The sequence below is a fragment of the Dasypus novemcinctus genome, chromosome 4 (genome assembly GCF_030445035.2).
Source record: "Dasypus novemcinctus isolate mDasNov1 chromosome 4, mDasNov1.1.hap2, whole genome shotgun sequence".
NCBI lineage: Eukaryota > Metazoa > Chordata > Mammalia > Cingulata > Dasypodidae > Dasypus > Dasypus novemcinctus.
The window spans coordinates 48,159,074-48,676,736 of NC_080676.1; the positions used below are offsets into that span (position 1 = coordinate 48,159,074).

A 517,663-nucleotide genomic window follows, 5' to 3' on the forward strand; every position below is an offset into this window, starting at 1 on the left:
TGAATTTACTCATCAGTAGCTGAAGTTGGTGCCCAAACATCTCTTCCTCCCCCATTTTTGGGAAGTGGAGCTTTCCGTTCTAGCCACAGAACAGCTCCCGAGGTGAATCCTGCCTCCAATGGAGAATGGGCACCAGTCTCTGTGGCATGGAGGGCTCTACTCACAAATCTTCTCCGCAGATGAGCAGTCTCCATATTCCAATCCTTCAAGGATATTATAGGATGCTCTTCTGGTCTCCTGAAGCCCCCAAACAAGTACTCCAGATAGTGCCAGAAAGCTCTGGGCATTCACTAACTGCCCTGTAGCACAAGTTGACTCTAGGAGCTCCTTACTCTGCCACCATCTTGCTGGTTGTTCTGCTGTTGGATTTTTTATTGGAATGCATTGAATCTGCATATCTTTTTCAGTAGAATTGATATCTTAATGATATTTAGTTTCCCAATCCATGAGCATGGAATATTCTTCCAATTACTAGGTTTTTAAAAATATTTTTAACAATGCATTGTAGTTTTCTGAATACAAGTGCTTTACATCCTTGGTTAGTTTATTCCTAAATATTTGATTCCTTTAGTTGATATTGTAAATGTAATTTTTTTCCTGACTTCTTCCTTAGATTGTGTGTTACTATTGTATAGAAACACCACTGATTTTTGCATATTGATCTTGTATTCTGATACTCTACTGAAATCATTACTTAGCTCTAGCAGCTTTCTTGTAGATTTTTCAGGAATTTCTAGATATAGGACCATATCTTATATGAATAGCAAGGTTTTACTTCTTCCTTTCTAATTTAGATATCTTTTATTTCTTTTTCTTGCCAGATTGCTCTAACTACAAACTCTAGCACTACACTGAACAATAGTGGTGACGGTGGGCATCCTTGTCTTATTCTTGATTTCAATTGGAAAGCTTTCGGTATTTCACCATTGAGCACAATGTTAGCTCTGGGTTTTTCACATATGACCTTTATCATGTTGAGAAAGTTTCCTCCCTTTCTTCTGTAGTATTTTTATGAAGAAAAGTATTTTGTCAAATGCTTTTCTGCATTAATTTATAGGATCATATGATTTTTTTTAAATTTATAAATGTGGTTCATTAGGCTGATTGTGTTTAATCATCCTTGCATGGCTGGTATAAAACCCACTTGATCATGATGAATAATTCTTTTAATGTGCAGTTTGATTTGATTAGCAGGTTTTTTGTTGAGGATTTTTGCAACCTTATTCATTAGGGATATGGGTCTATAATTTTCATTTTTTGTAATATCTTTCTCTGACTTTGGTTTTAGGGTGATACTGGCTTCATAGAATAAGTTTGGTAGTATTCCTTCTTGGTAAATATTTTGGAAGAACTTAAGTAAGATTCATATTAAATCTTCATTAAATGCTTGGCAGAACTTACATGCGGAACTATCTGGTCCTGGGCTTTTAATTTTGGGGAGTTGTTTTGATGATTGTTTCAACCTCTTTACTTGTGATTGGTTTGTCCAGGTGTTCTATTTCTTTTAGGGTCAGTGTCCATACATTTTAGGGTTGTCCATACATTTCCAGGAATTTTTCCATTTCATCTGCATTGTCCAGTTTTTTAACATACAGTTGTTCAAAGTATCATCTTATGATCTCTTATTTCTGTGGGGTCAGTAGTAATGTTCCCATTTTCATATTTTATTTAATTTATTTGCATCTTCTCTCTTTTTTTTTTTTTTGTCAGTCTAGCTAAGAGTTTGTCAAATTTTTAAATCTTCTTGAAGAACCAACTTTTGGTTTTGTTAACATTTTCTATTTTTTTATTGTTCTCAATTTCATTTATTTCTGTTCTGATCTTTGTTTTTTCCTTCCTTCTACTTCATTTTGGAATAGTTTTCTGTTCTTTTTCCAGTTCTTTCAGCTGTATAGTTGGGCCATTGATTTTAGTTCTTTCTTCTTTTTAATGTAAGCATTGAAGGTTATAAATTTCCCTCTCAGCACTGCCTTCACTGCATCCCATATATTCTGATATGTTGTGTTTTTGTTGTAATTAGTCCTTATATATTTACTGATTTCTCTCAAAATTTCTTCTTTGACCCATTGATTTTTTAAAAGTGTGTTGTTTCATATCCATATACTTGTGAATCTTCCCTTTATCTACCTCTTGTTGATTTCCAAACTTTATTCCATTATAATCAGAGAAAGTATTTTGTAGAATTTTCATCTTGTTGAATTTATTGATCAGCTCCTGCCCAATCTTATTGGGGTGTGGGGATAGAGCTGCTGGTGTCTAACTATTCATTCTGTGCCAACTGTATGTACCTGCAATTACCTGTAGAGTATGGTGCAAGTTCTGCCAGCTTCCTTCCTACTGAAGGTGGGACTGGAGTCTAGGCTAGGATTGCAGTCCAATCTGGGTGGAAAGAGGCTAATTCCTACCATCACTTTATTTTTCAATCAACCCTACTTCCCCTCATGCCAGAGGCAGAGTTAAAATGAAGGCTACTGGCCTCTTTCCAACTTGGATAGGTTCAACCTTTAGTGGTTCTTAGGGTTATACTTTAGCCAGCCAAATATACTAATCAGTAGCTGAAGATGGTGGCCAACCATTTCTTCCTTCCCCATTCTAGGTCCCTGGAAAAGTAAGTATTCATAAAAATTCAATATATAACCAATGAAATACCTTTAAAATGAGCAAAAATGTAAAGATGGAAACCACAGTAGATAAAATAAGGGGCTTGCTTAGCAGATAGCTTTAGGAGATACAACATACAAATAATGAAACGTTACAAAAAGAAAAAAAGATTGATGGAGAAGAGACAGGAACTGACAAATAACAGGGGGAAAAGCTATGATTTTTTAAAAGACCTGACTATACAGATTGAAAGGGATCACAGGATTCCAGGCTGGAGTGCTAAAAAAAGATACACAACAAAGTATATCTTTAAAAGATATTTGAATTCCAGAGAAAAACACAAAGTTGTTATAAGCTTTCAGACAGAAAGAACAAGTTACTTAAAAAAACACACATAGAACAGCCTGAAACTGACTTTCTCTTCTGAACACTGGAAGCAAGAAGGTAGTAGAATGTTATGGTGGTTTGAACCTGTATATACCCCAGAAAAGCATGTTCTTAAAGTTCATTCAATTCATTCCCATGGGTGTGGACCCATAATAAGTAGGCCTTTTAATGAGGCTACTTTAGCTAAGATGAGACCCACCCCCTTCAGGATGGGTCTTAATCCTCTTGTTGGAATCCTTTATCAGAGAATGAAATTAAGATAAAGAAAGAAAGCCACAAAAGCAAGAAGCTGAAAGTAATGAAACCCAGAAGAGAAGGGAGAGACCAGGTGATACCACCATGTGCCTTAAAATGTGAGAAAGGAGTCCAGGATCACCAGCAGCTGGTGTTCAAGAAGGAAGAATAATCTTGACCATGTTTTGATTTGGACATTTTCAAAGCCTTAACACTGTAAGCTTATAAGTTATAAATTCCCATTGTTAAAAACCAACTCATTTCAAGGTATATTGCTTCCAGTAGCCTAGCAAACTAATATTATTGGCTTCCATAGAATCCCAAGAAGACACACAACCCAAATCTCATGCACAGCCAAGATACATTTCACCTGCTAAAGTAAAAGAAAAATATTTAAAGATAGGCAAATATTCAGAAAGTATAAGTATTGCACACCTACCACATCCAAGAAAACAATGAAGAAAACTTGAAACAAATTTCAAATGTATCAAACAAGTACCTCAAGACTCCAAGTGGTCAAAGAAAATGTGAAAGTCATGGAGTGGTGTGCAATAGATATCCAATCCTATAGATAGATAGATGCATAAATAAACGTAGTAATAGAGATAGATAGATGATAGATGACAGATAGATGGAGAGAGAGAATAAAACTATATGTAAACATAAAAACTGAGAAAGATTTACAAACTAGAAATGCAAAACATAAGTTTTTTAACTTTATTTCAACTTAAAAAATAAAATAACAGACCAAAGATCACTTAATAAATTATGAAAGAAATACTTTTAAATATCCTGTCCAGGAACATTTATATTATTTAATCCTAAAAGCAAACTCAATTGTTTCTCCAGTGTTAAGAAAGATGAATAAATGAGCACAGATTGGTTAAATGACATGACAAAGTCTCATAAATGAAGAAAATGAAAAAAATGCTTGATCATATTCACATCTCATAAAACTAAATTCCATATTCATTTTTCCCTTTAGCATTGATTTAATACCTTCTTTGCTTTTGCTACAAAATATTATATTGCTGTTAACTATAGTCTATAAGTTACATTAGTTGTATTTTTCCCATGTATCACTATACCTTATAACCTTGTAATAGAGAAACATTCTTGTATTTGTATTATTAACCACAATCCTCATTTACCAGTGACATCATTATATTATACAGTCCCTAGATTCTCCTCCAGCTGTCTTTCAATTAATGTTAACCTCCCTAGACTACCTTTTCAGCCAAATTCACATTTATAAATCAGCAGTGTTAGTTATACTCATTATAATTTACCATCAACTCTATTCCACATATGTATAATCAACCTTATTAAACATTCTATATACATTTAGCATCAGCTCCCCCTTCTCAACTCTACTAACCTAGTCTCTAGTTTAACTCCCTCAGTTTACTCATCATATTAAGCTTGTATCAGTGAGACTATAAAATATTTGTCCTTTTGTGTCTGGCTTATTTCACTCAACATAATATCCTTGACATTCAGTTCATTTCTTCTTACAGCTGAATAGTATTCCACTGTATGTATATATCACATTTTGTTTATCCACACATCAGTTGATGGGCATTTGGGTTGTTTCTGTCTTTTAGCAATTGTGAATAATGCTGCTATGAACATTGGTGTGCAAATATCCGTTCTCTTTCTTGCTTTCAGATCTTCTGAATATATTCCTAGTAGCAGTACTGCTGAATCATATGAAAATTCTATATTAAGCTTTCTGAGAAACAAAATTTTCTTGCATGGTACAAAAAAGAAAACCTATCTGCCTGCAAGAGCAACAGTCAAAATAAACAAGTCCATTTAATCCATAGAAGCCCGGAAAATTTCAGAAACTGGCTGAGTCAAGTTTCTTGGAATGTGGGGTGAAGAGTGGCATAAAAACTTGAGGATTCATTGAATATCAGTGTAAGAAAGCAAGTACCTCCATCTCCCTATTCCCCACTTGGGACCAACTACAAAATTTCTAGGACCTAGTACAAATCAAAAATGCAGCACTCATTGTCCAAAAATTATTAACAATTTTAAGAGGGTGACAGCAGAAGATTAAACTAAAGGTAGAGTCCTGAGCAACTATACAAATTTGGATATCCTTGAAGCCAGCCCTGTCCCACCCAATCTCTACCACATTCATACAAATACCATGCATCACGCAACCAGGCAAGTAGCTTTCCTCATCTTGGCAGTAGACATTGAACCATAGAAAACTCAGGCTCCAAATTGTAACATTTTTCTTCTGCTGTTGTTCCCTTTCCCATCCTCTTAGTTATTGTGTGTTGCTCTTAAATATGCATATATTGCCACTTTAAAGAGATACACAAAAAAAGAGAAATAAACACATACATTTAATCTATCAAGTTTATCCAAATATTTCATTCATTTTTTAAAAAAATGAGTGTGTCATTTATACTTATTTTTTGGGGTGTGGATCTTAGATGAAAAAGCAATTGGTTCTTAGCATATTACCACTGTTCTAAGTTCTATATTTATTTGTTTAATTATTTCTTCTTATCTCCAGTGTCCATTTCCATTTTTCCCTTTCTGTAGGTAACCATTCTAATTGCATATATATATACATATATATAACATTTTTATGTATATTGCAAGGTATATATTATTTGAAATGCTATCATTTTAATTTAGGTAAAAAGCATAGTTTCAGAGCTGTGTGTTTCTTATGTTGTTTTTTTTTTTTTTTTTCCACCTTTGTCTCATGCACTATCAATGAGAAGTACAGAAATGGGATGGCTTTTATAAGGGGAATTTATTTGGGGCAAAAGCTTACTATTCCAAGGCCAACAAATATCCAAATTAAAGCACCATCAGAGATGCTTTCTCACCAAAGTCAGCTACTGGCAATCCTGGGGTCCTGCCACATGGGCAAAGATAAACACTGATCTCTGCTGAGATCACTGCCTTCCCCTCCAGAATCTACCATCTTCCAGAGCTCAGCTGTGGGCAACCAGTCATAGGGCTTTTCTCTTACAGGGCCTCCTCTCTCAGCATCAGCTGCTCCACTTTCTTTCCAAGTTCAGCTGTGAGCTCTCAAGCATATAGTGTGTCTCTTCAGCCTTGGTTACTTTGTGAGCCCAGCATCTTGAGGGCTTGTGCTTAAGCTTTGGCTGCTAGTGATCCTCTAGTACTCCTCCCACATTGCAAGGTCAAAAATGGGACCCTGTGTGTGGCTTTCCCTGAGTCTCTGAGTCTCTGTTTATATCAGCTCCAGTAAAAGGGCAGAGACTAAACCTGATCATGTCTCATCAATATATTAATAGTCCAATCAAAAGCAATCTAGTCATCTAAAGTAAATCTAATGCAATCAAAGGGTACCATAGCCATAAGAATAGATTAGTTTAAGTACACAATCATTTTCTGGGATTCACAAAATTAAAATTAAAATTTTAAAAATTAAAACTGTCACAACTTTCTTCTGTGTTTTTGAGATTCATCCTTGTTTACTGTATTAGGGTTCTGTAGAGAAACAGAACCAACCAGATGTGTGTGTGTGTATGCGTGTGTGTTATTTCAGGGAATTGACTCACATGACGATGGGGGATGGCAAGTCTGAATTCCATAGGGCAGGCTACAAGCTGAAAATGTTTGAAAAAGGTGATTCTTAAGTCTGATTAGACCATATTCACTAGGGGAAGCTGGCTGAATAAACTTAAGGCAGAAATTCTTCTTTTCGATTTCTGAAATCCCCTAAATTCTGGTTTTTAAGACCTTCAACTGATTGGATTTAGAGATTACCTCCATTTCCAAGGGCTATTTTCTTTGTTGACTGTAGATGCAATCAATCATAGATGCAATCACCAATTATAGCTGCAAATTCATCTATAAAATACTCTCACACTTACAAATAGGCCAGTACTTGTTTGACCAAAAAACTGAACACCATAACCTAGTTAAGTTGACACATGAAATTAAACATCACATTTACTTGTATTTATCTGATCTTTTGTTTCTTTCTAACTGCTGCATTTTATTTTGAGGTATGCTTCCACTCCCCAGTGATTCACACTAAGATTGCCTTCATCCCCTGCTACCATAAAAAATACATCATTTTCCAACATAGTTTTAAATTTTTCAGTTAATTTCTTATACTTGTAGTTGCTTTATATTGACAATTATATTAACTAATACTTCTAATATCATATGAAATATTAGGAAAGATTGTGAACATCCTTATCACATTCCTGGTAATAGTAGAAAAGACTCTGGTTTTCCCCATTAGTTAAAAAGATGGCTTTTAGTCTCAAGGGATAGATGGTAGAGAGATGATAGATAGATAGATAGATAGATAGATAGATAGATAGATAGACAGAGAGATTGATTTTAAAAGATATTAACTCTCTATATTATGATTATATACCTAGTATATATATGCGTCACTTAATTTCTACCTTACCAAATGTTTTTTACCACATAAAAAACATCTATAGTGAAGATTATATAATTGTTCTCCTTACTTATATTAATATAAGAAATGAACTTAATGCAATCCTAATATAGAAACTTCCTTGCATTCTTTAAATAAGCCCCACAGGTTAATAATATTTCTTATTTTATTATAGGATTCTGTGTGTAATATTTTTAAAGTACTATGATATATTGGATTTATCTATAGTTTTATTTAGGTATTTTTAAATTGTGCTTTGTTAGGCTGTGTTCTCAGTGTTATGTTGGTCTCATAAAAAAGTTTCGGTGTTATCTTTCTTTTTCTTTGGCAAGGAATAGTTTAGGTAGCATTCAAAGGTTTGGTTGAATTCCCCTGTGATTCCATCTGGGCCTTATACTTTATTGTTAGGAAGTACCAGCAAATGATCCATGTCATAGTATTTCAAGTTTATTTGCTGAGTTTTACTAAGCATTCTCTTATGATATTTTAAAGGGTCTTTTCCTTTGCATTCTTAAATTTGTGAAATTATACTTTTTTTGACAGGTTAGCTGGTGGTATGCTCATTTTGTTTATCTTTATTATATAAAAAATGTTATTTGTGTATTAGTTCTTTTGTTTACTCTTTTCTCATGTATTACATTGTTTTTTATCACTATTAATTCCTTCAGGTTTGTTTTAGTTTACTTTTTTGTTCCTTTTCTAGCATTTATATTTAAATACTTAAGTAATTTATTTCCATTTTTATTGATGGGGCATTTCATATTATTCATTTTCCTTTAATAACTACTTTAGTTATTTCTAGTTTGTCTTTGATTCATATTTTCTTTGTTTTTTAGAGAAATTTTGTATTTCATTTTGTATCCCTTCTTTTATAAGAATAAAACCAAGAATTGCTTGATAGCATGTCCTGGTGGAAGGTCTGATTTGTTGTCACTGGTGGTGGTAGTTATTAGTTTTATTGCATTGTGAACATGGAATACTATTATATTATTTCTAATTTCTAACATTTACTGAGTTTTTCTTAGCTGTCTTGCATACGGTCCGTTTTCATTAATGTTCCATGTGCACTTGAACCTGAATTGCCTCTATTATCAGGGTTCAAAACTGTATATATATCCAAAAATCTACTTTATTATGTTGTTTAAATTTCCTATATCTTTACTACTTTTTTTATTCACTTGATATCTCTTGAACTGAGACAGGAAAGTTAAAGTCTTCTGTTATATTTGTGTTTTAATCTATTTCTTTGTGCTTCTCCTATAACTTCTGCTATATAAAAACTATTGCTGTATTATTAGTACATAAATATCAACAACTTATATCTTCATTATGAATTGTAGCCTTTAGCATTATAAAACATTTTTTATTTTTGTCTTTTAATAGTTTGACCTGAATTTTACTTTGCTGGATATCAGGTTGCAATATTGAACTTTTGCTTTCTTTTTGTTTACTGGGATGTCTTTGACCACACTTTCACTTTTAACCTTCCTCTGTATTTGTTTTATGTGTGTTACATCTACAGAGTATGAAATCACACTTTACATTTTAACCAGTCATAACGTTTTTAAAAAAATTAACAAGTGAGTTAAATTTATTCACATTTATTGATATGGCTTATATGATGGTTCTAAGTTCCATTATATTGGTATACAGGAGAGATTCTGTCAATTTCTGGTCTTTCTTTAATCTGTTTTTCTTATTTACTGTTTCTCATTTATGATATTTAAGAAGGCTTGATTTTTTGTTCAAATGAAATTTTACAAATTATATTTTCAACAATTTAATAGGTTTCTCTTTTTAAGCTACTTTCTCTTATTTTCCTAGTATAAGCAATGTCAAAATTATCTAATAACCCATTCTTTACCTTCTCTTGCATCTCTCCCAAAATATATTTTAAAGTAAAATATATATATATATTTTGCTCTAAGTTAATAAATATGTTAAAAAGAAACAAGTTCAATCTACTTTCCTTATTCTCATCTCTTGTCCCCTGATTTTTGTTCATTGTATTATACATAGGTAGATAGATAGATAGATAAGTATACATTGGTAGATAGATAGATAGGCAGATAGATAGACCAGAATAAGTAACAATTATATCATGGCATCATTACACACATTGTTACATAGCTAAATATTCATTGTTCAGCAGTAGACCTTATGCTGAAGATTTTCCAATGTATTTTCGATTGTCTTAACCTCAATGTCTAGTAGAATTTTGAGATTTTGCGTATTTACAACTGTTTGTATATGATCTTTATTTAGAAAGATATAAATTCCTTGACTCACTTGTTCTTTCCTTATCTAGCATAAAGGTATTATTGTGGAAAAGTGATATCAATTTAATTTTCTTTTCTTCAAATGACTTTGGGAGTGAAATCAGTGAAAAGGGTGAAGTAGGTAGCTTCAAGGGTTTATCCTCCTAAGGACACACTGAAAAATTGAGCAAAAACTGTCAGAATCAAATTTTCCAGAACTCTGGAAATATTCAAAGGTTTACAGCAACCTAGCAAATGCTGAGTCAAGAAAAAAAGCAACTTAAAATTGGTAGTAAATTTTTGTGCCTTTTTAAATTGTCCTTGCCCCAACTGCTTCCTGGCTCAGAGGCAGTCTTGAAGATGCTAGTCTGTGTGCCTTTTGTGGGACTCTGGGCCCCGACTGTAGAGGAAACAGAGCAGAACTTATTGTCAGAGAAATATGTTTGCCTGTTTTAACTTATTGGTGAGTACCTGGAAGAACTGGTAGGAGGCTCTTGCCTTTCTTGTGCCCAACTTACTACTCTCTCAGGGCAAAAAGAAGCTTTGGAGAGGGCATTTTTTGTAAACATTGTAAATCAAATGAACAAACTCTGGCCAACTGGAGCAAAAGATTACAGTTGAGGCAAGCAGAAAACACACCTTTGGAAAATTGAGGCAATAAAAATCATTACATAGGGGAATTTAGAAAACTACTGGCATGCCCAAAGCAAGATGCATGATCATTAAAGACTTGAGGATGCCAAGCTTTCACTTCAGGCTGATCTTTAGGCTCAGAATAAGGGCAAAGTGAACAATAAGGCAGAGTTGCAAATGACCTGCTACGTGTTCAAGGATAACAGGGATAATCTGCACAGTCTGCAAGCATTTGGGGGCTTTCATTCTAATTTATTTCTTTAAAAATTTTTTTTCCTTTTTTAAAATTTTTTTACTCCAAATGTGTAATGAATCTCAGTTAAAACACTAGCTGGCCACAAGCTAAAGAAACAGGGGCATCAGAGACCACACATGAGAAACAATACAGACTACAAAAAAAAACTGAGTGGAATCACTGCAAACACACAAGGAAATCACAGCAAACAACAAAACAAGCCCTGAGGAATTAAAAGAATCTGATTTTCAGAGTGACCACATTATAATATTCAAAATGTCTTGTTTTCAACAAAAAATTATGAAGCATACAAGGAAATGAACAGAGCCCTAAGACACCTGTGGGACACTATCAAGCATATCAAGTACACACATATATATATACATATACATATGTAGGAGGAGAAGAGAAAAGGAGGGGAGAGAGAGAGAAAGCAGAATGCATATTTGAAAAAATAATGGTTGAAAACTTTTAAATTTAATAAAAAGACACCAATCTACACATCTAAGAAATTCAACTACAAGAAGGATTAATGTTGAGATTTACATCAAGACTCCTTATAATCAAACTGTCAAAAGCCAAAGAGAAAATCTTGAAAGCAAGAGATGGAAATGATTTATCTCATAAAAGGAATGCTCATTAAGATTAAGAGCCCATTTCTCAGAAAAAAAAAAAAGGAGATCTGATGTTTTAGTTTGCTGAAGGGCTGCCGATGCAAAGTACCAGAAATGGGTTGTTTTTTTAATAAAGGAAATTTATTTGGGGTAAAAGTTTACAGTTCCAAAGCTGTGAAAAGTCCAAATCAAGGCACCAGAAGAGGTGCTTTCTCAACAAAGTCAGCTACTGTTGATCCTGTTGTCCAGGCATGTGCATAGCAAGATGACTGCCAATCTCTGCTGAGGTCTCTGCCTTTCTGCAGCCATTGGTAAATCTGACATAGGGCTTGTCTCTTATAAGGCCTCCTCTCTATATCTGGGCTTCAGTTCTTTGAGCCTCTTGTGGGGATTCTTTTTTTGCAGTTCAGTTGTGGGCAAAACCTTTCTCACATGGCAGGATCAGATAGGGCCACTTCCTTTTCCTGTGACTGTGTGTGTCTCTGTCTTCATATTTGTTACACCCAGCCAGAGGGTGGAGATTCAACTTGAATCATGCCCCCACAGACATAGTTAAATCGAAAGTCCTAAAGCACATTATCTTACTTTATTGGGGATTCATAAAGTAATCTCAAACTGCCACACCTGAAGGCAGTGTGATGCCATATTTAAAGTGCTGAAAGAAAATATTTGTCAAGCAAGACATATAGCAAAACTGTTCTTCAAAAATGAAGGAGATAACATGATCTTAAATATAGGAAACACTAGAATTACACACCAGAAAAACTATGAGAGCTAATTAGCAAATTCAGTAAACAAATTCAGTTTTAGGATGCAATATTATCACTTAAGTATCACCTATATTTCTATATACTGTCAATGAAGAGTTTTAAAAGGAAATTTAGAAAACAGTTTATTTATAGTAGCATCCAAAAGAATAAAATACCTAAGACTAAAACCAACCCAGGAAGTGAAAGATTCGTACACTCTAAATTACAAAGCTTTGCTGGAAGAAATTAAAGACCTAAATAAACGAGAAGATATTTTGTGTTCATGAATTGGAAAACTTTACATTGTTAAAATGGCAGTCTTACCTTTATTAGCTTCTTAAGCCTGCTGTTAAAAAGTACCATAAGCAGCGTGGTTTAAAACAATAGAATTTTTTTCTCTCACAGTTCTGGAGGACAGTGTCTAAAATTCAAGGTTTTGGTAGGGCCACACTCCCTCTGAAGGCTCTAGGGGAGGATTCTTTTTTGCCTCTTCAAGTTTCTGGAGGCCCCAGCTCTTCCTTGGTTTTTGGCACCATAATCTTTCTCTGTTTTCACATGGCATCCACTGTGTCTCTGTGTCTCCAAATCTCTCTCTCTTTATAAGGAAACCAGTAATTAGATTTAGGGCACACCCTAGTCCAGTATGACCTCATCTTAACTTGATTAAATCTGCAAGGACCCTTTTTACAAATAATTCGCATGTATTGTGGGTTAGGATTTTAGCATACCTTATTTACAGACAAAATCTAACCACAGTAAACAAAGCAATCTTCAGAGTCAAAGCAATCTCTATTAAAATTCCAACAGCTTTTTTTGTAGAAAAGAAAAATATGATTTTTAATTCATATGTAATTACAATGGTGTGAAACTGGCCCTCAGCAACTCCATGTCTACTGTCTTTTCAGCTTTGCAGAGGATTGCCACTCTCTCTCACCCAAGAATTATGATTTGTGCTTTTGGGTCATGAATTTATCCTTGCAGTGGTAGAGGCAGGGTCCTTTTCTAGATGATCCTGAGGCAAGATAGAATACGGACCTAATGCAGAAGGGGCAGAAAACCTAATAATTTACATAAAACACAACCTAGTAAGAGAAACTGAGGCAATGAACCTGCTGACTAGCATCAGCTGCTCAGTCACACAGGCAAATTAGGAAGGAGCAATTTATAGCACGCTCCCAAAGGTTGCATTACCAGAAGGCAGCCAGCAACATCGTTACATGGTGGGAAAGAGGGAAGGGGCAAGGGGGGCACCAGCACCACCTCCCCCCACTTTTAGGTTAACTCATGTCTTGTGGACAGTGGCCAGAGGCCAATCACCACCTATCAACACGCCCTGTTGTTTTCGTGGACAGCAGCCAGAAGTCAGCCACCACTGGACAGCAGCCCCTACCCCCTAAGAGAATCAAATCACCCAATAAAGTCCTCCTGCTTTGTCTTAAATATGCCAATCAGTGCTGACCCTGGAGTCCTGAACCCATAAAACAGAGGACTACAGGGCAAAACCTCCATTTCTTTCCCTTGAGAATGCCTGCCTTCATTCCTAAAGGTGTATTTCTTTATCCTACTTTACTGCTCCCCAATAAATTCTTTGCTTGTCTGATTAATTTGTAGCTTGTGTTTGAATTCTTTTTTTGTGATGAAGCCAAGAACTTAGACACAGACTCCAATTCATATGGCATGGAGTAAAATATTTTCCCAAAGGCGGGGATGTATGGCAAGTAACAAAATATGGCGGATGTCCATTACAAAGATTGGAAAGCTAGGATTGAAGAAAGAACAGTTTTATCAATATAGTCTTATAGATAAGGAAGAAAATCATGAAAGTGATGAACTGACAGAACCTCATATATATATCTATATATATATGACATATATATATATGAAGAAGGGTGGAAGAAAATTGCTATATAATATTTGGGATGGGTTAGTTTATCTTTACCTATCCAAGACATGTTAGGACATTAAAATCATTCTGTATTCTTGTAGCCTTCTATTTTTTAATCTTTAGAAATAATTTTATTTCTATATTGAAATGAATGAAATTAATTCTAAATCATATTTAGGTCTGTTTTCCTATAACTATTTAAGACATGCTTTAGTATAGAAAACTCTCACAGAAATTTATGTTAAATGATCCATCCAATATCATTTAATATTTTTTCTGGTTCATTTGTTATATTGACACAGCAGGGAAAAGGAAATTCTCAAGTCTCTTTTCCCTCTGCCGGTCTAGCCATGTATCAATAATTCTTTTTAAAAATGGATTTTCAAGATGTGATCATATTTTAAAGGCTTTGTAATTTGATGAAAAAGAAAATCAGCAATCGTACTATTCATCCTTTTAGTAAATAAACCACTTATTTAGTAAATAAACCATTCCTGGAAGACCAGAAATATAGTGGGGATTGAAGGAAATTATACTATGCATAAGAGCAAAAGAGAGTTGGAAGCAAAGAAAACTGGATTTTTAATTTTTTGTGAATAATTAAAACTTTGATTTTATGTGTAGTTTTTAAAAAATGGAATATATCTTTTAGATGGAAAGGTAAGAATAAATTCTTTGAGCTACTTGAAATAAAGAAAATATATCAATCATTGGTACCAACAGCAATAAAAGTAAAAGAAATATTATTCTCATTATTTAAGACATGGGAAATAATTTCTGTATGGAGATAAAAATACAATACATAGGTCAAATGTAGAAATATACGTAGTTCTTAATATTATATGTTAAAGTTAACAAGTTTTTGTGTAATAAACATTTATTTAAGCCTTTCTTAAACGTTTCTTCAGAATTCTTTTATTTTTTACTGAGTGGAAATTTCCTGCTTGAATTAGGAAAAACTAAATCCTATAAAAACACATAAAATCTCAGTGGCTTAATACACTAAAAGTTATTTCCAAAGTTGATATTCTGGGTTGAGTGACTCTCCTAGCGACTGCCCTATAAAGAGGAACTCAAGGCCCCAGAATCTTTTCATCTAGGGACTCCTCCATGGAGATTGACCTCACTGGAATGTACATTTATTCAGGATATGGTTTTGTTTTATCTGTCAGCAATGCATTAGCTACCAACACCATTCATGGACTGATAGAGCACCTAAATTCACCATCTTGAAATCCTACACAACATTGTTTCACAGCAAAAGAAATGGGGCAGAATGACATTCACCAGTCTTACCACATATGTGACTGGGATACTCTTTTATAGTATAATATGTTTTGAACACATGTGGTGCTATTTCTCCCAAAGCTAGAATACAAGGTTCTGGGTATCATGAGGCAGAAATAGGAGTGACTCCTTTCTTTAGTACACCTAATTAGACATTCTCAAAAGTTTGTTTTCCCTCCTTGCAACTTTGGACTCTGCTGATTTATTGCCAGGAACAAAGAAATGCTCCCAATAAGGGACATAACCAATATTCCATTGAATTGGAGTTGAGACTACCACCTGGGTATTTTGAGCTTTTCACACCTCTGAACTAACTGTGAGGGGGTTACTCTTTTGGCTGAAGTGATTAATCAAGGTGGGTGAAATTAGGTTGCTGCTATACAATGGAACAGTGAGGACTATATTTAGAATTCAGTGGATGATTATCTGGGTTACCTCTTAGTTTGTAAATAGTCATAGTAAAATTAATGAAAAGCTATAGCAACCCAATAAAGATAGAAAGATTGAGGCATTAGATCTTTCAGGAGTAAAGGTTGAGTTAATCTACCAGGTTAAGGAACCTAACCAGCAGAGATACTGACTAACTGAGGGCAAAGAGAATATGCAATGGGTAATAGGGGGAAGTTATAATGATCAATTTTCTTGTGACTATGTAAAGAAACAAGGACTATAGCAACTTTGTATATATTAATAATATTTTCCCTTTTTCTTTTCTCCTTTTTCCTTATTTTAAATAAATATTGGGGGTGATGGCTAGGTGGGGGTGTGACCAAACCAGAAGAATTAATCTAAAAAAGAGATCAATAGGATGGTGTTGATACTCTTACCTGCCTCCCCTTTATTTATGGAGAGGGTGTGAGTGGTTTTGACTAAATGCAGAAGCAGGAAGTTGTTATTGTTTCTATAGAAGTTCAAAAATACGTTGAAGCAGGAAGCGGATTTGGCCCAGTGGATAGGGTATCCACCTACCACATGGGAGGTCCGCGGTTCAAACCCTGGCCTCCTTGACCCGTGTGGAGCTGACGCACGTGCAGTGCTGATGCACGCAGGGAGTGCCGTGCCATGCAGGGGTGTCCCTGCGTAGGGGAGCCCCATGCGCAAGGAGTGCACCCTGTAAGGAGAGCTGCCCAGTGCGAAAGAAAGTGCAGCCTGCCCAGGAATGGCGCCTCACACATGGAGAGATGACACACAAGATGACACAACAAAAAAAGAAACACAGATTCCCATGCCGCTGACAACAACAGAAGTGGACAAAGAAGAACACACAGCAAATGGACACAGAGAGCAGACAACGTAGGTTGGGGGAGGAAGAGGAGAGAAATAAAAAAAAATATGTAGAAGCATGTGCACAGATGCTGAGATAACATGGGTGAGGATGGCGATGTTTACTGGCCCATTGACTCTGCTTCATATCTACCCTTCCATACTGTCTTCTGTGACGGTGGACGTGGGGCAGATATACATTTCTGAGACAGCAGTTGTCAATTTCTGCCAACAAGTAGCACTAAAAAGATTTGGAAGGTAGAGAGGGAAGAGCAGGGAGGTCTTTTTTTTCCTTCCAGTCATAATGTCTTGAGCAGCAGTAGTTAGATATCATTTCAGTTTTCCTTTGAAATTGTCCTTTGTTTCCCCCAAAAACAGTCTTGTCGCATGCTCAGAGGAATCAGCTATAGACAATTATGTCCCTGTTAAGTTAAGCGGTCTCCCCACCAAATACAGGGTCCTTTCTCTCGAATCTGTGAAGTTCTAACAGTAGCTTAGAGACACCCCATAATAATCTGAATCCATTTTTTTGAAATTTGATCACTGATTTCTTTTTAATCCTTGCCCTCCTCTTCCCTGATGGCCCCTTGTCTGGATGGGCTGATAGGAAAGTCCACTCATGTCTTCTATTTTGATAAAATGATGGGAAATTCAAGCCTTGCAAATCTCTAGCCTATGCATGAGAAGTTTTTCCCAGTTCCACCCCTTAGCCACTACACAGGTTCAACACATTCCCTTTGCCTCACTCAATTCATACTTGTTCTGCTTGTACCCACTCTGCTTCCCCTGGGAATACCTTGTGTAAGAAACTTTTTCTAAAATTCTCTTGGTGTATAGAGTGTCATAAGCCTCAACATCCTACCTATAATTGGGAAGTAGTCAATCCTACCTTTAAGGGTTGTAAGTAAAATGTAGCCTGTCCTCAGAGGACTGAGTACTGATTATATGTTCATTCTCTGAATTCCAAGGTTTGGTATCCAGCTCATCCCCTCTGTTTCCCTAGTCTATTATCTATTGCTGCATAAAAAATTACTCAAAATTTAGTGCCTTTAAACAAAAATCAAATTATTGTACAGTTTCTGTGTGTTAAGAATGTGGACACAACTTACCTGGATGCCTCTGGCTGGAGGTCTCTCATAAAGTTTTGGTCAAACTGTTGGCAGGGGCTGAAGTCTCATCTGAAGGCTTGATTGAGTAAAAGGAGAAATCAGCTTCCAATCTCCCTCACATGATTGTTGGGAGTCTTCAGTCCCTTGCCACACGGACTTCTCTTTTTAAAGGACTGCCTCATGACATGACAGCTAGTTTCCTTGAGGGAAAGTATTCCAAGAGAGAGTGAGGAAGGACACACCCAATATGGAAGCCATAGTCTTTTTATATACTAATCTTAGAATTGACATCCCATCATTTCTGCTTTATTTTCCTCATTAGAATCAAGTCACTAGGTCTAACCCATTCTCAAGGGCATGAATACCAAGAGATAGGGGCTATTGGGGACCATATTATATATTTTCTACTACATCCAGGTATAGGAGGGGGGGAAGCTGTTTTCTGCAATTATCTCTGAGTTACCTGATTGTCCTCTTTCTGCTTTTTCAGCCTTCGGCACCTATGGAATCAATGTCCTGAAATTGAATCTCCTCTATGTGAATTAACAGTGTTATTTATTTATTATTTTGGACTGGATGCTAAGAAAATCAATACTTTAGGTCCTCTGCTGGAGTTTATCCAATAATCCAGCTCATAATTGAAGAGAGCATTGCATTACTTTTGTCTACATTCCAGTGGCCAGAACTGAGTCCCATGACAAATTCAACTACTAGGGAGCTGAAATGTACATGAAGCACACAGATATTAGTGAGACTTAAACTATTTTTGCCACTTTACTTAATTTTCAAGAGTCATATACACTGACATCACCTCCTAGAAACCACTTTTTCAGCAAAATATCTTTTACACAAATTTCTGTGAAAACACAAAATATTCTGCAATCATAGGAATCAAATATATTCATTATTTTCATTGAGCACCTCAAACTGAGTCCACTAATTTCACAAAATCACTTGAAGTAATGTGAAAGTTTCATATAGTTAATAATTCAGAAAGAGTCTGTGACTCAATCACAAATTTAAAGTAGGAACTATTTTCTCTTAGCCACTATGGAATTTAAATATATTAACACTTGTTACTACACACTGTTGTCAGCAAAAGAACAGTAAATTTTTTGTAGAAATTTTGGGCAATTTATTAGTATAAAATACCTTGTATTTTATTGAAAAAATTCTCTAATTTTTGGAGCTTCAAAATCATTTAGAGAGATATGAAAATGAATTAAATCGGCATGTGGAGGTTCAACTGCTATTTTCAAATACTCTCTTAATAGTCAAAATAGAATACAAAGAATTTATAGTTTAATTAGTTAACAAGAATTCTTAATAGTAAATTTCAATACTTTTGGAGCTATGAGAGGGAGCATAGTCAATTTCACAATAACCATCTCTCTATACCTTATGTGACTTTTAGGTCTTTTTCTTTTTTCTTTTAAACTAATTTTCAACTAAGGAATATATTTATATGCCCACAAACTGAGAATTAAAAGTATGCAATGAAAAGTCTCCATTACACCAGTACATCTGACCTCCCTTTATATAAGTCACACTCTTTAAGTTCTTGTTTTCTTCCAGAATTTCTTTATGCAAGTACAAGTAAATATAAACATATCCTCCTGCTTTATACAAAGGTATTACATTATAATGTTGTTCCACACTTTGCCTTTTTCTCACCTAATATATTTTGTTGTACTTTCCAAAATTGTTTACAGAACTTTCCCATTCTATTTCTTTTCCTTTACAGATGCATAGTGTTCCATTGTACGAACTTCATATAATTTATTTAATTAGTCTCCTATGGATGAACTCTTAGGTTATTTCCAAACCTTTGCTATTATAATGAATGAAGTTCTATTTGTATTTTTTCTGAAGAATGAATTCCCAAAGTAATTTGCTGGTTCCGGGGGGAATATAATTTTGGTCTTTGTAATTTTGATTGTGTAAGGAAAGAGTTATGTTTAATTTTCACATAAAGGTGAAGCTCAGTAGTCTCTGCAGTTGGAGGAGGGAGGGAAAGGGGTTCTAGCAGCTTTGGTGCCAAGAATTTGAAAAGTGGTGCCAAAGTGAGGGTGGCCAATGGTGAGAAGCAAGGCCAGGGCCAATAGTGAAAGCAGTGCTGAATTTGAAAAGTGGTACCAGGAGTGAAAGTGGCGCTGAGCCCACCCAGCCCACTGGAATGTAGGGAACAGGGGAGCAGTGACTCAGAGCAGGAATTGCATAAGTTAGTTAGACCTCCTGGATAGGCTATAACCCCTGAAGTACCCAATTAACACTTGCTACTACACAGTGTTGTCAGCAAAAGAATAGTAAATTAGGGTATAAATGTCAGCGTTTCTTGCTGTTTGGCATGATGGCCATTTTATCCAGGTCAAGCACCCATTCTTGCAAGATCGTTAAGAAAATTCTTTTCTTCTCCATAATTAGGTGAGCTTTTGTTCTCTTACAGGTGCAGCTTTCTTTCTAACAACTTTGGGGGTTTATCCAGGTTCTGAAGCTTCAGAGGGGGACCCCCAGGGTGGACAAGGGGAAGGTATGCCCTGCTGATTGAGTGGTCTCAGATTCTGCCATTGGGGACCCACCTTTGACAGCTGGAAGGACACAAGACCAGACACTTGGATCTGCCAATTGTGGATGAGAAAAGGGCAGGGGAAAACCTGCCTCTGTCTGAACAGGCAACCCTGTGCATGGGCCAAGGTAAGAAAAGGGACTATTAAATATTGCCTTGGTGGTGGGGAAATTCTGATGAGTCTGGGCTTGAAAGAAACCCAGAGAGAACTCAGAATGCAGAATAGAGGCAGTCGGTCAACCAGGGAGTGGGTATCTGTAAGATTCCCTGGGGATGTTCCTCTGGATAGTTCATTAGGGTGGATGTTGGAACATTGGACCAATAATGATGAACCAAGGAAAAGGAAATGACCACTCGATGTATTCTGGTCAAAATACAGGGCAGATGAGGATTGGCTCTGTGCCAACCTTGCTTTCATAATTCTTTGTGTGTTTTTCTGTTTGTTCAGTGTATGTTTTAATACCTCCAGGTGGTAATATTAAATAGACAATAAAAATTCTTAAAAGAGCTATATTCAAATGGCTAAAAATAAAAAAAAACTTATATTACTAAATAAAGTATGGAAATCTTTGAAACGCCTAAGTTTAGATGAATAGCTTATTCTTTTTTTCACAGAACAGAATGAGAGATATGAGACTTAAGTAGATATAGAAAGATGTAAAATGTTGCTGACTAAAATTTAGTAAGTTTGCTTAAAGAAATGTTTTTTTTCCTAAGATAAGATAGTTGGTTTTCATAAATCAGATTGGAAGTACGTAGGACAAAACTTGAATGCATATGGTGAGTTGTAGAAGGCATTGTAGAAGGTAGCATTAAGTAAAGGAATGTGTTTTGTGAAGGTAGACTTGAGGTGAAGCAACTATTTCTTTGTGGCTAAGAATAGGTACATTTGTAGAAGCAATGTTTAAACCAAAATATTTGAATGGCTAATTCCAGTAAGTCATTATTAAACAGAAACTGAATTGATTTTAATATCAAAATGTGGTTTCACAACAGGAAAAACTGTCAGAGGCCACCTCAATCTGCATATTAAAATGGTGGTAAAGGAAGATAATCTTGATTCCATCAGGCGTCTGTATTGCTGAAGTTAAGTACTAGTTAATTAATGTCATCATGGGGAAGATGTAGAAGTAAAAATCTCCATGGTGCTGAAGGGCACTATGTACCAGGACAGTGGAATACTGGAGCCTACCATCCTAGCTTCTCTCTAGAGTCAATGGTGCTGTAGCATGCTGGCTGTGTGAAGGGCATGCTAAATGGAGCCATGATTACCAGAGTGCTGTGAATTGAACTTAAACATAATTCTCATTATGGCCTGCTTCCATGTAGAGACAACTTGTATGGTGTTGTAAACATGGACCTTAGATTTATTAATTTCAACTCAAAAAGAAACATGCATTTGTTAGTGCATCGATTGGTATTAAGTACTGTACCTATATCTCTCCTATTCTAGATACATGCTTGATGATGATGGTGATATCTTTTCTAGATCATATGCAGATGGATATTGAACATGCTAAAAGGTCCTGGTAATTTCATTTTCTAAGTATATAATGAACATGCTCAATCCAAGTCTCCCTTCTAGCCCTTATTCTAAAACCTGTCCCACTCATATCCTGGGGAGGACTGGCAAACCCACATGCCATCCTGCCAGGGCTAAGCATTTTCCCAGCAGGAAGGAAACAGCTAATGAAGCACCTGGCATCCACTTCAGTTTAACCCCTTCAAGATAGTCTATGGGTAACCTTTCCTCACCTAGGACTTGGAAACCAATTTCTGATGAAAACCTGCAAAATAAAGCCCATCAACTTTTAAAGATTCAGCCTTTAGGCTCCTGGCCTTTTCTGTTTTTGTGGCCTGGCATATTTTCAGTGAAACCCTATATCCTCAAAATTCTAATTAAGTTATTTCTTCCATCCTGTTAGCCACATAGAAATTTCATCCAGTTTCACCCAGGGTGCCATAGTCATCTTCCACCAACCATGATTGAATAGCAGAAGGGTTTTACATCTTGTCAGGTAAGGCCTACTTTTCCTACTACTTTTGTAACCAGCAGGAAGCAGTTACAAAAGAATGACCATCGTCCTTCAGAAGACCTTTAAGAATGAAGTGTAAGCTCTCAGCAGGTGATAGAGGCTTTAGAGAGGCTCAAATGAGCACTGGTGCAGGCCCATTCTAGCCCTCCCTTCCCTTGAGAAGCCTTTCCACCTGTTTGTTACAGTAAATAAAGGGACAACTTTGGGGTTTCTGACCCAAATCTGGGGAGGTCAAAGGAGACCTGTAGCCTTTCTTTCCAAAATCCTGGATCCCATCTCCAGGGGATGGCCTGGATGTGTTCAAGCTGTGGCAGCAACTGCTCTCCTGGTAGAAGAGAGCAGAAAGCTGACGTTTGAAGGGGACTTAGTTGTCAGCACCCTCATCAGGTCAGAATTATTTTGTCTCAGAAAGTGGGAAGGTGGCTGACTGATTCCCAAATTCTGAAGTATGAGGCTATCCTAATGGAAAAACTGACTTAGTATTGACAACAGACTATAGCCTAAACCAGGCCTCCTTCCTTTGGAAGGGATCTGATCAAATGGAGGCTCCTGAGCATGATTGCTTAGACCTGATTGAGTATCAGACCCAAGTCTGGTCCAACCTAGGGGACCTACTCGTACACTCTGGGGAAAAAATTTTCATAGATGGGTCCTCCAGGGTCCTAGAAGGAAGGAGGCACAATGGCTATGCAACTGTGGATGGACTAACTTGTTTGGTGAAAGAAGCTGGCCAATTATCCAATAACTGGTCAGCTCAAATTTGTGACTATTAAATATTAGATCTCAAATTATTAGAGGAAAACAATGGTACAGTCTACACTCACTAAGTATGTCACTGGGGTAGTCCACTCCTTTGGAAAAACTTGGGAAGAGAGGGGATTGATTAAAAGCAAAGGAAGAGGGCTAGTCCATGGGGAATTCATAAAACAAGTATTGGCCAATTACTCTTACCCAGGGAAATATCAGTGTTGCATGTAAACAGACACCAGAAAGGTCATACATTTGAAGCAAAGGGCAATAGGTTAGCTGATGAAGAGGCTAGGGAAGCGTCCCTTAGTTCCCCTTTGAAGTTGATGATCCTGATACCCTCCATTCATGAAGAGTGCGGGGTCCCCACAACCTCTGAAAAGGAGAATAAAGAGCTGGAGCAGTTAAGAGAAACCCTAGATGATGAAGGGATGGTAGGCAAATGATGAATAAATAAGTGATGAGAGAGGTATTAGCAATCTTACACCAAGGGAGTATAGGCCATGTGTGATCTGGTTCTTAAGTATTTTGCATGTGTGGGCCTTTATACTGTATCTAAACAATTAGTGAACAATGTGTAATTTGCCAAAAGGTAAATAAGAATGTCTTAAGGAAACAAGAACAAGGGGGAAGGGAGCTGGGCCTCAGGCCATTCCAGAGTATTCAGGTTGATTACACTGAAATGCCCCCAGTGGGTTGGCTAAAGTATGTTCTGGCTATTATAGATGATCTGACAGGAAGGGTAGAGGCATATCCTCTGGCCTCAGCTACAGTATCAGGAACTTCTAAACCTATCCTTTAACAGCTCATTCCTTATTATGGGTTAATGGAAAATATAGACCCAGACAATGGTAGCCACTTTACCTCCCATGTACTCTAGAATATTATGCAAAGCCTGGGTGTCACATGGAACTTCCATACACCTTGGCATCCACTGTCTTCAAGGAGACTGGAGAGAATGAATCAACCTTTAATGAAGCATCTTTCTACATTGGTCTTAGAAACAAAATTATCCTGGATTAAGTGCTTACCCACAGCCCCATTAAGGATTAGAACTGCTCCTGGGAAAGAACTGGGAATCTCTCCTTATGAAATGCCTTTTGGCTTGCCTTTTCTTAGGAGGACTGGGGACTTCCTTTCCTTAGAGTCGAAGGATCTCTTCCTTACGAATTATATACTGGCTTTGTCCTCTACTTTGTCATCTCTATGGCATTGTAGTTTGCTGGCCAGACCCTGCCTCTCAAATTCACTGTCCGTTATCAACACCAACCCAGCAGGTGGTCCTAATCAAGTCATGGAAAGAGTCCAAACTTCACCCTACCTGGAAAGGACCCTATGGAGTTTTGTTGAGAACTGAAACTGCAGTCCAGACAGCAAAAAATGGCTGGACTCACTATTCTCCAGTAAAAGGACCAGTTGAACTGGATGATAAGTACCCAACAACACCATCCAAGTCCTGGAAAATAACTCCAACCTTGGATCCCTTAAGGATTGCTCTGAGAAGGCAATAGTTGGGAGGGCATTATCAGAAAGGAGGAGGGACTGGTTGGACTCTCTATCAGTTAACAAAAATGTGGATTAGATTAACTATATATATTAAAATAAACAAAGATGTATCAGTTACACTAGGGATGCAGTTAAGGGAATAACAGAACAGTTGGATTCTACTAGCTGAATGGTATGAGAAAATAGGATAGCCCTGGACATGATGTTAGCAGAAAAAAGAGGCGTCTGTATAATGATTGGAGCGAAGTAAGGGCGGAGCCAAAGGTGAGAAGCAAGGGCAGGGCCAATAGTGAGAGTGGCACTGAATTTGAAAAGTGGCACCAGGAGTGGGAGTGTCTCTGAGCCCGCCCAGCCCACCCAGATGTAGGGAACCGGGAAGCAATGACTCAGAGCAGGAACTGCATAAGTGAGTTAGACCTCTCGGATAGGCTGTAACCCCTGAAGTACCTAATCAGTACCTAATCGATGGGGAACGGGGGAGGGAACTGTGTATTAGGTTTAGGGTATAAATGTCAGTGTTTCTTGCTGTTTGGCATGATGGCATTTTATCCAGGTTGAGCGCCCATTCTTACAAGATCATTAATAAAATTCTTTTTTCCCTCCATAATTGGGTGAACTTTTGTTCTCTTACAGTGCAGCTTTCTTTCTAACAATTGTTACCGAATCGTTCTCCACAGGGGTTGTACTAATTTACACTCCACTCAAAAATGTATGAGAATGCTTATTTCTTACAGTTTATTTTTCCAATGAAAATTTTGTTTAAATTATCTGAAAATTTCTAGTTGTGGTATCATTCAAAAATCAAAATCATGAACAATTCTTAAACTTGCCTCAAATGTCTAAAAGTCATATTCCTGTAGATTTGAGTATTCCTTTTTAAAAAATATTTATGACAGATTCCATGAGTGTAAATATATATATATAGTTGATAGAGAAGAACAAGTATCTGTATCTTTAAGATTTTTCTCTTTCATTGAGTTGAAATAGCTGGCAATATGGGAACATTGTTCCTAGCTAAAGCTCAAGTTGAGCTTGACAATCACACTTCAGCTTTGTTACAGCTTTGGTAGGATTACTGAAAATACTTTTCAAAACTATAAATTTGCTGGGGCTGTCTGGCTGTTCAACTATTGCTTCTGTTATGTAGTGACTTAGCAACAGGTAATGTGTAACAAGGTTTTGGAATGTGCCATGAATTCCTCTACACACTGAGGTTTTAAATTAGAAAGAACAATATGAGTTTTTGAAATCCAAACTTTTAATCCTTTTTGATATAATCTGATATGAAATCTTAAATGAAAAGCATGTTAGGGGGAGAGGATGTAGCTCGAGTAGTTGAGCACCTGCTTCCCATGTGTGAGGCCCAGGTTTGATCCTAGGCACCTCCTAAAAACAAACAAAAAACAACTCAGGGGAGCTGGTGTAGCTCAGTGGTTGAGGGCTGGCTTCCCACATATGAGGTCCTGCGTTCAATCCCTGGCCCTGGTACCTCAAAAAAAAAAAGCATGCTAGCACCCTAAGGTTAAATTCAATCAAGTAAAAGGATTTGTAATGCTATCATACAGATATAACATATTTTATCTATATAACACCTTGAAAAAGTGATCACTCTGTGCTTTAAATTATTAAGAAAAGGTGGGTTTAAGAGCTTTAAAATTAGTCAAAATTCACATTTGGATAACTTAACAATATACTCAAAAGACCACGAGTGAAGGTTCAGTTTACAGAATATAGTCCAACTGAAAAGTGTGTTCATTTGAATTCAGGTAACTGAGGTGTTAATGAGTACACAAAATCAGGTGGTGAGTTTTTGTCTCCACTAAAATGAATGGAATTATCTTCTTTTAGACCAAAACATTTCTGGCAGAAGAAGCTTTTTATCTGATTTTACCAAATCATCTAGGTCCGCAGCTTCAGTTTGCATTGTATATTTATCTAAAGCAAGGCATTCATTTTAGAGCCCAAAGTTCAAAGGTTCCTTTCAGAAAACCTTCGTAATCTCTTCCTGTGTTTTTAGCTTTGGCTTTATTTTCTAGCTGCTTTTAGTTTAAGGTTTCCCACCATTTAAGATTTCTCTTTGTTTCACGTTAATAAACATTTAATCTGTTTGCCTCAGCCTGAATTTAGCAAAGTTGAAACAAAGAGAGTGGAATTCTTATCTTAGGACTTTTTGCTAATGCAAAATAATCCTCTCAAAAGTTGTAGAAAGAGGTATCTCAGTTCTTTACACTGCAGGAGACCTCCCACAGAAATTCAAATCATCACAAGAAACCCAGTGTTTTTTTTTTCTCTTTTATCTTCTCTTATTTCTCTTTAAAGGGATGGGTGGTAGAGGGAGGCACACACATTTCTTTACTGTTTTTGATATCTAGTCAATTCTTTTTCTCTTCAGTCTACTTTGTTTTCTTGTTTTTCTAAAACAACTTCTGATTTCACATCTACCTACTCAACCTCCCTCTCATTAAAACTTCAACTGAAAAACCTTCCTTTCAAAAAGTTTTACCACTTAGAAATTCCATCCATTCCTTAGCATTAATTAAACCACTTTTCCCCTAGACGGTTCCACTGTATAAAAGTAATACAATAAAGGAGATAAAAAAGAAATAGTGAAAGCAGAAACAAATGGGAGGAAGAAAGTGGAAGACATGGTTACTTGCTTTGGAATTTTTATCTGTAAGCTCATGGTGAGGGATACTTCTACATTAACTAGTTTGGCTTTTATTTTCAGGTTACTCCTCAAACTTTATTCAGACTCATTTCTTCTAAAATTGACAGAAGTATAGAAGGGACCATCACACAGTCATTAAAACTAACCAGAATGCATCCATCTGGCATGCCTTTCAGGAATCCAGCCCACTAATTTTTGTTTTGGTTTTGATGACTCAACTCCTTAAGATGCAGTGAATTGTGTTTTGGTTTTGATGACTCAACTCCTTAAGATGCAGTGAATTGTCATAATAAAAGACATGTTTGCGGAGCGAAGTGGGTAGAAGGCCCCGAGGACCCGTGTTAAATGACGGGAGGCTCAAGATGAGGGAAGGAATTTGTTAAAAAGTGGGCAAAAATGCAAACTTGCCCTGTGGTGGGGAGATATAAGCTTCTTTTATAATTTAGATGTATTTTATAAGTACATTCACTGGAGCAAAAAGTCTCTCCAATTGGGGCTCGTTTTTTAGACAGTTGTTTATCTGTTGGTGTAGATTTAAAAAATCCCCCTCAACTAATGGAGTTTGTTACGAATTTGTAATTAGTGAGTAAACATACTCTTCTCACCCCTCATAGATGCTACAGATTTTTGTCTACTATGTCTAGCTTTATTCTTTTTCTTTCCCTTCCCATCTCAACTACATATCAACCCCATTTGCTCCCTGGAGGGTCCAATTTCTTCTCTGCCACTGGGACACTTTTCCAATTTACCCCACTTGAAAAAAAAATCCTTTATTTTTCTGTCTTCTTTTAAAACAGTTCATCTAGGCTACTTTTCACTTCCTGCCCCTTCCCGCTTTATTTCAAAATAATAATAATGAACGTTCAGTGAGTGCTACAAGGCACCATGCCTAAGGTGAGAAAGAAAGGCACGGAATTCAAGCAACTGGGCATAGGTCCTATAGCTGGAAGTAGTGAGACTGAGCAATATAGCTCCAGAGGCCATTACTTTAAAAAATACCCTTTTAAAAGTTTTATTCGATACAAAAACTACTTATAAAATACATCTAAATTATAAAAGAAGCTTATATCTCCCCACCACAGGGCAAGTTTGCATTTTTGCCCACTTTTTAACAAATTCCTTCCCTCATCTTGAGCCTCCCGTCATTTAACACGGGTCCTCGGGGCCTTCTACCCACTTCGCTCCGCAAACATGTCTTTTATTATGACTCAGCCCAGTCCGCTCCCTGCCAAGCGCCTGACGCTTGCAGCGGAGGCGTCGGGGCCGCGGCTCGGGTGAGACGGTTCGCGCCGCGACACGCGTCCGCTCCTGCCGCTTTACGGCTGCTGAAAACCCGGCCCGCGCCCGGCAGCCGTACCGCAGATGAGCCCGCACCCGCGCCGCTCAGGTAATCCGAGTCCTTCCCTTTTCAAAGTTTTGCCAAAACCGTCTCGACGCCCTGAGGCGGTGCGTCTTCCGCCGAGCCAACCCGGGCTCCTTACCCTTCCCTCCCGCCCAGGCTGGCGCTAATGCGGCACAGGCTGCATCCTCCCGCCCGCTCCTGGGGCGCCGACCAGACCTGAAGTACCCGGGCAGGGGCGCGCGGGCTCCCGCAGGGCAGTGCGTGAGGCTTGCGGCTCTGGCCGCCCCGGGACACATGCGGATCAAAGAAGCCCCCAGCCCCGCCTCGAGGCCCCCGCCCACTTCCCAAAGCTGATTGAGACCAAAGTCCTGCAGCTCCCGAGTCTTTACTTCTGACATGTTTACACACGCATGCTTGCTAGCGGGACGCCGGTAAAGACGAGCCGTGCAGCGGCTCAGTGCTTTAGGGATGGCTCACCCCGGAGTGACGCCGCTACGCGAGGAATGCAACTGCAGAGGACGCGGAATAGTTTCTCTCTAGAAGTTTATGAAAGGCTGTTGACATAACCTGTGATTAGCGCCTGCGCTGGTTTCTGATGTACTACCACATTTCTCCATGATTTCCCCATGGTTTCGTTCTTGCTTAGTTTATGAACCTCTAGTTTTCCTTTTTTTTTTTTTCTTTCTTTCTTTTTTGGTTTGATTTGTTTATTTTTGCTTTTTAAGTTTTTCCTAAATTTTTCCCCCTTTTATTGGGTATCTAATCCTTCACTATTTTGTGTTCTTTGTCCCTCACTGATAGAATAACAAATATAACACAGTATCCTTTGTATTTCTTTTCGATTGTCCTTAGCAGTTAAGTCTTACTAAACTTTCTAAGACTTGCATCCTGAGGAGTGGAGTCACTGTTGCAATTTGTCTTCCAGGGCAGAGGACATTGTTTTTTTTTTTAAACGGCTTAGAAATTTAGGTAATGTTGATGCTTCCGTGGACAAACAAAAAGTTTTATTGGGTTCCTGAAATATACACTCTGTTCACTTCAATCCAGTAAAAATTCTTTGAATGTTGACCATGACCTAGAGCCTTTGTTGACATGTGACAGGTTAAGAGAGAGAAGAGATTTTCTGTCTCTTTGCCTCCCCCCCCCCATCCTGTCTTCCAGAGACTCCATTTCCAGGAGAAGGGACCATAGAGACCACTAGAGTAGTGGTATAAATTGCTCTGGGAGAATGGGAAGGACAAAATAAAGGAAAGAATTGGGTTTTAAAATGGGCTTTGATGTTTAAGATTTTTTCCCATTTCTTCCAAGATTTTTTAATGGAAAGGGGAGTTCATTCAGTAATACCTCTTCTCCCAGCTGCTCAGACATTTTTTTCCCTTTACCATCAGCAGAAATCTCTGATCTTAACATTTCTTGAAAATATAGAAGTAACTTCTTTCTAAGAGTGATCTAGTGTGCTCCTGTTTCATACAGAGAATAATATAGACTCAATTTAGTACCTTTTTTTAAAATGTAGGACCAATAAGAGTTAAATGATACATTTATTAATTGCTTACATAAAGCATTATCATTTTCAAGTAGACAGCGTAAAGCTTATTTATTTACATAGTCAACAGATATTCGGTGCTATGTACTAAGCACTGTTCTGAGCCCTGGAATAAAGCAGAGAATAAATCTCTGCCTTCTTGGAATATGCATTCTAATGGAGCTAGACAGTATATAGAATCATTAAGAAAAATATAAAATGATGCTGTAATTAAGTGCTATGGAGAAACAAAGCAAAATAGGGTGTGTGTGTGTGTGATCAGGGAAATAGAATGATCAGGGAAGGCTTTGAAAGATGGGTTACATTTCAGTAGACTTGAAAGATGAGTGAGTGAGTCATGTGATAATTGGGGCAAGAGCTTTCCATGCACAGAGAATTCCAATTGCAATCATCCTGCATATTTGCATATTCAGGGATTAGCAAAGAAGCCAGTATGGCTGGAGTGGAGTAAAGAAATGAGACGTAGAATAAGTTATTTTAAAGGTGACAGGACCAGATAGTACTATATAGTCTGGTAATCTATTGTGATAACTCTGGTTGTTACTTGAAGTGAGATGGGAAGTGATGGATCATTTTGATACTAGGAGTTACATGATCTAGCACAATTGTTTAACACAGTTACTCTGGCTATTGTGTTGAGTACAAACTGAAGGAAGGAAAAGCAGAAGCAAGGGCCAGTTAAGATATTCTGATAATCCATTTGGCAGATAATGGTGGCATAGACCAGAATACTAAGGGAGGAAATAGGGAAAAGTGGCCAGATGCTGAATACATTTTGAGGGTACTACTCAGGATTTTCTGGCAGGTTGGATATGGGTTATGAGAACAAAAGGAATCGGAGAATTTCAATCTTTTTTGGCCTAAATAATTGAAAAGGTAGAATTTCCATTAAGTGAGATGGGGAAGACAGCAGGAGGAAGAGTGGTGGTGGGGATTAAGAATTGGAATTTGGACATGTTGATGCATTTTAGATATCCAAGTGAAGATGTCAGGCAGGCAGTTGGAAAGCTGGCTAGAAGATATACATTTAAGAATCTTCAGTATAGAGATTGGACAAATTCTTCAATAAATTCTGGGTTTAGAAAATTGAAGAGTGACCCTTGGGGCACCCCAACATTGAGATAAGGAGGAACCACAAAGGAGTCTGAAAAGAGCTGTAAGTGAGGTAAGAAGAAAAGCAGGAGAGTGTGGGATCCTGGAAGCCATCCGACCGAAGTGATTCAGGAAGTGGAAGTTGGGACTGTCATCTGTTTTAAAGATGAGGATTGGGAATAGATTTAGCAAAGAAAGTCATTGATGGCCTCGATGACAGCAGTTTCCTTTTGTGAAATGGGTTTGACAGAGCAGGAGGAGCGATATTGAAGAGGCTGATGGTATACAGTTCTTGAAGAATTTTATTGAAAAGGGAAGGAAAGAAATGGAGCAAGAGTTGGAAGACAATATAGGGTAAAAGGGAGTTTTAAAGATATGCAAAACAATGGTTTGTTGAATTAATGAGAAAGAGCCAGTAGAGAAGAAAAGAGTGATGATGCAGGAGACAGAGGGAAGGGAGCAGTGTTCTTGGGTAGATGAGAGAGGCTAGAATTCTAGTGTACAAAAAAGGTTGTTGCTAGAATTATGGGCTATTTATCCATAGTAATAAAAGAGAAGGAAGAATGTGTGGACACAAATGCAGGTAGGGAATCTTTAGATCACTTCTCTTTTCTCATGTGCATGGGTGGTAGACAGTAATGGTGTACAAGAAATTTGTTGGAATTGTTATTTTCCAATTTTGTCTGGAATACTTGATGAAAGAATACTTTGAGTTTCTGAGAATTGCTTGAAGCAAGGGACTTTGTGTTTTGCTGAATGAAGAAGAGGGAGAATTTCTACACTGGGTTCTGCTTGGTAGAAGACTAGGAAAGAAAGTTGAGATTATAAAATAAAAATTAGATAGGGAAGAAGTAGGAAATAAGGCATCCTCCTGGATCAAATCTGGGAAAAACTCTGGTGAGGAGGATAAGGAAATTGAATCCTATCTCCAGTGCCATGAAGAACTCCAGTAAAGTTCTAAGATTATTACCATCTTTTTCAAAGAGCTCATTGACCTTTAAGTGCCACGTATAATCTAATGGAGAAAGATGTTGTTTGCTGGTGCCGAATCTAATTATAGAAGAGGTGGTATTAGACCTAGGAAGAGATGGTTAGCTAGGATTAGATTTCATGTAGGATTTTGACAATGATATAAAGAAGACTGCATTGGCAACATAGGTCATAGGGTAAGGTTGCAATTTGATAACATGGCTCATGGCTATCTAGCAACTTGCCAAGTTTGAGAGAATTGTCAGAGTAGGAAATGATACCTTGTTTGAGATGTCTTTCCTTCAGTTATTTAGGGACTATTTGTTTAATGAAGTCTTATAAACAGGGTTCTGTATGACATCTTGGCAAGGGTGGCGATACCAAGATATAGATGACATGATCCCTGCCCTCCTGTTACCATTGACAGTAGTGAATGAAGAAAGTAATATACACTAACATTCTGATAAAATTAATAAATGCCTAGTGTAAGAGTACTGAATGCTTTGAGTTTTTAAAAAGCTTTTTATTATGGAAATCATCAGATATTCAAAAGTAGAAAATAGTATAATGAACTTCAATGTAATCATTACTGTTCAAATTCCATCAGTTTTCTGCTGATCTTGTATGTTCTGTGAGGGCTCAGAACAGAGATTTTTCCTATTGGTCAGGGTAGGAAAGCTTCATGGAACCTCTCTTGTATGGAGAGATAGAAAGAACATTGAACTCAATTGTAAAATTCTTAGTTTTAGTTCTCTCTCTACCAGTGGCTTACTGGGTAACTTTCTGACCCTCACTTCATCTTCTGTTATTTAATTTCATTCTTTGTAGAGTGTAGTTGTTAATTTTCCATCAGGGGCCAGCAAAGTGTAGTCCTCAGGCCAAATCCAGCTTGCTGCCTGATATTGTAAATAAAGTTTTATTGGAACACCTACATCCGTCAATTTACTTATTGTCTGTGGCTGCATTCCTGTTACAGCTACAGAGTTGAGTACTTGTGACAAAAACACTGTGTGTCCTGGGAAGCCTAGTATTAACTATCTAGCATTCGAAAAAATCTTTAGTAACTCCTATTCTCCGTGATTTCTGAGATTCATTTTGGCTTAAACATGTGCTGAATGAAAATTAGTTATAGAGTAGCTAATATTTTTATGCATTTTCTAAGAGCACTGTTCTTTTGCTTTATAAGTAATAAATAATTTAGTTTTCACTGAAAGCCTGTGAAGTAGGTACTATAATTTTTTACAAATGAAGAAACTAAGGCAAAAGGTTATTAAGTAACTTGCCCAAGGATATATGTTTAGTAGTAGAGCCAGGTCCTCCTTTTCCAGCATCCACATCCTTAATCATAATTCCACATTTTAGATACAGAAAAAAAAAAAAATAAATAAATGGAAAGCATTTTAGCCAACCAGAGAATCAACAGTAATTCATAAATCAGTGGTTTGCACTTAAGTAAGGCCCAAATTGTGATTTTAGGTGTCAAGGTTTTAAGATAGTGACTAATCCTAAACATACATTACAGTTTGAATGGTTTATGAAATCCACATATACCTGAGAAGAAATTCTAGTATAGCATCATGTTTTAGGAAGCCTTAATGGCTGTTTGACAGAACATGTCAATTAAAAAGTAGGGAAATATATAATCATATAGCAATAGGAACCTATTGTTTTTTTTTTACCGACAGTATTTGCCAGTTTTTAACGAGTCTGTCTCTTAAATATATGGCATGATTGTTTGGATTAAGAGCCAGAGTTCTATTCCTAGTTCTGTCCCTATTACCTTTTGTATCCATGTCTTCTCTGGATTTCAGTTTTCTTACTAAAAAGTGAGGAGGTAGCTCAAGATCATTTTTGAAGCCCCTTATAGCTCATAAATACTATGATTTTACATTTTTACATGATTCATTAAAAGAAATAAATGAAATGGCACTGTGGCAGAACTAGGTTTGCTATGGCAAGAATTTAGGCTCCCACTTTGCCTTTCTATTCATATAGGGACACATATACATATTTGTGAACATATAATTATAAGCATGCACATACTCTACAACTGAAATTAATGTGATTTGTTTTTATGTGTGGTTTATTAGAGTCTTTAGAGTCACATTTGGTACATAGGCAATTAAATAGCTGTCCTTATTTTGTGTGTTTTTATGCCCAGGGATAGGTAATTTTTTTCTCTGAGCCAAAAACATATATGGGAAGTGAGTCTTGATAAATCCCTTGACCTCTGTAATCTGGCATTGTGTCCCATGTTTTCTTTAGCAAAATCTGATTCATTGCTCAATTAGTTTGTCAAATCAAAGTAAACAGTACACCTGAAATCAGAGTTGTCTGTTTGGCATTGTTGCATGGGATATTGATGCCAGAAAAAATTGTAGTATAATTGTTTTGACATTTTGGTCCGAGCCATTCGGATAAGAAAGGTGATTTATCTTGCATAGAAACCTAGTTTCTTGAGCTCAGCTTGGTTTTTCCCTAACTACCTGTTTATGAATGTGATTTTGATTTTTAATAAGTTATGTTTAATCATAATGGGAATTTATGCTCTCTGTATTAATTACCAAATGTCGAAAGAATGGCTACTGCAAACAGAAAGAAGAGAGCTTTATTAACTGTATAACAATTTGTGAATTGAGTAATACCAAGTAAAAATAGGTGTTCCAAAGTATTCAGGTGGCATTGTGTATTTATAGTCTCCCTGAAAATGGGAAATAGTGGTTGTGAGGTGAATTCTACTGTCTGGTAGCTTCTTTTTTTTTTTTTTTAAAGATTTATTTATTTATTTAATTCTCCCCCCTCCCTCCAATTGTCTGAAGGTCAGTTTAGAGTTCATTTCACACAAAATATAATTTGATAGGGAGGTACTGTAGATATTTTAATTTTTAGATGTTCAGTGCTAAAACATTTTTGAAGTGCTAGGAAACTCTTGAAAACAATGAAAATTTCATTTTTTAAAACTTATTTTCATTGTATCTAATACCATGTATGAATGTTTTCTCTATTATAGGTGACTTTTTGCTTTTTTACAACCTGGCATGTCAATAAACTTACAAACCTTTTAAGTTTTTGGACTTTATTATATTGGTCCAGCCTTATCTATTGGTAAATTTATAACTCTGCATGGCTTTTCTTTCTTACCACTGTGCAATGAATAATGTTGTCTTTAGTGATAACAGTAACCTCAAATAATGCATTCCTAAATATACTTTGGGTCTCATTCTTTTACACTTAGAAACTAGGGAAAAAACACAAAGCAGAAACATTTTTTAAACAAATCATAAGCTTTCGGTATATAGAAGCTTTTTTCTCCTTAAATTTCATGTACTACTCAGTGATTTGACAACTTCTTGGGGTATCTCCTGGTTCTAAGAAACACTTTATATCTTAATTCCCAGGGGGAGACCATTCAGGTTTTTTTAAGCAAACCTGAAATGTATTCCGTGCTAGACTTCAGAGTATGCTCAAAAAAGTAAACACCTTCAGGGACACTGTAACACTGTTTTGAGATGTTGGTCATAAAAGTCAGCTTGAAATTTTTAATCACATTTAAATAATAAAAGATTCTTTTCTTTAACCTTCTCAAGTGATGAAGAGATGTGCATCTTATTGGGGCAAAATTAGGAAGCCTTGTGGTCTTATATTCTTTCTCTAAATTTAATTTTGCTAGAATTCCCCAGAATTTACAAATAAAAGCAGGTATTTCAAGCAAAATGGCTGTTAGTTCTGTAGGAAGCCTACTCTTGTGTGTGTGTATATTTGTGAAAATGCCTCAAGGTCTTTATTGGCTCCTGGTGGGATGAGATGGTATTTGAGTGATGCTTCCCAGAGAGACCCCATCTATAATAGGAACATGGTTCCTAGGGCAAGCTCTTTTCTATTAAGTCATAGCTTGAATCATAGAGAGTAAGCCTCATCATCTTCTTAGAATTTTCCCAAAGAGAGCCTAGTCATCAACGGACTACAGCCTCCTTCAGAAGAGGGCTTCTTAACCATTTTTTTTTCCATGGACCCCTTTGACAGTCAGGTGAAAACCACGGACCCCTTTCTAAGTCCACACTATACTGTGTATTACTTAATAAATACCTGCACCAACACATCCCCTCAAGAATCATGTTTTTTTTTTTGAGTTTCAATTCAAGCTCACAGACCCCTTGTTAAGAAAGCCTGACCTAAATGATTTGTAAGTTACTACTTTGGAGGTGGAAAATAAGATGCTTCTCTAACTGGGGTGCTCTGAGTTATATTGGAGGGCTCCAAGTCACAGATAAACATGGTTGTCTTCTTGGAATGTTAAATTCACTTTTCTTTTTGTAGAGAGAAATAATTTAACAGATTGGTTGAATATTTAAAATTAAATGGACATGAATATGACATCAAATGCAAAATTAAATGGTTTTTGGAATAAAACTCAAGATCTCAAAATAATTTTTTGCTTGTGGTAATTCCCATAGACTGTATTTTTTAGATCTCCAGAAACGGCTATAGGTAGAAATAAGATAGGTAATTTGGTTGTCATAGTCACATCATTTTTAATCCTGATACGTTTATCACATATCTTCAAATATTCATAGTATCATCACTATCCACTTCCTTTGATTTTATAGGTGATAACAATGTCTATAACAATTACATAAAGATCACTTGTTTCATTTCATTTAACCTATAGTGTATGAGGGTAATTGTTCTGTTACTAGTCTCTGAGAAATCCTTTTTGATAACTTTTGCAGAGATATTTTCCAGGCATTCATGATCTGGAATTTTGTTCTTATGTATTGTCATATAAACAGGGGAAATATATTTTTGAAGTACAGTTTACACATATCTTAGTTTTAATAGCTTAATTACAAGGTGTTTTAGCTTCATTTATTAGAAAATTTATGATTTTAAATATATTGAAATGATATCTTCCGTCTGGTGTTAAGCTGTACAAACAAGTTTATTTGAAGGTTTGGAGATAACTATTGAAATTTTATACAATAATAGTAGGAGCTGCTTGTCCATTAGTCCTTTCAAATACTTTTTAGCTCATCTGAGTAAAGCAACAAATTCCTGCCTTTTAGTTTTTATGCTATCTAAATATTCCTCATACATGTTTTTGTAGTTTAAATATTAGTTTGAGATTATTGTCTACCTTTATTATATTTCTTATCAATTTTCCAAGGTTAAAGACTATATATATATATATATACACACAAGGTTAAAGACTATATATATATATATACACACACACACTATACACACACACAAATATATATTGTGTATATATATATATAAATGTGTACGTGTTTCTGCATTTGCTTTTCTGTTTTGATTTGGGGTCATGAGAAGGGCAAGACAGAAAGCAAGCATGTGCATCTTCTCAATATATCTTTTTCTATTTCAGCATTTGAAAGTGATGTATTTTACCCCCCAAATCCTTAATTTCACTCATAATGAAAAAGTTATTTTATTTTAATGATTAGTAAACCTTGGACAAATTTATAATGTAATAAACTAAAATTGTATGTGTACAGAAAAATTGCTTTTAACTTTTACCAAAGATAACATGATATGTTGTTATCTGTCTTTAATCTCTGTGTCAGCCTCAATTTGAGGATGTTGCTGTGGATTGTACTAGTACTGAGAGTATAATTTTTTGCTAATATTAGAGACAGTGGCCCTGGTAGGATTTAAGTGATTCATCATCACTAGTTCTTTCCTTGAATGGAGTAGGTTGCTTTTGACTTCATTGCTGCCTATTAAAAAGCAGCTGTTCTCTTATTTGTTCAGTATCAAGTATAAAAATCTAATTGTGTGATTTTTCATATCATTGTTACCAAGAATTGAATTTTAAAGCAAGCAGAAAACTACGTAATAGAAACCTGATGTTTTTGTATTACAATGTAGACATTTTCTTAGTATGTATCCAGTTTGAACTCCTCTAAGCATTTTTATGATAAAAAGCCCATTACATTGTGTTCAAGGCCAAATAATTACAAAACCTATAAATTAATGTTTGGTTAAAAAAATGGGCTTGTTGTTATACTAATCTGTATCTTTGATTCTTTAAAGACCTTGTTCTATTTCTCATGTTGTCTTTTTGGTTTATGTATTATATTTTGGCCAACAGTGAAAAAGAAACCATTACCCGTTTTTACAGCACATGTTTTGTCCATACAGCTTATCCTTTACTTTATTATAAAGGCAAAAATAGCATTGGAACTACGAGTAAGGTAATTGCTAAAGTAAGGTTGTAAAGCCCTTGACCAGGTTGGTGAGGGGCTTCCTTGTGGGTGAAAAACGGAATGATTTTTCAAGTCACTGAACCAGCAGTTGTCTAATATTTGACCATGTAATCTTTCAGCCCTCTGCTTAAAAATCTTTGCTGGTTCCTCACTGACTCCTGATGAAACTTAATTTCTTAGTCCACCAACTAAAGCCCCTTGTAATCAGGCCTACATTTAAGACTCGAGCCTCATCTCCTGTCCCTTATCCTAAACATCCTTTTTGATCTAATTCTCCATCCCTGCCCCAAACATAATACTTCTTTTATGCTCCCCTCTTGGCTAATATGTGGTCCTTTGTCTGGAATGCTTTTCTCCCTTTTTCTCTAAATGACAAATGCCTACATATCCAGTCAAGACCCTAAAGCTAGTTAAAATATCATCTCTCTCTTTGTAAACTAGCCTCCTCCTCCTTAACCTGAGAGCCCCCACAATCTCAGAGCCAGTCAGTCCCTCCTCTCTGGTCCCATATTCTTTTGTATATATGACTACCTTTACTAGCATAGTTTTCATTGTATCTTTTTTTATTTTCTTCCCAGGTTTTATTTGCCACATGGACAGAGATCATGTCTTTTAATCTTTGCCTCTTTACTCCTTTAGCATCAATTACAGTGCCAAGGGTGTGTGTACTAAATGCACTATCTGCATAACAAAAGGAAAGTACCATGTAATGTTCTCTAACATAGCAGCCCCAGCTGTTTCCCAGGTATCATCCCCCTTTGGTGAAGATGTTTTTCCCCAGGTACATTATAACCTCAAAATCTTGGCCAGGAACACAAAGGTTGCCTAGACTAACATCAGGTAGTAGGATGGTGGCCGAAGATACTTCATCTTACTATTTCAGTGCCTGTTGCTGCTAAATACTGCTGATTGTGTTTAAAAGGAGAAGGTGGATTAATGAGAGGAAATGAGGATTTAACTACCTGAAAATGTCTGAGATTAGCTAATAAGGCTAGGTTTTGCCCAGATAGATAGGCCTAGTTGTAAACTTACAAGAGATGATAACACTTAGGTTATGTGTGTGAGGGGAAGAATATGGTAGAGGGGTAGGGTTTGAATTCTGGGTTCATACCTCTATTTTGTTAGGCCCCAGAGACACTTTCAGTAAGGAGGTAAGGCAAACTTTGTAAATAAAGAAGCAAGGTTGAGAGTGAATGATGTTTGTGTTGCCTTAAGCTTGTGGAACTAAACATAAACAGGTCTCAGGAATGTCATCCACTGGCCCATGCTCACCCCTTGGAACACTCAGTGCACACTTAATGGCTTCAAGTTATGCTAAAAAGTAGAGATGGTATGGGGAAAAAGTAGATAAATGGAAAAATTAAGTCAACCTAGCCATGGTTTTTCCCCAAATATATATTGAGATATATAAAACATTGAGACATCTGAAACATGCTCTGTGCACAGGTCCAAGAAATTAGGGGTTTATTTAGTGATAATAGAAAACTAGAGACCATTTTGACCTAGAATTCAGTTTAGTGCTGTTGAATTAAATTCAGTAAACATTGAGCAGCTACTCTTTTCAGGAAGAAACAAAGATCCATGTTTTTGTTTGATGTTCTTTGAATTTTGTTTTATTTCATAGATTAGAGAGATGACGGTTTGATGCTGACATTAAATAGCAATAACTTACAACATTTATTTAGAATTTACTTTTTTTCAAAGTTTATTATGTCTAGCTCCAATCAATTTGCAGCCCTTTATTTCTTTTGTTGAAATTGAACATGAGTATGAAATATGAGATTGGTTAACTTGAAAAGGGTAATATTTTTGGAACTCAACCTCTGTTTTAACAGCTTTATATTAAGTATTCCTTTATTATAAGTCACATCACATCCTTCTTGGAAAAGTATAACTAATTATCTAAATAAATAAATAGACTAATATGTAAGGCATGAGCATTGGGAAACCAAAATTAGCACCATTTTTACATTTGATGAATTATATTATCTTTTTTTTCTCTTTATTTTTTTAATGTTACATTAAAAAAAATGAGGTCCCAATATACCCCCCACCCTCCTTACCCCACTCCTTGCCCCATAACAACAACCTCTTCCATCATCATGAGACATTCATTGCATTTGGTGAATATATCTCTGAGCACCGCTGCACCTCATGGTCAGTGGTCCACACCATAGTCCACACTCTCCCACAGTCCACCCACTAGGCCATGGGAGGACATACAATGTCTGATAACTGTCCCTGCAGTACCACCCAGGACAACTCCAAGTCCCGAAAATGCCCCCACATCACATCTCTTCCTCCCACTCCCTACCCCCAGCAGCCACCATAGCCACTTTCTCCACACCAATGCCACATTTTCTTCGATTACTAATCACAATAGAATATTGTGATTAGTAATCGAATATCAGTAAGTCCACTCTAATGCATTCTCTATTCCGCCATCCTGTGGACCCTGGAATGGCCATGTCCACTCCACATCTATATCAAGAGGGGACTTAGATCCCACATGGATACTGGATGCAATTCTCCTCCTTTCAGTTGTAGGCACTCTGCTCCGTGGTGTGGTGGTTGACCTTCTTCACCTCCATGTTAGCTGAGTGGGATAAGTCCCATAAACCAGAGAGTAGGAGTTGCAAGTCTGTTGAGGCCCAGGGCCTGGCTGTCACATGGTCAGTCCAGAGATTCAGGTCCCCTGGGTATACATTAAACCCCAGTACCAACTACAGTTCCGGTAAAAGTAACAGGAGAGGCTTGTGGACAAAGATCACTTCTGAGTCCAGCTCCAGCACAGAGAAACACAAACTCCAAAGTAGGGCCAACTGACATAGCATGAACTCCATCTGCCATGACCATAGAACCTGTGGGTCTCTGCTGCCCTCAGAAGAACCAATACCTGGAGTTACATCTACTTTTATCTGTCTCTGGGATTCTGCTCAGGTTTGCATAAGGGCAACCCCCCTGATAACCTCCCAGCTCTTTTTGGAGACTCATAGCCATATAAACTCATTTGTCCTTTCCATTTACCCCTTTTATTCAGGTCAAAAAGCATTTTTAACTCCTGGTATTATATGTAGACTAAGATATTCTGCTGGTCTGAGTTGATCGTTTTATTCAAGGTCATTTTCTAGTTACATCATCAGCTGGTACTTGGTAGTAATCCCTCAGCGCCAGGGAGGCTCATCCCCAGGAGTCATGTCCCATGCTGGGGGGAAGGCAACACATTTACATGCTGAGTTTGGCTTAGAGATTGGCCACATTTGAGCAACACGGAGGCTCTCAGGAAGTAATTCTTAGGCACCCTGCAGCTCTAGGCCTTGTTCTTATTTCAGGTGCACAGGCTTATAAGCATAGTCATTAGTATCAAGGGCTCATTATTGGACCTTCCTTCTTTTTTGGTCTTTGCTATTGCACTTGGGGGATTGTTGCTGTTCCTTTAGGGACTGTGATAGAGCTCCCCTGGCTAGGAACTCAGCACTCCCTAAGTTGTTGTTTTTAATTGTAACCACTATAAAAATATCCAAACATTTTAATGTACTCTGGATATATGCCCTGGAGAACTCCCTGCCAACCATGTGTCCCCTGTCAGTAACATCCCTCACCAGTATTCCTCCCTTGCCATTGTTGAACCTCTCTGTGATCCAAAACTTCTTAAAAAATGAAGCCCAATATATTGCCAGGTTCCATTAATAGTAAAATGGAATATAGTGATGAGTTTAAAGATTAGATATAGAATACATATTAATTTAGAAAAATTAAGGTAAAAATAAATTTGGGGTATCAAAAAATTTAAAAATGCAAAAGCTTTGTTTTTGATGTTATGCCTTCCATCACTGCAATAAGTGTTGCCCTGTATGCAAATTGGCAAGGCACCTTCTTCCATCTTTTCCTCAGTGTCTATGTCCTTTCTTTTTCTTTTTCTCTTTTTCTTTTTTTCTTTTTCCTAATATTAAGCTTATCTTCACAGAAGTTTTAGATCACAGTAATTTATATATACAATATACAGTACTCCTATATTATCTTTTTAAAAGACATGGTTCTTATGTTCTTAGAGGTATAAGAGATTATCTAGTCTGGCTCTTTTCATTTATAAAGAAGCAGTATTAAAAGCTCAGACTCACTCAGGTCAGATTCAAATGAAGTCTGATACTAAAAATTGGTATTCCGGATTGTGTCCACCACCCAGGTCACTACTGCTATCTCTCCAAATCTACACACCGTTTAAAAAGCCTGTTGGAGGGACGGGAAATGTGGGATATATGGGAACCTCTTAAATTTTTAAATGTAACATTTTTTGTGATCTGTGTATCTTGAAAAAAATAGACTTAAACTAAATAAAAAGCCTGTTGTAAGTAATGACATTACTATTTTTTTTACAATGAGGTATCAGAGCTCCCAACAACAGCGGTCTTGCCTTCTGTTCATGTTTTCAACATTGCCTGCATGTTCTATTATAGGTGCTCAGTAATTTCGAAGTGATGTGAAAAAATTATTTAATATTTTGAAGAGTTACCTCAACATATTAATGGGACACTGGCAATATAATTAGGATTAAAAATGTAACCTGCTTTCCAGATGATTTCATTTTATAAGAACATAAATACATCCTACTACAGCACTTTAAAAAAGCAAAACAAAACCAAAATCAACCATCCCTTCCCCCAAATAAAATCAACAAATTATCTCCAACAAATAAGAAAATATTCTAAATTATATTGTATCATGACATTTGAAATCAAGCATGTAGAATAAAGCATACTAAGAAATATTTTTTATTTTTTCCTCATGTCATACAAGTCCTAAATGTGTTTTCCTCTTTGATCAGGAAGAAAAAATATAAGATCAAATAATGAGCTTTGTGTTTGATTAGCTTTTCTGTTCATGAATAAAAGGCAAAAAGTATGGGAAAGAGGGAAAATTTAGCATTTATTCCTATTTGAAGAAGTTTGAATAGAAAGATTTTAGTTATATAGATCATGTATTTAAAACTTGTTTATTGTGTTGTCTTGATAGAGAAGTACAGCTGCTTAAAAATAACAGAGTATTACTTGATTTATTACATTATTTTCACATTGACTTTCAGAGAATATTTTATTTGAAAAAGAAACATGCTTTAAAAATTTTTTTCTAATTATCATAGTAACAGTCATTGCAGAGCACTTAGAAGGCTTAGGTGTATAAAGAAATAGAAAAAAAGCGCCACCTAAATTATACTACCCTGAGGATCCATGTTCATCTCTTAGCTTTTTAAATTTCTTCTCATTATTTTTTCTTTTGCCCTCTTTTTTTACCTTACCTTTTTGAGATCAACCAGAAATTTTAATAGTCTTCTTTTTCAACATAACATTTATTAATCATTTTAAATATAATTTAAAACTTTATCAGTATAACTTTTGATGATTGCATAATACATCATCTGACTTGGCCACAGTAAGTCCAATTTTTCTTCTGTAGTTGCATATTAAAGATGTTTGCATAAATGTTACATCTTTAAATGAATGCAAGTTTGTTTTGTTGAGGCTTTTTACTTCAATTGAGTATCCTTATTGCAAAGACTTTTCTTAAAATTAGATTTCCTTTTCTTCCTCTATTCCCAAATTACATGCTGGCTGGTTCCTGAAATATTTCTCTACCTATTCTTTGTAATCTTAAAAGGTCATTATTCCGTACTGATATCACAGCTTAAGTTTTGGTGTGATGAATGTACAAAGACAAACTATATGGCTCTTTTCATTAAGATATCAGAAACCTCAGTAGGAGGTCTTTATGCAGCTTGAGAGACATGAATATGCTTTTAGAGAACAATGCAGTGGTGCTAAATAGAATGTAGGGAATAAAATACTACTCACTATACAGTTAAAGTTCTTCTAGTAGCAAATATTTCCTCAGTTGTATCTAAAATAAAGCATTTTACACCAGTATTAATGCTGATGTCTGCATGGATTAAGTATTGGGTTTTATCTATAATATATTTTTTTATTGATCTCAAGAGTAAAGTAAGTTTCTCAGTATAATGTATAAACATCCTATTGGCTATATGGGTTATATCTGAGTTTGAGAATTATATTCCTTTCAATAAAATTTAAAACAGTGTAGGAAAAGATAGTATTGTGGATAAGACTGTTGACCAAAATACTTGGTGTTTCACCCCCTTGATAAGGCTATGTGGGTTTTTTCTAGTTTACAACCTTTTTATTCATGCTGGGGAAAAAAAACAAAACAAAACCTACTACTCTTGTGCTAAGTAGACTGCTATGTAAAATAATATATATATCTTTGGGAACTTCCCTTTCCTCAACATTCCTTTTCCTGAACTTTATGATAATTTAGTTTGAAAACAAGTGTGTGAAATAAAATTTAATTGAATGTTTAAATTATTTCTGGAAATAGTCACAAAAAATGTTTATAAACAAAGATCTATATATTTTTTTAGCACAAGTCTTTGGTATCATTGGAATTTCTATTCTTTGGTGACTATTTACTTTTAAACAATTCTCTGTCTATATATATGAAATTATTTTTCTTGGAATAGCTGTATATTAAAATTTCTTTAAAGAATAAGTAGCTTATCCATCATATACATGTACCATGAATTGTATATCTCATTTAAAACATGACTTGAGGTGGAAAGAATAAATTTTGTGTTCTTTTATGGTTGTATTCTACTTAGACCATTCTAGATATTAGTCATATAATGAGATGATTTATTCTTCAAGTTTTCTTTGCAGAAATATCTCTAATTTTTCTATTGATACATTCATTTAACACTATTGGTTTACATAGAAGACAAGGGGTAAATATAGTTTCTTTGTAGGAAAACCCTGATTTTTGCTTTAAGATATTTTTCCTTATATATTTCCTCTTAAATATTATTCATTTCCATAGAGAAATGACTGTTATCAAAGCATTTATCTTGGTTATTGCAAAATCCTTAAAAATTCAGCAAAAAAGACAACTTTAATATATATTTGAATAAAGAGATGCAGCCACTCTCTTTCCAAATGGAAATCAAATTGAATACAATAACTATTTTGTTTTCACAAATTTACTGAAATGAGAAGTAAAGTTTCCCTTTTCTGATTTTTTAAGTTGATTTAATGACAAAGCAAGTCTCAAAATACTTAAATTTTGTTGAGGATACTATGGATTTTTAAAAAAGAAAACTTTAGGGATAAAAATATGGATGTACTGTGAAACCAATGAGACATTGTTAAGGTGTAATGGAGAAATCTCCAGTATCATAGAAAATTATATATATATAAAAAAATGCTTGATACCCTGAAAAATAAAGATCTGGATTCAAAACTGATGAGTCTGAGATCACTTAGAGAATTGTCAATGCTGATATAGAGGTAAGTGTTAGTATATGCATTTTGTATTAGGAGATAATAGCTCTTTCATAGCATACTGAAGTGAAAGGTAGAAAAAGGTGAAATGAGTATTTAGAATAAGTATTAGCACACAATGAAGTTTGCTAAAATAAGCCAATTCATATTACAAAGTTAGAGTATGGAAAGGCCCTACAAAATCAACATTTCATTTGTTTGTTTTAATTGATTGATCTGTTGATTATAACATCGAGGCGCCAGTAGACTCTAGTTTATAAAAATAATTAAGTTATCACATTTGCTTCATTGTCAGTGTTCTGTCATCATTACAAAGCTACTTCTGAACAATCTATGTATCTCTGGATTTTAATCAGCCATGGGAATATGCAGGGTTTAAAAGTAAGAGTAATTGCTCAGCCTTGGTAACTGTGTGCAGTAAATTACCTTTAGAAGAATGCTCCATAAAACAAACCATTGTACAGAGGAGTAGGTTAAGAAAATTCAGTTTTGTTGCTTGGCCTGCAGGAAGGGATTTGTAGATTTCCTGAGATCTTACAGAGGGTCAAGTAAAATCAGCATTAGAGTACAATATCTCCTGTGGGGGAGAACCAGCAGGGAGCTTGCTGTTGTCAACTATCTCTGCTCAGTATATTCTTGTCCTACTATGTGCAAATCCTTCCACTTTTTGGAAACAGTAAAAATGTTTGAACATTGAGAGACAAGGATAAAAAAAAAAGATGAAAAATATCATCTACCCAAGAAGGACCTTTATAGTCAAGCTTTACAAATAGACTGGGAATCAGGTTGTAGGGTAGTTTGAAAACAAAATAATTTTGCCTATTCTTTTATTTGAAGAAATAACTATCAGATTGGAAGAGATGGAAAGCCATTAGCCTGAGTGAATGAATACTTGATTTGTAGGAATATCTGTTAAGTTCCTAAATTCTAATTGTAATGCTATACTCTAATGATTATCTTCCTATTTTTTCTTTTGTAGTCAGAGTTTTATATTTACATTCCCTCTTAAGCTCCCGTTTGAAGAAAAGTGACTGAAGAATACGAAGTAGAGTAAGAAACAACCTTCAAGTACTAAAGAGTTTAGAAGGCATATTTGGAAAGTAGGAAGCTGTATAGGTATATGTGGGGGAAAAATTCTGAGCTAGATTATTCCTTGGTGTGAACCTCTGTTTTCTTGATTAGGTCTCACTTTAATTTGGAGGCTGATTCCAAAAATTAATGTTTAAGTCCCTTTTAAGTGCTTTATATTTAAATAAACAATGTGTATGAGGCTGAAATATCTTATTCTAAAATTTATTAAATTCTTAGCTGAAAGTTAAACAGTAATGTTTTATAATGTAAACTTTACGTGTTAAACTGCAAAATAGTCATTAAAAGTTTATTGTTGGACTCTTTTTTTTTTTTTTGAGTGTGTAAATTTACCCTAGTTTCTTATATGTAATTGTAATTTATGGTACATAGTAACATTTTAGAAGGAAGGGGTCTTATCTTTTTATACTTCAAACGATTTTAAAAAATGATAAAAATTGTTGTAATTATGTTTTCATTTTTAGCAGTATTTGTCAAATATAACAGCCATTTACTCCAGGATTTTAATGGTTTAAAATTAGGCTAAACAAAATGTTTGCTATTGACTAAATTCTAAGTGAGTGTTAAATTGCATTAATAGATAGTATATTATTTTCATTTGATTAAATACTTGCCATTTTGAGGTAGATAACAGCACTTTAAGAGCCCTGTTTTGATTCATTCTTGCAGATGAAAATGTCATATGAATTATATCTACATTGTAGACCATATGTTAGCTTCTTCTTTTCCTTTCCATAATAATTAGAATAAACTGATTCTAAATAGAAAGGAAGGTGTTTGTGACCATGCTGTTATCTTTAACCATTTTACCATCACTAGTGAGCAGATGGTTTATATATATATAATGACCTAGGAAACTTCAGTTTCTTACTTCAGTAACATTGCTTTTATGATTAAAAATTATTTTGGTAATTTTAAGTATATAATATGAATATTCATTGTATTTTAAAATAAAAAATTTCTTGATTTTTGAAGCTTATTTTTAGGCAAAATGAAAACCTTTCTTGTAGTAAAGAGACTGGGTATATTTGCATAATTCTGTGTGTGTGTGTTTGATAATTATTCAGGTATATATGTATTGAAAAAAAGTAATTTCGATACAACTGAACTGAAAAAACTTTTACCTGTGTATAGGGTGTTTTTTGATTAGCACAATTAATGGAATTTGTTAGTAATGTTCTCCCTACCTCCTATTGCATTTTATTTTCGTATCCCCAAATCCAGCCCAGTGTCTGTCTGGTATAGAGTGAATTTCAGCATCTTTTCTCATAATGTCTTATCTGTCATTTTAATTCAAGCTAATATATTGAATTTGTTATAAAACTACTGAAAGTTTAAATGATTTTAAATCATTCCAAATACAGTTATATTTTAATTATTGTGTTTTTCTGCCAAGAAAAGTAATTGTTTGAATAAAATATAAGATATCTGAACTGCAGTTTATTTTCCTTCTATTATTGTAATGTTATGTCAATTTTCTGATCATAATTTGTTTCTTATATTCTAGTTTTCCCAGTTCTCTGATATGTGGTTTCTTTTTATTAATTTTCACTCACCTTTATTTCTCACTTGTATACTTAGACCCTGGTGCTTAAACATACTACATATATTCTTTTCCTTTTAATTTTACTTCAAGTTTTGACTTTTTCTTAATTTCGATAACCCCAGTCTTTAGCAGTGTGTGTATTTAGAGCCAAAGCTGCTCTAACAAAATGACGCAACGCTTACGTTGGCTTAAATATAATAGAATCTTATTTCACATATAACAATGGTAGGCATAAGTGGTTCTGACTGTCAAAGTTATTAGCTTCATAAGGTTACCAATCCCAGGTTCATTATATCTCATTGCTCTGCTCACTCCTAGTATATTTTCCTTTTTTGTGCAAGTCAAAGCTGGGTCACTGCCATACTTGCATTCTAATTTGAGAGAAGTAGGAAAGAGCAGACATAGAAGGCAAGCAATTTCCTTTTAAGCAGGTGGTCAAGAATTTCCATATTCCATTGATGAGAACTTTGTCACATGGCTATACATGTGACTGCAAGGGAGGCTAGGAAATGCAGTCTCTGGTTGGGTGGCCATTTATTCAACTAAAACTCAGTTACTATGAAAGAAGGGGAAAATGGATCTGGCAGCTAGTAGTTGCCATAATGCATTTAAATTGTATTGTGCTGTTTGTTAGTCATGTTTCCTTTGTACTATGAAGCAATTAATGAAAGGATTAAGGAAGGATGGAATATATCTGTGTTTCTGGAGTGTGCTTCATGTGACCTAGTTGCTTACTAGTTGCTTGGTTGTGTCAACCGTAATTAGGAAATATTGTTTAAGGGCCAAGTGATCTTCCCCATGTGAGGACTTTCCCTTCATTACTCACCTTAAAGAATTTGGGTTTGAGAGGTTTTATTTATGAAGGGATTGGATTTCATACATAGGACCTTTGTATACCCATCTTTAAACACACGTGTTTCTTTATATCAGTGGTTACTATAATGGTTTGTTTTAGTTTCCTTCACAGTACTTTGGTGAAGTCATAATTGAGGCATTTAACATATTGTTTACTCTCTGCCCTCTCTAGAGTTAATGAATATAGAATCTATTAGAACATTTTGTCTTTATGGTTTAATAATTTTATCTTGGATTGTGGGGCTTTCAATATGAACACTGCTCATTAAAATACTGTGGAGCTTACTGCATTGTTGAGGATAAGATATTCAAGTATTCATATATTACTGGTATAAAATATCAATCCTTTGGGGAGCAATTTATTAATATCTACCAAAATTACAAATGCATATACCTTTTGACTCTACAGTACTATTTGAAAAGGTATATTCACATATACGAGACATGATGAATTTATAAGGTGGTTTGTTACAACCTTGTTTGTAAGAGCAAAGATTAGAAATAACCTGAATACCCATTGATTAGGAATGGATTAAATAAATAGTGATAATTCTGTAAATCGGAGTACTATGTAGCTATATAAAATGATGGTAAAGCTATTTAAGTACTGAAATGGAAAACTTTCCAAGATTTATTATGTGAGGAACACAGAATGCAGAACAATATATGTGGTACGATGTCCTTTGTGTAATATGAAGGGAATAATATATATTCATATATGCTTGTATGCACATAAAATATCTTCAACAGAATTAAAAATAAATATGGTGGAACCAAGATATTTTTATTTAGGAATTGCATTGCTAAGTCCTTTTCTAGCAATTTTTTTCTTATGAAATAATGGATGTTTTAATGTAGTGATAGAAATTTTTTATCATAAAGACAAAAATCAGAGACTTTGCATTTTAGAAAAACACAATAGTGGTTGACTATTCCAACTCTTTCTGATTCTTGAGTCCTCCTCTACATTATCCCAACTGGTTGTTTATCTCACAGTTGTGTGAACATTGCCATCAGTAGGGGTTTGATGCCTTACCCAGTGTAGCCAGTTAACTTTCATTTAATTTCAATTAGAAGACCCAGAGATCCATGTAGGTTTGGCCAGAGATCTGGGAACTGAAAGTAGGCAGTCTGGAGATTCTCAGAAATTTAAGGTGCCTTCTTGAAATAGGATGTCACATTCTCAAGAGGAATGCTGTTGTAGAGACGGGCCATTGTTCCTACTTGAGGCAGTGCATTTCATTGTTACTTAGTCTTATAATTCCCTCTCTATGAGGGAATTCCCTCTCCCAAGCCTACCCAGAATTACCTCCTCTATGACTTATATTCATTAGATCTTAATTCTATTCTGACCCTTATTTAAATAAAAGCCTTTAGATACTTGAAGAAAGCTATCAGGCTTTCTTTGTTCCTTTTACTCTTCTTCAAATGATATAATTTCAAGCTTCATCATTGTAGTTTTTTTGTGTTTTTTCCTCTCTCTCAACCTCTGGACAGTCTTCAATGGATATATGGTACCCAGAAGTGAACGTAAGTTTCTAGACGGGGTCTAAATATGCAAAGGATAGTGACGTTCTTGCCTGCCTTATTTTAGATACTGTGTGTGTTTGTTTTAGTGCCAATCAATATTATATTAGTTGTTTTCACACCTAAGACATAATATTGTCCCATTTTGATTTTGAGATCCATTAGAGGACTTTGATATTTTTCACGTGAACTAGTATTAATTGTCTTTATAACTAATTAGAGTGCTATTTCTTACATTTAAAATATTTTGTTAAATTCCTTAGTTTGATTATCTTAGAAAAATTAGAAATTTCAGAGGTGTGAGAGGAAATTTCAAATTTATTATTATAAATAGTACTTTATTGTGTATTCTTGCAGGCATTCTCTAAAGCAGTGTTTTTCAAATTGCAGGATACTGTCCATTAGTGGGCTGTTTGATTTTTCATTTGCTGTTATTAATAAGTGAGCTGAATATTTTCATACATTCTTAATTATTTTTTTCTTAAAAACAATTCCTAGAAATAGAATTGCTGGGTCAAAGGATAGGCATGTATTTTAATCTTCTGATACAAAGTTCCTTAGTGTCCTCCAACAGTGCATCTACTTGCAGTGTCTACTAATTTGATGGCGTAAATATGGTATGTTAATGTTTTTCATCCTGTATTTTCTAAATGGATTTTTGTAACTTAAGATAAGAACTTACATTTATTTTTTATATTTCAACGTGTAAATATCAGCTTTTCCTTAAAACCCCGTTTCTGTCTTCTAAAAGATGAATTATAGCTTCAAGATTTATGCTGTTTGCAAGCTTATTATTTATAAGCCCATTATATCTTTATTTAGTTCACTCGTAACTGTATTATAGTTTGGTTCTAAATTAGAATCCTGAGCCAAGATCCTAGAAACATTTACTCCATTTTGAAAGATCTACTAACCAGTCACAGTCTTGTGCAAATGTTCTGCCAACTTTGAAACTACCTAAATGAAATGTCATTCAATCCAGTTTTTCATCTTTTCCCCAAGAATACATGAGTGTTATTAACAATTATTTTTCTAGATATCTTTTAAGAGGCAGTATGCAAAGTGGTTATAAGAACAAGGCCTTTGAAAATATAGAGTTCTGGATTGGATTATTAGCCCCACTGTTGACTAACTATATGACTTTGGCCAGGTTACTTTATCTCCATATACCTCAATTTCCTTATCTTTAAATTTAAATCTAGCATGACCTCTCATGACCTCTTAGTGAACTCAACATAGCTCTTAGTGATTAGAGCTTTCTTTTTTAAAAGAAAAAATTTTAAAATTGTGGTAACATATATATAACACAAAATTTGCCATTTTAATAATTTTTAAATAAAAAATTCAGTGACATTAATTGTGTATACAGTGTTGTGCTAATGTCACCACCTTCCATTACCAAAACTTTTTCATTACCCAAAACAGAAACTTAGTACCCATTAAGTTAGAAATCTCCATTCTCCCTCCACTCCCCTGGCCAGCCCCTGGTAACCACTAATCTACTTTCTGTCTCTATGAATTTGCATATTCTAGATATTTCATGTATGTAGAATCATTCAATAAGTGACTTATTTCATTTAGCATAATGTTTTCAGCTTTTTTAAATTACAGAAGTTATAGTTAATGCTTCCTTTTAAAGGAGTTCACAAATCTACTTAATATTCATTTTTAAAATAATATATTCTAAACATTTTCTAGAAGTTACATGATTCTCTCCATTCTCTCAGGTTTCTAACCCATATGCTTTTTGAGAATCAGGATTTATTTTCCAATGTCAGTCTTCTGGCACAGTTTGTGATCAGATCTGTACTTTATGACAGAACTCTGGGTTAGATTTTGTCTGGGATGAGAAGTTGAATCATTCATGTTAGACAGCTAGATATTCTTACTGTCTTTCCATCTATCTTGGGCTTCAGTTAACTATATTTATTATACCTTTTCTAGTTTGAAGATCATTCTCCTTGATAGAACTAAATAGGAGGTGAAAAGTTTCATTTTCTCTGTCATTTGTTACCATTCATTCAACAAGTATTTATTGAACAGCTAAGTACACAGTATTGCCCTGGATGCTTGAGGAAAGAATGACTTGAAACAAGACTTGTTCTAAGACAGTACCATTATATGAGTGTGTGCATGTGTGTGTGAATATATATAGGAATAAATTGGTGGGGGTCAGCATAAGAGGAAGGGATTATGAAGTTCCATTTGTAATATTTATTGTTAAATTTCAAGATCACTTAGTTCCTTTGCTTTACAATATTCTGTAATTAAACCTAAGGATAAAATTATTGTTCTGAAAATTGTTTCCTGGTAGTTACAGGACATTTTACCCATATTGTCCTTTGTTGTTATACATATTTTATCATTTGAGATATTATTTTCCTTCACGTTTGAGCATTAAGTTAATTTTTCTTTCCAATCATGATATTCCTAATCAGTACCACTACACATAGATTGCATTTCACAGGGGAATGACTCCCAGGTATTGTTCAAAACTAAGTCTTGCTCTTATAAAACCGTTTATAAAATCAGCTATTCCTTTTCCATATTATGTTTACTTCCCAAAATCAAAATCTTCAAAGAGTGGGAGAGATGAAAATACCACTTAAGTTTCTATGCCCTATAATTTTATATTTAGGACTATTTAAATTCTTCTGACTAATCATTTGTTGAATGTGGTACAATGGAAAGAGCACAGTCTTTGAGAAACTTGTGTTCAAATTCTGACACCACCTCCAGTTAGCAGTGTGACTTTCTTTGTATTTCTTAAGCACTTCAAGCCTGAGTTTCTATATTTTTAAAGTGGGGAAAATACTACTTATCTCTGACGACTATAGAGTGCGTTGCTACACAGTGGGTTATGGGAACATGGGGTCAGGTACAAGAGAAACTTTCAGCTAATGACTGCTTTATTACAGAGCACAAGGTAGCCAAAAGAAAAGTAGAATAGATCCCATCATGGCTGGTTTCCTGGGGAGGCCATCTGCTTGGTTCAGATCTGTGGATGCCTGCTGTACATGCCCTACTTTGAGTTGAAAGTACAGATCTTGTGCTATTTGAGAGTCTAGTATTTATATACCCCAGGGTGGGGGTGGGGGACCCAGCCACTGAGCATTCTGGCCCTGATAAGCATCTGGGGCTGCTTATTCTCTGATTCAGTGTTCAAGGTGTGGTTGGGCCTTTACATTAGACCTAACATCATCTCCTGGCTGAAGAATGTAAATAGATTGAAACATCTGCACACAATAGAAAAGTAGACAGTGGGATGGCAAGGACTGGGAGATGGCCGAATAGTGTGTTTTGGTGATCTCCCAGCAAGGACTATTTGAAGATCAGTGAGAATTAATTATCTCTTATTGTCCTCCCACCCCTATCCCAACTTGAATCAGTAGACCTGATTAATTGTTAAATTTTGAAAGTTTCTCTGGCAATCTTAGATGATCTGCTCTAAGGAGATACTACTTGCTGCTTACTAAGTAAAGTCTCCAGAGGCTCATTCATGGCCATACTTGCTTTTCAGAGTGTCATGAGCTACCATCGCATATTTCTTGCTCCTGGCACTTATAATAGGAGGCATCTAACCTTCTGAGTGAAACCTTTTCTTGTCTGTGAATTCTCCTTTTTTTCTATATAAATACACTTTGGATTAAAGGTAGGAAGACTTGGATCATTTACTTTTGATTACATTGTTTATTTATGGTTCTTACTGAAAAGTTGCTCTTACTTAAAAGACATAATGTACCAAGACATTTTCAAGAGCCATTATAATTTAAATTCATAATTAAAGATTGCTTTACCTAATGAGAATGGTATAAAATTAGCTGAATTTTGTTTTGGGGGGTGATGGTGCAGTGAAACAGTATTAACCTTGGACTAAGGAACATGCCCATTTGTTTCAGAATTCACTATTTAATTAGATGTTATTTAAATTTAAAAATGTTTCCCTGATAATTTCATAATTTGAAGTCAATATAAAATAGCATCTCATCCTTTCCCAACTCTTAGTGGAAATTACATACGTTCTCTAAATAATGCCTTAAGGAATTTAGCATATCTTCTAGTGAAAGTATCCTTAGGCTGTTGATTTGCAAATTTCAATGAGCAAAATAGAAATTAAGAATCCTTTAGGGAAGCAAATATGGCTCAAGTGATAAGGCCTCTGCCTACCATATGGGAAGATCTGGGTTTGATTCCTTGGGCCTCCTGGTGAAAAAAGAAGAGAGAGCATGCTTGTGTGGTGAGCCAGTGCCTGTATGGTGAGCTGAGTGCCTGCATGGTGAGTCAAGTGCTCACATCGTGAGCCAAATGCCCACACAGTGAGCCAAGAGCCCACGTAAGTGTCCGTGTGGTGAGCCGAGTGCCTGCGTGTGTGAGCTGAGCACCCACGTGAGTGCCCGTGTGGTGAGCCAGTGCCAGCGTAGTGAGCCAAGTACCTATGTGGTGAGCCGAGTGCCCATGTGGTGAGCCAGAGCCTGCACAAGTGAGTCATGCAGCAAGAGAGGTGAAGGGGAGAGTCAAGGTGAAGTGCGGCAGAGACAGGAACTGAGGTGGTGCAATCGACAGGGAACCTCTCTCCACATCAGAGGTTCCCAGGATTGAATCTTAGAGAATCCTAGAGGAGAAAGATGACAAGAGAAGATAAAAAAAGAGAGAAAGAGAAAAATAGATACAGAAGATCACACAGTGAATGGACATGGACAGCAAAAACAGGCCAAGAGTGGGGGAGAATGAGGGGAAGAAAAAAAATTAAAAAGAATCCTTTAAAAACACTGAAGTCTAGTCATGAGATCTCAGAGTTGAAAACTGAGGGTCACAAATTTCCATTTGTAAATGAAACATTTTCAAGTCATATTAGAGATGAGAATTTTTGAGTGAAGAATTAGTATGCAGTAGTTAATGAGAAATAAGGAAATGTATTTTACAAGAATGTTTCCTGTCATTAATAAAAGCACGAACCAACCAAGCTCACCCATAAGAAGAGTTATTTGATAATAAATAATATAAAAATAGTAATTGGCTCCGATAGATAGTTGCTGAAATCTGTACTGGTGTTTCTTGTAAAATTCTCCTACCACTTCTTTCATTTATTTGGAAACATTTTCTACCTTCTTACACTTAAGCTGTCTTGTCATGGAACTCTCTTTCAGTCTTGCCAGTGTTCTGTTCATTTTAGCAAATACTTGAGTTTCTGTGCCAGGTACTTTACAGAGCATGCAGGATATGAAAATCAGTAGACAGGTTGCTTTGCCTTCAAGGTCTGCTGATGTATGAAGGGAGAACTACATGTACATTTCCAATATTATATTTAAATCTCAGAGAAGATAAAGTAATTGAGAAATTGGTTATTGGAAAGTATTTATTATAAGGGATCTGGTTGAACAAGGTGGTGGTGGTAGGTACTCAAGGGGGCCATTTCCCACAGAATCTTTGAGGAACTAGCAAAAACTGGCAGAGCCATCTTCCTCAGAACTCTTGATAGTGGTTAAAGGGTTGCAATAACTGGGCTAGTGCTAAATCAAGAAAACATAGCTTTGAAAATTTGTGGAAAAGCTCATGGTAGAGGGTGTAGTGCCAGCCTGTGCTCCCATTGTGGATGCTTGGCCTTGTTCCTGGGGAGCAGAGTAACCCCTGTTTGCACACTTTGGTGCCTGTCTATCCATGCCATTCTGTCAGGAGGCAGCCTGAAAAAGTGAACAAGGACATTCATCTTTGGCTTGGCCTCCCAAAACTTGCCCTAGTGAAAGGAGTTTGAGGAAAGCTAAAGTAGTCTAAGAAGCAGTTAAGTCAAACCAACTTGGGGAATGGAATACCTGCATTAAGTTATACAACAAAGCACCTGGAAGGGGATAAAGTCCATTTTAAAGGGAGCAGAAGGGGCATTTGAATTCCTGTGAATGAGAAAATTCCTAAGACCCAGAGCAAGCAGGTGAAAACCAAGCACAAACCAAAGGCTGAGAAGGATGGAGAAGACCCTGCAATTCTCATTCTCCTTGGGGTGATACTCTTTTTATTTATTTTTATTTTATTTTTTTAAAATTTATATTTATAGTTTTAGTTTTACTTACTTTTTGCAGTACCAGGGCCTGAGGATTGAACCTGGAACCTTGTATGTTGGAAGGTGACACTCAACCACAGAGCCACAAGGGCTTACCTGAATTGTTTTTTTGTTTGTTCGTTTGTTTTCTTTCTTTTTTTTCCACAGGAGGCACTGGGAACCAACCCTGGTTTAGCGAGTCAAGTATATTAGGAAAACAATGAATGAGCAATTTGAGAATTTCAGTGAAGAGTTAGAAATTTTTTAAAGGAACCACACAGAAATACTGGAGTTGAAGACAACAATAACTGAAAAGAAAAATTCCCTGGGTGATTTCAACTGCAGAATGGCATAGGAATAAGAAAGAAACAGTGTCTCAAAGACAACAAAATTTAAGTGGTTCAGGCTGGGGAGCAGAAAGGAAAAAAGAAAAGAGAACAGAGCCTAAGAGATCTGCAGGACAGTATCAAGCATATCAATATATGCATTATGGAAGTCACAGAAGAGAGAGGGGCAGAAGGAATATTCAAAAGAGAAATGGCAGAAAATTTCCCAAATTTAGTGAAAGACAGAGTTACATATTTAAATATATGTTTAAATATATGTTTAATACATTTAAATATGTTTAATATACATATTTAAGAATCCCAATAAACCCCAAATGGGATAAATTCAAAGAGCACCATACCCTGTTACACAGAAATAAAAAACTGGCAAAGGACAAGGAGAAAATTCTGAAAACGGCAAGAGAAAAGCAGTGTGTTAGGTATAAGACTTGAAATGATGACAGCAAAATGACAGAAGTCCTGCATTATCAGTACTCATTTTAAATGTAGATGGACAAATCTTTAGTCCAAAGGAAGAGCTTGTACTGTCCTATGTTTTTTTTAAAATTTTTATTTTAGTAACATATATACAACCAAAATTTCCACTTTTATCCACACTCAAATATATAATTCAGTGCTATTAATTATGTACAACACAAACAACTCTATTGTCAATGATGAACTATAGTTAATACCACACTTTGAAAAATCTTTTTTCATGAATTGTAACATATCACTAATGGAAGGTGTTAATACTAATGTGGTTGTGATGGTTTGAGTTTGGTAAATCCCAGAATAGATTATGTTTTTGAACTAGTCCATTCCTGTGGTAAGAGGCCCTTTGATTGCATTTGATTTGATTAAGGGACCCTGATTACATCACTTGATTAGATTGCCTTTTTTCCTTGCTTTCTGCAACCATTTATTTACATCTTTTTTTTTAAGGAGGTACTGGGGATTGTACCCTGTTTTCTTGTACATGGGAAGCAAGCCCTCAAAGCACTGAGCTGCATCTCCTCCCCATACATACATTTAAAAAATATATATATATATTATTTTTAAAGAAGCTTTTTAGATTATATAAATGTTACATAAAAAAATAGGGGATTTCCATATACCCCACTCCCTCCCCCTCCCGTGCTTTCCCACATTGACAACATCTTTCTTTAGTGTGGTACATTTGTGACAATTGATGAAAACATACTGATGCTCTGCTCATGGAATATAGTTCACATTCTAGATTACACTCTGCCCCACACAATTTTATAGGTTTAGACAAAATGCATAATGGTCTGTATCCATCATTGCAATGTCATGCAGTACAATTCCAGTGTCCTGAAAATGCTCCCATGTTACACCTGTAGGGTGGCACCGTGTGGGAGCACGGCGACATCAAGGGTCGGCTCGTCTCCAGGCGCCAGTGTGAGTCGGACCCGGGTGGCGGGAACGGGCGTTAAGGCCCTCCGCTTGGGGTTCGGGCGTACTGCCCGCCCCTCTGCCCAGCTGCACCTGCTTCCCCCTTGGTGGCCTAACCCCGCCTCTCCCCCGAGGGCCACCGCCGTGCCATGACAGTCCCGCCTCGCTGCCGCCGAGAACCCTGGATACCCCGTCTTCTGCCCGCAACCAGTGATGCACCCCTGCATGAACCTATCAGCCGTCTGCCGCCCCCCGGCCACGCCCCCTGCCCCTCCCCCGTCTTCACCCTATATTAACCGCTGTACTTCCTGAATAAATCAGACTTGTGCACAGATCCTGGTCTCCTCGGTAGTCTTCTTCCTACTGCGCGTCCTCCGCACCTTGCCGGCCCCGGAGCGCCTTCTCAGAAGGCCCCTCCATGTGTTGCAGCCCTCCGCCCGAGCCCACACCGCCCCTGCAGTGGCCCTCCGGGCGAGCCCACACTGCGACATACACCTATTCTACCCTCCCTCCCCTCAGAACTTCTGGTGGCCACTGCCTTTATATCAATGATAAAAATTCTCCATAGCTAGAATAATAATGAGTCTATAATAGAATAATAACAACTCTACTTTAGTCCATTGTTCATTCCCCAGTAGTAATGAACTTGGGATGGTGATGCCCATTCTCGTTCTCATTGAGAAGGGGCTTAGATCCCATGGGACAGATGGATGGAACTGTCTTGATGCATTTGCGGACACTTTCTCTTCCTTGGGAAGTGTGTTATCCATTATCATTTCCTTGTTAGTTGTCCTGGGTGATTCCAATGAACTGGAGAGTAAGTGTTGCAACTCTGCTTAGATTCAGGGCTCTACAGACACATGAGCAGACTAAAGAGTTAAGCCTCTGGGACATATATTTAACAAGTATAATGCTAATTCAACTAAAGTGAGCAGAAGAGCCATGTGTCGGGAAAATACAAATGAGCCTAACTTTGTTAGACTGGGAAGCATAAATTTCCAAGTGAGGCCCATTAACAGAGTACCGAATTCCCAAGTTTGTTTGCCCTGCCTGTAGTGTCTAGATGTCTCTAGAACTCTATCTCAGGAGCCCTGCTGTTTGAGACACTATTTACTGTGGCAGTCAATGAGTTCCTGCTGAGACATACATAAGCATAACCTCTGGAATGACCTGTTGACTCACTTTGAAATCACTTAGCCATAAAAACTCATTCGTATTTAATATTTCCCCTATTTTGTCAAGGTCTTATTCTATATGCATTGCTAGTTGGTGCTTGGTAATAACCCTGTGGTGCTAGGGAGGCTCTTCCATGGGAGTAATGTTCCACGCCAGGGGGAAGGTAGTGTGTTTATATGCTGGGTTTCACTTAAAGAGAGGCCACATTTGAGCAGCAAGGAGGCTTTCAGGAGGGAACTCTTAGGCGATATATAATACTAGGATAAGTTCCAGTTTCACAAGGAAAAGTTCATAAGTACAGTCATTAATATCAAGTGCCTGGCATAATGGTCTCTCTTCCTTCACTAGGCAATGCCCATGTACAGCATTTGGTTTTGTTAATTTTTCAGTCTTTCTGAATTCATTGGATGGTGTTCTCTAGCCTAGCATGTGGTCTATCCTGGAGAATGATCCATGTGCATTTGAGAAGAATGTATATCCCACTGTGCTTGGGTGTAGTGTTCTGTATATGTCTTTTAGGTCCAGATTCCCTAACATATTATTCAGGGTCTCTGTTTTTTTTATTGGCCATCTGTTGAAATGTTCTAATGGTGATAATGGTATATTAAATCCCCATTATAATTGTAGAAGCATCTATTTCCCTATTTAGTTTCTCCAATGTTTGCTGCATATATTTTGAGGCTTCCTAGTTAGGTGCATAAATGTTCATGATTATTCTTTCTTCTTGATAGTTTATCCATTTTCTTAATATTTAGTGTCCTTTATTTGTTAAAATAGTTTTGCATTTAAAGTCTGTTTTTTCTGATATTAGTACAGGTATTCCCACCCTTTTATGGTTATTATTTTCATGTAAAAATCATTTTTCAGCCATTAACTTGCAACCTCCTTTTATCCCTGGGTCTAAGGTGAATTTCTTGTAGAAAGCATATAGATGGGTCATATTTCCTTATCCATTCTGCCAATCTTCGTCTCTTGGTTGGAGAGCTTAATCTATTTATATTCAATGTTATTACTGTCAAGCCATTACGTTAGCCATATTTTCTTTAGGTTTATATATGCAGAACTCCCTTTAGGATATTTTGAAGGGCAGGTTTCTTATTGACAGACTCTCTTAATTTCTGTTTGTGAATATTTTAAACTTTTCCTCGTTTTATTGCCAGCTTTGCTGGATACAGAATTCGTGGCTGACGGGGTTTTGTTTTTTGTTTTTTTTTTTTTGTACTTTTAGCACTTTAACTCTGTTATACCACTGCCTTCTTGTCTCCATGGTTTCAGATGGGAAATCAGAGATTAATCTTATCGAGCTCCCATTGTATGTGATCTCTTTTTTCTTGTGGCTTTCAATATTTTCTCTTAAGAATTGGACAATTTGAGACATATATGTCTTGGGGTAGGCCTGTTAGGATTTATACTGTTTGGGGTGTGCTGTGCTTCCTGGACATGCACGTCTATGTCCCCCAAAATAGTTGGGAAATTTTCAGCCATTATTTCTTCCAACACTCCTTGCCCTTTCTCCCTTCTCTTCTGCTTCTGAGATGCCTATAATGCCTGTGTTTGTGCATTTCATGTTGTCCTTGCTGATTTTTTCCTACTTTTTTATCTTTTCTACTAACTGCTTGATGTCAGATATACTGTCTTCAGCATCACTGATTCTTTCCTCTGCCTGTTCAAATCTGCTGTTATATGGTTCTAGCATGTTTTTGAGTTCTTGTATTATGAAATTCATCACCATCAGATCTGTTATCTTTTCATGGATGTTTATGATTTCTTCAGTATGTTCCCCCAGTGTCTTCATAATATCCTTTATCTCTTCTTTTACATCATTAACTTGATTCATGATATTTGTTTGGTCATTCTTGATTAGCTGTTTCATGTTTTTTATTTCCTCCTGTTCTTTTGTTTGTTCATTAAACTAGGCCATGTCTTCCTATGTCTTAGTATGGCTTGTAATTTTTTGTTGGTGTCTAGACATCTCTTTATTTTGATGAGTTTATTCAATTCATTAGCTTCTCTTTCTATTCTTAGATTTTATTTTATTTTATTTTATTTGTGGTAAATTTCCTTTTCAACACTTGGTTCCTCTTATATATCTTTATAGTTGTGTGTGTTCCCTTGAAAAAAATAGAGTAGGATAGAAGGAAAGAAAAAGAAGAATAGTAATAATAATAATAAAAGGTAGAAGAGGAATTGTGCAAGAAGCAGGAAAATAAATAAGTAAAAATTATTTTTAAAAAATACAAAGGAATACGAATAAAAAGTGGAAGAAAAAATTAAAGAAGGAAAATAGAAAAAAATACAGGATAAATTAAAAGGGTAAGAATGAGAAGGAAAAAAAGGGAAAAAGAAAAAATGTAGACCAAATAAGAAGACGTGGAATGAAAGAAGACCAACAGAAAACAGAAGATGGAAAAATGAAGAAAGAAATCAAATAAAGTAAGTAGATGAAAAAGGGACAGAAATAATATTTTAGGAAATAATGGCTGAAAACTTCCCAACCCTTATGAAGGACATAAATAACAATATCCAAGTACAGTGCACCCCAAGCAGAATAAATCCGAATTGACCTGCCCCGAGACACGTACTGTTCAGAATGACAAATACCAGAGATAAAAGAGAGGATTCTGAAAACAGCAAGGGAAAAGCAAAACATCATATAGAAGGGAAGCTTGAAAAGATTTAAGTGCAGACCCCTCATCAGAAACCATGGAGGTGAGAAGAAAGTGGTATGATGTATTTAAGATACTGAAAGAGAAGAATACTACCAGCCAAGAATTCTGTATCTGGCAAAACTTTCCTTAAAAAATGGGGTAAGTTCAAATTCTTCACAGAGAAACAAAAACTGATAGAGTATGTTACCAAAAGACCAGATTTACAAGAGATGCTAAAGGGGGTGCTGCAGTCTAAAAGGAAAAAAATGGATAAGAGATTTGTGGAAGAATTTAGAAATGTAGATGATAGAAATGAGAAATTAAAGGATAAGAAGACAGACAATAGAATGGTTTGATAACAGAGAACAGAAGGACAAAATTGATGGATCTATATGTTATCTACAAGAGACCCACCTCAGACATAAGGACACAAGTAGGTTAAAAGTGAAAGATTGGAAAAAGTTATTCCATGCACATCATAACCAAAAAAAGAGCTGGGGTAGACCAGATAAATGTAAAATAACCATATTATAGTATATGAACAATAATTAGTGCAACTGGAAAATTATTCCTGTGATCAGTATTCTCTAAGTTTCTTCATATAAAATAAATAGCTTCTTTTAATTGAGGATGACTGGACAAGAGATATATTTTTGGATAATTCATTTTTCTTTAACTCTTTTATATGCATACTCACTAATTAAAACAATCCATCTGGATCCATAATGATTTAGCATGACTACTGTTGATAAAGATTTTAAGTATTCTGCCTCATAAAATTATGAGTTGGCATATTGTTATGTGCAGTAATTTATTCCAATAAGATGTGAAGAATTCCCAAATGGGAAAGAATTATGGCCTAAATGGAAATGGAAGAACTAAACCAATGATTATTTCATTCTTAGAAATTGCTATGTCCAATAGTTAGAGCTGTAATATTAAAAATTAGAATTATGTTAAATTAAGTACTATTATATTAGAATTATTGTTTACATTAAAAAATGTTTGTTGTTATACTATCTATTTCTTATAATTGATTATATTATATCTAACCTGGCCTTTCACTCTTAAAATTTGTAATTCTTTCAATCTGTTTTTCTATTTTATTTTGCAATTTTACAACAAATGTCTTTAACAGTTAAAAAAAGAAAAAGCCATTGATTATACACTTTGAATAGATCATATAGTATATGAATATATCTCAATAAATGTCCTTAATAAAGAAAATAATAATTGTGTAAGAGTAGCCAGAAATAGCAGCAATGTATAGCAAGGGAAACAGAAGATAGAGAGGGAGGAATTTCTTTGTTTTATTATTATTATTGAAATAATGAAAATGCTTTAATAATGATTAAAGTGATGAATGCACACCTATGTGATTATACTAAATACCATTGATTGTATAGTTTGGATAAATTTTGTGCTTTATTAGTATGTACCAATAAAATTGATTTGTTTAAAAAAAGTAGGGTTGGTTGGGGGAAAAATATCCCAAATGTAAGATAGGGAGTATAGTTAGTAGTAATATTTTGATGATGTTCCTGCATAGTTTGTAATAAATATATCACAAGGTGTTGGTAGAGGGGTGATGTATGGAACCCTTGGGTATGTTATGCTTGTTTATTTTATAAGTTCACAGCTTTTACTATACATTTATTATGTATGTATGTTCATGTATCAATAAAAATTTTATTTAAGATAAAACAAAAGAAAAAAGTATACCAAAAAAAAAAAAAAAAGGAAAAAGACAGCAACAAAAAACAAAACAACAACAACTAAAACAACCCAGAAAAACAGGCTTCCCTCTTAGGCTCCTTGGAACTGTCTTAGGCTGCTGGTGTTCATCAGTCAGTCACCAGGCAGCTGCCCTTCACAACTGAGGTACTTGGTTTTAGGTAATGAAATAAAGAATAATAAAAAATGGAAAATAATATAAAAAAAGCCTAAAACAAACAAAAAATCTCAGTCTACACATTTCCTCTCATAAGGTGCCAACTGATGCCTGAAAACCTTGTGGTTCACTCTGTGAATCCCTTCTCTTAAGAGGTACAGGGAATTGAACCAGAAACCTCATATATGCAAGACATGAATTCCTACACTGAACTGCATTCACTCCACATGTTAAGTAAGATTCTGAAAGCTTATTTGGCTTTTCCTGCCCCTGTTCCCTCAGGCAAGTTGGGTTTCTAACAGTTTTCCAGAGCTGGGCTGGTTAAATGCCTTTCTCTGGCCCCTCACTGACCTAGTTCCTATGTCTCCCAGGGCAACTGGGTGTGATAGCCTGCCTGATCAGATCTCCTCCCCTCTCCATGGTGCTGCTTCAGCGCTGGCTAGGTTCTTTTTTGAGATTCAAATGGGGCTTAACTGGCCAAAACTCGCTGAAAAGAAACCGCTCTCAACCTTCTGCCAGACCCCTCTTCCTCCTAGGGAATGTCCCTCTTTGTCCCAGGGAAGTTCTTTCCACCTCAGTGGGCTTCAGTGAGTCACGGGTTTTACTGAAGTTATTTGCTTTTCACAGTTGATTATATGTGCCATTCCCAGCCTCGGCAGTGAGTAACTCACTGTTGTCCTTTGGCTTCTTTTTCTTCTCCATCTCCCTCCTGGATGATCCTCAGCACTCTCCTGTTCTGCAGATCACCAAAGCAGCTCTCTCGGGTAGCTTTTGCCCTTCCTCCATTGTCTTTTGTGAGAGAGTTTAGCTCTGCCTACCTGCTTTGATGCCATCTTTCCAGAAGTCACATACATTTTTAAGTTAAATTTAAAACTTTTAAACCATTATAAAAGAAAAATATGAAATGAACTGTTTATAACAGTAAACCCAACTGTTTATGGCATGAGGTATTTTAAAAAGGAAATCAGGGTATTTAATTCCTTTATGGCTCTAGGGCTCTAGTTAAAATCTCTTTTTTATTTGGTGTTATTTCCATTTTATACTATTGATGTGCTCTCTTGTGAGCCAGAAAAGTGAATTTAGCAACGCTATGAAAACCAACAATTTCTTGAGTTTCTTAATAAAGAGAGAGGATGATATCTGAGAAATCAAATCAGTTCCTTACAAGGAACTGGCTTCTGCTTAGCTTCCCTCTCTCCCTGAGGTTAGCAAACAAGTGCTTCCATCTCCTATAGGTGATTTTGATGTCATACATCTCTTCAGGAATGTCTTTAAACAGAGCAGGCCCAGACCCTGCCCTCATGGGAGTACTAGTGTGAAGGGAACAGCTTGGAAGGCTCTTTTCTCTCTGATCAGGTGAATGGGTTCTTCTTTTACAGAAGATGACTCTGGGGTCTGAATACAAGGTGGAATGAATCATAAGCTGGGTTCTGAAGTATATTCATTGATAGTTCCCCACTGCTTTAGGGACTGAGCATTGGAAATAGGGACCTTCTGGAAATGCCTTTATCCAATTTATTGGGCACTCCTTGATTAAGAAGATCCCATGTCACTGGACTAGAAGAAGACTGGATTCTCAAAGGTTAGATGTATAAACTTGGAGGTAGCAGAATTTTCACTTGGATTTCTTACCTGGTCTTGGTGATGACATTTCTGCTTGATGCAACACCAGCTTTCTCCTGTTATGTCAAATTAAGGCAATACCCAGGAAATGATGGTGTTGTGGTGGATGGACCTTTTGGGCACCTGTCTGGTATGGGTGATGGGAAGCTGTGCAGATCCAGAGTGGTGTTTGGGGTCCTCCAGTAGTTGTCACTGGAATAGCCAAGGGGCTTTCTGGGATCTTTGGCTGTATTTTATTTCTGGTGGCATCAATAGATGAATGAAGAGCAGTTAGCAACCACATAAATATATAAACTGAGAATACACAGAGAGAAAGGAAGTCACCATATTGATCCTGCCACGTGAGAGAAGATTCAGGGATCCGTAGCTGAAGCTGAGGCAGGAAGCCCACAAGAGACTGGGCCTACTGAACAGCTCAAGGCTGAAGAAACAAACCATGTGCCTGATTGCCCACAGCTGAGCTCTAGGAGAAAGTAGAAAGAGACTGGCAGACCTGCCATCTTGCTTTACCACATGGTAGAACTCCAGGATCTGTTAGCAGCCAACTTTTGGTGAGAAAGCATCTCTGATGTTGCCTTGATTTGGACATTTTCACAGCCTTGGAACTGTAAACTCTTATTCCAAATAAATCCCCTTTATAAAAGCCAACCCATTTCTAATTGTTGCATTGACAGCTTTGGCAAACTAAGTGGTATAAAGCAACTCTATGTTTTATGCATAATTTTTTGGTAAACCTATATTTCTCAATAAAAAATTTTTGACAAAAAGGGAGAGTTGGCAGAATGGATAAAATTATGTGCTGTTTACAAGAGACTCATTCTAAGTGGGTTGAAAGTGAAAGGATGGAAAAAATATACCATGCAAATAGCAATCAAAAGAGAGCGCGGGTAGCTATACCAATATCAGATAAAATAGACTAAGTCAAAAAGTGTTCTGAGACACAAAGAAGGTCACTGTATAAAGATAAAGGAGTGAAGTCAACAAGAAGACATAGCACTTATAAATAGATATGCACCTAACAGCAGAGCCCTGCATAGACAAAAATATCTTGATAAAGAAGAACAAAATTGGAGGACTCCCACATCTTGATTTTAAAGCTTATTGCAAGGCTACAGCAATCAAAACAGTATGGTATTTGCACAAGGATGGACATATAGACAATGGATTTGAATTAAGTGTTCAGAAGTAAAGCCTTCTGTGGCTCATTGGTCTTTGATAAGAGTGCCAAAACACTCAATAGGCAAAGAGTATTCTCTTCAATAACTGCTGGGAAAACTGGATATTCATATGTAAAGAATGAAGGAACTCGTATCTCACACCATTTACAAAAATTAACTGAAAAAAAAGTTCAAAGACCTAAATATAAGAACCCAAAGTATAGAATTCCCAGAAGAACATATAGAGACAGTATCTTAAGGACCTTGTGTTGGTGTTTTTTTTTTTTTTTAATTAGAGAAGTTATAATTTTACAGAAAAGTCATACATAAAATACTGAATTCGCATATACCATCCCATTAGTAACATTTTAGGTAATGATTTTTTAGATTTTATAGCAAGAGTATGATCAACAAAAGAAAAGATAGATAAATGGGACTTCATAAAAATTTAAAAAACTTTGTGCATCAAAGGACTTCATCATGAAAATGAAAAGACATCCTACAAATGAGAGAAAATATTTGGAAACCACCTAGCTGATAAAGATTAATATCCCCAATACTTAAATACTGCAACTCACCAACAAAAAGACAAACAGCTATTAAAATATTGGCAAAAATGCCTTGGATAGATATTTCTCTGAAGATTACAAATGGCCAATAAGCAAATAGAACATACTTAACATCAGAAATTGAGACCAAATTTACAGTGCGATACCATTTTACACCCAGCAGCATGGTGGCTACTATTTATTAAAAAACAAAAAAAAAAGTGTTCAAGAGGATGTGGAGACAACACCGTGTGCGCAGGCGCGGGATTCCCGCCTTTCCGTCCTGCTTTGGAACTCCCCAGTTTACTTAGACTCCAAGATGCCTGGGCTGGATGTGCTGTAATTGCTGATTGCAGCCTCCTCGCGGCGCCTCCCGCTTCAGCCTGACCAACTTGGGGCTTGTATACTGCTACGGCTGCCTGGACTAATGTCAGGCGCGCGAGGTGCCCGTGGCAGGCCTGCTCCCCAGCCCCGCCCCGAGGCCTTCGTGGGGGTGGGGGCGGTGACTGGCCGAGGTGGTCCTCTGGGTGGCGGCTTGCACGCCGAGTGGCGGTGTGGTGGCACCCTGCGATGGCGGTGTCGGGGGACCCGTGGATCGTGACTGGGGACTGTCCCGAAGGTGGGAAGTCAGGGTGTCCAGTTCGGTACCTCGTTGGTTCTGCAAACAGTGGCTGCCTCTGGGCTTCATTGGTTCCAGAGGCTGACACCGCACCTAGTGGGTGAGTATAAGAGCTGGAAACTGAACTTGAGCTTGGGAACCTGTCAGCCCCACAAGTCTTTGGTTTTCGCACCCAGAATATGGCAGTGAAGGAAACGGTCCCATTTCCTGCTCTGTCGGGAAGGCAGACCTTAAATTGATAATCCCTGTTATGATGATGCTTGGAAGCGCAGATGCTTAGTAGGTGCACCCTTGCTGGGTCAAACAAAGATGAAGCTAGGACCAGAAGAAGTGATAGTCGGCTCTGGGAGGGTAGGATGCAGTGGGAGGAGGGTGGAGCATCCTAGGCAAAGGTAACCGACAGAGGCACATGCCCCAGGCAGGAGGGAGGATAAGTGGTCTGAGGAGCTGAAATTTCAGAAAAGCTGGACTAGAGACTGGCTAGTTAAACCAAAGCAAGCCAGGTTTGAGCAGTATAAAGGACCCTGGCCCTGTTCCTGTGGGCTGGGAGGGAAACCATTTATTTATTTTATTTATTCTAAGGAATAAAGCATCAATACAAAGCACAACGACGTTTTTACAAAGTGAACTTGTCTGTGAAACCACCTCCCAGATTAAGAAACAGTGTTTCACCACTCCCTCAGAAGCCTCTTCTACCTTCTGCCCATCAGCACCCTCTCAAGGATAACCACTGTCCTGATTTCCAGCAGTATAGATTAGTTAGGACTGTTGAATGTTACAGAAATGGAATAATACAGTATGACTCTTTCTGTATCTGGGTTCTATTCTACAACATTATATTAATGAGATTTGCCCATGTGCTTACATACAATTACAGTTTGTTAGCTTTTTACTGCTATGTAGTATTCTGTTGTATGAAAATGCACTAATTCATTGAGCTTAAAAAAAAAAGGATGTAGAGAAATACGATTGAAAACTTGTTCTTTGTGGTAGGAATGTAAAATGGTGCAGTTTGGTGGTTCTTCAGAAAGTTAAATATAGAATTACCACATGACTTGGTAGTTTAGTTTCTTTGACTGCCTAAGCAAAAACCATGAAATGGGTTGGATTAAACAATGGGAGTTTATTTGCTTTTAGTTTTGAGGTTAAGAAAAAGTGCACATCAAGACATTGCTAAAGCATTACTTTCTTTCCTCAGATTGTGGCATTTTGGGCTGGCTGCTGGCGATCTGTGGTCCTTAACTTGTAACATGGCAAGACACATGGTGGCATCTCCTGGTCTCTTCCTTTTCTTCCAGGGTCCATCGATGTTCATCCTCTGGCTGTTCCTTCTATGACTTTTTCTGTCTGTCTGAATTTCATTCCACTTGTAAAGAACTCCAGTAATAGGATTAAGACCCATCCAGATTGAGGTTGGCCACACTTTAACTGAAGTAACTTCTTCAAAAAGTCCTATATACAATGGATTCTTACTTACAGGAATATATTAAGTTTAAAAAACATGGTTTTCTGGTGTACATATAGCCTCAAACCATCACACCTGGCAATCCCATTTCTAGGGATATACCCAAAATAATCGCAAGCAGGATTTGAACAGATATCTGCACACTGATGTTCATAGTGGCATTATTCAGAATTGCCAGAAGATGGACATAACGCAAATATTCTTTGAGAGATGAATGGTCAAACAAAATGTGGTATAAAGACGGTGAAATATTATTCTGTCCTAAAAAGGAATGAAATTCTGATACATACGACAATATGGATGATCCTTGAAGACGTCATGTTGAGTGAAATAAACCAGACATAAAAGGACAAATATTGTATGGTCTTAGCCATATCAAAGAATTAGAATAAGCAAATTCTTTAAGTTAGAAACTGGTATATAGGTTATCAGGAGTTGGTAGAGGTAAGGAATGGGGAGTTAAAGTTTAATTGTTACAGAGTTTCCGTTTGGAATGATGGAAAAGTTTTGGAAATGTATAGTGGTGATGGTAACACGACATTGTGAATGTAATTAACACCACTGAATTATATATTTGAATTTGCTTAAAAGGGGAAATTTTGGTTGTATATATGTACCTAGAATAAACACTTTAAAAAACAAAACAAAACAGGACTATAAAACACAGTATACCCTAGTTTAAGCCATAGAGTGTAAGTAGTAGTATAACTTTAATAATGTTTCATCAATTGTAACAAAGTTAACAGACTAATGCAAAATATTAATAATAAGGAAAACTGTGTGTGTATGTGTGTGTGTTGTTTGCAAAACTTTTCTGCATGGTTTTTCTGTAAATGGTTTTATTTTTAAAGAAAAATTAAAAAATGTGAAAAAGAAAGCATTTATTAAGATCCTGACAATGTGTAACTCTTCGTATTACATCAGGTATAATGGAATAAACTGTTAGGCATTTAATACATGCTTGTAACTTTGATCACTCACAGTCTGATGTAAATATATTTAGAATAAGATATGATATATGTAGAAGCATATGATGTCATTGAGTAGCTAACTCAAGTTTGTCAGGAGAGAAAGAATGGAATTTTCTGTTAGGGTGTAGGACAATGTTTTAAAAATTTCACATAATAGGTTACAGCAAAATAAATTCTAACTGGATAATAGAATTTTTTTTTTTAGAGATACTGGGGTTAGGGATTGAACCTGGGACCTTGTAAGTGGGAAGCTGGTGCTCAACCACTGAGTCACATCGGTTCCCCTGAGATTTTTTTTGTTTTTCCTTCATTTGGTGTGCTTGTTGTTTGTCTTTGTTTTTAGGAGGCACCAAGAACTGAACCTGAGACCTCCTGTGTGGGAAGCAGGCACTCAACTGCTCGAGTCACATCTGCTCCCACTAGAAAATCTTTTTAAGATCAAGTGATTGATAAGTTAGAAAGAGTAAAATAGAATATTTAGCAAACTTCTGGATGAGGTAGGGATTTCAAATCCTAAAAACAAGGAAAGATATCATTAAGGGAAAGTTTTACAGATTTATTTAAATAACAGAATTTTATTTGCCTGACATAATTCAAAGGTCAAGAAAGTGAAGTATTTGAAGAAAATAAGGTGTTAGTACTGATGTGCTAGCATCTAAAAATACATTTCAGAGAATATATTAAATTACTGAATGAATAAGATATATAAGGAAAGACCATAAGTAATGAGTCTAATATTTAATATAGTTTGTGAAATGAATCTTTTTTAATACTATAGAAATGTATTTATGTTTACTAGTACTTGACCAGAAAAGAGTAATTTATTTATGAAAGGGTTGCCTAAATTTGTAATTCATCCTGGCTACTAAAATGGTAAAGATAGAGAATAAAGAGCTCTTTCTCAAGGAATTCACAGCCTAGGGATAGAAAACATCTCTACCTTTCCCCATCTCCTCCCGTTGTTAGTTTATCAATCCATCCACTCATCTGTTCATCCAAAAAATATATTTAATGAGTTCCTAGAATATATTTGTCCTTGTAGTAGGTTTAGGAATATTAAGATAAAAACGAGACTCTTATTAAGGAATTAAGTCAAGGAGATGGGCAGGGGAAACAGTTAAGAGATATAAATGGTTAACAGAACAAATAAGAGTACATTCTCTTATGAACTATAATAAATATATAATACTAATACAGGGTGTTAATAATAGGGTGAGTTGGGGAAAAATACACCAAATATAAGATATGTGGACTGTAATTTGTAGAAATATTTTGATGATGCTTTTTATCATTCATAACAAATGTTCTACAATTCAATGAGTTGGTGGTGGGGAGATATATGAGAATCTTGTATGTTATGCATGTTTTGTAAGTTCACAACTTTTACTGTAGACTTATTGCTTATATATGTTCGTGTGTGAATGGATATACTTCAGTAAACATTTTTTTAAGTGGAAAAGAAAGAGATATAAGGGATATGTGCCATGTAAGATAAGTATCTTTAGCTTATGAGAGAGGAATGCATACCCTGTTTTGGCAGATCTTGAAAATTAATGTTAAATATTAATATATTTTATTTGTACAAATTTTACCAATGTAATACAATTTATATAATGCTGTAATTTTAGGTGCAATAATAACCAAATCCCGTGAGAACATCATCACTTGACAAAGACCCATAACAATTTTATAAGATATCAGCAGATTTTGCCAAATATTGGTTCTTTTGATTTGTTAGTCTTATTTAAAAGTTAAAACCAGAGGATAAAAAGGATACAATTGTTACTTGCAGAGTGGAGTACATACAGAAGGAGCACAGTGTATAAAATCTTTGTAGTGCTCTGAGATCTTTTTCCTGTGTTGTGCTGTCATTATTTGATACTTCATTTTTATTCGCCCTGTGGAATTTGGCTCTTCTCATTTTGTGTTCCTCTTTATCTTTAGTTTTATTACCATCTTATAGTTAACTTTATCTCCTCTGGTGTTTCATTATAATTCTTAATTTTCTTAAAGTTTATTTAAGTCATCTATTTATTTTACACTGATAAAATCTTTTAAGTATATAAATCTTAAAAACTAGTACAATTTCAAAAATATATTTGTGTGCATTATATACATTTAAATAGGCTAAACATGTTACCCGTTATAGAAATGTTAAACTTAATCTTCAATACCAGTGAGTGAACTCAGATACAGATTCATTCTTAAAAAGTCATTGCCTACTTGTCAGTCAATTTTTATCTATTAAATTACATTTGTTGTTTCTTCTTGATCAGTGGATACATGTTTATGAATTATCAGAAGTGACTTCATGGATTATGCCTAACTGAACTTTTCTTCAACAAACCTAAATATTTCAAATGGGAATTACTGAAAAGTTACTGAAAAAGTGAGACTTATTGCCTAAGAAAGATGTTGAAGCGTAAAGAAAATTTACCACTAATGACTTATAATCAGGACAAAATTCTTTGTAAATTAAAAAATACCCCACACTCACATTAGCCTTGTTTATTTGAACTGTGTGCAAAAAGTTTTGAAGTTATTAAATATTCTTCCTTATGGCCATTCTGTCATGGAACTGGAGTTCGGGCCAAATAGTATTTCTTTGCTATAGAGTTATGGTTGTAATCTCATCTATTGATTCCTAGCTATGCTCTTTCTACTCATTTACCAAGTCTGTTTTTAATGTGAAATTGAAGGAACAGAACCACATGACAAAGGTAAGAAGAGAAAAGAAATCAAAACCCATATTTATATATGCATCCTATGGAATTCTTGTGTAGAAACCTTGAGTCACTTTTTAAGTCATTTGCTATAAATATACACTTAGAGATTGACATCTTGGAATCACAGAACATGATGTTGGGTGAAAGTAGGGGCAGTGATTTGCATTAAGTTGCTGACTAAATTTGTTAATTGGCTTTCTACAGAACTCTCTTGTTTAATTTGTTTTTGAAATAATAATAGTTGCAGCATTAAAAAACATGCTTCCAGGGCAGCAATTTGCATGTAGCTTAGCTGTTCTTATTATCAAGAACAAATCTGCAAGTGCCCTAGGTAAAAAAAAAAAAAAATTACCCACACGTAGGTTTCCTCTGGGGAAGGATTAAAGCTGAAAAGTCAGTGAGTTAGAGAGACTTAACATTTTTGGTTTATAAACATCATTAAAGAAGTGAATAGTTGTCCTAATGACATATCAAGTATTACTCTGTCACTGTTATGCGTGAGTTTGCTATGAGAATAGTTAAAACAGAGCTATAGTGTAATAGTGGAGAAAAGGAAAAGGAGTTTAATAGTTTAATGGAGAAAAGTCATTGGCAATATCTATGCAAAAATAGCATAATGAGGAATTGAGTGGTTACTACACTCAACTGAAAAGAGAATGCCCCTTTGTCTCAATTATCAATTTTTAAAGTAAAAAAATGGCTTTTTATTTTACATGTACAAGCACAAACTTTGTGATCCATTTACGATACAAAAGTTAAAATTACATTTAACAATGGATTTTACAAATACTGGTTTTGGACTCAGAAATTTAAGACTAATTTAGAAGAGAAAAATATTTGGTTTTGGTTTGGAGTTTTAACTTTTGATATATTTTTGTTTATGGAAATTCGCCAATGTAAGGTTGCCAGTTAAACTATCCATTTTTTCACAGAGAGTAATTATGAAAATTATGTGAAAATAGAGTGAGATAGTTATTTGACTTGTATCATTAGATTATTTTTCTTCATCCTATCATATAAACAGAAAATACACAACTTGTTTCCTTCACATTAACAATTTCTCCTCTCCTCCACCCCCCCCCCCCCCCCCCCCCCCCCGCCAAGGAGAAAACATCTTGGTTTGATGAGTACTGCAGAAGTACTTATGTACTGAATGTTTCCCATAGGGAAATAGAGGGGTAACTGGATTCTTGAAGACCTCTTTTCAGTTATTGTTTGCTCTGATGGAATATGTTTAGCTGCTGCCTTGGATGTAATGAAGATCATAGGGATTATAGACCTGTGTGCCTGTCATGGTTTCTGCTACTTACTAGGCAATGCAATCAGTGATTCTCCAAAAGTATCCTTTCCTCAGTTTTGTTTTGTTTTTTAAAGATTTATTTATTTATTTATTTCTCCCCCCTCCCTCCATTGTCTGCTCTCTGTGTCCATTTGCTGTGTGTTCTTCTGTGTCTGCTTATCTTCTCATTAGATGGCTCTGGGAACCATTCCTGGGACCTTCCAGAGTGGGAGAGAGGTGATCATTCTCTTGTGCCATCTCAGCACCCTGGTCTACTGCATCTCTTATTGGGTCTCCTGTTTGTCTCTTTTTGTTGCATTATCTTGCTGTGCCAGCTCTCCATGTGGGCCAGCACTCCTGTGTGGGGCAGCACTCTTGCATGGGGCAGTACTCCTGCACAGGGCAGCACTCTGCATGGGCCAGCATTCTGCGTGGGCCAGCTTGCCTTCACCAAGAGGCCCTGGGTATCAAACTCTGGATTTCCTATATAGTAGGCAGGAGCCCATTTGGCTTGAGCCACATCTGCTTCCCCCTCAGTTTTGTTTTAAAGTAACTATTTTGGGATTATGAATTTATTTTGACTCTGATGAGACTATATAATACCCTTTCCAAGAAGCTGTTTATATGCACATATATACAATTTTACATGGTATTCAATTTGAGATATCTCGTATTGCAAATCTCTGGAAGTCTGTCCACTGACCTATGTTGGTTTCACAAGGAGCACCCTCTAGTCAGTTTCCTTTATTGCTTCTTATTCAGATAGCTTAAGCAGTTTATTATCCCATTCTTGGTGGGATATTAATCTTCTTTTTTAAATAAAATTTTATTTAAATATATAATTCATACAGGAACATATGTTAAAAAAAAGTGTATAATAAACTTTCTGAATTTACAAAACAAGCATGCATATTATCATACAAGACTCCCTACCACCAACACTATGCTTTCATGTGAAACATTTGTTATGAACTATGAAAGAGCATCATTGAAATATTACTACTAACTATAGCCAAATACATTTGGTGTATTTTTTTCCCAACTCACCCAATTATTATCACCCTATATTAGTATTCTGTATATGTTATCTTTCAGGAGAAACCATTCTCATATTTGTCCTGTTAATCATAGCTCTTCTACTACTGTATCCCGTGTTAAACAGTCCAATGCTTTGTACAGCCCATTCAAAATGTATGCTCATTGGCTCTCATTTTTATCACAGAGTTTTGCTATCACCTCAGTCAGTTTTATAGCATTTTCATTACTGCAAAAGGAAAAATACCATACATCCTTATATCCCCTATTTTTGTCCCTTAGTACTGAAATAGTATCCTTTTGCCATTGTTCCAAAATATTATAATATTACTGTTAACTCTTGTCTATAAGTTACATTAGTTATCATTTTCCTGTGTGTCACCATTTCTTAGCACTTTGTAAAAGAAGAGCATTCTTATATTTGTACTATTAACCACCCTCTTCATCCACCACTGAAATCACTGTTATACATTCTCTAGGTTAATCTCTAGAAATGTCAATAAATTAATTGATTTAATCTTGTTTTACAAGTCCTTTAGTTTTCCATCTATGTGCAGATAGAAAATGGCATATGATAGGTTCAGATCATGTGTCATATTAGGTCAGACTTTGGGTATACCTTGTTCTGAATTTCTTGACCTAGATTAGGAGGGCGCATTTTTCTACTAGAGGACATTTAGCAATGTCTAGAGTCATTTTTTATTATAACAATTTGAGGAGATGGCCCAACTGATAGAGGCTAGGAATACTGTTAAATCTCCTATAATGCTCAGGACAGGCTAATCCCCCACGCCCCCCAAAAGAATTATCCACTCTAAAATGTTAATAATACTGAGGTTGCAAAAACTCTAACCTAGTTGGCAGCTGGAATTTGCTACGTTTTCACCTGTGACAATTACTGAAAAAGTCTCCTTTCTTAGTTTGCTAGGTTGCTATGACAAATATCACTCAGAGTTTTGAGGCTAGAAAAAGTCCAAAATTAAAATTAGCACAGCTTGCTTTCACTCAGCTTCTGTAGCATTCTGGTGCTGGCTTGCCACAATTCTTAGGGTTCCTTGGCTTATATATCTCTGCTACTATCATGTGGTTATCTGTCCCTCCTCTACTGCTCTTCTAGTTTCTGTTGACTTGTGGCTTCTTCATTTGGTCTTCTGTAACTTCTGACTTCTGGTTTCTTCTCCTTATAAGACCTCTAGTAATATGGATTAAGACCCATCCTGATTCAGTTTGGGCACACCTTAATTAAAAATAACATTTTCAAGAGGTCCTATTTGAATTAAGATTAAGAATATTGTACACAATGATGAAAGACTGAAAACTTTCTTGCTGAGATCAGGAACAAGACAGGGCTTCTTGTTATCTCCCCTGTTGTTCAGTATTGTGCTAGAAGTTCTAACTGGAGCAATTAGGCAAGAAAAAGAAATAAAAGGTACCCAAGGAAATGTAAAACTTTCACTGTTCACTGATGATATGACCCTATAGCTAGAAAAATCCCCCCCAAAACAATAAGAAAACTATTAGAACTAATAGATGAGTTGAGCAAAGTGGTGAGATACAAGATGAGTATACAAAAAAAAATAGCATTTTTTTACACTACTCAGAGCAAATTAAGGAAGACGTCAGAAACAAATTCCATTTACAATAGTGACTAAAAGAGTCAAATATTTAGGAATAAACTTGACCAAGGACATAAAGGACCTGTATTTGGAAATCTACAAACATTGCTAAAAGAAACCAAAGAAGACCTAAATAAATGGAAGGACATTCTGTGTTTGTGGATTGGAAGGCTAAATATCATTTAGATGTAAAGTCTACCCAAACTAATATACAGATTTAATGCAATCCATATAAAAATTCCAAAAGCCTTCTTTGTAGAACTGGAAAAGTCAATCATGAAATTTTTCTGGAAGGGTAAGGGCCCCTGAATAGCCAAAAATGTCTAAAAAAAGAAAAAAAAATTGGAGGATTCACACTTCCTGACTTTAACGCATACTACTTAGCTACAGTGGTAAAAATAGCATGGTACTTGCATAAAGACAGATTCACTAATGGAATCAAATTGTGAGTTTGGATATAGACCTTCACATCCATTGGCAAGTGATATTTGACAAGACTGTCAAACCTACCCAGCTGGGTCAGAACAGCCTATTCAATAAATTATGCTGGGAAGACTAATATCTATATCAAAAAGAAAGAAAGAGGCCCCCTACTTCACATCTTATACAAAAATTAGCTCAAAATGGATTAAGGACCTAAATATAAAAAATAGAACTATAAAATTCCTAGAAGAGATTTGGGGAAATGTCTTTAAGATCTTGTGGTAGGTATTGGTTTCTTGGGCTTTATACCCAAAGCACAAGAAATGAAAAAAAATAAATGAGACATCCTCAAAATTGAACACCTTTGTGCTTCAAATGGTTTTGTTAATAAGAAGGTGAAAAGGCAGCCTACTCAATGGGAAAATTTTTTTGAAAACCATACGTCTGACAAGGGCTTGATTTCTATGTTTTATAGGGTGGCACACAACTCAATGACAAAAAGCAAAACAAGTGACCCAGTTAAAAAATGGGCAAAAGACTTGAGTAGACATTTTCCAAGTAGGAAATACAAATTGCCAAAAAGCACATGAAAAGATGCTCAACATCACTAGCCATTAGAAAAATGAAGATCAAAACTACAATGAGATGTCTCTTCATGCCTTACCGAATAAACATTAGTAAAACCAAAAACCAAAAAACCAAAAAACTATAAGTGCCGAAGAGCGTATGGAGAAACAGCAACACTCCTTCACTGTTAGTAGTAATATAAAATGGTACAGTCTCTGTGGAAGACAGTTTGGCCATTCCCCATGCAGCTAAATGTAGAGCTGCTGTATGATTTGGCAGACCCACTACTAGGAATATATTCTTAATAATTGAAAGTAGGGATGTGAACAGACATTTATATACCAATATTCAGAGGCATTATTTACAATGCTAAAAGATGGAAACAACCTCAATGCCCATCAATTGAATAGATAAACAAAATGTGGTATTTACATAACTTGAAATACTTTACAGGTGTACAAGAAATGACCTGGGGAATCACATGACAACATAGATAAGTCTCGGGGATATTATGTTGAGTAAAATAAGCCAGATGCAAAAGAATGAATATTATATGGTCTTGCTGATATGAACTAAATATGGTGAATAAACGGATGGAGTTAAACTATAGAGTACAGGATAGTAGGAAACAAGTGGGTTGAGAAGAGGGAGGTGATACTGAATGTTGATAGAATGTAGAATGTTTAATAAGGTTGATTGTAGGTATGTGGAAATGGATAGAGTTGATGGTAGCACACTATAATGAATGTAACTAAAATTGCTGATTTATAAACATTTGAGGCTGAAATGCTAAAGGTACAAAAAGAATATGGGATTTAGTTTTATGAGATAAGTACTTTCTTCATTAACAAGGAGACCTTGTTCATGTCACTTAACCAGTCTATGCTCAGTTATGTATCTTTCTGAACACAGGAGGAACAATTGAGATTGTTTTTAGGATTCAATGGGATAAATTTGTCTAGAAAGAATTTTTTAAAGTAATGCTTCTGTAATTTGTTAAGCTGCCTTTTGACTATTATTTTTTGATGCTGAAATAAATTTTATTTTAAAAAAAGATTAATAACATGTCTATGTTGGGGTACATGATTCAATCTACTTTAAGAGCCTAGAAATTGATTTTTATGTTGTATTGTTTCAGAGTCAAATGCTTTCAGGTAACCGCCCCTCCAACCCCCCCTACGCCCCCAAACATCTGTTCCAGGTGCAAAGTCTCTTCTGGCTTGAATTACCCACGGTCATTTTACATGCGTGACTTGGAAATCCCTAGAAATCCAGATAGAACCAGATGCTTGGAGTGATAGTGCCCTTGAATCTTTCTTTTGTGATAAAAGGTCACTGGTAATACAGACAGATCCACACCACCAGACTGGATTGTAAAGAGAAGCCAGTTTTCACTTCTTTTTGGGAAGATTAACCCAATCTTGTGCTAGGTCTGTAATATATATTGTCATTCTATTCATTGTGAATAGATGCTGGTTTGGAGTTGGTATTTTTCAGGAAATTAAAGAAATCTAACAGCGATAATACTTTAGAGTTGACTGGACCTTTGGTAATTATCAAAGCTTCTTCAATTCTCTAGTTCCATTAATGGTATTATCCTTTTTCTTAAATAGCCTTACTTTGATGAGTCCTTTTTTCTTAGCTCTGACATGTAGTTGCTAGTTAAATTTAGTTCATCAGTGATTTCCAAATCTAGCTGCACTGCAAATTACTTTGGGGAGTTTCCAAAAAGACACCTGGGGTGGAGACCCTAGCATCTGCCTTTTGTAACAACATCAACAACAAACATTCAGTTGTTTCTATTATATTTTGGAGTAAGGAATTTCTACAGTAGTTTATATTTCTTTAATTTTTAAAATGATATCCATTCCCTTATTTAGATTTCCACTGCCTATTCCTATCTTTTGTAGCATGCTTACCATAGTACTTTTCACTTAGTAGACATATTTATCATTTGTACTGAATTGGTTATGTGCACTTCACTCAGTTTCAGTTAAGAGAACTAAGACTCAGAGAAGTTAAGTGATGTGCCAGATCCTCACCCGTTTAGTGACATACCTGGATCACAGGTATCTATCTGAATGAAATACGGTGTTTTATGCTTAAACTTCTGCTACTTAATAGGTTATTTTAAAAATTAAAATTAATCCTATATGACAGACTAAAGATAAATAAATTTTTGAAAATCTATTGAATTTATATCTGAATAGTTGTAGAAATTACAGATATATATATGTGTGTGTGGTGGGGTGGGGGGTGTGTTGGTGTGTTTCCTACATTGTATTAATATTTCTTTACTTGCTTTGAGACCAAGGACTGTAAACAAACCATTTATTTTATCTCATGATGTGATTAGAAGCCAGTTTTGGGACTGAAACAAAGTCCTCTGTACCAGCAGTGGAAAAGGAGGGGTACTTTTAGACCTCTTTTCAAATCACCTTACTTTTCTGGTCTGGGATCAACTTTTTAATCCAAGTCAAAATCTAATAACCTCTTATTTTCCATCACTTTCAACATTTGTTTTTGTCAGTGTTTTCAAGAGACTACTCATATGGACTCTATTTCCAAAAATACAATAGTAAGTAAGCAGCAAACTGGTGAGATGAAAGCTAATTATAAATATTTTCAGTAATTAACAGTCTGTAATTCTTAGTTACTTTAGGAGTTATAAATTTCCTTTGTTGGCCAGTCCTAGTTGGTGAAATATTTAAAGGAAGAAATAAGGGATTGAAAAGATCTTTTTTACCCAAATACCATTAATTTTTGTGTTCTTTTAAAGTATCAACAAGATACCTAAATTGCTTTCTAAAAATTTTTATCTTTTGTTATAATGCTTTTCTTGACTAGGTAGTTATTTTCACCATTTGGAGTATTATTTTATGTAGATGAATGGATTCCAGTCTCAGTTGTGCCTGTACTTTAATATCTTTTTTCATCTTTCTACATTTTCAAAGAATGTATATAAAATCTTCAAATTATGGACTTCCATCCTCATATTTGTATTTAGTACAAAATTATTTTATTTTTGTTTGATTTTTTGTCAGTTTATTAAAATACATATGAAATGACTGATTTTGCCTAAAAACATTTTGTATTAGGTCAAGTTTATCTTAAATGTTCCTTCTCCTTTATGTACCCCTTTCCTCAGCACTTCTGGCTCCTATATCTACATGCTGTCTCTACTCTCATTGAGAAAAATACTTTGATAAAGATATATACCAAGATAAAACTAATTTATCAATAAATTCAGTCATTCATCTCATAGTCAGTTTCAGAGTGTTCATATATGCAAGTTGGTAGTAGAAGAATTGAGATAAAACAAAGTTGACTAAGATTTAATCCAAGTTCAAAATCTTATTCTTCCCATTAAATGACCAATTTTCAAACATTTTGACTATAAAAATAATAATGAACATTTATGAAGTATTTAACTTGGGTCATGTAACATGCTAGGAATGCTCCATTTTACATGCAAGGATACTGAGATTTAGAGGAAATGAATAAACTTTTTGAAGATCTCATTATAGTTATGCTTGAGAGCTGGGATTTGGCCCAGGTAGTCTGAGTCCATAACTTATATCTCTTATCCATTATGCAAAAGGGAAAGCTTAAAAAATTCTTTCAGAGGTAGGGATGTGTGGGTTGGGGTTGGGGATCATCTCTGCAGTACTTCTCAAATGCCTCATAACGTCTACGTATATATCTGTTATATCCTATGTAATTGTGTTTTCTCTATGCTTGAAGAAAGTTCTTTAGTTTCCATAGCCAAGTGTAAACTAGCTTCTTTAAATCTTCCCAGCTTTGTAGATTGTGATCAGCCTGAATATTTGTTATTAATTGCCTAATGTTTGTATACTTCTATATTAGTTATTGTAGAGGATAAAGATAAGTAGAAGAACCAGTTTCTTTTTTCAAATAAACTGTAAAAGTAAAACCTTTATAAAACATGACAGTGTATTGGTTAATAAGCTTGGGGTAGTTTTAAAAAGTTCAAAGAAATTTATGATGATGGAATTAAAATATTATAGCTTTTAATAAAGTGGTTTTGGAAATTGTACTATAAAGGTTTTGGAAATAAATTCATCCACTAATTAAGCTATTTTTTTCAGCAACTACCATAAGACTGGTTGGGAATGAACTAAGTCTAAATAGAAACAAAAAAAGGCTGTGGCTTGTCTTTTCAATTTTGGGGTTTATTGTCCCTTCCCCTATTCCTCAATTGGAAAATAGCAAGGAGGGCATTAGGAGAAAAGTCAAGGTCTCAGGTAAGGGACAAACAATAAACATTAAATGGACCTTTGTGCCATTGAAAAATGGGTCTGTATGTCTTAAGGATATGAATTTAGAGAATGCTCCTCATAGGACTTGGTAGTAGAAATCTGCTGTGGCACTGCCTTGGTGTGCAATACTTAAAGCTCTTCTGTTGGGTGTAGCTATCAATTGGAGTATTGCTAGACAGATGCTTAGCTCTAGGTCCAGTTCTTGGACTATTCACACTTGGTTGAGTCCTATTTTGCTCATCTGCTTTGTAGAGCCATTCTTTCTACCTTTTCTATTTTCTTGTACCTACCTGTATGGATAGTTTTTATTTCATACCATGCGTAATTTTTATTAGAGGCATATGTACATCCCTAGCATCCCTAACTTTAGACTATTTCTCTTGTGTCTTTCCTCTCTCAGCTTTGACGATTTGTACATATATTTCATTTATCACATATGTTTTAAATTGTATAATATTCATTAGTAATCTTTACACTTAATAGTCCACTTCCATAACCAATAAATCCTTAATCTTCAGGTTTATGAGTAAAATGAGAAGGCTCCTACATATCAGGGATTTACATACATATTTATCTGGAGTACAGGAGTCTTTTGTTTGTACCTGAGAAAATGTGGCTAATTGATAAGAAGAATAGGAAAAGCAAGGAAAATTTTTTTATGGTGGGTGTTTGCATGGTGGTAGAGAAGATAATCAGATAGGTAGCAGGCAGTTACTAAAAAATTAGATAATCCGTTATTCGAAACTTGAAGTAGATGAGGTAAGGACTTGTTTGAAATAAGGGTTAAACAGGTCTTAAATAAATGTCACCAGGAGGTCAGGAGCTGAGATATTCAGACAGGAGAGTCAGTTATGTATCACTACCAATAAGGAGGGCACTAGAAGATGATGCCTATCCTGGGTCTAGATTATTCTTCAACAAGCTCTAATTTAAATCCTGTTAGGGCAGCTCTAAACCTCTGGTGAAAATCAGTGTACTACAGATGGTTTGGAAGTAGACTGATGGCATGAAGTTGAAGGTAGATACTGGCCAGCATGGGCAAAAAACACAAACGAGAACAAGGAAGAGATCATGGGAGAAGTTCAGAAGGCAAATGTAGCTGCAGTGAAGAAAGACCGTTGGGAAGAAGGATGCTATTGTGTTAATTAGTAAAATAATACACTGCGGAAGATTTTTGGATGTTAAGAATCTTGGCTAGGTACTGTGAAACCATCACATTTCTGAATAAGGAAAAGTAATTTGAGGGGCATTTATAATGATGAACTAGAATGTGGAGTTTCTACACCAACTTAGAGATTGTATTAGTTATAGTTCTAAGTTACAAATAACAGAAACCAACCATGACTGATTTAAGCAGAAAAGGAATTTAATAAAGAATATTATATATATTTGGGATATTAAACCCTCAACATATATATGATTTCCAAATATATACTCCCATTCTGTAGGTTGTCTTTTCACTTTTTTGATAATGTCTTTTGATGAATAAATTTTTTTAATTTTGAGGAAGTCCATTTTATTTATTTTTTCTTTGGTTGCTTGTGTGCTATTTGGTGTAAAATCTAATAATACATTGATTACTACCATGTCCTGAAGTTATTTCCCTATGTTTTATTATAAGAATTTTATAGTATTAGCTCTTGTAATTAAGATTTATAATTTTTAACAGTTTGAATTAATTGAGATGAGAGTCCACATTCATTCTTTTCTGCATGTAAATTGTTTTTAGCCTCAGCATCATTTTTTTGGGAATAGAATTATTTCCCCACTGAATTGACTTTCCACCATTGTTGAAAGTCAACTTGCCATAGAGGTATCGATTTATCTCTGGACTTTCAGTTATAGTCCATTGGTCTATATGTCTATCCTTATGCCAATAACCATACTGTTTCATATACTGTAGCTTTGTAGTCAGTTTTGAAATCAGGAAGTGTGGATCTTCCAACTTTGTTCTTCTTTTTCAAGATTTTTCTCTATTTGGGATCCTTGCAATTCCATATGATCTTGAGGATCAGTATTTCCATTTCTGCAGTAAAGACTGTTGGAATTTTGTAGGGATTGCATTGAACCTGTAGATTGATTTTTGAATATTGACATCTTATCAATATTGTCTTCCAATCCATGAGCATGGGATGTCTTTCCATTTGTTTAGGTCTTAATTTCTTTCAGCAGTATTTTATAGTTTCCAATGTACAACTCTTTCACTTCCTTAGTTAATTTTATTCCTAAGTATTATATTCTTTTAGATGCTGTTGTAAATGGAATTTTTTTCTTGGTTTCCTTTTCAGATTGTTTATTACTGTTGTATAGAAACCCAATTGACTTTTGCTTATTCATCTTGTATGCTGCAACTTTGCTGAACTCATTTTTTAGGTCTAGTAGCTTTCTTTGGATTTTTTGGGATTTTCTGTATATATAAGGGATAATTTTACTTCTTCCCTTTTCATTCTGGATGCCTTTTTTTAAATGGGTAATTTTATTTTATTTTTGTATCTTTAAAAAATGTTTTAGATTATGTAAATGTTACATAAAAAATATAGAGGATTCGCATATGCCCCACACCCTCCCTCTTCCACACTTTTCCCCTTTAACAACATCTTTCATTAGTGTGGTACATTTATTACAATTGGTGAATAAATATTGAAGCATTGCTACTAAGCATAGTCTATAGTTTACATTATAGTTTATACTTTGTACCGGTTTATGGGTTTATAGGTTTTGACAAAATGTGTAATGGCTTTTATCAGTCATTGCAATATCATGCTAAATAATGCCAATGTTCCAAAAAATGCATTTTACAGAAATATTAAGTCCTCTCTTTTCTCATCTTGCTTTCTCTAAGATTTTTTTAATTTTAAATTTTTATTTGTCTTTTTAAAAGATACATAGATCACAAAAAATGTTACATTAAAAAATATAGGAGGTTCCCTTATACCCCCCATCCCGCCCCACCCCACTACTCCCACATCAACAACCTCTTTCATCATTGTGGCACATTCATTGCATTTGGTGAATACATTTTGGAGGACTGCTACACCACATGGATTATAGTTTACACTGTAATTTATTCTCTCCCCCAGTCCATTCAGTGGGTTATGGAAGGATATATAATGTTCCGCATCTGCCCCAACATTCAGGACAACTCCAAGTCCCCAAAATGCCCCCACATCACACCTATTCTTTCCTCTCCCTGCCCTCAGCAAATCTCGTGGCCACTGTCTCCACATCAATGATACGAAATTTGCAGGGTGCCCAAGACTTACCTCCGGAGAGCCTCCATGTTGCTCAAATGTGGCCATTCTCTAAGCTAAACTCAGCATGTAAATGCATTACCTTCCCCCCAGCATGGGGCATGACTCCCCCATGCTGAGCCTCCTGGCACCAAGGGATTACTACCAATCACCAGTTGGTGATGCAACTAGAAAAAGACCTTGAATAAAAGGGAAATGGTAAAGACAAATGAGATTTTATGGCTAAGAGACTTCAACATGAGTCGGGAGGTCATCAGAGGGGTCATGCTTATGCACATCTCAGCAGGATCCCAGAGACAGCCAAATAGATACAACCCAGGCACTGGTGCTCCTCAGGGCTACAGAGACATACAAGTTCTGCAGTTGTGGCAGATGGCTCTGGAGTTCATTGCCTTGCCAATGGGCCCCACTTTGGAATTTGTGCTCCTGAGTGTGATGGAGTTGGACTCAGATGTGACCTTTCCGCGTATGCCTTCTGTCACTTTTATTGAACCTGTGATTGGTGCAGGGGTGGGTGTAAACTCAGGAGACTTGAATCTCTGGATTATCCATGTGCCATCTGGACCCCGAGCCTCAGCAGAGTTGCAACACCTTCTCTCTGGTTCATTGGACTTATCTAGGTGAGCTAACAGGGAGATGAAGATGGTCAACCCCCACACCAGGAAACCAAGATATCTACAACTGCAAGCAGGAGAATTGCATCCATCAGTTATGTGGGATCTAAGCCTTCTCTCGATTTAGTGGTGGAGTGGACATCACCATCCCAGGGTCCACAGGATGGAGGAATAAAATATGGATTAGAGGGGACTTACTGGTATTCTACTATAGAACTATTGTGACTCTAGCAATGGAAGAAATTGTATCCATTCTGGATGCCTTTTATTTCTCTTGCCTGATTTCTCTGGCTAGAACTTCTAGTACAACATTGAATAACACTATTGACAGAGGACATCCTTGTCTCGTTCCTAATTTTAGGAGGAAAGCTTTTTAGTTTTTCACTGTTCAGTATGTTATTTACTGTGGGTTTTTCATAGATGCCCTTTATCATGTTGAGAAAGTTCCCATCAATGCCTAGTTTTCTGAGTGTTTTTATCAGGAAAGGATGTTGGATTTTGTCAAATGCCTTTTCTGCATCAATTGAGATGTTCGACTTTTTTTGTTGTTTTTCCTTCATTTTATTAATGTGTGGATTACATCGATTGGTTTTTAATGTTGAACCACCCTTGCACCCTTGGAAAAAATCCCCAATTGATCATGGTGTATAGCCCTGTACTGTACTCTTAGATTTGGATTGCAAGTATTTTGTTAAGGAGTTTTTAATCTTATTCATAAGGGATATTGGTCTGTAGTTTTCTTCTTTGTCCTGTCTTTATCTGGCTTTGGTGTTAGGTTAAATGCTGGCCTTATAGAATGAATTAGGAAGTAATCCCTTCTCTTCTGTTTTTGCAAGTGTTTAAGAGGGATTGGTGTTAAATTTTCTTTAAATGTTTGGTGCTGTAGTGAACCTCTGGCCAAGTTCTCTGGTACTTTAAACAAGGAACGGCTTTCCTCCAGTTTCCAATATTGCCTTCATATTTCTACCAAGTGTCTTCAAAGCAATCTAGGCTTTTTTTAAAAAAATTAAGCACTTCATAATTCTTCCAACTTGTACCTATTACTTCCAGAGCTGTTTCCACATTTTGGTATTTGTGATAGCAGCACCCCAGTCTCTTGGTATGAAAAACCATTTTAGTTTTCTGGTTGCTAAATTAAATACCATGCAATGGATTGGTTTAAACAATGGATTTTTATTGGCTCACAGTTTTGAGGCTAGGAGAAGCCCAAAATCAAGGAATCATCAAGGTTGTGCTTTTTCTAATGGACTGTGGTATTCTGGGACTTATTGCTAGTGATACTTGGTCCTTGACTTTTCTGTCACATGGACTTGCACATAGTGGCCTCTCCTGGCTTCTCCCTTCTTTTCTGTATTTTGTTGACATTCAGCTTCTTTCTACCTCTGATGCTCTCTCTCTATATGTGATCTTCCCCCTCAGGCCTTCTGTAATAGGATTTTTAAAGAAGTTTTATTTATTTATTTATTTCTCTCCCTTTTCCCCCCTCCCAGTTGTCTGTTCTCTGTGTCTATTTGCTGCGTCTTTTTGTCCGCTTCTGTTGTTGTCAGCGGCACAGGAATCTGTGTTTCTTTTTGTTGTGTCACTTGTTGTGTCAACTCTCCGTGTGGGCGGCACCATTCCTGGTCAGGCAGCACTTTCTTTCACAATGGGCGGCTCTCCTTATGGGGCGCACTCCTTGCGTGTGGGGCTCCCCAGTGCGGGGACATCCCTGCATGGCAGGGCACTCCTTGCACGCATCAGCTCTGCACATGGGCCAGCTCCACACGGGTCAAGGAGGCCTGGGGTTTGAACTGCGAACCTCCCATGGGGTAGACAGACACCTTATCCACTGGGCCAAGTCCACTGCCTGTAATAAGATTAAGACCCATCCTGATTCAGCTGGGCCATACCTTAATGGGTCACTTCATCAAATTGTACTTTTTACAAGAGTTCACATGGACAGGAATGGATTAAATTTAAGAAGATGTTTGTCTGGGGTACGTGGTTCCAAACCAGCATAGTTTACAGCAATACATAGGGAAACAATAGTCTTTTCAATAAATGGTACTGAAACAACTGGTTATCACATGATGAAGCTGAATCCCTAACTCATACTATATACAAAAATGGATTATATACCTAAATTTAAGAACAAAAACTATAAAACTCTTGGAAGAAAACAGAAATAAATCTTAATGACCATGAGCTCTTCTATGGTTTCTTAGATATGACATAAAAAGTACAAGAAACAAAAGAAATACAATTTGTACTACATCAAAATTAAAAACTTTTATAATACCATGAAAAGAGTAAAAAAGAATGAGTGGAAATTTTTGTAAACCTTATTTCTAACAAGGAAGTTTTATGCAGTATATGACAAAAAAATCTTAGAAATCAGTAATGAAAAGACAACCTATTTAAAAATGGACAAAGGATTTGAATAGACATCCCTCCAAAGATATACAAATGGCCAATAAGCACATGAAAAGATGTTCGAGCATCATTTGTCATCAAGGAAATGTAAATCAAAACTACAATGAGATGCTACTTTGAACACATTAGGATTGCTTAAATTAAAAAGTCAGATAATAACATCTTGAGGATGTATAGAAATTGATATCCTTACACATTTATAAAGGGAATGTAAAACTGATACAGCTGATTTGGAAAACAGTTTGGCAATTCCTTAAAATAGTAAATATGGATATATCTCATGAATCAGAAATTCCACTCCTAGGTATGCATTCAATAGAAATGAAAACACATGAACATGCAAAAACTGTACATGAATGTTTGTAGCAGCATTGTTTATAATAACCTAAAAGTGAGGATAATCCAAATGTGCATATCCATGCAATGGAATATTATTTGACAATAAAAAAAGGAATGAAATATTGTTGTATGCTTCCACATGAGTGAACCTTGATAACACTGCTGAATAAAAGAAACCAGTCACAAAAAAACCCACATATTACATAATTCCATTTATATGAACTGTCTAGAATTGGCACATATATAAAGATTTGCCTAAGGCCTAGGTGAGGGAGCAATGGAAATGGCCGCTAATGGTTAAGGGGTTTCTTTTTGGAAGGATTAAAATGTTCTAAAGTTGATTGTCGTGACATCTGCAAAACCCTGAATATTCTAAAAACACTGAATCGATTACTTTAAAAGGTTGAATTTTATCTTATGTGAGTTATATCTCAATAAAGAAGTTTTACAAAAAGGTTCAGAACCCCTGGTTTTGAGTCTAGAGGAAAGGAGAAACCTACAACTTTTAAAATCGGTGGAGGGCCTATTGGAGAAATGTTTTAGCTGAATTAAAATTAATGGAATGAACTAAACAAGTAAGGGGATGTTAGCTCCTAACCTTTGGGTGAGTGGAGAACCTTTAAAATCAGTGATCACTTCTTTGAGAGCCTTTTTGGGATATCTTATTGATAATCTGAAAGTCTGTGTTTCTATTTCATAACTGGCAAGATAAACTGACCCAAAAAATAGGTAAGCTAACCAGTTTATCTCTTCCTACTTTAGATTTATGTTTATACAGTGTTTAGTACCACCTCCAGCCTTAGTTAAGACTTGCAATGTGGTTTGGATTATGGAAGGAAAAGGAGAAATATATACTTTAGATTATGTTTTAGTTATATAGCATACTTGTATTATTGAAAGCTATTGTCAGCAAGAATGAGAAAACCATTTTCTGGTAGCACATAGCCATAAGAAATGAATCAAAAATGTAAGAATACAGAGATTCTATTCTGTAAGAAAATACTTGCAGAATGTGGTACTACTTAAATGGAAGAATTACTCTATCAATTTTGGGTGATCCGTATACTTTCAGAAAGTACATTATGAACCTCTGATCACCATAACGTACATTAATACTGCTGGTGTTCTTTTTTCAACCCTGTATCATTTTTTACCATTATAGCAATTACAGAATCTTTTAACTGCAGGCCAAAATTATATAGCCATCTGCCCCATGTCCTACAGTACCTTCTGAACGATCCAGAACAGTGGTATTCTGGGACAAGTGTGTACATCTTGAATGCTTCAGGTAGTCAAAACTCCCTCTCAGATTCAAGCTGTTTGTTAATGCAGTAATAAAAAGTTACACATATTTTCTTGTCTTAATAAATTTTCATAGTAACAGGTCTCTGAAAAATATATCCTCATTATTCGTGCCATTTGTTGAATGTTGAGACATTTGCCTTTTGATATCAGTTCACTTGTTCTTCAACTGTATGTTTAAATAAGTTAGTGTCAGTTTAGCATATAGCTGACATCCTCAAAAATTAGTCTTTGCTAGTAATTTAACATAGATGTCCCTTCTAGGGAATTATTTTTTAACAATCTTCTGAATTATTCACATTATTTTTTTTTCAGCATTTATGTTGTTTCAGGTTTTCCTAGTATAGCATACAGTTTTGTATTATAATAGTCCACAGTTATTTCTCAAAGGAGATGCTTATATGAATCATTCACTTTCAACACATTTTCTCAAAACTTTGATCATTATATTCTGTATATAAATCATAAAACCAGTTTTGTCAAGATGAATGAACTCTTTTTCAAATGCCTGCTTATTTTTCCTCTTTTTGTTCTGTCATTAAAGAAAACTGATATATTTAAAAATACATACAGACAAGTATAACTTCTTTTATTTAGTACTTCAGGCTACCTGGACACCATTAGTAAGTGAAAAATCACATGCTTTGAATGTTTTTAAATCCAAGGGAGAATTTGTATATGTTGATATATAACTTAAATCCTGTAACCTGTTGTGATTGGTTTTTAGAAAGAATTTTCTGAGAAAATGAAGGCCTCTGGAACATTCAACATTGATGAAAATAATTTTGGAGTAGCGTAAGGCACTGTCATGAGGGACACCTACCATAGGTAATTTTGTTTGCTCTAAGCAACATTCATGTGCATTTATAATTCTAAAAGCAGTCTGTCTTCAGAGAATGAGTGAAATTTGTGTAAGAAGTCTGGAAGGTTCATGGTTTTCAGCTGTGCAAACATTTCCAAACTCAACTGAATTTACATTAATCTCTTCATTTAAATAAATACTCTTGTGTTATTTTAGGTGACTTCCACAGTTTGCTGTGGCAAATTCAGACAAGGTAGAATCAGTCTTTGGGCTTGAGTAGAATTGGAGAGGGATTCAATCCAATCACTTCTCTTTCCATGTGAAGAATTAAAGAGCAGATTAAATGTTGTGCCCAGGGCAAATTCAAGATCACTCCAGTTCTTCCTTCAGTTCTAGTGCTGACTTTGATGAAAAGATTGACTTTAAAAACCACTGTTAGAGAGTTTAGGGACTTTTTCTTAATACAAGTATTTTAAAAGTATTAGAAAATATCCTGAAAAATCTTGCTTATTATTTAGAAATGTACTGAATAGACAGAAAGATGTAGTCATAACACATCTTTTTTTTATTATTGAGGGTAGATTTCATTTAACTGAATCTAGTATATATAGAAACATTCAGAATGGTCTAGAAAAGAAAAAGAAAAAGAATTGCCTGATGAGGGAACCAATTGCATATGCAACTAAAGAGGGAGCCCAGTTTTCCATATTTCTCATTCATTCATTCACTGACCTCTCTAACCAACATTTGTGCTTATTATGTCTCAGTCTTAAGCTTTTTTTGTGAGGTGCTGTGGGCTAAAAGTGAATTTGGTATAGCCTTTGCACTTAAGAAGTCAGATTATAATGGTGGAGATAAACAAATAAATAATTAAAATATTGTTTGGAAAGTGTTATGATAGAGAAATGGACAAAGTATGCAAGACTGTAAAGCAAATGTTAACTTCATATAAGGCAGGAAGGAAGATTTTTGCAGTTTTTGAAAGAAAGATAGCTTCCATGTCACATGGAGAAGGGTCAGGAAGAGTGTTTCAGGAAGTGGATACAGTAAATGCTAAAGCTCAGGGGAATAAAAAGCAAAAACAAAAACAAAAACAAAATCAGGTTATATATGGGAAACCTTGACAAAATCTTTAAGGCAGGAGGTTTATGGATTTTGTGGTAGATGTTTAGCGGTTTCTGGTGATGAGAAATGAAAGGACACCAAGACTTATCCCCAAAAATATGTTTAATCAGATAACCTTATTCATTGGATATTTTTAGTGAAGGAGAGTATAGTTTAAATATCTTAATTTGAGGGTCTAGATAAATTATAAAACTTGATCACGATAGGCAATATAGAGAAGCACAGATTTTGCAGGCGAAACAGTTTACTTAGATTTTGGCATGATGAATTTGAAGGAGTTATGGAACATTCTCAAGGACAATTTATTTTGTACAAATTCATGTTTGGTCAAGTGGCACCTTGCTCTAGCCAGAGGTATATTATTAGACTCCAAAGACCACTGTTAAACTCTTTGAAAGTGAATCTAATGATGTTATTAATTTGATAAGATAGTCTTGCTATCCAAAATATGGTAATGGAGAAATACCATTTTTTGATAATAACAATATTGAGAGATTGCCTTTTGTTAATTTATCAAAGGTATAAAATACCTGACATCTATTTGTAAATTCAGAGACATTTTGGAATAACTGAAAAATTGACCATTGTATAGGGAGTTACTTAATGAGAATTAGTATTTAAAAAGCAGCCTTAGGGAAGCAGATGTGGCTCAACTAATAGAGCGTCCACCTACCATATAGTAGGTCCAGGGTTCGAACCCAGGGCCTCCTGGCCTGTGTGGTAAGCTGGCCCACACACAGTGCTGCTGTGTGCAAGGGGTGCCATGCCATGCAGGGGTGTTCCCTGCCCTGTGTGTAAGGAGTGCGCCCTGCAAGGAGAGCTGCCCTGCATGAAAAAAGCGCAGCCCATTCAGGAGTGGCACTGCACACATGGAGAGCTGATGCAGCAAGATGATGCAACAAAAAGAGACACAGATTCCCGGTGTTGCCGAGAATGCAAGCAGACACAGAACACACAGTGAATGGACGGACACAAGAGAGCAGAAGGGTTGAGGGGGGGGTTGGTGGTGTGGGGAGTGGAGAGAAACAAATAAATCTTTAAAAACAAACAAAACACAAAACAAAACAGCCTTAGGGTATTGTAAGGTAGTCAGCTCTGGGGCAAGAGTGATTCCTCCTTTGTAATGGCCAGGGTGACCATTTGTTGGGTGGTATATATACCAAGTCAATTTAGTTCAATAAACATCTGATGAGCATGAACCCTATACAAGGCACCATAACTAACTACACAGTCTTGTCCTTGAATATTTTCTCTTCTCAAACCTTTCTGTATCTTCTAATTTCTTATGGTAGTTTACTTTTGGTTTTTGAGGCACTGTTAGGGCATGAGCTACTTGTGTCATATATTGTTTCAATTACAAGGGCTTCCAGAACACATATATCCAACAGGTTATATTTGACACTTTGACACTGTGAATGAACTCATGGAGAGCTTATTGAGCAGTCACACTGGGGATACTGAATCAGGGAATAGGGATCTCAGTTGTCTGTTGTTTTCTGCAGCAATTAAGGTTTTTAATATGTAATAACTGCTTGGTGTGATCATGAGACAAATGACTGGCATCAAGAGATCCTACCTCTGATTTAGTACCAGTGATCTGTGATACAATTTCAGTGGAAGAGTTTCCTCACTTATTACAAGAGTTTCCTCACTTATTAAATGAGTAGAACAATGATTTTAACCATCACATGCATATATGCACAAAACTTTATATATAATTTCAGGAAGTTCACAGAATCACAGAAGTACAGCAGTGGACACTGAAGTATATAACCTCAGGAATTTCTAGTTCTAAAATTCTCTACTTGTAAGATGTTTATGCTCTTAAACTCTATGATGCTTTCTTTTCTTTTGGTAGCTGCTCTTGGTGGGGCAACTCTGGCTCCTCTAGGGTGGCTAATGAACAGTTAGCAGCCTAGCTGTGTTGATTTGTTCCATGGCATCATTAGGCACCTCTCAGTATTTCCCAGCTTGTTCTATAAATGTATTGTCTCTACTACCCTGAAATTTTCTCATTTGATGTATTCTGAAAACATTGGACACATCTCAAAGGACTGAATATGCCAAGGAGAAAATGCTACTTCCATTAGTGCTTTGGCATTCTCTGTGTTGATATTAGATGTTGATAATGTATTTGGCTCATTTCTTGGCTATTTTCATGATCTAACTGTAGGGGTTCATTTTTCCTTTGCCTAGGTTATAGGAAAGAGATGTGAATTCTCTCCAAATGCTGAAGAGTGTGTTCATTGATGTCAGCTTATGTTATATCTTATTTACTTATTTTTTGACTTGGATAAATTGCGGAGGATTACTTGGCCCTCTATCCACTGAAGCAATAATTTGTTTGATACTCAAGGTAGGAGTTGTTAGTCTTTAATTATTATCAGTTAAGGCAGCGCTAAATTCTACAGTTTCCAACTCAGTTTATTACTATCCTTGACCTGATGGTTGCTGAAATAATAGACTAATTAAATAATACTGAACCCAAACTGTGTTGGAACATTTCCATGCCTCTTCCTTTTTACCTTTACAACCTCTTAAGTCCTGCAGAGCTCCTCAAGGGCTATAACACTCTAAGAAGCTATGTGTGAGGCTAATGACAGTAAGATCTAGCCTGAATCTGTTTATTAATGCTTTAATGAGTTGCTCCTAAGCTTTCAAAATAATAACATAGCTAGCATCGAGATACATTTCTTGTTTCTCCCATTATTTACCTGCTTCATTACTTGCTCATGAAAAGAAAAAGTGATTATCTGATTAAGTTAGTTATTTACAAAACGCCTATACATTTAGAATTGACTGCCATAATATTATACTATTTAAATAGTATAGATAATATGCAAACAGGCAATACTTTAGAGAATCATCTCTTTTCTTTGATTACATAATAGATGGATATCATTACCATATATTCACATTTATATTGTATTAAAATTTGTCCAGTCCTGGGATTTATGTCAGTGGGTCCTAAAAGATGAGATTTTCTTTGCAACCTGAGTTATGTTATTTTAATGCTACTAGTTACTTTATACTTACCGTAGAAATTTTTTTCCTTTACTTGCTCCTAACTCCTTTGATATGCTTCCTTCTAGATCACATTGTGACTTAAATATACCTCTACATTTCATTATCCTTATACTCACCACATTTTTTGAAATTTATCTTTATAACTGTGCTCCCTACTAGATGGTGAGGGCCTTCTTGATGACCTCCTAGATGGTGAGGATTTGGTTTTATCTATCTTTTTATTTTTTAAACTTGGCATAGACTATACTACTCAGTAAATATTTTTTGAATGCATAAGTGATAGTTCTACTCCTGTTGATTGCTTATGATGATATTCAAAGCAGAGCTTTGTGATGATATTCAAAGTTATGGGTTTTAGACTAAAATATGTGACAATGTATTTTACTCTAACATTTTCAGTACTAGACTCTCTTTAATTTATTTATTTATTTATTGGCTCCCTTGTCTGTTTACTCGTTGGTTTTGCTCATTGTCTGTCTGTTTTTTCTTTAGGAGGCACTAGGAACTGAACCCAGTACCTCCCATGTGGGAGGCAGGCACTCACCTGCTTGAGCCACATCTGCTCCCTGCTCATTTGTTTTTGCTTGTTGTTGGCTCATTGTCTGTTGGTTTTCTTTAGAAGGTACCAGGAACTGAACCCAGGACCTCCCATATAGAGGGCAAGTGCTCAACTGCTTGAGCCATATCCACTCCTGCAATAGAATCTTTAATATCAAAAATTTTAAATTATAGGAAGCAGATGTAGCTCAGTGGTTGAGTACCTGCTTCCTATGTATGAGGTCCTGGGTTCAATCCCAGTACCTCAAAAAAAAAAAAAAAAAAGAAAAAAATTTAAAGATGAGTCTGATAAATAGTGTCTTTGGAATTTAAACAAAACATTTTCAAACTAAACATTATAAATGGTTCAAGAGAAAAATCAGCAAATCCTAATGTTTTAGTGCCCTTATTTCTTTTCTTTTTCATTTTTAACAGCTCTATTCAGGTATAATTGACATACAATAAACTGGACATATTTAAAGTGTACAATTTTTCATAGGTATACACCCATGAAGCCATCACCACTATCAAGATAGTGAACATATCCAAAAGTCTCCTTATGCCTCTTTGTAATTCGTTCCTCCTGCCCCTGCTTTCAGTCAGTTCCCAGGTAAACATTGATCTGTCACTATATATTAGTTTGCATGTTCTATAATTCAATATAAATGGAATCTTGTATTATATACTCTTTTCTGGCTTCTTTAAGTGTAATATTGAGATACATCCATGTTGTGTATATCAGTAGTTTATTGTCTTTATTTTTGAGTCATATTCCATTATATAGATATGACATAATTTTTAATCCTATCTTTGTTGTTAAACATTTGGGATTTTTCATTTGGAGCTGTTACAAATAAATTTTCTCTGAGCGTTCATGTACAAGATTTGTACGGAAATATTCTTTCATTTCTCTTAGGGAAATATGTAGGAGTGAAATGGCTTATGTAGTTGTATTTTTAACTTTTTAAGAAACTGCCAAACTAGTTTCCAAAATGTCTGTACCATTTACATTTGAGTCAGCTTGTGTAAAAGTTGCAGTCCCTTGATAATCTTACTAATGCTTGTTATGATCAGTCTTTTTAATTTCAGCTATTCTGATATTAGTGGTGTAGTATTATCTCATTGTGATTTAATCTACATTTCCCTAATGTCAGTAATGTAGAGCATCTTTTCATTTGCTTATTTCCTGTCCATGTATCTTCTTTAGTGAAATCTTTTGCCATTTTTTTTTAATTAGAGAATTTGTATGTTTACAAAAAATCATGCAGAAAATATATCTCACACAGTTTCCTCTATTATGAACACTTTGTATTAGTGTGGTGATTTTGTTGCAATTGAAGAAACACTGTTATTGTAATTAAACTAGTACCTATAGCCCATAATTTACATTAGGATTCACTCTATTATATCCTCAGTTCAGGGATTCTGCCAGTCTGTGTGAGTTACCCTTTCCTTTGCTACAACTTGGAAAATCCTCAAAGTAGTTATTTGGGGAATTGTGGATCTTACCTTGTTTGTTTCCAGTCTTTTAGGAATTATTGCCCTTTGTGGCCTGATATCCAGTGTCTTGAAAACTGTTGTTTCATATATATCTTATTTTGTTAATGGGGGTGAGAGGTTTGTGTAAAACAGGTTTCTGTTTCTGTTATGGTCAGAAGTGAAAGCCTCCAGTTCGTGATATTTTGAATTTATTTTGTTCCTTGTGGTGAGTTTTTTTATCTAACACATTTTGACATACATTCTTATGTGGTCTACTCAAGAAGTTATTAAGTAGCTATGCTAAGATAATTCCCTGGCAGATGGAGAACTATGTTTCTACCTTTAGAATCTCTGACGTTGAGGTTATTCCATTTATGCTTCAAGAGCAGAACTTTAAAACTTCAGTGAATTATTAGTGCAAACAGTAATGTGGCTAAAAAATTATTTGGTACGTAAAGATATTATTTCAGTTACATAGAAAGTATAGTTAGATAGAACGATTCACTCCCCAGCAGTGCCTGGTAAGTGAATTTTTACTTTTTGTAAGTTCTTGGCATAAAATCTTGGTATAGCATGTGTAAGTGTTTTTTTTTTAACTTGTTATTTAGTTGTGTTTCCTGAGAAGAGGTATTTGTTACTTAACTTATGGGCTCTTTTACTGTGGTTACGTTCTTGGTATATTGTCAGTAGAAGTGTAGAATAGCAGTTTTTGAGCGGTAAAGAATTTTAAAGGTTTTTTTAAACCTCTTTATTTTAGACATAGAGAAAATAGGTAAAGTGGGGCTGATTTCCCCCATTTCATGAAGATGGAGCTATGTCTCTGTTGCTAGACAAGTTCTTTTCTAACTTACTGTACTTCTCTTTGCATTGTTTACACTACTTTTTAGTCAGAAAATGGGAGGTGTTTCTTCAGTTACATGAGAAACTTTAAAGAACTTACAATAAGATACTTAGTGAAGGAACGATTGTAAACAGGGCAGCCACCATCAATATTAATTGAGGATTTAAAAAAATAGAAAGGGAGGGGCAAGATGGCAGCAGAGTAGGAAGCTGCAAAAGCCAGCTCATCTTACAGAGCATTTAGTAATCAGCCAGAGCTATCTAAATCACCTGTTTGGGGGCCCAGGAGTTCAGAAGAGCATCCTACAACATCCTTTCAAGAAGACAAGGAGGAGATTGTCCATGAACAGTGAAGATTCCTGAGTAGAGCACTCCTTGCTGTGGAGGCCTGTGCCCATCCTCTGCTGGCAGGTCAAGATATCTTGGGAACTAGTCCCTGGCTGGAGTTGGAAGTTCTGTTTCCCAAAATTGGGAGAGGAAGAGATGGTTGGGCACTGATTTCAGCTACTGATTAGTAAATTTGGCTGGCTAAAATCCAATCCTAAGTACAGCTAAAACATGAACCTGTCCAAGTCAGAAAGATGCCAGTAGTCGCCATTTTAACTCCTCCTCTGGCATGAGGGGAAGCCAGGCTCATTAAAAATCACAGTGACAGAAAGGACCAGCTGCTTTTTGCACAGATAGGATTGCTGCCCTAGTCTAAGCTCCAGACCTCCCTCCAGCAGGGAGGAAGGTGGGGGGATCTTCACCAACCTCTCCAGGTAACTGCAGGCATTTTCAGCCTATGTAGACTATACTGTTTCATATACCTGTGGCTCCATACCTGCCCATGACAGGGTAGGAGGAGGGAAGATGCTCCCTCAGCTTCTCTAGGCAACTGCAGTTCATTTTGGGAATGCATGTACTAGATTGTTGGGCACACCAGTGGCTACATCTCTACTTCTGATAGGATAGGAGGGGGACTTTGTTTCCCCAGCCTTGCTGGGAAATTGCGGGCACTTTCACCCTGCATGGACTAAATTATTGGGCACAGCTTTTTTGATATCCCTGTCCCTGAAAGGGTAGGAGGAGGGACAGTGCTTTTTCAACTTCTCCAGGCAACTGTACTGACCAGATTATTGGTCACATCTGCAGCTCCATCCCCATGCAGGCATGGGAGGAAAAAGTATAGAGCTTTATCAGTGTTTCTGGGCAACTACAGACTGTCTTGGCCTGCACAGCTTGGATTACTGCACATGGCTGTAGCTCTGTGCCTACCCCTGATAGGAAAGAAAAGTGGAGAAGATTCCTCAGTTCCTGGGGCAACTGAAGCAGCTTCAGCTTCCACAGCTTATAGTACCAACTACATGCTACTCTGCTAGCAGCAAGGGAGAAAGGTCAAGTAGCATGAAAAGAACTGAAAAAATTCAGATTGGCTAAACACAAGCCACTATAAAGTTCCAAAATAAATTAAACCAAGTAAGAAAAAGGGGCTGCAAAACAGAGGCAATCAAATAGAAAGCCCTAGACTAAAGAGAGAAACCAAGACCAGAATAAATACATCAAGAAAATCAGATGACGGGACACCAACAAAAAATTACAAGCTATACCAAGAAACAGGAAGATATGGCCCAGTCAAAGCAACAAATGAGGCTTCCATATGGCATAAAGGAATAGGGATAACTAATCACATATATTTAAACAAATCTCCTTAATAAATTCAATGAGATGACTAAAGAGGTCAAGGATATTAAGAAGACATTGGGTGAGAGAAGAATTTGACAGCATACACAGAAAAAATAGCAGGTCTTATGGGAATGAAAGGTGAAATTAATGAAATAAAAAACACACTGGAGGCACATAACAGCAGATTTGAAGAGGCAGAAAAAAAGGATCAGTGAGCTTAAACACACACAAAGAACAAATAAAGAAAAGAAAGGAAAGTAAATGATGGGAACTAAATGGTGGCAAGAGATGTGCAGACATATGTGTTATGAGTGTCCCAGAAAGAGAAAGAAGGGAAAAGGGTCAGAAGGAATATTTGAGGAAATAATAATAGAAAATATTCCATCCCTTTGGAAGGATAAAGATGTGTGTGTCCAAGAATCTGAATAAATCCAAATAGTTCTATTGTGAGGCACATACTAATCAGAATTTCAAATGCCAAAGATAGAAAGAATTCTGAGAGCAGCAACAGAAAAGCAGTTTATCATATACAAAGTATGTCCAATAAGATTAAGTGCTGATTTCTCATCAGAAACCATGGAGACAAAAAGGAAGTGGTATGATATATTTAAGATACTGTAAGAGAAAACTACCAGCAAAGAATCTTATATCTAGCAAGACTGTCTTTCAAAAATGAGGCAAATTTAGAATATTCACAGATAAACAGAAACTGAGATAATTTGTAACCAAGAGATTGGCTTTTCCAGAAATGCTAAAGGGAGTGCTGCAGCCTGAAAAGAAAAGACAGGAGGGAGACGCTTAGAAGATAATCTAGAAATGAAGGTTACATGAGTAAAAGTAACTAAAAGTATCAAAAGAGTGGTGAAAATAAAATATGACAGCCAAAACCCAATGATCAAAATGGTGAAGTAAGAACTATCTTTTCAATAAAAACATTTAGTATTATGATTAAACTCCTCAGTCAAAAGACACAGACTGGCAGAATGGATAAGAAAATATGAGTAATCTATGTGCTATCTATGAGAGATTCACCTTGGACCAGGCCTTCTTAACAAGGCATTCATGAGCTTGAATTGAAATTAAAGAAAACATTATTCTTGTGGGGATGTGTTGGTGTGAGTATGATATATTTATTAAATAATACATGGTATAGTGTGGACTTAGTAAGAGATCCATGGTTTTCACCTGACTGGCAAAGGGATCCATGGAACAAAAAAGGTTAAGAACCCCTGCCTCAAATTCAAGGATAAAAATAAACTGAAAGTGAGAGGCAGGAAAAAGATATTCCATGCACACAACTGAAAAAAAAAAAGGAGGTGGAGTAGCTACACTTACATCAGATGAAACAGACTGTAAAAACAAACCTTGTCCCTGGTATGATTCTGTCCTGTGTGGTTATTCTTTTGAACAGTGGTTGCCTACCCCTGTCTGCCTTCTCTCCCACCTCAGTGCATGCCACCACCCCACTGGAGATTTGATGGACATGGGCATAAGCACCCTGAGGCCCAGAACTATCTTTTTGGTTGTGAACTAAAGACTGACAAATATTATCACTTCAAGGTGGATAATAATGAAAATGAGCACCAGTTATCTTTAAGAATGGTCAATTTAGGGGCTGGTGCAAAGGGTGAATTGCACATTGTTGAAGCAGAAGCAATGAATTATAAAGGCAGTCCAATTAAAGTGACACTGGCAACTTTGAAAATATCCATACAGCCAACTGTTGTCCTGGGAGGCTTTGAAATAATGCCACCTGTTGTCTTGTGGTTGAAGTGTGGTTCTGGGCCTGTGCCTATTAGTGGATAGCACTTAGTAGCTTTAGAGGAAGATGCAGAGTCAGAAGATGAAGAGGAGGAGGATGTGAAACTCTTAAGCATATCTGAGAAGTGATCTGCCCCTGAAAGTGGTAACAAGTTTACACAGAAAAAAGTAAAATTTGCTGCTGATGCTGCTGAAGATGAAGATGATGATTTTGATGATGAGGAAATGGAAGAAAAAGCTCCAATGAAGAAATCCGTCAGAGAAACTCCAGTCAAAAATGCACAAAAGTCAAACCAGAATGGAAAAGACTCAAAACCATTGTGTAGTTTGATATAGTTATGAATTCCAAAAATAGATATTGGATTATGTTTGTAAACTGGTCTGTATCTAGGCATGATTAAATTATGATTAGGGCTTTGATTGGACCACGTCATTAGGGTGTGTGGAGACTCACAGGTAAAAGGCATGGTAAAGGACAGATTTGGAGATTTTGATGTTGAAGTTTTGATGTTAGAATTTGATGCTGGAGCCTTGAGCTGGAGCCCTGGAAGCAAGCACACATATGAAAAAGAAGCAAGCCCCAGGAACAGAATAACTATGAGCCCAGAAAGAAGCAAGACCTGGGAAGAGAGGAACCCTGAGCCTAGAGAGAAGCAAAACCTGGAAAGAGAGGAACCCAGGAAGCCTGAATCCTGGCAGATGTTGGCAGCCATCTTGCTCTAACATATGGAAATAGACTTTGCTGAGGAAAGTAACTTATGCTTTATGGCCTGGTATCTGTAAGTTCCTACCCCAAATAAATACCCTTTATAAAAGCCAACAGACTTCTGGTACTTTGCATCAGCACCCCTTTGGCTTATTAATACAACCATCAACTCCAAAATCAAAAGGTCAAGAATCCTTCAAAAAACAGGAAAAATCTCCTAAAACACCAAAAGAACCTAGTTCTGTAGAAGACATTAAAGCAGAAATGCAGGTGAATATAGAAAAAGGTGGTTCTCTTCCCAAAGTGGAAGCCAAATTCATCAATATGTAAAGAACTGCTTCCAGATGACTGACTAGAATCTATTCAAGATCTCTGGCAGTGGAGGAAGTCTCTTTAATAAAATAGTTTAAACCATTTGTTAAAATTTCTTATTTCATTTCTTTAACAGTTTGTTAAAATGTCTTATTTCATTTCTGTAACATTTGATATCTGACTGTCCTTTTTGTAATTACAGAGTGAGAACTTTCCCTACCATGTCTGATGAATGTTGTCCAGGTTTCTTTGCCATGAATGTGTTGTCCAAAATGTCTCTTTAGTTTTTAAAAATGGAACTCCACCCTTTGCTTGGTTTTAAGTATGTATGGAATGTTCTAATAGGACATAGTAGTTAGTAGTGGTGGTCAGACAAATGGAAATGGTGGGGAGCCAAAATATACATGTGAAATAAACTCAGTGTTTTAATAAAGTAAAAAAAAAAAAAGAGCAAACCTGTAATTAGGGACTAGTAAGAACATTATACATATATCAATAAAAGGAGCAATTTACCAGTTATTTATAATAACTGTTATTTATAATAACAATCATAAATATATATGTACCTGATCAGGGTGCCCCAAATTACATGAGGCAAATAATGGCAAATCTGAAAGGAGAAATAGATGTCTCTATAATAATAGTTGGAGACTTTCAACTATTTCAGAAATGAAATTACCCATTACTTTGCAGCAAAGGGGGACTCTAAACTCTTAAAAAAAGATTGGTAAAAATGCTAATAATGAATATATATCTTCTTTATTAATCCGTTTTATATACAGTACAAACTGAAGTTTTAAGAAACATGATTAAGATCAAATAAAATTATTTAATACAAATAACAAAGGTGAAACAATAAATGACAAAGTTTTTAAAAACATAATGAAGTTTTAGAGTGCCAATAAAATGTTTTACTGCTTTAAATACTAATTAACAACAAATTGAGTATAAACCATTCTAGTCAACACTAAGATAATTCTTTTTAGCAGCCTCTTGGTGGGGGAGGGTAAGAGAATGGAGATGGAAGGGGGAAGGATCCTTTCTTTCCCTGAAGACACAAATAAAATGCTCCCAAGATTATAATCTGCTCTACCCCTGTCCCACCAGCCAAGCACCATTCCCAGCAACAGGTAGAGTAGTTTGGTTTGCTTCTCTATTAAAGCTGGTAAAATGTAAAAGGAAAGTTAGCTCAGATTTGCTATACATTAAGATAACATATGATGCAAAACTATAGAAAAACCATTCAAGATTTGCTACCTGTCAGAAAGAAAGCCAAATTTCATAATTTATATTCTAAGAATTATTGATTTAGTTCTAAAAAGAAAATATTATTGAAAGTTGAAAGACCAAATAGTGCAAAATGACTCATTTTAGAATTAATTTCAAGTAAATATGATTTATATATTTCACTAGAAGATACATTGCAATAGGGGTTCAATAATAAAAGGAAAATACTGAACTCAAATTTGGAAAGCTTTATATTCTTAGAAAATTATTAAAATTATTAAATTGTACTGTTCTAAACTACATTCTTCTTGAAAACAATACTTTTAGCATTAAGTGAAATAAGCATAAATCTCAGCTAGTTACTTTGAAATAGTCAAATTATTAAGTTAATATTTCAAAGAAGTAGTTTTGAAGATACGCTTCAAAGGAACAGTTTGGCCAATTAAATTTTATATTTATAAGGTAATTCAAACCCAATCTCCAAAAATAAACATATGTCCCTTAAAATAAATGCTGATTTGAGTAAATTTCTTAGAGTTTTGGTTTGTTTTTATCATTGACTTGGGTAATATACTAGGAAACAGTAGTCAGGTTATGGTTTGATTTTCTTAGGAAAATCACCTAACAAGGATTCCTTATAATACCTGCAAAGACCCTTATGTAAATGAAGAAATAGAGCAGACATTTTCTATAATATGATAGTTCTGAAGCAGGCTGCCTGGTGGGTGGGGACACTACCTCATGCCCTACATGTCCTCGTTGTCCTACAACTTTTGTCTTCAACTTTCAGAAATCTAACGAAGAGTGGTCAAAGAGTCTCTATTTGACTCGCTTCTGAGCTGACCACCCCACCCCACTTGCACTGTCAAAGTTTTCTTTGACACTAATGTGAAAGACACCAAGATTATTTTTATTTTTATCGAGACATTTATGTGTGCCTTAGAACACAACACTTAGAAAAGTATAAAATGTTGCTTAGAAACTGGAAAAAAAAAAGATTTCCTGTTAGGCCTCCATTTGAAATAGTGCGGCTCAACATATATTCCTACCAGCAATAAGTGTTCAGAATGAAATGATTGGGTAGTGAAAAATGATTAAAAAAAAAGATTTGGGAGAATTTAATGACCAAAATAATGTGTGTCAAAAATGCTATATCAGAATTTGATAGTCCATCAGAATATATTTATTAAATGAGTATGACACCATTCAAGAAGTAGAAGTTCTTCTGGTAGTCTTCATAGAGAAATTTGGAATAGTTACAAAGAATTTAAAGACTTGCAAGGGTGTAAATTTGAAATGAATCATAATTATTACATATTGTAAATAGCTATATTAATAAATATTAAGTTAGAGCAATGCTCTTTCAGCATAATTAACATGAAATACAGACCATGGGTAGTTTGCAAATCAGACAATGCATCTCAATTAACAGATGGCTGCTTTTAGGCTGCCCTGGAAAAGAGATGTAAGGGAAAATACTGATCTTTTAGCATGCACTGTAGTCTTCTATTCTGTGCCCTGGAGGAGAAAAGAGTAACCTTCCCTTAAGCATCTCTATTTTCCTTCTTAACCCACAAAATATATAACTAAACAGAAAAAAATAAAAATAAATACAACTGAACATGGTCACAAATATCTTTCTTACGTGAATAGTTTTAATTCAAAAGTGTAATAAACTCCCAGAGATCAAAGTTTCAGTCTTCTTTTGATTTATTATAATGTGGGCTCTATAATTTCATTTGCTGTGAGACTATCTTCAGGACAATTACACTTAACCAGTCATGAAGCTCAGCCTTTCATTTCCTCATCTGTGAAAATGGGAACAACTAAAGAGAATAATTTCTGATATTCAGTCAGTTATTAAATTATGAATAAAAGAAACACCAAAAATTGCAAAGTAAATCTTAAAAGATTTAAAAATTAAGATAATCCATTAAGACTGTGGCATTAGCAACTAATTAGTGTTACTAGGACTATTTTTGACCAAATATTAGCAAATATTTTTAATTGTTTAGAATATTTTATGAAAATCTTCTGAAGGAATTTCTTCTGGTCTTCATATCAGCAGTAGTTCTTTTCATAGGCCTTTATCTTATGAAGAGTGAACTTTGCTATGGACTGGTCTACCCTTTTCACATATTGTCACTTAGAAAAGTTGAAGAAAAATTTGAACCCCACTCATTACATATGTGCAAGATTTCAATTTATATATGTTGTGAACTTCTCATCCTACCAGCAAATTTCCTTTCCTGTCCATTATCTCTCTGGCTTACTTCTAGTTGATACGAGAGTATTTTATTTATTTTAAATATGTCTTGAATCATATTGAGATTATAAATATATATGACTAAATGAGTGTTTCCTTTAGATTATTCAAAGGAACTAACAACATAACTTGGTAAAAATATAATTTTATTATATTTATATTTATTAAAGAACTGATCTTACAAAATGTCATGCATAATGTGTAAAATTCCTATACATCACCCCTCCACCAACACCTTCCATTGTTGTGGAACATTTATTACAGATTATGAAAGAACATCATCAAAATATCACTACTAGCTATGGTTAATACCTTACATTTGGTATACATTTTCCATAAACGTCCCTATTATTGACACCATGTTTTAGTATTGTGCATTTGTGAGAGTTCATGGAGAACACTCTTATATGTGTACTCTTAACCACAGTCCATCATCAATCACATGGTTCATTGTGTTATATAATCCCATACCTTGAAAATCCATCCAAAGTGTACACTCAGTGGCTCTCACTTTCATCACAGATGTGGACTGTCATCTCTTCAGTAAATTTTTGAAGGTTTTCCATAGTCCAAAAGAAAAAATCCCAAGCTCCTATTACTGACCCTTAGCATTGACATAATACCTTGTTTGACATTGGTGCAAGGATATTACAATATTGCCATAAATTACATTAATTGTATTTTCCCCACGCATCACCATATTCTTACCATCTTGTAATAGTAATGTACATTTGTTCCAGATCATAGAAGAACATTCTGATATTTGTACTATTAACCACAATCTTCAACTACCACTGGAAGCACTGTTATTCAATTCCTAGATTTTTCTCTAGCATTCCTTCAATTGACATTTAAATACCTAAAAGACTCCTTTCAGCCACAATCCCATTTATGAACAAGCCATGTTAGTTATACTAACTATAATGTGTTACCATCAACTTTATCCACTTTTTCACTTTTACAGTCAAGCTAATTAAAAATTCTATATGCGTTAAGCATCAGTACCCTCTTTCAGCCCTCATCCTATCTCCTAGTAACCTATACTCTAGGTCTCAACACAATGTGTTTTTTCTTGTTATTTAGTTCATATTAGTGAGACCATACAATATTTGTCCTTTTGTGCATGGCTTGTATCACTGAGCATAATATCCTTAAGTTTCATCGATGTTGTCATATGTGGCCAATTTCATTTCTTAGAGCAGCGTAGTATTCCATCATATGTCTATACCACATTTTTAAAATCCATTCACTGATTAATGAACACTTGGTTTGTTTCCATCTTTTGGCAATTGTGAATAATGCTACTATGAAGATCAGCATGAAATAGTCTGTTTGTGTCCCTCTTTTCAGTTCTTCTGGATGTATTCCTAGTAGAGGGTTGCCAGGTCATATAGCAGTTCTATATTTAGCTTCCTAAGGACCTGTCAAACTGTCATCCACAGAGTCTGCACCATTGTACATTTCCACCAACACCGAAGGAGTGTTCCTATTTATCCACATCAGATCCAGAACTAGTATTTTTCTATTTTTAACTAATGGCAATTCTTTGAAATGTGAGATGATATCTCATGTAGTTTTAATTTGCATTTCACTAATAGCTAGTGATACTGAACATTTTTTCAAGTGCTTTTTTTGCCATTTGCATTTCCTCATTGGAGAAAAGTCTATTAAGTCTTTTGCCCATTTTAAAAATTGAATAGCTTGTCCTTTTACTGGTGAGTTGTATGATCTCTTTATAGAGCATACAGATCAAACCCTTATTGGATATGTGGTTTCCAAATATTTTCTTCATTAAGAAGGCTGCCTATTTACCTTCTTTACAAAGTCTTTTGAAGTACAAAAGTGTTTAAGTTTGAGGAGGTACCATTTATCCATTTTTTGTCATTGCTTGTGCTTAGGGTTTAAGTTCTAAGAAACCACCACCTACCACCAGATCTTGAGGATGTTTCCCTACATTATCTTCTAGGGGTTTTATGGTTCTAGCTTTTCTATTTAGGCCTTTGATCCACTTTGAGTTAATTTTTATATAAGGTATGTGATAGGGAACCTCTTTCTTTCTTTTAGCTATGGATATATCCAGTTCTCTCAGCACCATTTGTTGAATAGACTGTACTGGCCTAGCTGGGTGGACTTGATAGCCCTGTCAAAAATCACTTGGCCAAAGATGTGAAGGTCTGTTTTTGAATAATCAGTTTGGTTCCATTATTCAATAAGTCTACCTTTATGCCAGTACCATGCTATTTTTAACACTGTAGCTAGGTAATATGACGTAAAGTCTGGAAATGAGAGCCCTCCACCTTTGCTTTTCCTTTTTAAGATGTTTCTGGCTTTTGAGGCCTCTTACCTTTCCAAATAAATTTGATTATTGGCTTTTCCAATTCTTTAAAAAAGGTCGTTGGAATTTTTACTGTGATTTTATTGAATCCGTATATCAGTCTGGGTATAACTGACATATTAAAAATGTTTAGTCTTCAAATCCATGGACATATAATGTCTTCCATTTGTTTATAGAGCTTCTTTGATTTCCTTTAGCGACACATTGTAGTTCTCTGAATACAGGTCCTTCATGTACTTGGCTAAGTTTATTCCTAAATATTTGATTATTTTAGGTATTATTAAAAATGGAATTTTTTTCTTGATTTCCCTCTCATATTGCTCATTACTAGAGTTTAGAAATATTACTGATTTTTGCTTATTAATATTTTATTCTGCCACTGTTGAACTTATTCATTACCTCTAGTAACTTTGTTGTAGACTTTTCAGGACTTTCTAAGTATAGGATCATATCATCTGTGAATAGCCAAAGTTCTACTTCTTTTCCAATTTGGAAATTAAATAAAGAAATTTAATTTATTTTCCTTGCCTGATTATTCTAGCTAGAACCTCTAGCACTATTTTGAACAAAAGTGGTGACAGTGGGCATGCTTGTCTTGTTCCCAATCTCAATGGGAAAGCTTTCAGTCTTTCACCATTGAGTTCATTGTTAACTATGAGTTTCTCATATATGCTTTTTACCATGCTGAGAAAGTTTCCTTTAAATTTCTAATATTAGAATAATGTTATCAAGAAAGGTTGTTGGATTTTGTTGAATGCCTTTTCTGCATCAACCAAGATATTGTGATTTTTCTCCTGTTCATTATCGTGATGTATAACAGTAATTGATTTCTTGTTTTAAACCACCCTTGCATGCATGGGGGGAAAAACACTTGATCGTGATAAATAATTCTTTTAATGTACTTTTGGATTCAATTAGCAAGGGTTTTGTTGAGATTATTTGCATCTACATTCATTAGGAAATGGATCTATAATTTTTTTTGTTGTATTATTTTTATCTGGCTTTGGTATTAGGATGATGTTGGTTTTATATAATGAGTTTGGTAACATTCCTTCCTGTTCAATTGTTTGGAAGAGTCTGAGTAAGATTGCTATTAAATCTGCTTTGTATACTTGAAAGAATTCACCTGTAAAGCCATCTGGTCCATGGCTTTTTATTTGGGGGAGGTTTTTGATGACAGCTTCAATATCTTTACTTGTTCAATATCTTTATTTCTTGTAGGGTAAGTGTAGGTTGTTCATATGTTCCTAGAAGTTTGTCCATTTCATCTACATTGTCTATGTTAATGGCATATGGTTGTTTGTAGTATCCTCTTATGATCCCTTTTATGTCTCTAGAGTTAGTAATAAAGCCCCTCTTTTCATTTCTGATTGTATTTATTTGCATCATTTCTCTTTATTTCTTTGCCAGTCTAGTTAAGTGTTTACCAATTTTGTTGGTCTAGTAGAAGAACCAACTTTTGGTTTTGTTAAGTCTCTATTTTTTTATTTTGTTCTCAATTTCATTTATTTCTGCTCTGATCTTTGTTATTTCATTTCTTCTGCTTGCTTTAGGAATAATTTGATGTTCTTTTTCTAGTTCTTCCAGGTGTGTAGTTAGGTGTTTGTTTTTAGCTCTTCTTTTTTTAATATAAACACTGAGGGCTTTAAATATCCCTCTCAGCATTCCTATAGGATTTAATTTGTTATGTTCTTATTTTCATTCATCTCAGATATTTACTAATTTCTCTTGCAGTTTCTTTTTGACTCACTGATTATTTAAGTGTGTTGTTTAATCTCCATATATTTTTGAATTTTCCCTCTTCTGCCTATTGTTGATTTCCACCTTCATTCCATTATGATCAGAGGAAGTGTATACATTTGTATAATTTTGATTTTTTAAACGTTTATTGAGATCTTTTTTGTGAACCAACATATCGTCTATCCTGGAGAAAGATCCATGAGCACTTGAGAAGTGCATCCTGCCATTTAGGGGTGCAATGTTCTCTATATGTGTGTTAAGCTTAGTTTATTTATCATATTGTTCAAGATCTTTGTTTCTTTATTCAACCTCTGCTCAGATTTTCTTTCCAGTGAAAGGCTGAAAGCTTTCTCGCTGAGATGAGGAAAAAGACAAGATACCCATTGTCACCTTTTTTATACAATATTGTGCTAGATGTTCTAGAAAGAACATTTAGGCTAGATAAAGAAATAAAAGGCACCCAAATAGGAAAGGAAGAAGTAGAACTTTCACTATTTGCTGATGATATGATCCTATATCTAGAATCTCCTGAATCATAGTATATATGATTCTATATACTAGAATCTCTAGTAGAACTAATAGATGAGTTCAGCAAACTTGTGGGATATGAGATTAATATACAAAATCAATAGCTTTTCTATACACTACTGATGGGAAATCAGGAAAAAATTCCATTTATAATAGCAACTAAAACAATCAAATACTTAGGAGTAAACTAAACCAAGGACATAAAGGACCTATATTTACAAAACCACAAAACATTGCTAAAGGAAACCTAAGAACACTTAACTAAATGGAAGGACATTCCATGTTCATGGATTGGAAGACTATCATTAATGTATCAATTCTACCCAAATTGATTTACAAGTTCAACTGAATATCAATAAAAATCCCAATGGCTTTTTTGCAGAAGTTGAAAAGCTAATAATCAAATTTATCTGGAAGAGTAAGGGTGCCAGAAGAGCACAAAAGTTCTTAAAAAACAAAAATGACGTTGGAAGATTCTCACTTCTGGACTTTAAAACCTACTGCTTAGCTACAGTGGTAAAATTCAGTGTGGTGCTGTTTTAAGGACAGATAGATTGGCAAATGGAACCAAATCAAGAACTCAGAAATAGACCTTTACATCTACAGTCAAGTGATTTTTGACAAGGCAGTTGAGCTCTCCCAGCTGGACCAGAATAGTCTATTTGACAAATGGTGCTGCATTTGTCAGCTGGATATGAATATCCAAAAGAAAGAATATCCAAAAGAACTGGATATGAATATCCATAAGAAAGCAAAAGGACCCCTATCTCACACATTATACAAAAATTAACTCAAAATGGATCAAGGACCTAAATATAAAAGTGACAGCCATAAAACTCTTAGAAGAAAATATCGGAAAACATCTTCAAGACCTTGTGCTAGGCAGCAGTCTCTTAAACTTCACACTCAAAACATGAGCAACAAAAGAGAAAATAGATAAATGGGACCTCTTCAAAATTAAATACTTTTGCTCCTCAAAGGTCTCCATCCCAATTACTTATTTAAAAATTGTCTTTTGGTCTAGGACAGGGGTTCTTAATAGGGGGTCCATGAGCTTGATTTGAAATTCAAGAAAATTTTATTCTTGTGGGGATGTTTTAGTGTGAGTGTGCTTTATTTATTAAATAATACACAGTATAGTGTGGACTTAGTAAGGGGTCCATGGTTTTCACCTGACTGGCAAAGGGGTCCATGGAACAAAAAATGTTATGAACCCCTGGTCTAGGGAATCATTTCTGAATGCCTTTCATTTATTGTTACATTCCCCAATTTATTGTACTCTGCATTATACTATTCTTGCTTTTAAAAGACCATTCTTTCCTTTCTTACTTAAGGGAATGGGAGTTAACAGTTATTTTGTGCATATTATAAAACAGTAAGTAGTATGTTAACAGACGTTTCAAAGACTATGGGTATAGGTGGAAATCATCAGACTGGCAATGGAACTGGTCTAAGAGAGATAAAGAAAGAGGGAAGATGCATAAAAAATAGTTACCATCTACCTAGACTAGCTCTTCATCCATTAATGTTAGTTTATATTTATTTCTGAGTTGTGTCACTAGACAACTCTATATAGAGAAGGGTTTTCTGTTTTTAAAGACATTTTTTATTAACCCCAGCAACCTAACTCACAAAGGCATGAAGTTGTCAAAAGAAAAATAAGTCCAAATTCTGCTAACAAAAATGTTTCCAATTATATATGTTGGTCTTCACACCATCTCTGTATACAGAAGGCAGCACTTTTATTTTAAAAAAACCTTAAATATTGTATAGGCCATTATTGCTATCAGTCTGATTATGAATCTTCAGCTGAGAAGTTGTCTCAAATAGAGATCCATTTTGCAACCTAATATTATGGATTGGGTGGGGGGGGATCCCTTTGTAAAAATTCTTCACCACTATCTCCATAATCTCTACTTCACTGAGTTTCATCCAAGTGCGAAAATGAAAAATTATAACCTGCCAAGCATCAGTGGCAGAATGAAATGAAAAAATTGTGAGTTAATAACAGTGATGCTTGAAAAAAATTTCCTGGCCAATTTAACATTGCTTCATCCAAGGTCACTTCACAGAACTGATTATTTTTAGTAATTTGCAGATGAGACCATTCTACCTTGGTCATGGTCAGTGAAGATCAAGAAAATACCAAAGAAGGTTTAAAACTCAAGGTTATCTTTTTCAGATAAGACTCAAACCATGGTTCCACTTGATTTGCTTAAGACATGGCGGAGAAATAATTTTCAAAGAAATGAAACTTTAAGCCTATGCTATGTTTTATTGGAGATATAAAGTCATTGTAATGTTAAGCATCAGGAGTAAGGGTAGCAGAAGGACATTGCTTAGTAGTTCCTTAAGCAGTATTTCACACTGGGAGGAAATGCTCAAGATATTTCCCTAGTATTTCATTCTGATTCTTTTAAAAATAAATTGCTGAAGATTGTATTTTGTCTAAAAGTTGATTAAGATGTCCTTATATAGCCCATTTTTTAATTTCTGGAATACTTCCAAGTTTATTTTCTTTTGCCCAATTTGAAGTTATATTAAATAGTCCTTTAAGATATAACCTTGTTACTTTACACACAAATCTAGACAATTACAGCAAATATAATGGATATTTCCCATATTTTACTACTCATGTATAATGTTTAATGAGCTTTTAAGGTATCACTTTTGATACCTGTGTGTGTATGTGTGTATGTGTGCACACATGTAGAGAAGAGAGAAAGGAAGATGAAAAGGACAATTTTTTTTTAATATTATGAGCTCACAATGAAGAGATAGTCATATTTTATCTAACAATTTGCTGTGAACACATTTCTATGTCAATAATTATTGATTTGCAATTTAATTTTAAAAAATCAATTTTATTGATACATATTAATACAGCATAAATCCATCCAAAGGGTACAATGAGTGGTATTTGGTATAATCACATAATTTGTATTCATCAGTTCAATCATTATTAGAGCATTTTCCATATTCCAATAACAATAAAAAACAAAAAACAGACAAAACTCATCACTTCTCAGTTTTTCTATGCTTCCCTGCCATACATAGCTGCTAATGTTTCCATAGTTTATTTGTATATATATTTTATAAAAACTGTCTTAAATATGCAATATTATCCATATTCATATTTTACATGAAGTTTCACTATGTTATAAAGTCCCATGTTACAGTTTTTAGCTTTCTTTCTAGTACTATAAATGTCCTTAGACTTTCCCTTTCAACCACTTTGATTCCCATAAATAACTGCTAGTTAAACCACTACAGTGTGCTTTAACCATTTCTATTCATTTCCAAAGATTTACAAACACCACTTTTACTGGTAATGTACAGATTTACCCTCAGTTTTCCATTCTCAGCCATCATTCATTTTCTCATGACCTATGTGCTAACTATAAATTCCATGAGTTTACACTATCGATTTAGTTCATAATAGTCCAGTCATACAGTATTTGTCCTTTTCTGTCTGTCTTGCTTCACTCAACATAACATCTTTCAGGTTCATCCATGTCATGTGCTTCATGACTCCATTTATTCTTACCACTGTATAGTAGTCCACAATTTGTTTATCCATTCATTTGTTTATGGACACCTGGATTGTTTCCATATTTCGGCAATTGTGAATAACGCCGCTATGAACATGGGTGTGCAGATGTCGGTTTGTGTCACTGTTTTTAGATCTTTTGGGTATATACATAATAGTGGTATTGCCAGGTCCCATGGCAAGCCTATATTCAACTTCCTTAGGAACTGCCAAACAGTCCTCCACAGTGGCTGTGCCATTCTACATTCCCACTAAGAGAGAATAAGTGTTCCTATCTCTTCATATCCTCTCCAACATTTACAATTTTCTGACTCTTTAAATAGCAGCCAGGCTAATAGGTGTGAAATCATCTCATTGTACTATTGATTTGCATTTCTCTAATTGCTAGTAATGTTGAACTCTTCTTTTTTTCATAGGTTTCTTTGCCATTTACATTTCTTCTTTGGACAATTGTCTTTTCAAGTGCTTTGCCCATTTTTTAATCAGGTAGTTTGTCTTTTTGTTATTGAATACTCTGATCTCTTTATATATTATGAATACTACGCTGTTATTGGATATGTGATATCCAATTGTTTTTTCCCATTGAATTGGTTGCCCTTTCATCCTTCTGACAAAGCTCTGTGAGATGCAAAAGTGTTTAATTTTGAAGAGGTTCCATTTATCTATTTTCTTACTTGTTGCTTGTGCGTTGGATGTAAGGTTTAAGAACTAATGCCTACCGCAAGATCTTGAAGATGTTTCCCTACATTTTATTCTAGGTATTTTATGGTTGTCACTTTTATATTTAGGTCCTTGATCCATTTTGAGTTAACTTTCATATAAAGTATGAGATAGGGGTCCTTTTTCTTTCTTTTTGCTGTGGCTCTCCAGTTCTCCCAGCATCATTTGTCAAATAGACTCTACTGGCCCAGCTGGGAGGGCTTGACTGCTTTGTCAAAAATCACTTGACCATAGATGAGATGGTCTATTTCTGAATTCTTGATTTGGTTCCATTGGTCAATGTATCTGTCTTTATGCAAGTACCATGTTGTTTTTACCACTTTAGCTAAAAAATAGTGTTCCAGGCTATGAACTTGGAATGGCCTACCATATATTTAAGTCTTCTTCAGTTTCTTTTAGTAATGTTTTGAAGTTTTCTGAATATGGTCCTTTGTATTCTTGGTTAAGTTTATTCCTAAATATTTAATTTTTTATTGGCTATTATAATTGGAATTTTTTTTCTGATTTCTTCAGATTGCTCATAAGTACTGTAAAGAAACACTATTGAGTTTTATGTATTAATCTTTTATCCCCCCACTTTTGCTGAACCCCTCTATTCTAGTAGCTTTGTTGTGGATTTTTCAGGGTTTTAAAGATATAGGATCATATCATCAGCAATAATGACAGTTTTTCTTCTTCCTTTTCTATTTTGGTGACTTTTATTTTTTTATATAGACTAATTGCTCCAGCTAGAACTTCTAGCACAATATTGAATAATAGTGGTAAGAGTAGGCATCTTGTCTTGTTCCTGATTTAGTATCTCATGTTTGTTCTTTTGGGTTCTTCATCTCTCTCTGTTCTTCACCCTCCTATGGATTGCATAGCATATTGTCTTGCGCTGCTGACCCCCAAAGCAGGTCTCTTGAAAACTTTTGGTCCTTTCCCCATTGTTTTTGTGAGTAAATAGAGCCCTGCCTGCCTAATCCAATGCCATCCTCCCTGAACTCCAGCATTTTAATTTTTAATGGCTTTGGAGGCTGACTGTAGCATCTATTGATGAGTCTTTAGAATAGTTACAGTTTTTCACCATTATAAATAATGTTAAAATGAACTAAATATAGCTTTTGGAATCTGTCAGATTGTAGAATAAATTTTAAAAGTAAAAAATAATGGAAATTTAAACATTTGATAATAACCAAAATTGTCTCTAGAAAGATATAACAGTTTATATTCACAGCAGAAGTATTTACTTTGCCATGTCTTTACAACCAGGGGATTATTCCTCAATGATGCAAGTGAAATTTGGTATCTCAAAGTTGTTTCATTTGCTTATTAGCAATAGTGAATAAATCTTCAAATGTTTAATGGCCATCACACTGTCTTTTGTGGTTTACTGTGAATTACTTGTTCATATGATTTGCTCATTTTTTTCCCTACTAATATGGTCCTCTTTTACTTATTGCTATTTAATAACTGCAATTGATTCTCCTTCTTATCTGCCCAGCCTCTGGCAACTATTGCTCTGCTTTCTACACTAGAGTTTAGATTTTTCTAGAAGTTCATCTAACTAAAATAATTCAGCAGGTAATCTTTTGTATACTGACTTATTTCACTTATCATAATGCTTATGAGATTCATTCATGTTCATACATGTGACAGTTTGAATTTGCTGACTACCAAAAAAGATTATGCTTTTGAACTAATCCAGTCCTTTGGCTGTATGACCCCTTTGATTGCATTAGATTCAATTAAGGGATGTTGATTTGATCACTGATTAGATTGCTTTTGATTGGACTAAATCAGTGACGTGTGGCACAGGTTAGGTCTCTGCCCTCTTCCTGGGTCTGATATACACTGAGAACACATATAGACAGAGAAAGGAAACTACCATTTTGATCCTGCCATGTGAGAGAGGACTGTAGAATGACAGAGAAGTACCAAGAGGATGTGAGAGGTCCTGGTGTCTGGGGTCAGCAGTGCACTGAGGCACAGAAAGTGTCCCCTGATTGCCTGGGCCTACTGAGTAGCTCAAGGCTGAGGAGACAGGCCATATCCCTGGAGTCCACAGGTAGGCCCCAGGAGATTGTAAGCCCAAAGGGGAAGGCAGGAACCTTGGCAGAGTCACCATTTGCTTTTCTCTGTGGTAGGACACCCAGATCACAAGTAGCTGACTTTGATGCCTTGATTTGGACTTTTTATGGCCTTGGAACTGTAAGGTTTTCTCCTAATAAAATTTCCGTGAAAAAGTCAACCCATTTCTGATGCTTTGCATCAGTCTCCCTGTGGCAGATTAAAATAGAAATTGGTACCAGGAATAGGGTTGCAATTACCAAAAATATTGGAATGGATTTAAAAATGGGTAAGGTATTTTTTGGAGGTATTGTGAGATGCTTGCTAGAAAAGCCCCCTATTGCTTTGAAGAGTCTGTTGGTAGGAATCTGGGACCTAAAGTTATTTCTGGTGTGGTCTTAGAAGGAATTGATGAATGTATCATTGGAAACTGTAGGAAATGTGGTCTTTGTTTTTAAGTGGCATAGAACTTGACAAAACTGAGTTCTGATGTTGGCAGAAAGATGGACCTTGGGAGTGACTATCTTGGATATTTAATTGAGATTTCCAAACTAAATATGGATGGTATTGCCTGGCTTCTCCTTGAAGCTTATAGTAAAATATGGGTGGAGAGAGATAAGCTGATAACCAAATTGCTGGGCACAAAGAAACCAGAAATTGATGGTTTGGGAAATTCTGAGCTTCCAGAAAACAAGTCCTCAGAGTATATTGCTCCATGTGAGGACTTAACTAAACTTGGAAACAGGCAGCCATTTATTTGCTGTCAGGCTTGGAAATTCAGATATTCAGGAAAGACTTGTGGAAAGTCTTATTGTCTGATGGCTTGGACCTCCATGAAGTGCATGTAAAACTAACAGGTTTTTTTGTGAGACTTCTACGAATGAAACTACTGTCAGCCTAGACAAAAAGGTACAGATAAAGGAGAAATTGAAAGATAAACCACTTCAAGAGGAAAACTGTGGAAGCTGACGTCTTTTCTGAGACAAGCTGACGTCTTTTCTGGGCAAGGAGAGGGACTCCATCCATATGTGTAGAAAGGGTATTTGTCCCATTATTTGAAGAGGGTGGGTCTTCTGCCCCATTTTTCAAAAAAAGATGGAGCACATTCCCTTGTGATTGGGGAGAGTTAAGTTGCCACTTCACTGCTCCAAATGGGTTGGGCATATGCCCCATATATTAGAGAGTCAGGCCACCATCCCATTTTCTGGGGGGAGTTGGGTTTGTGCCCCAGTGATTGGGGAAAGTGTGGCCATCTCCCCAGTGTTCTTGGAGGGTGAGGTCTAGAACTTGACCACCACCCAGATGCTTTGTAATGATGGAACAGAGAACCCAACCCCTCCCAGAAGCTCAAGGCTGAAGAGATGAGCTATATGCCTGATCATACACAGCTAGGCTCTGGGAAAGGGTGAGTCTGGAGGGGAAGGCAGGGACTTCAGCAGAGATCAGCTGCCATCTTGCCTTGCCATGTGGCAGGTTGCAGTGATTACCAGTAGCTGAGTTTGGTGAGAAAGCATCTCTGATGGTTTCTTGATTAGTTTATTTCACAGCCTCAGAACTATAAGATTTTCCCCTAATAAAATTCCCATTATAAAAGCCAAACCATCTCTGGCACTTTGCATTGACAGCCTTATGACAAACTAAGATGATATATAAATTTTTTCTTCCTTTTTATTCCTGAGCAGTGTTCAATCATATGAATGTTCGACAATTTATTTATTCCTTTAAACATTTGAGTATCATGAATGTAGAAAAGTCCTTGGTTATTAAAAAGAGAAATGCTATGAATATTCTCACACAAGAATGTGTATGGATGTTTGTTTTTCAGTTCTTTAGGGTAAATGTCTAGAATGTGATGTCTAGGTTGATTGGTGTGGCAGTTTGGTATTGTTTATGAATTCCAAAAATAGATATTGAATTGTGTTTGTAAGCTGGTCTGTTCCTCTGGGCATATTAGATTGTATCAGATTCAAAGTTTTCACTTTTACTTTATAAAATCAAGATTAGGGCTGTTATTTGACCACATTATTAGGGTGATGTGGTTTGACTTTCTGACACCCCCTCTTCCCCCTTGTGGACTCTATAAACGGATGCTCAGTCAAGGACAGGGAAGTAAATACACTGAGAAGAAGAACACAGAGTTTAGTTTTGAATGCTGGAGCCCCTGGGAGAGAGCCAAGCCATTTGCCTGGTAGTTTGCAGTCAAGAGACCAGAGACCTGGACAAGCTGAGAAATCTTAGAAAGAAATGAGTCCTTGGGAGAGAGATGAGCCTTATGCTAGCCTACAGCTGAGATCAGAAGAAGCTGGGACCATAGAGCCTTAGGAGGAAGAGGAAGGCTGAACCCATGTAGAGACCAGCTGCCATTTTCTCCAACACATGGCAACAGACTTTGGTGAGGGAAATAACTCTCTTTTTAAAAAATATTTATTTATTTATCATTTTTATTATTTTTATTTCATTTTTTTAAAGATACATAGATCACACAAAATGTTACATTAAAAAATATAAGAGGTTCACATATACCCCACTCCCCACACCCTGCCTCCTCCCACATGTACAACTTCTTTCATTAGTGCGGTACATTCATTGTATTTGATGAGTACGTTTTGGAGTATTGCTACACAACATGGATTGTAGTTTATGTTGTAGTGTACACTCTCTTCCAGTCTATTCAGTGGGTTATGGCAGGATATATAATGTCCTGAATCTGTCCCTGCAATATCACTGAGGACAACTCCAAGTCCCGAAAATGCCCTAATATCACACCTCTTTTTCCCTCTCCCTTCCTTCAGCAACTCCCATGGCCACTGTCTCCACATCAATGATATAATTTCTTCCATTCCTAGAGTCACAATAATTGCATAGTAGAATACCAGTAATTCTACTCTAATCCATGTTTTATTCCTCCGTCCTGAGGATCCTGGAATGGTGATGTCCACTCCACCCCTAATTTGAGAGGGGGCTTAGATCCCACATGGCCTTGTGACTGTAAGCTTCTACACCAAATAAATACCCTTTATAAAAGCCAACAGATTTCAGGTATTTTGCATCACCACCCCTTTGGCTGACTAATACAAATGGGAAGTGCAGATCTGTGTTGAGTAACTTCATAAGAAACAGCCAAATGGTTTTCTTAAGTAACTAACATTTTGTATTTCCACTTAATGTGGTCAATTTCTTTAATTTTTGCCACTCTAGTGGATGTGTAGCGGTATCTTATTGCTATTTTTTTATTGGTCCCCCCACCCTCCCCCGGAGATGCTCCCCTTGTCATTTACTTATTGTTTTTATTTGCTCTTTGTCTGCTTGTTTCTTCTTTTAGGAGGCACCAGGAACTGAGCCCAGGACCTCCCAGGTGGGAGGTGGGCACCTAACTCTGTAGCTATATCTGTTCCCCTCATTGTGATTTTAACTTTAATTTCCCTAATAACATTCCAGAAGCAGTTTGCTAATTTCTACAAAAAATGCTGAATTTTAATTTTAGTTTTATTGACTAAATAAAATAATTAGGGGAAAAATAAAAATATTGGGTCTTCCAGCTTATGAACATGTGTTTTAATTAATTTAGGTCTTCTTTAATTTGTTTCAGCAAAGTTTTGTAGTTGCGGTGTACATATCTTGTTTCTATTTCATTAAATTTATTCCTGACTCTCTCATCTATCAATGTTATATGAGAAGTACTTTAAAAAATTCTATTTCTAATTTTTGTTGTCAGAATATAGAAACAAAATTGACTTTTCCATATTGACTCTATCCTGTGAACTTGCTAAACTCATTGAATAGTTTTAATCACTTTGGGTAGATGCCATTGGATTTTGTTCCTGGGCTTTTTTTTTCTATAAATTTTTTCTTCCTTTTCAAGCAATGCTTTTAAAATTTATTTATCTTGCCAAATTTTACTGACTTAGATGTCCAGTACAATATTGAATAGAAATGGTGAGGGCAGGCATTCTTTTTTGTTCATTTTCTTAGGAGACAACATTCACAGTTTTTAGTATTTCAGCGGGTAAGAATGATGTTAGTTTAGTTTTCCATGGATGTCCTGTGTCAGGTTAAAAAGTTCTGTTCTATTTCTAAATTTGCTTAAAATATTTATCATGAATAGTTGTGGAATTTTGTGAAATTTTTAAAATTTGGCTTCTATTGAGATCATCATGGCTTTTTTCATTTTTAGTTTGTTATTATGGCCAATTATAATTCATTTTTTAAATGTTATACTGACCTTGCATCCACTTCACCATTTTGTTATATCTTGTTAAAAAAAATTTTATAGGAGGTACTGGAGATTGAACCCAGGACCTGTACCTGGGAAGCAGGCACTCAACCACTGACCTACACGCACTCCTCTATACCTTTTATATATTGTTTTTACTGTATACTTAAACATATATGTATAACTTATATATTATACTTTATATAATGGGGAATTAAGTTTGCTAAATTTAGGGATTTTCATGTTTATGCTCATAAGAGACATTGATATCTAGTTTTATAATGTCTTGGGCTTCAAATCAGGGTAAGGTAGACTTCATCAAATGAGTTGAGCTATGTTCTCTCCTTTCTGTTTTCAGAGGGAGATTATATAGACTATATTTTACCTACACGTTTGATAGAATTACACAATGAAGTCATCTCAGCCTGAAATTTTCACTTGGTAATGCTTTTAAATCGATTTAATTTCTTTTATTTATAAGGATATTGGGTTATCTATCTCATTTTTGTGTAAGATCTTACAAGGAATTGTTTTTGTCTAAGTTGTTGAATTTACTGGTATAATGGTTTTCATAATACTCCTTTATTATGTTGTTTTCTTCCTTTTATTGGAGAGATTGTAGCTTCTTTGGAGAAAATGTCTACTCAAGTATTTTGCTCATTTTTTTGTTTGTTTGGGTTGTTTGTCTTTTTATTCTTGAGTTGTAGGATTTCTTATAAATCCTGGATATTAAACACTTATGGATATGTCATTTCCAAATGTTTTCTCCCATTGTGTAGGGTGTCTTCTATTTTCATAATGAAGTCTCTCACATGGTGCTGAGAAAATAGGAGATCCGTAAGTAAAATGATGACTCCTGCCTCATACTATATACAAAATTAACTCAAAATGGATCAAAAACCCAAATGTAAGAATCTTCAGTATGCGTGCTAGGCAATGGTTTCTTAGACTTTACACCAAAATCACTAGCAACAAAAGAAAAAAAAACAGACAAATGGGACTTCCTCATTATATTTTATTGTGCTGTCCTCTTATTATCGATATAGTTCTGCTTTTCTTTTCACATCCGCCTGGGTAGGGGTTTATGAATTTTATTGAAACTTTCAAAGAGCCATCATTTGGCTCCATTGTTTTTTCTCTATTGTTTGTCAGTATATTTCTACTTCTACATTTATTATTCCTCCTTTTAGTTATTTGTGTTTAATTTCCTCTCCTTTTTCTAGTTTCTTCCAGTGGACTGTTAAGGAAGATGATATAAAACTTCCCTTCTTTTTTTTCTTTTTTTGAGGTACATGGGGCAAGTATTGAACCCAGGACCTCATATGTGGGAAACTGGCACTCAACACTGAGCCACATCAGCCCTAAGTTGATTTTCCATTTGCTTGCTTGTTGTTGTTTTTGTTAGTTTGTTTTTAGGAGGCAGTGGGAACTGAACCTTTGACCTCCCATGTAAAAGGCAGGCACTCAAGTGCTTGAGCCACATCTGTTCCTCCCCCCCTTTCTTTTTAAAGATTTATTTTATTTATTTCTCTCCCCTTCCTCCCCCCCCCCCCCCGTCTGTTTTCTGTGTCCATTTGCTGCATGTTCTTCTTTTTCCGCTTCTGTTGTTGACAGCAGCATGGGAATCTGTGGCTCTTTTTGTTGCGTCGTTTTGTTGTGTCAGTTCTCCATGTGTGTGGCACCATTCCTGGGCAGGCTGCACTTTCTTTCATGCGGAGCAGCTCTCCTTATGGGGCACACTCGTTGCATGTGGGGATCCCCTACGCGGGGGTGGGGGGCCCCCCTGTAGGGCGTGGCAGTCTTTGCGCACATCAGCACTGCACATGGGCCAGCTCCGCAAGGGTCAAGGAGGCCCGGGGTTTGAACCGAGGACCTCCCATGTGGTAGGCGGATGCCCTATTCATTGGGCCAAGTCTGCCCCCCTCCCCCTTCTTTTTTAATACAAGCACTAAATGATTTAAATTTCCTTCTCAGAAATATTTTATCTGCATCTCACAAATTGAGATATCTTGTGCTTTCATTTTCATTCAATTAAAAGTATTTCCTAATTTCTATCATGGCTTTTACTTTGACCCATGTGCTATTTAGAATTGTGTTATTTAGAATATTTGGGATTTTCCAGTTATCAGTTAGACCGATTTCACATTTAATTCTACTGTGGTTGAAAAAATTACTTTGCATGATCCCAATCTTTTAAATCTATTGAGGTTTGTTTTATGATTGAGAATATGATCCATTTTAGTGATTTCCACCCAAACTCAGGGAAAAAAGTGCATTCTGCTGTTGAAACTTTAATGTTCTTTAAATGATAATTAGATCAAATCAGTGTATAATATTGCTCTAGTTGCCTGTAAACTTATTATTATTTTCCTCGTGTTCTGTCAATTACTGAGAAAGGCATGTTGACATCTCTAGTTCTCTTTAACTGCTATCAGTTTTTTTAAATGATATATTTACCTGCAGATTTACTTTTTAAAAAAAGAATATATATATATATATTTATTTATTTATTTGGAGGTACTGGGGATTGAATTTAGGACCTTGTACATGGGAAGCCAGCACTCAGCCCCTGAGCTACATCTGCTCCCCTACTGTCAGGTTTTGCTTCATGTATTTTTAAGATCTTTTTTTTTTTTTTTCTTTTTTCTTTTTTTTTTTTATTGACTTTGTAATAATATTACATCAAAAATATATATGTGAGGTCCCATTCAACCCCGCTTCCCCACCCCCCCTCTCCCCCCCCAACAACACTCGCTCCCATCATCATGACACATCCATTGGACTTGGTAAGTACATCTTTGGGCACCTCTGCACCTCATAGTCAATGGTCCACATCATGGCCCATACTCTCCTCCATTCCATCCAGTGGGCCCTGCGAGGATCCACAATGTCCGGTGATCGCCCCCGAAGCACCATCCAGGGCAGCTCCACGTCCCAAAGACACCTCCACCTCTCATCTCCTCCCGCCCTTCCCCATACCCATTGTCCACCATGTCCACTTTTCTCAATCCAATACCACCTCTTCTATGTGGACACTGGATTGGTTGTGTCCATTGCACCTCTATGTCAAGAGGAGGCTCAAATTCCACATGGATGCTGGATGCAATCCTCCCATTTTCAGTTGTAATCACTCTAGGCTCCATGGTGTGGTGATTGTCCTTCTTCAACTCCATCTTAGCTGAGTGTGGTAAGTCCAATAAATCAGATTGTAGGTGCTGGAGTCTGTTGAGGTTCAGGACCTGGCTATCACATTGTCAGTCCAGAGATTCAAATCCCCTAAATATATCTTAAATCCCAACGTTAACTGCACCTCCAGCACATTAGCATGAAAGTCTTATGAAGGGAGATCCCATCTGAGTCCAGATTCATCACACATAAACACCATTTCCAAAGAGGGGCCATCCGCCCTGGTAGTCAACCCCATCGGCCATGACCATAACTCCCATGGGTCTCTTTAGCCCTCAAAGGAACCAATATCTGGGGGTTGTATCTGCTCTATCTGTCTCTCTGACTCTGCTCAGTTGTGCATGAGGGCAATCCTTCTGCCAGCCTCCAGACTCTTTTTTTTTAAGATCTTTTATTAACTGCACAAACCTTTAGGATTATGTTCTCTTGATGAATTAACTTCTTTATCATTAGGTAATTATCATCTTTATTGTGATAAAAATCTCTTTATCTGATATGAATATAAGCATTCCAACTTCAGCTTTCTTCTTTGCTTAATTAGTACATTTATTTATTTTGCGAATGCAGGTAAATAGTTTAATAACATCTCTTTTTATTGTAGTAAAATATACATAACATATAATTTACCATTTTAACCATTTATAAGTGTATAATTCTGTATCAGTAAGTATATTCACAATGTTGTGCAACCTTCACCACTATGTATTTTCAGAATATTTTCATCATCCCAGCAAAGACTTTGTGCCTATTATGCAATAATCCCCATTCCTTCTTCCCTTTGCTCCTGGTAATCTCTTTTTTTATTTTCTATCTCTATAAATTGCCTGTTCTATATTATAAAAGTGGGATGATGCAATATTTGTCCTTTTGTGTCTAGCTGCTAAAAGTTAGCATAATGTTTTTGAGGTTCTCCTTTATTGTAGCATATATCAGTACTATTAAATATATTTCTTTTTTTGGCTGAATAATATTTCATTGTGTGTATGTATAATTTGTTTATCCATTCATCTGTTGATGGGAATTTGTTTTTTCCCCCTACCTTTTGACTATTATAAATAATGCTGCTATGAACATTTGCATACAAGTATCTGTTTGACTCCTTGTTTTAGATTCTTTGGGGTATATATACCTACCTGTGGAATTGCTGGATGATATGGAAATTCAATGTTTAGCTTTTTTAGGAACTGCTAAACTGTTTTCCACAGTTGATGCATAATTTTATGTTCTATCATACGAGTTTGAGAAGATTTGAAGGTGTTAATTCTCCTTTAATGATCAGTAGAATTCACCTGTGAACCATGTGGTCGTGGCCTTTACTTTTTTGGGAGGATTTTGATTGCTTTTTCAATATCTCTGTTGTATGTCTATTCAGATTTTCTATTTCTTCATGAGTTAGTTTTGGTAGTTTGTGTGTATGGTGGTTTGAAGCTAAGTATCCAAAAAACATGTATTAAATTTAATACATTCCTGTAGGTATGAATACATTGCTTGTCGGACCTTTTCTTGAGGTTACTTCACTTAAGTTATGGCCCATCTCTGTTGGGATGGGTATTAATCCTATTATTGGAGTCCTCTCATACATACATTCTTCACCCTTTATGTTACAGTTGTCACATACTGCGTGCTTATAAATTGTCTGCCATTAACAGTTTTATAGTGATCACTTTATGCATTTGCCTTCTAAATCATACAGGATAAATAGAGGAGTTACAAATCAAATGTATAATACTGGCTTTTCTATTTATGTATGTTGTTACCTTTATCAGTGTTCTTTATATCTTCTTTTAACTTTGAGTTACTGTTTATTATTCTTTTATTTCAGCCTGAAAAACTCCCTTTAGGATTTGGAGAACAGGCTTATTCATATCTTCCTCAGCTTTTATATATCTAGAAATTTCTTAAATTCTCCTTGTTATTTTTCTGTTATTTTTTATCAGAGAAGTTGTGGGTTTACAGAAAAATCCTGGAAAAATGCAGCGTTCCCTTATACCACTCTATTATAAACAAGTTGTGCAGGTGTGTTAAAATTGATGAAAGCACATTTTTATAACTATACTGTTAACTATAGTCCATGGTTTAACATGGGGTGCACTGTTTGTGTTGTATAGTTCCATGGTGTCTTAGTTTGCCACAAGGCTGCCAATGCAAAGTACCAGAAATGGGTTGACTTTTATAATAGGAAATTTATTATGGGTAAAAGCTTATAGTTCTGAGGCTGTGAAATGTCCACATTAAGGCACCATCAGAGATGCTTTCTCACTAAAGTCATCTACTGGTGACCCTGGTGTCCTGCCATGTAGAAGCAAGATGGTGGCTGTTCTCTGCTGAGGTCCCTGTTTTCCCTTCCGGGCTGATCATCTCCCAGACTCCAGCTGTAGGTGACCAGGATTAGGACTTGCCTTTTCCCAGGCCTCTTCTCTCAGTCTTGGCTGTGCTGCTCTCTTCTTGAGTTCAGCTGTGGGCTGTTAAGCATATACCGTATCTCTTCAACCTTGAGCTGCTCTGTGGGGCCAGCCTCTTGGTAGCTTTGTACTAAAGCTTTGGCTGCTAGAGACCCTCAAGTCCTCTCTCACATGGTAGGTTAAACAATGGCAGTTTCAGTTCCCTGCTTCCCTCTCAATCTGTGTCTCCATTTTTTTGAAGACCCAGCCGGAGGGCAGAGACTTAGTCACACCTCACTGACATAGTCCAAACAAAAGAGTCTCACCCTCATAGGAATAGATTAGTTTAAGAATAGTCTTTTTTTTTTTAAATTCATAAAATAACTTTAAATTGTCACACATAGATTTTTAAAAATTATTGTAAGAATAAATGTACAACCTAAAGTTGCCCTTTTAAACCATAAACAAATGATATATTTCAATAGTAATTATATTCAAAATGCTGTGCTACCATCACCACCATCCATTACTAAAACTTTTCCATCCTAAATAGCTGTACATTGTAAACCTTTTGTTGTTATTATTATTATTTTTTTTGCTTTCAGTGTCCTTAGGAAGTATCGAAGGTTAACTATAGCTCTATATACAGATTTACAAATTTCAAGTGAAGGGGAATATAGGGATGCTATGCTAGCTAGCCAAAAGGGAAACCCTATAATTCCTGTCAAGTTATTTGTTTTAAAATGAGTCCACAGCAGTGTTTTTTCCCATTTCCACTAGGCCATAAGCACAGCACCTGGAGTTACTTGAAAGAGTTTTAATATTTTATAAATTTCTAAATATTTGTCCTTTTATTTTTTCATCATCTCTTCCTGAAAAAGCGTGGCTGCTTCTAGGAAGCACAGCATTTGAGTCCCATTCACTGCTGCTTGTATCACTTTTTTTTAAAGCCTGCTTTATATGTTGGAAAACATTGCAAGTTACACGTTACCATATTATATGTGGGAGAATTCATGCAACATATAGTGTTATGTTTTTATTTCACACTTAATGAAAAAAGGGAGAATCACTCAAATTGGAAACAAACCACCACAGTCATTCAGTGGAACCATAAGTTTAGAACATGCCTGGCACTTCCACTGAGCTCCAGTCGTAAGTGATCAGTAGCATGACTAAGAACAATTGGATGCAGAACACCAACAGAGGATACAGAAGGGAATCCTTTCAGAGATAATGTATCATGATCTTTTATTTTGGGAACATTACAGCAGAGGGAAATTACCCTTTCAAAATTATCTGGGCTAATAAATTATCAGGACCACAGTGCAAACAGCAATGGTGTGGTATGCCTTGGTTAAGGCTTGTGCTGGTTTATCTACAAGTAGATTTCTGCAGAGATTGTGTAGTAACATCAGAGAAAGACACCTTCAGAGGAAGGATTCCTCATTTATCCACATAAAACAGTATCCTTGGGGCCTGCATTCATATTCAGTGACAGGAAAGGGCTGCCCCACTGGCAGTTGATTTCACTTGTAATTGTAGAACTTGACTTGCCACACCATCTCAAAGGTACAAATGTCAAAGAACAGCGCAGTGATTTTGATGGGCTACCTATTCTTTACCTCCACCCTGTCCCCTGGTTACCTATTCTAGATTCTGACTCTGAGTGTGCTTATTCTAATTCTTTCATACAACGAGATCATGCGATATTTGTCCTTTTATGTCTGACTTATTTCAGTCAACATAATATCTTCAAGGTTCATCCATGTTGTCAGAACTTCATTCCTTTTAAGCTGATAAGGGTCTGTTCTGTGTATATACTACATTTCCTTTCTCCATTCATCAGTTGATGGACACTTGGGTTGCTTCCATCTTTTGGCTATTGTAAGTAACGCTGCTATGAACGTAAGTGTGCAGATATCCGTTTGAATTCCTGCTTTCAGTTCTTCTGGGTATTTTCCTAGAAATAGGATTGCTGGGTCATGGTAATTTGTACTTAACTTTGTGAAGAACCGCAAAACTGTCTTCTACAGTGGCTATAGCATTTTACATTGTCAGCGGTACTGAAATAGTATTTCTATTTCTCCACCTCCTTTCCAGCACAAAAACTTTCCAGTTTTTAATAGTAACTATTGAAATTGGTGTGAAATGGTATCTCATTATTGTTTTGATTTACATTTCCTTAATAGCTAGTGATGTGCATCTTTTCACGTGTGTTCTTTGACCATTTTTATATCTTCTTTGGAGGAATATCTATTTGAGTCTTTTGCCCATTGTTTGATTGGGTTGTTTGACTTTTTGTTCTTGAGCTGAAGGTTTTCTTTATATATTCTGGATATTAAGCCCTTATTGGACATGTAATTACCAAATATCTTCTCTTATGTGCAGGTTGTTGTTTTACTCTCATGATAAAGTCCTTTGATGCACAGAGTTTTTAATATTGATGAAGTGCTCTTTATTTTTTCTCTTGTTGCTTTTAGCTTTGAGTGTACAGTCTAGGGAACAATTCTTCATGATGCTTCTCTTCATTTCCTTCTAGGAATTTTATAGTTCTGGCTCCTGAATTTAGGTCTTTGATCCATGCCGAGTTGACTTTTGTATATGGTATGAGGTAAAGGTGCACCTTCATTCTTTTGCCTATAGAGATCCAGTTTTCCCAGCACCGTTAGTTAAAAGAGACTACTCTTTCCTAATTGAGTCATCTTTGTCCCTTGTATAAAATTAGTTGGCCATAAATGTGGGGGTTTATTTCTGAACCCTCAATTCAATTATATGTTCTATTTGTCTGTCCTTGTGCCAGTACCATGCTGTTTTGATTACTGTGGCTTTGTAATAAATTTTAAATTGGAAAGTGTGAGTGCTCCAACTTTGTCTTTTTCAGGATGGCTTTGCCTATTTGGGGCTTCTTACTCTTCCATATAAATTTGATAATTGGCTCTTCCCCTTCTGCAAAGAAGGCATTGGAATTTCCATTGTGATTACATGGAATCTGTAAAATGCTTTCAATAGAATTGACATCTTAATAATATTAAGTATTCTAATCCATCAACACAGAATGTCCTTCCATTTTTTATGTCTCCTTTGATATATTTTTGCAATGTTTTGTAGTTTTATGCAAGTCCTTTATACTTAATTTATTCTTAGATATTGATTCTTTTAGTAGCTGTTATAAATGTAATGTTTTCTCTTGTTTTCTTTTTCTCATTTTTCATTACTAGTGTATAAAACATTCCTGATTTGGAATGTTGATTTTGTATTTCATTTATTAAGTCTAAGAGCTTTTTTGTGCATTTTTTGAATTTTGTGTATATAAGATCATGTCAAAAAAAAAAATAAGATCATGTCATCTGCAAATAGAGGAAGTTTTATTTTTTCCTTTCCCATTCGAGTGCTTTTATTTCTTTTACATGTCAATTGTTCTGGCTAGAAATTCTAGTACAGTGTTGAATAACTGGTGACAGTATGCATCATTGTCTTGTCTGACCTGGGAGAGAAAGCTTTCAGTTTTTCACCAATGCATGTGATGTTAGCTTTGGATTTTTCATATATGTCCTTTATCATTTGAGTTATTTTCTTTCTATCCATAGTATTCTAAGTGTTTTTATCAAGAAGTGCCGGATTTTGTCAAAGACTTTTCTGTATCAATTAAGATGATCATATGATTTTTCCTTTTTTTCTGTTAATGTGTTATATTACATTACTTGATTTTCTTACATTGAACCTCCCTTGCCTACCTGAGATAAGTCCTGCTTGATTATGGTGTATAATTTTATTAATGTAATATTGTTTTCAGTTTGCTAGTATTTTGTTGAGAATTTTTGTATATATTCATAAAAGATATTGGTCTGTAATTTCCTTTCTTGTGTTAGATCTATCTGGCTCTGATTTAAGGGTGATGTTGGCTTTGTGGAATGAAGCAAAATTATGTTCTTTCCTCCTCAAGTTTTTGGAAATGTTTGAGTGGGATTGGTGTTAATTCTTCTTGAAAAGTTTGGTAAAATTCCTGTGTTGTCATCTGATCCTGGGCTTTTCTCTGTTGGGAGATATTTCAGTACTGATTCAATCATGGTAATAGTTACTGGTTTGCTGAGATCTTCTGTTTCTTCTTGAGTCAGTGTAGGTAGTTTGTGTGTTTTTTGGATTTTTCCCGTTACATTTAGGTTATCTCATTTATTGGCATACTGTTCATAATATCCTCATACTCCATTTTAGTTCAGTGAGTTCAGGTAATGACCACCTTTTATTTCTGATTTTAGCCAATTTGTGTCTTTTCTTTTTTTTTTTTATCAGTCTTGCTAAATTTTTGTCAATTTTATTGATATTTTCAAAGAATCAACTTTTGGTATTGTTGATTCTTTCTATTGTTTTTATTCTCTATTTATTCACTCTAATCTTTGTTATTTTCTTTCTCAGCTTGCTTTGTGTTTATATTGTTCATTTTTTCCCATTTCTTCCTTATTTTGAGGTTCAGTCTCTGATTTTAAATCTTCCTTCTTTTTAAGACAAACATTTGGATTTTAGAACTCTAAATTTCCCTCTCAGCATTGTATTTGCTGCATTCCATATATGTTGCAATGTTGTGATTTCACTTTTGTTTGTCTCAAGATAATTTCTAATTTCCCTTGTGATTTCTTCTTTAATCTATTGGTTAAGATTATGTTGTTTAATTTCTGCATATTTGTGAATTTTCCATTTCTCCTTCTATTATTGATTTCTAGTTTCATTCCTTTGTGGTCAGAGAAGATAACCTGTATGATTTAAATATTTGTGAATTTATTGAGACTTAATATGTAGTCTTTGGTGAAAAATATACATTTTCCTCCATGTGCACTAGAGGAGAATATATATTCTGCTGTTGTTGGGTAAAGTTTTCTATATAGGTCTGTTAGGTCTAGTTGGTATAGAGTATAGTTAAAACTCTTCTGTTTCCTTATTAGTCTACTGATTAGATGTTCTATCCATTATTGAAGTTGATTCATTGAATTCTTCTAATAATAAAGAACTGCCAGTTTCTCCTTTCAAATCTGTCAGTATTTACTTCATATATTTTGGGGCTCTACCATTAGGTGCATATATATATATATCTATAATTCTCACATCTTGTTGAATTTATCCCTTTACCAGCATATAATGACTGCCTTTGTCCCTCATAACAGTTTTTTTTCCCTTCCTGAGACTGATCCCTCATCTATTTGCTAATTGTTTTTGCTCATTGTTTGCGCTCTTGGCCTGATCGTTGGTTTGCTTGTTGTCTGTTTGTTGTTTTTTTTGCCCATTGTCTGTTTTTTTCTTTAGGAGACACCAAGAACCAAACCCAGGACCTCACCTGTGGGAGGCAGGCACTGAACTTCTTGAGTCACATCTGCTCCCTGCTTGTTTGTTTTTGCTCATTGTCAACTCTTTCTTTTTGCTTGTTGTCTGCTTGTTGTTTTTTCTTCTCTGCACATTTTTTTTTCTCCTTGTCTTCTTGTTTTTTTTCACTGCCTGTTCATTGTCTGCTTGTTGTTTGATTGATTACTAACCAAGAATTGTTTTTGAAATAGCACAGAGCCTTTAGGAATTGACTGGAACTGACCATTTCTGACAGCTGGCTTAAAAAAATCGCCTCGCTGAATATATATATATTGGTAGAATTCTTTTGGATTAATTTAAAAGGCTTCCTATGAAATTATTCATTGAACAAAGCTAATAAAATTCATCAATAAACTATTGCCTAAAAAAAGTAGTTATTTTTATGGCACCTTGGTTGTCAAACAGTGGATATATATAGTTTTGGAACAATCCCTGTGATATGCAATAGTGTTTCTGTTAAATCTCATTAATTTTTGTTTGATGAAAGGGGAAATTATGAAAGGCATATTTTATGACTAATGGGACCAAATATCAAACTTATCATTTCTTTAAATGATGTTATATCACAAAAGATTAGAGACTTCTTTCTTGAAATTTGAAAAAAAAATCAATAAATTTGAAAAAAAAATCAGAAGTGAGTACATTTGAGAATCTAATATTTGACATTTTTATTGCAATTTTTATTATTTAGATTTTAGAAACATTTTAAAATGTGAATATTAGCTCAGAATTAATTGTGAAAAGCTCCCTTGCTATAGTTACTTTTAAAATTAATTTTTAAATGATTGTGTGTTTCATGCAGTAAAACACATATGCTTTCAGTGTAGGTTGTGACGTGAAGATTGTCTTTTGAATTATTTTATTTTCTGAAATCTTATTAGAGAAAATGAACAAAACTTCATATTCTTGATTTATAGGATTTTTTCCTTTGGTTGTAACTATTGACATAACATCTACTGATTATTAAATTTTATGTAAGCGACTGCTTGCCTGTGTCACTGAAACATTATTTTGCCAAAGGAAAGCTTTATGTATTTTTACCTTTAATTGCAATGCTTCCAAAACAATTATCTTAGAAGTTACATTCATATCCTTGGTATTATATTTGCTTGTTAGATTTAATTGAAGATTGTACTGAAACATATATTAGGATGCTTCCCTGGTAAGATAATAGAAAATGGCAAAGGTTTATGCTCTTACCTTGAGTATTTTATGCTTTCTTTTTCTTAATCATTTTTAAGAAATGTATCTGAAGAAAACCTTGATGAGGCATTTTGCAAATCAGTAACTGATTTTGGTTTTGGTTTGTTCTGAGAAGTTTTAAACTCAGGTTGAACTTCTTAAAATTATTTTTTTCTTCTTTGAAGAGAAGACTTTGGCAATTAGACATGTGAACAATATATGGTACCAAGGTAATTTAATGCCATTTGATTACTACCTCATTGATTATACAATGAATTGTTTTTCTCTTAATTTGCTAATAGCCAAGGTTTGTTTATGTCAGAACTCACTAGTGTCTCTGTCACAGTGTAAAGGTGAACACAGGCAACTACCACATAGCCTACATGCTGGTGAGAAAGTACGGCATTGTGGGGACTCGCTAGGAAATTGGAGAAAATATACTCTTAAAAGGAAGTAGTCACTAATCAGCTTCAGCCAATTTTTTTTTGAGAGAGAATGATGTCCTAGTGTTGTCAAATCTTCCAATTATCAAGAACAGCTAGAAATGTGTATATGTGTGTGTGTTTAAGTATGATATATCCTAATTTAAAAGTTTGGCAACTAATTTGTTAGAGCTACAAATGAGCAAGTTGCTTTATGGTCTTTTATGTAAGGGTTTGTCTTTAAAATAATTGTTTGAACAGAACAGATTTTTTTTTTTTTAATGCAAAGTGATTTGCATCTAATAAAGGCTTAGACATAATGTTTGGAAAATGCAAAGTGATTTTTAAAAACACTTTTTTTAACCTATCAAAATCTAAAAGGTTGGCAGGTTGTATGACAAAAAGCAGGTTAGAAACCATCTCATTCATTTCAAGGTCTCCAAGTCCATTTCCTTTCTTTCTTTCTTTGTTTTTTTTTTAATATCAATGTGTTGTACTGCTGTACTTATTTCTCAAAACTAGTTAATTAACAAATTGTTAATTCTACCTCCTTAATAGTTTTCATAGCCATTTACTTTTTGACGTCCCCACTGCCAATACTTGAAGTAACCCACCATCATTTTGCATCTGATTAATGACACTGCTTCATAAAAGGTGTCTGTTGCTAGTCTTGCAAAGTATGCTCTTCACACTTCAGAAATAAGAATGATTTAACTAGAAAGTAAATCACAGACCCACTTCAAATATTTTAGGGATTTGCCATTAACTTCAGAATAAAATCAAATCACTTCAATATGACCTGCAAGGCCTTTGGCTATATGTCTAGCTTCATCTCTTGCCATTCATCTTCATAGTCCATGCTTTAGCCATATTGAATTCCCTGAACAACTATGCTTTTTGCTTGTTTATGGGGCTTTATTAATGTGGTCCTCTTTCATTTCTTCCTTCATATAGGTATCTTCTACTTGTTCTTAAGCACATAGTTTATATTTCACGTCCTCTAGAAAACCTTTCCTGACATGCAAGGTTAGGTTAGGTGCTCCTTCTACATGTTTCCAACCCTATATTTATTCTTAACCTAAATTTTTAAACACCAGGCCAGGCATCTTCCCCTTTCCTTATCTGCAGCAAATTGATGTATGAAAGTAGGTAAACTATTAAATATTTCTGATATATTTTGATTGAACTAAGCTCCTGGGTATCCCAGTTGCAATTTAAAAGATCAAAAGCCTGGTAAACTTTATAAGAAAGCAGCAGTAGCAGCCCTCTCATGACAGATATCTGTATTCTGGATCTTTTCAAGGCAAAAGCTCAGTGTTTTGAATTACTCAGAGTGGGAAAAGCTAATGGCATCCTAAAGGTATATTATAATTTATCTGAGTTAGTAAGATATCACTCTCAATACCTTTCTCACTTTCTCTCACTCTTTATCTCCCTTTCTATTTCTCCTGTCATTCTTTGCCGTGAACAAGACACATATACCTCACATAAATAAAACTATTATTCAATGTTTTACTAGAAGTAATCATGGTTCATACCAAAGTTTGGCGAGTGTGCTCAATACACAGATTCCATATTCTTAAACATGAGATATAAATAACATTTCAAAGGAAATAATTTTCTAATAGGCTTCCTTTAAAACACAAGATATTTCAAAAGCTTTAGCATCAAGGTTAACCCTTGACAAAGTGGTTGAAATGAATGAAGGTATTGTTTGTTTAATGCTTCTTGTCTTTCTTTCATTACTCTTCTCTTACCCTTCTGATGTCAATATCCCTTTCAAAAAATTCCACATTCTATAGTATATGTTATATCCCATGGAATACAATCGGATCAATATCTTATTTGTCTTCTCCTCTGTTCTGATATTAACATAGCCAAAGACTGAGTTTTCTGCTCAACTCACATTCTATCATCTCACTGTAATTTTGGCATAATTCACATAAAAATTAACTTCTGTAAAATCAAAGATCAATGATGGTAGCCAAATGAAGTATTCTGAAATCTTTGTATATATCTCCCATATAAATGTACTTTAAACTTTGCTCTAACAAAGACATCATAGATTAGTTTAAGTTTGAAAATGGAACTCAAAACAGGAAACAACACAAGTGATATGAAGAATAATTTCTTAATACTTGCTTGAAGAATTGAAAACCGATGAAATATAAATTCTCTCTGGTGAGATTTTCCTGCCTGTTAGAACTAATCTTACTAATTAACCTACCTGAGGCTTTATATTGCCTATTTATCTCAACTGTGGGAAATGGTCTTTTTCCTTATGTATGATGTTTGTATTCTTAAATTGCCAGGTCATTGCCAACTTAGATGTAAATATAGAAACATAATTATATGTCTTTATTTTCACTATTTTAGACATTATTGTCGTATGATTGTATAACATTATTTTGCTTTTTCTTCTGTAAATTCAATTTGTGAAAGGAATAGAGCAAGTGTAATATTCTTCAGGAGAAAATTAGCAAAGAAAAATAATTTATTTCTATGAATAAGCTTGCCCTCATTTATTTTTCCCCCATATTTATTTCTTTTTTCTTTCTAATTAGCCAAAGTTCTTTGAAATATGATCTACTTTTTTAAATTTAATTTTTATTTTTTGTCTTTATTTTTTTAATATTACATTAAAAAAATATGAGGTCCTGGTATACCCCCCACCCCCGTCAACCCACTCCTCCCCCCATAACAACAATCTCCTCCATCATCATGAGACATTCATTGTATTTGGTGAATACATTTCTGAGCACTGCTGCACCTTATGATCAATGGTCCACATTGTAGCCCTCACTCTCCCGCATTCCACCCAGTGGGCCATGGGAGGACATACTGACTGTTGCTAATTTTCCATGATGAATATCATAAGTTTAAAATTTTACTGGAGTATGGGTTAGTTACATTAAAATATGATTGTCATGATCTCCTCACTCAATGGCTAGTATATCAGATGGCATCTAGTAGCACAATTCTTTTCAGTCTTTTGTGTATCAAGCCACACATTGAAAATGATAAAATAATATTATATTTCACATTGGGGAAAATGGAGAAAGGGAGTTGCTTTAAACTGAGAGTGAGAAGATAAGGGCATGGGGAGAGGAGTTCTTAGCCTGTGCCAGGTCCTAACTTGCTCAGGGCTGAAGGGACATTTAAAGATTACTGTAACCACAGGTAATGTGGGAAGCTCTGTGAATTGAAATAAAAAGTCTTAATAGCTATATGTATGTAATCTCCCCAGGGGAAAGTGAATATTTCAGTCTGTCTTATAAAGAATTTGTCTTTATAGCTCATCATAACTGGTTTCTTTTCAAATGAGGTTTCTAGTACTTGGGAGATAGTAAATGTTTAAGAACTCCAAAATCATATAGATAAGCCATGCAGATTGTTAATTTTTTAACTTTTTATTTATCTAGTTATCCTGGCTTGTTGATATACTGTGATGACTTGAAACTGAATGGTTTCTAGAAAATTAGGTTCTTAAAGTTAATCCATTCCTGTGGATGTGGACCCATTGTAGGTGGGCCTGTTTGATTAGGTTACTCCAATTAAGGGCCTTTTGATTAGGTTGGTTTTGTTAAGGAGTGGCCTAGGGTGGGTCTTAATCCTCTTATAGGAGTTCTTTATATGAATAAAATTCAGACATTGAGAGAAAAAGCCACTGAAGCTAGAAGCTAAAAGCAAGGAAACACGGAAGAGAAGACAGAGAAAAGTAGATGCTACCACCTGTCTTGCCATGTGACAGAGGAGTCCAGGATGGTCTTCAGGGAGAAAGCATTGCCTGTTGATGCCTTGATTTGGACTTTTTCATAGCCTCAGAACTGTAAGCTTGTTAGCTAATAAATCCCCATTTTAGGAACTAACCCATTCTGGTATATTGCAGTTTGGCAGCCTAGCAAACTAAAATTCATACCCAGTATTTTCACACCTATGTATTTCACCAGCCTAGCAAACTAAGACACATACACAGTTATTTACCACCCTTTCTAATTAAGAAAAAAGGAACAAAAGCCAAATAATAATAGCAGCTACCATTTGGGGAGCACCTATTTTGTACCAGGCTCTCATTAATTCATTCAATCCTCATTAGAAATTGGAGATATGGATTGTTACCCTCAAGAGGAGGCTGAGAATCATTGATTTTATGTAATCAAAAAACCAGCTAGTTAGTAAGTGGTGGAGCTAGAATTTAAACAATAGACTGATCTGATTCCAAAGCCTGAAAAAAGGTGTTTGAGGGAAGCAGATGTAGCTCAAGCGATTAGATTCCCATCTACCATATGTGAGGCCCGGGTTTGATTTCCAGGGCCTTCTGCTGAAGGCGAGCTGGCCCAAGCTGTGCAGAGCTGATAGCCTGTGCTGCAGAGAGCTGACACAGCAAGATAATGCAACAAAGGGAGACACAGAGGAGAGAGGGAGAGACACAGCAGACCAGGGAGCTGGGGTGGCTTAAGCGATTGAGTGTCTCTCCCTCGTTGGAGGTACTGGGATCGGTTCCCAGTGCCTCCTAAAGAGAATATGAGAAGATAAGTTACGCAGACACAGGAGAACATGCAGCGAATGGACACAGACAACAGACAGCAAGCACAGATGGCAAAGGGGGCAGAAATAAAAAAATTAATCTTTGAAAAATAATGTGTTTGAAATGTTTATGAGGAGGGCTTATTGGGAGCAGATGTGGCTCAAGCTCACATGGGAGGTCCTGGATTCAGTTCCTGGTGCCTCCTAGGAAGACAAGTGAGCCATCTGGGGAGTGGGAGTAAGGAATAAAAATTTTTAAAAAAGGATGAGATAAAAAAAGAGAAATTAATTGAAAAAAAAAAAAAAAAAAGAGGACTTACTGACCTGTAGCGTTTGTTGAATAAATGACTTTTGGACTCTCAGATATGTTTCAGGAGACTCCCTCTTTCCCAGCTCCTATCTGCTTTGTCATATATTTCTCTGCATTCACTTTCAACTCTTGTTTCACTACCCTCTGCCAGTGGTGACATTTTCTAGGCATCCAAGGCAGAGTTTAGGCCATACTGACTAATTAGGCCAGTGGACTAATATTCCTATGCAAACATTGAATCATGGCTTTGGCTTCATTAACATTTGGAGTCAATACTGTCTAGTTTCAAATCCCTGACTTTGGGCAAATTATTTAACCTCTTTGTGCCCCAGTTCCTCATCATTGTATAATGAGGGTAATAATAGTACCTACATTATATAGGATTGCTTTGAGAATTAAAATAATTTAATAAATATATAGCACCTGTTATAGTGCTGGCATAGTGTAGTGAGTCACTTTATATTAGATATTATTTGTGATAACTGAATCATGATTATTTTTATAATTTTTCCTACGGAAAGCACGTTAGAGATGTAGTAAGTCTTAGTAAGTTGATATTTTAATAGCTAGCTGATGTTTAACAATTGCATTTTGTAACATTGAAATTTTTATTAGTAGTTTGCCACTTAAATAACTTAGTGCCATTCTACTATCACTAACATTTTCTATTCACAATTTTGAATGTGTTGTGATATATTACCTGATAGAGGGTGGAGTAAAAGGAGGTCCAAGCTGTCATGATTCTTAAGGGTACTTGAAGCTATTTAATAATAATTTTGTTCTGCTCTACTTTCTAAAATAGTAAAGTATGTGAATTTCTAGAAAGAGGCAAGAAACCTGGGGCACATCCGAGTGATAGAAAAAGGTCTTTTTTTTTTCCTTTATAAAATGTCATTAACCTTTCAATGATCAAAATGTGATGTGTCATCTCTTTTGTCAAAGCTGTCTTGATTGCCAGGGAAATTCAATTATAGAAATACGTAGGAGGAGTTTTACCTGGTTGGCAGGTTCTAAAGAATCTATCCTTTTAATAAAGCGGGAGATTTGCATGGATAATAGTCAATAAGACAATAGTCAATAAAAAGATCTACCACAATTTTCTTGAAGTTATAATCACATGTGTTTTTGATATTCTGGGATTTTAGAGTGCAACAAAAATTCTACCTAACCTCAGGCCCTTTCCTGCTTCCTATTTCATATTGAGAATGTAATGTATCACTTTTCAAAATGATGAACTGACGAGGGGTTGGAAAATTACAACCTTCAGGCCAAATCTGGCCTACCACCTGTTTCTTAAATAAAGATTTTTGGCATGTAGCCATACTCATTAATTGATGTATTGTCTATAGTACATTTACATTACAATAGAAGAGTAGAGTAGTTGCAACAAAGACCATAGGTCCTGCAAAGTTAAAGATATTTATTTTGTGGACCTTTATAGAACAAAGTTTGCTGATTCCGAAACTAGACATATCTAAATACATGAATGAGAACTTACTTCAACTTGATGTTTGATACTTCCTCTGCAGAGAAGAGTCCCCCTACCCACTAGATTTTACTAACAGTGTTAATAGTATTGATTAAAATGGCTACCGTTTAATGCATATTAGTCTTTTCCTTTTTATTTAGATTATATACTGCTATGGTATGCCTTGCACTATAAGATTATCCTTATAGAAATATAGAAAATATAGCAAACATAGAAGTAGGAAATGTGACTTAAAATATTGAATGGGACTGATATAGCTCTTGTTGACCACAATAGGTTGTGAAACTGTGGACTAATTTGCTGAGGCAAAAGCACACTGACTTATATAGTTAATATAATTTGAAAATAAGATATAAAATTATGGTTGTTAAAAAGCATTAAAACAAATAAGCTGTCATGAATATTATGTAATTAGTTCCCATTAGAGCAGGGGTTCTTAACCTTTTTTGTTCCACGGACCCCTTTGCCAGTCAGGTGAAAATCACAGACCCCTCACTAAGTCCGCACTGTACTGTGTATTATTTAATAAATATATCACATCTGGACTAAAATGTCCCCACAAGAATAATGTTTTCTTGAATTTCAATTCAAGCTCACGGATCCTTTGCTAAGAATTAAGAGTTATTAAAAAGAAGTGTATTTATTGATGTTTGGGGTCTATTTTGCCCTCTGTTTGTTGTATGCATGGTGTTTATTTCTCCTCAGCTTTCTTTACCAATTTTCATCACAGTTTCTTTCATTTTTGCTCATTTAGGTCTAGTCCTTTTTGGTCATTATTTCTAAGACTCTGGATTCTTTCAGTTTTCACTTAGTTTGGAGTATAGAATTAAGATCCTTACTCCACTGAAACTCTAATCAGCACTAAGAGTGAAATGGAGTTACCTTCTAACTCATGTAATCTTGTGAAGAGGCATTGTGCATCATAGTTATCATCAGGAAACAAAATCCATGTAAATGCTACTTCCCTAAAGTCTGCCGTCTCTTTTTAAAAATAATTTTGCATAAACATTGGCCGTGAAATTTATTAAGAGCAGAATCCAGTGAGAGATGTCCTTTATATGGATTCCAGAACTTCCTGTAGTTCATTTGCAGGTAAGTATTGTTTTCCAGCTCTAGGGAGATGATGTTGATTATTTTAAAAAAAACAGAGATGAGAAGAAACCCCAAAGCAAGATGATTTGTTTTCTTTTTGGTAAACTTGATTCTGTTTTGTAACCTTTGAAACATGGATTTTATGAGTGATACCATTAAAATTTATACTCCCTCTAGAGTATGTTGTTAATCATTATTGCTCTGCTGGGTCTCAGGATTACCTGTCTGCATTGTAATGCAACTCTCCTTAATATTTACAATTGAAATACCAATGGTTCTTAGGACAGCTCATATATTTCTGTGAATGAAATGGGACTCATAAGAAATAAAAACTTGCCTCCAAAAATACACTTCAAAATATTAAAGACATCTTAAAAATTCCTAGAAATGTTTTCACTTAAGTTTCAGCCTTTCTACCAACATGGCCCTGCACCAAACTCTATTTCCTATTGGCTTTCACGAGAAATCTATCACATCAAGTTTACCATGATATTTATAAATTAATAGAAAATACGATGGATTATGGGGTAAGGGACCAATATCAGGAAGCCCTTTTACCAGCTCTGTTCTCACCTCATTTCTCTCTTATCTGACCATCTCTGCTGGCTCCCCAAAGCTAGAATTCCTAATACATGATGCTTTCTGCTCTCCAGCAGATCCCATCTGCCACAGATTGTCTTGTCTCACCCTTCCCCACAAAAATGCTGGTGAATATTTTTATATTGTTAAATAAATAACACATGTATTGCAGTGTTGGGGATGAGGGAGAAGCACCATGGAGGAACTTAGAGCTTTTAAAACCAGATTTAAAATATCTGATTAGAGCATGGTGATTATAGTGTATGGTGATTTAAAGTTCCATAATATACCTTTTGGGGACAGATACCTCTTAATTCCATTCCAACTCTGTGGTTGACAGTAAGGCATCATTCCCAAGTTTTCGAAGTATCTTCTGGGTCAGGAAATAACTGTTTAAGGTAAAGAAAGAACTTTTCAGGACCATAATTATAGTCTGGACATTTGCAAATAAGAAAGGTAAGAAATGCAAGGTATTTTGGGAATCAGTAAAAAGAAAACAGACTTGGTTATTAGGAAGTCATGTGGTAGTTGTGGATAGATACCAAAGATCTCATTTTTCCCACTTTAAAATACCATACCTTTGCAACAATTAAAACAATTAAAATATATGAATGTATTTGAATATATGTGCTATAGAAAATATTTTTTAATTTTCCACATTATGTGTAGATGTGGAAAAATTGTTAAAAGTCCAGGATCTACTATTAGATTTTGTATGTCTATGATATACTACACAATATTTCTTTGTTAAAACATGTGCTGTAAACCAGTTTAATTAATTAATCTGACACTAGTTTCTAAGATACAGTGAGACTTTTTCACCAGTTGGCTTAATTCATAAAATATTTCAAAATATAAACAATAAGAGGAAGTTTTAAACTAAACTTAGGCTTGATGTAGAGGGTTGTTTGGGGTTGTTTTTTGTCTTTTTTTTTTTGCATATTGTTTGGGATTGTAGCAGTTTGGCATTATTTATGAATTCCAAAAATAGATGTTGGATTATGTTTCTAAACTGGTCTGTTCCTCTGAGCATATTAGATTATATTGGATTCAGAGATTTTACTTTTACTTGATTAAATAATGATTAAGGCTTTGATTGGGCCATGTCAGTAGAACCTTGAATCCCCACCCCCTTGGTGGGAGAGGACTCACAGAGAAAACTACATGGCAGAGCAGAGGAGTTAGTTGGAGTTTTGATGTTGAAGTTTTAATGCTGGAGCCTGGGAAGTAAGCACAGAGATGAGCAGAGAGAAGTCTCCATTAGGTATGGCAGAGGCCCTGGGAAGAGAGACCAGCCATTCACCTGATTGTCTACAGCTGGCCTTGTGGAGAGAGGTTAGCAGCTGAGCCTGGAAAGAAACAAACCATGGAAGAGAGGAACCCAGGAAGCCTGAACCTTTACAGACACCAGAGGCCATCTTGCTCCAACACGTGACAATATATTTTGATTACGGAAGTAACTTACGCTTTACAGCCTGGTAACTGTAAGCTTCTACCCCAAATACATACATTTTATAAAAACCAACTGATTTCTGGTATTTTGCATCAGCACCTCTTTGGCTGACTAATACAGATGCTTTATTAGTTCAAAGTACTTAGATGCTATGGGAATTTCTTTCACACAATTCCAGAAGAGAGGGGATTTAATTTGGCAGCTGGATAACTTTAATACAATCTCTGCTTCTTTCCATCCTTCTCTTCCATTCTTTAGATATTGACTTTGTCCTCAGACTAGCTTTCCCATGTTCGCAAGATAGATAGAGCACTTCCAGGGATCACGTCCATACATAGCATTATCTAAAAACAGAAGAGAAAGTATTTGTTAGGACAGAGGACAGCTATTAGAAACTCCCAGGAGACTTTTACTGACATCTAATTGACTAGATCTGGGTAATATCATTCCCTGGCAAAGGAAATAGAATCACTATTATTGGCAGAGTCAAATCAGATTTGTTCTGAATCTAGGAAGAAAGTCATCTTCTCCAGGGTTTCTTGAGGAAAAGATGGACACCTGAAAATAATCCCTAGCAAAGAAGAGGATAAACAGGTTTGGGTAGTATATTAGTCAGCCAAAGGGGTGTTGCAAAGTACCAGAAATCAGCTGGCATTTATAAAGTATATTTATTTGGGGTAGAAGCTTACAGTCACAAGGACATAAAGTGTAAGTTACTTCTGTCACAAAAATCTGTCGCCATGTTTTGGAGCAAGATAGCTGCCAATGTCTGCAGGGTTCAGCCTTCCTTCTCCGTCTTAAGGCTCTGTGGGCCTAACTTCTGGTCTCAGCAGCAGGCTGGCGTAACACTTTGTCTTTCTCCCTAGGGCTCAATTCTTTCTGGGCTCAGCTGCTCAGTTCTTTTCACAAGGTCAGTTGTAGATCAGGCTTCTCTCTTTTGGCTGCTGATGTTTCTAATGAGCTGTCTCTCTTCCTCTGTGTTCTTCTTTACTGTGTATTTAGTTCCTGGGGCCTCAGCATCAAAACTCAAACTCTCTCTTCTGCTGTGTCATTTTCTTTGTGATTTCCTGCCCACCAAGGGGACCAGGACTAAAGACTGATGTGGCCAAATCAAAGCCTTAATCATAATTTAATCAAGAAAAAGCGAAATCTCTGAATCTAATACAGTCTAATATGTCCAGAGGAACAGACCAGTTTACAAACACAATCTAATATCTACTTTTGGAATTCATAAACAATGCCAGACTGCGACAGGTAAGAAGCTAACAGTGTCTATTGGAGAAATAGTATCAGGCTCTGTACCAGTGGTGGTTGTAAACCCTAGCTGCACATTAGAATCACCTGCAGAACTTTTAAAAACTATTTTAATTTAAATCATTCTGGAGATCTCAAATAGATTTTGGCATTTTAAAAAATTCACCAGGTGATTTTAATATATAGCTAAGTTTGAGGACTACAACTCTAGGTAAACTGAAGCTAGAATAAGGAGATTAAAGCTTCACGAGTGCACACATTTAGCTTCTCAGTTTTGTTTATGAGCTCCATTGAGCAGTACAAGAAAATTAACCATTAACCAACAGGGCAAAATTGCCAATGCAAGATCTTATGTCAAAGTTAATCTTCCGGTCTCCAAAATGTGCTCACTGCTATATACATTGGACATATTCCAAGAATGTGTGATATTAAGGCACTTGAAGTATCCAGTGTTTGTAGTCAAGCAAAAGTGGGTATTTTATGTAACAGTGGGAATCCCGTTTTATGATGAGAATTGTAAAGAGGCTGTTTGTGGAGGAGATAAAATTAAAGCTCTCAGTATCCTGATAGCCAAATTTTTCTCTTTCTGTTCCTTATTGATTATTTTGTTCTTGTTGTATTTGAGAAAGATGTCATTTGTTTTGGGCAAAGTAAACCTTGTTCATAAATATAATTTTTGAAAGCTTACTATGAGCCAGGAATGTGCTCTGAGCTTTATCCCTGCCCCAACGTTTATTTAATCCTCACAATAATACTAAGCAGTAAATATCACGAAATCCACTTTACAGGTAAAAATTGAAACCTGAGAGATTTTTAGTTATACTTCTCTGTGGTCTCTTTTTTTTTTTTTAAGATGTATTTTTTATTTATTTCTCTCCCCTTCCCTGTCCCCTCTCCATTGTCTGAGTCTGCTCTCTGTGTCCATTTGCTGTGTGTTCTTCTGTGTCTGCTTGCATCCTTGTCGGCGGCACCGAGAATCTGTGTCTCTTTTTGTTGCATCATCTTGCTGCGTCAGCTCTCCATGTGTGCAGTGCCACTCCTGAGCAGGCTGTGCTTTTTTCGCGTGGGGCAGCTCTCCTTGAGGGGCACACTCCTTGTGTGTGGGGCTCCCCTATGCAGGGGACACCCCTGCATAGCATGGCACTTCTTGTGTGTGTCAGCACTGTGCATGGGCCAGCTCACCACACAGGTCAGGAAGCCCTGGGTTTGAACTCTGGACCTCCTATATGGCAGGCAGACTCTCTGTCAGTTGAGCCAACTCTACTTCCCCTCTGTGTTCTCTTTATTAGTTATCTGGGGCTAGAATTTTATCTCAGATTTATGTAATGCCAAAATGCATGTGTGTTTTTTTTTGGGGGGGGCATCCTAAAAGATTCGATCTTATGCAGTTTTCCAATTTAAGAGGTTGGTTGACTAATAGGTGATAGGTATGGGCCTACTCTCTGGATTGAATAATATTTTACTTGCACATTATAATTTACATTTCTTTTGGGTTTTAGAAGTGGATTTTGCCAGTTGCTTTGCTTTGCACAGCACTAAATGCTTGCGTACATTGTTAAAGTACAAATGAATGAATAAATGAAATGCAGTCATTAAACTGCTTTAATTTGGAATTGTTCAAATTACAGAGATGAATAAAACTTTTCTGTGCTGGTCACTTCTTTTTCTGAGGAACTTAAAATGTAAAAAATAAAGTCTTCTTTGAAAATGTAACTTTAATTTTTCCTTGCTGATAGTTCCAAGAGTGTGTCTTAAGTTGTTCAGTCACACTCTGTATTATAGTTTGTAATAAAACAGTAGTCTTAATAAAAAAGAACTAATCAGTCCATATAGCTGATATTTATTTAGATACTTGCTTTAGAATGTTTTCTTCTAATGAATGATAAGGGGACTGGAAGGTTTAGTTTTTCATAGAGATAACACATTCAAAATTACTGTGGTATGATTTTGAAAATAAAAGCTAAACTCCTCTTTGGGGGAAAGGGTTAGAGTAGTCCTAATGCAGAATCTCATTAAAGCAAGTGTCAGGATTTTTTTTTTTCAACCATCACCTCCTCTATTCTGCAAGAAGCGACTGTCATTTTGAGTGAGTGTATTGCCAAAGAGGCATTTACAAATAAATGAAAAATGTCACAATTGATTTCACTTCTTCCAGAATACTGTGTGTCAGCTCTCTCACAAACTGTCTTTGTTACTCTCTGTTTAGATCTCCCAGCTGGACATTGGAAATAGCTTTTGATGGTTTAGGGCCTCTTTCATTTGACCCCAGGTAAGCCCTCTGTTGGTGACCTTTTATAAATATTTGTAGACCCTTTGAGCAGTTAAAGAGAAGGAAAAAAACAACAGCATGCTTTTTCACTCTTTCTCTGCTGTTTTGTCAAAAAGCATTCAGATGTCAATAGTATTTATTTACATATGTGATCACTGAGGGGAATTTTTCCACACATTACAAAGCATTGTAAAATAATACAATTATATTTCATATTCTGTTCCCCAGTACTATGGTTTATTATATTGTTTACTCTAAAAATGCAAATAACAATCTTACTTATAAAGAAGACATCTGGTTCTGCATTCCTTATATTTTGAAAGGATTCAATTAGTGTCTAAATTTTTATCACTTTCTTTACACTCTTGGATACATGTCTTCCATATAATTTGAGATAATATCACTGATATTATACATTCATTATTGCTATCACCCCACCTCCACTTCTGCCATCATGCTAATGTTATTGAACCTTACTCTGAGCCATACAATGTTCCAAACAACTATAGGAATTAGCTTATATAAATGTATCAAAGTGGAACTTGAATCCTAAATTAATATGGGTTTGAAAAAAGCCAACTAATTGGAAATTCCTAACAGTTGTATTTTATTATGGATATTAAATTAAAGAAAAGTAAGTCTTCATTTAATTACAGGTTAAGAGATTTTAATCAGTGTAATTAAAAATTATGCTATCATCTGGGGTTATTTAGCTTGTTGTTGACTTGAAAGACCATGGAATGGACCAATTAGAATATTTTATTTCTCTTGGAAAATGGAGGTTAGGCAACTTACTCATACATTAACAAATATTTATTGAGCATCTCTTAAATGCCAGGTACTTTGAGCTGGGGGTATAATGGTGAAGAATATGTATCTGCTTCTCAGGTATTACATCTAATGGGAATCATTCAAGAAAACAAGCAAATGTAATATAGGGTAATAAGTGAAAACAGTAGGAATAAGAATAGGGTACAATTTGACAAAGGAGGTGGGCATCTAAGCCAGGTAGGGATGTTCAGGGAGTGATGAGCAGCTGAGGCTGGTATAAGATTAAATTTTGGTTACAAAGAAGTTACTATCTGGAGTTTAATGTTTCGGAGAGGGTGATATGTCTGAAGAATTAAGGAAGGAAAAGATTGTGAATGCCCTAATCAGCTACATTTAGGAATTCATGTATAATTATGAACTATAGAAGCTTAATTGGAATAATATCATCCATAATTGGACATTTTCTTCTTCTTGCAGCACCAGGAAAGCAGACCACTATTCTTCATGCCCACATTTCTGGTCTTTGTGGAAAGGGCCATATCTAATTCACCTAGTTTCCTTAGAATCTATTGCCAAACTTGGCCACATAGTAAGCTCTCAGGGTTTATAATGTGGAATGACAGAATCAAATGTAAAGCATTAGAAAACTGATAGGTTGACCCAACAGAGGCTCCCCTGAAAGGTTGACTAGTTATGGTCATATACTCTTCCCTGATCAGCTGTCACAAATGGCAAAATTTGTTTCCACATCTTTTCTTTACTTTTAAGTTCACAAGGAGAGCCTTTATAAAATCAATATGAAATGTAATTTTTAAAAACGCACTTGTAAAATAACAATGACATACTAATTCCCTTTAAACAACCTGAAAAAGGCTTGGAAGACAGTGACAATAACTGAAGAAAAAATATATATTTTTAAAAGAAATACCTATGTCAACTTTTAATTTAATTTTAACTCTAAAATATATCTATATACTCAAAATACATTATAAAGACTCTATCCAAAAAAGAGATAAAGATAATGTACCAAGAAGATAAATTTGACTTGTTTTCTAAGAAAAGGTAGTATAATGAGGGACTCTTAATATGGTGCTATAATTCACAAATCAGAACATTTCTTTAATAATGTATATTATTGTATATTGTGGGCACTTTATGAGTTCTGCAATAAAGGTGGATTCTATCTTTCTTACCATTGTAAAAGTCCCATTTCTAATGTGCTATCTTAAGGCCACCGTACTGCCAGATTGTCATTGATATCAGTATGTTGGTAGAGCATTTACGTGGATTTCTTTGGTGTAGCCACATGAAATTCTGGAACATCAGTGGACACTCATCCATAGCTGTGCAAGTTAGGATATCAACTCTCTTGGTTTTTCAGTGGCCTAAGAATAGATACATAAACTGGTAGTGTCTATAAATCCAATAATTTGGGGAGGTCATTTATAATTTTTTTCTAAAATGATAGTATCTTTAAAAATTATCAGATCTAATCATATAGAATAGTCAGGCAATACACAGATATATGAACAAGGTTGCCAAAGGGCAGAAAGAACCTATCAACCTCAGAATAACTGACTATTGCCCTGTTGTCTACAGGGTAATTTTAATGTTTCACAAAGCTAGGAGAAGGCATTTCTATAAGAAATGTTGCCTGGCATTTTTGAATAATGGACACTTTTCTGGCTTGTTATCACTTAAAACACAGGTTAAGAATGACCACATTTTAAAAGACTAAATGAATGTGTGAAAATGATGTAGAAACAAGCAAGAGAATTAGGGGCATTGACTACATAGTCATACCAAGCACAAAAGACTTCCCTTTTAGGAAGATTTAGTGTAGGAACTTGCTTCCTCATACCTCCAAGGTCAATGATTGGTCTAAACTATTGGCATCTGATCTCAATTTAGCCTCCTGGACTAAAGTTGGTCCAGGTGAAATGTACTGATATATGAGGAGATCAAAGTTAAACTACAAAAGCAAATGTCTTCATAATTCCTCTAAAACTTATTTTTAACAGAAGTGTGACCCATTGTCTTTATCAGCAACTATGAATTTCTAATAAGTAAAACAAAAATTTTGATTATTGCTTTAAAGTAAAAGAGAAACCAAACAAATCAGCTAAAAGAATCTCCTTTAACTACAAATAGGAATTTCTAATAAATCAGACAAAACATGATTATTTCTTTTACTGCAAAAAATGAGGTCAAATAAATCAGAAAAAACACTGTACTTTTTGTGATTAAATAAGTGAACCAGAAGTTCACAGAATAGAATTTCTTCTAATAAGAGAAGGAAAGAAATACACACTCAAACAAAACCACAGACTACAACAATAGCGAAAGCTGAAGATATCCCAGGCTCCATCCCAGGAGGGTGCATAAACACCTGTGAGCTGGATGGTTGAGGGATGGCTTCTCGCTGGGCCAGGTGGCAATGACAGTATGAGGCACAGGCTCTCTTGTTTTGCGGTCATTTCCCATGCTTATTCTGTCTGTTGGTTTTCTTCTGCTTCCACCTCCTGACTTTAAAAGCACCTGTTTTATACCACTATTTTGGCAGGCAGCCTTAATGTACATTTTAGCAAGTTCTCCTTGCCAATATTTTTCCTAAGTTGTTACCAAAGGCAATTGTTTAAAAAAAACTTTCAGAGGAAGTGGGATAAAACAAAAACTTACCCAGGGTAACTCATTTTGTAAAGTATACTATTAGCAGGAAGACTTCTTGTGAATTTATGTACAATATTAGAAGGTGGTTTATTGACAAGAAAAACTTCAATTGTTTTTTTCTTCTTTTTAAAGATATATTTATCCCTCCCCCCCATCCCCCATCCCCATTATCTGCCTGTGTCCATTCACTGTGTTTTCTTCTGTGTCTACTTGTATTCTTATTAGGTGGCTCTGGGAACCAATCCTGGGACCTTCTGGAGTAGGAGAGAAGCGATCATTCTCTTGCGCCACCTCAGCTCCCTGATCTGCTGCATCTCTTATTGTCCCTTCTCTGTGTTTCTTTTTGTTGTGTCATCTTGCTGCACCAGCTCTCTGCATGGTCCAGCACTCCTTCGTGGGGCAGCACTCTGCATGGGCCAGCTCCCCACATGGGCCAGCTTGCCTTCACCAGGAGGTCCTGGGCATCAAACCCTGGACCTCCTATATGGTAGGTGGGAGCCCAATTGCTTGAGCAATATCAGCTTCCCTTCAATTGTTTTTAATTGTTGCTACAAAGGGATCTAAATTTCACCACTCCCTTACATTATTGAATGGCTGTTTATCCTAACAAGCCCAATTTGGCTTCTGTTTTCCTTTAATATATCTATGCAAGTTTCCAGGAAATGAGACAAAAACATTTTGTATTGAGACAAAGTGTTTTCACTGCTATACAGTGTGGCTTATGAAAACCTTCTACCTGGCAATTTGAGGCTCTGCATGGGTTTTCTTAATGATAGTTGAAAATTCTATAGAACTTCTCTTGGCAGCAGTTGCCCATCTATGTTCCTTTTGTCATATGGAGATGGAGAGATTTAAAATAAAACATCCCTCAAAACGGGAATAGTACTAGAGGGAAATTTATAGCTTTAAAGGTTTATATTAAAAAAGAAGAAAGGTCACAAATCAATAAACTAATTTCACCCCTAAAGAAACTAGAACAAGAAATTCAAACTAAATCTAAATTTTGTAGAAGGAAGGAAATAGTAAAGATTGGAGAAGAGAAATGAAAGAGACAATAGAAAAGCAATAGAAAGAATAAAAAATCAAAACTTGGTTTGTTGAGAAGATTAATCAATAAACCTTTAGCCAGACTGACAAAGAAAAAGAAAGGACACAAATACCTAAAATCAGGAATCAAAGTGGGGACATCACTATCAACCATATAGAAATAAAAAAAGATTATAAAGCGAGTATATGAACAATTATACGCCTAATTTAGAAAACCTTAATGAAAATGACAAATTTCTAGAAACATACAAATTACTTAATGAGTTGTAAGAAGAAACAGAAAAATCTCGAGACCTCTAATAAGAAATCGAATCATCAATTAAAAACCTCCTAACAAAGAAATATCCAGTACCAGATGGTTTAACTGCTGAATTCTATGAAACATGTTAAAAAAATTTAACACCAATTCTCAAATTCTTAAAAAAAATAGAAGTTATTGATTTCTTCTTAACTGATTCTATGAAATCAGCTCTATCCTCTACCAAACTCAGATAAGGATAGCACAAGAAAAGAAAATTTCAGACCAATATTTCTTATGAATATAGATGCAAAAATCCTCAACAAAATTCTGGCAAACTGAATCCAACAGTATATTAACAGTATACTGTTAATGGTATAAAGCATGCAACGTGACCAAGTGGTATTTATTCTCAATAAATGGTTCAATATAAGCAGTCAAATGGTTCAATATAAGCAGTCAGTATAATATATGACATTAATAGAATGAAATGGGGAGCACACATGATAACCTCAATTTATGCAGAAAAGGCACTAGACAAAATCCCCCATTCTTTTATGATAAAAATAATCACAAAAATAGGAATACAAGGGAACTTTCTCAACATGATAAAATGGCATTTATGGTGCAGCCATTGTGGAGGACAGTTTGGCAGTTCACAAAAAGCTAAATATAGAAATACTGTATGATTCGGCAATCCCACTATTAAGTATATAGCCAGAAGAATTGAAAATAGGGACTTGAAAACATATTTTCATGCTAACGTTCATAGCAGCATTATTCACAATTGCCAAAAGATGTCAGTACCCCAGATGCCAATTAACCTATGAATAAACACACTGTGATATATACATACATTGGAATATTATTCAGCCTTAAAAGAATTAAGTCATGATGCAGGAAACAAACATGGATGAACCTTGAAGACATTATGTTGTGTGATGCAAGCCAGATACAAGAGGACAAGTATTGTATCTCACTAATATGGACTAATTGGAATTGGAATCTAGATTATAGGCTACCAGGGGATGGATTGGGGATAGAGAATGGGGATTTGATCCTTAATTTGTACAGAATTACTATTTTGGTTGATTGCAGTTTTGGAAATGGATGGTGGTGATAGTAGCACATTATTTTAAGTGTAATTTATGGCACTGAATTATATATATGAATATGGTTTAAAGGATAAATTTAGGTTGTATATGTTATTAGGATAAAAATTGAAAGGTAAAACATAGGGCCATAACAAAGTGAACCCTATCATAGACAAGTATTAGGATGTTCTTTCATGAATTATAACAAATATACAATACTAATACAAGGTGTGAATAATAGGGTGATAGATGGAAAAATAGACCTAATGTAAACTCTGGACTGTAGTTAATAGTACAATTTTAATATTCTTTCACTAAATTTAACAAAGGTAACACACTAATGCAAAGTGTAAGCAATAGGGGGTTATATTGGAATGGTGTATTTTTTTACATGATTTTTCAATAAACCTACAACTTTTCTAATTAAAAAAAAATAATAGGACATTTCACAGGACTGTGTATTGGGTGTTTTAAATGAGGTAATCCACGTAACTTGCTTCACATAGTGCCTAGAACATAGAATCTTAATAAATGCTGGTTACTACTGTTGAAAAAAATAGTAAAGTTATACAAAAGTACAATCATTCATTATAATGAATGTTCCACACCAATGCAAGGTGTTGGTGGTGGGGTGCTCTATGTGTAGGAATACTGTATTTTATGCAAGAGTGTATTGTAAACCCACAGCTTCTATAATAAAAAAACAAATCATTAAAAAGGCATTCAGGAAAAACTGACAGCAATTTTCATACTGAATGTTGAAAGACTGAAAGCTTTCCCCCAAGATTAAGAGCAAGATAAAGATGCCCTCTGTTGCCGCTATTATTCTACATTGTTCTGGAATTTCTAGACAGAGAAATCAGGCAAGCTGAAGAAATAAAAGACATCTGAATTGGAAAAGGAAGAAGTAAAATTACCTATACTTGCAGATAACATGATCCAATATGTAGAAAATCCAAAGAATCCAAAATTGCCCTGAGAACTAATAAATGAATTCAGTAAAGTTGCAGGATAGAAGGAAACCATGCAGAGGTCAGTTGGGTTTCTATATACCATTAATGAACAATCTGAAAAGGAATTAAACAACATTCCATTTACAATATCATCCAGAAGAATACAATAGTTAGGAATAAATTTAACCAAGGAGTTGAAAGATTTACACACTGAACTGCAAAACATTGCTGGAAGAAGTGAAAGAAGACCTAAACAAATAGAAGGACATTCTGTTTTCATGGATTGGATACTTCATATTGTTAAAATGTCGTTATTGATAAAAACAATCTACAAATTCAATGCAATCACTATCAAAATTTCATCAGCTTTTTTTTTTTTCAGAAATGGAAAAGCCGCTTCTATAATTCATATGAAATTACAAGGGACCCCAAATGGCCAAAATAATCTTGACGACAAAGTCAGAGCACCCACACTTTCTGACTTCAAAACTTTCTACAAATCTACAGTAATTAAAACAATGTCATCTGGCATAAGGATAGATATATAGATGAATGGAATAAAATTAAAGGTCCAGAGACAACTCCACACATCTCTGGCCAGCTGATTTTCGACAAAGGTGCCAAGCCCATTAAATAGGGAAAGAATAGTCTGACAAATGGAGCTGAGACAACTGGAAATCCACAGGCAAAAGAATGAATGTAGACCTTTACTTCTCACCGTATGCCAAAATTAATTCAAAGTGGATAAAGCTATAAGAGCTAATACTATAAAACTCTGGCAAGAAAACATAGGGAAATATATTTGTGGCCTTGTAGTAGCACAATTTTAGATTCTACACCCAAAGCACAAAGCAAGCAAAAGGAAAAAATAGACAAAATGGATTTCATGAAAATTAAAAACTTTTGTGCATCAAAGGATATTATCAAGAAAGTGAGAAGACCACCTACAGCATGGGAGAAAATATTTGGAAACATTATATCCAATGAGAATTTAATATTTAGAATGTATAAAGAACTCCTACAACTCAACATAAAAAAGACAAACAATCCAATTAAAAAATGGGCCAGAAATTTGAATAGATACTTCTACATTGAAGATATTCACATAGCCAGTTATTATACTACAAGATGGTCAACTTAATTAGATATTAAGTAAATGAAAATTTAAACCACCATACCACTTTACACCCACTAGGATGGCTATTATTTTAAAAAACCCTGGAAACAGCAAGTATTAGCAAGGATGCAGAAATGTAGCAGTTCATATCTATTGTTGGTGGTAATTTAAAATGGACCAGCCACTGTGAGAAACAGTTCAACGGTTCATAAAGTTAAATGTAAAATTATCATTGGGCCCAGTAATTCCACTAATAGGTATATACCCCAAAGAATTGAAAGTAGACATTAGACAAATATTTGCACACCAATGTTTATCACAGCATTATTCACAATAGCCCAAAATGGAAGCAACCCAAGTGTCCAGCCGTAGATGACTAGGTAAACAAAATCTGGTATATCCATACAATGGATTATCATTCAGTTGTAGAAAAAAAAAATGAAAGTGCCGGTACATGTTACAACATAGATGAACCTGGAACACATAATGTTGTGTGAAATAAGCCAGACACAAAAGGACAAATATTGTATGATTTCTCTTATATGGAATACTTAGAGTGGGCAAAATCATAGAGAAAGAAAGCAGAATGGTGGTTACAGGGGCTAAGGAAGGTGAAAATAGGAATTTATTGCTAATGAATGTAATGTTTTGTTCGGGATGATGAAGAATCGACACCTAGATATTGTTGAAAATTATACAATATTATGAATGTTTTTAATGTCAAAGCATTGTCTACTTAAAATGAGTAAAATGATTTTAATGTATATTTTACTATAATTAAATTTTTTTAAATTAACTAAAAAGCAAACAAAAAACAAACTGGGAACACCAGACTTTCTGTTTGGGACACATATTTGTTTTGCTGTAGGTGAAGTTTTACACACAGTGGAAGCAAAGCTTTTTCACTTTCATTTTTCTTACTAGGTTGCTCTTCTCTAATTCCAAACTCTTAATGGATACTTATTGCTAAAATGTTGAAATTCAGGTAATGTGAATTTCAAAGAAAACTTTTTAAGAGACTTCTTCCTCTAAATACTTACCTACTATACCACACTCCACATTTCAGCCTCTCATGTGTACATCTCATTTTAACTGGGAATTAAGTGAGATATAAATCATGAAGAGAATTTAGTGAAGAATTCAGTTAACAGACTACTTCTTGAGAACCATGTATGTGAATGACATTGTTTTATTTAAAGGTTTTTTGTCTGCTTAAAGGTCGCCCTGCCCACGAAATGATTTTTCACCTGTCGGCTTGTTGTCTGCTTGCTGTGTCTGTTCACTGCCTCTACTTGTTGTCTCTGCTCATTGTCTCTGCTTGTTGGGTCTGCTTGTTGTCTGCTCATCTTCTTTAGGAGTCACCAGGAACTGAACCCAGGACATGTGGGAGATGGGTGCCCAAGTACTGGAGCCGCATGTGCTCCCTGGTCGTTGTTTTAGCAAGTTGTACCAGTTTGTTGCATCGGCTTGTTGCATCAGCTTGTCTTCTTTAGAAGGCACCAGGAACTGAACCTAGGACCTCCTATGTGGGAGGCAGGCACCCAACTGCTTGAGCCATACCTACTCCCCCTGTAAATGATTTAAAAATTTTTTTCTTACATTTTTATTTTTTTCTCGATTGGAAAATTGGACTGTGCAGATTGCATAGTTTGGTATGTATTAAAGAATATTCATATCAGAAAAGAAGCAAAGTGACAGTTAAGTAACAAAGTACAGTCAGGGGATTTGACAGCTTTATATAATTGTACTATGTCTATTTAGTATATTTAAAGTGTGTTGATCAGTTGATCATTCCACATATCCTAAGTGTTAAATATTTGCACAAATGTGCATTAGATGCTATGAAACATTTTTTGAAACATTTTTTAAAAACATTTAATCAAAATGCATTAATGGGGCTCCATTTAAGATTTTAATTGTTATGGAATATAGAGGAGTTCAGTATGTTTCCTGCCTCACAACAGATTACAATTGTAGGAAAACTAAATAGGTAGTGAAAAATAATACGGAATTATAGAACAGGAGAATATTTAAGTAGATGTTAATTATGAGGTGACAACAGAGAGAATTGTCAGAGAAGTGTTAAATTTACGAGCTTTGGAATTTTCAGAGAAGACATTTTATAGGTGATACGGCTTGAGCAAGATTATAAAAGATGGGGAGAATCTGGGTAGATAGAGAGGTAAATGTAAAACTTTCTTAAGTGAGCAAACATAAATAACAGAGGCCTTCATTGAAACACTGCGAGAAGGAAATGATAGTGCTGGAACAGAGATTTGTCCTGGGAGGTTATTTGATCTGAAGGGAAGTAGGTAGAGTTAGGACCTTTAAAGTCAGACAGAGTACAATAAAAGTGGACAATGGTCTGTTTTAATTACTAAACTGTGAGTGTCAGGATGGGGCCTTGGGCTTCTGAGAAATTAACCTGAGGTGATTTTAGAAGCACAGTGGTTGGTAGGAGGGTGTTGTGGACATCTATGCATGGGGTGAAGCAGGCTGAGTTAGGGTGCTGTTGGAATGACTGAAGAATTACAGTCTAAATAATTAAGCAATATTTTACTGATCCTTAATTTCTTATTTACAAATATACTGCAACAATTAACTCATTCCAGAGATAGTAATTAGCAATCAGGTTAAATTACTTTGATTACCTCTTTTACATTTATTGAAAAACATTTTAAGGAAACTGCTTTCCAAGATGTTTTATAGACTATTCTCTATATATTTTCTCTTTTATTTCCTTCCTTCCTTCCTTCCTCCCTCCCTCCCTCCCTCCCTTCCTTCCTTCCTTCCTTCCTCCCTCCCTCCCTTCCTTCCTTCCTTCCCCCCCTTCCTCATCTCTTCTTCCATCTCTCTGCTTTTTCCCATTTTCACATACAAAGAACAAAATTTTAGGGAGGGTTTTATTATATTATTTTAAACAATAATCATCTTATGCAAGTATTATATATATATATGGTGTATAAATCATATAGATTTGAAAAAAAATGGCAATCATTTACTATCTCTCTCAATTTCCTCCTCCTACATTGTCTTGCTCCTAAAAGGCAACCTTTTTGGCTATTCTAATTTTTAATTCTGATAGCTCTATGTTTATATAAATATTTTTTGATTTATAAATTATTGAAATTATCCATTATTTCTTGATTTGTTGGCTGAGGTTTTATTTTCATAAGACCTAAACCCTATTAGTTCCAAATGTCCTTCCTTAATTTCACTTACAAAATTCTAATACAGTTGCTAATTAAATCAGTATTTTTTACATTTATAGCAATTGAGTGAATATTGCTTGTTTCTGTAACAAGACATGTATTATGATTGATTTTTTCTTTCTTATGCAATGAATTTTTTCCCTTGGTTTTCATAGATTATTATATAGCCATCACTATTTGTTCCCAAATGCTCTATAACAACGCCATGAAATGGCTACCAATAAAATTTTTAAATGATTAATCTCATAAAATAATCCATTCCTTGCTTTAATTTTCTTTTTTTCAAGACAAACCTCTGTATCCCTTAATTCTCCTGTGTCAGCTTTAACTTGTTTCCAAGCCTCATATAGGATCTTTTTTAACTTGAGTCTCATTTCTGACTCCAGGGCCCTCTTACAAGAGGGTCCCTGGGAAAGTTTTTGAATCCTCATACTTGAGTTTGTCTTTATTCTACCCTCAGTCTTGATTGTTAGTTTGGTTGAGCATAGGCAGCTGCCTCCCAGAATTTTTATGTCCCTATTATTTAGTAGTGTTTCTGTGAGAAATCAGAAGCCATTTGGATGTTTGGTGCTGCTTTTCTCAAGAACTTTTGCAATCTCTTTGCTGAATATGTGGGTGCTTTTTTAATCTAGTCTTTTAGTTTGCTCATTTTCTTGTTTTTGTTGTTTGAGGTATGGGGATTGAACCTGGGATCTTGTATGTGGGAAGTTGGCACTCAACCACTGAGCCACATTGGCTTCCTGGAGTTAGGTTTTTTGTTTTCCTCATTGTTTGTTTTTGTTTTTTCAGGAGGCACCAGGAACTGAACTCTGGACCTCCCATGTGGGAGGTGGGCACTCAACTGCTTGAGCCACATCCGCTCCCTGTTATTGTTGTTATTGTGATTTTCTTTTCTGTCATAGCTCTCTTCTGTATTTCTGAAATTCCTGTTGAAGAAATGTTGACCATCCTATATCAATTCTGTGATTTTTTTTCTTTTTCTTTTCTGTTGTTTCCCATTTCTTTTTATTTCTGGTGATTTCTTTGATTTTTATCTTCTCGTATCATTTTCTTTATTTCTAGGAACTCTTTATTCTGTGATTATTTCTGTTTTATGGTATCCTTTTCTTGATTTATGGATATACTCTCTATTAATTACATTTTCTTTAAGTCTTTCACAATCTCTGCATTGTCTCTATTTCTTCCTGGCTCCCTTTTTTCTCTGTTTGACTTCTTTCTTTCATGGTGGAAATGTCTAATAATGTCAATATCTAGTGATCCTCAAATGTCCATTTTAATAATGAAACCCTAAAAGGTGCTAGCTATATGCTTAGGTAGTATTTACTTTTTGGTGAGCTTCACCACAGAATGATCCGGTGATGCACAGGCCTTTTCTTTTTCAGTATCTGATGACCTTTTCTCTGTCAAGGGTACCAGGGAGAGCAAGTAGAGGTGGTTCTGAGACAGGAAGGGAATGAGAGGCCTACAATTCAGTATGTAGTCTCCTTAATTCCCTTGTTTTAGCTCTTCATCTGAGGTTTCTGAGTCTGAGATACTCTGGTTCACTTTTTCTAGAATGTAAACATCCAGTCTCCTTTTGGAGGTGAAGGGTGGGGAGAAGAGAGAGGAGGGGACTAAACCTCAGTTCTCCTTGTTCTTTAGTCACAGAAGAGAACCTCTATACATACATTTAACCAATTCATCTATTTTTTGCATTCAAGTTACAGATATTCCAAACATAGTAAGCAGAATTGTCAAAACCAAGAGGATGAATAGCCAAATTCAGAATCATAGTTGAAATTATTAACACCCTTTTCTTGGCAAACAAAATATCAGTAAGGATGGAGTTTATCTGAATAGCCTAATTATGGTGAGCTAATTGACATTTATAGGACATTAAACACAACTTCAAAATACACAGTTTTATTTAAACTCACATGTAAGATTTACCAAAAGAAGCTTTACGTGGTCTATAAACAAGCTCAACAAATTTCAAAGAATTCCCAAAGAATATATATATTAACTCAAATGTATTTGGATAAATTAAGTTAATTCATTAAATCAAAATTAGATAGTTAAATCACAATAAATTTTTAATCACACATGGGTGAAAGAAAAAAAACAATTGGGTCAGATAATATTTTGTAATAAATGTAAAAGAATTATGTTGTATCCAAAATAGTGGTGTGCAGACAAAAGTCCCTCTCTTTTTGCTCATGTGATACTCCCCTGATTTTCAACTGCCTGATTTTCAATACCTTTTGCTTCCAACTGCTGACCTTTTTAGGATCCTGCAGTGCAAATTGATCTTTTTCTTATTGGTATCTTCCTCTGAAAACTCATATGTTATATCTTTTCCTCGCCTAATTCACTTACCACTCTTTCATCCTTTCCTGTATTCCATCAGGTTTTGAAATTTCTTTGATTATGGTTCCTTTTTCTGTTCTCTTTCCTTTTATGTGTAAAACTTTCTTAAAATTTTTCTACTCTTGCTTTGTTTGGGTTTGGGATGGAATGAGAGAATCATGCTTGACCAAAAATTTACTGTTTTCTAAGAGAAGAGTAAGGCATTGTATCATTCATCAGATTGCTTTGCCATCGTTGGCTCACAAATTTAATTTCATAATGTAGGATTCAAAAGTATATATTCTCTATTAGGACTCAAAATTATGTATTCTGTCTATATAGGTTTTGCTACACATCACTTTGGTCAAATAGAATGGTAATAAAATATAATAATAAATAGAATAAAATAGTAATCATATTAAGTAGAATAGTAATCATATAATAAAAAAAAATAGTAACTATGTGCCAGTCACTTCCACGTACAGGAAACAGATTCAAAAAGAGGTTAAGTAATTTTCCAAAGTCACATATCTATTAGGTACAGTATTCAATTTTGTCCTTATGACTATATGACTACAAGTCCCACATCTTTCTAAGATATTTCATTTTGTTCCCTCTGGAGTTATATTTGAGTCATGTGGCATTATGATAAAGTTTGGTGAAGATACTTATAGCTTTTTTAATGTCTACTGCAGATTAAAGAAAACATAATTTTAAGCACATTTTGAAATGCTATTTGATGTCTTTCAGTCTATGACATTAAACTGTTGGATTATAAATTACAGCAGAATTAAAAATACTTAAGCAATTTGTAATTTGCTGATGTCAACACCTTCTTGAAACATAAAGCTAGAGGTGGAAAAGGAACTATCTCCATAAAATGCTGGATCAAATATAAATATATACAATTTTGGGGGAACACAATGTGGAAATATATATCAACAGCCTTTAAAAAGTTGATAAACTCAGACCTAGACATCTAATTCTAGGTATCTGTCTTAAGGAGATCAGGGATGTAGATATAAATTCAGATATATTTTTACAATAAAGATATTAACTGTAAAAATATAAAACTAGAAACAACCAAAATATCCTAGAATGGGAGAATTGCTAAATTATGGTGAAGCTTATATGATGGAATATTTGTTATTGAGCTTGTAACATGGTGTTTTAAAAGATACCTAAATACCATCGGGAAATGCTCTGATGTGCTAAGTGAAAAAAGCTGAATACAAAATTCTACTCAGTACAGTGCAAGTTAGGTTAAATTTATGTACATATACGTAGAAAAAAGACTGGAAGAAAAAGCACCAAACTGCAGATAGTGTCTGTCTCATGATTCTGGAATTATAGGCTATTTAAATATTCTTGATGGATTTCTGTCATTTCAATATAACCTAAAATAACTATGTCATAATTCTAATAAGATACAGTCTTTAAATATATAGAAAATATATAGTCTTTAAAAACACTTAAAAGGAAGACAGGAAAAAAACAAACTATCTCTAGTCTTAGGGTTGGTGGGAGTAAGTGAGGCTAAGGGTACTTTGGTTCTTTCCTGTCTTCATGTAAACGTGTGGAGACAGTGCTAATGGAAAGAGTCAGGCTCCTGCACTTGTCGTAACAAAATTCCAAATTTAGGGAAAGATGCTGGATTCTGTCATCTTTACTGCCCCCTTTCTTAAATTCCCTGATTCCATTCTCCCATCCCTTGCACTTAAAACCCTCACTACAGGATTATCATAAATATGATTTAAGTTGTTAATGTGTATATATATATATATATATTTAAACTTATTTCTCTCCCCATCCCCCACACCCCATTCGCTGTCTGTTCTTCTGTGACCGCTTCTATCCTTATCAGCGGCATGGGAATCTGTGTTTCTTTTTGTTGCGTCATCTTGTGTCAGCTTGGCACCATTCTTGGGCAGGCTGCGCTTTCTTTTGCGCCCTTGCGCATGGGGCTCCCCTACGCGGGGGACTTATAAATGGTTTCCTAGTGACAAAATGTTATATATGAGAAAGGTTAAAGATGTATACTGGGTTTTATGAGTGAAAAGTAAGGGGGAAATCATCCTGATTACCCATATTTCATATTGGTTTAGATTTTAGACAATTTTTCCAAATAAATAGACATTTTTATTTAATTTGATTGCTTATTACAATCATGTTAAATACCTGGTCACTTTGCATGCTCCATACATTTTTTTTTTTTGAAAATAAGAATTAATGCCTGCGTTTTGTTAAAATGGAATGGAATGGGTAGAATCTAGATATTATTTACACCCTTATGAATCTCAGTTATAATGAATTCTTCTAGAATACAAATCATGGAAGCAGCACTGCCAATTTTGTAGACCCGATTTTAATGACAGAATATTCCTGAATGAGTATTTAAAAACATATGTATTTTACAATTGAAAGTACAGATAATCTTGCAGAGTTAAATAATTCTTATGGAAGGGGTTCAAGAGATACTGTGTTTTTGGATATTCTAGAGAGAAGGAACCATTTTTTTCCCCCATAATCACTATCCAAGTATTTATTAAGTACTCTAGAACCAAAGGCTTGCTCACACTATTAAAAATGGAATTATAAAATATATTGGCTGAACTTTATATGAAGAAAATAAAATTTTGACTATTCTTCAGCAGCAGTGTTAAAGTAGTGCTTAAGGTGAGAGGCAAGAGTCATCATGAGCACATAATCATTTATGAAATTAGGTAAATTGAAGGACACATCTAGATTTTTCTAATTTTGACCCCTCTCCAATAGATTAAGGAATCTTATGTTTGGTGACAGAATTCATTATCAGTTATCACATGGATTAGTATACTACTTTGGCAGGGCTTTAACTTGGATATTTTGGGTTCCACTTAGACAACTGAAAGGCAGAAGGAAGAAACAGCAGAAGGAAGTAAGCTGCCTTACTTCCGTAATTGCAGCTGCTGATCTGTCTCAAAATTGGTACATGTTAATACTTTGGCTGCTTTTGGACCTAAATCCTATATGAGACCCTATTTTCCCATTTGGTAATGTTCTCAAATCTGTTATCCTGTCCTAGGTTTAGTTTGTTTATATTGTCAAAATAAAAAAAGGGGAATATTTTCAAATGGTCAAATCTATGTGCAACACAGTTAAAACAAAGGAGATATTAAAGCCAATGACTTTATTTTGTGTTGGCTAATATACATCTTCCCCTGTGTTAAGGAGGCAATTTTTCTTTCCTTTTTTTTTTTTTTTAAAGCATGTATGGGGAGAAAAGGATTATTTCAGTGAAATTTAGAAAAGACAATTAAAAACACTAAAGTATTTATCTTTAGACCACTCATCTGAACTGTCTAGGATAAAGGCAGAGATTCTGCTGTCTTTAATTACAATAAGAAATAGGAAGTGTTTAAAGTATGCATATAATGTGTGCAATTGAGCATTCTGTTTCCAAAAGGGAAATTTACTGTCTAGAACAGATATTCACTTCATTTCCCTTAAATGTATAGGAGAATACAATACATACCTTACAGTATTTTAAATAATCATAAAATATATATGATATAATGAGTTAATTCCTTATATTTTTATATTTCACCTATGGGTTTCCTGTAAAAACCATAACGTGACTAACAAAGGATTCCATAATGTATGTGTGTTTAAACATTAATCTTCTAATTTTACTCTCTGTTCTTTCTACAATAATGCTTTCTTCATTTTGACAAACCATCAGTCTAAGGTGTTCCATCTGCCCTTAGCCTTAAACAGCAATAAATTCATTAAGTATTCTGTTGGTTATTTAAGTGTTTTATTTAATTATACCAACTTTTTGTATGATATATGAGGCAAAGATGTTTTTACCAAATATCTCCTGAGTTAATGTATGATTAATATATAGCTAATATAGTCCCTGAGTTTATGAATTTTTTATGTATTCCTCAAATATGTTCTTCAGTTAATTATCACATAGGAAAATTTTATATTCACTTTTTTAAACTGAACATGTAGTATTAAATAAAAGAATGTATGGAAAAAAACTGGATATAGTTGTTAGAATGTCAGAATCAGATATAGCCTCTCTGTAAAGCACACTGGGGATCAATGGTTGGCACTAAGAGAGGCCATGCTACTGCATGCAAATAAACTATTTACTACCACATTAACTGATTGGTGATGAGGAAGCAATGGTTTAAGCAATTTACATCCTAACATGATAGTCTTTCACTTACTTAAAGCTTTACTGTGTTTTCTCTACATTTTATGACAATTATCAGGTTTTGCGGTTAGCATGTAATGTATATTATATTTCCCATTTAACGTCACAGAAAATAGACTGCTGGTTTAGCTTTTTCATGTCTGTTTTTCAAGATCTATTATATTACTGTCATTCAGTGGGATATGCTTGAACATATGCTTTGGCACCAATAATCCTGTTTTTTTTCAAATTCTGGCACTTCTGTATTTATGTCCATTGGATAAGTTTCTTAAATGTTTTGAGCCTCAGTTTTCTCCTATGGAAAATCAAAGCAGTAATATGCACTTTTTATATTTGTTTTGCTAGTTAATAAAGATATACATAAATCATTCTAGTGTCTTGCTCTTAGTTAGCCACTGTTTTAGTGAAGACCAATGTGATTACTTACAATCTAGGATAATTAACTATGTAAATGTAATAATAATGCAAAGTTTTGTATAATTCTTTCTCATTAGTGGAGCACTTTCATATACAATACATTCCCCAGAGTTCTGAGAAATAGATTTATAATTACTATTATCAGTGTCTCTTTTATGCAGTTGAGGAGGTTAAGATTCAGGGAGGTTAACTGATGTAGCTAGTAAATGATGAAGTCAGAATGTGAGACTTCTCATTTTAGTCTCTGTTCTTTCTACAATAATTCAATAAAAATAACTTTTTATTATTACAATAAAAAGGTAATAATGAACAACTTCACATTCTGGATGACAGACTTATTTGGCTGAAAAGTTTTAGATAGATAGACCATAGATAAATTCTTGGCAGAACTGGGTATTAATTTCTATCAAAGATCAATAATGTGTGGAGCTCTTTGTACTTGATAATTCCTTATAATTGTAAAGTGATTTATACTGTCCCAAGTGCTTTCATGTGCTTTAACTTACTTGAGACACTCAAAGGGACAGGATGGATATCTAGAATACATATGATACAGATGCTGACGCCGAAGTCTAGGGAAGCTGTTTTTCTGAAGGTAATTTGGTTAGCAAATGGCAGAATTTTGTGTCTCCAAGTCCAATATCCTTTTCCACTACAAATTTTTTATACCAAGTTTTGCATAGACAACCTGACGTCCATTTCATTCAGCATTTACTGAGTAATTTTTACTTTCAGAGTAAATGTAGTTAGAAATACAAAAATGAACATGGGAAGTTTCTTTGTCCTTATACATTTTAAAACATAGGTTTAGGGTAAACAAAATATATTTAAATGACCAAAATGGAAGGTACACTATACCAAATATTGAAATAATTAGAAATATAAGCCAAATGTCGTGGGACGTAAAAAGGAAGCAAAACAAAAGAAATCTAGATTGTATATTTGGTCAATGAAATTCCTGAGGGATTTTATGTTGATGTGGAAGAAACTTGGAAGTGACCATAGTTTCCTTAGAATCTAAAGCTATGAAAAACTGCATTTTTGTCTTTAAGGGGATTAAGGACTGTGATGAGTACACTCTATAATGTGGCAAAATTTATCATAGGAAAAATAATTAAGTGAGGTAATGTAACTACCTTTTGATGCTTAATGGAAATTCTCAGTGTTCATTAAGTTTAGAAAATGGAAAACTTAGTTCTGTATCTTAATTCATTCCACTTATGTTTAGATGGGAATTATGTTTAAATGGTTTTAACAATATCCTTGAACATTTGATATATTCATCTTCATCTATGCCACTTAGTGGCATACTACTTTAAGTAGTACATTAAGAAGAAGATAAATTCTTCTCTTGCTTTTAAATGTTCCTGAAAAATTTGAGTGTATGTGGTTTGGAGTAATAGTCATTTTTCATTTTTGTGATTAATTAGGAAATGAGCAGTCTGGTCTACCCATGTACATTCTGTTCAGTAATGGGTAAATTTTTTGTTTTACATTTAAGATGTTACTGTCAGATGAGTGTTAAGTAATTTTGTATTCATAAATATTAAAAAAAACACTGCTAAATTTCAACATTTTAATTTAGCTAATAATGGTCTCCATACCATATTTAACATGCAAAGTAGATGATTTTGTGCTTTAAAAAATTCACAACTCACAAGGTTCATGAAATTATACCTACCATCTTTCTGTCTCGAGAAGGGTCAATTTATATTTTACAAATTTCTTTTGATATATTTTATATTGTTCTGTTTCAGCTAAAAGATATGAAGCAAAATCAGGAAAGGAAAACAGTTGCATGGAGTGATATCTGGGGGAAATCAGGAGGAAGCTTCCAGAGTCCTCTCCCAGTGGAATCACACAAGACATGCTTATTTCCCCCAGCAGTGAGTTGGGGCATGTGTTAAATGCTAACCAGGAATACCCCTTAGAGACTCAAAACCTAGGGTTTTTATTGTGGGTTGGATAATTTAGGCCTCAGCCTGGCACATACCAAATTTCCAGACTGCCTAAAGGAAGGCAAGTATTCAGCATAAACCACATTATTTGTACAAACACTTTGTATAAACTAGTGAATTAGTTTTGTCACTTCTGAGAATTGGTGGGAACCGTTCTGAAATCCATTCTAAAGTGCTAGCCAAGAACTTAACTTGTAGGCAGCTTTTTCAAAGGAGGCCTGCTAAATTAACTCCTATTCTACGCAGTCTCTGATATTGTTTTTACAGTGTTGGCTTCCTCCAACATCTTTTATTCAGTTTTATTAAACATTTTGTCAACATTTACCTTTCAAATTCTTGAAAAAAGTCACCTTTGGAGAATGTGCTCACAGAAACAATTGCTTCCCCTGCTCTGGATACATAAATATGGTATGAAACTGGCCTTTCAAAGCTGATCACTTAGAAGCGGCTGCTTGGGACTATTCAGTGAGAAAGAAAATGCTCAGGTTCAGTGACAAAGGTTAGTGGCTTTTACCAAGGATTTGAGAAAGACTATAACAAGCCATTTTCTCGTTATCCCTGGAAAGGGTGCTAAGCCAGGTAGCAAGAGACCCTGGAATTATCTCCTGCTCTACCATTAATACATTTTATCTTTAGGCAAATCACTTGAAACTTTTCAGATCTTAGTTTCCTTTGTCCTTAAATAGAGATGGGCTAGATAATTGAAAATAGAATATCTACTTTTCCAGTTATTAGTTTTTAAGTTTTATATAGATTTGTTTTCTGGTCCATGTGGATCAACGATGTTCTTTTTAATTATTTTTCCTCAAGTCCCCAATGGTGATTTTTTTATTGATTAAGCTTAGAGCATTTGTTGAACTTAAATTACTTCTGTTTTTGGTTTACCCTATTTTATAATTTTCATATCCAAACATAAAGTTATATCTTATATGTTAGCAATCCAAAGGGAGAAATTTACTTATGAACTGCATAGTCTTAATGATAATACAGTAGGTGACAGGGGAAATATTTAATCTCCATTTAACAGATGAGGGCACAATAACTCAGAGAGAATAAACATGTTGTTTCCCATGTTGTATCTTCAGTGCCTGGAACACAGGAGGTGCTCAGTAAATTTTAGATGGATAATAGTTACATGAACTCAAAACAACTCATTCTCTCATTCAACAAACCCTTTTGAGAACCTAGCTATTGAGAATTTTCTTCACTCTAGTATGCCACTGTGTTTTGATTGATTTTTTTTTGTAATTATTTTTAGTGTTTCCAGTTCACCTGGCATTTGACTTTTATTGTTAGGAAACTTTTCTCTTTTTTTCAAACTTTAGTTTCAGACTTTTTCTAGCAGTTTCTCATCTCTCAATTTCTTTCTATGTCTCCCTCTTTCTGTATCTGTCTCTAAGGTCACTGGAGACTCCCTGGAAAATTGTGACTTTAATTTTATGCTTTCATGTGCCATTGTCCTCTAGAACATAGAAATACCTCTTTGTCCCAGCTCGAACCACGATTGAAATAGACATTCCCAAACAGTGCAATTTCAAAGAAAATCCTGTGATAGAATAAAATAAAGCAATTTGCCATTTTCAGTGAAAATCAGTGATGACTACTCTGGTGGAAAATGTGTTCAATTGTTCTTGTAAATCAAAGAGAATTGTATCATTTCTTACAATATTTTATATATCCTGTATTGGACTTTTCTTATTTAGTAAATTGGACTTGCAGTATCACTCTTCAAGCTCATTTAGGGAATTTAAATTTTCTCTAAAATTTCTGTGGCAATTTTGGAAAATTCTTTAAAAATTTTATTTTGAAAATATTTTTCTAAGCTACATGGAAAATAAGCACTATAGCTGAATTTTTGAAATTAAAATGTACTAAATTATTTTAAAAATGCATTTAATTGAATAAAAATATTTCTTAAAATATTGTATATTGACGGCAAGACTCTGTCATTTCAATTGTAATTTTGTAATTTCAGTCCCATGTTTGAAAAATAACATTTATTGTTCTCTACTTTATTATAATGAGACTTTTTAAGTACTGAAATTTCAAGTTTTAAGGTTAAAACTATACAAAACTGATGCTTTGTGAATGTGAAGGAAAATGTAGTTTGTAGTTTAAAATACCAGTAGCCTTAGAAGTGTGCTATTAAAATGATGTTTTCGAATCACTTGAAATACTAAAGTCTAAGACACTTTAAGCACTGATTTAAAATAAAAGCAATAGAAAGAGAGTAAAATGTGAAATATATGAAATATCTTCTAGTGGACCTGTAGAAAAGACCTATTAGTATTGTAAGATTTCTAGAGTAGGGTGAAACTATAATTTTATATGTATATAAACTGTGGTTCAATATTGTTCATGATTTTAAGTCATTAATAAATTTTCATTGCTTTTAAACAGTTACCTAACAGGAAAGCCACAATATTGCATCTCTTAATGGCCCATTCCTATTGTAGACCAAGTAAATAAAGCCTGTAATAGATATAAGAAAGAAGCAGTTATGGCAGAAACATGCTATTTCGTTTATCATGTGATTACAGAATATTAAGGATAGAAGTAGATCTTCTGTAAAAATTAATATATGTAAAAGCCATAAATATTTCTGTAGTGACATGGAAGGTAGAGTCATTATGCTCATTACACAGATTTGTCACATGACTTTTTAGAAACTAGTCAAGAATTTAAAAGTGACCCAAGTTGTTTTGTCTTCAGACTGAGCCAATTTCATATGCAAGCAGAAAGTCACATTTCTGGATAACTCTGTAATAAATAGTTTTAAATAAAACAAAAACTTCAGTTTTATAATGACTTAGCAGTTTTCAAAGGTGATTTCATTAGATATTTAAGCAAGTTTGTTGTAGTGGCTGAAATAATCCTGTTAATTTTCTTAGTTTTCCACTGAATTTTCCATGTGAAAGAGCTTCTATAATGTTAAAAGACTTTTAAAAAATCTATTAATTTGAACATTAATTTTTTGTTTATAAATGTTTTATTTATTAATACAACAGTTTTTTGATGCTATTAAACATTTTTTAGCATGCTTATCATTCCTTTCACGGATATTTGTAAGTATATAAAATATTTTTTGGCCATATAACAAGTACTTTAAAAGAAAAATTTCATTAACATAGGAGATAGCAGTTTAGGGTATGACATTTTAGAAATTTCATAATAGATAAATAAAAGATACTAAAGTTAACTTAATAAAGCATCATTGATGTTAAAACCCAAATAAAACTGGAATGACTTATTCATATTAATGTGTGCAGCAGCAACTAAACAAAACTTACTTAAGACTAATATAAGCATTTAAGGTTATAAATTTCCTTTTAGATACTATGTTAAATACGTAATAAGTGTTATTATATGTAATGGCCTCATTATTATTCAGCTCCAAGTATTTTTAAATATTCATTTTGCTTATTTTCTGACCCATAAGCTATTCAGTATGTTTTTAAAATGTATTTTTTTCTTTTACTACTAATATCTAACTTAATTACATTATTGTTAGAGAGGTGATCTGTCTGTGTAAGTTTCAAAATTTCTTGCAGTTTACTTTTAGCATGGATATGGTCAATATTTGATAGTATTTCACATTTATTTGAGAATAATTTGTATTCTCTCATTGCTCATTGCAGAGTTTCATGATATTCATTAAATTAAACATATTTGCTTTGCTTTAAATTTCTGTAATTACCTATTTTGTATACTTACGCATGTTTGAAAGAGGGTTGGCAGTCTCTCTCAATGTTATTCATTGGTACATTCCTACATTTTTTTTTCTTCACTTTTATCTTATGTATTTTTGGGCTTTTTTACTATGTGCATACAGTTTAGAACTGTCTTATCTTACTGGCAAATTGAATGTATTCTCATCATAACATGACCCTCTGTATCTCTTTTACCAATTTAATTATATTTTTCACTAAAATATATTTGGCTATTCTATATTTCCTTTGGTTGGTGTTCACTTTATATATCATTTGCATCTATTTCCCCTCAAACTCACAAATTCTGAATGTTTTACATTTATCTCTTGAGTCCCTGTAGCAAGATTAAAATAAAATATCCCATCTGACAATTTCTGTAATATCACTGGTGAATTGTTATATTAAAATATTTATTTTAATTATTGTTATCTTAAGGCATCATTTTTATCTGTACTTATTACCTACTTTTTCTGGTAGTCGTTTTTTCTTTTGTCTTCATTTTGGATTGGGCAAGTTTTGTTTTTAATTGCTTATTTTTTTAATCCGTTCTTTCCTGTCTCTGTTTTGGAATTTATATATTCTATAACTGTTCTTCAAGGGGCTATTCTTGAATTTTCCTATGTATACTTAGAGTTTAAATTTGAATGGTAATTTAGGAATAGGATCTTAGAACACTTTGATCTTGTCAAGCTTTTTACATGCTATTTTAGGTTTTCCTTTAAGTAAATAATTGAAATACTCCCACACTTTAGAAATGATTATCATATACTGATAATATTTGTGTAGAATTATTTTGGTCTCAGTATGAAAGGACAGTTTTTCCAAGGCACAATTCCATTCTGATCATTACTTTCTTTCATCATATTGAAGAAATTATTTCATATGCTTTCTGGCTTCCATTATTGATGTTAAAAAATATACTGCTAGTGTACCAATCATTCATTTTTAGGATATTGAAATTTTCTTTCTACCTGCTTTTAACTTTTTTTTCCCCTAATTTTCTGCAATCTCACTACAACATGCCTAGGTGTGTATTCTTTCCATTGCTTTCACCAGTTTGGACGTTTTAAAAATCACTTTCAAAAATAGTCTCCCCTCCCCTTTCTTTGTTCTCCCATTTGGGCCTCTTTTGAAATTTATGTTAGGTCTTCTCATTCTATTTATTCTTTATTTTTCTCTTGTTTACTTGTTGTGTTGCATCTGGGTAATTTCTTTAACTGTATTCCTCTTCACTGATTCTTCAGTTCTGTCTAATCTGTTGTTTAACACTTCCTCTGGTTTTATTTCCAATGATTTTATTTTTATATGTAAAAATTCTGTTTAGTTTCATTTCAAATACACTGATCTTTTGGGGATGTATTTTAATATATTAATGGTTCTAGTTCCAAGATTAATTTAATAGAACCAATAAAATAAGGGCATGTTTAATTGAGGATTAGATTCTTCCCTTCCCTAAATCTCACACAAATGGGTACTTACAAAGATGCTGACACTTGTGTAGTGACTTTTAGTACCCATCTTATTTTCTGGTACTTTTATTAATTGAGCAAGGTATGCTGTGTACACATCATAATCACCTTAGGCGTTCATTCCACAATGAAAAAGAGGACTGGCAGAAATACATGCACTGATAACAATTGTGATCTTGTAATAATTTGATACTTTTGCCAAATCTTCACAGATTATAAACAGTCATTCTGGTTTGGCATGAGGCTTGACAGTTCATATGTTACTAATGTTTTATTACATTTGGCATTTGATAAGATTATAAATATAAAATCATATAACAATTTATGTTATGTATATTTTAAGTAAGCAGTTAAGTAATTTTAAGGAATAGTTTATGAACTTGAAAATAAATATTGGATTTCCTGTATGACATGTTTAATTTTTTAAGTCATTGCCAGTAATTAAAACATATATAATTATACCTGTTGCTCATTGAGTACAATTTATCAGTTTTTCAATTACACTAAGATATTAGGCACTAAACCTTTTATTAGAACTCTTTCCCTAATTCATCTTATTTATGTTTAACTGAGTTGCAAATATTCCCATGTTTTGTTTCTGATACATTCCAAGTAACACCTGTATTTATTTATTTAGTGTTACAATGTTATTATTTATTTCAATGACTCAATAATAATAAATTATCAAATTTGACTATAGTAACAGGAGGCAGTATTGTATAGTCAAATGACTTGGGTGTAATTTTCAATTATAGTTCTGCTTCAAAATAAGCAAATAAAATCCATATGACCATACATCAGTTTTTTTGCCTCTTTGGATATCAATTTCATCCTTTAAAAAAGTGAGTATTAGTTTTTTGATACAGATTAAATGGTAAAAACGAAGGAATCTTATATAGTACCTCATATCTATTATTCTCTCAAGAAATGGATGTTGTGATAGTTGTTACCATTATTATTAGTAAACAGATAAGTGCAAGAATTTAGCTTCTTTAGAGTATTTTCCTTTGAAGATCACATAAAATCCACCACACAAAGCAAAACATAAAATGAAAATCATCACTGCTATGTATGCTCAGTACAATTTTTGTGTGTGAGTATTTATAGCCATTATCCTGGTATCGATAAATATGATGTATGTTGTGTCTATCTGTGAGTACATTTTAAGTATTCATGTCATTTAGGAGACATAGTTTTTTTTTTTCAATTTTTTGGTAAAACAAATAGATTTGTTTGGATACAGTGTTAAAAATACACACACTAATCTCTGTTTTTCTCTATCCTTTGTTTATCACCACTAACTTTTACCTGTGGCCGCAATAAATAATTTAATCTGTCATATACATATTGTCATCATCCCAGGTCCTTTAAGTCCTTTGAGTTATTATAAGACATCATTTTTGGAGATGTAAGGGAGTTTTGTTACAGAATAATAAACATTAGAAGTCAGGTATTATGAAATCAGCTTCAGAGAATTTTCTGAATATACTATTTGTTTGCCAAAAAACATGGTCTCGTACCTGAAAGAAGTGAGATCACATTTATAAGTATGAAAAGTTCAGCTGCAGTAAGTGACTTAGTAACAGTTCAGAACAAAGGAAAACAACTAGAAAAGGGCAGTCATGAAGCAACGCATGATTGCCTGACAAATGATCCATGCAGAAAATCATGCTTTAGAATTTCAGAGAAGGAAACCTTGTCTTGTTCTGTGATTATATTATCGCTGTCATATGTCCCTGATATCTCTGGGATATGACTGTTCTGTGATATGTCTTTTGCCCCACTTAGACTGTAAGCCCATATGGGGTTACATTATTTTGTACCATTTTGAACGATTATTTTCTCTTCATATATAACAGGCACATTGGCTGGGAATGATATTGGAGTCTGTTGTTCATTATCATTAGTTTTTAAAATAAGAATTTTTCTGAGATAAAACTAGTCTTCATATAGAATATTCTTTAAATTTTGCTATAATTAAATCTATAAAAATGTTTCTAAATGCCTTAATTTTTTTTTTTTTAAAGATTTATTTATTTATTTAATTTCCCCCCCTCCCTTGGTTGTCTGTTCTTGGTGTCTATTTGCTGCGTCTTGTTTCTTTGTCCGCTTCTGTTGTCATCAGCGGCACGGGGAGTGTGGGCGGCACCATTCCTGGGCAGGCTGCTCTTTCTTTTCACGCTGGGCGGCTCTCCTCACGGGCGCACTCCTTGTGCGTGGGGCTCCCCCACGCGGGGACACCCTTGCGTGGCACGGCACTCCTTGCGCGCATCAGCACTGCGCATGGCCAGCTCCACACGGGTCAAGGAGGCCCGGGGTTTGAACCGTGGACCTCCCATATGGTAGACGGACGCCCTAACCACTGGGCCAAAGTCCGTTTCCCCTTAATATTTTCTTATGTAAGTTATATGTGTAATGCATGCTACTTCTTCTCAATTACATATGGGATTATAGTTTATCACTAGTGCCTAATTAAGCATTTTTCTTTATATCTGCCATCACAAAGAATGCCACCATTGTTTTGTTGTACTATAGTCATCATGGATATTAGGAATTATATTTTAAAAATGAAATGTTGTAAGATTAGCTTAGCTAACAAAAAATTACAGAGGAGAATATATTGTATTTGTAAAGAGCAATTTCAGTTGTATATCATTTTCAACAAGAAATGCTTCTTTTTATAAGGAACAAGTGGCATTCATTAAATATGACAAATTAGTAGTATTGTAGAAAACTTAAAATATCAGCATGATTTTAAGAAAATAACTTTTAATTTTGAAATACATTCCAATTTGCAGGACAATTGCAAAAATAATATAATCCTCATGCAGAGAAATCCAACATACCCTATTCCCCCAGATCTACCAATTTTAACATTTTGTCACATTTTCTGTATCATTCTATCCACTCATTAATCTTTCCATCTATCCTTTTATCCATCTATCTTTCTGGCTTCTTACTAATCCATTTTCTGAACCCTTGAGTATTGGTTTTATACATCATGCTCCAGTAACTCTTAAAACAATACTGCTGTGTACATTTCCTAAGACAATTTTATTAACTTATATATCTACCTTAAGTGCATTTATCAACTTCAGTAAATATAACTTGGATATAAAGTTTACAATCAATATTCTGATTTTTTCACATGTCCCAATACTGTTCTTTTGAACTTTTCTCCTCCCATGTAAGATCCAGCCCAGGATAATGTATTGCCTTTAATAATCATTGATCATTCCCCTCCCTTCCCTACCTCTCCTATCCCTCCTCTCCCTTTCCCTTCTTTTCCCTCATATATACAACAACACTCATCTCAAATACTCCTAAGCACATGTGTCAGGGGAATTAAACACATTCATTATATTGGTGTACCCTCACCACCTTCCGTTACTATATAGTCCCCATCTCCTCAAGCAGAAACCTTATACTCATTTTGCATTAACTCCCATTCCCCCTCACCTCTGCCCATGACAATGCATTGCTTCCTTCTTGTGGCTTTCAGAATTCTGTCTTTATCTTTAACATTCTAAAATTTAATTATAATATGCTGTGGCACAGGTATATATAGGTTTATTCTATTGAACTGGTTGATCATCTTGGATGTGTATATTCATGTCTTTTCTTAGATGTGGGAAGTTTTCAGCCATTATTTATTGAATATTCTCTCTGCCCCTTTCACTCTTTCTTTCCCTCTGAGTCTCCCACAATGCATATAATGGCATGCTTGAGGGCGTTCTAGAAGTTTTTCAGGCTATGTTTTCCTCCCTCATTATTTCTTTTTCTGTTCCTCAGACTGAATGATTTCAATGGTCTTTTCCTCAAGTTCTCTCATACTCTTTTCTGCCAGCTCCTGTTGAACCCACCTAGGAAGTTTTAAATTTCTGTTACTGTAATCATCAGCTGTTTGGTTCCTTATCATAATGTCCATCTCTCTATTGATATTCTCTTTGCATTCATCTGTCATGTTCCTGGTTTCCTTTAGTTATTTGAGCATATTTAGGACCATTAAAAAAAAAAAATCTTTGTCAGATATGTCCCATCTGGTCCTCCTCATTGATGGTTTCTAATGCTTTAATCTCCTCTGTCTAGGCCATCACTTCCAGTTTCTGAGTATGTTTTGTAATCTTTTGTTGAAACCTGGACAAGTTTTCTATTTTAGTGTGTTATTACTGGAATTTAGACTCTGAGGCCTATGTTTTTAGATTAGTATCCAGATAGTGCTTGGTGTAATAACAGATCTTTCCTGGAAAGCCAGGAGCTAACAACAACAAAAAAGGAGGTAAAAAAGAAAACATCTTTTCCAGTAATTACAGATTGACCTGTGCTAGTGCTCTCCTTCAGAACTTATCCATACAATGAATTTTGAGAATAAGTCAAGACCAAAGCATGGGGGTGGCCCTAATCCTTTCTTTACATATGTCTTATCTTGGGAATGCATATTTGGCCCTAGGAATTCCTCTGTTTACTTGGTCTGAATGTCTCCTCTTCCCGAGGAAATATTTTCTTCAAGGTCCCAGACACTGCACTGTCTACCCACAGCCAGCAATCCGTTGTCCCAGGAAGTCACATCTCTCCCATAGACTTCTGTAGGATGACTCTGTGAGTTACCTTCTATATGCAGGACAAGTTATGGGACATCAAGTCCCTCAGGCCACTACTAAACAAATTGGACCAGACATACATTCTCCCACTATGTGCATGAGTGTTATCTATTCCATACAGAAGCAGGACTGCAGATTCACAGTGGACGTATGAAATGGCTTTGTGCCAAGCAAGTGAAGGGTAGGCAAGGGGCCAGCCAGGGTGCCATGAGGACCTACAGCTTTTAGTAACCTTTTTGTTGGTTTAACACCTATTCTCTTACTTTATTCACTCAACTATTTTTCTGGAGCTTTGTGAATTTTGTTTCTTGCAGTTCTTGCTGGTTGTTCAAAGTTTCTGTGGCAGAAGAGACCTGAAGCGTCTCATTCTGCCATCTTGATTGCAGTGGGTGAGCTAGTTGTTTCTGTTTATCTCATTCTCTCAGTAGCACAACTTAAAAACCAATCTATTTGAACAATTTCTTAGTGTACAGTTCAACAAATTTTGACAAATACGTGTGCCCATGTAACCACCACCACATATGTACTAGAGTTGTCTTATAGTTCTTATCTGTAGTGCCGTCATCTCTTGTCATTTCTAGATCTCTTTCTATTGTCTGATTTTCTACTGGCAATGGGTCTCATTTTTCTGCTTCTTTACTTTTCTCTATACTTTGACGAGGTGTGAATGGGGGTGGCACATTGCTGAGGCCTCAATTTTGTTGTATAAAGATTGTTGAATTTTGTTTTGATTAATTATGTTTGATGGGTTTATTGTAGAAAGTTTGGCTCTACTATTTTGGGGTAATACTTCTTGGTTCTCAGCTGACTGCTCTAGATATATAAGGATATCTCTCCATTCTAGCTAGCTAGAGCTTTGGCAGTTGTTTAGCTAGCATGCTCCCTTGGTTGTTCTTTGTTTAGCCTCATGGAGTTTTACTTTATACCAGCTCAACTTATTACTGAGCAAGCAACTCAAGGAATCCCCTGTGTAGCTTCCTTGAGCTCTCTCTGTGTGCTGCCTGTGGTACTCTGCCTTCCAGCTGTAGCTTCCCAGCTTCCTCCAAAACTAAAATCTGCCCTCTCAACTCTGTAAGAGCCCTTGTTCTGCTTTTTCCACTTTCCTGTGCTATAGTATGGAATGTCTTCTAGGTAGAAAGCTAGGTCAGGTGTAGAGATATCAATGTGTATTTACATTTCTTTTGTTCTCAGGTTTATCATTCTATACTACCTATTGTCAATATCTGAAGACAACTTGTTTTATATGATTTTTTGTGTTTATGTGTGTTTTACCCCTAAGATGGCATGTCTGGTCCCATCATTTTTCAAATGATTTGCAGCAAAAGCTTAGCATCAGATTTTTAAAATTCAAAATATATTTTGTGCATAAATATGTATCTTTAACATTAGCATAATGTCCTGAAATGTAGTCTAAGTTGAGCTGATAATTTAAGACCAGGTAATCTGATTAATATTTCATGTAAATCATTTATTAGATTGTTTTATTAAAAGTGTAATATAATAAAGTTTTAATATAATCCTGAAGTCTCTACAGTCTGTAGTCAAGGTAAATAATGTAGTGAAGAAGCAGATAGGTAAGCCCCTACACAACACATTGGGGGAGTCAAATGTAGGGGGCAGATGTTAGTTAAATGTTCGGTTGAGCAACACAGAGTACTCTCAGGTCTTTAGAACTTCTGTAAATTCTAACATTAGGGTAACAGTTTTAAGTAGAATCCTCTGGGTATTTATTTTCCCATTTTGTAAAGGCTGCATCTTCAAATCTGCTATAAAGACATTTTCTATTCCTGTTTCTAGAAATTATATTTCCATCTTAGCTACTTCAGTATTGTACATTTTAAGATTCATCTTGTGTAATAGTCATTCTGTTAGCTTTTTTTTCTGAGAGAAACATTAGTGGGCCTGGACAATAAAGACAAATAAGAGCAATGACTTCATTTAATTCAGCATTTTCCTAGTTTATTTGATTTGGGTCCTTATTTTATCAATGTGTATTAATAACTCCCATCTAATGTTCTATAATAGTGCTTCTCAAAGTTTAATTATGGAAATGTTGTTAATGCATATTTTGATTCACTGGGTCTGAGGAAGAACTTAGATTATGCATCTCAGATAAGATCTCAAGTGATGTCTGTATTGCCAGTGTACAGACCACACTTTAAATATCAAGGAATTATACAATACGTTTTAGAAAATGCTCAGGTAGAATCTTTTGTATATGGCACAAAATATACCTGGAGGCAGAATGATTTGTTAGTATTATTTGATTCCCGGCTAAAAACTGGAGTAAAGTAAAACTAGAAAAGTTTACCAGTTCCTTTAATAAGACTAGTGTAGCAAACTGGGAAAGGATTGTAATTTTAAAAGATTATAGGGCAAATTCATTAATGAACATAGACAAATTCTAAATAGGATTTTATCAATATTTATTAATAGTCTTAGAATCTGGCAGACTTGATGGATGGCATTGATTCCTTATGAACTTTTTCTAAAGCCATAACTTTGATAAATCTGGGAAACTAATTATGGCTCTATGTGTTGAGCTAGGTGCTGCAAAGAGAAGACCATCAGAAACATAAATACATAGCTGTGTACAGAGTGGGACTGGGTGGGTAGAGGAGGATGTAATAAAAATAAAATTAGTTCTAGAAACATAATAAATTGAATCAGTCATTAGAGACTATTAGAGACTAAAGTATCAGCTTTTACAGTTTTAGAGGATGGTTTTATCAAACCTTCAAAGAATAGATAACCTTATGCAAACTTTCAGAAACTAAAAACAGAAAAAGCTGCCTAGTTTCTTTTCTTTTTAATATAATAATATAAACTTTATACCAATCCTAGACAAGGATCAAAATATAAAAAAAAGAATAGAGGCCAGGTTCACTAATGAATATAGATGAATTTAAATTTGATTTTGTCAAACATATCCAGCAAGGTCTACCTGTATATGTGTGTGTGTGTGAGTGTATGCTGGGGAAGTCACAGAAACACCTAGCCTTCTTCCTTCCCTCATCTACCCTCTTGCTTGCATACAGGTGTTCCATATGTTTCCATTTTTGCTTATTTGCATGCAGGTATTTGATATGTTCCCATTCTTGCTTTTTTGTGTGCAAGTGTTCAGGATGTTTCAATTTTGCTAAAGACTACAAGTAGCCTAGGGGAGATATAAATCCTCAGTTAGCACTAGCTGCCTGCTGGGGCAGAGGGGTTGCTTGATGAGTGCTTTTTGTTCATTGCCCTCTTCCCCTAAAGTGTATAAAAACCTAATCCTTGGGTAACACAAATGTCCCTCATCTCTGATACAAAGCAGGGTGTGTGGAGCTGCCATTCACTGACCCTGACCCGAGCAGTTGGCCTTCCCAGGCCTTGGTCACAGTGTGACCTCTTCTTCTTAATTTCCTTTGTTAACGGGAAGTGGACTTGGCCCAATGGAGAGGGCATCTGCCTACCACAGTGGAGGTCCATGGTTCAGGCCCCGGGCCTCTTGACCCGTGTGGGGTTGGCCCACGTGCAGTGCTGATGTGCACAGGGAGTGCCCTGCCATGCAGGGGTGTCCCCTGCATAGGGGAGCCCCACACTCAGGGAGTGCGCCCCATAAGGAGAGCCGCCCAGCATGAAAGAAAGTGCAGCCTGCCCAGGAATGCCGCTGCACACACGGAGAGCTGACACAACAAGATGGCGCAACAAAAAAGAAACACAGATTCCTGGTGCCGCTGATAAGGATAGAAGTGGTCACAGAGGAACACACAGCGAATGGATGCAGAGAGCAGACAGCTGGGGGGAGGGGGGCAGGAAGGGGAGAGAAATAAATTTTTAAAAAATCTTTAAAAAAATTTTCTCTTTTAAGTAATAAAGTGGTCATTTGCTAAAAATCTGTTATGCCTGAGCCTTTGTTTCTACGAAGCACTTTTTAGCAACTCGCTACGCACATACACAGATATACACATAAGTGCATATGTATGTATGCACTTATCCTAATATTCATATATTCTATGAAACAAGGACAGTGTAACATTTTTAAATGCATTAACATTATTTTTCAAATCAACAGATTATAAGAGAACTGTAATTTCAGTGGAAGTTAAAAAATTGATAGCATTATAGAAATCCAAAGTAAAAACTCCTAGTAAACTATGAAAGAAGGCAACTTCCTTTACATTATAAAATGTATTTACTAAAAATCTTCGGTAAACGTTGTTAATGAGGAGAATTTAGTAGCATTTCTTTTAGTTTCAGAAAGAAGACAGGGTTGTTATCATCATTTATTTTCAACACTGTACTAGGGGTTCCAGAAGCAAAAATAAAACAAGTAAAAGAAATGAAGTATAGCAATTGACAAAAAGAAAATATTATTTAAAAATATGATTATTTACATAAAGAATTCTAGAAAATTTATCCATAAATCATTGGATCTAATGGACAAGGTCAATATCATCTAATGGACAAGGTCAAAAGCATTCCTATAAAGCACAATAACAAATTAGAAAAAACTTAAAAATTTTATGTTCACAGTAATAATTAAAACTTTATAGGATTTAGTCTAAAACAGGAGAATAGTATGGTGAAAATAATAATGACAATATAAGTGATTACCAAAATTTGTTGGTGCTAGCTTTTTCTGACTGTAGTATGTGTATTATCTCATTTAATCCTTAAAATTACTCTAGGAAGGAAGTAATATAATCCTCGTTTCCATATAAGGAAAAGAGGCACAAAGAAGTTAAGTAACTTATATCAAGGTCACATATCTAGTAATGGTAGAGGTAGTATTCAAATTCAGATTTTATACCTCCACAATTAATTCTCTTAAAACAGTACTTCATCACAGACTACTGCTGTATCTTTACCTTACTGAATGTACCACATTTTTCAGAAAAAAAATTGCATTTCATTATTTGAAGTCATGTTATATCAACTTTCCTTACGGTAACTTAGACAGTGGTATATGAGTGAATGTTTAACAATTGGCAATCCTGACCAAACAAAAATGAAACAAAATTATAACTTTTTCTCATTTCCATGATGTAAATATCTCACCATGGCCAATTTCATGCTATGAAGTAACATCATTGAACATGAAATTAGGAAGAGATATACACAATCAACTCTTGTGAGCAACTGTAAGATAGCTCCAGTACCCCCTAAGTCAAGAATTTATGGTGGTTAATTTCTTTGTGAAATAAAGTTACCTCTTTTAAGAATGTATATATAGTCCTTAATTATACAGTTTGAATAATTTTGCATGTTTGTTTAGGTAGTTCCTACCACATTATTTCTATTCATCTTGAAACTAAAGTTGGATCAGCTGATGCAGTTTTCTGAGTTGTACTAGATACCATCTGAGGACCAGTCTATTCAACAAATAGTGCTGGCAGAACTGGATATCCATATTCAAAAGAAAGAAATAGGGCCCTTATTTCAAAAATTAGCTCAAAATGGACCAAGGACCTAAATATAAAAGCTATAAACATAAAACTTTTGGAAGAAAATATAGGAAAACATCTTCAAGGTCTTGTGGTTGCAGTAGTTTCTTAAACCTTATACCCAAAGCATGAGGAATGAAAGAAAAAAATTCATAAATGGGACCTCCTCAAAATTAAACATTTGTTTTTCAAAAGGCTTTGTCAAGAAAATAAAAAGACAGCCAACTTAATGGGGAGAAAATATTTGGAAACTACATACCTGATAAGGGCTCGATATCCATGTTATATAAAAAGATCATACTACTCAATGATGAAAAGAAAAGCAATCCAGTTAAAAAATGGACCAAAGACTTGAATAGACATTTCTATAATGAGGAAATAACCAATGGCCAGAAAGCATGTGAAAAAATGTTCACATCACTAGCTATTAGGGAAATGCTGATCAAAACTACAATGAGATTCCATTTCATACATTATAAAATGGCCATTATCAAAGAAACAGATAACTACATGTGCTGGAGAGGATGTGGAGAAATAGGAACACTCCTTCACTGTTAGAAGGAATGTAGAATGGTGTCGCCTTTGTTGAAGATAGTTTGGCAGGATCTCGAGAAGCTAAATACAGAACTGCCATATGATTTGGCCATCCCATTACTAGAAATATTCAGAAGGACTGAAAGCAAGGATGTGAAATGACATTTGCAAACTGATGTTCATTGTAGCATTATTCACAAGTGTTCCTCAATTGATGAATGGCTAAACAAACTGTGGTACATACATATACAGGAATACTGTTCAGCTGTAAGAAGAAATGACATCAGGATGCATAAGACAAACATGAAACTTAAGGATATTATGTTGAGTGAAATAATCCAGACACAAAAGGACAACTATTATATGAGTTCACTAATATGAACTAAATATGATGAGTAAACTTATGAAGGTAAAGTCTAGAGTATAGGTTACTAGGAGATAAAATGTGGGTTGAGAATGGGAACTGATGCTTAATGTATAGAGAATTTTAATGTTTATTATAAAAATGTGGAAATGAATAGAGTCGATGTTACCACATTATAGTGAGTATAAATAACACTGTTGATTTATAAATGTGATTGTGGCTGAAACGGGTAGTCTGCGGACAAATATGTCAATTGAAAGGAAGCTAAAGAATAATCTGGGGACTGTATAACAGAGTGGTTTTGGTGTTGGATAGAAGGTTGTGGTTAATAATACAAATAAAAGAATGTTCTTTTACAAAGTGTTAAGAATATAGTAATACCTGGGAAAATACAATTAATGTAACTTATGAGTGATAGTTAACAGTAAAATTGTAATATTTTTGCAGCAGTGCCAAAGAAGACACTTCATTCTAAGAGCCAACTGCATAGGAGGGGTTTGGAGGTAAGGGGATTTTCCTATTGGAGTAATGAAAACATTCTAAAATTGACTGAGGTGATAACAGCAGAACTCTGAGATGAAAATGAGAGCCTCTGAGTTTACACTTTGAATGGACTGCACAAAACATGGGGCTGTATAACACACGGAATCCAGTGGTGGAAGATGGACTGTGGTTAACAGGAATATGAGAAGGTTCTTCATTAACTATAAAATGTATAATACTAACACAGAGTGTTAATAATCATGTGGTATAGTAGTTTGGCATTGTTTATGAATTTAAAAAATAGTCATTGGATTATGTTTGTAAACTGATCTGTCAGAGGTACAACTTTTAATTGATTAAATTATGATTAGGCCTTTGATTGGGCCATGATAGTAGGGAGTTGAGTCCCTTCTCCTTGGGGGGTGGTGACTCACAGAGAATAGACATGGCAAAGGATAGAATTCCGGGTTTTTGAGCTAAAGCCCAGGAAGTGAACACACAGGAGAAGAACACAGAGTATAAAGACAGCTCTTTACACATAACATAAACCCCAGGGAGAGAAAGAGTGTTATTCATCTGATAGTCTATGGCTGACCTTATGGAGAGAGCACAGCAGCTGAACCCCAAGAGAAACAGGAGCCCCAGGAAGAGAAGAAGCCAATAAGCCTGAACTCTTGGCAACTTTGGCAGCCACCTTGCCTCAACACATGGCAATAGCCTTTGGTGAGGGAAGTAACTTATGCTTTATAGCCTGGCAACTGTAAGCTTCCAACTCAAATAAATACCCTTTATAAAAGTCAACAGATTTCTGATATTTTGCATCAGCACGCCTTTGGCTGACTAATAACAGTGGATGGGGGGAAAATACCCCAAATAGAAGATATGGGCTATAACTAAATGTAATATTTTGATAATACTATTTCATAGTTTGTAACAAATGTTTCACAACAGTGCAAAATGTTTGTAGTGGGGTGATGTGTGGGAGGCCTGTATGATGATATGCATGCTTGTTTTGTAAATTCACAACTTTTACTATACACTTATTGTTATGTATGCTCATGTATGCATGATATACTTCAATGAAATTTTATTGAAAAAGAATCCAAGCAAAGGTCTGTTTTGAATAATTTTATGTGAATTTTGATAAAAATCTATTGCATCTATAACAGTAACCATGAAACTTTAAAACTTATAAAGTTTTTCATTTGCATTGTATTTTTGAATCTGTATTATATAATGGCATTTCAGCCTAGTTTCAGCTGCCCTTTCTGGAAAATGATGATTACCTAGTTCTCTTTCTTTATGTCAGTATGCCTAGTAATGAGTGCTTTTACTTTTCTAAGTGTAATGTACATAAAACATATGAGTATTATTTTTAAACTTTATATTTTAGATTTGAATATCACAGCTAAATAATCTGATCACAAAATAATGGTATTCTGGCATGCAACTCTCTGGATAATTTATTTACAGTGGACAACTTAGATGTTATGTATACCCATCAATCAGTTTTGAGGAATGCATATCATGATATAAACATTTCAGTCACTTCAGTAGGTTCACTTGTCTCCCTTCCTAGTTAGGCTTCTCCAAAGAAGTGGATATCTATCAACATAATTTAGTTTTACCTGTTCTTTAGAATTTCAAATAAATGTAACCACATAGTATGTACTGTTTGGCTCCTTTCACTCAGCATAATTTTTATAGCTCCATGCATGATTTTACTTGTATCAGTAGATTTTCACTGCCTAATAATATTTACAATAAACAAAACATTTTGCTCATCCATACTCCTCCTGCTGAACATCTGGTTTAATTGTGGTTTAGGGCTATTATGAATGAAGCTGATAGAAAAAATTTTATAGAGGGCTTTTTATGAGCACATATATTTTCTTTTGTTTTTTTGATGAATACTTAGAATTGTTATTGTTGGGTCATAGGGTAGAAGCACATTTAACTACTTAAGAAACTACCAAACAGTTTTCCAAAGTGGTTGCGTCATTTTAGTTAATTTTTAAAAATCATTTAAGCAACTTACTATTAAAAGTACTAATGGTACTCTTAGTCAACAACAAGAAAATTTAAATACAATGAATAAATGAGAATCAAGTAGTTTTATTATGGATAGTTTACTAATTTGATATGAAATAAAAGGACAATAAAATGATATCATTGGCAAGGTTAGGACAGTAGGAAACAAAAACATTTCTATATGAAATATACATCACTGAGTTTCCTTATTCACTTCCACCTCTTCAGTGGATTTGGGACTTTACTTTCAATTCTTTGCTATTTGGTATTTTGGCTATTAGGTTTAAAGTCCAATGCTTTCCTTATTGGGGATGAATTTGCATAGAAATTATTGTCTTGTCTATAGTTAAAATTATTAGAATTATGTGCTTCCCAGGTTTAATTTTGAAAACATTAGCTTTCATGAAGTTTGTAGAGATGTATAAATTGGTAATTTTATGCAACAACAGTTGAAAATTACAGGGGAAAAATCTGGTTATAAACCTTAAGGAAAATTATATATTGTGAAATTTTTAAGTTTAATGACAGTTGTCTTTGTAGGATCTAAATTATATAGGAAGTTTGTCTGGAGGAGTGACATGCAAGAGCAAAGGTAGATATGCATTTCCACCATGTGTTCATTCACTCATTGATTTACTCATATTTCATTCACATATTAATTAGATGCCTATTATGCATCTGATCCTGAATCAGGCATTGGGTATATAGTATTGAACAAAATAGATATAGTCCTTATCTGAATAAATAGAAATTAAAGAAACAGACATACAAAGAAAATATAATACTTGAAATAAGTGTTTTAAAGGAAAATTATATGAGAATACTCTGGCAGGATATTCTTTTGATTTGTATGATATATAGAATGGATATATTTTTGGGTTAGATCACTGGAGAGGAATGTAGAGACATTTCCTTTACATTTTATAAGGTTTTCTTTCTTCTAAATATAGAATTGGTTTTAATTACTTATGATTAAAAATATAACCATGTAACATGGAAGAAATATTTATCTAACATACACATACACAAACACACAGTTTCAAATTATTTTGTATTCATATGTTTTACTGTTGAATTCATAATAGTTATATTGAGACTTCTTAACTTGATTGCATTATATTCCATTCCTATTCCTATCTACTTTTAAACTTAACAAACCCTGAGGGAATTGAATCATTTCATGTTTGGGTTGATAACTTAATAGCTTTGCTGCCACCAGCTCAAGAGAACTTGTTAGATGTAATACATCTGTGGTAAGATTTAAATGATAGCTTGCTATATGTCCAAAAAATAAAAATGAAAGTAATTATGTTCTGATTTCATTGGTATGTCATTGCTTTAAATGTGACAGCCAGTTGCATTCTGCAATGTGATAGAGTAAAATATAGTGTTCTTAATCATGAGAGGCAGGTTTATTTTTCAACTGGAGATATCTGTAATGCCTGTCATAAAGAAACTGTAAAACATTCGAACAGATTTTAAACATTACAGAGAGTTTGAGAATAAGTGCCTAAGACCTCTTGGTTACTCCTCCACATTACCCATGGTTACACTATCAACTGTCTGGATGCAAAGTGAAAAATCAGTATCTAGATGCTTATGTAGATAAAGTGTAACACATTTGATTAGAAAAATGTTGTGCTACCATAACCACAATCCATTGCCATTTTTTCCCTTGATTCCAAGTAGAAACTCTGTACAATTTAAGCATGAATTTCCCATTCCTTATCCACAATGTGTTCTGTGGTAAATTATATTCTAGTTCTGACTCTATGTTTGCTTATTCTCATTATTTAATATCCCTAAGATCATATTATGTCTGGCTTACTTCACTCACATGATGTTTTCAAGGTTATTCTGTGTTACTGCATATATCAGAACTTCATTGATTTTTACAGCTAAATAATATTCCAGTGCATAAATGCCACATTTTGTTTTTCCATTCATGGGTTGATAGACACTTCGGTTGCTTCCATTTTTTGGCAATTGTGAATAATGCTGCTATGAATATCAGTGTGAAAATATCTGCTTTCAGTTCTTTTAGGTATATACCTAGAAAGGTGGATTGCAGGATTATTTAGTAATTCTATATTTAACTTTCTGAGGAAATACCCAACTTTCTTCCACAGCAGCTGCACCATTTTACATTTCCCACCAGTAATGAATGAGTGTTCCAGTTTCTTCAAATCCTCTCAAACGTGTAATTTTTTAAAAAAATAGCAGCCACTGTCATTGTTGTGAAATGGAATCTCACAATAATTTTTGATCTGAACTTCCTAAATGGCTAATGCTGTTGAATATCTTCTTATGTGCTTTTGGCCATTCGTATGTCTTTGTTGGAGAAATGTATATTCAACTCTATTGTCCATTTTTAATGTGGCTGTTTTCCTTTCTGTTGTTGAGTTGAAGGATTTCTTTGTTTATTTCTTATATTAAACCCTTATCAGATATGTGGTTTCCAGATATTTTTCCCATTGTATAGATTGTCATATTACTTTCATGATAAAGTCCTTTGAGGTACAAAGTTTTTAGTTTTGATGAGGTCTCATTTTCTATTTATTCTTTCGTTGCTTGTACTTTGGGTGTAAAGCTGAAGAAACCATTGCCTAACGGGATCCTGGAGAGCCTTCCCGACATTCTTCCAGGAATTTGATAGTTCTACCTCTTATACCTAGGTTCTTAGATTTACTTTGAGTGAATATTTTATATAATCTGTGAGGATGTCCATTCTTGTATATGGACATCCAGTTTTCCCAGCACCACTTGGTGAAGAGACTGTTCTTTATTCAGTAGATTTGGCATTTTTGTCAAAAATTTGATGGCCATAAGACGTGAGGGATGATTTCTGAACTCTCAGTTTGATTTAATTGGTCTGTATGTCTGTCCATTTGCCAATATCATATAGTTTTGATCAATGTGGTGTTTTAATAAGTTAAAAATGGGAATTGTGAGTCCTGCAACTTCATTCTCCCTTTTCAAGGTGGCTTTGGCCATTTGGGGCCTCTTACCCTTCCATTTTTTTTTAGAAAAATTTTGTTAGAAAAGTTGTGAGTTTACAGAAGAATCATGCAAAATGCAGGATTACCAAATACTACCCAGTCACTAACATTTTGCATGCTGTGGAACATTTGTTACAATTGATTATAGCATTTTTGTTTAATTGCACTATATTTTTAACAGCAGTACCCAGAATTTATTGAGCGAGTCTATGTTCTAGGCACTGTGTGAAGCAGTTTGTATGGATTAGCTCATTTAAAACACTCAGTACATGGGCCTGTGAAATATGTCCTATTATTATTATTTTAAAATATTTTTTTAGTTAGAGAAGTGGTATGTTTACAGGAAAATCATGTAAAAAACAATTCCCCAACACACCCTCACATTGTTGTCTTTGCATTAGTGTGATATCTTTCTTAAAATTGATGAAAGATTATTAATATAGTACTATTAACTATTGGCTGTACTTTACATTAAGTATATTTTTCCCATGTGGCTTCCTATTGATACCTTGTATTAGTGTCATATATTTGTTATAATTCATGAAAGAACATGTACTATAACTATAGTCCATCATCTACAATAGGGTTCATTATAGTTTATAGTCCTATGTTTTATGTTTTAATTTTTATTCTAGTAACATATAGCACCTAAAGTTTTCCATTTAAACCATATTCACATATATCACTCAGTGCTGTAAATTATATTCACAATAATGTGCTACCATCACTACCATCTATTTTCAAATATTTGCAATCAACCTACATAGAAATTCTGTACAAATAAAGCATAACTCCCCATTCTCTACCACCAATCCAACCCTTAGTAAACTATATTGTAGATTCTGGTTCTTTGAGTATTGTTATTTTTTTATCCATGAGATCATATAATATTTGTACTTTTGTGTGGCTTATTTCACTCAGTATAATTTTCTGTGTTTAAGTTCTTTACATCTTTTAGTTGCCATTGGAAATGGAATTTTGTTTCTTGATTTCCTCATTACTAGTATCAAGTAATGAGTTTGGTGTAGACGTACTTGCAGTTTTCCATTGTTGAAATTTGCCATTTGATATTGGCATACATTCTTAAATAAATGTGGTTATGTTAGACATCATTTTAATGTACATTTCTCACTTTATTTTTTTGATAATGACTTATTACTTGCTGTTTACTTTATATTTATTTTAGACTATAGAAATGATGTTTGACAAAAAGCAAATTCGAGCAATTTTCTTATTTGAGTTCAAAATGGGCTGTAAAGCAATGGCTAAAAGCCTCATAATACTGACCTTCAATTCAGTCTCTGATGTCATAATTATGAGTCCAAAAATAAAATTACCCTATCACTTCTAAAACACTGAAATCATACAACATATCAGTTATGTTTTCAATTTGGAATACAAATATGTAATTTTGGAAATTGAAATTTTAAAATCAGGGAGTGGATATAGTTCAGTGACTGACCACGTTCTTCCCATGTACAAGGTTCTCAGTTCAATCCCCGGTACTCCCTAAAATAAATAAATAAATACATGAATATAATTAAAACATTTTTAAATCAGAATTTCATACCTTGTGCAAGCATGTCAAATTCCAAGAATAGTGTTATATGGTAAAGTTCCATGGCTTTTTGCCCTGGTCATCTTTGGCTTCCCTGTGACCAGAGACTGAACTTCACTGAGGCTCCCAACATAGGGACTACAGTGCAAAAATGAGAGGTTTGCCTCATTGATATACATACAATGTAATATAACTTTTGCATATATTTTTTTGTATAATGGACTTAACTAACATAATATAGTCCTCAAAGTACTGCTTGAGATTTCTTCACCAGTCCATTTTCTCCTTTGTAATAAATTTCGTAAAAATGGAGACCTGGCAGAAATAATAGCCTTGTGAGCTTTGAACTCTTCATCTAAGCAGTTCAGATTTCCACCAAAAGCTTCAACCAGTTCAGAGTCTGAAGAAAACTTAAGGACAACATCATAATAACACATGAAATCAAAGAATCTGCTCATATCTACTTCAAGGGAATAAGCTGAATGAGGATATCAACATTTCGAAATCTTGAGTCCTCGATTCCAAACTCCCCTTGTACAAAGGTAGTGGAACAAAGCAGAAAACCTGGGCATATCTATACTAGCTGTGTTGATCTCCATTATTATCTCTGCTTCATACTCGGGTGAGGAAGAAAGCAGTGTTTTAAAAATTGGCTACCTTGTCTCCAAAATGGCACAATGAACAGGAAACAAGTTTCTCGAAATATTGTCTATATCATTATGATAGCTGTACTCATAAAGCTTGACCATATCTTTCTGCAATGTCTGGGCTTCTGGTCTAGTCAAACTGGCTTATACAGAAAGCTCTTTTAAGGCTAAAGTTCCCTCATATTCTTCCACTGATGCATTGGTATCTCTAATATCCCACCCAGAGAGGAGTTCTTACATCTGCTTGACATAATCAACAGATCTATTAGAATTTCTATGCTTAATAAACTTCTTTTTGAGGTGGCATGTGCTTTGAGAAGAATATACATCCCGTTGTTCTCTATATGTCTATTCTTTCTAGTTCATTTACCATATTATTCAGGTTCTCTGTTTCTTTTTTGATCTTAAATGAATATATTTTATCTATTGATACAAGTGGTGTATTAAAGCTTCCAACTATTATTGTAGAGGTATCTGTTTATCCTTTCAGTTTGGCCAATGTTTGCCTTATGTATTTTGGAGCAACATAGTTAGGTGGATAACTATTTATGATTATTATTTCTTCTTGGTGGATTGTCCCTTTATTAACATATATTGTCCTTTGTTTCTTATAACAGTTTTTAACTTCAAGTCTATTTTGTCTGATATTAGTATAGCTTTTTTATTTTCATTTTTATTTTTTTATTACTATTTGCATGGTGTTTTAATTTGCTAAGGCTGCCGAGGCAATATACCAGAAATGGGTTGACCTTTACAATGGTGATTTATTAGCATATTTACCATTCTGAGACTGAGAAAAATGTCCAAATCAAGGTATAAGATGATGTTTTCTCCCTGAAGATGGCTGTGGGCAATGCTGGACTCCTCTGCAAACAGTGGTGCCTGCCAGTCTCTGTTTTCTCCTCTGGGCTATGTTGCTTTCATTCTGGCTATTCTGTCTGTGGCTTTCTCTCTCAGCTTCTTCTCTACATGTTTTTCCTATTTAAAAAGGACTCCACTAAGAGGATTAAGACCCACCCTGGGTCACACAATCTACTCAAAGACCCTTAACAAGTAATTTAATCACTAGTTCCCACCTACAGTAGGTTTACACACACTGGAATGGATTAGCTTCAAGTACAGGACGTTCTGGGGTCCACCCAGCCTCAAAATGTCACAAATGGAATATCTTTTTTCCACTTTTTACTTTTAACCTATTTGTGTCGCTGGGACTCATGTGAGTCTCTTATAAACAACATATAGTTGGATAATGCTTTTTATCCATTCTGCCAATCTGTGCCATTTGTTTAACCCATTAACATTCAGTATTATTACTAAAAAGGCAGAACTTCAACTTATTTTTTCTTTGTTTTTTAATGTCATATCTTTTTAGTCTCTCTTTTCCTATACTGCAGCCTCCTTTTCTGTTTACTTGATCTTTTATGATGTATTTGCCTGATCCCTTTCTTATTTCTGTTTCTGTATATTTTTAAAATTCTTTCTTTATATTAACTGTGGGGTTTATATTACATAACCTACATTTGTAACCTAGTAATTTGAAAAGATACTAACCTAGCTTAAATACCCTACACATACTGTGCTCTCATATCCTTGTTTCCCTGCTTTCTGTTGTTTTTGTCCCACTTGACCACTTCATATTTTGCACGTCCATTATCAGGACATATACCTTTTACTTATTCAATTGTATTCTCACTCTTATGAGAATGAAAGAGTAGAGTTTTATATTGAGGATACAATACTACTGGGTTTTGCATTTATCCTTTTTAAGTACACTTACTAAAGATCTTCATTTCTTTACATTACTCCGATCCACTCTCTCCTGTTTTTGTTTTTGTTTTTCCAACCTGCAGAACTCCCTTTAGTAATTCTTGTAGGGCAGTTATCCTGTTGACCACTCTCTCATTTTCTGAAGGCTGTTCAATTTTCATTAGGATTGTATTGAATCTGTAAATTACTTTCACCAGAATTGAAATGTTTTAGTTTTATAGGGTGCTGAAAGAAAATACCACAAATGGGTTTGCTTTAACAATGGGACTTTATTATCTTACAAGTTTACAGGTTTGAGGCCATAAGAGTGTCCAAATCAAGGCACCATCAAGGTAATTCTTTATTCCTGAATATTGGCTGTTGGTGATCCTTGGGTCCTCTGCCACATGACAAGATGCATGTCAGTCTCTGCTGATCCTCCCCTTCTCTTCCAGGTTTCATTGCTTTCAGCTTATTGCTTCCATGGATTTTTTTTCTCTGTCTGAATTCCATTCCCTTATAAGGGATTCCAGTAAGAGGATTAAGGCCTGCCTTGGGCCACTCCTTAAGTAAAATAACCTCATCAAAATGCCCTAATACAATAGATTTATACTCAATGGAATGGATTAGTTTTAAGGACATGATTTTCTGGGGTACTTAAGGTTTCAAAACACCACAACATCTTAACAATATTTATTCTTCCAGTTTCTGGACATGGAATGGCTTTCCATTTGTTTTTTGTTTTGTTTTGTTTTTAAATTTCTTTTACCTATACTTTGTAGTTTTCTGTATACAAGTTCTTTACATATTTTGTTATATTTACTCCTAGGTATTTGATTCCTTTACTTACTATTGTAAATGGATTTTTTTCTTAATTTCTTCCACAGATTGTTCATTAGTGTATAGATACAGTAATGATTTAGGGGCACTGATTTTTTATACCCATCACTATGCTGAATTCATCTAGTAGCCCTTGTGGCTTTTTCAGAATTTTCTCCATGCAGGATCATGTCATCTGCAGATAAGGAAAACTTTAGTTCTTCCTTTTCAATTTAGATGTTTTTTCTTTTTTTTTTTTCCTGCCTCATTGCTCAGGCTAGAACTTCCAAGTACAATGTTGAATAACAGTGGTGACAGGGAACATCATCTTGTTCTTGATTTTAGAAGAAATCCTTCAGTCTTTTACCTTTAAGTATGATGTAAGCTACAGGTTTTTTATATCTACCATTTGTCATGTTGAGGAAGATTTTTTTCTATTCGTAGTTTTCTGAATGTTTTTATCAGGAAGAGGTTCTGATTTTGTCACATTCCTTTTCTGCATCAATTGGGATGATCATATGTTTTTTCCTTCATTCTATTAATGTATGTTGTACATTAATTGATTTTCTTGTGTTGAACCACCTTTGCATACCTGAGATATATCACAATTGATTATGGTATATAATTTGTTTAATGTGCCATTGAATTCTCTTTTATTATTATTTTGTTGAGGCTTTTTGCAATTATGTTCATAAGATATTTTTGTCTGTAATTTTGTTTTCTTGTAGTATCTTTTTCTGGCTTAGTGTGGGGGTGATATTGACTTTCTAGAATGAGTTAGGTAGTGTTCCCTCCTCTTCAAGTTTTTTGGAAGAATTTGAGCAGGATTGGTGTTAATTCTTCCTGGAATGTTTGGGACAATTGCCCTGTGAAGCTACCCGGTCCTGCCCAGACTTTACTTTTTTGGGAAGTTTTTGATTTGCTAGTTATTGGTTTGTTGAGATCTTCTATTTCTTCTTGATTCAGTGTAGGTAATTTTTATGTTTCTAGGAACTTGTTCCTTTCATCTTGTTTATCTAATTTTATCTCTTAGGCAATTTTCACTTTTTTCTACTTCTTATGTCTTTGTGGTCCTCAGTATGACTCATTCCAATCATCTTGTCCTTGAGTTCACTGATTCTTTCTTCTGCCAGCTCTAATCTGTTGAAAACTTCATGGCAATTTTTCATTTCAGTTATTTTGGTTTTCAACTCCAGTAAATCTGTTTGATTCCTTTTTTAGAATTTCTATCTTTTTATTGAGATTTTCATATTATTCATTTTATTGTTTTACTGTTATCCTTTGGTCTTTCTTTAAAATTTCCTTCACTTCCTTGAGCTTGTTGATCATCATTTTTAAAAGGCTTTTTCTGGTATATTTGTTCTTTTTCATTGATATTCTCAGGATTTTTATCAGCTCTTTCTTTGGATGGGCCATCATTTCCTGTTTCTTCATCTTGTAATCTTTTGTTACACACTGTCCATTTTAATATTTTAAAATAAGTCAGTTACTAATTTCCTGAGATGTTTGTTTTTTTTTTTAAATTTGTATACAGCTAATGATAGGACAGATTCCCGTGAGTGCCAGGAGCTTGCAAAACTAAACAAAATATTGCCAAAAACACCTTTCCCAGTCTTTGAAATTGATTTTCTGTAGGCTTTTGCTCTCCTTCAGTGTTCAACCCTTCTATCAATAAGGTCAGCCTAACATGGATGCAAACTGCAGGATCCTTCCTGTTTTCTGGGCTTGAGTCTTATTTGGGTTTTACTTGTTAGTGGCCTAAGAATTCCCCAGTTTACAGGAACTTGTATGTTCTCTCTGCTTCCCAGGAAAGAGACCCTGTCCTTCTCCTGGTTCCTCTACCCCTGGACTTAAAGCAAGTAAGCTTTTGTCCTAGGCAGCCTGGCTCATTTATTTCTTATTTCGCTTTCACTGTCTCATACTGCTTTTTCCTGGAAACAAATTCTGGGATGAAGTTTGTGCTGGAGAGGAGTTTCCCAGGTTAGTATTTCCCAACTGGAAAAAAGGTGAAATCCCCATAAAGTTAGTGCTGGCTGGCTCCTCACTGCCCTGGGAGTTGTGAATAAGGGTACCAGGAGCTTCTCCTATGACTCTTTGAAGCTGTGTTTTCTTGATTTGGCACTTGCTCAGTAAACGCAGACCTTCAAAAGTTTTCTGTAGTTTTTGAGGAAGGGTATTGTCTTTAATCTTCCATGTCCTTTTCCCAAAATGGTTTGATACAATATGTCTTTCAGAGCCAGGTACCCCAAATTCTGAATTAGCTAATCAAAAATACTGTCTATTGATCACACTGTACAATCCCAGATCTTGGGGATCTAGGTCTTTATATTCCATCCTGGCACCATCAAGATGCACCAGGGGCTAGAATTTGGTACCTTAGTGCTACCTGCTATGTATGTGGGGGATGGATGATGGTAGTCACGGCATGAAGAATAGAATTCACTGGTATTTACCAAGATTTACCAGCCTCTTCATCCTCCTCTTCCCTGGATGTGGCACAATGTTCTGTTAGTCTCCAGAGTTTCAAAATAGTTGATTCAGACAGTTTCTGCCTGTTTAATAGTTGTTCTGGTAGAGGAACTGATTCCTGGAGCTTCCTACATTATCATCTTCTCACAATTCTGCTGTGTAGAATTTTTTAACTTAACTTGAAAATCATGATGAACCTAAAAACGAGTCAATCAGCTTCACGTGTGGGACATAAATTAATAAATTTTCAGTGCTACTGTTATGGTAAGTTGATCCCAAATCCATACTTGGAAATTTTATATTGAACTTCAGTTTATATAATACCTGTTTTTACAGTTACATCTAGAACATTTTAAAAAATTAAAATGGTAGTTGTAAATGCTTTTTACTCTTATGAGTATGATGCTAAATTCCAAATAATCCAATTTAACTTTTTTTTTATTTTAGTGATGATGCTGGTTTTTTTTCTACTTTTTATAAAATAAAAATAATAAGTTTATTCATAGTTATAATTTATCTTTGTAAGTATTTTACGATGGTGATTCTGACACAGCTAATCAAAATATATATCCTCTTTTTTAAACAAATAAAATCCAAAGAACCTAAATTTTAGGTATTAAATTTTAATTTCTGCTCAGTTCATTTTATTTTTAATGAAATATTGTTTATCCTGTCACTACTGAATTCATGATGTTCATAAGTTAAGTGAGACCATTAAATTTTATATATTAGACTTAATATTTTTTTCTTCTCATAAATTATTGATGGGTCTTTAACATTTTTATTCTACAGAAAGAAGGGAAGAATGTGAAAAGATATAAACACAAGAATCTAATTTTCCAGAAATAAATAACAGAAAAGAGGCACTTAACCATAAATATTTTACAGAACTACTGAGTAGTCATGGCAACTAAAAGTTAAACCCTTTTAAACATTTGTAAATTGTTTCCAATGGAAAAGCTTTTAGTTTTTAATAGTTGCTATTTCCTCTCAAATTTCTGTCAAAAATGTTTCCCAAATGAGAAAAAATGTATGGCTAATTTTATATTATTTACATTAGGAAATCTAGTTAACCTTTTTTTAAAAACAGATTTATTGAGGAATAATTAATCTTCAATAAACTTCACCTATATATCTACAGTTTGTAAGTTTGGACTTATATAAACACCTGTGAGACCATGACTACAATTGAGATAATATACATGTCCATAACTCCTTTTAATCCCTCTCTTCTATCATTTCCTGGTCCACCTTCTCATCTCCAAGCACCACTGATCTGCTTTGTGTCACTATACACATTTCCTAGAATTTTATATAAAAGGGTCATATAGAGGGCCATCCAAGATGGTGTTGGAGTAGCTCAGTCACGGCACAGCTCTCTCACAAAAATGAACCACTTGGGGAACTCTGCAGGCCAGGAAAGTGTAGCATGTATTGTCCAATAGGGACTAGGGCTGCAGAGATGGAGAGATCGAAGGAAAAACCATGAGTGATACCCCTGTGTCTGAGAATGCTGCCTGCCCCCTCTCCCATCTTGGAGGTGTACAGACTCATTAATACCTGTGGCTGAGTGGCCAAGGGAAGAAAAGGACAGATTCCTCCCAGGGAAGAGGGAGAGTGCAGCAGAGGGTTGGATGTGGTTTGTCTTCATCTCTTCAGGGAATATAACTTCAATAACTTTCTAGCTCAGGAGAGGTAGTAGAAATAGAAGAATTCATCTTTATGGAAAAGTTTGCCAAGGAATGCCAATTGCTCACCAGCTTGGAAAGTGAAGGAAGACAGACTGGTTCCAGATTCTTTCCCAGGTACAGTAGACCTGGTCTGGCTACATTAGTTGCTTCCTGCCAGTTTAACTACTTAATCAGGGCAATATTAAAATTTTAGAAAATATTAAACTAAAAATCAAAGTTGAGCTATGAAATAAAACTACTAGGCAAGAGAGAGAAATTGATCAACAGAGCAAAATCATCAACATAGGCAGATGTGTAGGTATCTACAAAAAATAACTCACCTTAAGAAATGGGAAGTTATGATCTACTCAAAAGAACAAGAGAAGAATCTAAATGAGATTCAGGATTTAAGACAACTAATAAATGCTGTTCAAACAAATGTCCTTAATTTAAGGCAGGGGTCCATAGTCATCTTCCCGTGTCCACAGGGAGTCCCTGGAAAGATTTCAGGGGGTCCGTAAGCTTAAATTGAAAATTCAGTAAAACATTTGTGAAGGCATGTTGGTGTGGCTGTGATGTATTTATTAAATAATACACAGTATAGTGTGAACTTAGTAGGGAGACGGTGGTTTTTAACCTGACTGGCAAAGGGATCTGTGGAACAAAAAAGGTTAAGAACTCCCAATTTAAGGAGATGAAGGAAAACATGACTAAAGAGATTAAGGATATTAAGGTGACAGTGTGTAAGCATAAACAATTCAAAAATCTGCAAAAAAGTAGCGTTTATGGAAATTAAAAATACAGTGGATGAGTTTAAAAATACCTTAGAAAAATGGCTGCTGGAATTCCAGGCCATACCCATGATCTGGGTGGTTGGGAAATTGTGTTTAAGTCCCAGTGAGTGTTTCCTGGCTTCCTTTGAAGAAACCTATTGTTGGTGGTCACCTCTTTTGACAAGTTGAGATTCTTGCTTTTCAGACACTGTTTAAAGGAGAATGGATTTGCCTTTTTAAGAGCTTCAAGTTTAGCATCTCCAAAATGTGTCTCATTGGTTACTGATGGACCTTGCTTAATATATTTCCGCTTTCCATGGCCAAAATTGTCAGGAATGACTAGGCTCCGAGCTCTGGAGAGCAGGATGAAGGCTAAGCCTTGCAGGAAGCTTGACATCATCCCCTTGGGCGCAAAGCAGCCGCTCCACGCGGCCGCGGGGTCGGCCAGTATGGCCCGCTGATTGGCCTCCGCCAGCCGCCGTGCTGCTCACTGCTGCTTCCGCTCCCACCACCGGAAGCTCCCCCCGAGGCGGAGGCAGAGGGTGGCGGGCACGCCAGCAGCGGAAGTGGAAGGCCTAGAAAAATGGCTTGTGGTATTCTGGGCCTTACCAGCAGCTGCTTTTCGAGGACCGGACAAAGGCCAGTGACCTCCTGGATGAGAACAAAACGAGGGGTGGAATGGAACCTACCTGCCTTGGCTGTGGAGCAGACACTCGCTGAGAGTTGCTGCAAGACTTCTCCCTGCAGCGCTTACCTGTCCTTTTTTTCCCAGTCGGAGCTGGCAGGGCCCTTTCTCTCCACATGGGCTCTGAGTATATGGTTTCTCTTAACACAGATTTCACAGCCATTGAGGAGATCGGCACTTCCCGACGCTGCAGATAAATTAGGAAGCACTTAAAGATGAAAATTCTAAGCTAAGAAGAGAGCTGAATGAGTTTCAGAGCATCTGTAAAGCTACTTAAATGCACCTCTGTTCAGGTTCTTGTGTTCTGGAATCTTCTGGCTGGGGAGGACCGATCACGTTTTCAAGTGACATTTTGTACAATGAGGGTTAGAAGTTACTAGTTTAATGTCAGCCCTTCTAGTCAGCCCGAGGCCTGCCAATGCCTTCCCATTTTTGAGAAGCTCTGACAAACTTGTGAGGGCTGACCGTGCCCTGCACACCTCAATTGGTTTCCACTATGTTCTCTAAGTAAATTTCTCTGCTTCCTCCTGTTCATGTGCATAGCTTTCCTACTTAATAAATTTTAACTTTCATGTACACTGCCCCCTTTTTCTTTTCTTAGTTCTTTGTACTTGAGAACCATGCTGACATCCTCAAATGCTAGGACAGCTAGTGCTTAGTGCTGGCCAGTGAGCCCCATTCCACGGGGTCAGGTGCAGGTGGCACCCTCACTGGGCAGGGCCTGGCCCTGGCCATCAGCACGGCTTCAGCACTATAAGTCCCAGGGTTGCGTATTTTGAACGTGGGCAAGTTTGAGTCTAGGATGGGAACTTTCTTTGACATGTGGTTGAATTTTGTTACTGTTAGCTGTTAGAAATTAGATGAGATAAAAGTGCCTGAAAAATAATTTTTTGACAGTAGTGTTTCCATAACTTGTTGAATTGCCTTTTTCCTGTTCTTTTATTTTTGTGAATTTGAAATAAAGTTGTTAATAAAAAAAAGAATTATATAGTATGTATTCTTTTTTTTCCCCCTCTGGGAAGAAGAGAGGGTCTGGCTTCTTTTATTCCATGTAATTATTTTGAATTCATACTTGCTGTACTGTGCATCAATACTTAAAGTTCTTTTATAACTGAGTAGTACCCTCATTGTGTGTAATTGTAAACAATGCGTTTATTCATTCCCTGATCATCTGATGAAGGATATTTGGATTGTTTGAGGTTTGGGCAATGAACATTTGAGAATACGTTGTTTTGTGTGTGTGTGTGTTGGTGGATATGGGCATATGCTTTCGTTTTTCTTGGGGAAATACCTAAGTTTGGAATGGCTGGATCATATTAAAGTTTTAATTTTGAATTTTTAAGAAATTGCCAAACCATTTTCCATAACGTTTGTACTATTACATTTTACACTCCTACCCGCAGTACAAGAAGGTTCCAGTTCCTCCATATCTTCACCAAAACTTTTTATGGACAGTGCTTTTAATATTAAGCTGTTCTAATAGTGGCAGTGGCATGCCATTGTGGTTTACTTTGCATTTACCTGATTATAGTCATGCTGAAGTGACCCAGTTTTGCCCATTTTTAAATTGTGTGTTTACTTTCTTATTTTTGACTTTTCTGGTTCCTTTTCTATTTTGAATACAAGTCCTTTATCAGATATATGCTTTGCAAATACTTTATTCTACTTTGTGGTCTATCTTTTCATTCTCCTAAGAATGTCTTTCAAAGAGCAGAAATTTTCAATTTGATGAAGTCCAATTTCTCATTTTTCCCCCTTTTTGATCATTCTTTTGTTGTCATATTTAGAAATCTTTTCCTAGCCTAAAATAAGAAAGGCTTTTTTGTATGTTTTCTTCTAGATGTTTTATAGTTTTAGGTTTTTATTTAGGTTTATGATGTTCTTTGAGTTAATTTTTGTATATGGTTCAAGTTATAGATCCATGTTCATTTTTATATGGATATGATACTGTGTATTAAATAAAATTGTATATAAAATATAAGGATAATTTGCCCATGTATATGTGGCTCAATGTCTAGACTCCCCATTCTCTTCTACTTGTCTATATTTCAATCTTGACACAAATACACTGCCTTGACTACTGTTGCTTTGTCTTTGAAATCATGGAATGTTTGTTCTCCAATTTTGTTCTTTCTTTCAAAGTTGTTTTGGCTATTCTAGGTCCTTGGCAGTTTCATATGGATTTTAGAATCAGTTTGTCCATTTCTACAAAATTTCTCCTGGGATTTTGATTGAGATTATATTAAATTCATAAATCTATTTAGGGAAAGTTAACATCCTAAAATCATTGAGTTTTCTAAACCATGATCACAGAATGTCTATTCATTTACTTGTTTTCTTTAATTTCTCTTTGCAATGTTTTGTGATTTTCAGTATAGTGGTCTTGCACAATTTTTATCATATTTATTCCTAAGTCTTTTGTATTTTTGATGCTATTTTAAAGGTACTTTTTAGTTCTGCTTTTAGTTGTTTGTGGCTAGTTTATATAAATGTAATTAGTTTTGTATAATGATCTTATATACAGAAACTTTGCCAAAATATTTATTAGTACATGGAGATTTTGCATAGATTTTTTTCATGTTCCTTGTGCTTGGGTTGGTTGCATTTTTTAGATCTGTCTGAGAATGGGTTTATAGGTTTCATCAAATTTGGAGAAGTTTTGGCAATTATTTCTTCAACCTTTTTTCTGGCTCCATCTTTCCCCTTTCCTTTGGTTAAAGTAGTTTTATGTATATTGGTCCTCTTGAAATTGTCCCACTGCTTACTGATGCTCTTATTTTTTAATTCTCTATTTCACTATTTTATTTTCTTTTTCTGTTTTTAGAGTTTTTCTATTTCTATGTCTTCAGTTTTTTTTTCTGCAGGTGTAATCTGCTATTAATCTCACCATTTGTGTTTTTCATCCCATGCATTATAGTTTTCATCTTTAGAAGTTTGTGTCCTTTTTTGTTTTCTATTTCTCTCCTTAAGTTTGTGAACATATGGAATACAGTTACAATAAGTATTTAATGTAACAAAATGAAAAGAGAATTAGAATTGAGAATTTGGCTATCTTCTATTAAGTCGGATATAGAGATTTGCAGAAATGTAAAGTAATGCTACTTTTTATTCAATATTCTCATAAAAATGCATTATTTATCTTAATATTAAATGAATTTTTATCATTGTTAAATGAATTAATAGCTATTTAAACTTTTTCTCAGCTTTAATTTCAAGTATGGTAATCATCAATAGATAAAATGCACAAAAACAAAAGAATTCTTTGCAATCCTCAATAATTTTTAAGAAAAAAAAATCTTATAATCAAAAAGTATGAGAAATACTGATTGATTATATGCATATCTCAGCCTTAGCATGATTAAATAGTAACATTGAAATCAGTTTCCAGGATGCCATTTTCTGAGAGTAACCTGCAAGCCTTTGTAATCTTAGAGTATAAGTTAGATTTCACACTAATTAGAATTGTTGAGGAAATTTAAACTATAACAAGGTGCTTCTCCATAATCGTCACAACTCTAAATTCTAATGAATCAGCAATAATATCATTTAGAAGTGCTTTAGGGATTGCTTTCAGTGAATTGGAATTGAGCATGGAATAGAAAGATTTTGCAATTTGAAAGTCAAAGTTTTACGTTCTAGCTCTTAAATTCGTACCCTGGCACTTAATTGTTCCATGATCTGGGGCATACGTCACATTCATTTACTTATTTTTTAAAGGTCAAAATGATCAAAAGTCAAAGGCATATGTGAGGATTAAATGAGATAATCAACACTGTAGTGCTTAGAAAATTGTATCATTATTTTCATGTTAAAAGATTATCCTTGCTGCTATTTCAGCTTCCAGCTTCAAATAGCAATGTGATCTGATAGTAAGACTTATATAGGATGGTGGGATTATGTGCCTGACTCTTCTGAGCAAAATTTTATGCTTTACATTTGTTCACATTTACATATGACCATTAAGTTAAAAAGCAAATGATTATTTTGCCTGATATATCAAAATCGGCTGTTTTTGTGAGGAAACTTTATGCCGTAATTAGTGAAGGCTTTGACATAAGTATTCTAGTGCTATTTATATTTTCCCATAATTTTTTTTCTCACAATTTGAGAAAGTAGGTCATTTGTGTAATGTAAGTAAATTAAAATGTAATCATTTTTCTTTGGTTCATAATATTAATCCTTTACTTCAGAAGATACTGAAGATTTCCTTATTAATTTCTAAAATTATTTTCCTCCTGCGGAGTGAGTTGCTACACAGTATTGTGGGAACACAGGCTCAGGGACAACAAAGACTTTCAGCTAACAACCACTATGTTACTTACACAGCACGAAGTATCCAAAGAGCAGGGAAAGTGATAGTCTCCTGGAGTGACCAACTGTTTGTGTCAGGATCAGTAGATGGCAGCAGGCCCCACTTTGCATAGGAGAGAAGAGAAATACCTATGCTGTTTGAGTGTTGAGTATTAATCTACTTCAGGGTAGGGGGACCTTGTCACTGAACATTCCTCACCAGAAAAGCATCTGGAATTGTATGTTTCTTGTTTCCAGTTCAAGTATGGTCAGGCCGTTTCCATTAGACCTAACCTCTCTACACACCAGGCTGTGGAATGGAAACATATTGAAACATCTGCACATGCTGAAGCAGGAGTACAAAAGGAGCAAGGGTTGGGTGATGTCCACTAGGCATGTCCATGACTTCCCCGGTATCTCTTACAATGCATTTTAATTTCTTTAGCACAATTTATTAAGGAATTTAAACAATATTATTGTATATTAAATATGATTGCAGATGCCATCCATATCTTTCCTTTATCATTTCTGAAAACTGAACCTATGTTTTATAAGGAAAATGGAATTGTTTTCAATAACAGTAGACAACTATTTGAATTCCAGTATAATTTTCTTTCTAGCAAGAAAATAAAGTCCTTTACCAAGGAATTAATCTTATTTAGGTTGGTAATAATTTAATGAAAAAATTAGAATTAAAATTATAAATATGTACTGATGTTGATTTAACTCTTTAAAGGTATAGTTAACAAATTACAGTGCTTCTTGTTCCTATTTTTCTCTTGATTTTTTCTTTAGCTATCACTATGTTTGTTGCTTGTTTTTCATCCCATTTTAGAGCTCTAAATGAAGGATTGTGTAGTTGAAAGGGTTTTGGAATAGAGCTATATGTAAACAACAAATAATAAATTGTCATTAGCTCTACTTTAACATACAATTCTTTTAACATTACTGTGCAGAAACCTGGAATTAAGGCAATGAGTAATGACATAGCAGCTTCCAGTGGGCAAAGATATGACAGATAACATAATAAATCAATACTGTAAGTCCTTGGAATTTGGAATAATCAGAAAAGATTCAGCATTATTATACTTAAGGATACTTTTTAAATCATTAGGTTATTTATAGAATTTGTGATAATTGCTAATTGTCTTTGGAGATTCTCAGTTAAGTCACATTTTTGATTGTGATACCCATATATTTGGGTCTTCGTGCTTTGGGCATTTGATGTAATTGGTAAAAGAATAAGTAAAATATTCTACCATACCCCTCTTCTAGTGTTCAGAATAAGGATAAATGAGCTAGAACAAATGCCATTTCAATAATGAAGGAGTTTATAGTAGAATTTTGCTAATAGGGCTTAGAATCAGATTTTGAGGGACATATTTGTTTCAGTATAACTATAAAAATAAAAAGTCATATGATGAAGTTAATATGGGCTTTGGGAGGAATAAATTTTCTACTTAGGAATGTTGAAATTTTATATCATTTTCCCTATCTATTAAAGGCACTACACAATTTCACTATTTTTAACTCCATTAATATGGCAATTGTATTAGTTTAATTACAGCATAAATGACATTTACTAAAATGAAAAGTGAGTTTTTGAAGAGGCATAACTTGAAATCTTGAATCATTTTCTTTCAATATTCTCATATATTAGCTTTACAAAAGCCTAATTAATTTTCTTAAGATTCCCCCAGTAAAGACACTTATATAACAATACTTTTCAGAAAGAATGGGACTCATTGTGAGAGCGCTGCTTGTTTTAAATGGTATTGATGGTTTTCCCCTTCTTCCCACTTTTGTTCACTTGGATAACAAGAAATGGAGATCGGAAAATAAAGAAGGAAATAATTATGAATTTGCTCACTAGGTGGACCAAGCACATACTAAGTTACCAAAGCAGAAGTACTTAAAAAACAAAACAAACAAGAAAAAAAAGGATAAAAGTGGTCATTTTAGGAAAAATCAGAACTTCCCTGGACTTTCAATAGTTAAATATTTTTTATATTGTATTATATTTGGAGAAGTCAATGCATTCAGTTTATTGCCTAGGGCTCATGGAGGGGTTAGAGGTTAGAAGAGATACAAGCCTTTGTCCATGCTTATTATTGACTAGAAAGCAGTCCCACTGTGGTAGACAGAAAGGATAGGGCAGGTTTCTGACCCTCGTGCACTTCAGTAGGCTACGGGGGTGTCCTCACTAAATTTAAAGCCAGGAGATAAGAGGGGAGGAGTGTATATGAAATGCTTGTGTTGTTCTCCATACTCTTATTCAAAAAATTGGAGTGTCTGAAGTCAAGACATTCCTTACTAAGTATTATAGATAATTTTCTTCTGGGCTTTCTCTTCCACTAGTACTTAATATTTTTAAAAGCTATACTAGTACAATAACTTCCCACTTCATTTTTTTTTGAACAGTAGTGCTATTGACCCAGAAATGGGGCCAATTATAAGATGTTTCAGAGGCAAGGCATTAAGAACTCCCCACTCAAAAATAAACAAGCTAATTAAATCATAAAACCCCTATGATCTATGATGAAGGCATCTTCATTAATCATCTGTTATGTACTAGGGACCATATGAGGTGACATAATGTATAAATGAGGTAATCCACTGGTGCTAAATTGATCTATCTAATCATTCAGTTAATTACAGTTTCTTTCTTTCCATTCTGCTTCCTGTAATATATATATATATATATACACACACACACATATATATACACATAGATTTGAATTGATGAGTTAATTTGCCTTCCCTCATTTTACTTCATTTATCATGTATTTAAAATTTGCAAATATTAAAGCTTATGTATTTTAAAATATTATATACTAAAATGATTCTACAAGATGGGTTTTCGGTATAATTATGCAACAGTTTTCATCATCTTCCCTTTTGACTCTACGTGGAATTGAATCTAATTGTACTGACTTTCTAAATGATCAGCTAACTAAATAATCTAACTTTCTTATCCAGGAGAATCTAGCAATGAATTTTTCAAAGTATGGAGGAATAATATTTCTTTTCTCTTTCAAGCATCTTTCATTAAGAAGCATTATTCGCCGCCTCTGTGCTTTTTTCACTCATCCTTTACATTCATGGAGAATGATTTCCAGGTATATTATATGGTCCTTTTGGTATTGTCTTAGTTTGCCAGGCTGCTATGAGAAACATCACACAATTGGCTAGTTAATTGAGCATTTATTCACTCATTGTTTCAAAGGCTAGAAGATTTGCTTCATCCAGGCCAGGGATCCTTGTATTCTTTGGCTTTCCAGTCAAATGGTGATGTCCTCCTTTCTCTTCTGGGTTTCCTCTGATTTCTGGCTTCCAGCTCCTCCCTGTGTTTTTCTTTTACTATGTCTGAATTTCTGCTACTTACAAAGGACTCTAGTAATATGGACTAAGGCCCACTTTCATTCAGTTGGGCCACACTGTACTCAAATGAAATCTTCAAGAGATACTGTTTATAAGGAGTTTATACCCACAGGAATGTGGATTAAGATAAAGAGTATGTCTAAATTGGGATACATAATTAAATCCACCACAGGTATCACATTGCCTGCCCACTAAATGAATTTGATTTTGCCTGACTCTGAGGAGAAGCATAGTCAAGCATAAGAATCATTTCATTCTTCTGCTCACAAATGTGGCACTCTCATAGGCTGAGACTTTATAAGACAATTAATAATTGAGCAGATCATTAACAGGAGAGCACCAGTACCTATCAGTTTTTTTCATGATACGGAAAGTCACTATTTCAGTGATGGACAGTGAGGTTAATAACTGGCATTCCAACACAGCCCATGAGAGACTTTCTAGAAGTCAAAATCTTAAATCTTAAATACCAGGGTAGAATCAAATTTAATTACTTAATAGTAATTAAATTTTGAAGATATGACCTGGGGACCAGTGCTGACAAAATTTTTTTTGTTTACTGCTTGGGCTGGTTGATACATAGGTTTTAGGGCCCTTGTTCCCCATATGTCTTAAAGGAATTAGCCTTAGAGAATAAAAATTTTTTTCTTCCACATTCTAAAACCCATTCTGTAAAGATACAAAAGAGACATTTTCTTTTTTTTTTTTAATTGGCAAATTTATTTATTTATTTAATTTTAATTTTTTTAATTCATTTTTAAAAAATATTACATTCAAAAAATATGAGGTCCCATTCAACCCCACCACTCCCACCCCACCTCTCCCCCCACAGCAACACTCTCTCCCATCATCATGACACATCCATTGCATTTGGTAAGTATACCTCTGGGCATTGCTGCACCTCATGGTCAATGGTCCACATCATAGCCCATACTCTCCCACGTTCCATCCAGTGGACCCTGGGAGGATCTACAATGTCCAGTAATTGTCCCTGAAGCACCACCCAGGACAATTCCAAGTCCTGAAAATGCCTCCACATCTCATCTCTTCCTCCCATTCCCCATACCCAGCAGCCACCATGGCCACTTTTCCCACACCAATGCCACATTTTCTCTGTGGACTTCGGATTGGTTGTGTCCATTGCACATCTATGTCAAGAGGCTTAGATTCCACATGGATACTGGATGCAATCCTCCTGCTTTCAGTTGTAGACACTCTAGGCTCCATGGTGTGGTGGCTAACATTCTTCAACTACATGTTAGCTGAGTGGGGTAAGTCCAATAAATCAGAGTGTAGGAGTTGAAGTCTGTTGAGGCTCAGGGCCTGGCTGTCATATTGTCAGTCCAGAGATTCAAATCCCCTAGATATATCTTAAACCCCAAAACCAACTACAATTCCAGTAAAGTAGCATGAAAGGCTTGTGAAAAGAGATTCCATCTGAGTCCAGTTCCATCACGCAGAAACACCAGCTCCAAAGAAGGGCCAAGTGACATGGCAGTGAACCCCATCTGCCATGACCATAGAACCTGTGGGTCTCTTTAGCTCTCAAGAGGACCAATACCTGGGGTTGTATCTACTTTATCTGTCTTTGAGACTCTGCTCAGGTGTGCATAAGGGCAATCCTTCTGACAACCTCCGGACTCTTTTTTAGAAACTCATAGCCATATAAACTCATTTCTCCTTTCCATTTCCCCCTTACATTAGATCAAACAGCATTTTAAACTCCTGTTATTATCTGTAGATAGGGATATTCTGCTGGTCCACGTTGAATCTTTAATTCAAGGTAATTTTCTAGTTGAATCATCAGCTGGTACTTGGTAGTGATCCCTCGGTGCCAGGGAGGCTCATCCCTGGGTGTCATGTCCCACGCTGGGGGGAATGCATTGCATTTACATGCTGAGTTTGGCTTTGAGACTGGCCACATTTGAGTAACATGAAGGCTGTCAGGAGAAAACTCCTAGGCTCAGTGCTGCTCTAGGCCTTGTTCTTATTTCAGGCATATAGGCTCACAAGCATAGTCATTAGTATCAGGGGCTCACTGTTGGACCCTCATTCCTTCCTGGTCCTTACCATACATTTTCTGACAGAAAAGGTGATGCTGTATTATTAACTTTTATTCAATTTTTGGAATTGTAAGAGTTACGATTTGCTATAAATCTGAAGGCATTAACATTAATGTACAACTGAGCTATATAACGATTAGGTGTACTAGTTGTAATAATTATTTGCAATTCTAAGAATGCTTTATTTTATTTTTTTTTTTTTTAAAGATTTATTTATTTATTTCTCTCCCTTTCTCCACCCCTCCGCTCCCCGCCCCAGTTGTCTGTTCTCTGTGTCTATTTGCTGAGTGTTCTTTGTCTGCTTCTGTTGTCAGTGGCATGGAATTTGTGTTTCTTTTTGTTGCAACATCTTGTTGTGTCAGCTCTCTGTGTGTGTGACGCCGTTCCTGGGCAGGCTGAACTTTCTTTCGGGCTGGGCAGCTCTCCTTACGGGCCACAATACTTCCGTGTGGGGCTCCCCTGCACGGGGACACCCCTGTATGGCAGAGCACTGCTTGTGCACATCAGCACTGCACATGGGCCAGCTCCACACGGGTCAAGGAGGCCCAGGGTTTGAACCGCAGACCTCCCATGTGGTAGATGGATGCCCTAACCACAGGGCCAAGTCCGCTTCCCAATATAAGAATGCTCTATGTTTTATCATTCAGTGTGTGAAGTTTGGGTGTTTTTTGTGAGTCTTCACAAACAAGACGACTTAACTTTCTATATGAGGACTAAGAAAAGAGAATAATAGTAAGAATAAAGTTTAGATTTCATGACCAAGGCAAAGGGAGGAAGTAGGAAGTTTGTGGGTACCAGAACAAAAGTAGTAGTCAGAAACAAATCAAACTTGGTTAAATTGAAGTAAGCGAAACCTTATGGTCTGTTCTTTATCAGTGTCCTCTGCATTGAAGTGAATCAAATAGCTTTAAGTGCACAATCCATTTGAGTTTAAGATTTAATCTTTAGCACTGCAAATATATCAGTATTTAAAATGTAAAAATATTCCCATTCAATTTAACTGAACAATTTTTAAGCATCTACTTACACTTAGAAAGACAACCTTATGTGTTCTGAGTGATAACAGGATTAATCTGAATAGCATTTATTCAAAAGCCTCATAGGCTCAGCTTTATCTTAATAAAAGGACCATACTTAGGACTCTGGCCCCAAATCATGTCAGAGTCCCATTATTTATTGGGACTCATCCCAATCAAATGCATATTGAAAAAATATAGGCAGCACACTGCAAAGATCTTTATTATGTTAAAATGTGGTCTGTGTCTTTCCATAAATTTTTTTCAGAACCTTCTTTCTTGGTATTAGTTTAACCAGAAAGCTCAGTGAGTACTCAAAAGACCACTTGAGAAGGATAGAATTTGCTTAAAAGACAAACAAGTTTTTTGGTCATATTTTATTTTTTTCTCTTCAAATTTTAGCATAAGTAAAATATTTATTTACATGGTTCAAAAATCAAACAATATGAAGAGGTACAGAGTGAAAATGTCTGTTTCCATCTATCACTCATCCATTTGCTCCCTCTGTTAATGCCATAAGACCACTTTCATTAAATGTTCCCCTTGCTTTTTTTTAAATGCAAATAATGAACAAATAAGACATATACAAAGATAGCATACTAGAAGCTATACTTTGTCTCTTTAGTTTTTTTCATTTAACAGTAAAACTTGAATATCTTTTTTTTTTGTATTGCTAAATAGAATCTTCCGTATTCTTTTTTAGAACAGTTTAGTATTCCATTTTATGTATATACCTATATTGCAGTTTATTTGATCAGTACCTATTATTGGGCATCTGGATTATTAAATCTTTTGCTAGTACAAAAATGTTGCCATCCTTATATCATTGAGTACATATCTAGTATATCCATAAGATAAATTCTAAGAGGTAGGATTCTTGGGTGAAAGTATATTGCAGTTTTGATAGAGCCAAATTTTCTGGTGATACTGATTTATACTCCTCCAAACAATGTGTGAGATTGCCTATTTCCCCACTGCCAAACAATTTGGGTGTAAAACTTTGTATTTTTATCAATCAGCAAATGTGGAAAACAGTATATTGATGTAGATTTCAACTGCATTTCTCTAAGGGGGTTGAACACCTTTCCATAGATACCTTGTCATATGTTTAGAAACATAATTTTTCCTTTTTCATGAACTACCATTCAACTTCTCTGTTAGATAGTGGGGGTATTTAATACAGGTTGGATGAGGCCTGCAGAATCACCCTTGCTGAAAACTGAGTAGTCTGCTCCAGTAACATGAATGTATTTTTCCCAAGGAATTATTTTTATTTTAAGTGTGTAGAAGTTGGTCACATATATTTTTGTGTAGCTCAAAAGAGAGATGATTGGACTGGAGATTAGATTTGTGACTCATCCATATATATCAATGATAGCTGAAGTTATTGGTATTGACCAGATTGTGTAGGAAGCATGAAAAAAAGGCAGAGGTCAGACCCCTGCATCCGTACCAACACCACACCAACATTTAAGTGAAAATTATCTCATCTAAGGAAAAGAAGCAGTGAGCTTTCTTAAACTGACTATGAGAATATTGGGAGAAAATCAATATAGAATGGTGTCATGGAGGCCAAGAGGGGATATAGTTCAAAAAACAAGACATCAAATATGTTAAATGGTAGAGAAGTCAAGTAGGATTCAGAAATTATCATGTTTTATGTCAGATTCCAGGAACCTAAATTTGAAATTATGCATTCTCTAACTTCATTGTGTACAGTCTACTAGGGAGACAAGTGCAAATGATTCAAAAGGTATTTATTTTAATGGAGGAAAAGTATGTACAAAGTGGGGTTAGTGAAGATTTCAGAACAAAGTTATATTCTGCTATAAAATTGGAAGGACAAATAGATGGTTTCCAGTACCAGGGAAACAGATGGAATAGTATGTACAAAACCATGCGTGTGTTTAGAAACTATCATTTCCTAAAAACTGCAATTAAATCAGTATCACTGCAACACCAATTCTCTGTGGGTAGGGGTAAAGGGAATTTTGAAAGAGATGAGAAAAAAAGAGGAAAGTGAGTACATAGGATAATAGATTTAATTTGTTGTCAGTAAAAAGCTTTGAAAAATTAAGAGCAGTAGTGTGTTACAATTAGTACTGTTTATTAAATAGTTACAGATCCCTCACTACCCCTTTCTAGGCGTGTGTTAGGGTTGCATTTCCAGACTCATTGTGGTTGGGGTGAGGCCAAGTGATTAATCTGGTCAATGAATTATGAGAAGACTGATGCTTATTATCTCTGGGCTGAAACATTAAGCACTCCAGAGTCCTCCATTCCTTCTAACACAATGATAGGCAATAGTCAATATGTTGGGTACTCCTTGTCTTGGTTCTTTGAGCCCCAGACACCCTACAATGGCACATGGTTGGAAGTGACAAACCTCCATTGCATCAAGCCATAATGAGTTGTAAGATATTTATTTCTTACAAATGGATATTAAGATAGTAAACAGGTAGAAGCAACAGGATGTAATAATTTACCCAATATGCCAAGTAAGGTTTGTGTGTGGGGGGGAGACAAATGTAGGTTAATGAGCTATATAATAATATCCACTGGATTTAGTTGTTAGGTTGTCATTAATGCTCTTCCAGAGAGCTGTTTTATTGGAGTATTGGGGAAGGAAAGCAGATCAATGGACTAAGGAATAAATGGGGGATAGGGAAGTGAAGACAATTAGTTTTGAACTCAATAGTATGAATTAGCAGCCTAGCTGATTATAGAAAATATGATGCAGAAAACATCAACATATTTGCTTCTATTTTTAAGAAAATCTTGCCAGAAAGTGAAATTAGTGTAGCAAAACAAACAAAAATTATGGTTGAGTTTAATAGTTAGAATACTAACTAAAAGCCTTTGAAATGAAGGATTGTCTTTGGATAATAGGAACTATTGCCTCTTCTCGTTTCCTTTACAAATTCTATCTTAAATTTATATGACAGAAATTCACCATTTATTCTTATTTTTTTAAATATGCTTTTTTTAAAAAAAGATACTTAGATTACATAAAAGCTACATAAAAATATAGGGAATTCCCATATACCCCACTCCCTAGCCCTCCCACATTAACAACATCCTTCATTAGTGTGGTACATTTTTTATAATTGATGAACACATCTTGGAGCATTGCCACTAAGGGTGGATTATAGTTTACATTATAGTTTACACTCTCTTCAGCACATTTTTGTAAGTTATTATAATATATACAATGGTCTATATGTGTCATTGCAATGTCATTCAGGACAATTCCCAATTCCTGAAAATGCCCGCAAATTACACCTATTTTTCCCTCTTCCTCCCCTCAGAAATTCCAGCGGCCACTGCCACTGAATAAAAGTTCTTTCATTGCTAGAATCACAATGTCTATAGTAGAATAACAGTAAATCTACTCTAGTCCATCATTCATTCCCCAATCCTGAGGATTGGAGGATGGTAATTCCACTCTGCTTCTAATTGATAGGGTGCTTAGATCCCATAGGGTAGATGGATGTGGCTATCTCACTTGCAGTTGCAGGCAATTTCTGTTCCTTGAGATGTTCATTGTCCATCATTATCTCCTTGTTAGTTGTCCTGTGTGAGTCCAATTAACTGGAGAGTAAGTGTTGCAAATCTGTTGAGATTCAGGGCCCAACCAGTATATGGACAGGTCAAAGATTTAAGACTCTTGGACATATACCTATCAACTCTAGTACTAACTATAGGTTCAAATTGAAGGGAAAGAAGAGCCATATGTAGGGAAACCACAACTGAGTCCAACTTTGTCACACTGGGGAGCATAAATTCCGAAGTAGGGCCCACTGGCAGGGCACCAAACTCTTGAGTTATCTGTACTGACCACAGTGTCTGAATGTTTCCAGAGCACTCATGAGTCCTCCTATAGGACATGATATTTACTTTGGCAGTCAATGAGATCCTGCTAAGACATGCAAAAGCATAACCTCTGAAATGACCTCCCAACTCACTTTGAAGTCTCTTAGCCATATAAAATCATTTGTCTTTAACCTTTCTCCCGTTTGGTCAAGGATTTTTTCCAGTTGCATTGCTAGTTGGTGCTTGGTAGTAATCCTTTGTGCCAGGGAGGCTTATCCCTGGAAGTCATGTCCCACACTGGGGGGAAGGTAATGCATTTATATGCTGAATTTGGCTTAGAGAGAAGCCACATTTGAGCAAAAAGGGTGCTCTCAGGAGGTAACTCTAAAGCACCCTATAATATTAGATTACGTTTCCATTTCAAAGTAAAGGTTCATAAGTGCAATGTCCACTATTAAGGGCCCATCAATGGTCCATCCTCCTTCACTAGTCAGTGTCCCTTTACATATGGGATTCTTGCTGTCCCATTAAAAAATATGGCAGAGCTCCTCAGGATGGGAATTTGATATTCTTTGATTATCGTGTGAATCTCCACCTACTGTGACAATGCCCCATGAACACTTGAACACATTTATATGCCTTATAGGCATGCCCAGGTGAATCTCCTCCCATTCATTCCCCATCTCTGACACCCTGCACCAATGATCCTCCCCTGTCACAGTTGTAATCCTTCTGTGATCCAAAACGTCTTCAAAATTGAAACTAACAAAATAACTGAATACAATTAATAGGAAAATGATATAATAATGATAGTTTTAAAAAGAACAAATAAAACACCAAAACTATTTTTAAAAGTTTATATAATAAAAAACAAAAAATATAAAATTAAAAAAAAATTGACATTGTCTTTCATCATTGTAAGATCTGTTATCTTGTATGTACAGTGATGTTTTCTTCCATTTATTCCCCCAGTGTCTTATTTTTTTCATTTTGTCTTCAAAGAAGCTTTAGGTTACAGAAAAGTACATACAGAATATAGGTGATTCCCATATGCCCAATATACTCCCCCTTCCCCCCTTTCTCCCTTTCCCCCTTTCCCCTATTAATTGCATTTTACATGTAATTTGAGTAGACACTTCTCCAAAGAAGAAGTACTAATGGCTAAAAAGCACATGGAAAGATGCTCAACATCACTATTATCGAAATGCAAATCAAAATCACAGTGAGATATCATCTTATACCCATTAGACTGGTGGCTATTCAAAAAACAGAGGACTACAAGTGTTGGGAGGATGTGGAGAAATGGGAACACTTATTCCTTGCTGGTGGAAAAGTAGAATGGTGCAACCATTGTAGTGGACAGTTTGGCAGTTCCTCAGGAAGCTCACTATAGAATTGCCATAAGACCCAGCAATCTCTTTGCTGGGTATATTCCCAGAAGAATTGAAAGCAAGGACACAAACAAATATATGCATATCAATGTTCATAAAATCATTATTTACTATTGCCATAAGTTGTAAACAACCCAAATGTCCATGAAGAGATGAAAGGATACACAAATTTTGGTATATACATACAATGGAATATTACTCAGCAGTAAGAAGGAATTCAGTATTAACACTTGGGATAACATGGATTAATCTTGAAGGCCTTATGTTGACTGAAACAAGCCAGGCATTGAAGAACAAATATTACTTGACCTCACTGATATGAATTAAGCAAATTGAGCAGACTCACAGAGCTAGAGTCTTCTTTACAGGAGACAGAAAGGGAGAAGAAGGTTGTGACTCAATGCCCATTGGGCAACACCTATGATAGGGTGGGAGGATGTAGTTGTGCAGTAGATGGGCATAACAGAGGTGCAGTAATGCTATTGGCTGGGTGGTGCTGGTTTGTGAGGGGAGTAGGGTGGTGAGGGTGGGTTAGACTGTCCTTGGAACTGTGGGAGAGTTGGGGAAAGGGCAGGTGAACTATGAAGATTTGACGGTATGTGGTTGAAACTACAACTCTGGGAATATTCTTTTGGCAAATATGGCGGGGAAGAGTTCCTGGTTTAAAGTGTTGGATGCAGGGAAATGTAGGACAGGGCGTACCTAGGGCAGGTCTAGGGAATGTGTAGTGTTCATTTTGTCACAGTGTGTTGTATCAGTGGGTAGAGATTCACATATGAACAGGAGTGTGTTGGAGTCCCATCCTGAGGAATACTGCTGTGATCTCAGAGGAGTGGGAGTGTCTCCAGAGCACGGGCAGCGCCTAATACAGGAGAACAGGCCAATATGTCAAGCCCTCAGTGTTTTTGCAAGTAACCATGACTCTTGTCCTTCAGTGAGTTAATCTTGGTGCTTACCATGGGTCCTGAGAGGAGAGCGAGGGAGGAATAGATAGATGGAACATGGGGCATTTTTGGGTCAATGGAATTGTTCTACATGATCTTGCAATGATGAATACAGACCATGTTAAATTTCATCAAAATCTATAAAAGTGTACAATCTAAAATATAAATCATAATGTAAATCATTGACCATGGGTAGTAGCAATATTTCAATATGTATATATCACTTGTAACAAATGCACCATCATTTATTTTTAGACTTCAGTTCTTATTTAATGGTTCCCCAAATCATTTCTAGTTTTCTAAATTTTATATTTTAAAGGAAGAAACAGGTTACATCTAGGTTTCATTTGGCTAGCAATGGAAAAATAATTTACACTACAAGATAGACACATTGTCCATCATTGTTTTAGTGCAAAAACAAAAACCATATTTATGTCTTTTTGATGGTCACCTGGAAATGAAACATAATGACTTAAAACCAGGCTATTGAATAGCAAGTAGTGGAGATAACGCTGTTCATGGCAAAATCCTAATGGCAAAATGCCTACTGATTACAAAATCCAGCATAAATCCAAAATATAAGTACTGCCAATTACATGATTTCATTCTTATTTTTATGTAACTTACCAAACTATATGCACTTACTTTTAAACATGCTGCTCCATGAATAATTTTTTCCCATAAGCTCTTTAAATTTTCAATTCTCATAAAAGAACCAAGCCATTCTTATATCATAATATATATGCGGTTTAATGTATACCCAGGGGATCCGAATCTCTGGTCTGACGATGTGATAGCCAGGCCCTGAGCCTCAACAGACTTGCAACTCCTACACTCTGGTTTATTGGACTTACCCCACTCAGCTAACATGGAGGTGAAGAAGGTCAGCCACCACACCAGGGAGCCAAGAGTGCCTACAATTGAAAGCAGGAGAATTGCATCCAGCATCCATGTGGAATCTAAGCCCCCTCTTGATATAGATATGGAGTGGACACAACCATTCTAAGGTCCACAGGATGGAGGAATAGAGTTTGGATTAGAGTGGACTTACTGATATTCTATTCATGAACTATTGTGATTAGTAATTGAAGAAAATGTGGCATTGGTATGGAGAAAGTGGTCATGGTGGCGGCTGGGGGTGGGGAGTGGGAGGAAGAGATGTCATATGGGGACCTTTTCGCGGGTTGGAGTTGTCCTGGGTGGTGCTGCAGGGACAGTTACTGGACATTGTATGTCCTGCCATGGCCTACTGGGTGGACTGTGGGAGAGTGTGGGCTATGGTGTGGACCAATGACCATGAGGTGCAGCGGTGCTCAGAGATGTATTCGCCAAATGCAATGAATGTCTCATGATGGTGGAGGAGGTTGTTGTTATGGGCGGAGGAGTGGGGTGAGGGGGGTGGGGGGTATATGGGGATCTCAATTTTTTTAATGTAACATTAAAAAAAAATAAAGACAAAAAAAATAATATATATGGAGTCTTAATGAATAAAAAGATCCTGGAAGGCAATACACACTTGCAAGAAGAAAGTGAGATACTTCAGATAGCCAAAAAAGTAACATGGAATGGTTCAGTATGGCTTATTTTTTTAAAATATAGTGACAGTTGTCAAAATTGCTATTGTGGAATTGTATTAATATAGAGTATATTCAATGTTAAGCATTTACAGTAAGTATTTTATTATAGCAAACACTTTTCACTATGCTCCTAGGGTCAAATCTATAGGCATTTAATTTCAGCAGTTGCCATAATTGAGGCATTATGATAATGTCTCAGACACTTGCATACACATAGGGTTTAGTTGCTGTTATATTTTTCCTTTTTCTGTCTTTTAAAGCTTTGTATATAATCCACATGTTGCTTGGAAAAAAAGGCATTATAACTTTCTTTATTCAAATATTGGAAATTTAGTTTCAAAGGTTGAGATGAACATAGTCTGAAAAAAATAGTGGCATATTACAAAAAGGGGATACTTTTCCATGTTTTAGATTTTGGACAAAGGAATCTTACCACAAGAACCACTTTCTTTGAAAAGTCCCACCTTCAAATTAAATGAACAGTAAAATGTTTTACATTTACCATAGGAAAACTTCAGTTCTATTATTCTGTCACACTAATTCTTTTATTGATTTATCATTATTTTTAAAAAGGATATGTTTTAATCAGGTGATTATCTTTGATCAAATAAGTTAATAGGCATAATTATTGTCAGGAGGAAACTTACAGTCTAAGATGTTAGGTATAATTCTTAAGGATTTGACAATTATTACTTGGTAGTCATTTATGCAACTGTTTCAAATCACTTCTTTATTGACATTACCACAGGAGAAATATAATTATTTTATTTTCTTTGCATAGACATCTGTAAAACATACAATATTGCCAAACTGTTGGAAATATCACTCATCCAGAAGAATATCTTAGATTCCATTCTTTTTGTTGTTGATTCCTAGTACTACGCCCAGGCTGTGGCTGTGTTAATGTTTGGGTTCTTATTTGCATTTTTTAAAAGTTTAATTGCACTCATATCAAGTAGCTATATATATTTTCAGCCTAGAAATTCCAAAGTTCATTATTCAATATTCACTGGTCAATATTCAAAAGGAGTATCAGTTATATTTTATTAGCAGTGCATTAGATTACTTTAGTTTCTGGAAAATAGCATCAGAAATATATCACTCTCATCTGTTGATGTTTTTTTAAATGTTTTTCTTAAATTGAGTATTCATAAAGCTGCTTGGGGGTTGTACTCATAGACTAAGAAAGAGCAGGATAAAACCATTTATATCATTAAAAAGACATAAGTGATAAAAATCCTTCATTAGTTATCAGTAATATTTTTTATTATAGTTTGGAATAGGATACTTTATATTTATTTGGAACAGAATAATCAAACAGGGACCCAACTATTCCTATTTGTCTAAGCTTTCAGGAAGCTGTCTGTGTAAAATACTTTGAAAATAATATATCACTCATGGACATGTGATATAGTATATGAATTTGAGTTAATTCCTTGTTTGTCTAAATTTTCCTTAGTCCTAAGAAAAACAATCTAAAATGTAAATGTGTAATTTTTACTCCTTAATTGATCTGTGTTCAATTCTAAGAACTGTTTCTAACCTCTGATATCAGCAAAGTGTAAGCAAGTAGGGTAGTCTTTATAGACCTAGTACTTATGCTGAGTGTGAATGAAAATACTATCCTTAAAGGGACAAATTAAATTATCTGTGGTTATTGATGAAGGTTGGTGGATACAGAGTGAAGAGGATAGTTGTTTGGAGTTAGAGTCGGGTAGAGGAAGGGATGAATAACCACAGCCAAGTTTATAGCTTTTAAGATCGTCTGGACTTTACTGCAAAAATATACCAGTCAGTACTGCTTGGCAATTGGAAACTCATTCTTTTGTAAATTTATCAAATATTTATTGAGTGCCCATTATATTCCAGGCTCGGGATATTGTGGCAAACAGGAGAGAGTCTACACTCTTCTTGAGATTCACGAGAGTCTATACTCTCGTGAATCCTCAATGGGAAGTAGGAGATAGCAAACAATAACAACAATAAAAAAAATAGAAAAATAACAGATAATGATAATTGATCTTCAGGACATTAAAATGGAGGAATATGATAGTGAGTGACTAGGTGAGTCCTGTAGATTAAGAACTGAAGAACAGCCTCTCTGAAGAGGTGAAATTTATTCTCATATAATAATTACATGAAGGATCCTATTGTATCATAAATTCTCTGAGAGTGTTTCCAGTAAAAAGCACTATTCCTTTATGCTGGTTTCATGAACAAATCAATCATTAAAATAAGATTAAATATGGAAATAGCACCTTTTTTCTAATAGAAGCCAGTTTAGAGGATATAGCTTATTGTGAGAGGCAAATTTTTCAGTTTTATCCACCCAGTCTCCGAAAGTCTCTTAAGGTGGAAAGGCCTTATATATATTGAGAAGAACCCATAAGCTACATGGGAAGTAACACTCCCAGAGGAAGAAAGGCAGAGCAAAGCAGAACATGTTGAGCTGTTCTGAAATGTAATAATAATAAGAGAGAAAAAGTTAGCAGGTGTCAGAAAGCATCATAACAGTGGAGAGCATTCCACCTGAAAAGAAACATTAGGAATGAGGAAAAAGCAGTCTTCCCCCCCTGCTTCCTGTCCCCCAGTAGCATTCAGAAATATCTGGGAATAGAGATGAGACCCAAATTTGGAAATGAATTTGCAGTGTTCTGGAAATGGAAGTCACTTTGGGTGGACTATAGTAAATGAGGAAAGAATAAAATGAAATGATGTTTGGAAAGTTTGGCAGAAACAAGATCATTTGGAACCTTGTACATTGACTTATGAATTTGGCCTTTTGTTTTAAATGCCGCTAGAAGTCATAGGACGGTTTTAAACAAGAAAGTGATAGGCTAGGATTTAAATTTTATAAGATGTCTCTAGTTACTGTGTGGAGAATATATTTTAAGAAGGGGAGTGGGAGTCAGGAAACCATTGGAGAAATCTAGTTCTGAGAGCTTATTTGTCTTGAAAAAGGATGGCACTTGTAGAGAGGTAGAAAAGTGACTAAATTACAGATTTAATGATAGATTGAATTTGGGAAATGAGAGAAAAATAGGAATCACACGTATTATCTAAATTTTTACTACTGGATGCCCTTTGCGGAGAAGAGGACTGGTAGAGAAATATATTTGGTGGTTTTGGAAGGGCATCATGAGTTTTAAGTTGAAAAGCCAATCAGATATACAAATAGAGATACCATACACGTGGTTGCATGCATGAGTCTGGGGTCTCTGTGAGAGGCCAGGGCTGGTGACTCTTTCTAAATCAGAGTATTGGTGTATATTAAATCACCCATTTTATTTATTTACATTTATTTCTTCATTCTAAAATAAATTACAGCATTTTCTAATAGTTATATACATAACAATATGCATAATAACACATGTTCTGAAATTGGTTGTTAGTTTCATTTGCTGACATTGCAATTCTGACTCCTGAAGTACCACACTGGGATAATAAGCAATCCTGTAATACATATGCTGCAGAACCTCTCAACCCTGGCTATGTATCAGAATCAGTTGTAGAATTTTAAAAAATACAGTAGGCAGGGTTGAGAACCAATGCATTAAGTCATATTGTAGGAGTACCAGCTGACCTTGCTATATCTTAGAAATCTCCTAAAATAGTGAGTCCAATCTTTTGCTGGTGAAAGACAAAGAGCAGAGGCATAAAATCTTTGTGTAAACCTTAAAAGAGAAACCAGACATCAGTAACTTGACTTCTGATGTGTGACTGCAAGAGAACAATGTTGACAGATTAGAACAATATTGTTCTTCTACCCTTTGAGATGTCAACGTTCAGAAGAAGTCATTATTCAGATTCATTGTCAATTCAGAGCATCTAACAATGTGGTGCATTGGAATACCAGAGCCCTTACCCTGAATCCTGTATTTGTAGGTCTCAGTCCTAAGGTCTCATGGTGTTATTGTCTCTGGCTCATTCTTAAATCAAAAGACAAACAATATTTTTTCACTTAAAAATGCACTACACAATAATTCACATTCATTGTAGAAAAAGAGGGAAATAATGATAAAAAATAATAATCTGACAACCAGAAATAAGCACTTTTCATATTATTCCCATGCCTTCCAAACTTTTTTTTTTCTATACAGATAGTAGAATACCACATGAGGCAGGTATAGTTTCTAATTAAGATCAGACTCTGGAGTCAGATTGCCAGGCTTCAGATCCTGCCCTTGCCACTGACTAGTAGTGTGACCCTGTGCAATTTACTTTCTGCACAATTTGGCATTAGAAAGCTAGAATGCAACAATAAAACACAGCAAGTCAAAACACTTTTGAAGATTTTTATTACTGTTAATGACTTTTGGGTAAAACTGCAGCAAGTAGACTATTAGATTATTAAATATTAAGACTTATAATGCTTTTTTACTCCTTGTTCATATTGCCTGTTGGGGATTTTCTTGGATAAGTAATCATCTACATATTTAAAAATGAATAAATGAAACATCATATTATTTCCTTGACTTAGAGATCATGGCATTATTTATATTTTCACATTAGTTTCTAAGAGTCAAAACTTGTTGTTAGAGGTTTGTGCTAGATTTACCCACTGGACCCAAGAGAGGAGTATTTAGAAAACCATACCAAAAAAGAGCAAAATTCCTTTGGAACTAGGCTTATTTTCTAAAGCCCCTACTAACTACAAGAAGGACACTGTCAGCTCTCCTTCTTGTGGTCCTTCTCAATGGATTAGATTTTTGTATGATTATATGCAAATGTTTTAAAGGATTGTCTTGACATTCATAACAACTAGATTCTTCTTGTCTTATGTTAATCATTACAAGACAATGCAGTGAATGCATCATTTATGCCAAGTAGAAATATTTACAACTGTACTTTTAAACCTGGTATTTCTAAGAACTTAACATTTATCATATACCTCACAGGTAAGATTTCAGAAAATATTATAAAAAGATTTTCTTGGATTTTTTGAATTGGAATAAAATTATGAATACAGATACAAATATAAGTTATCAAAATGTTTTAAAGTCACTTTGAAAAGAGAATTAAGGTTTTTTTCTTTACTTACTGTGTCATCATTGGTATTAATTTTTTTTAAAAATTGGAGTTAAGGTCTAGTGAATGTCAACAAAACAAAACCATAATTACATGAATGGAATAGAGCAGAAACTGTCCTCTAGCAGTTAACATGATGGTTCTTAAGTTTTGGTTTTATTTTTCTGAGTTCAAATACTAATCCCATATTTCCATGGACAAGCTGCTTAGCATTTCTAAGCCTCAAAGTCTTCAGAGTAAATTGGTGACTTTAACAGAACTTCCCTTATAGTTCTTTAGGGGTTTTTTGATGTTTTTTTTTTTTTTCTGGTGTGGTGAGGATCAATTAAGATAATGCATGGAAACATTTAACACATTTAACACATTTGACAGAAAATAGATATTCAATAAATGCTAGCTATATGTATTTCAGTGAAATTCAAGAATAACGTTTTAGGTTTCCATTGGTATCATATGTTTCCTTTCTTCACAGTTGCTGCTGGTACTGAATCCAGAGAGGTGAACAGATTCCCCCTTCTTAATAATACAACCAAAGCAACATCAGTTGTGACAGAGGAGAGAGCAGAGGGGATCCCTGATTCAACAGACATTACTCATTATTGAAGGCTGTGAAAGAGGTTGATAGACTAACAACCTTGGCTGATCCTCTGGGGATAGATAAAGTAAAAGCTACACAATAATAATTTTTGCTCTTTCATCTTGAAATGGGAAAGGCTCCATTAGCCTTACAGTGGCCTTCCGAGAATACGGCCTCAAACTACTCTTTCCAATATGGCCTTCCTAGGTCCCTAAGTGGTAGAAGGGAAAATAGGGAATTGTGTTTGAATTGACTGAACAAACATTTGATGACAGAGAAATCACAACAGAATACAAAAAAGATTTCCCAATTCATAGTTCTACTCTAGTATGTCAGTATGAGTATTCAATATAACAAGCTGCCATGCTATAATGAATTCAGAGGACTTTTTTGTTTATTTGTTTAGTTGATAGTTAGTTTAAGAGATTTGGCCATAATACCCCATCAGTCATAAGTCTGTGCTTTTCAACAAATATCAAATTTTTTTGTTCTCTCAGATGAAATTATTTTTAAACATTTCCCTGTTGGATTTAATAATATTCTTAAGGAAAAGTCATACCTATGTGAGTTATTTTTTTTAAAATTGAGATTTCAGCATAAAGTAACTATAATAGTGAGTCATTCCAAATCCTCATTATGCAAATTACTTGTTTGAGAGATGTTACATAGCAATTATTGTGAAAAAAACTGACACAGAGTTGTGTAAGATGCCTCACAAACTAATGATGATTAAATTTTGGAATAGAGCACTTCTTTATTAATGATGGGTTAGTAGGCTATATTTTTAGGAATAATCCTGAAGAATAATACTTGAGAAAATAATTAGAATCAGTAGTTGGGCAAGGATTGGAACTTACACTCAGTAATGACCTACATAATTCTGGTATCAAGGGATCTCCTCTTGGAGACTTTTTCCTCTTTAGGTAACTAATCAGATATTTAAAGTAGTAAATTTCATTGATCCCATCTGGAGAGAATGTTGAAACTACAGTGTAGTAAGAAATAATTTTAAAATTGAAATATTGACTGATTTTTCTTCTCATAAGCAGAGATAGTTGTTTCTGATAAATTTTCTTGTTTTAATTATTTATTTGGCTAACAGTGCACCTAAAACAACAGTTTTCATCAACCCTGAGAGCTAAGCCTAAACTCTCATAGTAGGATCTATTATGACCTTATTTTTTTCCTTGCAAGGATAAATTGCTTAGCAAGAGATATGAATTCAATGTGTTTAACTGTGACTAGATATTTTTTGTGTGTGTATATGAAAGATAGATATTTCAGTTTTTCCAACTATCACTTCCCCTAGCTCAAACTAACCAATTGGTTGAGTAAACAGGTCATACAATGCCCAGACTCTATATAATCAAGAATTTCGAACTCTTTTGTAAGACAGTAGTTATATATGTTCCTTAGATTTTAGAAGATAGCTGACTATATTCCAGAGATGATATAAATCTTCATAATGAATTATTTTAAATTGTTAAATTAGTTAAATTACTCTTACTGTCAACATAAACTATCTAATTCATTTATAGTATAATTTGTTTCAGGGGCAAAGTTTGTTTGAAAGGGGAATTATTAGCAAACATTTTGTGTGTGCTCATGGTTAGTACATGTCAGAATCAGTTCTAATTGTTTTCTGAGTTATTACTAATCCAGTCTTTACTTTTGAGAGAAGTACTGCTATTACATTGCAGATGGGGAAATTGAGACACACAATATATGTACATACTTGTGCAATGTCTTCTAGTTAGTGAGGGCTGGAATTCAAACCCAGACAGTCTGACTCCAGAGCCCATATTCTAAAGCAGTATGGCTATGTTGCTTTCCTAAACAAGGGCAAAAGCTGATTTTTATAAGGTAAATGATACTGTCTTCTTAATTAGAGATGTATGTTAAATTGACCAAAGACTTTATCTTTAGGCGCTGTTTAATTATAACAATCAAACTCATGAATCAGAAATCCTTGGTACATGGTCTGTCTTGGAGAAGTTCATTTTTTTGTTGTTTGTAGACTTTTATGCTCACAGATTAATGCTGTCTTCTCACCTGACACTTAATATTTTGGCAAGATATAGGGCAGATCTGCAGTTGTTGTGAGACACCTGTCATGTGCAACATATTAGGTTAACATCTTGAAGAGTAATGATGGGTGAGCAATAATTGAGATAAGCACAAATGCTTAATGACAGATGCCAGCAGATGCTGTGCAAAGTTCTGAGCCCTCTAGCAACATGGTCGTTGTTATGGTTTATGAAGTAGTTTACTGATTTCTTGATTTTTCTATGATATTTAGATGGTTCCAGTATATGGGTGTCTAGATTTAAAGGATCACTTGATTTAGATTGCAAATAACTAGTAAGATTGAGGATTTTTCTTCATTTAGTAAGCGCCTTGGAGTTTAACTTAAAAGAGAAAAAAGTCCTTTACAAGTTTTACTCTCTATAGATGATGCTTTGACACAATCATTGCCAAACTTGAAATTTGTTTCCTAAAACTTTAACCCACCACAGAATGAAAAGTCAACCTGGTCAAGTGTTAGGAATATGGGAGCATCTTGGTGCCTTCATCTCTGAAGCTTAATATGCCTCTAATCAGTTTCTTAACTTTCCTCAAATCTCCCTTTCCTCAACTTTAAATTGGAAATTATTTTGTGGATGTTGTTGGGAAGCTTCTCAAGATTTGATTACCTTTGACTATAGGATCATTCTGAGAATGATGCCATCCATGTCTTGGCAACTTCTTTCTGACTTTTATAAGCTGTTCTTCCTCTTTGTTCTCTACAAGTCTCATGTTACTGAGGGCTGCAACATATACAACTACCCAGTGCCCAGTATTTATCCCTGAATTAGGCTGTGGGTCTGAGTCTTTTTGTGCTTGTGACCTAGACAAGTAAACCCAAAAGGGCCTGCAGAGAGTGGAATATAGTATAGTATTTTCCAGATTTGTCTGCTACTGAGAATCATGTAGTTTGTCTATATTTCCAGACCCTTCCTGTAGAGATTCTGATTTAGTAAGGCAGAAATGGGGCACAAGAATATATATCTTAATCAGAAATGCAGATGATTTTGATGATAAGGCATGCATGGGAAACAAGAATAAGTTTTAGTGTCTAAGACTAAGTCTAAATCTCTCTGCCACCTACCAGCTCTCTAATTACTTAAGTATCTGAGTTCTGATTTATAGGTACCTAATACAGATGTCAATTCCTTTTTTCATAGGAATTGCTGATGAAGACCAGAGTAAGGAAACCTTAAGTGGCTAGTTCGTTGCTTCATTGCTCTGCTACGTCTTAGCACTTCCTGGTACAGTGGGTCATATTTAAAAACTGGCTCTCCAGAAAAGCAAAACCCTTTGTTTGCCTAATTTTGTGGTAGTGAATGTCAACTTACAAATATTTTCTCACTGACTGTTAGTTGGGAACGAATTCACTTCATATGAGGAGGTTGGAGTTGCTCTAACACACGTCTCATACCCATCAGTTCTTTCTCTCTTCCTTCTTCCTATCCCCCTCTTTTCCTATCCCCTTGATCTCTGTCTTCCTCTCCTCTTTCTTGCTCATCAGTGAAGTCACTTTCTAGAGAAAGTAGAATGAATTTTTGCATCATTTTTGTATTCTTTTATAAAACAATTTTTGAGCCTCTCTATGTCAGAAACTAGGGATACCTAATTGATTATTACAATTTACTTTCTACACTTTATATCTGACCAGATGAGCAACATGGAAGGAAAATCATGCAAATTGGAAAAAATGGCCCTACCGCAGACAAATGGTTTACACTTTCATTTGCACTCCCCAGCATTTCCTATCAATCTTTCTGTCCATCTCTCCTTCTAGATACTCTATTTTTGCTCTGTAATTTGCTCTAGTGATTATCACCTCTTTTTCTCTATATATTGTCAATTTCCTTCTCTCTGTTGCTTTGACCTATTACATGGTAAATTGTTTTCCACCTTAAAAAAAAACAGCAAAAACAATTTCAACAATAAATAGCTGCCATGACCCCTTTCACTTTACTATACAATCCATTCCTTCACACTTAAAATTATTGAAAGACTTGGCTCTGTGTGTCTTCATTTCCTCACCTTCCCTTCTTTCATCTTAACTCTCTTCCAATTGATTTCTGCTCCTACCAGTTTAGTGAAACTGTTTTTCTTTAAAAAGCCAAACTGCCAAATGCAATGGACCCATCAAAGTCCTTATCTTATAGAAGCTCTCTATTGCCATTGACATGGCTAAGCCAGATTTCCTTGACTATCTTCTCTCATTCAATTTCAGTGCACATTACTGGACTGGTTCCTTCAATTTCTGACTGTATATCCAGGTTCTGACTTACTTAATGGAGTTTTGCATGGTAACTTTGTGGTTCTCAAACTCAATGTATAAGAACCACTTGGAGTGTTTGTTAAAACACTGATTGCTCGACCCTAGAATTTATGATTCTATGGCATCTTGGGTAAAGAATGAAAATTTGCATTTCTAATGAATTTTCAGGTGGTGCTTTATCCAGCTGGCTAGGGGCCACACTAAAAGAATCATTGTGCTAACTCCATCTTGGACTCCTCTTTTATTTCTTGGCCCTAACTATTGGTTTGGTCTGTGATTTAGACACTAGGCTCACTCTTCTCCTCAATAAAATATTCTGCATAAATGAACTCATCACGTCTCATGGTTCAAATACCTATACTATAAATTTCCAAAAATGTTGTAAACCTCATGGTCAGCTTTAGATTAGTATATCCAACTGTGTACTGGACATTTCTTCTTAAATGTGCCATTGGAATGTCTTGCCCCTTGCTAGTCGATGGTAGAGCTGATACTTGAACTGAAGTCTGTTTCACTCAAATTCCCTGTTTTTAATGACCACCTTTTATCTGCCATTAATCTCATCTAATAATTATGCTTGTTTCGACCTCCTTTTCTTTAGGAATATGAAGACTTCTGTGTCAGTGGTCCCCCAAAACACCATCAGGTATGATGATTCACCAGCAAGAGTCCAAGGATTCTGTGTATAGTTGTACTTACAATCATGATTTATTACAGTGAAGGGGTATGAAGCAAAATAAGCAAAGAGAAAAAGTGCATGGGGCAAAGTCTGGAAGAAACCAGGCCTAAGATACCAAGAGTCCTCTCTAGTTTTTTCTCATAGCACTTTCACTTTCTGTCTTGTATTATATTTACTTTTGCACATGTCTTATCTCTATTTGATAAATTCTTGAAAGGAAAACCGAGGTCTCACTATCTTTAACCCCCATGTTAGTCCCCAATAGCTCAAAATTTAACGCTTAGATTTTAATAAATATGTTGAGTGAGTTAATAAACTTAGCTAAAAGTGAAAGATCTGCCCTTTATTTTGAAAAAGTTATTTGTTTTCTTCTGAGGAGTCATTTGTAAACGTTACTAATAATAAAATCCCCATTAAATGAAAAGAAACTTAGTGGAAAATTTAATTGGAAATTAATTACAAGTCTCTATGTCTAAAATGTCTTGCCATATAATTTAATTTAGGGAAACTGGAATTGTGCTTTATTTTTAAAAACTGCATCAATTTTTAGGGTTTTATAGGCTTTTATTTTCCTTTTCCCCTTTAAAATAATATTTCAGTAGAAATGACTGCTTAAATAGGGCTATGCTAAATTATATACACAGAATTTACTTTTAAGGCTAAGTGAAAATGGTGAACTATTCACCCAAAGAAACTGTTTTTTTCTTGGTATTAGAGACTTGATATTGATTAATTAGTTTCCATAAATTATGTATTGTCAGTTGAGCAAAGTTATATATTCTCAGTGCCTTTATAAAGAGAACCACAGGAATGTATAATTTGTTCACGATTGTTTTTATTTTTTATCAGTTGTTCAGTGTATATGTTCTTTAGTAATAGTAATTCAAAAATTTTTTTATAGACAGCAAAAGAAAACCAAAGAACAATTTACTCACAGACATTGCTAGGTTTTGTGTGTGTGAATGTATGTACAAGCATGTATATATAGGTACGTGCAATTTCTCTATATAAATATAAACAAAAAGATTTTTAGCAAGTATATATATATGTATATATGAAGATGTTATCAAACCTTAGTATGCTGCAGTCATTTTTAAAATGCTAATAAGGGTGGCATATTGAAGTCCCATTTCTAGTCTCTGATGAAAAGTTATTTGGAGATATGCCATTGTCATAAGTCTATGGAAACCATAAGCATGTTGTCTGTGGTTACAATATGGGAGATGTGTGTTAGCAACATCATGCACCATTCTAATGGTGCCTTATCTAGTCTACTGTGACAAATAATTCTACTCAGCTTGTCAGTGTGACAGCTGAGACTTTTTGCTTAGATGCCTTGACAGTGCTTGTATTAAACAGCCAGAGCCATACACTCCATTAAGTTTCTGTAAAATGAACTGTCTGCTTCTTGCTGTTTTGCTGATAGTGGCAGCAGTTGTAAGCTAATCCTCTCCAGTTGTGGATTGCTCAACTGAGTGCCTTCACTCATTGACAGGTAGTAGATCCCATAGTTTTAGTAGAGTGGCTACAAGGTTGATAGCTATGATAGGCAAAACATAATTCATTTCAAAATATATTTCTTTAGTGGGTATTTACTTTAAATTAGGCTGCAAAAATGTCTCTAAATAGGAGAAAACTGACTTTCTAGATGGTGAAATGATTGATGGTTCTTTCTCAATACATATTTATTCATAAGCTCTTTGTACAAAAGGCATAAACATGAGGGATGTATCTCTGAGTAACTGTCTACATGTAAGGCTATGTGTGCCAATGAAAGCTATACATTCCTGTTTACATGGAAGTAAACTTAAGAGTAAGTAAATGAATAATATTCAATTTCTTAACCAAAACCAAATCATTGGAAATACTGATACCTGATTGTTTGAAAATATACAGGGGGAAACATAACTTTGAGTTGTTTTCTTCTCTCAGTGAGTGGAAATCCCTTTTAGGTTATGTCTTATTATAAGTATGAATTATGTTAAACTTCTGTGCTCCTGTATTTTTTCTCTTACAGAAAGTGTAAGTGTTATAATCCTTCTCTAGATGTTGCAAAGACACTTTTATCTACTTTACCTTGAATTTGACTTGAGAAGCCATTGAAAACCTTGGTGCTCCATTTGTAGGTAGCCTCTATATTCTATCTGTCATCACTAGGCCTTATGAATGATGGAGTAAGTCTTTGAAGAGGACAAAAAAGGACAGAAGTGTTTACAGGGTTGAACATTAATCTTAATAGAAGTGTTAAAAATCCATTGCTAGTTCAAAGAAATTGTACTTAGGAATAACATATTTGTATATTCTTTATAATATTCTAATTTTTTTCTCAAAAAATTTATTGTAACCTTCTATACTCTTAACAATGCCTCATTGGATGTATTATGCCTAATAGCACTTCAATGAAATGTAGTTTCAGTATGGTTTCTGAACACATTTTTAGCAGATGTTAGTGATTATGTAGATTTTTAAATTAAACTGTGCTCTTCTCCCCAAAGCTTTTAGATTTCTAGCATAGGGATGATGTACATTTTTGGTTGTATATGAGTAATCCTTAGTGTGTTATTATCTTTGCCTTAGAGTATAAACTCTATAAGTTAATGTTATAAAGATGAGGAAGAATTTTTTTCTACTAGGTTGGGGAAATTTTATGCTGTAATAAACCCTTCTCCAGTATGGAGTTCATTAACTCTTGAAACTGCACAGCCAACAATTAGAGCCTAAAACAGCAATTTTACAAATAACTTAGTGCTCTGTAATAGTACATTTACCTCACGAAAGGTGACTATTTCCTGCTGTAAGCCATTTTCCAGGCAACGTTTTCCTAGGGCAAAGAAAATTATTTTTTATTATTATAGAAGAAAAGAAGGTTTTATTGAGTAAGAAAGTAGACCCAGCAAAGGCTTGCGTGCTGGTCCAAGTGAACTTCAGTTGGGGAAGAAGCTATTAGTTACATCAAAGAATGAAGCCGGTAGCCTTTCTTTTAGGAAAGCCTAGAAACTGAGACTGTTCTGTTCTATCTATCTTCAGTGACTAGAAAACAGTCTTTTGGTGATGCTTTAGACAATGTCCCATAAATCCTTCTGTCTCAGTATCTTCTGCATGTGTTTCACTTTGAAATGTTAGTTGTACCATCAGTTGATAGAAATGACTTTTCTCTTTCTACTCCCTCTGTTAAAAAAAAAAAAAAAAAGATTGGAAGAATCGGGGAATGCAGGAAACAGCCTCAAAAAGCAGCAGCAGCACCACAGAAAGCATTCATAAGAATGTCTTTGGGGGGTTTTAGGAAGATGTTTTACTTGCTTCTTATAAGCCTGAGGAAAAATTGCAGGAGAATTTGATTTGCTTTTTTTAGAGATCTAAATTGCTGATTATATTAGTAAAGCTTACATCATCTGAAAATGACATTTGTATGTGATTTTCTCTTTCTCACTCCCTTTTCCTCCTTCTTTCCTTTTCCTCTTCTTTTCCTCTCCCTCTCCCTCACCCTCTCCCTCTCCTTTTCCCTCTCCATCTCTTTTTCTCTATATATTTATATCCTTCTTACTATTAACCAAGTTTGCAGTCTATGCTAGGATTTTAAATATACATTTTAAAGTGAGAGAATACCCAATATGTAGGAGGTACTTAAAATTTACCTCCTAATGAATGAATGAGTAAACAAATACCTAGGTTTCATTTATTAAATCAAACTATAGCTCTGAAACTTATAGAAAGTCTCTGGAACACATGGAACTAAAATCTGATACAGTCCTTTAAAATGGTCTGTACGAGCCATTTATGAATCTAAGCAATTTATGTTGTGCTTATATTAGTTGTTTAATAACATTATATAAATTACATGTGAATACAAGGGACCTATTTTGCACTAAAAGAGTAACTAATTTGCCCTCCTGTACCTAGGTGTTGGTCTTAGAGTATATATGGTGTGCCTACATTGCACATAACACAGTATATGATGTTGCAAATATATGGAAGAACATGTTTTGTTAAAGGTATAATAGATTAGATGAGGAATATAAAATTATCATTAACTTTAATACTACTTTTTATCCAAATACCTTAGAATACACTTAAAAATGCAACAAAACCTATATAAACATAGGGTACTTCTCCAGTGAAGTTGGGACTAGTGTGAACATTGCACCTCATAGTAATTTTAGTATGTGCTATTTTATTAGTAATAGAAACATGTATTTTTTGCACAAGGCCCTGAATGATGGTCAACTGTATATACATCAAGTCAGAGTATTGCAGTGGTATTCTGGGACCATTCATTCAGAGCCATTCTAAATTAAACTGGCACTTGCAATTTCTAGTACTAAGAGGTATGTTTATACTCTCTTACAGAATGAGTATAAACTCATTCTGCCCTGTGGTAGTATGCAGAGTACATGCTGTTTGGGTATTAAATCTGATGCCAAAATCATGTGAATTTCCTTATTCACTATATAGCTCTCTGTGGACTGCAAAAAAAGTAGATACTACTAAGTCTCCCACTAGCAAAGCACATGCAGTGTGTGCCAGTTTTCCTAGGTTGGGAAAATAAATTCTAGAGATTTTGGTGTAATATAACACTTAGCTGTTCCCCAGAATAGAAACATATGTAGTTTCTATTCTTGGTAACCTGGTATTCTTGATTACTTGTTAAGGAAATCAAGATTTCAGTATACACACATTTAGATTTTTAGATGTACTCATTTAGTAGTCATATATACTCATTCAATACTCATTAACTATTAACATTCATTGTCAAAAGAATAAGAATAATTTGTCTCAATATCACGGTTAGGGAAAATAACTAAAATGATACAATTTGATGTTTTGAGTTTATTTCATTTAGTCAGTCAACTTTTTTTGGTATCAGATATTCTGTTAGGATTCAGAAATACAAAGATAAAAAAGACATAATTTTTGCCCTTAAGCAAGGCTTTTAGTATACCACGATTGAGAAGGTAAATCTGATTGAGAAAATGTGGCCCCAATTTTTCTTTTCAAGTTAGAATATTTTTGCATACTTATAGAAATAATTCATCTAGTGTTTTTGAAAGTATGTCTGCTAAGTACCAAGCTCTGTGCTATTTATGTATATTAAAAAGAACACTAAAAGAAGGAAATAAAACATACATTTGATCATAAGAATTTCATTATAAATCTTTTTACTTAAAGTTTTAAAAAACTTGGACATTTCAGAACAATTGTACAACTTGTACAATTTAATATAAAAATCTAATATGGTAGTACAAATGCTTCTTTACTGGAAAAAGATGTTAAAATAGCACAGAATGAATTTAACCTGTCAATCCAATTTTTGGAAGTAATGAAACAAGCTGTATGTAAATAGTGGAGTTGATCAGAATCCAAAAGAGATCATCCTGACATTATTAATTAGACCTACATCTATAGAGTGGTTTTTCTTCCATGATAGATACCCTTATGTTCTGTTATTCACTGAAGGATTAAATGAAAAAAGGCATCTGTGGTTCTTCATAAAATGCTACTAATTTAGAAGGTGTAAAAACAGGACTGATTTGTCAAAGATAATTTATAAACTGACTGGAGAAAGGACCTATTTTCTTCTGTTCAATAGGAATTTTTAAAAATAAATTAGTATAACTATGTTTGTAAACTTTAAATTCTTGGTCTCTAAGAAAGGAATACATAATATATGAACTTGTCCTCTAAAAAGAATTGTAACTGGCTATTCTCCATCTTCTCCAAAGTTAAAAGAGGAAAGTATCTTTAATTGTAGAAGGAAGAAACTAGTTTAGATAATAAGAAGAAATTCTTGACAGCATTAAATCCAGAACAGGCTATCTAAAAAGGTTTTAAATTTTTCTTTCTAGATGCCTTTTAATATTTTAATACATAGTAACTCAACATGGAAAGTTTAGGTAGAGTCATTTCTTAAAGAGTATATACAAAATGATTTCCAGAGGTCAATATAGCTCCATAATTCTATGCTTTCATTACCCATTCTTAAATTTGCTCCATAAATTGCTTGTCCACTTTTAGTAAATTGCTGTATTTCCTAGAGAAGGTTGAATAAAGATTCTCATAAATTCAGTGGTGCTGTACTATGGCAAAAAGTTATGAGTAAAGTATCAAAGTATTAAATTCTGTCAACTCTCCGTGATCTCCATCCACTAGGGCTTTAAAATGTTTTCACTCATTCTACTTAAGGATCCCAGACACTAATAAGATTTTTGTTTACTGTAGCAAAGAAGTACACAGAAGAAAAAGGCTTTTGAGTTAAAGCAGTTATTTCCTGGCCTGAGAACTAAATGAACCAAAAAAACTCAGGACTCAAACTTGGGCTGATCCACTGAAAGCTGTAAGAAGCACAAGAAAGTTTCTGCAGTGTTATAGGCTAAGGAAGAGGGATACCTTTCCATCTGTTTTGAGTCCAGACTTTTAAGATATGGTTTCTTTTTTTAGCAATCACAACCAAATATAAGTTCAGAGGTACCTTGAATGACTCAATATAGTTCTTCTAAAAATATTCTTCTCCTTACATGAACATTGAGACCTACTTTAAGTCTTATTTTGGTTATAATAACAGCTATTAAAAGAAAAAAATGTTAGTTTAAGTACTGAAAACAGTTTTAAAAACTGACAATTGTTAGTTAAACCAAAACAAAGGATATTTAAGGGGATAAAATAGTTACAATAACCCATCAGTAAGAATGACAGAAAGTTTATAAATAAATAATTGTGCCTAAGACTGATTATTTTAAAAATAATGTAAAAATGGTTCAAAATAAAAACAAAAGTTGCCTTTTCAGATTGTTAGCCAAGGTTGAAGCAATCCCTCATAGACATCAAAATTCTATTTATGCCAGTTTTTACTAGTGGGAGACAGATGTGTAGATAATATTGCTTCTAGTATCCTGTTACGGATGTTTTGTAAAATTGTTTAAAGTCAAATATGTATTTCTCTTTAAATGTTCTGAGCAGGATTTTCATTTATACATTGTATTTAAATTAGCCTGAATACCCTTTCCAGTCCCAGAACCCTGAGTTTGCTTGACTTTTCATCATTTCTTTTTGTATCTTTCTGTATTTACAGTTGAAAAGTTGATGCCAAATTTTGTAAAACATGTTCTCTTCCATGCTGAGATCTGCTATGTCAACAGTCTCCCTGGAGCGTGTGCTTTAGTAATAAGCCTGGAAAATGGGGATTGATAAGGGAAATACTGACAGCTCCTTCTACAATAGGGGTGCTAGCCTGTGTTTCTGTAATTAGGGATGAGATTAGAAATAAGAGATGCTTTAGGTTTTCCATTCCAAGCCATGAAATGAAGGGATTTGAGTTTGTCTCATTTTTGGCAGATGGCAAATTTCAGTCATACTGCAGCTTTTTGAGACTGGCCACAAAAAGCCTGTTGTTCAAGTATGTTTTCTAAGCAAATAGTAACTGTACTTTGTTATTCTATTTGAACCACAGCTTGCTTTTTAAAATTAATTATTTCTGTGATTGTTTACTGAATGTCTTCAAATTTTATGTTCTTATTTCTTCCCACCGTTCCCAGAATTGAATGACCTCTCATCCATGATATAAAGATCATATAGCATCTTAGTTTGCCACAGAACTGCAGATGCAAAGTACCAGAAATGGGTTGGCTTTTATAATAGGAAATTTATTAGGGTAAAAACTTACAGTTCTGAGGCTGTGAAATGTCCAAATCAAAGCACTATGAGAGATGCTTTCTCACCAAAGTCAGCTGTTGTTAATCCTAGCATCTTATCATGTGGTGAAGATGGCCGGAGTCTTCCCCTCTAGAATTTACCACCTCCCAGATTTCAGCTGTGGGCAACCAGGCATAGGGCTGGCCTCTTTCTGGGCCTCCTCTCAGTCTTGACTGCTTTGCTTTCTGCCTGAGTTCAGCTGTGCGCTTTCAAGGCATATGATTCATCTCTCCCTAGGCTTCAATTCTTTGAGCCTCTCAGGGCTTCTCTCCTTGAGCTCCACTGTAGATGAACCTCAATTCCTTTCTCTCACAAGTCAGGATCAAATATGGCAGCTTCCTTTCTCTCTGCGTGTCTCCATTTATGTCAGCTACAGTAAGAGATTCAACTTGAGTCATGCCTCACTGTCATAGTCTAATCAAAAGGCTCTTCTCCCCCAGGAATGGGTTAGTTCAAAACCATAATCTTTCTTTTTTTGGGATTTGTAAAAGAACTTCAAACTGTCCTATAGCAAAATAGCAGTATTACTAATAGCAACAACAGTGATGTTTACCAAATGCCTTTTAAAATTTTTATTTTTAGTTTTTAAAGAGGCTTTAAATTACATAAATGTTACATCAAAAATATAGGATATTCCCATATTCCTTTCTTCCCCCCACACACACTTTCCCCCATTAGCAACATCTTTCATTAGTTTGGTACATTTATTACAATTGATGAACACATATCGAAGCATTGCTACTTAGTTTACATTGTAGTTAATCTGTGCTACTTGGCAAATTAATTAATTCTCTTGTCAGTTGATGCTATTATGATCTCCATTTTATAAATGAAGGAAACATTATCATATTTCTAAAGTGTGATTGAGCCCACATTCTCCATCACTGTACTGCACACCAGCCTATATTACAAAGAACTTATCCACTAGTAGCCATTTTACTTGTCAGTGTTAACCTCCTTGGTCATTCTTTCATTCTTTCATTTGACAAATATTAATTTATGTCTACTATATACTGGACACTGTGCCAATCTCTGGGAAGGCATATAGGAATGAATCATAGTCCCTGCCTTTAAGATGTTTACGGACTAATTAAAATAAATATAAATAGTACCTAAGAACAGGAATCCCAAAATGTGTATCGTGGCTCCCTGTGTACTCAGAAAACTCACAGAAATGTTGTAAAATATTTTAAAATTTTGTGGGAAACACAACAACATCTGTTGGACATTATGTGAACTGCTTTCAATGTATGTGGATTATTTTTTGCAAATCACTACTAAGCTAAAATGACATAAATAGTTTTCAAGTGGTTTAGGGTCAGCCACTGAATAAATGCAACTCTTAGGTATTTCTTGTACCCATGGGGAAAAAATTACTAAGGAAACCATGAAAGAGAAAAATTTAGGAACGTCTGACTTATGGAAGGTGGTTTGATACCTCAATTAATAGGTGGAATATGCATCACCATCCCATAGTCTTCAGGATTGGGGAATAAAATATGAACCAGAGTGGACTTATTGGTTTTCTACTTTAGACTTATTGTGATTCTAGCAATGGAAGAAATTATGTCATTGATGTGAGTACACTGGCCATTAAAATTGCTGAAGGCACAGAGAGGGAAAAAGAGGTGCAATATGGGGGCATTTTGGGGACTTAGTCTTGTTCTGAATGACATTGCATGGATAGATGTAGGACATTATATATCCTGCCATAACCTACCAAATGGACTGGGAGAGAGTGTAAACTACAATATAAACTATAATCCATGCTGTGTAACAAGTGCTTCAAAATGTGTTCATCAATTGCAGTGAATGTACCACATTAATGAAAGTTGTTGATGTGGGAAAAGGGAATGTGTGGGGAGTGGGGCATATGGAAATCCCCTATATATTTTTAATGTAATATTTTGTGTGATCTATGTATCTTTTAAAAATAAATTAAAATATATTTGAAAAAAAAAAAAAAGCATCCAGCAAACAAAACTGAACCAAGGAACTTTGGTAGGAACTCAGGATTCAGGAGAAAAAAAAATGGAACATTGAAATTGATGAAAATGATATTCAGTTTGGTACACAGAAATACTTGGGAATTTCCCTCACAGAGATATCTAAATAAATTTCATTTAAATGAACTTTAGTGGGTTCAGGAAAAGTTAATCTGAATTCAAAGTACAACAAATTTTTAGGAAATAGGTCAAAATGGTTTCCTTTTAGTGTGCTAGTTTACATTGATTTGACTTATGTGTAAATAATAAAAATATAATGGGCTATTGATCTTACTAATTTAATGATGGTTTTTTGACATTTTATTCTACTTCCTTTAATCTTAAGGAACATGAATGTACCAAATAGAAGAAGCATATTATACTATCACTTTAAGAATATATGATGATATAATAGCATCTCAGTGGATGGGTAGACATCTCAAAGTAAAATAACTGTAAATGTGAGGGAGAGATGTGCTTGGCAGTCTATATACTTCTAGTTTCCTCTAGTTCAGAATTGCTGCAATTTAAGACCTGGAGCACATTGAAATTGCTAGCAAAGTTCCCCTAGCTACTTTTTTTCATTAAAATATGATTATGTGATGCTAAGAGGATTTGTTGACAAGAGAGATAATTTTTATTGTAGGCATCTGTTTTCTAGTAAAAAAGGGAGAATCAATGGAATATAACAGTTGGATCATTTTATGGAAGATTAGAGAGATTACTACTGGGACTTGCTCCCATTATCTCAGAGCTAAGACTTAACTATACTTTTCATATCACCAACTGACAGGATGAACAATGAGAAAATATGAATGTTCCATCAGGGAGAGCATATGTAGGAGAACAAATATTCATGATATAAATGATGGCACTTAAGATCTGTCTATGCATGTGTGAAATGTAGAGGGACATTATAGAAAAGATCACTTTAATTAGGAAAAGAGGGTCTGGACTCAAACCTAGCTTCTGTCATTTATTTAGAAATAGGAACCTAAGTTAGTCATTTCATTTAAGCATATTGAGCATTAGTTTTCACAAATACAAAATTGCATGAAAGAAGCAAATGTGACAATTTTTTGGAAGAGTTTGAGCAGGATTGCTATTAAGTTTTCTTGGAATGCTTTTTATAGTTCACCTATGTAGCCATCTGATCCTGGACTTTCCCTTGGTGGGAGATTTTCTATGACTGATTTGATCTCTTGTAATTAGTCTGTTGAGGTCTTCTATTTCTTCTGGAGTCATTATAAGGTTCTTCCTATGTTTCTACGGATTTGTTCATTTCAGGTAAGTTATCTAATTTGTTGGCATACAGTTCAAAGAATCCTTTTATGATCCTTTTTATTTCTGTGGGGTCAGTAGTAATGTCCCTCCTCTCATTTCTGATTTTATTATTTGCAACTTCTCTCTTTTTTTCTTTGCTCTAATTTCTAAATCTCTGGTCAATGCCTTGAATATTTTTGATGATCTATTGCCAGAAACTACTAGTACTTTAAATTTTAACATTCTTATATCAATTTGCTGACAGATTTTCAGATCTTATTAATTTTTAATAGAAAATTATTCAAAGTTGCCTCCTACCATGTAAATAAAAGCAAAATTACTTTAATTAACTTTTTTAAAGGGAACACTGTCCAGATTTACTTGGAAAATAGGATGATCCATTTAGCTGGAAATTTGGATTAGCATTATGTTTTACACAAAATAATGAATTAGAATAAAATTGATTTAAAATATTATTTAGTGACTACTTAGCTATCTTATTTCAAGATATTTTAAAAATAGTTTACATTTGTTTGAAATGTTAAAATTGATGAAGCACGTCTACATATACTTTATGTAAGTTTATAAATTTTAAAAAGTTTGAAAAAGTAAGGGGAACTGCTGGAAGAGTCACAGGCCATTTTAGAATTATAAATTCTAGTCTTAAAGTCCTGTGCATATTTCATCCCATGTCATTGCATCGCTATTTTGAACATCAGCCATAAAGTCATTGGCATCATGTGAAGTGTGGGATGCACTGATCCTATGTAATAAACTGTTACTTTCAGAATAATTAATAGTTTTGTGGATCACAAGCTTTAAAAAGCAGGATAATCTTTCTCATCTGTAACTTTGAAAGCGACTTTTTAGTAGTCATTCAAACCTTTTTTGTGTGTGTGCTTTCTACTTATTTACTATTTCAAGCTAGTAGCCATTAAGGAGGGTTATTTTAAATTAAGCATATTATTTGAATGTAACTATTGTATTTGAAACACTTAGCAATGTTCATACTGCTATTGTTTACTAAGGATTCTCTTTAGGAAGTATTCATCTATTGATGACATTTTCCTATAGGTTCCAGAGAAGTGAATATTCATAGATAAACTGATCTGGACTATATCCTTAGAATTCTATTCCTGTAAGTTTCTTTGATTTAGTGGCTGAAAAGTCAGAATTCAAAGCATCCCTTTTAAGACCATGATATTCACATCATGACTAAAAACAAAAACACATAGAATATGGACATACTGGTGTTGATTTTTTTTCCTTTTGAAGACATTTTGTTTTTGTAAAACAAAACTAAGCTGGAAAAAAGCCCAAGTGGTAGGAAAAATTTAATAATAAATTTTTGAAAAAAATAGTGTAAATGTTGGAAATCCATTTTTATCTTAAAAAAACAATTATAAATATATGGGAAAATGTTTACATATTGGTATTAAAATATATTATTGTGAAAAATGTCCAAGTAAAAGAGAATACTTGGACACTATCCATATTTTGAATATTATCCAGCTCTTAAAAATGCTTTTAAAAATTGTTTTAACAAAAAAAATTCACAATATGTTATGTAAAGAAAATATACAGAACTATGCATACAACTTAAATTAAAATCATGGTTTATAGAAATACACATACATGTGTGCCCACACACATTTCTTTTTTATTTTTTTGTAATAGACTGAAATTCTATCAACCAAAATGCTAATTTCTCCAAGTGGTGGAATGGAGGTTGGGTCATTTTATTTTATCATGTATACTTTTATATATTTTTTCAAATATCTATATTGAAAATGCCTTCAAATATAAAATGGAAAAAATGAAAAAAAAACACTTAATTTGATTAATTCAAACTACTTAGGACCAACTATCAGGCATTATACAAATGCACATAAGGGAAAAATTAGTAGTTGAAGATGCAGTAGGGAGAGGCACAGACAGGATTGCAAACCTATTTTTTAAAAATTTGCGTTGAACCCTACTTAATTAATTTTTAAAAATTCAAAAGGCAACCTTTTCTAGTGAATTGCTAATATCTGATGTACTGCACACCATTATTCCTACTATCACAGAAATAAATGAGCATACAGGCACACCTATAATATTACCTAGGTGCAGTCATGTTTATATTTAACATTGTGACCTTCTTGCTGTGCAGAGAAAGATTAAAAACAGAGAAGAGTTGTTTTTTGAGTCCTGAATGAATCTGTAGTTGATTAATTCATGGAATATGACCTTTAGTTACCATACCCTTAAGACAAGGTGTCAAACAAGTGCTAGAAGCAGTTTATCTTCCAAAGACAGTACCAGTGTTTCAGAATAGAAAGGGGGAAAAAAAGGCTTGATCACTGAGTTAAGCATTTCCTTGCTATTTTTGAGTTTATTCTGTTAAACTATCCTCGGTAATTCTTTAGGGACTTTGACTGCAGCAGTCTTAGTTTCAAAAGTGTGAACATAAATTCTATCATAATATTGTTGAACTGGTAATTGTATATTGTAGTGTATTCCTAATCTTTTTTTAAGAAGATACCAGGGATCAAACCTGGAACCACATGTGTGGGAAGCAGGCACTCAACCATTTGAGCTACCTCCTCTTCCCAATATACTTTTTTAAAAAATAATTTTTATTTTCATTTTTAAAGGAGCTTTAGATTGCATAAATGTTACCTCAAAAAGGGGATTCCCATATACCCCATACCCGCCCCCCAACTTCCTGCCATTAACATCTTTCATTAATGTGGTACATTTTTTGCAATTGATGAGCACATATTGAAGCATTGCTACTAACCATGTTCTATAGTTTACATTATGTTTTACACATTGCTCTGCACAAATCTAATAGGTTTTGACAAAATGCTTAATGGCTGGTATCCGTCATTGTAATATGCAGAATGATTCCAGTGTCTCAAAAATGCCCCCTTTTACACCTATTATTCCCTCTCCATCCACTCAGAACCTCTGGTCACTGCTGTCTTTATATCAATTTTACAAGTTCTTCCATTACTAGAATAATAATATGTCTATTTTATTAAGTGCATAATTGCAGTCCCCCCTTATGTTTGTTCGGTCCTCTCTTTTGAGGATTTTAGATGGTTTTGCCCAATCTGCTTCTGAATGAGAGAGGGGTTTGATCCCACGGGGAAGACAGATGGAACTTTCTTGATTGCAGCTGAAGATACTCTCTACTTCTTAGATTGGGTGTTGTCCATTATCATCCTTTTGTTAGTTGTCCTGGGTGAGTCTGATGAACTGGAGAGTATGTATTGGCTGCAAGTCTGTTGAGATTTGGGGCTCACCTGGCATAGAACAGTTGGGAGATTTAAGTCTCCAGGACATATTTAACAAGTATAGTGCTAATTATAGATTCAAATAAGTGGGATAGCAAAATCATGTGTAGGAAAATTATAAATGAGTCTAACTCTGATACATTGTGGGAAATGGGTTATAAATATCTTTCAGAAAGATATATGCTCTCAAATTCTAAATTTTGACACCATTATCTTTTTTTTCTCATACATGAGAAGCCAGTGCTCAACCACTGAGCTACATCCACTCCCACCATTATCTTTTTTTTTCTTTTGAAGTTCCTGGGGCCAGAGGTTGAACATGGGACCTCATATGTGGGAAGCTGGTGCTCAAAAACTGAGCCATATGTGTTCCCTGAGTTGATTTTGCTTGTTATTTGTTTTTGTTTTTTCAAGAGGTACCAGGAACTGAACCTGGTACCTCCCATGTGGGAGGCAGGGGCTCAACTGCTTGAGCCACCTCCGCTCTCCCACTATTATTTTTTTAATTATTTTTTTAATACTGTGGACTTTTGGTTGAGGGCTAGCATTCCATTCTTTCATCCTGTTCTTACCTATTTATATATGTGAATATTATAGAGATTTTGAATACTGTACATGTGAAGCCAATGATCAAATAAAATGTGTTCCTTGATGAGTATGCAAAAAAATGAGAAATTTCACCTTGGACCATAGGATAAATTCCAGACCACAAGTGACTGGTTATCTCCAGAATTCTAAAATTAAAAAGATAGTTATTAGCATAATGTTATACATAAAGAATGTAGTGGCTGTCACTCTAAAACTTACAACAGAATATACCACTTGGAACAACTTTTAAATACAGTGTGATATGGTGGTTACTTTTTAAAATTGTGTTATAGTAATAAAGCTTTTTTATTTTTAGAGAAGTTTTAGATTTATAGAAAAATTACACTGAAAGTATAGGGAATTTCCGTATAACCCCCCCACACACCCACACACATAGTTCTCTTATTATTAAGATATTATATTTGTGTGCTACATTTGTTACAATTGATGAGCCAATATTAAAGCATTGCTACTAACCATCTATACTATACATAATGGTTTACACTTTGTGCTGCAGTTTTATATGCTTTGACAAATGTGTAATGTCATGTGTCTGTCATTGCATAATCATACTGAACAATTTCATTGTCCTAAAAATACCCTGTGTTCCACCTAGCCATCCCTCCCCCAACCTCTGAACTCCTGGCAACCACTATATTTATATATCAATATTACAAGTTCTCCAGTTAACACTAAATAATAACTACAATATCAGTAAATCTACTTTGGACTGTGGTTACGCTCCCCTGTTAACGTTTGTTTATTCCTCAGTTTTGAGTAATTTGGAATGATATTTACTCTTGACTGTTCAGACTATGAGGGGACTTAGATATTATGGGGCAGAGGAAAGGGATTGTTTTGCTTGCATTTTTTGGGATGAGGGTTGTCCTTTTTCAGGATGGGGGTTGTGCATCATCATTGTTTTTTCAGTTGTTCAGGGCAAGGCCAAAGAATTGGAGAGTAGGAGTTGGCTGCATCTCTGCTGGGATTTGGGGATCAATTGGCATTTGAACAATCTGAAGATGTAAGCCTCTGAGAAATGTACTTAAGAGGTATATTGAGAGTTTTAGGTTCAAATAAAAGCAGTAAAAGAACCATGAGTTAGGGGAATTGTGAGTGAGTTGACTATGTTATATTGGGGAAATAGATGATCATATATTTCCTAACAGTGCCTGCTGAAGGGGCGTTGCTTTCATGAGGCTATGTGCCTTGTCTGTGGTGTCCAGGTGTCCCTAGAGCCCTTGGGAGTGCTATTGTTTGAGACTTTGTTTACTGTGGCAGTTAGTGAAATCTGCCTGAGACGTGCATAAGTGTAACATCCAAAATGACCCCTGACTCACGTGGAACACTCTTAGCCATAAAAAAACTCTTTTTTATTAAATGTTTCCCCCTTTTGGTCAAGGTCTTTTTCCAAATGCATCACTGGTTAGTGCTTAGTAATAATCCTTTGGTACCAGGGAAGCTTATCCCCAGGAGTCATGTCTCATGTCAGGAGGAAGGCAGTGAGTTCATTTGCAGAGTTTGGCTAGAGAAAGCCACATTTAAGTTACAAGGAGGTTACCAGCAGATAACTTATGTTTAGGCTAAGTTTCATTTTTATAGGCATAAGGTGCGTATGTGCAAGCTTCAAGGTTAAGGGCTTAGAATATTGGCCTGTTGTCTTGTTAGGCACTGCTTATATATTCTGGAGATTTTTGCTATTTATTTGAGAAAGTAGAAGGACTTCCCCCAGAATGAAAGTTTAATATTTTGTCAGTTATTGTATGGGCCACTGTCTATCAGGAAAACCTACCTATGACAACAAGAATATATTCATATCCCATCAAAGCTGCATAGTGGGGTGCATTTTCTCCATGTATTACCCCAATATTAACACCCTTCATTATAGCTTCTGAAAGGACAGTCTTATATTTGTCTTCTTAACCATAATCCTCGGCCACCTGAATTTACTGAGTTATACAGTCACCAACTTTATCTTCTAGCATACCTTCTAGCATCATGGAAGGCCCAAAACATCCATATTCACACTCCCACTTCGGCAGTATTAATTACACTTATATTGTGGTGCCACCATCATGTCTGCCCATTTCCAATTGTTGCAATAACCTAGTTTTAAATTCTGCAAAGAAAAAGCATTAATTCCCCATTCTCTATTCCCATTTTATTTCCTTGTACTCTGTTTTCTAGACTCTACCTCAAAGATTCTGCTCACTAACCTTAGTTCATATCAGTGAGATCATGCAACATCTGTCTTCTTGTGCCTGGCTTATTTCACTCAAATAAGGCCTTTGATGTTCATCCATGTTGTCATATGTGTCAATACTTCATTCCTTCTGACAGCTGAATAACATTTCATCATATCTATATGCCAAAATTTGTTTATCCATTCATCTGTTGATGAACACCTGAGTTGCTTCAATCTTCTGTCATTTGTGAATAATGCTGCTATTAACATTCATGTGCATTTATCTGTTTGTGTCCCTGCTTTCAGTTCTTTTGGGTATATACTTAGTAGTGGGATTGTTGGTTCATATAACAATTCTATAGTTAACTTCCTGAGGAATCGTCAAACTGTCCTCCACAGTGGCTATTACCATTGAACATTCCCACCAGCAATGAATGAGGGTTGCCTTTCCTCCACATCCTATCCTACATTTGTAGTTCTTTACTTTTTTTTAAATAGCAGCTAGTCAAGTAAGTGTGAAATGGTATCTCACTGAAGTTTTGTTTTGCATTTCCCTAATAGCTAATGATGGTGAGCATCTTTTCATGTGCTTTATAGCCATCTGTATTTCCTCTTTGGAAATGTGTCTGTTCAAGTCTCACCTATTTTTTAGATAGGTTTTTTGTCTTTTTATTATTGAATTGTAGGATTTCTTTATATATACTGTATAGTAGACCTTATAAGATATGTGTTTTCTAAATATTTTCTCCCATTGAATAGACTACCTTTTTCATATTATTGAATTCCTTTGAATCACAAATGTTTTTAATTTTGAGGGGGTCCTATTTATCTATTCTTTCTTTCATTGCTCATGCTTTGGATGTAAAATTCATGAAACCATTGTCAATCACAAGGTCATGTAGATGCTTCCCTACATTATCTTCTAAGAGCTTTATGGTCCTGGCTCTTATATTTAGGCCTTCGATCCATCCAGAGTTAATTTTTGTATAGGGCATGAGATAGGGATCTTTATTCATTCTTTTGCATATGGATATCCAGTCCTCTCAGCTCCATTTGTTCAAAAGATTATTCTGTCCCTGTTGAGAGGACTTTGTAGTCTTGTTGATTGTCTGTAGATGTGCAGGTCTATTTCTTAACTGCTAATTTAGTTTCATTGGTCAATATGCTTATCCTTGTGCCAGTACCATGCAGGTGTGACCACTGTAGCTTTGTATAATAGTATGTTCTAAAGTCAGGTAACTTGAGTCCTGTAACCTCATTTTTCTTTCTCAAGATGTTTCTGGCCTTCAGGGCCCCTTACCCTTCCATAAAATTTTGGTAATAAGCTTTTCCTTTTCTGTAAAAAGTTCTGTTGGAATTCTTATTGGGATCGTATCGAATCTGTAAAGCAATTCAGGTAGAATTAAAACCTTGATGATATTTAGTCTTCTAATCTATAAACATGGAATATTCTTCCATTTATTTAGGTGTGATTTGACTTCTTTGAACAAAGTTGTAAAATTTTCTGCGTATAACTCCTTTACATCCTTAGTTAAAATTTTGCCTACATATTTGATTCTTTTAGCTACTATTGTAAATGGAATTTTTTTCTTGATTTCCTCCTCAGATTGTTCATTATGTAATGAAATACATCACTTTACTGAACTCGTTTATCAGCTCTAGCAGCTTGTAGATATTTCAGGACTTTCTATATATAGAATCATATCATCTGCAAATAGTGAAAGTTGTACTTCTTCCTTTACAATTTGAATGCCTTTTATTCCTTTTATTTGCCTAAGTGCCCTGCAAAGAACTTACAACACAATGTTGAATAAAATGGTGACAGTGTTCATCCTTGTCTTGTTCCATCAAGTATGATGTTAGCTGTGGGTTTTTCATATATGCCCTTTGCTGTATCACATAATACTGATATGTTGTTCTCTCATTTTCATTCACTTTGAAATATTTACTGATTTCTTTTGCAAATTCTTCCTTGACACACTGATAATTTAAGTCTGTGTTTTTAATCTCCATATATTTGTGAATTTCAGTTCTCTGCCCACTACTGATTTCCAGCTTCATTCCACTGTGGTCAGAGATAGTGCTTTGTATAATTTCAATCTTTCTAAACTCATTGAGACTTGTTCTATGACCTAGCATGTGGCCACCTGGAAGAATGATCCATGAGTGCTTGAGAAGAAGGTATATCTTCCTGTTTTGGGGTACAGTGTTTTGTATATGTCCATGAAGTCTAGTTCCTCTAATGTTTTATTTAAGTATTCTGTTTCCTTATTGCTCTTTTGTTGAGATGTTTTGCCTATTGCTGAAAGTGGTGTATTGAAGTCCCCCACTATGATCGTAGCGGCATCTCTTTCTACTCTTAGTTGGCCAATGTTGCCTCATGTATTTTGGGGCGTTCTGGTTGAGTTGCATAAATATCTGTGATTGTTCTTTCTTTTTGTTAGAGTGCTCCTTTTATTAATGTATCATGTCCTTCTTTGTCTCTTACAAAAATTTTGCATTTAAAATCTATTTTTTCCAATATTAGTAGAAGTACCCCAGCCCATTTTTGTTAGTTTGCATGGGAAATTATTTTCCAACCTTTCACTTGGAACCTATTTGTGTCCTTGGGTCTAAGGTGGGTCACTTATAGACATCACATAGATGGGTCATTTTTTTTAACCCATTCTGCCATTCTGTGTTTCTTAATTGGAGTCTAATCCATCAACATTCAGTGGTATTATGATAATGGCAATACTTACATCAGTCATTTTTTCTTTAGGCTTACATTTGTCATATTTTATTTTTGTTTCTCTTTTTACTTTTTTAGTTACCCTTACTAATAGTTTTCTTTTCTATACTCTTCCCCCAAACCTCTTTCTTCTTTCTTTTCCTTTCAAGCCATACAACTCCCTTTAGTGTTTCTTAAAGGGCAGAACTCCTGCTGACAAATTCATTCAATTTCTGTTTATCTATGAATATTTTGATCTCTCCTTCATTTTTGAAGGACACTTTTTCCAGATACAGAATTTTTGTCTGGAAGTTGTTTTCTTTCAGCAGCTTAGTTATTTCATGGCACAACCCTGTTGCCTCCAGGCAAAAGGGAGAAATCAGCTCTTAATCTTATTGGGCAACCCATATAAGTGGTATATTTCTTTTCTCTTGCAACTTTCAGGATTCACTCTTTATTGTTGGCATTTAACAATTTGATTAGTATGTGTCTCAGAGTAGGTCTGCTAAGGTTTACTCTGTATTCAGTACACTGAGCTTCCTGGATATGTATATCCATGTTCCTTGTAAGAGTAGGGATATTTTTGGCCATTATTTCCTCAAATACTCCTTCTGCCCCTTACACCTTCTCTTCTCTCTCTGAGACATCCATAATGTGTGTGTTTGTGCATTTTATTCTGTCATTTAAATTCCCTGAGACCATGCTGAAGTTTTTCCATTTTTCTGTCTATCCTTTCTACTATCTATGTGACTTTGGATGTCCTATCTTCAACTTCACTAATTCAGTCTTCTACCTGTTGAAATAGGCTTTTGTATGATTTTACTGCATTTTTCTTTCTTCTATTAAGCCTTTCATTACAATAAGATCTGTTATTTTTTTATGTACTTTTGAAATTTCTAATGTATGTCCACTCATCCTTTATCTCTTTTCTCATCTCATTGAATTGATTTAGGATATTTGTTTGAATATCTTTGATTAAGTGTTCCACATTCTGAGTCTCCACCTCCTTTTTAATTTGTTCATTTGATTGGCCCATATCTTCCTTTTTCTTAGAATGGCTTGCAATTTTTTGCTGATTTATATTCATCTGCTTATCTTGATGGGTTTCTTCTGTTGGTCAGTTTGGCTCAATAGCCTAGCAGTTTATCTTTTTTTGGCCTTGTGAGAAGGGTCCCCTTTGAAACTTGGTTCCTTTTATTCTGAATCTTTACAATTGCCCGTGTTTAACTAAAAAAAAAAAAAAAAAAAAAAAGACCAAAAAGGAAAAAAAGAGAGGAAAAGAAAGAAAAAATAATAAAAATATAAAGAAAAGAAAGAAAAGTAGATAAAAATAATAAAAAAGAAAATAAAGAAAAAAGAAAAGACAAGAAAAAAGAAATGAAGAAAATGGAAAAGTAAAGAAAGAAAAAAGGAAGAGAGAGAAAAAAAGAGGGCCTCCCTCCCCTGTCACAGGTTTCTGACTAGACTCCTCCCTGTAGATCACTCAGGCCTATCAATCAATAACCTCATGGCCCACCTTTCTGCAGGTACTTGGGTGAGGAAAGGGAGAAGAGAAAAGAGAGAGAGAGAAACAGAACCAGCCTCCTCTTAGGCCACCAATGACTGCCTGGGCTCTCCCTCTTAGGCTGCCTGTGTTCCCAGTCACCCTGCAGCCTGTCTTTTCACAGATATCCAGGTGAGGAAAGGCAGAAAAAAACAATAAATATATGCCTCCTTTTCATGCCTCCAGAGTCTGGCTACGTTCTGCTTCATTATTTGGATTACCCTGCTGCTGTCTGCTCTTCTTTTGCCCACATGGGCACCCCTTCATGGCGCTAATTGCCCTACAGCCCTCTGCTGACCTGGTGTCCAGCTGGGAACCTTGTCACTGGCCAGGTTGTCCCATGGCTTCTTTCTTCCCACAGTGCCTGGCTTGGCATCTTCTCCAGGTGCCTTCTCCAGTGGTCCCCATTGCCTCAGTTTACCCTATGTCCCAAACACCTGTCTGCCTTCCCACTGCTTCTGGAGGAGGAGTGAAGCTAGCTGTTCCTATACTGTCTTAGATCCCCCTAGTGGTTACATTTTAATTAGCTTTCCCTATAGTGTAAGTGAAAGGTAGTGCTTACTCATTTAAAAACCAAACTACATAATTCTCAAACACAAATATTATTGTATTTTTCATTTTGTGGGTCAAAATAAAATATTATTTTAAACACTATTAAAGCATGACTCTTATTACTTATCATTTAATGACCTGCCCTGAAGTCGCTTGTTAGCTATTTATTTAGTAAGTACTTTTCCTGTTTGGAAAAAAATTCAAAGGATATTTCTTTAGTTTGAGTAAAACAGCTCTTTGGCTCTCCTTTTTGGAAAAAACACAGGCTATACATTTTTACCATCACTTATATAACGTAAAATTAGATTTTAAAAAATATTTGTGTTTTAAAAGTGCCAACTCATTTAAAAGATAATATAATTTCTGTATAAATTTGAGATATATTTATACTTACAAAATTTATTGTCACTTTTCTGATATTTTTACAGTTGAAAAGGACAGCAGTAGAAGAAAATATTCAAATATTTGATGATGGTTCACTCTTTTTTTCAGCTTGTATCCATCTTTGATATTCTCAACCACTCCCTTTGCCAAAATTTTTACTCATTCCATATTTAGTGTTACAGAAACAGTCATTTGGGAGAGTTCATAGTAGACCCTAATTCTGCTTTGTAAGAGATCCTCTTTGGACCAGTTAATTTCCAGTTTCCCTGGGTAAAGAATCAGTTCAATAAACTTCCTCTCACTTTCCAAAAGAGGTTGGAGTCTATATCTACTTTCTCTTAAATTAAACACTCTGGAAGAGCTTATTCATTGTGGCATGATATTCTTTGCATGACAAAATGAAGTAACCATTCTCAGTTCCCACATCCCTCATATTTGGTTAATGTCTTTTATTGATTAGATTCTTTCTAATTCTCTTAGTTAAATAATTTTCATTGTATCTGATCAAATAATCTGATTTATTCCACAGTATCCTAAAAAATAAATGCATTAATATACAAAAGAGTAGAAAAATATCTTTTTCTAGAAAGTTACTCAACTATATGATCTGTAAAATTCCAGCCTTAAAATTTCTACCTGTGTTATCTATAACTATTGAGGATTGATTCATGTTTCTCAGAAAAGACATGTTGAAGTCCTAATGACATGATAAAATACATGTTCAAGTCTTAAACTGTGTTCCTGTAAATAGGGACTTCTGTAATTTGTCTAAGAGGACCATTGAAGATGTTATTTTTACTTAAGGTGTGGACTCATTTTTAAAGAGAACCTTTGAAAATCCTTTTTAGATGAAGCCAGATTGAATCAGTTTGGCCCTTATTTCATATGGCTGGAGGTCATAACAAAGAGAAAATTTGGAAGCCATCAGTAGATGCAGTAGATCTGGTCAGAAACCAGAAGATTCAGATGTCAGTGGAAACCAGAATTGCAGACAGGAGGATAGAGAACTGCCATCACCAGAATACTACTAACCCCTGGAGAAAGCAAGCCTTGCCTTTATCTCAATTTTCTACTTCTAGAATTCATAACCATGAGACAATAAATGCTTGTTGTTTAAACTAAGCTATTGCATGATATTTGTCATAGTAGCTTTGGCAAACTAAAACAATGCCTTGTCTCTCTAGCCCAGGTAGCTGCATGATTATCTTTTATTCTTTTCCCATTACCATGGCTAAAGGCTAAGATATTTTCCTTGTACTCGCTGCTTCCTGAATTTAACCATCTCTTCTTGTTCTAGCATTAGCAAATTCTCATCAAATTCTTCAGCACTGACAAATCTTTGCTTGTGGTTCTCATTGTGTTTGAAAGCAGAAGAAAAGAAAAAGAACAAAAGATTGTGCATGTGGTAAGTTTAATGGGAAAGGGGATTACTTAATTTATTTTAAAAATGGGTCAGAGGAAGTAAACATAAAATAAACAAGACTCAAATATATACTGTAGAGTGAAAATGTGTATACTAAGTATGTGTCTATGAAGTATGAAGAATTCAAATATCTGATTATTTTTTACCATATTTAATTTTTCTATATTTTCACTATATTTTCTTTTCAAAATATAAAAAGTCCTTACAGAAGGTTAAATATTATGTTCAATATATTTTCGTATCTTAGCAAATGTTTTTGTGACATTCAGGTTATTGGACATGAGGGAAAACTGGCTGTGACATCTGTCAACACATTGATTTCCAGGGTTGATACAGATGGTTTGAGGTGATCTCTGGTCTCCCTCACCACCACATTTGTGTCACTTCCAAAACTACTTGCTTGTTCAAAGTGAATGACCTTCTGAAAGTGGACCATTCAAGAAGGGTATTTTAAAAACGATTTCCCCTTGCTATAATTTCTAGACATGCTCAAAATGTATTCAAATATATCTAAATCTGTAGAACAGATATACAACCTATTTTACTGTTTTAATTTTTTTTAACTTTATTTTTAAAGAACTCTTAGATTACAGAAAAGTCACGTTGAAAATACAGGGGATTCCCTTATACCCCACATCTTCCCCTCTCACATTTTCCTCTAGATAGAAAAAATTTTGATATGAGTTGATTCCTTTTTCTCAAATCTGTGTAGTGATTAGAGAGACTTGTACTTTGGAATCCACATACCTGCCCAATTAGTTACTTGCTGTATGACTTTAGTTAAGTTACTTTATCTTTTTGGCCTTAGTGTGTTCAACAAAATGATCATATCTGAAAGGGTAAAGAGAAAACACATTCATTAAAGTAATATTTAGGGATACAAACTAAGGGTAGTCAGCATTTTAGTTACTGGAACTGAAGCACAGAACAAAAGGGTATAAATAAATAATAAACAAATGGTAAATATTTAAAATATAATCCATGCCGTCATGGTGATTACATTCAAGTTGGGGCAGTTTTTGCCAGGATCATTACAAGTTTATATATTAGTCATAGATATTCGTTTATTAATTCAATATCACTCATATTTCTAGAAATGGCAGTACCAATTTGTACTTAAAATGAACTATTTAATCCTTCTTTCCTTTCTAATTGATAGATTTATGCATTATAGTTTGGGTGAGAGGAGGTTGAGTATGTGATCACTCATTCTTTTGCTCCTTTTGGTAAGTTATTGAGAAAACTATAATAGTAAAATTTAAAATTATGGTTAAGAATTAAATAAATCTATACAACATATACTCTACCTAATGTCAATAATTGCTATGAAGAAAACAATAAAGAAGGGAAGGACAATAGAGAATGCCAGTAAAGGGGGGTTTACAGTAGTAAGTAAAGTGATTGGGAAAAGCTTCCTTAAGACGGTAATTTTTACCAAAGACCCATAGCAAGTGAGGGAGAGGACTAGATACCAGGTGAAAGAACTATGACATTAAATGTGAAGTTTATGCAAAAAATTTTAACACAATTGCTATTTTAAAGTGCAGTAAGTGCTTAATACTTTATTTCATTTGTGATATTAGAAATAACAGATGACTGACTTGCTACTACCATTATTTAGTTGCTTCCCTTTTCATCATGTGAAAATATAATCCAAAGAATAAATCATGGTCTCATAATCTTGTCAGATTGTCTATCTACTTGTTTCAGATACCTTAATTTTTCCCCCAAAATTAAAAATATATATTATTCTTTGAAAAATTGGAATATAAACTATTCTTTAAAAATTAATATAAAAACTGATAAAGCATGGGAGTTTGTTACTGGAGTCTTTTATAATGCTTAAAACTACTTGTCTTTGCCTTATTATAGGAAGAAGGTTAAAAATAGATAAATCTGAAATCTTGAGTTTTATCCATCTTGAATTTCATGGAGCATCTAAAGTGATGCATCTTTCCCTTCAAATATTTATCCATCATTTCTAGACAAATAGTGTATGAAACAATAAATAACAAATAGCTAGAACAGGAGAAAACAGTTTTTAATGTCTTGTGCTTAAAATGTCATTGTAGCAGGAAGTAATAATTGAATACTGCATTATTTAAGGTAAGGTAATAGACTACTTTTTTTTTTTTTAAGAAGCAGATTACTTTCAGGGTCTTCTGCCTTATCTTCAGAAAGCAAGGATTCCCCAGTGAAAGACTGGAGTTATGAGGGTTGATGTGTTGTGACTGGCTACTGAATCCTAATGTTTCACCCAACAGAAAATAGTTACCTTTAAAATGTATGGTCGTCATTCATCAATAAACAGAGATTCATGCCACGTGTGTGCTTTTCTGCATTGGAGACAGTAGGATGCAGTATAAATAGTACATACTAAGAGCTAGAGTGCTCTCCACTTGATTTTACTACCCTCTAGTTGTAGGATCCTTGATAAACTACCTAAAGACCTGGATTTAATTTCCTTACCTGTAAAACGCATAGAGTAATGCTAGTTGAATTGAGCTGCTGTGAGGATTAAATTACACAACGGATTTAAAGGTCTGGACAATATTTTTTTGGTGCCAACAAACTAATATTCACTACTTACAAATAGTTTAGAGGTCTTCAAATTACAAAAATAAATATATAGGTGTTTAGCTTTTGAGTTTTAAGAATAAATATTGTAATTCATTTTACTGTTATCCAGGAAATATTAGGGTCCTTTCCAGTTTTCTTTCTCCCTTTAAATTTTTTTTTTATTATTGTTGTGTGTGGTACCAGAAAATCATGTTCAAACTTGAAGGCTGTATTTTAAGCTTCCACCTATACAAATCTTATGTATCAGATGTGTGTCCAGGTTTAGAAAATCATCTGGTAAATATGAGGGCAGATTTGTAGATCAATATTCTTGTGCACATTAACAGCGTTGGTTGATATAATTTAGGCCTATTTGAGTGTTAGTATTTTTATAAATACTTCTACTCAATTCCACTACTGAATATGTGCTGCTCTTAAATACACTTATTTATAATTTTATTCATGGTTTACTTGCTTTAGGGTTGTAGTCATAATATGTTTCCCTTCATAACTGAAGAGTATAAAATTTTCATTTTTTTCTTTCTAGCAGTAGTTATTACTTTGGACTGTAGCATAATAGGCTAAGATGGGCCAGTGAATAGAAAAGGAATTTAGTTTATACTTCTTTACTTTTTAATTTATTTATTGTGGTAGATACATTTTTAAAAGTAAGTGAAAAATTTCCCACTTGCTACTCTTTATTAAAATAAATTTGCCTTTTTTCTTGATATGATTAGAAATTTAATTTGGCAGTATTTATAATAGCAGGACCAAATTATTCCAGAAGCACACAGTATTATTTTCTTACTAGGAATTATAATCACTTGACAAGTTTTTATTTAGCAGGATTTCATAAAGTCAAACTGCATTTAGTTTCCTCTATTAATCCCTTTTGGTATTTTAAACAATATTTACAAAAATATGGCCTTTCTACAAGTTGTTTTATCATAGATATTTCCCAAACATCATTGATCTTTTGAACATGTAAAACCCTTGAAAATTTCTATCTTGATTCTTTTATGAACAATGTTCTTCTAATTCTATGTCCAATGAACATTTCATCCCATGACAATACATGTCCACTTAGAATATGAGGTATTAAATCATTGGAGAGTACATGTAGAGATTGTACTTCACTGATCCTATGTCATAAACAAAACTCTTTCAGAATATTTAATAGCTATATGAATTGCATGCCATAAAGGGCAAGGATCATATTTATTTCCTTTCTGTAGCTTTGAAAATGTATTTACTTCTTCAGGCTACTAGACTTTAAGTAAGGTTATGTGAAATTAAGTAGATTATTTGATACATTATTACCTTTTGATGTTTACATTACTGTTGTTTACCAATAGACACAATATTCTTTATTTTCTTTAAGAAGGCTTTACCTATTGGTGCAATTTCATATGGAGTGTGGGACTGTATGTTCATAGATAGAATGATCTAGATAATATCTTCAGAATTCTATTTCCCTAAGTTTCAGTGACACAATGGCCAAAAAATCAAATCATCCCTTTTTTCTGTTCATAATATTCATACCCTACTTAAAAATCAACCAGTAAAATATTGAAATACTAGTGTTGTTTTTCATTTTGAAGGCTTTTGTTTTTATAAATCAAAACTAATCTGAGAAAAGTATCTAAGTTATAAAAAAAATACAACAGCTAGAAAACCAGTTTTTCTTAACCTAAATATCAGAAAGCTACAAAAATTTTATATATAATATAAAAAAAATTGAAGAATAAAGTGTCCAAGTATAAGAGATACTTAAATAATATACAGCATGTCCGTATATTACACATACAACTTTTAAGAAAATTTTATAATATTAGTTCATGTCAGTGAAAATGTTCACAATGTAATGCTATGTTAAAAATACATAACTATATATTCACTTTAATCCAATTTTGATTTATAGAAACATATGCGTGAACACATATACATACATCCTTATATAAGTATATATTTTAAGACATCATAAAGCCACATTTTACCTGATTTCCTCTGCTTATGCTGTTTTGATTATTTCCAAATCATATTTAGAAATCCTGTGGTCTTGTTTTGAGCTACCTTATAGGAATTTCCAAATGTCACTTATGTTTTTAACAGGCAAATGTTTAGAAACTTTTATATTGGTGAGTCTTTTATGAGCTATGTGTCAGAAATAATCAAAATGTGTTTTATATTATTAAATTACTAAATATTCAAAATGTTCATATTTCTTTAATTAGAAATAAATATCAGTGAAATGTATTAATAGTTGTTTTCAAATGAAATGATAGTAACTAGATGATAATTGAATTTCAGACCTTCAAACAGACTGCCTTTTATTACCATGCAGATGAGATCTAAGTAAAATATATTTGCTGTGTTTTTGCTTATTAAAATGCACAATATGAGCCTACTGCTTTATTTTAAACACCAAGGCAAAGTTTCATTCAGCATGGCCTTCATTCCGCAGGTAATTATGGAGTGCCTACTTTATATCAGACTCTTTGCCAAGCCATGGAGATAATTTAAAAGAATAGGAAATGTGTTTCTTTGTTAAAAATAGAATTTTTTGAGAAGCGATTATTAAAATACAGTGTTTTATTATTAATATAATGCAGTATATATAGGGAGCTACGAGACAAAGAACCCTAACTCTGGGGTGTCAAGCTAGGCTAAACAGAATGCTGCTTCAAAGCCAAGGCTGGAAATACGAGTCAATGATGGAGAAGAGGGCATTTTCTGCACAGAAAATGGTACAAGTAGAAATGTAGCTATGGTACTGTATTAGTCAGCAAAGGGGTGCTGATGCAAAGTACCAGAAATCTATTGGATTTTATAAAGGTTATTTATCTGGGTTAGAAGTCCTCAGTTATGAGGCCATAAAGCATACATTAATTCCCTCACCAAAGTCTGTGGCCACATGTTGGAGCAAGATATCTGCTGACTTTCAGCCTTCCTCTTCCTCTTAAGGCTCCTGGTCCCAGCTTCTTCCAGTATCAGCTGTAGGCCATCAGGTCTCTAGGCTTTGTCTCTCACCCAGGGCTAGATTCTCTCCAGGCTCAGGCTTGAGTCTCTCCACAAGGTCAGCTGTAGACTATCAGGCAAATGGCTCATCTCTCTTCCCAGGGCCTCTGCTGTGTCTGTGGAGCTGTCTCTATTCCTCTGTGTTCTTCTGTGTGTTTCCTTCCCAGGCTCCAGCTCAAAACTCCAACTTCCCTTCTTTGCAGTGCAGTTTCTCTGTGACTCAATGCACAATCAAAGCCTTACTCTTTATTTAATCAAGTAAAAGTGGAACCTCTGAATCCAATCCAATCAAATATGCCCAGAGGGAGAGACCAGTTCAGAAACACAATCCAATATTTATTTTTGGAATTCATAAACAACATCAAACTGCTACAGATACCAGCAAAGTTTCAAAAGAAAGATCAGGCTTTTTAAGAAAACTGATATTATCTCAGCAGTATGAGCATAATCATTGTATTAGACCAAGTTGTCCAGAAAAAAAGACATCTGATAGTATACACACACACACACACACACACACACATACATAATAGAAATTGGCTGACATATGACATTGGGGATTGGCAAGTCTGAATTCTGTAGGGCATGCTGCAAGCTGAAAACTCCAACGAGGTGAAGTTGTATTCTGCAGGAGAAGCTGGCTGGCTGAAGAGGCAGAAATTCTTTCTGACTGTTGAAATCTTCAGTTCAGCTTTGAGACTTCTAACTGACTGGATCAGGAGAGTTCCCTCATTGCCTAGGGCAATATCCTTTGTTTCTTATAGCTGAAGTTAGCCCTTGATGCACTCTACTAACCATAGAGGAGAATCTATCTTGAAATGTCCTCTCACTAACAATTAGTCCAGGGCATGCTTGACCAAGTAATTGGACACCATAACCTAGTCAAGTTGACACATGAAATTAGTCATCACAATCATCAATTAAGGAAACTGAGAATATTAGATTATAGACATCTTAAATTTAACTGTTGTATATTAATACATTATTCAGAAATATTAGTAAAAAATATTTCCATATCAATGAATTTTCTAATAAATGTTTAAGGAGGGACATTTTATTTATTCTTGTTAAAAACATTTCACTTTTTTTCCCCTCGTTAAACAAAGTGTAAAGAACATATTTTTTATTTGTCTGTTTCCTTCTTTTGGAGTTTTTGAATTTGTTATAATTATCAAATATATGTTTTTGCCCTCTGCTGTAATACACTTATGCCTCCATGAACTAGTTAGAAAGATTATTTCAATGGCCTGAGATTTCTCTGATTTTTGTAGTTTCTTATTATTGCAATCTTATTTTATCTTCAACCTGGAAAGGAGCCCTGTATCTTTTCCTAGCAACCCTTCCTTCAGGTAACACCTTCACTTTAATCGACTTTGGAATTTTTGATAACTGCTTTGGATAGATAAAAATCTTTGTGACTTATTTACTGCTTATTTTAGTTAAGATTATGTGGCATCACAGTATATATTAATTTTAGATTATTTTTGCTATATACTTTTTTAAAAACTTTGTTCACCTACAAAATATAATAAGATTATTTAGTATTTGAGTTCTTTCATGTGGTGGATTTCCATATCAATTAGAAAATCACACTGGGATCCCGTGGTATATGTATATGGGAGTTGTTTGGCGCCAACTGGGGAGATATGATTGTGTGCTTTTCTTCCCAATTCCTCTTCAGTGACTTCATGTTTTCATGTTTGGTGACATCAAATGACAACCTGAAATAAGTTTTGCCAATAGTAATTACATCACTGCAAAATCTACAATTCAGGGCCTCCCAGCAAGAAGAGAGGCAGTTAAAAATTTAGCAGCACACACTGCTGGACCTGCCTTAGTACAGGCCTTTTTAATGCTGATTCTTTGGCTCAGCCTGCAGGGTGGAAATGAACATTGTATATTGTAGCCCGGAGATCTCCAGCTGCTTTTGCTCACATACCTCATAAAAGAATTTTGAAAAATTGTGTAACTTGCATATTTTAAGACTCACATATGAATATTGCAACTTAAGTTTCAGTAAAGGTGCAAAGGATGTCATTTCTTGTGTATTGTTAATATTGCCATTAATTGCACCAAGCGGAATCTAAAGATAATAATTTGGCGCTCACAGTCATCAAGTAAAACCACTTGAGTAAAAGTTGTTTAACAATTGGAAAATTTATGTCATTTGTTTTTCTTCTTGTACTCTTTAGCTGATTGGTGTTTAAAAGACCTGAAACATATTTACTTAACTTCCCTCCAGCACCTCTTATCCTGCCCCTTTGTAGCACAACCTGAACTCCTGCCCCACCCCACCCCCAACACCAAATGCCAAAGCCCCTTCACCATTTCTTAGGCAAATAGGTGGCCATCTGAATCACCTCAGGGGCAGCCCAAGTCCTGAAGCATTGCTTTAAGCTCCTAACCTTAACTGCCTTTTGGTGAGAAAAGTGTACCCACAGGGTACACAGTCAGAAAAGGGAGAATTGATTTTTCCTTATTTGCATGACTTCAGAATGGATTCCAGGGGTCCTCAACCCTCTAATGTTGTGATCATGGGAGCTAGTCACCAGTTACGCATGGTATCTCTAAATAGGCAAAGTCCCCACAACATTTTTATAAAGGCTGGTCAAAGCTGGGGAGTTGTGAGGTTCTGCCTCCACCCTTAAGAGCCTTATAGGAAGAGCAGCATGGGCTTTGTTTAGGTCCAGCATGCCCAGGAGGGTGGGGAGGGAGCCAAACTGTTGTAGCCAGGGTGTCTGACTCTTAGGGCAGCCAGAGGCTTCAGCTTTCCTAATGCCAAGGTCAGGTCTTTTGTCCCCATTGAGGCATAGGAAAGTCAATATCTGGGTCTGACATTGCTTGCTGTAGCTGGAGACTAAAGTCATGGGCTCATTCAATTATATATGCATATGTTTAGCCCTGAGAGTGTGGACTCTGGTTTCAAATCCCACTCCTGGAAAGGAAAAAAAAAAAACAAAACAAAAAAAAAAACCTCACTTGAAGAGTTTCTATTTTTAAAAATGGAGTTCTGGTGAACTGTCATGTAGAATAGGCAGGCAGGGCTCAACTCTCACAAAAACAACAGAGAAAGGGCCAAAAGCCATTCGATGGACTTGCTATGGGGGTCAACAAACAGGATAGTGCTGCACAACTTCCATGAGGGCAAGGGACAGAAAGACAGAGAACCTGAAACAACAAATCCAAATTACTAAACCCCAGTGGTGGCCAGGAAGGGCTCTCATCCCCTAACATCAAGACATTATTTAGCTTAGACAAAACCCCTGGCTCACTGCAGCAGACTGAGAAGGAAACAGACATCTTCCTCCTTGCTGTTACAAGGGAGAGGGAGGATGAGTCAGAGGACTTCTTTTTAGTGAATTCAGCCAACAGAGCCCACTTTGAATCTCAGCTCTGGCAAGACCAGAAACATGGGAAAGCAGAGGGTGATAGAAATACCATGGACATGTTTGTTGATGAGTGCCTTCTGCTGGCTGCCAGAAATTGCAAAGAAAAAAACTCTCTTTAGTCCCAACTCTGGGAGAAAATCTATACCCAATTAATGAGTCTCTGGTCCAATTTTGATAATGTAAGCTGGGCAATTTTAAAGACTTAGAATAAGCTGAACCAAAAATAAAAGTAGAGCTGTGAACAAAAACACTAGGCAAGAGAGAAATGACCATCATAAGAAATTTACCTACACATTCAGTTGCCTAGACATTGGCAAAAAATTACAAGCAATCCTTGGAAGCAGGAAGAGATAGTTCAGCCAAAGGAACAAACCAAATATCCTGATAAGAAACAGGATTTAAGATGACTAGTCAATGATAATCATACAAATCTCCTGAATCAATTCAGAGAATTGAAGGACAATATTACTAAAGAAGTCATATTAAGAAGACATTGGGTGAGCAAAAAGAACAATTTGAAAGCCTGCAAAGAAAAGCAACAGAGCTTATGAGAATGAAAAACACAAAAGATGAGATTAAGATATATATTAAAGGCACATAAAAGCAGATTTGAATTGCTCAAAGATAGAATTAGTGATTTCAAGGACAGAACATTTGAACTGGAAAAGACAGGAGAATAAAAGTGAAAAGAATGGAAAAAAATGGAACAGGGTCTCAGGAAATTGAATAACAACATGGAAGACACAAGCATACATGTCTCAAAAGGAAAAGAGAATGGAAAAAGAGCAGAAAGAATATTTGAGGAAATAATGACTGATAACTTCCCAACCTATATGAATGACATAAATTTCAATATTCAGGAGAGACAATACACAAACAGAATAAATCTGAATAGACCTATTCCAAGACACCTACTATTCAGAATGACAAAGATGAGAGAGAGGATTCTGAAAGCAGCAAGAGAAAAGCAAAGCATCATACAGGGGAACCTCAATAAGATTAAGTGCTAACCTCTCATCAGAAATCATGGAGGTGAGAAGAAAATGGTATGAAAGAGAATAACCATCCAGCCATTCTACTGCTGCAGCCTGATAGGGAAAAAACAAGGGTAAGAGACTTGGAGAAGAATGTAAAAATGAAGATTATTAGGAAAAATAAAGGGTAAAAAGACAGACAATAGTAAGATATGACAATAGGAAGCTGAAGGACAAACTGGATGTAGTAAGTAATGCCTTTACAGTAATGACATTGAATGTTAATGCCTTAAATTCCCCAATCAAAAGACGTAGACTGATAGAATGGATAAAAAAAAAAAAATTAGCCACCTATATGCTGTCTACAAGATACCTCAGATGTAGGTTGAAAATGAAAAGCTGGAAAAAGATATTCAATGAAAATAATAAACAGAGTTGGAGAATCAATACTAATATTGGACAAAATAGATTATAAATGTAAAACTGTTATAAAGGATGGAGAAGGTCATTATATATTAATAAAAGGAACAATTTACCAAGAATAAATACTTACAATAAATATTTATACACCAAATCTGAATGTCCCAAGATAAATGAGGCACACACTGCAACACTGAATAGATGTCTTTACAATAATAGGAGGAGACTTCAATAAATCATGATCAGTATTGGATAGATAATCTGGACAGAGAATAAATAGAGAACTTGAATAATATGATAAATGAACTAGACCTAACAGACATTTGTAGAGTATTATATTCCAAATAAGAAGGATATGTACATTCAGGTGTTTACGGATTCTTCTCCAAGATAGACCATATGTTAGGTCACAAAACAGGTCTCAATAAATTTAGTGATTGAAATTATACAAAACACTTTCTTTGATTATAATGGAATGAACATGGAAGTCAATAATAGAAGTAAATGGGAAAATTCATCAATGTATGGTGATTAATCAACACACTTTTAAATTCAAGGGTAGCTCAACACAAGAAAATCAACTAATGTCATAAACTACATGGACAATTTGAAGAAGAAAAACCACATGATCCTCTTGATTGATGCAGAAAAGGCATTTGACAAAATACAGTACCCTTTCTTGACAAAAACACTCCAAAAGACAGGAATAGAAGGAAACTTTCTCAATATGGTAAAGTGCATATATAAAAACCCTGCAGCTAGCATTGTACTCTAATAGTTAAAGACTGAAAGCTTTCCTGCTAAGATAAGACGCAAAACAAGGACACATATTCTCACCACTGTTTTCAATATTGTGCTAGAAATTCTAGTTAGAGCAGTTACACTAGATAAAGAAATATAAGGCATCCTAATAGGAAAGAAAGAAGTAAAACTTTCACTATTCACTGATGATATGTTCCTATATCTAGAAAATCACAAAACATCCTCAACAAAGCTACAGGAACTAATAGATGAGTTTGGAATACAAGATTATAAGCAGTAACATTTCTATATACTACTGATGAGCAATCTGAAGAGGAAATCAGAAAAAAAAATTCCCCTTATAATAGGGAATGAAAGAATGAAATATTTTGAAGTAAAACTAACAAGGACATAAAGGACCTGCATTCAGAAAACTACAAAATTGCTAAAAGAAACTGAGGAAACCAAAAATGTGTTTATGGACTGGAAGACTAAGTATCGTGAAGATGTCAATTCTACCCATGCTGATTTACAGATTCAGTGCAATCCCAAATAAAATCCCAACAATGTTTTTGCAGAAATGGAAAAACCAATTATCAATTTATTTGGAAAGTAAGGGGCCTCAAATAGCCAAAAATGTCTTTAAAAAGAAGAACAAATTTGGAGGATTCTCACTTCCTGACTTCGAAGTATATTACTTAAGAACAGTGGCATGGTACTGGTATAAAGACAGGCAGATTGACCAATGGAACCAAACTGAGAACTCAGAAATAGACCCTCATATTCAGGGTCAAGGGATTTTTGACAAGTCTATCTCGTCCTCCCAAATGGGCCAGAACAGTCCGTTCAAGAGATGGTGCTGGGAGAACTGGATATACATTTTTGAAAGAAAGCAAGAGGACTCCTATATCACACCTATAAATTTTAACTCAAAATGGATTAAGGATCTAAATATAAAACCAACAACCATAAAATCCTTGCAGAAAATGTAGGAAGATGTCTTCAATATCTTGTGGTAGGCAGTAGTTTCTTAAACCTTACACCTGAAGCATGAACAAAAAAACCCAAAACCCAAATAGATAAATGGGACCTCCTCAAAATTAAACACTTTTGCACCTCAAAGGACTTTGTCAAAAGGATGTAAAGGCAGCCAACTCAAGTAGAGAAAGTATTTGGCAATCACATATCCAATAAGGGTTTAATATCCCTCATATACAAAGAGATCATACAACTCAGCAATGAAAAGACAAACTACCTGATTAAAAATGGGCAAAAAGTCTTGAATAGATAATTGTCCAAAGAAGAAATACAAATGGCAAAAATGAAACAAAACACATACATGAAAAAATGTTCAACATCAGTAGCAATTAGGGAAATGCAAATCAAAATATATGAAATATCATTTCACACCTATTAGAACACCCACTGTTAAAAAGTCAGAAAAGTCAAGTGATGGAGAGGATGTGGAGAGATAGGAATGCTTATTCACTGTTGATGGGGCTATAGAATGGTACAGCCATGTGGAGGACTGTTTGATATTTCCTAAAGAAGTTGAATATAGTCTTGCCATGTGACCCAGCAATACCATTATCTGGTATATACCCAGAAGAACTTAGAGCAGTGACACAAACAGCCATCTGCACACCAATGTTCATGGCAGCATTATTCACAATTGCCCAAAGATGAAAACAACCCAGGTGTCCACAAACCGATGAATGGATAAAAAATTGTGGTGTATACACATGATTGAATATTATACCCTTATAAGAAGAAATGAAGTCTGAAGCAGATGACAACATGGATGAACCTGGAGGATATTTTGATTGAAGCAAGCCAGACCTAAAAGGACAAATGCTGTATGATTGTGCTATTATGAACTAAGTATATGTGTAAACTCATGGAATTAATAATTAGAATATATATCATCAGAAAATAGTATGCGCGTAGAGAATGGAAAGCTGAGGGTTAATCTGTGCAGAATTGTTAATATGTTTGTAAATATTTGGAAATGAATATAAATGTGAAAGCATATCATAGTAGTAACTGGCAGAGCTATTATATGGGTATGACAGTGGTTGTAAGGGAATGTCTAAGAACACATTTATTATTAGAAGGAAAGCTAAGAAATGTTTGGTTTTTTGTTTATTATTATTATTGGAATATTAAAAATGCTTAATAATGATTGAAGTGATGAATGTTCAACTATGTGATTATATCAAATACCATTGATTGTAATCTTTGGAAGGATTTATGCTTTATTAATATCTATCAATAAAACTGATTTGTTAAAAAAATGCATGTTGACATAAACTCTATGCAGCCCACAATGTAGACCTCTAAATCGGGATCACCTTCAAAATGTATGCAAGTTCCTTATTTATCCTCTTCTACTCCAGCTTAAGAACCATTGTCAGAGAACTTTTATTGTCTGAATTGTTGTTTCAATGAGAGAGAGAGAGAGATAGAGGGACTCTTGAATAAATATCATTATAAAGAAAATGTTAATTATATTATGCCCTCATTCAATATTTATCCTGCTTTTCATATAATGCTTGGCACTATTCTCAGTGGAGGGAGCAAGCAGAATCTCTGATCTCATGGAAATTGCATTCTAGTGGCAATAGGATAGTTGAGTTCATATTATTGAAGAGAGACAATATACAGTATTGAAGTAAGAAAACAGGTGAATCATGAATATTGAAGTGACTTCATTAAGGGAAAACAGAATGCCCAGAATATGTTTACTTTGGGATATAAATATATTCCACAATGATTTCATTTCTTTTTATACTATTTTGAAAATATAGGCATTAGGTATGCATAATGAAAATAAGTCAATTCCAATTGCTTGCTATATAAGGGTTGGAATATCGTGTTGTAATTTAGATACACTGGTTGTAAACCCTGAACTTAACAGCAGTTAATGGAAGCAGAACATGTGATAAAGAATATATGGGAAGAAGACAGGATAGGAATTGAAAAGATTCTCTATTTCTTTTATTCTGTTACAGACAGCAAAGATTTCCCTTTAGTTCAATTTATGAAAATATATAAAATTTAGGACTTCCCACAAAATTAGTTCATCATATAGGTTCTTTCTATTTTTTTATCTTTATTTTTTTAATGTTACATTCAAAAAATATGAGGTCCCCATATACCTCCCCACCCCTCACCCCTCTCCTCCCCCCATAACAACAACCTTCTCCATCATCATGAGACATTCATTGCATTTCGTGAATACATCTCTGAGCACCACTGCACCTCATGGTCAATGGTTCACACCATAGCCCACATTCTCCCACAGTCCACCCAGTGGGCCATGGAAGGACATGCAATGTCTGGTAACTGTCCCTGCAGCACCACCCAGGACAACTTCAAGTCCCAAAAATGCCCCCACTTCACATCTCTTCCTCCCATTCCCTACCCCCAGCAGCCACCATGGCTACTTTCTCCACACCAATGCCACATTTTCTTCGATTACTAATCACAGTAGTTCATGAATAGAATATCAGTAAGTCCACTCTAATCCACACTCTATTCCTCCATCTTGTGGACCTTGGAATGGCTGTGTCCACTCCACATCTATATCAAGAGGGGACTTAGATTCCACATAGATGCCGGATGCAATTCTCCTGCTTTCAGTTGTAGGCATTCTCAGCTCCCTTCTTCACCTCCATGTTAGCTGAGTGGGGTAAGTCCAATAAACCAGAGTGTAGGAATTGTAAGTCTGTTGAGGCTCAGGGCCTGGCTATCACATGGTCAGTCCAGAGATTCAGGTCCCCTGGGTATACATTAAACCCCAGCATCAACTACAGTTCTGGTAAAAGTAACAGGAGAGACTTGTGGACAGAGATCAGATCTAAGTCCAGCTCCATCACACAAAAACACAAACTCCAAAGTAGGGCCAACTGAGATGGCACTGAACTCCATCTGATTCTTTCTATTTTTAAGTAAACATTCACTCATTTTTAAAAATGTTCATAATATTAGCTTCTTAGGTGGTGAATTACTTCTCATATTTAGTTGTTCACTAAAATTTGTTGATGAGATATTAGCAGGGTATAAATGAAGGTAAATGATACAAGCTTTCTGTTTTTAGTGATTTTGTAATGTGATAAAGTTAGTCAAACAGCTCTGATGCAACGAAGACTGTGTTCACATGGCTCAAAAGGCACATAAATAGATGCAATGAAAATTCAAAGATGGGAGAGATCACTTCCAGTAGAAAGGACCAAAAATGGATCAAGCAGGAGAGACTAAACAGAAACTTAAAAGGAGGCGTTTTTCTCTAAGTAGAATCAATGTATGGTATGTCTATTTAGAAAATTTAAATTGTTTTTTTAGTATTGCAGTTGGCAAAGTGTAAGTCTATGTTTAAGAAATACATTCCAGACCACAGTAACTGGAGCAGAAGAGGAATATACAAAAAAACAGGAAAGGTTAGTTGATGCTGTGGGAGACCTCAGGAAAATGGAACCTGAGACCATCCATGTAATTACCTTCCTCTTTTGGGATACAGATAGGATTTTAAAATTATAATAACTACTATTATAATAACTATTATCTGTTGCTTATAAGCAAGGTTTACTAAGCTATTTGAGTCGTTTCTCAAAGATACCCTTCACATGTGCAGAAAGAATGTGTTACTGCAAAGTCTCTATGAACTTTACCTCTTGGTTTAAAATTACGCTTTGCTTTAAAATTATGTTTTTAAAAGAAGCTTAAGATAAGAGTTGTGATTGGATGCCATGTTAGGGCCACTTTATCTGCCGTAATGAAAGTAATGAAAGTACTGGAACACCTTGTCTCTCAGCCTGCCAAGCTCAGAAATGCTGGAATATTAAGAAGGACAGCCCTCAGCCATAACCTCATTGCAGAGAGAGGAACTCAAAGCCTGGGGCCAGGTTTACACAGGAGAAGAACCCCATCTTCAGCCAGCAAATAGGAAGAGTGTGGGGAAAGTGTGTGTTTCTTTTTTGGTGGGGTGGGGTTTCCACATTTATGAAGGAATAAATGGAGAGTGAAACCCACCTCAATATCCTGGTGTCTTGTATTTTCCATTTACAATAAACAGTGGAAGAACAGTTTGACCATGGCAGTCCCAAAAGAATTAGGGAGAGATTATAGCAGATTTAATGCTAGACTAAGGAGTTTGGGCTTTGTTTTAACACTTAAAAGAACTGAGGAATTGGTATTTTTTTTTGTTCATGTTGTTGTTCTAATTACAAAGTGACTGCTTAGAGTTTTGCATTAAGAAAATTTATTTGATGTTTGTGTGAAAAAGGGCTTTGGAGGAGAAGGCCCTTTTAGAACCTATGTCCATGTAATTGATAGTATTTTCCCCTTAAAATATAAAGACAGTTTTCTAATGTACTTTAGAACTTTCAAAGATAATTTATAAATATATATAATTTATTTTTATAAGATTTTCACATATATTTTAGAACGAGGATCTTGAGTGGCTTCAGACATTTTTTTTTTTCTGGCAAGGCCATCATAAGTTAAATAGATGTATTTTCTAATATCAGTCTTTTTTTTTAATTTTTTTTAATTTTTATTTATTTATTTATTTATTTTTATTTAATTTCCCCCCCTCCCCTGGTTGTCTGTTCTTGGTGTCTGTTTGCTGCGTCTTGTTTCTTTGTCCGCTTCTGTTGTCATCAGCGGCACCCGCTTCTGTTGTCCTCAGCGGCACGGGAAGTGTGGGCGGCGCCATTCCTGGGCAGGCTGCTCTTTCTTTTCATGCTGGGCGGCTCTCCTCACGGGTGCACTCCTTGTGCGTGGGGCTCCCCCACGCGGGGGACACCCTTGCGTGGCACGGCACTCCTTGCGCGCATCAGCACTGCGCATGGCCAGCTCCACACGGGTCAAGGAGGCCTGGGGTTTGAACCGCGGACCTCCCATATGGTAGACGGACGCCCTAACCACTGGGCCAAAGTCCGTTTCCCTAATATCAGTCTTACTAAGAGAATTTCAGCCTTATATACCTTGCCTGGAATATATAATGCATGCATATATTAAAGGGAATTATAATTTAGGATGGATTCATAATGATATTGCCATCAAATTTTATGGATCAATGGAGATTATTAGTCTTTCTGGAACCATGCTGTTCTTACAAAGGCCTTAGGTATAGTATGAATATATTATTTCCTTTTGTTAACCACAAGAGTATAGTTAGTGGATGACAGATAGTGCAAGTTTTCATGTGTTATTCAGTGTGGAAAGGAATCTTAAAAGCTTGCCTGATTGCTAAATGTATTTGTTTCTTATAAATGAAAGAATTAGAATGTGGTATTTAAACAGCCCGAAAAATCAGTCTACCTCTCAGCATTCAACTGAGACATAACTGATAAAATTCAATAGTGGTTCCTAATGAGGTTGATAATCAGAATTATTGCGGAGTTTACCAAAAAATCCTTGAGCAGGGCTCTTCAAAAATTCTGATCCCATAGTTCTGGTAAGGGCTTTTGATCTATGTTTTTTGAATAAAGTCAAGTTTGAGAACCACTGCTATATGAGGTCATGTGAGAGATACAAAGAACAAGTGATAGCAAGTTTATCTTTCATTTTGCTGTCTAGCTTGACCACAGAAACTCATAAAACAACTAATGTATGAATGTAAATTATTTTAAGCAAAAAAATATATAAATCAGTAGAATGATCCAAGTGTTGTTACTTTTCTAAAAGCATGTGAACTCTTTGTCAGAAACTACCTTGAGTTTCTTTTGAGGTTTTTCCTCTTAAAGCCCTGGTATGGTGTTTACTGCATATTAAATACTTCAGACTATAAACTAACAAGCAGTTATTGTTTGGCTACCTTCATGCAGATGCAGAATTTTATGTGGCTGCAAACCCACAGTATATTAATGTAGTCTGAGGCAATGACTGGAAGTCAAATAATTATAGAGCAATTAGAAGTGAATTTATCCATCTCTGTAAATTAGAACATGGTAGCATTTTTGTGTTAATGTTGACTGCTCCTCCTAAAAACTTGTACTCATTATCTATATATCTTTAAATATTGTCTCTCTATATGTTTTATATATAATCCCCAAGATTCTAAGTTAACTTTTATGGAAACCAAAATTTTGTATGCCTAACTTTTTAAAATATATATTTTTAATTTATTTTTAAAAGATACTTAGATTACATAAAATGTTACATAAAAAAATAAGGTATTCCCATATGCCTTGTAGTATATATTACTTTAAAAATAATAATAATGAAGTATATATCAATCACGAAGTCCAGTCATCTTTATAGCTTATCTCTTTATGTTTCTATATATATTTAAATTTTTTAGCACCTAGCCTTTATATAAAGATATCTTTCCATTATCAGCCTTTTGGGAGTTTACTCATCCCTGAGGAGTAAACACTTAGAAAGTGTTTGGGCCTTTGTGGTCTGAAAGAGGTGAAATTATGTATCTGCCATTTGTTTATAGACTGTGAGTCAGTGATCAAGTTACTTAACCTTTCTTGGGCTTCATTTTCCTCATTTATAAATTCATGTTTTCATATGTATGTAGTATGGTTTTCATATGAATTCAGTGACTTATCATGTGCGAGACCTCTGCTCAAGAAGGCACCCAATAAATTACAGCTATTATGGCTAAGAAAGGGTAAAATAACAAATGTTTCTTAACATTCAAATAAGAATGTACTTCATTCCCAACTACAGAGAATGTGAAAGGCACCTTTATAAAATACACACACACACATATATATCAGATATTGTTGAATTGTTCTTGCCACCAAACCTCAATGAGGATCCACAGAAAAAAGTGCAGGAGATCTATGGTTAGATGAAATCAAGGGGTTCACTCTACCTGTGATTGTTAGAAGCTGAATGGACCTGAGAAAATTTTGTTCTTAAAGTTAATCCATTCCTGTTGGTGTGGACCTATTGTAGATGGGACCTTCTGATTAGGTTACTTCAGTAAGGTATGGTTCAGGGTGGGTCTTAATCCTCTTATTGGATTCCTTTATAAGAGAAAGAAATTCAGAGGAAGAGAGAAGAGAGCCACAAACCAGAAGCTGAAGGCAAAGAAGTCTGGAGGAGGAGGGAAAACCCAGTGGATGCTACCATGTGCCTTGCCATGTGACAGAGGAGTCCAGACTCACGTATAGCTAGTCTTTGGGGGAGATAGCATCCCCTGATGGTAACTTGATTTGGGCATTTTTCTCAGCCTCAGAACTGGAAGTTTACAGACAAATAAAATCCCCATTGGAAAACCCAACCCATTTCTGGTATGTTGCTTTGGCAGCTTAGAAAACGAAAACTCTGTCAATTGATTTTGATCAAGTTAATAAAGTCTGTTAAGTGAATGAGGTACCCCAGTGACTTTAATTTGTATTCGGTAGTGAAAAGCATGACCAAAGGAAAATCTTTTTTTTGCACAGAAGTATATTAATTCAGGATTGCATAGTATTTTTAAGTACTGTGTAGTAATGCTTCCATAATATCAAACTTATTTAGCAACAGATACTGAGGATTCAAAATTGGGTAACTATCACCACTGTATTAGTCAGGAGAAATAAAATCAACGAATACAAAACATAGAACTATGAAGAAAAAAAGAAAATTTAAATATTCATTTATTGCTATAAAGGGAAATATTTTCTGAAAATTTATTTGTAAATAGAGGGTCCAATTTTTAAGAATACTTTGACAAAAATAATATCAATACAGAATGCAACATATATTGAAATTAAGTTTTTGATGTTCTCTCCCTTCTTTAAGGAAAAACAAAACCAAACAAAACAATCCTGCTCAAGTAACTTTTGTTCATGGTGTCCTATTTCCTACCTTTAAAAAATAATTTTAGAATTGTCCTGCCATCTAGACCAAGATTTAAGAACTATTATTAATAGAATTTGATGAAATGTCCGTGTGCTATCATTGAACAGAAAATTCTATGTTCCATTGTTACCAGTGCTTATAATTAAGCTCCTTGGTAACCAGCACAGCAATTGCTGCTTAATGTGTGTTTTAGGTCCATTTAGGCTATTGGCCTGCTGCAAGTTAGTAATTGAGAGGGCAACTCAGTTTATTATGCAGTCAACCTAAGGGGCAAAATAAACCCTAAGATAGATGTATGCAGCTTATTGTGAAGTCAGGAAGGCATATGAGCAAGCAATGATAAGAAAATGCATTGAAAGAGAGCTGAAAATATTTTTTGCATCTTTTACTAATCATTCTTTGCATTTGTATAGCAAACTTTAGAACCTGGTTACATAAATGCTTTCTTTTGTTTTTAAAATTAAAGCAATAAATTAGACCTTATTATTCCCATCATTTGAGAGGGAAAAACTAGGACACCAATATGTTAAGTGATTTGCCAAATACCAGTGGTTAATAAAGGAACAGAGTCCAGACTGAAACATTTTTCTATCCTCTTGGTTGTACTTTTTCTAAAGTTCAACTTTCATGTCCTTCAAATCATATGCAAAGAGCACATTATATTTTCTTATCTCTGACAACTTGAAGTTTTGAATTAGTGGCTTCATCTGTCCCTTCTTTATTTTAAAATGTAATTTTAAACTAAATCTATCAACTGAAATATAATACATATATATGGATAAGAAAACAAATCATGTTTACGATTCAGTGAAATTTTACAAAATAAGCAAAACCATATAAATTGTCATGCAAAGCAAGAAGCAGCCCCCCTGAAGCTGCTCATTGCCCAATCACTAGTCCTTCTTTCCCAAAGATAGCCACTATCCTGACTTCCAACATCATATATTAGTTTTGCCTGTTTATAAAATTTATATAAATGGAATTATATGTGGGCTCTTGTGTCTGGCCTATTTTGTTCAAACTATTTCATCCCTGTTGATGTGATAACAAGTCTAGAAGTACCCACATATATAGAGAGACATCTGATTTATGTAAAAGGTGACTCTAAAGAGCACTAAAGATGCAAGCAAGAGAGTCCCAATCAAGAGTTTATGAGATTGAACCCTCTCTTAAAGAGAGGTAGAGAATGAACTATGGACTACAGTGGACTTACAGTGGACTTACTGGTTTCTACTATACACTTATTGTGATTCTAGCAATGAAAGAAATTACAACACTGATGTGGAGGCAGTGGCCCCTGGAGGCTCTGAGGGCAAGGAGAGGGAAAAACAGGTGTAATATGGGGGCATTTTCAGGACTTGGAAATTGTCCTGAATGACATTGTAATGACAGATGTAGGCCATTATATATCTTCCCATAACCTACAGAATTGTGTGGGAGAGAGTGTAAACTATAGTCCATGTTCAGTGGCAATGCCCCAAAATGTGTTTATCAATTGCAATCAATGTACCACACTAATAAAGGATGTTTTATATGTGGGAAAATGCATGAATGCATGGGGTGGGGGAAATAGGACCTATGGGAATCCCTGTATTTTAATGTAACATTTATGTAATCTAAGTATCTTTAAAAATATTTAAAATGAATAAATATTAATAAATAAAGAGCAGTGAAGAATGAATTTTTTTCAATAAATGATGTTGGGTCAATTGGATAGCCATGTGAAAAGTCTAAATTTTGACTTTTATTTTATACTAGGTACAAAAATCAATTCCAGAAGGTTACAGATCTAAGTGTAGTGGCAAAACAACAAGGCTTCTAGACATTAATTATGCTAGTCTGGGTCATCTATGAAGCAGAGACTGAAATGGGATTTGAAAGGCAAGAGCTTTAATAAGAGAATCACCGTTGAGGGAAAAATAGAGAAGGAGTCAATGGAGGCAGGAAGAGCTATTAGACAATAAGGAAGGTTGTTCAAACATGTGCAAAGAAGGCAGGCAGGAAGGAAAGTTGAGTGGAAAAGTCTTAGACAGCAGAGCAGTTCTAAGAAAGTTCAGAAAGGTTGATGGAGTCCTCTAGGGAAACCTGCTAATCGGAGGAATCTGATGCCTCCCATAAGCATGCCTGCCTTAGGATCCTTGCTGCACTTTCTTGTTGAATGGGAGTGGACTATTGGAAGCATGTCCTCTCTGAATACGGAGATAGATTTCAAAATTAAACAGCTGGGGCCAGGAACTAACTATACTCCCTAGAACTGGAGATCTGTGACCACTACAATGCCATAAGGGCATATTTTCGTGACTTTGGTATTGATAAACATTTCTTAGGTAGACACAGAAAGTATCAACCATTAAATGAAAAAAAAAAAAAACCTACATTAAATTAAGAGCTTCTACAAATCAAAAGACACCATTAAGAAAGTGAGAAGGCAAACTATGGAATAAGAATCTACTGCAATATACATGAGATGGTTTGAAACTGCATGTACCCCAGAAAATCATGTTCAAAAGCTAGTCCATTCCCATGGGTGTAAACCTATCGTAAATAGGGCATTTTGATGAGATTACTTCAGTTAAGCTGTGGTCTAGTGTGGATCTTAATCCTCTTGTAAATTCCTTTATAAGATAATATAGTTCATACAAAGAGAATGTAAGCCATGGAAGCAAGAATCTGAAAGCAACAAAACTCGGAAGAGAAGGGAGTGACTGGCAGATATAGCTATGTACCTTGCTGTGTAAAAGAGGAGCCAAGATTGCCAGCATCTGGTCTTTGGGGAGAAAACAACTGATTATACCTTGATTTGGATATTTTCTTGGCCTAAACTGTAAACTAATAAATTCTCATTGTTTAAAACAGACTGTTCCATGGTATTTGCTTTCAGCAGCCTGGAAACTAAAACAGATTTTGGTACCAAAAGAGTGGTGTGTTGATATTGAAAATACCAAAAATGTGGAAAAGGATTTTTAATTGGATAATATGTAGAGGCAGGAAGAAATATGAGGTGCTTGGTAGAAAAGGCCTATATTGTTTTGAGGAGACTGTTGGTAGAATTATGAACATTCAAGGACCTTCTGATGAAGCTTTAGAAATAAAAGATGGGGAAGCAGACTTGGCCCAGTGGATAGGGCGTCCGTCTACCACATGGGAGGTCCGCGGTTCAAACCCCGGGCCTCCTTGGCCTATGTGGAGCTGGCCCACGGGCAGTGCTGATGTGCACAAGGAGTGCTGTGCCACGCAGTGGTGTCCCCATGTAGGGGAGCCCCACATGCCAGGAGTGCACCCCATAAGGAGAGCTGCCCAGCGTGAAAGAAAGTACAGCCTGCCCAAGAATGGCACCGCACACACGGAGAGCTGACACGACAAGATGACACAACAAAAAGAAACACAGATTCCCAAGCTGCTGACAACAACAGAAGCAGACAAAAAGAACAACACACAGCAAAAATGTACACAGAGAACAGACAACTGGGGTGGGGGTGGGGAAGGGGAGAGAAATAAATAAAATAAATCTTAAAAAAAAAAGATGAATGTATCCTTGCAAACTGGAAGAAAGGTGATCCTTGTTTTAAAGTGGCAGAGTAACTGGCAAAATTGAGTCTTGATGTTGGATGGAAGGAAAATTCGAAAGTGATGAGCTTATATATTTAGCAGAGGAGATTACCAAACTAAATGTATAAAGTATAGCCTGCTTTCTGTTTGCAGTTTATAGTGAAATGTAAGAGGAAAAGGATAAGGTGAGAACTGAGCTCCTAGACACAAGGAAACCAGAAATTGATGGTTTGGAAAATTCTGAGCTTCCAGAAAAAAAACCCCAGAGAATAGTGCTCCATGTGAGGAATTAACTGAACATAGAACCAGTCAGCCATTTCAGTGCAAGTCAAGATTGCAAATGCAGTTATCCAGAAAGGATTTGTGGAAAGTTCTACTCTCTTATGGTTTGGACCCCTGTGTACTATATTCAAAACTGACAAGTTTTTTTTTGTGAGATCTGTATGAACAGAGCTACTACCAGCCTGAACAAAAAGGAACAGAAAAGGGACAGATTGAAGGAAAAATGACCTCAAAGGCAGAACTGTGGAAGCTGAGGACTGAATTGAAGACATCTTCTTGGGCCAAGAGAGCGGATCCACTCATGTATGTGAAAAGAGTGAGTATGCTTCAGCCCTTGAATAGGTGGGCCTTCAGCCCCATTGCTCAGGAAGAGTGTTACCACCTGTAGCTGTTTGATATTATTGATAAATTCCAAAATAAAGATATCGATTAGGTTTGTAGACTGGTCTGTTCCTCTGGACATGCTACACTTTGTATTAAATCCAAAAGTTTTTAGGTTTACTTGATTACATCAAGATTATGGTTTGATTTGGCCATGTCAATAGGGTGTGACTCAGGGTTGAGTCCCTGCTCCTTGATTGGCTGTTAGAAACAGACACTCGAGAAGGCACACAGAAGAAAATACAGAAGAGGAAAGAACTTGGTTGTCTTGGTCCTGCCATGTGACAGAAAGGAGAAGGCTCAACCAGCTAAAGCTCTGGGGAAATAGATAAGCCCTATGCCAGACTACAACTGAGGTCAGAAGAAGCTGGGCCCACAGAGCCTTAAGAGGAAGAAGGAAGGAGAGACCAGGCAGAGATTGCCTGCCATCTTGCTCCAACATGTGACAACAGACTTTGGTGAGGAAGTAATCTTGAGTTGGACTCTTTAAAGTCCTTGTAACTATAATCTTCTACCCCAAATATTAATAAATGCCCTTTATGAAAGTCAACAGATTTCTGATACTTTGCACCAGCACCCCTTTGGCTGACTAATACACCACCCCAGGTTTCTCAGATGGCTGAGGATTACTTTGAGTCCAGCTCCCACCCAGATGCTTGATGGGGGTAGAACCTAGAGTCTGTCTCTCACCCTGATGCTTTATGAGTGTGAAGCTGAGAACCTGACTATCACCTCATGCTTGAGGATGTTAGAGACTTCAACCAAGTGTTTGGGGAGAGTATGAGTACTGCGCAAGGCCTTGGTCAGATGTGAAGGAGAAATCATCATTCCATAGTTGACTCTCAGACCTTGAAATCTAACTGAGTATGCCATGCAGGGTTTTGGAATTGTTTAGGCCCGTGACCCCTGTTTTCCTTGCAATTTCTCCCAAGAGAATGGGAATATTTATCCTATTACTGTGTTTTTATTATATATTGGAAACCATTCTTTAGGACTGACAGGTTTATAGCTAGAGGGAATTGTACCCCAGGACAGATAACACATATAACTTATTTTGATTAGACTTTGTATTTAGTATTGCTACTGAAATGACTTAAGGCTTTGGGGATATTGTAATAGACTGAAAGTATTTTGTGTATAGAAAGAACATGTCTTTTTAGGGTCCAGAGGGTAGAGTGTATGTACCCTCAGAAAGTCCCAGGCCTCCTTGACCTGTGTGGAGCTGGCCACGTGCAGTGCTGATGCGCGCAAGGAGTGCCGCAGCACGCAGGGGTGTCCCCGGTAGGGGGGCCCCAGGCTCAAGGAGTGTGCCCGTAAGGTGAGCCGCCCAGCGCGAAAGAAAGAGCAGCCTGCCCAGGAATGGCGCCGCCCACACTTCCTGTGCCGCTGACGACAACAGAAGCGGACAAAGAAACAAGACGCAGCAAATAGACACAGAACAGACAACCAGGGGAGGGCGGGAATTAAATAAATAAATAAATAAATCTTTAAAAAAAAGAAAAAGGAAAGAAAGTCATGTTCTTAAAGCTAATCTATTTCTGTGGGTGTAAACCTATTTTATGTAGGACCATTTGATAAGGTTTCTTCAATTAAAGTGTGACCCAGGATGGGTGTTAATCCTCTTTCTGGAGTCCTTTATAAGAGAGTATAATTGAGAGAGAAACACATAGAAGCAAGAAGCTGAAAGCAATGAAACCTGGAACAGAAAGGAGAGACCAGCAGTTACCTCCATGTGCTTGCCAAGTGACAGGAGTCCAGGATTGCCAGCAGGCCGTTTGCAGAAAAAAAACATCCTCCTAATAATGCCTGATGTGGACATTTTCACAGCCTCAAAACTGTAAGTTTGTAATCTAATAATATCCTATTGCTAATGCCAACACACCCAATGGTATCAGCTCTCAAGCAGCCTAATAAACTAAAACAATACATATTTTACAAAAGATGAATATGTAGCAAATATAAAGAATTTCTACAAATCAAAAGAAAAAATACAGAAGGAATATCCAAATAGAAACCATGTGAAAAAGTGCTCATTCCCATTATTATCAAGGGAATGCAAATAAAACCCCAATATAAAACAACTATACACTCACCATAATGATTGCCTCTAAAAGACTGGAAATAAAAATGTTGCAATGGATATAGAACAATTGGAACGCTCATACACTGCTTAAAGAACTATGAATTAATAACAACCCATGAACATACATGTACCCTAATTTCCAAAATACATGTTTGCCCCAAAAGCTATGGACAAGAATGTTGACAGCAGTGTTTCTGCAGTAGCCCCAAAATGGGAACAAAACAAATGTTTATCTAATTCGGAAGAATAAATTATGGTACATTTAGACAATAGAATGTTAAAATTAATAAAAATGAACAATTACTATGAACAATAATTTCATTTTTAAAATTTTTGTTATAATCTTTGGGCTATTCACATTTTCATGTTTTGTGTGCATATATGTGTATATGTGTATGTGGTTTGTGTTTAAGTCAGGAGAGAAGGCATTAGAGTGGAATAAATGCAAAGATTCTATCCTCAAGAGCTTACAATTTAGTAGGCAAGAAAAACCTGTAAAGGAAAAATTTTCATACCAGGTAAAATGTGTTAAGTGCTGAGAAATGCTTTGTGACTTCAGTATAGGAAATAATTCTCTTAGTATTAAGCAAGGTTTCTTAGGGGAAGTAGCATTTGAGCTGGTTCTCGAATTAATAGTGACCTTTATATTTCATGGATAATAGAAAAGTGGCTAGAGTATAGGAAAGTTTTCAATGAAAGGCATGATGAGTATTTCATGACCAGATATTAGAGGGCCTTTGACGTCATTAGCCAAACACTCAATAAGTTCTGGAAATTGAGGTATTAATATTGAGTTGGTATTGGTATATAACTTTAAGGCATATGAACAATTTCATGTTTTATTCTTCCTTCCCTCTACTTTAACCTAATCTCATTGATGCCTTAGAGTTCTGAGTCTGAGAAATATGTTGAACACACTCAAACCTTTCCATCTCTCTTATCCCCAGGAAAGCAGTTGCAGTTTATCTCAGGATTTATTTTATCTAGTCTTCCTCTCCAGTGGTATCATAACATTTAGTAACAAGATGTTTGTGTGTGTGTGTGTGTGTGCTAGATATGTGGTTTACATCATTTACGGCCTTGGCTAAATTCTTCGTGGCATACAGAAGAGGAGAAAGTAAACTTCTTCATCTGCATTTTACTCTACTATGCTTTTATTATTCTTCCCTTCCCATGCTCTGCTGTTTTTGTTGTCTGTGTCCTTTCCCTGTGTTATCTTCTGTATCTATTTCTCTTTTTGTCTTCTCATCTTCCTTCTCTAGGATTTACCAGGATTCAATCCTGGGGACCTCTGATGTGGAGTTTCCCTGTCAGTTGTGCCACCTCAGTTCCTGGTCTCTGCTGCACTTCACCTCGACTCTCCCCTTTGTCTCTCTTTTGTTGTGTCATCATTTTGCTGTGTGACTCACTTGCACAGGCACTGGCTCATACCATGGGCACTCAGATGGGCACTCAGCTCACCATACAGGCACTTGGTTCACTGCACAGGCAATTGCGTGGGCACTCAGCTCACTGCATGGGCACTGGCTCACCACACAGACATGTTTCTCTTCTTTTTCACCAGGGGGCCCCAGGGATCAAGTCCAGGTGCTCCCATATGGTCGGCAGAGGCCTAATCATTTGAGCCACATCAGCTTCCCTCTGCCATGCTTTTGATAAATCGTAAAACTCTGTGAAGGTCTTCATGTATGCCACAGTTTCTTTAAAGTTTGTAAATTACACATGGGTAAATATTATCATGGTAGGAGTTAGAAAATATCATTAACAGGCATAAAATTTGTAAAGAAGGTTTAACTTTTCAAAGTTGCTTGTTATTTCCTGATTTGTTTAATAAAGAGTAACCAGATATTATGATAATGAGATCAATGACCATCCTAAAATTAAGAATCTTACTGTCTGGTAGTGAATTGGAATGAGTATACATGGCACTAGTTAAGAATTTTCTGTTTCCCAAGTGTTATAATTACTTCTACAAAATATCTAGCAGAAACCTGTCATTTGCATGAGATCTGGCAAAAAAAGAAAAAAGAAATGATCCTCCCCATCAGGCTTGGAGGTGAAACCATCATTTCATAAATGACTCTCAGATTTTAATCTAATTGCATATGCCTTTCAGAGTTTTGGAGTTGTTTGGGACCTGTGGCCCCTGTTTTCCTTCCGATTTCCCCCTATGGGAATGGAATGGGAATTCTTATCCTATTAATGTCCCTCCATTGTATTTTGGAAGCTACTAACTTATCTAAATTAGGGCCACAGCAGGAGGGAAATTGTGCCCATAGAAAAACCACATCTATAGTCAACTTTGTACTTAATATCATTACTGAAATGACTTAAGGCTTTTGTGATGAAATGAATGTATTTTGCACATGGACAGAACATGTCTTTTGGGGTCCAGAAGATGGAGTGTGATGGTTTGAAGCTGTATGTACCCCAGAAAAGCATGTTCTTAAAGTTAATCATTTGTATGAGTGTGGACCACTTTTAAGTAGGATCTTAGGATAGGATGTGACCCAACTCATTCAAGGTGGGTCTTAATCCCCTTACTGGAGCCCTTTATAAGACAATGAAATGTAGACAATGTGAGAGAAAGCTATGGAAACAAGAAGCTGAAAGCAACCAAACCTGGAAGAGAAGGAAAAGACCAGCAGATGCTTCCATGTGCATTGTTATGTTACAGCAGCTGGTCTTCAGGAAGAAAGCATTATCTTTATGATGCTTTGTTTTGGACATTTTCAAAGCTTCAAATCTGTAAACTTTCATGTTAATAAATTACCATAGTTAAAGCCAACATATTTTATGGTATGTGCTCTCACATCTTAGAAAACTAAAACAATAATCTTGATCTAAAATGAAAAAATAATAATTCCAATAATGTAAGACTTGCTTTATATTTATAACATACCTTGCACGTTTAGCTGCTGAATTCTTACCTTAATGTTTACCTGCTGAAATTTTATGTTATATATTTAGGAACTGTATTTATACCATTAACTAATGAAGATAATTTTCACTACCTTATTTCATTAGTTTTAAGATACCAATGTTATAAAGCACATTTTGACATTTCTGAAATCAGGGTATGCCTTCGTATCAAGGGTTGCTTAAAATCATTAGCATCCATGCAGGTGTGGTAGTGTAAATGACAGTGCCTGAGCATGCACAAACTTGTTGTGGCTGTTCTTATTCTCACTTCATTAAGTTATATATATATATATATATACATATTAATGCTACTTTACACATGTTGAGTTTAATGGTTGTTTAAAATGTCTTCTGAAAGTCTAAGTTATGGTTTGGCATTGAAATAAAAAGTTATTGTATAAAGAGAAAAGTATGATGAAAGAGCAGCAGAGAATACATTTTATGTCATTAAAGCAAATATCTGCCATTGGAGGAAGAACCACAAACTTCCTATTTTCTTGCAAAGCAACAATGATATACTTTATGGGAACCAAGAAAGGAAAATACTCTGAAGTAGATGAAGCTGGATTACATTTTTTAACTAATATACATGCAAAAAGATAGCTCATGATGCATGCAGGAATGCAAGTGAGGGAAAGAGAAATTGTCAAATACTTTAGTATTCTAAAGTAAAAGTAATGAGAGAAATTCCAAAGTACAGATTGTCTGGGACTGATTCAAACATTGTGCAGAATCTTTTTTAAAACAAATCAATTTTATTGATACATATTTAAAAAGTATATCATTCATCCTAAGCATACAATTGATGGTATTTGACAGAATCCCGTAGTTGTGTATTGTATTAGTTAACCAAAGTGGTACTGATGTAAAATACAAGAAATCTGTTGGCTTTTATAAAGGGTATTTATTTGGGCTAGAAGCTGCAGTTACCAGGCCATAAAGCATAAATTACTTCCCTCACCAAAGTCTGTGCCCCATATTGGAGCAAGATGGCTGCCAATGTTCAGCTCCTCTTCCTCTTAAGGCTCTGTGGTCCCAGTTTCTTCCAATATCAACTCTAGGCTGGGATAAGTCTTATCTCTCTCCCAGGGCTTGTTTCTCTCCAGGCTCAGCTGCTCTGCTCTCTCCACAAGGCCAGCTGTAAACAGTCAGGTGAACGGCTCGTCTCCCTTCCACAGAATTAGTGTCAGCAGCTTGGAAGAAAATCCTGTAAATAAAGATGGAGCATTCTTTCAAGAAATGCTATATTTCCATTACTCTTTTTTAAATATATTTTTATTTCAGAAGGTATGAACTTACAAAAACATTCATAGACGTGTACAGTTCCCATTACAACAACCCTTCACCAACACACCAAACTTTTGTGGAACATTTGTTACAGATTATGAGATAGTATCTTCAGACTACTACCACTAACTATGGTCCATAGAGTACATTTTGCCTATTTTCCCCCTACCCTCTATTATTAACACAGAACAACTTTGGCATTAATGCATGATTATTACAGTGTTAATGTTAACTATAGTCCTTCGGTTATATTAATTGTATTTTTCCCATGCTTCTCCACATTCCCACCACCCCACAATAGTAATGTACATCTATTCTAGTTCACAGAAGGACATTCTTGCATTTGTACTATTAACCACAGTACTCATCCACCTCTGGGTTCACTGTGTTATTCAGTTCCTAGATTATTCTTAGCTTTCTTTCAGTTGACATTTACATCCCTAGCCTACCCTTTTCAGCCACAATTCCATTTATAAACCAGCTGCTACTCACCATAATGTGTTACCATTAACTTTATCCATTTACACACTTTTACGGTCAAGTTAATTAAAACTTCCACATACATTAAACATCAGTACTCCTTCATACCCCTCCTTTTATCTCCTAATAACCTATACTCTAGGTTGTAGTTCCATCCATTTATTCTTCATATTTAGTTTGTATTAGTGAGACTGTGTAGTATTTATCCTTTTGTATCTGTCGTATTTCATTTAGCATGTCTTCAAAATTTATTAATGTTATCATGTGTCCCAATCTCATTTAACTGTAGCATAGTATTCGATCATATTCATATTACCATATTTTGTTTATCCACTCAAGAGTTGATGGACACTTGGGTTGTTTCCATCTTTTGCAATTGTCAGTAACACTGCTATGAACATGTGCATATGGTGTGCATATGTCTATTCATGTCACAGTATTCAGTTTTCTGGATATATTCATAATAGAGGAGTTGCTGGATCATACAGCAGTTCTATATGTAGCTTTCTGAGTAACAACCAAACTGTCTTCCACCAAGGCTGCACCATTTTACAAACCCACAGCACTGACAGAGTGTTCCTTATTCTCCACATCCTCCCCAATAATTATTGTTGTGTGGGTTTTTCTTAAATAATGGCAATTCTATGCAGTGTGCGATGGTATCTCACTGTTGTTTTGATTTGCATTTCCCTAATACCTAGTGATATTGAACATTTTTCCATGAACTTTTTGGCCATTTATTATTCCTCTTTGGGGAAATGTCTATTTAAGTCTTTTCCCTATTTTTCAATTGGATTGCTCTCTCTTTTATTGTTGAATTTTATGATATCTTTATATCAATGAAAATGAAGCCCTTATCAGATATGTGGCTTCCAAATATTTTCTTCCATTAAGTTTGCTGCCTTTTCACCTTCTTGACAAAGTCCTTTGAATCACAAAAGTGTTTTAAGTTTTAGGATGTCCCATTTATCCATGTTTTCTTTTATTGCTTGTTCTTTTGTTAAGAGTGAACCACCTACCACCAGGTCTTGATGATGTTTTCCTAAATTTTTATGTTTCTAGATTTTATATTTAGGTCTTTGATTCACTTTGAGTTAGTTTTTTGGTATCAGGTGTGAAATCAAGGACCTCTTTCTTTCTTTTGGCTGTGGATATCCAGTTCTCCCAGCCCAATTTTTTTAAAAGACTTTTTCTACCAAAGGGTGGATTTGACAGGCTTGTCAAAAAATAATTTGACCATAGATGAGAGGGTCTGTTTTTGAACTATCGGTTTTGTTCCACTGGCCTACATGTCTATCTTTATGTCAGTACTGTGCTGTTTTTTATCACTGTAGCTAGGTAATATGACTTAAAGTCCAGAAATGAGAGTCCTCCAACTTTGCTTTGCCTTTTTAAGATTTATTTGACTATTTGGAGTCCCTTACCCTTCCAAATAAATTTGATAAATGTGTTTTCCACTTATATAAAATGTGCTTGTGGAAATTTAATTGGGATTGTATGGAATCTGTGTATCAATTTGGTTAGAATAGACATCTCAATGATATTTAGTCTTCCAATTCTTGTGCATGGTATGTTCTTCCAATTATTTAGGTCTTTTAAAATTCCTTTAGCAATGCATCATTGTTTACTGAATACAGTTGTTTTACATACTTGGTAGTTATTCCTAAATATTTGATTCTTTTAGTTGCTATTGTAAATGGAAATTTTTCCCTGACTTCATCTTCAGATTGGACATTACTAGTATATAGAAACACTATTGAATTGTGCATATTTATCTTATAACTTGTATTCATCTGAAATTGTTTGTTAGCTCTACCAGCTTTTTCATATTTTGGGGGGGGGGGGGATTTTCTAGGTACAGGGTCATATCATTTGCCAATAGGAAAAGTTTTACTTCTTTCTTTCAGATTTGGATGATTTTTTTTTTCCTTGCTTGATTGCTCTAGCTAGAACCTCTAGCACTATATTGAACAACAGCGGTGAGAATGGGTATCCTTATCTTGTCCCTCATCCCAAGAGGAAAAGTTTTATTCTTTCACCATTGAATACAATGTTAGTTGTGGGTTTTTCATATATAGCCTTATCATGTTGAGAAAGTTTCCTTCAATTCCTTTCTTTTGTAGTATTTTTATCAAGAAAGAATACTGTATTTTGTCAAGTGCATTTTTTGCATCAATCTATAGGATCATGTGATTTTTCTTTTCTGATTTATTACTATACATATTACACTGATTGATTTTCTTGTGTTGAACTACCATTGCATGCCTGGTATAAAACCTACTTGGTCATGATAAGTAATTCTTTTAACGTATTGTTGGATTCAGTTAGCAAGTATTTTGTTGACGATTTTTACATCTGTATTCATTAGGGAAATGGCTGTAATTTTTTCCCCATAATATCTTTACCTGGTTTTGATATTAGGGTGGTATTTGCTTCATAGAGTGGGCTTGATAGCATTCCTTCTTGTTCAATTTTTTTTTGAGGAGTTTGAGTAAGATTTGTATTAAATCTTTGAATGCTTGGTAGAACTCACCTGTGAAACCATCTGATCCTGAGCGTCTCATTTTGGGGAGTTTTTGATGACTATTTCAATCTCTTTACTTGTGATTGATTAGTTGAGGTCTTCTGTTTCTTCCAGGGTCAGTGTAGATTGTAGATTCCTAGCAATCTTTTTTTTGTTTTGGCTTAACAATAGGATTTTAACTCACAGTTTAATTTCGGAGGCCAGAATTTCCAAATCAAGGTTGCCTGCTCTCTTTCCCAGTAAGTAGTGTTGTGCTGATGGCAATCCTCTATCACAGGCATTGTTTCTGGTGTACAGTTGTTCATAGTATCCTCTTGTGATCTCTTATTTCTGTGGAGTCTGTAGTAATGTTCCAGTTTTAATATTTTATTTTATTTGTTTACATCTTCTCTTTTCTCTGTGAGTCTAGCTAAGGGTTTGTCAATTTTTTAAATTTTCTCAAAGAACCAACTTTTGGTTTTGCTAATTCTATTTTTTTGTTGATCTCATTTCATTTATTTCTACTCTAATTTTTACTCGCTCAGGGAAGTTTGCTGTTCTTTTTCTAGTTCCTCCAACTGTGTAGTTAGGTTAGTGATTTTAGCTCTTTCTCCTTTTCTTATGTAAACATTGAGGACTATAAATTTCCCTCTTGGCACTGTCTTCACTGGATCCCATAGGTTCTGACATATTGTGTTCTGGTTTTCATTCATTTCAAGATTTTTATTGATTTTGCTCACAATGTCTTCTTTAAACCACTGATTATTTAAGAGTGTTGTTTAATCTCTCTGTATTTGTGAATTTTGCCTTTGTCTGCCTCTTATTGGTTTCCAACTATATTCTGTTATGATCAGAGACAGTCTTTTGTTTAACTTTGATCTTACTGAACTTATTGAGATCTGCTTTATGATGCAATATATAGTCTCTCCTGGATAAAAATCATGAGTGCTATTGAAGAATGTATATCCTACTGTTTTGGGGTGCAGTGTTCTGTATATGTCTATTAAGTTTAGTTCATTTATCATATTATTCAAACTCTCCTTTTCTTTATTATCCTCGTCTGGATATTCTATCCAGTTCTGAGAGTGGTGTATTGAAGTCTCCATCTATTATTGCAGAGATGCCTATTTCTCTCTTCAGGTTTGCCAGTGTTTGCCACCTGTATATCAGGGCATCTTGGTTAGGTACATATACATTTATTATTGCTCTTTCTTCCAGGTGAATTAATATATAGTCTCCTACTTTGTCTCTAATAACAGTTTTGCTTTTATTTTATTTTATTATTTTTTAATTTTTTTATTCCCCGACCCCCACCCCCCCAGCTGTCTGCTCTCTGTGTCCATTTGCTGTGTGTTCTTCTGTGACCATTTCCATCCTTATCAGTGGCACCGGGAATCTGTGTTTCTTTTTGTTGCATCATCTTGTTGTGTCAGCTCTCCGCGTGTGTGGTGCCATTCTTGGGCAGGCTAAACTTCCTTTCACTCTGGGCGGCTCTCCTTACGGGGTGCAGTCCTTGCACATGGGGCTCCCCTATGTGGGGGACACCCCTGCATGGCAGGGCACTCCTTGTGCACATCAGCACTGTGCTTGGGCCAACTCCACACGGGTGAAGGAGGCCCAGGGTTTGAACCATGGACCTCCCATGTGGTAGGCAGATGCCCTATCCATTGGGCCAAGACTGCTTCTCAACAGTTTTGCTTTTAAAGTCTATTTCATTCACTATAATTGGAGCTACTTCAGCTTTTTTTTATTTTTGGTTATTACATGCTTTTAATATCTTTCTCCAGCCTTTCACTTTCAATCTATTGGTATCCTTGAGCCTAAGGTGAGTCTCTTATAAACAGCATGTAAATGTCTCATGTTTTTTTATCCATTGCATCAGTCCATTTCTTTTGATTGTGAAGTTTAAACCATTAACATTCAATGTTATTACTGTAAAGGCAATTCTTATTTCACCCACTATGACCTTTTGGTTTTATCTGTCATATTTTATTTTCACCATTCTTTCTACACTTTTAGCTACTTTTACTGATATAATCTTCATTTCTAGCCTCTTGTCCAAGTCTCTGTCTCCTCTCTTCTTTTCAGGCTGTAGCACTTCCTTTAGTATTTCCTGCAAAACTGATCTCTCAGTTACTAACTCTCTCATTTCTGCTTTTCTGTGACTATTCTAAAGTCATCCTCATTTTTGAAAGTCAGTCTTCCTGCATATAAGATTCTTGGCTGGCAGTTTTTCTCTTGCAGAATCTTAAAATATCATAACTTTGCTTTCTTGAAAGGTTTCTGATGAGATATTGGCACTTAATCTTATTGAATATCCCATATATGTTATTCATCACTTTTCTCTTGCTCTCAGAATTTTCTTTATCTTTGGAATTTAACACTCTGATTAGAATGTGCAGGGTGTTGGTCTATTCAGATTTATTTGGATGAGAGTACATTGTGCTTCTTGGTCATGGATATCTATGTCTTTCAATAGAGTTTGTAATTTTTCTACCATTATTTCTTCAAATATTATTTATGCCCCTTTTCCTTTCTCTTCTCCTTCTGGGACACCCATGACACATAGGTTTGCACATCTCTTACTGTCAATTTGTTCCCTGAGACCTTGCTTAATTTTTCACATTCTTTTCTTCATCTGTACATTTGCATGTTTGCTTTTTGAAGCTGTGTTTTCAATCTCATTGATACTTTCTTCTGCATCCTCAAATCTGCTATTATATGCCTCCTGTCATTATTTAATTTCATGTGTTGCAACTTTCATTCCCATAAGATGTACTATTTCTCTATGTATGCTTTAAAATTCTTCTTTTTGCTCACCTGGTGTCTTCTTTATATCCTTAATCTCTTTAGCCATCTCATTGTATTTATTTAAGGAGATTTGTTTGAACATCTATGATTAGCTGACTGAACTCCTTTATGTCATCAGTAGGCTTATCTTCTTCCTTGACTCAGCCATATCTTCCTGTTTCTTGATATGAATTGTAATTTTTTTGTTGGTGTTTTAGCATGATTTACTAGATATATTTATTGTAGGTGCAGTTTCTCTCTTTATTTTAAGGCTTTCTTGCCCTATTTTCCTTGGTGTTGCTTAGTAGGAGATGAGGATATAGTTATTACTGTAATGTGGGGAGGCTCAAGCTGCCTGAATTGGCCCTGAAACCAATGAAGCTTCTCCCACATTCCTCCTTTACCAGAGGTAAGAACAGAGCTGCAACTGTGTGTAATAATCTAAGTTGCACAGGCCCAGACTTGCTGTAATTGCCCAGAGAGACTAATGAAGCTTTCACTCCTTCTTTCCTTCCTGGGGCAGGCATGGAATTGCATGTGTGGGCAACAAATTTATGCCATGCATATCCAAAATGACCAGTTGCCCAGGTAGACTGATGTAGCACTGGCCCCCATCCTCCCCTGCCATGGGAGGGGATGGACCATCTGGAATGTCCAACAATCTAATCTTTGTGGACCAAATGCACCTACAGTTGCCCTGAGAAGATGACGGAGTACTGTCCTTTCTACATTTTAGTGGGTGGGAATGGAACCACCAGCACTTATCAGATCAGTCCATGTAGGCCACAAGTGCCTGCCATTGCCCAGAGAAGCTGAGGAAACGCCAGCCCCCTCCTATCCTATGGGAATGGAAAGGTATAGATGGAATCAAAGGTGCTCAACAAACTAGTTTGGATGGACCAAAAGTATCTGTAGTTGCCCAGAGAGGCTGAAGAAACACAGCTCCTCTCCTATCCGATTGAGGTGAATAAATGGAGCCCCAGGTGTCCAACTCTTCAGCCTATGCTGGCTGAAGGCACTTGCAGTTACCCAGAGTCTGGTGCAAGCCCAGCCAGCTTCCTTTGTGCTGGAGGTGATGCTGGAGCCTAGGCTTGAGCTGCCATATAATTTGGGTGGAAAGAAGCTGGTCCCTACTGTCACTGTGATTTTCAATCAGCCCCACTTCCCCTCATGCCAGGGGGAAAGTTAAAATGGTGGATACCAGCCTCTTTCTGTCTTGGACAGGTTCGAACTTTAGCTGTTCTTAGGATTATACTTTAGCCAGCTGAATCTACTGATCAGTAGCTGAATAGTCCCTAACCATCTCTTCCTCCCCCATTTTTAGGAAATAGAGCTTTCAATTCCAGCTATGGAATAGCTCCTGAGGTGGCTTCTACTACCAGTGGAGGGTGGGCACCAGCCTCCATGGTGTGTGATGCTCCACTTACAACTTCTCTGCAGATGGGCAGTCTGCTCCTTATATTCTTTCAAAGATGTTGTAGGATGCTTTTCTGGTCTCCTGGATCCTCCAAACAGGTGCTTTAGATAGCTTTTGGTGATGACTAACTGCCCTGTAGGATGAGCTGACTCTTGGAGCTCCTTACTCAGCTACCATCTTGCCCCCCCTTCTGTCCATTACTTTTGATTACTCAGAGCGTTGTGTAGAAAAATAGCATGTGATTCAGAAGATTCAGACTCCAAAGTGAATTTTAGGAATACCTTAACCAATTCATTTAACTTATATATTCCCTTTTATGTATGCACAGGAATAATATTATAAACTTAAGTCAAAGTAATAGTTCTTCCAACAAGTATGATATAAAATTCTAACTTATTTTGAGACATCTTGAACAGCAGCAGGAATCACCTGAAATAAGAAATAGAGGAAGACTCAGCCATGATAGCCCCCAAACCACTTCTTGAATTTCCAAAGAAAGACCCACTTAACACCATGGTGTTCAGTCCTTAAGCATTTATTTGTGGAACTGACATACTGAGGGCTGCAGTTATCTTGCAGGACAATGAGACCCGTAAGTTCACTTACATATGTCCATATCTATGGCAACCACCCAACTGCTTAAATATGGCTAACAGACAAAGGTGGCTAAGAGCCAAGAGTTTATGTGCATGTAGTGGGAAAACATTTTAGCATATGTTCTTTTCTCAGAATAAGATGTGCTCAGGGTGCAGTGTTCAAGGTTATAGCAGCCAAAACTTGGCATGCTTCCAAGGAGTTACAGGGAAAGAATGCCTAAGGAGGGGGACAGGAGCAAGGTCAGTCCTAGCCAGATAAGAAATGCTGTATGTGTCATACAAGTGGTAATAAAGCATGTGTTATGATTTAATGACAATCATTTTATGTTCTTGTACTGATACATTAAAAATGGTGTGTCTACAATTGATGACATCATGGAGTTAATGAATAACCAAAAAAATGTATAGATCATTTTAAGGATAAACACAGTGCTGTTATAAGAATCCACTGTTGTCTCTCAGTATCTTATATTTAATTTTTCTGCCATCTGCTTGAGTTTCAATAATCCATGATCTTTTCTTTTTCTCTTCTCTATTAAACTTTAGGGGGTATAATTATTTGTATGGATTTCTCAAAATCTATTCTGAAATGCAATGATTAATTCCAAGCTTCTTAAAGTTATTAACTGGTCCATATATTGTCTCTGCCTGGAATTACATGCTAGTTATAATCATATTCTCAAAGGGATCTTTTATCTAAAATAGATTGTGAACACATGGTTGGAGTAATATATGCAAAAAAGACAACAATTTTAAATTCTTTGAATTTTGGTTTGTGTATTTAAATTTATATTTTGAATTTGATCCACTTCTTAATGTCTGATGAGCTGAGAGACAAGGATTGTGTAGAAAAGCATAGTGATTAGAAGACTCTTAGTTTAAATGACTTTATTTTATGAACATATACTCTGCAGTGTTTCAGGTCTAGAAGATAGAGGTTTATAAAAACCATGCAAAAGTAGATTTTTATGAGTTTTTTTTCAGGTAAAGTAATTACTATAAGGGTGTCAATAATCGGATTTTGTTTTGATGCAATAATTTCCTACATATGACGTTTTCTGAATAGGTCTGATATAAAAGGGAAAAGGACTTTTCCTTCATTTAAACAAATGACTTTATGTATTGACAATAAAGTAAATTTTTATTAGAAGGCATCAATACAATTTGAAATCAAAATTATATCATTAAGTTGGATTGCTATTTCAGTTATATTAATTTTCATTAATTTAACAATAAAGCAAGGAACATGAGCTAGTATGCTGAATTTTTCAAAATGAATATATTGTGCATTCCTGAATTTGGTTTCAGTTGAAGTTGAGATCTAGTTCATATTCCCTGCTATATGTATTTGAAAGATATGTAGGGTAAGAACTATGAGACTGAATACTTAAAGGGTAGAGGAAATAGCAGACTTATTTTTGCATTACCAGATCTCAGCTTATTGATGATGCTAGAGTAAATATGGTGGTTATCCTTTGTTCGTCTCTACAGATTCATTTGCCTCCTTTCTGTCCTGCTCCATATCCTGGAAGGTGAATTTCCAAAAACTTCCTCATCCAAATTCAATTGCCTTGTAACTCATTATTTCAGCCAATGGGAAGCACAGACAATAGTTTGAAGGGCAGGAGAAAGGTCCATGGGGCTCTGGTTTGGCAGATGAAAACAAAGCCTTTTACTCATGGCTACATCTCCTACCACAATGTCCTTTCCTCATGGCTCTTATTCTTACTAGGTTTCACTAGCATTCTTCCCTCTCCTCGCCCCTTCAATAGTGTTAGAGTGCTTCTCTTTTGGTTCTTTTAAACCTGACCTCACTTCTCTTTGAATATGTGATCTGTCTACTTCTGGGACCCTTCCTGAATCAGATGATATTCTGCTCATATTCCATGAGACATACTTATTAAATGAATGTAGAACCTGAATATAGAGAATCCAAGAAAGAATTTCATTAAAATGAAAAAAGATGGTAGATACTTGAGTGCATGCCTTGCAATGTTGGTCATTAGGACTTGAATATGTATCTTCATATTTATTCAATTCTTATAATCACAAATACAAGTTTATAAAAATATGTTTCAATTATTTTCAAAAGGTTAATAAAGTGAAAGTTTATTTAACTGGTTAATTTTTGAATTTAGTTAAGCTAGTCCGATGTCTCAATTTCTTCAATGTTCTCACATTCATTATGACTGACAAAAAACAATTTTCACTGAATAAATTAACCTTATTCTGTGTTAATATATGCATTTGGACTAATTTCCTTTAAGTATCTGCAGATACTGTATGACTGGTCATCTTTATAGTGGAAAGTAATTATTTGCATTCATTAGATACAGATGGATAAGTCGCCAACTATGAAGTGATTTTAAAAATAACCTTTGTCGAAAGTGGTTAGGTTGGTTTTAAGTCTGAGATTTGAAAGATATTGATTCTCATTTTAGAATAACAATATGCTGCATCTCTGAGGATGTGAAAGGATGATTTATACAACATATCATATGCAATTTTAAAAGTTAATTATTATGCACACCTGAGCAGAGTCCCAGAGACAGATAAAGTAGATACAACACCAGGTATAGGTTCTTCTGAGGGCTACAGAGACCCACAGGTTCTATGGTCATGGCAGATGGAGTTCAGTGCCGTCTCAGTTGGCCTTACTTTGGAGTTTGTGTTTCTGTGTGATGGAGCTGGACTTAGATGTGATCTTTGTCCACAAGTCTCTCCAGTTACTTTTACTGGAACTGTAGTTGGTGCTAGGGTTTAATATATACCCAGGGGACCTGAATCTCTGGACTGACCATGTGATAGCCAGGCCCTGAGCCTCAACAGACTTGCAACTCCTACACTCTGGTTTATTGGACTTACCCCACTCAGCTAACATGGAGGTGAAGAAGGTCAACCACCACACCAGGGAGCCAAGAGTGCCTATAACTGAAAGCAGGAGAATTGCATCCAGCATCCATGTGGGATCTAAACCCCCTCTTGATATAGATATGAAGTGGATACAACCATTCTAAGGTCCACAGGATGGAGGACTAGAGTATGGATTAGAGTGGACTTATTGATACTCTATTCATGAACTATTGTGATTAGTAATCGAAGAAAATGTGGCATTGGTGTGGAGAAAATGGTCATGGTGGCTGCTGGGGGTAGGGAACGGGAGGAAGAGATGTGAAGTGGGGGCATTTTTGGGACTTGGAGTTGTCCTGGGTGGTGCTGCAGGGACAGTTACCAGACATTGTATTTCCTCCCATTGCCCACTGGGTGGACTGTGGGAGAGTGTGTGCTATGATGTGGACCATTGACCATGAGGTGCAGCGGTGCTGAGATGTATTCACCAAATGCAATGAATGTCTCATGACGATGGAGGAGGTTGTCGTTATGGGGGGAGGAGTGGGGTGAGGGGGGTGGGGGGTAAATGGGGACCTCATATTTTTTGAATGTAACATTAAAAAAATAAATAAAGACAAAAAAGGGGAAAAATAAAATAAAATAAAAATTATTGTATATTCCTTAGTGTTTCTGCCTTTATCATGAAAAATTTGCCTGAGATTAAGTCATTTCCCTCTGAATTGTTCTCTATAAGAGAAAATATATTGCCTTGTTTTAATAAATAAGGGGAATATAATTTTGCCTTATTACTAAAGCTAATAAAGTACATTCATTTTGGAGCATGGGTAATAATATTCTGTTAAATAAAAAGCCACTGACCCAGAGATCCTTTTATAAATATAATTAGTTTATCTTAGAAGAAACATTATATTTGAGGCTTCAATATCTTTCAAGATTATTAATAGGAAGGCATTATTTAGAACTGTCAGGAAAATCAATACAGAAACACTTATGTACAGGGTAAAAATGGTGTACCATTATTGATGGTTATTTGATAGGGGAAAATGTAGCCACTACATGTACAGAGGTCTTACTCTCAATTAAATGTGCTTTAAATTAAAAGATTCAACTTTTTGACACTTAAATTGTTCATTGTTTGTGGTTGGAATATGCTTGTAATTATTTTCTGAGGAAAATCTTGGCTTTGTCCATGCTTGTCTCTTCATATGTTATCTATAGAAGATTTTGGATAAAAGTTTTAAAAGTCACTCACAGAATCCATTGCGTTTTCATCAGTATCATAGAATTTTGTATTCAATTCTTGGAAGATATTATAACTCATAACTGCCCAGCGTTTGTGACTAGAATAAGTTTCTATAATTAATATTAAAAGAGCATTGTTTGAAAGCCATGCAATGTTTAAATTCGAATAGGTTATTGGTGCTTGTTTAAACCATTTTCTTTCCTAACACACCTGAGGAATAGAGCATTTTCAACTGAGTAGCTCTTTACCATAGAGATCTACAACCAGGAGCAAACTCATCTAGATAGTACATCATATATAAATATTAGGGGAGGGTTAGGGTAGTCCCTTCAAGTGTCCCTGATGTTTCTTAGTGGTATTTGCACTTCTCCCCTAAGTTGAGAATGTATAGGATATTAGTATGTGTTCTCTCGGGAAACAAAACCAAAAGGAGATATCTGTAAAAAGTATGAGATTTTATAAAATTGTCTCATGTGACTGTGGGGATGTACAAATCCAAATTCTGTAGGACAGCCTGCAAGCCAGGGTCTCTGATGAAGGTCCTTGATGAATTCTCTACTAGATGTTGGCTATCTGAAGTAGAGATGGAAATTCTCTCTATAAATACTGAAATTACCTCTGCTTTTAAGGTCTTCAACTGGTTAAATGAGACATCACTCATTGCTGACAGCAGTCTCCTCAGTTGATTGTAGATGTAATCAGTCATCTATGCAATCAGCTCACTGGTGACTAAAGTCCATGAATGCCCTTGTATTACAACTAATCCAGTGCTTACTTGACCAAACCACTGGGCAGTGTTACCTGACCAATTTGACATATCGACCTAACCATCACATATAGAGATTAAGACATAGAGATGAGATGGATGTACTCTGTGGTTTAACCTTGGGGAAAGCCTCAGTTTCCTCATTTCTAGTTTGGGGATACAAATAATACAAAATTGAGGAGTTATTTTGAAGATTAAAGAAGTTAATTTATCTATGGTCTCCTATATAGTAAGCACTCAATGTATTTGCAATTATCATTGTTATTTTATACTTAATAATTTTTCTAAACTTTAGTTCAGATCAGCTATGTTCTTTTAGAAACAATTTTACTGAACCCTAAGGTCTTATTATCTCAGCTTGAAGTGAAGAGTATAAGCAGTATAAAATTTGCTTCTTTGCTTATTATAAAACGTTATTAAAGATATCACCAAAATCAGTTTTTTTTCTTTATAAGGACTCATAGGAAAAAGTTTGAACAATTTCATTATAAACTTGCTTTCCTAATTAGAAAACTTAAAATATAATTTAACCTTTTCTAGCTGACTCGTGGTTACTAGCAGTATCAATTATTTTTTCTGAGATGTGTTTGTGTCCTGAGAACCAATAAGATACAAAGGAATATTTGCCCCAAAAAGGAGATAGCTTTACAGGAGTTAAAAGCATTCCTGGTAGGAGAAAGTTTAGGAATAGAGGAAAATTTTAATGGGATGAGATGATCTGCAGGAAAACTGGAAAAAAAAAAGTCCTGGTCTTATAAAAGTACAGAAATTCCTTTCATTAAAAAATTAGCTTAGCTGTGTAATTTTAAAATATATTTAATTACAAAAGCTATGAACAATCATGCACATGTGTGGAATTTTCATACCGACAGACCACACCATTGTGTAACATTTGCTACAGGTTACAAAATAATATCTTCAGACTATTACCACTAACTATGGTTCATAGCATACATTTGACATATTTTTCCATATGCCCCTGTTATTAACATAGTACATCTTTGGCATTGAAGCAAGAATATTACAGTATTGCTGTTAAATATAGTCCATAGGTTACATTAATTGTATTATTCCCATGCTTTTCCACATTCCTACCACCCCGCGATAGTGACATATGTCTGTGTTGTTCACAGAAGGACATTCTTGCATTTGTACTAATAACCACAATTCTAATCCATCTCTGGGTTCACTGTGTTATTCAGTCCCTAGATTATTCTCTAGCTTTCTTTCAGTTGACAATTATATCCCTAGACTACTCTTTTCAGCCACAATCCCATTTAAAATCAGCTGCTCTTCACTATAATACGTTGTCTTGTTCCCAATCTCAATGGAAAAACTTTCTGTCTTTCACCATTAAGTACAATATTAGTTGTTGGTTTTTCATATATGATCTTTATCATGTTGAGAAATTGTCTTTCAATTTCTATGTTTTATACTATTTTTATCAAGAAAGGATGTTGTATATTGTCAAATGCCATTTCTGTGTCAAGCAAGAGGATCATGTGATTTTTCTTCTTTGATTTATTAATGTGTATAATATGCTGATTGATTTTCTTATGTTGAACCACCATTCCATGCCTGGTATAAAGCCCACTTGATCATGATGAATAATTCTTTTAATGTGTTGCTGGATTCAGTTAGTAAGTATTTTTTTGAGGATTTTTGCAGCCATAGGGAAATTGGTCAGTAATTTTCTCTTTTCATAATATTTTTATCTGGCTTTGGTATTAGGGTGATATTGGCTTCATAGAACAAGTGTGGTAGAATTCCTTCTTGTTCAGTTTTTTTTGGAAGATCTTGAGTAAAATTGGTATTATATCTTTGAATGCTTGGTTGAATACACCTGTGAAACCATCTCATCTTGGGTTTTTCATTTTAGGGAGTTGTTTGATGACTGTTTCAATCTCTTTATATGTAATTGGTTTGCAAAGGTCTATTTCTTCAGGGATCAGTGTAGGTTGTTTGTATATTCCTAGGAGTTTTTCCATTTTGTCTATGTTGTCTAATTTGTTGGCATATAGTTATTCATAGTTTTCTCTTATCTGTTTTATTTCTGTGGGGTCAGTAGTAATGTCTCTATTTTCATTTTTTAATTTGATATATTTGCATTTTTGCCCTTTTTTTCTTTATCAGTCTAGCTAAGTTTGTTGATTTTGACTAATCTTCTCAAAGAAGCAACTTTTGATTTTGTTCATTCTGATGTTATATTGTTCTAAATTTAATTTTTTTCTACTCTCATTTTGTTGTTTCATTTCTTTTACTTGCTTTTGAATAGTTTGCTGTTTTTTTTTTCATTCCTCTAGCTGTGTAGTTAGGTCATTGGTTTTAGCTCTTTCTTCTTTTTTTTAATGTAAACATTGAGGGCTATAATTTTCCTTCTCAGCACTGCCTTTACTGCATCCCATAGGTTCTGATATATTGTGTTCTCATTTTCATTTGTCTTGAGAAATTTAATGATTTCTCTCACAATTTCTTCTTTAACCCACTGTTTACTTAATCATGTGTTGTTTAAACACTATGTATTTGTGAATTTTCCCTTTTTCCACCTCTAGTTGATTTCCAGCTTTATTCCATTATGATCAGAGGAAGTGCTCTGTATAACTTTGATCTTGTTGAATTTATTGAGGTCTCTTTGTGATCCAATATATAATCTATTCTTGAGAAAGATCAATGAGCACTAGAGAAGAATGCATATCCTGCTGTTTTGGGGTGCAGTGTTCTGTATATATCTATTAGGTTTTGTCCATTTATCATATTAGTCAAGCTCCCTATTTTTCTTTATTATCCCCTGCCCAGATGTTCTATACAATACTGAGAGTGGTATATTGAAGTCTCCAATTATTATTGTAGAAACATCTGTTTCTTCCCAGTGTTTGCATGATGTCATTTGGGGTGTCATGGTGAGGTGCATATACATTTATGATTGTTATTTCTTCCTGGTGAATTGCCCCTTTTATTAATATATAAAGTCCTGCTTTGTCTCTAATATCAAATTTGATTTTAATGTCTATTTAATCTGATATAAGTATAACTACTTCAGCTTTTTTTTTTTTTTTTTGGTTATTGCATGCTGCATGCATGGAATATCTTTTTTTAGCCTTTCACTTCCAATCTAATGGTATCTTTGGTTGTAAGGTGAGTCTCTTGTTAGACAGTATATAAATATTTTCTTATCCATTGCATTAGTCTGTTTCTTTTGATTGAGGAGTTTAATCCATTAACATTCAATTTTATTACTGTAAAAGCAGTTCTTATTTCACCAATTTTTATCTTTGGGTTTTATCTGTCATCTTTTGTTTTTACCACTCTTTTTGCATTTTTAGCTACTTTTACTGATAAAATCTTTACTTCCAGACTCTCTTCCATGTCTCTTTCTCTCCTGTCTCTTCTTTTCAGGTTGTAATACTCACTTTTGTATTTCCTGCAAATGTAGACTTTTGGCTACAAACTCACCTATTTCTGTTTATCTCTGAATATTCTAAATTCACCCTTATTTTTGAAAGACAATCTTGCCAGATATAAGATTCTTGGCTGGCAGTTTTTCTCTTGTAGTATCTTAAATATATCATAGCACAGCCTTCTTGCCTCCAAGGTTTCTGATGAGAAATCAGCACTTAATCTTATTGGGTATCCCTTGTATATTATGCATCACTTCTTTCTTCCTTCTCTCAGAAATCTCTCTTTGTCTTTTCATATTCTGACTAATATGTGTCTCAGAGTTGGTCTATTTGAATTTATTAGGATGGGAGTATGCTGTGCTTATTGGACACAAGTATCTATTTCCTTCATTAATGTTGGGAATTTTTCTGCCATTGTTTCTTCAAATATTCCTTCTGCCCCTTCTCCTCTCCTCTCCTCTCCTCTCCTCTCCTCTCCTCTCCTCTCCTCTCCTCTCCTCTCCTCTCCTCTCCTCTCCTCTCCTCTCCTCTCCTCTCCTCTCCTCTCCTCTCCTCTCCTCTCCTCTCCTCTCCTCTCCTCTCCTCTCCTCTCCTCTCCTCTCCTCTCCTCTCCTCTCCTCTCCTCTCCTCTCCTCTCCTCTCCTCTCCTCTCCTCTCCTCTCCTCTCCTCTCCTTCTGGGACACCCCTGACACATTTATTTTCATGTCTCTTGCCATCATTTAGTTCCCTAAGAACCTATTCAAAAATTTCCATTCTTTTCTTTATCTGTTCTTATGTATATTTACTTTTGGAGGTCATGTCTTCAAGCTCACCAATCATTCCTTCTCTCTCCTCAAATCTGTTGTTATATGCCTCCAGTGTATTTTTATTTGATTTATTGTACCTTTCATTCCCATAAAATCTGCTATTTTTCTATGTATTTTTTCAAATTCTTCTTTGTGCTCACACAGTGTCTTCTTAATATCCTAATCTCTTTAGCCATGTAATTGAATTTATTGAGGAGATTTATTTGAACATCTATGTTTAGTAGTCTTAACTACTATGTCATCTGCAGGCTTATCTTATCTCATCTGTAGGTTTATCTTGTTCCTTTGGCTCAGCCATATCTTCCTGTTTCTTGGCATGGATTATAATTTTTTGTTGTTGCCTGCTATTGCCCAGAAAAGTGAAGAAACATAGGTCCCCTCCTATTCTACTTGGGATTAGGGATGGTGCTACAGGTGCCCACCTATCTTGTCTGTGGGCCAAAAGCATCTGCAGTTACTCAGAGTGGCTGGGGAAATACTAGTCCATTTTGTCCTATTGGGAGTGGGGGTGGAGTCACAGGCACTAAACAGTTATTTGTGCTGGCCAAAAGAACACCTGCAGATGCCCTGAGAGGCTGAGGAAACACCAGTCCCCTAAAATTCTTTTGGGTGGGGTGGGGGTGGAGATTGAATCAAAAGTACTCAACAAACCAGTTCGTGCAGGCCAAAAGTACCTGCAGTTGCAGTTGACTCTGTTCCTATCCTTTTAGGGGATAGGGATGGAGCTATAGGTGTCCGAGTATCCAGTTTTTGCAGGCTGAAAGTGCCTGCCGTTGTCCAGAGAGGCTGTTGCAGGTTCCTTCAGCTTCTTCCCTGCTGGAGGTGGTGCTGGAGCCTAGGCTAGGCTGCAGTCTGATCTGGGTGGAAAGAGGCTGGCCCCTACTGTCACTGTAATTTTCAGTTAGCCCCACTTCTCCTCATGCAAGGGGAAAGTTTAAAAGGCAGCTACTGGCCTCTTTCCAACTTGGACAAATTTGAACTTTAGCTGTTCTTAGGATTATACTTTAGCCAGCCAAATTTACTAATCAGTAGCTAAAGTGGGTGCTGGACCTTCTCTTCCTCCCCTGTTTTAAGAAATAGAGCTTCCAACCCCAGACATGGAATAGTTCCTTAGGTGGCTTGCATCACTTGTGGGAGATGGGCACCAGCCTAAGTGGAATAATATGCTGTACTCAAGCAACTTAATTGCAGATGGGCAGTCTCCTCTTTCCATTCTTTCAAGGATTTTTCCAGATAATCTGGTATCCTGGGGCCCCAAGCAGATGCTTTAAATAGCTCTATTTAGATTACTAACTGTCTAGGATGAGCTGACTTTTGGAATGCCTTACTCAGCTGCCATCCCTGCCCCCCCCCCCCATTATCTGTGTTATTGTGTTACATTTAAATTGTTTACTTTGATAAACATCAAAATATTTAGGGCAAATGCATATGACCAAAGAGTGTGTTCTGTACTACTTTAGTTAGGCCATTCATAGAAGGTGGGAAGTAAGTGGCACCCCTTTAAAATTGTACAGGGCAGAATATTCACAACCATATAACAGCTCTGTATTTACTATGTGTTGACTTTCAGGATTGACTTTTGTTTTAGATACTGATCTAAAAGAGCAACAGAAGTTCTAGATATAAGACCAGATTGCTGTTAATAGCTGCTTTTCTATAGAATATTTTAGTATTAGAATAATATTATAACAATAGGTTTAAAAGTATTATTGTTTATATAAATGATTATTGTTTGTATAAATATATTCCATGGGGAAGTGGCTGTGGCTCAGTCAGTTGGACTCCCATCTACCACATGGGAGGCTCTGGGTTCGCATCCCAGAACCTCCACGTGCAAGCAGGCTCGCCCACACACTGCAGAGAGCCACCTGGCTCGCATGAGCTGTGCAGTGCCGCCGGGCCTGCATACACCACAGAGAACTGACTCAGCAAGGTGACACAACAAAAAGGGAGACAAGCAAAAAAGCAGAACAGCGCACAGTGAGTGGACACAGAGAGCAGACAGCAAGCAAGCATGGGGGGGGAGGGGGTGGTGGTGGAATTAAATAAATAAATAAATGCAGACAGGCAGACAGACAAAGAAGAATGCACAGCAAATGGACACAAAGCGGACAGCAAGCAAAAAAAAAAACCACAAGGGGGGGATAAATTAAAAAAAAATATATATATATATCTATATTCCATGGCCTTAAAAAAAGAGATACTATAAATATAATTTGAAAAATTGAATATCAACACCACTGGTTTTCCCATTAAAGTTATCTCAGCTGCTTTGAAAAGTGGGTTAAGTACCAATGATAGATGGAATGGGTTTTCATCTTTATAGATATATACATTTGGAATCCAGTATTCATTCAGTTATATAATAATAGTTATAAAGACTTTCATTTGCCATTCACTCTGTATTTCTTGCCCAACTGCAATTTGATCAACCACACTGCAAGGTAACAAGCAAATACTATACCCTTGCTGAGAAAATATCAGAATATCAAAAATAGTAGTTGTAATATAATGAAAAAATACATGTAAAATATAAATTTTAAACTATTGATAAAATGGAATTGATTCTTTACACCTTAAAATATTTTACTGCCAAGAACAGATGAATTGCCTCCATTAGCATTTCCATGTCATCTGACATATCACATGTAAAATAGCTGGATTGCAGATAAGCAAATAGTTTGTCACATTTTGTTCAATATATAAATGATTAAGTATAAGAATATTTTAACTAAATTTTTGGAATCATTGAGTCTCATACCAATAAGCAATTAATGTTTAATTTTTCAAAAACTAACTAGGTTCAAATACTAAGATCAATTGATGTAGTCATAAATATTTCATTCTTAGACATTGTTTTTTGATAGTGTCTTTTTTGGTGGCATCAGTTAAATAGTCTTTGTGTTTTAAAATGTTTATCCCTACATGTTTTGCAAGATATCCATTCAGCGTGACACAATGGGCACTTTAATGGTCTGAACATTTAGTTTCTGATATTTGGGTTGAATGATAATTCTGTTTGGTGCTCTTATCTCTGGCAGATGCTGTGCTCTTCTGCTTACTGTTTGTCCCATAATTTAAGAGGAATATTGATTTACTATCTCACTGGGTTGGATGTGTCTGGCATTATACATGCCAAGTGATGCAAATTTTTCCAGCTTTCTTGAAGTTATTTGATAGATCACTGGGATCAACAAAGTCCCCCAGGTCTTCATTCTGTCTTTCAGAGCTTAAGGTAGAAGAATTTATAGCATAGCAAGCAACTTGTGCCAGAATAAAACATTCAGTTGCTGAACCACAAGGCTAGCTAGCTATTTTTCACTTTCTAAATATCAGCACTGTTTTTCATTTCAAGGTAGACTCAAGGTAAATTCAGTCTTGTGGAAATTGTATCCATGTCTTGAACATTTATGTAGCACTTCTCAGCAAACTTGGGAAGAAAGAGGAAATTAAACCTAGTTGATCCACAAATTAAGGGAAATGTGCTTTCCTTGGAATGATCATAAGAATTATTTAGGCATCTTCTGCCAACAGTAGGGAAAAGTGAAAACAGAAGTTCTCTGATTATAAAAGGAAAATTCTGGATTTCCAAAATAGATTTCATTAGAGATAGAGCCAGGAGACCAGGTTTCTGGGCCTTGATTTGCATTTATTTACTGAAGAATTGTAGGGAATATAGTTAACTCCTTTAGGCTTTAACTGTCTTGCTTACTAGACCATTCACTATTCTACACATCTTTCTATGAAGACACCCACATTTTTCATAAATTTTCCAAAACTATGATATTTAAAGTTACACTGTTTTACTGGCATTGCCTTAAGATGAATCGTGACTACTGTGATCTATAAACCATTATTAATTTCCAAGGTTGAATTAAGTAGTGTAATGGTAAGAAGGTCTGATGCCACAGAATAAAAATATCCCAAAGAAATGCAAGTTATGATTTAATAAAGAGCCAAAGGCAGAGTCCAGTTTTGTAATTAATAATATAGCATGGAAATTGGCAGAGAATGAAACTGGTCATTGAAAACACAAGTATATGTTGGTGTATAAAGTGCTATTCATTTTGCATTAGACAGTTTGCATCTTAAAAACAAGACATGAATTTTAGGTATCTGACTTTATTTTATATTTCTTTTCTTTGAGAAACTAGTTTTAATATTTTTAATTTAATGTGATGGATATATGAAGTTTATTAGAAGTGTAAGCACTCATGAGTGTCTACCTTATAAAATCTCTATGGTACTGTCAAGTATTATTTTATTATTTGTTAAACTTCCATCATGTGTCAGATTCTGGTCATATTATGGCATTTAATGCTCATAAGGCAGCTTTTGCAATTTTACAAAAGAAAATGGATCTCTGAGAGAATTAATAACTTGAGTAGAATCATACTGCAGGTAATCAGGGAAGCAAGGTTCAAATCTAGGTTTGTGAAACCAGAAAGTCCATACTCCTCATGGAAATTTTGCTCTTTCACAGGTGAACATGTTTGTGCAAGAAAATGCTGAATACTCACACCCTCATTTTAATTGGATGTAGTTAACATACAACTGCAAAGTAACATACAGTTACCAAATGTTTTCATTCAATAAAAAAGTAGATTTGGATAATTAGTGTTCTCATTAAATTATATCTATGCAGTAATCATAGATGTACTGCAATTTCCAAAGGTAAGAGCCTGAACAAAACATTATTTTTTCAGCTATGGCAAGCACCAAACACAAATTGTAAGTGTGAAACACTATCATGTCTTTAATTTCAATAATTGCTTTTGAGACAGCTATAGTGTCTTCTCTAATTTTAAAATAGCTATCCTTCAGTATAAAATTGATCATCATTTTTAAGATCATCAGTTTATTTATAAATATTGCCCTTAGAGAGTGGCTTCCAATGGTCATTAAGTAATTTTATATGGCTGTACTTACTTTCCTTATATAAGCCAACATGGAAACAAAATGTGTGGAAACAAAGACTGAAAACACAAATATTCATTTGTGAATACTGATTTGATTTATTTGCTATTACTTAGCCACAGACCAGCATTTCTGATCTAACTTCTCAGTTCTTAAATCACATTGAAGGTCATTGAGATATAGATTGTTTTGAAGTTTTAAATCTTTTATCATTTAACTGTATTTTTAGACCTTAGCTTAGAATGAAAACTACAGTAGTTTATTGTAGGCTGCCTGGTTCTTTTTCCTGTGATATGAGTGTCTTTTCCTATCATTTAGTATCTGGTCTACCTCTCCATGGCTACCTTGATCATTTTAGCTCTGATTTATTCACTCTTTCTTCCCAGATTAAATAATCAACACAAATCTACTAAGTATTAAAAAATACTTAAAAAAAAAAAAGTTTCCTGGCAGCATTCAAAGTGCCCTTTGGTAAGTCTGAGAAACAAAAAATTATTTTACTTAGTAGGAGATAATGAGTATTTCTGCTGGTGATTTTCTATGAATTGAACCATATGAAATTACCAATATTTGATCTTCAAAAATAACAATATTATACAAATCAACCTAATATTTGCTGCTATACTTAAAGGCCATCTGATCCCTTCTTCTACCACTTAATCGATCCTTTCTGTTAATAACATCTCCTCACAAGCATGTACATACCTGTTTTTTGCCTACTTTTCATGAGGGGAATTTACACTTCATCAGGTAGTTCATTCCTTTGATGCTTAAGCATAACTTCTAGAAAACTTTTATTTGACAAAAATCTATCTATCCATAATATCCATTGTTAGAGTCATAGTTAATTCATTTTTCCAAAAAAAAATTTACTTATTAATTTCTCTGTACCAAGTATTCCTCTAGACATTAGATAGAAAGCAGTGAGCAAAACAGACACAACCCCTGCCTTCAATGGGCTTAGGTAAAGAAGTGTGGTAAGGTAGGGAGCAGTTTCTTTTTCTAACACATTTTTCCAAAGTTGTACTCTTCCAATTCTATAGGTGGCATGTTTTACCTGACAAATGTTAAGACTAATCAAAAGGTTTTAGGAAGCAGTGTGAAAGTAAAGCCATGAGAAACACAAAAGGAAGTTAAAATTGGCAATTTTTAATGTGGTCACCTCCAATCCATTAACATTAGCTCACCATTCACTTCACCTGTTTTAACTCCAAGTTGTTCCCCTTGTGTTGGAAAATGTCTTTTGCTCTGAGTCATCACAAAGAAATCTAAATCCTAAAAGAATTATAGCCATTTAATATTAGGAAGTAGATTACATGCCCCTCTACCTCATTACCATCTATTTTTCAAGTTAAAATATTTACAATAGCCCAAAGTCACTAGCATGGGCTTTAATCTTTTAGCAACTTTTTAGAAGCCCAGCATTATAGCCTATAGCACTGTAAACTTTTGCCTCAATTTCCACACATATAAAATAAGGATTGTAGCAGTTTTGACCACACAGTGTTTCTGTGAGTGTCAAATGAGATAATTCATGAGATAACAAGGTGCTTAGTGAAGTGCCTGGTACTTAGAACAATAAATGTCAACTGATGCGATGACAATGAAAACAACGGTAATGATGGCATAGTTTTAAATTTTCCAATGATCAATCTCTCTGAGTCATCTGATGTGTATATGTACATTACATAAATTCTGATCAGATATCCTTATTTATTAAGGTAAGCCAAGAGACAACTGTGATCCAGATGTTCTCCGTCCTTGTGTCACTCTGCTATCCCAGCACAATGCATTCCAGTGTTTATATTTTCCTGTCTCCTACTTTTGGGAGCATAGCTAAACTCTGGTTCTCTGTCTTCAAGCCTTGGAATACAGCCATTTCTGTAAAGATTTTAAAGTGGAAAAGGGCTACAAATGCCAACAATTTTTTTTTTTTAACCTACCTAGAGGCACTCACTTTGCCAAAAGATCTACTGGAAAAAGTACTAATTCAATCAACATTCAATAAATTTTTATTCAACGCCTACAATGGACTGTCTAGAACAGTGAACAACTCAGATAAAATCCTGGCCCTTCTGGAGCTTATATTATGTAGAAGTAAGTGCTAATGAGACAAAATAGAGCAGGGGAAGATGATAGGATGTGTCAGGGGATGGAATTTTGTATATAATAGCTAAGAAAGGTCTAATTGAGATGAGTTTTGAGTAAAGATGTGAAGGGGGTCAAGGAGTGAACCCTGTGGTTATCTAGGAGAAGAGCATTCCAGGTAGTACAGGGAGGATGAGGGCCAGGACCCCAGGATGGGAGAAGCCTAGTGTGCTTGAGAAATGGTGAGGGGATCACCATTGCTCAGTGGAGGGTTGAAGAAGAGAGTGGATGCAAATAAGGCCAAAATGTCCATGAAAGTCGTAGGTCATTGTAAGGACTCTGGCTTTTACCCAGAGTGAAATGAAGAACCCCTTTGGGGTTCTGAGCTGAAAAGTGACAAGCACTGATGTATATTTTTACAAGATCACTCTGACTGCTGTGTTGATACAGCCACTTTAAGGGATGGTCAAACTAAGTTCATGTTTGGGTTATTTTTAAAATATTAAAGAAAATAGGGTAAAATATTTTCAAGCATGAAAATTAGGCCAACAGAATAGCTTCTGATGGAGGAGTTTCAACATAGATCACTGAATTCCTCTTATAAGTCTACTCTATTTAAAATATTGTGCAAGGTGCTAGGGAAGAATAAGTAACTGGCCTTATCTACATCCTCCAAGGAACTCAGAGGCAAGCTATAATACAATTTACGTTTCAGAGTAGAGCAAGGAACAAATCATAAGGAACAAAGAAGAAAGAACATTGAATTCGGACAGGGAATTTTGGATAGCATCATAGATAGTAATGGATTTGATTTGGACCTTGAAGGAATACTAGGAAATTGACAGGTTAAAAAGGTGTTAAGAATGCATGGTGTTACTAATAGGATGGTTTGTGGGAAAAATACACCAAGTATAAATGATGGACTATAGGGAGCAGTGATAGTATGATCATGTTCTTTCATCACTTGTAACAAATGAGTCACAACAAAGTAAGGAGCTCATGGAAGGGTGATGTATGGGAGTCCTGTATGGTATGCATGATTGTTTTGTAAACTCACAACTTCTCCAATTAAAGAAAAAAAGTGGTAAGACAGACATTCCAAACCAAGGCAAAAAAATACCTTGTTGCTGTAGGTACTGAAAACCTAAAAGGGATATGAAATTGAGCTGCTTTTGGTTTCACAGGAAAATGTGAAATTGAGCTTCTTGATTTCAAGGGAAAATATGCCACTTTTACACAACCACCTTTCCTTTCCTGTTTCTCCTCCCACCAATTTTCACACATATTACAGAAAATGTTTCTTGAATATCAACTTTTGTGAAAAATATCATAGAATTATTTTTAAATAAACTGTCTTCCTTTGTACTGGGCCCAGAACAGGTAAAGGAAAGGGCAAATGATTGGGGTTAAAGAAGAAAGAATTTTTTTTTAACACTATCATTTTTTTCAATCCTCTCTTTTTTCTTTGTTCCTCCAGTGTGTCTTTGTTTGTCTCTACTCCTTTGTTTGACTCTTTCTCCTCCCATCCCAGAATTCACTTCCTGACCTCTTTGAACACGATACTTAAATATATCTTTTTACTTATCATTATAATCATGTCTGCTGTCATTTCAAATAGTGCTATAGATTTGCCTTACTTTTTAAAACTGCACTTCTGGAGTATAAAAAGTTAACCTAAAATACGGTTTGTTAATTTAGTGACTTTTGGGAATAAGTATTCTATTTTAAAATGTAACAGTATGTTTGGTTTTATTGGGGGATGGGGGGTGGAGAGAGGTAGCTTGGGGGGAACCTAAGGAAGCATGAAGGACATTTCTAGTTGTAAAGAGAGATTGTTTAGGGATGACATTTGCACTTGAGAGCTCCTTCAGAAATGGGTTCATCTAGTTAACCTTCATCTGAATTGCCATCCTCTACTTTATCCTATGAAACAACTGGTGAAGGAGAAAATGTTAATTAGGAAGCTTTTCAAGATTAATTTTTTTCATTTTCAGAAAGTGAAGTGTTCTCCACTTTCCATGTTAAATAAGGTTCCTCGCTTGGCAACATAGGCTGTGCTGCAGTAATTGTGTGCTCGTTGCAAATACTTGATGGTGGAGAAGACAAGTGCAAAAAGCAATTTTTGCAACAGCCAACCAGAACAGCCTGTTCTGTTCCCAATAAATTAATGGATTTAACCTTGCAGCTGTAGCCGTGTTATTATGCAAATATTCTGAGTATTATAAAAGCCAACTGATTCTCTATAGAGAAAGTTGTTTCTTTCTTCCCCAGAATTCTAAGTGACTAGATAATTGACACATTGTATAACCATGTTAAGTGAATGGGAAAAAAATATTTTCAGTAAGTCTACAGAGTTTCATTTTATGTTCCAATGTTTTCCACAATTTACTGAGGCTTTTACTTAGAACAATATTATTTAGCACTGTAAATTCTAGTGTCCACAGACAACCTCCCAGGAAAGGAAAGAATAGGAAATATTATATGGCTTTTTATTTTGTGCTGTGTTTGTGTTAATTCAGGCAGAAATACAAATTTCCTTTATTATTATTCAAATATAGTGGCCTAATCATGTTAAATGTCTTCAAAGAAATACATTTGTATTTTGATTCATGATGGGCTAGAGAACCTAATCATTTGATAAGTTGATAGCCACTTTGGTTTTTAAAGCTGATCTTAGATTTATACTACATATAAAACAGTCGAAGTTTCATTCTTAGTAATTGACCAATTGTGAAGAACACTCAAAGTGCTCTTCACTGGATTGAAGTTCCATGGCTAATGAAATCTTTGATAATTTAAAAATATTTAAAACACAAAATAGAAAGTAGGAACACTGGTAGCTTCATCGTGTTAAGGCTTCTGGTCAATGGGTTGGAAAATTATGACCTTGTGAATTAGTTCAATCATTCCATAGCAACTATTTGCATATATTATTTTTTGATTTGCTCATTGCCAGCATTCATTTTTATCTGAGTGTTGTATTATTAGGTTGTATAACATCATTGTCTTTTAAATATAACCTGGTGTGTTTTGTAAACCATTATGTACATATATACAGATAGGTTATAAACAAGTGTACAAATGAAAGAGCACTAGATTTGTAATCTGAATTCCCAGATCTTTGTACTCTTTGATTTCTTAAAGACCTTCTTTCATCTAAAAAATAGCAAAACCTGAGAATAAGTTTAAATGAGGCAGTTCATGTAGAAGAGATTTATAAACTTTAAAACACAAGATAAATGTATTATTGTTTTTAAATGATATTAGTCTATATTCATGGTCTTTTTCTTTCAGTAAGGATCCTTATTTCATAATACATTTGCATTCAAAACAAAATGTCTTGAAATTAATGTGTCTCAGTGTATTAGTCAGGGTTCTCTAGGGAAACAATAAACAAGATATATCTGTCAATAGTATGCAATTTATAAGAGTCTCTCATGTGACTGTGGGAATGCACAAGTCCATGTTCTGCAGGCAGGCTGCAACCAGGGCCTTGATGAAAGTCCAGTGAAGGTTTTCGATGAGTTCTGGAAGGCAGTGTCTATCCAAAGACGAGCTAGGAAATTCTCACTCAATACTGGAGTCACTTCCCCTTTAAAGGCATTCTACTGATTGGATAAAGCGTCACTCATTGCTCATGGCAATCTCCCAGATTGATGTAATTGTAATCAGCTATCTATGATTTACCACTGCAGTAATGCTGACTAAAGTCCATAAATGCTCTCATGTTACAGTTAGCCCAGTGCTTGCTTGACCAAAGAACTGGGCACAATTACCTGGCCCAGTTAACACATTAGCCTATTAGACCATCACACACAATTTTCAAAATTTTATCTTAGTCAATATAAAAAGATTTATAAAATGCATAGTGTATTAAAACTAGCAATGAACCAAGTTTATTAAGTATAACATTGCCATTAGTTTCTAAAACCTCTGGTATTATAATTAGATGTATTAAAATTCTTGATTTGTGACACAGACATATCATTTATCAATATCTTTTATCTGTCCATCCATCATCCATCCATCCACCCATCCATGCATTCATACATCCCTTTATTTTCAATATTTCAATACTTCTTTTACCTACTGTTCAACTTATATCTATGTAAATGCTTCTCCTTATCATCTCTCTGCCTTCCTCCCTCTATTTGACATTTATCATTTCTTTGTTTTTAACCCTCATGTTTTGATGTATATGTGTGTATCTCTAAACAATATATTATTTAGTTCCACATGCTTTTGGACTTTATAAAAGGAGTTATCATGTTGAATGTATTCTCTTCAGACATATTTTTCATTCACCATTATGTCACTAATTTCATTCATATAATTGCCCATAGCTGTAGTTAGTTCATTTTCACAGCTATAATATATTTTATTGTGAGAATATACCACTATTGATTTACCTGCCAGTGGCATTTGGTTTGGTTCTATTCTGTACTTCTAATAAAGGCAGGGCTCCTAAGAACATTTCTACAGATGTTTCTTAGTGCAGTACTTCTCAGACACTAGCTTTATAGAGTCACTTACTTAGAGAACTTGGTAAAAAGACAGATTGCTAGACCCCACTTTCAGAGATTTTGATTTAGTAGATCTGGGTCAGGTCAATAGAGTAGGTCTACTAAGATTTAGTAGATCTCAGTCAGTTGGTCTGAGAATCTGAATTTCTAACAAGCTTCTGGGTTATGCTGATAATGAAATTCATGGAACAAACTTTGTCAACCACTGTCTAAGTAAGAATTCACTAAGGTATATATACTTTTCCTGAAAGTGCAAATTTAAAGATTATGCTAAATTGCCAGGACACACATTACGTTTATCTTCAAGTTTACATGTAGGATGCTAATTATTTTTCCAAAGTGGTTATACAAGTTCACATTCCATATCAGGGGTGCTCTGATTGTTACACTTCATCACTAATATTTGATATAATCAGACTTCTAAGTTTTGCCAATCATTTGATTTTTATTTGCATTTCCCTAATCACTGAACAGATTAAACACCTTTCCACAGATTTATTTTCTTTACATGCTTTCTCTTGTGAAATGCCTGTGCACACCTTTTGCCCACTTGCCACTGGGTTTTTATGATAAGCTAAGTTATATTATTTAGGGCATACCAGTTTTGAATTGTTAGATTTCTTCAGTGAACTGTACCTTTTGCCATTATGTATTAACCCGCTATTTCTATGTAATTTTTGCTTGTTTTATATTCTAAGTTGACAGTTGTTTTCTATTATCATATCTCAGACATTGATCTTATTGCTCTTGCAAAGTGAACTATCACTATAATTGACATTTATTTGAAAGTAATCTACTTTTTTCTTTGGCTGATTTGTTTAATAAATTAATTTTTTGATACATAATAGAGCATGCAGTTGATTCAAAGTGTACAGTCAATGGTATCTGATATAATCACAAAGTTGTGCAGTCGTCATTTCAATCATTATTAGAGCATTTTCATTATTTCAATAATAATAATAAACAAAAAACAGACAAAGAAACAAACAAGAAAATTCCTCACTTATCAATCTCTCTGTTTCCCCTGCTATACATAGCTACTGTTTCTGGATATCTTGCACAATTATTTATTTGCTTATTAAGCAGTTTTATTGAGCTATATTCACATACCACATGATCTATCCAAAATTTATAATCGGTGGCTTTTAGTATAATCACAATGTTGCACATTTATCATCTCAAAAACTTTAGAACAATTTCCTTACTCCAAAAAGAAAGACTCCACACCCCTTAGCATTCCTTCCTCAGACTTACAAAACCACTAATCTAATTTCATCTTTATAAATTGATTTATATTTATATTTTATATAAATGGAATCATACAATATATAGTACTCTGGTCTCCTTCAGTTAGCATAATTTTTGTTTGATTTTATTAACATTTTGTAGTATTAACATATTTATCCAGCTTCAAAGAAAAATGGTCTTATATATGTAATTCTACCCAAATTCATATTTCACATAATATATTTATATTTCACATAATATATTAAGTTCATAGTAAGGCAATCATACAGTATTTGTCCTTTTGTATCTGGCTTGCTTCACTCAACATAATGTCTTCCAGGTTCATCCATGTTGTCATATGTTTCATGACTTTATTTCTTCTTACTCCTGCATAATATTCCATTGTGGTATACCCTCCACAATTTGTTTATCCATTCTTCAGTTGATGGACAACTGGGTTGTTTCCAACTTTTGGTTATCATGAGCAATTCTACTATGAGCACTGGTGTGCAAAAGTCTATTCGTGTCATTGTTCTCAGTTCTTCTACATATATACCTAGCAATGGTATTGCCAGGCCCTATGGCAAGTCTATTTCAACTTCCATAGGAACTGTCTTTGGCTGCATTTAAGATAATTTGTTGTTGTTCTGCAGTTTTACTGTGCTCTGTATAGGTATAGATTTCTTTTTATTTATACAGGTTAAGCTTTATTGAACTTCCTAAATCTTTGGATTGTTATTTTTGATCTATTCTGAAAATCTCTCATCTCTTATCTCTTCTAAACATTGCCAGTCTCCCATTTTCTCTCTTTTCCATCTGTCACTCCAGTAGAACTTTGACTTTCTTTCTCCATCCTCTATATTTTAACATTTTTTCATATTTTCCATTTCCTTGTTTATGCTAAATTGTGGATAATTTTTCATATCTATATTCTAGTTCACTGATTCCCTTTCCAATTTTGTCTAAACTATTGAAATTCACAGTGTTTTAAATTTAATTATTATATTTTCTATTTTAGACTTTTTATTTGGTCCTTTGGCAAATATGCTAATTCATAATAAGGTTGTTACTTATTCATGTTTTTAATCTCTTTATATATTTCTGTAAACATATTAAACATCCTTTATTTCTGGGTCTGATGATGCCAATTTAAAATTACATGTGTAGATCACATTATAGTTCTGTTAGACAGTAGTGCTGTAGTAATTGAGCAACCATCCTGAACCATGAAACAAAGGAATAAGAAAGAATGAGCCTAGGAAATTGTGACCAAGAACCTCATCTGAATTAATTTCCTATACTTATTTATGAGACAGTCCTCTCTCAGGTAGGGGAGAAGGAGATATAGGAGAGGAGACAAACAATAAACTAATGAATACATTTCCAACCAATTTAATACCAGATCATTGTAAGTGCCATGAAAAATAAATCAGGATGAGGTGATAGAGGATATTTGGAAGGGTGGATGGTTATTTATAATAAAATGTTAAGGGATAGTCTCTCTGGAAAGGGGAAATTTCAGCAGAAATCCTAATAAAGTGAAGGTACAGTCATGTGATTCTGAGGAAAAGCATTCAGGGAAGATGGACGAGAATGTTCAGTGCACAAGGGGAGCAGTATGTGCACAGTGGTGTTTCTAGTGTCAGTTGTTATTGCTCTTGAGAAAGCATTCCAGAAACTTTTATTAAGATTAAGAATACAGAAACTTTTGCCCCACAATCCTACCTTAAGGAGTCTATTCAGTGGAGGAAAAGCATAACTATGTTAATTTGTATTATATATGTATGATGATGATTGTTACAGCAGTATTTTTATTGGTAAAAGACTGAAAACAAATGTCTATCAATGGAAATGGGTGGCAGAATAAATTAATAGGCTACATCTGGAATTTCCTGCTTCCATAAAAACATAGATTTTAGCCATAATTATTGATACTAGAGACTTCCATGTGGTATTTTTGAATGAGAACATTAAGATATAGAAAACTACACCTTGCAATTCTTTTTATTACACAGAATAAATCCTTATAAAGGAGTAAATGTATACATTTATAAATAAATCTATATCAAATTTTATGAAAATGGAGAAAATATTGACTTGATATGAATCACTAGTAGTGGGAGGGAAAAACAACAGGAAATAAAATATAATGTATTACAGAGTCTCATGGAATATTCACACTTTTTCAACTTTTTAAATTAGTTATACTACATAAATACACATACATGTATCAAAATCCTTCTATTATGTGTTGAGTCTTAACTGAAAAATGTTCCTGTACTTGGTCACATGCACACAAACATTCCAAAAATAAGCTATTTGATAGGTCACATTTGCCTATTGGAATGTAATAATCTTAAAATCAACACTCAAAGAAAAAAAAACCCTACTATAAGTACTACCAAAAAAAAAAAAATCTTAGCCACTTGAGAAACAAAGCAACAAAACATATTTTAAGTAGACCATTGATTAAAAAAGATTTGGGAATTTGAAACTAAAACCACAAATTACCTATATATTAATGAAAAGCAAATTATTGCAAAAATATTTTGCAATGAATATAGCTAAAATTACACTGAGAAAATATGTAGCCTTGGGTATTCATTTTCAAAGAGCCTTATACCAAGAATCTGAGCATCCTGGTTAATAGTGAACCATAATAAATACCAAAAATGCAATAAAAATAAGATAAATTGATAAAGCTAAAACTAAAATTCATGGCTAGAAAACTAAATGTATGAACAAAAGGATAAATAAAATCAGACTTGATACTTTGAAATCATTGAATCAGAGAATACCTGGTAAACCTGATATTTCAAAAGGACTATATGGTGACTATAAATTCAGGATATGAAAGGATTCAATAATATTGTACAGAAGCATTTAAAATAATTATGTTATTCTAGATGTTTCTTTAACATTACGTTTGAAATTCACTGAAATTGTAAAAGTTCTAAGTTCTAAATAAAATAAATAAAATGTTAGCAAATCAAACATATTGTGCCAGTAACAGTCCTAGCAGGGTATGTTCCAGTAATGTAAAGATAGGTTTATATTTGAAAATGCATCAGTATAACCCATTGTATATCAAATTAATGTAGGAAACATAAATGTATGTATAGAAGTTGGGAAGCATTTGATAAAATGCATGAACCCTTTGGAATTTGATAATCTTTTATGAATCAATAGATACTACCTAATATGATAAAGGCTTTTACTAAATATTAACTTTAACTGCATTAAAATAGCTAAGTATTACACCATTTCCCATTATAATGAGGAGGATCAAGTTAGGATGGTCAACCAACAAAACTTTTTAAAAAATATAACAAACATTATTTTTAAAAAGGGTTTGGATTACACAAAAGTTACATCAAAAGTATAAGGGATTTCCATATACCCTATCCCCCCCCACCATCTTCCTCTATTAATAAATCTTATAATTGTGTGGTACCTTTGTTACAATTGATGAATAAATACTGAAGCATTGCTACTAACCAAGATCTATAGTTTATATTGTGGTTTACACTTAATTCCAATGCCCTAAAAATGCCCTGTGTTCCACCCATTATTTCCTCCCCATTCCCTCAAAATCTCTGGTAGCCACTATCTTTGTATCTATGTTACATGTTCTCCTATTACTGCCTTATTAATAACTTTACTTTGTCTGTGGTTGCATTGCCCCCTTATGTTTGTTCATTCCTCCACTTGAAGATTTGGGGTGATGATTCCTGCTCCGCCTCAGCTTGGAGGGGACTTAGATATTATGGGGCAAATGGAAGGAGCTGTTTTGTTTGCATTTGTGGATACGCTCTGTTTTGTGGGGATGAATATTATCCATCATCATCATTTTTTTGGTTGTCCTAGTCAAGTTGGATGAAATGGAGAGTAGGTGTTGGCTGTAACTCTTCTGAGATTCAGGGCTCAACTAGCATATGAATAGACAGAAGATTTAAGTCACTGAAACCTCTATTTAATGGGTACTATGCCAATTAGAGGATCAAATAAAAGGAGTACGAGAATCATGGGTAGGGAAATTATAAATGAGTCTAATTCTGTTACATTGGGGAAATAGGTTGTCATATATTCCAAGGTAAGGCAAACTGACAAAGTGCTGATTTCAGGGGATTGTGTGCCTTACCTGTAGTGTCTGGCTGGCTCTAGAGCCCTCAGGAGCACCCCTGTTTGAGGCTTTGTTCACAGTGGCAATTAGTGATATCTGCTTGAGACAGTCATAAGTGTAACCTCTCGAATGACCACCTGATTCATTTTGAAATCTCTTAGCTATAAAAATCTTTTGTATTTGTTGTTTCCCCCTTTTGATCAAGGTCTTTTTCCAAATTCATCCCACAATTGTATTTTCAAACACTCCTCCTCCCCAGAGTTAACCTGTTCCTTCTTCCAGCCCTCCCCTAGTTGCATGGAAACCTCAACCCAACACCCCAACCCTGCTCACCCTCACAATCCAGCACTGTTGACCCCACTCACATCCCTGCACTGCCATCACTGCCATCCCTACCAAATCACCCCTTTCACCTTCACAAAATCATAGATTTTGTACAGATTGAGCATCTGCTCACCACTTTCTACTCACTGTCTGTCTCCTGGTAATCTATCTTCCACACTCTAGCTCTGTGAGTCTGCTCCCTTCAGTCATATCAATGAAGTCCTGCAATATTTGTCCTTTAATGCCTGGCTTATTTCACTCAATGTAAGGTCTTCCTTCATGTGTGCCAATACTTCACATTTTGCTTACCCATTCATCTGCTGATGGATACTTGGGTTGCTTCCAACTTTTGGCAATAATGAATATGCTGCTATGAACATTGGTGTGCATATTTCTGTTTTCCTGCTTTCACTTCTTCTAGGTACATATCTAGTAGTGCAATTATTGGATCATATGGCGATTCTATAGATAGCTTCCTGAGGAACTGTCAAACCATCCTCCACAATGACTGCACCATTCTACATTCCCACCAGTAGTGGATGAGTAGTACCATTCCTCCACATATTCTATAACCCTTGTAGTTTTCTGTTTCTTTAATAGCAGCCATCTAAGGTGTAAGATGACATCTAATTGTAATTTTGATTTGCTTTTCCCTAATAGCTAGTGATGTTGAGCATCATTTAATGTGCTTTTTAGCCATTGTATTTCCTCTGTGGAAAAATGTTTATTCAAATATCTAGCCCATTTTTAAAATGTGGTGCTTGCCTTTTATTTTTCAAAATGTAGGGTTTCCTTATATTTGCTGGATATTAGACCCTTATAAATAAGTGGTTCCCAAATATTTTCTCCCATTGAGTAGACTGCTTTTTCACTTTCTTGATAAATTCCTTTAAGGTGCAGAGTTTTTAATTTATCTATTTTTTCTTTCATTGCTCATGCATTGGGTATAAAGTTCATGAAACCATTTTCTAATACAAGATCTTATAGATGCTTCCCTATATTATTTTCCAAGATTTTTATGGTCTTGGTTCTTATATTTAGATCTTTGATCCATCTTGAGTTAATTTTTGTGTAGGATGTGAGATAGTGGTCCTCTCTCATTCTTTTGGATATGGATAGCCAGTTCTTCTAGAACCATGTCTTGAAGAGGTTATTTTAACCCAGTTGAGTGGACTTTGTGGCCTTGTCAAATATCAGTTGGCCATACAAGCATGGGTCTTCATCAGAACTCTCAATTCAGTTCCATTGGTCCCTTGTTCCAATACCATGCAGTTTTGACTACTATAGCTTTGTAAAATGATTTAATGTCAAGTAGCATGAGTCCTCCAATTTGTTTTTCTTTTTCAATGTATATTTGGTTATTAGGGGCAACTTCCAAATAAATTTCATAACTGGCTTTTCCACTTCAGTAAAAAATGCTGTGGTAATTTTTATTGGAATTGCATTAAATTTGTAAATCAACTTGGGTGGGATAAACATCATAATAACATTTAGTCTTCCAATCCATACCATCATTTTTCTTAAACATTGTGTTTTAGGTTTTGCTAATGAATTACTACATACACACACAAAATAATTGTATGAATAGTAGAAAAAGAGAATTGTTATTTTCAGATGTTTCTGTTGCATTGCTGAAAAACTAAAAAATCTGCTAGAACTACCAAGCAAATAAAGTACCTAGGTTCAGGAAAAAAAATTTAAAATCCATGCTTTTTCTTTTACAACATCATGAGCATTTAAAAATACAAATGGAAAATTAGTATCTCACTCATTATAATGAAAAAAAGTTATAAAATATTTAAAAGCAAATTTCACACAATGGCACAGGATCAAAAAGCTCATGTAAAATGTTATTAAAGGATAGAAAATGATTTGAGTAGCTGCAGATGCTTGATTGATATGAAGGCATTCTGTGTTTCCAGGAAGAGTGATTTCACATGAAAATTAAAAATAATTCCCATATTATAATAATGATCCAATTATGAATTTAAGAAAGGCATAAGAGGATGCAGAGAATTATGTATATTGGTAACTTTAAGGTGGTGAGATTAGAAGGGGAAAATGCTACTTTAGCTTTATTTATCTCTGTTTGAGTTGTTCCAAAAAGCTTTTCACTTTGTGAAAATAAAGTAGAAATTTATTTTATCAAGTATGAGTGGGCTTTAGAGGCAGACGTTCTCCATAAATGGCCCATATTTGGTCTGTTATTTACCAGCTAAATTACCTGGGGTAAAGTCACTGTACATATGTAAGCCTCAATTTCTTCATCTTTCAAGTGGGGATAATCATGGTTATTATCTCCATATGGTTGATGTGAAAATTAAATGAACTGTATGAAAAGCTAAAAGCATAAATGGTTTAGCAAGTGTATACTCTTAATAAGTGGTAGTCATTAGATCTTAGATAAAAGGGGCCTTACTCTGATAGTAGTACTTGTCCAGCATGCTAATGTTTGGTTAACAGTTCCCCCAGGCAGGAATGGTATAGGGGAAAGGACATTAGTCTTGAATTTGTGGAGCACTAAATTTAGCACATTTGAATATAAGCTTGGCATCATACCACATAAACAATGAGATTTTTAAAAATAGTTGATGAACAATCTGTTATTTAGTTAATTTTCTTAATGTGTATTATGGGGAGTCCAACAAATTTACATCTGTGACCACTTATAAAATAATTGTTAAACCTCTCGAATTTTGGGTTTTGAAATGTTGCTGATCTTGATTTTCATTAGGGCCCATGTTTGTTATTTTTTCTAAAATATATTATATTACTGGCATATGACTAGAATTTACTTAAGGGAGAATATAGGATTTCTTAGTACCTCCAGGTTGTCCAAAATGGTTTGGTAAAATCTGGACTTAGAATCATGATTCTCATCTTTGAAAAACATGTACCTGCTGGTGGGTACAAGCCTCTGAGCATGGCATCTAGCTCACGCATGTCATTCAACTTAATGATATTGACAATGTTTTGTTTTGTTTTGTTTTCATATAAAAAGTATCTCACTCTTGAAGCACTCTAACATCTTGAGAAGAAGACTAGATATTTCCTACAGAGAACTAAAGTCAAAATCTTTAACAATCAAAAAACATTTTAGAAAAGTTTTTTCTCTCATTTCATTGTCTATGCATGTTCCACTGTTACCTGTCACAAGGAAGCTTACTCCCATTCAGAAAAATTCCAGGTATATGTTACTGGTTTGTTTTGTCATTGTTGTTTTGACAGTTGTCTGAAAACCAAACTCTTGATTTTAGCCAATGTGTCATAGCTTTACAAGTTGTTTGACCAGTATCTAATGAAGAAATGTATCATAATTATATTATAGTTCATGCTATTTTCCTTGTTTTCTTTTAAGTTAGGAATTTCAAGTTCAATTGGCAATCTCTGCTTCTGGATATTTTGTACCATGTTCAAAATTGCTGCCTTAAAGAATTAAAACGCACACAGTGACATGCTACTTAGAAAGTAATATGATGATATCGCATGAATTTCGGTCATGAGATCAAAAGGAAGATGTGATAAACTGTGCAAAGAAATCATTCATTCATTGAAAAAATCTTTTTAAAATGCCAACACTAGGTGCTGTAATTAGACTAATGAGGAAAACAGTACCTACATACCCACCCTTGTGGATATTATATTCTAATAGGGATTAGAAATATTGATCAGATAGTCACACATGCAAAAATATAGGGGAGTGAAAGTTATGGGAAGGCTCAGTCCAAAAAATCAATAGGATTTAACTAGGTGAGAAGAGGAAAGTGCTTTGCAGGCAAAAAGAACAAATCTTTTGTTTAAAAGTCCCAATGGAAGGGAGCAGACTCAATAAGAGACAATGATAGACTGAGGGAACGTAGAGTTAACCTATCCCAAAAGATGTGGAGAAGCATAGAGAGACATAAGCGACAAAAGCAGAGGCCAGACCAACTTGCAGAAAATTGAAACTGACTCAAGGGCAACCACACTCTCCCCCTTCCTTCCCAGCTACTAACTGGCATAAGCTTCTTAGGGTTTGTGGTTAAAATTTGGAAACTGCCTTGAAGATCTGGGGTCTGCTTCCATAAGGAAAGTAACCTCCAACGACTTCATAGGGTTTGTTGTAGTAGATAGTAAATGCAATGGTGTGTGGGAATGATCTTAGCTCAGCACCTGGGAAAAAGAACACAATGAATTAATCATTATCTGGGGTTTCCATGCACGCACACACACACACACACAATATTTTGCCATATATGAAACTTTTATAACAAATCTTTTAAGTTATGATAATGACAGAAGGGTATCATTTTTTGAGGTGTAAATTTAGATGTCATTTAGTTTCTTTCCTCCCTTTGAAACTTAAGAATATCAACCAGCTATTTCAAGATGAACCTAATCTCACTTTTTATATTAAAATTTAACTAAGTACCTCTCCATGATAGAAAAAATATGTTTATCATACTTTGGATACCATGGTAGAATATTAAATTAATTTCTTTTTAAAATTAAAAACAGTTTAATTTTTAAATATTGCCCATAATTGATTTTCATAGCCCAAAAGGAATGCTGGACCTCTAGCCAACTTGCATTTGAATAGCTCTCCTGTTACTGAATACAAGAATCACTTGCTTATTAGGAGCACGACTTAATAGACTTTAGAACTTCAGAATGCTCTCCATCTATCATGCAAGGGTTTCTCAGTTCCTTTATAAAATAGCTCCTCCCTATTGTTCTCTTTATTATTAGAGGTAGTCTATGTGTAGGATGTTTCATTTCTAAAATTGAAGACAATTATTATCTTGATAATTGGGCATACTCCTGTGTGAGGGTGTATATCATTTAATTTGGTTAGCATCACTTTATTGATTTTGTTCAGGGTCAAAATTGGAAGCACCATCAACAATCTCAATACAACTTAATGCTATGCATGGTGCAAAGTTTAAATATTTATTCACTGAGTTGAATCTTACAATGTCAAGCAGAAAACAGTTAATAAGATAATAAGTATCTGCAATGATACTAAAACAGATTTAACTATAGACTCATAATATTACAAGTCTTAATCATTTTGTTTTTTATAACATGCAAGTATGAGAAAATATCATTTTTTAGATTCTGTATTTTTATCATTGTGGAGAACAAATATTAAATACCTTTATTTTTATATTCAGTTTACTCTATTTTTCCTTCTTGGTGATAGAAAGAAGTCCACATTTCCACTTAGAAAAAAATTCATGGTAAATGGAAATCATACCAGAGGTAAGAGTGCCAGAATTGTACCTTTCAAAACCACATTATTTTCTCTAGTTTTAATATGCTTTGTTCTAAAACTGTAATAATAAAAATAACAGAATAACTAAATAAGGGGAAAAAAGCGAAAATGTACTAAATACTGTATAAGGCTAATTTCCCTAATATAGTTATATAGATATAAATAGATGGATAGAGTATCTGGAATAAGTGTATATATATATGTGTGTATATGTTTGTGTATTTCTCTTTAACATTTTTTAACCAAGTGTAATTTTCTGAATTTTGCCCTAGTAATATAAAAGAGGAGAATATAAGTAACTTTTAAAAAGGAACTGTTAGCTCAACTTGAGAATTTATTTTATTTTATTTTGAAATACATTCATGCTTACAGGACAGTTACAAAAATAGTGCAAACAGCATGTAGAGAATTCCAACATACCCCTAGCCTTCCCAAATACACAGAACCACTAATTATAACTTTTTGCCACATATGCCATATCTTTCTATATATCTATCCATCTGTCTTTCTGCATGTCTGTATATCTGTACATCAACCCAATTTATGAACATTTGTGTGTAGGTTTTATATATATCATGTTTCCTGAACACTTAATAGTACCACGTACATTTACTAAGAATAAGGGCATTCATTTATGCAACCCCTTTAAGTGCAGTTATCAAGTTCAAGACATTTAACATTGATATAAGGCAGATAATCTGTATTTCAATTTTTTCACATGTCCCAATAGTGTCCCACTGAGCTTTTCTCCTCTCTTGCTAGATCCTATCCAGGATCATGTATTACATTTAATTGTCCTTGTCTCTTTAGTTGCTCTTTCTTTTTTTTTAATTGTGGGAACATATTAATATATCAAACATAAACTTTCTCCTCTCAAACAACCCTAAGCATACCATTTTGTGGGATTAATCACATTTACAATAATGTAGTACTGTTCACCGACTTCCATTACTAACACATTCCCATCTCCCCAGGTAGAAACCTTACCTTCATAGTACATTAACTCCCCCTCCCCCCATGCCCCCATGTACTCTAATTTCTTTCTGGATGCTTACATATTCTCCTATATTTTCTTTGTAGTTATTATGGGGCTTAAATTTAACATCCTAAATCTATAAACACTCTTGTTTCCTTTGATACCTACTTAACCTCAATATTATACATAAATTATGTCCCTATACTCCCTCCATTTTCCCACCTTTATGTACTTTTAAGACAAATTACGTTTATACATTATGAGCCCAAAACCACTGATTTATCATTACATTTTTTGCATTTTCCTTTGATCTTGTAGGAAGTAAAAGTGGAGTTACAAACAAAAAAAAAAGTACTGATATTTATGTATTTATCCATGTTGTTACCCTTACCAGATATCTTTACTTTTCTCCTGCATTTTCAATCTATTGTTAATTGCCCTTTCAACCTACAGAAGTTTCTTAAGAATCTCCTATAGGGCCAGTCAAGTGGTGACAAACTTCCTCAACTTTTGATTATCTGGGAATGTATTAATCTCTCCCTCATTTTTGAAAGTCAGTTTTGCTGAATATAGAATTCTTAGTTGGAAATTTCTTGCTTTCAGCACTTTAATATGTCACACCCTCTGTCTTCTTGTCTCCATGGTTTCTGATGAGAAGTGAGGGCTTAATCATGGTGAGACTTCCTTGTACTTAACATGTTGCTTCTCCCTTGCTGCTGTCTGAATTCTTTCTTTATCCTTATCAACTGACAGTTTGATTACAATATACAATGGTGTGCATCTCTTTAGATTAACCCTGTTTGGAGTTCATTGAGCATTTTTTATATTCTTATATGTAATTAATTTTGAGAAGTTTTCAGCCATTATTTCTTTAAATATTCTCCCTGTCCCTTTCTTTCTTCTCCTTCTGGGACTCCCACATGCTTATATTGGTATACTAGATAGTGTCCCATAGTTTCCTTAGTTTCTGTTCAATCTTCATTCTTTCCTCTTTTTAAGATTTAATTTCTACTCCCCACCTCCTGAGACGGCTACCTCATCTGTGTTTGCTTGCTATTTTTGCTAGTTGTCTGTTTTTATTTTAGGAGGCTTGTCATGTCTGCTCATCTTCTTTAGGAGGCACCAGGAACTGAACCTGGGACCTCTGATGTGGGAGGGGGATGCTAAACTGCTTGAGCTACATCTGCTCCCTGCTCATTTGTTTTTGTTTGTTGTCTGCTCATTGTTTTTGCTAGTTATCTCCTCGTTGTTTTTGCTTGATGTCTGCTTGTTGTCTGCTTCCTGTTTGTCTTCAGGAGGCACCAGGAACCGAATCTGGGACCTCCCATGTGGGAGGCAGATATTCAACTGCTTGAGCCACATCCTCTCCCTTTCTTTTTGCTTCTCAATTGAATGATTTCATTCATCTTACCTAATTATTCATCTTACCTGATTATTTCATTGGCTATCTCCTCATGGACCACTAGGGAATTTTAAATTTCTGTTACAGTGGTCTTCACCTCTCTCTGGTTCCTTTTCATAATTTTTCTCTCTCTATTGATAGATCTGTTTGTGCTCATCTATCATTTTCTTCATTTCCCTTAGTTCATTGTCCATGATGTCCTTCAGCTCTTTCAGCATATTTAGGATCATTTAAAAAAATCTTCGTCTGGTATATCCCTGGTCTGTTCCTCCTTATTGATGGTTTTTGAAGCTTTAATATTCTTCACCTGGGCCATCATCTCTTGTTTCTTTATATAATTTGTAACATTTTTTGAAACCTGATCATTTTGATATTTTAATGTCTGTGTTATTGCTGGAATTTAGACTCTAAGGTGACTGTTCCTTAAGCTTGTATCCAAGTAGTGTTATGACAGAGCATCCCTTGAGTGCCAGGAGGGGGAGAAGGAAAAAGAAAAAAAGAAAACACACTTCCCAGTCTTTGCAGATTGAAATATTTCAGTAATCTCCTTCATAGTTTATCTATGCAATAAGTTCATAAAATAGCTCCAGGCCAAAGAATAAAGGGCCACCTGATCTTTTCTGTCATGTGTGTTATCTTGGGCATGCAGGTTTGGCCCTAGGAATTCCTTAATTGGCATGGTCCTGAATGCCTTCTCTTCTGTAGAAAAAAGTCTCCTCAAGATAAAAGGCACTGTACTGAACATCCTACAGCCAGCAATCCCTTGCCATAGGGAGCCACTTGACTGCTCTCCCAGAGCATTCTGTAGAATAGCTCGTTGAGCTGTCTACTACATGCATGGCAATCTCAGAGCAAGCAAGTCCCAGACCACCACCAGGCAGATTGGTCCAGACATACATGCTTCCAGATTGTGCATGAGAGCTACTCTGCTCCTTCCTTAACCAGAACTAAGGATCCATGCTGGGAGTATGGGCTGAACCAATGACTTATGGGAAGGGGACATCCAGAAAGCCATATGATTGTTTGATTTTCATCTTTTAAAAATTTTAATCTTTTAGCATATTGTGGCTGTTTGAATCTCTCTCTTGGTTTCTATTTGCATGGTATATTTTTCTCATCCCTTCAGTCTTGTAAAGATTCTGCCAATCTGCCTTTTGACTGGAGAGTTTAACCCATTTCCATTTAAAGTAACTATTGATATTTCAGGAATTTCTTCCACCATACTACTATTTTGTCTTGTAATTCTTCTTCCTTTTTTGTTTTGCTCAATTCTTCCATTAATTCCTACTTGATATTTATTTGATTTTTTTGTATTGTACCATTTTGAGTTCTTTTCATTTTTTCCATATATATTTTTCATTTTTTTTCTTTGTGGTTACCATGGGCTTAAAATTTAACATCCTAAATCTATAGTAATCATGAGTAACTGGAAACCAACTTAACTTCAATAGCATACACATACATTATTCTTATATCCCTCCATTCCACCACCTTTCTGCTGTACTTTTTACAAATTATATCTTCATGAAATGTATGTCCAAAGTCATTAATTAATGATTACTTTTTATGCATTTGTATTTTAGAAACTGAAAGAAGTAAAATGGAGTTGCATACCAAAAAAAAAAAAAAAAGCAATTTAATAATACTTGCAGTCACAGTTTCCCATGTGGTTACCTTTACTGGGGATCTTTCTTTATGCCACTACAATCCACTGTCTAGTGTTATTTCATTTCATTCTGAAGAACTCCCTTTAGCATAGCTTGTATAGGAGGTCTAGTGGTAAAAAAAAAAAAAAAAAAATCCCTCAGGTTTTATTATCTTGGAATGTGTTACTCTCACCCTCATTATTAAAATAAAGTCTTGCCATACATAAAATTCTTGACTGGAAATTGTTTTCTTTCAGCAACTTTAAATATTTCATCCCACTGCCTGTTGGCCTTCATGGATTCTGATGAGTAATTGGCACTTTATTTTATGGGTATTCCCTTATAAGTAACATGTTGCTTTTTTCTTGCGACTTTCAGAACTGTGTACTTATCCTTGGCTATCAAGAGTTTTACTCTTATGTGTCTTGGTATTGTTTCTATGAGTATATCCTGTTTGGAATTTATTGGGATTCCTGGATGTGCATTTTCAGGTCTTTAATTAAATTGGGGGAGTTTTTTGCCCTTAGTTTCTTGATTATTCCTTCTGCCCTTTTCTCTCTTTCTTCTCATTCTGGGCTCCCCATAATGCTTACACTGACATATTCAATTGTTTCCCACAGGTCCTTAGGCTCTGTTAATTTTTAAATTCTTTTTACTTTCTGTTCCTTTTCACTGGATAATTTAAACTGCCTTGTCTTCAAGATCATGGATTTTTCTTCTGTTTCCTTCAGTTTTCATTTCAGTCATTGTGGTCCTTAACTGCAGTATATCTATTTGGGTCCATTTAAAAAAAAATTCTCTTTATTGAGATTATCATATTGTTCATCCTTCTTTGTCTGATATGCTTTAGTTCTTTCTCAGTGTTTTCCTTTATCTCCTTGAACATAATTAGGATCATTTTTTAATAGTCTTTCTCTAGTGTGTTCAAGGTCTTGTCTTCTTCAATGATGGTTTCTGGATATTTATCTTGTTCCTTTTGCTGGGTCATCATTTCTGTTTTGTTTGTATTTTAATCTTATGTTGTACAAAGTATATTTTAATATTTTAAAGTAATAATGCTAGGATTTAATTCATCTGCTCTCCTTTATGTTTGTGTCTAGGTAGTAATATGACAGAGATTTACTTACATGTCAAAAACAAATAAATCAATTAAAAAATAAACAAACATCATTCATAGTCTTTGCAAATTGGCCTGGCATTGGCTAGATCTCTCCTTAAGAGTTTAGCCTTACAATCAAGATGATCAACCTCAGCCATGTATGAAGTGCAGAACCCTGCCCATCATTTCTGAGCCTACATCTTGTCCTGGGATTGTGAGTGCTCAGGCATTAGGAATTTCTCTGATTATTGGAATTTGAATGTCTCCCGTAGTCAGTATGAAATAGACACTCTCCCCTTCCCGGTTCTATTGTATGGCTTTAATCGAGTACTACTTTTTTCCGAGGCCACTTTGACTTAATTGTTTCTTACACTGCTTTAGCTGTCTGCAAGCTGCTTCTCTTTTCAGGGTAAGTTCTGGAAGGTGAGCCAAAAATGAGTTTCCTGGCTCTGTCTCCCTCTGCCACATTATAGATTGGCACCAACATAAAGGTATTGTATTATGTGCTTAAGGATTACTCTGTTCCTCTGGAGTAGGGCCAGAGTCCCATAAAGGGAACACAGGCTGGCTCCAACCCATACATTGGGGATTGGGTATGGGCAGGGCCAGCAAAGGCACTGTTAGCTTCTCCTACCATTTTTAAAGTTAATTTTTTTTGATTCAGCTTTCCTCCTCTTACTGCAACCATTTAACTGTTTTCTAGGGTTTTAAGGAAGATGATTATGCCAATTTTCACTGGTTGTTCAAAGATTCTGTTGGGGAAATGGCACCCAGGTGCATTTTATGATGCCATTTTGGTTAACTTCTCCTACAGTTTTTAAGTAGCATTTTCCTTGATTTGTTACTTGCCTTGTTAGTGCAATCTTTTACTTGTTTTCTGGAGCTTTGAGAAAGATGTTTCTGCTATTTCTTGCTGGTTTTTCAAAGCTTCTGTTAGGGACAAGCCCTGAAGCTTGTCATTTCCTTATCTTCATAGGGGTAGGGCCCCACTGTGATTATTTTCAATCACACTTTAACACTAGAGTCTAAAATTCATCAAACTGTGATGCAAGTTATTGTGAAAATGGGAATTTATTTTTTTAGATCTACAGCGTGAATGATACTATGGCTGTTTAAAACTACTTAGATTTTTAAAGTGTGTTTTACGTAGAGATTTTAAAGAAACATTTCTTTTATTCATTTCAATTTTTAATTTACTTTTTAGTAGGTTTCAAATATTGTGTTTAAGGAATATAAAGGCCTCAATTTTTTATTTTCTTATATGCAGGTTTGCAAGTAGGTTTGCATTTTCAGCCAAAAAAATTTTTTTAAAGATTTATTTTTTATTTCTCCCTTGCCGCCCCCCCCCCCACCAGTTGTCTGCTCTCTGTATCCATCTGCTGTGTGTTCTTCTGTGACCACTTTTATCCTTACCAGCAGCCCCGGGAATCTGTGTTTCTTTTTGTTGCATCATCTTGCTGTGTCAGGTCTCTGTGTGTGTGGCACCATTCTTGTGCAGGCTGCCTTTCTTTCGTGCTGGGCGACTCTCCTTACAGGGCACACTCCTTGCACGTGGGGCTCCCCTATGCGAGGGACACCCCTGTGTGGCATGGCACTCCTTGTGCGCATCAGCACTGTACATAGGCCAGCTCCACAAGGGTCAAGGAGGCCTGGGGTTTGAACCACGGACCTCCCATGTGGTAGGCGGACATCCTATCCATTGGGCCAAGTCTGCTTCCCTAATATTTTTTTTATTTGTTAAAATGATGCACTCTTCATATAAATAAACTTTTGTATATATTAGATTCAGATATTTCTCTATAATAAATAAGATCTTCAAATTAAAGTGTATTATTTAAAGTTATAGAATCCATAAAAATTCCTGCTTTCAAATTTTGTGAAAATTCAGATGGTGTAATTAATAAATATTACCTTTATTTGATCAACAGGATGATATTGATTAATTATTTAAATACAGCTGAATGAATATTCAAAATTCTTAATAGTATAAGTAGGCTTAAGCCATTGACAAATATCACTTTAAGACATAAATGTCAGTTATAAATTAAGCTTGTATATTCATTGAAACTTCCTCCAGGTGTCTGTCAGAACTTTTTTTTCATTGAATTTAAGTTTTGTAAACCAGTTTGAGTAACTGCATGTACTCATAATGAGTACAATTTAAATTCTTTAAAATATTCAAACTTTTCATTTTCTCAAAACATTTTAAGCTAACTTCAAGTTTTTTGTGTTTATTTTCAGTAAACTATTATCAAATTAAGCAGTGTTATCTTTTTCTATACTTTTTATTGGACAAGTATGCCAGATTTTTGAACAGAGGCTCTGTTTTATGATAGTACTCTTTAATTTTAAGGTGGAAGTTTATCATATGACATGCAGTTTTTGGTTAAATGTGTGGTTATTTTAAAATTCAATTCACATTCCTGATCAAAATTCTTTACAAATATGAATTGAAATTTACTTCCTTACCACGGCAAAGAACCTGATGCAAACCAATGGGCTCTATCATATTTAACAGTGAGACATGAGACAAATTCCCATTAAAGTGAGTATAAAAAGACAAATTTTCTGGTCACCTACTGCTTGTGATAAAGTAGATCTTAGAATGAAGGGCTCACTTTTATTTCCAGATGATCTAACTTTCTAGTCTCTCTTTGGTCTTCTCTTGCTGGTTCCTCTCATCCCTCCACCTTTTAGATATTTGCAGGGTCTCAGTGCTTATTTTACAGACATTTTCTCTCACCCAGGCTCACAGTTTTAAATAACTGCTATACATGAATGGTCCCAAATTTATATTTCAAGACTAGATATTTCCCTGGACCTCCCCTGAATTCATATATCAATTGACTTGGATGTCTAGGAGACACCTCATTCATAACAAGTCCAAAACTGAACACATGATTTTCCCACCTAATTTACCCCTCAGTAAATGGCAAATGCCTACTCCCTTTGTTCAGGCCAACAACCTTGTCATCATCTTGATTATTCCCTTTCTCTCATGTCCACAATGAAACTATCATCAAATCTTGAAAACTACCTTCAGATTATATACAAAATTCCACCAATTCTCACCATCCACAGCTATCACCAGATGTAAGCTACAAATGTATGCAAATGTTTCTCATTTTCTGCCTTTGCCTCCATTCAGTTTATTTACAGCAGAGCACCTGAAGTGTTTTTTTCTTAAGTCTGTCAGTCCATGTCTCTCCTATGTCCCATTCTGTCCAATGGCTTTCCATCCCACTCTGTGTAAAGCCAAATGCCTCAGTATGGTCTACCAGACTCAAACATGATGAAGTACCTATTACTTCTCTGAGCTCATCTCTTACCCCTTCAACAACTTCTTTCACTTTTATTTTAATATATTTTTATTAGAGAAGTTGTGCATTTAAAAAACAATCATGTACATGTATGAAATCCCCATACAATACCTCCCCACAATACAATATGTTTTTGTGGAATATTTATTAAGATTATGAGATAATATCATCACACTATTACTACTAACTATGGTCTATACCATACATTCGTTAAATTTTTTCCATACCCCCTTATTATTAAAACAGTATATCTTTGGCATTGATGCAAGAATATTACAGTATTGCTCTTAACTTTAGTCCATTGGTTACATTAATAGTATCTTTCCCAGGCATACATTCTCACCACATTGCAATAGTGATGTGTATTTGTTCTAGTTCATAGAAGAACATGCTTGAATTTGTACCACTAATCATAATTCCCATCCATATCTGGGTTCACTGTGTTATTCAGTCCCTAGATTATTCTCTAGATTTCTTTCAATTGACATCCACATCCCTAGACTAGCCATTTCAGCCACAATCACATATATAAACCAGTTACATTCATAATGTGTCACCATCAATTCTATCCATTACCACACATTTATAGACACGTTAATTAAAACTCCTATACACATTAAGCATTAGTACCCCATCTCAGCCCTCTTCTTATCTCCTAATAGTGTATATTCAAGGTTTTAACTCTGTGCATTTGTTCTTTGTATTTAGTTCATATTTGTGAGATCGTGTAATATTTGTCCTTTTGTGTCTGGCTTATTTCACTTGGTACAGTGTCTTCAAGGTTTAACCATGTTATCATAAAAGTCCCAATTTCATTTGTTCTTACAGCAGCATAGTAGTTCATCATACACATATATCAAATTTTGTTTATCCAATCATTGGTTGATGTACTCTTGTGTTGTTTCCATCTTTGGACAATTGAGAATAACTGAATAATACCACTATGATCATCAGTCTGCAAATGTCTGTTCACACCACAGTTTTTAATTTTTTTCTGGTTATATTACTAGCAGAGGAGTTGCTGAATCATATGGCAGTTCTATATTTAGCTTCCTGAGGAACCACCAAACTGTCTTCCACAAATGCTGCATCATTTTACATTCCCACCAGCAGTGAAGGAGTATTCCTATTTCTCCACATTTTCTCCAGCACTTACTGTATTCTGTGTTTTTAGTATTGAGTGTTCTATGAGGCGTGAAGTGATATCTAATTGTCATTTTGATTTGAATTTCCCTAATAGCTAGTGTATTAGTCAGCCAAAGGGGTGCTGATGCAAAATACCAGAAATTGATTTTTATAAAGGGTACTTATTTGGGGTAGGAGTTTACAGATACCAGGCCATAAAGCATAAGTTACTTCCCTCACCAAAGTCTATTTGGAGCAAGATGGCTGCCAACATCTGTGAAGGTTCAGGCTTCCTGGGTCCTTACATTCTTGGGGCTTGCTTTTCTCTGGGTTCAAGTTTCCTTTCTTCCTGGGACTGGCTTCTCTTTCCTCTGCATGATGCCTTCCCAGGGCTCCAGCTTAAGTCTTCAGCATCAAACTCCAACATCAGAAAACTCTCAACTCTGTTCTTTGCCATGCCTTTTATCATATCAACACCCTAATCATAACTCAGTCATGCCCAGGTACAGATCAGATTGCAAGCATAATCCAATATTTCTTTTTGGAATTCATCAATAATAATAAACTGCTACAGCTAGTGAAATTGAACATTTTTTCATGTGTTTTATGGTCATTTGTATTTCTTCTTGGGAGAAATGTCTAAATCTTTTGCCCATTTTTAAATTGGATTGCTTGGTTTTTCATTGTTGAGTTGTATGATCTCTTTATATAGAATGGTAATCAGACCTGTACCAAATATGTGGGTTCTAAATATTTTCACCTATTCACTGAGCTGCTTTTTCACTTTCCTGACAAAATCCTTTAATCTCAAAAATGTTTAAGTCTGAGGAGGTCCCATTTATCCATGTTTTCTTTGATTGCTTATGCTTTCAGTGTAAAGTTTAAGAATCCACCACCTACCACCTGGTATTAAAGATTTTTCCCTACATTTTGTTCTAAGAGATTATGGTTCTCACTTTTATATTTAGGTCTTTGATAATTTTTAGTTAAATTTTATATAAGATGGAAGGTAAGGGTTCTCTTTCTTTCTCTTGGATAGGGATATTCAGTTCTTCCAGCACCATTTACTTAATAGACTGCTCTGCCCCTACTGTTTGGATTTGACATCTTGTCAAAAGTCATTTGACCATAGATGTGAGGGTCTGTTTCTGAACTAACAATTCAGTTCCATTTGTCTATATGTCTATCTTTATGCCAGTACTATGCTTTTTTTTTTTAACCACTGTAGCTAGGTAATATGCTTTAAAGTCAGGGAATGAATGAAAGTCCTCAAACTTTGCTCTTCCTTTTTAAGGTGTTTCTGGTTTCTCAGGGCTCCTTACCCTTCAAAATAAATTTGATAATTGTGTTTTCCATTTCGTGAAAATATGCTGGTGGAATTTTTATTGGAATTTCATTGAATCTGTATATCAATATGGAACAGAATTGATACCTTTAAGATACTTAGCCTTAGTCTTCCAATTCACGAACACAGAAAGTACTTTCATTTACTAAGATGTTTTAAAATTTCTTTTTGCAATGCATTATAGTTTTCTAAATAGAAGTGCCTTACATCTTTGTTTAAATTTATGCCTAAGTATTTGATTCTTTTAGTCACTATTGTAAATAGAATTTTTTTCCTGACTTCCTTCTATAATTGCACATTACTAGTATATAGAAACCCCCTGAATTTTGCATATTGATATTGTATCCTGCCAATCTGATGAATTTGTTTATTAACTCTAGCAGCTTTGTTGTTGATTTTTTGGGACTTTCTAGGCATAGGATCATATCATCCATGGATAGAGAAAATGTTACTTCTTCCTTTCCAATTTGGATGCATTTTATTTATTTATTTATTTTTCTTCCTGATAGCTCTAGCTAGTCCTTTAGCACTATTTTAAACAACAGCTGTGACAGTGGATATCCTTGTCTTGTTCCTGATCTCAGCAGAAAAACTTTCAGTCTTTCATCATTGAATATGTATGCTGTGGATTTTATATATATGGACTTTATCATGTTGAGAAATTTTCCTTCAATTCCCATCTTTTGTAGAATTTTTATCAAGAAAGAATGCTAAATTTTATCAAGTGTCTTTCTGCATCAATTGATAGGATCATGTGAAATTTCTTTATAGATTTATTAATGTGGTATATTATGCTGATTGATTTTCTTGTGTTGCACCACCCTTGTATGCTTCATGTAAAATCTAATTGATTATAATGAATAATTATTTTAATATGTGGTTGGATTTGATTAGTAAGTATTTTGTTGAGGTATTTTGCATCCATATTCATTAGGGAAAGGGGTCCGCAATTTTCTTTTTCATAATATCTTTAACTGGCTTTGGTATTAGGGTGATACAGGCTTCATAGAATTAGTTTGGTAGCATTACTTCTTGTTGTTTTTTTTTTGAAGACCTTGAGTAATATTGGTATTCTATCTTTGAAAGCTTGGTAGAACTCACCTGTGAAACAATCTGATCCTGAACTTTTCATTTTGGGGAGTTGTTTAATTACTTTCAATCTCTCTACTTGTGATTGACTGTTGAGGTCTTCTATTTCTTCAACGGTCAGTTTAGGTTGTTTGTACATTCCAAAGAATTTTTCCATTTCATCTACATTGTCAAATTTGTTGGTGTACAGTTGTTCATAGTATCCTCTTATGATCTATATATTATTTCTCTAGAGTCAGTAGTAATGTCCCCATTTTATTTTATTTTATTTTTTAATGTATTTGCATCGTCTCTCCTTTTTTCCTTATCATTTACCTGAGGATTTGTCATTGTTGTTAATCTTCTTGAAGAACCAACTTTTGGTTTTGTTAATTCTCTGTATTGTTCTTTTTTTAATTTGTTTTCAGTTTCATTTATTTCTGTTCTGATCTTAATTTCATTCCTTCTTCTTGGTTTGGGAATAGCTTGCCTTTATTTTTCTAGTTTCTCCAGGTGTGTAGGTAGGTCATTGATTTTAGCTTTTTCTTCTTTTTTAATGTAAGCATTGAATGCTATAAGTCTCCCTCTCAGTACTGCCTTTTCTACATCCTGTATGTTTTTATATATTGTGTTATCATTTTTGTTTGTCCAGAGATATTTATTGGTTTTTCAATATTTAAGTGTGTATTCTTTAATCTCCATATATTTTTGAATTTTCCTTTTTTCCATCTCTTGTTAATTTTCAGCCTTATTTCTTTATGATCAGCAAAAGTGTTTTGTATATTTTAATCTTGTTGATTTTATTCAGATCTGGTTTGTAACCCAATATATAGTCTATCGTGGAGAAAGATTTGGGAGTACTTGAGATCAATGAATATCCTGCTGTTTGGGGTGAAATGTTCTGTATATGTCTGTTGGGCTTATTCCAATTACCATATCATTCAAGCACCCTGTTTCTTTATTGATCCTCTGTCTAGATTTTCTATCAAATGCTGAGAGTGGTGTGTTGAAATCTCCAATTATTATTGTAGAGACATCTAGCTTTCCTTTCAGATTTACCAGTGTTTGACTGATTAATTTGTAGCATCCTTGTTAGGTGAATATACATTTATGGTTGTTATTTCTTCCTGGTGAATTTTATGATTGTTATTTCTTCCTGGTGAATTGATCCTTTTATTAATATATAATCTCCTTCCTTGTCTCTAATAAAAGGTTTGCTTTTAGTGTCTATTTTTTTTTTTGTTACTGCATGCATGGAATATCTTTTTCCAGCCTCTCACTTTCAATTTATTTGCATCCTTGTTTCTAAGGTGAGTCTCTAATATATGGCATATAGATGTCTCATATTTTCTTACCAATTCTACCAGCCTGTGTCTTTTGTTTGTAGAGTTTAATCCATTAACATTTAACTGTAAAGGCAGTTCTTACTTCACCCATTTTGACCTTTGGGTTTTATCTGTCATATTTTATTTTCATCAGTCTTTTTATACTTTTAGTTACTTATACTGATATAATCTTAATTTCTAGACACTCTTCCAACCCTCTCTCTCCTGTCTTTTCTCTTCAGGCTGTAGTGCTCCCTTTTGTATTTCCTGCACATTCAGTCTCTTGGTTACAAACTCTTTCAGTTTTTATCTGTGAATAATTTATATTTGCTATTGTTTCTGAAAGACCATCTTGCCAGATACAAGTTTCTCAAGTGGCAGTTTTTCTCTTGCAGTATCTCAAATATGTCATACCACTGGTTTCTTTCCTCCATGGTTTCTGATGAGAATACAGTACTTAATCTTATTAAGTGGACCTTGTATGTGAGGCATCACTTTTCTCTTGCTTTTCTCAGAATTCTTTGTCTTTGACATTTGACATTGTGATTAGTATGTGTCTTAGAGTAGGTCTATTTGGATTTATTCAGATGGGAGTACATTGTACTGATTGGATGTGGCTATCTATGTCCTTCAATAGGGTTGGGAAATTTTCTACCATTATTTATTCAAATATTCCTTCTACCCCTTTTCTCTTCTCCTTCTGGGACACCCATGATACATATGTTTGCACATTTCTTGCCATCATTTATTTCCCTCAGGCCCTGTTCGATTTGTCCATTCTTTTATTTATCTGTTCTTTGTATTTTACTTTCAGAGACCATGTCTTCAACTATTCACTGATACTTTCTTCTGCCTCCTCAAATCTGATGTTATAGGCCTCCAGTGTATTTTTAATTTCATTTATTGTACCTTTCATTCCCATAACATTGCTATTTTTCTGTGTATGCTTTCAAATTCTTCTTTGCGTTCACCTAGTGTCTTCTTAAAGCCTTTAATCTCTTTAGCCATCTAATTGAATTTATTAAGGAGATTTGTTTGAACACCTGTTATTAGTGTCTCAACTCATTTGTGTCATCTGGAGGCTTATCTTGTTCCTTTGACTGGTCCATATATTTCTGTTGCTTGGTATGGATTGTAATTTTTTGTGGATGTCTTGACATCTGGCTTATTAGATGTGTTTCTTCTGGTTGCAGTTTCTCTCTTTAATTTAGGGTTTCTTACTATTTTTATCTTGCTGGTTTTGTAGTAGTCTGCAAGGGTGTAATTTATGCTGTACCTGCCTTGCCTCAGGAACTGATGAAACATTTCTTGCCTTTCTCCTCTGCCAAGAGTATGGATGGAGCCTTACCCATGTGTAGTAATCCAAGCCATGCAGGCCAAGATTCTTTGTAGCTGCCTGAAGAGATGGATGAATCTTCACAGCCCTTCCTCCACTGTCTAGAGTGGGATGGAGTTGCAGGTGTGGGCTGCAATCTATGCCATGTGGGTCCAAAATGACTGCAGTTGCCTAGGTAGACTGATATAGCACTGGACCACCTTCTCCACTGCCAGTGGTGGGATGGACTTCTGGAGTGTCCAAAAATCTAATTTGTGTGGCCTGAAAACACCTACAGTTGCCCCAAGAGACTGAGGAAGTACTATCCCGTCTGCCCTTTAAGGGGTGGGGATTTCACCACCTAACAAAGAGTCCATGTAGGCTGATAGCACCTGCTGTTGTCCAGAGAGGCTGAAGAAACACAACTTGCCTCTTATCCTATTGGGGGTTGGGTGTTGAGTCACAGGGACCCAATGGTCTAGTGCATGCATGCATGCCAAAAGCACATGCAGTTGCCAGAGAGGCTGTGGAAACACAGCTTCTCTCCTAACCTATTGGGGTTGGGGAAGAAACCCCAGGCACCCAACAGTCCTGCCTGTGCAGTCTGAAAGTACCTGAAGTTGCCCAGAGAAGCTGAAGAAACACATCTCCCCTCCTATTCTACTGGGGAGCAAGGATTGAGCCATAGATATCTGACTCTTCAGTCTGTGTGTTGTCAGAAAGCACCTGCAGTTACCAGAGAGTCTGGGGAAACACGGATCCTCTTTTCCTATTGGGTATAGGGATGGAGCCACAGGTACCCAACAGTCCAGGCTATGCAGGCTAAATGTGCCAACCATTGCCCAGATAGGCTGAGGAAACACAAAGCCCCCTTATATCCTATGGAGGCATAGAGGTGGAGTCCCACACACTCAACAAACCAGTTTGTGTAGGCCAAAAGTGTCTGCAGTTGGCCCTAAACTATGGAAGGGAGGTTGGGATGGAATTGAAAGTGCTCAGCAATTCAGTCTGTGTAGGCTGAATGCACCTGCAGTTGCCCAGGGTGGCTGAGGAAACACAGCTCCCTTCTATGGGAGGGGGCATGGATAGAGTCCCAGGTGTCCAATTCTCTGGTCTGTGCTGGTCAAGAGCACCTGCTGTTGCCCAGATAGACTGGTGCAGGTGCTCCAATTTTCCTCCCTGCTGGAGTTTGAGCTGGGCCTAGGCTAGGGCTGCAGTCTGATCTGGATGGAAAGAAGTCAGTCTGTACCATCACTGTGATTTTCAATCAGCCCAACTTCCTCTCATACGGGGGGTAGAGTTAAAACGGTGATTTTTGGCCTCTTTCCAACTTGGACAGGTTCACAATTTAGCTGTTCTTAGGATTATACTTATCCAATTGAATTTACTAACTTATCAGTAGCTGAAGTCAGTGCCTTAACTGTCTCTTCCTCCCCCATTTTGGGAAATGGAACTTCCTATTTCCAGCCATGGAATAGCTCCTGAGGTGGCTAATGCCACCAGTGGATAATGGGCACCAGCTTCCATGGTGTGGCGTTCTCTACTCATGAATCTTCACTGCAGATGGGCAGTCTCCTCCTTCTATTCTTTCAAGGATGTTTCAAGATCTTCTTCTGGTCCCTGCACCCACCAAACAGGTGCTTTAGATATCTCTGGGTGATTACTAACTACTCTGTAGGATAAGAGCTGACTCTTGGAGCAACTTATGCTTCCACCATCTTGCCTCTCTCTCTTTTCTCACTTTTTTACCACCTCACTTGCCATCTTGCTGATCCTAGAACTTGCAAGCAACTTCCCTCCTCAGAAATTTTTATTTGCTAATCTTTTATCTGCAATGCCTTCCCTTTTATATCTTTTTGGATTGTTCCCTTACCGTCTTCAGGTCTCTGTGCATCCCTTAGCACCTTATATTATGAAATCAATCCATATCCCTACCCATTACACTCTATTCTCTTTACTCTAAAGTATTTTTCTTTGTCACACTCATTGGGATATCATATGTTTAATTGTTTATTTATAATCTGTGTTTTATCCCATTAGACTTACAGGTGGTATGCTTACAAAACATAAGAGAACTGACTTTAAAATATATACAACTTATAAATAGAATTAGGTAGCTGCACAGTGGTGCACTAGTAAATGTTAACAACTGCCTTTCTGGCAGGGGTGAGAGTGGGGGACGGAGAACCAGAAACTGGCTACTTTGCCAATTTCTATAAAGAAATTACCTCCACCATAGCTGACTTCAAGCTACCAGTGTATGTACCAGTCACTGAATGAGGATTTGGGTAAGGATATAGAATAGCACAACATGGTATAATATTTCCACCATGTAGAAGTAATAGGCACATATGACCTAAAGTTCCTAGATAATAGTAAAATGCAATACAATAATTAGGAGGTAATGAGTTTTTGAGTATTTATTACCTTGCTTTTAATATAATTTTCCTTAAATGAAAATTTCAATAATTTAAATTATGGATGTATTTAACAACTTGCTTGTAAAACTCCTGAAAATTTAGCAATTGGTGTTTTGCAAAGTCATATATGTTGGCCTGGGAATACCACTGAGTCCTGGCTTTATATTTATTAACTCTCAGCCCTTGGGTAAGCTATTTAACTTCTCCATACCTTAGTCCGCAAAACAAGCCTAACAATAGTCACTACCTCACAGAGTGATTATGAAGATAAATAAAATATGTAAAACACTTAAATCTGATACAAAAGTAAGAAGTAAATATTAGTTATTATTACTACTACAATTATTATGAATAATTAACATTTAAAATAATATAGAAAATATATTATTATATATGTTACATAAGCAAAAGCAAATATGAGAAATAGTGTAGGGAGTAGTTAAACCTACTTCATAGTATTGCTATGAGCATTAAATGAGTTAACATTCACAAAGTATTTAGAATTTGTAAGTTTGGGCTATTAATATTATCAATCAGTAATGTAGAAAACTTATTTAACTGAGAAATTACAATAGAAATTGAATAAATGAAAAGATGTTTTATATTTTAATATAAGAGGCCTGGATATTGCATTGATGCAACTTTAAAAATTCACTTATAAATTTAATGCAGCTAAATAAAATAGGAATTGCAATGGTATAAGAATAAACATGCTATAAAAATAGCATGTTTTATATAAAGAGGAATGAGACTTGCCTTAATTAGTATACATTAAAATAAGATATTTCCTACTTTATAGTGGTCACTGGAGACAGTGTTTTGTGGAACAAAAAATTAATTTTGGAGTTTGGATCCGGAACTGATTGGCTCTTTTCTTTTTTCCAAGATAGTTAACTAGTTATCTTTAGAATCTTCATCTGTAAAGTAAACTGGTTATAACATCAACAAAAAAAACAACAAAAAAGTCTACATTCCAGAACTGTTACAAGAGCAGAGGATAACAGATATGAAAAGTGGCAAGGCAACAATTGCTTTGGTGTGATTATTAATATGAATAAGAAGCAAAATGCATATGTTTATTTCTGGTTAATCGTGAATTTTTTATTTCCCCCTTATGAAGTGGTATTCTACCCATCCTGATTATTTAGTATTCTCAGAAATTCTGTATTTGTTAGTGTTTTTCCTTTGCCTGGATTGCCCTTTTTCTTTTCTCTTGTTTTTCAAAATGGTCCTTAGCCTTCAAGAGCTGCAAGAATGCCAATTGTTCCATGAAGTACTCTTTAAATTCCCCATTCCCACTTCCTTTATGATTTCGAGTAATGTCTCCATCTTCTGCCTGTTAGGGATTGTCTCCCATTGTCCTTATCAGTTATCCCATTCAGCCTCTGGATTCTTTTCTTCTTTAGAGCAGTCTGTGAATCAGCAGCATGACCATCATGGAAAAGCTTGTTAGAAGTGCAGAATCCTAGGCCACATCCCAGACCAGTATCCCCAGGTGATTGCTATGCATATTACATTTGAGAAGCACTACCTTAATTAATCATAAACTCCCTGTGATTGAGGTACAGGAGTGGAGGTACATCTTGTCTTAGAAACCTCCAAAAGGCCCAGCATAATATAATGCATTGTACACAGTAGGTATTCAGTTAATGGGTGTTAAATTGAAAAAACTTTAAGTTTAGCATTTGAAGCCATGAAAATCCAGTTTAGAAAAGCTCAAAATATTAGGAAAGGATGTTGTAAAGTCAGAGCAAGAAGAAAGCTATTCATTATTGATGCTACTCACACAACTAATCAATATTTCTTGGTCATCAACTACTACTGTACTTTTTCATGCATTAAATATTAGTATGGATCCTTGATCTTGTAAAAAAAAGTTCTTCAGACTAACCTTCACCTTCAAAAAATTCATTTAGATAACTGAATCAAAATGTGGTTGCTTTGTCATCCTTGTAAATATTTAATATATGCTATTAGAAATCATGACAGAACTTTAAGGCATTGTGTATCTAAAAAATGGCTGGAAAATATCCAGATGTGATTTCATTAAATTATTTACATGGATCAATTCATTGTTTGTCTTGATTTTCTAGAAAATGATTAGTAAAATTATAAGTAACAATTTCTCATTTATAATTAAAGTAAGATGATATACTGTAAAATATGTTCTTTTCCAATAAGGTTTTAAATCAAATGTGGTATTTTTTTCATTGCATACTTAATTTTCAAGGTTTTTGAGTCCCGAATTCTGTCAGAACTTTAAGGGTAAATAGGTATTTATGAGTACCATTAATTTACATTCACCCCTATATATATAACTGGTATGGATTCATTTAACACATCTTTAATTTTGGGTTGATTTCTTTCTATTGGCTAGAAAGTTACAAGTCTACTTCTCCATTCTATATGTACTTAGGGAACAGAAACTAATTTTAACATTAGTCTAGGCAAAATGTAATTAGGAAGGCAAATCTGCTGAAAAATACTCCCAGCCAAATTCCCAATTTTTTTTTACCATAATGCTATTTTAATGGAAGTGGCTTTTTATGAAATGCAAATGGCAAAGATTTGATTGATGCCTGTGAGCCTTTTATTTAATTTTGTGTGTTCCCTAATTTGTTAATAAAGGGACAGAGTAGGAGCACTCCACTCCTACCATTTCAGATACAGAGTGGATTATTAAAGTAGAACTATTATTATAAATGTTCAATTTAACCTAAAATAACTTTGCGTGTGTGTGCACCGTTCCTGGAAGTACTGCAATACCAGGTCGATGCACAAGTGGACAGAACAAGTTCCTGTTCCATCTCCTAGTTCCAAAAATCCATCTAATATATTGTCTTCAGATAGAGGATGTATCAGATAATAAACTGATAAGAACAGATACTACACTTGATCTTAGCCAAAAGGCAGAGACGCAATAAAAAGAACTTTTTAAATAACAAACCTAGGCCCTAATTTCTTCTCCAAAAGAGTATATGCCATGACAACCATAAGTAGAAGTGCTTTGTGGATCATCTCATGTTTCTCATCACTGCCCATCCATTAATGAGGATAATTGCAACCAAATTGCAACCAACTTTACTTGTGTGAATTTCCTTTTCTTTTAAGAAAATATATTCTGAATTTAGGATTTGGGTACTATGAGCAATTTTAAAGGAATTAAAAATTCTACTAAAAATAGCAACTGTTATCACTACCACAAATTATGAGTACTGAGTTTATGACAGACACTACATTAAGAGTTTTAATTTTTTCTTATTTTATATTATAACAGTTTTGTGAGAGTGATACTACTGTGTCATTTCCATTCATTCAGAGGAAGTAAGAGAAAACTTTACTAGTAAATATACAAATTAGAATTTGATTCCATATCAGACTAAAACCAATTCCAGTATTCTTAACCAATAGACTATTACAACTTGGTAAAAATATTTGTTTCTTAATTCTACAGCTGAAATCACATACTAACAGGTATATATTTCATAGTATTTCTTTTAGATTGTGTCTGAAAATGAATTTTTGGATTTTAATTTTGAACACATGCCACTACAATGTGATTTAAGTTTGAAATATCTGCTTTAAAATCCAAAAATTATATAAATGTTCAAAGGCTTCTATAAAATATGTGAGACATAAATGTTGTTTTCATCTACAGGCTTGTTTTTAGGTGAAACTAGATAATTGTCTAAGTAAATGGCCCTTAGAAAGGAAATGCTAATAATTTACCCAGTCCTCTGCCAAAATGCAAGATAATATTACTATTTGACTTTAAATTGAATATGATAAAAGTTAAAATATCCTGAATTTTGGTCATAATGTTATAACCTGTTTTGAAGATGAAATAATTTTGATTAAGGCACTCAGCACTTTGGTTTCATGAGCTAAGTAAAATATGAATTTACAAGATTAAGTATAGAAGTCCACATTCTATTGCTTACCAAATGTGTCTTCCAGGGTGTTTCCAAACAGTAAGGTGCTATGGAAATCTCCTAGAGGAGCATGGCAAAGGACTGTCACAGGTTATTTAAAGTTTTCAAGGGAAGGAGAGAGACTCGATCAATACCTTTAGACATGTCTTGGACATTGTGTGATTTACTAGTCCCAAATATTTCTCAGTTTAAATATTAGAGTGCACAACATTCCTTTTGATGATATTTTTCTTTTACAAAGCTGGATTACTCATGCTTATGGTGACAAAAAGCAAACACGGTGCAAATAGCAATGTGCAACATCTGAGAATTTATGTAGTGCCTAATAGAACATGCATCCATTAGTAAGTAATTGTGGTTATTTAAGAATGAAATACAAATACTACTTTTAAAAAAAATTGCATGTCATTTTTTTCCTAACTGCTACTAAGTTATTAGGACACATACTTAGCAAGTTGTTTGGATATAACTAAAAATTAATTGAGATATAATTCACATGCCTAAAAAATTTTCCCATTTGAAGTATACAATTCAATCATTTTTTAAAAAATACAGAGTTGTGCAAGCCTCAACAAAACTAATTGTAGGACATTTTCACCACACCCCCTTAAAAATAAACCTCATACCCATTAGCTGTTGCTCTCCATTTCTTCCCAACCACCAGCACTACCAATCACTAATCTACTTCCTCTATACATAGATTTGCCTATTCTGAACATTTTGGATAGATGGAATATATGATATGTGGTCTTTTGTGACTAATTACTTTCATTATCATAATGTTTTCATAGTTCATCCATGTATTTCATTATTTTTTATTGCTGAATAATATTTCATTATTGTTAGGTGCTTTTTAACATATCCATTCACCAGTTTATGTAAATTTGAGTTGTTGCCACTTTTGTCTATTATGAATAATATTGTTATGAGCACATGTATACAACTTTTTGAATGAGCTTGTATTTTCATTTGTCATGGGTGTGGAATTCCTAGGTAGAGTGCTAAGTCGATGTTTGTCATTTTGAGGAGCTTGCAAATTGTTTTCCAAAACAGTTTCAACATTTACTTTCCCACCAGCAAAGCATGAAGTTTCCAATTTTTCTCCATCTCTTCCAATACATATTATATATGTCTTTGATTATAATCATAGCAGTGGGTATGAAGTGGTATTTTTTGTGGTTTTAATTTGCATTTCCTTGGTGGTTAATATTGTTGAATATCTTTTAATGAGCTAAATGGTTTGAATGTCTTTTCTTTTTTTGGAGAAATATCTACTTAAATCCTTTGCCCATTTGCTAATTGGGTTATTTTTCTTTCTATATTGAGTTGTAAGTGTTGTATGGGTTTTCAATATTTTCTCACATTCAGTGAGTTTTATATTCATTTTCTTGATGTCCACTGAGATTTAAAAGTTTTTCATTTTAATGATATCCAATTTATCTATTTTGTCTTTTATTGGTTGTTCTTTTTTGTCATATCTAAGAATGCTTTGCCTAAGTCAAAGCATAGAAATTTACTCCTATATTTTCTTCTACAAATTGTATTGTTTCATTTAGGTCTTTATACATTTTTTATGTATGGTGTGAGGAAGAGGTTCAACTTTATTCTTTTGCATATAGATATTGTTTTCTTAACAGCATTTGTTGAAAAGGATTTGCTTCCCCTGTCAGTGAATTGTTTGGCATCCTTGTCAAAAATCAATTGACCCTAAATGTGCAGGTTTATTTCTGGATTCTCATTCTACTCCATTAATCTATATGTCTATTCTTATGCCAGTATCATGCAGTATTTGATGCTGTAGCTTTGTAGTAAGTTTTGAAATCAGGAAAGGTAAATCCCACAAATTTATTCTTCTTTTTCTAGATTGTTTTGAGTATTCTGAGTCCCCTGAATTTCCATATGAATTTTAGTACCAACTTGTCAATTTGCACAAAGAAATGAGCTGGGAATTTGATAGGGATTGTGTTCATTCTGTAAATTTAATTTGGAGAGTATTGTCATTTTAGCAATATTAAGAGTCCTGATCCATGGACATGGGATATCTTTCCATTTATTTAGATCTTTTTAAATTTCTTTCAACAATGTTTTATATTTTTCAGAGCACAATTTTGTACTTCTTTTGTTAAATTTATTTCTAAATATTTTATTTATTTTGATGCTATTGTAGATGGAATTGTTTTTGTAGGTCAGTTATCGGATCATTTATTGCTAATGTATAGAAATGCAAATAATTTTTGTGTTTTGCTCTTGAACCTACAATCTTTCTTAGTTTATCAGGTTTAATAAGTTCCCATCTAGTTCTAGTTTGTTAAGTGTTTTTTGCTTGTTTTTTTATTATCATGGATTAGTCAAATTCTTCATCTGTTTTGATTGAGATGATCACGTGGTTTTCAGAGTTTATACTCTTGATATTGTGCATTATATTAATAGGTTTTGGATGTTACATTCCTGGGTTAGTTCCCACTTGATTTGATTTGGTGGTATTTTGATGAACATTTTGAGTCAATTTCTAAGGGAGTTTTTCCGTAGTTTCCTTTTATAAATTTTATTTCACCTAGATGCCTTTTTTATTGGTATCTTTTTTTAATTAGAGACGTTGTCCACTAACAGAAAAGTCATGTTAAAAATACAACATTCCCATATACACCCTGATTATTGATATTTTGCATTAGTATAGTACCTTTGTTATAAGTATTAAAAGAATATTAAAATATTACTTGTAACTGTAGTCCCAAGTTTATATTGTGTTCTTTCCCATATACCACCTTATTATTAACACCTTATAAAATTGTCATATATTTGTTATAATTCATAAAATAATATTCTTATACTTATACTGTTAACCCCAGTCCACTGTCCATAACAGGGATCTCTGTCTTATAAAGCCCCTGTTGCATCTTCTTTCATTCTAGCAACATATATGACCCAAAACATCCTCTTTTAACCACATTCACCAACATAATTCAGCACTGTTAATTATACTCACAATAATGTGTTACCATCACCACTATCCATTTCCAAACCCTTCCAATCAACTAAAATAAAAATTCTGCACAAATCAGGCATTAGTTCCTCATTCTCTATCCCAACTCTATCCCCTGGTAAGGTATATTCTTGATTCAAATTCTGAGTTTGCTTATTAGTTCCTATCAGTGAGATCATACAATACTTACAGTTCTGTGTCTGGCTTATTTTACTCAGCATAATGCCATCAAGGTTCATCCATTAGGACTTCATTACTTTATATAGTTGAATAATATTCCATCATATGGATATATGCCACATTTTGTTTATCCATTTATAGTTTGGTGGACACTTGGGTTGCTTCTATCTTTTGGCAATTGTGATAATTCCTCTATGAAGATCGGTGTGAAAATGTGTATTTGAGTCCATGCTTTCAATTCTTCAGGGTATATACCTAGTTATGGAATTGCTGGGCCATGTTGTAATTCTATATTTAGCTTTCAGAGGAACTGCCAAAACTTCTTCCACAGAGGCTCCACCATTCGACAATCTAATCAGCAATGAATCTAACCTATTTCTTCACATCCTCTCCAATACTTGTTGTTTTCTGTTGTTTTAATAGTAGGTGTGAAATGATATCTCATTGTGGGTTTGAATTGCATTTCTCCTAATAGCTAGTGATATTGAGTGTGTTTTTGTATGCTTGCTCACCATTTGTATATTCTTTTTTGGAGAACGTTTATTAAAGCTTTTTACTCATTTTTAATTGGGTAGTTTGTGTCTTTATTATTGAATGGTAGCATTTCTTTATATATTGTGCATATTAAACCCTATTGGATATGTGGTTCCCAGATTTCTCCCATTAAGTAGTTTGCCTTTACACTTTCGTGACGAAGTCCTTTGTTGCACAAAAGTTTTAAATATTAAAGAGGTCCCATTTCTATTTTTTTTATTGTTTATGCCTTGGCTATAAAGTCTAAGAAACCATTCCTGTCACAAGATCCTAAAGATTCTTCCTTGTATTTTCTTCCAGGAGTTTTATAGTCCAGGTTCTTACACTTAGGTCTTTGATCCATGTTTACTTAATTTTTGTTTGTAGTATGAGATAGCTGCCCTCTTTCATTCTTTTGCATGTAGATATTCAGGTCTTTCAGTACCATTAGTTGAAGAGGCTATTCTTTCCCAATTAAGTGGATTTGACAGCCTTGTCAAAAATTAATTTGCCATAGATGTGAGAGTCTATTTCTGAACTCTCAATTTAATTCCATTGGTGAAATCTATTCTTGTGCTAGTACCACACTGTATGTATCTATATATCCATTTTATTTACCCATTCATTGGTTGATGGGCACTTGGGTTGTTTCCATTTTTTGGCAATTGTGAATAATGCTGCTTAGAATGTCATTGTGCAGATGTCAATTCACATCCCAGTTTTGAGTTCTTCTGAATATAGTCCTGGTAGGTAGATTGCTGGATCATACAGCAGTCCTATATTTAGCTTCCTAAGGAACTGCAGAACTATCTTCAGTTCTACATTCCCAGTAACAGTAAAGGAGTGTTCCTATTTCTCCAGATCCTCAGCAGCTCTTGTAATTTTCTATATTTTTAATAATGGTCATTCTAAGATGTGAAATGGTATCTCATTGTAGTTTTGATATGCATTTCCCTAACAGCTATTGATGCTGAGCATCTTTTCATGTGCTTTTTGGCCATTTGTAGTTCATTGTTGGAAAATGTCTGTTCAAGTTCTGTGCTAATTTTTAATTGGGTCATTTGTCTTTTAATCAATGGCTTGAATGATCTCTTTATATAATATGGAAATCAAACACTTATCTGTAATGTGGTTTCCAAATATTTTCTCTCATTGAGCAGACTGCTTTTTCACCTTCTTAAAGTCCTTTGAAGCACAAAAGTGTTTAATTTTGAGGAAGTTCCATTTATCTATTTTTTCTTTCATCACTCATGCTTTGAGTGGAAGTTTAAGAAACCATCACCTATCACCAGATCTTAAAGATCTTTTCCTACAATTTCTTCTAGGAGTTTTATAGTTATAAATTTTATATTTAGGTCTTTGATCCATTTTTGAATTATTTTTTTGTATAAGGTGTGAGATAGTGGTCCTACTTTCTTTCTTTTGGTTATGGATATCAAGTTCTCTTAGCAGTATTTTTTTAATAAACTGTTCTGACCCATCTGGGTGGACTTGACAGCCTTGTCAAAAATCACTTCACCCTAAATATAAGGGTTCATTTCTGAACACTCAAATCAGTTCACTGGTCCATATTTCTATCTTTAGCTAATACCATGATGTTTTTACCACTGTAGTTAGGAAATATGATTTAAAATCAGGAAGTGAGAGTCCTTCAACTTCATTCTTCTTTTTTAAGATGTTTCTGACTGTTCAGGGGCTCTTACACTTCCAAATAAATTTGATAATTGTCTTTTCCATTTCTTCAAAAAGGAGGTTGGAATTTTTGTAGGGATTGCATTGAGTCTGTAAATCAGTTTTGGGTAGAATTGTCATCTTACCAATATTTAGTCTTCTAATTCATGAATATGGACTGCCCTTCCATTTATTTAGGTCATTGTTCATTATTTTTAGCAATATATTGTAGTTTTCTTAATACAAATCCTTTACATCTTTGGTGAAGTTTATTCTTTAATATTTCTTATTTAATTGTTATTTTAAGTGGAATTTTTTTATGATTTCATTCTCAGCTTGCTCAGTACTTGTGTATAGGAACACTACTGAATTTGCATATTAATCTTGTATCCTACCACTCTGCTGCAATCATTGATAAGCTTTAGTAGCTTTGTTGTAGATTTTTCAGGACTTTCTAGGTATAGGATCATATCATCTGTAAATAACCTTCTATTTGGATGCCTTTAACTTTATTTTCTTGCCTAAATTCTCTAGCTAGAACCTCTCTGACTGGATACCTTTTATGTCTTTTTCTTGTCTGATTGCTCTAGCAAGAATCTCTAGCACTATATTGAATAAGAATGGGGACAATGTATATTCTTGTCTCATTTTCAATCTCAATGGGAAAGTGTTCAGTCTTTCACCATTGAGTACCATGTTAGCTGTGTGTTTTCCATATATGCATTTTATCATATTGAGAAAGTTTCCTTCTACCTTTTGGAGGTTTTTTTAATCAAGAAAGGGTGCTGTAAGTTCAAATGCTTTTTCTGCCTCAATCGAGAGGATCATGTGATTATTCTTCTTCAACTTATTACTATGGTATATTACACTAATTCATTTTTTTGCATTGAACCACCCTTGCATGTGCAGGGTAAAACCACCTTGATCATGGTGAATAATTCTTTTAATGATTAGTGAGCATTTTGTTAAAGATTTTTGCATTATATTCATTAGGGAAATTGTTCTGTAATTTTTTATAATATCTTTGTCTGGCTTTGATATTAGGGTGATGTAGGATTCATATATTAAGTTTGATAATATACCCTCCTGTTCAATTTTTTTGGAAGAGTTTGAGGTAGATTGGCATTAAATCTTCTTGGAATAATTGTAGAATTCACCTGATGCCACCCGTTTCTGGGTTTTCATTTTATGGAGGTTTTTAATAACCATTTCAATCTCTTTACTTGTGATTGGTTTGTTGAAGTATTCTTTTTCTTCTAAGGTCAGTGTATGTCATTAGTGTGCTTCTAGTAATGTGTCCATTTCATCTATGTTGTCTAGTTTGTTTTCATACAGTTATTTATAGTATCCTCTTATGATACTATGTGTGGTCAATAGTAATATCCCCTCTCTGATTTTATTTCTTCTAATGTTCTTTCTCTTTTCTGTCAGCCTAGCTCAGGGTTTGGTTTTTTTTTTTTTTCTGTTATGTAAACATCTAGTTTGATTTTGTTAATTCTTTTATTGTTTTTTGTTGTTGTTCTCAATTTCATTAATTTATGCTCTGATCTTTATTACATTCCTTCTGCTTGATTTAGGAATAGTTTGCTGTTATTTGTCTAGTTCCTCCAGCTGTTTAGTTAAGTGTTTGATTTTAGCTCTTTCTTCTTTTTTAATGTAAAATTGAGGGCTATAAATTTTGCCCTCAGCTTTCCCTTCACTGCATCCCTTATAGTTTGATAAGTTGTGTCTTGAGATATTTACTGATTCCTCTTGCCATTTCTTTTGACCCACTGATTATTTGAGTGTGCTGTTTAATCTCCATATAGTTGTCATTTTTCCCTTTTTTTTTGGTCTGTTATTAATTTCTAGCTTCATTCCATTATTATCATTAAGTGGTGTGTATAATTTCTTTTTTTTTTTTTTTTTAAAGATTTATTTATTTATTTAATTTCCCCCCTTCCCCTGGTTGTCTGTTCTTGGTGTCTATTTGCTGCGTCTTGTTTCTTTGTCCGCTTCTGTTGTCGTCAGCCGTACGGGAAGTGTGGGCAGGCCATTCCTGGGCAGGCTGCTCTTTCTTTTCACGCTGGGCGGCTTTTCCTCACGGGCGCACTCCTTGTGCGTGGGGCTCCCCCACGCGGGGGACACCCTTGCGTGGCACGGCACTCCTTGCGCGCATCAGCACTGCGCATGGCCAGCTCCACACGGGTCAAGGAGGCCTGGGGTTTGAACCACAGACCTCCCATATGGTAGACGGACGCCCTAACCACTGGGCCAAAGTCCGTTTCCCTATAATTTCAATCTTTAAAAATGTGTAGAGATCTGTTTTGTGACTTAACATATGGTCTGTCCTGGAAAAAGATCTAGGAGCATTCGAAAAGAATGTATATCTTGCCATTTTGGGTTTCAGTGCTCTATGTATGTCTGTTAAGTCCAGCTCATTCATCATAGTTTTCTAACACTCTATTTCCTTATTGATCCTCTGTCCAGATGTTTTATCCAATGATAATAATGTTATACTGAATTCTCCAACTATTATTGTAGAGACAACTATATCTTCAGTTTTTTTCAGTGTTTGCCTTGTGTATTTTGGGGCACCCTGTTAGAAGCAGAAATATTCATGATTTTTTATTTCTTTCTGGTGTATTGCTTATGTTATTATTATATAATGTCATTCCTTGGCTCTAATAACAGCTTTGCTTTTAAAGTTTATTTTACTTTAAAATATTTTTAGCTACTTCAGTTTCTCTTTTGGTTACTGCATGTATCGAATATCTTTTCACTTTCAAACTATTCGTATCTTTGGGTCTAAAGTAAGTCTCATGTAGACAACATATTGATGGCTTATATTTTTTATCCATACCACCAGTCTCTTTCTTTTGATTGGGGAGTTTAATCATTAACATTCAATGTTATTACTGTAAAGGTAGTACTTACTTCACCCATTTTGACGTTTGGGTTTTATCTGTCATACCTTATTTTCACCACTCTTTTTATACTTTTAGTTACTTTTGCTGAGAATCTTAATTTCTAGACAGTCTTTCAAGCCTCTCTCTTCTTCTTTTCTGTTCAGACTGCAGCACTTCCTTTAGCATTGCCTGCAAGGCTCATCTCTTGGTGACATAATCTCACTCAGTTTCTTATTTATTTGAATAAATTGAAATAAATTCAACTTATTTTGGAACTTTATACTCAATCTCAATTTTTTAGTTCCTAAGTATCTTACTCTCATTTTTCAAAAGATAATCTTGCTGGATTTAAGATTCATGGCTGGCAGTTTTTCCCTTTCATTGTCTTGAACATATACCACTGTCTTCTTGCTTCCATGGTTTCTGATGAAAAATCCATACTTATAGAGAATCTTTTGTATTATGAATGTATCTCTTTTCTCTTCCTGCTTTCAGAATTCTCTGTCTTTGGTTCAGTGTGTCTAATTAGTATGTGTTTCCGTGTAGGTCTATTTGTATTTATTCAGGTTGGAGTACATTGTGCTTCCTGGACACAGATACCTTTGTCCTTCTCAAGAATTGAAAAATTTTCTACCATTATTTCCTCAAATATTCCTTCTACCCATTTTCCTTTCTCTTGTCCTTCTGGAACACAATGTCATTTATGTCTGCATGCCTCTTGCCATCATTCAGTTCTCTAAGACACTTTTCAATTTTTTCCATTCTTTTCTTTATGTGTTCTTTTGTGTGTTTTCTTTCAGAAGACCTGTCTTCAAGCTCACTGACCTTTTCTTCTGCCTCCTCAAATCTGCTGTTTTATGCCCAGGGTATTTTTAATTTCATTTATTGTGCCCTTCATTCCCATAAGATGTGTTATTTTTCTTGGTATGTTTTCAAATTCTTCCTTGTGTTCATCCAGTGTCTTAATATCCTTAATCTCTTTAGTCATCTCATTGAATTTTTAGGAGATTGGTTTGAACACCTGTGATTAGTTGTCTCAACTAATGTATGTCATCTGGAGGTTTTGTTTCTTTCCTTTGACTGGGCATATCTTCCTGTTTCTTGGTATGGCTTGTAATATTTTTCTGGTGTCTTGGCACCTGATTTTCTTGATGTATTTCTTATAACTCTAGTCTAGGGCTTCTCGTTGATTAGCTTTGTGCTAAAGCCCCTCTCTGATACTTGATTCAACTTATTTGGGAACTTTATAATAGTTTGTGTTTATTCAATCTTAATTTTTTAGTTCCTATTCATCTGTTTCTTGCCCTTTCTTCCTTGCTATGTGTGGAATAGGAACTTAGGATGTGGTTGGTACTGTAGGCCATGCAGGCTGAAGCTGCCCACATTGTCCTGGGAACCAATGAAGCTCCATCCAACTTTCTCCCCTGCCAGGGACAGGAATGACTCTGTATAGCCTTAGACAATAACCCAACTGTACATGCCACAAATGTATTTGCCTGGAGAGAATGATGAAGTTCCACACACCTTCTTCCCTGAACTGGAGTGAGGATGGAGCCTCAGATGTGCATAGCAGTCTAGGTAGTGTGGGTCGACAATGTCTGTAGTTGCCAGTAGAGGTTGATGAAGCACCAACCCCTCCTTTCCCTGCCAGTAGGGTGATTCTGTAGTTTTATCCAGCAGTAAATCTGCACAGGCTGAAAGTGACTCTAGTTTCCCAGAGATGCTGAAGCAGCTCTGTCCCCCTTCTTTTCCTGTAAAGGGCAGGACTGTAGCAACAGGTGTGTACAAAAATGTAGCCCTTTCAGGTCAAAAGCAACTGCATCTGTCCAGGGAGACTGATGCAGTTCCCTTCCTTCCCTGTAAGAGATGGGAATGGAGCCACATATGTGGGTAATAGTCTAAACAGTATGGGCAGAAACTGACTGCAGTTTCCTGGAGAGACTGATGCATCTCTGCCCACCATCATTCCTGCCAGGGGCAGGGCCAGATCCCAGACTGGGGCAGCAATCTGAACTGGTTGGAAAGAAGCTGGTCCCTACCATCCAGGAGGTGTCAGTGATTTTCAATTAGCGTCATTTCTCCTCCTGTCAGGGCCAGAGGCAAAACAGAGGCTACCAGCCTCTTTTTGACTTGGACAGGTTCTAACTTTAGCTGTACTTAAGATTGTACTTTACCAGCTGAATTTACTAATCAGTAGCTGAAATCAGTGCCTGGCTGTCTCTTCCTCCCCTGTTTTGGGGAAGTAAAATGGAGCTTCTGGCTCCAACCAGGGAGAAGCTCCCAAAAGTGTCCTAGTACACCAGCAGGGGATGGGAATCAGGCTCCACAATGTGAAGTGCTCTACTCATGAATCTTCACTGTGGATAGCCAGTCTCCTCTTTCCATTTTTCCAAGGATGCTGCAAGGTGCTTTTATTGTCTCCTGAGCCTATAGATAGCTTCTGGCTGATTATTAACTGCACTGTATGACAGTCTGACTCTTAGAACTCCCTACTCTGCCATCATCTTGTCTATTGATTTTATTAGATTTTCTTAAATAAATATTTCCTTATTTTCCCAATGTTCTTAGGAAAATTTGTATAAGCATTTAATGGTTGTTTTTTTAAAACTAAATTTCATCTGTAATGGATGTTATTTGGAAGCAAGCATCTAAGGAGCTCCTCATGCAATTGGATATTGTCTGTTACTATTTCTTTTGGCCTAGGAAGACCACAGAAAAATTATTAAGATACTAAAAGTATAATCACATAGAAAGTTTGGAGAATTGCGTACTAGAATAAATTATTAAGCTTTTGCAAATTTTAAATTTACATCTTTAAAATAGAATGACTTATAGCTCATACTATGAGAATTAAGCAAAATATATTTATAAATGTTCCTTACACATATGAAGCTAATCATATATTTGACTATTTTTCATTTAATTTCATATCTTAATTATGAGGATAACATATACTATGTGTAAAAGGGAATGTAAAATACTGTAAACATTATTCCGGTTTTAGAATAATTTTCTCAAACATTATTCCCTTTTGTCCTTAATCCAATACAATGATAATGTTATTAGTGTAGGGGGTACTGTTTCTATGTACATATGTGAACTCAAGTCTTTCTTGAAATTCAACATATAGACTACAAATACAAAGAATAAATAAAAAGCAGCACCTCTGTTTACCTTTATATGTTTGATCAAAGTAGAAGGCTCAGTTCATATTCTCTCTTGAGGAATAAGATCCAGTAGGCACTAATAGCCCAGAACTGCTTGTGAAACCATCAGGTCTTCATATCTGGTCATTACTCACCAGGAAATCCTCTGGCCTTGATTATTATTTTCTAATTTAGGTCCATTTAAAACTGAATGCCAGAGCCCATGTAGATTGAATGTGTATGAAAGCCTACTGTTTTTATGTCATGAAGAGCTTACTGCATTTCATTTTCTTAATTCATGTGAAAATTTCAAGTGTTTCATTTGGTGGGAAGAGTACTATTGGGTCCATAATCTTTCCTGAAACACATTTTATCTGAAAGCAAAAGAAGGAATATTTTCCTAATTATTATTTGGAAAATAAAGTGTTCATCTTTCAATCCTTAATATACTCTCAAAATTTTTTCCAAATTTAGTTTTTAGAATCTATGACTAGAAAACATACAACTTTTATTTTGTTTCTTGCTGTCAAAAATTTGGCAAAACAGGGAAACGGACTTTGGCCCAGTGGTTAGGGCGTCCGTCTACCATATGGGAGGTCCGCGGTTCAAGCCCCGGGCCCCCTTGACCCGTGTGGAGCTGGCCCATGCGCAGCGCTGATGCACGCAAGGAGTGCCGTGCCACGCAAGGGTGTCCCCCGCGTGGGGGAGTCCCACGTGCAAGGAGTGCGCCCGTGAGGAAAGCCGCCCAGCGTGAAAAGAAAGAGCAGCCTGCCCAGGAATGGCGCCGCCCACACTTCCCGTGCGGCTGACGACAACAGAAGCGGACAAAGAAACAAGACGCAGCAAATAGACACCAAGAACAGACAACCAGGGGAGGGGGGGAAATTAAATAAATAAATAAATCTTTAAAAAAAAAAATTTGGCAAAACAATACAATGAGATTATGTTAGAAAGTTTGATGTGACATTTTCTTTAAATTGTCTTCAGGAACCATAAAATTTTTTAGCTAATATCAGAAATTGATGGTGGAATTGAAGAGTTAAGAAAAGAAATAAAACTGATTATTAGTAATTTGGGGGAGAGAGGAATAGGAGACAAATGGTACAGAGAATAAGCAATGAAAATAAAGGGGAAAGTTTAAAAGTCAAAATAGCATACTATGCTAAAAAACATTTGCATGGATTACAGAGTTTCAAATATATTTGTCTGCGAGTCTTTCTTTCTTAATAAGGATCATTTACCTGAAGAAAGAGGAACCCACTAAAATTAACTGCAGTGAAAAGGGAGTTCATTATAAAAACGCTGAGGAAACTAAAAAATCCATTTGCCAGAAATATCACTGGGCCTCATTGGTACTAGAAAGCTATAGTTTATTCTCTCTGTATTTGGGATATTTATTCTATTCTCTTTGTTTCTTTCTTTGCATATTTCTTCCATTTACTTCATCATACCCATTATCTTTGAAAAGTCATCAGTGTCTTCTTTATAATTATAGTCCATATATGACTCTGACTAGTCTAAACACCAAATTCTTACACTATTTGCTGCATGTTTACCCATTTCTTCCTGCCCAAAACTCATTTATTCAGAATGAGTGACTTCATCCAAACTCCATGTACAGACAATATAATTGGCTGAATTTGATAAACTGTCTTCTCATGGTCTAATTAATCTAAATGAAAGTATGAAGTCTGTTCTATGCTGGATTGAACTATTTCTCTAAGAAGAGGAAAGGCATATTTGCATATCTATTATGTACTGTCTAGTAAACTCCTTGAGAGGAGAAATCATGTGCTATTTTCTTTTTTGCAGTGCAGCACCTTGCATGATTTTAGGATGGATATTTGATAGAATAATCTTCTTCACTTTGAAGGCAGTTTGCATTTGTGCCTCCGGGGGTATTGCTATTGTCACATATGAAGAAAGTATTTGAGTTCCTTCTTTTTTATGGTTATAATCAGAGTAACTTTTGCTTAAGAACAATGGTGCTTAACCTTTTTTGGAAAGTCAACTTATTTGAATAAATTTTGAAGACATTTTCCATAGTGAGAATGTGGAACAATGATAGTACCCTCTATGCATTTTTATAGGCCAGCAATCTCCAAAGTATGTTTATCAGTACATTTATGCTAAATTTACACAGAACCCAAATAAATAAAATATCTAAAAATGAAATGCTGTAGTTAGAACAAGAGTAAAAACCCAAGCTCTGCCCACTAAGCCCCCTCTCTGCATTTATCAGAGTTAAATCCTCCCCCAACTTTTGAGCCACCACAAAAGAAGTCCAATCTCCTGAGACCTCAATTTTTAAACCACCACTTTTAGATTTAAAAAGAATACATTTATTGTCTAACTTGCTCAATTCTTGAATATATATTTTCCTTTTAAGTACATAAGAATGGGATATAAAATATTTTGTTAAAAACAGGAAGAAGTTTTACTGTTTATTTCTCCCCATTGCTGTAAATTTCTTAGGTGTAAGAGTCAAAATCAGAGAATCATTTATTCAATGAACCTTTAGTAAACTTTATTTGCTACATTTTGTGCTTTGCATAAAACAGTGGGTAAGGCAAGTCTTTGCTTTCAGGTATTCAGACTCTATGCTAGAAATATTTTAATGGGTGTATTAGTCAGGGTTCTCTAGAGAAACAGAATCAACAAGAGATATCTGTTAATAGTATACAATTCTATAAGAGTCACTCATGCAGCTGTGGGGATGCACAAGTCCAGATTCCACAGGCAGGCCGCAACCAGGGGCTGCAATGAAAGCCCAATGAAAGTGCTTGGCAACTTCTGGGAGATGTTGGCTGTCCAAAGCCGAGCTGGGAAATTCTCTCTCAATGCTGGAATCACTTCCACTTTTAAGGGATTCAACTGATTGAGTTAAGCGTCACTCATTGCTGATGGCAATCTCCCTGATTAATGTAATTAAAACCAGCTATCTATGATTTACCACTGCAGTAGAGTCAATGCTTACTAAAGCCCATAAATATCCTTGTATTATAATTAGCCCAGTGCTTGCTTGACTAAACAACTGCGCACAATTACCTGGCTGAGTTTACACAATAGCCTAACCATCACAGTCCACCCCTTGTCAACTTGGCAACCATACACATTACCTTAAACCATACTTAGTCTCTAAGTAAAAATAGTAACAGACATGCATATATATATATATATGCATATATATTTTTGCCTAACGATGTTCAACTTTCCTGTGTACAACCGAAAATGCATTAATTCCATTCAGAATAGGCTGCAAGTTCTTGGGTAATATTCACTCTCAAACTTAACATCTTCAAATATTATGACATGAAACAGATACAACTTGTTATATGATAAGGGGAAAGTTTGGGGAAGAAGACAAAGAAATTCATTTTGTGTACATATACAATCATCATTATAATGAAACAAGGAGGAAAGATTCATGACCACTATAGTCCTTGTTTCTGTAACTGGTCATGTGGTCGAAGTTCATATTTATCACTACCTTCTTCCACTACCCATCCATTCTCCTCAGCAAGCACTTCAGCTGGCTGTGGTCCTTTCCTGGTGGGGTAACCCAAACTTTCATTCCTTAAGTTTCAGGGCCATTATTAGCCCTACTTTGATTGGGTTGTTGTAATTTCCCATTGACTTTAATCATAGGACATGGCAGTACTAGGAGATGCCCTAGAGGATCTCCTGTATTCCAGGCAAACTATTCTTTACCCTCATTATGTAGATGCAGTCCTTTTTCCCCTTGATAGGCAGGATCAATCACCCCAGACAGTACAGTAATTCCCTTTTTGACTGTTGATTCAGAGGTAAGAGGAGCCCAAAGGCCAGATGACAGTTTTAAAATCCACATCAATGGAACCATTGTTGTGCTCCCTGGTGATAGCACTCCTCCTTTTTGGAATAAAACCTGTAGACCAGCAGGGTTTGAGGTTGCAATGACAGGAAGCAAAAATTTTCACAGTGGGTCACTAGGGGTAATAGTCAGTGGTGCCACTCCCATTTCTACCCCTTGATTCCTGGACCCATGGATCCTGGTTATGGGAGAAAGAGCACCATAAAGTGGATGCTGATTTAGAGTATACACGGCCTCCTGGAGAGCATTGCCCCGGTCCTGCAAGGTACTGCCACCTATTTGGTACTGTAATTGAGTCCTCAAAAGGCCATTCCACCATTCTATCAATGCAGCTGCTTCAGGGTGATGGGGAACATGAAAAGACCAGTGAATTCCATGGGCATGTGCCTGTTCCCACACATCATTTGCTGTGAAATGGGTTCTGTGATCAGAGGCAATGTTGTGGGGAATGCCATGGCAGTAGATAAGACATTCAGTAAGTCCACAGATGGTAGTTTTGGAAGAAGCATTGTATGCAGGAAATGCAAACCCATATCCAGAGTATGTGTCTACTCCAGTTAAAACAAATCGCTGTCCCTTCCATGGTGGAAGTGGTCCAGTGTAGTCAACCTGCCACCAGGTAGCACCTCGAGGAATGGTGCCATAACAGGGGCTGAGTGTGGGTCTCCGCTGCTGGCAGATTGGGCACTTAGCAGTGACTATAGCCAAGTCAGCCTTGGTAAGGGGAAGTCCGTGTTGCTGAGCCCATGCATAACCTCCATCCTTACCTTCGTGGCCACTTTGTTCATAAGCCCACTGGGCAATGACAGGAGTGGCTTGGGAAAGAGGCTGAGCATTAGCCACAGAGTGGGTCATCTTATCCACTTGATTATTAAAATCTTCCTCCTGAAGTTACCCTCTGGTGAGCATTCATGGGACACAAAAATTTTCATGTTTTTTGTCCACTCAGAAAAGTCAATTCACATACCTTTTTCCCAGACCTCTTTGTCACCAATTTTCCAAGCATGTTCCTTCCAAGTCCCTGACCATCCAGCCAAACCACTGGCAAAAGCCCATGAGTCAGTGTACAAACACACCTCTGGTCATTTCTTCTTCCAAGCAAAATGAACAGCCAGGTGCACTGCTCAAAGTTCTGCCCACTGGGAGGATTTGCCCTCACCACTGTCCTTCAGGGATGTCCCAGAAAGGGACTACAGTGCTGCAGGTGTCCACTTTTGGGTGGTATCTGCATATCATGCAGAACCATCTGTAAACCGGGTCCAAGTGTTCTTTTCCTCAGTCAACTGATGGTAAGGGCCTCTGCAAGAAGCCAAAGCTCTGGGCTGGGAAAGAGAAAGAAACAAGACAGGGGTGGTGACCATGGGCATTTGGGCTACTTCCTTGTAACTTACTCGTGCCTTCAGGACCCCCTTGAGCCCTTTTCTTGTATATAGCACTTTTACTTTATCATGGAGTACTGCTGTGTATGCACAACTTTATGGTTTGGTGTGTCAGACAATACCCAGCTCATGATAGGCAACCAGGTCTCATGGTAACTTGATAGCCCATGGTTAAGCATTCAGTCTCTATGAAGGCCTAGTAGCAGGCCAAAAGCTGTTTCTCAAAAGGGGAGTAGTTGTCTGCAGAGGATAGCAGGGCTTTGCTCCAAAATCTAAGGGTCTGCATTGTGATTTTCCTATAGCAGTCTGCCAAAGGCTCCAAACAGCATATCTATTTGCCATGGAAACTTCCAGCACCATTGGATCTGCTGGATCACATGGCCCAAGTGGTAGTGCAGCTTGCGCAGCAGCCTGGACCTGATACAGAGCCTCTTCTTGTTCCAGTCCCAAATCAAAAAGGAGTAGCTTTTCTGGTCACCCGGTAAATGGGCCAGAGTAGCACACCCAAATGAGAAATGTATTGTCTCCAAAATCCAAAGAGACCAACTAAATGTTGTGCTTCTTTTTTTTTTTGGTTGTAGGAGGAGCCAGATGCAATAGCTTATTCTTCACTTTAGAAGGGATATCGCGACATGCCTCACACCACTGGACATCTAGAAATTTCACTAAGGTGGAAGGACCTTGTAATACAGTTAGCCAAGTGCTTGCTTGACCAAACAACTGGGCACAATTACCCCAAATTGGCACAATAGCCTAACCATCACAATGGGAAAATTTATTTTACTAGATTTACTGTAAAAGAGAGAGCATATTTAGAACCAACAATGTAAAGTAACTAGCAAATACTTTAGAATACATAAATAAAAAGTCCAGGAGTTTACATTCTCCCACTCTCATTCTGCTCCTGAATCTTGGCCATAAGACTTGGTATAATTCTGCCTCTTCCTGTTTCTCTTGAACTTTTGATTTCTCTCCCATTCCCCAGTATGATATTAAACATTGATTGCCTAACAAAATTTCAAAATGTCTGCAAGTTTTATAATTAACATCACTGGTTTAGGGTATTCATGTAGTAGTGATACTAAGAGAAAAATAAATATTTCTGCTTGTTCTGAAAAAGTACATTTTTTGGCCATGTGAATACAATGTTGAAGTAGCAAAATATTTTTAGAAGCAAATGGATTTGGCTATGTCTAATGCATCTTCATACAGTTGAATGGTACCCATATGAGTTCCCTGGATTCTTTTGCCTGGCACAGAAAACTGAAATCTACACCAAGTTTTGATCACACAAGGAAAAGAGTTTATTAAACCAGTAGAGGTTAGGAGACAGACAAAGTCTCAAATCTGCCTCTAAGAAGGCTAAAGTTTTATTATTTTCAGACTTAGAGAGGTATGGATAGAGATACTGGGATGTCAAAAGATATTGCTTGATTTGTCTAGTTGAAAGTGTGTAAGCTCAGGACCTAGAGATTGGCTGTTGTAAACATCTGTTTACAGGTTACAAACTGGTTTGTCAATTGCTTAATATCCACTAGGACTAACTAAGTCTAGTTAGGTAATACATAAAGTTGTAAATACTTAAACACACATAAGACAATGATAAACAAACAAAGTTTGTTTGGGGGAAATACATAAAGTTATAAATCACCTAATTAGCATGACTAAGCTAAACAAAACAGGCCATTAAGGGCTATTAAGGATTGAAAAAATCCAGTCATATTAAATTAATGGAATAAAAACAGTAAGTTACAAGTTAAAGATTATACAGTTTTAAAAATAAAACATAGTATTTAAAATTAAAGAAATAAGTGTCAAATATTTGTTTCTAGCTACTTTCAAAAGTTAATAATTCAGCCTGGCTCAGACAAAGAAAAAAAAGTGGAAAGCAAGAACTTGCTAAACGGAGATAAGGAAAAGGAAAACAGGAATTTACTTTGTGATTAAAGACAGTTTCTTGGTAATAGGTAACAAATGTACAGCTACATCCCTATAAGTTAGAGAGTGAGAACATAAAGTTAAAATATGATCGTTAGCTAAATCTAAAAATTTAATCTGCAGTATAACATATATCATATGATGTATTTGTGCCACAGAATTCCAGTTTTGTTCAGGGTGAAAACATCAAATTCCAGCAAATGGATTTTAGCCAGAGGAAACACCATCCCTCTAAGGGTCATTTAGAAATATTTCAGCATGTTTTGGGATATCAAAAGGACAAAGAGAATACTATGTACATTCAGAGCTCTTGGGCTGTGGAAGCTAAATGTCCTGTAATATACAGACCTGTCCTGCATAACAAAAATGTTTCCAGCTTAAAATTTTCATGGTACTCCCAAAGAGAAACACTGGTTTAATCCAAACATCATATCATGTTACCCTCTTTCCCAGTTTACTTTGGGACTGTTTCAAACCAACTTCTGAAGGGCACATATTGGGGCAGTGGTAAGACCAAGGAATGTACCTGACACTGAATCAGACATAAGCTTTATTTGGACTTACAAACAGGACAGTGTCTCTGGTGTGGCAGTATGGGAAATGATGGTAGTACTCCATGAAGATGCAGAAAAGAGGGGTGATATAAGGGTTTCAGAACAAAGATATTTCATAGGTTATGAGAACAGAGTTTCTGTTATGGTCTTGTGACGTGTACATATGGGATCTGGTGCTGTTATTTTTGCTAGGGTCCCATGACATGAACATATGGTGTCTGGTGATGTTATCACTCTGTATACAGGAATGATGAGGATATTATGGTTTACAATACCATCTATACATTATTTCCCCTCCTGGAAGGGTTGTTAATCTTTAATGTAGGCAGCTATGTGCTGTGGGCTTAGGTGAAGCCTGGGCCCTAGGTCCCCACAATCCACCCCCATGCCAGCAGCCTACATTGACCATAGGACAAGCATTGCATCCACATTCCATAGCAATAGTAAAAAAAAAACAATAGAATAATATAAGTTCTCCACCAGAGCCAAGAAAGGGAATTAAACCAATCAGAGAGGGGATCAATAGCTAATTTATCAATGTACTATATGTGCTCTTGCATATGATTTAGAGCTTGTGAAATATTATGGGAGTGATTAGAATATACATACAACATTGAACATTAATGAGGGCATAGGTCCCACCTTGTGCTGCTGTAAGAATTTCTAAAGCCATACTATTTTGTAAAACTACCTTTCACAGTTTTATAGGTTTCTTCATTTAGTTAGGAAATTGCTACTTTGGAATCACTGAGGACCTTCACAAAGTGGTTGGTTAAAGCAGTGTGTTTTTCAGTGACAATTGTAGCATCCCCTGGCACAAAAATGGCCAATGAATAGAATCACAAGGGTGTGCATTTTACTCTATATCTAGCCTTGATCATTTCCCAATTTTTAGGAGTATAGGGTAATGAGTCATATAGGGTGGTGGGAACCTACAGCTATACCCACATGCATCATCCAGACCAGTTATAGGGCAAATACAACTACCAGTTTTGCCTGCAAGTCCATAAACATTCTTTAGCAGACAGGTAGGCCCCAGCAAATGAGTGGCAAGAGGTCTGCCACTGGAAAAGACTATTATTTTCTAGTTTGATGATAAAATTATACAACGCTAGGTGTAACCACCCCACATCATGAATTTCCTTTTGTCATTCCATGTAGACAAGGGCAAGGTGATTTAGGCCCTTATGTCCTGAACCATCATAAACAGCCTATCCTAATAAAGGCTTGGGCTTATTCACCTGTTCCCTTAAAAGGGAAAAAATATATAATTACAAGTTTCATTGAAAGAATGCAGCTGGATTTCAGTTTTAAATGATGTCTTATTCCAAACTTGCCAATGGGTCATATTCTGTCATGCCAGCAAGATGTTTCACACTGTCCAGGGAAGGCCAGTAGCACCTGAGGATGGTAAGTCTGTGCAAACCCAACATTGGGTTCAGTTGTGGGCATGGTTTACTGCTGAGCCCACTGTAGAAAGGTATTTGCTAGGATACTATGGGCCAAAAGGATGATGTTTATGGGGAACAATATGGGACAGATATGCTGGTCTAACAGTATACAAGCAAAATTTCCATTTGTAGATAACAAAGTACCAGGTAGGGAGGTATTATGAGGAGACTTCCAGTACTATACATTTTCCCAACCTAAATTCTCTGAGTTTTCTACAGTAACATAAGAAACTAGTTTGGGCATGAGGAGATTGTACATAGACAGATAGGGTCCCAGCAGGAATAGAAGACCCCGGATTATTAATAAATATTTTTACTGACATTTTTTGTATAAATTGTGGTCTCGTAACAATGTTTTGGGTGACTCCTATTCCCCATGAGCTTACAAGTCCTAATCAGTGAGGATGCATAGGCCAGTACCATGGCCAAAGGACCTCATTTTCCCCAGTTTGTATAGTTTGAGGCATAGACAATGACAGATTATTATTATTACTTCCCCTTTTGGGCTGTAGGGTGGCTAGCTCTTTAACTTGTGTTCTCAACACAAGCATTGGTTCTGCTGTGTTAGCATTTCACCTGGAGCAGGGGCTGCAGCCCCTGGTGCTGAATTTAAACAGGTCAATGCTGGATACAGTCTCTTAGTCCACTGTTTTAAAGATCCCTTATCACTTTTATTTGTTCCTTTAGAAGGCTATTCATCCTTTCTATAAGGCCTGTGCTGGTGGGGTTATAGGGTAATGGAAAGCCCAAGCAATACCTTGGTCCATTGCCCAGGACTCTACATGAGGTGACTATAAATGGAATCCCTCAGTCACTGTCAATTTGGATTGGCACCATGTATAGGACACTGACTTTTTCTAAGCAGTGTATAGTGGTCTGTTGTTTGGTCTTTCCTCCTGGGAAGGCCAACAAGAGTCCTGTGGCAGTGCCAGCCACAGGGAAAGCATAACTTTGCCTCTTCCAAGAGCAGGAAGGACCAATGTAATCCACTTGCCATCATGTTAATGGGGTTTGTGCTTGGCCAATATGTCTTATCTGGTAAGCTAATTGCTGCAGTCACTGGAGTCAGCATGAGGGACACTCGTGGGTGATGTCCAAGAGCAGCTGGAACTGCTGGACTAAGCATTGCAGAGTCTGCTAACCACGATGTCTTTTTTTTTTTGTGGAACCATTCCACCACTTCTTGGGTCTCAATAGTTTGGCTCCAGACCTTCAAGAGGGCATCTGACTCAACATTCCTGAGGGGTGTTTTAGGCAGTTACCTGTCACCACTGGCAGACATCTCATGTCCCTCCATAGATCTCTCCCCCACAGAGGGTGGCCTAAAATAATTCTTGTTTCCCCCTGCTATCCAGGTGATAAGGACTTTGTATACTGCCCAACTGTCATTATTAATTCATTCCCAGGCTCATGTACTATAACCATCCACACAGCTCCTAATTCAGCCCATTGACTGCTTTGCATGGTACTCATTTCCCATCAAATAGTGTCAGGGCTGAGCTGCACAACTACAGCCATCTGCTCAGGAGGCTGTCCACTAGCCAAATCATCCATGTGCCATGCATTCTCTGGAACTGTTCCTATGCCTTCTTTAGTGGGCACTTCAGTGGCCACCACAGGGGTTGTAATTTGGACCAAAGAATCTTTCACATAAGACCCTGGGCCTAGGATCTCATGCATTTCATTACCTAAAGGTCTAGTGTTGGAGACACTGGGCTGTAGCAGATAAGCTTTCCATTACATTAAGGTACTTAATTGCACACTGCCGGAGTAAGGTTTGTTCCCAATATCTGTACACACCCCTGGATAGGGATGGTATTCTTTAGAATGACTGGACACTTTTGGGTCAACCTTCTACTTGCAACAAGGCATTGTATGCTGCACATAGTTGCTTCTCTAAGGGGTTACATAACTTAGCCCATTTCCATTACTGTAACCAAAACCCAAAGGGTACTCACTTAGGATGTTGCATTTGCCACAAACCCCACCCAAAGCCAATATTGGTGCTGGCCACACCCAAATCACAGGGTAGGTCAGGATCTACCCCTCTTAGTTGTTGAGCTTGTGCTCTTTTCCTCTTTACATCTTCAAATGCAGCCTGCTGGGGGTCCTCCTATTCCCATGCACAACTTTTTTGATTAGTATATACAATGGTTTCAAAGGTCATTAATTGTTTTAGAGTTTGTGGTGTGGGAAAACATTGTACTTTATCGAATATAGCAGAGGGTATAGCTTTTGTCGTATTCAACTAAACTTCACTAAAGATTTTGACAGAGAAGCCAGGGCCTTGCAGCTTGTCCTTATTGATTGCCCATCTCCAGATTTCAAGGTAAGATACTTTCATCTCTGATGCTTCTTTTAATTCTGAAAGCAAATTATTGGTTAACATGAGATCATAAATATAATGAAATAGCTTTATAGCTACAGGTTTCTTCTGCATGGCAAGATATTTTGCCACAAGGCCATGATAGATGGTCAGGTTATGCATATAGTCTTGGGGAAGCACCAAAAGGTCTATTGTTGGTCTTCCCACATGAAGGTGAATACAGGCTCACTTAACTTGTCTAAGGATATATTAAAGAAAGCATTAGCAAGATCTAAAACAAAGTGATAATGACATTTCTGGGTATTGATTTCTTGCAATAAACCAGCAATATTTGGGACTGCTGCATACAGTGGTGGTGTTACTTTATTTAATTCATGATAATCTGCTGTCATGCATCATGTTCTATCAGGCATTCATACTGGCCATACTGGACTATTGAAGGGACTGTGGTGGTTATTATTATTCCTACCCTTTCTAGTTCCTTAATTGTAAGCATAATTTCCTGGTGCCCCTTTCCAGAAGTTTGTACTGTTTGGTCACCACAATTATTCAAGGTGAGGACACCTTCACCAGGGACCATTTATTTTGTCCCCTTAGCACTGCCTTTATTACTGTGCATTGGAGGTAGAATTCTCCTATGGTAGTCTGCAATATGGCAATCTAGAGAATGTCAATTCCTAAAATATTTTTGGATATAGGAGAAATATACACCGTATATCTTTGGGAAGGTAATTGTCCAATTTGTAAAACTAAATTTTGTTGCTTAGCATAAATTGATTTTTCCCCAAAGCCATCTATAGCCAGCATTAGCCCATGGAATCATATTACATTGCTATGCATTAAATTACATTCAGCTCCCATGTCTACTAAGGCTAATACTCTTTGTTGATTAGAAAGGGACCAATAAAAGTGTTAACTCTACATGTGGTATACAACCCCTGGGATACCCTGTTATTGTTTTATTCAGGGATCTTGATCTATCTCCCCTATGATAGGGGGAAGGGGACATGCCAGGCTTCTGCAGGGTGGGGCAGAAGGCTCCCAGGGTTAGGGCAGCAGCTTTTATCCTGTTTTCCCTTCTCTCTCAGAAATGAGGGGACAGTTTCACAAATCTCTTGTCCTTGGGGAGCTTGCTCCAAAGTCTTACTTAAACCATGTTGGGCTGCTTATCTATTATTTTTAGCTTGGCAGTAGGATCTACCCACATTTGCTTGCTCAACACATGATGAGGACCATCATGTCCTTGAGGTGCTTTCCCTGCTGCCCAGACCTCAGCCCCCTTTCTCTGCAGCCTTCCCTAATCCCCTAAGTCTTCTAAGTCCTGAGAAGCTGGTGACACAGGTTGCCCCACTAGGAGGCTCACTATTGACACCAGATGTCCATAATAATGGTTGGGAACAGTATGTAGCACAGTATCTTTCATCTTTAGTATCTGCTGTAAAAGCAGGCCCCAAAATTTGATGGCATAAATAGTATGTTTCATCCCCAATCCCTGTGAAACATCCTATTATTCTTCCATGGATTGCCAATGAGGGGTGGTATATGCCCTTCATTAGGCCAGGCAGCCTTGCATCCACCAACCAGCCATACCAATAGTGACATTGTTTTTGTTTCGCTAAAGGTGGTATATAAATACTGACACAGAGAAAGCTGAGTGGTAATGAATGCCATTTTATTCATTTTCATCCCAGATAGTACAACTCTTTCTGCCCCAGGGCCCCATAATCTTAGAAGTCAGTTAGGCAGGAACTCTCTAGATCTCTGCCTGTAACTTTGCCCCAAGTTGCCCAACTCAGCAGTGGTATAGTCCCTCATGGCTATATGTAACTTCTGCTCAGGCCCCTGGAAATGTTGGACCCCAGAAGGTTGGTCTTGTAACACCTTCCACTTCTGTTGTATTATAGGACACAAATTTGGGGGCTCCTCATTTTATTTACTTCCCATTCCTCCTCTTCTCCTCATATGAGGAGGAAACATAGGATCCTATGCCTCCTAAGGTCCCACCCAGAGTTTGTTAATACCTTCCTGACCTGGACTCAAGGCAGCCTGCGGCCCATACCTCAAGCATTTCTACAAACTAGGGTTTCTAACTGATCATCATCTTGGCACAGGTGATTGGTTAAGGAATCTTTCATTTCTGCCTGTGATAGGTTCATTTCCCTTTCTAACTGTAAATCTTCTTCTAAGCAGTGCAAAGGCCTTTGCCACTTGTTCTGCCTCAGTTGCCACTCACAAGGCACCTAACAGGGGTATGCTATTGCTGCCACTAACTGGAAGTCTTCCTTTTTTCTTAAGTACAGCTGCTCTTTCTCCATGTTGTAGCACAGCCAGTATATCTGCTGGAGTTTTCAGGGCATTGATGTACTCTCTTGGTGGTTTCCACTTGTCCAGGAGGGCAGCCACCCCTCCCCACATGGGTGTTAATAGCCAGGCTGGTATTTCTCCCACAGATTCACCTTTCCCTGAGCTCCTGCCCACTACTGCTGGTGGTCCTTTGGTCTCTTGCCTGGTGGCTCACCAATTGATCCTGCCCAACTCCTAAAGGGCATGGGTTGGGGCAGCCACAAGACCAAAGAACTCACCTAGCATTGAGTCAGACATGGGCTTTATTTGGACTTAAGAACAGGAGAGAGTCTCCAGTGTGGCAGTCAGCAGAATGAAGGTAGCACTTTGCAAAAAGTTGGAAAATAAGGATTTCAGAATGAACATTCCATAGGGTGTGAGAACAGAGTTTCTGCTAGGGTTCCATGGGTGCTCATATGGGGTATGATGATGTTATCACTATGTATGCAAGAATGAAATTTCACTGCTCTGAGGAGATTGTGGTTTATGATACCATCTATACATTTTTTCCACCCAGGGAGAGTTGTTAACCTTTAACTTAGTTCAAGGTCATGTGTGTGGCTACGTGCTATGAGCTTAGTGGGAGCTTGGGCCCTGGGTCCCCACTATGACCTATTTTGCATAGTAAAATGTAAGGGGAGGTATCCTGGAGGGCAACTGTAAGACGAAACTTCAAGAAAAAATAAGCCAAATTTGGAAGAGTAGACAGAGTTTGGCACCTGGTTATGATGCACAGCTTAACTAACAGTTCACCTTAATATGAAAACCAGACTTCTTCTTATATGAAAAATAAACCTCTTGCTGTTTAAGCCATTATTAGTTCAGTTTTCTTTTACCTCAATTGAAAACATTCTTGGCTTGTATAGCTGTCACCCAGTAAACACAACACCGTATCCCTAATGCCAACCCCCTTGTTTTCCCTATGAATCAAATTAGAGACTGGGAAGGTTTAGTTACCTGGAATCAAAGTTACCTATTTATTTAATGGCTGACTTAAAATAAAAATAAATGTAACTCTATTAAAAATCTGAAGTTATTAAACTATTTTTCCCCATGGTATATTTCCCCCATTTTCATTAAGAATGTGAATTTTACAATTGCATTTGAGATCTATATATACCTGATGAAAAATAGTAAACATGGCTGACTAAAAAGAACAAACACAACATGATATTACAAAACAACATTCTAAATAAACTTTAAATTTTAATTGTTCACCATGGCTCATCCCCCCCTTTATGAGGGTGATTTAAAATTTTGTCTTTTTAAACAAGTCTTCACTAGAAGATGCAAAAGAAATAAAAGCAGCTTTTAAACAAAAAATAACAGAGTAGTTCTTCTAATCAAGAAGATTCCTGCAAATTGAAATATTGCAAAATGGAAAGTATTTTAAAATTCAAAAGCATTGCTCATTTGCTAATTATTTACAAAATATATAATCAATCTTGGAAAATATTTTGCATGATTTTGATTTTGTAAAAAATAAATATAAAAGCATGAAACTTATAGAAGACAGCAAAGATTATTTCATGATATACTTTAAATTGTTTGTCCTTATAGGGCAGTGGTTACATCTTTTAGGGACCCAATAGGACTGAGAGAAAAGTGAGAAAATGATGTGTTCTTAGAATGATCGAACCAGGAAACACTGAAATAGAGCTTTCAGTCTTTTGTACAACATAAAAGGTGCAATCACTTAAATATTTTCTGTGCCTGAATTCTGTAAAAAGTAAAATGTTATGTTTGTGGATGTACCATATCTATTAGAAGATCTAATGGAGATGAATTTAATTGCTTCCAGTAAGTCACATTAGCTTAGGATCTTGAAAGGTTGAAGGAGAATTCTTTTTTCACACCTGATAAGCAGATTTAATGAAAACAGGATACAAGAGTAAGTTGAATCTGACAAGGTAGTTTGAAGTAGCATACTATTATTGATGCAGAAATGGAATAAAAAAATTTTAGAATTGAAAAAATACTAGGGGAAATGGCCATGGCTCAACTGATAGAGTGTCCGCCTAGCATATGGAGGGTCCAGGGTTTGATCCCCAAGGCCTCCTGAACTATGTGGTAAACTGGCCCACTGCCATGCTCAAGGAATGATGTGCCATGCAGGGGTGCCCCTGCATAGGGGTGCCCCATGTGCAAGGGTGTGTCCCACAAGGAGAGCCGCCCTGTGTGAAAAAAGCACAGTCCACCCAGGAGTGGCACTGCACGCATGGAGAGCTGATGCAGCAAGATGACACAACAAAAAAGAGACAGCCACCTGACAATGCAAGCAGACACAGAAGAGCACACAGTGAATGGATACAGACAGCAGACAATGGTGGGGGGGGGGGGTGGGGAGAAGGGGAGAGAAATAAATAAAAATAAATCTTTAAAAAAATAAAAAATAAAAAAGAATGCTGTTATGAGCTTTCTTTAAAAAAAGAAAAAGTATTATATAGTTTTCTAGAAAAGTATTAGAAAAAGTATTATATAGTTCAGTGTTTCTCATATTTAACTCATTCTGTAGACTCCTTTAAATGCAAATAATGTATCATGAACTCCTAAGTTTGACTTGCATTATTTTTAATAAAAATAAGTATGTACAACCTTGAAACTACATATAGCTTCTAGCTATCTTTTAACCAAAAAAAAAAAAACCCAATAAGAAATCCCAATAAATGTAAAATAAATAATATAAATAATATGAAATTAATGTAATAATGATGTTATTTTCATGGATATAGTAATTAATATTGAATTTAATAATAGAAATAGTCTCAGATAGAGTTGTGTGTTTAATTTGTTTTCGTATTTTTATTCAAACAGCGTTGTGGTAAACTCTCACAGGTTTTGTTCATCTGAAAATGTTTTCACTTAGATCTCATTCTTGAGGATAACTTTATAGGTTTTATAATTCTAATTAGAAAGTAATTTCTCCTCAGGATTTTGAACATATTATTCTACTGTTTCCTGTTGTCCATAGTTGTCATTTCAAAGCCTGCTGTCTAACTACTGGTCTTCTGTAGATCTGTCTTTTCTGTTTGATTGTTTGAAAATATTCTGTTTCTGGGATTCTGTGGTTTCCTTATTGTGTATCTAGACTTTTACTTCTTTTATCCTATTTAGAATCCACTGGGCTTCCTGCACATATATTTTCATTCTTTTTCATCAGTTATGGAAAGTTCAAAGATGAATAGCTCTTCAAATATTGCCTTTCCTCCATTCTTTCCCCTTAGGCATCCACTTTTATTTGACCCAATATATATTTTAACTTTATTACATTTTTCATTACTTTTACTTTCTTTAGATTTATTGCTCACATCTTTTCTTCTGTATACAGTTCAACCTAAGGTAGTTTTTGGCTATACATTTCTAATCTGAGCAATTTAATTTTATTTCTAAGGGATACTTAGATTTTAAAAAATCTTCCTGGTAATTTTTGATAATAAATTGTTACTAACTCTTTTTTATGATGCAAGAATTTATTTTTGTAAGTATATCATGCATAGCTATTCTATTATCTCTAACTCAAATTCTAGTATAGAATTTACATGCTGGTATAAATCTTTTGTTGTTCTTGCCAAGTCTCACTCATAAGATAATGATTTTGGTGTGTTCATAAGCTTTAATTATGAGTCACAAGTTGTTAATCTGTGGAATATTTGGGACCCTGATTTGAAGATGAGTTCCTTTGGGGAGGATTGTATTTACTTCTCCTGAGAATCCTGGGGAATTAATGAACTTGAGAAAAATTAGTCCCCTTCTAGTTGCCCAAGAGGAATTTGGCAGTGCCAGGATTTCTTCTAAGCCCCTTCTTTAAAGCATTTTTGTAAGTATCTGGTTAAATTCTCCCTGTTGATTTTCCAGAGTGCTTTGTTTGTTCACGTGGTTGTTTGTTTTATTAGGTTGTTTGAAGGTTTCTCTTACTTTTTCTGAGACAATCTATGTAATAAAAAATACATTTGGTTCAAAAGCTTGTTGTTCTACTGTGGGAGTGCTCTAAAGGTTACTGAGTTCACTAAATGGCTTAAAGCAAGAGTACCCTAATTTTATATCATTTTGCCCCCAGATTTCAATTTTTGCAAAGAAATGACTATAAAAGTTTCAGTAAATATTTCAATTTTTAAAAATAGCATCGTTTTGAAAATAATTGGACCAAAATTCAATTTATTAAACTTTATATTCAACTTGGAATATGTTGATAAATCATTATAATCTTAGATCCAATCTATTTAAAGAGCCAAAACTATCATCAAAATATGGGTTTAAATCTAACCATTTAAAATCAGTTTATTTCTCTCCATAGTATAGCTATGAAAAATCAACATACCTACTGGTAACCAGTCTTGCTTGCCTCCTGTATGTCAGCCACACTCTAAACACTTTGATTGTAGAAGTTAACAAAATAAAGTCCATGGCCATATAATACTTACTTTTCATAGTGCAAGACAGACAATAACCAGTATATAGAAAAAACAGGATAAATTCAGAAATAAGTTCAATCAGGAAAATAAATCAAGGTGATGTGATAGAGTGATGCAGGAGAGGTAGAATTGGTATTTGGGTTGGATAATTAGAGATGGCTTTCTTGAGGAGGGAGAAGTTGAGATAATGACCTAAAGGAAAGTATTTTTAACACAGTCTTCAACAAATGCAGTGGCCCGGAGAGGAATGGGGCATGGCATGATAGAGGAACAAAAAGAATGTCAGTATGATTGCAGCATGATGATAAATCATTAGAGTGTTATGACATTTAATAATTAAATAAGAGAAGAAACTTGAAAGCTATAGTAAAGTACTTGGATTATATTTTAAGTCCAGTAAGAACACCTTAGAGAATTTCAAATTGTTGATTCTTTATATTTTTATATATTAATTAAATACATATTTATATCATAATTCATAATTATAAGTTTTCCATTAAATTTTAAATAAATTTGATGATAAATATATCATAGACATATAACAATCATTATTTCAAAGTGTCATAAAACATAAGATTGTATTACATATATTGATAAATATTATATTAAATTTTATTTGTATATTGCTGTTAATGGTTGTGTAGTTACAGAAAAGAGAGCATAGGTAGCCAGAAATCTCTGTTTATTGATTGTTTCCATCAAACTAAATATATGAATATTGTATTCTTAGAATCCATTAGCCTATCTTTTTGAACAAGTTTATTGAGGTAAAATTGACATATGATAAATACACATATTTGAAGTGTACAATTTATGTTTTTAAATATTGGTTTAGCTCTGAATCTATCACGACAGTGAAGATGAGAAATATATCCTTTAATCACAAAAGTTTCCTCATTACCTTTTTAATCCCTCATCCTCTCTCCCCTCCCCACTTCCAGGCAACTACTGATCTGTTTACTGTCAAAATTGATTAGTTCTGTTATAAAAGATTAGTGTTTTATATAAATAGAATCACTCAGTATGTACTATTTAAGTCTTCTATTTCTTTTACTTAGTGTAATTATTTTCAGATGCATCCATCTTTTAGCATGTATCAATAGATTGATTTTTATTGCTGATTAGCATTTTATATGAGTGTACTTTATCCGTTTTCCTGTGATGGATATTTGGATTGTTTTCAATTATAACTAATAAAGATGTTCTAAATATTTACGCACAAGTTTCTTTATAGGCATATATATTCATTTCTCTTGGATATGTATATAGGAGTGGAATGGGTAGAACATAACTTTTCAAGAAATTGCCAAACTGTTTCCAAAGTAGTAATACCATTTTTCATTCTGCGGTGTATGAGAGTTCCATTTCCTCCATTTACTTACCGATATTAATTTCACTCCATCTATCGGGTGTGTAGTGATATTTCGTTATCATTTTAATTTTCATTTCCCTACTAAATAATGATGTTGATCATCTTTTCATGTGCTTATTTGCTATCCACACATCTTCTTTGGTGAAGCGTTTGTTCAAATTTGTTGTTGTTATTATTGTTATTGTAATCAGTATGCAATGTTGCCCTAGTAATAAATATTACAAAAAAGGAATCCTAACTTCACCTTTATTTTTCTCTTCCTCTTTTAAAGTCATTTATTTATTGGTCCATCCATCCATTCAACATAAATTAAATAAGTAGCTAAGTGGTAAGCACTGGGACTGTCATAGAGAATGAGACTCTGTACCTGATTTCAGTCAGCAGATAAAAAGTTTGTCAATTAAAATCCAATGTAATTATAATGCATTCCTGTTGCTTAGTCCTTTGCAATTTATTAGTCATTTATATGAATGCTTTCTATTTGGGACAAAGTTAAAGTGTAAGTATGATATTAAGGTACATCAGATTCTGCATTGGCTTTCAAAGAACTCAACTGAACCTTGGAAAACCAAAGAACTGAATAGTACAATAACAGAAAGTAAATTCCAAACAATAAGGATTGAAAATAAATGTCCCTGCAAATGGCCAGAGGGTTTTCTGGAGGACATTGGGACTTTAGCTTAGCTTTCAGGAATTGATAAGATTTCAACAGGTGAATAATATGAACAAGTGAGATTAGTGGGGTGAAGGAAAGCAATAATTTTGAAAAGCAAGGAATATGTTAGTCCAGTTGCACTGATGAGTTTCCTGATAACAATGGGAGTTAAGGATCTCACTTCAGAACATGGGTGCCTACGAAAAACTTATTAGTGAATTTCATATTTAGAGGGTGTTGATCTTCTTAGAAATCATTATTTCCTATAAAAGTATGGTCTGGCAATTTTTTTAACAGCTCAATAGGCTTTTAGTTTTACAAGATGATCCTATATAATTTTTAACATCGCTTTAAGGTTCAGTGCTCAGCATGAAATGTAAAGAAGGCAGAGGACTGAGGATACCCTTAGAAAGTTTATTTTTAAACCTACATATTTCTTTAAAAATATACTCTATTCACTCTGCTCTGGGAGTTTTGCTTTTTATTTGCTTCCTCCTGTAAGAGCTACAACAACATTTTGAAATCCTGGGGAAGAATGAACTCTGGCCTTCTAAGGTAGGAGAATTTTCTAACTGTGTGCATGTTCTATGCCAGATTGGAAGCTAAGTGCTTTAAATTGGAAACTCGTTGTAAAGGGAGAGTCAGATTTATTTATCTATCAGCACAGAAAGTCAGAGAACACGAGGTATAAGATACAGATTATATTCATTCTAATGGTAAGGGCTAGGAAATAGAGAGACTTCAGGCTGAAGGTTATTCATTCACTAATATATAGCTGTTTTTTACATTTTCTTCTCTTTATTTTGATGATATGATGAAGTATCCCATTGCTATCCACTTACTACACAAATGGGACTTTGGAAGAAAAACATTACAGAAATAAGTAATTGTCTTGTATGGGTTCCTTGTTTCTGCAGTTTCAAATAATGTCTTAAAAATGGTTATAATCAGACAGTTTCTATCGTACATTAATATGACAAGATGAATACCATAATTAAAGGAAAAATATTCACTTGAAACAAAAGAAGAAAGTTCGTTAGAAGTGATATATTATTTTTAATGCTTTTAGTTAGTATTGGCATTTATTAAATTACTAATTATAAATTCATACAAATAGGTTTATTTATAATACTAAAAGCTACTGTTGTAGAATTTGAGAGAGGTTCAGTTATTTGTGTATAGAGAGGCCAGGACTCAGAATGATTTTGAGAAGGAAAAATGGTTTATTGATGGCTGGCTGGACTCAGGAGCTTTCTGTTTCAATCCCGAGCCCCGAACAAGACTTTCGAGTTTCTTTTATACAGAGAGGAAAGGTTAAATGGTCCCTTTGTTTTAGTTCTCAATAGGCTTGAATTAGTATATATATCTTCCACATTTTAGGTAAGCTTTTAGCATGGACTTCATACATTCTAGATAAGCTTTTAGCATATTTGGTTTGCATTTTCCCTGAATACTTAAAGTTTATAGACCTTGCATTGTTAAACTGCTTCCTGGGACTGGAGTCGTTGCCATGGTCACCAAGGGCAGGACCGCAGCCTCTTATGTCTCACACCCACAAGTAAGACAGTTTAGGTCATCTCTGAAGAGACAAAGAGCCTCCCACCCATAGCCCACATCACTACCACACAGGGAGAGAAATGAGACAAGGAAAAAACCACACGAACAAAGCACATATACTTGATGAAAAATAATCAGAACATCAAAATAAAAGGAAAAGAATCACCAATATGTGCCCTATTCATTAGCTGGATATATCATACTTGTTCATTTCACAGTAGTTATCTTTTGAAGAGCAAAATTTATTTTGCAACATATCTGAGTCTACATATATAACTAGTTTGTTACAGGATTCCAATATGTTTGAGGACAAATTTCCCGATTTAGTTGTCAATGTTAAGTAAACTGATGAGTGTGGATGTGACCCAGTTTGATTTAGTTGCCAATGTTAAGTAAACTGATGAGTGTGGATGTGACCCAGTTTGAAAGGACATTATTTTTTTTTATTTCAGCCAGGTGAAGTGTTTTTCTCAATGTCATATATATAACTTGACAAAACAGATCTAGAACTCAGACCTTATGATTCCTAATTTGGTGTTCTTTCCATTACAGTGTACTTCTTCCCAGTTCCTACTTAATTCCCACTTCCACTTCTATAACTTTTCCCTGCTCTTTCAACAAATACATTCATTTTGATATCAAATTTAACCAAGTACTTATTATCTGAGAAAAATTGGTACTAGAAAAAGTTACTTAATATAAACACAAGTAAAACAGCAATAAAACTTTTGTTATTAATGAATAATGTATCCCCTTCTATATTTTTGAATCTAAATTTGATGCAAATGAGCTAAACTTAAGTCTGTAATCTGAAACTGCAGATCCTTCTAAATACTTCTTATTCCAACTTTGAAATAATCCCTTAGTAGCCATTATGTTTATAACAGGAAATTATAAATGAACGTCATTTTGTAAATGGTAAAACTCAAGTTTATAAACTTTATGATCCAAAGACTGAAAAGAATTTTTTCTGCTTTGTAGATTTATTCTTCAAATATATCTGTGTAGCTCAAGAGAAGAAAGGTTTGACTTATTCACATAGAAATGCTTTTTGTTTTTTAAAATAACCTTTTTGGTTATCCTTGAATTAATACCATTTTATGCAGTTTTGTTGTGTTTAGGGCTATGAATTTAAAAGACTCAGAATTTGAACTTTAAAGGAAGTGTCTTAGAAATGGTGAAATGGAAAAGGGAATTGTCCATGTTAGATTTTCAATCTACTTTTTTTCCCCTGACATAGGAATAATTTCATTTCTTAAAAGAGTACACTATTTTAATCAGGTGTTTTCGGGCATTTTTATTATTATAGTAGAGAAGAGCTATTCCTTAATCTTACCTTCTTAACCCAACATGACCCAAATTTATCTAAATTTCTGCAAACAAAATTTAGACATTAATAATACAGATAACATGAAGTTGTAATCTATAAATTCATATATTTGAACACCTCATTTAGCCCCAGTTTTGAAATACCTTAGTACAAGAAAATATTAGTAAAGACAAAATAAAAGAATACAAACCTGGTGTAGCAAGATCATCATATTCATTAGAGTAGATAGTCAAATTTGGCTTTAAACTTTCTTACAGTCAAAGTAGGAAAGGAGACATAGTCTTTTCTATCATATTCATTGTTATAATGTAAAAAAGTATCTATTCGTAACTCAATTTTCAAAGAATTTTTTCATGGGGAATGTTAAACAGGAAATACCTAACAATATGGTAATAAATTTTTTTTTTGTAGGGGCAAATTTCCATGATTAAATAAGGCCAATGTTGGAATATAATTCTAGGAAGATGATTCTAGGTTTTTGAGTTAATATGATCCAAATTAGTAGGCTTCTTGTGGTTTAGTTTGATCTAAAGTAAAAAGTGGCTAAAGAGTGGCTAGATTTTAGTTCCTACAAATCATCTTTCTGAAACATAAATTTATCAGGTGGCTCAAGATTACTTTTTTATACTGGTGCCAGATAAGACACTATGGGTAAAAATCTCAATTTGTTGGCTTTTCTGTTGAGCTTTATTATTATTTGTTTGCAAAGAAACTGAAATATTAATTATCACATTTACCTCCAGGAACTTTTCAGTAGATGTTGTAAAAGAGGGGGAAGAATGGGAAATGTCAAGATGAAATAGCCACTGTCATTTCTTGAATTCAGGAAGCCTATGGCTGGCAATTGTTCCTTTTTGTAATGAGTTACTGTTCTCACACATTGAATGTCATAAACCTCAATTGGTGCATCCTTCTAGTCAGTTACGGTGCTTTTGGTTATAAGTAATAGAAAATGTGATTCAAACAGGTTTAAATATCAAAGTAAATGTATTGGTTTATATGATAAGAAGAATGCCAAGAATATTCTTGTCCCTCGCGTACACTGCCTCCCAGTTATTTAGTCAAACACTAATATAGGAACTTCTGTGAAGGGATTTTACAAATATAATTAAAGTCTAAGATTAAGTGACTTTAAGATACTGTCTGAACTAATCACATGAGCCCTTTAAAAGCAGAGAATTTTCTCTGGCAATTTGTAGATGAGAAAACAGATATTTGAAGCACAAGAAGGATTTGTGGTGCCATTGCTCACTTCAGTATTGAGGGGCCCATGTGGCAAGGAATGCAGGTGGTTTCTACGAGCTGAGGGCAATTTTTGGCATATAACCAACAAGGAAATAGGGACCTTAGTCCTACAGCTAATAGAACCTGAATCATGCCAACAACAAGAATGTGCTTAGAAGAATAGTTTTCCCTAAAATCTCCATAGAAAACTCAGTCAGGCAAAACTGATTTTATCCTTCTTTCCTGAGCAGTGAACCTAGCTGTGCTGTGCTAGAATTTTGAACTACAGAACTGTGAGCTAATAAAGGTGTGCTGTTTTAAGCTGCTAAATTTGTGGTAATTTGTTCTGAAGCAATAGAAAACTAATACAACTAAACCACTGAAAAATCCAGTGGTACAGTGATCTTCAGATGTGATTCCTGAGAGCACCTGGCTTTATTCCTCTGAAATTCTCATGGCTCTGGCCTCATGTTTTCCTCCTGGGGAAAACCTGCTTCAAATGCATATACTGCCCCTTCCAGAAGTAATGAGATAGCCTCGTCACATAGTCAGTACTTAGCATCCCCAAGCCACTTTGAGATTTCAGATTGATCTAATGAGTGGGAAATTTGACACTAGATTAGTAAAGCAATAATAGAAACCAATTTTAGAAAAGGCCACCTGAGTGAGATTATTTCAAATTTCATACAAAATTTCTCATTGTCTCCTTCCTAATCCCTAATACCTGGACCAACCCACCACCAACTACAGGTCAAACCAGTTTTTATGAAAGGAGACTGATGTTTTTTCTTTACTTACTTCCTTTGTACACTTCTTTGTATATTACGGTTAGTTAAAATACCTCGTTTTTCTGTTTCCAGGAACATGCAGAGATTTTCCAATACTTGATTCTGGCTTTCCCTATTTGTTTACCCAGCAAGGGAAAAAATTCCCAAATATGCTTATTTTTCTTTAAAATCAGACTGTTTTGATTTTAGAACAGAGAAAAATAACCTTTTTTTCTCTCTAAATCATAGAGATTTTAGCTTACCAGATATTCTATTCAGCCTCTTATCTTTGCTTCTTCCTTTGGAAATCACTAATTAGTACTTCTCAGTCCAATATTCTGCCTAAGGTTGCTCATATTGTGGAGAACACTTCAGAATAAATTCAGGATGAACGAAAGTTTGGTTTTCTTTTTCTGTTTGTTTTTTTTTTTTGCAGTTCTGATGCCAATAATTCTTTTTTTTTTTTCCTTATCCTTTTCCCCAAACTATATATTTATCGTTTGTGAGACTGCATGAGTTTTGGATTCTCAAGACAACCTTAAAATTACTTTAAGAATCTTGATTGGAAAAAAAAGAATCTTGATTGGTCAAATGGTGTTTTGATATATAATTTAATATTTTTTAATGATATTAAGAACAATATATTCTGATCTTCCTTCTTCTTAACATATGGTGATCTCATGATAATACTTTCAAATGTCTATCAAATGTCTATCTATATGACCCCTATTAATACCCCAACCCAGCAGCAATCTAAACAAAGGAAAAAGATAAGCATTTGTCTTTAAACTGGTAAAACAAAATTTTTAAGGTCAAAAACTGAAAACGGCCTTTATTAGACAATTGATCCTGTTGTCAGGAAGGATGATTTAGTATGAACCTATCAAAAATCCAAATCAATTTTGGAAGCAATCCTTTGATGCTTCATTGAATTATACCTACAAAGTATTTGCAGCAATTTAGATACCCAGCCATGTACTTTGCAACCAGTTTATCTTAGGGGATTAATCAGAAGTTATGTTGCATAAAGTAAAAAGTCATATTGAAATTATTTGATCCATTTGTTAGTTATATGTGCTTTCAACATTTTATGAGCCTGACAAAAAGTATTAGGACTATTTAGTCATTGATAGAACAACCCTAGGATTATTATTTTTTAAAATAAAATTCTAATTATGTTTTCACATATTTTCTTAACCTATACATGTGCTCAGGTTGGGAAGGTTAATATTTGAGTAGGGGTGGGCATTCTCAAACTTCATTAGGAAATAGATTTCCTACTTTTAGCCTGCTTAACAAGTAAACATATTAAATCTGTCTACCATTTATACCCAATAACCAGCAAAAGCCCAGTTTTAAGAAATAATGTATATAATTAGGTTTAAGCCAGATGGTTCCAGAAGGTACACTTGAAGTGAATTGTTTTGGCTACTCCCTGATGCTTTAATGATGCCTGTGTTATAAGGTATTATAGTAAATAAACTTATCAAACATGTTACTGTATTGACTTCAGGTCTCATGTGGTAGTGGTAGAGAGTGTTGTGGATAAAGATTACCACATCACACTGAATTTTCTGTCAGGACCTATTGGCAATATTTCTTCTAAGTTTCAGTTCCAGGAAAATCTGGGATTTTTCCTAAGTAACTAATTTTTTTTTTTATTTTTTGGAGAATATGAATGGCATAGTTAATCATGTTCCTTTCTTTCCTTTGCTAAAACTCTGAGACTAATTTTCAGTTATTCCAAACATTTTGTTTTCCAGTCTTATTCCTAACATTTGACCTTTTCTACCCTTATTGTCCCTTTGTCCCCATTTCCTCATTCACTTTTAAAAACTCTCATCATATAACATATGCAGCTAAGCTTAATAATCACTGTGTTAATAATGTATTACTCAGATGTGCATTTAGGTCTTTGATTTTAGGTCTTTCTTCTTTTATAATGTAAGCATTTAGGACTATAAATTTCCTTCTCAGCACTATCTTCACTGCATCCCATATATTTTGATATGTTGCTCTCATTTTCTTTTGCTTTGAGATATTTACTGATTTCTCTTGCAATTTCCTCCTTGACCCACTGATTGTTTAAGAGTGTGTTCTTTAACTTCCATGTATTTGTGAAATATTCAGTTCTTCACCCATTATTGTTTTCCAGCATCATTCTGTTGTGGTCACATGTGTCATTTTGTTAATTTCATACTTTCTGAATTTGTTGAGGCTTGTTCTATGACCTAACATGTGGTCTCTCCTGGGGAATGATCTATGAGGCACATGAAGAATGTATATCCTGCTGCTTTGGGGTGAAATGGTCTGTATATGTCCATTAGGTCTAATTCCTCTAATGTATTAGTCAAGAACTTCATTTCTTTTTTGCTCCTCTGTTGAGATGTTCTGTCTATTGCTGAGAGTGGTGTATTGAAGTCCCCCACTATGATTATATAGATGTCTATTTCTCCCCCTAGTTTTGCCAGCGTTTCCCTCATGTATTTTGGGGCACTATGGTTAAGTGCATAAATATTTATGATTGTTCTTTCTTTTTGGAGGATTGCCACTTTTATTAATATTTATTGTCCTTGTTGGTCTCTTACAGCAGTTTTGAATTTAAAGTCCATTTTATCTGATATTAATATAGCTGCTCCAGTCACTGTTTGGTTACTGTGTGCATGGAAAATCTTTTTCCACCCTTTCACTTGCAACTTATTTGTGCCTTAGGTCTAAGGTGAGTCTCTTGTAGACAGCATATAAATGGGTCATTTTAAAAAATCCATCCTGCCAATCTGTGTCTAATTGGAGAGTTTAATCCATTTACATTCAATTTCATTACTTTAAAGTCAGTACAGGGAGGCGGACTTGGCCCAGTGGTTAGGGTGTCTGTCTACCACATGGGAGGTCTGCGGTTCAAACCCCGGGCCTCCTTGGCCCGTGTGAAGCTGGCCCATGTGCAGTGCTGATGCACGCAGGGAGTGCCGGGCCACACAGGGGTGTCCCCACGTAGGGGAGCCCCACTCGCAAGGAGTGCACCCTGTAAGGAGAGCCACCCAGCATGAAAGAAAGTGCAGCCTGCCCAGGAATGGTGCCACACACACGGAGAGCTGAAACAACAAGATGACGCAACAACAAAGAGACACAGATTCCCGTGCTGATGACAACAAAAGAAGCGGACAAGAACACGCAGCAAATGGACACAGAGAACAGACAACTCGGGGTAGGGGGTGGGGAGAGAAATAAATAAAATAAATCTTTAAAAAAATAAATAAATGAAAGTCAGTACTTACTTCAGTTATTTTTTCTTTAGACTTGTATATGTCATTTTATTTTTGTTTCTCTTTTTACCCTTTTAGTTACTATTACTAGTAGTCTTCCTTTCTACACTCTCCTCCAAACCTCTCTCTCCTATCTTTTCCTTTCAATCTGCAGAAGTCCCTTTAGTGTTTCTCGAAGGGCAAGATCTTTTGACAAATTCTCTCAATTTCTGTTTATCTGAATATTTTGCTCTCTCCCTCCTTTTTGAAGGACAATTTTGCTGGATACAGAATTCTTGGCTGGCAGGCTTTTTTTCTTTCAGCACCTTAATTATGTCATACTACTGCCTTCTTGCCTCCATGATTTCAGATGAGAACACTTAATCGAATTGAGCTGCTGTTATATGTGATGAACCTCTTTTCTCTTGCTGCTTTCAGGATTCTTTCTTTATCTCTGGTGTTTGACAACCTGATTAGTATGTGTTAGGATTTGTTCTGTTTGGAGTACGCTGTGCTACCTAGACATGTAGTGGGACATTTTTGGCCATTATTTCCTCAAACATTCCTTCTGCCCCTTTTAGTTTCTCTTCTCCCTGTGGGACACCCATAATGCACATGTTTGTGTATTTTATACTGTCATTAAATTCCCTGAGACCCTGCTGATTTTTTTTTTTGTCTATCCATTCTACTATGTACAACTTCAGGTGGTCTCACTTCGATGTCACTAATTCATTTCTCTGCCTATTCAAATCTACTATTCTATGATTACAGTATATTTTTAATTTCTTCTGTTGTGTTTTGCATTACCAAAAGATCTGTTATTTTTTAAAGTATGTTTACAGTTTCTTCTGTATGTTCAGTGTCTTCTTAATATCTGCTATCTCTTCCCTCATCTCATTTAATTGGTTAGGGTACTTATTTGGACATCTTTGATTAGTTGTTCCACATTCTGGGTCTCCTCCTGCTTTTTAGTTTGTTCATTTGATTTGGCCATATCTTCCAAATCAAATGATTCTTATCAAATCAAATATCTCCCATACTAAATGATTCTTAGTATGACTTGTAATTTTAGCTGATGTCTAGGCATCTGTACCTTGGTGGATTTATTCTGTTGGTTAGTTTTTCTCTCTTGCTTCGGGGAAGCTGTGGGGTTGTGGGGGCAACCAGAGAAAGTGGCTGGAGTGGGGTGAACTAGCTAGGCAGCAAGGGTGAGGTAGGTAGCAGGAAGACCAGACCAGCATGAGAGTGCCCAGCCAGGCCCGCGGGGAGAAGGATTGCCCCCACGACCCCACAGCTTCCCCCTTGTCCCACAAGACTGCTTGTCATCTTGCAGCTTCTGGAGGAGGAAGGCAGCCTGCTATTCCCTACTCTGCCATCTTGGATGCCTCCAATAATATATTATCAAGGCATAGAATATAAATGTTATTCAATATTTAGCTCCAGAAGACAGTGCCATCTCTTAATTGTTGAAAAAGAAATGTTTGTAACTCTCTACTTACTTGCTTCCTAAGACTTAAATAAAGAAAATGAATGTGAAATTGTAGAGTTTTTTTCTCTAAAGACCTTGTTTAGTATAAAAACAAAGACGACAATGGTGTGTTTGGTTTTGTAATGTGGGAGTTGAAATGCCTTTTCTTCTTCAATGGTCTGAAAACATAGACTTAAAATAGAGATCATTTTCAGAAACATGTTTTTACTTCCTGAATATTCATCTGAAGAATTTAATCATAGAAAAAGGTGGAAAAAAGAATAGGCCTTAGGGCAGCATCTTCCCCCCTCTTGCTGGTGACTTTTTAAAAAATTTAATTATGCCAATTCTCAGAGAGATTCCTTATAAAGCTGAGATTGGAGAAAGTAATTCAGGAAGGTTGATATTGGTTTTGATGTACCAGAGAATTTCAGTTTATCCACTGAAGTTGAAAATAATGCTGTGGACTGAAGGATAGAAGGAAGGAGATATGATATACCAGTCTTTAGTATTCACTAATAATATATAAAAAAAAAATATTTTCCATTTGTAAGAAAATCTCCTTAATTAGAAAAGACTAGAAAAATATCATTCTTTAATCTTTCAGTGTAATAGGCCAAATGTATGCTTTTCAGGGACCCATGATAAAAGGTGCCTGAGATTTTCCCTTACATTTCTAAAATATACTCTCAGTGTCATAATTACAGTTTAAGGATCTATTTTAAGGATCTGTATTTCATGTGTCATTAGCAACTGCTCATTCCAACTGGTTCCAAATGCTTATGACTTCCTTGTGGTCTATTAAATATGTGAAAAGAGAAGATGCTTTAGAGAATTTCTTTAGAAATTTTTAAAATTTAGAGCATTTTTTCCTCCTGGGTCCTTTTTGTTTTTTCTTTACTATGAACTATGATCTATGGTTTAACTTACAGTTAACTATGTAGTGTTGTACCATGAATTTTTTAAAAATTTTTTATTCTGTTACCATATTTACAACCTAACATTTCCCCTTTTAACCATATTCTGGTATGTATTTCAGTGCTGTTAATTACATTCACTGTGATGTGCTTCCATCATGACCATCCTATTACCAAAACATTTCCATTGTTTCAACTATGAAACTTGTATGTTTTAAGCCTTAATTACCATTTCCTTTCCCCACTCCATCTGCTGGAAATCCATATTCTAGACTGTGACTCCATGAATTTTCTTATTCTAATTAGTTTATATCAGAGAGATCATACAATATTTGTCCTTTTGTGTCTGGCTTATTTCACTCAACATGGTATCTTCAAGGTTCATCATGTTGCAGTATCAGAACTTTCATTCCTTTTTACAGCTGAATAATATTCCACTGTATGCATATACCACATTTTGTTTATCCATTCATCAGTTGATGGATACTTGGATTGTTTCCATCTTTTGGCAATTGTGAATAATGATGCTAAGAACATCATAAGATGTTTGCAACATAAGAATGATGCAAAGATTTACTTGAGTCTCTGCTTTCAATTCTTTGGTGTATATACCTAGTTATGGGATTGTGGGGTCACATGGTAATTCTACACTTAGCCTTCTGAGGAATTGCTAAGCTGTCTGCCACACAGCTGTACCATTTTACATTCTCACCAGCAAAGAATGAGTATTTCTTTTTCTCTGTATCCTCTCCAACACTTGCAACTTTCTATTTTTTAATAGCAGCATTCTAATGAGTGCGAATGAGATCATATCTTTTTTAATTGTTTACAATATATTAGAAATTTATATCATTAATTCAAGATCACTGACATCTTCAAGATTATTTTTAAAGGATGACAGCTGAAATAAGAGGTTAAAGCTCTGACTTTGTGCAATTCAAAATGAACCTTTGAGATAAGTGGAATCAGGGAAAGTTAGAGTCACAGTCCTTACCATCATTACTTTATTGAACAAGAAACAATTAGAAAATTGAAATGAATACTTAATAGCAGAGCCAGCATGAGAAACCACCTTTCAAAAAGTAGAGGTAAGGAACTTGACTTTTATTGAGTGTTTAATTGTTGCCCTATGAGACTGATATTATTATTACTATTTAACAAGGTAAGAAAACTGAGGTATAGAGAAGTTAACTAAGGTCCAATGGTGATAAACTTCAAAATTTAGATTCAGTCCCCTGTCTAAATCCAGATCCATTTATTCCCAAAGCCTGAGGAATAGCAATCCTCTTTAAATCCTAGGACTTTCAGAATCCTGCAGTTAACACAAATGAGAGAGTAGAAAGATGAGAGGTTGTGAACTTGCAAAACAGTCATGCACATGTATGGAATTTCCATGAAATACCCCATCCAACAACATACTACATTGTTGTGGAATATTAGTTACATATTATGAGATAATAATATCAGACTATTACCATTAGCTATGGTCTATAGCATACATTTGTTATATTTTTCCATTCTCCCCTATTATTAACATATCTTTGGCATTGATGCAAAAATATTATACTGTTGCTGTTAACTATAGTCCATAGGTTATATTAGTTGTATTTTTCCCTTTCTTCTCCACATTATTACTACCTTGCAATAGTGATGTACATTTGGCCTAGGTTATAGGACATTCTTGTATTTCTACTGTTAACCACAATTCTCATCCACCTCTGAGCTCACTATGTTATTCAGTCACTAGATTATTCTCCAGCTTTCTTTCAATTGACATTTACACCCTAGACTGCACTTTTCAGCCACAATCCCACTTATTGAGCTGGTACTTTAGTTCTACTCGCTATTATGAGTTACTATCAATTCTATCCATTTCCACATGTTTACAGCCAAGTTAATTAAAATTTCCACATACGTTAAGCATCAGTATACCTTCTAAGCCCTCCTCTTATCTCCTAATAACCTTTACTCTAGATTTTAGTTTCATGCATTTATTCTTCGTAGTTAGTTCACATTAGTGAGACCATGCAATTTTTGTCCTTTTGTATCTGGCTTATTTCACTTAACAAAATGTCTTCAAGGTTCATCCATGTTTTCATATGTGTTCCAATTTCATTTCTTCTTACAGCAGCATAGTATTCCATAATATGTATATACCACATTTTATCCATTCATTGGCTGATGGGTGCTTGGGTTGTTTCCATCTTTTGGAATTGTGAATTGTGAATATGTGTGAAAATGTTTGTTCGTGTCACAGTTGTCAGGTCTTCTGGTTATAGTCCTAGTAGAAGAATTGTTGAATCATATCAAATGGCAGTTCTATATTTAGCTTCTTGAGGAACCACCAAAAAATCTTCCGCAGAGGCCTGCATCATTTTATATTTCCACCAACAGTGAAGGGCTATTCCTACTTCTCCACATACTCTCCAGCACTTATTGTGTTCTGATTTTTTAATAATGGTGATTCTGTGTGGTGTGAGATGATATCTCATTGTCATTTTGATTTGAATTTAACCTAATAGTTAATTATATTGAACATTTGTTCCTGTACTTCTTGGCTGTTTGTATTTCCTTTTTGGAAAAATATCTAATTCTTTTACCCTTTTAAAAAATTCAATTGCTGACGCTTTTACTGTTGAGTTGCATAATCTCTTTATATAGAATGGAAATCAAACCCTTGTTGGATATGTGATTTCCAAATATTTTTTCCCATTCATTGGGCTGCCTTTCCAACTCTTGACACAGTTCATTGAATTGCAAAAGTGTTTAAATTTGAGGAGGTCCCTTTTATATTTATCCCTGTTCTTTTGTTCCTCATGCTTTTGGTGTAAGGTTGAAGAATGTACTACCTACCACCAGGTTTGAAAATGTTTCACTACAGTTTCCACTAGGAGCTTATGGTTGTAGATATTATTGTTAGATCTTTGAACCATTTTGAGTTAATTTTTGTATAAGGTATGTGATAGTGCTCCTTTTATTTTCCTTTTGGATATGTATATCTAGTTATCCCAGCATTATTTAATGAATAGATAGTTCTGCCCTAACTGGGCAGTTTGACAACCTTGTCAAAAGTCACTTGACCATAGATATGAGGGGCTATTTCTGAAGCATCAATCTGATTCTGTTGGTCTCATGTGTCTATTTCTAAGTCAGTACCATGCTATTTTACCACTGTTGCTAGGTAATACAATTTAAAGCCCAGAAGTGAGAATGCTCCAACTTTGCTCTTCTTTTTTAAAATGTTTCTTGCTATTTTGGGCCCCTTGCTCTTCCAAATAAATTTGGTGATTGTGTTTTCCATTTGTTAAAAAATGCTGGTGAATTTTTTATCATGATTGCTTTGAATCTGTATATCAATTTGGGTAGCACTGACATCTTAATGATATTTAGTTTTTCAATCTGTAAGCATAGAATTTTCTTCCATTTATTTAGGTCATTTAAAATAATTTTTTAAAGCACTGAGTTGTAGTTTTCTGAATACAAGTGCTTACATCTTGGTTAAGGTTTTTCATAAATATTTGATTCTCTTAGTTGCTATTGTAAATGGATTTTTTCCTCTGACTTCTTCCTTTCTGATCTGGATACTTTCTATTTCTTTTTCTTTCCTGATTGCTCTAGCTAGAACCTCTAGCACTATATTGAACTACAGTGGTGACAGTGGGCATCCTTGTCCTATTCCTCCTGATCTCAAGGGTAACATTTTCAGTCTGTCACGATTGAGTACAGGTTAGCTGTGGGACTTACATATATGGCCTTTATCATATTGAGAGAGTCCTTCAATTCCTGTTTTGTAGTATTTTTTATAAAGAAAGGATACTGCATTTTGTCAGGTGCCTTTTCTGTGTCAATCAACAGGATCATATGATTTTTCTTCTTTGATTTATTAATGTGTGCATTTTGCTGATTGAGTTTCTTGTGTTGAACCATCCTTGCATGCCTGGTATACAATCCACTTGATCATGATAAATAATTCTTTTAATGTGTTGTGGATTTGATTAGCAACTATTTTGTTGAGAAATTTTACATCTGTTTTCATAAGGGTCTGTAATTTTCTTTTTCCACAATATCTTTATCTGGCTTTGGTATTAGGGTAATATTGGCTTCATAGAATGAGTTTGGTAGTGTTCTTTCTTGTTCAATTTTTTGGAAGAGTTTGAGTAAGATGGGTATTAAATTTTCTTTGAATGCTTGATAGAACTCACCTGTGAAATCATCTGGTACTGGGCTTTTCATTTTGAGAAGTTTTCAAATTGTCCCCATTTTCAATTTTGCTTTTATTTATTTGCATTTTCTCTCTTATTTTCTTCATCAATCTAGCTAAGGGTTTGTTGCTGTTATTAACCTTCTTGAAGAATCAACATTGGTTTTGTTAATTCTCTGTATTTTTTTCCTCAATTGAATTTATTTCTGATCTGAACTTTGTTTTTTCATTCTTTCTGTTTGTTTTAGAATTAATTTTTGGTTCTTTTTCTCATTTCTCCAGGTGTATAGTTAGGACATTGATTTTTAGCTCTTTCTTCTTTTTTTAGCGTAAGCATTGAGAGCTATAAATTTCCCTCAGAGCACTGTCTTCACTGCATCCCATAGGTTCTTTATGCTGTGTACTCATTTTCATTTGTCTCAATAGATTTATTGATTTCTCCTGAAATTTCTTTTTGTTCCACTGATTAAGAGTGTGTTGTTTCTTCTCCATATTTTTGTGAATTTTCCCTTATTCCACCTCTTGTTGATTTCCAGCTTTATTCCATTATGATCAGAGAAAGTATTTTGCATAATATTGATCTCATTTAATTTATTGAGATCAACTTTGTGACCTAAAATATATTCTATTTTCAAGAAAGAGCCATGAGCACTTGAGAAAAATGTATATCCTGCTGTTTTGGGGTGCAATATTCTGTATATGTTTATTAAGTTTAGTACATTTACATTATTCAAGCTCTCTGTTTCTTTCTTGATCCTCTTCCCAGATGTTCTATATGATGCTGCAACTATTATTGTAGAAACATCTATTTCTCTCTTCAGTTTTGCCAGTGTTTACCTCATGTAATTTGGGGCATCCTTGTTAGGTGCATATACATTTATGATTGTTTTTACTTCCTGGTGAATTGCAATTTTATTACCATATGCTGTCCTTCCATATCTCTAATAAGAGTTTTGCTTTTAAAGTCTATGTCATCATAGATAAGTATAGCTATTCCACCTGTTGTTGTTATTGTTACTACATGTATGGAATATTTATTTTCCAGCCTTTCATTTTTAATCTATTGGTATCCTTGGATCTAAGATGAGTCTCTTATAGACAACATATAGATGGTTCATATTTTCTTATCCATTCAACCAGTTTGTGTCTTTTGACTGGGGAGTTAAATCCATTAACAGTCATGTTATTAGTATAAAGGCAGTTCTTCATCCATTTTGACCTTTGGGTTTTATCTGTCATATATTTATTTTCACCACTCTGTTGACCTTTTAGTTACTTTCACTGATTTCTAGACTCTTTCAAGCCTCGATCTCCTATCTTTTCATTTCAGACTGTAGCACTCCCTTTAGTATTTCTTGCAAAGATGGTCTCTTGGTTACAAACTCTCTCAGTTTCTGTTTATCTGTGAATATTCTAAACTCGCCCTCATTTCTGAAAGACAATATGATCAGATATAAGATTCTTGGTTGGTAGTTTTTCTTTTGCAGTATGTTATATTATCATACCACTGCCTTCTTGCCCCCATGGATTCTGATGAGAAATCAGTAAGTAATCTTATCAGGTATCCCTTGTATGTGATGCAATGCTTTTCTCTTTCTGTTCTCAGAATTCGCTTTGTCTGTGGCATTTGACATTCTGATTAGTAAGTGTCTCGGAGTAGGTCTGTTCAGATTTACTTGGATGGGAGTATGTTGTGGTCCTTGGACACAGATATCTATGTTTCAATAGGTTTAGGAAATCGTCAGCCTTTATGTCTTCATTCAAAGTTTTCTTCTGCCTCTTTTTCCTTCTCTTCTTCTTCCAGAACAACCATGACATATATATTTGCACATCTCTTGCCATCATTTGGACTCTGAGATCCTTTTCAATTTTTTCCATTCTTTTCTTATCTGTTCTTTTGTATGCTTCCTTCCAAAGACCATGTTTTCAAGAATACTGATCTTTTCTTATGTCTTCTCAAATCTGCTGTTACATGACTCCAGTGTATTTTTCAATTTAATTTATCTTGCCTTTCATTCCCATAGAGCTGCTATTTTTCTGTGTATGTTTTCAAGTTCTGCTTTGTGCTCACTCAGTGTCTTCTTTATATCCTTAATCTCTGTAACCTGCTCCCCTGCCAGGGTTGGGGATGGATCCTCCAGAATGTCCAACTATCTAATCCATGTCATTCTAAAGCACCTACAGTTGCCCTGAGACTCTGATAGAATTTTGTCCCTTCTGCCCTTTAAGAGAGGGGATGGAGTCACAATTACCCAACATTCCAGTCTGTGTCAGCCAAAAGTGCCTCAATTACCTGGAGAGGTCAGTACAGATCCTGCCAGCTTCCTCCCTCCTGGAGGAGGGGCTAGAGTCTAGGCTAGGGCTGCAATTCAATCTGGGTGGAAAGAAGCTGGTCCCTACCTTCACTGTGATTTTTCAATTAGCCCTGCTTCTCTCACGCCAGTGGCAGAGTTCAAATGGCAGCTACCAGCCTCTTTCCAACTTGAACAGTCTCAAACTTTAGCTCTTCGTAGGATTATGCTTTAGCCAGCTGAATTTACTGCCAATCAGTAGCTGAAGTCAGTGCCCAACCATCGCTTCCTCCCACATTTTGGGAGATGGAGCTTTCACCTCCAGCCGCAGAATAGCTCTGCAAATGGCGTGTACTGGCAGTGGAGAATTGGCACCAGCCTCCCCAGTGTGGAGTACTCTACTAACAAATGCTCACTGCAGATGAGCAGTCTCCTTCTGTTCTTCCAGTGAGTTTCAGGATGCTCTTCTGGTCTCCTGGGGCCCCAAAGCAGGTTCTTTACATAGCTCTGGCTGATTATTAAATGCCCTGTAGGATGAGCTGACTCTTGGATCTCCTTACTCTGACGAAATCTTTGGTCATTTTATATCATTCATTTTTAAAATTCTATAAAAGTTAAAACATATAGTTTGGAATACTCAAATTATTAAGAAATTCACATTAGTATAATTTCTCATACTAGTAACACTAGATAACACTAATAGCCCCTTGCCAGCATCAACTTTCTTTTAAAAGTCCCCATCTCTTGTCACTTTAAGGTTGAAAATGCAGATGTCAAAAAACATATATTCTGCTTAGGTATTGTCCTATACAGCTTTCTTTTTCTTTAAGCCATGAATTTATTGCATTGTGATTTTATGAAAAATGGTCGAGTTTCTTTATATAAAAAGTGTATATAATTTTAATACCGAAGTGCTGCATATACATGAGTTGTCATGTTTCCTAGATTTTATAAATGAAGGACTAAGAAACCAAAGAAGTTAAATGACTAACAAAGACGTCACAAGATTAACTTGTCTCCTGCCTAATACTAGCTTGCAGCTGTTATCAATATATATTGTAATAGTTCATTAAGTCTTTTGATAATTTTTCACTTTTTATTTTAACCTTAAATATAGTTAAGCATGAGAGATAAGCAGCAAATATCATCCTGAATATGAAATGTCTGAAGCAGTATTACACTAAGACAATGTAGTGGTGTGCTAATACATTCTGTCAGGAAAACTGACTGAATTTGACAGTAATGTTATTAAAAATATCCAGAAACAATTTGTTTTATGAAAGACAATGCCATTTTCATTTTATTCTAAATAAAGAACTCCAGACAATCCATTTTGTTGTAAACTTTTATTTAAAAAAACATTTGAAATGTAATTATTGTTCCTTTTTAAAGCATCGGTTTATAATTTTTAAATGTGAACTTCAAAATATTTGTGTATTTTCAAAAGAAAGACATTGACAGGGCTATCAATAAAACATCTTAGCTGCATAAGTTAGAACTAATTTATTTTGCATGATTAGTGATTTAAGATTAAATGAGTCATGTGAATTATGTAGAATAGCTACATATGTAAACATAAGTATAAATTCTATATGCATATATGTGTATATCTTTATGTGGATATAGATGTAAATAAAGACATAGCTATAGATGGGCAATTACTTTTTTATAATGTAAAAATTTATATTTAAAATTTTTTACACCATATATTTTAAAATCTGAGATGAAATAATACATTTTGCAATTAAAGTGAAACGAAGGTTTTAGAACTCGACCATGAGATGTTTGTTCATTAGCAAAGTATAAAGGAAAAAAACATCATTATTTCAAAAGTGGGCATTGGGGATGCAGAGGGGCAGCTGTTGTTCTTTAATTGTTCCTAGACTAATAAAGTGCAGTTTTTATAACCCATTTAAAGCTTATCACTGGGGAATACATTTTAGTACCACTTTGGGTGACTTCTGGCTAATAAATTCTTGCCTTTTGAGTGTAAGTATTTTGCTTCAAATCCCAGATACAAGTTTATTAAAAATTGTAATAGTACTTAGAGACTATAAAATGAAATGAAGTGCACAAAATGTGTGTTTCTGGTGCTTGACTTTAAAATTATTTTTTATATGACTAATTTCAGTATTTTCAACTTAATCTGACTGTTGTTGAACTGAAATGATTATTAAATATTTAGCCAGAGAAAAAGAGTCAATATATCATTTTGGAGTAAAGTTTTCTTATAATTTTTAAAAGATAGTTCTTAAAAATAATAAAATTAAATGTATGCCTTAAATTATCATGTTATGGTAAAAATTATTCATCCAACAATATTTATGTAAAACTGGCTGTAACTTTAAATAAAGCATAATATAATTAATAAGAAGAGTTGTGTGGCATATTTTTGTCAAAGGATTTTTTAAGAGGTGGTAAAAATACATTTTTTTTAAACTGAGGTTTTTGGAACATGACATTGATTATTCCTACATTTACCGTTATTGTATTAAATGCGCTCCTTGAGCAAACATACAGAAGAAAGAGACTGCTTAAAATCCACATTAATGAACTGCAACCTTCCTGAAAATTTAGCGTTTATAGCCAGGGCTGTGAAGAGTGTGAGGCAGTGAGGCAAGAACACAGTAGCCAATGATCTTAAAGTTTATAATTTTAACCTTTTTGTCTGGATGAAATAACATTGAGAGTGTGGAAGAATGCTTGAATCACCAGAACTCCCAGTCAAATAAGATAAGAAATGAGGCTACCACTCTGCCATGGATGCTGACAAGATAGTGACTCCTGGGGTTACTCACATCAATAGCAGAAGCCAAAATAGTTGTACTACTTCTCCAACCAAAATATCATAGGGCATGAGTTGAAGCTCTCATGCCAGTAGGTCCATCACCAGGGGAGAGACCTGAACCTAGGGAACCCCCCGCTGTTACAGCAATCAATAAACAAGACTGTATCTTAACCAGTCGCGACCAGGTGTATCTCAGGACTACCTGATGCATTCCTGTAATGTGTTACCTCACTTCTCAGAGTGCCAGTTTCTTAAACAATCCTGAAACATGGTCCAAGTGGAAAAATGGCCAAAGCAAAGGGCTCAGCAAGTCCTTAGGAGCAAAAGAATGTATTGGCAGATTGCCTCCCCACACTTTGCTCATTCTTTACTTACATAGCGCTCTGCCCAGCTTTTTTTTTTTTTTTTTTTTTTTTTTTTTACCTGTGAAAAGCTCTGCTTCATCCTACTTCCAATAACTCCTAGTCCTTCATATAGTCAGAAACTCCAAATTCTCTATTTCCCAAGATGGCTGGGGTCCTTAACATATATTTGTGTCCCTTCTCTTTAGTGGTATTATGGTAGGATTTAGATAGAGAAATCCTTAATATTCCCAAAGGGTCCAGTATCTTGCTTATGTCCACTGTTCATTTTGCTTCCTTTGCTTTTTAGGTACACTAAGTTTTCAAAAGCTTTCTCAAGCTTTCAACATCCCAGATTTTGTTTATTTAAATAGTGGTTAACAAGAATTTTTATTTATTGACAAAGGCCTTTTCTAATAGTTCAGCTACTTCAAATGTTGTTAACAGAATCTTAATATCATTAATATAATCCTTTGGCACATGCAGATATAATACAACTAAATTTAGGTTAAATTGCTATTGTTGGAATTAATTTACCAAAAAAAAAAACCCAAAACATTTAATTCACTTGTTATCAAAATTAGAGAAAAAGAACATTAATTAAACATAAAGTCAAAAGATCCTAGAACTCCAGTCATCTGTGACGTTCTAATGGCAAATTTGACTGGTTTAATTGCCTAGTAAAAATCTTTTTACCTCATAAATTTTTGTCTGTATATTCTGTATATAAGGCTTGTCTAAAGTCTTTAAATAAAAAAAAAATCTGTCCTTTATTTTTTTTTCCTCTCTCTCTCTCTCTGGAGAAGAAGAGGAAAATAAATTCCATAGGATAGGGGAGTGGGTATAGCTCAAGTGGTTGAGTGCCTGCTTCTCGTGTATGAGGTCTGTGGTTCAATCCCTGGTACCTCCTTTAAAAAAAAATATTCCATCGATAGCCAGAGAAGAGTCAGCTGAGAGAGGAGATCAAGAGAGAAAGGGGTGTGTAGGTGGAGAGGGGAATACTTTCTTTTTGTCCTCTGGTTTTATCGTAAGTGCACTGAGGGAGGTTGGATGCATCATATTTGAAGTTTACCTCCTATTAATTGTGTGACCTTAGTTAATGAACCTTTTTTCCTAATTAGTAAAAACTGGAATGGCAATAAATACTTAATGGGATTTTCATAAGGACTATTTGAAGATTAGTTGCGGTTTGTATCAAGTACCTAATACTTCACTCCAACTAGGTATTAAATAAATGGTCACTGCTATTATTGATGTTACTGTTATCCTTTGAAAATAAGCTCTTTAATACAAGACATTTCTGTCATCCAAAAATAAGAAGATATTAAAAGGAAGATAAACATTCAAGTAGAAATAAAATATCTGGAGGTTTTTAGGATGTATATTAAAGTTAACACTTAGGAAAATATTCTCTTTTGTATGAGGTATGAGTTGATCTTTTATAAATTAAAGGCCATTGTTAGGATGCATAACTCATTACTTAAAGAAGCAATTATGTGATGAAGTCTTGGAGAAAAAAATATATGTGTTTGTTCATATGATTTTTGAGTATTAGTAGAAATTTCCTTAAAACAATGGGAATTCAATATGGAAATGACCATTTCCCCATGATAATTTTTTCCTGGGGTAAATTTGCTTTTCTGAGACTGACTGTGTATCTTGTGATGCTAATGCTGATTCTGAGGGTGTGTGACATATCACATTTTAAAATAAAAAAAAAAGTATTGCTCAAATAAAAAAATTAGATATAAAGTTTAATTAAGAGCTATTAATTAAGAATTTTCATTTTGGAAATTCAACCCCCTCATAACTATAAAGCATAGTTCTATTTTTTCAGTGTGGTCATAGATAAATGTTTCTGAAGATAACCTATAAGCTGGCTGTATTTATTATGTTCCTTTATATTTTAAAATGGACTGTATGATAAGCAATTGGGTAATTTTGTGATAAGCCCTTTAGAATATTTCAATATTGATATATTGATATACTGATATGGTAATCCCATGTTTATATTTAAATGTATTTTGCTCTTTTAGAAGAATATTACTATTTTAGGAAAGAGTAAACAAGAAACTGGAAAATATTTGTGTTCTAAAGGATTAGAACAGGATTTTGGAAAATCTCACAATCCCTATATTGTAAGATCCTCAGAAATAGGGAATATTTTTAAAATATTAGATTAACTTATTGCCTTTAGTAAACATTCAACAAAAACATTGTATTTTATTTGACATCTCAATGAAACTAATGTACTAACTTTGTTAGAAGTAACATTCATATGAGGTTTTTTATGGAATGATAGACCTATTTTGCACTAAATTTCTACCATCATGAATAAATGGTGAAGAATATATTATAAACAGAAACAATGAGCCTCGAATATACCACATTTAATTTTCAGTCCTTCTTAAAATTTGCCACCCTTGAAGATTGCCTAGGGAAGTTTTTTAAAAGTGTAGATTCCAGAGCCATTCAGATTCTCATGGGACCAGGAATCTGAGTTTAAAAAAAGCCCAGAAATAATTGATGGAGATATGTTTAGCATACACTGAGAAGCACTGCCCTCCAATATTTGAAGAGAAATTCATTTATTAGCTTATAAGATATTTTTTTCTGACAAAACGTGCATTATGTTCACTCCATCTGTTAGACATGTCCCTATGAGTACTCCTCCAGTTCCACTTCTGTAGTAGAATGCATCTTCCCTACTTTTTTTCATTTAACTGCTGGCAAAAATCTAAATCTGAAAGAGAACCTATTGGCTTGACAAAACTATAACCTAATTCATCAGACTTTAGCCTTTTTAGATTAGTACCACAAAACAATTAAAAATATGGTTTTCTGTTTGAAGATTTTAATTCTGTTTTAATTAGAAACCTTCTCACTTTTTAAAATTTAGTACTTCAACTTTCATTGACATTGGAGACACTTTTCAGTGGGTAATAATGAACATGTCTTCATTTACATTTTCATGCTGGAAAATTCTAAGGATAAAGGCATAATTAAGTTTCAAGGATCATTCTGTACCTGAAATTACATTTATAAACCATTTTGAAATTTCTCCTGTGAGATGTGAATCTACTACATGTATTAAACCAAATTTAAATATCATTAAAAAATCACAATTTTAAAAATTTGCATTAATTTAGGCTTAGAACCATTCTTTGTAGAGATGATTCCTGGAATGTGGTGTGTTTTGGGAAAAGATATGTCAGCATAGATGTTGCTCACAACATTAAAGAAATGTTGTGATAGAAACCTCACTGCTATTGGTCAGTTGGCAGGGAGCCTTGGACATAAGTAATCCATTTAATATCATGGTGAATATAGCTGTTCTAAAGCAGCATCAATAGAATGACCAGTGTTTTTCTTTTAAAAAAATTTTAAGTATATTTTTGCTTCCTAAAGACAGATTTGAGGAGACCAGTTTGAATGAACGAGCACTTTAAAGGCGCTATGGCCTCTTGAATTATCGACCTTCTATCCTCAGATATCTCCCTTTCTGGCCCTTCGTCTTCAACCTGTTCTCTCTTTAATCACTGGCAATCTGGACTCTTCCTTCACTGAAACTTTGAAACTATTCCCAGTAAGTTATCAATGAGTTTCTAACTGCTAAACCTGAAGGAAGCCTTCCAAGTTTCATAGTTAGTGGCATGACAAACCATCTCAGAACCTGGGTAAAAATAAAAATGAAAAATATACATCCCTAAATACATTTGTCAAAATATCTTCCCATATTTTGAGCCAAGTGGAGAAAGTTAATAAAAACTCTGTAATCAAGTCAATGCCTCTATAAATAAAGCCCTGTGTTGCCCAATGTGTTGGCATACCATAAATCTTTCTGATGGGAAAGCATAGGCAATATGGGTCTAGCACAGGCAATTGTGTTGCATGATAATGAAGGGTCATAAAACCAATCATGCATAAAATAAAGGATCCCCATACAACTCACTACCAACACCTTGCAATGGTGTCAGATATTTATTATAGTTGATGATAGCAATTTTTTGTAATTATACTAACTTTTAACTGTAGTTACCTTTGTTATAACTGATGAAAAGTTAATAGTATTATTAACTATCATCCATTGTTTCCATTTGGTGCATTCCCATATAACACCTTATTATAAATACCTTGTTTTAGTGTTGTACATTTTTATAATTCATAAGAGAATATTCTATACTTGTACTATATAGTCCATCATCTACAATAGGGTTTACTGTGTTACACAGTCCTATGTTTCAACTTTTAATTTTTATTCTAGAAAGAAATACAACCTAAAGTTTTTCCTTTTAACCACATTAACCTATGTAATTCAATGCTGTTAATTATACTCAATAATGTGCTAACATCACCACTGGTGATTTCCAAATCTTTATAATCAACCTAAATAGAAATTCTGTACAAACTAAGCATCACCTCCACATACTCTAACACCAAGGAATGCCCTGGTAATCTACATTCTAGAGTTTAACTGAGTTTGCTTATTATAATTAGTTCATATCAGTGAGATCATACAATATTTGTCCTTTCGTGTCTGGCTTATTTCACTCAGCATAAGATCCTCAAGGTTCATTCCTTGCATCAGGGACTCATTCCTTTTTTACAGCTGAATCATATTCCTTTGTTTGAATATAGTACAATTTGTTCATTCATTGGTCAATGGACACTTGGGTTATGTCTGTCTTTTGACAACTGTGAATAATGCTTCTGTGAACATCAGTGTGCAAATATATGTTCCAGTCCCTGCTTTCATTTCTTCTGTAAATATAGAGTAGCGGGATTTCCAGGTCATGTGGTAATTCTATATTTAGTTTCCTGAGGAACTGTCAAATGATTCTCCACAGAGTCTGCACCATTTTAAATTTCCACCAGCAATGAATGAGGGTTCCTATTTCTCCACATCTTCTCCAACACTTGTAGTTTTCTGTTGTTTTAATAGCAGCCATTCTAGTGGGTGTGAAATGATATTTTATTGTGGTTTTGTTTTGCATTTTCCTAATAGCTAGTGACACTGAGCATGCTTTTCATGTGCTTAATGTATATTCAAATATTTTGCCCATTTTTTTAACTGGGTTGTGTGTCTTTTTATTGTTGAGTTGTAGGATTTCTTTATATATTCTGGACATCAAACCCTTTTCAGACATGTAGTTGAGAAATATTTTCTTGCATTAGGAAGGCTGTCCTTGCACTTTTGTGACAAAGTCCTTTTATACAAACATTTTTTTTTTTTTTAATTTTGAGAAGTTCCCATTTATCTATTTTTTTTTCTTGCTTGCTTATGCTCTGGATGTAAAGTCTGTGAAACCATTTCCTAACACAAGATCCCAAAGATGTTTCCCTACATTTTCTACTAGGAGTTTTTTAGCCTGGTTCTTATATTTTGGCCTCCGATCCATATTGAATTAAGTTTTGTTTATGGTGTGAGAAAGGAAGCCCCTTCATTTCTTTTGCATACAGACATCCAATTCTCTCAGCACCATTGTCAAAGAGAATATTCTTTCCCAAGTGATTGGACTTGGTAGGCTTTTCAAAAATCAATTAGCCATAGATACAATGGTCTGTTTCTGAACTCTCAATTTGATTCCTTTGGTCAATATATTTGTCTATCTTTGTGCCACTGGGTTTTTGTTTTGTTTTTGTTTGTTTGTTTTGTTGTTTTGCTGATATTGTTTAGGAGATACCGGGTATTGAACCTTGGACTTTGTCCGTGGGAAGTAGGTTCTCAACCACTGAGCTATACCCACTACCCTACCATGCTGTTTTTAGCATGTAGCTTTGTAATATGCTTAAAGTCAGGAAGTGTGAATCTTCCAACTTCGTTCCTTTTCAAGAGGTTTCTGGCTGACCAAGACCCCTGACTCTTCCAAATAAATTTGATAATTGTCTTCTCCTTCTGCAAAGAATATTGTTGGAATTTTGACTGGGACTGTGTTGAATCTGTAAATCATTTTGGGTAGAATTGATATCCTAAGGATATTTAGTATTCCTGTCCATGAACACAGAATGTCCTTCCATTCATTTTGGTCTTCTTTGATGTCTTATAACAATGTTTGTAGTTTTTTGTATAAAAGTCCTTTATATCCGTGTTTAAAATTGATTCCTAGATATTTGATTTTTTTAGTTACTACTGTAAATGTAATTTTGTTTCTTTATTTCCTCCTCAGCTTGCTTTTCATTACTAGTGTATAGAAATACTGCTGAATTTTGCATGTTGACCTATTTTGGGCGGCTTTTTATATATAGGGTCAGGCCATCTGTAAATAGTGAAAGTATACCTTTTCCTTTTCAATTTGGATGCCTTTTATTTCTTTTTCTTGCCTAACTTCTCTGCCTAGAATTTCCAGAAATTTTGAAGAACAGTGGTGACAGTGGCCATCATTCTCTTGTTTCTGATTTTATAGGGAAAGCTTTCAGTATTTTACCATTGTTATGATGTTTGCTGTGGTCTCTCATGTATGACCTTTATTATGTGGAGAAAAATTCTTTCTATTCCTATTTTTCTAACTGTTTTTATCATGAAAAGAATCTGGCTTTTGTCAAATGACTTTTCTGCATCACTGAAAATGATCATGTAGGTTTTTTTTCCCTTCATTTTGTTAGGTTTGTGTATTAATTTCTTTTCTTATGTGAAACCATCATTGCATACCTAGGATAAAACACAATTGAAAATGGTGTATAATTTTTTCAATATGTTGTTGGATTTGATTTGCAAGTATTTTTATTGTGGATTTTTGTAGCTCTGTTATCAGAGACATAGGGTATTAGGGTGATGTTGGCTTCATAGAATGAGTTAGGTAGTGTTCCATCCTGTTCAATTTTTGGAAGAGTTTGAGCAGATTTGGAATTAATTCTTCTTGGAATGACTGGTAGAATTCACCTGTGATGCCATCTGGTCCTGGGCTTTTTCCTTGCTGTGAGGTTTTCAATCTTTTACTTGTAATTGTTCTTTTAAGGTCTTCTGTTTCTTCCAGAGTCAGTATAGATTGCTAATGTATTTCTAGATATTTTTCCATTTCATCTAGGTTGTCTAATGTGTTGGCATACAGTTTTTCATAGTATTCTCTTAGGATCCTTCTTATTTCTGTGAAGTTGGTAGTGATGGTCACCCTCTCATATCTGATTTTATTTGTTTGTGTCTTCACTCTTATTTTCTTTGTCAGTCTAGTCAATCTCCCCAGAGATTCAGCAAAAAAAGTAGAGTTGCATATTAAGGATACAGTACTATCGGGTTTTGCATTTACCTTATTTATCCTTACCAAAGTTCTCCATTTCTTTACACTATTCCACATCTCTCTACTGTCTTCAGAAATCCCTTTAGTAATTCTTGTAGGGCAGTTCTCTTATTCACAAACTGTCTTTTTATCTAAGAATATTTTAAACTCTCCCTCATTTTGAAGGACATTTTTGTTAGATAAGGAATTTTGGCTGGCAGTTTTTCTCTTTAAATACCTTCAATGTATCATTCCACACATTTTTGTCTCTATGGTTTCTGATGAGAAATCAGAATTTAGTTTATTGAGGAGACCTCGTAGGTAATGAATCATGTTCTCTTGCTGCTTTCAGAATTCTTTCTTTATCTTTGGCATTTGACGATCTGACTAGTATGTGTTATGGGGTAGTTCTATTTGGATTTTCTTCTATTTGGAGTACATTGTACTTCTTGGCCATGTATATTAATGTCTTTCAAAAGAGTTGGGAAATTTTCAGCCATTCTTTCCTCATATATTCTTTCTGCCCCTTTTCCTTTCTCTTTACGTACTCAGAAATCCATGGCATGTATGTTTATGTGCTTTATGCTGTCACTTAAATCCTTGTGAAACTGCTTAATTTTTTCTATTCTTTTCTCCATCTGTTCTTCTGAGTGTATGATGTTGATTGTCCTTTCTTCTTTTAGTTTGCTGCCTCTTTCTTCTACCCCTAAGTCAGCTGTTGCATGACTCTATAATTTTTAATCTCTATAATTGTGCCTTTCATCCCCATAATTTCTGTTATATTTCTTTTTATACTTTCAAATTCATTTTTATGCTAACACATTTTCTGCTTAATATCTTTTATCACTTTATGCATATTTCCTTCATCTCCTTTAGTTGATTTAGATTTTTTTTAACTTGTTTTTTTTTAAAGATTTATTTATTTAATTCCCCTCCCCTCCCCCGGTTGTCTGCTCTGTGTCTTTTTGCTGCGTCTTGTTTCTTTGTCCATTGCTGTTGTCGTCAGTGGCAAGGGAAGTGTGGGCGGCGCCATTCCTCGGCAGGCTGCACTTTGTTTCGCACTGGGCACCTCTCCTTATGGGTGCACTCCTTGCACGTGGGGCTCCCCTACGCAGGGGACACCCCTGTGTGGCACAGCACTCCTCGCGCGCATCAGCACTGCACATGGGCCAGCTCCACATGGGTCAAGGAGCCCCGGGGTTTGAACCGCGGACCTCCCATGTGGTAGACCGACGCCCTAACCACTGGGCCAAAGTCCGTTTCCCTTTAACTTGTTTTATTAGTTGTTCCAAATTAAGTGTCTCTTCTGAAATTATAATATGTTCTCTTGATTGAGCCGTATCTTCTTTATTCTTGGAATGGCTTGTAATTTTTTGCTTATGTATATGGATCTATTATTTCGATAAGTTAGCTCTGAAGGTCAGTTTCTCACTCTTGTCTAAGGTTTTATTGTTGACTGGTTTTGTGTGTAAGGTCATCTGTGACACTTTGGCCAATTGATTCTAGACCTTTAGAATAGCCTCTGCTGATCTGATTTCTCACCTTTCTTTATGTGATTCTTGCACTTGATATATGGTACAATTTTTATGATTTCACTTTTTGTGAAATTGTTTCACCTCCAAGGGAAAACTTTCTTTCCTCTATTCCTTCTCCAGGAATCTTGATCCATTGTGTTTGTGTTTGTGCAGAATTTTCTTCCCTTCTCCTAATTACTATAAAGTCCCTCAATCAGTACCCCATTTCCTTTCTCTTTTCAGTTCTGGAATCCTCCTCCCTTACAGCAGTTTTGTTTAACCCCTTATACTTTTTTTTTTCTTCCCGTTAGTATATCCACCCCTGGGGAGCTATATGGCATGAATCCAGAAAGGTGGGTCACTCCAGAAAAGTCCATTTTGCATTTACATTGTCGCATCAACAGAAACTAGATTGAGTGAGCTCAGCTCTTTCCAGTCAGAGTTTTACCAAGGTTTCTCTCTTTGTGTCCTTCTGAGGGACTTTTTTATGCAGTATTTCTCAGTGGTTTGTGTTCCTCCCTGTGTTTCTGTGGACTTGGGTCCTTGTGTCTGGATATGCATTGGGTTCTATCACTGCTGTTCCTGGTGCTAGGAGGGAGGTATCTGAGCTGTTGCCTCTGAGCAACTCCCCATGCTGCTCTGGACGAAATGAGGGAGAGGCAGTGGACTGGAAGGTCCCGGGCAGAAGTTTCCTATCTGATATTTTTCTCTTTCCTCGATTCAGCATTTGTAGAGTCCTTCTCTAGTCCCTACTATCCTCCAGAGTTCTAAGCAAGTGGGATTTTCCTTTTTTTGCTGAATCTCTGGGGAGGATTTTTCAGGAGATATCTTCATTCGCCACATTTGTGACATCACTCTTACCATGGGTGTTTATTTCGGCATTAATTTTTATTGTTAAACATATTGCATTAAAGAATTATATACCTTGCTTAAGGACTTTTTGATGCCCTCTTAGTTTTTTTTTTTCCTTAATGTGAATCCCCATTTGACTAACTCCAATCCCAGTCCTGCTCACAGTACTTGGCCTCTTTGAAATACTTGACACTATTCTTTCTATCTCTTGAATCTGTCTTCTCTGAGTCTCTGGGACAATGTTATGGTTCCCTTACTTCCTCATCAAATATTCCTTCTCAGTATCTTTTCTGTACTCTTCTTCCTTCCTGCCCCTAGTTTTTTTTTTTTCTTTTAGTTCTTCCTATGGCTCATCCTCATTGCTCTAAGAATACAGTTGTTTATACTCCTCTTGGCTATGTTCACTTATTTCTACTGCCATTGCTTTGTTGCACACACAAGTTATTTCATGGCTAGACCACTGCAATAGGCTGTTGTCAGTTCTTGTTTTTAAGTTCTTATCAAGTCCATTCTGTTCCCTTTCTGATCCACAATGAAAACAGAACAGTTTTTTCCTAATGTTGATAGGGATTTCATGTATTTATTGACCAAATATTTGTTTGGAACTTTTTCTATACCAGGCACTATTTTAGATTCTGGAAATAAATCAGTAAACAAAAGACTTGCTGTACCTTCTTGAAGATATATCTTCATGTTATTTGAATACTGTTCTGGCATAGTTCTAGTTATTGTATTTAATATTTGTCTAAATATATGTTCGGATGATGGACTTGGGTGACAGGGGGGCGGGTTCCTCTTTTTCTCATATAGTGCTACTGAGTGCTAACTATGTAGTAGATTCTATGCTTTACTAGTGCTAACTCATTCCTACTTAGAAAAACCCCAGGAGGTTGTACTATTGTAATCTTTCTTCATTTTTCAGATAAGAGAACTTAGGCATAGTCAAGTTAAGTAACTTGCTCAAGGATATTCTTCTATTAAGTAGTAAAGTCAGATTTTGAACCTAGGCAGTCTAGACTGGGCTTAAATAATTTACCACTACAATAAGGCTGTATCTCAAGGGCATAAGCATCTAAATTTTTTTTTGTTTAATCCCACCGTCTTCCTCTTGTTTTGAAAAAGGAAAAATAAGAGAATTGATGTAATAATAGTAGAAATAACCTGTTGAAAATTTTCATCTCAGTATTTTGTGTTTTTTGTGTTGTTTTACTTTAAAATTTTTAATTTATCTTTTTTAAAAAAGATACATAGATCACAAAAAGTGTTACATTAAAAAATATAAGAGGTTCCCATATATCCCACACCCTACCCCACCCCACTTCTCCCACATCAACAATTTATTTCAGTATTGTGGCACATTCATTGCATTTGGTGGATGCATTTTGGAGCACTGCTGCACCACATGGATTAGAGTTTACATTGCAGTTTTTACTCTCTCCCAGACCATTCAGTGGGTCATGGCAGGATATATAATGTCCAGCATCTGTCCCCGCAATATCATTTAGGACAACTCCAAGTCCTAAAAATGCCCCCATATCACATCTCTTCTTCCCTCTCCCGGCCTTCAGCAACTACTGTGGTTACTTTCTCCACATCAGTGCTACACAGTAGTATTTTGTTTTAATGTGTGTAAAATCATGGCAGTTAGAGATGCAAAAGATGAGTAAAAGGAGAAAAAATAGTTCATTTAGTACATCTCACTAGAATTTAATAATTTCCTATGGTATTTTGGCAAAGATGTGTTTTTGTCTAATTTTAATGACTCAATTGAAGAAGCTTCATCTGGGGGCTGATTCTAGAGGGTAATGGACTGGCTATCAAAGGTTTCTAACATTTAGCCTGATTTTCTACTCCTTAAAATTTCAAAGCATTACTCCTAATTACTTTCTATGACCTACTCAGCCTGTACTGCCTCCTTGCTTCATGCCATTTGTGACTCATCATCCTTCTACATGGTTATTATGTCACCCTAGTGTGAATTATTTCTGAGTGAAGCATAGTTTTAATCTTTACGTGGAGTAGTAGTTCCCATGTAAGGTGATAATTGTGTATTCTTCTTCTTCTTTGAACTTGGGCTGTGTTGTGCATGTGTGCCAAATTACATCATCATTAATCTGTGATTGAAATTTGTGAATTTTAAGTCTTTAAGTAAAAATTCTAACAAATCATCTGAATGGCAGACAATTATTTGCTAAATACATAGGTGTGAAATCCAGGTCCATCTTTCCTAATTTTTCTATAATACTACAAGTCTGAACACTTTTCCTGTTTTCCAGAAATATATGTCAAAATAAAAGCATTCTTAAATGGATATTGAATAAAATGTTTATACAAATGTTAAGCATATGGAATCTATGTGCCACTTTTCAAAGTAGAAATAATGGTAATATTATTGTGGGGAAATATAATGATTTTTATGACTAGGAAATAACATGAACTTCCTAGAGGCTGTCAGCCAGTAGCTTATTCATATAGATTGACATATGTTTCTTTTAACTTTTATGTAGAGACTTTTCAATAGGTTAAATAATTTTACTGCTAGTTTCCTGATATACCTGCCAGGTGTTCATCATTAACAGTGTGATCATTGAAGCAAGGCTCTTTCCAGAAGAAATAGCTTTATCATATGAGCTTCATATCAATCCTTTCTATTATTTTTGGTTTATCATAGCACTTTCATATCAAAACTTCTGGAGCGAGGAGTATATGTTTCAGAGATAAACAATGAAGAAGGGGGATTTGCCATAAAATTTTAAAATAATATTTTATGAAAATTGTGTATTTTATGCAATAGAATTGTATTTTTTTCATGGGGAATGCTATCTGGTTACTGACTTCTGCCAGGCTTGGTGGTAATTGTTCCTTTCCATTATGGAAAGTGTTGTTTGGATGAACTTGTGACTTTGAACTTGGGATACACATGTTGGAACAAATCCTTGATTAGCAGAGTCCTGTACTGAGCTGCTGTGCTGCTTCTCTTGTGTCCCTGCTGAGACTCATTGTGCAAAGGTTTGTCTTAACAGGCAATTCTATGAAAAGTAGGACTGCTATATTGCTTTGATATTTCAATCTATTTTGGGATGGGTTTTACACTTAGACACTGGGTATATTGTCTTTCCTTTGGATATGCAGCTGGTGGTTGTATTAACATTTACTGGAGGTGCTATAACAGTGCCAATATCAAGGTAATCTTGCTCCTGTTCTTTCAGAATAAACCTAGGGTTTCATATTACAGGGCAAATGAAATATAATTAATATCTTTTAATTACTTAGAGTCTCTTCGAAGAAAGTGGATCTGCCAAAGCCAAGTCATTATGGTCAGATGTTAAATGCCCCTGTTTATCTCATCTACTGAGTCTCAAACTTCAATATTAAAATGTCTCACTTAGAGGGATAGTAACCAGACTTTCTGATCTAGTGGTCTACCATGGAACCTGAGATTTTGCAATTCTATTAAGTCTCAGGTGATGCTGCTGGTCCAGGAACTGTACTGACTTGTAGAATGTTTCCTAGCCAGGTTAGCTTATGAATGTGTCTGGGCCAAACAGACCTTGTCTGGATACCACACTTGGAAACCACTGATCTAATCTAGAAGTTGACAAATCTTTTCTAATGAACAAGATAGTAAATATTTTAGGACTGTGGGCCAGACAATCTCTGCTGCAACTGCTCAACTATGTGGTTGCAACCGGAAAGCAGCCATAGACAACATAGATGACATTTAACTGATATTTATTGTGCATTCTCTATATATTGGCACAGAAGTGGGCCTGGGGGAACAGCTTACCAAGGCATCGCTCTTGCATTCAAGAGACTCAGAATGGGCTTAAGATTTTAAAGAATTCCAAAGCCTTATACAAGTATTTGAAGTTGATATGGTTAACTCGTAGTGAGCTTTTTGTTGATATTGAATTGAAAATTAAATTTATGTAGTTAGTCACAGGCACTTTTGGTTAAGTCTTCATCAATAGAGTGGCTAGAAAAGAACTGTTTTAGGAAAAGAAGAGAGTTATTCTGTTTTAATTTACTAAACTGCTAGGAACAAAATGCGAGAAATTGTCTGATTTTTGTAATAGGAAATTATTAGGGTAAAATTTTATAGTTCTGAGGGTGTGAAAATGTCCAAATCAAAGCATCATCAGAGATGCTGTCTCACCAAGTTTGACTGAGGGCAATCCTGGTCTCCTGCCACATGGCAAGACAAAATGATGGCCCCACTGGTCTCTGCCTTCTCCTCCAGGCTCATTTTCTCCCCAAGTGCAGCTGGGCGATTAAGCACATGGCAGGGCTCTATCTCTGCAGCTTTAAGCTGTTCTGGGGGCTTAGCCTCTCCGGGGCCTCTTTCCAAACTTCTGTGCTCTGCTTATTCTAACCTCCAGCCTCTCGCAGTCTTCACTGTCTTTCTGCAGCTATGGGCAATCCTGGAGTCTTCTCTCAATGGCAGGGTCAAAATGGCAGTAGTCTTTCTCGGTGGGTTTCTGCTTTTAGTTCTCTGCTTACATAAGACTCTAGAAAAAGGGCCAAGATCCAACTGGGTCCTCCCTGACCTAGTCCAGTCATGGATCTAATCAAAATTGATATAATCAAAGGTCTCCCTTAACTGAATCAAATGCAATTAAAGGGTCCCATACCCATAGGAATGGATTAGTTCTAAGAACATGATCTTTTCTGGGATTCACAAAAGCTTCAAATTGTTGCACCCTCCATAAGCTAATAAAGTGATAACTCCCATATAAAAGAATAGTTATTAATAATAATCTCACAGAAACTGCTAGATTGGAATCTGGCATGCATTGGGTTTTTTATTTTGTTTTGCTTTCATATACTTGCTTAAGAATATCCAAAATTAGTGTATTAATATGTTTGTATCAGGCCACTAATAGAACTGAAGATGATTTCCAAGAGTAGTACCGTTTTGACCTGCAGATACAAAGGTATACTGTTTTAAAGACTCTGCATAGAGGAACTCTCCATAGACAAGTGGAGTTTTTCGTTTCTGATTTTTTTTTTTTTAACTAAAACTTGGCTATAGGAACTGTATGGCACCTATTATTAAGTAAAATATCTAGTAGGCGCTGATGGTATGTGTTAGTTTGAGATTTTGTATGAGATAATCTATCAGTTGTCTTCCATTTCCAGTATTTTGACTTTAGGAAACATTTAAAAGGGCCACAAGGAACTAATTCATCCATGTTTCCAAAGAACCTACAAAAATCACATATTGGAAAATGCATTTCAATGCAAGAAACTAGAGTTATTTTCCTTTAGAAAATTGAATCTTAAATTTGTAATTAAAAAAAGAAAGGATTAGTCAAAGGTATTATGTTGGGCAATTTGACAATGATTTTTCAGCTGTCTAACCCAATCTATTATACAAAGTTTGATTTTTAATCAAATGCAGTGATGCAGATGGCAACATGCCATTTTTATTTAGTTAGATGCCAAGAGGAAAATTGCAAAGAAAGTACCTGTGACTTAGCTTATCCTGTGATTTGTAGGTTGAGAACTTAAGTATTCTTTGTGAATATGCATCCAATCTTTTTGGTATGACTCCTTCATTTTCAAATGTTGAGGGAGAGTAGAAACCAGCATTTTTACAAAGATAATAACTGATTTCTTGTTAAACCTCACCCATAAGTAGAATTTTAATATGCTTTTTTAAAAAAGTTGAGAGTTGAATAATGTCCTTTAATCCTCCTTATTTCATATCACTTATTGCTCATAACTGGAATTTTTATAAATTCCCTGATATAAGTATATGTATGTGTGTCTATATACATTGATGATGAAGAAAAGTCACCAATTCTTGACCAAATAATTTATTTGAGAATAAGTGAGTCTAGAAATCTTATAATTCATGTATTAACCAAGTTAAGTTACTCTTAACAAGAAGCCCTGAAATTTTTGAGAAAAGAAAGAGGAAGAATTGAATAAGCCTTCAAATTGGATGAATCTGCAGGATCTACCTACTTCAAATAATTTTCCCCTGAAAGCAGAAGAAATTCAAGATAAAAATTAGAAATATTATTTTTCTCTGTATTTTGGCAGTTGAGGATTTTATGACATGCTATTATTTCTTTTTATGTAAAACTTAAGGGATATGAAGATTTTAAATGGAGGAGAAATAATTAAAGGAGCAAAGAGAAAATAACCCATCATAGGGTCAAATTTTTTTTTTTTTTTTTTTTTTTTACTATTCTCAAGCTTGTATAAAACCACAAGTTGGCCTTGATTGAAGAAAATATTAGCTTATTTGGAGGGTGGTAATTTCAAAAGAAGTATAAAAGGATTTTATAGCTTTCAAATATCTCAGAACTATGATAAAAAATGGAAATAAGAACACCTCTTTGATTAATGGCATTATCATTTAATATCATAGCCCATTAATATGAAATACAAAATAACCAAGCCTAGCATTAGAAGATATAACCATAATTGGAAAAAAAACCATCAATACCCTAAAAAAACTATATAATCATCTAAATCATTTATTGAGCATCTAACACATGTGGGCCACTTTGTTAGGCTCATTACATACAATGTCTCTAATTCTCATAGTAGTTTGTTGTTACATCTTAATTTTAGAGAGAAGAGGTTGAGATGAAGGAGTTACATATATTACTGGATATTACTTAAGTGTTCAGTAAAACAGGATTTCAGGTCACTTTGTGTACAGTTGTATGTCTTTTACTATGTTTATCGCATATTACAAATGTGTGCCATTTATGCTTACATAATTAAGGTACAAATGTAAATACTAAATATTAGAGCCAAAGAGAAAAACATATGTAAGTTTCTGTGTACATTTGTTCTTGATATTAAATTGTCTGCTTTTTTTAAGAAAAGGTATTTATGCATTTATTTTTTCAATTGTATTGCTTTAAAATATATACAATGTAAAATTTCCCATTTAAGCCTCCTTTATATGTACAATTCAGTGATACTAATTACATTAACAGTATTGTTTTACCAACACCACCATCCATCAACCCATACAGAAATTCTGTACCCATCAAGCAATAATTCCCCATTCCTCCTCTTCATTCTGAAGAATTCTTTGACTTCTAAACAAAGAATTTCAATCAGTTTACAATAAAATTAACTAATGATGGAAAACTGACATGCATTTACTAAAGAATAAAATTCAAGAGCCAAGGGATACATTATCTGATACAGCTCCCAATTTAAATTGATCACCTCTTGTTTTTTGTTTTATGAACAGGAAATGAGCTTTGAGTGTTCAGCTCTTGGATGAAGAGCTCCACGGTTCAGATTGTCAGTCTCCTGTGACCTGTGAAGACCCTCTGGTTGTGCTAGGATCATTTGATTGAAGTAAGATGTAATTGCTTTAATTCGAATGTAAGACTTTTACTATTGAATTAACTTTTAATAAGGTGACTTAACATATCTCTATAATGTGCCAATAGGTGCTAATTTGGGGGAGAAAGAATAAGAATGTAAGTATTATTCTGTGGCAATTTTTATTCATTTTTTATTTGGTGGACTTGAGCCCATTTACTTTGGATAATGTTATCTAAAAATTTTAATATCTGTGTGACTGTCCTTGTACCCACTTGAAACTGTTATAACTTCCTTGAATTTCTGTGTATCAATTCTTTTTATGTAATTGTAAATTTGATGATAATCAAATCTCATTTTTTAATTTAAGCTGGCCCACTAATTTTACTCAAAAGTGGCAACAACAATGCAATTTATCTACAATCCAGAATGGTTTTACATTATTTACTTTTTCCAAGTTTATATAGGTTTGCTGACATTTTGGGGACATTTGTCTGTAAACAGTCATTTGCCACAATGGACTGTGAATTTCCACTTAGGTATTAGAGTTTGAAGACATGTCTTTAAGAGAGTTTATAGTTTTTTCTGGAAGCCCCTGTTTTGGGGGAATGATGCCAGTGTGTGATTGAAATACGTTTGTCAATAGAGCACTAGATGCCATCAATGTTCAAATGCTCATTCAGGCACACTGTGTATAAAACTTTATATGGGGTTTCTGATGCAAAAGTGTAAAGGGCAACAAAGGACTGGGAGCCAGGAAATCTGAGCAGACCAAGCAAGGCCATAAATATATTTTAGGAACTTGGTTGACTCATTTAACAACCGAGTGTTGCCTTGCTTCTGAACTGAAGCAGTTTGATTAAATCAGGGAAGTGTGACAAATCCATGGGCCTTGAATGATAAGGCAGATAATGCAAATGTATGAATTAGCTGGCTATGATACAGAAATAATGGTGGGCCTGTGGTGAAAGAGGTTGTGCTCATTCTAAAGTCATTCAGATTCCAACATGTTAAGCTATACCAAAAAATAAATTGGGAATGGCAGGGGAGAGTTGAATCTGACTGCTGGATTGTATAAATTCTGTGATTTCAAATGTAATCTTATGGATGTAATTTTTTGTGGCTGAGTAAAGCAGTTACAATTTTGCAAATTTGTTGAGCTCTTTATATTTTTAAAAAATAATTAAAATTAAATCATTAAAATAAAAATATGTAGTTTGGAGAGTGAATTTCCCTTTGAATTTCACAGAAGAATTGTAGGAAAAAAGTGACTTTTTGAATAATAAATGCCTTGCCTACATGATACTCCTTTTACTCTTTCACTGGTATGGTTCCTGCCACTCCCCTACCCCCATTTATTGACCTAGAATGAAAGCTTTGAATCTAGCACTGTAGCCCAAGAATAAAGCATACCTGGGAAATTGCTGGTTAGCAGCTTCCCTCTTAAGTGGTATTTTCACTTTAAAAAATCATGTGAACAGTTAAAAAAGGAAAGTCATACCCATATGTTTGGGCCTAGTTTTATAATTGAAGTACTTCTTAGAAAGTAATTAAAATTTGTAGTTTCTTTTGATGAGTATTTTAAGTAATATTTTAATGAAAATGTTGTTTTAGGTAGAAAAATATGAACATGGCAGTTTTAATATTTTTTCCTGTACATTTTCTACTGCCATCAGTTTATGAACTTCTGTTGTCCTTATTTTCCTTCTTAGAGCAATGATGTATATTTACTTTTTATCACTTTTAACTGTCTTTCAAAACTATATTTTAGCTGAGAAAATAAGTACATTTTAACAGATGCTAATAGCAATTAGACAGGAGACCTAGTGGATGGGAAGCTGGCCTGGTCAATACAGGCTGGGAGTCTTGCCTTGTCTATTTTCTTTGGCTCAATGTAAATCAGAATTTATATCTACAAGAAAACCGAACCAATTACTATAGTGAGTGACGTGTATTATTCTATTGAAAAACAGAGAATTAGAAAGAATTGGAATTTCTGTACCTCTTGGTTCCTTCCAATATCTTCCTATTACCTTTGCTAGTCTTATCTCCTTTCATTTCATGATCATATACATTCATAAACATATTCAAATTACTTCAGGCTGATCAGTTTTGGGGATGGGCTTATTATGTGAGATGTGCTGTGTGTTTCAGGTGATTTTTCCATGTGTTAAGAGAAACTATTATTGCCTTATGATACATCATTTGAAAATAATGCTTTAAGTAACTTTTACTTTAGATGTTAAGCTATGTTGTAATTATTTTGAGTATATGCTGCCCAAGTCATATCTAAAGAATTTGGTTATTGATGGTCAATGTGATCAAAACTGTTTATATTTGTTCCTTCAATAACTCACAGCATCTTATATTGGCACAAGGTATCAGCTCTTTTTTACAAACATCCAATTATGTCCTCTGAAGTCTTCATGTGTTGTGGAAAATGGGAATAAAATTATAAGTGAAAATGTTACCAGATATAGTTTAAAGTAAAGTTATAGTATGAGGCTTTTTATTGCTATTACCTCATATCCTATCTTGTTTTGTATATTATATAAAATTATCATAGTAATTAAGCATTCTCTTTAAGGAATAAATTCATATGTCTTTATTACCAATGTTTTAGTAACTTAGAGTATATATGGGCAAAAGTAGACATTTACACACCAAGCCCAATTATTTGTTATTTTTGTCCTTCACTTAGAGAATTAATGTCAAGCAAGGATGTCTAATGCATTGCTCAGCTCTGTGATTCATAAAATAAAGGAATACAAGCTTCTAAAATGAGATAATTTCTACCTTTCTTGTATGTACACCTTATCAGTGGTTCTGAAAGTAAGGATCTTCAGACTTGAATTCATTTCATGTTATGAAAGAGGCTCTGAAATCCACTTAACATCGGTTCACCTTTAGCATTTGACATTTGTTAGCCATGGCTTTCAAATGAAGTGTTTAATTAAAATCAATGTGCCATTGTTTTTAATAACCCAGAAAAGATGGGTATGAATTAACTTTTTTAAAAAAAATATGACAGTGGATTTAAAAGCACTGTAGCTCCTGTGTGAATATTGCAGCTGTTGGAAAAATTTTATAAAATATTCTTATTATCTAAATCTAATTTAAGGTTTAATGATGCAGTAAAGTTGAGATGTTCACAAAGAAACCAGAATAATAACAGTAAAAATTTAGCCATAGTTTAGTGCAATCTAACCAAAATTTTCTGGTCAATTAGATTTAATTGTGTTAAACAGTGACAAACTACAAAAGTAATTAGAAATCACATATTAGTGACTAGCTGGATGTTGGGGCTCTTTAAAGGCACTTTATGCTGCCTGAGGATTGCTGTGTTTCTTTACACTAGGGTAAATGAAATAATCACAATTTTTATTTTGGGGGGAATGTTCTCACTAAGCTGTTAAACAAATGTAATCTGTATTAGAATTTACTCTCTGCTCTTTTGTTTTCCCTAAGAAACAGACGTTGCCAAGAGTGTAAGATCAATAAAATAATTAGGACAGTTAAATGATCTAAAGTAACAATTCAATGGGATAGTAAAACCTGCTATCATAAACACCCTTGCAACACTCAGGAGCTGCGCATTTCTTAACCAATGGACCTGAATAAAAAGTCGTACTGATATTTTAAGTTTCATTCAAGGGAAGAATAGGGGAAAAAAATAATGGCAAAAGTTTTGAGTATCTCCTTAAATTCTTACCCCCCACCCCCAAATGTAATTTGATCTAAACAATGGTTTTCTAGTTAATCTATGCAGCATGTGATTAGCTTTGCTAGGAAAAGATTTATAGTCTTTCATTTTTAAAATACATATTGAATCATTGAAATATTTTTGGTTTGAGCTGTATCATGCACTTAACTAAAAGAAAATGCCTAAAACTAATGCAGAAAAAGATAAATATTTAAATTCCATTGTAATATTTCAGCTACAAATGATCATTTTTGTGTTACAAGAAACAACATTCCATTTGAAATTATATTAAATTATTTTTATCTTTTCTTTAATAATGTTGTGGTATACTAGGAAGGCAAACTCAGAATAGTTTCCTTTCTTAATTAATAAAAGGAAAGGAAAACACTCACATAGGGAATAACAAATCAGCCATTAAGAGCTAAGTGATATTTTAAAAGGGACCCCCAGTCATTAAATTTTTATCTTTGCATAGATAAGTTAATTGTTAAATTAACCTTGCCTAATTTCATAAATTTTTTAAGCTCTTTACATATAGTTCTTGATATTTATTTCAAAGATATTAACTTTCAACCCTATGAATCAGTCTGGCATCAATTCATTTAGTACTTGATGCTAAAAATTATCTTTATACAAGTGGTGTCATTCCTTTCTATATCAGAAATAAATCTGTAACACTTCCTTGCAGATTTGTCATATGGCCTCTTGTTGACTCACATGCTATGAAAGTCATAGCTATGTATGAAGTGCTTTCTCTCAAAGCATTTTTGATTATCTTTGTTTTTCCAACAGAACTATTTCTAAAATTGATTCTTTTTAAACTGTATGTTCTTTTAAATAAAAGCTTGTTTGCACTACACCAAACCTCATTTTCCTTTTTTTCTTATTCTTTTATATATAAAACATTTTCACCAAATGTAACATATTAATATTTTCAAAAATATAGTCTAAAATTTTTCAAAGACAGTATCCTTCAATAAATATTTATGGTAGGCTTAGTATATGTCAGACACCAAATTGAGTACTAGACAAATAAAGATAAACATGTTGCAGTTACTTCCCTCACAATGTTTACTCTTTACTGGGGATACAGATAATTATAACATAGTGAGATATTGTAATAATGTGAATAAGTAAGAAGTATTATAAAAGAGGGGATGATTTTTTTAACTCCTAAATATTTCTTTTCCACCAAGATCAATCTCTTGAGCTTCAGGTCCAGATATTAATATCAGGGTGAACAATTTTTCACTACACCAACCATGGACACAGCAACAGCAGACAGACCCAAAAAAAGTAATATATAATAATATAGTAATATTTTTATAATGTTTTTTTTCCTGTCCTCTGGTACACCAATTTATTTTAACTTTTTAAAACTCTTTATTGGAGTTTTAAATTTTATAGACTAAATTATTCTTTACTTTTAAAATATACAACAGTAAGATTTTAAAAGGTGAAGGGAAATATAAAAGTACTAAGCAGATATTATCTAATTTATTACAAAGTAACAATGACATGTTTCTTTCTGTCCCATGTTATAATAGGATATTTTTATTGTTTCTGTTTCCTTTTCTAATAATATATCTCTGAATTGCTTGCAGCCTTTAGGTCATTCTTCTTTTCTTTTATGTAATGATAAAACTGAATACATTCAAACAGAAAATTTACTTTGACTTTCAGCTCTGCTTTTATCAAACCTGTATAATACTAATTCCTGGTATGATTCCAATATAATAACATCAAGCCAAACATCTTCCCAATAAAATTCTTTAGCTACTTAAGATTTTATTTACTATTAGCAGCAAGATTTCAGACTTGTTGGAATTAGATTCCAAATATGTTTAATTATTGTGTATATATAGGCTTGATTTGGTAGACAAGTTGTTTGTCAAACCAGTCTTTTGCTTCTATGTTTTTGTCATATGGCTACCCTTGTCTAAAATATCCATCATTTTAAAACACTCTGAAGCATGTTAGGTACACGTTAAATCTCTCTTGCTCAAGAAAAATGGTTTAATGTCCAGAGGTAATTTGATCTTGTAAAATCAAAGTTAAATCCCAATAAGTTACAGTTTTGGTAAAGAAATGAGAAAGGCCTGTTGAACTTGGTTGCCCTTTTCTGGTAAAATTTTTGGAGTTCAGAAGTAGACTGTGTGAGTATTTGTCTTGGTCTAAAATGTAGAAACTCAGGGATATTCAGTTCATAGATTATCAATTTTTCTGTTTCATTGTAATCCTTTTCTCCCTTGTCACCCTCAATATAGTTCCAAAATAGAAAAGAACATTATTCTTGTCCCACACTTTGAAAATATGGGCAGTAACAATGAACCCTCTTGTAGGCACATGTCTAAGGCGGATCTATTTTTCTATTTCTATAAAGTTCAAAATCTCATTAGATACTTTTTCATATTTTGAAGAAACTGAAAAATGACTAGAAGTCCTCAATAGTACAGATAAGCAAATCACAATTCCATTTTGCAGTGTTATGTCCAAGGTATGAGGACATTTAGCAAGTAATACCTATGCATTTTCTTTGGTCAAAGTTTGTAGGCTGATTGGAACTTGCCAAAATTAACATTTGGATTGTCTGCCAAATATGCAGATAGATGATTGTGGTAGGCAGAATAATGGCCTCCCAAATATGTTCAAGTCCTAATCCCTGGAATCTGTGAATATGTTACCTTATATGACAAAAGAGAATTAAGATAGCATATGGAATTAAGGTTACTAATCAGCTGAATTTAAAATAGGGAGACTATCTTGGATTATCCAGGTGAGATAACTGTAGTCCACAATGTAGAAGAGGAAGACAGAAGACTCAATGTCAGAGTGATGTGATATGACTCAACCAGAGAGGTGGTCTTGAAGAGTAAAGGAGGTCACCAGGCAAGGAATGTGGGCATCCTCTGGAAGCTGGAAAAGGAAACAGATTCTCTCCTTGTTGATTTCTTGATTTTAGCCTGGACACTTTGCCTTTAACCTAGTGAGACCCATTTTGGAATTCTTAAACCCGGAACTGTAAAATATAAACTTGCATTGCCCTAAATCATTGAATTTGTGGTAATTGGTTACAATAGCAATAGAAAACTAATATAATGAACAAAGTCTAGTTTGTGTTTTGACTAGATATCAATATTCTTTATTTTATGTTTCCTGGGATTTCATTAAAATCTTGATAAAAATCTAGAAAATGACTTGAAAATTCACTTTCAAATCAAAGTACTTAAGAGCCAAGGAGAGCATTTTTTTGTTGTTGCCATATTTTTAAGGCAGTTTTATTGAGACATATTCATATATCATACAATCCATCTAAAATGTACATTCAGTGGCTTTTGGTGTAATTAGAGTTGTGCCTTCATCACTGCAATCTATATTAGAGCATTTTCATTACTTCAAAGAGAAAAAAATCCCTACCCCTTAGCAATCACCTCTCAATCCCTCTATCCTTCCTCTGACATACATAGCTGCTAATCTAATTCTGTCTCTAAAAAGTTATTTATATTTACATTTTATATAAAAGGAGCCAAGCAATATGCAGCATTTTGTGTCTGGTTTCTTTCATTTAGCAGAATTCTTTCTTTATTTTACAATTGATGAAAACATATAAATATATTACTTTTCTCTGCAGTCCATAGTTTTCTTTAGGTGTACTTTGCTCAAATTCCACCCTATTATTTAATGTATGTTTGTCATGTTTGTCATGATTCATGGAAGAACATTCTTTTATTAAACACACTCATAGTCTAAAACAGCATTCAGTATAAGTCCCATGTTTAATGCTTTAGTTTGCCTTCTAGTGACATGCATCATCCCTAAATTTCCTTTTCAGCCACAATCACATACATATATTTGGGCTGCTAATTGCATTCACTCTAATGTGCTATCATCACCTCTATCCAATTTTAAACATTTACAAGAAAATAATATTACAGACTAGCCTCTCTACGGAATATGGATGTAAAAATCCTCAACAAAATACATGAAAATTGAATCCAACAGCACATTAAGAGAATTATATATCATGACAAGTGGGTTTTATTCTTGGTGTGCAAGGGTGGTTGAACACAAGATATCAATTAATATAACATACCACATTAACAAATTGAAGGGAAGAACACATGAGCATATAGAATGATGCAAAAAAGACATTGGGCAAAATCCAGAGTCCTTTCTTGGTAAAAACATTTCAAAAGATAGAAATAGAAGGAAACTTCCACTACATGACACAAGGCATATATGAAAAATCCTCAGGCAACATCATATTTAATGGTGAAAGGTTATAATCTTTCCCTTGAGATTGCCCACTCTCACCACTGTTATTCAGCATTGTACTAAAAGTTCTAGCTAGAGCAATTAGGTAAGAAAAAGAAATAAAAGGAATCTATATTGGAAAAGAAGAAGTGAAACTTTCATTATGTGTAGAAGAAATGATCCTATATTTAGAAAACCCTGAAAAATCTAAAACAAAGCTATTATAGCTTATAACCAAGGTCAGCAAGTGGTGGTATGCAAGATCAACATGCAAAAATCAGTAGTTTTTCTATACACTAGTAATGTGTACTATCTGAGGAGGAAATTTGAAATATCCATTTACAATAGCAAATAAATGAATCAAATATCTAGGAATAAATTTAACCAAGGATGTAAAGGACCTTTATTCAGAAAACTACAAAACATTGTTAAAAGAAATTAAAGAAGACCTAAAAAATGGATGGCTATTCTGTATCCATGATTTAAAAAGAGATCCTACAACTCAGTGAAAAATTAAAATTAATTGCCAATTTAAAAATGGACAAAAGAACAGACATTTTTCAAAGAGGAAATACAAATGGCAAAAATAAACACATAAAATGATTTTCAACATCACTACCTATTAGGTAAATGCAAATCAAAACTACAATGATATATCATTTTATACCTATTATAATGACCACTATTAAAAAAAAAAGAGAAAAGCTGATGTGGAGAAATGGGAATATTTATTCACTGTTGGCGGGATTGTAGAACTGTGCAGCTGCTGTGGAAGACTGGCAGTTCCTCAGGAACTTAAATATAGATCTGCCATATTATCTGGCAATCCCACTACTAGTTATATACTCAGAAGAACTGAAAACAGGTGTGTGAAGAGACCTTTGCACACTGATATTCATAGCAGCATTATTCACAATTGTCAAAAGATGGAAACAAGCCATCTTTTTCCAAAGGATGAATGGATAAACAAATTGTGGTATATATATATATCATGGAATATTATTTAGCTCTAAGAAGAAATAAAGTCATGGTTCATATGACAACATGGATGAACCTTGAGGACACTTTTCAGTGAAAAAAGCCAGATACAAAGGGACAAATGTTGTATGATCTCACTAATATGATCTAAGTATAATGAACAAACTCATGGAGTTAATAGCTAGAAAACTGGTCACCAGAAGATAGAATGAGCATAGAGAATGTGGAGCTGAGGTTTAACTGTGTAGAATTTGTTGCCATATTTTGACACATCTCTTGATAGACTGTACAAGGCATATTTCTTGTAAGATATAACTAAATTAGCTTTTCACTGTAAAAAGACAAGCACATGTGTTATCAAAAATTTAACTTTTGGGAAGCAGATTTGGCCCAACTGATAGAGCATCCACCTACTATATGGGAGGCCCAGGGTTCAAACCCAGGGTCTCCTGACCCATGTGGTGAGCTGGCCCATGCTCAGTGCTGATGTGCACAAGGAGAGCCATGCCATGCAGGGGTGTCCCCCACATAGGGGAGACCCATGCGCAAGGAGTGTGCCCCCACAAGGAGAGCCACCCTGTACAAAAAAATATGCAGGCTGCCCTGGAGTGACCCACACACATGGAGAGCTGATACAGCAAAATGATGCAACAAAAGAGGCACAGATTTTCGGTGCCACTGACAAGAATACAAGCAGACACAAAAGAACACACAGAGAATGGACACAGAGAACAGACAATGGGGCAGGGGGAAAGGGGAGAGAAATAAATTTAAAAATAATAAAATAAAATCTTAAAAAATATATATATTTTTGTTTGCCTATGGAGTTGTATCCTCTGAATCAGGAAATGTAATTTTACTCAGTTTCATATGAAAATCAAGGAGACGGTACAATCATGTGTTTCTTTTGTGATGTGTCTAAGCTAATACAGTGGCTACCTTTTTTTAGCAAATTTTTTTGTCTTTTTTTTAATGTAAAACAAAATGTTACATTAAAAAATATGAGGTTCCCATATACCCCCCCATACACACACCCACTCGTCCCACATCAACAGCCTATTTTATCAGTGTAGCACATTCATTGTATTTGGTGAATACATTTTGGAGCACTGCTACACCACATGGATTATAGTTTACATTGTAGTTTACACTCTCCCCAGTCCATTCAGTGTGTTATGGCAGTATATATAATGTCCTGCATCTGTCCCTACGATATCATTCAGGACAACTCCAAGGCCCAAAAATGCCCCTGTACCACAGCTCTTTTTCCCTCTCCTTGCCCTCAGCAACTCCCATGGCCACTGTCTCCATATCAATGATAAAATTTCTTCCACTGCTAGAGTCACAGTAGTTCCATAGTAGAATAACAGTAAGTCCATTCTAATCCATATTTGATCCCTCCATCCTGTGGATCCTGGGATGGCAATGTCCACTCCACCTCTAAATTGAAAGGGGGCTTAGCTTCCACATGGCTGCTGGATGTGATTCACCTGCTTGCAGTTGTAGACTCTCTTGGTTCCTAAGAGAGGAACCTCCTGAGAGCCTCCATGTTGCTCAAATGTTGCCACTCTCTAAACCCAACTCAGCATGTAAATGCATTACCTTCCCTGCAGCATGGGAAATGACTCCCAGGGACTAGCTTCCCTGGCGCCAAAGGATTACTACCAATCACCAGCTGGTGATGCAACTAGAGAAAGACTTTGAATAAAAGGGGGGCATGGTAAAGACAAATGAGTTTGTATGGGTAAGAGACTTCAAAATGAGTTGGAAGGTCATCAGAGGAGTTGCGTTTATGCACATCTTGGCAGGATCCCAGAAACCATGGCTACTTTTAACTGAGCATTGATGTCTTTTGGGTTAATGAAAAAAAACTTTTAATTGTTTTAGAAGCTTGCCTTTTTCATCTAGGATTTGTAAAATTTAGTCTCCATATGTACTTTCACATCCTCTCCTTCACCATGCCCAATTCCAAATTCTTTTCTACCTATCATGTAGAAAGCAATTTTAGTTATTTACATTCCTATTCCAATTGTATGTGTCTTTCCATGTCATTAAAACAATACAGTTGTCTAGCTTATGCCTGGCCTTGAGATTGTCATCATTCTCATTTTCATTATCTCTTAGAAAACCTGATCACAATATTCATACTATTAAAATTTAAGCTCACTACCACAATATAAAACATGACAGTTAAATTCCACAGGCAAAGTAAAAGATGGACTGTGAATGCTCATCATTGCCTACACTTACTGTTAACACATATAAATCACATCACTCAGAGTGATACAGCAGTGAATGATTCATTATTATGAACTGAAAATCATGTTTGCCAACATCCGTGGTTGGGAAAAAAATAGCAACAATGACTATGGAAGGTGGATAATATATGCCATATCCATCTGAAATTTAAAAAAAAAATTGCACTCAGCCCTGATTATTTGGACTGTCATATGGATTTTACACTTTTCCCCTAACCTTCTGTATTCAGTGCCAGAAACTGAAATTTCTGCATCCTGGGAAACCCAGGATGTGAAATGTTCAGCATTAAAGCAGAACAGCACCAGGCAAACCTGGATAATTGGTCACTCTAAGACCAGTGACTCACTCTAGATACAATCTGAACTCTACTTACCTGAATCTGAGTTGATAATCTTCTCTCCCTTTTCTCTACCTACAGCATATTGGTGAATTGTGCAATCATCCACTTGAGTGATTCAAACCAGAATCATAGGAATCACCAAGTTACAACTCTTTTTCTTAAATCATTTTTAAGTCGTTCACTAAGTTTTACAAAATATTTTAAATTAATTCTCATTTTATTTTCTAAACATTGAATACATTTCCATGGTTCAAAAAGTTTAAATATGAAAAGGTGAACAGAGAAAAGTCTGACATCTTTGGACCCTGGCCCCAATATTTTTAGTTCCCACCTATTCCTAAGGCACTAATCTCTGTTACTGGTTTCATATGTTTCTTTATGAATATATAGGCAAATGCAAATCCATTTTTTATTGGGCACATTCTGCAAAGGTGTTATTTTAGTTCTGCATAACTGCAAATATGGATGTTTTATTCTGTTTGATAGTGACTTTTGAGCTAAACAAGATGTACCATCTGAAAGGAATGCTCTAGTTCTATTTTATTTTAAGCAAAAGTGGTCTTTGAATTTTGACAAATGACTTTTTTAACACCTATGAAAAGAATCAAAATATTTTCTGAGATCTATGAATAGCCTATTAATATTCTGTTAGAATTAAGTTTCTATTAATATTCCCACAAATTTTATGAACAGATTTCCTGATATTGACAATTTATAAATTATTGGAATAAACCTCACTTGGTCATTGTACTAGTTAGCCAAAGGGGTGCTGATGCAAAATACCAGAAATCTCTTGGTTTATATAAAGTGTATTTATTTGGGTTAGAAGCTTACAGTTAGCAGGTCATAAAGCATAAGTTACTTCCTTCACCAAAGTCTGTTGCCATTTGTTGGAGCAAGATGGGTGCCAATATCTGCAAGGGCTCAACCTCCCTCTTCCTCTGAAGGCTCTATGGTCACAGCTTCTTCCAATATCACCTGTAGGCTGGCATAAGTTGCGTCCCTCTCCCAGGGCTCGTTTCTATCCTGACTCATTTGCTCAGGGCTCTGGTCTCTGCAGCTGCGAACTATTAGGTAAATGGCTCATCTCTCTTCCCAGATTCTTTGACGTATCTAATGGAGCCTTCTCTGTTTCCTCATGTTTCTTGCTTCTCTATGTTCTTCTCCTGCATGTTTACTTCCTGGGGCTCCAGTGCAAAAATTCTCTCTTTCTTCTCTGCTGTGTAGTTTTCTCTGTGAGTCTCTGCCCCCTGACTCAACATCCTACTGATATGGCCCAGTCAAAGCCCTAATAATTTAGTCATGCCAGAGGAATATAAATTACAAAAATAATTCAATATCCAGGTTTGGAATTCATAAACAATGCCAAACTGCTAGTCATCTTGTTTGATTCCTTTTGTGTGCAACTGGGTTATGTGTGTTAATATTTAATTTAGGATTTTTGCTTTAATATTCATAAGTGACGTTGACTTCATGTTTGTATGTGTGTGTCCATCCTTTGTTGGACCAGGAAATTTTATTCTTTATATTCTGAAAAAGGTTTTAGAAGCTTGGACTTGTTTGACCTTAAAGGATTTAAAAAAATTTCTCCATGAAACCTTGTGGGCCTACTGTTTTTAGGTTTATCTATTGAGAAATTTCTCCTTTATTTCCCTGTAAATCAGTCTTTAGATTTTCTTTCTTTTCTGAAATGAGTTATGTTAAATTATATTTTACTATAAAATCATCTGTTTTATCTAGGTTTTATTTATTCCCATAGTCTTGAGCAAAATAGTCTACTATGATTCTTTTCAATTTACTCTGCCATTTTTAAAAATCATTTATCATTTACTTTTGTGTATTTCTACCTTATTCCCTTTTTTAGAAATTCAGTTCACCAGTGATTTCTTTCAAATAACCAGTTTTAAAAATTTATTTAGTAATTATACATTTTTTCAATTTTCTGATTTCCTGTTTTATTATTAATTTATTCTTTTATTTCAGTATACTTTGTCATTCTCTTACTAGCTCTTGAAGTTAGATGTTTAATTTATTTATATTCATTAATTATTTTTTGTGGACAAAAGACTTAAGAATATTAATTCTCCCTAGGGCTATATGTTTATGTCTTGAACTGCATTTAGACAGAGTAGGAATTCATATTTTATACAATGAAATTTGTAATATACAGAGATGTAAAATAGCATGACATGTTTTCCTGGAGGAAAGCATTTGAGTGGAATATTAATGGTAGATAAAACTGAGCCAGATGATGGAAGGCTTTTTTACAGTTTTAATGGTATATATCCTCATAGTAACTTTTTCCATGCTATGGTAGTTTGGGACTTTTGTAAACCACAGAAAAGATTGTGTCCCTCCAGCTAATCCATGCCTGTGTATGTAAACCTATTATAAGTGTGCTCTTTTGATTTAGATCATTTCAGTTAAGACCTTTGGTTAGAATTCTTCAGTAGTGCATGACTGAAGGGTGGGTCTTAATCCTTTTACTAGAGTCATTTATAAATGGGATGAATACTGAAAGAGACATGAAGCTCAGAGAGGAACCCAGAGAAACTTAGAGAGAAAGCCACAGATAGAGCAGCCTGAGGCTAAAAACAAAACTGAACCTGGTGGATAAGGCAGAATGGCTAGTAGATACCACCATGTGCCTTTCCATGTGACAGGAGTCCAGGATGGCCAGCAACTGGTCTTCAGAGAGAGAGCTTAACTCAATGATGCCTTGATTTGGTCACTTTTCTCAGACTCAGAACTGTAAGCTTACAAGCCAATAAAACCCCATTGTAAAGGCCAACTCATTTCTGGCATATTGCTTTTGGCAGTTTTAAGCAAACTAAAACACATCCATATAAAGGCTTGTAATGTATAATTACCTTCCATGTATATGTGTTTTTGGTGAATGTATAGATCTCTAAAAATATGCTAACAAATTTATGGTCTTGTTGATCCCCTTTTCCCCTGAGAATTTTACTCCAAAATTAAAGGAGCATGGAATGACTTTGTGAATTGTGAATTTCCCTTCACTTTATAATCTTTATTTTGTGTTGACATTCATGTTTTAAAATTTTAGATTCATGCTTTTAATCCTTTTAATTTCTGGGGAAATAGACAGATATTGCCTACCAAGATCACACTTTTATAATAGGTAGAAGTGCTGTAAGTACAAACAATTTCAGGGTTGTTGACACTTCTCCCCCAGCCAGTGGTCATTCTCTTCTCCAGCAAAGTGACATTACATTCCACTTAGGGAAGCCTCTATTAACTATTGTTTCTTTTTCAAAGTAACACAAAGATTGTTTATTATGGTGGTAGTGATTAGAATGACAGCTTGGAAATATTTGGAAATAGGTTTGTGTATCAGATTTTCTTTAAAAATACATATGTTTTTAAAATGCATATCAAGAAAAATATACAGAGTTATAGTAAAAATGTTTATAAAATGTTAATGAAAATATTTTATTGTTTCAATTCAGAAATTATTTAATAGGCAAAAGTAAATCTTGAAAATTAATGAATCTTAATTAATTTTGACAAAGTATGAAATGAAGAAGCCATATTTACATATATGCAAAAGTATGGAGCTGATAAAACTTTTTTTTAGATTGGGAATTTTGATTAGATTGGTTAACATTGAGATATGCTTTAAAATTGGGCAAGAGATAGTATGACTATCATTAGAAGAACTTGTTGTGCAGTTAACTGTAATTTATAATGCGTTTTTTAATCTTTTGGTCCCATCATAATCAAGGGATATGACACTCTCATTATTAATGGTGGCTAAAGATGATTTTTATGCTTTATGTCACTTATCCACACTATCACTCTCCATGAGGGGTTTTATTATCTTCATTTAAAAAATATATTTTTTCTTTATTAGAAAAGTTGTTTACAAAGCAATCATTCATAAAATAAAGGTGTCTTGTATGCCACCCTATTATTAACACCTTGCATTGGTGTGGAGAATTTGTTATAATTTTTGATAACATATTTTTGTATATATAATTGTCTATATAATTGTCCATGGTTTTACTTAGGGTTTACTGTTTGTGCACTGTACTTCCACTGATTTTTAAAAATTTGTTCTGTTACCATACATACAATGTATTTCCCCTTTTAATCATTTTTAGATATATATTTTAGTGCTGTTAAATTTTATGCTTAGAGCATTGTGCTACCATCACCACAGTCCACTACCAAACATTTCCATCATTCTGAACTGGAACCTTGTACATTTAAACCTTAACTTTCCATTTTCTATACCCACCCCATCCCCTGATAACCTTTATTCTAGATCTTGACTCTATGAGTTTGCTTATTCTAGTTACTTCAAATCAGTGAGATCCTTTTGTGTCCTTTTGTGTCTGGTTTATTTCACTCACTATGATAATGTTTTCAAGGTTCATCTATGTTGTTGCACATATCAGGACTTCATTCCTTTTTACAACTAAATAATATTTAATTATATGGATACACTACATTTTATTTATCCATTTATTAATTCATAGGCACTTGGGTTGCTTCCATCTTATGGCAATTGTGAATAATGCTGCTATGAATGTTGGTGTGCAAAAATCTGTTCAAGTCCCTGCTTTCAATTCTTTTGGGTATATACCTAGAAGAAGGATTGCCAGATCATATGGTATTTTGATACTTAGCTTTCTGAGGAACCACCAAATTTTCTTCCACAATGGCTGCACCATTTTACATTGCCACCAGCAAAGAATAATTACCTAATTCTCCACATCCTCTCTAACCTTGCTTTCCATTTTCTTAGTAGCAGCCAATCTAATGGGTGTGAAACATTATCTCATTATGGTGTTGATTTGTATTTCCCTGATAGCTAATCATAGTGAGCACCTTTTCATGCGTGTTCTGCCTGTTTGTATATCTTCTTTGAAGAGATGTCTCTTCAAGTCCTTTGACCATTTTTAAATTGGGGTGTCTATTTGTTTTTAAGTTGAAGGATTTATTTCTATATTCTGATATTAATTCTTTATTGGATATGTAGTTTCCAAATATATTTGGGTAAGCTGTCCTTTTGTGTAAGCTGTCATTTTACTTTCATGATAAAGTCCTCTGAGGCAATTTTTATTTTTGATAAGGTCACATTTATTTATTTGTTTGTTTGTTTATTTATTTATTTATTTATTTTTCTTTTGTTGCTTGCACATTGGGAGTAAAGTCTAGGAAACCATTGCCTAACACAAGGTCCTGAAGATGATTCCCTATGTTTTCTTTTAAGAGGTTGATCGTTCTGGCTCCTATATTTAGCCTTTGATCCATTTTAAGTTGATTTTTATATAAGGTATGAAGTAAGTGTCCTCTTCTTTTTACAAATGGAGATCCAAATTTTCCCAGTACCATTTGTTGAAGAGACTGTTCTTTCCTAATTGAGTGGTCTTTGGCCCCTTGTCAAAACTCTGTTGACCATAAAAGTGAAGGTTGATTTCTGAGCTTTCAATTAAATTCAGTTTATCTATATGCCTGTCCTTGTGCCAGTTCTATGCTGTTTTGGTTACTGTGGCTTTATAATATGTGTTAAGATCGAGAAGTATGAGTTCCCTACCTTCTTTCTTCTTTTTCAAGAGGACTTTATCTATTTGGGTCCCTTATTTTTCATACAAATTTGATGATTGGTTTTTCCATTTATTCATTTGTATTTTTTATTTGGATTCCATTGAATGTACAAATTACTTTAGGTAGGTTTGACATCATAATGATATTTAGTCTACCAATCCATGAACATGGACTGCCCTTCCATTAATTTAGGTCTTCTTTGATTTCCTTTAGCTGTGTTTGGTAGTTATCTGTCTACAAGCCCTTTATAATCTTGGTTAGATTTATTCCTAGATATCTGATTCTTTTAGTTGCTATTGTGAATGGAATATTTTTCTTGATTTCATCTTCTGATTGTATGTAGAGACAGTACTGATATTTTGTGTGTTGATCTTATACTCTGCCACTTTGCTGAACTCATTTATTAGCTTTAGGTGCTTTGTTGTAGATTTTTCAGGATATATTTCGGATCATTTCATTTGCAACAACCAATGGTGTATTAGTCAGCCAAAAGGGTGTTGATGCAAGGTACCAAAATTCTGTTGGTTTTTATAATGGGTATTTATTTGGGGTACAAGTTTTCAGTTACAAGGCCCTAAAAAGTCCAACACAAAATTACTTCCTCACTAAACTCTATTGCCACAGGTTGGAGCAAGACTGTGGGGAATGTCTATAAGGGTTCAGCCTTCCTCTTCCTCTGAAGGATCCATGGTCCCAATTCTATTAATCTCAGCTGCAGGCTGTCATAAGACTAGTCTCTCAGGGCTTCTCAGCTGCTCTATTCTCTTCAGCTGCAAATAACCAAGTTCATCTCTCTTCCCTGGGCCTTTGCCACATTTATGGTGCTATCTCTCTTCCTCTGTGTTTTCTTCTTTGTATATCTATCTCTGTGTATCTATCTACTGTTGTGTTTTTTTTTTTTAATTGAGTTTGCCTTTATATAGCCCACCACAGGGGCAGGGACTTAACCTTGCTTGCCCTAATGATGTGGTCAAATCAAAGCCCTAATGTTAACATAATTTAATCCAAGGTATCTCAGCTGAATCTAATACAATCAAAGGGTATCATGCCCAGAGGAACAGACCAGTTTACAAACATTATCAATATCTCTCTTTGGAATTCATAAATACTATCAATCAGCCACAAATGGGTTAAAAGAAAATCACAACAGACTTTGGTGAGGGAAGTAACTTATGCTTCATGACCTGATTATTGTAAATTTCCACCCCAAATGAATACCCTTTATAAAAACCAACAGATTTCTGGTACATTGAATCACCATGCCTTTGGCTGACTAATACACCATTGGTTGTTTAAGAGTATATGGTTTAATTTTCATACGTTTGTGAATTTTCTGTTTCTCCCACTGTTAATTGATTTCTAGTTTCATTCTCTTGTGGTCAGATATTATACATTGTATGATTTCAATACTTTGAAAATTATTCACTCTTGTTTTATGACCTAACATATGGTATATCCTGTAGAATGATCCATGTGTACTTGTCTGATTTTGTTGGGTAATGTTCTATATATGTTCACAAAGTCTAGTTAATTTAGAGATTCATTCAAGTCTTGCATTTCCTTATTGATTTTCTGACTAGATGTTCTATGTTCTAGCCTTTTTTTTTCCTTAGGAGTTACCAGGGATTGAACCCAGGACTTCTTGGGAAGCAGATGCTCAACCACTGAGCTACACCTGCTCCCTCTATTCACTTTATAGAAAATATATTTTTATTATAGAAGTTATGAACTTACAAAACAATCATGCACATGTATGTAATTTCCATACAATACCCCTTCACCAACACACCAGACCATTGTGAACATTTGTTAAAGATTATGATAATACCATCAGATTATTACGACTAACTATGGTCTATAGTGTACATTTGGCATATTTTTTCCATACTCCCCCCATTATTAGCATAGTACATCTTTGGCATTGAGGCAAAAATATTACAGTAGTGTTGTTAACTATAGTTCATAAGTTACATTAATTGTATTTCCCCCATACTTCTCCACATTCTCACTACCCTGCAATAGCGATGTACATCCATTCTAGTTCATAGAAAGACATTCTTATATTTGTACTATTAACAGCAATTCTCATCCACCTCTGGGTTCACTGTGTTATTCAGTCTCTATACCCTCTATCCATTTTCAAAAGAGGCTTATTAAAGCCTCCTGCTTCTAATGTAGAACTGTCAATTTCTCCCTTTAAATTTGTCACTATTTGCCTCATATATTTTGAGGCTTTGCTGCTAGATCCATATATATTTATAATGGTTATATCTTCTGTTGAACCACCCCTTTTATTAGTATATAATGACCATCTTTGTTCCTCATATCCGCTTTTGACTTAAAGTCTATTTTATCTGATATTAGTATATCTACCCCAGCTCTGTTTTGGTTACTACTTTCATGGTATACATATTTCTTCTCCATCCTTTCACTTTAAACCTATTTGTATCATTGCATTTAAGGTAAGTCTCTTGCAGATAGCATATACTTGGGTCATGTTTTTATATCCATTCTCCAATCTCTGCCTTTTGACTGGAGAGTTTAATCCATTTAGAGTTAAAGTCACTTCTGATAATTCAGGACTTTGTTCAGTATTTCCATATTATTGCCTTCTTCATTGGTGCTTCCTGGAATTTTAGCCTCTTCCTTGAATTGGCCATCAATTCCTGTTTCTTTGTCTTGTACTCTTTTATTGTGCACTGTATATTTTAATATTTTAAAATGTTAAGTCTGGGATTTATTCCCTAGAGATGTCTGTTACTTGATTTTGTAACCAGCTGGTGATAAGATGGAGATTTTCTTGAGCTTCAGTCCTCCTTTCGGGAAGGTCTGTCCAAGGTGTGCATGGTTTTCCTTGTCTTTTTAGGCCTCTGTCTAGTCTTGGGCTTTTTCCTGTTAGTTGATTTGGAGTTCCCTGTTTACAGGAATCTGGTGGTCCCGTCTGTTTCCCAGGAGACAGATTCTCCTTTCCCAGTTGTTTGAAGCTGGTAAGTCTTTGCCTCAGACTTTCTGCCTCTATAGTTATTTTCATTTCTATCATTGTCTCAGCTGCTTTTGCCTGAAGGGCAAATTCTGGGAGGAGGGGTATGCCTGTGAGGACTTTCCCAAATTAGTATTTTTTTTTAAATTTTATTTTATTTATTCATTTTTTAAAAAAATATTACATTAAAAAAATATGAGGTCCCCATTCACCCCCACCACCCCCACCCCTCTGCTCCCCCCACAGTAACACTCTCCCCCATCATCATGACACATCCGTTGCATCTGGTGAGTACATCTCTGGGCATCGCTGCACCCCTTGGCCTGTGGTCCACACCATAGCCCACACTCTCCCACGTTCCATCCAGTGGGCCATGGGAGGACCTACAATGGCCGGCAATTGTCCCTGCAGCACCACTCAGGACAACTCCAAGTCCCAAAAATGCCTCCACATCTCATCTCTTCCTCCCATTCCCCACACCCAGCAGCCACCATGGCCACTTTTTCCACACCAGTGCCACATTTTCTCGATTATCAACCACAATAGTTCATGAATAGAATATCATTAAGTCCACTCTAATCCTTACTCTTTTCCTCCTTCCTGTGGACCTTGGCTTGGTTGTGTCCATTCCACATCTATGTCAAGAGGGGGCTTAAATTCCACATGGATATTGGCTGCAATCCTCCAGCTTTCAGTTGTAGGCACTCTAGGCTCCATGGTGTGGTGGTTGACATTCTTCAACTCCATGTTAGCTGAGTGGGGTAAGTCCAATAAATCAGAGTATAGGAGCTGAAGTCTGTTGAGGCTCAGGGCCTGGCTATCATATTGTCAGTCCAGAGATTCAAAGCCCCTAGATATATCTTAAACCCCAGCACCAACTACAATTCCAGTAAAGTAGCATGAAAGGCTTGTGAAAAGAGATCCCATCTGAGTCCAGCTCCATCACGCAGAAACACCAGCTCCAAAGAAGGGCCAACTGACATGGCAGTGAACTCCATCTGCCATGACCATAGAACCTGTGGGTCTCTTTAGCCCTCAAAAGAACCAATACCTGGGGTTGTATATACTTTATCTGTCTCTGAGACTCTGCTCAGGTGTGCATAAGGGCAATCCTTCTGACAACCTCCAGACTCTTTTATAGAGACTCATAGCCATATAAACTCATTTGTCCTTTCCATTTCCCCCTTACTTTAGGTCAAACAGCATTTTAAACTCCTGTTATTATATGTAGACAGGGATATTCTGTTGGTCTGCATTGAACCTTTAATTCAAGGTCATTTTCTAGTTATGTCATCAACTGGTACTTGGTAGTGATCCCTCAGTGCCAGGGAGGCTTATCCCCAGGTGTCATGTCCCATGCTGGGGGGAAGGCATTGCATTTACATGCTGAGTTTGGCTTTGAGACTGGCCACATTTGAGTAACACAGAGGCTGAACATGGCTCCTCAAGAAATGAAGATTGACTGTCACTGTGAGCCCCAAGGGGAGGGGGAAATAGACATTGAATAGATGGAACCAAAGTAAATGTGAGGGCAAAAGAAGTGTTTCACGAGTACACAAGGATGGATATAAAACATGTAATATTACACCAAAAACATATAGGGGACGACAGACTAATAATGTAAACCATAATGTAAAACATAGGATAACTAAAAAATTTAGAAAACTGTATAGCTTAAAGTATAAACCACAATGTAAACACAAATGTTACCTTGTTTGAAAGCTATTGCCTCAATATCTGTACATCAGTTTCAGTAAATATGATATGAATAAGTTAAAAGATTATCACTGTGGAAGGGAAAAGGTTTTATAATGGATATGTGGGAGTACTGTATATTGTATATATGAATTACTGTGATCTAAGGCTCTTGTGAAGTGAAGCTCAATAATTAAGGAAAAAAGAAAAGAAAAAGATAGGATGTAGAATTTTTCCAAATCAATATGTATTCTAGATCTAACCTTTAAACTCATCGCAATATTCCATTTTACTATTAAGGGAACCTGGCATTATATTGGGCTTCACTTTTCAGGAAGTTTTGGATCACAGAGTGGTTCAACAATGGCAGCGGAGGAATACTGATGTTATTGACAGGGGACATGTGGTTCACAGGGAGTTATACAGGGCATGTGTCCAGGGTGCATGGAAATGTTTGGATATACTCATAGTGGAAACAATTAAAAACAACAGCTGGGGGGGTACTGGGTTCCTGGCTGGGGGGGGGGGAGCTCTGTCGTGGTCCCTAGGGGAGCAGCGGCAGTCCCCCAGGTGCAACGGCTAGGACCAGGAAGGAATGAGGGTCCAACAGTGACCCCCTGATACTAATGACTATGCTTGTGAACCTATACACCTGAAATAAGAACAAGGACTAGAGCAGCACTGTGCCTGAGAGTTCCAAATTAGTCTTTCTCAGTGAAACAGAGCCCAGGACCCACAGACTGGCTCCACAATGATCTGAGAAGGGAATCAGGAAGGGTGCCAAGAACTTCTAGCATGGCTTGCCAAACCTGAGCTTTCTTGGCCTTCCCAGAAATGTAGCCCTTCACCTAACTGTCCCCTGCAGCCCTGAAGAAGCACAGCATCCTTAAGTCTCCATCACTGCCACCCCTCTCTGGGGCTGTTTGAAACAATGGTGGTCTCAGCCTTTGTCCAGTCATGTTGAAACAATGGCTGTGCTCAGAGCTGGGTTTCCCACAATCCAAAGTCACTCATCAGAAGCCATGATCAGTGATTGCCTGTAGTTGTGGGGAAGAAGTTTTTTATGTCCCTTTCTTTCACCAACAAGCAATCCAAGGGTTGGACCCAACAGTGGCCTACTTTGAGAGTCTGGAATGGGTACTGGTAATCACCATGCAGAGAAAACAAATTACTGTTCTTTGTTGTAATTCATTAGCCTCTTCCTCCTGCTCTTCCGTGGATGCTGTACAGTGTTCTTTGGCCTCAAAGCAGTTGTTTCCTGCCTATTTAATAGTTGTTCCATTCTGGTGGAAGGATAGAGATGTGAAGCTCCCTACTCCATATCTTCCTACAATTCTCCTATTGTCTTTATTTCACAATGAGGAAAAAAGAGTAAGAAAGGGTAAGTGCCTCTTTCAAGATTATGTACCTAGATTGTGACAGAGCTATACCCTTAACCATTGAATTAAGATAGTATGAGTATATAGCTAATGAACAACTCCATTAGGTCAGAAATCTGCTCACATTGAATTCCAACAAAGTTTTATTTTTTCCTCTAATAAACCCTTTGGTCCATGTTTGTGAAATATCAAATATATCCTTTAATAAAAAATTATAAGCTGTCCTGCTTTTCTGAATACATACAAAGTCTGCCTTTTGACTAATCTGGTTCTGTGTATTGCCAAAGAACTTAACAGAACAAGGCACACTGTAGGTTATTAAGAAAAAATAGGATATATTCCCTATTTCCAATGACTATTAGAAATTATTTTAAAAAATTATTTTCTAAAACCACAAATTGAATAGTTATTTCTTGATTTCAGTTTTCCTTAAGGGACCTCACCAGATTTAGGATATTTGATGTGTAATAGAATTTCTAATCAAAATATCTGCATCTCCACAGTTATCTTTTAATGTTTATAACTTCATTTGCTAATATGTTCCCAAGTATGACTCCACATGGCCAACTCTCTGCTGCTGCAGTTTCTAAGCTCTAACTTTGTTCATAAATTCAATGAGTAGGCAACGGTTTTAAGTCTGTAGCCTGCTGTGTTTATTGATCTATTTCTTAATAATTCCATATCAAGCAATCACACAATTCAAGAATGGTCCATGAGGGGAAAAAGCACACACATTACCATCAGCAGGAGATTGAAGTAGCCATGCATTTAAAGTCTCTGCTAAGAATTTTAGCCTTGTCTGTGCTGCCTAGAATGATGGTGAAGCACCACAGTGAGGCTTTTAAACAAATCAAAATTACAGCTTTCTTCTTCTAAAATATAAATGTTTCTTTAAGGAATCATTTTGGTATTTGCCTAAGGTTGTTTTTCCCTTCAGTTTGAATAGGATGTGAAATATTCTAAGCCCAAATTAGGTGATTAGCTAAGCAGTATTCAGTAATGTTCATTCTTTGCTCTCAGATGTGCTTTTTCCATTTTGTGGTTGTACTAAGTATCTGGGATTCTGCTATGTATTCTGAGCCAGGCAATGTTCAGCTATTCTGATGTCACCTTTGCTCCATCTACAGGAATGCTTATTTTTACTATGTATACTCCTTAGCAAAGTCATTATTTTCATAATGGCTTTTTAAGAAAGTTTGTCAAAAGCATGGTGCCAGAAACATTAAAGTTATTTAGTTAAATTGAGAAACCTCAGAGCAGAATTAAGATGAAACTGTTAAAATAATCCTGTTCAATCATGCCCAAATATTTGCAGCCAGAACAGTCTTCCATCATGGAGAGATAGATACCTGCTTTGCACTAGGGGTGATGCTGGTAAGTGAGGGCAGAGAAGTAGATGATTTCTTAAGTAAAGCTTTTGGTAGACAGACCCTGCAATACTCTGCTGATTCCTAATCTTACACTACCAGAGTGAACCACTTGTTTTCATACATGCCCTGACCTCTTAGTCTCTGCACCTTTGTACCTTGCTTCCCTGGAAAACTTTTATTTATTCAAGATTCCTGACACATCCTTGCATGTGTTTTCTGACACACCTAGGCATAAAAAGGGCTTCTTTCTCTGTGACTCTAGAATATCTTCTATCTCTTTTTCTTTTAGCGTTCATCACAAAATAATTGCCTGATTTCTAACAAGGTTTGAAAGGACTAGATTTCTCCTTCACCATTACTTTGCTTCCTAATAAAGTTAACTATCATCTCTCCACACATCCTGGTTCAATCAGATTTTTCTGTAAAAACCAAGAACTCTAGTTTATTAAAAATTTAAACTTGGCCTAAGAAAAATAAAAAAAATAGGCTGTGTGCATGTCTGTGTTTTCTCATTAAATTCTAAACTCTTTAAAGGCAACAGAATTTAGTGGTTGAAGTTATCGTTGTTACTTATGATCAACTACTTTGCTAAGGTGGGGAAGTCCCAGTACTTGGATATCCCTTTACTTGTAAAGTGCTTGAATTTTAGTACTCAAATCCATAGAAGTTAAGGCAAAACGCCTTTGTTCTGCATAAAAATAGGTGAAAGATTTGGGTGGGCAGTGGCTGTAAGACTAAGTACAGGAGACTGTGGCTGAAGCAGCCAATGAGCAAGTCTGAGGCAGAATTAAGAGAGGGTCATGGTGAAGAGGTAGGTGTCCTGGTTAGATGCTTAGCTAATGAGATTTTGGCAAATAGACATGACTTAGGAGCATTTTGGAGGTGGAAGACTATGGCATGTGAGATGTTCAGTTTCTCTTCTGAGTTTTCTACAAAATATTGAGTCTATGTTGTTCACCAGTGGTTTTTCTGCCAATGGATATTGGGGGTGGGAGGAGGGATGATACAAAAGGATGCTCTTGTCTCCATCAAGGTTGATCTGAGGATAGCCAGATACCTAGTATAGAGTGAAAACTTTGAGATTAGCAGAATTCCTAGGACCTGATGGTATTTAGGAATAAATGATGATTCTTAACAAAATGTAGGAGGAAGTCAGCAAAATAGCTGATTTTAACTTTTTTTTTTCAGGAGTTGAATGTTCTTTAATATTAGGAAGGAATAGGGAGGATACCTAAAAGACTGAAGAATTACTACAAATATTGTTTACAGCTGTAGGAAGCAGCGGGCTACAGGTCCTGGAGACCAACCTGTTATGTCAGGAGCCTCAGTAATACACAGAAGTTAGCAAGGTTCTCCTCTAACAGGGTGAACCACAGTGTCTCGGGTCCACCTTTCAGAATCTTTTCTTTTTCTCTTGATGAAACACAAATCTCCCTGGAAAATAATGTGTTTTATCTTTTCAAGGAGGCAGCATGGTTTAGTGAAAGACAGTAGAGGTCATATGTTTGGACCCCAATTATCAACACTTTCTAACCTTCATTAATTACCTTCAGTGTAATTAATGGTATAATAACATATTAAACAAGGGACGTAGTGGATACTTAATGACTTTTTTTCTCTCTCCCCACCTATCATCCATACTCAGAGCAAAAGTCATTAACAATATTCCAGAGTAAATTTTGACAGAATGGGTGAAGTATCTGTACCAAGAGCACTTGGAGGTAGGATCCTGAATACAGGATGAGTCTCTATAAAAGTGAAGCTTTAGACTAAGAAGACAAGCCTTCCCCTCTTTTCCCCTTTTGCCTTATGACCACTGTAGGGCCAGCCCTTTGCCTTTCTGTAAGCAGTTTCTTAGCACCAGAAGGAAGCCTATCCAGGAAAGGAGCTTCATGTTTTCCCAGTCTCCACTTAAACTCTGCAGATCTTTCCACATTGTTGAATCTATTAACAGTCTTATAATATGGATGAATGATCAGTTTCTGTAGGATGGGGCTAACAACTTATTTTCGTTTAGATCGTGAAAAAGCAGATGTTATTTTTTCTACTTCTACATCACTTAGTTTTTGTTGTGTTTTGTTTTTTAAAGAAGTTTAAACAGTATTTTATAATGAGATTAGTTGCTTGTTTTCTACTGGGCTTATCCAGGCTGTTTTCTTTTATCTGTAAAATACTTATGTCTAATAAAACTTATAACCATTTTGAAAAAAAAAAGTGCAATTAATTATGTAAGCAAAAAAAGTGCAAATAATTATGTAAGGAAATTATTCTATCTAGTTATGATTGAAATATTTCATCCTCAATCTTTTTCTTTTGCTAGTAGAAAACGTAAGATTGATTTCTTCAGAAAATTAGAATTAACTAGAAAATCTGTTTTGCATTTATGTTACCAAAATTATTAGTGTACTTTGGCAGCTGGGATTAGGCTGTTATTTGTATTAATTTTATAATGGCTGCACTTACTGCTGTGTCATTAATTTCCATTCAGATTGTTTATCTGGAATGATTTAGTTGTTTCAAATGAATTTGGTTTTAGATCAGAAAAAAAAATCATGTATTTTTTTCACAATCTACGTGAAAGATCCAGATGCAAGTTTACTTGCCTGTACAAAATAGTGCCAGGTATTTTAAGAAGCAAAATTCTTATTTCTGTCTCAGATTTGAGCATGGTCTGTTGCCTTATTGGTTGGTAAAGATGCTTGTTTCCTGCTTAAAACTTTTTTTTCTTAGTTATTGAAAAAGAAGTAAACACAAATGGTAGAATCTAGAAATGTGTGCTGTATACACTTTGATGGCTTAGAAGTTGTATTAGTCAGCCAAAAGGGATGCTGATACAAAGTACCAAAATCCATTGGCTTTTATAAAGGGTATTTATTTGAGATAGAGGCTTGTAGTTACAAGACCCTAAAGAGTCCAACTCAAGGTTACTTCTCATCAAACTCTGTTGCCACATGTTGAAGCAAGATGACATCGTGAGGTTTCAACCTTCCTCTTCCCTCTTAAGGTTCCTTTGGTTCAGCTTCTTCCGATCTCTGCTGTAGGCTAGCTTAGAACTCATCTCTCTTCCTCTGGGGCTCATTTTTTTTCTGGGCTCAGCTGCCCTGCTCTCTTCACAAGGTCACCTGTAAACTATCAGGCAAATGGCTCATCTCTCTTCCTGGGGCTTCTGCAATGTCTATGGAGCATCTCTCTTACTCTGTGTATCTTCTCTGTGTATCTACTTTCTTATGTCTCCTTGATTGAGTATCCATTTATCTAGTCTACAAAGGAAGTGGGGACTGTTACACTCTACTGACTTGGTTAAATCAAAGCCCTAATCTTAACATAATTTAATCAAAACATCTCAGTTGAATCTAATACAATCAAAAGGTATCACAGACCAGTTTACAAATATAATCAAGTATTTTAGAATTCATAAATAATATCAGACTGCCACAGAGGTAAAAAAATTAGTTTTCAATTAAAGTAATTTTATTGTCAATAAATAGATCTGTCAGTTCTAGAAGTAGTGCCAGATCAAATCTAGTAAAATGTTTCTTCTTATATGCCATAAAAGACAATGGTAATTATTTTTATTTGACTAATGCTTTGCTATCTACAAGATATTTTGTGTGCATCTTATATAACCTCCCAAACTCCTATAAAGAAGATGGAGTAGGCAGTATTTTCTTTCCATTTTATTTGCAAGGAAATTGAGTCTCAAATGGTGAAGCAGCAAAGAATAAGTGGAAAAGCAGCAATCAGTACCCACTGACCTTCTCATTCTGATGCCTCATCTGCATTGTCATGCCACTAAAGCTTATGAGTAGTACCATGCTGCTGGTCATTTTTATTCTTCATTGTAGAATAGCCGTCCCATCAAGGAATTGCTGTGGTGATTCTTTAGTAAAATATGAAAAGACAGTTGAACTTTCCAACCTAATAGTAATTTTTCCAGGTCCACTAATATCGAGTTCCTTGGCTGGATTCACTCACACAGAGAAATTATTCATTGATTGAATAAGGTACTGTGCTAAGGATGTGGAAAATATGGATGATTAAGCCCCCAAATTAGTGATTCTTTTATTATTGGATTTATTTGGGTGGGGAACTTAATTAATCATTGATATACAGCATCACCAAGAACAGAAAACTTTGCTTTGTCCTTGAGGCAGCTATGTGTTTAATTTGTAGTTGGGCACTAGATCAACTCTGCCAGGCTCTTCTGTCATTGTTGCTGCTTTCTAAGTGGATAGGTTAAGTTTATTATGCCTGCATTTATTATGGATTGTTTTGCTTCTACTTGGGATTGGCAAAGTTATGAAAATTGGCACTCATTTGTGTTTGAGAAGAAATTTTCCTTTGTCTTAGCCAGTTAAACCATGGGTACTGTTTAAATTGTATTCAGTTGTTTGTTTGTTTGTTTTTCCCCTACTTGCTTCCAACTTTTGCTCTTTGTAATTGTTCAGGTCTAGCAAATGGAAGGCAAAGAGAGGTTTTTTTTTTGCTTTTTTGTTTTGTTTTGTTTTGACAAGCCTAGTATATGATCTCTTATTTCCTAATGATCCTCACAATGCTGATGCAGAACCCAAAGTTTCTTCATGGGCGCTTTAAGTATAACTTTTCCTTGCCAATCTCAGATCCTAAGTTCTTTCTACACTAGTACACACTGCAGTCTATTACCTGATCTCCCAAGTCATATTGTCTTAAATCTGTTGCTACTTCTAAAGATAATAATTGTTCCAGATGAATGAATGGTGCTATATCAGAATCCATTTTCAAGTAGTCAGCAGCATCTACCTTATAACAATAATTGGCTTTGATTATTCTAACTTGGAAATTTTCATGGTACCTTTGTGTGGGTTTCCTTATTAGAACTTTTAATGTTTTCCACATTGATGATATTTAGTTGGAAAAACAAGCACAAGTTTTAACAGTAACTAGATAACAGTTCTTATATTAGGTCCCCAAATGTAAAATAATAGATATTTCTTATGTTTTCAAGAAGGAAAATAGCAAATTAAAACTTGCTACATGACACGTAAATGCTTTATTCACAATGTACTTGAAGCATATTTTAGGAGCATCTTCTGCTTAGATTGTTCGTATACATGGTCATATTTATTATGATTTATCTAACAGAGCAAAATCAAGGGATCTTATTATATTTGAATTCTCTGTTCAGTGTTGCTGTTTGCAAGTAAATATTATATTGATATTTTAGCATCTTTTACATTTCTGAGCTTAAATGTTCAATCTTGTGTCTTCCAAATCTATAACAAATATCATGATTTTTCAAAAAACTAATGTATTTTTCTATTTTTAATGAAAGAAAATCATCTTTGAGAAATGATCTTTCTTTACAGATATTTTGTAACTCATTTGTGACCTCATATATACATTTTGAAAATTTTAAAAGACCTCAAGATCCTTTATCACTTGAAATGCATTTTGCATTTAACATATAGTACTTAAGAAACAATATTCTGTAGTGATATTGAAGAAGAGAAATTACTGAGATATATTTTTGAAAAAAGAAGAATTTGTGAATCAGTGTATTTTATTAATTAAAACACATCCCCATGCTCTTCCCCAACCTCCTACTTTGTGGGAGGTGGTCAATAAAGGAGAGGGTGGTAAATTGGGAAGAAAGGGAAGAGCCGTGTGGTTGAAACAGTTCTTCAGTTCAATGTTGCGACTTTTTGCAATGGAATGTCCTGCCTCGAAAGATAAGGAAATAAGTCAGACCTTCCTACCCCCTTCCCCATTCCCACTTTTTTTTCAATTGACTAGTATTCAAAGAGGCAGATCATTTTTATATGACTGAAGTAATATTGCCAAGTTACCAGATCTTTTTTTTTTTTTCATCCAGATGTTGAAATGAGTATTCAGGCTTCTGTAACTAGATGATCTGGCAAAGTTCAGCTTAAGCTTTTGTTATTTGCAAAAATGGGATATTTGGAATTATTTATTAATGCTTGGAAAGTGCTATGAAGAAAGTAGAAAGTTTGAAGATATTTTGGATCTTTATATTAGTGCAAGTAGTATTTATTTATTTATGTTGTATTTGTTTATGGTTTTTAAACAAGGCATGATATGTCCCTGACTCAATTTGTCTTGCTGAACTTTTGAGACAGAATTCTAAAGCTTGGCATGACAAGTACACTTGAAATGAACATTAATTACATGTGCAAATCAGATAATTGTTCATACAGCTACCTAACAATTAGTCACTTATTGATGCAATTAACTGGATGTAAAGCTAATTTCCGGTGAAGAAAAAAATGTCAGTTTAAAATGAGGACAGCCTAAAATCTGACTTAATAGATAGTAACATCTGAAATAAGGAAACCTCATCTTCAGGTGATTTTAAAAGTTTGGGCCATAATTTTAGGTACTGAGAAAGATACCTAAACTTATAGTTATTTGCTCTGATTGCATCATAGTTCAGTATTCTTGGCTTAGATGGAATGGTTGTTTGAGGAAATGTGGATCCTTTATATGCTGCCTCTTAAGTGTTAAAAAATCACATAAACTTTCTCAGCTTTAATTTTCTTATCTGTAAAATGAAGGCAGAGTGCTTGCTAGGACTAAATAACAAGTTAAATAAAGCAAAGAAAAATCATGTTAATACCTGACATTTACTAATTTCCTTATTGAACTTAGGTACTCTGCTACGTAATTCAACTGTGTCATCTCCTTGTCATCGTCTCTACAACTCTCTGAAGAGATATTGTTTTGTTTCCATTTTACAGAATAGACTTGAGGTTTAGATTTTACATATGTTAGCCATGATCACACACTAGTAGATGTCAGATTCTAAAGTTTGCCCAACTCCAGAGCCAGCATCGTTAAAACATGCTACCTAAAACAGAACTCGAAACTGAACAGTTAGCTCCTTTCCTTTTTCTCTGGCCTAAAGCTAGATCAATCCTGTTTATTTAGGGAAAGAAAGGAGTGGAAAGAAACTTAATGAAATGCTTTGAATTTAAGAGTTTCTAAGTTAGAATTGGGGTCCCATGATAGCTAGTGTCAGGGTGTTAATATGTTGCCTAAGAGTCATCCTGAGGCAATTTTGTAGCATCAATTCCTACCATACTGAAAATTTATTATTTAGAAAATTAGATTGATGTGTGGTAGTTATTACATACCAAGCAGTAACTTTCATATTTGCAATAACATTTCCATTGATGGAAAAAATCTCTATCTTAATAGAAGCTTTAAAAAATAAAACTATCAAAAATTTTAAAAAGTTATTTTCTTAATATTATTAAGATGTATCATTCATAATATAATATATATTATTTACAGTTGAAGCTTATTGATATATGAGGGAGGGTCCAAATAATGACTGTGAATAAAGAAGAAAGAGTCACAATTTCAGGGGGAATTAACCAATAGACAGCTACTTTGTCTCTTGGAGTGTTTTTAAAGTACCTGTGTTTGATCCTATTTTGAATGAACTCACTAAAACATTAGTTTGACCTCATGTTTTTAAACTAAGTGTTCACCATTGATCTATACCTTTGAATATACCTTGATAATACACATGAATTTAAATTTCCAGTTGTGTTCAGAAAGATATATGACTATAATAATTAATACAATGTAATCTTAGGTCTTTAAGCATTGAAGCAGATTATTAAGAGAGAAAAATGTTGAAGTAACATTTGTCATAAACTCATTCTTTGGCTACAGAAGAGAAAGTTCAGTGAATTTGCAATGTATCTAGTGTTAATGGTGTAGAAAATGAAAAATAACTATGAAAATGGTCAAGTTGATAAACATTGTACAGTGAAAATAATTTGAAATTGGACTTTTTAATGGTTGATACATCACTTTTCCTGTTTTCCATTCTTGTTGGAAAATTCAAAAAGAAATTAAAAACCTAAAAAGTTTTAAAGCCATAAAATTTTAGAGATGGTTAGGCCTCAAAGTTAACTCCTGACCTCACTCCTCCAATTTTACATGAGGAAATCAAGGTCAAAAAAGGAATTTTTAGTTAACAGAGAGGTTGAAAGTTTTCCTAGAAATAAAGAGATAATTATCTTAAGAGCCAGGACTAATAGCCACATTTTTTCTACTGTCTGTCTTTATCCAGCTGAAGATAACACATTATTATACACTCACCTCCTGAATCCTAAGCAGAATTACCAAATCATAATAACAGTGATCATATGTACCATAGATCGTGATCTTTTTTTTAATTCATAATTTTAATCTATGCAAATTTTCTATACCATATTGGCAATTTCTTTTCTTGAGATTTAGATATAAAAAGCTAACAAACAAAAAACACATTTCATACTGCCATTGGAAGATCATGTTTGACACTGAATTCATAAGAATAAATGTCTACAAACTTTGATTATTAATCACATTGGTGACCAGTGTGTAACTTTTGGGTTTAATGAGGATAATGGCCTATATTATGGCAGTTATAGGGGGAATAGAGAGGAGAGAAGATATAGACCAATGATTACAAAGTGGAAATGTGAGTTTTACAAACTGCAACAACCAGGGCAAATTTATCTGTATGCTGAATGACAATCTGTAGCAAATGTATACAAAATTTGTTAGGGAAAACTGGGAAGTTGTATATGTACAAATTACTTCCTACCCATCTTTGTTTCTTTTCATTTCTGTGACAAGAAGAAAATAACACAGAAAGGGCTTAGCTGGCCAGAAAATATAAGCCAACTGAGTAATTTAATTTGGACAGAATTAAAACATACACTCACACATATACACACACACATGCACACACAGCTTGACCATTCACAAACTCATTATTGGAACCTACTTACAGATATTAAATACTGTACTACTTGGAAAATTATTTAAATTGATGCAATAAGGAATATGTGTAATGTTTTGAATTACTTATACTTACACTGTCATTTAAACTCTATTAAGCACAAGTTTCACTACCAAGGCATGATAAAATGTTGAGATAAACCTTTCAATGTTCTAAATAAGTAAATAATAGTTCCTTTTCTTCTTATCCTATTACTTTCTCATTCTATCTTCACTTTCCCACACTTGACCTTAAAATAGAAGATGGGCAATTTCCTGTGGTTTTGAAACTTTCAGAAACTTGCCACTTTTATTGTAGGAACTGAAGGGTAGGGTAGAAATGAATATAAGTCATATTTGAGTCCCTTCTAGCTTAATTGACAACAATGTTACTTAGATTCAAGATCCTTAAGGTTAAATCTTTATTATTTATTTTTGAATACAGGATTTATGGAAAATTTTCATATGACACAAATTTTTATATTATATCATAGAATCCCATTTGTTGGCAAAATGATAACCTGAGAAATTGTTTGTATTATTTTCTATCACTTGAATTTTCACACCATGTAACACCTGCCTGCAAAAATGAATGTGATATTCTCACCTAGCAGTGTGACCATGAAAGAAGTAATCAGAGGAGAGAGAAAGCCCCCATGCCTCTACCCTGTGAACCAAACTCTATGAGTAAATTACTGTTGCCAGTTTGAAAAATATTCATATATAAAATTCTCTGAAGGTAATTAGAGCTTTTGTAGGCAAATCAACCTTACATTCACTGCTGGGTTTACCTCAAGACCATTTCAGATAAACACCCCTTAACAATTATAAAGGTTTAGGCATTTTGTCTACAAATTTTTGTTCTATTAATGTATTTAAGAAGCATCTCTAAAGGAAAGAGATTTCTGCTTTCTCTGGGGAAACCTCTTTATATGACCCCTTTTCATTCTTATCCTATTTGAACATTATTATTCAATGTTTGCTTTCAGTGTCTTTATCATGTTGCTTCCTTGCTCAGTTTTGGTCCTCAGAAGTTAGTTACCATCCATTCCTTTCATGTGGCTCTTGGCCCATGAAGCATGGCATTTTAATGCAGCCATTTTAATGTGTCATCATAGCCCCTGTTTTTAAAAAATGTATGCTACAGGCATGTTGATCCTCATCTCATCTCTCCCTGGAATTTTGAGGGCCATCGCTTTCTTCTATTTATCCCGTAAGCTATGTTGAGCTGTGAATCAGAAATAAAATAAGGGCGAGTGATGGTGTCTGTTGTGCACATAGTGTGTCCATAAAGAAAGGTATGAATGTAATGATTTCTTTTCCAGGCCACATGAAAGAGCATCCTCCTCAAAAGAGCCTTAATAATATCTGTACCACTTAGGCCACTATTATGGCTTCTTGGATTTTCTCTTTATTTAAACGCTAGCAGAATCTTACCTATTCTCTGTATTTAGGGTCCTCCTTATGACTAATTTATTCAACAAATATTTCTTGAGTGTCTGCTTTGGAAAAGCTACTGTTCTAGATATTTAGAATATATCTGGGAACCCACTAGATAAAAAATATACATACTTTCCCTCTGGGAGCTTATATCTAATGGGTGTTAGATAATATAAAGTAACATATTAAGGAATGACCAGGATGAAATTTCTTCACTAATTGTGGATTTGGGGCAGGACCAGCATGTGCAGCTGTGTATGCTGTGAACTGTACAATTCCTGGGAGTATCACTAACATTGCTATCCATGTGAAAAGTATTGCCTGGTATTGGATGGTGCACAACCTTTTCACCCTGAGTGGCAGCTCTTGTTTTGGGCCAGGTCTAGGTAAAGGCAATAACTTTTGGTCCATTCCTATGTGAATTTTTGAGAGTAGATAGGCTGGGAGTTTTCTGAAGGATTGAGTTTAAAACTTGGTCTTTTAGTTTCCTAGGCTGCTCAACAAATACCATGAAATGGGTTGGGTTAAACAATGGGAATTTATTCACTCATGGTTTGAGACTTGGAAGAAAAAGTCCAAATCAAGGAGTCTTCCTGAAGACCATGGTGTTCAGGGGCTGGTTGCCCATGATTATTGGTATTTAGCTTATCACATGGCAGGGCACATGGCGACATCTCCTGGTCAATCTCTTCTTTTGCAGGTTCCACTGGTGTATTAGTCAGGGTTTTCTTGGGAAACAGAATGAACAAGACCTTTAAACTCATCACTATATTCCATTTTACTATTAATGGAATCTGGCAATATATTAGGCTTCATTTTTGAAAAATTTTGGATCACAGAGAGGTTCAACAATGGCAGGGGAGGAATACTGGTGTGGGATGTTATTGACAGGGGACACATGGTTGGCAGGGAGTTCTCCAGGGCATATATCCAGGGTACATAAAAATGTCTGGATATTTTCATAGTAGTTACAATTAAAAACAACAACTGAGGGAGTGCTGAGTTCCTAGCCAGGGGAGCTCTATCACAGTCCCTAAAGGAACAGCAACAATCCCCCAAGTGAAATGGCAAAGACCAAAAAAGAAGGAAGGTCCAACAACGAGTCCTTGATACTAATGACTATGCTTGTGAACCTGTGCACCTGAAATAAGAACAAGGCCTACCATTGGGTGGACTGGAGTGTGGGAGAGTGTGGGCTATGGTGTGGACTATTGACCATGAGGTGCAGCAGTGCTCAGAGATGTATTCACCAAGTGCAATGAATGTCTCATGATGATGGAGGAAGTTGTTGTTATGGGGGGAGGAGTGGGGTGAGGGGGGTCGGGGGGTATATGGGGACCTCATGTTTTTTTAATGTAACATTAAAAAAATTAAGGAAAGGGAAAAAAAGTATGCGATTTTATGTGAGTCTCTTGTGACCATGGGGACGCACAAGTCCAGGTTCCGCAGGCAGACTGCAATCAGGGGCTCAGATGAAAATCCAGTGGAGGTTCTTGATGCATTCTGGGAGACGCTGGCTGTCCAAAGACGAGCTGAGAAATTCTCACTCACTGCTGGAGTCACTTTCCCTTTTAAGGCATTCGCTCATTGCTGATGGCAAACTCCCTGATTGATGTAATTGTGATCAGCTATCTATGATTTACCACTGCAGTAAAGTCAATGGTGACTAAAGTCTATAAATGCCCTTGTATTCCAATTAGCCCAGTATTTGCTTGACCAAACAGCTGGGCACAATTATCTGGCTGAGCTGACACATTAGCCTAACCATCACAACTGGTGTTCAGCTTCTTGCTACCTGTGGCCTTTTCCAGCCATCTGAATTTCACTCTGCTTATAAAGTTCCCAGTAAAGAGGATTAAGACCCATTCTGATTAAGCAGGGCCTCACCTTAACTAAAGTAAACTCATCCAAAGGCCCTACTTACAGTGGGTTCACCCCCACAGGAATGGCTTAAATTTAAGAACATGTTTTTCTGACATACATACAGCTAGCAGCCACCACACTTGGTGAAAATAAGCATGAATGAGCACTTTAATGATTACACTTTATAGAAGTTAGAGGTGACAACAGTTAAGCACAAATGATTAATTTAATAGCAAATGATATAAAAGGACCTCACATCTTTCAAAACTCCTCATTTCCTAATGGGAGAAATGGTTAAGTTGGTGGCAAGGCTAATTTTCCTGTTCAGTGTGAGTTCTTTCTAGGTACCCTTACTATACACCTTTTACTACCAAACACATCATTTGAAAGTTCAGCAGAATGATCTTATAAGTGCAAAAACTGCCTTTGCAGGCCCATCATCTGGATCTAACATTTCAGTTCTGAGGAGAATTTCTTATTGCACAACAAGCACAATCACGTAACTACATAGATTTTTGCCAGCCACTGTCCTCCTCTGCTATGATGCTCAGTGGAAGGCTGAGCAGACACCTGGCATAAGAACTGAGCATGGCTGGCCTGGCCAGGACTTACCCCATTAACCCACAGGAGAGTTCCTGACACTGGGACATGGTCACATGAATATGCATAGGTCAACTTTCTCTTGGAATTTTATTTTCCAATTCTCTTTTCTCAATCTTTCAAAAATAGACTATCAGAAGAGTCTATGCTCATTTAATATAATTCCTCTATTTTCTTACATTTTTTTTGTGTTTTCATGATGTTCCTGATACAGAGATGATTGAGCCAAGAATGCAAAAATAGTTGTTCCATTGGGAATGTAGTGCAAAGATTTTGCCTTAGATAAAAATTAAAACATTCATAGTTGCCATCTGGGTCAACAAATAAAGTAGCTGTCAATAGAACAGAAATATGGAAATAAAGAGACTTATTAGAAACTATTACATCAATTCTAGTATGGGATATTTTGATATAAGTTAAGAATCTGCTCCAGGAGAAGTAAGTCACCCGAATGAGCTGGTGGACAACTCTCCTCCCAGAATACACAGAAAATCTTTGTGGCAAGTTACTATTTATTTACTTTAGCATTAGACATTTCATTTTGGTTTCTTTGAGTCAGAAGATGATAAATTGGTTTGGAAAGACAATGTTTTTCATCGATTGAATTCAGTGTAGAATTCGTATCATGAATTCTTTCATAAGTAAACAGTAGGATAATATATTCAATGTATAATGTCTTCAGCCTGGATGTAGTGCAATTTCATTTTCGTTTTCAATTTTGTTGGGATTTTTAAAAAATTCTTTGTTTTCATAAATTAATGCTACTATATTTTAAATAAACTAACATATTTTGCCTTTAATTTCATCAATTAATTCCCACAGGTTGTTTTCATGTTGTTTTTTAATTGGAAATTTAATGACTAAGATTATTTTATTTTTATGTTTAAAAATAAAAGTGTCTAAACATAGGTAGTTATTTCTTACTATTGCTTTGGCTCCTTGGATAATTTTTGGAAGATAGTGTTTTAATTTTCAGTGTTGTCTAAATGTTATATATTGTTTTCTTAATGATTTTATTTTTTATTTCCATGGTTTGGATGCTATTGTCATTGTTTGTTTAAGTACATTATTAAACTGCAGTTGTATTATATTGCTTTCAGAAAATGTAGCCATAACATTGTTGTTCAGTTATCATTTTGATTTTTATCATTTATGTATCATGATAAAGGCTATATCTTCAAAATTTTTTATATTATCGAATGAGGCTATGAAATCAAGTACATAGATAACTACCTTTTATAAATGTATTTAAGTATATCATTAGTGTATCTATTAATCTATTTTCCTTAATATTACTAATATTTTAAAGTGGGAAAATTCTAGATTTATGAAGGGCCAAAGGTGGAATATTAGAATATTCCAAATTAATTATTTTATAATTATTTCTTCATATTAGTATTTTGTTTTATTGCACCTTTTATTTTACATTATGTAATATTATTTACTCTCCACTGGGAAAATATAGCAAAAATAAAAAAGGACAGAAAATGCAATTAGAAAATTTCTATAGTCACTATTCTCTCTAGCAACATTTATTTTTCCTAAGGGTCCTTAATTCCACCTTTTTGAAAACAATTATAGTTTTCTTTTGATTTTTGTATCATTTCTTCCGAAATTGTTCTTTCATTTATTTCCTTTGAAGAATGATTTTTAAAAATAGCTGATAGTCTTTATGCTATATCTACAACCTATTGTATATTGTCTCTTCCTATTGTGGTTTAAAAATTTTTTTTTTCAATAAAAAATTTATTGATATTGATAGTGGCCTCCAAATTTTTTTTTACATAAAACAGTAATTATCTATGGCTTTACATAAATGCTGCTATCTGAAATATTTTATGCCATGTTTAGAAATTATATTTTAATGATAAAAATTTTCAGTGGATTCATATTTAAAACAAATCAATCTATTTCATATCCATCTCAACATTCATTAGCAAAATCAGAAATCATACACATACACAAACACATATATACATGTTCATGAAGGAAAATGTACTAATAATATATGTGTATCTGTGGAATGTTAACATGTGAGTTAAACAAAGGAATTAGAAACTTGCTATTAGATTTCATTTATACTTACAGTGCCTGCCAACTTGAAATAAAGTCCAATAGATGATGATAGAGTGATGTGTAATCATTAATTTTGATCAGAGTTAACAAATTGTTAAGTTTGGGAGAACAATAATTCATTGGAGGACTGAAGGCCTGGAATTTAATTCAATGTGAACTTGGGTGATTCCCTTACTTCTAATCTGTGTATCAGTAAGATTGATACTATATGATAAATAAACTGTATGTATTAGTGAAAAAGCAATTTAAAATACTAGCTAATATTATTCAGTAGGTTATTTGTATTAAGGAATACATAAATTGTATTAGGAAATAAATGTTTCATTTCAATTGTTTATAGGTACTTAAGATTTGTTAACTCAAGATTTGTTAACTCAAGAATTTAGAAATCATATAGTCTGAATTATTGAATTTCTTTTGTTTGTTCAAATATCTAGGTACCTATTTCTATCACTTTATTATTCATTCATTGTGATTTTTAAAATTAAATATATTCTTCAAGCTCAGCATTCTGCTGGGTGTCAGGGACATAGATGAGAAGCAAAATCTCTAATCTCTAGTGGATAAGATATAGGCATAAACAAATAATTGAAATACACAAAAATTAGAGTTAAAATCAAAGTATAAGATCACCTCCTCCTCTGTTTGAGGAAATTTCATAAGACTTTAAGATGGAAGTGACAACACAGTTGTGTATAGATATAAGATATACTATTGAGTAAAATAAAAAGTTCCACCTAGCCGCCCATGTAGCACCAGGGATATAGATGTTACTAAATTTAAAAAGATGGGTCTAGAGATGTAAATATCAATTGTAAAGAAGCTAGATGATAATCTAGGGACTGTAAAACATAGTAATTTTGGTGGTAGATGAAGATTATGGTTAATAGTACAAAAATTATAAAAACATTCTGTTACAAAGTGTTAAAAATATGGTGATGCATGGGAAAACTAAAACTACTATAACTTAGGGACAATAGTTAACAGTAATATTGTAATATTTTTGCAGCAATGGCAAAGAAGGTACTGTATCAGTTCTAAGGGTCAGCAATAGAAGGTCATAAAGGAGCATGGGATTTTTTCAGTCGGAGTAATAAAATCATTCTAAAACTGACTGAGGTGATGACAGCACAACTCTGTGATGAAAATGAGAGCCACTGTGTATAAACTTTGAAAGGATTGTGCAAAGCATAGTACTGTATAACATAGTGCAACCTGTGGTGGAAGATGGACTGTGGTTAACAAAATGAATATGAGAACATTCCCTCATGAACTACAACAAATATATAATATTAATACAGGGTGTTAATAATCATGTGGATTTGGGGGGAAATTAACCAAATGTAAGTTATTGGCTATACTTAGTAATAATATTTTGACAATACTCTTTCACAGTTTGTAGCAAATATTTCATAATAATGCAAGGTGTTGGTGGTAGGGTGATGTATGGGAGTCCTGTATGTTCTGCATGTTTGTTTTGTAAGTTCAAAACTTTCACTATTCTCTTATTGTTTATGTATGTTCATATATGCACGATATACTTCAATAATTTTTAAAAAAGTAAAAGAAAATACGGGGGAGGATCTTATGTGGAAGTACAAAGGCATACAAGAGCTTGGGTTTTTTATTGTGTGGTGAGACATTGGGTGTTGTCATTATGTATGGTGCCTAAGATTTGAGGAGGGAATGACCAGAAATACATGAAGTAGATTGAAGCCAGGTCATAGGGCTTTGTGTGTTTTACTAAGAGATTTAGATTGCATCCTACAGTGGAGGTTTGGACCTAAGAAGAGTGACATCTCTGACCTGTTTTTTAGAGGTCGATAATGATGAGATATCTTCTGTAATGATGGTATAAGGAGAAAATCTACTGCAGAGATTATTTTAAGAACATGAGGGAACAAAGCTCTGATAGAATTTTTCAGGAAGTTTTAAGAGAAGTGGAAAATTCCAGAGACATTTTTGAGGTAGAACAAAAATATTTAGTGGCTGGTTGGGTTTGAGAGTGAAGGACAGAAAAGAAAAGGTAAAGATTATTCACTTTGTGTACACACCCAGATATCCCTCTATACTCTTATTATTAATTACACGTGGTCAGATATTCCTCTGGATATGGAAGATGCAGAGACAAGTTGTAAACGATAGCTAAGATGCTACTTTCTGTATCTATTTACATGACTTCAAGGAAGAAAATTTGCATGCAGGATTTTTCAAGAATAACTTATTACTGCACTAGGGAGAAATAGAAACATATTACCCACCATATTTTCCTTGCAGTTTTCTTTTGAATATCGGTAAATTCAAATTGAGTAGAGAGGATGTTAATTAGTGTGTAGCTTTTTTAATCGTCTATAGTAGGAACTAATTGGTGTTTTGCTTAAAGAATGAATTTAAGGAAATGTGATTTGAAAAGTGTGGTGTTGTTTTTGTGCTGATCCAAGTAGCAGAGACTATTGATTGAGTAAAATAAGCAGTTTTGATTGTTTAACTGCAGGTTCCATTCTGGGAAACCAAAATTAGATGGTGGTAATAATTGCAAGACTTAATACATGGTAATTCTGACCCAACTCTGGGTGTACTTTTATAAAGATTAACTTGTTCATTTATGTGACCTGAATTCTGCATTCTCATATTGGTAGGAGCTGTTAGATACAAAATAGTACAGCAGGTTACATTTAAGGTGGGAACAAAGAGATAAATACATTAAAATTATGAAAAGATGTTCTTTGTATTCGAATAATCTACTGATATAAAGTGCTAAAGTGTGAGATGACAGAGGACTGAACAAAATCAAGCATTATGCTATTGTGCACTATAAAGAATAACTCTAAAAGGAGTTTAAGAATAAGGGGATGATTTCAGCACAGATCTGAAGGGTTACCAAAACTTCTCCATCAGGCTAAATAGAAAGTCTGCTCTTTGTATTCACTCATCCCTTTATTCCTTCCCTTCTCTAGGAGAGATGGAGACTGAGAGGAGGAATGAAATGGGTAAAGAGGAAATGTCTTTTAATGGAGTGAATTTTACATTCTCTCTTCATCAGGTAGCATTGACCCTCTGGTTATCGCTGACTTGCTGTCGTTGCCTTATGAGGCAGGTATTTTAAATCATTCCTCTTTTCATTTGGGTGCATGTATGAGTTCTTCATGAGCCCCTCTGTTACGTCCTCACTCTACATTTTTCACTTTTCATACCAATTTACCCTGTTTCCAGTACCGTTCATCTAATCCACAGCTTCTTGCTATTGGAACCCCTTTGCCCTACAAGTGGACTTCTTATGTGAAATTACGACATAAATACAGCCCTAGTTACATTCTATGGCATTCATGTGCTCTACTAGAAGATCATACATCCTCACCATGCCAAATGGTGACAAGATAGCCTGATCCACTACCATTACCTATCATGTCTCCAATCATCTTTTATCCACTACTTATGCAGACTCAGAGGCAAATCAGCTAATCAGCTACCCTAACAGACCTAGGTAACAAAATGCCTGAAACCTCTTTATGAAGGCATCTCCAAAATAGTCTCTCAGTAATAGCGCCACATTTGCTTCAAGCAGAAACAGCAGCTTCTTAACATGAACTTGTACTCCCCACAAGGCATTGGGCTTGATGACAATCCCATTCCTCCAGCAGGTTCTATAAGTGAAGATAAGTGATGGTGGTAGTTTTGCCTCCCCTTAGTAAGGCAGTTTTGCCTCCTCTGTGACCACCTACTTTAGGTGGCTTGGAGACATTTCTCATTTATTTATTTATTTAATTAATTTTTGGGAGTCAGAATTCCTTTAAACCACATTCATAGCTTGCAGAAAGAAACAAGCTTATTATGTTCTTAGATGGTTTAGAACATGTTTGCATAATTTCATTTCAACAAAACTCAGTAAGTCTCCACTAACTGGATGTCTGCAGAGAGAGAGGGGTACTTTTCTCCCTGCTTAACTTTTTTAAAAAAAAATTAATTAATTTATTTTTAATGTTACATTAAAAAAATATGAGGTTCCCATATACTCCCCATACCCCTACTCCACTCCTCCCATAACCACAACCTCCTCCATCATCATGGGGCATTAATTGCACGTGGTGAATACATCTCTGAGCACCGCTGCACCACATGGTCAATGGTCCACATTACAGTTTACACTCTCCCCCTGTTCCACCCAGTGGGCCATGGGAGGACATACAATGTCCAGTAACTGTCCCTGCAGTACCACCCAGGACACCTCCAAGTCCTGAAAATGCCCCCACATCACATCTCTTCTTCCCATTCCCACCCTCAGCAGCTACCATGTCCACTTTCTCCATCTCAGTGTTACATTTACTTCCACTACTAATCACATTAGTTCCTGAATAGAGTATCAGTAAGTCCACTCTAATCCATACTCTATTCCTCCATTCTGTGGACCATGGGATGGCTATGTCCACTCCACCCCTCTATCGAGAGGGTGCCTCGACTCCACTTGGACGATGGGTGCAATTCTCCTGTTTGCTGTTGTAGGGACTCTTGGGTCCCTGGTGTGGTGGTTGACCTTCTTCACCTCCCTGTTAGCTGGCTGGGGTAAGTCCAACAAACCAGAGGGTAGGAGGTGCAAGTCTGTTGAGGCTCAGGGCCTGGCTATCACATGGACATTCCAGAGATTCAGGTCCCCCAAGTATACACTAAACCCCAGCGCCAACCACAGGTTCAGTAAAAGTGACAGGAGAGGCTTGTAAACAAAGATCACACCTGAGTCCTATTCCATCACACTCAGGACCACAAACTCCAAAGTAGGGCCAACTGACATGGCACTGAAGTCCATCTGCCATGACCATAGAACCTGTGGGTCTCTGTAGCCCTCAGAAGAACCAATACCTGGGGTTGTATCTATTTAGCTGTCTCTGGGACTCTGCTGAGATGTGCATAAGGGTGACTCCTCTGATGACCTCCCAGCTCTTTTTTGGAGACTCATAGCCATATAAACTCATTTGTCCTTTCCATTTCCCCATCTTATTCAAGGTCAAAAAGTATTTTTAACTCCTGATATTACATGTAGGCTGAGATATTCTGCTGGTCTGAGTTGACCATTTTAGTCAAGGTTGTTCTCCAACTACATCATCAGCTGGTACTTGGTAGTAATCCCTCGGTGCCATGGAGGCTCATCCCCAGGAGTCATGTCCCATGCTGGGTGAGTTTACATGCTGAGTTTGGCTTTGAGACTGGTCACATTTGAGCAACATGGAGGCTCTCAGGAGGTAACTCCTAGGCACCCTGCAGCTCTAGGCCTAGTTCTTATTTCAGGCACACATGCCCACAAGCATAGTCATTAGCATCAAGGGCTCATTTTTGGACCATCCTTTCTTATTGATCTTAGCCATTGCACTCAGAGGATTGTTGCTGTTCCACTGGGGAATGTGACAGTGCTCCCCTGGCCAGGAACTCAGCACTCCCCCAGCCATCGCTTCCAACTGTAACCATTATGAAAATATCCAAACATTTTTTTTGCACTCCACACATTTGCCCTGGAGAACTCCCTCCCAACCATGCGCCCCCCACCAATAACACCCCACACCAGTATTCCTCCCCCACCACCATTGAGCCCCTCTGTGGTCCAAAACCTTCCTGAAAATGAAGCCCAATATATTGCCGGGTTCCATTCATAGTAAAATGGAATATAGTGATGGGTTTAGAGGTTAGATATAGAACATATACTAATCTAGAAAAATTAAAGTAGAAATAAATTGGGGTATCAAAAACTTAAAAAATGAAAAAGCTTTGTTTTTGATATTTTGCCTTCCATCACTGTGATAAGGGTTGGCTTATATGCACATTGGCAAGGCAACTTCTTCCATCTCTTCCTCAGGGTCTATGTCCTTTCTTTTTCTTTCTTTCTTTCTTTTTTTCTTTCTAATTATTAAGCTTGTCTTCACAAAAGTTTTAGACCACAGTAATTCATATAAACAATATACAGTACTCCCACATATTCAATATCAGACACTTTGTCCCTTGCCCAGCAATAATCTTTTTACATGTTCATACTATATTTATTGCAACTGATGTACAGATTTTGACACAAGAGCTTCAAACAGGGTTATGCTTGGGTTTGCATTGTGGTCTATATTTTAGACTACACAATTTTCTAAATTTTTAGTTATCCTATGTTTTACATTATGATTATATTTTAGCCTATAGGCCCCTATACATTTTTGGGTGTAATTTAACATGTCCTATATCCATCCTTGCATAATCTTGTGGAACACTTCCATTGCCCCACAGTTACACTGATTCCACCTATTCAATACCTCTTTCCCCCTCCCCTGAGGGCCCACAATGACAATCATTCTTCATTGATTAAAGGGCCATGTTCAGAGATACTTGCAACAATGCTGAGGACTGGACATGCTTGATTGCCCTAATGCACTGGGAGCCACCATTTCTCTTGAGAGATACAATTCCCTCTATTTGAGAACATCAGTCCTCCCCAGGATGTGGGTATACCTTCACTCTCATTGTATGGGTTTAGGAGATTGTCAGGTATGTGGTTGAGAGTATATTGTTGAGAAAACTTTTTCAAAAATATAGTAAGGAAGGTTACCTGTTTAAGATGCTTAAAGGGGAGAATCTGACACAGGACAGGCTTCTAGCGAGTGTGCGAGTGCTCATGTTGTTGTAGGGGGTTATATCATTGGATGGACATTTCTCTTTTAAATGTGAAATGTTTGCCATCTTCACAATTCTGCACCAGAGGAAAGGACTCCATAACATCCTGTTGCAGGTTCATGCTTACATATACACCTACATAGACAACAGACCCTGAACACCCTTAGCCATCCTGATTACAAAAGTAATAAAGAAATACATTTCTAATCTATGAAAGAGCATTCTCTCAGAAAGCCTAGACCTTTCCTTTTGTTCAATCTCAGGTTAAAACTTCAGTATTATATGTAAAATTAGCTTCATGATTTTCCAAAATTGATTGTTTGGTTTTGACTTCAGATCTCTCAGACAAAAGAGGTAGGCTTCTCTGTCTTGTACACTGAGAAGTGGCAGTTGCCAGTAAAGTGGGAGCACACTCCTTCCCATAGTCCCCTAATGCCACTCTTATGAGTATCATAGATCTATGAAAACAGGAAAGTGTATAAATAAATCAATGCCATAAAATCTTTGTTGAGACAATTCACATACCACAAAATCCACCCATTTAAAGTGTACAGTTGAGTAGCTTTTAGTATATCCACAGAGTTGTAAAACTATCTCCACAGTCTAATTTTAGAAGAGTTTTCACATCCCCAAGAAGAACCCATACCCATTAGCCATCACTTCCCATCCCTCAACCTCCCCTGTCCCCAGCCCCGACAACTACTAATCTTTCTGTCTCTATAGATTTGCCTGTATTGGGCATTTCATAAAAATGGAATCATGTAGTATGTACTCTTTTGTGATGGGCTTCTTTCAGTTAGCAAATTGTTTTCAAGGTTTATCCATATTGTAGCATGTATCAGTACTTCATTCATATTTATTGTAAATTAATATTATAAATAAATTTTAAAAGCAAATTGTATTCTCCAGGAAAGAAACTTAGAGATGGAGGTAGGTACGCAAAATGTTTATTGTTGAGTAATACCTGTGAAAGGAAAAGAGAAAAGCAGGATTGGAAAAGGAGGAGCTATCAGACTTACCAAGATGCAGATCTCCCAACAGGGACTCCAGAGCGAAGATTGCTCATTGAAGGAGTCCCCCACTAAGAGGAAATAGCCATGCACCAGGCTTTTTTACCACTGTCCTGGTCAATGATTAGTCAGGGACTGCCCTAAGAGTTTGATCTTAGCGGGAAGGCTGGGGCAAAACCAGATAAAGCTAAGAGCTAGAGGCCATTATTACCTAACCATTCTCCTTGCGTTTTCTTAAAGGGCAACCTGGGCATCACGCCTTTGTTGCTAAAGTGGCTAAAATAAGTATCTGATAAGAAGACATTCAGTGATCTGGAAGTGAACTAAGGATGTTGGATTAAAAACATGCTACCATTGTGTATTCATTTGATATCTTTTTTCCCTCAGTAGTTCTTTGAGCGCAGAGGCTGTCACCTTCCCTTTTGATTCAACTTTCTTCAAGTAAGATCCTTTATACATACAGTTTGAGCACAATAAATGCTGTTGATGGGGAGAACCAAGAAAAGCAAATATTTCTTATTTCAATCTGAAGTCTTCCTTGGCATCAGTACAAGAGCCTCTTACATCCTTTACTTGCAACTCTACACTATGAAGTTTTGCAGAACAACGAGTACATGAAAATCAGCCTGAGGCTGTTGGATAACTTCGTTGTGTATCATGAGGGTAATGGTACTAAAAATAGAAACCATGCTTCCCTACTGTGCCTACAGTTCACAGTATGCTGACAAACCTCACTAAAACAGTGATGGCTATGGTTAGGTATTTAGCTTTAAAAACTTATACCTTGGTTAAGGCAGTAGTTCCAGGTTTTCCAAATCCTCTTCTGACTGAAGTCTTATGAATAATATTGATCTATATGCTCCATCCAGTCCCCAGGTGCCTGAAATTTCTGAATTTCATATACTTAATTATTATTTTTTGTCTTTATTTATTTTTTTAATATTATATTAAAAAAATATGAGGTCCCCATATACCCCCCAGCCCCCTCACTCCCCTCCTCCCCCCATAGCAACAATCTCCTCCATCATATACTTAATTATGAACTGGGAAAATAATCTGTTCTCTCTCAGAAAACTATATATTCATAATTTGAGGACCTGTAATGATGCATTGCCACTCAGAAAACTATATATTCATAATTTGAGGACCTGTTACAGTTACAATGATACATTGTAACTGTCAGATGATCTAATCTCTAAGCACATATTGCTTTTGGTTTTACTTATTGAAGATGGAAGAGATTCCTCTCATTTCATATGATGGCTTTTTATATATTTTTTATGAATCCTGGTGGCAGAGTGATTAAAGTTAAGAAATTTTGTTGATTCAGTTATGAATGACTTCATTGCTCACAATGCACAATAAACTTGCATCATTGTTTGCATATAATATACATAGTTAAGGATGTAATTATCTTCCACAGAGCACACTCTGTGACCAGGCAAAGTCTTTTATTTTTCCTCCCTCTTAAAATCCTTTGGGGCATCAGCAGTGAAAACAGCTTTGGGAAATAGTGGAAATTCATATATCATTAGGAATTAACATAAAGTCATTGCTACATACACATTATTATCAATCATCATAATAATAAATAAAGTGATTATGTGCATTTGTAAACTATCATAATCTTTCCAAAAAGCAGAATACATGGACACCAGCCCAGTAACCACTGTTGCACCTGGTTGTAGGGAACCTCTCTGTCTAAAGTCTACATTAAATTAATAGAATATTTTTCCAAAATATATATATATATTTCATAGTTTATTTTAACTAAAAATATACCTAAGGTATCAAACTATGATGCAGCCCTTTGCCCCATGTGCTGCTCCTTCATCTCTGATCTGACATAAGGAAATTATGGAAATTAATAAGTAAAATTGGATTTCCATCCCCTAAAATGATTCAGTAGTTTGTTCTATAGAGCTTAGTTCATCTAGTGTCTCTGCAGTTTGAACCTCTTCTTTCCAATGTACTTGCCTATGCACACCCATCCTCCATCTCCTATTTATGGCTTAATCGTCTTCATCTTCAATTTTCCTATGACAAATTGGCAGAGGACTATAGGGAAAATCAAGCCTGTCTTTAGAGTGCCAGAAAGTAATCTCAAAAATGCCCATAGACAATGATATCATTAGTAATGAATCTACGTATTGTTGAAGGGATGATATGGTACTGACATTCCAATGCTATACCAATCACACAGAAATATTTTCGACTTGTATTGAGAGAATACTTCCTATATGCATATTGGTAGTGTGTTTGGTATTATCTTATGTCCCAAGGAGAGGGGTGTTCCCCACTTTCTACTTTTCCAAGGAGTGTTGAACACTGATCTCACTGCCATTAGTTTAAGGGGGACTCTGACAAATTTTAAGTGATCCTGAGAAGAACAAGCTTGGAAGTTATCTAGATGTCTTAGATGGGATATTGAGCATGATCAAGATAAAATTCCTCATCATGAAAGCTGCCTTGATGCGTATGATATTTATTATACAGAAACAGGCTGAATCCCAGAGTAAACATTAAGATCTCAAATTTCAGCTAAGTGTGAAGAAGAACAACTACAAAGAAAGAGTTAATCAAGTTTAAAATAAAGTACTTTTATTCATTCAACAGACATTTATAGGGGCTTACTCTATACCAGGTTTTGTTCTGTATATTCAATACAGGTGTGCACTTTCCGTTCTTGGAAGAAGAGGAAGAAGAGAGGAGTGATAAGCAAGTCAAGATGAGTATCTTCCAGCAGTGTGGAGAAATGTCTTCCTGAATTGGACAGGCATTTGTATCAGATGTCACCTGTGCTCTCCCAGTTCTGAATTTCAGCATTGTTGTGCTATATAGACACTAGTTAGCAGGGCAGCATATGATTAGTGTCATAGGTGGTTGTCTTAGTTTGCCAGGCTATTATGACAAACACCACACATTGAGTTGGCTTAAGCAACAGGAATATATTGGCTCATTGTTTCTGGGTCTAAGAAATCCAAATAAAGGTCTCGGCAGGCCATGATTTCTTTGAGAGTTGACAGCATTCTAGTGATGACTGACCATGGTTCTTAGGGTTACTTGGTTTTAATCTCTGTCTTTTGTCCCATGGTAATCTCACTCTTTCCTTTTGTCTGCTCTTCTGATTTCCATTGACTTCTGGCTTCTGGCTCCTCCTTGTGGCTTTCAGTAATATGGATTAAATCCCATCCTAATTCAACTGGGTCACACCTTAACTAGTAATACATCTTCGAAGGGTCTGATTTACAATGGGTTCACATTCACAGGTATGTGGATTAAGATTATGAACATGTCTTTTCTTGCAGTTCATAATTCAACCTACCACAATGAGGAGTAAAAAAAAAAAAAATTGTGGGAGTTAGTGGAATGGAAATACTTCCTTTCTGGGGTGGTCTTAGAAGTCTGGATAGAGATGAGGAGAGGATTTGAAGTGGGCCTTAAAGGGTAGATAGGACTTACTTAGCATAAAAAGAAAATAAACCATTTATGGAAGAGGAACAAAGTAAGTGAAAGAGTTGACGGATGTGTTCAGGAGTGATAATAATAAGCACCCTGTCTATAACTGAGATTTGTATAGAGGAATTGTGGGGTCTGTGCTGTGGAAGGCGGCAAGTGACAGGCTGTAGCATGCAACTACTTTGCAGGTTTTTGCATAGTGGAGAAAGAATGCTTCTGTCCTTTATTGATGGAAGCACAAAGGAAAACCCCATGCACTCACTTATTACTTAATACGAGATCTGTATGCCCTAGGAGACAGATTATGGTCACTATTTCTTTTTCCCAACATCATTAAAACTTTTGATGTGCTTGAGCCCTTTCTCCTTGTAGAAAAGTGTGAAAATAGATATCCATTGTTTTTGATTGTCAGCTGCTGAATTTGGTTCACTGCTGAGTTAACAGTTTACTCTTACTCAAGCTGTTAAAGTATAAGATCAAAAACAGGGTTTAAGTAGCTAGTAGATGATCCAAAGAATAACATTGCCCCTCACTGTGTACAAGGTTACACTTCAATCAACAGTGTTCTCTGAGTGAAACATGGTTCAAATAGTTAGAAGGTGGAAAAGGGATTAGTATAAAAGTAGTGTTTTTTTGTTTTTATTTTTTAATAGACTAGTTCTCTTGCTGTTTGTGGCACTTTAGTACCAGGCTGGCTTTTACATAATTGTCTAATTTGCAAAAATAATTCTAATATTCTCATTGACACAAATGGCAAGAGTAAATAGTAATTTTAATAGAAATCTCTGAGTGTGTGTATTTATATACATATTCATAATATACATTTGAATGCTATATATTAAATGCATATAGTAATTTTATGTGAAATACTAAATGGAGCAATAATAAAGTTAAATTAGGTAATGTGGTATATGCATTCTTTCATATTTAATGTGAAGGTAACTGGCAACTCTTAGCTGGTTTTACTGTATTTCTTACATTAAATCCATATTGTGTTTTCATGTAAGGATGACCTTACATACAGTTGGTCAAAAACTTCTGTAATTCTGTGATGGAGTCAACACATTTTTTTCAATCCATATTTTCAAATAATTTGTATTATTTTTAAATATGGATGACTTTTGGAACTGCAACATTTAAATGTACAATGGAAAATGTAGTTTGTATGATTTATCATTTGAGGGCCTCAGCTGGGTGTTGGTATTACTAGAGTTTAATGAATGACTACAGATTTTGTTTACCCTCCTGGTTTGTCCCCTTCAGGCTTCTCTGATGAAGTTGTGCGGTATTACACTCTGAACAGATAAAGTATGACTAAATCCTAGCTAATCCTGACTCGTTGCAGAGCTTCACCACTGGGATTAAAACCCTTTGAATGGACTTTAAAATGCACAATCAAATAGTGTGTATTCCACAGCAGTAGCAAACTGCCAATCTCTAGGACAAATTCTACCCATAGACATGTTTCTTTAAACCACTACAGGACTTTAAATATATACACATTAGTGAGGACCCAATTCTTCTGTTTGCTTCTTAAACTGCCGTATTTGGAGGCATCTACATCATCTATCTGGCTCTGAAACCAAAGGAGTTTGAGTCTCCATAAAGAATAGAGAAGTCTTTTAGAGTCTGAAGGAATGGCAACACAGGTTTCTGAATCCTAGCCACGGAATTCTAATTTCAGTAGATTTGGAGCGTTTCCAGGGAAACTGTGCCTATGTGCAGGCAGGGTTGAGAACTTTTGCAATAGTACTTCCCTGAACAAAAGAAGCAGTTTGCCTCACTAGAGATTAACTAAGCAACACACTAGTTCAGAGCTTAGACTGTTCTCAGAAGAAAAAAAAACAAACAAAAAGTACAAACAAGTAAAACACAAAACCTGTATTGAATGATTACTATTTGCTTAGTACCTAACATCTATTATTGTACTTAGTCTACATGCTAATTGAACATTTTCTTGTTCTTATCTTCTTGGTTTTCTGGCCTTGATCCCTGCATCATAGCTTCTTTCACTCTTTGCACATGCCAGTGCCTTCATTCTTTGCCTCCATATCCTGGTACATTTGCTTCATAGAAATTTATTTTCAAATGAAATTATTTTATTTACTTTTTTATTGTCTTTCTTCTCCTCTGAATGTAAGCTCCAGGAGGGTACTCTATGTTTTGGTCATTTCTGTATTCCATGGACCTAAAATAGGGCTGCCCCATCATCTGAGCTCAGTAGGTATTTGTTGAATAAAATGAATGTCTTCAAATTAGTCTTTCTCTTTAACTTAGTTTTGCCTCTTCTTTCCTTTCCATTTGATTAGAAAATTCTAGGACATAACTGAGGTCAAATTTTTTATGTCTTTAAAGAAGAAAAAAACAACACTCCATATCATCATGTTTTTGAAGAAGTATCTCATTATTACTCTAGTTGTCATTACCTTGCCTGGATAATTCTGGTATATAAAGTGATTTTAAGAAGAATAAAATCCATGATAAAATTCCTTTGTTATTTTTAAATTTCCAATCATACTTATAATGGTAGTTTACCTACTTCACAGAGGTATTATGATGATTAATGTCTGTTTAGTAATTTCAAAATAGTAAAACACCCTGAACTCCTAAGAGAAACAGTTCTATAAATGTAGAAAGTTAGTATTATAGTTTTCTCATTTGTAGAACACAGAGAGAAAATATCTATTCACATTAACAAGGGTATTATTGGGATTAATTAATTAATGTTTACAAAGCAGCTGGAATATGGGAAAATTGTATTTCAAAGGTAAAGAGGCAAATTTTGCAATTTAGAGTTATTTACTATTTGAATGTTCAGGTAAGTTACTGTTTTTCCACTAATTTTCTTTGTACAACATACCAGATCCTAAAACCTTTGTCACTTCTATACTTGGGCAGTCATTAAAGCAACTTTGCTTATTATTTCTATAAAGTAGAGGTAACTGGGCAATGCATACCATATTATTTTTTCTTTCCAAAGGTAACTAATTCTGAAAAATATATACATTGCTTTAGTCCTGTTTTATTTTTCCTTTTCTGAGATGATGAATTTTTTTGTCTTTTGAATATGATTTTATTAAAGCTACTGAGTATGGGTATTTTCTATCTAGACAGATGTGGATTTTTTTATTGTCAACATTATCTTTATTTGTAAGGGATATGGTTATCTATATATATTACCCTAGAGATTGACATGCTAATAGTACTAAAATTTCTAAGGTAATCGAACATTTAAGAAGATTAAAAATAGCTTTCTCATAGGCTAACAATAATCGGAAAATATAATGGAAAACAACTCAGATGTGGATTGGATGCTACTGTTTCGATCCTTTACTGTGAACATCACACGTGACTTTATATTTACTGCTTTTCAACTGAGAGGATATTAAAATGCAGGCTCTGAGACATGCCATAATCCTTTCCTGCCATATTTATTTATTTATTCTTATGCTTTCTGAAGCCTTTGAAATTAAAAATAAGTGTTTATGATTTTTGTAATGAATTCCCAATGTGAATTTTGGCTCTAAAACTTGTCAGAGTACTCTGCTTCCCTATTCAAGATTGCCTCTTTGTTACCTCATTACCACTGTGTTTTCAGTGGATTACAGCAGGCACTTCTCAGTTGATATTGATTCTTTTTCCTAATTTAATGCATATTACACAGCTAGTGATTGTGTAAAGGCACAGAGATTGCATGATTAGCTCTGGTATCTTTATATCAACTTCTAGTTAGTTAACTGGTACCAAAGGCCAGGGCACAGTCGGGATTTCTAGTTAAATTAGCATCAAGCTGCCATCTGATTATTTTTGCAGGATCTGTTGCTTAGCAAAAAACTCTATAGAACAAGTAAAATTATGCTTGTTATTCTTGTACAGAAAGGATGATTAATTCTGTTCTGTATTTCCCTCCTATCCTTGTGACTTACTCCTTCCCCAGTGAAAAGTAATTTTCTCTTTTGTTTACGAAACAAATTGCTAATAAAGGTTAAGAAATTTAGGGAAACAAAAGACACATTTATGAGTTGAGGAAAGATCAGGTATAAAGCTGAATTGTAAAGCTATATAAATGGCATAGATTCTCAGTGAGTTGTAAAGGAAATACAAGGTTTGTTTGACGATTAGATGAGGGTTATTCCCCGCCAAAGTACTAAGGACCAAGAAAACATTACTCAGCTTCCTCTTTCTACTCACCCGCATACAAACATCAAATTAGCTTCTTCTCTAATGCCTTATCAAATAAGTAAACATGTTCTGATATGAAATTACAACATCTGGCTGAGTGTATCATTGTAATTGTTATGTAAAGTATAAAAAAAGAATTCTGCAAATCAGAAAAGAAGTTTAAGTTAAATTTTAACTAAGAGATTAAGATAAGATATTTGTCTTTATATTGTTTTAGATACCTGTGAAGACCTGAAATGACAATGTCACCATTGGGTAGAATTACACTTGATCTTAGCCAAAAGTCTTATAAGCAGTTTGTGGGTTAGAATTAGATTTAAATTCTTTAGACATCATGAAATTTTTGTTTAATTTTTTATATTTCTCCTTCCAAACTGACAAAATATTTCACAAGTTAGGGGAAACATTGAAAGTGTAATGAAAACACAATGTCCAAGACTGCATAAATGCATCTCATTTTATTTACATTTCTAGATTTTGCAAAGCCAAATTGTTGGATTTCTTTATTGTTTTGACAGAGTCTTGCTGAAGAGTAATCTAATATTTATTTTACAGTACTTTTAATTGGAGCTGGTACTTCAAAGACAAGGCTAGAAATATGTCTACATAACCCAAGGTTTGCCAGGACTGGGCTTTGCTCTTTTGACTCTAAGATTTTTTAATGTTTATTTAATTTCTTACTTTTGACTCTCAAAAGATTACAACAGAAGATAAAAACATATCACAATATGTATATATATAAACATCTACATCTTTACAAATATATTGCACAGTTAACTATTGTCTTGTTCTGTGGCACAAAAATTTTTTTGCTTGGTGAGTTTGTGTGTTATAAACATATTTATAGTCATTCAAAATAATATCACCCATCTTTATAAAACTTATCTGCCTTAAATTCAAATGTTGACTTTTTCAAATTTAGGATAGCAGGTTCACAAATGAATATGCAGCTTTGATGGTGTAATCAGAGGTATATTGTCTAAAAACTCTAATCACATTATGTGAGTATGAATTTTTGAAGTACAGCTCAGCTTTTGGTTGACGAAAGCATTTCTGCTTTTACTGTTCTGTTTTATATGCCACAAGTTATTATTTAAGCAGAGTCACTCATGATCTGATTTGATTACTACACACCCTGTACCCCAATGGTTAACATGGTGCTGGATGGGATTAAATGAACTTTTTTTGGATAAATCATTACAGGTGTGATATACATTTAGAAGTCACATTAGAAATTGGTTACACAGGAGAAAAATTATCAAAATGGAAGTCATCAGGAAATTTTAGCAGATTTCGGAAAGTTAAATGTATTGAGGGTTTCATGGTAGAAAATTACAGGTTTCACTGGACAGCATTTATCAGTTGACGAAATGTGTAAATTCTTCATGCCTACGTAGAGGTTTCTCTCTTCAACTGGGGGATTATTTCTTTCAGAATTGCTAAATGATTACCTGCTTATTTACCATGAACCTTATTGTCCATACTCCTTGTTCAACCAATTAATCATGCATTACCTTGTAGTGCTTCTTATTGTATTGCCTTGAGTAGTTATTTAACTCTTCCATTCTTTATGTCCCCATGTAGATCATATCCACAAAGGAAATTATTGAGGCAGGGAACAAGGTGTTCATATATATATTCATGTGATAGTGTTCTCTGAACTCAGTAAACATTGAAAAAATATTTCAGACTTGATAGTATTTTAAAGAATTGCAGAAGACTCAGTACTATATAATAGTGCAGGCCTGCGTGATAGCCACCAAAAGAGTTAACAATTGTCAAATTTTGAGAAAGAGTGTAGCAGATAAGACTTGACCCCTAATGTAGAATAGAAAACAGGAAGGGAACCTATGGACTTGGAAAGAACTGTAGGTTAGTGAATACTGACCAGGGCAATGGGTGTGGGGATTGAATGGCAAAACCATGTTTTCACATCTCCCCTGAATGAATTAGAAAATTTACCCTGGGGGCCAGTTGTCCATGAAGCTATCTCTGTAATTTTCAGGAAATTGTAACAGCACATGGTATTCTGAAGTTTTCAAAGCCTTGCAAGATATTAGTAATATAAGGTGCTTTCCTTATCTAGGTGTTTCTATGGTCAATCTGATTTCCTTCAAATGCTAAATTGATTTGGGAAATATCTATTATTTCTGGTGGTAAGTGAAGAATCAGTGAAATAACCAGCCTAGCAGAGACATACTACATTTTCAGATTTAAGAATCATTGAACATTAAGGCTTAAGCAATAACACAGAGAAAGGTGACTTATTATAGATTTCTGTGAACAAAAGTATCTGGAAGGCAGTCTAAGAAAAACAGGAAGAAGTCAATGCACACATTAATAAGGAAAAGCATTACTATGGCAACATGTGTTGGCGATAGGAGCAAACTTGTACTGTGTGTAAAGAAAGTGATCCCTGGAAGTGAATAGATAAGTTATATTAGAAAATCAGCAGACTAAAAAAAATTTTCATGTAATTTTTAAAATTTGACAAGTTGTAGGTTTACAGAAAAATCATGTTGAAATTACAGTGTTCCCTTATAGCCCCCTATTGTTGACAATGAATTAACGTGATACCTTTGTTATCAGGTGCATTTTTCCCAATATGCCACCCTATTATTAACACATTGTTTTAGTGTGGTACATTTGTTATAATTCATGAAAGAACATTTTTATAGTAAAACTATTAACTAACGTACATAGTTTAGAATAGGGTTCCCTGTGCTATACAATCCTTGTGTTTTATCCTTATTTTTTAATCTTCTAACATTTATATGACCTAAAATTTCCTCTTTTAACCACATGCTTTATAGAATTTAATGCTGTTAATTATGCTCACAATAATGTGCTACCATTACACCATCCATTTCCAAAACTTTACAATCAACCTAAAGAAAAATTCTGCACAAATTAAACATTAACTCCCCATTCTTTATGCCCAAACCAACCCCTTTTAGTCAACATTCTATAGTCTAGTTCTATGAGTTTGCTTATTATAATTAGTGCATATTGGTGTGATCATACTATATTTATCCTTTTGTATCTGTTCTTATTTCACTCAGCCTAATGTCTTCAAGGTTCATCCATGTTGTTACATGTATCACGGCATCATTACTTTTTATGACTGAATAATATTCCATTGTCTATATATACTACATTTTGTTTATTCACTTATTGGTTGATGGACACTTGAATTGCTTCCACTTTTTTTAGCAATTGTGAATAATGCTGCAATGAACATCGGTGTGAAAATAGCTGAGTCCCTGCTTTTAATCCTTTATTGTATATATCTAATAGAGGGACTGCCAGATCATATGGAAATTCTATGTTTTGCCTTCCTGAGGAACTGCCAAACTGTCTTCTGCAGTGGCTGCACCATTTTACATTCCCACCAGCAGTGAATGAGTGTTCCTATTTCTCCATATACTCTCCACCATTTGTAGTTTTCTGTTGTTTTAACAGCAGTCATTCTAGTGGGTGTAAAATGGTATCTCTGTTGTTTTGATCTGCACTTCCCTAATAGCTAGTGATGTTGAGCATCTATTCATGTGCTTTTTGGCCATTTGTCTATCCTCTTTGGAGAACTGTCTATTTAATCTTTTGTCCATTTTTTAATTGGGTTGTCCTTTTATTGTTGAATCGTAGGATTTCTTTATATATTCTGGATATTAAACCCTTATCAGATTCATGGTTTCCAAATATTTTCTCCCACCAAGTAGGTTGTCTTTTTAGTTTTGTGATGAATTCCCTTGATGCACAAAGGTATTTAATTTTGATGTGGTACTACTTATCTGTTTTTTCTTTTGTTGCTTGTCCTTTAGGTATAAAGTCCAAGCAACCATTGACTAACAAAGATCCTGAAGCTGCTTCCCTATGTTTTCTTCTAATTTAAATGATTGGTTATTATATTAATGTATTTGATCCATTTTGCATTAAGTTTTATATGCATATCATGTAAGATTAGTATCCTCTTTCATATTTTGTGTATGAATATCCATTTCTCCCAGCTCCAGCTGTTGAAGAGATTATTCTTTCCTAATTGAGTGGATTTTGACAGCTTTGTAAAAAATTAATTGGCTATAGATGTGAGGGTCTATTTCGGAACTCTAAATTTGACTCCATTGGTCAATATGTCTATCCTTGTGCTAGTATCACACTGTACTACTACTTTGTAGTAAGTTTAAAGTCAAGTAGTGTAAGTCCTCCTAATCCGTTCTTATTTTTCAGGATGTTTTTGGCTATTCAAGTTCCCTTACCTTTCCAAATGTATTTGATACTTGGCTTTCCCATTTCTGCATGTGGCCTGTTGAAATTTTGATTGGGATTTCATTGAAACTGTGAATCATTCTGAGTAGAATTGACATCTTAATCATATTTAATCTTCCAAACCATTAGCAGGAATGTCCTTCCATTTAATTAGGACTTTGATTTTTATTCACAATGTTTCGAGTTTTCTGTGTACAAGTCCATTGCATCTTTGGTTAAATTTATTTCTACATATTTGATTCCTTTACTTGCTATTTTAAATAGAATGTTTTTCTTGATTTCATCTTCAGATTGCTCATTAACAGTTACAGATCCACTACAGATTTTTTAGATATTTTTATTGTCTTTTTCCCCCTTTCCCCAGCAATAATCTTTTTACATGTGGATGTTACATTTGCTACAGATATTGAAACATACAGATATTGAAACATAGCTACTAACTATGGTTCAATTATGGTTTACATTATGGTTTATATTTTAGATTATACAAATTTTTGTATACATTATGGTTTACATTTTATACTATACACTTTTATAAATTTTTGGTGAAATTTAACATGGCCTGTATCCATTGTTGCACGATCTTATGGAACACTTCCATTGCCCCCAGTTACCCCTCTTCCATCTATTCTATTTCTCTTTCTCCCTCCTCTTGGGGCCCACAATGACAACCAAGCTTCACTGCTTGAAGGACATGATTCATAGATACTTGCAACAATGCTGAGAGCTTGACACACTAGTTTGTCCTTCCCCATTGGGAGCCACCCATGCTCTCGAGAGACAACCTCCCCTCTGTTTGAGTATATCAGACCTCCCCAGGATGGGGGTACAACACCTTCCCACTCATTGTATGGGTCTCCACCCTCTGATATAACACACTATGACAAGATGAACACTCGCACACTCCCTAGAAGCCTGCCCCAGGTGTCCCCTGTGCCAGATGCCTCCCAAATACCTTAAACCAGTAACCCTTCCTTATTATATTTTCTAAAGAGTTTTCTCAACATTATAGTTTCAACCACATACCTGACAATCTCCCATTTTCACCTGCTCCCCCCCAATCCTTTCCCCAATTCCATGGACCATCTGACCCATCCTCCCTACCCTAGCCCTCTTCAAGCCTGCAAAGCCCTACCCAATAGTATCCCCTTCACTTATCCCTTCATTGCTCAGCTACTTACCTCCACTTTATCATATATTTCGTTCATGTGGGCATTTGCTCATAACCTTCCTCTCCCCGCCTATTTCCTGTAAGTATATCTTCCAGTCTCGAGTGCACTACAGATTTTTTGCATGTTAAGATTACTTATTATTAATGTATGAAAACACAGATGATTTTTGGAGTTTGATCTTGTACCTTGCCACTTTGCTGAATTTGTTTATTAGTTCTAGTAACTTTGTTGTAGATTTTTCAGGACTTTCTATATATAGAATCATGTCATCAGCAAATAGTGAAAGTTTTATTTCTTCCTTTCCAATTCAGATGCCCTTTCTTTTTCTTGCCTAACTATTCTTGTTAGAATTTCCAGTATAATGTTGAATCCCTGTCTTGTTCCAGATCTTAGAGGAGAAGCTTTCAGTCTTTCACCATTGAGTACAATGTTATTTGTGGGTTTTTAAATATACCTTTTATCATGTTGATAAATTATCCCTCTATTCCTATGTTTCTAAGAATTTTTGTCAAGAATGAATGCTGGATTTTGTCAAATATGTTTTGTACAGCAGTTGAGATCATCTTACAGCTCCAAACCACCACCACACCTTGATTATAATTAAAAGATAAGGAATTAAATGGATATTCCATTTTCATGAGATACCTTCTTAAAGAAACCGAGTTTATTTTTCAAGTGGCATCCTTCTTTATTATAAGATTTATGTTCATATAAGTATGATATTTACATGCCAATTTGTTAATACTTTAGTTCATTGAAGAATTAGGCCATTGTATAAACCCATTATTAATTAATTCTAATAACCCCACACCCAAAAAAGCCCCTGTAAAACCATGTATATTGCAGTTCTGCTATTTTCATATATGCTATGTCTAATTTCCAGTTAGGTTTTAAAAAGTTGAATGAGGCTTATATTATTTTCATTTGTTTTTATTCACTTCCAAAATTTGTTCTGTTTACCCATGGCTAAATTAACCATATTCATTTGTTTAGAGTACAGTATGTCTTTATAAGTGGCTATTCAAATACTTTCAAGGTAATATTTAGGAATTTATTATTATTTAAGTCATTGTAAGACAGGCTCAAATTTAAGGACACAAATTTAGAAGATATGAAAAATAATTTAGATGTTGCATGGAAATTGAGTAGTCAATGTAAAGAAAGCTTCACTTGTCCAAATACCAATTAATTGAGGTTTGTGTAAATTCTTTGGGGTGATAGGAAATGGGAAGAACATGTAAAAATCATGTTATGGAAAAGAAAATTATGACTCAGCACAAACCATTGTATGATGGATATAAAATAAACATGGTTAAAAGTTGTTGAAATTAGACAGTGGGGCAGACAGTGACTATGAAAATGTGGGCAGCAAACAGTGAGGGCTTATTTGTTTAAGTTTTGTTTTGTTTTTTGACCTTTTTATTGTAGTAACATGTATACAACTCAAAATTTCGTATTTTAACCAGTTTCAAGTGTATAATTCAATGGTATTAATTACATTCACAATATTGTGCTACTATCACCATCTATTACCCAAACTTTTTCATCACATCAAACAGAAAATCTGCAACCAATAAGCAATATACTTCTCCAATCCCTCCTGCTTCCGCATCACTGGTGACATGTAATCTGCTCTCTGTATGAACTTGATTCTTCTAGGCATTTCCTACACGCAAGATCAAACAATATTTGTCTTTTGTGTCTGGCTTATTTCACTCAATATGATGCCTCAAGGTTCATCCATAATACATGTATCATGTATTAGAACTTCATTCCTTTTTACTGCTGAATAATATACCTTTGTGTGTATATTGTTTTCTTTGTCCATTTATCTGTTACAGACAATTGAGTTGCTTCCACATTTTAGATACTATAAATAATACTGTTATAAACACTAGTGTACAAATATCTGTTTGGGTCTCAATTTTCAATTCTCTTGGGTATATACCAGGAAATGGGATTGCCAAATCATGTAGTTATTTTGTGTCAAACTTTCTAAGGGACTGCCAAACTGATTTCTACAGCAGCTACATCATTTTACAATTATGGGGTATGAAGTGCTAGATCATTGTGGTTTTGATTTGCACTTCCCTGATGACCATTGATGTTGAACATCTTTTCATGTGCAGATTGGTCATTTGTTTATCTTCTTTGGCAAAATGTCTTTTCAAGTCCTTCGCTCATTTTTTAAATTGGGTTGTCTTTTTGTTGTTGATTTGTAGCAGTTCTTTATATATTCTGGATATTAGACCCTTATGAAATATATGTTTAACAATTATTTTCTCCCATTCTATAGTTTGATATACTTTGATATACAAAAGTTTTTAGTTTTGATGAAGTCCATCTTAATCTATTTTTTGTTGTTGTTGTTGCTCATGCTTTTGTCACATCTAAGGAATCACTGCCAAATCCAAAGTTATAAAGGTTTTCCCCCCTTTCTTTTGATAAAATTTTTATGATTTTAGCTCTTATTGTTTAGTTCCTTGATTTACTTATTTTCGTATATGGTGCGAGATAAGGGTCCAATTTCATTCCTTTCCATGTGAGTATGCAGCTTTCCTAGCATCATTTATTAAAGAGAACTTTCTTTTCCTACTTAATGTACTTGGCACCCTTGTTGAAAATCAGTTGGCCATTGATGTGTTTATTTCTGAACTTTTTACTCTATTCCATTTGTGTATGTGCCAATCTTTATGCCAAAACGACACTATTTTAACTACTGTGGCTTTGAATTAAGTTTTTGGGTTTTTTTTCTCTCTCTTTTTTTTTAGTAGTAGCATTATTTTTTTTTCTTATATTCTTTTAAATGTCACATTCAAAAAATATGAGATCCCCATATACTCCCCACCCCACCCACCCCACTCCTCCCACATCAACAACCTCTTCCATCATCATGGCACATTCACTGCACCTGGTGAATACATTTTGGAGCACTGCTGCACCACATGCACAGTGGTCTACATTGTAGTCTACACTTGCCCCCAGTCCACCCAGTGGGCCATGGCAGGGCACACAATGTCTTGCATCTGTCCCTGCAACACCACCCAGGACAACTACAAATCCTATAAGTGCCTCCACATCATGTCTCTTTTTACCTCTCCCTACCATCAGCAGCTACCATGACCACTTTCTCCACATCAATACTACAATTTCTTCCTTACTAATCACAATAGTTCCACAGCAGAACATCAGTAAGTACACTTTAATTCATACTCTATTCCTCCATCCTGTGGACCCTGGGATGGTTATGTTCAGTCCCCCTCTACATTAAGAGGGGGCTTAGATTCCACATGGATAATGGATGCAATCTAAGATTTAAACCTTTGTTCTTCTTTTTCATAATTTATTTGGCTATTTGGGACCCCTTGTAATTCCATATGAATTTCAGGATTGGCTTTTCCATTTCTGAAAAAAAAAAAAGGCTGCTGGTGTACTAGTAAGTATTATGCTGAATCTTTTAGATTGACTTTGGGTAGCATTAACACCTTAACAATATTAAATCTTCCTATTCATGAGTATGGGATGTCTTGTCATTTATTTAGGTATTCTTTAATATTGTTCAGCAGTGTTTTGGAGTATTTTTGTGCAAGTCTTTCATCTCAGTTAAATTCTTAGGTACTTGATTCTTTTAGATGGTATTGTGATAGAATTGTTTTTTTAATTTCCATTTCAGGATGTTTTTGTGGTGTATAGAACACAACTAATTTTCTAAATTTTTAGTTACATTATGTGTTACATTATGGTTTACATTTTAGCCTCTAGTTTTTGGGGGGGGATTTTTAAAAATTTATTGAAATATATCACTCATACAAAAACGTACATAAACAATAAGTGTATAAGAGATCTGAACTTACAAAACAAACATGTATAACGTCTCATCCTACTACAAATAACTTGCATTGTTTTTAAACCTTTTTAGCTAATGATTAAAGAGCATTGTCAAAATATTACTACTAAACAAAGTAGTTTCCCCCAACCAATCTGATTGTTATTATCTTTATACCATTTATATATGAACATACTTAATTAAGTGTATAGTAAAAGTTGTGAACTTACAAAGCAAACATGCATAACATCATACAGGGGTCCCATACATCAACCCTCCACCAACACCTTGCATTGTCATGAGACATTTGTTACAAACTGTGAAAGAGCACTGTCAAAATCTTACTACTAATCATAGTCCTTATCTTACATTTGGCGTTTTTCCCCCAACCCATCCTATTATTTGTTAAATATATTTTTTCATGACAGAAGTTGTAAACTTATAAAACAATCATGTACAGGTGCAGAATTCCAAAACAACACCCCTCATCAACACACCACAATGTGATGTGTCATTTGCTACAGATAAAATAATATCATCTGATTGTTATCATGTCCATAGTATACATTTGGCTCACATTTTCCATACTGCCTCAGTATCAACACAGTATTTTGTATAGATGCAAGAATATTATATTATTACTACTAACCACAGTCCATAGGTCACTCCAGCTGTATTTTTCCCATGCTTCTCCACATTCCCATCACCCTGCAGTAGTGATAAACATTTATTCTAGCTAACAAAGGACATTCTTGCATCTGTACCATCAACCACAATTCTCACCCCCCTCTTGGTTTACTGTGTTATCCAGTTCTTAGATTATTCTCTAGCATTCTGTCAGTTGGCATTTACATAACTAGACTACCATTTTCAGTCACATCCCAATTTATAAACTAGTTGTCACTCACTGTTACCATCCACTCTATACATTTCCACACATTTACAGTACAGCTAATAAAAACTTCTACATACATTAAACATCAGTAGTCCACTCAGTCCTTCTCTTATCTCCTTTAAGAATCCACCACCTACCACCAGGTCTTGGAGATATTTTCCAATAATTTCTTCTAGAAGTTTTATGGTTCTTGCTTTTATTTTTAGTTTTTTGATCCATTTTGAGTTAACTTTTGGCTAAGGTGTGAGATAGGGGTCCTCTTTCCTTCTTTCAGCTATGGATGTTCAGTTTTTCAGCACTATTTGTTGAATGAATTGTTCTGCCCAAGCTGTGTGAGTTTGACAGGCTAGTCAACAATCACTTGACCATAGCTGTGAGGGTCTGCTTCTGAACCATAAATTTGATTCCATTGGTCTATTGTGACTATCTTTAGGCCAGTACCGTGTTGTTTTTACCACTAGAGGTTGGTATTAATTATGATTTAAAGTCTGGAGATGAGGATTCACTTTTCCTTTTTATAACATTTCTGGCTATTCAGGACTCCTTACCCTTCCAAATAAATTTAATGATCATGTTTTCAATTTTTTCTTTAATGCTGGTGGGATTTTTATCAGGATTGTATTAAATCTGTATATCAATTTGAGTAGAATTGACATCTTAATGATATTTAGTCTTCCAATCCATGAGCATGGAATGTTCTTCCAGTTATTTAGGGCTTTTTTGATTTGTTTTAACACTGAGTTGCACTTTTCTGAATACAAGTGCTTTACATCATTGGTTAAGTTTATTCCTGACTATTTGAGTTTTATCTGTCATATTTTATTTTCACCACTATTTTGATACTTTTAGTTACTTTTATTGATATAATCTTCATTTCTAGACTCTCTTCCAGGCCTCTCTCTCCTGTCTTTTTTTTTCAGGTTCTAGCATACCCTTTAGTATTTCCTAAAATTCTGGTCTCTTGCTTAGAAATTCTCTCAGTTTCTCTTTATCCGTGAATATTCTAATTTCACCCTTATTTTTGAAAGACAGTCTTGCTGGATATAAGATTCTTGGCTGGAAGTTTTTCTCTTGTAGTATATTAAATATATCAGACCACTGTCTTCTTGCCTCCATGGTTTCTGGTGAGAAATCAGCACTTAATCTTATTGCATATCCCTTATATGCTATACATTGCTTTTCTCTTGCTGCTCTCAGAATTCTCTCTTTGTCTTTGGTCTTTGACATTCTGATGAGTATGTGTCTTGGAGTTGGTCTATATGGATTTTTTCGGATGGGAGTACATTGTGCTTCTTGGACAGGGATATCTATGTCCTGCAATAGGGTTGGGAAATTTCCTACCATTATTTCTTCAAATATTCCTTCTGACCCTTTTCCCTTCTCTTCTCCTTCTGGGACACCCATGACATGTATGTTTGCACACTTTTGCTGTCATTTATTTCCCTGAGCCTGTGTTCAATTTTTTTTCAATTCTTTTCTTCATCTGTTCTTTTGTATGTTACTTTCAGAGGCCATTTCTTCAAGCTCACCAATCCTTTCTTCTGCCTCCTCAAATCTATTATATGATTCCAATGTTTTTTTAAATTTCATTGATTGCACCTTTCATTCCCATAAGGTCTGCTATTTTTCTATGTATGCTTTCAAATTCTTCTTTGTGCTCATCAAATGTCTTCTTAATATCCTTAATCTTTTTAGCCATATCATTGAATTTATTAAGGAGATTTGTTTGAATCTATAATTAGTGTCTCAACTCCTTTATGTCATCTGGAGGTTATCTTTTTCCTTTAACTGGGCCATAGCTTCCTGTTTCTTGCTGTGAATTGTAATTTTTTGTTGGTGTCTTCGCATCTCGCTTACTATACTGTTTATTCTGGATGCAGTTTTTCTCTTTAGTTTAGGGCTTCCTATCATTTCTCCCTTGCTGGTTGTGCAGTAGGAGCCAAGCATGTAGTTGATGCTGTAAGCTGTGGAGGCTCAAGCTGCCCTCATTGTACCAGGGACCAATGAAACTTCTTCCAAACTTTCTCCTTTGCCAGGGGTAGGGACAGAGTCACAACTGTGTGGAATAATCCACATGCAGGCCTAGACTGTAGTTGCCCAGAGACTGATGAAGCTTCACATCCCTTTCTCCCCTGCCTCAGGCAGGGATGGAGCTGCAGGTATGGGCAACAGTCTACGCAGTGTGGGTCCAAGATGACTGCAGTTGCCCTGGTATAATTCTTATTTTCAGTCTGTGCCAGCCAAAGTTACCTGTAGTTACCAATATAGGCTGGTGCAGGGCCCCTAGCCTCCTCCCCACGAAAGGTGGGATTGAAGCCTAGGAGGACTGCAGGCTGATCTGCGTTAAAGAAACTGAGAATTTCTTTCAGTGCAGACACTGAGAGTTTCAGTCCACCAGGCTTCCCCTCAGGCTGGGGGCGGAGTCAGAATGGTGGCTACTGGCCTCTTTCTGACTCGGGCTGGTTCACACCCCTCTGTTCCCACAGTTATCTCTTAGTCAGCCAAGTCTACCAATCAGTAGCTGAAATTGGCAGCCAACCATCTCTTCCTTCTGTTTCTGGGAAATGGAGCTTCCAATTGCCGTCATAGAACAGCTCATGTCGCCAGAGTAGGATAATCACCAGCCTCCGCAGCGTGGCTGCTAATTTCCCGGAGAGGCTGGTGCTGGTCCCGGCAGCTTTCTCCCTACTGGAGGTGGCACTGGGGCCTAGGCTAGACCTGCAATATGATCTGGATGGGAAGAAGCCGGTTTCCACCAGCACTGGGATTTTCAGTCCACCCCACTTTCCCTTGTGCCAGGCACAGAGTTACGATGGCAGCTCCTGGCCTCTTTCTGACTTGGACAGGCTCAAACTTAAGCTGTTCTCAGGATCATACTGTAGCCCACTGAATTTCCTCATCAATAGTTGAAATTGCTGCCCAACCATCTCTTCCTCCCCCATTTTGGGGAAGTGGAGCTTTCAATTCCAGCCGCGGAACAGCTCCTGAGGTGCCTTGTGCCTCCAGTGAAGGATGGGCACAGGCCCTGGGGCATGGAGCGCTCTACTTACAGGTCTTCTCCGCAGATGGGCAGTCTCCTCCTTCCACTCCTTCAAGGACATTGCAGGATGCTCTTCTGGTCTCCTGGAGCCCCCAAACAGGTGCTTCAGCTAGCTCCAGAGAGCTCTGGGTGTTTACTAACTGCTCTATAGCAGTAGGGAGTCTAGGAGCTCCTTACTCTGCTGTCATCTTGCTGGTTATCCCTAGCCTATATATTTTTATGCATTTTTGGTGACTAATAAAGAACTGTAACATTGATCTGGAGAAAATGGCTGTGGTAGTTGCTGAGGGCAGGGAGAGGGAATAAGAGATGTGATGTGGGGGCATTTTTGGGACTTGGAGTTGTCTTAAATGATATTGCAGGGACAGGTGCTGGACATTATATATCCTGCCATAACCTACTGCATGTACTGGGGGAGATGTAAACTACATTGTAAACTATAATCCATGCAGGGCAGCAGTGCTTCAAAATGTATTTACCAAATGCAATAAATGTGCCACAAATGTTGTTGATGTGTGAGGATTGGGAGGGGTGGGGTGTGAGGTATGTGGGAAACTTATATATATATATATATATATTTTTTTTTTAAGATTTAGTTAATTTTTATTTATTTATCTCCCCTCTCCCCTCCTCCCCCCCAGTCGTCTGCTCTCTGTGTCCATTTGCTGTGTGTTCTTCTGCGGCCGCTTCTATCCTTATCAGCGGGAATCTGTGTTTCTTTTTGTTGGGTCATCTTGCTGTGTCAGCTCTGTGTGTGGGGCACCATTCTTGGGCAGGCTGCACTTTCTTTTGCGCTGGGCAGCTCTCCTTATGGGGGGCACTCCTTGCACGTGGGGCTTCCCTACATGGGGGACACCCCTGTGTGGCACGGCACTCCTTGCGCACATCAGCACTGCGCGTGGGCCAGCTCTACACAGGTCAAGGAGGCCTGGGGTTTGAACCGTGGACCTCCCATGTGGTAGGTTGATGCCCTATCCACTGGGCCAAGTCTGCTTCCCTATATTTTTTTAATGTAACATTTCTCGTGATGAATGTATCTTCAAAAAAAAATACAAGAAAAAAGAAAAAAAAAACCACACAACTAATATTGTGTTAATCTTGTACCCCTTTCTTGTTATAAAGCAGTATCTGAATAAAAAAAAATAATGGAATTAGTGTCTAATACCACAAAAATGCAGACAGCAAAATAGTCACCATGTAGATTTTGTTCACCAAATGTTATGGGACACATCCTATTTGTCAGGTACTGCACTATGGACAAGATAATTCAGTGATTAGAACAAAGAGTTCTGCCATTTATGGAGCTTGCTTAAGTGATTTTAAAACCAAGTTTACTGATTAATTGTTTCCAAAAAGATCCAAATTTAATGTTATACACTTCATAAGCATAAAAATATATGTTATACATTGAAGCTGACTTTGAGATGCCCATAATTAAATATATATATATATATTCTTTCATTAGCATAAGTTTTGATATACAAATAAATGAAATACTGTTTTGCTTAATAAAGGTTAACAATATTGGAAATTTAATATATAATGAATCCTGTCAACTACACCAAAATATTCTGCTAAGGAAGAGGCAGAAACTCTAAATGCTATGCAAAGTCAGCTTTATTCAGTCAAATGGGTTTCAGGTTATATCAAATTATTACAACAATTGAGCAATCACAGAAAAGAATAATTAATTAAAGACATAGGAAAGAATAAAATATAGACAACCATTCACCAAATTGGGTGAAAACCCAACATCTGATCTCTCACAAGGCTGGAAAGAGTACCAACTGGAAAACGTTCCCAGGAAGAGCATCCCTTCCTGGGTGAGACTTCAACTGGCAGCTTGGGGACCAAACCTTTTAAGGGTTTCCAAACCTCAGAACTCGAATGAGTCTTGAAACTTGTGGGGAATGACTTTTTAAAAATTAACTGAAGCCCTCTGGTGGGGGGTGGCCAGCCCTCCACAGGAGAGATGCAGTGTCTGAGGGTCTTTGCTCTATTCTGTTCATGGTGCGCTGAACAGGAACATAAAGGTTTTCAGCTTTTAGGTTTACAGGGGATACAAATAGGACATGTAAATACAATGTCTGGTATTTAGTTCTTCTTAAACATTTGTTTTTTGGGTACTGGATGATGAGGTTGCCTGCATAGTAGCGTTATTACATTCCAAAGGACAAAGGACAAGTTAAACATTTGCAATTCTAGGCTAAAACAGCAGAGACTATTGATTAGAAAGCTTATGAATTCATAATTCTTAATAATAATTTTCTTATAGTACATAAAATACCAATGGGACTGTTGTAGAGTTATTCTAGAAGTAAGCAAACATCAGAAGAAAATATTAAAGAAATTATTAATAACCACTTCCTCACATAAAATTAAACTGACAACTTGAAGATTGATTGAATATATGTTTTTCTTAGTATGATTTTTGCCTCTCACTTTCATAAACCTGATTATCTGGAAAGGGTCATTTGTTTTTGAAGTCTCTACTACTATCCCTCAATTCACTAAATGGACCTGTTTCCACTGCTCAAATTCTAGCTCTCACTGAATTCTAATACACTGCTCCATCTCCTTGTCCATTTAGGCCTAGGAGTGTTAACAGCTTTCTACTGTTGGTACAGCCTGTGTGCCTCACCATCAACAACTTGATTCCCCTAACCCTGTCCATACTTCTGTAGATTATTGTTGAATAAACTGTCAACTAACCCCTTGGAGTGTGCTGACTGATTCAAAGGTGAATACCATTGATGAAGAGGAGCTCAGGTACTAATTCCCATGGAGGGTCAGATTTTCCTCTCAACTTTTCCTTCCATTGGAAGAATAGGAGTCTGTGTTGTTTCAGAAGATATTGACATTAAGAAGACTTGAATAAAGACTGCAGCAATTTGATGTGGTTATAAATTCCAAAAATAGATATTGGATTGTGTTTGTAATCTGATATGTACCTTGGCCTGATTGAGTTATGATCAGGGTTTTAATTGGACCACATCATTAGGGCACTGAGTCCCCACCCCTCGGTGGGTTCTTAATGTTGGAGTTTTGATGTTGGGAGTTTGATGCTGAAGTCTTAAGCTGGAGCCCTGGGGAAAGAGACAAAGCTGTTCGCCTGATAGTCTTTAGCTGTCCTTGTGGAGAAAACAGGAGCTGAGCCCAGTGAAACCCAGGAAGTCTCAACCCTTGCAGACATCAGCAGCCATGTTGCTCCAACACATGAAAATAGACTTTGGTGAGGGAAGTAACTTATGCTTTATGGCCTGGTATCTGTAAGCTCCTACCCCAAATAAATATGCTTTATAAAAACCAACCAATTTCTGGTATTTTGTATCAGCACCCCTTTGGCTGACTAATACAGAAACCATCCAGAAAGAACCTACATGAAAAAAGCAGGCACAGTCCATATACCTGAACTGTGTGTCTTTAAATTTCACAAAATCTATCAGCTTTGTTACACCCACTTCTTCCAAAAGCCTCTTCTTTCTTACCTTTGGAAATATCTTCCCCAGAATTCTGTTGCATTAACTTAGTAGTCCCAGAGCCACATGCTATTAATAATATCCAAGTCTAAGAGTAGGAATTGTGTTTCTACACCCCTTCCTGTTGCTTAGAGTGTTGGCAAATGATCCATCTTGTGTGACAGTTCTCTTGCCATTTACCTAATGTCTGACCTGATCTATGTTTTTGTCCCTTTATCTTTTTTAAAGAGGAAAAATTACCTCCATTTCTTGTATGATTTTAGGTTTCCCAGCAATTTTAGAATCATTAATGATGTTGGCATTGGATGACATTATAGCTCTATCTGATACCTCAAATCAGTTATCTTTTTGTTGTTCAGAGAGTTGTTACAGGGTGCATATCAGGAACACAGGCTCAGGGCACAAGAAAAAGTTTCAGCAAATGACTGCTTTATTACTTGTACATCATAAAGCATCCAAAGAGCAAGGGAAGAAATCCCATCATGACTGGTCCCCTGGTTTGGCCAAAACTTCTCAATCAGGGTAGGTAGATGGCAGCGCTGCATGCCCCATATTGTATCAGAGAAGAAGGACACATCTATGCTCTTTGAGTGTGCTTTTTATCCAGCTTAGGGTGAGGAGGCTTTGCCACTGAGAATTCCTGTCTTGATTAGCATCTGGGCTGTTTGTCTGCAGTTTGTGTATTGTGTATTGAAGGTCTAGTCAGGCCTTCTTGGGAGACTAAACATCTCCTCCAAGTTGTGGAATGGAAGCAGCACACAAAAGAAGAGGAGGTAGGGTTAGGGGAGGTGAGGTCTGGGTGATGGCCACTGAGCATGTGCCTGTGACTGGCCCAGCATAGGCACTATTACATTTTTCTTGGTAGGGGTGGGAGCTTTCAAAGTTGAAGGCAAAATCTGACTGTATTAAGAACAAGTTGCTATGAACTCTGAGTTTATAACTACTAAGGGGTAGTAGCAAGCATTGATAGAATATTCATTTTTAGTTTTCTTTCCTAGACTATAGTCCTTCCCATCTAAACTTGCTTCATTGCAAGTTTTAAAGGGTTTGCCAGTGTATATATTTTTTAACTCACCCAAGTTTTGGACTGATCTCTATATGATAAAAATAGTCACTGTATCTTTCTACAAAATGTATCATAAGCACTGAAATATGAAGGCTCATTTTCAGTCAGTGAAACCACTGCACTTCTAAAATGTTTTCAAAGGTAACAGTGCCCTTAAGTGCTTACGTATTTAGTGCACTGTGAAGGGATATATGTTTTTAAAGAAATGAGCAGAATCACAATTTGTTTTGTTTTGCTATGTTCTTTTATGGGTATTTTTATTCTGATAAGATATATTATAATGTATTATAACACATCATATGTGTTATAGGGTAATTTATGTTATGTTTCTATTTGGCTACATTCTCTTTATTGGTCTTCATATATAAAAACTGAATTTAAGTTAGTTTAGTTTTCTTAATAACAAGTAAGCTAGAGAATAGTCATCGTGGATAACTTCTATCCACCATTGGGTTACTAGACGTTATTTAACTACATATTAATACAATATATTATGTTGTTAATTTTATTAATTTTGATTCAGAAAACAGTTATTTTCTGCACTACAATAGTTTATATAACACTTTAATAGTTTACAGTGGGCAGTATGACAGATGCTTGGAAAACTCTGTAAGACACAAATCACTACCAAGGTGATGATCAAATTGTTTCCTCATTGGTATTTCTTACTTGTAAGTTATATGGTGTTCCTGCATGAAGTCATTCAGAAAGCTTGGTTGTTTCATATTTCCTGTAAGTGTAGATATTGCCTCCCCCAGTGACAAAATAAAACAAAACAAGACATCTAAGTATTATTGAAAATTGGTTGCCCTATAAAGAACTTATTCCTTTGACTAGCTCTCACATAGAGGGTATGTAATTTGAATAAGTATATTAAATAAGTGTTTTTTTAAAAAAAGGTTTACTAATCCTGAATTTTAAAGATCTTATAAAAGATGATAATCTTTTCTGGGTGCTTTTATATATGCATGGAAGTCATTTGCATTGTACAGGTTGGAAGAGATACTTGAGTCCATTCAGATTTAAAATGGTGTTACTTCAAATGATGTTATCCTCAAAAAATAACTGTAGATTTACTTTCTTTCTAAAAATGTGTAGGGATGTGCTTGGCTTTATCAGACTTTTAAATATATTTAATGTTTGATGACAAACAGTGACAGGCATCTGCACACTGTGACTGCTCTAGTATTTACTCAATAAATCATGTCAAAAAAGAATAAGTATATTACTTTATTCTTTCCTTGGTTGTAGACATATTAGACAAACTTGTGGCTCTAAGAAAATAGAACTATTGATTATATAAATCTAAACTAATATATATGATTATAATCTTCTTTCATATGTATCCCTCCCATTCTAGCCCATTTGATGAAGGTGGGAGAAAATAATTCTATCTAAAATAGCACCAAAAAAGTAAAATAGATGTAAATTTAAAAAAGAAGTGAACAACATATATACCGAAAACTACAAAACATTGTTGAAAGAAATTTTAAAAGCTCTAAATAAATGAAGATGTTCCATGTTTGTTGATTGAAATCTTTGTTTTTGGTTGTTTTTCACTTGATTGAAATCTTAATATTGATCCTATATCCTGCCACCCAGCTGACCTCATTTATACATAAAAATTGTATGTAATTTTTTGTGGATCCCCTATGATTTTCTATATGCAGGATCATGTTTTATTTCCTCCTTTCTGATCTGGGTGCCTTTTTTAAAATTTAATTTTGTGTAATTGCCCTGGCTAAAACCCCCAGAACAATGTTGAATAAAAGTGACGAGTCAGAAATTAATATCGAAATTAATTCAATAAGCTCATATTCTTATACAGATGAATAATTTAGTATGAGATTAGTTTTACTCAAATTTCAAAAATTTCCAGTTGACAATTTCTAACCTGGGGCAATAATTTTCTTATATTTTTTCTTGTACATTTTGAAAATCAAAGTCTATATCCATACCTATTAGTTATAAGGTATTCTTTTTAAAAGATATCATAATCCTTATTTATATGGATTTTCTTAAGTATAAAATGAATTCTCAGTTTTCAGGAACAGATTTTTAACTTAGTTATAATGTGAAGGTCTCTATCCTCTTTGACTTTCACTCAGATATTCAACAAATAATTTTTGTCACTCTACTTGGTATAGGCCTACGTCAAGGTTGAGGTTTCAGTGTAAACAAAACCAGCAGGATTTTTGCTTTTGTAAATTTTATAGGATGGTTTAGAGACAATCATTAAACATATGATCCAAAAATAAATGTATAATTACTGATTGTAATAAGTGCTGATAAATAAAATATAGGATAGAAAATAATGGAATTAAATCTATGGGTATATGGGAGAGGAATCAAAATAAATGATCATCCATAATCACTCTTGAAAATTTCTTAAGTGACCTATAAAATATGATATACATAACTTTTGAATGCAATCATGTATAGAATTTTATAACATGGGCACTGAATTAGACTAAAGAAAGGGATAAAATGAATATGTAGATGTGCGTGTCAGAACATATTTAAAGAACTAAAATCCATAGGGTGAAAGGAGTATGGATGAAGAATTCTAAGATATTCCTGCTTTTCTGAAGGATTTACTCCTTTTTAATTTAATATTGACCTTATTAATGTGAACACATTTAATAAATTTATATATGGTAAAATTAAACATGACACTATGCTCATCTAATTTTGCTAAACCTAAACTATCTAATCATATATCAGAGGTTCAAATCCTGCCTGTGCCATTTGAGTAAGTAGTTAATCTTTCTATTGGTCAGCTTTTCCATTGGTAAAGTGGGAATAAGAAACTTCCTGCTTCATAATCATAGGATTAAAATGAGATGATCCATTTAAAATATATAGCATATGATCTGGCACGTAATAGGACTTGATAAATGTTAGCTAATAATACTACTAGTTATTGTGGGGCATATTTTTGGTTATCAAAGCAGGAAAATTGAGAACATATGAAACCAAGAGTAGTTAATTCCTATCCATTAATGACTTTAGGATTGACCAAATGAAATTGGAGGAATGTCATGTATTTCATATCATAAAATACCTTTCACTATCTTGGACATTAACAAGGAAAACAATATATCTCAAATGATTACTTAGTCACTCTAAAATTACAGTGATTAACTTTTTTGTTTGCTTTCATATAGAACACTCAAATATGACTTGTTGATTGCTGCCTAGTATCACCTAGAACTTGGAAGAAATAAAAGCATAAACTTTTAGCACTATTTATGCTATCTTATTAACTGCTGATAGTACTTTCCTTGTTTTAGTTACTACTAAAACATGTAAACATTTCAAGAATTATCATACATCAGTTTCAGTCTATGTTTTTTGAAATATATTTTTATATTTGTTATATATTCTTAATCTTTCCCTACTAATTTCCTTAGGCATTTTGTTACAAAAGCAATAATCAACTCACTATGAAACAGAGATTACTATCTAGAGTGGACCATTGGTGAACACAGTGAATTGCTTCATCAAAATTTGCCATCTTAGATTATACTCATATATTTGAAAACTACAATATCAACTAATTCATACGAGAAAAAATATATACTTCAGTTGTTTAGGCATTTCATGTAAAAGTATATTAATGGGGAAATGGATGTGGCTCAAGCAGTTGGGCTCCCGTTTACCATACAGGAGGTCCAGGGTTCAATGCCCAGGGTCTCCTGGTGAAGACAAGCTGGCCCTCACAGGGAGCTGGCCCACGCGGAGTACCACCCCACGTGGGAATGCTGCCCCATGTGCAGGAGTGACCCCCTGCACAGGAATACCGCCCCACGCAGGAGTGCTGGCCAAAGTCGACAGCTGGCGCAGCAAGATTATGCAATAAGAGACAGGAGAGACAATAAAGAGAGGTAGCAGAACAGGAAGCCGAGGCGGTGCGAGAGAATGATTGCCTCTTTCCTACTCTGGAAGGGCCCAGGATTGGTTCCTGGAGCCTCCTGATGAGGGTTCAAGCAGATTGAGAATACAAACAGACGCAGAAGAACACACAGCAAATGGACACAGAAAGCAGACAAGGAAGAGTGGAGGGAGAAATAAATAAATCTTTAAAAACAAACAAGCAAACAAAAGTATATTAGGGCTTAAATTATCCAGTTGACTGCCTTTGTTCTCTATTAATCAGTTAAAATTTCTTTTGGACCCTGTATCGATCTATTCTCTTCCCCTATAGTAGTAGCAATTAAGTATCTGTTGCAGAAGCTTATAGTTTAAAATAATTGTTGGAGGATAATCATAGTAGCCTTTACTTACCTATTGGGTACCTTTCTGCATATTATGGCTAAGCCTTTATCACAGCTGGGACTCCTCAGGAAGCAAACTCCACTCAGTCTTTAGCGTACAGGATACTTGTTAAGGAGTGCCCTAAGGATGAACACCTGTGGAAGGAAGGAAAGGAAGCAGAGGTGGGCCAAGGGAGAAGCTGCTCTGCAGGCCCGACAACAGCCTCAGCTGTCCAGGGAGGCCTGGAAGCTGAAACGGTCCTTGAGAATTGTCCTAAGCCAAGGTCTTTATATTTCCTTGTCAGTATTTCAGTGTGGTACACCGTGGAAGGGGCATAACCTTGGGCAAGGCTGTTCTCTGCATCTGAATCTTACTTGAAAGGGTTGACCCCTGAAGGCTTCTGCCAATAGCACTGCCAAACGCTGGGGCAAGAAGACTTTCCTTAAAGGGGAAATCTGAGGGGTGCATCCCAGATTTAACAATCCTATTAAGTCTACATGGAAAATACTATTATCCTCATTGTACAGAGAGCAAAACTTGAGAATTTTCAAGTTGCACAGATAATAATTGCCCAAGTTGGAACTGAAAAGTAAAGTCATCCAACTCTAGACCCCTACACTTTCCAGTGTAGTCCATTGCTTCCTCAGCTTGTTGTGGGTGATAGGATTGCTGAAAACACCAGTTATTTCAAGCCATGTATATCGAACAACCTCATTTGACATGTATAACTAACCTCACTGATTTTACTTTAGCTATTTTATATAGTTCTTATGCTTTTAATTCTGCATTACAGTTTGCAGTGCATTTTCGCAAGTATAATATGGTGAGATAAGTTTCTTGGGTCCTTATAGCTATCTGGTAAACAAGTCCAGGAAAATTATCATTGTTCCCAATGATATATTAGGGAACAGGCACAAAAGTGATTAGATGACTTGACAACAGTCACAAGATATGTCAAAAAACTTGAAATTGAGTTTGAATGCTCTAACTCCAAATTCAGAGTATGAATCTGATTATTCATTAGGAATGAGCTTTTATATTTTAATGTTTTAGTCTTTATAGGATTTGAAATTTTATTAGATCATGTGCCAGGTCTTTATGAAATGCTACTTTAATTGAGTAAGAATCTCTCTCTTAGATCAGCATTTTTACTACCCCACTTTTTTTCCCTTCATGAATAGCATAATAGTCAGTCTTTGATATATTCAACTTCTGCTGCTACTTAACAAAAATGTATACAGAACTTGCACAGTGAAGTGAAAAAACATTGATAACTCCATTGGATAGGGCTTACATTTGTTACTAATAGGTTTTGGTTCTTGCCCACACAACACACTCAACTGTGTCTGCATTGAAGTTTAAAGATAATAGTCATCCTATTTTATCAGATATGATAGTCACTGGATGTGGAATTTAATTTGTGTTAAAATAATCTTTTTCTGTTTTGCTCTTTCTCTGGATATATTTTTTCTTTTGTTATTTGCTTGTTTGACATGTGGCCATGCTGATAACTTCAGTAAGTTTTTCTACCATGAATTTACAGTTTGCAAGTATATGTAAATTTTCAAATACTATTAGAAATAAGCCAAAAAGGTTTGTGCGATAAAAATTGTATTTCTTCCTTTCCCTCATTCTCTTTTGTATGCTACTTTAAATTTGTTTCTTTTTAACTGGAATATAGATAATACTGAGATTTAAAACATATACACATAAAGATACCTCCAATCTCAAATAAACCTTAAAATGGTGAGTTAAATTTCCATGTAGTTTTGAGGAGCAGGTGTAGCTCAGTGGTTGAGCACCTGCTTTGCATGGACAAGTTCCCAGGTTCAATCCCTAGAACCCCCTAAAACCCAAAAAAACACAAAAATTTCCGTGTAGCCTTAAAGATAGAGATAATAAATTAATTTATTAAAAATAATAATTTGTTACTTTTATTCCTGTTATTTGATATAGAAACCTGATATAGAAATGGTACTGGGGATGTAGACACAGAGTCTGTTTGCATTGGATATGTATATCCTAGGCTATCATTTCCTTTTGATTGTCACAGTACAATAGAGTAGTAGCTATTAAAAGGAACCATGTTATGAAAAAAATGACAGAAAAAATTTATAGACAATGAAATTCAGTCCAGAATACTAGACTGTAACCTAAAGATGATGTGGCAAGAACCTAGGGCTCTATCTTCCCTTAATTATAATATGTTCACATTCTACCAATTTCTCTTTGTAATTGCAAAATTAAAAAACATCTCTCCACATAAAAGGCCACCTCTTAGAAGTATGTTTTGCAATTAATTCATTTGGTACTTTGCAAACTATGGTGCTCACAAAACAGTGGTCTATGGGTACCTTATTTAGAATTATCTATACTTTAGGTAAATGACTGATAACTCCTGTTTCAATAATTTTCCAGGCCAAAATAATTTGACACATTCAATGATAACATGTAATATCATGTATTTTTACCTACAAGGTATATACGGTTCATATAAATTGGCATTAACACAATTCAGGGGAGCCACTGATGTGGCTCAGTGGTTGAGTGCCAGCCTCCCACATATGAGGTCCAGGGTTCAATCCCTGGTCCCAGTACCTCAAGGGGGAAAAAAAAATATATATATATATATATATAAAATTGGCATTAAATATAAAACATAAAAAACCAAGTTTTCATTAGCTCATGTGCTAAAGGGAAAGCAAACTATGTTAAGAAATTCCTGGCCCTGGTTTTATAACAAAGTGGTGAGTAGCTATCCATTTAATCAGGACATAGTTTAAACATTTATACTAATAAATCATTTAAAAAATAAAAAGAACATTGAGCTTGTTAATTACCCCATAAAATGCAAAACATATGCCTATAGATTATATGATTTTATATGCCTTTAGGTTGTATAGTGTATTTATACCTTCTTGATACATACATGTACATACATATATGCATACATATATATAAGATACACACACACACACACACACACACACCTCTTTTTTGGAGGGACCTCTTTCTTAGGCAAGATAATTCTAAGTTTTTTTTAGAATAGTTTTTTTTTTAAGATTTATTTATTTATTTTATTATTATTATTATTATTAATTTACCCCCCTCCACTAGATGGTTCTCTTGTCTGTTCATTGTTTGCTCCCCTTCTCCAGGAGTCACCAGAAATTGAACCCAGAACCTCCCATATGGGAAGGGAGTGTCCAATGTGAGCCACACCCACTCCCCACGGGCTGCAGCGTCTGCTGTCTTGTGGCATCTGCTCCTTTAGGCACCTGCTTGTTGCAGTTGGGTGGCATCTACCTCATTGCAGCAGGCATGATGTCTGCCTATCTTCTTTAGGAGGCACTGGGACCCGAACCCAGGACCTTCCATGTGGTAGGTGGGCATCCAACTGGTTGAGCCACATCTGCTTCTCTCTATATATATTTTCTTTCTCTCTCTCTCGATATATCTACATTCTCAATTATTTCTTCAATAATCGGAGATAGATTATTACCAATGAGGATTCTCAGAATTGAGAGAGTAACTAATTTTCCCATGTCACCCTGATGATAAACCAAGAAGCATACTTTGAATTTTAACTCAGATATGTCTGATTCCCAATCTCTTGTTCTTAAGCATTATTATAAAGACCTTCTTGCTTTTCTATTCAAGCTGCTTTTTCTCTAGCCCTGATAGTTCTTTACTTAAAGTTTATTGTACTTGTTGCAAGCCAACTCTGGGATTTTTGAAACTAGCTCTGTGATGAGGAATGCCATAGCGTGCCTTAGCCACACCACTCCTGGTATTTACTGAACTGGTAGCAAACCATATATTGGATTATCCCAGAATTCCTCATACATTTGAGGAGAAAACCATCATGAATAACACACCTTGTAGTGAGTTTTTAAGTCCATGCTTCCAGTCACTAGGCATTTTACAGGAGGAACAAACTTAAAGCTGATAAATGTGATTTAAGGGTTTTTTAAAAATTTCCTTTGGTGTGTTAGAGATGGCAGGACAGATATAAAAGAGAAGGCCAGCTAGAATTTTCTTCAAAATCATATTGTACTTGTGGTAGTTTGAGATTTTATGGACACCCAAAAATGATGCCCTTAGAGTTAATCCATTCCTGTAGGTGTAAACCTATTGTAGGTGGGAGATTTTAATTAAGTTACTTCAGTAAGGCATGACCCCAGGTATGTCTTAATCCTCTTACTGGAGTACTTTATAAATGGAATGAATATGGAGAGAGGCACAGAGGGAAACTCAGAGAAGCTGAGAGAGAAAGCCCAATAACTAGAAGCTGAAAGCAATGAAACCTGGAAGACACCAGCAAATGGCACCATGTGCCTTGCTGTATTAGTCATCAAAAGGGGTGCTGATGCAAAATGCCAGAAATACATTGCCATTTATAAAGGGCATTTATTTGAGGTAGAAGCTAATGGTCATAAGGCCATAAAGCATAAGTTACTCTCACCAAATTTTGTTTCCACTTGCTGGAGCAAGATGGTTGCTGGTCTCTGTGAGGGTTCAGCCATCCTCTTCCTCCTAAGGCACTGTGGTCCCAGCTCCTTCCAGCCCCATCTGTAGGCTAAGATAAGTCTCATCTCTCTCCTGGGGCTCATTTCTCTATGGACTCACCTGCTCTGGTCTCTCCGCAAGGTAAGCTGTAGACTTTCAGGCTCTCTCTCTTCCTGGGACTCTGCCGTGTTTATGGAGCCATCTCTAGCCCTCTATTCTCCTGTATGTTTAGTTCCCAGGGCTCCAGCATCAAAACTACAACTTTCTCTTTTCCCATGTTGTTTTCTCTCTCTTGATGGGCAGGGACTCAACATCCTACTGACATGGTCCAATCAAAGCCCTAATCATAATTTAATCAGGTAAAGGTGAAGCCTCTGAAGTTAATACAGTCTAATATGCTCAAAGGAATAGATCAGTTTATAAACACAATCCAGTATTTCTTTTTGTAATTCATAAACAATATCAAACTGCTACACTTGCCATTTGACAGAGGAATCCAGGATTACCTGCAGCCAGTCTTCAGAGAGTGAGCATTGCCTGATAATGCATTGATTTGGACATTTTTATCAGACTTGAAACTATAAGCTTTTAAACTAATAAATCCCCACTGTAAAAGCCAAACTGTTTCTGCTATCCTGCATTCAGGCAGCATAGCAGACTTAAACATTACCTAAATAAATTCTGTAACTATTGCATCGCATTTCCTTGGGTATTTATTTGAATATAAAAATACTATTGTATATACTTAACGTCGAGTAAATCATATGTACCAAGAAGCTGTGACATCTTTTTCTTGCAGGTCCTGGTATCCCCTGTTCCCTCCTTATCACATAGACTGCACCCTTGAAATATATATATATATTGCATAGTTTAAGAATCCCTGGTGAGATCTTTCACAAAATTCTCTGCTTTAACACTAACTCTTAAAACTCTTAAAATGCTTCAGGTATAGAAATTCACTTGGATTGTATAAATTCATGAAGAGGTCCTTGATCTACAAGATAGAACAGTGAGTTTTGCAACACCAAAATTCCTGTTGGGATTCCTGAAGTGGTCACTACAGTGTGAAGGTGAGCTGCTTCTCTCTCATCTGCTTTTCTTTTAAGATTTCATTTTGTAAAAATGTTTTCTTTTCTGTTTTTATGTTTTTTTCTTTCTTTTCCTTAAAAAAAAGTATCCACTGAGTTAAAGATATAATGAGATTCAGTGTAAGAAATTAACTTTGATTTTCTTTATTCTATTAGGCATTTATCTTTGATATTGGCTTTCTCTTGTTCAGCCAAAATTCTTACAAACAACTAGCAAAATGATTAATATGTCAAAACTAGATATCACTGTGACTTAGAGCTATTAAAAGGTCATACATGTTTTCTAGGCCTGATTTTTCATTCAGGATGATATCCTTTTCAGGTGACATAGAGATTTTCTGTACAGAGAGTTCACAACTTTATGAAGGACCCTGTTATATTTTTGGACAGCTCCTCTTCTTAGAAAGATCTTGATAAAACCAAAATGGAAAGCTCTTTCCTCTCATTTTTGCCCCATGCTATATAGTTCCATATTCTGCAGAAGAGCACCGAGTGCATGTATTGCTCTATTACAAAACAACCCTCCAATAGAAGCAAATTTACTGTGAATTTACTGAAAATTAAGCTTCAAGTCTTTCATGTGCACAAGTCACTTCCAAAACCTTGGGAAGGTCCCTAACAATAGTTCTCAAGGCCATATTTTTTCCTCAAATTCAGAAAAATAAGATATTTTAACTGCAATCACTTAGCTTTCCTTCTTTACTCCACTACTTCTTAGTTAAATTTTCATTCACATCAAGAGGCTAGGGCAGTTCTGGGATTTGTATAAGGGAGGCTTAGTTGGTTTAGCATTTAGTTTGTTTTTTTTGGGGTATATTTAGGTGGTTTGAAATAACTTTCATATGTAATTAAGCTATGGCTACTCATCCTGATATATAGGAATAGCTTCCAGAAAACACCTACTGCTCACTCTGCAAAGATACCGAGATGTAGGACCAGATATCATACATGATATGAACGTACCTCGGATCAGCTCTATGTTGGTAGGGAGGTTTGAATGTAGGGAGTCAGAAGCTAGTAAATCATGATTTGTCTAATCATCAGATGTGCAGAAATATTAAGTGGAAGGTACTTTAGCCAACACTCTCTGCTCTCAGGGCCATATGCAATTATAAACACACCACATATATTTATTCATATCTTTTTAAAATTCATTTTATTTACACTCATTCCATATCCACCAGACACACACTCTTCCATCTCTCCTCCCATCCCCTGTTAGCCTCTGATCTACTTTCTGTCTCTGCAGATTTACTATTTCTAGACATCTCTTTTAAGAGACATCATGCAATATTTGTCCTTATGTGTCTTGTTTATTTCACTGAGCAAAATGTTTTCAAGCTTCTTCCATATTGTAGCATGTGTCATAACTTCACTTTTTCTTATGGCCAAATAATATTTCAAGGTGTGTATCTACCACATTGTGTTTATCCATTCATTTGTTGATGGACACATGGGTTATTTTCCACCTTTTGGTTACTGTAAATAATGTTGCTATACGTGTTGATACAAGTATCTGTTTGAGACCCTGTTTTCATTTTCTTTGGATATGTACTAGAAGCAGAATTACTGTGTTATGTTGTAGTTTTATATTTAACTTTTTGAGAAACCACCATCTTGCTTTCCACACTGGCTGTACCATTTTACATTTTCGCCAGCTGTGCACTAACATTAGAATTTCTCTGCCTCCTCTCCAACACTTCTTATTATTAATTTTTAATAATAGCTATCATTGTGGGTGTAAAGTGGTATTTCATTGTACTTTTGATTTGCATTTTCCTAAAGGCTAATGATGTTGAAATTCTTTTCACATGCTTATTGGCCATTTGTTTATCTTTTTGGGGAAAAATGTCTATTGAAGTCCTTAACCTGTTTTTTTAAATTGACTTGTCTTTTTGTTATTGAGAAGTACTTTATATATTTTGATTTTTAACCATTATCAGATATATGGTTTGCAAATTCTGTAGATTTCTTTTCACTTTCTTGATAATTTTACTCCTTCCCTTTCTTTGATGTACAAAAGTTTTCAGTGTTGATGAAGTAAAATTTATCTATTGCTTCTTTTTTGCTTGTGCTTTTGATGTCATATCTAAGAATCCATTACCGCAATCCTCATTATACCCCTGTGTTATTTTCTAAGATTTTTATACTTTTAGCTCTTATAGTTAGGTTCTTGATCCTATTTGAGTTAATTTTTGTGTATATTGTGAGATGGGGTTCTAACTTATTTCTTTTACATGTGGATATCCAGTTTTCCCAGCATCATTTGTTGAAAAGATTTTTCTTTCCCCATTGCATGTACTTAGTGCCCTTATCAAATATCATTTTTCCTTACATGTATGGATCTATTTCTGGACTTTCAACTCTGTTTCACTGGTCTATATATCTATATTTTTATGCTAGTACTGCACTGTTTTGATTACTGTAGTTTTGTAGTACGATTAGAAACTGGGAAGTGTGAGTCCTTCAACTTTGTTCATCTTTTTCAAAATTGATTTGGCTGTTTTGGACCCCATGCACACTGAATTTCAGGATCAGTTTTCTATATCTGCAAAAAGGCTGCTGGAATTTTGAGAGATTTAGACCATTTTGGGTATATAGACACAACAATATTAAGTTTTACAATCCATGGACATAGCATGCCATTTTATTTACATCTTTAATTTCTTTCAAAAATGTTTTATAGTTTTCAGTGTACCAGTATTTTATATCCTTGGTTAAATTTATTCCTAGATATTTTATTCTTTTAGATGCTATTTTTAAAGAAGTCATTTTCTAAATTTTCTTCATATTGTTCATTTCTAGTGTACATAAATGCAATTGATTTTTTTTTTTTTTGAGGTACCAGGGTCAGGCATTGAACCTGGAACTTTGTATATGGAAAGCCAGTGCTCAACCAGTGAGCCACATTGGCTTCCCCACAATTGATTTTTGCATGTTGATCTCATACCCTTGCACTTTGCTGAAATTGTTTATTAGCTCTAAGAGGTTTATTGCAATTCCTTTGGATTTTCAAAATATATAAGAGCGTGTTGTCTGCAAATAGAAATAATTTTACTTCTTCCCTTCCATTTTGGATACTGTTTATTTCTTTTTCTTGCTACAGGGCTTAGAAATGGGAACTGGTCATGCTTTCACTTAGAAAAGCTGAACTCTCACGGCAGCCCTGCACTTTGTCAGGCCCTGTGCAATATAGTTCGAATCCCTTTTTCCAGTTTATTTACTTTTCTGGAAGAGAGAGCTTCTTCTAGTCCTCCTCCATTTTGTAAAACTTCCTACTCCTCCATTTTGCCTGATAATTAGTTTTTGATAAGACTTCTACAAAATATAATTTATCAGAATTCTGAGATTTGTTTTATGTAAACTGTAGTAGTACTATAAACAGGGAGTACATCTGCTATGATTCACATGTGAAAGTAACCTGATAGAGATTTTCCCGAATTTCAAACAGTCCTATAAAAACCTACATGGCATTTTCAATGAGAGGTTGTGAAACTGAAAGAAGCTTTCCTAAAATATCATTAATAAAAACAAATTTCAATCAACCATGCCAAAAAAATCTGATTATTTCTCTATTCTCTCTATAGAAAATATTAGAAAACTATTTTTAGGGAGAGGCAGTTAAAGACTATGAAACCTAAAATGTAGCAGAGAGAGTGCAATAAATGTATGCCAGAGAGTTAAACAAAAAAGAATACTGCATTATATTTTTGGACTGTTGACGTATGTGGTATTTAACAGCATTTTAACAATTTGAAATAGATTTTATTCTCATTCTAAACAAGTAGTCACTTTCATAACTAATTCAGCATTTATAATTTTATGTAATTTTTCATTAAAAGTCCTCTCTCTCAAAGTTTATGACCTGTAGGCACCTGAGCAATTGGATCTACCCTTCAAATATTCTGAGACAGCGCTTGGGTCTCTTGTCTTTTCCCCAGGTAAGCAACCTTATTTGTGGTAACTCCTCTCTCTGTGTTTGTGCTTTCCAGATTTCTTAACACCCAATGATTCATGGTCCTTATACTCATTAGCTAAGACTGCACTCCCCCAAGTAGATTTAAAGTGTGCAGACTTGAATGCTTGGGAGAAGGTACAGTGTGGATTAAAAAAATTAATACATTCTTAGCATCAGACTTACATAGGTTTACATTCCAGAATTTCAAGTTATTAATCCTACGATATTAGGCATTATATTTCACCTTTACTTTAAGATTCTGATCCCTCATTTGTAAAAATGTGGTTGATAATACCTAACTCAAGGTTGAGGAGTATAATGAAAAAAAAATTGTAAGTCTTCTAGATAGGTGTTTGGCATAAGATGATCAGAAAGAGTTTGAAATTTTTTTTATTGGTGTTTAAACACAAGCACATGTCCTTCCCAACCTTTCACAGAAACTGGAGGTAGTTTTGTTATGTTATTTAAAAATGTGATGTCTTTCATTTTACAAATGATGAAAAGCCTGCTTCCCTTGCTGAGCCATCAGACAGATTGAGCAAATGAATCACTAGTCACTGTAAATCAAGCATGGCTAGGCCTGAAGGAGTTTCGGGCAATTATATGGAGTTCTGACTTCCCAGAGGACTCTGTGGTTATCAATTGACTCTGGAAGCTTATGGTGAAACTTCTGGTGTTTCTCTGGGCCTTCTGTCTTCAGTCCTAGGCAGGGAGCAAGTTTTCTGGGAGGAAGGTAAGAATGGTCCATTGTCGAAAATAATTTCTTTAATTATGGATTAATTTTCCAAATTGGGAATTATCAATAGGTTTTATGCTCTGGCAGCATCTCTTTTCTCTTTATATATTTAAAGCACTAAACACAAGAGGAATAGTTGGGAAGGGAGCAGGTAAGGATAAGCTGATATTTTTTAGTAGACATGGAAATGAATTCGAAGTAAGAGAATTAAGAAACTGTGGATGAAATTGGATATAATAATAAAGACTACTGCAATAATAAATGATAAATATTAATTATTTATAATGTTCATGTTCCCACAGCTTAGAATTATCAAAGTTTAATGATATACAGATTTCTGGATAAAAACACATGAAGCAAGTGGACTAGTTATAGAGAAATAGTTCTCTGTGATTAAAAAAGAAAAAGAAAATTGAGAAAAAGAAAGTGTAACTCTAACACTGTATGAGAGCTAACAGGTGCAGAATTCAGGAGACAAGAGGGAGAATGGTAAACCAAAGAGCTCCTGCTTATTGCAAGGTAGTTGCTCCATTTCAGAGAATTTTTTTGCCATTGTAGCCAGGTATTTTATTCTTTTCCAGCTTTGCTGGAAATCTGGAATTTTCTGGGAAATCAGGTAATATAAAAATAATGGATTGATTTAAAAAGGAAACACCACCACGTGGCCCAAATATAAACTTTGTCAGGGCTGATCTGGCCCATGTCTATAGAGATTTGTAAACTCTGCCCCCAAATGAGATGAATACATGTCAGGGGAACATATATTCCAGAAAGACATTGGGGCAAGAGAAGAGGGAGAGTGTGAGAAAAAATTGACTCAGAGGAGCCACCTTTGAGCTGAGCTAGGTCTTGAATAATCTGTGAGAATTCACTCATGGTATGTTTACATTCAGGGAAAGGTACATGGAAAAGCCCAGAGGTATGGAAAACATGTGGCTTGCATGCTCAACCAAGAGTGTCATGGTGGGAACACTGAGCGTCTGGGGAGAGAATTGTTGCTGACCTGGAGGGTTGGAGAATTTTACAATGTAAACTTTTAAAATTTTGTTTTGCAATTCAACTTTAGTCCCTCTGTCAGAAATACTTAATTGTTTTTCTTTATCTACATCCAGGGGAAAGATAGAAATTTTCATAAATAAATACATAAGAGAAAACAACAAAAAAAGTGAAAAATCCTCACCTAGAATTCCTCTGTCCTTTGTATTTCCTCTTACCTATAATATTTAGGTATATTTTATGAAACTAATTTCTGTTAGCACCATTAAGTGGATCTAAAAGATTAAAGTAATTTATATTCTTACAGTTAGATACTTTTTGAATAATTTTTTGCCAACAAAAATGGATCTAATTAATAACAAATTTGCCTATCCTCCCAAATGTCTAAATTTTCCTTTTTTTTACTCTTTGTAAAGACAAAGAAAATACAGCCCCTCTTTTACTGTTCAAAAGCAAAAAAAAAAAGAAATCCTTGCAGTTTTCCATATCAAGAGACCCTAATTAAAATGTTCCATTTGAAGGATTTTTTTTGCCAACTCAAATTCTTGTTAAGCAAATGTTTTATTCTTCTTGCTGAAGCATAAGTCTGCAGTATTCCTTGAGGGCAAATTTACAAAAGACCAGTCATCTCAAATATACTGTAACATGTATTATGCCAATATCCTGAAATATGGAGAATTTAAGAAATTTTCAATGAATAAGAATTCAATGTTCAACAGATTTTTTATGTATCCCTCTGAAAAAATGAAGTGATGTTTTAACATCATCTTATCTGAGAAAACATATTTTTGCTATATATAAGAACAACTCTTTCACATGCCCCTGCTTCACTTTATCTTAAGGAAAAATTAAAAGGTGTTCTCTGTAGCATGAATTATTCTGTTTTGAAATATCATCTTAGAATCTGCCTTTTTGGTTTTCTTAATCTCAGAGGATGTTGGGATAAATTTTAGTGATTTCTGTAAAATAAATTTGAAGTCTAGTTATTTTTAAAAAGTATCAATTCTTAACATTTTCTATAAATCAGATGTATTAATTTTCCCATTTGCAATTCTTCCTATAATTCTTGGGGACTAGATATAATAGGAAGCAATCCCATAATAATTTAAATAGATCATTACCTTGTTCAGTTGGAGTTGCATAGACAAATCATTGCTTACATTTGTTAGTATTGTATTTGCATATAATTTTGTTGCATAGTGTGTCATTTATTCATAATGATTGTTACATTAAAATTATAACAATGGAAAAAGTCTGTATATATAGAATTCAATATTTTTATTAAAATTAATAATTATAATATGTAACAATAATTATAAAGATTACTTTTATTTTATCTTTCATGAATGCATATAAAGAAAGTCTGAAAGTGTGTACATGTTTACCCTTGTTAAAAATATAATATTACAGGTAGTTCATTTCCATTAAAGTTTCTGAGAAATTTTCTGATTTTGACTCTGAATTTAAGTACTATTTAAATATAATTAAATAAATAAGTTTCTAAAAGTATGCAAAAATATGTCATTACAAATTTATAAGAAGGTATGACTAGTTATTTTCTGAAGTATATTTTTAGAGTTACCCACATCTACCTGTAGATATATTTATAGTTTACATATCATGCCTCAAAATAACTCATTTTACTTATAAATAACAATGAAAGTTATTAAGTTCATATAAAGTCTGTGTATCCTGGTACATAAAGTTAAGCCACTATATCATGAAACACAAAAGCTTGGCTTCAGGAAAAACTGAAACTAAGAATTAAAGAGCCATGGGTAATCCAAATTGATTTTTCTCTCCACCTCTCATCTCTGCTTCTTCCTACAAGTCTGCTTCATTATACTCTATTCTATAAATTGCAGTGCTATGATCTCTGCTCTCATGGCTAAATATGGCCTTGCACTTAGCTCCTAAGTTACAAGCCTACCATAGTTCTCTTTTGGTCTTAAATCCAAATTCCAAGGGGAAAAAATTCTCATATCCTAGTGGGAGCTTCAGGTCTATACTTGCCCAAAAAATGTAACCTGTAGGATGGGATTTATTACACAGGACAAAATGAACCTCCCCTACAAATTTGGGGAACAGACAGAAAAGAGCCATTATGACTTGATGTACTTTAAGAACTATAACTCTCAATAGGTTATAAATTGTATAATAACAATAAAATGAAAACAATAATCATAATAGTCAAAGTTAAATGAGAGGCGTTGGGAATTGAATTATGCTCCTCATAAAAGCTATGTTGAAATTTTAATCCATGTTCCTGTGGTGTGAACCCATTTGTAAATAGAGCCTTTGAAGATGTTATTATTAGTTAAGGTGTGGACTCATTTGTGACTAAGATCTGAAAAGATCCTATTTAGATGAGACCAAATTGAATCATGATGGACCTTAATCCATATGGCTGAAGTCCTTATAAGCAAAGAAAATTTAGACACAGAAGTCAGAAGCCAGAGAGGAACCAGACTACCACGTGACAGTTAGAGTTGCAAGCCAAGGAACAGCAAGGATTGTGGCAAGCTGGCACAAGAACTTTACAGGCTCAAGGAGAAAGCATGGCCTGTTCAAACCTTGATTTTCTACTGCTAGACTCAAAAACCATGAGTCAATAAATGCCCATTTTTTATGCCAATAAATGAGTAGCATTCGACATAGCAACCTGGTGAACTAAGACAAGAGGCTACTATGATTACACTCTGCATTCACATCTATCACCTCAACTCCATTGGGAGGTTAAGCTGTTATATCCAATTTATTGAAGAAAAAAAAATTGAGATCCAGAGAAATGTAGTAATTTGTTCAAGGTCACACTGGGGATGAATGGTGTCCAGGACTTAAACCACCTTTCTCTGCCTCCAAATCCCATCAAGATTATCAGTAGAAAATTATTCACTGTATAATTTTAACAGAAAAAATAGATATTTCAAAATTTTCTGTACATTATTAGCATTTATAGCTCTATTCATACCTACATCCATGCCTAAATAAATATATCTATATTTACACCTCTTTACAACTCTATCATATTTACCTAATCTACCCAAACCACACCCCATCCCTCCCTTATTCTATAGGGTATATAATTAAAAGTTAATACTGGTTACTTCTGGGAATAGAATCATTAGCTATTTAATTTTTCTGCCTATATTTTTGTTAAGGAGCATATATTCATTGTTTCTTAAGTAGAAAATACTGTGATTTTTTGTTTTATAAAAATAGCAAAATGTCAAGATCTTTTTCTTCTGCTGCTAGTCTCTGGAGAGTGGAGGTTTTTCCTTAGGTGCTTCTTGTCTGCTCTTTTTCCCACAGCTCAAACTGAATTGTCTTGCTGTTTCCTCTTCTCTAAATAAAATCTCCCAAATCAACATGGAGGCCTTGACACTTGCATTATTCTTTCTAAAAGTATGGGATTATAAGAAACAAGCTGTGAAATATCTGCTGAGTGACATTTATCTTTTTCACAAGAATAGAACACCTGTTTTATAACTTTTAAATTATGCCACTGTTTTTCCTCCTAGGTCCTTTTAAGCAATTCCAAATAAAGTTTACAAAACATTCTTTCCTTGGGAACTGAATTTATCACATACATATTAAATACATATTTATGTACAAATAAGTGTTTCTTTATATTATTAATTTATCAATACTAATTGCTCATTTATATGCTTAAGGATACAAAGGTAAATTTGAACTTAATGAGGAGAAAATGGTAAGATATAGAAATGCTCCAATTGGACCATCTTGAATAAAAAATAAAAATGAGAAATGAAAATTTCATGGTAGACTCAACATTGAAGAAAATAAGAAAAAATAAACCAACCATGAAACACAACAAAAGATATCATTCTAACTAAAATACAAAAAGAAGATGACTGAAATTTTAAGTGTTTCAAGGACCAGTTGGATATGTATAACCTTATTTACCTAAGTGTATGTTTAACATATATTCAGTTGAAGCACCAGAAGAAAAGATGAATGAGGGAAGCACAGAAAAAACATTTGTAGGTGGTAATTAATGACAGATTTTTTTCAGTATTTGTTGAAATCATACACTGAATAATCCAAGAATGTCAACAAATCCCAAGCACCATAAATGCCAGTAAAATGACACCAAATCATGTTATAATGAAATTGATTGAAAATTAGTAATACAGAGAATATATAAAAACAGCCACAGGTAAAAGACCCCTGAAATATAGAAAATAAAAGAGAACAAATACAGTAAATTTTTTGTCAGAAACTAGAAAAGACAGATGTCATGGGGAGAAGATATTTAAAATGCTGAAAGAAAAAGAAACATACAAACCTAGCAATTCTTAGCAAAGCAAATATATCTTTCAAGAATAAAAGTTAAGACTTTTCTGGAGAAAAACAAAGAATTCAGCAAACAAAAACTACCAGAAATATTAAAAGGGATTTTATAGGCAGAAGGAAAAGAAAACATTTCTACACAAAGGGTTAAAGGTGTAAAAAATAATAAATATGTAGGTAATTTGAGAAAATGGGTTTCTCATTTTTATGTATGTAAGATATAATTAACTGGTAAAGTAAAAATTCAACAACTTAGATGAAATGGATAAATTCTGTGAAAGAGATATATTATCAAAACTGCTCAAATAAAAAGCAAACCACATTTGCCTATCACAGTTAAGGAAATTGTATTTGCAGCTAAAAATATTTCCACAAAGAAAACTCTACTCCCAGATGGCTTCATTGACAAACCTTACTAAGCATTTAAATAAGAAATAATATCAATCCTATGCAAACTCTTTCAGAAAATAGAGGAAGAGGGAAAACTTGCCAACTGATATTATGAGACCAGTATTACCTTGATACCAAAACCAAACCAGTGAAAAACCTTACTAGAAAAAAATATATATATTCTCTCATAAACTTATGCACAAATATTTTTAACCAAATATTATCAAATGGAATCCAACAATATATAAAAATAACAATAAATCATGACAAGAAGAGTTTATCCCCAAAATACAAGATTAATTTAACACTTGAAAATCAGCCAATATAATGTACTATATTTAGAGAATAAAAGATAAAAATCATTTAATAATTTCAATAGATGCAAACAAATATTTGACAAACTTTAATACCCAGTCCTCAAATAAACCCATGGCAAAATAGGAAAAGGTCACTTCCTTAATCTGATAATGGACATCTATAGAAACATGTAAACCTTGCAGTGAGGAACACTATAAATATTTGTTCCCTAAGACTGGGAACAAGTTAAGAATACCTATTCCCACAAGTTTTATTCAACATTGTACTTGACATCCTAGCCTTTAATAAAGCAATATAAAAAGTGAATAAAATAATACAGATTGTAAAGAAGTAGTTAAACTGTCTTCTCAAATGACATGCAAACAATTCTAAGAAATCTTGAGAAAAAAACTACTGGAACTAGTAATTGAATTTAGCATGGACACAAAATTCATACTTAATATACAAAAAAATTGTATTTCTATTTACTAGTAAAATATAGTTCTAGGAATTTTGCATTTTCATTAATTTATAGACTTGACAGGCTAAACCTACAATTTTATAAAAACACAAAATTCCTAGAAAATTAGAAAAAAATTGAAAAAGAAATTGAAGACTTACACTGCCCAATTTCAAGACATACCATAGAACTAGAATAATCAAGACAACATAGCATTTATAAACATATAGATTAATGGGAGAGAATATAAAGTCCAGAAGTAGACCTACACATGTAAAGTCAACAGATATTTGGCAAAGCTCTAAAATTCAGTGACAGACATTGTGGTGCTGAAACAGCTGGATAGCCATATAGGAAGAAATGAAATTCAAAACTTCCTTTCAATATATACAAAATTTAACTTAGGTAAAAGCTTAAATTATGACATTCTAGAAAAAAACACAGGGAAATTTTTTTTTTTGAACTTGGATTTGACAAAGATTATACAGGACACAAAAAGAAAAATAAAACAAAAGGAACCATAAAGAAAACAATTGACAAATTTGAATTCATCATATTGGAAACTTCTACTTTTGAAAGTATACCAGTAAGAAAATGAATAGGCAAGCTATAGATAAAAATGTACACCACATACATATCTGACAAAAGACCTGTATTCAAAACTATATAAAGAACTCTTACATAGCAACATTAAGAGGAAAAACAACCCAATACTAACCATATGAAACAACAATTATACTCCTAGCTACTTACTAAAGGGAGATGAAAACATATATCCACAAAAAACCCTTATTGTATAAATATTCATAGCAGCTTTATTCGTAATAGTCCACCACTGATCTGGTGGGTTTAAAATATGTTGGCAAATTCTTTGATACTCCTTTCTTTGAGTGGTGGGTAATGACTCATTCTAATGAAGAGATTAAGAGAGAAGTGAGGATGTGTGATATCAGAAATTAGGCTATAAAATGCATGTGCCTTCCTCCTTGCTGATTCTGATAAGTGTTCTCTGGAGGAAGGTTGTTGCCATATCAGTGAAGACACTTACGTAGCTCTAAGGAGGGGTCTTGTGTGACACAATGCTTAGGTCTCCTATTAACAGCCAACAAGGTAGGGAGGCTTCCAGGAGGCTTTCCAGCCCCAGCAAACCTTTATTGACTGCAGTCCTACTGACTGCAAGTTCTTAAGAACCACAATTACCCAGCTAGGCCATTTCTGGATTCCTCATGAAATTGTGTGAGGAAATATGATAAGAAAATTCAAGAAAGGACCAAGGAATACGTAGTAACAGAAAGGAGATCAGTGTTGACTGGGACCAGAAGTAGGGTGGGGCATAGAGGTTAAGTGAAAAGGGCACAAGAAAACATCTTAAGGTGATAGAAATACTCGTTATCTTGAAAGTTGTGGTAGTTAAAAGGGTGATTATATTAAGTCATCAAACAATGCTCTTAATATTGGTGCATTTTATTTTATGTAAATTTACTTCAATTAAAGCATCCTTTAAAAATTAAGATTACACCAATTTTTACTGCCATCAACAATATTACATTGTTGTAAACATTTGTTTAATTGTTTCCTTATATTAACACAGGTAAGTTTCTCTTCTTCAATAAGATTTCAAAGGTCATCTGTGTTGGGAGTTACTAGCAGTGAAGTTCCTGAAAAATTTCAGGGACTTTTCAAAAGATAAAAATTGGAAATAATTGGACTCTGAAAAACCAGAATACTACTGACAAAGTGTTTTGTAACATTAAATAATAAGCTGGGCTTGGGCCAGTAAGGATAGCCTATTAAAAATGGAAAAATATACTATACTAACCAATGCTTATCTATCCTTAAGACCCTTTGCTGTAATAAAACCTTAAATGTTAACAAATCATTGTAACTTCCTACTTAAAATCCCCTGATTGCCTTTATAAGCCACTGTAACCCTCTGGCCATTTTGAGACTCGCTCCAGCTTCCAAGGTTTGAGATCTCCTGCTCCTACCAGTTTCTCCTTAAATAAACATGCAGCTTTGTTTATATTGGTGACTGTTCCTTTTGACACTCCTCTTTATTTTACAAAATCTCTGAACTCAGTTTGAGAGATTAAGATTGTTCACTTAGCTGAATCATCTTTATCTCATTAATACGTAAATCTCAAAGTTGTTCTTATATGCTTATTTAATAGTAAAGATTTATTGTGATATTTCTAGGGTAAATTGAGCCCTCTGGCAAACTGGAAATTAAATAAGTGATCTAAAGGCTTTCACAACCCATCTTTTAACGAACAAGTTTCCAGCTAAAAAATCTGTCTGAGGGCAAATGAAGTCCAGGTGTGATGCTTTAAAGAAAACCCTTAAATTAGAAAACAGAAAGGTCCCTTGAGATTTAACTTCAGTGTTTTGAATTGCTTCCCAAGAATCCTGATGTTTTGTATATTTTCAGTTGTTTTCATTATTTAACTTTTATTTCAATTAAATATTAATAGGTGTATTAGTCAGTCAAATGGGTGCTGATGCAAAGCACCAGAAATCTACTGTTTTTTTTAAGGGTATTTATTTGAGGTAGAAGCTTACAGTCCCAAGGCCACAAAGAATAACTTACTTCCCTCACCGAAGTCTGGTGCTACGTGTTGGAGAATATGGCTGCGTGTCTCTGTGAGGGTTCAGACTTTTTCTTAAGGCTCCGTGGTCCAAGCTTTTTCTAATCTCAGCTGTAGGTTGGCATAAGGCTGTCTCTCTTCCTGGGGCTTGTCTCTTTCCAGGCTCAGCTGTTCTGCTCTCTCCACAAGGTCAGCTGTAAACTACCAGGCAAATGGCTTGGCGCTCTCCCCAGGGTTCCAGTGTCACAACTCAGGTCTCTCCTGTGCCGTGCAGCTTTCTCTGTGAGCATCCGCCCACCAAGGGCATGGCAACTCCTACTTACGTAGACTCAACAAAGCCCAAATCTTAATTTAATCAAATAAAAGTGAAATCTCTGAATTTAATACAATCAAAGGGTATCACTTCCAGAGGGACAGATCAGTTAAAAACATAGTATTTCTTTTCAGAATTTATCAATAACACCAAACTGCCACAATATGTATAATTCAACCTCAGTTAATTTCTTCAACTTTTGTGAATTTTTGGTGAAAATAATATAATTTTAGTTATGCCACCAATTCTGAATGCAAATACTATACCAATTAAACGACTATCTTAACATTGAATAAAACTAAAAAAATAATCTCTCAACCTGGAAAGCTGATAAATGTATAGGAGACTTTATGAAAGAGGAAAATAGGAATACTAGAAATATTGAACAAATGATCTCCATTATGCCCTTTCTTAATTTTATTGTAAATGTTTTAGGAGAAAGATGAAATAAAATTTTATAGTTTTAATTAATCAGTCATCAAGCATTTATTAAATGCTTATGAAGCTGGCAGAACTAAAAAAAGCAACTAAGAAATACTCTAAAGGTGTGATGTACCTTGAGAGTTGGAAAACAGTGCAATGTTTTCCCTGCCTATTTTTATAAATGTTGAGGAAGAAAAAAATTATAGATATGCTAGGATCTACAGAACAAAAGGTTTAAAGGCTGTATGATAAAATATGTGTTGAAAGTAAACATTAGCTATGACATATCTATCACTATTTTTATATTTATTCATTCTTAAAATTGCTTCCATGTTGTGAACCCCTCCTTGTCCCAGCTGATCATGTTTTCCAACAGAATCCTGAGATTTACTTCTCTCATAGATCTCTCCCCCCTAAGCCTATTACCCTCAAAATCATATATTCATTGTTACATAAGAAGAAAATACTTTGCTTTTTGTTTTATAAAAATAGCAAAAAGTCAAGATCTTTTTTTTCTGCTGCTAGTCTCTGGAGAGTGGAAGTTTTTCCTTAGGTGCTTCTTGTCTGCTCTTTTTCCCACAGCTCAAACTGAATTGACTTGCTGTTTCCCCTTCTCTAAATAAAATCTCCCAAATCAACATGGAGGCCTTGACACTTGCATTATTCTTTCTAAAAGTATGGGATTATAAGAAACAAGCTGTGAAATATCTGCTGCGTGACATTTATCTCTTTCATAAGAATAGAACACCTGTTTTATAACTTTTAAATTATGCCACTGTTTTTCCTCCTAGGTCCTTTTAAGCAATTCCTAATAAAGTTTATAAAACATTCTTTCCTTGGGAACTGAATTTACCACATACATATTGAATACATATTTGCACACAAATAAATGTGTTTCTTTGTATTACCTATTTATCAACACTAACCATTTTAAACACTGGAGATATAAATTATAAATAAATTATATGGAAATCCTTGCATTTTTTAAAGCACATTTGAGGACCTCTTTGAATGATCTGACTTAGTATAAAGGATAACAAATAAATGTTTTTTCTTCTCAAAATGGTAAAAGAAAATTTCTATTTCTTTTAAGAAAGTACTGTATAACTTATTTTAAAAAACAAAATTTAAGAAACACATAAAGAAGAAATTACACATCACTAATAATCCTATAATCCAGAGATAACTGTTGTAGAATTTTTGGCGTATTACACATGTCTCGTCAAACGTATAACACAAAAACTTATTGGGCATCTTTGTAAGTCAATGAAGAGCTCTACATTATCATTTTTTAACTATTGAGATTATTCCATTGTATTGTTTGAGCAATTTATTTAAGTAATATGTGATTGAGCATAAATCACTCATTTATTGTAAATAACACCGATAAACATTGTTATATAAACTTGTTTGCACACATTTCTGATTATTTTCTGGGAAAATTTACACAAATGAAATTGTTTGAAAATTGTGTGACATTATTTAATACTTTAAATATATTTTTCCAAATCGCCCTCCAGAAATGTTGCATCATTTCTGCTTCACCCTATTTGATTTGCCCTTCTCCCATAAAACACGAAAACTTGATAAGACTTATGAAGAAACTATTTTGAGACACTGGAAAATGTCTGGACTGTGATTCCTCATAAAAGAGTATCATAATGATCCTGCCTTTCTACCTGGAGATAATTTCCTAAATGTGGTCAAGAGATTAATAATGCAGAGACTGATTTGCAGGAAGAGAGAGCAAAAGAGAGAGGTCACTTAAAAAAAAATGAGCTGCAAGAATTTGTGGGGAGAATATTGGAGACAAGAGAGTTATATATTGAAAGAGCTCCAGACATCTACAGAGGAGTTTTCTAAAGTCTTTACCTGAATGCCAATCATTGCAAAGGGTAAAACTCCATGACACTGGAGAAATAAAAATTTGGGGGGGAAGTAGAATTAACAAGGAACTCTAAATTGAATGATTTCCAGAGCTAATGCAGGGCTTGGAATCATGTGAGTTCCCACTAGCAAGAGTGGCGAGAACTTGTTGATGACACAAGGCATTCAGTAGAGCTCCATAAGGGTGATACTTCAGCAGTGGGACTAAGAGAGCCATTGAATAACCACTACTCTAGACTTGCACTGAAAATACTACAGAATAATTCTTAAAATGATCAGGCTGATCCACAAGCAACTTCACTGCCTGCCAAAGCAAAGTCCAGCCTCTTTAAAGGAATACAACAAAATCTACCACTCAAAAATGTGCAGGTCAGGGAGTAAAAATATTCTGCATATAATCAAAACTTTCTAGGCAAACAAAGAAGCAGAAAATTGAGACTAATAATTTTAAAAAAAATGATTAATAGAAATAGAGCAAGAATGAATTAGCAGATAAAGACTTGAAAGTGATATTATATACATGTTTAAGGATGCAAAGGTAAATGTGAACTGAATGAAAGAAGAGAAGAAATACTGTAAATATTTTGATAGAAACTAGAAAAGACAAATGTCATGGGAAGAAGATATTTAAAATGCTTAAGGAAAAAGAAACAAACCTCGCAGTTCTCTGCAAAGCAAATATATCTTTCAAGAATGAAAGTTAAGTATAGACTTTTTCAGAGAAATACTAAGAATTCAGCAACAAAAACTACCAGAAATATTAAAAGGCAGAAAGAAAAGTTGTTTCTATGCAAAGGGGTTAGGTGTGTAAAAAATAAATATGTAGGTAATTTGAGAACATGGCTTTCTCTTTTTTATGTACTTAAAATATAATTGACTGGTAAAGCAAAAATTCAACAACTTAGATGAAATGGATAATTTCCGTGAAAGGTAGATATTATCAAAACTGCTCAAGAATAAAAAGCTAACCACATATCCCTATCACAGTTAAGGATATTGTATTTGCAGCTAAAAATATTTCCACAAAGAAAACTGTACCCCCAGATGGCTTCATTGACAAACCCTACTAAACATTTAAATAAGAAATAATATCAATCCTATGCAAACTCTTTCAGAAAATAGAGGAAGAGGAAAACTTGCTAACTGATATTATGAGGCCAATATTACCTTGACACCAAAACTAAACCAATGAAAAACTTTACTAGAAAAAAATACATATTGTCTCATAGCCTTATGCACAAATATTTTTAACAAAATATTATCAAATGGAACCCAGCAATATATAAAAATAATAATCCATGACAATTATAGTTTATCCCCAAAATATAAGGTTAATTTAACACTTGAAAATCAGCCAGTATAATTTATTATATTTAGAGAATAAAAGATAAAAACCATTTAACAGTTTCAATAGATGCATACAAATGTTTGCCAAACTTTACTACCCATTCATCAAATAAACCATGTAAAAATAGGAAAAGGTCACTTCCTCACTCTGATATGGACATCTATAGAAAACCTAGGGTAAACATCACAATGAGGAACAGTATAAATATTTGCTCCCTAAGGTTGGTAACAAGATAAGAATATCTGTTCCCACAAACTTTTATTCCACATTATACCTGACATCCTAGCCTTTTGAGGGTTTTGCCTTCTTTTTAAGGCTCCATGGTGCCAGCTTCTTCCAATCTCAGCATACGGCTTGTGTCTCTTCCCGCGGCTGGTCTCTTTCCAGGCTCAGCTGCTCTGCTTGCTCCACAAGGTCAGCTGTGACCTTTCAGGCAAATGGCATGGCTCTCTCCCCAAAGTTCCAGTGTCAAAACACAGGTCTCTCCTTTGCCTTGTCCCTTTCTGTGAGTGTCCACCCACCAAGGGGGTTGAGACTCAACATCTTTCTTGCATAGCCTAATCAAAGCGCAAGTCTTAATTTAATCAAGTAAAAGTGAAACCTCTAAATTTAATACAATCAAAGGGTATCACTTCCAGAGGAGCAGACCAGTCTAGAAACATAACCAATATTTCTTTTTAGAATTCATCAATAACATCAAACTTCCACCATATATATAATTCAAACTCAGTTAATTTCTTCAACTTTCGTGAACTTTTTGTGAAAATAATATAATTTTAGTTATGCCACCAATTCTGAATGCAAATACTATGTCAATTAAATGACTATCTTAGCTTTGAAAAAAAAACTAAGAAATTAATATTCTCTCAAACTAGAAAGCTGATAAATGTATAGGAGACTATATGAAAGGGCAAAACAGGAAATCTAGAAACTTTTTGAATAAATGATCTCCATTATGCCCTTCCTTCATTTTATTGTAAACATTTTGGGAGAAAGATGAAATATAATTTTATATTTTTAATTAGTCAGTCATCAATTATTTATTACATGCTTATGAATTTGGGAGATCTAAAAATATCAAACTAAGAAATATTCTAAGGGTGCGATGTGCCTTGAGAGTTGGAAAACAGTGCAGTTTCCCCTGCCTATTTTTATAAATGTTGAGGAAGAAAAAATTTATTGATATGCCAGGATTACGGAAACAAAAGGTTTCAAAGGAGGTGTGATAAAATAAATGTTGAAAGCAAACTTTAGCAATGACACATCTATCTCTATTTTTATGTTTATTCTTCTTAAAATTGCTTCCATGTTGAGAACCCCTCATTGCCCCAGCTGATCAGACACCATGCTTTCCAGCATCATCCTGGGACTTTTTTCCTTTCATAGATTTTTCCCCACTCAGCCTATTATCCTCAAAAGTTCTTGAGAAAGTATGTTTAACTCTCTCTCTGCTTTTGTTTTCTCTCTTTTTTTTCCTCTCATTTCATAAATCTGGTCACCATAGGAAAGAGAGCAGCCATTTGCCTTAGAGAAATGTCTATTTTAAGTCCCAGCTACTTGGGGACGGTTGGAGACTTTCATCCTTCATCTCCTTTTCTTTAACAATGAGAGCTGGCAGGTAGTCAGCAGGAAAGCAAAAGAGGAGCATTCAGAAAGAAAACAGTCCCACTAGAAACTAGTGGCCTATTATGGTGTTGAACAAAAGTAGCTTTTCTAGAACGTTTTCTAGGAACGTTTGTTATTCCACTTTGACTTTATTCAAAGGAGGGGAAAGAGGAAAAGTAGAAGTAGAAGAAAGAGAGAAAAGAAAAAGTTAAAAAGAAACAAATTTTTAAAAAATCTCCTGTGACAAAATGGTATACTATTTTTCCCTGATTCCCTATAATTAATTTGTTATTGTAGACAGCTACTTTTGTTTACACATCAATGTATTGGAACCAAGGCATTTTAGTGTTACTTAATTTTAATACATGGTGTTAATGTTGCTTTATTTTGGATGTGTTCATCTATTAACATTTCAAGATGCTAAGTGAAAGGAATGAAATGCCTCTAAACACATCAGAAATCCTCACCTTTTACCTGAGCTTCACCTGAGTACATCTGGCTCCCAAGGACAGTGACAGAAAGCTTTTATCCCCTGAACAGCTGTTACATAGTGTCTTTATTTAGTTAATTTTCTCTAGTTCCTACATCACAGTTGACATTGTGTCTTTTCTTGAGACTAAAAGGAAGAGGCTAAAGGCTAAAAGATAGTTTACTTTTCAGCATAATCGATGAGTTATTTCTGTGTCATTAAGATGAAATTTCTGTTTTCAGGACTGGTCATTTTCTTTCAGGTTGTTTGAAGGAATTAAATTTTCTCCATGCTAATAAACACCATTTTCAGTATATTTTTAAAAGATAATAGAGAAGAATCATTCTATCTCACTATCTTGGTGTTCTTGGGTTGTATTTGTAGATTTTTAACATGTTCTAAAACCCCCCAAATATTTACCATTCTGTGTTTGTATCAGACAGCAGGCATAGATCTCTTTCCTTTAATGATTTTCTTAAAATTCCTCTTAGGGAGTTATGTCTAAGATTGCTGAACAAGTAACAAGTAATTAGTATATGCATATTAGTCAAGTATTTGTGTGTGCATCTGTGTGTATCCCTTTATTTTGTTGTTTCAAGTTAATGCTAAATATACATTTAAACATTCCTTATTTTTCCTTTTGCAAGTGATGTTTAAATGGCTATCCCAGCCTACTCTATGGAATATGGGGTATGATAAAATGACTTTTATGTTGTGAAGAAGTGGTTTTGTGCTACTGGAGCAAATTTAGCTTTAGTAGAAATGCTTGGACCAGGCATGATTTCTAACGAGGTTATATTATTTTAAAACTTTCTGGCATTTAAGACTTTATGGGATCCTCATATAAATTATACATTACTATTCACTATGATTATAAGCTTTTGTTTAATGTCTTGTTACACAATTTTTCCATAATCTGGAATAACATTTTCCCAGCAGCAAATTAGAATGTTTTGTAGTATCACTCACTCTTGATTTCCAACTTGGCACCTCTTAGTGTCTGTTATTTTTGGATGAGTCATTGTATGTCTTAATTACGTGAACTTTCCGCAAACCATCAATAATTGTTAGGCAACTCTTGTGTGTGTGTTAGCATATAATTTATATGGTTTCTTTGCTTCTTTATTTAATAAAATGGCAATGGAAAGATTATTAAAATGACAATATTTTCCTTGCCAGCTGTTAATTGTAGCTTTTCTTGTTTCCTGCTTAACGAATCATTCTTCCTATTGAAATAGTTTCTTTCTTTGTTCTCAATAGTAATTTTCTTAACTTTCTGTATGCAATTTTATTGAGAAAAAAATGGTAGAGACTTAAAAGTTTAATTGCCCACCTATTAATCCTAATAAGAAACACTGAGTAGGTTTTAATTTTGACCAACTTTCTTTATAAATACTTATACAGAAATATAAATATGATTATGTACATTTTATTGTGTTCACCTCTTAATAATTATAATTCCAGGTTTGCTTAGAGATGTCAGGGGAGCCTTAACAAGGATAAAATAAGCTAAATATTGACAGACTGGTAGGAGTCAGTGAGATGGAAAATTGTGGCAATAACATGTTTGACATTATTAGGTAGGTTGTGATGGCAGAAACCATTTGTGATCATAGGAGTGGCATGCTTAGCTATGTTTTAGGAAGATCACTGTGATAGATGTAAGGAGGATGGATTTGAGTGAAGGAAGATTTCATTTAGGGCATTCATGTTTGGGCAAGAGATAATGGCCTTCTCTAGAGGAAATGGAAAGTTAATGGTTGATTTCAGTGATATTTAACATGGAGAAATGATAGGACCCAGTGACTATTTGAGGAATGTGGGAGAGTGAGAAGGATAAATCCCAAGTTTCTGTCTAAGGCAAGAGGGTGGACAAATATGATTACCCAGATCCAAAAGAGTGGAGGAATAATATGTTTGGGTAATATTCCTAAGAATGCAGAAATCTTGTTTCATTCTTCTTTTATAGTGTGTGTTTTTGCCCTTCCTAGCTTACTTATCTGCCTTTTTCCAGGTGGGGCTCAAAAGTATGTAGCATCTAAGAGAATCAGACATTCCCATCCTAGAAATTTCACCCAACCAATGACTTCCAATCTCAGTGAAGCCTATTTAGAAAAATGTTTGATGAAATGCCCGAATCTAAAATCATATGGCTTATAGTGTCAGGTTGTAAACGTCATCATATTTTACACTGTTGACAGCTTTATGTTAATCAAGAAAGAAATTTAGGAAAAGTACGCTCAATTCAGGACATTTTGTGTGATATCAGCTCCTAACATTTAGAGATATTTGTCATATTTGAGGGGAATGGACTAGGGCTGGGAATTGGTATTAAGGGTACTATAGATAAACTAACCATCTTGCTACTTGCCTGACACATTTAAATCATATCTGATTTAAAACTTTTATAACACAGGGACTTAGGCCCTATTTTATAAATGAGGAAAGAAACAAATATTTTAAAGAACTTGAGTAGGTCTGGATGTGAACAAAGTAGGTCTACTTTGATCCAAAGTACATGAAATAAGAACCCCCAGAACATATACTTGCAAAGAGAAGACATCCTCCTAATTCTTGGTGTATTAGTCAGCCAAAGGGGTGCTGATACAAAATACCAGAAATCTGGTGGGCGTTATAAAGGGTATTTATTTGGGGTAGGAGCTTACAGATACCAGGCCATAAAGCATAAGTTACTTTCCTCACCAAAGTCTATATGGAGCAAGATTGCTGCTGACGTCTGCCAGGGTTTAGGCTTCCTGGGTTCCTACGTTCCTGGGGCTTGCTTTTCTCTGGTTTCAAGGTTCCTTTCTTCCTGGTGCTGGCTTCTCTTTCCTCTGGGTGCTGACTTCCTGGGTCTTAAGCCTCAAACTCTAACATCAGTAATCCCCAACTCTATTCTTCACCATGCCTTTTATCTGTGAGTCCCCACCCACCAAGTGGTGGGGACATAATGCCCTAATCATAATTCACTTATGCCCAGGTACAGATCAGATTGCAAACATAATCCAATATTTCTTTTTGGAATTAATCAATTATATCAAACTGCTACACTTGGTATTCAAAGATTCATCCTGGTGGCTGAGCATAGAATTTCCTTCCAATGCTTTGAATTTTGGCAAATTGCATCCAGTATCTCTGGAGCAAATGGTTTTGACCTCTGCTCTAAATAAGAGATTGCAGGATTATGGTCCTGACTGTTTTAATCCTTTTCCATCCAGTCCTTTCTCTGCATGGATATCTATGGCCATGTTCAAGTCACTTGTTCTCCTTGTGCCCAATGTTTCATTGGGAAGATAAGTACCAGGTATGTGCATAATAGACGTTATTCTGATATTTCACATAGCCAGGGACCCATGTTCCATAGCATGGGATTTCAACATTAGGAACTTTGAACAAGTACTTCACAACTTCCTTTAAATGCTCATACATGCCTTCCTTTGAAAATCAGAACTAAATAATAATAACCACTGTAATTACTGCTTGCAACAAGTCTCAACATGCAACATTGGTTTTCTCTCCACATGAAATAATTTCTAGGTAGAAGCCTCAAACTGAGTGACAGAGAAAAGACAGCAACTGTGACAGCCTCTTTAGCCCATTACCCTTTTGGAATTTCCTTTAGGAGTAGAATTTTGGAAATATAAATAAGTGATGTGGCTGGACTTGTTGCTTTCTATTATGTCATCTAAGTTGTTTAAATACATGCTCAGTAATTTTTACAGCAATGGCTCAGGATGCTTATAGAGGCCGCATTCATTCTCACAGATTCCCTCTCCATCTACTCCTTTTTGATAATCTTGATAATTTTTATAATTATGTCAGCCTCCTTATCACCATTCAGTGAAGCTGCTCTGGCTAATGCCACCAAGGCTTTTGTTTCTATGGCGTCCTTTTTTGGTAAATGAATGCAGTTACATTTTTTCTTCTTTTCATTTATTTTCCCTATCTTTGACTTTTTTTGGGAAATTTTTCATAAATGCCCTCATCTCCTGTATCCTTCTGGCTCTTAAAATTTTGCTCTTGCAGGTAAATCTGCCTACTTCACCCGTCAGCTTTCACTTTGAACCTTTGTTATTTTTCTCTCCTGGAATATTTTCCATCATCATCCTTGCTAATCCCTGCCCTTTTTTTCTTTAAGACCAGTCAATTCACACTCTCTGTTGGTAATGTTATCCATCTTTACAAAGCTAATTAAAGGCATAGTCTGTGCTAGGCACTATGCGAGGGGATGAACATAGAAAGGGATCCTGGCATAAAAGCTTGCCGGGACAGAAATACTTAATGTGAAAGGGGAACTTCAGAATTGATAAGGGACATCAGGAAACACACTGAAAAGACCTAAACCCAGAGAGCATTCAAGAATTCCTGCATGTAAACAGGCAAAGGGAAATGGGAGAGTGTGTACAGGACACTTCATTAGTATTAAAACTTGTTCAGTGTTTTATATAGAATATATAAACTTACTTTTTTTTAAAAGATTTATTTATTTATTTATTTCTCTCCCCCCCGCACTTGTCTGCTCTCTGTCCATTCGCTGTGTATTATTCTGTGACCACTTCTATCCTTATCAGCGGCACCGGGAATCTGTGTTTCTTTTTGTTGCGTCATCTTGTGTCAACTCTCCGTGTGTGTGGCGCCATTCCTGGGCAGGCTGCTCTTTCTTTTCGCGCTGGGCGGCTCTCCTCATGGGCGCACTCCTTGCGCGTGGGGCTCCCCTACGCGGGGGACACCCCTGCGTGGCACGGCTCTCCTTGTGCGCATCAGCGCTGCGCATGGGCCAGCTCCACACGGGTCAAGGAGGCCCGGGGTTTGAACAGTGGACCTCCCACGTGGTAGACGGA

General features: G+C 35.1%; 1 protein-coding gene, 1 non-coding gene and 2 pseudogenes across 2 annotated transcripts; 2 read left to right on the plus strand and 2 right to left on the minus strand.

Moving 5' to 3' along the window:
- The first annotated feature begins 16,669 nt into the window (after nucleotides 1-16,669).
- Nucleotides 16,670-413,648, plus strand: LOC139438838 (uncharacterized). The gene is made up of 7 exons (XM_071214469.1): nucleotides 16,670-16,815; nucleotides 28,325-28,576; nucleotides 146,762-146,824; nucleotides 227,826-227,870; nucleotides 251,381-251,488; nucleotides 410,791-410,900; nucleotides 410,996-413,648. The coding sequence occupies exons 1-6, from the start codon at nucleotides 16,670-16,672 to the stop codon at nucleotides 410,795-410,797; spliced, it is 621 nt and encodes a 206-aa protein (XP_071070570.1). The 3' UTR covers nucleotides 410,798-410,900; nucleotides 410,996-413,648.
- On the plus strand, nucleotides 98,773-102,651 carry LOC101436099 (nucleophosmin pseudogene; annotated as a pseudogene).
- On the minus strand, nucleotides 190,004-198,526 carry LOC101441517 (BTB/POZ domain-containing protein 7-like; annotated as a pseudogene).
- LOC111762505 (U2 spliceosomal RNA) lies at nucleotides 340,999-341,188 on the minus strand. Its single transcript, XR_002795604.1, has one exon. It is a non-coding gene; the product is annotated as a U2 spliceosomal RNA (small nuclear RNA).
- Nucleotides 413,649-517,663: the final 104,015 nt, after the last annotated feature.

Coding starts and splice junctions, on each gene's coding strand:
- LOC139438838 (XM_071214469.1), top strand. CDS start 16,670: ATGGCGATGTTTACTGGCCCATTGACTCTGCTTCATATCTACCCTTCC. Junction 16,816..28,324: donor GCACTAAAAAGATTTGGAAG/GTAGAGAGGGAA, acceptor CCTCATCTTGAG/CCTCCCGTCATTTAACACGG. Junction 146,825..227,825: donor CCTCTTTCATTTGACCCCAG/GTAAGCCCTCTG, acceptor CCTTTTCTTTAG/GAATATGAAGACTTCTGTGT.